This window comes from Delphinus delphis, chromosome 5 (genome assembly GCF_949987515.2).
Source record: "Delphinus delphis chromosome 5, mDelDel1.2, whole genome shotgun sequence".
Taxonomy (NCBI): domain Eukaryota; kingdom Metazoa; phylum Chordata; class Mammalia; order Artiodactyla; family Delphinidae; genus Delphinus; species Delphinus delphis.
Genome location: NC_082687.1, coordinates 74,118,569 through 74,695,284, shown reverse-complemented (window position 1 = coordinate 74,695,284; position 576,716 = coordinate 74,118,569). Strand labels below are relative to the sequence as shown.

At 41.6% G+C, this 576,716-nt stretch overlaps 3 protein-coding genes across 14 annotated transcripts in view; 2 read left to right on the top strand and 1 right to left on the bottom strand.

The window, feature by feature from the left end:
• Nucleotides 1-84,643: 84,643 nt before the first annotated feature.
• On the top strand, nt 84,644-145,628 carry NSUN7 (NOP2/Sun RNA methyltransferase family member 7). Its single transcript, XM_060012666.1, has 11 exons — nt 84,644-85,009; nt 85,172-85,586; nt 99,265-99,323; nt 100,024-100,154; nt 108,912-109,064; nt 109,405-109,588; nt 110,738-110,948; nt 119,021-119,164; nt 124,881-124,982; nt 126,747-126,864; nt 145,472-145,628. The coding sequence occupies exons 2-11, from the start codon at nt 85,259-85,261 to the stop codon at nt 145,497-145,499; spliced, it is 1,458 nt and encodes a 485-aa protein (XP_059868649.1). The 5' UTR covers nt 84,644-85,009; nt 85,172-85,258; the 3' UTR covers nt 145,500-145,628.
• A 3,730-nt stretch (nt 145,629-149,358) lies between these two features.
• On the bottom strand, nt 149,359-524,793 carry APBB2 (amyloid beta precursor protein binding family B member 2). 12 transcript variants are annotated; one of them, XM_060012656.1, is made up of 20 exons: nt 524,604-524,793; nt 496,540-496,698; nt 491,416-491,452; nt 451,022-451,178; nt 413,752-413,857; nt 383,993-384,109; nt 349,166-349,234; nt 337,384-338,199; nt 265,997-266,205; nt 257,517-257,579; nt 257,049-257,134; nt 256,894-256,954; nt 219,491-219,637; nt 216,326-216,453; nt 162,184-162,298; nt 159,517-159,604; nt 158,778-158,861; nt 156,976-157,091; nt 155,213-155,392; nt 149,359-152,698 (listed from the first exon to the last, which is right to left on the bottom strand). In XM_060012656.1, the coding sequence occupies exons 7-20, from the start codon at nt 349,182-349,184 to the stop codon at nt 152,531-152,533; spliced, it is 2,280 nt and encodes a 759-aa protein (XP_059868639.1). In that variant the 5' UTR covers nt 349,185-349,234; nt 383,993-384,109; nt 413,752-413,857; nt 451,022-451,178; nt 491,416-491,452; nt 496,540-496,698; nt 524,604-524,793; the 3' UTR covers nt 149,359-152,530. The 12 variants fall into 12 exon arrangements, with proteins under 12 accessions (XP_059868639.1, XP_059868638.1, XP_059868640.1 ...); XM_060012655.1 differs by lacking the exon at nt 491,416-491,452 and adding an exon at nt 412,761-412,865; XM_060012657.1 differs by lacking the exon at nt 491,416-491,452 and adding an exon at nt 370,443-370,571.
• Nucleotides 524,794-566,727: 41,934 nt separating this feature from the next.
• UCHL1 (ubiquitin C-terminal hydrolase L1) overlaps nt 566,728-576,716 on the top strand; it is a 12,174-nt gene continuing 2,185 nt past the window's right edge. Inside the window, exons 1-8 of the mRNA XM_060011760.1 lie at nt 566,728-566,835; nt 566,955-566,966; nt 567,401-567,529; nt 570,275-570,425; nt 572,659-572,744; nt 572,823-572,870; nt 573,715-573,781; nt 574,670-574,728. Coding sequence (XP_059867743.1) covers nt 566,803-566,835; nt 566,955-566,966; nt 567,401-567,529; nt 570,275-570,425; nt 572,659-572,744; nt 572,823-572,870; nt 573,715-573,781; nt 574,670-574,728 — 585 coding nt within the window. The 5' untranslated portion in view covers nt 566,728-566,802. The remainder of the gene's footprint in view (nt 566,836-566,954; nt 566,967-567,400; nt 567,530-570,274; nt 570,426-572,658; nt 572,745-572,822; nt 572,871-573,714; nt 573,782-574,669; nt 574,729-576,716) is intronic.

Below are 576,716 nucleotides of genomic sequence, written 5' to 3'. Positions count from 1 at the left end.
TTTCCTAATTATTTCATTACATTTTGCCATTATCTCTGTTTTTAAGGTTAGTTACATCAACTGCATTTGAATGGTGGAAAGAGTATATAATGGCCATACTGCTGTGCATCCCATCTCTTCCCAACTCCTTGTTGGGTGATGTCGGATTAGTAGCCTGAAACCAGTCAAGGTAGGAGTATTTACACTGTAGAAATTGGCAAACACAACAAATCAGCCTTCAACCTCTCCCAAAGCTGGTTGTCAAACCAATGCACCACTGCCTCAAACCAGCATGTGCAATCTGAGTCTCTTGGAAGGACCCACTATTGCTCTCAGACAGAAGAGTGCATAATTATCATCCCACTGCACATAAATCAGGGGCCTATGAAGAAACAGGCTGTTAGACATGGCCCTCTTCTCCTCTGTTTCCTTAAGCAAAATAAAATAAATAATTCTGAGTGTTTGGCCCACAGCCAAGGAGCTCTCGTGTTTGATTCTTCATCCCCTGCTTGCAAGAGCTAATTACAGTGAGGGGTGTGCAAAGCAACAGTTCTTTGTGTTCCAAGTGAAATAATGGCTTAGTCACCCCTGAGAGTATGAAGGCTCTGTACTTCTCCTCAGTGCAGTGAACACAACCCCAATCTGATGGCATGTGACTTTTTTCTTTTTCTAAATGAATCAGACTTTGTGAATAGAAATTTAGCCTTCCTCCGCCCACTCTGGCCCAACCATGCCAGTGAGCATATTTTCTGTTTTTCTAGTTGAATTGACTAACCAATAGTTTTAGGAGCCTGTTGGTTCACATGTTCAGTTCAGATACTATCACAGGGAAATGGAATCCTTACTTTGCAAACTCACTGATTATATAGCATAAATTTGATTCTATTTTTGTGTAGAGAAAATAAAACCCACTCCTAAGATAGAGAACTGAGACCTGCGTTTGGGAAAGGAATCTTTTCTCTCCAGGTTTCTGGGGCAAAGCTAGATCAGTGAGCCAACCTGGCAGAGGTTTCAACGCCTTTTCTGTAAACCCTGCAGGGAAACTGCAGGGTGGGTTTGAGCTGTGTACCAGGACATGACTGGACATAGTTTAGGGCCTGAAAAGTACAGGCCTCAGGCTTCCCTGGTGGCGCAGTGGTTGAGAGTCCACCTGCCGATGCAGGGGACACGGGTTCGTGCCCCAGTCCGGGAAGATCCCACATGCCGCGGAGCGGCTGGGCCCGTGAGCCATGGCCACTGAGCCTGCGCGTCCGGAGCCTGTGCTCCGCAACGGGTGAGGCCACAACAGTGAGAGGCCTACGTACCACAAAAAAAAAAAAAAAAAAAGTACAGGCCTCAAGACCCTAAATGTTGACAAACATTGGTGCTCCCCAAACCATAGGTAACTCAAAATAAAATTATGTGGAGAGCAGTGTAGAAATTTGGATAAGCACATGCCAATGACTAGAGACAGACTGCTTGGGTCTGAATTTTGGCTTTCCCATTTATCATTTTTGTGACCTTGGGCAAGCCACTTAAAATCTGTGCCTCAGTTTCATCATCTATAAAAAGGGATAATTAATGCTATCTACCCTCAAAAGGTTGGAGTGAGGATTAAATACGTTAAAATTTGTAACATGCTTAGAGAAAGGCCTAGTACATAGCAAGTGCCATATAAATACTAGCTATTATTTGAACGCTGACATGCTTTCTAATTGTTTTCGGATTGAAAGTTTGTTAATAGGTTAATTGAAGGCAAACTGTTACTTATTCTTTTTCCTATTTATTTATTTCCAGTTACCTTAAACACATGACTTAGCTCTGAGATACCAGGCAGGTGTCTTGCAATGCAGTTCCACAAGCCAACCATCAACCAATCCTTATGAGGCTTGGACCTAGAATTCAAAGTGCATTCTGGTGGTTAAGAGTCAGGGCTTTAAAGTCAGACACAGAGAGTTCTTTTGTTTGTTTACTTTCTATTTTTAAATAATTATAGACTTACAGAAAAGTTGAAAAAATAGTATAGAGTTCACAGCTACCCTTTATCTACCTTACCCTGATGTTAATATCTTTCATAACTGTAGTACAATTATTAAAGCCAGAAAGTTAACATAGAAACAAGTCTGTTAACTAAACTATAAATCTTACTCAAATTTCAGCAGCTTTCCACTGAAGTACAAGATCCAACACAAGTTCTTGTGTTAGATTTAGTTGTTGTGTCTTCTTAGTATCCTCCAATCCACAGGGGTTGCTCAGTCTTTGCATTTTTTTCCTGACCTTGACATTATCAATGAGTATCAGCTAATTATTTTATAGAATGTCTTGCAGTTTGGGTTTATCTGATGTTTACTCGTGATTAGATTGAAGTTTGCCTCTTTGGCGGGAGGACCACAGAAATGATGTGTCCTTGGTGCATGATTTTAGGGGGAACAGGAGGTTGATATCTCTTTATCAGTGGTGGTATTAACTTGGTTACTTGGTTAAGGTTTCTCCACTGCAAAGTTATACACCTATTTTCTAGAATAGAAGACATTGTTAGCAACCTTAGAATAAAGGAAGATTTTTTTGGCATGCCAGAGCCGTCTGTAACAATGCTTTTACATTTGCATACTGCCCTATGAAAGATTTTATACATATGACCCAACATCCCAATGTACTTTATTATTTGAAGTAAAAGAGAGGGAGCTACTTTAAAATATAATTTGAGTAGCAGCTCAGATAAAAAACGTTTACTTCTATGCAAAGCTCATCTGAATGGGGTCTAAAAGCTTTATCATGGGGACTTCCCTGGTGGTGCAGTGGTTAAGACTCCGTGCTCCTAATGCAGGGGCATGGGTTCGATCCCTGGCCAGGGAACCAGATCCCACATGCAGGCCACAACTAAGAGTTTGCATGCCATAACTTAGGAGGCTGCATGCTGCAACTAAGGAGCCAGTGAGCCACAACTAAGGAGCCCATGAACCGCAACTGAGGGGTCTGCCTGCTGCCACTAAGACCCAGCACAACCAAAATAAATAAATAAATATATTTTTTTAAAAGGCTTTTATCATGGAGTAATAGACCAATGGAACACTATTGTAAACGTAAAATAACATGTATAAAGGAAAATTTAGACTGTAATGAACATGTGAGACAAGAAAATATAAAAAACAGTGAGGCCTATGTATTAGGTATGTGCCATGTATAGTCATTAAATGGTAATTCTTTGGGTAGAAAAAAAATTAATGCAATGAAAGAGCCTGGAAATCCATATGGAGGAAGGGTAATACTATAAATGCAAAATAACAGAGCTCGATAGTTTGGGCATATGAGGCAATATAACAGCTCTCCCCTTTAATACATAATCAAGCCCATATCACCTTCTTACACAGAATTCAAGAACCGGTCCTCCCAGGAGACAGCAGGATACTAACCTGGCATCACTGCATTAAGATTACGCTTAAGAAGGATTGTGTTTTCTTCGTTTTGTTTTGCTTTGTTCACTACCAACATATAACGAGGTAGCTCAAATTAAACACATATTTTATATTAGGAGTAAATAATGAAAAAATCTAACTATGGCATTTTAAACTATTCTTCTCTCGTGAAGACTCAGGGAAGAAAGAAAGAATAAATGTGGGGTGATAGTATCTAACACTTGGGCACTTGCCATATGCTAGGCACTGTTCTCAGTACTTTACATGTGTTCATCTAGTTTTCATAACAATCCTACAGTATATTTATCATTATTTTCACCTCCATTTTACAGATGAGGAAACAGATACAGAGAGACTAAATGACTTGACCAACATCACACAGCTAATTAAGTGGGATTCAAACCTGCAATATGGCTCTAGGATATTGAAGTTCTCAACCACTACAATGCCTTGCACCTCAAAAGGCTAATAACGCTTGCAATTCATACAATTTTTTTCCTCCAATACTATGAATCTAATACATATTTTAAATATACTATATATAAAATTTTTAATGCACCACAAATCTAATAATATATATTTTCTGCCTCTTAAGTATGCTACAAATCAGTATTTCTGGCATTTACTTTTTTCCCTTTTTACTCCTTTCAACACCACTACATCTCTATACAGTTTAAGCTGAACAAATGAGTACTAGGTCATGTATCTAGCCCTGGATTGTTTTCTAACTGGCTTATGGGATGAGAAGTTCTATGGAGATAAGGATCAAGTTTTAGACATATAGCCTATTCCCCACGGAGAACTAGAACAGAATTAATCTTAAGAGCTAATGTTTATGTTATGTTTTTTTATGGATCACCTAATTTGTGTCTGGCAGTATTCTAAGTATTTCATACTCACACTCTCACTCATTCCGCAGAGCAGCCTCTGAGGCACATGTCATTATTACCCTCATTTCACATATGGGGAAACTGAAGTTAAGTGACTGTCCCTAGTCAGCCAGCTAGTAAAGGGCAAAGCCAGGATTTTAACCAAAGTCTGTCCGACTCCAAAGTTGCTGGCTCAACCACTAGGATATATTTTATGCCTGCTGGTGCTAAATATATAGCAGATAGTAAATGTTTGTTGACTGATTCATTGATTGATGCTTCATTCGCTTGTTTATTCTCAATGAAGGAGGAAAGGTAGAAAATCAGAAGGAAGGGGAAAGAGACAATTAATAAAATGGAAGTGGCCAGAAAAATAAATGAGCTGAGGGCTGGTAACCAAGTAGAGACTAATGCTTGGGAGTATAGGGGAGAAGCAGAAAAGACAGTGACAGACTTGGCTGACATCATGGTTAGAAGTCGCATTGGCATCATGCAGAGATTATGCTACTACACCTGTCTGATGTGACTTGAGACCAGAGACTGCAGTTTCCATCTCCTCTCCCTAAACTCCAACAAACTTATATTTTGTTTAGTCTTAGAGTTTCAGTTTCAGTCATTCATCTATGATGTGATAGACTATGTTCTGGGCCTTGGGCAGATAGAAGTGAACAAAATAGATAAAAATTTCTACCCTCGTGAAGTTTACATTTTAATTGGGGGGATACAGATCATAAACATAATAAATAAGTAAATTATATAATAGCATTAAGGTGGCAAGTGCTGTGGTTTGAAAAAGTAGAGCCGCGTAAGGGAGACCAGGGGTGGTAGGGACTGGAGGGTGTATGGTCAGAATAGGTTTCACATATAGGGTGGCATTTGAGCAAATATTTAAAGGAGATGAGGTTAAAAGAAAGATAATAATAAGAATGGTAAGACCTATATCACTAGAATAGAGAAATTAAGAATGAATATTTCATAATAAAATTACTACTGAGAAGTTGAGTACTCTTACAGGAGAAAAGTTACTTGTAGCTTTCCCATTCTTCCCTGGGAGGTCTGGGAGATGACAAAGTATCTATAACTCAATGTTCATCTCAATTGTTTAAAAATACAATTTTCATCCCTAAGTGGTGGTAGCATACTTTTGAACCTTCAGTCGGTTTTGTTTGTTCATGAGCATACTGTTTGTGAGTCAGTGCATTGAGTGGTTTGTTCTCATGACCACATAACTGTGATCCACAAAATGACAATGAGAATTACCACAGAACAGCAAAGGCTGTCTTTCCGTACATGAATCAAATGAAGCACAAAATTGGTATACCTTTTCAGGAATAACCTAAAGATTTATCTTTAATATAATATACAGAGAAATACTGCTAAAATGTTTCTTAGACAAGGAATACATAAAATTGAGTATGTTTCTCAATTTCTATTCTGATAACTATTATTGAGTTCCTATCATGGCAGATATCATGCAAAGAATTTTATTATATGTAAAATTTTGTTTCATTTATTCACTCATTCAACAACTATTTAGCACTCTCTTGTGCCAGGCATCATTCTAGACACGGCAGAGAACAAAACAGACAAAATCCCTGATCGGATGGAAATGGAAATATAATAGGTCAGGTGGTAATAAGCGCTATAAAGAGAAATCAAACCAGGCTAATGTGGGTAGAGAATGCCTTTGGGTGGGGGGATGCTAATTTATTATAGGTGATCAGAGAAGCTCTCTGTAATAGGATGAAAGTTGGCTTTCTGCGAAAAATTGTTTCTAGGCAGAAAATACAGCAGAAATAAGAACATGTTTAGTAGCTGACTCTATAAGTATTATTTTATAGGAAACTGAGGCTCAAGGATATTATTACATATGCGCCCATATCACATCAGTAAGGGGCAAAGCCAAAACATGGCTCCAGGTCTATTAACCTCAAAATCCATGCCGTTCTTTTCCAAAATACCATTTGAGTTACTCACCCTACCCAAAAGAGTTACTCTTTTAAAAGACTGGCAGAGCATAGGACTACCAGGTATTAATTGGTGCTGCTGTTACTTCTTTAATTTGCTCTAGCCCTAGGCGAATTACTGACACTTGCTCTTCTCCAGAGCCTGTAAAATGGGGTTCCGGTAATTAACAACTCAGAATGACTGTTATGAGAACTAATTAGTTACTGCTTACAAAATACTTTGAACATCAACAATAGGAGTGTCTTCACTCCAAATATCACATTTTCCTCCCAATGGAGCTCTAGATACCTCCATCCCTGTCCTCCACCAAATTCCACATCTAGTCCTTCTCAGATTTCCCTCTGAAAAAAAATCATTACCTAGTTATTAAAATCAGAAGCCCAGGAGTTATCTTTAACTCCTTTCACTTCACCAACACTAACATACTTTCCCAAGTCCTATTCATTCTACCTCCAAAATGTGTCTTCCATCCATCCACATCTCTCCATCTTCAATGCCACCAGTCTATTTCAATCCACCATCCTCTCTTGCATGGAGGATTGCAATAATTGGCTAGTTGGCCTCCTCCTTTTCCATCTTTAGCTCCTTTCCAATCCTTTTGCCACACAAAAGCCAAGAATGACCTTTGAAAAGAGAAGGCAAGACATATCATTTCCTTACTTAAAACCCTTCAGTGGCTGCCTGTTGCAGACAGGTTAGAGTACAACCCTCTACCATGGGTGACCAGTTCATCCCGTGTCTTGCCCAGGACTTTGCTATCTAAGCACTAAAAGTCCCGCATCCCAGGAAACTCCTCAGTTCTGGGCAATAGGGGTGACTGGTCACATTAAGCATGGCCTGTAAGGCCTTACAGGAAGTGACTCCTGCCTGCCTCATGGCCTCGTTTCATGCCACTGTCCCCTCAATCATTACACCCTTTGCACACTGGCCTTTGTCAGGTCCTAGAATGTCCCTTTCCCTTCTCAAGGCCTTGCTGGTTAGGCCTGCCTTTCCCTTGGCCTAGAATGCTCTTCCTGTAGCTGGATTTTTCTTATCCTTTAAAGCTCAGTTTAAATGCTCCAGAAAGGACTTTCCTGATCCAAGTTAACCCAATAGTTCCTATCTGCTATTCTCTATTATAACATTCTGCTTCCTTCCTAGAACTTATCATTTTGTCTTGATTCATTTATAATTTACCTATTTATCATCTGTTTCCTACCATTAGAATGTAAGAGGAAAGGAACCTTGTCTGCAGTGTTCACTGTGGTATCCTCCAGCACATAGCATATGGCAAGTGCTCAGATAATATTTACTGAACCAACATTTCAGTCTTGAGCCTCACCCCAACCAAACAACAGGTGGACCCATGCCCTGTAGAGACAGAGATCAAGGTCTTGCAAACACCAGGACATCTGGTTGACCCAGCTCCGCACCACCTCCACCCCTGCTGGTGACTAAGATCTGACCTCAAAAAAATGTTTGTTTCTCTGGAGGCCTAGAGAGGTTAAAGGACGTGTCCTAAGTTACATACTCAGTGTACATTTAACATTGGGAAAGCTAAAATCGATATTTCCTGTTTCTCTACCAAGTGAATTCAAATTTCAAAAGATCTTAGTGTAGGAAGAAACCTCTAGATCCCATTTGCTTTGGTCCTTCAAAGTAGACTCTATAATTTGCGTGCTACAATTCAGGGAATATAGCCGGTATTCTGTAGTAACTATAAATGGAATATAAACCTTAAAAGTTGAGAATCACTATGTTGTACACCTGTAATGTATATAATATTGTACATCAACTATACTTCAATTTAAAAAAAAAAAGACTCTATCCCTATTTAAAAGATAAGACGTCTGGAGCCAAGAGCAATAGTTGACTTTTCCAAGGTCACATAACTATTGAAAGGCAAGGAAGAACTTCATTCTTAGTCTGTTTCTGGTTTTCAATCTTTTTTTATTCTGGATTTTGTATAACCATGCAATCAAGTATCTGTTCCATATCGAACATGTTAGCAAATGCTTTAAAAGAGAGAGAAAACAAAGTGGATGCAGAGATACCTCAGGAGTGACAAATTATTTAATTTTTTTAAAATTTATTTTTATTTATTTTTTATTTTTGGCTGCATTGGGTCTTCATTGCTGTGCGTGGGCTTTCTCTAGTTGCAGAGAGCGGGGGGCTACTCTTTGTTGTGGCGCACGGGCTCCTCACTGCGGTGGCTTCCCTCGTTGCAGAGCATGGGCTCTAGGCACAAGGGCTTCAGTAGTTGCAGCACACGGGCTCAGTAGTTGTGGCGCACGGGCTTAGATGCTCTGTGGCATCCTCCTGGACCAGGGTTCGAACCCGTGTCCCCTGCATCGGCAGTCGGATTCTTAACCACTGTGCCACCAGTGAAGTCCCAGACAAATTATTTAAACAGATGCAATGCTGTTGTTCCTCATTTATTAATTCATTCAACAAATATCTGTCCACTATATGCCATGAATTGTTCTGGACACTGGGGATGCAGCAAAGAATATAACAAAGAAATCCTCTCTGCCCTCCTAGAGCTTACATTCTAGTGTGGGAGACAGAAGATAACAAATAAATATATTTTTATGTGTAAGGAGTCTCAGGTGGTCAAAGTGCTATAAGAAAAATACAGCAGGGTAAGGAGAGAGTGACAGGCGGGGAGCACAGATGCTTTAAATAAGATGGTCAGGGAAAGACACTCAAGTCAGATACCACTTGAACAGTGGTCTGAGTGAATTCAGGGCAGGCACTAGAGGAAGAACGTTCCAGGCCAGGGACTACAGAAGGGCAATGGCCCTGAGGCAGCATAGCGCTTGGCAGGTTCTAGGGAATGCCCAGGGGCCCCTGTGATTGGAGTGGAGGAAGCCGGAAGGAGGAAGAAAGGTCACATAGGGAGCTGGGACCAGATCCTGCTGGCAACTGCTCTTCAAAACTACTCCCTTTTAAACTGACATATCTTTATAACGCAAATATTTACAAAGCTAGGCCTTGGAGAGGGGGGTTTTATTGAATCTGTTTCAATACGTTAGCAAGCACCGCAGGATTCGCTCTTCTTCCCCCATTTCTTGTTGTTAGAATGTTAATCTGTCTAAATCCATTCAGCTCCACTTCTTTGAAAATCAGTCACCTAGTGCTTGCAGCTAAAAAAGGAGACCAACTAATACATCTCAACAGAGCAGATAGTGGAGGCCACGCCCACGGATCAAGATCTCTGTAGAAAACCTAGCTATTGTTCAGCCAATACTTTCATGTTGGTTTCTAAAAATAAGAATCTGAGTCATCCTTTCCTCAGCCAGAGAGAACTTTATTCCTTTTACCCCCGTGGCTCCTGATTGGTTAACACATTACTCAGCAGCGGGTGGGCAGGGCCGTCAGCTTCCCCCACTGTATGTGGTATGGCCGTGAGCGAGAAAGGTGAACTGGCTGGGAAGTCAAGCCTAAGTCAAACCCTGTCCTCACCACAGTCCCACTTTTATTTTTTAATTTTTTGGCCACACGGCTTGCGGGATCTTAGTTCCCCCACCAGGGATCAAAGCCAAGCCCCCTGCATTGGAAGCCGGAGTCCTAACCACTGCGCTGCCAGGGAATTCCCCACAAGATAGTTTTAACCAGTTTACTTGACTTTTTTCAGCTTCAGTTTCCTCCTCTGTAAAAGGGGGATATTAATGTATATTAGTTTTCTACTGCTGCGTAACAAATTTGCACACATCTAGAGGACTGGAACAACGCCTGTTTATTGTCTCGCAGTTTTGTAGGTCAGAAGTCCCGGGTGGCATAACTGGTTTCTCTGGGCCGTCTCACAAGGCTGAAATCAAGGTATCCATCCGCTGTGTCTCACCTAGAACCCAGGGTCCTCTTCCAAGCGCTTTTCTGTTCTCGGCAGCATTCAGTTCCCTGCAGTTGTAGGTCTGAGAGCTGCAGGCCTCTTTCAGCTCTTTCAGGCGCGTATGTTCCTTCTCCGAGGCCTCTCCATCTTTCAGACCCGCACTGCACATCAAGTCCTTCTCACACTTGGAGTGTCTCTGACTTCTGCTCTCACCCATTTAAGGGCTAACTGCTTTTCAGGGCTCGTGTATTTAGATCAGGCCCACCCAGATAATCCCCCTTTCTTAAGGTCACCTCTGCCATATAACATAAAATAATCACCAGAGTGAAATCTCATCATATTCATAGGTTCTAGGGGTTAGGGCGAGACAGCTTTGGGGGCCATCTTAAAAAATTTTGCCTACAACAAATGCTTTGCTCAGAGAATTTCCCTGAAAATTAGAGATAATGTATGTGTGTAAAATAGTAGACAATCAATTTAGCCACTGTTAACGCATGAGGACCCCTTTGGTGCAGGGAGCAGATAAGTATCTGAGCTACTCAGTGAATCAAGCATAAGACGAGACTGAATTGTCCATGGTAAATACTTATTACGATCTTTCTCATATTTATGGATGTTAAAATAGTATTTTGCACATAATAAGTGATCTCTATTTTAATTGGAGCATTGATGTGATGATTTGGAAATTCTATTTGATCTAATTTAACAAGACAAAGATTGAGTTCCTCCCTTATCTTCTGAGTATATTATTAGATTGGCCAAAAAGTTCGTTCAGATTTTTCCGTAAGATATTGCCCGAACGAACTTTTTGGCCAACACAACACTTCTCCCTCCCTTATTAAATAATTTTGGCAAAGCTGCCTCTTCCTCTTCCTTCCTATGTACTTTGGTGGAGTTCATCAACACAGGACTTTGAGCTCAGGCTTTTATAGTACCCAACTGAATTTTGGGAATTGACTTAAGTTCTGTCACCTTAAAAATGAAGAAGGAATGGCCTCTGCACATTACTGAAGGCCCAGAAAAAATAAAAGGGGGGTGGGATGGGGTTCTGAATTAATTTCAGGATATTGGGGTTGACTGTGTTAAATATGATATGATCAAGGCATAGTTTTCACATCATGACATCATGATGCACAACACAGCATCCATAAGAGCATAAACTCTGGAGCCACGCTGCTAGGGTTCAAATCTTGTCTCTGCTGTATTCTTTCAATGTGGCCTTGGGCAAATTATTTAACCTCTCTGTGCTTAGTTTTCTCACCCGTAGAGCATCTACTTCATAGGGCTGTGGTGAGGACTGAATTAAATATTTACAAAATGCTCACAGTAGGGCCTGGCATTGAGTAGCAAAAGTGAGTCACTTAAGGCTTCTCTCTTCACCCCCAGCCTAACCTACTCTCTTATCAGACAGTGGCATGGATTTTTCAAATTATGGTTTATTTATTTATTTTGGAATTAGCAATACTTGATGTCCTACAAAACTTAAAAGGGTACGAAAAGATAAACAATAAAAACTAAGTTTTTCTCCCACCCAAGGCATCCAGACAGTGGGCTCCCAGAAGCAATACTGATACTATAGTCTCATACATCTTCCTAAGATAGTCTATACACAGACTACAGTATGAATATTTACACGATAATATATCAAGTAGACCATTTTCACAGATCTGTTTTTTGGTTTTGTTTTTTATAAATTTATTTGTTTATTATATTTTTGGCTGCGTTGGGTCTTCGTTGCTGCACGCAGGCTTTCTCTAGTTGCAGTGAGCGGGGGCTACTCTTGGTTGAGGTGCGCGGGCTTCTCATTGTGGTGGCTTCTCTTGTTGTGGAGCACAGGCTCCAGGCGTGCGGACTTCAGTAGTTGTGGCACACAGGCTCAGTAGTTGTGGCTCACGGGCTCTAGAGCGCAGGCTCAGTAGTTGTGGTGCACGGGTTTAGTTGCTCCACAGCGTGTGGGATCTTCCCGGACCAGGGCTCGAACCCGTGTCCCCTGCATTAGCAGGCAGATTCTTAACCACTGCGCCACCAGGGAAGCCCCACAGATTTGTTTTTAACACAGGTGAGGACATGGTATTCTGTTCTCTGCTGGTGATTATCTATCTGCGTTCAACAATATGGCACCCCTGGGACTGACTGTTCCTTGCTGAGAGGCAGCAGTGCCTGTGCCTGGGAGGTGCCAGTGTTTGCCAGGGCATTTAGTTGGTGAAAGAGGTTTTCCTCCTTGGACTAATACTTAAAACTACTCATTCCAGGTAATACTATACTTTGATACTATTCATGTGATAATTAATAGCAGGCAATACTATAAAAGTGACTTTATGTACCGGAATATGAACAACTCTGTTTATTTCGGCACATAATTAGAGGAGAAAGAAGCTGTAAGCCCAGATAAAAATCCATACTTTTTTAAAGTAATAAGGTTTGAATTATAGATATTACATATTGGGTTATATATAGCTGTAGTTTAGATCTTTTTGTACCTTCAACTTGTTTGGTAAGGGCTTTTCAGTTTTTGGAAAATGTGTCTTTGATCTGAGAGGTCATGTACAGTTGACCCTTGAACAACACAGGTGTGAACTGCTCCGTTCACTCGTAGCAGATTTTTTTCAATAGTAAATATTGATACTATAGTACTACACTATCTGAGGTTGGTTGAATCCGCAGATGCTGGACTGCACATATGGAAGAACTGTGTATAGGGAGGAACCAGGAACCGGGGATCTGGAGGACCAGCTATAAATTATACACAGATTTTCACCTGCACAGAAGTTTGGCACCCCTAATCTCCGAGTTATTCACAGGTCAACGGTATTTGTTTGGGATCATGGTCCAAGTTGGTTGGAAGTTTGGTAAAACTCTAAGTCTCGGGCTTCCCTGGTGGCGCAGTGGTTGAGGGTCCGCCTGCTGATGCAGGGACGCAGGTTCGTGCCCCGGTCCGGGAAGATCCCACATGCCGCGGAGCGGCTGGGCCCGTGAGCCATGGCCGCTGAACCTGCGCATCCGGAGCCTGTGCTCCGCAACGGGAGAGGCCACAACAGTGAGAGGCCCGCGTACCGCAAAAACAAACAAACAAAAACCTCTAAGTCTCAATGCTTTTTCTTTCTTTTCCGGATAAGATTTTACTCAAATTCTAGTTTTCACTGAATAACATGTAACTAACTCTTCCCTACCTCCCTCATTTTTTCCCATGACAGTGGCATCCAAACCTGTAAGGAATGATATTATGTCATTTGAAGAAAGAATTTGGTTGAAAGCAGCCAAACATGTAGTGTTTCCTTGCTTTTCCCTAATTTGGAAGTCAAAAAATGTACTATCTCCATTTGGTCTTGAGTCTATTCTATAAGGATGATTCCACAGATATTTTAAAAATTCCATACAGCAGCCTAGATATGCTAATCATGGAACCCCTTGCTCATTGGAACTTCAAAATGAGCAGCTAGTGAACTAGCAATACTGAAATCTGCCAGGAGGTGTTCCTGTAAAGTGTGACATTCCTGGGTCAGTGCTTATTTGGTGTTCACCTCTGAGTTATCAAAATTGTTTAATCCTACCTACTTAAGAAGGTGCCCAGGGAATTCCCTGGTGGTCCAGTAATTAAGACGTGGGCTTTCACTGCCGTGGACCTGGGTTCAATCCCTGGTTGGGGAACTAAGATCTCACAAGCCACAAGGCATGGCCAAAAAAGAAAAAAAAAGAAGGTGCCCAACCTGGTGGGATTCTTGTGCTTTTGGCCAATGGCAGTTTATAAGTCCTACTGAGAAAAAAACAGATATGGTGTCTATTATAGACTAAATTGTGTCCCTTCAAAATTCATATGTTGAAGCCCTACCCCCCAACCCCAATGTAAATGTATTTGGGGATAGGATCTTTAAAGAAGTAACTAAGGCTAAATGAGATTACAAGGGTGACCCTAATCCAATATGACTAGTGTTCTTATAAAAAGGGCAAGAGACACCAGGGATGTGCACAGAGAGAAAATACCATGTGAGGACATAATGAGAAGGTGAAAATCTGCAAGCCAAGGAGAGATGCCTCAGGAGAAACCAATCCTGCTGGCACCTTGACCTTGGATTTCCACCCTCCAGAATTATGAAAAAAAAAATTCTGTTAAGCAACACAGACTATGGAATTTTGTTATGGCAGCCCTAGCCAACTAATACTGTGTGATCTTCCGGAAAAAAAGCTATAGAATTTGAGTAAATTTTGGAAGATCTCTCCCTTTTGGGAGGATGTAACTCTTTGGGATGAGTTGACTCTTGTCATCAACTAGACAAATGAAGCCATGAACTGCCACTGACCGTGAGCCTTCCCACGGCTTGGTGTTTATCTTTTCCTTGGAACCTTTTAATCTAATCTGGCCAGAGTTTGTTTCTGTTATTTGCAACCAAAAGAGAAGTAAAACAGGTCTTCAAGTCTTGCCTGAAGACTGACTATATTTCATATATAACTATTATTTTTTAAAATACCTATAGATAATGTTGATTAATAAGTTAATTCTCAATTTTAGGTAGCTAGTAATTTTTTTTGCAGTTATGTAGTTTTCTCACTCAATAAAAGTCCAAATAAAGTTACAATGTGTTGATGCTAATAAAGAGATTTTAATAAAGAAGAAGGTTGGGGACAATTGATCTAGAACTTTCTGACAGTGTAAGGGCCTCTTTGGGTGGGAATGGCAATGAAACCCAAAAGGTTGATGGGCATACATTTAAGGCAGGAAGTCATGATACCCGCCCAAAGACTGGTGATCTAACCAGATCATCTGCATGGCTCAGTGGAAGTTTTTGGTGGAGATGCTTGGAAGCACACTTGTACAGTTTTGCAGTCTCAATCTGACCCTGCCATACAGAGTAAGCTTTGAGTGGAGCATTCAGATAAGTCACCAGGGAGCTATGCAATGTACTTGAAAGGGTCTGTGCTCCAGTTGAACATGTTTTATAAGGGATTATGTATTCTGGGAGCTTGCTCTGACTATACTCTTCCTTTTGGACAGTTACAGGGTGTAGTGGTAGAAGTAGCTGGTACTTTGAAAGCAGACAGACTTCACCCTCCTGTAGAAAAGGACCACTGGGATGTTGGCTATGTCCCTTTCACCCTTAACAATGGTGGATACTTTGAAGAAAGGACAGAAATCCTTATAGAGTAAAAATTGAGAGTCACTAGGGGTTAGATAGGAAGACTTTAATTTTATCATTTCTCTTGAGATTATAGTTTAAATGATTGTAAGTATTGTGAATCATGACCGATCTATTTGAAAGGGCTACCGTGAACTCTGCAAAAGGGAGTCTAAATGAGGGCCCTCAAGTACCATTTGGTACATTTTGACCTATGCATTTATTTAATCAATATAAAAATCTCATTTCCTGCTTTAAGATTATTTGAAATTTTAAGATAAATTATACATAATCATTAAAGTTTATAGAATCAATAATAACTTAGGAATGTGGTATTAACAACTACATACCATCATCCCTTCCCCCACCTTACCTGTACACCGCCCTCTGGTTGACCCACATGAGTCAGAGAAACAAATACTCTCTGAGTTCAGGAGCATTACTAAACCAACCATCCTGTATAGCTGTTAATCCTCAGTCTCACCAATTTGCTGACTTCTTACACCGGCATGCTCTTAAGGCTTTTCAAATATATTTTGAAGATGGACTTCCTTAATCTCTGGTCCTCCTTGCAAAAAATTTTCAACTTGGCCTAGTTCTCTATCACAGAAGACTCCTGAATCCCAATCTAATCCAGTGGTTTCAGCTTTTGGTGTTTCAGACATTCTTTGAAACAATTGGGGGATTCTTTGATATCTGTTAAAAATTGCTGTTTTCAGGTAATATCACTCAAAATGAAGATGGCCTTTTATCTCTTTCTAAAATTGGGAAAAGTTATTTCATTTTAACTTGAAAATACAAAGACACTTGGGTAGACGTGTGTCTTGACCAGCATAATATTTGACTTGCTTTTCAAGCTACCACAGAGACAACAGATACCCAACACAGGGAGCAGATACGTCCATCTCCTTGAAACCCTAACTTAATGCCAGCAAATAATTCCACACAGACCATTACTTCTATTTTTGTTCATTCATTTTCATCTGAAATAACAAAGAATGATCAGATCCCCGGGTCTATTATCTGAAGCAAGTTTAGGAAATGGAAGACCAAGAACTACAATATCAATCTGGATTGATGAATGTTGGGAACTCCTTGCTAATCACAAAATTTTATTATGTGATCTGATGTGGTCTTTCTCTAAAGCATGTTTCACTACAACTAATAAACAGTAATAATAAACAATCCATATGTTCAGAGTATTTCAGACCCAGTCCAAGAAAGAACTGACTTCAGTAACTACATTCCTTTTGTTGTTCCTTGTATCTATGCAGTTGGTTTCTTTATAAAAATAAAAATGGACTTTTCTCTTCAGTGACCATTAAATGTTTAATTTGCCAATTCCTTTGCACTGCGTGACTAGTCATATTCTGCTAAAGATGTTATGCACTTGAAAGAGGTGGCTACTTGGATACAAACTGCCACAAATGAGAAATAGCCTGTACTCCAGCCTCATTTTCAACCGAGAGCATGTTTTCTCATAGACACAACATGCTAAACGCTGGATGGGTCCCCTTCACAATTCCACAGACTATTTGAACCTAAAATGTCAGCTCAGGGCTTCCCTGGTGGCGCAGTCGTTGAGAATCCGTCTGCCAAGGCAGGGGACACGGGTTCGAGCCCTGGTCTGGGAATATCCCACATGCCGTGGAGCGACTAAGCCTGTGCGCCACAGCTATTGAGCCTGTGCTCCAGAGCCCGTGAGTCACAACTGCTGAGCCCACGTGCCACAACTACTGAAGCCCTTGCGCCTAGAGCCCGTGCTCTGCAACAAGAGAAGCCACCGCAATGAGAAGTCTGCGTACTGCAACGAAGAGTAGCCCCCGCTCGCCACAACTAGAGAAAGCCCACGCGCACCAACGAAGACCCAGTGCAGCCAAAAATAAATAAATAAATAAATTTAAAATGTCAGCTCAGTCAACGTGACATATGTTTTCCCACCATTGCTGACACGGTTGTGCTATTGCTCCAATTCTTTCTCTTTGTGGAATTTACATTTCCTGTTTGAAATCACCAACTACGGCTGATGCCTTTGGTTTTTTTTTTTTTTTTTGGCCGTGCCATGCAGCATGTGGGATCTTAATTCCCTGACCAGGGATCTAACTCACGCCCCCTGTGGTGGAAGCACAGAGTCTTAACCACTGGACCACCAGGGAAGTCCCTATGGTTGAAGTCATTTTTGTCTTTGGAGGGTCAAAACACCCTGGTGTATGAGAGGAGATAAGTATTTTTGGCGATGTCCTTTTCCTGTCCCAGAACTGTGTTTCTGCTCTTCTCTTTCCTCCCATCTGCTAAGTGCAGTTACACCAACTCCCAGGTCTAAAGACTAGCCCATGTGGGTGGTGCCACATTTTTTCTCAGAAGTGTTGCATTTCTGAGTCATACCTTTCCTTGACTGGGAGCTACACTTATCTCTTCATTAGCCATGTTTCCTTTTTTTCTGAAGACGTAACCTGCAGAGGCAGTTTCCTATGTGAAGACCTTCTCCAAGTCACTCTGGGTCCCTGTACTCTGCCACACACGGGTCGATTTATACCCACGTTTCAAGATTCCTTTTCATACTGATTATTTCATGCCCTCCTCACCTCAACCTCTGCTCCATCTGATCTTTATAAATCTTTGAGATATATTTCTTAGGTGTTTAGAGTTCTCTCTTTTTAAAATTAATTAATTAATTAATTAAATTTTGGCCGCGTTGGGTCTTCGTTGCTACGCGTGGGCTTTCTCTAGTTGTGACGAGCGAGGGCTACTCTTCATTGCGGTGTGCGTGGGCTTCTCATTGCGGTGGCTTCTCTTGTTGTGGAGCAGGAGATCTAGGTGCGTGGGCTCAGTAGTTGTGGCTCGCAGGCTCTAGAGCGCAGGCTCAGTGGTTGTGGCGCACAGGCTTAGTTGCTCCGTGGCATGTGGGATCTTCCCAGACCAGGGCTCGAACCCATGTCCCCTGCATTGGCAGGTGGATTTTTTAACCACTGCGCCACCAGGGAAGTCTGGTTTTTAGAGTTCTCTTATTTAGAAATTTTGCTATTGGACTACCTCAGCCTTGCAAAACTATGTTAGTTTGATAGTAATGGGCAATATAAGCGTTCTGCAATTTTTATGGCCCATAGAAATCAAGTCATGGACTCAGAAAGAGAAAGTTTTGTTGGAAAAACCTCAAACAATACCCTTTGTAATGGTTATGAATTTTATGGTGGAAGTGGAGGTAAAAAGTTCTGAAAACTCAACAGAAAAAAGCTACCATTCTTAGTAAGAGAGACAATAAAGAACTCTCAAGGAAGCTGCAGATTAAAGGAATAGTAAGTGTCTGCCATAGAAAGGGCAGTAATCCTACCAGAAAAGTGACTGCAGATGTTCAAGGCTAGTAAGGCTACAATTTGTAAAAGAAAGTGCACCCATAGAATACTAATTAGATGTATATTCCTGAGGTATTTTATCTATTGATGGTTTGTTTTTGCATTATATCAAAAATATTGTCATATAAAATATTTTCATTATATCAAAAATATTGTCATATATAAATGTCATATAAATTTGTCAAATTTATTGACAAAAATATTGTCAATAAAATATTGTCATATAAAAATATTGTCATAAAAATATTGTCATATAAAATATTGTCATGTATCTCAGGTATTCAAAATGTCAAAAAATAAGCATTTCATGTAACAGCTATCACCTCTACCTATTACATTACCCTACCACTTATGTGACAACCATGGAACTGAATTTGGAGATGAGTCCTGGAATTTTCAGAATAAAAAATATGGAATTCCAAATTACCTTAGTTGGCATTGCTTTTATTTTGAAAATCTTTCCTATTTTTAGGTCCTGTCATGTCTAAGAAGAAAAATTGGAAACTTTGCCCACCTTGGTGTGTCCTAATTAATGAATTGTATTAGAAACAGTATTTCAATGAATAGTCATTTATTCACTCTTTCAATAAACAGGTATTAAACACATAATTGGCTCATGGAAGGCACAGTGCTAAGCACTTGGGCTACAAAAAAGAAGTGGGCAAAATCTTTGCCATTCAGGGCTACAGTCTAATGAAAATAGACAAGGAAACAATTAGTGCATAACAGAGGACTATAGCTAACTCTTACTGAGTGTATCAGAGTAGATTCATAGAGGAGATGACCTTCGAGCTGTCTTGAAGAACGATAAGCAGTTTGCTTTGTGGACTGAGGGAAGGAAGGGCATTCCAGGCAGAAGGAACAGCATTTGCAATGACATGAATGTAAGAAGAGCAGAACAAGAACTGGTTGCCTGATGTGGCTGCATCCCAGGGGACCTTTGGGAGATTAGTGGGAGATGAGACTGGAGAGGCAGGCAGGGTCCAGGCCATGGAAGCTCTAGACCCCTGCTAGGGAATTTAGGCTTTATCAAAGTCAGGAGAAAACTGAAGGATTTCACATAGGAAAGTGAATGATCAGATTAGCATTTTAGGAAGATCTCTCTGGTGGCAATGGAGTAGATGGAGTAAATGGGGCAGGGTCAGACACCAGTGGTTATGAGGTTAGTATGAGAGTTCAAGCAAGAATGGTAATTACTAACATATATTGAGTGCTAACCTTGTGCTAAGCCCATGACATAAGTTATTTAATCCTCACAATGATTCTATAAGATAGTATATTAGTCAGGGCAGGTTAGGTTATGCTGTGACAGGAAACAACCCCAAAGTCTCAGTGGCATAAAACAACCAAAATAATTCTTTGCTTCTACCACATGTGCCATGCAGGTTGGCCAGGGAGCAATGCTCCTCGTAGCCACAAAGAAACCCAGGATAATGGAGACTTCATCTCAATATATACCTCACAGCAGTGAGGGGGGATCATCATCCCAGCTGTAGGCAGGGAGCGTGGTTCATTGTGTATAGGCTCTCGAAGCTTCTGCCCAAGTGTCACATGACCATAACCAACTCCAGGGGAGAAGGGAAGTGCAACCCTACCATGAGTCCAAAAGGAGAACCAGAAATATTCAGACACCAGCACTAATTACTACCACATCCTGTTCTGAGCATAGAATAAAACTGCACATTTCTGACCTGCTTTTTTCTTTTTCTTTCCTTTAATGGTTTACTTAATTTTATTTATTTATTTATTTTAACATCTTTATTGGAGTATAACTGCTTTACAATAGTGTGTTAGTTTCTGCTGTATAACAAAGTGAATCAGCTATACATATACATATATCCCCATTTCTCCTCCCTCTTGCTCTGACCTGCTTTTGAAGTTGGATATGGCCAGCCATGTGACCTAATTCGGCCAAAGAAATGGAAGAAGCTTTGAAAACTAGGAGTCTTTAAGAACTAAGAACTGGAACAAAATTTGTTAGGCTCTTGCTTTCTCTCTGCCATGGCATCTGGCAGTATTCCACGTAGTGGCTGCACCTTTCGTCCAAGTTCCAGAGTGAGAACAACAGATAGCAGAGCCCCCATTGACTTCCAGTTGTAGGTCACTGAGATTTGAAGGATGTTTGTAACTGTAGCATAACCCAGTTCACCTGGGACTGTTATGGAGGCGACACAAAAAATTTCTGTACAATCTTAAAATTCTCCACAGATAGGTTTATTATTATTATTACGTATTCCCATTTTACGGATCAGGAAACTGAGACTCAGAAAAGTCAAAGAATGTGTCCAAAGTTACACCTAGTAAGGCAAAATTCAAACCCAGGCAATCTGACTTCTGAAGATTAGCTAGCAGGAGCCCGACTTAAAGCAACAGAAACGGGGATGAACAGGTGGGACTAGTTTAGTGACATTTTAAAAGTAGAATCAAAAAGATCTGCTGGGCAATTATGTAAGGAGAGAGGACAAATAGGTATCTAGAATGATTCCCAATTTTCTGACTTGGAAAGTCAAATGGACGGTGACCAGTAATTCAAATGGAGATTAGAGAATGATGAGCACAGTGAGAAGTGGAAAGATAATGAATTTGGTGATGGACTCTTTAAGCACTTTGAAGCTGTCATTCCATTGTCTTCTCTCCAGTTTCTGAGAAGAAGCTGGTCACCTCCATATGGTTGTTGCCCCATATGTAATGCATTATTCTTCTCTGGCTGCTTTCAAATTTTTCTCTTTATTTTTATATTTTTTGGTAACCTGACAATGATGTATCTAGGTAGTTTTTCTTTGTATTTATATTGCCTGGGGTTCACTGAGCTTTGGAGGTTTGTTGACGGTTTCATCAAATTTGGGAATATTTTTCTTCTATTATATTTCTGTCCCATTTTCACTGTCTCCTTTTGGGACACCAATTACACATACATCTGATATTATCCCACAGGTCTCAGAGGATCTATTCATTTTCCTTCAATTTTTTTTCTGTTCTTCAAATTGGATAATTTCTATTGATTAATCTTGAGGTTTACTGACTCTTCTACCATCTTCCGTCTGCTGTTAAGCTACTAGTGAATTGTGTTATCTTGTTTTACTTTGAAAAGTTCTGGGGTTTACGCTGCTATTTTATAGTTCCCATCTTCAAGATTCCCTATCTATTCCCTACTTATTTACTCATTCAGATCATACTTTTGTTTATCTTAAACATATTTGCCTTTGATTTTTTGACTATCTTTATAATAGCTGACTTAATGTCTTTGTCTACTAAATCCAACATCTGAGTAATTTTAGGGTTGATTTCTATTTTCTACTTTTGTTTTCCTTTGTGTGTGTGTCTAGTAATGTTTGTTTTAAAGAAAAAGAGTTTATTATAAGATGACAAGAATATTGGCATCTGACTGTGACATTTAAATATGGGCTTGGAAACAATTTATTCATGTAGCTATTTAGGGAAAATGATTATGCATGGGGCCTAACCACCTTGGTTACATCAGATGCTATTACTGTTTACACTAATCCATTCTGTACAATGTTTGACCAGTTTTAACCCAGATTTTATCAGTAACCTTCCCTCATGACTCTTGATTGTTATGTTGTACTCTCTTAATTTTCAGCATTACTCCTCCCTATTTTTTAGCATAAATACCCTTTCATATTACTATTACACTAGGACTAAATATTCCATAATTCAGCTAGTAATTATACTGATTGTTTTGATGCCTGGCTTTCTCTCCCCTCACCCCAGTAATAGATCCTGTCTCTCCACTATGCTCTCACCTCCATTAATTCGGTAATACTTAGTACCCTGCACAAAGCCAAGGTTTTCCATATCCTCCGTTCTTGTGATTGCCAAACCAAGTCATCTCTCTCTAGAAACCTTACTAAGGATTTTCCCACAGTATTATAAACTTTCACTTGGCTGTAATTACAATCATGCATTTTAAATCCGGAGAGGCGACCAAAGGCTGAACATTCATTCAAAATTATTTAATTACAAGGCTGGATAACGGAAAAAGAATTTTCCATTAAAAATAGTTTCGGAGCTAGAAAGTAATATACTGGTTAACAGGTTATGACTCTAGGGCAGTGACATGATTAAATAGAAATGGCTTGACTCTTATGGATGCATTAATCTAGATCCGATGTTGGTTCAGAAATCTATTTACAAATCAATTTCAAAATTAAAAAATATAATCTGTCTTGATTTTTGTTCTCTTTCCATATCCATAAAATGAAGAGGTTTTCCTGTTCACCAGTTTTTCATACAACACAGTAAATTTCAAATCTGGCACTAGCCAGAAATGTTTACACCTTAGGAACTTCACAGCAAACTGGCCTCTTTCAATAGGCAGACAGCGACCCCTCATTCAAAATGAAGCTACTCATCAACCAGTGACATCCCTAGCTTCTTTAATATTCATCGACCTGCAGGATGCTGGTAAGATCGTCAGGTTTTAACCAAATCATTTTCCAGTCAATATTCTCCTGTATGTTTTGAAATTTTCCTTTGCATCTAAAAAAAGCTTAGGCTCTCCACATAAGAGCTCCATTACACTGAAAACCATTGTTCCTAGCGCCACAGAGCAGCTCCCAAGTCCCAATGTAAAAGCGTGTCTAGTAATTTTTTATTGTCATACTTAAGGCTACAGATGATGCATTGTAGAAATCATGGATTCTGTAGTATGTTATTTTCCTCTGAAAAGTTTTGATTTTTGTTTTAGTAGGCAGTTCACTTATTGTCTGGCCACTTTGAACTTGTGTAGGCATTTTTGTTTGTTTGTTTGCTTTCATTTTTTAGGGTAGATCTTTGGAAAGTCCAAGCTATCTTCCCAAGCCCTCTGACTTAGTGCACTCAGCCTTCACGCTGTTTCTCCTGTGATCTTGTCAAGCTTGGTGTTAGGCGTTGTTAGGGCAGTTCTATTGTAGGTCTTCTATTGTAGGGCAGTTGTTCTCGAATTTTAGCATGTATCAGAATCATCTGAAGAGCTTGTTAAAAACACATTTCTAGGCATCTTCCCTTGAGTCTCTGATGGAGTAGATCTGAGGTGGGACTCTAGAATTAGTATTTCCAACTGCATGTCTAACAAATTTCCAGGTGATGCTAATGTTACTGGCCCAGGAACAGCTATCTGAGAAATACTGCTTTAGAACATTATACTTACTTCTAAAATGTGTTCTTTCTGGTGTCCCAGCTGGATGCCTGAGGTGTTATTAACAAAGTATTAATGTGGCTTTCCACTTAGGCTGTGCCACCACTCCAATGACCCTCATCACTGCTTGAATTCTAATAACCCTGCTCAGCTTTCAACCCCACAGAAGTTGGTATCTGGTAATCCTTGCATAGTCTCACCTTACACATGTGCAAACCAGCTTTTAGCCAAGCACCCACAGAGGATCCTCACAGGATTTTTGGAGCCCTCCCTCTGCAAAGCTCCCTTCTCTCAGTGCCCTACCTTGCAGATTAGAGTTGCTCAGCTGCCCCAGACCCCAATCTCTGTCTGCTCAGCTTAGCTGGTACCTCAGCTCATTGCTTCTTGGTTGGGAAATAGCCCCCAGATAAAGAGGCATAGTGATTCTGGGCCTCACCGCTTGGATTTCTCTTAAGGATTACAAACTTGTGCTCTGCCTGAAACAGCTGACTCAAATATTTTGCTCACCTTAGTGATTTTTTTTTTTTTAAAGTGGTGGGATGGCTAGTCTGTTACCAGTTTCTACTCCATCATAGCCAGGGGTGGGTGTCCTGGTGTTAGACCTTTTGAATTTAAAGAGCCTTGGACTATCCAGATAGACATACTCTACAATGAAAAGGGAGCCTAGAGATAAAGGTTTTCAAAACATCAGTGTACAGATAGTAATTGAGACCAAGGGCATGAATCATACAGGAGGTTACACAAAATGAGAAGAGTAGAGGGTCAAAGATAGGACATTGGGGGAACTGCTAATTTTTCATGGATGAGTGAAAGAAAAGTGTCGGCCAAAGAGGCATAGAAGGAGTGGTCTAACAGGCAGAAGAAGAGCCACTATCCCAGAAGTCAGTGGAGAAGAGTTTTTTAAAAAATATTTTTAATCCTTACCATGGCTCCCCAACTGTGCTAAGAAAAAAAAATTCTTTTTTAATATTTCAAGAACCCTGGCACTTCCCTGGTGGTGCAGTGGTTAAGAATCCATCTGCCAATTCAGGGGACATGGGTTCAAGCCCTGGTCCGGGAAGATCCCACATGCCGCGGAGCAACTAAGCCTGTATGCCACAGCTACTGAGCCTGTGCTCTAGAGCCCGTGAGCCACAACTACTGAGCCTGTGTGCCACAACTTCTGAAGCCCACACGCCTGGAGCCCATGCTCCGCAATAAGAGAAGGCACTGCAATGAGAAGGCCGCGCACCACAACGAAGAATAGCGCCCCCCAGCTGCAACTAGAGAACGCCTGAGCGCAGCAACGAAGACCCAAAGCAGCCAAAATAAGTAAATAAATAAATACATAGAACGCAATAATTTAGAACTATTGTCAAACCCATTTTACAGATGAAGATGAGGATGAAGATGAAACTGACCAGCCAAGTAACTTGTACAAGGTCATGCAGCTGGTAAGTGGCAGAGCCAGAACTAGAATCCAGGCATTCTGGCTCCAATACTTGAAAAAAACCCACAATGTTCTGCCTCACTCCAAAACAGGAGAGGATGACAAATATGACAGTGCTGTCTAGGAAGCTGAGGGTTGAAAAGTGCCTATTGGATTAAGCACTAGGTCCACCGGTGAGCTCCGCTAGAACTCACTGAAATAAACAGGAGGTGCTAATTAACTGCTCAACATGATCGGTTCCTGGGTTTAGCTCTTCTTTTGAACCAGCAGAGTGCCATACACATGGCGCCTCTCAGGCCCTGCTTGCATTGTCCTCCTCAGAAACCCGCTCCAGGTTTCTGCTCAGAAAGAGGAGACTCACTCTCTAACCGCATACAGACAAGACCCACCACTCCAGCTCCTAAGGGGGTCAAGGGAAGTGTGAGGTGCCTATTACTACTTCACAGCTGTGCCCGGGCACAAGTTTATGCGCATTTGAACATATCGTCAACTCAATTACCTGTGTTCAGATTAGCTTCAGCAAATCTTTAAGCTCTCACAGCTGTCTTCAGGTGTTCAGGGGATTATTATGAGGAGATATTGATCAGCTGTTCTCCATGTCTCCTGTGGGCAGAACAAAAGGAAAGAGGCTTAAATGTCAGCAAGGGATTTAGATGTAAGTGAGAACAGTGAGGCAGGGAGGTCCTGTGTACTTAAGCAAGTTTCTAGCCTTTCTGCCTTAGTTAGCCCTAAATACTACCTTTTCCACCATATCACCCTATTTGTTTTATAACAAAATAGACAAAAACAACAGTAACAATAATAGCAAATGCTTACATAGTTCTTACTTCGTGCCAGGCACTGTTACTAAGTTTTCAGTTCAGATTCATCATTTAATACTTACAGCACAATGAGATAAATACTATTGCCATCCCCATTTCACAGATAAGAAAACTGAGACACAGATACAGTGAATAACTTGCCAAAGGTCACAGAACCAACAAACGGCAGGGCCAACATTTGAAGCCTCCTGCAAAAGTCCATCCTCTTACCTACCACACGCACTGCTAATATGTAGAAATTGCACTAGAACAGAATTTAAGATAAGCAGAGCAGGGAGAGATGCTACCAATGTGGCATGGAGGCTGCAGTAGATTGTTAGAAAATGGTTCTACATGTACCATGCCTCCCTGAATTCATGCCATGTGCAGTCGCCTTCCACACTGAATCTATGCCAGCATAATGGCTGACTTGGCCAAAAGCATAGGATGGAAGCAACTTCCTGGGACGTCAAGCCTTTAAGAGATCTGGAGCTTCTGCTTTCTCTCTCAGAACCCAACTGCCTTGTAAAGAAGTCCAGGCTGTCCAGCTGTAGAGAGAGGCCACAGGTATTGAGAAGCCTCAGAGGCTGAGAGCCATGTGGACAACAGAGGCATCTCAGCTAAGAGACAGCATCAAAGTGGTCAATGAAGCCATGTGAACTGTCCCAAGAGACACCACAATGGGCAAAGGTGACCCAAGCCTGCTGAGCACTGCCCCAAATCCTGACTCTAAAAGGGTTGTGGTTTTAAGTCATTGTGTTTCTTTTCTATTGTGAAACATACATAACAAAATTTACCATTTTAACCATTTTTAAGTGTACAGAGTTCTGTGGCATTAAGTACTTTCACAGTATTGGGCAACCACCAGCATGATCTATCTCCAGAATCTTTTCATCATCTCAAAGTGAAACTCTGTCCCCATTAAACACTAACTCCCCATTCCTCCTTCTTCCCAGCCCTGGTAACCACCGTTGTACTTTCTTTCTCTATGAATTTAAGTCAATAAGTTTTAAGACGGTTTGTTAGGTCACGACATATAACTTTATATAGATACTGATAGATTTAATAATCTGTTTTTAGAATATATTAATGTGTTTGTTAGTTTATTAAATACCAGAGAGTTGCAGAAGCATCAGGAAACCTCCCAGAGCTTCAGTTCACTATGTCTTTGTACATTTAATTCTAATGTGTCACGTCCTACAGTGTTATAGGTAAAATTATAATTATGCCTAACATTTACTTTAAAGTTGAGAAGGCAGTTTCTCATTTAATATATTTTTTGCCTTTCACAATAGCCTTGTGAAATGGAATTAATTTTTTTTAATTTTATAGATCAGGAGACTGAGGATCAAAGAGTTTAAGTGACTTGCTCAAGGTCACAGCATAGAGTAGAACAGGTTGGCCTGAAACCATTTATTGATCACTCCTATTTGGGAAGAGAGATGGGGAGGGGACCCAAAAGATGGTTCAGCAGCTTGAAAGAGGAGACACAAGCCCAGTTCTTAAAGAGCATCTGCTCTCCTAGGACACACCCATGGACATGCTGACAGGAAAGGCCTTTGATCATGCTGAGACCAACCAAGATGAAAGCTCCAGACTCATGTTCCGTTCATGAAAGGGTGAAAGGGACATGAAATCTATTCAGCGGGTCACAAACTAAATATATATATATATATATATATGTGTGTGTGTGTGTGTGTGTGTATGTGTGTGTGTGTATATATATATATATATATATATATATAATAGAGCTGAATTCATTGAAATAATAAAGGCGAGTGTTTTTCTGTGGAATTTATTTCAGTTACATTGTATACATATACTTGCATCTTCATAGTCATGTGATTTGGGATTTGTCACAATATGAAATGTATTTCTTACTGTGGTGAAAGCACTTGAAAACCATTGCCCTACCCCACCTCTCTCCTGGCCACAGACTTCCTCAAAGCGCAGAAATATTCTACAGCCTTAGGGAAAGTATGGCCTATCTACCTGTACTGGCCTTGTGCAAACAGTAGAAAAGACAGATTTTATTTTAGCACAAAGACTACACTCCAGAGGCCTGTAGGGAATGGCTGAAAATGTTGCATGTACAATTCTGCCCATGTGCCCACAGGTGACTTAATGACTCAGAAGCATGGTGAAACAATGCTGAAAGTACTGGATTAGACAGACATAGCGAGTCTGAGGTTCCAGTGTCAGTTCTCTGTCAAACACTTATAATTCCTTGAGACTTTCTGGGCTTCCCTTCCCTCATCTGTTGAATAGAGGGATCCAACTAAATTATCTTTAAGGAAAGTCTTCCACCAAGAGAAGAAATGTTGATAAGATTTATGTCACTGCCTCTTCTTTTTCCCAAGGAGAGTCACTGGGATAAGGAATGTAGAGGAAAAGTCAGTCTCTTTTGTTTAAAAATGTATCCAGCTTTTTGTTTGTTTATAATTTTTCTGAGGTCGATAGGGATAGACAAACAAAGACCATCTTTGAAAGACAGCTAATGTCCATTTCTGGTTTGAGGCAGGGGACTTACCCTGAGTACCCCACCCAGGTCCATATGTCTATAATCACAAAACTTACATCATTTTATTCTCATGAATTAAACAATAAACTATAATCGTCTATGTTCAAAATATGATGGTGAAGTCATGGCACCTCAATCACATATAAAATTCATTGCTATAATTAAGCCATGTATATAAGAAGGTAGTTAGACTTCATCAGGACTTAAAAGCACAGGATCATGGTGATTCTTTCTCCTGAGCCGAGGAAATGTGAACTCCTTGATGGCAGGATTTTAATCCTGGAGCCTACGCAGAGGAGGAAGGGAGCTGGGCTAGTTGACCACTGGCAGCTCCTAGACCTTAAGAAAGAGAAGGAGTGTGGCAGAAGAGAAGGAGCTTGGATATTACCAAAAGCCTTTTTTTTTTTTTAAGAGTTGTAGAGCTTCAGCAATTATGGCTCTGCTTCTGCCAATATCAGCAGGGAGACAGGTGCAGAGAGTTCTGAAGAGCTCTTTCAGCTACAGATGTGGCCCAAGAAGTGTCCCAGAAGCCTGTGCTTCTTGTCATGCTGGGCTGAATCTGGAGCATTTCCAGGAAAACTCAAATGGGTCCAGGAGTGACATGGGAACTTAGCAGCTTTGTTTGCAACTTAAGTGTAGAGATTGTTTTTCATCAAATAGAAAACATCCTTGTCCATTTGACTTTCAAACAAAGTGATGCTGTTTGGGACTGATATAAGCAAATTCATTCTCATTGGGGAACTCCACATCTTTATTCAATTTAGGGAGAGTATAAAGTAACTCGAATTGCTTCATTTATATTTTCTCATGGTGTAGAGAAATGTGTGCGATTTGATGACTAATGTTTTTCATGGTAATTTATTTTAGAACATATTCAAACAAGATGCCATTTAATAGACTTGACTATTGCCTGCCTCTTGGATATGATAAAAAGCGTAGAAGAGCAGAAATTGAAGGGGAAAGTAAGAAAAGATTTATTAAAGGGCAATGAATTATATTATTACACCAGTGATTCCTTCCCTCCCCCAAGCTAACCCCAAGCCCAGTTTATCTAAGTAAACCAAAGGAAATTTAACCTTAGCCTCTACTATATATTCAGTACATTCTGGCTGATATTTTAAACCCTGTTAGAAATCTGGTTGGCTTCCAGGCACATGCAATACTAGAATGGAGAAATAGTATAGATAACTATCTCATTTTTCTTTCTCTCTGAAACGCTGACAATGATTCTTTGTAAAATGTCTCAGGACGTTGAAGGAAGTTACTGACATACATTTTGTAGAAATCTGTCAAGAGCTTATTATTGCAATTTATATAATGTGGGTATTCCATTTCACAAGCTTCATGTGTTGCATGATTAAAACATGCATGGAAGACAATGGGATCCATAGGCTGCTGAACATATGAACAACCAGGAACCAAGGGGCAGGTTTGAAGAGTGAGGTTTTCAGCTCTGGAGAGGACAGAATGACCACAAGTGACACAGTCAGAACCACCAGATACACACCAATCTTCTCCCAACCAGAGCAAACATTAACTGGCAAAACGGGAGAAACCTATAGCTGCATCTCATTGCTTGGAAATCCTTGCAGAGGACGTCCCCGGTGGTCCAGTGGTTAAGACTCCACGCTTCCACTGCAGGGGACACAGGTTCGATTCCTGGTTGGGGAACTAAGATCCCTGCATGCTGTGCAGTGCAGCCAAAAAAGAAAAGAAAAGAAATCCTTGCAAACCTGCTAGTTTCAGCAAGGTGTGCCACGTTAGAGTTCCATGCTATGCAGATGGGACTATCACAGACACTTGAAATTCACACGTAAACTCAAACCCTTATTTCAGCAGTTTAGTTTTACTCTTCCTGTCACCAAGGCACAGCTCTGACCAAGGCCTACATTGCTGATAGGATTCCACCCTCTTTCCCATCCTCATCCTGCAGAGGAACTTCTTAGTCATGAAACACATGTATAAAGATGCCAAGGCCGTGGCTCAGTCCCAGACTGGATGATGACCCTTTGGAAACTGAACATTGAGACCTCATGTTAGGGTTACTCAGAACAGGAGGTTGCCTCATTCTCAGAATCAACCACCCAAGGCAATTTTAGATTTTTCTCTTTGATAAATCTCAAGTCTTTTCTAATGTGTGGGAAGAGACATACAGATCACTTAATTCTACTTGCTGTAGAATTTTCATTTGGGATTTCACCTGTGCCCACCTACCCTTTTTCCCAGAAACAGTAGACCAGTCTCGCCACTTCTCTAGATTTACAGTAACCTCACGCTTGCAAATGACGGATGAATACTGTGTTAGAGCCTCTTTCCTGCTCAGAAAAGATGATGACATTTTCTTTCATAACATTGTACTTTGCATGTCAATCTTAATTAAACTATTGTGCTTAGGTTAAAATGATGTGGAGTATATTTTAAAAGCATTTCTGCATTCACACTTATTTAAAATAAGCATATGTATACACATGCATATATATACATACATATATATACACACATATATATATACAGTCAAACCAACCATTTTTTAAAAAGTAAATTCCTTCTGAGAGCCATAATTTTAACTCGTCACCATGACTATGTGAATCCATCTTTTTTGGGTTAAGAGAATTTAAATTACTAGAGGTAGTCAATTTGTCTATGCCATAAAAACGCATCTGTAATATAATATCTCTCTAAAGACAACAGGTTGTGTGCTGATGGTTTCCATGGAAATGCAAAGTCCAAAAATGCATCAAGATCTGTTTCCTCACCTCTCTTGAACTTTCCTTTCATTACTGGATGAAGAGAGATCACTTTCATTTTGTCAGGCATTTGAGTGATGCCACCATTATGTTTCTGTTCATAAAAACCTCTGTGTATGAAAAATATTGTATACTTCACCTAATATGCACCCATTATGGTCTCATAATCCCCACAACATCCCTGAGAGGTTGGGCAGAGCAGGAATAGTTATTCCTATTGTCAGATGGGAAACTGTAGCCAGTAGAGGTTTCGTTACTCGCCCAAGGCTATAGCACAAACCAAGTCACAAGATGGGATTCAAATCCAGATGTTCTGAGTCCTAATACACCTTCTTTTTTCTACTTTGTGCTTCAATAAAATAAAATAAAAATTACTGGTGCTTTTAAGACAGACTAAAAATCCCATTTGTTTGGTTCCTCCTCTAAAATCTAAAGACAATAAATAGCTCACCAGGTAAATTCAACACATGTGGCCCATCTCTGTTACAACCAATGTAGAGGCACTCCTCCACATAGACCTCCTCGGTGGTCTATGCACTGTACTGCCAGGAAGGGTTCTATATGGTATATGGGAAACAAGTTTATGGTCTGGCAGCAGCTGCCCTGTGTGCATCCTTGGAGGAGTTCCAAAGCTCTGCAATTGGGCTGCAACCACCAAGTATTCCCCCCAGTCCAGCCCTCATGGCTCTCAGCCATCCTGATCGGCTCTCTCATCCACTGGTAAAGCAAAAGAGTCGAGGAGAAGGTAGCTGGCACTGGAAAGAGTTGGTGCTGGGTGAAGGGTTGGCATGGTTCCTTGTGGATACCTGAGCTGGGGAAAGAAGTAGAAGATGGGAGAGATTGGCCACAATTCTTGGAACTGTCCCCAAGCTGGGGGGTGGGAGTGTGCTTCTGCACAAAGTAGCAGAACATGACATGCTGGTCACGGTTCTCTAAACTATAGTCAGTGAGCTGGGGAAGAATTAGAGAGGTCATCAAGTCCATCCCTCATCATTCATTCATCTGTTCACTCAACAAATAATTATTGGGACTTCCCTGGTGGCGCAGTGGTTAAGACTCTGTGCTCCCAATGCAGGGGGCCCGGGTTCGCTCTCTGGTCAGGGAACTGAATCCCACGTGCATGCCACAACTAAGAGCTTGCATGCCACAACTAAGGAGACTGCCTGTTGCAACTAAGACCCAGCGCAACCCAATAAATATTAAAAAAAAATTTTTTTAATAAATATTTTTTAAAAAACCAAATAATTATTGAACACCTACAGTGATGAGGATATGGCAGGGAACAAATCAAAGTCCCTGTCTTCACAGAGCTTACGTTTTAGTGGGGAGAGAAACAGCAAGCAAATAAATAGTACATCAGCTGGAGATAAGTGCTGTGGAGAACAGGATAACAGGAAAAGGGACTCTTGGGAGGTACTATCTTACATATGTTGTTTAGGGATGATAAGGGGGCACCCACTGTCAATGACATTTAAACAGAGACTTGAAGAAATGAGGGAAGAAGCCATGGGGATATCTGATGGGAAGAGAATTCCAGGCAGAAGGGAAAACAAGTTCAAAAGCTGTGCTACAGAGAGACCTTGGCATGTTTAAGGAACAACTAGGAGACCAGTGGGATTGGAGTGACATGAGGGTGAAAATTATAGGACATGAGGTCAGAGAGATTGTGGGTCCCAGATCACATAGGGCCCTGTAGGCCAGTGTTAGGCTTGAGTGAGAAGGGGGCCCATTGAAGGGTTTTAAGCAGGGAAATGATAGGATCTGACCTTTTTATTTTTTAATTAATTAATTTATTGTTGGCTGTGTTGGGTCTTCGTTGCTGCACGAGGACTTTCTCTAGTTGCGGCAAGCGGGGGCTACTCTTCGCTGCCGTGAGTGGACTTCTCATTGTGGTGGCTTCTCTTGTTGTGGAGCACGGGCTCTAGGTGCGAGGGCTTCAGTAGTTGTGGCACATGGGTTCAGTAGTTGTGGCTTGCGGGCTCTAGAGATGGGCTTAGTAGTTGCGTGCGGCACACGGGCTTAGTTGCTCCGGAGCATGTGGGATCTTCCTGGACCAGGTACTGAACCCGTGTTCCCTGCATTGGCAGGTGGATTCTTAACCACTGTGCCACCAGGGAAGTCCCAGGATCTGGCTTTTTAAAGTATCCTTCTGGCTGCTGTGTTGGAAAACATTTTGGGGCTGTGTCATGAAATGCGATAAAATCTACTTTATTCTTGAAAGACCTTGTGTATTACTCAATTGCCCTCATATTTCCCACATTGGTTCCCATGCTTCTCTCTAGACAGTCTTCCATCCATTCGTTTTATTTCCAATCATCAGATTTTTAAAAATAGTCTGATCTTGTCATCATCCCTTTTCAACCCCCAACTTAAAAAATTTTCAAATGGCTTTCACTTGCTCTTAGGAGAAAGTTGAAACTTCACCCTCTGGCCTAAAGGTTCTGTAAGGTTTAGCCCTTGTCCACCTCTCTCTTTTTGTACTCCCCTCCATCTGTCTCTTTCTACTCCAGCCACATTGCTTTTCTTCAGTTCTTTCCAGTACAAGGCCTTCTCCCAGGTTATTTCTACTTCCTGACGTGTTCTTCCTTATGTCTCTTTGGTTCATCCTTACATACCCTGAGTCTAAGGGTTCCAGAGATTTGTTGAATTAGATAATTGATCAATCAAATGTGGTACATAAAATGAAGTCACCAGTGAATCCACTGTTTGGAGTTATTTCTGTTTTGGAAGAAAGCTCAGATCATCTCACCAATCCTGAAATTCCATTCAGTATTATTTAAAATTTTGTGAATATTAAAAATATTATTTTAATTTTGTGAATATATTTTGGAGTAAACATATATGATATTAATAAATTGCATGCTTACACTTTGGAATGCCTTTCCTAGATGTTATAATTCCTTCCCTCATCATTGCAGCATGATCAATTACATGAAAAACCTGTCAAATAAAGGCTGTTTATCACAAATTTTAATGTGACCATGTATCTATTATGGATTTTCCCATTTTGGTATCTTATTAGGAATTCATTCTCCCTGTGTTATCAGAGCTATGTTATTTTGTCTAATCCTTTGATTGATATCTTTAAAAATTGATATCTTTAAAAATTCTAGAGTCATGCCATTTAATGTGACTTTAAAGTTTAAGTTACTTGAAATTAAATTTAAAAAATCCATTCCTTGGTTCACATACGGGTAGTGGCTACCACATTGGATAGCCCAGATAAATAAAATGAACATTTTTATCATTATAGAAAGTTCTGTTGGACAGCATTGATCTAGAGCCTACCTTTCACATCTCCATAGTATTTTGATACAGCTTCTGTTTCTAAGGAGATACCTGTAACAAGGTGGCAATAATTATATCAATTGCCTTACTTTCAGTGCCTACTTTGTGCCAAAGAGTGTGGTAATAGAGTGCTATAGATAGATAGGTACCGATAGATAGATAGATATATGTATATAGATATAGATATATATGTAACATATATACAATCTTATTTATTCCTCATAGGATTAAACCATGAGCCAGCTCAAGGAGGCTATTTTATAATATCACTGCAATAAATCGGAAATTTGATGCCCATTAACTCAGGTTTCCAGGGGCTTCCCTGGTGGCGCAGTGGTTGAGAGTCCGCCTGCCGATGCAGGGGACATGGGTTCGAGCCCTGGTCTGGGAAGATCCCACATGCCACGGAGCAGCTAAGCCCGTGTGCCACAACTACTGAGCCTGCGCTCTAGAGCCCACGCACGGCAACTACTGAAGCCCGCACGCTCTAGGGCCCACCTGCTGCAACTACTGAGCCTGAGTGCTGCAACTACTGAGCCTGAGTGCTGCAACTACTGAAGCCCGCGTGCCTAGAGCCCATGCTACGCAAAAAGAGAAGCCACTGCAACGAGAAGCCCGTGCACCGCAACGAACAGTAGCCCCTGCTCGCTGCAACTAGAGAAAGCCGCGCACAGCAATGAAGTCCCAACGCAGCCAAAAATAAATAAATACTTTTTTTAAAAAAGAAACCCCTTTCCTTATTCTGAACATCAAAAAATGGCGCAATTTATCTTTGTCAATAGAAAATTTAGTTTCTCCTCATTCCCACTAACAATAAATAAATAACAGTAAATAAATAAAGAATATTGGTTTGAAGCAAAGGCACCAAATTAATACCTGTGGTGCCCTCATGTCTGGTCTGGCCTTAGAGGTAAATGTGGTTACTGCCACTTTACAGATGGGAAAACTGCGGTTGAAAGATATTAAATACTGTATTTCCTGGGTAATAAGTGGTGGAATCAAAACTGAAACCTGGGTCTCATCAACTCAAGAATTCCATTCTGAGTCCCTTTCAGGTGGAATTGACTCTGACTCATCTTTCTTTGATTTTTGTGGTTAAAATTCTGAATGAAACCAGAATATTAGAACATCAGTTTAAATAAAATGAAAGAGTACTTGGAGGAAGCAGCCAGGACATTCTTGATGCAAAACCAGTTTAGCTTTTCATTCAGAATACTCTTTTTTCTTACCAAATTCATTTAAAAGATGATCCCTCAATCCATGGGAAATATCTAAAATTGTTTTTAATTTATTTAAAAGTCTACATATATTTTCATTTCATATAGTTTAATAAAGTTCTTTGATTCTTTAAACAGCCTGAAGTGGGGTCAGCAAACCTTTTCTGTAAAGAGCCGTTTAGTAAATGTTGTAGATTTTGAGAGCTCTGTCACAGCTACTCAATTCTCCCATTGTTGGGCTTCCCTGGTGGTGCAGTGGTTGAGAGTCCGCCTGCCAATGCAGGGGACACGGATTCGTGCCCCGGTCTGGGAAGATCCCACATGCCTCGGAGCGGCTGGGCCCGTGAGCCACGGCTGCTGAGCCTGCGTGTCTGGAGCCTGTGCTCCGCAACGGGAGAGGCCACAACCGTGAGAGGCCCGCGTACCGGAAAAAAAAAAAAAAAGAATGTGAAAGTTTAACAATTCTGCCATTGTTGCTGTGCAAGCAGCTATAGAAAATACATAAACAAATTAGCCTCGCTATGTGCCAGTAACATGTAATGTATAGACTCTGAAATTTGAATTTTATATAATTTCAAATGCCATGAAGATTTAAAAATTTTTCCCCAACCGTTTGTAAATATAGAAGCTACTCTTAGCTCGTGGGCTGTATAAAAATAGGCGATAGGCTGGATTTGGCTTGTGATCCATAGTTTGCCAACCCCTACTCTAGAGCATAAAGTCAAAACCTGGAGAAATGAAGAAACTTGTGTAAGAATATGGAAGAACCAGGACTATGCTCTATTTTTTCCTGCTTACTCAGCTTAATGGGTTGTACCCTAACATAAAGAAATGAAAATAATGAAAGCCACAAGAAGATAATTTAATTACATGTAAGGAAGGGGCATTTTAAAGCCATGAGCCAGGGCTGCTATGAAACATCCTTAATTAAAGCAAAGTCAGAATGCCTCCCATTTTTACTCCACATGCCTTATCTATAATATAATGGCAAAGATACAATACACTCTTTCTATTAGTAATGTTTCCTTCCCTCTGCCACAAAATTGTATACTATTATTAACTGCAAGCTCTGCAAATATTAAGCTAAAGTAATAGGGGGAGGAAAGCAGTAGGTTACATTTTTTAATTACAATATATATTTTTAAATTAATTAATTATCATTTATTTCTTGTCGCATTGGGTCTTTGTTGCTGTGCATGGGCTTTCTCTAGTTGCAGCGAGCAGGGGCTACTCTTCGTTGTGGTGCACGGGCTTCTCATTGTGGTGGCTTCTCTTGTGGAGCATGGGCTCTAGGTTCACGGGCTTCAGTAGTTGTGGCACATGGGCTCAGTAGTTGTGGCTTGAGGACTCTAGAGCGCATGCTCAGTAGTTGTGGCGCATGGGCTTAGCTGCTCCATGGCATGCTCCGTGGCATGTGGGATCTTCCTGGTCCAGGGCTTGAACCCGTGTCCCCTGCGTTGGCAGGCGGGTTCTTAACCACTGCGCCACCAGGGAAGCCTAATTACAATATTTGTTGTCCCAGCCTGGAATTAGTGGACTTAAAAGAAAAATTTGCTCTAATCTTCTCCACTAATGAAAATTTACGTATAATCTCTATATAATTAATATAGCATTATTTTGAAGATGTGATGACTGGGCTCTTATATCATTCAACATTTATTGAAGGTTTACCATGTTCCAGACAATATTCTAGGCTCAGAGTGTATTGTAGTAAACAAATGCTTATATCCTCTTTCAGAGGAATATACAATATAAAGTTTTCCACACTGACAAACCTGAGCTACCATCTTGCTCTTTATATGACAATCAACAAAAAGAATAAAAACCACTAATAGCAGTTACCTGATTAGTTCATTATTTATTACAAAGTGCTTTGAAACATAAGGAACAATACTAACGTCAAACAAATTCAAATCAATAAACATTCACCTGCTATTTGCAAGGCAAACTATAGTAGAAAATTTAAAAATATTTTACAATAGTATGTCTGTTCAACTTTCCTGTAAATGCAAAGAACTTCACACTGATTTTCTCTCTCTCCCATCTCCTTCCTTTCCCCCACAATCTCTATGTCAATAGTTTGAGGAAACTCAAGCACAGCAAAATACAGGGACTTACACAAGAACATAATTGGTTTAAGCGGGGGAAGTATCAGGGTTAGAGCCCAGGGTTTCTATTTTTAAGAATCTTTCTTTACCCATGATCTCCTATACTAAAAATCTAAGTAAACAATCAGAAAGGCAGCTCCAGCTGTACAGCAAATTCTGTTTGTCATGCACAGTATTACTGTTTAAGGTGAGCGAAAACAAGGAAACTCTTCTTCCTTTTCACTCTCATTCTACAAACATAAAAAACTAGAAATACCCAATGGACCTGGAGGTAATTAATACATAGTCAGCTGACCTTTCTACCTGCAAGATCACTTTAAATGTGCAGTAAACAGCTATAATTGAAATGTGACGATTTAACTAAACCACTGTGTTAGATAGTTACCTTTTCCTTGAACAAATTATCATTTTGTCTTTCCAGTACTCCTGGTCCAACCACTGAAATGACATTCCTTGTAAAACTCATGCCTTCATTAGTATGTGTCTTCCACTTCTGCTTTATGGTTTGGGGTGGCTTCTATCTGATATTTTCCCCAATGTGTCTAGTGGCAAATTAAGGCATAAATGCAGTGGTGGCAGTGGTGGTGGGGAAAGTCCATTCAGCATGTGCTGGCTCATCTCACAATACCAGGGCTTAGTTTAAGGGTGAAAATCTGAAATCAAAGATGAGTCAGGACTGGATCAGGGCAGTCTGAACCTAGTTTTGGCAGATCCTGAGAAGATGCATTTTCATGTAAGTTTTCAAGCTGGCCACAGTCAGCACAAGGAATTCGCCTATCAATATCAGCTTGTGGAAAGGAGCTATCCAGGACCCAGGGTTCTGCTGGATACTGAAACTGGCATAGTTCCCTTCAAACACAGGGAGCGAACAGATGAAGCATGTTCAGCGACCACACTGATAGGCATCCCCCGCAGAACACATTGCAAGTCCCACTGTACGTAAGCCTACACTTGCTGAGTTCTTAATCATTTTTGCACCATGGATTTCTTTACTTGTTCTAAGAATAATGTTTTTAAATGAATACAATAAAATATACATTATTAAAAAATAAAATATATTGAAATACTGTTATCAATTTTTACATGATAATGTATGTGCTTCCTTATTAACACAGTAGAAAACAAGACCTGGGTTCTAATGCAAATCAAAACTACAATGAGGTATCACCTCACACAAGTCAGAATGGCCATCATTAAAAATTCTACAAATAATAAATGCTGGAGAGGGTGTGGAGAAAAGGGAACACTCTTGCACTGCTGGTGGGAATGTGAATTGGTACAGCCACCTTGGAGAACAGTATGGAGGTTCCTTAAAAAACTACAAATAGAACTACCATACCATCCAGCAATCCCACTACTGGGCATATACCCAGAGAAAACCGTAATTCAGAAAGAGTCATGTACCACAATGTTCATTGCAGCTCTATTTACAATAGCCAGGACATGGAAGCAACCTAAGTGTCCATCAACAGACGAATGGATAATGAAGGTGTGGTATATATACACAATGGAATACTATTACTCAGCCACAAAAAAGAATGAAATAATGCCACTTGCAGCAACATGGATGGCCCTAGAGATTATCATAGTAAGTGAAGTAAGGCAGAAAGAAAAAGACAAATATAATATGATATCACTTATAATCTAAAATATGATGCAAACGAACTTATTTACAAAACAGATACAGACTCACAGACATAGAAAACAAATTTATGGTTACCAAAGGGGATAGTAGCAGGGAGAGGAGTAGAGACAAATTAGGACTTTGGGATTAGTAAACTATTATATATATAATAGATAAACAACAAGGTCCTACTGTACAGCACAGGGAACTATATTCATATATAAACCATAACAGAAAAGAAAAAAAAGATCTGAGTTCTAATTACCATAAATTTGAAGTAGTTTATACAATATTTCCAAGATACCTGCAATAATTGTAATGTGATAATGAAAATGTCTGTGATTTCTTTTAGTGAAAAGCCACAGCTACTGCTAATACTACTGTCATATGTTGCCTATATTCATTATTTTTAAAAAATTAATTTATTTATTTACTTTTGGCTGCATTGGGTCTTTGTTGCTGCACGTGGGCTTTCTCCAGTTGCGGTGAGTGGGGCTTACTCTCTGTTGCAGTGCACAGGCTTCTTATTGCGGTGGTTTCTCTTGTTGCAGAGCATGGGCTCTAGGTGCGTGGGCTTCAGTAGTTGTGGCACGTGGGCTAAGTAGTTGTGGCTCACGGGCTTCATTACTCAGTGGCATGTGGGATCTTCCCGGACCAGGGCTCGAACCCATGTCCCTTGCGTTGGCAGGTGGATTCTTAACCACTGCGCCACCAGGGAAGCCCCTACATTGATTATTGAAGGAAATGGTAACCTTTATTTAGGGGTTAGGGAAAACAAAAATTTAAGTTTTTCGGGCTTCCTTGGTGGCGCAGTGGTTGAGAGTCCGCCTTCCGATGCAGGAGACACGGGTTCGTGCCCCGGTCCGGGAAGATCCCACATGCCGCGGAGCAGCTGGGCCCGTAAGCCATGGCCGCTGAGCCTGCGCGTCCGGAGCCTGTGCTCCACAACGGGAGAGGTCACAACAGTGAGAGGCCCGCGTACAGCAAAAAAAAAAAAAAAATTAAATTTTTCATCTAAGATCACCCTGAATTCTATCAGTGGACCTCAGGCTAACAATCCCCAATTGTTTGACAATGAACAAAAACCCAACTAAGAGAGTTAAAGACCCAGTCACTGCCTGATGAAAAAATTTCCAGGCTGGATATGTTCCTTCTCTTTACTTTTTTTATTTTTTATTTAAGTATAATTGATGTATAATATTATATGTTTTAGGTGTACAAGATAGTGGTTTGATATTTTTGCACTATAAAAATCACCACCATAAGTCTAGTTAACATTTGTCATCATATAAAGGTATTACAATTATTATTGACTATATTCCCAATGCTGTACATCACATACCCGTGACTTATTTTGTAACTAGAAGTTTGTACATCTTAAACCCCTTCACCTATTTCACTCATTCCCCTGACTCCCCTCCCCTCTGACAATCACCAATTTGTTTTGTTTTCTGTATCTATGAGTCTGTTTCTGTTTTGTTATGTTTGCTTGCTTTGTTTTTCACATTCCACGTGTAAGTAAAATCATGCGGTATTTGTCTTTCTCTGTGTGACTTGTTGAAAATGGCAAGATTTCATTCTATTTTTAAGGCTGAGTAATATTCCATTGTATATATATATATACACATATATACATATATATGTATATATACACATATATATATGTGTGTATATATATATATATATATATATATATATATATATATATATACCACATCTTCTTTATCCATTCATCCAATGATGGACACTTAGGCTTCTTGGGGATACTCTTTCTTTTCCAACCATTTTATTTGCAAATCTCAGTCCTAGTTACCCAGTGAAAGATTATTCCTACTACCACTCTGTCTCCCAGTTATCTATTGCTGTGGGTTCCAAGTATATACTAGCGTTTCTAAGCATTAGAAAGCACTCTCAGAATACATCCCTTTCCAAAAGAGACATGCCACACAAAGATGATTATTCAGATAATTTACTGCAAAATATCCTTGAAAATTTAGGAAATATAGGACACTTATCTTACTGATTTAATACCATAGATATTTTGCTTTCAGCTCCTTTAATTTGGAAAAAAGCCCTTTGTACCCCAGCCAAATACTTTTCTGATGAACCCACAATTAGAGGTCAACAGATGATGTTCTAGAAAAGCCTAGCTTTGAGTGATTAAGATTGGGCCAAAGTAAAAATCCTGAGGATTACAATCTTGGAGTCATCTTTAATATTAGTTTTTAGAAATCTATCTTAATTGCAGAAATGAAACAGAGTGACAACTGTTATTAAAGACAGTTATTATTGGTAACAGGTAACAGGTGGAGACAACTGTTATTTCTGCCAGATATAATAGCAGCATTAACAACATTAATTAAGTCACTATCCACAAACAATGAAAATATTAGCAAGAGGGACTTTCAACTCCTAAATGTAGGCAGTGATTATTTTGTCAAAATAAGTTCAAAACCCTCCTTTAATGAGTGAGGAAACAATTTCATTCATATTCCTGATTTTAAAAGAGACACTACAATATGCCAGTCAAAAGAAATAGTAATATGAAACTATAATATATAACTACGATCAGTACAGTTAGTGCTGCTAGCAGAGTGACATTTATATATGAGTGTGTTATAATGCTGCAAAGAATGTGTAAATTATGTTAATAGTTTTCAAGAAAACAATTGCTGAGGGAGACAAAGACTGTGCTTTATTCTAAAGCAAAGTGCAAATACAGAAAGTGTGCTCATATCAAAAAATGCTTTCACAATAATTATCTTCCATTGAAATAAATCTTTTTTTTAAGGTACTGATGTAAACTGGGGCCTTGTTCTTTGAAAATAATATCTTGATTAATTTTAAAAGTTAAAGAAACTGTAAAAAGTTGTGCGTGGTATAAACCTTGACATTTAGACTGCGGCAATCTGAATTCTATCTATAGCTGTCCAGAATCATAAGCAAACGAGTTACCAGATATCTACAAGGTTCCTGACAAACCAAACCATTGAGAAACTGTTTGTTAGATAAGTAAATTTGTTAAAGTGCAATACTGTTAATTTCATTTGAAATTGTGACAAAATAAATTTTATAAATTGCATTTTGCTTTTTAGTGTTATCTCTATATTCTCTTGCTTTCAACTAATTAATTGAAAAAACAATAAATTTCCCTGAAAAAAAGTAGAAGAAACAAAATTTGGTGTGAACACCACACTCATAAGTAAAATGTTGTATTAATTGGAAATTGATTCCTCTATGCCCTCTACTTCAATAATTCCAAATGGTAACATTTGGCAACAATTATAAACTCTTTTGGTTTATAATTTTCTGGTTCAAACATAAGTAAACAAAACATAATGTGATGAATAAGTACAGCAACTTTGCAGGGTTCAAGATCAATATATGAAAATCAATCGTATTTTTATATACTTGCAATATACAATCTACAATGAAATAGAGAAATTATTCCATTTATAACAACATCAAAAAGAATAAAACATCTAGGAACTTAACAAAAGAAGTACAAAACTTACACTCATAAAATTACAAAACATTGCTGAAAGAAATTAAATAAGATTAAAGAAGGAAAAAAATCCTATGTTCATAATTTGAAGGCTTAATATTGTTAAATGGCAATGTTCTCCAAACTGATTTACAGATTCAGCACAATCCTTATAAAAATCCTATGTTGCCTCTTTGTGGAAATTGATAAGATTATCCTAAAATTCATATGTAAACTCAGGAGACCTAGGATAGCTAAACTAATCTTGAAAAAAGATGAACATAATTGGAGGACTCACCTTTCTTGATTTCAAACTTATTACAAAGCAACAGTGTTTAAGATAATGTGGTACTAGGACAAGATATATTTGTAGATCAATGGAATAGGATTCAGAGTCCAGAAATAAACTCATATATCTATGGTCAGTTGGTTTTTGACAAAGGTATCAAGACCATTCAACAAGGGGCTTCCCTGGTGGTGCAGTGGTTAAGAATCCGCCTACCAATGCAGGGGACATGGGTTCGAGCCCTGGTCCAGGAAGATCCCACATGCCACAGAGCAACTAATCCTGTGCGCCACAACTACTGAGCCTGCGCTCTAGAGCTCGCGAGTCACAACTACTGAGCCCAAATGCTGCAACTACTGAAGCCTGCACGCCTAGAGCCCGCGCACCGCAACGAAGAGTAGCCCCGGCTCACTGCAACTAGAAAAAGCCTGGGCACAGCAATGAAGACCCAACACAGCCAAGAAAAAAAAAAAAAAAAAAAAAGTTAAACACATAGTTACCATTTGACCCATTAATTCGCTTACTTTTAGATATATGCCAAAGAGAAATGAAAACATATGTCCACACAAAAACTTAGACATGAATGTTCATAGCAGCATTATTCATAACAGCCAAGGTAGAAACAACCCAAATGTTCATTGACTGATGAATGGATCAACAAAATGTGATTTATCCATACAATGCAATATTATTTGTCCATAAAAAGTAACGAAGTACTGATATATGCTACAGCATGGGTGAATCTTGAAAACATTATGCTCAGTTACAAAAGAGCACCTATTATGTGATTCCACTTACTTAAAATGTCCAAAATAGGCAAATCTACAAAGACAGAAAGTAGATTAGTGGTTGCTTACAGCTGGAGGAGATGGGGAGACTGCGGGGTGATAGTTAAAAAGTGCAGAGTTTTTTGGAGGGAGGTGATGAAAATATTGTAAAATTGATTATGGTTAACATTGCACAACTCTGTGAATATACTAAAAGCCATGAACTGTATACTTTAAATGGGCAAATTGTATGGTAAGTGAATTATATGTCAATAAAACCATTACAAAAAATATATAACAGGACTCAAATGACCCATTGTCTTGATATCAGACAGATTATTAGGTTCCTATGAAAAAAATCCAAGGTGCATTCATTTGTTCATTCATTCATTCATGGGCATAGAATAGGAAATAGGAGGAGGACCAGGTTTGTGGGTAAAATAGTTTTGGACATGCTGAGTTTAAAAAGCCAGTGGAATATAACCAAGTAAGAGAAGCCCAGTATGCAATCAGAGATATAAATCATCACATCAGGGGAGAACTTTGTACTAGAGTTACAAATCTGAGGTCAATGGTATTTGCTTATAGCAGTTAAAATTATGTATGTAGAAAATGTGTAGGGCAGGGATTTTTGTGGTAGTTGTGGTAAAATACACATAACGTAAAATTTACCATCTTAACCATTAAAAAATATATAGGTTAGTAATGTCCAGTATATTCACATTGTTGTGCAACCAATCTCAAGAACTTTTTCATATTGCGACATTGCATCTTTATTCTCATTAAACAAATACTTCCCAGTTCCTGGAAACCACCGTTCTACTTTCTGTTTCTATGAATTTGACTACTGTAGATACCTCATATAAATATTTGTCTTTTTGTGACTGTCTTATTTAACTTAGCATAATGTCTTCAAGGATTATCCGTGGTGTAGTATGTGCCAGAATTTTCTTCCTTTTTAAGACTAATATTCTATTTTACATATACACCACATTTTGTTTAGCCATTCATTTGTTGAGGGATTCTTGCATTGCTGAATCCCTCACTTCCTGGCTACTCCAATGATCCTGCTATGAAAATGGATGTACTAATATCTCTTTGAGATCTTATTTTCAATTCTTTTGGTATATACCCAGAAATGGAATTGCTGGGTCATATGATAATGTTATTTTTAAATTTTTGAGAAAACGGCATACCGATTTCCACAGCGGCTATACCATTTCAGATTCCTACCAACAGTGCACAAGAGTTCCAGATTTTCCACATCTTTACCAAAACGTGTTATTTTCTGTTTTTGTTTTTATGTAAACATCCTAATGGGTGTGAGGTGATATTTCATGTGGTTTTAATTTGCATTTCCCTGATAGTTAGTGATGCTGATTTTTTTTTCATATGCTGTTGGTCATTTTCATATCTCCTTTTGAGAAATATCTATTCAAGTTTTTAGCCCATTTTTAATGCAGTTATTTGCTTTTGTTCTTATTATTGAGGAATTCTTAATTTAGGATACATGGACCAGCCCTAGTGTGAATGAGTGGGGTTTAAGCAGACCCTGATACTGTATGTGTTTGTGCTCTTTCCTCAGAGACTCTCTAGCTCTTATCAGATTTGTTTTCCACAGAGAAAATAGCCTTTTCTTTTTTTTCTGAATGTGTGAATAATGTATCTAGGGAAAAAATGCAAAGGATAAAAGTATGTTTCCAAGCCCCCTGTTTGTTTATTGCTTTGTTTATGTCTTCTGTCATACGAAGACAGCCATTTTTATATAGTCAAGTATATCTATCTTTTCTTTTACAGCTTTGGAATTTTTCAGCCATGGTCAGAAAGATATGTTCCCTCACCCTTTAGGTTGAACATATATAATAACCTACACTTCTTTGTGTGATATCGTTATTGAGTTATATTTTTACATTTAAGTTTTTAAACCTCTAAGAATGTATTTTATAATAGTGTATAGGGGAGGTCCTTTTTCATTTTCTCCTAGATAGATGGCAATTATTTTAATTTCTTTGCTTGTCAAAACCTATAAGGCAATGTAAATAATATTGGGGATGGCAGCTATCCTTTTTTTTTTTTTTTAAAGGTCTTTATTTATTTTTGGCTGCATTGGGTCTTCGTTGCTGCGCGCAGGCTTTCTCTACTTGTGGTGAGCCGGGGCTACCCTTTGTTGCGGTGCGCGGGCTTCTCATTGCGGTGGTTTCTCTTGTTGCAGAGCACGGGCTCTAGGCGCACGGGCTTCAGTAGTTGTGGCACTCGGGCTCAGTAGTTGTGGCTCCCGGGCTTTGTTGCTCCGTGGCATGTGGGATCTTCCTGGACCAGGGCTCAAACCCATGTCCCCTGCACCGGCAGGCAGATTCTTAACCACTGCGCCACCAGGGAAGTCCCAGCTATCCTATTTTTGATTGAAATGGGTTTTGTGGTTTGCCACTGCATATTTGCTCGCTGAGTTTTGTTAATCTTAAACATATTTAAGTGGTTTCCTTCTACTGTTATTTTTCTAAGAGATTTTATCAGGAATGGCTGCTGAATTCTATTGAATATGTTTTTAGCATTTATTGACATGCTTATTTTTTCTCCTTTACTTTATTGATGTAATAGATTATTTGGTAATGAACCATTTTTATATTCTGGAATAAATCCTATTTGGTCATAGTATATTATTCTTTTGCTACACAATTAGATTTGTTTGCTAATATTTTATCTTGAATTTTTGCATCTACATTCATAAGTGCGATAGGTCTGTACTTTATGTTATTATATTATATTTTTTAGGTTTGGGTATTAAAGTTTGACGTTTTATGCAGTGAATTAGAAGAGTTTCATCTGGAATGATAAATAACTTGGTAATTATATCTTCTTTTAAAGTCAAATAAACTTGGCAGGGAAGCCATATGGTTTTGGTGGTCTTTTTTTTTTTTTTTTTTTTTGCGGTACGCGGGCCTCTCACTGTTGTGGCCTCTCCCGTTGCGGAGCACAGGCTCCTGACGCGCAGGCTCAGCGGCCATGGCTCACGGGCCCAGCCGCTCCGTGGCATGTGGGGTCTTCCCGGACCGGGGCACGAACCCGTGTCCCCTGCATTGGCAGGCGGACTCTCAACCACTGCGCCACCAGGGAAGCCCTGGTGGCCTTTTTTGATAGCAGACTTTAAATCATCTTTTCAATTTCTTCTATAATAATTTGTCTGTTCATATTTTCTACTTCTTTTGGGGTTAATTTTACTGACTTGTTTTTCACCAGGAAATCATTAATTTTCTCTAAAATTTCAAACTGCTGCCATGGAATTTCATGAAGTAATCTCTGTAACTATTCCTTTAATCTCTCCTGTATCTGGGGATAGGACTTCTTTCTCATTCCTCATTTTGCCTCTTTCTGCTCCTTGCAGTGTGTGAGGAGGGAGAAGGGGAGGAGAAAGTGTCTATATCATTAATCTTTTCAAAGCACCAGATTTTAGATTTATTTGTCCTCTCTATCATTTTTGTTTTTTATTTCATTGGTTTTGGCTTTTAGCCTTAATAACTCTCCCTTATTTCTCTGGTTATTTTTCCTTTTTCTCATTGCTAATTTCTTAAAATAGATTCTTAGTTCCTTTAATGTTTATTTTTGCTTTCTAATGATGATTAAATCCATGATAAACTTTTTTTTTAAAGATAATTTTCCAGGACTTCCTTGGTGGTCCAGTGGCTACAGCTCCACGCTCCCAATGCAGGGGGCCTGGGTTCGATCCATGGTCAGGGAACTAGATCCCACATGCCGCAACTAAGAGTTCTCATGCTGAAACTAAAAGATCCCTTGTGCTGCAACTAAGACCTGGCACAGCCAAATGAATAAATAAACATTTTAAAAAATAAAGATAATTTCCCAAAGATTTTTATTTTCTATTTTTTTTCATTTTTCTTTATTTTTTTCCAGACAGAATTTTTTTTATTTTAATTTTTTAAAATTTTTGGCTGCACTTGGTCTTCGTTGCTGCGCACAGGCCTTCTCTAGTTGCGGCGTGCAGGCTTCTCACTGTGGTGGCTTCTGTTGTTGCGGAGCACCGGCTCCAGGCACGTGGGCTTCAGTAGTTGTGGCACGTGGGCTCAGTAGTTGCTCTGTAGCATGTGGGATCTTCCTGGACCAGGGCTCGAACCTGTGTCCCCTGCATTGGCAGGCGGATTCTCAACCACTGCACCACCAGGGAAGTCCCTACTTTTTTTTTTTGGCTGTACTGCATGGCACGTGGCATCTTAGTTCCCCGGCCAGGAATTGAACCTGTGACCCCTATAGTGGAAGTGCCGAGTCTTAACCACTGGACCACCAGGGAAGTCCCCGTGATAAACTTTTGTTATCTTTCTTTTTATAAATAAATTTTAAAGCTTGTTAATTTTTTTTAAAATTTATTTTCAGCTGCATTGGGTCTTTGTTGCTGTGCGCAGGCTTTCTCTAGTTGCTGCGTGCCGGGGCTACTCTTCGTTGCGATGTGCAGGCTTCTCATTGCGGTGGCTTCTCTTGTTGCAGAGCACAGGCTCTAGGCATGCGGGCTTCAGTAGTTGTGGCACGTGGGCTCAGTAGTTGCAATGCACGGACTCTAGGGTGCACAAGCTTCAGTAGTTGTGGCTCACGGGCTCTAGAGCGCAGGCTCAGTAATTGTGGTGCACAGGCTTAGTTGCTCTGTGGCATATGGGATCTTCCCCAACAGGGATTGAATTCATGTCGCCTGCATTGGCATGTGGATTCTTAACCACTGTGCCACCAGGGAAGTCCAAAGCTTGTAAATTTATTTACCTAATTTTATGTGCTTACATAAAGTTCTTCATCTTGCTTGATGCTTTCAATTTTAATTTCATCTGTCTAATATTAATGTTACCAGCCTGCTTTCTTTTTCCTTGCATTTGCTGTCTTTTTTTTATTGAAGTCTAGTTGATTTTAAATGTTGTGCTAATTACTGCTGTACATCAAAGTGTACAGGTATACATATATATACATTTTTTAAAAAAATTCTTTTCCATTATGGTTTATCATAGGATATTGAATATAGTTCTCTGTGCTATATAGTAAGATCTTGTTGTTTATCCGTTCTGTATATACAAGCTTACTTCGGTTAACCCAACCTCCCACTCCATCCCTTCCCCCAGACCCCTCCCCCTTGGCAACCACTAGTCTGTTCTCTATGTCCGTGATTCTGTTTCTGTTTCATAGATAGGTTCATCTGTGTCATATTTTAGATTCCACATATAAGTGATATCATATGGTATTTGTCTTTCTCTTTCTGACTTACTTCACTTAGTATGATATTGTCTAGTTGCATCCATGTTGCTGCAAATGGCATTATTTCATTCTTTTTTGTGGCTGAGTAGTATTCCATTGTGTATATATAATACATCTTCTTTATCCATTCATTTAGGTTGTTTCCATGTCTTGGCTATTGTGAATAGTGTTGCTATGAACATAGGGGTGCCTGTATCTTTTTGAATTATAGTTTTGTCTGCATGCATATGTTTTTTTGATACCCTGTTAAGCATGTTCCTTATAGCTACCACATGGCTGAATTTTGCTTTTTCACCAAATCTGGCAGTTTCTGCCTTTTTTTTTTTGTTTGTTTGTTTTTAGTTTCTGCTTTTTAATGGGTACATTGAGCTTATCACATCTAATATTCTTATCTTACACGATATTGATCAATTTAGATTTTTGTTTGCTCTTTTCCTTTTTCTCTATATTTGCTCATTTCAACAAGTTAATATACTTTCCATTATCTAATTTGGCATATCTCCTGTATTTTTTCCCATTCTATCCCTTTCCCTATCTTCTATATCAGAATATATGTCTCTAGTATTATTTGAAAATAAGTTAACCCTGAGTTGCAGTATAACTCCCACTATAATGTTCTAATCCAGCCCTGCTGACCACCACCCCATCCCCAACTCCCCTCCATCCCACAGCTAAGACCTTTAGGACAGTTCTACTCACTTTCCTTTTCCACTATTCTCCACGTCCCCATGGATCATCTTGGACTCCTCCTCCACAGACCGCGATAGCCAGAAGACCTATTGCTTCCTGGCCTCAGTTTTTTAAAATCTTCTATTTAAATCAATTAATAAGTCCATCCTTACCTATTTCATGGAGTGGTTGGAAGCTAAAATGAGAAACCTTCTGTGAAAGCACTTTGTGAACTGTGAAATAATGTCCAAATACTAGGGAGGGAGGATGTGTAGGGAAGACTTGGCTGGTCTTGATCACAGTGGACAGTTGTGGACAAGGTGAGATTATAGTCTCTGTGCTTCTGTGCCAGGTAGAAAAAGTGCTCCAGCTCTATTACTCAGTACAAAATCACCACTATTTGAGATTGATCTCTCTCAGCCAAGGTATTTTATTACAGGGTACGTGCATTTAATGGACACATTTTAAAAGATGATATCCTAAACGTCAGAATCTATTAACAACGTAGAAAGCTAAATATCTCACAGAAATGGGACTCTGAACAGTAAAGTTCTGATAGGATAGGACACTTTTGAAGTATGGAAAACTGCCTGGAAATAGCTCCATGAAATGTGTCTGAGTCCTCTCAGAGTTCCAGGCAGAAGACTGAGGGATCAGGCAGTACCTAAAAGAAGAGAAAGTTAAAAAAGAAGCCAGCACATTTTCACTTTTTCGTAGTGTTGCCTCCTGCCTGTGCTGGTTAAGAAGTTTGTGGTGTTACATGGACTCAAGCCAGGACATAACACTGTACCAGCACTGTCATGCAGAAATATAATGAGAGCCACATGTATAATATTAAAATGTTCTAGTAGCCACATTTTTAAAAAGTAAAAATATGAAATTAATTTTAATAATATATTTTATTTAACCTAATATATCTACAATATTGTTATTTCAATATGCCATTAACATGAAATTATTAATGAGATATTTTCCTTTCTTGTTTTCTTACTAGGTCTTTGAAATCTAGTGTGTATTTTATACTTGGAGTATATCTTAATTTGGACTAGCCACAGTTCAAGAGCTCAATAGCCACATGTGGCACGTGGCTGCCTGATTGGACAGCACTGCTCTGCCGTGAGGATGGTAAATACAGCACAGTCTTGGACTCTCCCACACCTCTCCCCAGGTGGAAGTCACCCATCAGCCACAGCATCCTTCCTTAATGAGGCCTGGTGTGGTTTCCTGATTCTTGTCACTAGAGAGAGCCTGACGGTCAGGCCCTCTATTAGAGCTGGCGCCTCAACAGAAGGCAAACTTCAGCAGAAGGTTATTTTCATGAGGGTGGGACTTTGGTCTGTTTTATTCACTGCTGTATCCTAACACCTAGAGCAGTGCCTGGAACGTAATGGGCATTCAATAGATACTTATTCAATAAGTTATATCTACTTGCCATCCTCGTTGTAGAGCTGGTGAACACAGCTCATTTCCAGTCATTATTACTATCTGAGAATAATTTTAAATTAAGCCTAAACTTTATAGAGAGAACATTTTCAAAACTTGTAAATTAAAAGAAAATTCTAATCAGTTTTAAAACTGAAAAGAGCCAATCCCTCTCTTGTGTCACTCACTGCGCTACTACTGAAAACAAATTTTAACCTTTACAGATTTACTAGAAGTAGACGTTACACTATGACATAAAAAAAAGGAAATCAGCCCATGGCTGTATTTATCACAATGCCTATAATCACATTGTTTGCTGAATATGTGACTGCAGTACTATACAACAAAATCTAACACTTTGCAAAGTTTTCTAAACTTTCAGTCTATTTCTTAACAAATTCTTTGAAGAAGCACAGGATCAAACAAACAGGTGCATTCAGAGCAATTGGTCACAACACTTGAGTCAAGTCACTGCCTTTTAGAGTTTTAAAAAACATCCTAATAGAACCTTAATTTTATGATCATTATCATGGTTATTATCATAACTATTCTTTGTTGAGTGCTTATTACATTCTAAGGATGATGCTAAGGGTTTCATGCACATTATCTCATTAAAGCCTTAAAATAATGCTAATAGTCACTTACTTAAAGTCATCTAGCTAATGCATGAAATAGCCAGGATGAAAATCCTGCTCTGCCTGACTCTCAAGTCTAGAATCTTGTCCACTCAGTTTGTCCACCCTCCCCATTTTTGTAGTGAGAATACTTAAGTCCCCCCAAATCATGTGATTTGTCCAAGACTATACAGCTATTAAGCGGCAGAGTCAGAACTAAAATCTACATCTCCGACTCTCAGGACCACATTCTTTTCTCCATACAATGCAGTTTGTTCATAAGCGAAGCATGCGATAATAATTTATTCAAAACATATATTTAAAATAATTTAAATTAGAATTTGACCTTCACCTAGAGAAAACTAGTGATTACTGATTTTTAGTCTATTTTGCCACTAACAGCAAAGTATTGTTTTGGGCAGCCAGGATGGGGATTTGGGGAAGCAGAATCAAGGCAGTCAGTAGGGTACATAATCATTGATCCTGGTCCCAAACTAAGCGAATGAAGTGAACCATTATCTGTGACAGTGGTCAGAGAGTACATGTTACTAGTAGAGGGACTCCACAGAAATCCTTGGTTGGAGCTAAGAAGCATGAAATGTGATTTAAAGGGGAGAGAGCTGTCCTGGGTTGCTCACAGAGTGGAAACTGTCTCTCCAGATCCCTCCTGAGGGCTCTTCCCACACCTTCTGCCCACGTCTTTGAATCTCCAGCATGGGCTGGGTGATTCCTGGATGGCTGTGGGCCAGAGGCCGGGGGAGTGTCCCAGCCCTGGGTGTTTTCAGGGCTGCCCTGAATGTTCAGCTCTGGAAAGCAGCAGGTGCCTTGTCAATCTCCATAAGCCCCAGGAGAACTTAGAACAATGGGCTTCTCAGTCCTGGCAGTCCCGCTGCTCTCCTCAAGGCCACCTCTTTTCCATTTAAGTCCCTTTTTATTGAAGCCAGTTGAATGCTGTCTTATCCTCATTAAGGGGGCTTGGGCTTCTCCCGGCTACAGTTAGATTTTTATGCCACCTGGGCATAGAAGCTCACTTCATTTCCAGTGTCCCACCATTCTGGTAAATTTTTCACTTTGAAGTTCACAATTAATTTTTGTTCAGCAAACTATTAGATGAAAGGAAAACTACAGTGGCACACAACAGTAAAAATACTAGCTGAGTTATTCAGAAAGTCCAGTGCAAGAGACATGGTGACTAATAATCAACTGTGGGAAGTAACTGTCTCAGCTCAAACACCTGAAATTGTTCCTATAACTCCCCTTGCTGGCCAATGTGAAGAGTGACACAAGAAAGAAAATTGTACACTTCCTGTTCTCCAGGATATTTCTTCCTTTTACCATGTATCCAAATACCTCAAGGTTAGAAAAGACAAAATGGTTAGAAAAAAAAAATGGTAAGAAAAAAATCTAGTATGAGGGAAACTAAAATGAACAGCTTTGTTTGCTATGTTTTTGAGGGGTCAGCTATTCAAGTGGGAAATGCAATAGTGTAATCACTTTGATGGAGAAGGAAGTGTCTTCCTGGGTATGAAAACTACATGCCATTCACCCTCACTTACCTCATAAGAAAGAACGTAAGTTACATGGGCAAGATTTATATCCATAGCACCAGGGATTCTAGCTATTTCAAAGCCATGACATCAGCTAATCTCAGGGTAGTGGGTGAAAATGAATTATATTTATTGAATCTGGCACTAATCATGAGGAATTGCAAACACAAGAGTACCATCAATTCAGTTATCTCAGTGAAATGACATTTTTAATTCAGAAAGAAAATCCCTGTAACATATACATATTGAGAAATTAAATACTGGCACTACACTCAATTTATTTAATCTTAGGGAAAGGCGAAATGGGGAATGTAGTCCACCAAGTACACAGATTTCTGACAGTTATACTCTTTAGAATGTTTTGGAAGATATAAGCAGGTATCAGCTATAAAAACTCATTGTCACTTAAAATTAAAGTACTAGTTCCTATGCCCCTGAGTCTTGTCTTATAATAGCAGATTTGTTCTTTCTTGAGGTTCTGCCAGTTAACAGTCCCATCTCTAAGGCAGCTTCTGGTCTTACCCCATAAACAAATTCTGTATAATCCAGAAAGGGTTTTCCTCCTGGTGGTTAAATTACTCTAAGAAAATAAGCTTATTTGAATGCCATTTAGAGATTTTACATTAACTTCCTGAAGTTCTCCCATGTTACTTAATACTTTTATGTTCTTCTAATAATTTGCAAAATGATATCCTCATGGCAATTATATTCACTATTGCTGATCAGGAGTGATTGTATATACTACAGGATATCAATGATTATTCATTGGTGATATGGATCAAAATGATCAAATATCAGATCATTCCCCCTAAAATGTTAAAACTCTGCCTATCCCTGCTTCAACTCATTTATCCTGTGTGGTTAATAATGCTGTTAAGCTCTTCCAATGACACCGGGCATTGCAATCTTTAAGATATGATGTCTAAAACAAGGACAACAATATAGTATTTAATGGTCAGATGAAGCTGGAGTACCATATAAGATTGAGGGACCTGGATCTGTCACATTCTAAAAGTGGCACTTTCAAATGGGAGGACCAGATTGCAAAGGTGAGACCAGGATACAGCAAGCGGACTCAAAGCATGTGATACCAGGAAAACATGACTCCTACACCTTCTCCTTACTTATCACCTTCTGTTTTCACCTCTCTCCCCTTACAGTTTGGGTTCCATGGCCCATTACTGCAGCTACTTTCTTATAAATAGCTTTGTCATCCTATCTCCATTTAGTTCTTCCATCGCAACTGCCAGGCAAAAGACTGGCTCTGGATCAAATCACCTCTTCCCTTCTCTGCTGAGCTCCCCAGGCTGCTCAGCTTGCAGGAGAAATCATACAACTGCATGGATTGATTCCACCGAGACTAATGGTCTTCAACCTCAGCCTGGTAGTCATTTCGTATTTTCCTAGGTCGCTCTCTCTGTCTGCCATGCTTCACAGGATTCAGCTTCTCTTCACTTTCCTCAAACCTCTGACATCAGCACGAAATCTGCCTTCTTACCCAACAGAGAAAATGGTGCTATTCAGAGAGGAGCTCTTTCATTTTCCTACCTCGAGGGGTGTGGTGGTAAATTACTGATAACTGACAGTCTTCAGGGTGGGATGTGGGGGAGTTCTGATCTGCTGTGTCTGCCAATTTCCATGGTGTAAATATTCCCATTGTGGCTGAATTCAAGCTATTAACATAAGTTAACCAGATCTCAAAATTCCTGAAAGTTTAACAATTGGCTCTGGTGAGCTAGTAGGAGCTGGCAGCAGCACACACTGCGTGAAACCCAGAAACAAATGCATCCAAAACATCCTCTCCTTCCCTCTCAGTTACAATGAAAGAGACATCTCTCCTGTTTTCCTTATCTATCCAAAGTGAATGCCTCCTGCCTTCTGCAATATTTTGTTCTATCAGTTAAAACCCTTCTCTTGCATCTTGAAATTCTTTTTTTTTTTTTTTTTTGGCTGCACCACGAGGCATGCAAGATCTTAGTTCCCTGCCAAGGGATTGAACCACCAGGACCACCAGGGAAGTCCCTCTTGCATCCTCAACTTTCCCCTCTTTATTGGCTAATTCCTTTTATCTTTTAAATTTAGCTAACTCCCTCCCACTCTTTTTGTTTAGTTTGTTTGAAGAAAACTTCATTTGATCTCACATTTCTCTTCAGCTATGTCACAGACCCATTTCTTCAAAGGATTGTTTCCACTGCCTTATCTTCAGATCACTCATTTACCTACTAAAATCTGGTTTTCCACTGAAATCCCAAAATTACCAACAACTTCCTTGTTACTAAATTCGATAGAGAATTCTTGGTCCTTGTCTTACTGACTTCTTTTTAGCATTTGACACATTTGACCACTTCTTCTTTTCTTTGGCTTCTGTGACACAATGAGCCTCTGATTCTCCTCCTTCCTCTTGGCTTCTGGCTCCTTAGTAGGCTCCTCCCTTTGGTTCGTTTCTTACTTGTTGGTGTTCCTCATGATTCTATCCTGAGATCCCTTCTCTTCTTATTATACTTTCCCTGGAACTCATCTCTTTCCATGGTTTCAATTACCATCTCTAGACTCACTGGTCCATGGCTCCAGGCCAGTCTTCTGAGCTTTAGACATGTACCACCCACTGCCCACTATGCATATTCATGGGGATATCTTTAGAGGCACCTCAAGCCTAATATTTCTAAAATTGAAATCTCCCCTTCTGTGCTCTCAGCTCAGTGAATGGTCCTGAGTTGCCTATGCCAGAAACAGAATAATCCTTGCCTCCTTCTCTCTAATATCGCATTCCAATGAATCACAAAGTCCTGCTGATTCAGTTCCAAAATCTCTCTTCCTTCTACCCATCATCCTCCCTGCCACCACCCTGGTTCAGTCACACTATCTCTCACCAAGATTTTCCTCCTAACTAGTCTCCCTGCTTCCAGGCTTGCTCACCCTAGTCCATTCTCCATTCTGCAGTAATCTCTCAAAAACTCAAATCAGGTCATGTCACTTGCCTCCTTAAAACCTTTTGATGGTTCTCCATTGTTTTGGGGATAGAGTTCAAACTCCCTGATGTGACCTGTGAGCCCCTGTGTGGTCTGACCCCCATCTGGGGTCTCTCTCTGCTTCCCACCCTGTTCCCATTGATCTAATTTTTTTTTTTTTTCAGATTCCTAACTATGCCATGTGCTGATTCATCTCTGATCCTTTGAATATACTGCTTATTTTGCCAGGAACACCATAATTTACTTCCTGCTGCCTCCCATCCCTCTTCCTCTAACTAACTCTTACTCATTCTTAGAACTTACTTCCTGCATAAATGCCACTAACCTGGCTTCCTTCACTTTTCCCACTATTGCATTTAACAAAATGTACTACAATGATTGTTTTACTTGTCTATCTCCCTCATAGATACTAATCTCCATGAAGGCAGGAACCGTGTCTCTTCCCTTCACCACCCCATTGATTTTAATTATGAAACCCCATATCCAGTAGCAGTCAGTCCCCATCCACTCCCCATGCCCAGTCCCTGGCAAACACTAATCTACTTTCTGTCTGTATGAAATTCATCTCCCTCAGCAAGTTCACAGTGAGAAATATTGAGCCTGGACCTAACTACAAACTTTTAGAATAAGAATATTGTTAGTGACTTACGGCAAATGATTAAACCCTCCTGTGTCTTATCTTCCTTAACTTTGAAAGGATGCCTACTCATTCAAGGATGCAGGCCATAAGAGGACCTGTAGGTTTTTTTTTTTTTTTTTTTTTTTCGATACGTGGGCCTCTTACTGTTGTGGCCTCTCCCGTTGCGGAGCAACAGGCTCCGGACGCGCAGGCTCAGTGGCCATGGCTCACGGGCGCAGCCGCTCTGCAGCATGTGGGATCTTCCCGGACCGGGGCACGAACCCGGGTTCCCTGCATCGACAGGAGGACTCTCAACCACTGCGCCACCAGGGAAGCCCTACGACCTGTGGTTTTTAATAAGGCATTCATCGCTCAATTTCTCGTCTATTTTCTTGGTCAGTTTACAGAATTTCCAATTCCACGAGTGTTGATTTCACAAGTGTTGCCCGAAGCAAAACCTCTCATTACGTTTCAAAAACCTCCTGTTTTGCTATGGCTGGCTCCTCAGGTCCCTGCCTTCTGCCTAGGATCCTCTCTGTTCTCTAGACATGAATTTCTTCCAATCTGATCTCAAGGAACTTAGATCCCTGCAAGTTTACCATTTAAAAACTTGTCTTACATTAAATATTTTATTGTTCCCATCCAAAGCCTATTTATAATTAAGACTTTTTTTAGACTTTCAGTTTTTGTTTTCAGAAATATGTAATGAAAAAAGCAGTGAAAATACAATAGACATTATTGTAAGGGTCAAATACATCCACCATTTCCAAGAACTCCATGGCTGCTTTGTGAATTGTAATTGGAGAAATAGGCAGATTAATTAAACTTTTCCTCCAATATCATAGGTAATGTTAATTGAAAACTATGAAGTACCAGGTACAATGTTAAAACCGTTATTTACATTAGTCTTGAACTCAGGACAACCTTGAACTTGCTGCAACTCAGGGCAGCAAGGTAGGCAATATTGTTACCTACCTTTTACAGATGAGGAAACTGAAGCTGAGAGATTAAATGACTTGCCCAAGTTTACACAGCTAGTAACTAAAGGTGGAACCTTGGTCAATTTCTGACGACAGAATCCAGAATCCATTATGTTCTTTCTGGAGAAAAAAAAATTAATGGTAAAAGTTAAATGGTAGCTTAATCGCAAGCCGTCTACCCTGAAAAATAGAATTAAATTCTGATTTAAATATTTATGGCATCCAATTTGAATATGTATTTGATAATAGAAAGATATAAATATTTATGTAGGTGAATACATGGGCACCTTGAGAAACACTCGTATTTCCTAACCACAAATTTCATTGCTTCTTCTGATTGTTAATATGCTATCACAGGATAGGACTGAACTGGGGAAGTTCAACAGTGAAAAATGTCTGCTATTAAGCTGATTGAAATCCCTCTCATTTCCTTCCCATAATGCTAGATGCACATAGCTAAACTGAGTCATTTTCATTTTCGTAATAATTTCAATTAGCGGCATTTAGATCTCTGGCACATAGCAGGCTCACTAAATATCTATTGAATAGATTAATGGGTTTGCCCCTTTTCACAACTCTATCACACTTAATTCCTAAAGTCGGGACCTGCAAAAAGAGAAGTTTGAGATAAAAGAGTACTAAGGATTGCAATTCTGGGAGTCTGTACATACCATTCAGTCCTAAATTATATACCACACTTGCTCCCTAAGTGCTTCATTTACTTTAGTCTTGTTTCCTGAACCAGATTTCAAACAAGGACTGTCATTTATATAAACCCCATGGAACCTAGTACAGTGCTGGTCTTATAGTAGATAATCTATCAAAATGCTCATCATGTTCTCTTACTGGTATCGGTTTAATAAATATTTGTTAATATGGTTATGAAAATTATTATCAAGTTGATAAATTTCATTGGAACCACCAACAGCCTGTTTCCTTCTAATTTTCATAAACTGAACTTTAATTTTCCCCCAAGTTAACACTAGTGTAGTAGATAATTTACAACTTAAAATTTTAAGCCAGGTAAATATATACGATGTAATAAATAGCATTATAAAGAATTACTCTGATGTCACCTTTATGTTTATGAGTCAGATAAAATTAATTTGTTTGCATGGTCTATGTGGTTGTTTTTTTTTTTCTATGCGGGTTTGATCTCAGCCATGCACTAGCATTTTTTTCTCATATAACTTTTTGATTAAGATATAATTCAAATGCTTAAAATTCAACCTTTCAAAGTATACAAGTTGTGCAACCATCACCACTAATTCCAGAACATTTTGATCACCCCAAAAAGAAACCCCATATCCAGTAGCAGTCACTCTTCATTCTTCCTTCCCCCCAACTCCTGGCGACCAGCAATCTATTTTTTGTTTCTATGGATTTTCCCATTCTGGACAATTAATATAAATGGAATCATACAATTGGTGGCCTTTTCTATCTGATTTGTCTCCCTTAGTATGATGTTTTCAAAGCTCAATCCATGTTGCATTATGTATCAGTCCTTGATTCTTCTCTATGGGTTGAATAATATTCCATTATCTAGATAAAGACATTTTGTTTATTTGTTCATCTGTTCAGATTGTTTCCACCTTTTGGCTATTGTGAATAGTGCTGCTATGAACATTCATATACAAGTTTTTGTTTGGACACCTTTTTTTTTTTTAAAGAAGATGTTGGGGGTAGGAGTTTATTAATTAATTAATTTATTTTTGCTGTGTTGCGTCTTCGTTTCTGTGTGAGGGCTTTCTCTAGTTGTGGCAAGTGGGGGCCACTCTTCATTGCGGTGCGCGGGCCTCTCACTATGGCGGCCTCTCTTGTTGTGGAGCACAGGCTCCAGACGCGCAGGCTCAGTAGTTGTGGCTCACGGACCTAGTTGCTCCGCGGCATGTGAGATCCTCCCAGACCAGGGCTCGAACCCGTGTCCCCCGCATTAGCAGGCAGATTCTCAACCACTGTGCCACCAGGGAAGCCCTGGACACCTTTTTCTCATTTCTCTTGCACATATATCTAAGAATGGCATTGCCGAGTAAAATGATGATTTTACGTTTTCGTTTTTGAGAGAACTACCAATCTGTTTTCCAAAGTAATCGCACCATTTTCATTCCCACCAGCAATGTATAAAAAGCGTTCCAATTTCTCTGTCCTCACCAACACTTGTTATTTTCCTCTATTATTATTTTTATAATCATCCTAGTCGGTGTGACGTGGTATCTCATTGTGGTTTTGATTTGCATTTCCGTAATGACTAATGATGTTGAGTATCTTTTCATGTGCTTATTGGCTATTTGTGTATTTTCTTTGGAAACATGGCTATTCAGATCCTTCGCCTGTTTTTTGATAGGGATATTTGTCTTTTTTATTGTCAGTTACAAGAGTTCTTTATAATTTCTGGATACAAGTCTCTTATCAAATATATTTGAAAATATTTTCTCCCATTCTGTGGGTGTTTTCATTTCCTTGATAGTGTCCTTTACATCGTTAAAGTTTTTCCTCTTGATAACATATATTTAAACATTTGATGAAGTCCAATTTATCCATCTTTTTGTATATTGTACATGTACTAAATTAAAACTTTTTCATGTGTAATCATATACATTATCCACCATCATTTATACAGAAGCAATACAAAAGATTATAGATTTAAGTAGTGGAAAGTAACAATTTCCAAGTAATCAAGCATATTAAATAAGAACTCACAGTAAATACAGTTAATCTTAACAAAAATTAATCAGAAATTTTCCTGTCTTGAGGATAGTAAGTAAAAATATAATAACATACATTTCCTTTGTATGTTGCATTAAACTCAGTGACTTTTTCATAGCATTTGCTTAATCTTTATCTGTAGATAGTCCTTCTGTAATATTTTTAGCAGGTAAGATGAATTTTGATAAACCCATTATATATCTTTCTTTTATTTTCAGAAATATAGTCAATTTTAAGTTGTCCTGTTCAAATAAAGTAGAAAGAAGTAATAGGCAAGATTAGAGCTATTTCCTTATTCAGTAGCTGATGTTGGAAATTTTATTCAAGGCAACATAATGTCAAGGTAGTTACTTATCAGACCTACTTAGTACCTTCCTTGAGCAGATATTTCAATTTGAAAGCATTTTAACAACTATATAAACTGTGTACCCAGAGAAATAGGACAGCAGCAGAATTCAAGAAGAGAACAAAGAAACAAAGATCAAGCAGGTTTGCCAAATAGTAGGTCCCTGTGTTTGAAACAACCGGAGAACTTTGTAGCAATTCCATTTTAGAAGTTTTCTGTAAACTAGAGTTTAACATCCAAAGCACAAAGCTCAATTTGGAGATGAAGACACTGTTAAATTATTGGGTTAAATGGATCGCAGTTACAGAATCCTCCATAACTAGCATTGCTTACTTTCCAGTATCATAATTTATTCTAATCCTCTATTAAATTCAAGTTTCTGAGAAAAAAATTGAAAGTGATAAAAAAGTATTCTCCTAAAGAAGTCTTTGCTTTAAAAAAACAATTAACAGAAATTAGAATGAAGAGGTTTTACATGGATATTGAAGCAGAAGCTATTTTTAGTTTTCAATAAAATTAGGAAGATTGGCTGTGGGGCATTGGTGGTTCCTGAAATATAATTTACTTCATGTTGTCAAATGCCCTTTCAGATTGTACCTTTCATCCACAAAAGAAAATCTCTTTCAGCAACTAGAGGTGAGAACATTTTGACATGGCACATATACAAAATCATGTGGCATCGTGGTTGTTCTTTGGGGACAGTGGTGCCCAATCCTTTCTCACTCTCATTTCAGTTGAATATTAAAAAATGTTTTGTCATCAGGAGGTTTGTCCACTTAAGATTCTTAACAGCCGGTTGACATGGCTATGAAAGGAAGCCTGCCTTGCCAGGGAATGATCACTCTGGGTTTTCCTACATTTTGAAAGTTGGTGAGTGTGTCTTTCCTTGGATTCTCTGAAATCCTTTTTGGTGACACTCACTTGTTTGTGACCTGGGAACATACAATGGCTGCTTTTCAAATTGGGGTACCAATGTAAGCTTTGTGATGGCAGAGACTGTCTTATAACTTCTAGAGCCCCAATGTCTAAAATAGTCTGGTGAGGTGTTTATAAATAATTATGGAATAAAAGAGAAGAGGAAGAAGGAAGAGAAGGAAGAGAAAGAGAAAGGGGGAGAGAGATGGGGGGAAGAAAGAGAAAGGGAGAAGAGAAAGTGGGAAGGTAAAGGGGAAAGAAAAAAAGGAGCAGAGTAGAAGAAGTAGTAGGGGGAAGGTGTATACATTGATACTGCATCACTAGGATTATATGGTGGTGGGGAGGAGATATGCAAAATTAAAGGACAAGTATAGGACTATTTGGGGAGGATCAACTTTACCCAGAAAACGGAAGTGGGAAGCAGAATATTATATTAAAATAAACATAAATATGTGATAGAGGAAGATGCAAAACTTGTTATTAGATAAGAAACTTATTCCCTGCCTCCACAGACTCATAGAATCTCAAATTGGGAAGAAATCAGAGAAGTTGCTTTGTCACAGCAGCCATATCAGAAGCTTTAAAACGGGTTGGCAAACTTTTTCTGCAAAGGGCCAGATAGTAAATATTTTAGGCTGTAAAGGGCAGAGCCTCTATCACAACTGCTCCATTATGCCACTGTAGCATAAAAGCACCACACACAATATGTAAAAAAATGTGTATGGCTGTGTGTCAATAAACCTTTACTGACAGAAACAGGTGGTGGGACATATTTGGCCTGCGGGCTGTGGTTTGCAGACCCTACTTTCATATTTCCCACAATATCCAGACAATGCTTATAACCACTGTTAACATCTGCAGTAACAGGGAACACACTACTTTTCAAGGAAAACTATTCCATTTTTATATAGCTGTCATTATAGAAAGGCATTTTTATATTGAGTCAAAATACACTTTGGTGTTGTTATGGACTGAAAGTTTGTGTCCTCCCAAAATTTTGTATGTTGAAATCTAATCCCCAAAGTAATAGTATTTGTAGAAGGGACCTTTAAGGAGATACCTAGGTCATCAGAGTGGAGCCCTCGTGAACGTAATTAAGTGCCTGTATAAGAAGAGGCCAAAGAACTAGGTCACCTGGGTGTTTTCCTCTACCATGTGAGGGTATAACAAGAAGTCAGCAGTCTGCAACCTAGATGAGGGCTGTCACTAGAACCTGACCATGCTGGCACCCTGATCTCAGACTTGCAGCCTGCAGACTGTGAGAAAGAAATTTCTGTTTATAAGCCATCCAGGCTATGGTACTTTGTTATAGCACCTGAACTAAGACAGGTACTATCTTAATGTTTATTTGTTTATTTTTGTTGTTGCTGTTTAAGGTGTTGTAATTCAATGATTTAGACCAGGATGTTTTGTTTTTTTAGACAGCTTCTGCTTCTACTCAAGATGGAGTAACAATGACTTGATTTACTCTCCCACCTGAAACAATCAAAACTGAACAAAATATAGGAAATAACAGAATTCAAGATATTGACACTAGGCAAACAAGGACAATGATCCCTGAGAGATGGGAAACAAATGAGGTAAGGCCACAATTGCCTGCAGCTTACTGCCTAGAGAAAATTTCCAGGCCTCAGAGAGTTGGGAACCCAAGTGGAACCCAGCAGTATTTCCCCAACTCTCCCTTGGAGTTGCTGGTCCAAGGGAGCCAAGGTCAACAGAATTCACAGAGCGGATTCCACGATCAGAGAGAGCAGCACAGAGAGACACCTCTGGAGATGTGCAGAGGGTCCCCTTTAGTTTTTGGCTGAGTGCCGATCTGTGAATGTGTGTGAGGAAATTACCCAGGGTCAGGAAAAGAACCACCTGAAAGGATTAGAGGGAAGAGTGACCAGTTCTTGGAGCTCACGAAAGGCCAGAAATAGTCCCTGTTCCTAACAGACAGACTGGAAAATCTCATAATTTGCAAAGACTGGTTATAATTCTAAGAAGAGTCTTGTCTCAGGGGTGGGGGAAAATTATTCCTAGACTAAATGCTGCTCTGGTCCTGGATAAATAAACTTAAGAATTAGATCTGAAAGGATCTGTTTCCAATAAGCTTAACTGAGTTCTAGAACAAAGCTCTGGAACTCAGTTAAGATCTTTATACTACTTATAAAATTATGAAAATATTCAGGTCTTCACAAGGTAAATTTTACAATGTATTGTATCCAGTCAAAAATTGCTGAGCATGCAAAGAAGCAGAAAAATACAATCCATAATGAGGAGAAAAATCAATTAAAACTAACCTAGGGATGAAACAGGTGATAGAATTAGTAGACAAGGATATTAGAACATATGTTCAAGAAACTAGAGAAAAGACTGAACATTTAAGTAGGGAATGGAAGGTGTGTATATATATATATTTGTATTTTATTTATTTTTTTAATACAGCAGGTTCTTTTCTTTTTTTTACTATTTTATTTTGAAATAATTTTTTTTATACAGCAGGCTCTTATTAGTTAGCCATTTTATACATATTAGTATACATATGTCAATCCCAATCTCCCAATTCATCACACAGACACACACACACCCCCCACCCGCCGCTGCTTTCCCCCTTTGGTGTCCATACATTTGTTCTCTACATCTGTGTCTCAATTTCTGCCCTGCAAACCAGTTCATCTGTACCATTTTTCTAGGTTCCACATATATGCGTTAATATTCGATATTTGTTTTTCTCTTTCTGACTTACTTCACTCTGTATGACAGTCTCTAGATGCATCCACGTCTCTACAAATGACTCAATTTCATTCCTTTTTATGGCTGAGTAATATTCCATTGTATATATATACCACATCTTCTTTATCCATTCGTCTGTCGATGGGCATTTAGGTTGCTTCCATGACCTGGTTATTGTAAATAGTGCTGCAATGAACATTGGGGTGCAAGTGTCTTTTTGAATTATGGTTTTCTCTGGGTATATGCTCAGTAGTGGGATTGCTGGGTCATATGGTAATTCTATTTTTAGTTTTTTTTTTTTTTGGTACGCGGGCCTCTCACTGCTGTGGCCTCTCCCGTTGTGGAGCACAGGCTCCGGACGCGCAGGCTCAGTGGCTATGGATCACGGGCCCAGCCACTCCCCAGCATGTGGGATCCTCCCGGACTGGGGCACGAACCCACGTCCCCCGCATTGGTAGGTGGACTCTCAACCACTGCACCACCAGGGAAGCCCTATTTTTATTTTTTTAAGGAACCTCCATACTGTTCTCCATAGTGGCTCTCTCAATTTACATTCCCTCCAACAGTGCAAGAGGGTTCCCTTTTCTCCACACCCTCTCCAGCATTTGTTGTGTGTAGATTTTCTGATAATGGTCATTCTGACCGGTGTGAGGTGATACCTCATTGTAGTTCTGATTTGCATTTCTCTAATAATTAGTGATGTTGAGCAGCTTTTCATGTGTCTCTTGGCCATCTGTATGTCTTCTTTGGAGAAATGTCTATTTAGGTCTTCTGCCCATTTTTTTGTTTGTTTGTTTGTTTTTTGCAGTATGCGGGCCTCTCACTGTCGTGGCCTCTCCTGTTGCAGAGCACAGGCTCCGGACGCACAGGCTCAGCGGCCACGGTTCACGGGCCTAGCTGCTCTGCGGCATGTGGGATCTTCCCGGACCGGGGCACAAACCCGTGTCCCCTGCATTGGCAGGCGGACTCTCAACCACTGTGCCACCAGGGAAGCCCTGTTGGGAGATTTTTAATCACAGTTTCAATTTCATTACTTGTGATTGGTCTGTTTATATTTTCTATTTCTTCCTGGTTCAGTCTTGGAAGGCTATACCTTTCTAAGAATTTGTCCATTTCTTCCAGGTTGTCCATTTTATTGGCATAGAGTTGCTTGTAGTAGTCTCTTAGGATGCTTTGTATTTTTGTGGTGTCCATTGTAACTTCTCCTTTTTCATTTCGAATTTTATTGATTTGAGTCTTCTCCCTCTTTTTCTTGATGAGTCTGGCTAAAGTTTTATCAATTTCGTTTATCTTCTCAAAGAACCAGCTTTTAGTTTTATTGATCTTTATTATCATTTTCTTTGTTTCTATTTCATTTATTTCTGCTCTGATCTTTATGATTTCTTTCCTTCTACTAACTTTGGATTTGTTTGTTCTTCTTTCTCTAGTTCCTTTAGGTGTAAGGTTAGTTTGTTTATTTGAGATTTTTCTTGTTTCTTGAGGTAGGCTTGTATAGCTATAAACTTCCCTCTTAGAACTGCTTTTGCTGCATCTCATAGGTTTTGAATCATCGTGTTTTCATTGTCATTTTTCTCTAGGTATTTTTTGATTTCCCCTTTGATTTCTTCAGTAATCTCTTGGTTATTTAGTAACGTATTGTTTAGCCTCCATGTGTTTGTGTTTTTTACGTTTTTTTCCCCCTGTAATTTATTTCTCATCTCATAGTGTTGTGGTCAGAAAAGATGCTTGATATGATTTCAATTTTCTTAAATTTACTGAGGCTTGATTTGTGACCCAAGATGTGATCAATCCTGGAGAATGTTCCGTGTGCACTTGAGAAGAAAGTGTAATCTGCTGTTTTTGGATGGAATGTCCTATAAATATCAATTAAAGCTATCTGGTCTATCGTGTCATTTAAAGCTTGTGTTTCCTTACTAATTTTCTGTCTGGATGATCTGTCCATTGGTGTAAGTGAGGTGTTAAAGTCCCCCACTATTATTGTGTTATTGTCGATTTCCTCTTTTATAGCTGTTAGTATTTGCCTAATGTATCGAGGTGCTCCTATGTTGGGTGCATATATATTTGTAATTGTTATATCTTCTTCTTGGATTGATCCCTTGATCATGATGTAGTGTCCTTCCTTGTCTCTTGTAACATTCTGTATTTTAAAGTGTATTTTAACTGATATGAGTATTGCTACTCCAGCTTTCTTTTGATGCCCATTTGCATGGAATATCTTTTGCCATCCCCTCACTTTCAGTCTGTATGTGTCCCCAGGTCTGAAGTGGGTCTCTTGTAGACAGCATATATACGGGTCTTGTTTTTGTATCCATTCAGCGAGCCTGCGTCTTTTGGTTGGAGCATTTAGTCCATTCACATTTAAGGTAATTATCAATATGTATGCTCCTATTACCATTTTCTTAATTGTTTTGCATTTGTTTTTGTAGGTCCTTTTCTTCTCTTGTGTTTCCTACTTAGAGAAGTTCCTTTAACATTTGTTGTAGAGCTGGTTTGGTGGTGCTGAATTCTCTTAGCTTTTGCTTGTCTATGAAGCTTTTGATTTCTCCATCGAATATGAATGAGATCCTTGCCGGGTAGAGTCATCTTGGGTGTAGGTTCTTCTCTTTCATCACTTTAAATATATTGTGCCACTCCCTTCTGGCTTGTAGAGTTTCTGCTGAGAAATCTGCTGTTAACCTTATGGGAGTTCCCTTGTATGTTATTTGTCATTTTCCCCTTGTTTTAATAATTTTTCTTTACCTTTAATTTTTGTCAGTTTGATTACTATGTGTCTTGGTGTGTTTCTCCTTGGATTTATCCTGAGCGGTACTCTCTGTGCTTCCTGGACTTAGGTGGCTATTTCCTTTCCCATATTAGGGAAATTTTCAACTATAATCTCTTCAAATATTTTCTCAGGTCCTTTCTCTCTCTCTTCTCCTTCTGGGACCCCTATAATGAGAATGTTGGTGTGTTTAATGCTGTCCCAGAGGTCTCTTAGGCTGTCTTCATTTCTTTTCATTCTTTTATCTTTATTCTGTTCCATGGCAGTGAATTCTACCATTCTGTCTTCCAGGTCACTTATCTGTTCTTCTGCTTCAGTTATTCTGCTATTGATTCCTTCTAGTGTATTTTTCATTTCAGTTATTGTATTTTTCATCTCTATTTGTTTGTTCTTTAATTCTTCTGGGTGTTTGTTCTCTAATTCTTCTAGGTCTTTGTTAAATATTTCTTGCATCTTCTCAATCTTTGTCTCCATTCTTTTTCTGAGGTCCTGGATCTTCTTCACTATCATTATTCTGAATTCTTTTTCTGGAAGGTTGCCTATCTCCACTTCATTTAGTTGTTTTTCTGGGGTTTTATCTTGTTCCTTCATCTGGTACAAAGTCCTCTGCCTTTTCGTTTTGTCTGTCTTTCTGTGAATGTGGTTTTCCTTCCACAGGCTGCAGAATTATAGTTCCTCTTGCTTCTGCTCTCTGCCTTCTGGTGGATGAGGCTATCTAAGAGGCTTGTGCAAGCTTCCTGATGGGAGGGACTGGCGTTGGGTAGAGCTGGGTGTTGCTCTGGTGGGCAGAGCTCAGTAAAACTTTAACCACTTGTCTGCTGATGGGTGGGGCTGGGTTTCCTCCCTGTTGGTTGTTTGGCCTGAGGTGACCCAGCACTGGAGGCTACAGGTTCTTTGGTGGGGCTAATGGCAGACTCCCGGAGGGCTCATGCCAAGGAGTACTTCCAAGAACTTCTGCTATCAGTGTCCTTGTCCCCATGGTGAGCCACAACTACCCCCTGCCTCTGCAAGAGACCCTCCAACACTAGCAGGTAGGTCTGGTTCAGTATCCTATGGGGTCACTGCTCCTTCCCCCTGGGTCCTGATGCACACACTACTTTGTGTGTGCCCTCCAAGAGTGGAGTCTCTGTTTCCCCCAGTCCTGTTGAAGTCCTGCAATCAAATCCCGCTAGCCTTCAAAGTCTGATTCTCTGGGAATTCCCCCTTGCTGGACCCCCAGCTTGGGAAGCCTGATGTGGGGCTCAGAACCTTCACTCCAGTGGGTAGACTTCTGTGGTGTAATTGTTCTCCAGTTTGTGAGTCACTTACCCAGTGGTTATGGGATTTGATTTTATTGTGATTGCAACCCGCCTACCATCTCATTGTGGCTTCTTTGTCTTTGGATGTGGGCTATCTTTTTTGTTGAGTTCCAGTGTCTTCCTGTCGATGATTGTTCAGCAGTTAGTTTTGATTCCAGTGCTCTCACAAGATGGAAGGTATATTTTTATACCTACGTTGAACTTCTAGAGATGAAATTAAAATGCCTGATATTAAAAAAAATTACACTTGGAATTAATGGCAAATTAGACATTATGAGGAAATGTAAAAGCATAGTAATAGAAAAAAATTCAAAATTAAAGAGAGAGAGAAAAAGACTAGGGGGAAAAAAGAGCAACAGTGAATTGTGGAACAACTTCAAGTGGCTAAAAATATGTATAATTGGAGTCACTGAAAAAGAGGAGAGATCAGAGAGTGGAAAAAATACTGAAGAAATAATGGCTGAAATTTTTCCAAATTTCCCAAACTTGGTGAAAACTATAAACCCACAGATATAAGAGGTTCAATGAACCCAAGCACAAGAAACATGAAGAAAACTACACCAGGGATAAATAATCCAGGATAAAGAGAAATTGTTGAAAGCTATCAGAGAAAAAATAATTATGTACAGAAGAACAAAGATAAGTTTATTAGTAATTTATTGTACCACAATAATTACCCCTAATCCTAATGGTTTAAAATAACAAGCATTTATTATCTCACCATTTCTTTGGAGCAGGAATGTCAGAGCAGCTTAGTTCACTGGTTTTGACTCAGGGTCTCTCTTGAGGTCATAAGCTATCACAAAGGGCTACAATCACTGAAACCTTCTCTGGGGTTGAAGGGTCCCTTTCAAACATCATTCAAGTTCTATGGTACAAGGCTTCAGTTTTTTGCTGGCTATTGGCCAGAGGCCTCAGTTCCTCACCACATGGGTTTCTGCACTGGTAAGTGCTCTTACCACATGGCAGCTGGTTTTCCCCAAAGAGAGTGAAAAAGGGAAAAGAGTGAGGCAGAAGCCACAGTGTCTTTCATAACCTAGCTTTAAAATGAAATACCATCACTTCTGCCATATTCTGTGGGTCACACAGAACAATCTTGATACAGTGAGAGTGAGAGAGAACTATACAGAGACATAAAAACTAAGAGGCAAGGATCTCTAGAGGCCATCTTGAAGAAGGGGTACCACAGTCTGCCTTCTGGGCCCAAATGATTCACCTCCTTCCCAAAGGCAAAATATATTTACTTTCTTTCAAGGCCTCCAAAAGTCTCATTCCAAAGTAAGCAGAAGAAAGGAAATAATTAAGATCAGAGTGGAAATCAATGAAATAGAAAACAGAAGAAAATAAACAATAGAAATAAATCCATGAAACCAGAAGATAGTTCTTTAAGAAGATAAATAAAATTGATAGACATCTAGCCAGACTAAACAGGAAAAAAAGAGAGGATACAAATTACCAGCATTGGAAATGAGAGAGGTGACATCACTACAAGTATTATAGCCGTTAAAGAATAATAATATTATTAATAACTTTGTTCCAATAAATTTAATAATGTAGATGAAATGGATAACTTTCTTAAAAGACACAAACCAGCAAAGTTCACTCAGGAAGATGCTGATAACCTGAGTAGCCCTATATCTATTAAAAGATTGAATCTGCCATGAAAAAACTTTTTCACAAAGAGCTCCATGTCCAGATGTTTTCACTGTTGAATACCGTTAAACATTTAAATAAGAAATTATAGCAATACTACACAAAGTCTTCTAGAAAATTGAAGAGGATTGAACACTTCTTAACCAATTCTATAAGAACAGTATTACCATGATACCAAAAGCCAGAGAAAAACATTGTGAAAAAGAAAATTACAAACCAATATCCCTCATGAACATAGACACAAAAATTGTTGACAAAATTTTGGCACATTGAATCCGGAAAAAAAAGCATTTATTTGAGGAACATAAGATTGGTCTAAAATCCGAATATCAGTCAATGTAATTTACCATATTAACAGTCTAAAAGAAAGCAAAAAAAAAAAAAAAAAGATATAAATCTAGGGCCAGGACTAAGGTGAATTAAGTGATGCAAGTGAGGCACTTACCTCAGGCACAAAATTTAAGGGGGCACCGAAAAACTCAGTAATCAAGATAAATGATATTTTAGTGTAATATTTTAAAAAATTAAAATTAATGCAAAACATTCTTGAACAAAATATCAAAATTTTAACTAAAGGAAGGGTTGGCATGACTGAGTTTTCCTTTTGCCTCAGCTCTAGTATAGCTCAGTCATTGTTAGATTTCATTCATACAAAATTCTAGAAAATGCAAACTAATGTATAAGGACAGAAAGCAGATCAGTAGTTGCCTGGGGCTCAGAGAGGCAAGGAGAGGGAAAAGGGAGGGATTACTAAGGGTCACAAGAAAACTTCTGGGGGTATGTTTATTATACTGATTATGCTACATGATTTCTCAGAGATATACATATGTCAAAGTTTATCAAATGATATGCTTTAAATATGTGTGGTTTATTTGATATCAGGTCTACATCAACAAAGCTGTTTAAAAAAATAAAAACAATGGCTTTGTGACCCTGGGAAAGTACGTTTTTAAACATCACTTTCTTTATGTCTAAAATAGGAGTAATTGGGGTACCTATCTCATAAGGTTGGTGTGGGGATTAAAAGGGTACAGTGAACAGTCAGTGTAACAACATAGCCCAGTGTGAACTCCAGAATTAGATTCCTTGGGCTTGAATCCCCACTCTATAACTTACTATCAGTATGACCTCAGACTAGTTACCAAACTTTATGTCTAGGAATAACAGTACCTAACTCATAGGTTTATTATCAGGATTGATGACAAATATTTCTATAAAGCTGTCTTGTACATAGTAAGTGGTCAATAAATCCTAGTTGTCATCATTATTTATTTTTATTTGCCAAACGGAATGATCCAGAACAAGTCAGATGTTTTTCTTGAAGAATTTGAAAATGACTGCTCTAGGAGATTAATAATACTCAGATCTTTTGGCCATTTCTCAGCTGTCAGTTTTCAGACTTCTCACCCTTGTTGGCAATTACCCTTTGGAAGTGTTCCAGTTTATTGATATTATTATCCTTTTAACTGTGATGTCTGTGTCTGTCTGGCTACTAATGGAGGGGAGATTTTACCCCCTCTGTCTATAGCTACTTTGCTCTGAACACTGCTTCCATTAAAACACCTTTTTCATAGCTACACTTCACTGTTAATAACATTTCAGGCAAGGTTTAGCCCTAAAGCTTTTTTATATGTGCTGCCATTCAATTCTGCTTACTTTATTTTTTTATGTCAAAAGAACAAGGTCTTACTTTTTTATTTATTTTTTTACAATTTTAATGGTTAAGGTTTTTCATTGTTGTTATAGTACATTGTTTCTTTGTGTCTTTAATTTCTTTGGTGTGCTGCCCACTGTACTTGAAATATTATTTGTAGGAATAATTTGAGGTCTAGGTGAAGGGTTCCTTCCTCAAAAGAAGATTTGCATTTATTTTTGCCAGGTCCCTGGGGGGCACAACCAACATGAGACCAATAGGTCCAAGTTGTGAGATTCCCAACTCATACAGAAAGTCTGTCTGAAGTCTCATTTACTTCTGGTTCAGCCTGATCCTAAGGGTGTATCCCTTTGGGCTTCCAGCATACTGTGGGGAAGGTCTCTTATTAGACTTTGCATCTTCTGGCAGACCTGTGCTTTCATTTCTGACCTCCTCACCGGTCAAGGCCACCTCAACGAAGGCTCAGATTTACTGAGATCAACAAATACCCTCAGAGCAAAAGCAGATTCTGTATCCTGAGCACCTTTCTGGGTTCCTGGGTTAGCTTTAGTTTTAGCCTTTTAATTCCTTACTATTTTGAAGCATCCAGTTATTTTTTTCCAGAATTAATTTTTCTATGGGAACACTGACCTGAAAAGCCTTGTCCACCACGACAGGAAATGAAAATTCACCCATACCTACACCAACTCTTTGAGAAGAAAACAGAACCAGAGAAAACCAACCAGAGCCTATGAAAAGCAGCAGGTCCTTCAGAGTATGTTGTGTGGCACTGTGCAGAGCAGAGAGGAGAAAAGTGAGGGGACCACAAGGGTGTATATGAAGTTGTGGTGAAGGAAGATGAGAGGCTCCTAGAAGCCTCTGGGTGCAAGAGAATTTTAAATAGTGAAGATTATTTATTTATTTATCTATATATTTTTAAAAATAGTGACAATTTAATATAAGAGCTATTATGTACTTGTACTTGGACCCCCTTAAATGTTTGGGAGAACAAAGAGAAAAGTTTCTATTTTGGCTAACTTCTTTAAAATGATATCATTCTAAGGTTGTGCTATAGAAATCTCTGCTTTATCAACCTTATATGTACTTGTTTACTACAGCTGATTAAGAAAGTAAAAAGGGAGGGAAGACACAGAAAGGAGGGAGAGAGGAGCAGAGGCAACAAGAGCAAGGCTGCAAAGACATTTATTGTGTCAGTAGTGTTAGCACCTGTTTCATGTGAGAGACAGAAGAATGTTGAATGAAACATGAACTCTGGCCTGTAGAAGCTCATTGTCCAGCGACAGGGGAGAACACTATATCATCAAATAATTCTAATACAATCCAGATCTAACGAATTTTATTAAGCATCAGCTAAGTGCCAGATGCTTTCTAAGAAAGAAAAAAGCAACACTTGACATCTACTGATTGACCTTAAACTTATAGCTATGCTTGCATGTGCTCAGAAGCTGGCCTAGAGCTCACTGCTAGGTCAAGTTATTCTCCTTTGGACATAAACAATCTCACAAAACACCAAAATCAGTCAAGGTCACTCTGGGACCACGAGAAAGTGAGATAAAACAAGACCACTTCATAATATTGTCCAAGCATGGACAAAAACAAAGTCACCATACAACCCACAAAATACCAAATAGCTCCATTTCCCAGCTAATAGGACTCAGTACTGCTTCCTTACCTTTAGAATTTAACCTCACTCTACTCTTCCTATAAATAAATATTGAATTATCCCATCATTAACTGTCCCTGCATTCTGACAGCACTCAATCCGGAGTGAACCTGCTTTTTTGACCCTCCCACAAATCACCCAATCACAGCCCAAATCCTGTAATAGGCCCTTTCTAACACCCTCCTACTGAGAGGCCTCCCTCTTCCCATGGTGTGCATACTCCCTCATTGCAATGAGTGATAAACCCAACTTATTAAACTGCAGGTGTGTTCTTAGCTTTGGCTGGAGGGCATTGCCATTTGAAATGTATTATTTAATGTAATTTTCATAACAAATGCATAAGCCTGAATTTACAGATGATCTTAAGGCTGCTAGAGGTTAATTTAATTCAGAATTACAGGCAGAAAGTGACAAATCTGGGATTTGAATATAGGCCCTTAGAATACTTCTCACTATCTCAAATGACAGAAGACAGGGAGCAAGATAGAAAAAAGAAAGTCCAAAAATAGACAAAAGATTTTTTTCCTCACTCTCTTTAACTGTCACTTTCATGGAGCAATATCTCCATCTTGTGATATTTTATAATGCAGGTTTTTAATAATTTGGATCTTGCAACTATAGGCAATCATTCGTATGCCACCAAGATTTAAGAGAATATTTTCTTGTTATTTGCCCCATAGGCAAAGTAAAATTGAGCCATTCAATTAAAAACTATAGTTTATGAGGAGAGAAATATCTTTTATTGTCATCTACAGTACTTTTTTTCCCCTTGAAAGATAACCCTATTGCCTCCTTTCACTTTAAAATAATGCCCTTCCTTAAGATGACTAAAATCACATAGAGCATATTGGTTGTCTCTGTGTCAAAGATAGGAGTGAGAGACTTTTCACTGAATAATCTCTTATATTTTATTTTATTTATTTACTTTTTTGCAGTACGCGAGCCTCTCACTGTTTTGGCCTCCCCCGTTGCGGGGCACAGGCTCCGGACATGCAGGCTCAGCGGCCATGGCTCAAGGGCCCAGCCGCTCCGCAGCATGTGGGATCTTCCCGGACCAGGGCACAAACCCGTGTCCCCTGCATCGGCAGGCGGACTGTCAACCACTGCGCCACCAGGGAAGCCCATCTCTTATATTAAAAAAAAAATTTTAAACCATGTGAATAAATTACCAATTCAAAACACAAAGTAAAAATTTTTAAGGTCAAAAATAAAATATACATCTATACCCCTTTTACTTTTTTAAAGATAAATGCTTGCACTGCTGGTGGGAATGTGAATTGGTTCAGCCACTATGGAGAACAGTATGGAGGCTCCTTAAAAAACTAAAAATAGAACTACCATATGACCCAGCAATCCCACTACTGGGCATATATACCCTGAGAAAACCATTAATTCAAAAAGAGTCATGTACCAAAATGTTCATTGCAGCTCTATTTACAATAGCCAGGACATGGAAGCAACCTAAGTGTCCATCATTGGATGAATGGATAAAGAAGATGTGGCACATATATACAATGGAATATTACTCAGCCATAAAAAGAAACGAAATTGAGATATTTGTAGTGAGGTGGATGGACCTAGAGTCTGTCATACATAGTGAAGTAAGTCAGAAAGAGAAAAACAAATACCGTATGCTAACACATATATATGGAATCTAAGAAAAAAAAATGTCATGAAGAACCTAGGGGTAAGACGGGAATAAAGACGCAGACCTGCTAGAGAATGGACTTGAGGATATGGGGAGGGGAAGGGTAAGCTGTGACAAAGTGAGAGAGTGGCATGGACATATATTCACTACCAAATGTAAAATAGATAGCTAGTGGGAAGCAGTGGCATAGCACAGGGAGATCAGCTCGGTGCTTTGTGACCACCTAGAGGGGTGGGATAGGGAGGGTGGGAGGGAGGGAGACGCAAGAGGGAAGAGATATGGGAACATATGTATATGTATAACTGATTCACTTTGTTATAAAGCAGAAACTAACACACCATTGTAAAGCAATTATACTCCAATAAAGATGTTAAAAAAAAAATAACAAGGAGCCAGATATAAATACAATAGAGGAAGACAAACACTTCATGCTGGAGCATGTGAATATAGCAATGAATATATTCCCAAATAATCATACTATCTGGACTTCAAGAAAATCTTTTCTGAGTCACTTGAAAGAGTATAATTATAAATCTAAAACAAAGTAGCATTGGCATATGGAGCAAGTACTGTACTGACATACTTATGCTAAAAAAAATATTTGTTGTTTATCTGAAATTCAAGTTTAACTGAGCATTCTGTAAATTATCTGGCAACCCTAGCTAAACATCCATTTAAAAAAATCATAGACAACTCATCATTTTACCAGCAGATGGCTCCCCAAATCTAGTTTAGAATAAGATAGTACACGCAGACCTAGTGAGGAGTCATTATTGTTTCAGGGTTTTTGTTGTTTTGAGTGTTTATTTGTTTGATTGGTTTGTTGTGGGTGGGTTAGTTTTTGTGGGGGATGGAAATTTTAATTTAGTTATACAAAAACATAAAACATTCCTTCCAGCCATTTCATATGATTCTTCATAATCCTTAACTTTAGAATTAAAATGAAAAAGAAATAAGTTAATTTTTAATTTTTTTTTATATTTGCTCAAGCATTTAAATGCTAAGGCAACATGTATAATTTCAGTGTAAAGTGGCTCTGACATTTCACAAAGGAATTTCATACCAATTAAATTATGTATCCTGAGCTTTAGGGCAAAGCTCTCCATAAAAACCATACCTTTACCTCTTTCAGGCAGTCTGATTTGCTAGGATATTCTAGCATTGAGGCATGAGCTCTGTTTTTATTTATTTATACCTTTTTAAAAAAATTGAAGTATAGTTGACATATAATATTATATAAGCTACAGGTGTACAATATAGTGATTCACAATTTTGAAAGGTTATATTCTATTTATAATTATTATAAAATGTTGGCTATATTCCCCATGTTGTACAATATATTCTTGTAGCTTATTTTATACATAATAGTTTGTACCTCTTAAACAAGCTGCGTTTTGACCCAAAACACACACCCAGTGCTCCCAATGAAATCAGTGATTCAACAGAATTTTTTGACATGCCACAACTTTACTAACCTTTTGCCAATGCCAGAATGTCTTGATATATTCAAGTGTATTTTCTAAGAAAAAAGTATTATAGAAACAACTGTTGTCTTAAAGTCTATTTTGTTTGATAGTAGTATAGCCAGTCAAGCTCTCTTTTGGTCTGTTTTGCAAGGCTATAGTTTTCCATACTTTCACTTTCAGTCCATCTGTGTCTTTGAATCTAAACATGTCTCTTGCAGCCAACTTATAGTTGGATTTTTAAATCCATTCTACTAACCTCTGCTTTTTAATTGGTGTATTTAACCCATTTACATTTAATGTAATTACAAATTAGGATTTCTATCAACCATTTTTCTATTTGTTTCCTATATGTCATATGTCTTTGTTCTTTTATTCCTCCATTTCTGCCTTCTTTTGCTAAAGTAAACTTTTAAATGGATATTTTAAATTGATATTGTTAAGCAAATATTAAAATAGATATTTAAAAATATTTCTCCTATAAACTGCCAATCTTTCTCAGTCTCATCAAATCCTTCCCCACGTGCTTTTTTCTTAGTAAATAAATCACAGAGTTGAACATATCAAGAAACAAATAGAAAGAGTGAAGAGAGCTGCCTGGGGTTATGCAACAAATTCATGGCAACATTAGGATTAAAAACAAGGTCTTGGGCTTCCCTGGTGGCTCAGTGGTTGAGAGTCCGCCTGCCGATGCAGGGGACACGGGTTCGTGCCCCAGTCCAGAAAGATCCCACATGCCGCGGAGCAGCTGGGCCTGTGAGCCATGGCTGCTGAGCCTGCGCGTCCGGAGCCTGTGCTCCACAACGGGAGAGGCCACAACAGTGGGAGGCCTGCGTACCAAAAAAAACCAAACCAAAACAAAAAGCAAACAAAAAAAACCCAGGTCTTCTGGACTTCCCTGGTGGCGCAGTGGCTAAGAATCCGCCTGCCAATGCAGGGGACATGGGTTTGAGCCCTGGTCTGGGAAGATCCCACATGCTGCGTAGCAACTAAGCCTGTGCGCCACAACTACTGAGCCTGCGCTCTAGAGCCCGAAAGCCACAACAACTGAGCCCACGTTCCACAACTACTGAAGCCCACATGCCTAGAGCCCACGCTCCACAACAAGAGAAGCCACTGCAATGAGAAGCCCATGCACCGCAATGAAGAGTAGCCTCCGCTCGCCGCAACTAGAGAAAACCTGCCTGCAGTGACGAAGACCCAACATAGCCAAAAATAAATAAAATAAATGAATTAAAAAAAAAACACACAAAAAATCCCCAGGTCTTCTGACTCTAGTTTCAAAGTTCCCATTACTACTGTGCCATATAAGTGGATGGAATTAATCTGTGACATGAGATCCTTCTAATTTTTTTTTTTTTTTTTGGTCAGTTCTGAATTTCTTATATTTTCTTCCTCTTGTTTCAGAGGAAGCATTGTTTCTCTAACTAATTCTTGAACTCAGAACTCTTAACACTGTGCTTCCCCAAGTGTGAGGCCAGCACCATTAAAGGTATGAGAAATGATTTGAAGTGGTTTGCCAAACCAGTGTTGAATAACAACACACAATAAGAAAGCTGCTTTATCCAATCCTCTTTTATTCCCTCTGTCAAGGAGAAAAGTGTCATTTTTGTACTGGTGTTTAATGCCTCTCTAACATTGCCTATCTCCCTTTTTAAGCAAGAACAATCAACCTCAAGCCTGGATCATTGGTATAACCATTCTAGCTAGAATTCAATAGTGTTATTTTGCTTTTATTGTTGTTATTTCATTTATGGCAAATGATAATGATTTTCCATTTACAAGTTTTCTATTTAAGTAAAACCATGATTCTGAGTTAAAATAAAATACTGATGGGTGGGAGGGAGACGCAAGAGGGAAGAGATATGGGAACATATGTATATGTATAACTGATTCACTTTGTTATAAAGCAGAAACTAACACACCATTGTAAAGCAATTATACCCCAATAAAGATGTTAAAAAAAAATACTGAGTAAGTAATATAAATGGCAGTATATGGATATGGAAAAATAACTCATGAACGTGGTGTTTGTATGACTAACTCTGGGAAACTACTCTGTTGCTGCAATCTATTACAATCGTTGTCCGTTGTAACCCTTGTTTCTCTTGGGCCACAAAGAACAGTCAAGGGCTGGGATGATAAGTCTCCAGAATCTTCTTTTCCCCTTTCATTTAACTCAAACTCTTCCTTAGCTTCTTTGTCATTTTTGGCTTCTAAATCTCAGAATTATTCCTAATGGTGCTTTCTCTGAACTGCCATGCTCTGGACTTTTGTTCCTTTTCACTTGCCCACCCTTCAAGACTCTTTGCTCTATCTCAGTCTTCTGCTGCTTCCAAATTAAGGAAGATTTTTTTTACCCCTCTGCAAGTGGTTATGTCTCTTTTGGTTAATCTTTGATGATCTTGTGTTAAAGAACCCACAATCATATTTTGATTTTCTTAAAGGGATCTTTGCATTTCTTTTTCAAGTTGTTTGGGATGAATTTCTGCAAGGACTAGGCAAGAAAACTCTTGAGTAATGCTACCCTCTGCAATATGCAAAGTATTCCTTCACACCAACTCTCACCCAGCATCAGAGGATGATGTTCCTTTACCTCAGGGTGAGTTTCCTGCCTTCTTGGGTATTTCCTCCTCCCTCCTCTGGAGTGGGCTATTTCAGTATCTGTCAGTCCCCAAATGTACCTTACCCATAAGACCCTGAGGATCCTCAGACAAAAAGGGTCCCTGATGCCTGCCCAAGCTTAGGTCCACAATGCAACACTAGATAGCTTTGCCAAATAAAAAAGAATAAGGAAAAGAATTATTGTAAAGAAAATTGATGGTACCATTTCTAAGTAACCATAATGATAAATTGTGTCATGATGTTTAAGAACACAAGTTAAAGTTCTCTGTTTCACATGCTTTTTACATTTCTATAACAAGCTTCAGTGGAACTGAGCACAGTTTTTTATGCCCAGGTCAAACTGAAGCAAGTGAGCAAATGTTTTTTGAATAACTACTTGGCTAACATACAGGAGCTACTCTGAGTCAAATGCAAGGAATGTTAATTTACAAATATTTCCAATACTCTAACCCCTGGGGAAAGAAAATCACTTCTTTAAGTTCCTTTTGCAGAAAACTCCAGGTAACTAACTTTTAATTTTCTACAACCATCTCTGATTTAATGTTCCGATCACATTACAGAGTGCGACTTAAACAAAGACTATATTTTTTTCCTATCTGCCTTCACAACAGTTGAATCCACGTACCCATCTCTATGGTTACTTCTGTATGGTGCTCACTGAAATCTGATATGCTTCCTTTTAGCCCTCCCCAACAATACTTTAAGTCCACAATGAGTCCATAAACCAGCAGTAAAAGGTAAGGAGGCAGGATTATACACATGCTTAGAGTAAATAGTAACCATGAATTCATCGACCCACAAATGCTGGCCTAAGCTTTACTTTGGGGATAGAGACTCTCATTAAATCTTGTTTTCAATACAGTGAGCTGTCACTTACATTGATCTATCATTAAAAACAAAACAAAACAAAACGAAAAAAACAAAAGCTCCTCAAATTATAGTTTGAAAGACAGTAGTATTTTAAAGTTTATAGCTAGCTTTTACCTCACATTTTCCACAGATTGTACAGTGTACTGCATGGTGCATAATAAAATATATCATGATCCCTAAAACGGCTTCACATTTATAACCTTCTGTGCAGGTATGTGTGTTTGAAAGAGTGATATTTTGCTCTTTCTGAAAATAAAAAGCATCTGGGAATAAAAAGATATACTATATAATAAAATTTAAAAGATATGATAAAACTATTTTAGAGTGTGTGTATTGTTCAAGTTGTGAGAGTAGAAGGATGGCAGAAGGGGGGGTACAGAGCTGTACATAAATATATATAATAAAAATTGAAGGGTGTCCAAATACAAGTATATCCATCAATTTCTTGAGGGTAAGGTCCCGGATCATTCTATACACTCATTTAGTTTACCTCCAGGGCTGAGCAAAGTGTGAGGTATATGGTAAGAATTTAATATATACCTGTTAAATGAATGAATGAATGTGCATATGCATGCACAAAATGTTATGGGAACAGAGAGTAGGGAACGCTTGACATTGAGAATAATGGAAATGAGTGAACTGGTGGGTGATGGGGTCAGGGGGTAGAGGTTTGTAGCAGATTGCTACTAATAGTTCCCCAATATCCATTCTCCCCTTCTTCTCTAGCAATAGTACCCTTCATTTCTAGCTGGACACATTTGCCAACCCTCTTTGCTGCGAGGGATGTCATGTGACTGGCCAACGGAAGGTAAGCAAAAGTTATGTGTGCACCTTTCAGGTCATGTCTTTGAAAGTAATAGGCATGTCCTTCCTTTCCTCTTTATTCCTCTAACCACTGGCTGGAAATGGACATCGTGGTAAGCCATCTTGGGCTAAGCTGACAACGGCAAGCCCTTCAGATGCATTCTGAAATAGGAGTCTGGGCCCTGACAACTTTGTGGAGGAGAGCCACTATGCCAACAAGAATTTATGCGAGAAATAAACTCCTATTTTACTGAAACCAGTGGTTATTTTGAGCCTCTGTTGCGGAGGCTAAATTTACATCCTAATACAAGTGTCAGGAAGGCTTTTACAAAAGGTGATGCTTGCACTGAGTTTCAAAGATTGAATAGGAGTTCACCAGCTGGACAAAAAGGGACGAGCATTCAAGACTGAGGGAACAGCATGTGTAAAGATATGGAAGTTTAAAGAGTGACTTTAGGATGCCAAGCAATGATGTTTTAAAGGCAGTTTGGGACTTCCCTGGTGATCCAGTGGTTAAGACTCTGCGCTCCCAATGCACGGGGCCCAGGTTCAATGCCTGGTCAGGAAAGTAGATCCCACCTGCTGCAACGAAGATCCTGCCCACGGCAACAAAGATCTCACGTGCCACAACTAAGACCCAGCGTAGCCAAATAAATAAACACATAAATATTAAAAAAAAATGGCAAACAAAGGCCAGATAACAGAAGACCCTGTCTGCCTTGCTGAAAAGCTGGGTTTTGTCCTGGTAGACAAGAAGATACTGTATGGGAGGTGTGCTGGAGAGTGAAAAGATTAAAGTCTCACAACTCACATGCAAAATAAGGTGGGATAATTAATCTGTTGTGTAGGACAGGGAACAAAATCTAAAGGATTTTTTCAAGTCAGGGATAGAGGTGGAATTAGAACCAGTAGTCTTTTAATTATACCAGAGTTTTTCCAACTGTGTGGTCTTTGGGCTGACTACATCAAAATCAGCTGGGTTACCTGCTAAAATTGCTAACTCCTGGGTTCCACTCCAGATCTACTCAGAATCTCTGGGGATAATTCCAGGAATTTGCACTTTTAACAAGGGTTTTAGGTGCGTGAAAGTTGAAAAACAATGACTATACCAGTCTACCTCAAACATATCTCTGTTTTACTATTCCAGTAAAAGTCTTTCAGATGCTAGTTCAGCAGACTAGCTTTCTCTGTAATCTCATACCTTCTAGGATCTAAAGATTAAAAAAGGTGCTTCATAAATAATCCTTATAGAGGGGGAAAGGAGGGACTAACTACTGAGCTACTATTGATATTTTCCAGACAGTCTTCTTGACACACATCATTCCACTAAATCCTCACAAACATCCTCGAAGGTAGGCATTACTAACTCCACCTTACAGATGCAGAAACTGAGGCCAAGGGATGTTAAGGACTCGCCTAAGGTTACACAGATATCAGTTCATCAAATGCCAAAGTCTATCCCTTCCTGTTTAACCCACAGAGGAAGGACTAGTGAACAAAATTTGGAATTCCTGAGTGACCATAACTGATCTTAGTTATGTAAATTATGTTTCTTTTCCAGATTGGACCACTTTTACAAAGTAGATGAACAAAATCTGAGATTCCTAACCAGTAGCCAATAGAGTTATTTAACGCAAGTATATTTAGCATGCTTTTTGCTGAGTTTGGGGCTTGGACTTGCAAGATTTTCATGTGACTTTGTTTGATCTTAGTACAAAATGAAGAACTTCACTCAACTTGCAGGCTTTGGTTTTTGCTTTATGGAGAAAATGGAGACCAAGTATCTAGCAGGTTTCTTTTTTCTTTTAAGTAGATATTAGCAACTCTTTTATTGATTTTTAAAATGATTTCGACTTTTTTTCACTTAAAACTTGAAACATAATTTGTGAAGTTCCACAATCCAACGCCCATTTCTATTTTACTGAAGACTTTCCTAAACCAAGCAAGAAATGTGAAGTACATATATGTTATATTTCATTGCATGACGTTTATATATTCACATTTGCATTAGTTCATTGAATTTTACTGTAAGAAAAACTTGAGTGCATACAAAAAAGCTCTAGATATTCTGACTGGCAGTAAAATCAGTAGACTACCAGACCTATTGAAATCTGCTGGAGAAGTTTCAAAGTAGCCATACAAATGGTGTACATTAGAGGAAAAAAAGCCATCTTTTCCTTTCCAGTTTTAGAACACGCACTTTGGAGATAACAGGCTAAAAGGCTATCAATGAAGTATTTAAAATGCACATAAACTCAATAGAAGATTTAAATCTCATTCATTTTGTTTTTATTCTAGAAATTAAGAGAGTATTTTTCCACTACCTTTAAAAATGAGCACAGGGCTTCCCTGGTGGCGCAGTGGTTGAGAGTCCGCCGATACAGGGGACACGGGTTCGTGCCCTGGGACGGGAAGATCCCACATGCCGCGGAGCGGCTGGGCCCGTGAGCCATGGCCGCTGAGCCTGCGCATCCGGAGCCTGTGCTCCGCAACGGGAGAGGCTACAACAGTGAGAGGCCCGCGTACCGGAAAAAAAAAAAAAAAGAGCACAGCTCACTTTCTTTCATGCATTACGATGCAGACTTCGCTCCAGGGCTCTCAAAAATTAAAGTAGCCATATTAAAACCCTTTGGGGTGGTTTATATATAATCCCAGTTCCATTCTATAATTTGAAGGGTGGGGTGAACTTGATTTTTTGTAGGCCCATTTCAGCAGCATCTTTCTTTGCAGGCAACTCCTGGAAAGGAAGGATGCGGTCTTAAATTGGCAAAGGTCTTTACACAACTTGCTCTGGAAGGGTCCGTCTAATGTGATCTCTACTGTCCTAAAAAGCGTGGAAATAAAGTCGACTAGTCCCTTTTTTTCCGTAGTTCTACACTCATCTTTTTTTTTTTTTTTTTTTCGGTACGCGGGCCTCTCACTGCTGTGGCCTCTCCCGTTGCGGAGCACAGGCTCCGGACGCGCAGGCTCAGCGGCCATGACTCACGGGCCTAGCCGCTCATGGCATGTGGGATCTTCCCGGACCGGGGCACGAACCCGCGTCCCCTGCATCGGCAGGCGTACTCTCAACCACTGCGCCACCAGGGAAGCCCCACTCATCTGTTTTAACATTTCCTGCGCCCCCGCTAAACTGGGTGTTGTCAGAGATACAAAATTCTTGCTTTCAAGGAGACCGCAGGGGACGTGTTGGGGAAAAGGGGCCACCTGTGAATCTGGGGAAGTCTAGGACGCTCAGGATGCCGCGGTCCAACTGTGCATGGGCCTTCAACGCCACGAAGGGCTGACACAAGCGTCCCGGGACGAGGGAGGAAGAGCAACTCGCTGAGGAAAAGTAGGCTCTGGCCAAATCCCGCGGGAACTGCCCTTCCCTCCGGCGGCGTTCCCTCCCCCACCTTGGTTGCCAAGGAGAGCCGAGTCCTGGGCCGGCGGACTGCTACAGGCGGGGGAGGCCTACCTTTCCGTGGCCTGAGTCGACTGGTTCACCAGCCTCGCCCTCCGCCGTGCTCCGCAGCCGCGTCCGTCAAGCGCGACAGCGCACGGGCGGGCGAAGCCCTGAGGTGCGTCCTCCCTCCGGGAACCGGAGCGAAGCGAGAGCTGGGGTCGCGACCCCCCTGCCCAGACCCAGGCGGGTGGGAGAGGCTCATTTGAACCAAACTGCCGGCGCGGGTCGCCGCCGCAGCCCCGCAGTCCCGGGGCTCCCGAGGGCGTTGTTTCAGGCACCAGCCACAGGTGCCCGAAGTGCTGGCGGCTGCGGCGTCTCTGTCCCCAAAGCCCCAGGGAACATCCGCCCTCTGGGGTGAGGGAGGACTCGCGGGAGCCAGTGAAAAGGAGCGCCCGAGGGGCCGCAGACGCTCCCAAACGGGCCTTGGTAAAAGTCTCGTCGCTTCGGAGGCGATTGGGAGCCGTCTCCACCCCTCTCCCTTTGTGAGTGTGTGGAGGTTTCGTTCGGACTTGCCCGGCTCGAAGTATGGGATGCTCGGGTCGGCCAGTAAATGCCACCTCTTGGTCTTTAGGGCCACACTGGGTGGGCCACCAAGTGTGGTCGTGCAGAAATAGTGATTTACCGAGATAATCTTTTCTTTTCAGAGACGATGCTTAAGGTACAAGGAAAGCCATTTCCTGGGACATCTGAATTGTAATTCAAGCTTGAGTTACTACAGTGAAGGGGCAAACATGCTTGACCCCGCCAGTAAAGTGGAGTTTTCGGAAGAAGAAACTACCGAGGAGATCTCCCAACTCTCTTATCTCCAACTCTCTTCCCTGGCACTGTCAGGGGACACAGCATACAGCGAAAAAACCTCAACTGGTTTGCCCGAAAAAACTGGCTATCCGGACTCCGTTTACATTATGGCAGCGAACATTTTTCAGGGCATTCGATTCGAAAACTCACCAGAGAAGGTCTTAATAAAGTATGGGAATGAGCCCCTGCCGTCCTCCACCGAGTCTGAGGATGAATCCTTTCAGCGTTTGGCCTATGAGCTGGCTTTCAGTGCCCTGAAGTGTGAGTAGTACCCGTTTTGACAGTCAGCACTAACGGAAAATAATGAGAGAATTTGTGGAGTGCAGTCCCCCTTCTTGCCCCCTCATGCACACACCAGATTTTGTTTTTAGGCTTATGAATATCTTTGGTCAGTTGCAAATGTCCAGGCATTAGGAGAGTTTCCCTGTACAGCAAGCTCTTTCAGGCCAGAAACGTTTTTTTCTCTGCAGATTTCCCCGTGCCTAGAACCTTGCCTTGTCCTTAGATGGGTCAAAATGAAAGCAAGTTAAGATGATCCGAATCACTGCCATTCGCTTTAATTTTGGAAGCTTGTAAATTTATTTTTTCGAATTTTTGTAAAAGTCCCCTTTCTAACTTGCTGCCAGGATTTGAGGTGTAATATTGCAGATTTCCTCAATGGTGGGTAATGATCAACTTGAGTATGGAGTTGACTCCAGTACAGAATCAAATATTTTTACTGTGAGAGCAGTCAAAGGGCCTGGAGACATGTTTCTGTACTAGCTATAAACTATAATACAATATGAACTATAAAGTTTATATTGGTTTGTGTACTGAGTATTCCAAAAGAATTTCCAGAAATGTTTGGAGTATTAGGAGCCTGGCTGAAATGATGAGCTTCTTAGAGACACCCAGAAAGGGCATCACTCATTTGCATATATTTCCTTAGTGTTAGTACTTACTGGGCCTTGCACATCCTTGCACAGAGGCAGTTAACAATTGTTCAGTGAATTAAAATGTCCCATTAATTACTCAGATACGAATGTATATTTTTGGTTGTCTGCAGACATGAGGTAGCTCAACTCTGAAGCCAGGAATTTGCCATCACAGAGAAAAATTTATATGATGTTAAGAGGCAACTACTCTTTGGGTTTCATTTCTTTATTTTCTGCTTGTGATCTTTTTTTTTTCTTTTAAAATCTATCTTAGCCATTTTTCCCTCCTCCAGTTTAATCTTTCAGATTCTATTTCATCCCTTCCCTCCTCTTCCTTTTTAAAATGCAGATTTAAAGACCAACCAGAGTGTTGTACTTTAAATCATGAGTCAGGTGAACATTTGAACATTTTCTCCTTGCAGCAGTGAAATGCAGACTAGGCATTTATGTTGATTAGTTGATATTTTAATGGTAATGCCAAAATTCTATTATAGACAATTTTTTTTCCCCGATAAGAATATTGAAACTTACCTTTAGAAATCAATTATAAAAGCCTGAAATTATTCTTTGTAAAATTAATGCATTGACTAGATGGTCATGCTATAGTGATGTGTATGGTAGATTATCTTTTTCTTTCTCTTGATCTATATTTGTGTTTTATGAAAGGGTCTTGTGACTGACATTTTTTAATAACCTAGAAATTCCCATTTACATAAATTATTGTCATAGACATTTATAAACCTACTTTTCCTTGAAATGTTCATTTTTATAAGTTCAAATTCTAAGATGAGATGGCTTTGGTTGTTTACTTGGTACAACTATTACTTTCTTCTTAATGATAATAATATCTTGCTTTAAATTATCATCTGAATAATTTCTAATGTTCAAATGGAATAAAACTAGAATTCCTAAGTTCAGTGGGTTTCCAAGATAATTAAGAACCTGATATTTTGCTTTAAAATATTGGAGACTCTTATGCATTTCATTTTTGTCTTTTGTATTATCAGTGTTCTATCAATACTTTCACATGTAATATTTTGTAGACTCACATCTCGCTTATACAGTATAGGTTCAGGGAATCACGGTTCAGGAAAGAAAACTGAGGATTTCTTCTCTAAGGTTTTATAGGAGCAGTAAAGCTGAAAAGGTTAATGTACAAATTAAGAGAGCTTGGGTAATGGTCTCTTTTGTTTGTGAATTTGTGAACAGATAATTGAATCATATTACCATATCTTTTTAAGGAAGTACGAAGAAAAAAATCTATACAAATGTTAAGTGTATTTTTTTGGTTGTGTTTTATGTTTTCCAGTTTTATTATTTGCCCTTTTGTTGATGTCCTTTGTGTATAAGTTATTTCAAAGCAGAGAGTGTATTTTTCTGATTAATCTTTTAAAGGTTTAAAGGGCTCAGAATCATGTTTGTTGAAATGACCACCTCTAGTCTCACTCTGCTAAATAACTGCAAGGTCAATTGTCTGTTAAAGAAGGTAATGAAGAGTAAGCTATTCCTATTAAGTTTGACTTATGTCAAAGAAGTAGAGTACTAGCAGCTAATTTATTTTTTAAAAGTATCTCTGGATGTTTCAAGGACTATTAAATATTAAAACAGAAGAAAAACTGGCGAAACGATTTCTTTAAAAAAAAATTAATGAACAACCCATTAAGAAAAAAAATTGAGGAAAGAGATGTTTCTGAAATTGTTGATCTTATTCCTGGTTTAATTCTTTCTCCAACCTCTCTAGTTGTAAATAGTATTTGATGACCTCTCAGTCCGAGGAACTGGCTGTGGCATTAACTTGGTCATTTCAAAATCATGTAACCTGTCAGTGAAAAACCTAGCAAATACTTAATATATGGTCTGGTTATGGCTTTGGGAATAAGTATGTGTAGTCAGGGATCCCCAAGACCACCCTCAAGTTCAATGATTCACTAGAAGGACTCACAGAACTCAGTAAAGCTGTTATACTCATGGTTACAGTTTACTACAATGAAAGGATAAAGATTAAGATCAGCACCAGAAAAATATACACAGGACAAAGTCCAGAAGAGACCAGGTACAGCTTTCTATTGTCCTTTCTCAAAGGAGTCTTACGGACAGTGCTTAATTCTCCCAGCAACAATGTATGACAACATCTATGAAGGTTGTCAAGTTTCCCTCCTTCCACAGATACAAAAACCCCATGTACCTATATTTATAATTATAAGAGGGCCTTGGCATTCTTTTTTTTTTAACTGAAGTATAGTTGAATTACAATATTCTGTTAGTTTCAGGTTATAGCTAAGTGATTCAGTTATTTTTTTTCAGATTATATACCATTACAGCTTATTACAAGATATTGTATATAGTTTCCTGTGCTATACAGTAAATCTTTGTTGCTTATCTATTTTATGTATAGTAGTTTGTACCTGTTAATCCCATACTCCTAATTTGTCGCTCCTTTTCCCTTTAGTAATCATGTTTGTTTTCTACGTCTGTGAGTCTGTTTCTGTTTTATGTATAGATTCATTTTTATTGTTTTTAGATTCTACGTATAAGTGATATCAGATAGTATTTGTCTTTCTCTGTCTGACTTACTTCACTAAGTATAATGTTCTATAGGTCCATCCATGTTGCTGCAAATGGCAATATTTCATTCTTTTTTTATGGCTGAATAACATCCCATTGTATATATATACACCGCATCTTAAGCCAATCATCTGTTGATGGGCACTTGGGTTGTTTCCATGTCTTGGCTATTATAAATAGTGCTGCTATGAACATTGGAGTGCGTGTATCTTTTTGAATTAGAGTTTTCATCTTTTCTGGATATATACCCAGGAGTGGGATTGCTGGATTATATGGATCTATTTTTTGTTTTATTAAGGAACCTGCATATGGTTTTCCATAGCGGCTACAACAATATACATTCCCACCAATAGTGTACAAGGGTTCCCTTTTCTCCACACCCTCTCCAGCATTTATTATGTGTAGACTTTTTGATGATAGTCATTCTGACTGGTGTGAGGTGATAGCTTGTTGTGGTTTTGCTTTGCATTTCTGTAATAATCAGTGATGTTGAGTGTCTTTTCATGTGCCTGTTGGCCATCTGTATGTCTTCTTTGGAGAAATGTCTATTTAGGTCTTCTGCCCACTTTGTGATTGGATTGTTTGTTTTTTTGGTACTGAGTTGTATGAGCTGTTTGTATATTTTGAATATGAAGCCCTTGTTGGTAGCATTGTTTACAGATAATTTTCTCCCATTCCATTGGTTGTCTTTTTGTTTTGCGGATGGTTTCCTTTGCTGTTTCAAAGCTTTTAAGTTTGATTAGGTCCCATTTATTTATTTTTGCTTTCTTTTTCTGTTGCCTTGGGAGACTGACCTAAGAAAATATTGCTACGATTTATGTCCAAGAATATTTTGCCTATGTTCTCTTGTAGGAGTTTTATGGTGTCATGTCTTATATTTAGTAATATAAGCCATTTCAAACTTATTTTTATGGATGGTGTGAGGGAATGTTGTAATTTCATTGATACAGGTGGCTGTCCAGTTTTCCCAACACCACTTGCTGAAGAGGCTGTCTTTTCTCCATTGTATATTCTTGCCTCCTTTGTCATAGATTAGTTGGCCATAGGTATGTGGATTTATTTCTGGGCTCTCTATACTGTTCCATTGATCTATATGTCTGTTTTTGTGCCAATACCACACTGTTTTGATTACCGTAGCTTTGTAGTATAGTCTAAAGTCTGGAAGCTTATACCGCCAGCTTTGTTCTTTTGCCTTAGGATTGCTTTGGCAGTTCTGGGCCTTTTGTGGTTCCATATCCATTTTAGGATTATTTGTTCTAGTTCTTGAAAAATGTCATGGGTATTTTGATAGTGATTGCATTAAATCTATAGAGTGCTTCACTTTAGCAATATTAATTCTTCCAATCCAAGAGCATGAACTACCTTTTCATTTTTTTGAATCATCTTCAATTTCCTTTATCAGTGTTTTATAATTTTCAGTGTATAGGTCTTTCACCTCCTTGGTTAAGTTTATTCCTAGGGTTTTGTTTCTATTTTATGATGCAATAAACGATATAACTTTTAAAATTTTCTCTATCATTGTTAGTGTAAAGAAATCCAACAGATTTCTGTATATTAATCTTGTATCCTACTACCTTGCTGAATTCATTATTAGTTCTAATAGTTTTTGTGTGAAGACTTTAGGATTCTCTGTATAGAGTATTATGTCTTCTCCAAATAGTGTAAATTTTACCTCTTCCCTTCCAATTTGGATACCTTTTATTTCTTTTTCTTATCTGATTGTTGGGGCTAGGACTTCCAGTACTATGTTGAGTAGAAGTGGTGAGGGTGGGCATCCTTGTCTTGTTCCAGAATTTAGTGGGAAGGCATTCAGCTTTTCACTGTTGAGTGTTATATTGGCTGTGGGTTTGTCATAAATGGCTTTTATTATGTTGAGATATGTTCGCTCTATACCCACTTTGGTGAGAGTTTTTATTAGGAATAATGTCAAATTTTATGAGATGCTTTCCTGCGTCTTTTGAGATGATCTGTGGTTTTGTCTTTCCTTTTGTTAATGTGGTGTGTCACACTGATTGATTTGCATATGTTGAACCATCTTTAAGACCCTGGGATGAATCCCACTTGGTCATGATGTATGATCCTTTTTATGTATTGTTGGATTCAATTTGCTAATTTTTTTTGAAGATTTCTACATCTATATTCATTAAAGATATTAGCCTATAATTTCCTTTTTTTTGTAGTTTCTTTGTCTGGTTTTGGTATCAGAGTGATGGTGGCTTCATAGAATGAATTTCACAGTGTTCCGTTCTCTTCAATTTTTTGGAATATTTTGAGAAGGCTCAGTATAATTTCTTCATTGTATGTTTGGTAGAATTCCCCAGTGAAGCCGTCTGCTCCTGGACTTTTGTTTGCAGGGAGTTTTTTTTTAAATTACAGATTCTATTTCACGTCTGGTGATTGTTCTGTTCAAATTATCTGTTTCTTCTGGACTCAGTTCTTGTAAATCTTATGTTTTTAGAAACTGTCCATTTCTTCTAGGTTGTCCAATTTGTTGGCATATAACTGTTCATAGTATTATGATTTTTTTGTATTTCTGTATCAGCTGTTACTTCTCCTCTTTCATTTCTTATTTTGTTTATTTGGGTTTTCTCTCTTTTCTTCATGTTGAACCTGGCTAGAGGTTTGTTGAATTTATCTTTCTGCAAAAAACAGCTCTTGGTTTTATTGACCTTTTCTGTTGTTTTCTATTTTACTTTATTTTATTTTTTTATTTTATTATTTTTTAAAATTTATTTTTGGCTGTGTTGGGTCTTTGTTGTTGCACATGGGCTTTCTCTAGTTGCAGCGAGCAGGGGCTGCTCTTTGTTGTGGTGCATGGGCTTCTCATTGCAGTGGCTTCTCTTGTTGCGGAGCAAGGGCTCTAGGAGCATGGGCTTCAGTAGTTGCACACGCGGGCTCAGTACTTGCGGCATGCGGGCCCTAGAGCACATGGGTTTCAGTAGTTGCAGCGTATGGGCTCAGTAGTTGTGGCATGCAGGCTCTGGAGCACACAGGCTTCAGTAGTTGTGGTATACGGGCTTAGTTGCTCTGCGGCATGTGGGATCTTCCTGGACCAGGGATCAAACCCATGTCCCCTGCACTGGCAGGCAGATTCTTAACCACTGTGCCACCAGGGAAGTCCCTCTGTTGTTTTCTACTTTCTTTTTTAAATTTATTATTATTTTCTTTTGCAGTACGCGGTCCTCTCACTGTTGTGGCCTCTCCCATTGCAGAGCACAGGTTCCAGACACGCAGGCTTAGCAGCCATGGCTCACAGGCCTAGCCGCTCTGCGGAATGTGGGATCTTCCCAGACTGGGGCACGAACCCATGTCCCCTGCATCGGCAGGCAGACTCTCAACCTTCCCTGCGTCACCAGGGAAGCCCCCTCTGTTGTTTTCTTGATCTGTATTTATTTCTTTTCTGATCTTTATTATTTCCTTCCTTCTGATGACTTTAGGTTTTGTTTGTTCTTCTTTTTCTAATTCTTTTAGGTGGTTGGTTAGGTTATTTATTTGAGATTTTTCTTGTATCTTGAGGAAGGCCTGATTCATTGTGAATGTCCATCTTAGATCTGCTTTGGCAGCATCCCACAGATTTTGTAAGGTTGTGTTTTCATTTTCACTTGTCTTGAGGCATTTCCTCATTTCTTCTTTTATTTCATTGTTGACCCATTGGTTTCTTAGTAGCATGTTGTTTAGTCTCCATGTGTTCATTCTTTTCCTGTTTTTCTTTCTGTGGTTGATTTCTGGTTTCATACTGTCGTGGTCAGATAAGATGTTTCAAATAATTTCTGTCCTTTTAAATTTGTTGAGGCTTGTTTTATGACCTAGTATGTGGTCTATCCTAGAGAACATTTCATGTGCCCTTGAAAAGAATCTGTATTCTGGTTTTTTTGGATGTAGTATTCTGTAGATATCAATTAAGTTCAACTGATTGTGTCATTTAGAACCTCTGTTGCCTTACCGATTTTTTGTCTGGATGATCTGTCCATTGATGTCAAAGGGGTGTTAAGGTTGGCTACTATTGTATTGTCAGTTTCTCCCTTTATGTCTGTTTTTGTTTCTTTTATATGTTTAGGTGCTGCTGTATTGGAGGATTATATGTTAACGAGCATATTATCTTCTTGTATTGATCTCTTTATCATTATACAATTCCCTTCTTGTCTTTCTTTATGGACTTTGTTTTAAAGTCTATTTTGTCTGATGTGAATATTGCTACCCCCACTTTCTTTGTGTTTCCATTTGCATGAACTATCTATTTTCATCCCCTCACTTTCAGTTTGTGTGTCTTTCACCCTGAAGGAAGTCTCTTGTAGGCAGCACACTAAGGGTTCTTGTTTTTGTTTCTTCATCCAATCTGCCACGCTGTTTCTTTTGATTGGAGCATTTAGTCCATTGACATTTAAGGTAATTATTGATAGGTATGTACTTATTGCCATTTAACCCTTGTTTTTCAGTTGTTTTTATAGTTCTTTATTTCTTCTTTTTGTTTTTCCTTTTGTGGTTTGATAATTTTCTTTTGTAGTACGCTTGAGTTACTTTCTTTTTGGTTCTTGTGAAACTACAGTATATTTTAAATTTGTGGTTACCATGGAGTAACCACAAATTTAAAATATACTGTAGTTTCAAGTATGTTCAAGTATGTTAACTCACAGCTGTGTCTACTGGCTTTAAACTGATAGTCATTCAACTTCAAACACATTCTAAATGATCTATATTTTTATACTCCCCTCACCCACATTTTGTGATTTTGCTGTCCTATTTTCTTCATGCATATCTTTTTACTGTTAGTTGTAGTTATAATTGCTTTTACAATTTTTTGATTGTTTTTTAATCTGTGTACTGACTGAAGTGATCTTCTGTCCTTTTATATATTTACCTTTCCTATTGTGATTTTCCCTTTCCTATAGTTTCTTGCTTCTTTTCTATTTAGAGAATATCCTTCAATATTTCTTTTAGGGTAGGTTTAATATTGCTGAGTTCTTTTAGTTTTTGCTTGTCTAAGAAATTTTCTCTTCTTCTGTTCTAAATGATAATCTTGCTGGGTAGAGTATCCTAGGCTGCATGTTTTCCTTTTCAGGACTTTGAATATGTAATGCCATTCCTTTCTGGACTGCGAAGTTTTCTGCAGAGAAATCTGCTGATAGCCATATGGGGGTTCCCTTGTAACTGACTCTTTGTTTTTCTCTTGCTGCCTTTAGAATCCTTTCTTTATTTTTAAATGTCATTTTAGGGAATTCCCTGGTGGTCCAGTGGTTAGGACTTGGCACTTTCACTGCTGTGGCCCGGGTTTGATCCCTGGTCAGGGAACTGAGATCCTGCAAGTGGTGTGGTGTGGCCAAATAAAATAAAATAAAATAAAATTGTCATTTTAATTATGATATGTCTTGGTGTGGGTCTCTTTGGGTTCATCTTTTTTGGGACCTTCTGTGCTTCCTGTACCTGAGATCTGTTTCCTTGTTTAGGTTTGGGAAGTTTTCAGCCATAATTTCTTCAATTACACTTTCAATTCTCTTTCTCTTTCCCTTCTGGAACACCTATTGGGCACCCGTTGGCACGTTTTGTATTATCTCATAAATCTCGTATGTTGATATCATTTTTTTTTTCATTGTCTTTCTGTCTGCTCTTCTGATTTAGTGATTTCCATTTTGCTATCTTCCAGGTCACTTATTCATTCTTCTGTGGCATTTAGTCTGCTCTTCATTGCTTCTAGATTGGTTTTTAATCTCAGCAATTGAATTGTCTATTTTTGATTGGTTCATCTTTATAGCTTCTAGTTCCACATTACAGTGATGTGCATTTCTATCGATACTCTTTCTTAAATCAGTTAGAATTTTTATTATCTCCTTTTTGAACTCAGGGTCTAGTAAACTAGTGAGCTCTTTTTTTTTTTTAGAAGATGTTGGGGGTAGGAGTTTATTAATTAATTTATTTTTGCTGTGTTGGGTCTTCGTTTCTGTGCGAGGGCTTTCTCTAGTTGTGGCAAGCGGGGTCCGCTCTTCATCGCGATGCGCGGGCCTCTCACTATTGCGGCCTCTCTTGTTGCGGAGCACAGGCTCCAGACGCTCAGGCTCAGTAGTTGTGGCTCACGGGCCTAGTTGCTCCGTGGCATGTGAGATCCTCCCAGACCAGGGCTCGAACCCGTGTCCCCTGCATTAGCAGGCAGATTCTCAACCACTGCCACCAGGGAAGCCCGTGAGCTCTGTTTTATTATCTGTTCTTTCAGGGGATTTCTCTTGTTCTTTTAATTGGGAGTAGTTCCTCTGCCTTTTTATTTTACTTAACTTTCTCTGTCTCTATGAATTTAGGAGGAACAGTTATCTACGGTGGTCTTGAAGGGTGTTTTTATGTGGGAGTGTCCCTGCATAGATTGTGTGTGTCCAGTGTTTTTGGCACAGTGGCTGGTTTTGGTATGGACTTCAGTCGCATCTTTCCTCAGGGTGTGCTGGACATTATCCCCTTGATGGGAGTGTGGCTGGTATTCTGGTGTCCAGAGCCTGTACTGGATGTGAGGCAGGGCTTTCTCTCTGCTCCGTGGCTGTCACTGCCCTGTCAGGGGCAGGGTCTGCTCCCCAGCTGTTGGGGTGGAAGGCTTGAGGGTTGGGTTCAGTCGGACTCCATTGGCCTTGAGTACATGCTGTGCCCCAAAGGAGGTGATTTCTGAAGCAAGTGACGCCCACATGGTCACAGAGCACCTGTGTGCTGCCTGTGTAGGCATCCATAGTTCCACTCAGAAGCAGCCCAGGGTTGTGTCCCTTTCTCTGTTTTGTCTCAGATCTAGTTAAAGGCTATGGTGTGGAGTAGGCTGGGGCTGAGGGTCGGGGTGTTGTGGCTGCGGGAATTGAGGTGGCTGCGCTGCTGCCTGAGGTCTGGGCTGCCTCTGTGGCAGACTCCCAGGACCTGTCTGCCCCATATCTAGTGCTAAGCTGCGGTGTGGTGTGGGCACACTGGGGTATTCTTGCTAGGAGACTAACCACTGCTACTCCTGAGCTTGCTGACAGTGGTTGTCACCATTCCATCCACACCACGCCCCAGGACCTCCCAGCTATCTCTGCGGTAGCTAGATTGAGTTCTCTCCTAGGGTCTATGTGCCCAAGATTCAGCACTTAGCCACTGCAGGCTCCTGTGGCGCTACCTCACATGCATGCTGACAGTGGCCGCTGTGGCTCCACCCGGATCACAGCCCAGGTGCCCGGTCTGTCTCTATGCAGTTACACTGAGTCTCTGCCCAGATTTCATGCCCGGCTGTGGTGTGGAGTGAATGGGGCCAGGGTGTTCGCCCCTTTGGATTGGGAAGTGGGGCAAGGCGGCAGTTGCCAGTGCAAGGCTCTCTTTGCCCTGGTTCTCAGCAAGCCAGCGTGTGGTCACTCCTCACGTGTAGAGCCTAGGCTTCTCCAGCCCTCTGTCTGTCCCAGTGGATTTCTCAGCAGACAAGGGGGCCTGTCTCCTCTACGCTGGACTCCAGGACTGGGATGCCCAGATTGTGGTTCGACCTGCTTACTCCCCAGGGCGAGGGTCCACCTGTGTGGATCTTCTCTTCCTTACAGAGGTCACTCCTGGGGGCTCAGTTCCCAACCTGATGCTTTTTTTTTTTTTTTTTCCTGTCTCTGCCTGGTTACGTGGAGCTGTTTCTTGCTGCCTTTGTTCTTCTGCCAGTTTCCAGTTAGTTTTCCCTGAAAATTGTTCCACATGTAGAAGTAATTTTGAACTCTTTTGGGGGAGAGGTGAGCTCCACATCTTCCTACTCCACCTTCTTGATCCCCCTCAGCCTTGGCATCCTTGAAATGAAAGTTCTAGAAGTGAATTATATAAAGTGGATCATTTAAAGGAAACTCTATGGACACAGTAAAAATAGAGAAGGAGAACCTAGGGGAGAGTCAAAAGAAGAAATATCTTCCATCTTTCTTCCAGAATGGGAGGGATGATCAGACAGACTGTGTGAGTTTTAGAGATCCAATAAATAGCACTCTTCCTTTTACACTTGAGTTTGGAACCCACGGAGAGGAAAAAAAAAAGATGTCCGGGGACATGGCTTTAGATCTTCAGTCAAGCAGGCTTGCAAATACTTTATTCCTGAATTAGAACTTCCCGTCTAATCCAGACACAGCTGAAGAATTGCAGATCCTTCCACCCAACTCATGCAAGGCGTGTGGCAAAGAGCAGTCTGGAATGCATGCCCACCTCCTGCAGAAACACTGGCCGACAAAGACTGGAAGGGGGAGGGAGTGATATATGCCCCTGTTCATTCTTCCAAATTCACTAATTAAATAAATTCAATTTTCTTTTCACATGGAGTGATAAGTAAGGGGTAGGGAGAGAGTCCAAGGGTGTTTCTCTAGGGAAGGCCTTCTGCATTGGAAACATGAGGAATGAGGATTAAGAGTTCCCTTCAGCAGACTAAAGAGAAGAGGCTTTAATTAGTGGGGCACTAGGGATAATTGGAGCTATTGTGCTGAACTAGGATAGGTGAGGTTTGCTATCTTCAAATAAGTCCTGATAACCCACATCAGTCATTAGCAGTATGTTTTATTTAGCCAGTATGGTTTGTTGTAAGAGTGAGTAGAGGATAGGCAGCATAATGTGGTGAGGAGCGTGCACTTGGGTGCCAGACTGCCTGGGTTTGAGTCCCTGATCTGACTCTTGCTGTGTGACTATGAAAATATTACTTAACCAGTCAGTGCCTCATTTCCTACTTTATAAAATGGGATAATAATGGTACCTAATTCATAGGGTTGTGAGGGTTAAATGAATTAATATATGGAAGGCATTTAGAACAGTGTCTAGCACATAGAAAGCACTATCTAGAGCATACATAATTAATGTTGATATTGCTATGTGAGAATGTTCTGTAAACTATAGTTATATAAAGGCAATGCATTCTGCACAATATTAGAGACAGCCCAGAGATTGTCAGTTTTGACAGGAGCCCTAGGAAAAAAATGCAGTGTTGGCAAAATCATGTTCTGTCTTCTTTTCCTTCATTCTACTGCTCCTATTTTTAGGAGTCCAGCAACTCCATTGCTCAAAGTTCTATAGCCTATGCAGGTGTGCTATCTTAGAAGTCCTTCATTCTTTTTTTTTTTTGCGGTATGCGGGCCTCTCACTGTTGTGGCCTCTCCCATTGCGGAGCACAGGCTCCGGACGCACAGGCCCAGCGGCCATGGCTCACGGGCCCAGCCGCTCTGCGGCATGTGGGATCCTCCCGGACGGGGGCACGAACCTGTGTCCCCTGCATTGGCAGGCGGACTCTCAACCACTGCGCCACCAGGGAAGCCCAGAAGTCCTTCATTCTTATGACAAGTATATTTTCTGTGACAAAAATTGGGACTCATGCTGAGAAACTGTGAAGTAGATAGGAATTGGTTTGTGAGTACTAAGGGTGTGAAACTGTAAACTTCATTTTCCTTGTAAGTGAAATGGGGATATTGCCTTGTACAATACAGCCACAATTGGTGGCTAAAATATGGGTAATGATACCTGAAAGATTTCCTATGAAAACTGGAGTCTGTGCTCCCAAGTTTGTCAGTTCTTTTTAGTTTTCCCATCCCCCAGATAAAAACTGAAATTCAGTGTGTATTGTGTATATAGGAGATGTTCCATAAATGTTGAATGAATTGAAGCTGTCTTAGCTCCCTGTTAACTGATTAAAGCATTTGTTATATGATATATATACTTAAGTAGTTATAACAGAAGAACACTCGCGTGCCCTGTGGAGGTTTTAAAATGTGTTCATGTGTTTTCATTTAGTACCTCTGCAATTATCCCTCTGCCTGGAATGCTCTCTTCTTCCGGATCTTTACATGGCTAACTCCTTGTCATTTGGGACTTAGATTAAATGTCATCTTATCAGTGTCGTCACTAGTGAGTTCTACCAAATATTTAAGTAAGAAATAACACCAATTTAACACAAACTCTTCCAGAGTTTAAATCCTGATACCAACATTGACAAAGATATTATGAAAAAAAATTATAGACAAATATCCTTCATGAACATAAACATAGAACAAAAATCTATGTTTATTAAAGCATTTGTAATATGAGATATATATATATATATATATATATAGTTAAGTAGTTATAACGAAAGGAGACTCATGTGCCCTGTATAATAAAATATTAGCAAATTGAATCCAACAATATACAACATAAAGAGGATAAGACATCATAAATTAGATCCTCTTTAATGTTTTTCAAGGGATATAAATTAAAGGTTGGAATTCCTTTATTACTACTTCAGCTATTCAGATAACGCTCCTTTGACTGTGATTCCGTGTGGAGCCTGAGTCACAGGGGTCCAGGATTCATAAAGATTACAAATATTTCATCATGTCATTGTAATTTGAATCTTTATCAAGAATTAGGTATGTTTTAGATATGAAAGTAAAAGTATTTTATAGCATTGTCCAAAGTGTATTTTGATTCCAAAATTTTCATTTTCAGCTTTGGAGTTTTCAGTAACAGACATTTTCCTTGTCTTGTAGTTCAAGATATTTTGGAAACTATGTTAATAGACAGCTATATCTTCCCAAGCACCATAATAGTAAGTGTATAACTTTTACATAATTACTTGTTTCGTGGTTGTTAATTAGAAACTACTAAAAAGCCTTCAGATTTAAATAACTAGTTTGTTTAATGCTGAGACTTCTTCAGAACACGTCCTTAACTCTCATACTTCTAAGGCTTCTAATATAGATCCTACTCCTTTCATTTTGATGAATCTGCCAAAAATTGTCCTTTTTGAAAGGTTTATTTTTTATTGGATTTTTTTTCTAGTTTGCAGTCCTTTTCTTTTTTTCTTTTATGTATGTATGTATGTATTTATTTATTTTTGGCTGCGTTGGGTCTTTGTTGCTGTGCACGGGCACTGTAGTTGCAGCAAGCGGGGGCTACTCTTTGTTGTGGTGCGTGGGCTTCTCATTGCGGTGGCTTCTCTTGTTGTGGAGCACGGGCTCTAGGAGTGCGTGCTTTAGTAGTTGTGCACGGGCTTAGTTGCTCCACGGCATGTGGGATCTTCCCAGACCAAGGTTCAACCTGTGTCCCCTGCATTGGCAGGTGGATTCTTAACCACTGTGCTACCAGGGAAGTCCCTTTGCAGTCCTCTTCTATCTCCCAATTCAACCAGACTATGTAAAAATAGTCATATTTTTATGACTGCTCTCTTATGAAAAACAATGGAATGGAAAATATTGCTATTAGATATTGTTTGTATGCTTTTCTGTATGTGTGTTTCCCCTTGGTAGCCAGATCATTTGAACAGTCTTATCATTGTGATGCTGTATGATTTCCAAGATAGAAAATTTCAAGCTCGTCTCATTTCTGATAATGAAGAGTCTGTAGCGGAAGTTCTAGAAGTTGAGAACCTTCTTAACAGGTAATTGTAAAGGTGAAAACAGTGTTTTATATGAAATCATTATTGGTATTTTCACTGGTGAAATTGTATACAATATAATGTGTAGATAACTGTTAAAATTTTATAGAGAAAAAATATAAAAGTTCATAAGTTTCTTGAGTTCCTTTACAAACAAATCTTGAACAGGGTAAATATTCTGCTTAAATTCAAGTTGTTTTTCAAAGCTTGAATTGTAAGATACAACTTGTAAGTATTTGGAAAATGATGAAAAATTCCTGACAATTTTTAGCACGTACTTAAGTTACACTTCATTTGAAACTGCTATTATTTGTTTACCTGGCTTTGTTTATAGCTCTTTAAAAAAAATCTAACATGTATCAAACAAGAAAATTCCAACAGTAGATAAGAACCTATCACTCTTCCAAGTTGAAAAAAAAAATCTACAACTTCATGTTAGTAGTTAAGAACAAAACTAACATGTTTTAAATTTGTTTTCCTTTTATCCTAAATATCAACAGAAACCTAGTATGGGGATAATAATAGCATCTACCTAAAAAGGTGGTTGGAAGAAGTAAATAAACTATATAAAATGCTGAGCTTAGAGTCAGGCACTTAGTAGATAGTCAATCAGTGTTAAATGCTACTGTTGTTAGGGCTTTTGTTATTACATCGTTGAACCTTAATAGAAAGCACAATATAGCAACAACAGCAATCTTGTAGGAAGATTTTTACCAGGTGAATAATCTGCAACAGTTGTCATATGTCATGTTATTATTATGGGAAACTCAAGCAGTTTCACTTACAGTATTGAAGGTTGAGACCAGAGGACTCACATAATGGAGTTATAGTAATAACTTACCTTTATTGAACACTTAATATGTATAAATCATTGTTATAAGAAGCTCTTTACATAACAACTCTTTGAGGTAGATATTGTTACCAACCTGTATTTTTACACATGGGAAAACTGAGGCACAGACATGTTAAAGGACCCTGCCTAATGCCATAGAGCTAGAAAGGGGAGTAGCCAGAATACACATTCAGGAATGCTGACTCTAGAGCCCAGGATTTAAGCATTTATATGCTACTACTCCTTCCACTTAAGATAGTGAGTGGTGGCTAAAGTACTCTAGAAGATGAAAGATATGACATAGTCATATCTCATGTCATTTGTAGCCATGAGAAATTTGGAGATGGAGAAAAGCAAAAGCAATCAGATGTATGTACCCTCTCTGTTAGGTAAGTAAGGATCTTGCCCCTGATTACTGCACAGGTTTCTGGACAACTACTTCACCCATACCAGTACCGGGCAACCTGCCTCTGAGGATGGGCACCCACGATGGGCGCAGATACATCAGAGAAAAGTTGGTGGGGCAGTATGCTCTGGGACAGGCTCTGAGTTTCAGCTTTCCTGAGCTGCTGTCAGTTTCTGTTTGAGTTGGTCAGGACTCAGGAGATGTTCATGGAAGTCTCAACTTAGTCTCAGTGAGCATAATGAGAGCTGAGGTTAGGAAAGCCACAGGGCTCCAACCAAGTAAGAAAGACCAGACTGTGGTTTCATGAGCAGCAGATTTTTAGCTGAGAATGTTAGCAAGCCAGGCAGGAAATAGGACAAGCAAAGGTCATGGCTCAGGAGGCCAGAGGAACCAGAAGATATTACTGTCTTAGGTTCCTGATTCTCCAGAGTTTTCTCTTTCCCCATAATGCATACCATGCTACCTCCTGCCTTGACACACATCTGGTTGCATTCTTGTCAGGGCGAGAAGCTGTCAGTGCAGTTTTTCCCCCTACCCAAACCAATAGAGCTTCATATAATGCAGATCTTATTCCCACATTAATAAGTTATTTCATACCCAATTCATGCTATACTCAATACATAATATGCTATAGGAGAAATGCGTGTATTTAGTGATTGAATTGCAGAGAACAGTAGTGCAGTATACTTATATAAAGATAACACTGAAAAAAATCCATGTATAATGATAAAAATCATGCTGAGAAAATACATGTATAAAGATAACACTAAAGGGTTTTAATCAAGAGTCTCAGCTTTCAAGTAATAGAAGCCATCTTCAGTTAGGCTGAGCAAAATGGAAAATGTTCTTATAAAGGTATTGGAATGTCTCGTGCAACTCAGAGAATCAGGAAGAGGATGAAAGCAGGAGCTGGAAAGATGTTAGGACCTTTATCTCTGCTGCTTTGTCTCTTTATCTTTTTAACTCTGCTTCTCTCAATATCTGCTTCATTCTTTTCCTCTGCAGATCTGCCTTCTCTGCTTCTCTAGTCTACATGGAGAAAACCCTACTATTGCACTCCACGTCTTGAGCTTACTTGTTACAGTTGTATGTTAGTTTCTTCACTTAGACTAACTTACTGTCTCTAACCCCAATTCTAAATTATAATCCCTCCCCTGGGAATTTGATTGGCTCCATGAAGGTCAGGTGCATTCCCCTGGGCCAATCCCCCGTAGCCAATGGAGCAGAATTCTGAACTGAGACAGAATGGTAGAGGCCAACATCTGTAGATCATCTGTGGCTTGGGGCTGGGCACTGTTGTCCCCAGGGAAATAGAATCATTGTAAGCTTGAAGTATACTTTAGTTATGCTTCTACCAAGAAGATTAAGACTAAGAGGTGAAAGAAGTAATTATTTAGCAAGAAATTGAATGAGAATTATTTCCTCCTTATGAAAATTGTTTGATCTTTGTTGTTATTGTCTCTTCCAGAGATCCTTGTATTTTATCACTCTACCAACTTGTATATTTTTTTAAAATTTTTCTTTTATTTTTTTATACAGTAGGTTCTTACTAGTCCAACTTGTATCTTTTTCTTCATTTGTTCATAGCCTTAGAGATATAATCCAAGATGACACCTATTATCATTTTTGACATATGCAAGTTCTTTAAGAACTCATTCCTTGTACAAAATTCAACTATATTTTAAATACTATGTGACTGGGTTAAATAAAAGGAGACCACAGCTTCTTCCTTTCTTACTCCCCCCCGCCTTACACTAGCCCAAGAATCTGATTCTGCCAAATAATTTGTTGGGCTTTGGTGAGGCAGAATTGGGGAATGGGCAGTGAAAGAGTAGAGAGGCAGGAGAAGAAAGACTTAGTGGTCCATCCTCCCAAACCACCCAAAACTGTCCTGAAACCTTCCCCATTACAATTAAGGCACCACCAGCTTCTTAGATATCATCCTTGATTCCTCTTTCCTCCCCTCCCCGGTGCTCATACCACACCTAATACATCAAGTTCTGTAACTCCAATTGGAAAACATGCTGAATGTGTCTACTTGTTTCTATTTCCACTCCTGCTGTTCAAATCCAAGCCACTATAATGGGTCACTTGGACTACTGCAATAGTAGTCCTCCTTCCCTGCCTGTAACTCTTACTTTTTCACAATCTGTTCCATATGGCAGGTAAAGTGATATTTTAAAAAAGTGATTATATAGTCATGACAGAGTATCTAGGATCAAGCTATATTCCTCCTGTAAACAACTAGATGGACAAAATATATGAGGCAAATATTTTGGACATTAGACAAAAAGCAGCACAGAATTTTGATCCTTGAGAGAATGAAGACAAATGAGGTGAGCCCTAGAATAGTCCTGGCTATATACCTACAGGTACTTTCCAACTGCAGTGCAGGAAGGAGGATCTCAAGAGGAAAACTGTAGTCTTACTAAAGTAAGAAAACAGAGATCAGAGTTTTGGGATGAACATCTGAAATGATCATTTTTTTCTCCTTTTTCTTGGGGGGGTGGTACGCGGGCCTCTCACCGCTGTGGCCTCTCCTGTTGCGGAGCACAGGCTCTGGACGCGCAGGCCCAGTGGCCATGGCCCATGGGCCCAGCTGCTCTGTGGCACGCGGGATCCTCCTGTACTGGGGCACGAACCCACGTCCCCTGCATCGGCAGGTGGACTCTAAACCACTGCGGCACCAGGGAAGCCCTTTTTCTCCTTTATTCTATTAATGTGGTAAGGTAATTCACATTGAATGATTTATGAATGTTAAAACCATCCATGGATTTTTGGGATAAATCACTTTTGCTTGGATATATCCCTTTTCTTCTATTCCTCAGTTTTCTCATTCACATAATACTCCAGGGTTTCTCATTTGCTGAAATGCTTCCTAAACACTTGTTCATGGGTTTTTGTCTCTCATATTCTCTCCACCCCTTCTTTGGAAACTCTTAGCCCATTTCACTTACTTAGTGAATATTCTGAAACAGTTGTCAGTATGATGTCTGATTTTATATTTGTATGGGAAATTCAAACAGTTCACTGAAGATTATCCTTTGGCATTAAGAAAATATTCAATTTATATTTAAAGAGAACCATATTTCTTTTGTGTTAGGCATTACTAATGGCACTCCAAAACTTGAGATATTTTGGGAATTCCTTGGCAGTCCAGTGGTTAGGACTTGGCACTTTCACTGCGGAGGGCCTGGGTTTAGTCCCTGGTCAGGGAACTAAGATTCCACAAGCCATGTGGTGTGGCCAAAACAAAACAAAACAAAAACAAAAAGCAAAACAAACTAACAACAACAAAAAAAACTTGAAATATTTTGTTTATTGTTAGATAAAATTTCTGAAAATTTGAAGCCAAAACGGAGTAAAACCTTTTTTGTATTAGGTAGGATTCTTTTTTGACAACACACAGGACTCCAACTCAAACTAGATTAGACAAAAGAGAAATTTTACTATAAGGTATCACACGGAAGAATTGAACAATGAGACTTGCAGGAAAGACATTGATGTGGCTACGCTTCTACTAACTAAATCCTGTGGCTCAAGTATCATCAGGGCTCTCTTCGACTCTAGTCTCTGCCTCTTTGTGTGCTTTACCTTCATTCTTGGATCTTTTCTTCTGTTCATAGAATGGGAAACTTGGCTGCTGACTACTCAGGAGCTTTACATCGTACACAGCACGAAAACTAGAAAGACTGGCTTGACTCTCGGTTGCTACACACAAAAATTCACTTGACTCTGGTTTGGGTCAAGTGCTCACCCTCTCCCAATCAACTGTGGTCAAGGAGACAGAGTCAGTTAGGAACACCTCCCAAGAAAATTATATGAACGGAGGGAGGAGAGGAACATTTTTCGTAAGAGGGGAAGTTTCTATTCCCAGAAGGGAAGTGGTGCTTAGAATAGAAACCTGTAGGTTTCTGCTCTAAATGGAAACATTGCTCTGTAAATATGCTTTGCTGTTTAACATCTCCATTTTTTACAGTACTCTGCCCTCTGTCTGTATGTCTTTTCTCTTCTTGTGGTCTGGAAAATTCTTGCTCCTCCTTTAATAGTTCAGGTTTCTCCTCTTGGAAGTCCCTTTAGGCTGATTTTGTTCTTCTTCCAATACATTTACTCTCTTCTTTATCTATGTATCTTATAACATTAACCATGTTGAGCTATAATTATTTGTTTATATGTCTGTTTTACCACCTAATTGTAAATTACTTAAGGGTAGAAACTATCTTTTAATCTTTATAGCTCAGGTCTGATAACAGTACTTGATTAATACTAGTAATAAAAGAATGAGCATATTGGACTTTCCTGGTGGTCCAGTGGTAAAGAATCCGCCTTCCACTGCAGGGGACACGGGTTCGATCCCTGGTCGGGGAATTAAGATCCCACATGCCGCGGGGCAACTAAGCCCGTGTGCCACAACTAAAGAGCGCACACGCTCTGGAGCTCACACGCCACAACTAGAGAAGAGAAAACCCGCACGCCACAACTAGAGAGAAGCTGTGCCTCAACGAAAGATCCCACATACCTTAATGCAGATCCCGTGTGCCTCAACTAAGACATGACACAGCCGAAAAAAAAAAAAAAAAGAATAAGCATATTAATCATTATCATTTCTTGAATAACTTAACTTTAAATACATGCAAAATTATCTTTGCAACCATTCTATAAGTTAGATACTACTTCTTAATTCCTAGAGCTTAGAGAAGCTAAGTAACTTGTCTAAAGTCACATAGCTAGTAATTAGTGGAACCAGAATCTGAACCCAGGTAATCTGATTGCAGAGTCCAAACCATACTGGCTGGAGAGAGAGAGGAACAGCAAAGTAGAGAAAGAGGGGAATGGATGTGGCATGTAAGCAAGAGTGGTAAATAGCTCAGTGTGTGACTAGAGGTAGGTTTATGGATGTGAGTGGTGAGAATTGAGAAAGGAAGAGTTGGTTCAGGTTAAATTATTAATATCCTTGTGTGTCATGATAAAGAGTTTGGATTCTGGCCTGTAGCTAATGGGTTCATTTAAGATTTAAGCTTAGGAATTATATAACTACAATTTAACATACAGAAACAAAGCTCTGGCTACATGTATAACAGGGATGCTGATAAAAAGATAATTAAGCAACTCTCTGCCATAACACAAATTGTAGCAGGAGATGGAGTTCTGGATCAAGAATGTTGGGAAAGGCTGTTTTTGCTTCCGTTTTCATCACTGCAGTCTACCTTAAAGCTATGGAAGTATTTTTAGCAATCACAGGATATTTTATTTATGGAAGTGATATATCTGGTTATCCTAATAGCATTTGGATTTGGTCTTTGTCCTCAATCTGATACTGTATGTTTATATAAGAATCTTTATAACTGTACATATACTTCAAGTTACTTTTTATATGATTAAATTATATTAAAATTCACAGTCCAAAATGTTTGCTATCTGGGTTTTGGAAAATCTTTTCTCCCTATACTCCCTGTATATACACAACACATACATTTTTCTAGGCTTCACATCTCTGATCTTTATATTTAATGATTGAATAATTGTCAGTAGCATTTATTACGGTAAATTCGAACTATGTAGGTATTTGGAAGGACTGTTTAGTCAAAAATAGTCTGTTCTCAGAAACATCTCAGTGTATAATATAGAACAGTAACTCATCCCCTTTATATTAATTTATTCTTTGATGTGCATTAATATATAATTATTTTTAATGTCCCTTGCTGTAGTTCTATGACATTAGGACATAGCACTACACAAATCTAATTCTTTTTTAAAATTTAATTTAATTCATTTATTTGGTTGCACTGGGTCTTAGTTGCAGCGCACAGACTCCTTAGTTGTGGCATGCGAACTCTTAGTTGTGGCATGCGTGTAGGATCTAGTTCCCTGACCAGACATCGAACCTGGGCCCCCTGCATGGGCAGCATGGAGTCTTATCCACTGTGCCACCAGGGAAGTTCCCACAAATCTAATTCTATGATAGTCCCAGAAGGCTTAATGTTTGATAACCCTCCCCTCTACCCCCACCCAAAGTGCCCCTGTGTTCTCATCCTCCCTCCCTCTCTCTCCCTCCCCCCCCCCCCGCTCTTGCTCTCTGTCTCTATCGTATTAAGCTTTCTGCAGCCACATACACCATTCTCAAGGAACTTGACTTTTTGTGGCATCCCTTCCTCATTTCTCATTCAAGGTTATCCTTGAGGTTTATTATTCAATTAGATTCCTGTTGTGAAAATGCTATGAATATAGGTCAAGAGTAAGTCCTGTATTCTCATTTATTAAAAATTTGGGCTATGACATTAAAAAAAAATCATTGGGTCTTCATGGTTATGCTAAACAGTTCTTGTTTTTCTTTTCTGTTATTTGGAATTTTGAGGTATGGGATAGTCAGAACTGGGAAGGACTTGATACATATTCATGAAAGTTCTTATCTTATCAAGAGTACACTGTTGCCATCTCTGATAATAATAACTGACCTATAATGAGGGCCTGCCACGTGCTAGGCACTGTGCTAAGTATTTTACACACATGACATTAATCACCACATTAATTGCAAGGTGAGCTGATCACATTTTACAGATGAGAAAACTGAGGCTGATGAGAGATTCAGTATCACACCTGAGGTCACACAGCTAGTAAGTGACAAAGCCTGAATTTTTTTTTTTTTTTTTTACAGTACGCGGGCCTCTCACTGTTGTGGCCTCTCCCGTTGAGGAGCACAGGCTCCGGACGCGCAGGCTCAGCGGCCATGGCTAACGGGCCCAGCCGCTCCGCGGCATGTGGGATCTTCCCAGACCGGGGCACGAACCCGTGTCCCCTGCATCGGCAGGCGGACTCTCAACCACTGCGCCACCAGGGAAGCCCCAGAGCCTGAATTGAACTTCGTTTGTCTGACTCTAAATCCTACACCTTTTTCACTACATAAAATTTGTCTCTCAGCCAGCAATTGTTTTAAATATTTGAGGAGGACTTCCCTGGTGGCGCAGTGGTTAAGAATCTGCCTGCCAATGCAGGGGACACGGGTTCGAGCCCTGATCTGGGAAGATTCCACATGCCGCGGAGCAACTAAGCCCGTGTGCCACGACTACTGAGCCTGTGCTCTAGAGCCCACGAGCTACAACTACTGAGCCCGTGTGCCACAACTACTGAAGCCCGCGTGCCTAGAGCCCGTGCTCCGCAACAAGAGAAGCCATGACAATGAGAAGCCCGCACACCACAATGAAGAGTAGCCCCCGCTCACCACAACTAAAGACAGCCCGCGTGCAGCAACGAAGACCCAGTGCAGCCATAAATAAATAAATTTTTAAAAAGAAAATATTTGAGGAGATACACAGCTATACAGAGACATCAAAAACTGAAGAAAAGAAGCAGGATTATTGGATTTCCATTTTTAAATATGGCAAATTTTAATTTTAGACTTCAAAAATTTGAAATAGAATTATAGAAGTATTTGTTAAAATTCTAATTGTTAATGTTTCTAGTGGAAAATTGATAGTCTTGTCTTCAATGCAGTACTTACCAAGAATGGATTTTCTGTTTCTAGTTTTAAGACAAAATTGGCTGCGGCATTGGCAAGATGTCGAATCAAACATGATGCCCTTTCAATTTACCACATTCTTCCAGAAAGAGTTAGGAACCAGGAACTAAGGGCCTCAACTTTGCCACTTTATGCTTGGATAAATACGTGTAAAATCAGGTAAGATTTCTAATCAAATTCTTTATTTAAGTCACTTGCCTTTCAAAATAATGTGATAAGAAGTATTACCTTTTTAATGGATGGGGGGCTCATCTGGGGGAGTGATTGGGGAATCATAGTTTAGTTCAGGATTTTATCACCAGATTACCAAAAGTAATTACATAAATGTGTTAACTTTTTTGTCTCTGTTTTTCAACTTATTGTTGGCTAAAATTATAAGTTCCATTAGATGCAATATTTGCAGTGATATTTTTATTTATTGTAGGAAAAAGATTCTAGTGTTAAATACACTTTTGATGTGTTATATTTGTAATTAAAACGTAATGTTATATCTTTACAGCCCTGAAGAAGTTTATCATAGTTTGAAGAAAAAAGGCTATAATAAAGTCAAATCTGTGTTGCATGTTCATAATAAAGTCTTTGCTGTGGATCAACATTGCTATGATGTCTTAATTTTTCCATCTCATCTTAAAAGTGATCTTCTAAATATAGATCTTTTCAAAGATTATAAACTTGTATTTCAGGTAAACTAACACTTACTTTCATTGTGATTCTCAGTAATCCTGTTCACCCAGAGAATTCCTCCACTTAAAAATAAAACCTAACAAATTGGTTATATTTTGTATAGGTTATCAAGGAAGTTTATAAGGCCTAATTTTCACCTTGAATAAAATTAATTCCCCTACAGCCAGTTTTCATTTTATACTTTGACATCTTTGCCCCATGTGAAGTGGGCATATTATAAAGAACATATTCTTCCTACACACCATAGATGGGGGAACTCTTATTGCCTACAGCTAAAAGGCTATATTTTTCTCTCCCAAGGGAGGATTCAAGAGAAGGCACAATGATTCCTTTTCTTCTTTCCATTTCTGGGGAAGATGCTAGTGCCATCCTGCATTTGAAAACGCAATGTGTAATACTTTCCCATTATCTCTTTACTATATTCCTACAGCTTTGATTTGTAAGATGTGTATATATAAACGGCTATCAATGCAGGAAGAGAATGTGAGGTATAATGTGGTTTCAATAGAATGAGAAATTAAAAGGAATCAGGTTAAATTAATTTTTATGTGCTTAGATTTCAATTCTTGCCTCAGATTCACCTTAGTTTTGTAAGGTTTATCCCTTCATAGTACGTGCATTCTTGGGCAGAGTCTCTTGGCCTTATTTTGTTGTGACACCTTATTGAGCACTGAGATCAGTTGCAGAAACTCATCTGTCCAGCCCCCTTTTATAAGCTTGTCAACCATCTTACTTTTAATCTCTGTGAACTAGCAGCCATTTAGATGACAGTGTAATGGGGAAGAAAGAATGGCAGTAGCAAATGGGTGCATTTTCATGAAGGCTTAAGAATGGGAGCTAAGGCAGGACATCAGTAGTCTATTAATCACATTTTGGGGATTTTGGCATTGCCTTATCACTGTATAAAAGTTAAATGATCACAGTCATAATTTAGGCTAAACAAAGTTAGGGTATTGTTTTAAATCAGTTTATATCAGTTATCTTTGTTAAGTTTATATTTTAACATATGTTAAGATGTTTTAAACTCGAATGCGTTAGGTATCTCTTCAGAATTTCTGCCAATACTTTGTTTTACCTGAGGCAAAAAGAAGTCAGTACATGCTTCTGGTCAAACCCTTCGAAATTCTAATTGTACCATTATCTTGTAGGACAAATCTCGAAGTCTCGCTGTCCATTCTGTGAAGGCTTTATTAAATATGGATGATGATATCTTAATGGTCAATACAGGTTCGTGGTACACAGTTGCCCATATGTCAGTCTTAACAAATAATAATGCCTCAAAAATATTTGTGTGTGGAGTACAATCACAGACTAAGGATCCTGACCTGAAGAACCTTTTCACAAAAATGGGATGTAAAAGTATGTACAAATATTTATTTGTTTGGTGGTAATGTTCTGTAAGATTTAGAAATGTTAAAAATATTTGAATTTGTTATCTCTCGTAATATAAAACTCTATATATGAACTATACTCCTAAAATCCCCACTAATCTGTATTATATCAGGCTGTTCTTGTTACTTAATATTGGTTAAACAACTGCAGTTTAAATTAATATATTGGCACTTTGGTATATTGCTTGACATTTACTGCATAATTTGAGTTTCAAACAATAATTAAAGTAACTGGTAGAAATTGTCATCTTCTAATAAATAAGAACACAATCACAGGAGTTCTTAAGGGACAAAGATAATATCTAGGACCAGATGCTAAGTCCTTAGGCTTCTTATTTTTAAAGAATTTTTCCACTGGATCATGCTGTGACAAAAGATAACATTTCATTATAGGTTCAGTGAAGCTGAAAAACTAAACGAATCTTTTGACAGATTCACAGCGTGAGCGAAAAGATAAGTAGAATCCAGGGCTTGACATGGAGAGGTAGACTGGTAAATACCCAGGATTTCATTGGAGCACAGAAGTATACCCTGGGTAGTGATCAGTCCTCTGATGAATTGAAGCCCAAATTCCAGTCATCTCAATTCCCAGTTGGATTAAGGTGATCTGGGATTGCCAGAGGCAAAAGTAAATTCTCTCTGGAAGAAAGTAACATCATCCTGGATCTCATATTATCTCCTAATTTTTTTCAAATTCTGTGTCTGGCACTCAAGAAAAAGAAAAATCAGACAAAATAGAAGAAAGATGTGAGTGAAATAAAGAGAAAAATACTGCAATAGAAGCAAACCCACAAAAGGGCCAGGTACTGGAGGTATCAGATGTGGACTTTAACTATGATTAATATGCTGAAGAGACTAAATGACAAACTGCAGAATTTCAGCAGAGAACTGGAAACTATAATTTTTAAAAAACTCAGAAGAAAATTCTAGAATTGAAAAATACAATATGTGAAATTAAGAAATAAACAGATTTAACAGTAGGTTAAAACTAAAAGAAGGAACAAGTGAACTGATCAGTCAGAAGAAACTATCCAGACTGAAGCATCAGGAGACAAAAGGATGACTAATATGGAAGAGACCACAAAATACACATGAGATTCAGTGATCCAGTGATGTCAGGTATGTTGTGATTGGGAACCCAGAAAGAGAAGAGAAAAGGAACTGGGAAAAAACAATATGTGAAATTGGGACTGGGAGTTTTTAAAAATTGATTAAAGTCACAGATTCAAGAAGTGCTATGAACTCCAATAAAAATAAATGTGTATAAATCACAGCAAGATCCTTTCTGACCCACCTCCTAGAGAGGTGGAAATAAAAACAAACACAAACAAATGGGACCTAATGAAACTTCAAAGCTTTTGCACAGCAAAGGAAACCATAAACAAGACCAAAAGACAACCCTCAGAATGGGAGAAAATATTTGCAAATGAAGCAACTGACAAAGGATTAATTTCCAAAATTTACAAGCAGCTCATGCAGCTCAATAACAAAAAAACAAACAACCCAATCCAAAAATGGGCAGAAGACCTAAATAGACATTTCTCCAAAGAAGATATACAGACTGCCAACAAACACATGAAAGGATGCTCAACATCACTAATCATTAGAGAAATGCAAATCAAAACTACAATGAGATATCATCTCACACCAGTCAGAATGGCCATCATCAAAAAATCTAGAAACAATAAATGCTGGAGAGGGTGTGGAGAAAAGGGAACACTCTTGCACTGCTGGTGGGAATGTGAATTGGTTCAGCCACTATGGAGAACAGTATGGAGGTTCCTTAAAAAACTAAAAATAGAACTACCATATGACCCAGCAATCCCACTACTGGGCATATACCTTGAGAAAACCAAAATTCAAAAAGAGTCATGTACCAAAATGTTCATTGCAGCTCTGTTTACAATAGCCCGGAGATGGAAACAAGTGCCCATCATCGGATGAATGGATAAAGAAGATGTGGCACATATATACAATGGAATATTACTCAGCCATAAAAAGAAACGAAATTGAGCTATTTGTAATGAGGTGGATAGACCTAGAGTCTGTCATACAGAGTGAAGTAAGTCAGAAAGAGAAAGACAAATACCGTATGCTAACACATATATATGGAATTTAAGAAAAAAAATGTCATGAAGAACCTAGGACTAAGACAGGAATAAAGACACAGACCTACTGGAGAACAGACTTGAGGATATGGGGAGGGGGAAGGGTGAGCTGTGACAAAGCGAGAGAGAGGCATGGACATATATACACTAACAAATGTAAGGTAGATAGCTAGTGGGAAGCAGCTGCATAGCACAGGGAGATCAGCTCGGTGCTTTGTGACCACCTAGAGGGGTGGGATAGGGAGGGTGGGAGGGAGGGAGACGCAAGAGGGAAGAGATATGGGAACATATGTATATGTATAACTGATTCACTTTGTTATAAAGCAGAAACTAACACACCACTGTAAAGCAATTATACCCCAATAAAGATGTTAAAAAATAAAAAAATAAAAAATAAATGTGTAAAAAACATAGTAGGCACATCATAGCATAATTGCTGAAAACGAAAGACAAAGAACAATGTTCAAAGCAACCAGGGAAATAATACATATTACCTTCGATGAGATAGCAATAAAACTAAAAATTAACTTTTCAACAGAAACAACTGAGGCCAGAGACAAACAATATCTTCATAGTGCAGAAAGAAAATGTCAGGCTAGATTTCTATACACAGCAAAAATTTCCTTTGAAATAAAGATACTCTCAGAAAAAGAGAGTGAATTTGTTACCAGCAGATACAATAAAGGGTTTACTAAAGATTATTGTTTGAGTAGAAGGAATATTGTCTCATACAGAAGGTTGTAGATGCTGGAAGAAATGAAGAGCAATGGAAAAGGTTAGTACATAGGTAAATCTAAATAATTGTAGTCTAGTGTCTTGTGGGACTGTAAACTAATGTCTTGTGGAGCTAACAATATTTGTGTTATATGTAATTAAAATACATTACAACAATTGCACATAGTTTAGAGAAGGGAATGGAATTAATGTGTTCTGTCATCCTTGCTTTGTCTAAGAAATGATAAAAGTAGTAAATTATTAAGTCAGTGGTATGTGTTATAATATCAGAGGCAAACAATAAACAAATAATAAAAGAATGTAAAACTAATAGCTAAGGGGGAGGGGTGGAATATGGAATTGGAATCACCATAGGAATGTATAAAAGGCAAGACAAATAGAAAGGAAGTAGGTAGATTAAACTTTACAAAAAATATGTATTTATAAATCAATAAGTAAACATTAAATATGCATGAGTAATACTTGAATTACAAGACAAAGAACATCAATACTGGATTTTTAAAGATCAACTTTAAAATGCAATTTATAAGAGATACCCCTTACATAAAAGGATATTCAAAAAAAAAAACTTAGAAGGACAGAAAAAGATATTCAGTGAACATACTAACAAAAGGAGCTACAGACAAAGTAGTGTTATGTCAAGAAAACTTACTAGAAATATAGCATGTTTAAGTCATCAGGAAAATATACCAGTACTAAGAAGTATGTACATAATAACGTAGTCTCAAAATATATAAAGCCACATTATCTAGAATCAGCAGGTAAAATGCTCTGTGTATAGAAAATTCTAAAGAATCCATGAAAAAATACAGATTTAATGCAATCCCTATAAAAACCCTAGCTGGCTTTTTTGCAGAAATTGACATTCTGTCCTAAAATTCACATGGAAATCCGAGGGACCTGAAGTAGCCAAAGCAGTCTTGAAAAAGAACGAAGTTATAGGACTCACACTTCCTGATTTCAAAATTCACTACACAGCTTTAGTTATCAAGACAATGCGGGACTGGCATAAAGATAAACATGTAGATCAGTGGATAGAATTGAGAATCCAGAAGTAAAATCTTACATTTACGGTCAATTGATTTTTGACAAGTGCGCCAAGACCATTCAACAAGGGAAGAATAGTCTTTTCAACAAATGGTGCTGGGATAACTGGATATCCACGTGCAAAAGAATGAAGTTGGACCCTTACTTCAAATCATACACAAAAATTAACTCAAACTGGATCAAAGACCTAATTATAAGAGGTAAAACTATAAAACTTCTAGAAGAAAACACAGGAGTAAAACTTTGTGACTTTGAATTTGGCAGTGTGTTGTTAAACACAACAAAAGAAAAGATAAATTGAACTTCATCTAAATGAAAAACTTTTGTTCTTCAAAGGTCACTATCAAGAAAGTGAAAAGACAACCCACAGAATGGGAGAAAATATTTGCAAATCATGTATGTAATAAGGGACTTGTATCTAGAATATGTAAACAATAATAAGACATATATCACAATTTAAAAATGGGTAAAGTATATTAATTTAATTCAGCTCTTCAAGAAAAAAGTTTATAAAACAATTCAGTTATCAGTAATGGGCAAGGAGATATTACTACAGATCCTAGAGACATTTAAAACATAATAAAAAGATACTATGAGCAAACTTGAACATTTAAATGACATTGGCATATTCCTGGAACAACACAACTTACCAAAACTGACAGAAGAAGAAATAGAAAATCTGAATACTCTTGTATCTATTAAGATCTTAAAACTAGTGGATATAAATGTCTATTAAATTCATAATTGAAAATCTCCCCACTCACAAAGCAAAAAATTTAAAAACCTTTAGTCCTTTAAGGAAGAAATAATACTCTTTCAGAGAATAGAAAAAGAAGGATTACTTCCCAGTTAATTTATAACCTTGATATCAAAAACTTGAAATGGATATTAAAGGAAGGAAAATTATAGGCTAGTGCCACTCATTAGCATATTTGTAAAAATAAGTGTTAGCTAGCTGAAATAAGTATTAGCAAACTGTATTTAGAAATATATAAGAATAGTACATTATAAATAAGCTGGATTCTAGGAATACAAAGTTGGTTTAACTCTTAAAAATCAATGTATGTAATCATGTTAATAGGAGAACAATTTTATGGTCATCTCAATAGATGCAGAAAAGAAATTTGATAAAATTTAACATTCATTTATTATATATATACACAGCAAATATCATACTTGATGGTATGTTTAAAGCTTTCTGGTATCAGGGATTAGATAAGCATGCCTGCCATCACCACTTCTAATCAACATTGTACTGGGAATCATAGGCAGTACAGTAAGGAAAGAAAAGAAGAAATAGAAGATATAATGTTTGGAAAGGAAGAAATAAAATTGTGTTTAATTTATGGGTGACATGATTATATATGTGGAAAAAACAAAGTAATCTATAAACTATAGATTTCACGTATGCCTTTTTAAAATTAATTTTTATTGGGGTATGGTTGATTTACAATGTTGTGTTAATTTCCGCTGTACAGCAAAGTGAATCAGTTACACGTATGACTTTTGCAGTGTTGCTAGATACAAGGTCAGCATACAAATTCAGTTTCTGTACACCAATAACAAAAATTTGAAAATGAAGCAGATACCTTTTACAATGAACAAAAATCCGTAAAACTTTTAGGAATACATCTAGTAAAAGATGTGTAAGACCTCCTCATAAAACTTATGGAACATTATTGAAAGAAAGAAAGAAGACCTAAATAAATGGAAACAACAGACCGTGTTCATGAATTGGAATACTAAATGTCATAAAGATGAGTTTCTTCTCCAAGTTGATCTGTATTGATTCAATTCAATCCTCTTGATGCTACAGGATATTAAGGAAGAGAAGGTCTTTTTAGTAAATGGTGCTGGGAAAAAATGACCCCTGCTTCACACCATCTACACAAATCTAGAATGTATTATAGGAGAAAACTTCTTGACTGGGGCTGGTAAAGGTTTCTTAAACAGGGCACATAAAGCACTCATCATAAAAGAAAAGATTGATAAATTGGACTACAGTAAAATTTTTTAAAATTCAAGGACTTCTATGCATTAAGAGTACAAAGGCAAACTGTAGAGCGGGAATATATAAACTGATGAAGAGGTTTTTTTTGCCACAGTATACAAAGAATTCTTACAAATTAACAATAAAAAAGACAGCCCAGTTGGAAAATGTACAAGAGACATGACCAGGCATTTCACAAAAGAGGATATACAAATACCAAAAAAACTTATGTAAAAGTACCTTAACCCCATTAGTAATCGAGGAAATGCAGTTCAAATCACAACTTACCACCACATATCCACAGAATGATTAAAATTAAAAAGATGGCAGTACCATGTGCTGGCAAAGTAAGGAGCATTAGGAATGCTCAGACACTGTTGGTTGGACTGTAAATTTGTACAGTGACTTTGGAAAACTAGCATTAATCACTAAAATTGAAAAAATACATGCCCTTATGATCCAGCACTTCCAGGTTTATTACCCCTTTGAATTTTTACCTAGTTAACCAGAGAGAATAGGAACCACTGGGTAACTAAGCAGTAGAGGAAGGGAAGTTTCTTCTTTTAGAAGCATTCCAGGTGATAAATGAAAAAGGGAAGACGGGAGTAGAATACGACTATTTTGCAACCCCTTTGCTGGTACCATAAAGGCAATTTAATGGATGAATGTGACCCCACTTGTGAAGTAGTTTTGTGCTCCCCACCCACCAAGAAAAAAAAAGAACTTGAATCTAATTAAGCTCTAAAGATCCAGCTACTAATAAACTACACTTTAGGAAAGTAATTAGCAAAATCCAGACTGTGGGAAATTCTAGTAGTACAAAAAAAACATGTTTCATTAAGAAATAAATGATAAGAAAAAATGGAGAGGGTACCTATAAACAAAAAGAAATTTAAAAGACATCAACTAATTGCAATGTATGTACCTTATGTAAATCCTGATTTAAACAAACTATAAAAAAAAATTTGACAAGTGTGAGACTATTGGAAAATTTGAGCCACGATTGTATGCCATTATTATTTGATGATAACAAATTACTTTTTAAAATGTATGGGGCTGTATTTTTAAAGGGGTTCTTATCTTTTAGTGATATATGGTGAAATATTTTATAGATTCAAAATAATATGGGGGAGTGGAAGTGGGTGTGGATATAGATGAAACAAGATTGGGAATGAATGGTTTATTGTTGAAGCACCATAATGGGTACTTGAGAATTTATTACATATTATGTCTATTTTTGACATAATATGTTTAAACTTTTACAATAAAAAGTTAAAAATAGGGGAAAAAAGAAAAAGGCCCACTTGATTAAAATTTTTTTTTCAAAAGAGACAATAGAAAGAGAGAAGAATTGATCAGACAAGAGAAGGGTTGGGTAGGGCAATTTCAAGAGCGACTCCTCAGCAGATGAGGGGAATGGGAGCCATTGCAGAAGTGAAGGGGTGGCCCTAAGATAGGATCACAGATAGTTATAACCTGAGGGAAGGCAGATACTCTTAAACTAAATTATAAGGTCCCTGAGGACCTTTAGACTGTGCCTAAATAAAAATTATAAAATGCTAAGTGAAAATATAAATGCTAATAAAAATTTTTTTTCTGGGAAAAATAGAATATAAAAGGGGTTAAAAAATCGGAAGGGAAGTAACCAATACTGAGCATTTACTGTATACTAGGCACCATGCTAAGCCTAACTGCTTTATCTCAATCTTCACTACAATTAGATGAGGTGTAGGCTTTATTATCCCATTTTACAAATAAGGAAATTGAGGCTTAGAGAGATTGTCACACAGATAGTAAATAGTGAAGTTGGGAGTCAAACTTGGGTATTTCTGCCTCTAAAAGCCATTTCCCTCCACTATACCATACTGCTTTAAATGCAATCTGAAGTTCAGAATGGAAAATTTAAATTATATTTTATGTAGAAGATATTTAAACTTCAAAATCATTCTCTCAAGTAAAGGAGAAAGAACTCTATTAAGAGAATTCACGCATTAACTTTAGGATGTTATCAGAAAATAATCCTCTTTTCTGACTGCATTAAAATGACTTTTTGTGGGGTTGAGGATTTAAAAATGAACAATGATAAATAGATATAATTACATACTGATTAAGATTTTTAATTAATATTTTTACATACATTTTCTGTGTTTTTTCTCCCAGATATTGAAATACTTCACGAGACATTTATTAACCTTGAATCAAAGGATCATAGGTTACAGAAAGTTAAAGTGATTCTGCTGCTACCTCGTTGTTCAGGACTGGGTGTTAGCAATCCAGTAGAATTTATTTTAAATGAGCATGAAGGTACTTGCTTTAACTTTTAATTTCTAAATTATTGAAATTTTAATATTTTTAAAATGAAATTATTTAAAATCATTAAGATGACATATCAGATACATCTGATTAATGAATAACTACCATATATAGAGCACTTAATATGGATAAAGTATTTTACATCCATTACCTCATTTAATCTTTATTATACCAGTTCTGTGAGATACGGGCAAGGGGAATATTCAAAATGTTCAATAGTTAGAGTGATGTAGGCAATCAGAACAGATGCTAGTATGCTGTTCTGGCATATACCAGAGCTCAGAATATAGGCATTAACATTTATCAGCATTTTATAGATAAAAAAACTGAAACTCAAAAAGATTCATTCATTTATATAGTCACATAACTACTTGGTAAGAGAGCTAGGATTCAGATTTAGATCTGCCTGACTCTAGAGTCTGTGCTCCAAGATGATCCCAATTAAATCATGATCAGACTATTTCAAACTCAAGACTTCTTTAACCCCCAGTATGTATGTTTTATGATACGAATATCTCAGATTAAATATTCTGAGAATATTTTATTTGCTTCTTTAATAAATTAAGAAATATTATTTAACATTAACATTTATTGAGCACTTACGTATAAGGCACTGAACTAAATCCTTTGCTTGGATTACTTCATCAAATCCTCACAAGAACTCAATGAATTGGTTACTCATTATTTCTCTTTTATAAATACGGAATCTGAGGCTCAAGAGATGTTGAAGCCACTCAGAGTCTTTTGACTGGTAAGTGTCAGAGCCTGGATTCAAACACTACTGCTCTGACTCTGGCCCTTTGAATCATGCTGTTAATCACAGTATGTTAACTGAAATTGCTTCTTACTCTAATCCCTTGTTTATAGTGAAAGGCATAGGTACGGTTAACTAGAATATTAGACAAAGAGGACATTCCACCAACATTCAGAATATGTTGAGTAACTGTTTTCTATTTCTAGCAAGGACAGAATCTAAAATGAAGAAAAAGTAATTGAGGGAAAGAAACTAATATTTATGGAGCGCAACTATGCCCCAGTCAATATCTAGGAAGTGTTCATGCATTATAACTTAATATTCACAATAACTTTGTGAGGATAGTGTTATTTAATTATCTCTGTTTTATAAAGGGGAAAAAACCCCCCAAGATTGAGACAAATTTAGCAAGTTGCCTGAGGTCATGTAGCTAGATTCAAAGCTGGGATTCAAATTCAGATTAGTTAGCACATTCCACTATGCTACACTATAGAAAGAATTCCACTATACCAGTGGTCCCCAACCTTTTTGGCACCAGGGACTGGTTTCGTGGAAGACGGTTTTTCCACAGACCGGTGGTTGGGGTGGGGGTGGGGGTATGGTTTTGGGATGATTCAAGCACACTACATTTTTTGTGCGCTTTTTTTTTTTTTAATTTAAAAAATTTATTTATTTATTTTTGACTGTGTTGGGTCTTCGTTGCTGCTCACGGGCTGTCTCTAGTTGTGGCGAGCGGAGGCTACTCTTCGTTGTGGTGTGCGGGCTTCTCATTGCGGTGGCTTCTCTTGTTGTGTAGCATGGGTTCAAGGCATGCAGGCTTCAGTAGTTGTGGCACACAGACTCAGTAGTTTTGACTCGTGGGCTCTAGAGTGCAGGTTCAGTAGTTGTGACGCACGGGCTTAGTTGCTCCGCTTAGTTGCTTAGTTGCTCTTAGTTGCTTAGATCTTCCTGGACCAGGGCTCGAACCCGTGTCCCCTGCATTGCCAGGCTGATTCTTAACCACTCCGCCACCAGGGAAGTCCAGCAGGCGATTCTTAACCACTGCGCCACTAGGGAAGTCCTTATTGTACACTTTATTTCTATTATTGTTACGTTGTAATATATAATGAATAATTATACAACTCACCATAATGCAGAATCAGTGGGAGCCCTGAGATTGTTTTCCTGCAACTAGATGTTCCCATCTGGGAGTGATGGGAGACAGTGACACCCGAAGTGTGTTGCTTATGTCCAGTCTACTCCGTAAGATGCAGCTTAATTGTCACTTGCCACTCACTGATAGGGATTTTTTTTTTTAACATCTTTATTGGAGTATAATTGCTTTACAATGCTGTGTTAGTTTCTGCTTTATAGCAAAGTGAATCAGTTATACATATGTTCCCATATCTCTTCCCTCTTGCGTCTCCCTCCCTCCCACCCTCCCTATCCCACCCCTCTAAGCGGTCACAAAGCACCGAGCTGATCTCCCTGTGCTATGCGGCTGCTTCCCACTAGCTATTTTACGTTTGGTAGTGTATATATGTCCATGCCACTCTCTCACTTTGTCACAGCTTACGCTTCCCTCTCCCCATATCCTCAAGTCCATTCTCTAGTAGGTCTGCGTCTTTATTCCTGTCTTACCTCTAGGTTCTTCGTGACCTTTTTTTTTTTCTTAGATTCCATATATATGTGTTAGCATATGGTATTTGTTTTTCTCTTACTTTACTCTGTATGACAAACTCTAAGTCCATCCACCTCACTACAAATAACTCAATTTCGTTTCTTTTTATGGCTGAGTAATATTCCATTGTATGTATGTGCCACATCTTCTTTATCCATTCATCTGTTGATGGACACTTAGGTTGCTTCCATGTCCTGGCTGTTGTAAATAGAGCTGCAATGAACATTGTGGTACATGACTCTTTTTGAATTATGGTTTTCTCAGGGTATATGCCCAGTAGAGGGATTGCTGGGTCGTATGGTAGTTCTATTTTTAGTTTTTTAAGGAACCTCCATACTGTTCTCCATAGTGGCTGTATCAATTTACATTCCCACCAACAGTGCAAGAGGGTTCCCTTTTCTCCACACCCTCTCCAGCATTTATTGTTTGTAGATTTTTTGATGATGGCCATTCTGACCTGTGTGAGATGATATCGCATTCGTAGTTTTGATTTGCATTTCTCTAATGATTAATGATGTTGAGCATTCTTTCATGTGTTTGTTGACAATCTGTATAACTGATAGGGATTTGATATGAGTCTGCAAGCAATTGATTTATTATGGTCTCTGTGCAGTCAAACCTCTCTGCTAATGATAATCTGTATTTGTAGCCGCTCCCCAGCGCTAGCATCACTGCCTCAGCTCCACCTCAGATCATCAGGCATTAGATTCTCTTAAGGACCACGCAACCTAGATCCCTCGCATGTGCAGTTCACAGTAGGGTTCACATTCCTATGAGAATCTAATGCTGCCCCTGATCTGACGGGAGGTGGAGCTCAGGTGGTAATGTGAGTGACGGGGAGAGGCTGTAAATACAGATGAAGCTTCACTCTCTCGCCCACTGCTCACCTCCTGCTGTGTGGCCCAGTTCCTAACAGGCCACGGACCACTAGTGGTCCGTGGCTGGGGGTTGGGGACCCCTGCACTATGCCACAAAATTTTTAACTGGGCTTATACTGAACTATGTGGAATTCTGTCTTGCTACAGAAAATTTCTTTCCAAGACTAACCAACTCAGATGGGAGTATGGTGGACTGAGAAAATTCCCATACTAACTTTGGGAAATGATCAAAGAAGAATTAGATTTTGTAAGAAGAGGGGACGAAATAGCTGCAGCTACAATAAGCATTCCAGTTAAGAGAACTAGAACTTAGAACTACTGTGAGACTCTGGCCTTATCCTGGGTCATCTTGAAGTGGGAATGCAGAACAAAATAAACCATAGGTAAAAATCATTTAGAGGCTGGGGTGTGGGTGAAGCACAAAGGTAACTACAAATGACAAAAAGAGGGAAAGTAAAAAGTTTCCTAGATATTGATAATATTTTGAAATCCTTGAAGAGGTGACCGGATAAGCCAAGAAGTGGTCTTTGGCAAACCTGGAAAAAAGGAGGGTTTTGAAGGAAACTGTACTTTGATGAGGTAATAGCCAGAGCAAATAAGGAACTGCTGACCTAGTGATTATGGTAGAAATATTAGTCATAAATTTAGTGGGGATGAATCCAAAAGACTTAGATTCGTGAGAAATCATGAATTAGTTTGAAAAACAATTTAACATTGGAAAACATTACAACCAATTTTAGAATGTTTATCATAAACATTATCATATTTGAGGAATGTATGAAGTCGATCTCTGCTAACAACTTAGAATTATTTTAAAATGGGGTGAAAAGGTAAGCTGATATGGTTTAGAGTATAATAATGGGTAAATAGTCCTTTAAAAAGTGATGAAAGAGAAAAATGTAAAGTGTAAAACTAAATTGGGAAGAAATGGAGTTTAATTAACCTTTAGTGATATTACTGGAGTGGGGAATAGCCAAATATATGGTATAAATAGTTGGCTTTCATACTGCAGGGAGTTACTGAGAGGCAGAATAAAACAGGGGTTAGCAGGTTGGTCAGATTGCCAAGCTAGAACCTGGCTCTCAACTAGTAGCCATGTGACCTTAGACAAGTTGTTTAATGTATGCTTGAACAGTTTTTTCAATGTTAAAATGAATAATAATGCTTCAAGGGTTGTTGAATAAAATAATCTATTTAGAGTAGTATTCAATATATCTTAGTTAATATTATCAAGAAATATGTTAAAAATAGTTTCAGGGGCTTCCCTGGTGGTGCAGTGGTTGAGAGTCCACCTGCTGATGCAGGGGACACGAATTCGTGCCCTGGTCCGGGAAAATCCCACATGCCGCGGAGCGGCTAGGCCTGTGAGCCATGGCCGCTGAGCCTGCGCGTCCAGAGCCTGTGCTCCGCAACGGGAGAGGCCACAACAGTGAGAGGCCTGCGTACCGCAAAAAAAAAAAAAAAAAAAAAAAAAAAAAATATATATATATATATATATAATTTCAGAAATTTAAAGAATTACTATAAGAGTTTCTTTCTTTCTTTCTTTTTATTAATTTTATTTATTTATTTTTGGCTGCATTGGGTCTTCGTTGCTGCACATGGGCCCTCTAGTTTTTTCTTCCAAAATTTCTTTCAGTAAGTTAATGTTTTTAACTGTATCCTTTTGTGTTCTTTCTTACTCAGATCTGACTATAGCCCATCAGTTTCTACCTTGGAAAATAAATCTTTTTTTCCTCTATTAGTACCCAGACTGACTGTATTTTGTTTTTTATACCTAAATGACTTATTTTGCTGGTTGGGTGACTATATCATAAGAACTTGGAGAAAAAAGGAAAAATAATATTAAAACTAAGCAAAATTACCTTTATCAATTCAGTTTTTAAGTCAGTATTTTATAATACTGCCTATTTATTTATTTTAAAAAATTTATTTATTTTTATTCATTTATTTTTGGTTGGGTCTTCGTTGCTGTGTGCGGGCTTTCTCCAGTTGCAACGAGTGGGGGCTGTTCTTCATTGTGATGCATGGGCTTCTCATTGCAGTGGCTTCTCTTGTTGCGGAGCATGGGCTCTAGGCACGTAGGCTTCAGTAGTTGTGGCATGCAGGCTTCAGTAGTTGTGGCTCACGGGTTCCAGGGCACAGGCTCAGTAGTTGTGGTGCATGGGCTTAGTTGCTCCGTGGCATGTGGGATCTTCCCAGACCAGGGCTTGAACCCGTGTCCCCCGCATTGGCAGGTGGATTCTTAACCACTGCACCACCAGGCAAGTCCCCTGCCTATTTATTTTTGATAAATATTTTCCATGAAAACTGTCATTAATAGGGAAAATGATTAAAATATTAAATAATGTGATAATAGCAATATATGAAAAACATCTAATAGTGATATATTTAAAAGCATTTATTTCCTTTTAGATACAGGTTTACTTAAAGATTTCTCTCAAGGAGGCCCATCAGAAGATAAACTTCATGTTCTTGCTCAACAGCAATATGAACAGCTAACACATGCAATGAAATGTAAGTTTGTTATCAGTGTAATATGAAAATATGTTGTAAATCTTAGAAACATTAATACTTCATTTATCTGTTATATTCAGGCAATCATGTGTGAACCATAAGTGAATTTTTCAGAACACTCAGTTCCTTCAAATAACAAAATATTTATTTTTACCAATTTAATTCTCAAAAATATATGCTTTACTATCATTTTAAACATAGGTTAGCAAGAATAATTTACAGTTTTCTTTAATGCTGAAGTAAAATAATTACATACATCCATTGTTGTACAGTTTCATCTTCTTTATTTCTTTTCTTTGGCTCCTTACTCGATGTAATTTTTCCGTTGTCATTGTGCCTGCCCCTAACTCTTCTATAATCCCAATTTTAATCAAACTCTTACTCCTCTTAGTACTAAAAAGAGAACAGAGAGATGCAATTACAGATAAAGGCTAGATCTCTTTAAGTCTGAGTAACAAGGCTCTTTAAGTATTTATATTATTGCTTCAATCACTGCATTTAGATTTTGAGTACCATTTAGATGTTGAGTACCAATGCCCTTCCACACATAGATATGGAAATCTAGAAGTCTCTGAGAAATTATATAAACTTTAATTAATTCAGTGCATGTTTATCAAATGCCTACTCTGGGTCAGATATTAAGCTGGTTGTTAGGGATATGAGTGTGGATAAATCCTGACCTCCAAAGGCTCAAAGGTAAGTATAGGGTATAGATGATTTAATATATGAAGATATAACATATGTGAAGTAGAAATAAGGCAAAATAGAAAACACAGAGGCGTTCTGCCCCTTTAATTGATGTTATTAAAAATATTTATTTGAATATGATAGTATGTATATGATCTATGAAATGAGTTGATTGGAAGATGAGGAAGTTGATAAATAATGCATTTTTAAACTTCTTTCTCTGATTACTCTATTTAAAATTGCAGGATAATCTTTTGAAACTAACTGTCCTCTGTATCTGCTTTGATTTGCTCTATAGCATTTGTCACTTCCTAATGCTATATGTGTGTGTGTGTGTGTGTGTGTGTGTGTGTGTATTTTTACTTGGGCTGTGCCACTGCTTGGCTTGCAGGATCTTAGTTCCCCAACCAGGGATCGAACCTGGGCCTCTGGCAATGAGAGCGCTGAGTCCTAACCACTGGACCACCAGGGAGTTCCCTAATTTTCTTATTTATTTGTCTTATGTCAATGAAACATAGAAAATAAGCTCCCTGGGGGCAGGGATTTTTGTGTGTGTATATTGAATGGTGAGAACACTGCCTAGCACATAGTACGTGCTCAGTAAGTGTGAATAAGTGAGTGAGTTGCAGGTAATAAGATTACCTCATTTTACAGTTGATGAATTGGAGAGTTAAGTAATTTTCCCAGGTTCATACAGCAGTAAGTTACAGAATTGGGATTCACATCTAAGTCTGTCTGTTTCTAGAGTCCTTTTAACTAGTTACGTGGTATGGCTTGTGGAAGAATAGCTGGGAGTGTCAAGCTTATGGTAATCTGCAGTATTTATTTGTTTGTGTTTGTAATTAGGTTGGTCACATTTGATTAGATTTCCATACAATCCAGTTAGATTTATTTTATTTATTGGCCACAGCCTACATTCCTAATACATGCTTTAAAGGGGAGCCATGCAAGCATCTATAGAAATAATTCCTATCAAAACCATGTGGTATTAGTACAGACAGACGTTTGAAAACATAACAGATTTGTTTAGGATTGTTACTGGGGTCATTATATTAATTCCATCTTCTTTAAATGTAGTTACTAGAGCTCAAGCAGTTGTTTACTGCACATATTCAGTTTATCCAGAAGAAAATGAAGCTGTTGTTAAGAAAGCACTGGAATTTCAAGACCACGGGACTAAAGTACAATCTTATAGGTAAGAAAGGAAGGATTCTTCTAAACACCTCAACCAAATATTTTTGAAAGTGAAAAATTTTGATTTTCTGAGTTAGAAGTAGAAGACGTTTCAGTTCCTTTTTATTAGACTTTAATATGACCAAATAGCCTAACTTCTTACAACTTGAAAGTAGATTCTGTAAAGCCTTTACAATGGCTTGGCATGTGCATTCTCTTGTACACTAAAAGATTCTTGTTTTTGTTGTTATTGTTAAATAAGGCTAAAGGCATTTGGGCTTAGACTTGATTAATTTCTGGATAAATTGAGTATAAACTTTATACCCTGAGTTTTAGATACATCTGTGCTTCAGTAGAAGAAAAGTAAGAGTATAAAATAACTTTAGAAAATAGAGAGAAAATTGGATGTTTATTATCTGAAAACATGTTTCTTAGACCCATTTAGCCTTTGGTACCCACAAGGACTAAGATAAGAATAGCTTGAATAGCCATAGTAGCTTCTGGGTAAAATGCTATAATAAACTAGGGGCAGAGAAGAAAAACAGTAATACTCCATCCAAACTCTGGACGTCAAGATAAGGAGTATATTTAAGATTACTATATGATACCAATTAGTTCTTCAAGACTGTGACAGTTAATAAGGTATTTTAAAATGTCTCCTATTTTTTACTTATTTCTCCTGTTCTGAACTTTTACTGTAATTCTTATAGTAGCATCTTAATATGTATATGGTTTGCTCTCTCCTTTTAATTAGATATTTTTCCTTTGCCAGTTCACAGGTGGACATGTTTGTAACCACATCCGTATTTCCCTTCTTACTTTGCTTCCTTATTTAGTAATTCTTGTTGGTAGCTAACAGCCAACCTTTTTTCTGCCAGCTTCTCAACACAGCATTAACTAAATCTCCATCTAGTGGCAAAGAGAATTATTTCAGGTATATGACCAAAATCGTTAGTGTGGATGACTCTTGATTTGTCTGTCACGGATAAGGTTCTAAGAATGTAATATGGCAAAAATAGAGGAACATCTCCACACCCTCTCTAGCATTTATTATGTGTAGACTTTTTAATGACAGCCATTCTGACCAGTGTGAGGTGATGCTTCATTGTGGTTTTGATTTGCATTTCTGTAATAATTAGCAACATTGATCGTCTTTTCATGTGCCTACTGGCCATCTGTATGTCTTCTTTGGAGAAATGTCTGTTAAGGTCTTCTGCCAGTTTTTCGATTGGGTTGTTTGTTTTTTTGTTGTTAAATTGTATGAGCTGTTTGTATATTTTGGAAATTAAGTCCTTGTTGGTTGCATTGTTTGCAAATATTTTCTCCCATTCCTTAGGTTGTCTTTTCATTTTTTTAATGGTTTCCCTTGCTGTGCAAAAGCTTGTAAGTTTGATTAGGTCCCATTTGTTTATTTTTGTTTTTATTTCTATTGCGTTGGGAGGCTGATCTAAGAAAATACTGCTACAGTTTATGTCAGAGAATGTTTTGCCTATGCTCTCTTCTCGGAGTTTTATGGTGTCAAATCTTATATTTAGGTCTTTAAACCATTTTGAGTTTATTTTTGTGTGTGGTGTGAGAGAGTGTTGTAATTTCATTGATTTACAGGTAGCTGTCCAGCTTTCCCAATACCACATCAACAAGTCTTCAAGAGAGACTGTCTTTTCTCCATTGTATATTCTTGCCTGTTTTGTCAAAGATTAATTGATCATAGGTGTGTGGGTTTATTTCTGGGCTGTCTGTTCTGTTCCACTGAACTGTATGTCTGTTTTTGTGCCAACAGCACACTGTTTTGATTACTGTAACTTTGTAGTATAGTCTGAAGTCTGGAGGGTTATGCCTCCTGCTTTGTTCTTTTCCCTCAGGATTGCTTTGATAATTCTGGGCCTTTTGTTGTTCCATATACATTTTAGGATTATTTGTTTTAGTTCTGTGAAAAATGTCATGGGTATTTTGATAAGGATTGCATTAAATCTGTAGATTGCTTTGAGTAGTATGGCCATTTTAAAAATATTAATTCTTCCAATCCAAGTGCATGGGATATCTTTTCATTTCTTTGAATCATCTTCAGTTTCTTTATCAAAGTTTTATAGTCTTCAGCATATAGGTGTTTACTGCCTTGATTGAGTTTATTCCTAGGTATTTTTTTTGACGCAGTTTTAAACAGGATTTTTTTTTTACTTTCTGAAATTTCATTGTTAGTGTAAAGAAATGCAACAAATTTCTGTATATTAATATTGTATCCTACTACCTTGCTGAATTCATTTATTCTCATAGTTTTTGTGTGGAGACTTTAGGGTTCTCTATATAGAGTATCATGTCATCTCCAAATAGTGACAATTTTACCTCTTCCCTTCCAATTTGGATACCTTTCATTTCTTTTTCTTATCTGATTGTTGGGGCTAGGACTTCCAATACTATGTTGAGTAGAAGTGGTGAAACTGGGCATCCTTGTCTTGTTCCTAAATTTAGTGGGAAGGTGTTCAGCTTTTCACTGTTCAGTATTATGTTGGCTGTGGGTTTGTCATAAATGGCTTTTATTATATTGAAATATGTTCCCCCTATACCCACTTCTGTGACAGTTTTTATCAAGAATGGGTGTTGAATTTTGTCAAATGCTTTTTCTGTCTATTGAGATGATCATGTGGTTTTTGTCTTTCCTTTTGTTAACGTGGTGTATCATCACATTGACTGATTGCGTATATTGAGCTCTCCTTGCTACCCTGGAATGATTACAGCTTGATCATGGTGTATTATCCTTTTTACATATTGTTGGATTTTGTTTGCTAATATCTTGTTTTGAAGCTTTTGCATCTATATTCATCAAAGATATTGGCCTGTGGTTTTCATTTTTTGTAGTGTTTTTGTCTGGTTTTGGTATCAGGGTGATGGTGGCTTCAGAATGAATTTGGGAGTGTTCCCTCTTCAATTTTTTGGAATAGTTTGAGACGGGTAGGTATAAGTTCTTTGAAAATACTAACAGATACAAAGGGAGAAACTGACAATAATACAATAATAGTAGACCTTAACACCCCATTGACATCAATGGACAGATCATCCAGACAAAAAATCAGTAAGGCAACAGAGGTTCTAAATGACACAGTAGATCAGTAGGACTTAATTGATATCTACAGAACACTACTTCCAAAAAAGCCAGAATACAGATTCTTTTCAAGGGCACATGGAATGTTCTCTAGGATAGACCACATACTAGGTCATAAAAAAAAAACCTCAACAAATTTAAAAGGATAGAAATTATTTGAAACATCTTATCTGACCACAACAGTATGAAACCAGAAATCAACCACAGAAAGAAAAACAGAAAAAGAATGAACGCATGGAGACTAAACAACATGCTACTAAGAAACCAATGGATCAACAATGAAATCAAAGAAGAAATGAGGAAATGCCTCAAGACAAATGAAAATGAAAACACAACCTTACAAAATCTATGGGATACCCACCCACTGGTGGTTGAAGCTGGGTCCTAGGGTTAGTGCTGGACTACTGACATCAAGAGCCAGGTCCTGGAGTCTGGTTGCAGGGCCCAGACATCCCAGAGCTGATATAACATGGCTGGGGGTGAGGTAGGGAAGGGGAGCAGATCTTGACACAGTCGGGTACAGAGTCTGGGGTGTCCTGAAGCTTGTGTTGGCCTGTTAATGGGCAGGGCCAAGGCCCAGCTGGTCCCAGGGCAGGGTCTGGCCTGGTCTGGACAGAATAGGTTTGCAGGCTGTGGGATTGTGGTTTTCTTGCATCTGGTGTCTGCCCACGTTGGGTCAGCCTGGTCCAGAGGCTAGAGGAGCCAAGGCCCAGAGGATTCTGGGGCTGGTGCTTGCTCACTGGTGGGTGGAAATGGGCCCTGGGCCCTCTATTGGGCACGGCTGTGTCCAGAGGCAGATGTGGAGGTCTTTAGGCAGTCTGTCTGCTGATGGGTGGTGCTGTATCCCACCCAATTAGTTGCTTGGCCTGATTTGTCCCAGCACTGGCACCTAAAGGCTGTTGGGTTGTGTGGGGCCAGGTCTTGGTGCTAATGAGCTAGAGGGAGGATTCCACAATGGTGTTTGCCAGTATCAGCATCCATGTGGTAGAAGGAACTCCCAAGAATGGCTGCCACCAGTGTCTGTGCACCCAGGGTGAGTGCAGCCGCCCCTCACCTCTCTGAGAGACTCTGCAAGACCAGCAGATAGGCCTGGCCCAGGCTCCTATCAAATTACTGCTTTTTCCCTGGGTTCCAGAACATGTGAGATTTTGTGTGTGCCATTTAAGAGTGAAGTCTCTATTTCTCCCAGTCCTGTGGGATTCCCGAAATTAAGTCCCACTGGCCTTCAAGGCCAAATGCCCTGGGGCCTTGTCTTCCTGGTGCCAGACCCCCAGGCTGGGGAGCCTGACGTGGCGCTCATAACTGTCACTCTTGTGGGAGAACCTCTGCGATATAATTATTCTCCAATTTGTGGGTCACCCACCTGGGGTTATGGAACTTAGCTATATTTCAAGTCTTCCCCTCCTACCTGTCTTGTGGCTCTTTCTTTATGTCTTTAGTTGTAGAAGATCTTTTCTGGTAGGTACCAGACTTTTTCATCAATGGTGGTTCTGCAGATAGTTGTGATTTTGGTGTGCTTGTGAGAAGAAGTGAGCTCAGAGTCTTCCTACTCTGCCATCTTGGCCAATCTTGGTCACTGTGGTTTTGATTTGAATTTTCCTGGGAACTAATGATGTTGAGCTTCTTTTCATGTGCTTATTAACTATTTATATATCTTCTTTGGACAATGTCTTCAGGTTCTTTGCCCATTTAAAGACTGTATTATGGGACTTCCCTCGTGGCGCACTGGTTAAGAATCCGCCTGCCAAGGCAGGGGACACGAGTTCGAGCCCTGGTCCAGGAAGATCCCACATGCCGTGGAGCAACTAAGCCCATGTGCCACAACTACTGAGCCTGTGTTCTAGAGCCCGCGAGCCACAACTACTGAGCCCACATGCCACAGCTGCTGAAGCCCTCGTGCCTAGAGCCCATGCTCCACAACAAGAGAAGCCACCGCAACAAGAAGCCTGCACACTGCAACGAAGAGTAGCCCCAGCTTGCTGCAACTAGAGAAAGCCCATGAGCAGCAACGAAGACCCAACGCAGCCAAAAATAAATAAATACAATAAGTAAATTTATTAAAAAAAATTGTGTTACAATTGGCCTTCCATGTCTGAGGGGTCCACATCTGAGGATTCAACCAACTACAGATTGAAAATATTTGGAAAAAAATTCCAGCAATTTACAAAAAGCAAAACTTGAATTTGCTGCAACTATTTACATAGCATTTACATTGTATTAGGTATTATGAGTAGTCTAGAGATAATTTAAAGTATACAGGAGCATGTGCTTAGGTTATATGCAAATACTACACCATTTTATATAAGGTATTTGAGCATCTGTGGATCTTGGTATCCAAGGGGTGTCCTGGAACCAATCCCCTTCATACCAAGGGATGACTGTATTTGTCTTTTTTATTGTTGAATTGTAAGACTCCCTTATATGTTTTGTATATCATACCCTTATCACATATATAACTTGCAATTATTATCTCCCATTTGTGGGCTGTCTTTTTACTTTCTTGATAATGTCCTTTGATGCATAAAAGTTTATAATGTTGAAGAAGTCCGATTTATTTGTTTTTTATTTTATTGCTTGTGCTTTAGGTATCATATCTAAGAAACTGTTATTTAATGCAAGGTCATGAAGAATTATGCCTATGTTTTCTTCCAACCATTTTGTAATCTTAGCTCTTACGTTTATGTCTGTTATCCATTTTGATTAATTTTTGTATATGTTATGAGGTAGGGGTCCAACTTCATTCCTTTGCATGTGGATATCCAGTTGTCCCAGCACCGTTTGTTGAAGAGACTATTCTTTCTACAGTGAATGGTCTTGGCACCCCTGTTGAAAATCAGTTGATCATAGATGAATGGGCTTATTTCTGGCCTCTCAATTCTGTTTCATTGATCTGTATGTCTATGCTTATGCCAGGATCGTAATAAGAGATTTTTAAAATCACTAATGGATGCCTAGTTTTATCAAAAGCCTTTGCAGCATTTAATGATATGATCAAATGTTTTTTCTCATCTGACATTTTAACATGGTGGTGAATTAATGCTAAATATTTTCTAATAGTGAACAGTCTGTGAGCTTGAAGGTTAGGTCCTGATAGGTTGTATTCTGTGTTTTGATTTTCTGTTACTAGTAAAGGTGGAGTATAGGGAAGATAAACAGTGCATGAGTGGGATTGGATTGCTCTTCTAGCCTTGGTGCTCATTAAGGTAATCAGTAATCACATACACCTGGCTTCTGATGGGTACTTTGCCCACTTCGCCTCTGTTGTTTCAGGATCTTTATTCTCATTGCTCTCAGTGAGCCCAGTTCTATAATGGCCTCTCCTACTGTCAGCCCTGGCCTAGGGAGGGAAGCCACCAGTGAACTCATGAGTGCTGCTAGTGCCCTCCCAGCAGCACACTCCTTGTTGCTCTGATAAAATGTGTATCTTCTGGGCCCTCCTCTCAACATAGTCCTCTGGAGAGTTCTTGAGCCCTAATAGTACATCCACTGAAGCAAGCTCACTCCTCTGAGGCTTTTAATCCTGTCTTCCACTGTCTGCCATGACAGTCTGGCATTTCTCCTCACTAAATGTGAGCCATTGTGTATTAGCTTTCTATTTATGCTTAAGAAATTACCACAAATGTAGCAGTTGAAGACAGTACCTGTTAATTAACTCAGAGTTCTGTAGGTCAGTTGTCTGGATGGCATGGATGGATTCTCTGCTCAGGATGTCAGCCTGATGAATTCTTTGCTGGAGACTCTGGGGGAAAATTTGCTTCCATCCTCACTCTTGTGGTAGTGGGACTGAGGTCCTTGTTTCTTTGCTGGCTGTCAATCCAAGATTGCTCTCTGCTTCTAGAGACCACATTCATTCCTTGCCACTTGCTATTCCTCCATCTTCAAGCCAACAATAGTGCATTATACTCTGCTCGTGCTTTGAATCTCTGATTTCTTCTGTCTCTAACCTGTAGACCTGGATGGCTCCTGTGATTAGGTCAGGTCCACTGAGATAATACCCATAGCTTAAGGTTAACTAATTTGAGCCTTAATTACATCTGCAAAATTCCTTTTTCCATGTGTATTATTTGCCTGAGCTGCCACAATAAATTATCCTAAACTTGTTGACTTGTAACAACAGAAATTGATTCTCTCGCAGTTCTGGAGACCAGAAGTCCAAAATCAAGTAGTTGGCAGGGGTGATTCCCTCTAGGGCCTCTGAGAGGGAATCTATTCTGTGACTCTCTTCCAGCTTCTGGTGTTTGTTAACAATCCTTGGTGCTCCTTGGCTTGTAGCTTCATCACTCCAATCTCTGCCTCCATCGTATGGTCTTCTTCCCTGTGTGTCTCTGTATATCCTCTCTTCTTGTAGGGACACCAATATTGGACCTAGGGTTTATCCTACTCCAGTATTAGCTCCTTTGCTAAGACCCTATTTCCAAATAAGGTCACATTCTGGAGTTTTGGGTGGACATGAATTTGGTGGGGGGGACACTATTGAACCCACAATAGTCCACTCTCTGGCCCCCTAAAATTGATGTCTGTTTCATACACAAAATACATTTATCTCACTCCAACATTCTCAAGTCTTCACCCATTCCAAGATCAATTCTAAAACCAAAATCTCATTTAAGTATCACCAACTCAAAAATTCCCAAATGTCGTCATCTAAGTCAGGTATGAGTTGGACTCTGGGTATTAAGTTATTTTATTATTCAAAGAAATAGACTGTAATTTGGGGTTTGAAGATCATTTTGTTATGCAGGGCCAATTTCTGTATGGTAACTTTACCAGTATTGATTATGGATTATTATTACTATTAGAAAAGATAACATGTATGTAGCTAAAATATATCATGGTCTATTAAATATTTGTTGAATACCTACTATATACCAGGCACTTTTCTAGGTGCTAGATACATCTAAGTGACAAAAATCCAAACCTTACATTGGTAAGAAATAATTATTTTCAGTGAGTATTCTTTATTTAATATATAAGTGAATTATTTTTTTTGATGCTTTCTGTTTGTGTAGAACATAGACGAATAGGCTTCAGAAATTCAGTTTGTTGGTTACAGGGTTGGTAAGAGGAGTGACTAGCTGTGTAGAACCTACACAGCTATTATATTTCGGCTTAGTTCAGCACAAACATTTTATTAAGCACCACTATTGGCCAGACTCCTTGGCATGTCATTTGAGGTCATGTATGTCTGCCCACATCCTAAGTGACCTCTACATACATCCTCTTACTCACTCTCTACCTCAGCCACATGGAAATACTTGCTGTTCCCTGAACATACATCTTCATGACACTTGTGCTTTTGTTCATGTTCTTCTTTCTGTCTAGAATCCCGTCTTTGCCTTATTGGAAACCTACTTATTCTTCAAGACATAGCACCAATGCTCCTTCCTCTGTGAAGTTTTCATATTTGCTATCTCCCATGGCCACAATTAATTGTACCTTATTCTGTATTTCTACATAATTTTGTCTCTACTTGGCTCAGCATTCGTATGTGGTCTTCTTTATATTATTGTATACCAATTAGTTTCTCCAACTAAATTGTAAACTATTTAGGAGAGCTAATATTTTATTTATGTGTTTTTCACATAGTAGGCAAATGAGTGAATAAATATAAATTTGAAATGGTTTTAAACTTCAGAATATAACATACAAAATTATTAATAAGAGTTCCTGATATTTTAACTTTTGTGGAAAATTATTTATTCCTTTGATTACATGTTTTATTTATAAAAGCATGGGACTATAACAATTATTGTTTATGAATGAACCATTTACTATTGAATGAAAAATTAAATATTAAATATAAAAACTAAAATTTTAGTTTAAACATATTAGTGATTAGAGATTTTTGTATTTCTGACACAAAGTCTTTTCTTTGGTATGTACTTTCTTGAACACCACATAAGTCATCTGTTAATCTCAAAAGTGATTGAGAAGAATAATGTAGTGATAGGCCATATTTTTATATTGTAATTGTGCAAAAAGTAACCAAAAGAAGGAAGTCGTACTTTTTGTATTCTGACATGTGGAGGTAAAGGATTTTTTTGGATTATACGTTTGTGATTACTATACATATTTACCTGTTTTGATAATGGAAGCCTTTTAATTAACATATTGGTGACTTGGGGAAGAGTTTTTAATATGTTGAAAGGTTCTTGGCATAGTTGTTTAAAGATGGGAAACTTGGGAAGTATAATAAACTATGAGCTAACGTGAAATACTAGAGCTTTTATTTTATAATAGTATTGTACTGCTTTGACATTCTGTTTTTTATTGACGTATGGTTGACTTTACAATGTTGTGTTAATTTCTGCTGTACAGCAAACTGATTCAGTTATACATATATATACATTCTTTTTAAAAAATATTCTTTTCTATTATGGTTTATCACAGGATATTGAATATAGTTCCCTGTGCTATACAGTAGGACCTTGTTGTTTATCCATTCTATATATAATAGCTTACATCTGCTAACCCCAGCTTCCCACTCCATCCCTCCCCCACCCCCCTTCCCTCTTGGCAACCACAAGTCTGTTCTCTATGTCTATGAGTTTGTTTCTGTTTCATAAATAGGTTCAATTGTGTCATATTTTAGATTCCACATATAAGTGATATCATATGGTATTTGTCTTTCTCTTTCTGACTTCATTTAGCATGATAATCTCTAGCTGCAAATGGCATTATTTTGTTCTTTTTTTTTGGCTGCGTTGGGTCTTCGTTGCTGCGTGCAGGCTTTCTCTAGTTGTGGTGAGTGGGGGCTACTCTTCGTTGCGGTGCGCGGGCTTCTCATTGCAGTGGCTTCTCTTGTTGTGGAGCACGGGCTCTAGGCGCGCAGGCTTCAGTAGTTGTGGCACACGGGCTCAGTAGTTGTGGCTTGAGGGCTCTAGAGCACAGGCTCAGTAGTTGTGGCACACAGGCTTAGTTGCTCCGTGGCATGTGGAATCTTCCCGGATCAGGGCTCGGAACTGTACCCCCTGCATTGGCAGGCAGATTCTTAACCACTGCACCACCAGGAAAGTCCTATTTCATTCTTTTTTATGGCTGAGTAGTATTCCATTGCATATATATGTACCACATCTTCTTTATCCATTCATCTGTCAGTGGACATTTATGTTATTTCCATATCTTGGCTGTTGTGAATAGTGCTGCTCTGAACATAGGGTGTGTGTATCTTTTTGAATTATAGTTTTGTCTGGATATATGCCCAGGATTGGGATTGCTGGATCATATGGTAATTCTGTTTTTAGGTTTTTTTTTTTTTTTTTGACTGCGCCACACGGCTTGTGGGATCTTAGTTCCCTGACAAGGGATCGAACCCGGGCCCTCAGCAGTGAAAGTGTGGAGTCGTAACCACTGGACCGCCAGGGAATTCCCTTCTATTTTTCCTTTTTTAAGGAACCTCCATACTGTTTTCCACAGTGGCTGCACCAACTTACATTCCCACTAACAGTGTAGGAGGGTTCTCTTTTCTTCACACTCTCTCCAGCATTTGTTATTTGTAGATTTTTTTAATGATGGCCGTTCTGACCAGTGTGAGGTGGTACTCAAGTAGTTTTGATTTGCATTTCTCTAATAATTAGAAATGTTGAGCATCTTTTCCTGTGCCTACTGGCCATCTGTATGTCTTCTTTGGAGAAATGTCTATTAAGAGCTGCCAATTTTTCGATTGGGTTGTTTGTTGTTGAGTTGTATGAGCTGTTTGTATATTTTGGAAATTAAGTCCTTGTTGGCTGCATTGTTTGCAAATATTTTCTCCCATTCAGTAGGTTGTCTTTTCATTTTCTTACCAGCTTCCCTTGCTGTGCAAAAGCTTGTAAGTTCGATTAGGTCCCATTTGTTTATTTATTTTTTTATTTCTATTGCCTTGGGAGTCTGACCTAAGAAAACATTGGTATGATTTATGTCAGAGAATGCTTTCCCTATGTTCTCTTCTAGGAGTTTTATGGTGTCATGTCTTATGTTTAAGTCTTTAGGCCATTTTGAGTTACTTTTTGTGTATGGTGCGAGGGTGTGTTCTAACTTTATTGATTTACGTGTGGCTGTCCAACTTTCCCAGCACCACTTGCTGAAGAGACTGTCCTTTTCCCATTGTATATTCTTGCCTCCTTTGTCAAAGATTATTTACCTATAGGTGTGTGGGTTTATTTCTGGGCTCTGTATTCTGTTCCATTGACCATATATCTGTTTTTGTGCCAGTACCACACTGTTTTGATTACTGTAGCTTAGTAGTATTGTCTGAAGTCTGGGACAGTTATGCCTCCTGCTTTGTTCTTCTTTTAAAATTTTATTTATGTATTTATTTATCTATCTATCTATCTATCTATCTATGGCTGTGTTGGGTCTTTGTTGCTGTGCGCAGGCTTTCTCTAGTTGTGGCGAGTGGGAGCTACTCTTCATTGTGGTGCACGGGCTTCTCACTGCGGTGGCTTCTCTTGTTGTAGAGCACAGGCTCTAGGCACGCGGGCTTCAGTAGTTGTGGCACGTGGACTCAGTAGTTGTGGCTTGTGGGCTCTAGAGCGCAGGCTCAGTAGTTGTGGCACATGGGCTTAGTTGCTCCACGGCATGTGGGAGCTTCCCAGACCAGGGATCGAACTCATGTCCCCTGCATTGGCAGGCAGATTCTTAACCACTGTACCACCAGGGAAGTCCCCTCCTGCTTTGTTCTTTTTCCTCAGGATTGCTTTGGCAATTCTGGGTCTTTTATGGTTCCATATAAATTTTGGAATTATTTGTTTTAGTTCTGTGTAAAATGTCATGGGTAATTTGATAGGGATCGCATTAATTCTGTAGACTGCTTTGGGTAGTATGGCCATTTTAACCATATTAATTCTTCCAATCCAAGAGCATGGGATATCTTTCTGTTTCTTTGAATCATCTTTAATTTTCTTTATTAATGTTTTATAATTCTCAGCATATAAGTCTTTCACCTCCTTGGTCAAGTTTATTCCTATTTTATTTTTTTTGGTGTGATTTTAAAAGGTATTGTTTTTTTACATTCCCTTTCTGATATTTCATTGTTAGTGTAAAGAAATGCAACCGATTTCTGTATATTAATCTTGTATCCTGCTACCTTGATGAATTCATTTATCAGTTCTAGTAGTTTTTGTGTGGAGTCTTTAGGGTTTTCTATATATAGTATCATGTTATCTGCATATAATAACAATTTTACTTCTTCCCTTCCAATTTGGATACTTTTCATTTCTTTTTCTTGTCTGATTGCTGGGCCTAGGACTTCCAATACTATGTTGTGTAGAAGTGGTGAGAGTGGCATCCTTGTCTTGTTCCAGATTTTAGCAGGAAGCCTTTCAGTTTTTCACCATTGAGTATTCTGTTGGCTGTGGGTTTGTAATAATTTTGCTATTATGTTGAGATACGTTCCCTCTATACCCACTTTGGTAAGAGTTTTTATCATGAATTGATGTTAATTTTGTCAAATGCTTTTTCTGCATCTATTGAGATGATCATGTGGTTTCTGTCTTTTATTTTGTTGGTGTGGTGTATCTTATTGATTGAATTGCATTTGTTGAACCATCCTTATGAACTTGGGATGAATCCCACTTGGTCGTGGTGTATGATCTTTTTTATGTATATTGGACTCGGGTTGCTAGTATTTTGTTGAGAATTTTTGCATCTATATTCATCAAAGATTTTGGCCTCTAATTTTCTTTTTTGGTGCTATCTTTGTCTGGTTTTGGTATCAGGGTGATGGTGGCTTCATAGAATGTCTTTGAGAGTGTTCCCTCCTCTTGAATCATTTGGAAGAGTTTGAGAAGTATTGGTAAAAGTTCTTCTTTGTATGTTTGGTAGAATTTGCCTGTGAAGCCATCTGGTCCTGGACTTTTGTTTGTAGAGGGTTTTAAAATTACAGGTTCTATTTCACTTCTAGAGGTCAGTCTGTTCAAATTATCTGTTTCTTCTTGATTCAGTTTTAGTGGGCTCTATGTTTCTAAAAACTTGTCCATTTCATCTAGGTTGTTGAATTTGTTGGCATATAATTTTCACAGTATTCTCTGGTTTTTTTTCTTGTTTTTTTTTTTTTTTTGTATTTCTGTGGTATCAGTTGAGATTTCTCCTTTTTCATTTCTTTTTTTAAAAATAAATTTATTTATTTTTATTTTGTTATTTATTTTTGGCTGTGTTGGGTCTTCGTTGCTGCGTGCGGGCCTTCTCTAATTGCAGCAAGCGGGGGCCACTCTTTGTTGCGGTGCATGGGTTTCTCATTGTGGTGGCTTCTCTTGTTGAGGAGCATGGGCTCTAGGCACACGGACTTCAGCAGTTGTGGCTTGCAGGCTGTAGAGCGCAGGCTCAGTAGTTGTGGCGCACGGGCTTAGTTGCTCCGTGGCAAGTGGGATCTTCCCAGACCAGGGATCGAACTCATGCCCCCTGCATTGGCAGGTGGATTCTTAACCACTACACCACCAGGAAAGTCCCTCCTTTTTCATTTCTTATTTTGTTTATTTGGGTTCTCTCTCTTTTCTTCTTGGTGAGCCTGTTCAGAGGTTTGTCAATTTTGTTTACCCTTTCAGCAAACCAGCTCTTGGTTTTATTTTTTTTTCCTGTAGTTTTGTAATCTCTATTTTATTTATTCCCTCTCTGATCTTTATTATTTCCTTCTTTCTGCTGACTTTATGTTTTGTTTGTTCTTTTTGTAATTCTTTTAGGTGGTAGGTTAGGTTATTTATTTGGGTTTTTGTTGTTTCTTGAGGAAGGCCTGTATCACTATGAACTTCTCTCTAAGAACTGTTTTTGCTGCATCCTATAGATTTTTTTGGTTGTGTTTTCTTTGTCATTTGTCTCAAGGTATTTTTTAATTTCCTCTTTGATTTTGTCATTGACCCACTGTTTTTTTAATAGCATGTTGTTTAGTCTCCATGTAGTCGTTTTTTTCTCATTTCTTTTTCTGTGGTTGATTTCTAGTTTCATGCCATTGTTGTCAGAAAAGATGTTTGAGATAATTTCTATACTCTTCAATTCGTTGAGGCTTGTTTTGTGCCCTAGTATATGGTCAGCCCTAGAGAATGTTCCATGTGCACTTGAAAAGAATGTGTATTCTGGTTTTTTTTAGTTGTCATGTCCTGAAAATATCAGTTAAGTCTAACTGTTCAATTTTATCATTTAGGATCTGTGTTGCCGTATTGATTTTCTGTCTAGAAGATATTTCCATTGATACGAGTGGGATGTTAAAGTCTTCTACTATTATTGTATTCCTGTCAATTTCTCCCTTTATGTCTGTTAGTATTTGTTTTATATATTTGGGTGCTTCTGTATTAGGTGCATATATGTTAATGAGTGTAAAATTCTCTTTTTGTATTGATCCTTTTATCATTATATAGGCCTTTATCTTTCTTTATGGCCTTTGTTTTGAAGTCTGTTTTGTCTGATATGAGTATTGTGACCCCTACTTGTCATTTTTATTTGCATGAAATATCTTTTTCCATCCCCTCACTTTCAATCTATGTGTGTCTCCTGCCTTAAAGTGGGTCTCTTGTAGGCAGCATATTGTAGGCTTTTGTTTTTTAATCCAGTCCACCACTCTGTGTCTTTTGATTGGAGCATTTAGTCCATTGACATTTAAGGTAATTATTGATAGATACGTATTTATTGCCATTTTAAACCTTGTTTACCAGTTGATTCTGTGTTTCTTTGTTCCTTTCTTTTTCCTTTTGTTTTGCTTTTTGTGGTTTGATGATTTCCTTTTATTTTATGCTTGTGTTCTTTTTGGTTTTTGTGAATCTATTGTGTTTTTGATTTGTGGTTATTCTGTTTTTCAAGTATGTTAACCCCTTCCTATATCTACTTGCTTTAGACTGATAGTCATATAGGCTCAAACACATCTGAAAAAAAAAGAATCTACATTTTCTTACTTTCCTGCCCCACATTTTATGATTTTGATGTCCTCTTTTACATCTTCATGTTTATCCTTTTGCTGTTCATTGTCATCGTTTTCACAAAAATGTTTTGATTTTTAAAAAATCTGTGTACTGACTTAAGTGATTTAAATAAGCCACCGATGCCATAAATGGCACCGATGCCATTTAGCAGGAAGCACTGAAAGCATTCCTACTAAAATCTGGAACAAGACAAGGATGCCCACTCTCACCACTTCTACTCAACATAGTATTGGAAGTCCTAGTCCTTTCCAATTGTGATTTTCTCTTTTCTATACATTCTTGCTTCTCTTCTATTTAGAGAAGACCTTTCAATACTTCTTTTAGGATAGGTTTAGTATTGCTGTATTTTTAGTTTTTGCTTATCTGAGAATTGCTTTGTCTCTCTTTCTATTCTAAATGATAATCTTGCTGGGTATAGTATTCTAGGTTGCACATTTTTCCCTTTTAGGAATTTGAATATATCTTGCCACTCCCTTCTGTACTGTAACATTTCTGTAGAGAAATCAGCTGATAGCCTTATGGGGGTTCCCTTGTAACTAAGACTTTGTTTTTCTCTTGCTGCCTTCAGAATCCTCTCTTTAACTTTCGCCATTTTAATTACAATATGTCTTGGTGTAGGTCTGTTTGGGTTCATCTTGTTTGGGACTCTCCTTCCTGTATCTGGATTTATGTTTCCTTCTTTAGGTTTGAGAATTTTTCAGACATAATTTCTTCAAATTCATTTTCGATCCCTTTTTCTCTGTCTTCTCCTCTGGAATCCCTATTATGGGTAGATTGGCAAGCTTTATATTATCCCATACATGTCTTATATTGCTTTCATTTTTTTTTTAAATTTGCCTTTCTCTTTTTTTCTTTTTCTTTTTTTTTTTTGCAGTACATGGGCCTCTCACTGTTGCGGCCTCTCCCGTTGCGGAGCACAGGCTCCGGACGCGCAGGCTCAGCGGCCGTGGCTCGCGGGCCCAGCCGCTCCGCGGCATGTGGGATCCTCCTGGGCCGGGGCACGAACCCCGTGTCCGCTGCATCGGCAGGTGGACTCTCAACCACTGCACCACCAGGGAAGCCCTTAATTTGCCTTTTTATCTGCTGTTCTGATTGGGTGATTTTCATTATTCTATCTTCCAGATGACTTATTTGTTCTTCTGCATTATTCATTCTGCTGTTCATTGCCTTTAGCTCAGCTTTCATCTCAGCAAATGAGTTTTTAATTTTTCTTGGCTCCTCTTTATAGTTTCTAGCTCTTTTTTTACAGTATTCTGCATTTCTGTCGATAAACTTTCTTAATTCCTTCAGTATTTTCATTATCTCCTTTTTGAACTCAGCGTCTGTTAGACTGAAGAGGTCTATTTCATTGTTTGTTCTTTCAGGGAAATTCTCTTGGTCTTTTAACTGGGAGTGGTCCCTCTGCTTCTTTGTTTTACTTATATTTCCCTTACTCTGTGAGTTTAGGAGAAACACTTATCTACTGTGGTCTTGGAGGGCTGTTTATATGTAGGAGCAGCCCTGTGTAGCTTGTGTGGTTTTAATATTTTTGGTGTAAGCGTTGTTTTTAGTATGGATGCCTGCTGTCTCTTTCCTCAGTGTGTGCTGGCTGTTATCCCACTGATAGGGGGTGTGCAGAGGCAGTGGCTGGCGTTCTCTCCCAGAGCCCGCAAAGGTGGCAGCTGGCACCCGCTCCCAGAGCTCTCGGTGTGGTGGTGGCTCACTCGTGCCCCTGGAGGCTGCGATGGCATTGGTGGCTCATGCCCACCCCTGAGCCCACAGCAGTGGTTGGTGCCTGCTCCTGGAGCTCGTGCAGGCAGTGTCCTGTCACCTTAGAGTGCATGTGCAGGGAAGGGGGCTGCTGTGGCAGGTCCCGCCCCTCCCCTCGCGTGCCCTCAACAGTGGCACCTTACCTCTATGGTGGGCCTGGGCTTCCTCTGTGTACACCCTTGGTTTCAGTCATACCAAAATCCAGCCCCTTCAGGCTGTTTCCCCACAGCCAACCCCAGTCTTCACCCCAGGTCTGACCTCCATAGCCCAAGCTTCAGCTCCCAGCCCCCGCCCACACTCGTGGATGCACGTCTCAGGCTGGGGAGTGCAACGCTGTGATACTGACTGTCTGTGCAGGTCTCTTTCCATTCTGCCTGCTGCACACCAGTTCTGTGCTCTCTTCTGAGGCTCCAAAGCTCCCCCTCCGTCCCAGCTGATCTCCCCATTGGTGAGGGGACTTCACAGGGTGCCGGAACCTTTCCTCTTTCACAGTTACCTCCCAGGGGCGCAGGGTCCTGTCCTGATTCCTTTCTCCCTTTTTTTCTTTTTTCTTTTGTCCTACCTGATTATGTGGAGATTTTATTGCCCTCTCAGAAGTCTGAGGTCTTCTGCCAGGGTTCAGTAGGTGTTCTGAGAATCGTTCCACATGTAGATGTATTTTTTTTTTAAAATAAATTTATTTATTTATTTATGGCTGTGTTGGGTCTTCGTTTCTGTGCAAGGGCTTTCTCTAGTTGTGGCGAGTGGGGGCCACTCTTCATCACGGTGCACAGGCCTCTCACTGTCGCAGCCTCTCTTGTCGGAGCACAGGCTCCAGATGCACAGGCTCAGTAGTTGTGGCTCACGGGCCCAGTTGCTCTGCGGCATGTGGGATCCTCCCAGACCAGGGCTTGAATCCGTGTCCCCTGCATTGGCAGGCAGATTCTCAACCACTGCGCCACCAGGGAAGCCCTGTAGATGTATCTTTGATGTATTTGTGGGAGGAGGTTAGCTCCACATCCTACTACTCCACCATCTTGATCCCTCCCCTTGACATTTTATTCTTATTTGGAATTTTTGTTTAAATAATGGGTAAAACATAATAAAAGAAAATTGGTTGCAATTTACTGTCTCCCTCCATTGGCAAATAAGACATTCTAACTGTTAATTGTTTGCTGTTACCTATTGCAGGCTTAGTCCCCCTGTCCTTCCACTCTGCTCCTTAAAGGAAATACATTTGTCCACTGACAAATTTTTCAGAATGGAACCATCTGAAATTACCAATGGTTGTTTTCTTTCGGTTCTAACAAGGGAGGTAAGGATAAAAAAAAATCCCAATCCATTTCATACTTAGGAATTAAGAAACAACAAAGTCTCATAATAGGAATATAGGAACTTTATGAGCATTTCATAATAGTATGCTTATTTCATAAATAGCTAAAGGGCAGGAAAAACAATTATTATTGTATGGCGGAAATCCCTATTTTTATCTTTACTGTCCTCCTGAGTGTTTTTCTGTTGCCTGTTCTCCACCCCCACTTCTCCAAGCACTTTGTCAATATCCAGTTCATTTTAGCTCACAGATATGAGATAAGCTCTGGACATATATACACTAATATGTATAAAATAGATAACTAATAAGAACCTGCTGTATAAAAAAATTAATTTAATTTAAAAATTCAAAAAAGAATAAGCTCTGTAATTCTTTTTCTTTTTTTTTTTCTATCAGGTTCACAAATGGGGAGATTTAAGTACAAAGAAAGTAGTTTCCTGAGGCTTATAGGATATATTAGAGACTAAGGTCTAAAAACTATTTCTTTTAGTATAACAAAGATATTCTTTTATCTTTACTGAAACACTGATAAGTATTTGTAATATGCAAAGTAACAATTAACTCCCACATTTAATTATAGCGGGACCCATCTGAGACAGTGTCTGTGAAAGATGTTTTGGCCCGTGCTGCAGCAAAGGGTCTACTGGATGGGATCGAGTTGGGTAAACCTTCAAAACTTGAGAAGAAGAAGAAAAAGTCAAAAATGTCATTGCCAAAATCTTCCACTTCTGATAGTAGGGGCATCCAGATGAAAATTGCTGAGTTCCTGAGTCAAGAAACTAACGCAAGTGCTCATCTGTCAGGGACGTTAACAACAAAAACATCTCTTCCACAGAAGAATACAAATCAAGTGGGTTCTTCCTCACAGGTCAGAAAATCCAACAAGCCCACCACCAATCCTTTAGTGCCTACATTTATGAAGAACACACCTCCCTCCAGACCATATGAACGGACGACAAACTTTGTAAGACCTCGCCCAGAAGACAGAATGATTGCACTGAAACCCATAGAGATTGTTTTGCCTCCAGTAATGTTGCCATTTTCTAGTCCCCAAGGGATCGGATCTCAGATACCAACTCAACATTTTTACTGTCGTTGCACTGGGCCCAAGACTGTCATGCCTGGCTATCTTCCCACACCATCAATACCAAGTAGAGGGAAAAAACAAGAAAACTTACCTTCCTCTCTACCCAGGCATCCTCGACCATGGCTTTGACTGTCTTGTGTTTTTTACAGGGGTCAAGAGTAGTAGGGTTTTTCCCCAAAGTCTGATATTTCTCTGAAGGTTAGACATCCCTACACAAAATACTCATCCTTTTGGTCACTTAGTATCTTCTAAATGTGATTATTACCTTCAAGTGAATTAAGACAAGTGAGAATAATGTAGGTGAGTTAAGCAAAGCAGAATTCAGAGAGTTCAGTAGCTGGGTGCTGATCTGTTTTAGAACGTTCAGTTGTAGACTCAGTATCGGCTGTTAGAACTTGTCTCACTCTTGTTAACTTTCTGTCTGGACTTAGGACACTGGTTTTAAAGCTGCAACAATTTTTCCTGAAGGGAAACACTGTGTGCCTTAGAACAGACTTCTTTTCAAAGTTAAATTGTGAGGCAGTTTATTTAGAAAGCATAGGTTTGGAAAAGATGCTCTTGCACAGACTATAGATTGCTTTTCAGTATCGAGTCAGCTGTAGTTTAAAATTTTCAATCACTATAGAGGTTGATTTTTTTTTCCTTAAACATTAAAATAGGAGATGTTAGGAACTTTTGTAATGTGATTGAAGTTGAGTATGAATAGGAAGAACAGGAAGGTCCAAAGTTCTAGGTGTGAGTAGTTCAGCTGTCCATTCACAGAGTGAAAACTGTTTCTCACTGGAAGAACCTCTAGGATCCTGAGCAGACTGAACATAAGCTTTCCCTTTTAACTATTTATGCCAAATACTGTTGTAAAAAAAGTGACTGTAAGCAAATTTCCATCTAAATAGTAATTCTGAGGAAGAGGCCAAACTGCTGAATACAAGTGACACCCCAATTGTTGAAGAAATCTATACAAGTTTATGATTCAAAGATCAGGTGAGATGGTCATTTCAAGTGGCACACAGTAATCAAACTTTGGTAAGTCATTTCTGATGCTCAATTAAAATATATCGTAGCACTATTTTAATTATATTGAAAGTCAGTTCATCTTGACTGTATTATCAATTGCCTTCCAAGAACTGGTTATGATTATCATTTCTGGGTCTACTGATTTTTTTTCATCATGGCAACAGAAAGTGACATTAAATCAAATATGTTACAACTGTAAATCCTACTGTTTAAAAACATGTTCATAGACACAAAGAGTTTGAATTTAAAGTTGTGTTTTCAGAATCCAGTTGTGTTGAATAGTGTTAAATAAATTCCTAAATTTCAATTCAGGTGGCATGATTTTAGTAGACTATTATCCTCTTCAAGATGAATATTTAGGTCTATTTCAGCTCTAATATTGTATAATTTTCTCACTTGAAGTGAGGGTAGAAAAGGGTGAATTTCATTGTAGCAGTAATAAATTTTTTTAACTGAAGATTTACACTTACTAGTAAAATGTCAGTGAAGAAATGAAACATGACTTTTTATACTTGAACCAGACTTATTTTTAAATCCCAAAAGAATTCTGTTAATTATGACTCTTAAAAAATACAGAAATGTTTTAAATGCTCAGCTTATTTTACTACTTTCAAAAATCAAAAACTATATAACATTTGCTCTGAAAGTTATAGTATGGTTTCCTCCTATTCCCACTCTCTGGCTTAGAGCCTTCCGTGCCTCTGGGAGGCCAGTGCAGGTGAACTGAACTTGTTCAGTAAAGAGCTGATATTTTACCCCAGGGATCTTTTATCCCTTTCCTTACATCTTTCCTCTGCCCCAGGCTGAAGAGTATTCCATTGTCCAAAAGTAGCAGGTCTGAGATTTTTATTTTCTGCTAATAGTTATTATAAGACGAAAACTCACAGTTATGAAATAGTTCAGGATATTTTTCTGATCTCTGTAGCAGCATGTGGTTCATGTCACATCACAACTTTAGCCCTTTATCTTCAGTATCTCATAACACGAATCCTGTCATAAATTATTTTTCTAAGTATATGGAGATTCTGAATTAAACCATTCATTCATTAAGCCTGCAGTTTTCTTCTTTGGAATCTTCTAAGAAGGATGTGATCAATTATTTACATATTTTGGTAGACTAAAAAGGGAAATACTTTGGATTAAAACCAATATGGGAGAATTCTAGTAAAGGAGAATATTGATTACATTGACATTTTTCTTTTTTCAGCTTCTTAGAGAAAAGTGCTGCAAAAATCTAAAGTAATGAAATTACTGGTTTTTAGATACTCCAATAGCAAATTCAGATTTTTAATGTGTAATTATTTACCACTATGTAATACCTGAAACCAAATGAAATTTTGCTCTTTGAGAGTAACTGCCTTTGATTGAGGAAAAAGGTAAACTACTGGGGGAAATGCAAGATGAACAAAAAATGGGTACACACTTTAAATTCTATTTATCTTCTTCCATATGTCTAACAGTTAAACTAAGCCAGGTTCAACTGCTGTTTTTCTAGTCACCTTTCATTTTGGATTTAGTGCCTGTACAACTCTATCTTTCATTCTTTGATATCAGGCTCTTCAAGGAAAGATGGACTTTTTTAACACTAGAAAGAGTGCTTACACAAGCATCAAGTTGGTGACTGAATAGGCCTCTATGTCCAAAATGCCTGCTGTCCTTCCTGAGTACCAAGGTAAGGACCATGCAATGAATTATTCAAAATTTAAAGTTACTTCCTAGTTCTTACCAGGTGGAAATATACAATAATCAAAGCAGAATCTTACATTACTAAAATGACTTTTAATTTGAGATAAGAATAATTTGAAAATAGAATGACTGGCGTGGAGACACTAAACTTTTATTTCTATTCCTGGATATGTATGACTGATGTCAGATAAATGAGCCAAACATTTTACGCAGCTAAGTTTATTCTCATAACATTACATTTAAATGTGTAAAAGTGGTCAACAGCAAAAGGGGCAGAAAGCAAAACCAAATGTTCTTTTGGGATAAACAAGCTGCTTTGGATGGCAGGGAGTGCTCTCACTGATAAAGTGTGAGCAGTATCTTTTCCCTGAAGCTGAAATAAACTTCATTTTACTGGCTGTATAACACACGTTAGCTGTGTATTGGGTTAAGTGAGCCTGGCAAACTAGAGAGCTAATGCTTTTACTAGTTAAGCTGTGCTAATATCAGTTAGGGAAATGTTTCTCACATTGTTTACGAAATCTTGAGTTTCTGTTGCAATGCTTATGAAATGAGTGTGTGTCATATAAGAAGAGGAGGAAAGATTTAGGGCTTCTAGTAAATGACCTTATGTAGAATTGTACAAATGTTCGTCATAAAATCATAAAGTGGAATTTTTTAAAAAGTAGCAGTGCCAACAATTTATCACCAAGAGCTTATTTTAATAGAAATGGGTCTAATGTCGCTTCATGCAGTAAGACAGACACAAACAAAAACAATGGTCCTAATTAGCTATGGGTGATCATATATCCAGGTGTAAACAAAGGGCAGGAGGACATGTGTCTGTCTCTTAGATGAGCTCACATGTGTTGTGAAGGATATAAAAACGAAGCACCAAGCAGTGCTTTAAGTTTGCAAAGTAAAGTTTTTAGCCATAGGCATGTTGGCTATTCCCCTTGATGCGGCCAAGGAGCACGTATGTGAGTTGGCAAGTATGCGTCTATCTAGCTGCTTTTAAAAAATAAAAGGAACTTTTAAGTATTTTGCCTTTTCTTATACATATTCCAATAAAAATGTGACTACAAATCATTACAAAACCACCTTTTAGGCAATGTATAGTTCACTGAGATTACTTAGACCTGGATACATTGAGAGATAATATCCAGTAAAGATAATACATTAACACAATAATGCAGTATATTTCAGTAAAAATAGAATAAATAAAATAAAAATATTTTAAGCTGTATTTAACAGGTTAATTAAAAAAATGATAAGACATACAAGGCATAGTGAACATGGCTGCCTGTTTACCAAATCACAGATACAAAGAATGCATAGATAACTGAAGTGTCACTACAATATCAGGTAAAACGCTAGCATCCTTTCACAGAAAATACACACATACTTTCATACATACTTTTTGGCCATGGCAGAAAGTGTCTGAACATACGGCTTAACATAATTAATTTTATAAAATTAATTGCATTTAGTATGCAAAGCTATTTTTAAAACAAAGTATCTGCAGTAAAGTTTTCAGTATGTAAAGGCTATCATTCATCTTAATGCATCCATAATTGCATATATAAATCAGTTTGCTACTTAAAGCTAGCTCAGTATTCTTGATCCTGAAAACATATGTATGCCTTAAAAAAAAATGAATGGGTTCTGGTAGAGATGTCCAATATAAAAGTGGATCACTTTTTTAAGAATTTTGAAGTTTATCACACTAAAATGTTTGTTTCACTGTGGAGGTCACGATGAAAGATCATCAAGATTGAATTTTGAACAGCTTTTCGAAGGGCACAGTAAGGATTTTCTTAATGCAGTAATTTCTTAGGATGTCACTGGTAACTTTAGTAGAATAGTGTACAGGCTGGTGAGAGTATAATCCACTTCTAGAATGGCATCTCTAGGGTGCTAGCAAACAATTCCAGAATTCTGAGAGGAAACAGAGGCAGGAGGCCACCTACTCATTCCATCATGTTCTCTGGTGGCTAAGTATCATGAGTTAGGAATATTTCTACCACATGTAACATTATCTCTGGACTGCATGTAGAATCCTGTCCTCTACAACACATTTGAGGCACACTGCAGGAAAACTGAGAGCAGGTAATGGTTTTAAATCACGGCATGAGTAATTTGGACATACTTCCCTACTTATACAGGGAATCCTAAGATTGCCTGATAATAACTGGATATGCCCAGCGTAATTTTGGAAAGACTCCTCCTGACTTGTGTGGAAGCAGCATAACTTAATAACTGGGAGTTGAGAAGCATGGGTCCTAGTTCTGGCTTTCTCACTAACTTTCGTGAGATCTTAGGCTAGGTGACTGAGCCTCTTTAATTCATATTTTTTATTTCTCAAATGTGTTTAGTACCTTCTCTATAAGGCTCAAATGTGACGATAAGAATGTGGAAACCATCTTGACAAGTACATAGCAGTAGATAAACATAAAGCATTACTTTTACAACGATGTTGTAAAATGGTAATTTTATCACTGAAAAGTAAACAAAACTAATGTCTAGATTGAGCTTCTTAGCAACTTCTTTAAAACATTATCAACAAGTGTCTCCATCTGTTTACAGCTAAGTCTCTCATCTATAGATAGAGAAGCAGGAAAGTGCTGTTTTTTGGGAAGCCTGTTAAATAGTCCTTTGTTCCTATGTATATTTTGCTCTGATATGAAATTTTTAAATCTTGAACATAAATGGAAAAAATATAAATTTAAAAATATATCTAGAGTCCAACAAATTTTAATATTAAATACATAAATTCAGAAAGGTTCAATTTTATGAAGTTTGTTGCCATGGACAATACATGATGGACAGACAGCTTTCTGGGCAAAAAGCATTAAGGTAAGATTGAGCTAGATGCAGAATCCTAGCAGAACATTTACCTAGGAGGTGGAAAACAACGTGGTGGTGGAGATCTAAAATATAAATGACATTTCCTCAACTCCAAGTTGCATATTGGCTAATTATCAAACTAAGGATGAAAGGCTTATGAGGAATATTTCATTTTAATGTTTATGTAGAGAATGGCCATAGTGAACTATAATTCTCTAGCTGCATTGTACAGTATAAGGCAGAAGTTTGAAATATTTCCCACCCAAAATGCATTATAATTTTGTTAATCTCTTTCTTAATAATCAGTTTGAAAACCATCTGAACAGAAAGGCTATTTTTGTTCTGTTTTAATTTCTGAAATTTAGTTTTTCAATTTTGAAGCTTCACTTTTTTCCCAACATCCCCCAAACAGCTGTAGACATGAAATGGTGTCCATGTGTCAAAGAGCTCGTCAAGGAAAGTTGCCAGTTGGTTTCTATACTGATGCCAACAGCCAATTTTGTCAACCAAAGGTTCGATTTTATGAAGAACTAAAACGAAAACTAGTCATCCTGTTTTTACAGCAATTCAGTGGTATCCGGTATGCAGTGTCTACTCCAATGTTGAAAACAGGGCAAAGTGCTGTAGGACTTAAAAGTTGCTTGTGACAGATCCAGTCAAGAAGACAGTGAAACTAACCCAGGTGTCATTCACTCCAAGGACTCAGCTGCTTCACTGGGAGGGGTGTGGCCACATTCTTCCCTGTGTGTGTGAAGTTACATAATGTTCACGATATTTACAGTAAGAAAGGGAGCTTCCACTGCTCATGATGTAACTTACTGACAGCAAAAAAAATTAGTCATGCTTTTCATATCACACGACGGTGGCAAGACGAGAGAACATGCTTGTCTAACACTGTTTGGTTAAGTTATTAATCTCTGAAGACAAAGCATCAGCAACTGAATGGAAGGCCAGAGATCAGCTCCTCTTCTTTAGTGTAGCTATTCAATCTTCAGTAAATGTTACAGGATCCTTTCACATATGCAGCTACGGCGTTTCTGTGACAGGGCGTTTCTGTTTCAAAGTGTCAATGAGGGATAAGACCCCTCGTTTTACATTGGTTGTGACTCTCCTGGTCACAGAGTCTGCTGGCGGAGGAGGTGGTCGAACTTTCTGTGAAGGCGGCCTGGCTACCAGGCACTTCTGGTATCGTAACTGAAATTAGAAAGTTGTATGGTCGTTAATAATGTATCATCCCTTCTTGTTTAACGTGATCTTAATTCATAAATATATTTAACTCCCAAAGGTTAACGACCTAGCTCCTAAACACGAATCCAAGAGTTTATTATTTTTTTTCCTTAATGTGGAGTGTTTTAAATTCTTTTGAAGTTCTTTATATTGTTAGGCTGCGATGAATATACCTCATAGTCAAAGAGCTAATGAAGGTCTTATGCTGGATTGGCTGAGTCACTTAGGGCTGGTGGCCCTAATACAATTAAAATAGTAAACAAATGAGTAGAAATTGTTTCTAGAGGAGAGAAAATGAGCCTGGGAATCAGAACAAACTGTAACCAGTGATAAAGCTAATTATTTAATTGCCATCAGCATTTAAAATGTATAATTAAGGCTGAAAGCCATTCATTTTATGACTAAAACCATCTGTTAACGATCCTTTACAATTTCACAAAATACCTCAACAGTCACCATGGATTTTTGCTTGGCTGGACTCTCCCATTTTCTGTTTTCTTCACACAGTCCCTTCATCCCATCTCAAATCCCTACGCCTGGTCAGGAGGTTCATCTTGACTGCTTCACCGCGCTGCTCCCCTCCACCCAGCCCCGGTCCTTTATATGCAGGTGGACTTGAGTTAGAATCCTGGCCCCGCAGCACCTGAGGGGAACCTGCACTCTAACACAGGACTGTGGCGAGAACGAAGCCAGATAATAAGTGCACAACACAGGTCTTCCCTTCCCCTCCCCCCTCCTCCTCCCCTCTCTGTTTCAAAGGTGTCTTTTAAAATAAAAGCAAATTGGCTCTCTTCTCGTCCCCGACCTTTGCCTCTGCCATCCGTCCACCTCGTTCTTTCCCCTCTTTGTTAACTAGCAGTGTACTGTCTGTAAAGAAACAGAGGACGCCCTCCACCGCCCTCAGCTCCACCTGTTCCTGGACTCCGGGCATCTTCTGGCCGGTCTCAAAGTTACTCTAACCCAAGCAGCACTCTAACCCAACCCCAGGCCCTTCATCTACCACCAAGACCTTGGTCCAACTACAAATATGACCCCTATTTCAATCTGGCTTTACTGGCTCATCTCCCTCAGCCTCAAAACTGTGAGGATCTCCCCAACCCCCCAACAAACGAGCAAGTATCTCAATGGCATGCTTCCGGCTACTCCTTCACCACAGACCTGGTGAGCGGCCCGCTTTCAGGGCCACCTTCTTCCTCCCGGTCACTCTTCCATCCAGTGCAGTCTTACACTTTCACTTAGAGCACTTTCTACACCATAACAGAATTCTGGTTTGCCCGTCTCCCCCATAGGCCTAAACTCCGTAATGCAAGGATCGTGTCTTATTCCTACTTGAACTTCCCAGAGTCCAGCCTACAAATGGTGGATTGAGTTAAATGAAGTGCAGGTGCTTCGAATTCAGCATTCCTCATTGCCAGCCAGGTGTTTCTCCATCACCTGCTCCTGTCTTTTCCCCACTGCCACTCCTGGTTTAGATGCAACTCTCCCAAGGACCAGTAAACTGGCCTCCTGGTCATCTCCCCACCTCTGCCCCATCCTTTCAACCCACCTCCACTTTGTTTTCTCTCTTTTTTGGAGTATGCTTTAAAGCCTAACGTGGTCTACACACTCTCCTGCTTAACAATCTCTGCTGAAGGTCACACCTTGGCATGAGATCACAGGCCCTTCGTGGACATGGACCTCGCCTCCTTCCACTTGGCTCCAGCAACCCTACCTCCTGTTGCTGGAATACACCATGCAGCCCAGGCTTGGATGTCTCCTTCTTACTAGAACTTTCCCAGTGCTGGGAATGACAGGAGCTCAAAGGATATTTGCAGAATGAATGACAAGGTGTTTCTGTTTGTTTGAAGTCACATGTGGTACAAAGAGCACTGGCTTTATTACCCGGAGGCTCGGGGGGTGAACGCAGGCTCTGTCATTTACCAGCTCTGCCCTGGGGCCTGTCCTTTCCTCTGAGCCTCTATTTTGTTATAAATAAAAGAGAACTACTTAACAGGGCCGGGCCGTGGTAAGAATAGAGTTCATAGATATAAACAAAGTATGTAAGAACAATGCACTTAGACCAACTATCTAGAATAAAAACCATTCAATACACTGAATTTTTAAAGAATTATTGAGTTGGTTCCAAACAGCACCAACTCACACATGACCAGCATCTCCTGATCACATACTGAAATTACTTAGGGATCAAGAACTAAGAGGCCTCAAATCCGTGGTTTTGAAGATCATTGCTTTCAGTGTTCCTGGAGTCTCTACAGAAGAACCTGGTTCCATCCAGTCCTCCTTCTTTCAGGTGTCCTGGCCTCTTAAGACGGCAAAGTGCTTGTCACGATTCTGTCCGCAGGAGTGAAGGTGTCACACAGCAAGGCATTACTTTAGAGATCAGACTTGGCTTCTTTTAAGTCAGTAACTCTGCTCTAATTTACGGCATATTAAACAAAAGCAGGGGCCCGAGGGTTGAACCCCTGCAGCGGGCTCACTCACCATGCAGGCAGCCTGCACTGCCTCGGACACGTTACCGGCATTAGGCTCGCACCAGAAAACATGGCACTCAAAGTGCTGGTTCCCAGTGTCCATGATGAAGGCAAACGTATGCACATCCTTCCCGACGCCCATGAAGGACAGGAATCGCACCCGACACTCCACCAGGATCTCCTCTTCATTCTGCAAGAGACGCCGTTCAGCAGCTCTGGCCAAAGTCACAGACACGTTCGGACCTTAAGTCATAGAATCCGCCTGGAGTGGCTGCACTGCACAGAGGAAATGGTGTCTAAAAATATACAGCCAGACTGAATTTAGACAGGACTGTATTTTTCTAGAAAGGCAAGTTTCTAAATGTGTCTGGAGAGGCCTCACTGCTGTGGGTGCCTCGTTCCGCCATTTAATCTGCTCTGAACCACACTGCGACTGGGTATGTGTGTTCCGGACTCTGTCTGCTCGACTCCAAGCCCGTGGCTTCACTGTGGGCAGGAACAATGTCATGTATACTTTTTCCGTATTGCCCATACAGTGGCTCAGAACCCATTTGCCCAGGCAAACCCACCGGAAACCCCAGAGCACCAAGAGGAAAGGAGCCATGGGCTCTCTTTCCATACAGGTCTTCTTCCCCAACTAAACAGCACATTGAATCAGATTTCTATCTAAAACTGTGTAAAACAAAAAGTTGCCAAATACTTTTTTATTTCTTTTTCACAAACTGGTACGCATATGGTGCCGAGTTAAGAAGTGTTTGGAATTCTTATGAACACCACATCCTCTGCAGCAGCCATGTGCAATTTTTGAAAATTAGTAAATACATCCAGAAAAATGCTGACTTCTGGCTCACTAACATCTTGACTTATTGAATATTCACTCAGGTGCTGTGGGACCGATTAACAGGCAAACTAAGCTGGTCTTAGAGGCTGGGAAGTTTTGTTGGGAGAAATGACGTTTACATTGAGGTCTACGTAGGGGCTGGGAAGGCAAAGGGGTAGAGCACAGAAGGAGCAGCGCACTTGCAAAGGTGCTGAGGTAGGAAGAGGCACCACATGTTTGCAGACTTGAAGAAAATCCAGCGGCACAGGCTGGAGTGGCAGGCAGGGTCAGTGAGCATCTTACTCCTCTTTAGAAACTGAATTGGACTTGAAGGTGAGCTGCTAGTGGACAGAAGCAAGAGCAGACCAAGGACTTACGGTCTTTCCATGACAGATGCCTCACAGAGGCAGAATGGAAAACTGATCCTGCTACTTCTCGCTGTGTGCCTGGGGGGCAGTTACTTAACCTCTCTGTGCCTCAGTTTCCTCAACCACAAAGTTGAGAAAATTTGTGTTGAGGCTAATGCTGGCCTCTCTCCAGATGACCAGTGGTCCCTGCTACCACAGGACCTTCCACCACAGAAGCATCTCCTATGTCCCAAGCCCAGATAACAGCCCAGTCAATACCAGAGCCTGGAGAGTGGCCAGAAAACCAAGCCCTATTAGTGAGTTACTGCTAGTATCACACAGTCACCTCTAGCAAATGATTCCAACCTCCCAGGCTTCGTAGGAAGGAAGAATGAGGAACGCCAGAATAGAAGCCTCTGAGGTGTGCAGAGATCTAGGCACAAAGGGCAAAATGTCTCTCTTTTTTTAATGTAGGCTCTTTTAATCACAAGCAAGCACAACTCCCCAGAGACCAAGCCTTGGCACGCGCCTAAGTTTCACGGAAGCTTATTGTATCCGAAACCTCACTGTGTTCGACAGGCCAACTCCATCTGCCACCCTTCTCACCTTCTCACTGATGACAGTCACAGTAGCATCGGCCACATTCATGTTCACTGAAGGCCAGTCCTCCTTGCTGGACGAGGTCATAAGACTTTCTATGGCATTGTTCAGGGTATCCATTCCTGTGGATGGAAGGGATAACTGAAAAAGGTCCTAAAGCTATTTCTGAATCACAAACGTGGGCCCAAATCACCCAGTAACACCTATGCCCAGACTGGTCTTTTTTTTTTTTTGTAGCCCCAGACAAGACATTTCATTTGAGCCTTTCATTGCTCAAAAGAAAAGAAATGCCAGCTTTTTCAACAGAGAGAAGGGTCATGAGAACCTCCAGAGAAGGAGTGTGTGATGTCCTGTCTAACCAGGACATCACTCTCCCTCCCTCCCTCTCTACAAAGATTCCCCAGCTCCGAGTGTATAAACAGTATTCAAATGCTACCTTTTCCTAAGCAAGGAACCTTGAAAAAGGGGACCCAACAGAAGCCAGCATCTGCCAGATTACCCTGATCACCTTTCATTGTCCTTTGTCACTAAACAAGGCCAAGTTTGGGCGGCCCCTGGACACGAATAGCATGTGCTAGTAGATGGGGCTCTTTGGCTGGGTGTTCCCACAGCTGCTTTTGGTGGTGGGTGGGTGGGAGAACAACGTTACTGAGCTATAATTCACATACCATACAATTTACTCACAGTGCAAAACTCAAACGGTTTTTAGTATATTCAGAGGTGTGCGACCATCACCACCATCAGGTTTAGAACATTTTCATCACCCCCAAAAGAAACCCCGTACCTTTCGGAAGTCACCCTCCATTTCCACCCAGCCCTATCTCTAGAGATCTGCCTACGCTACTCATATAAATGGAATCGTACAGGATACGGTCCTTTGTGACTGGCTTCTTTCATTCAGCATCATGTTTTCAAGGTTCAGCCATGTTGCAGCATGTCTAATACTTCATTCCTTTTTATTGCCAAATGAAGTACCACTGTATGGAAGTGTATTTTATTTATCCATTTGTCAGCTGATGGACATTTGGGTTGTTTCTACTTTTTGACTATTATGAATGATGCTGCTGTGAACATTCGTGTACGAGGTTTTGTGTGCACACATGTTTTCGTTTCACTTGGATACAAAGCCCAGGAGCAGAACTGCTGGATCAAATGGTAACTCTATTTAACTTTTGAGGAACTGCCAGACTGTTTTCCAGGGCAGCTGCACCATTTTACATTCGCCCCAGCAGTATGTGAGGGTTCTGATTTTCCCACAGCCGTTTTTTAACCCAGGAAAAGGCTACCTCTCTCAGCCTCCTTCCAGCCTGGTATGGCTAAGCAACTAAAGTCTGCCCCTGAGATGTGAGCTGACTGCTGACTGCTGTGTGCACTTTTGGGTCACACCTTAACAGGAAAGCAGGAGGGTTCCTTCAGCCCCCTTTCCCCGTCCAGCACGTGACAAGGACTGAAGCAGGCACCCTGGCCCCAGAGATGGAAGCCTCAGTTCAGGACCGAGGCTTCCATCTCTGGGGGCAGGGCCCTTCCACAGCCCTGGCTCACGCAGCTCTGGACTGAGTGAATGAGAAATCAGGTCCGCTTTGTTCAAGTCCCTGTATTCTGGGACCATGCATCCGAGGAGCTTAGCCTGTCCTGTACTGATCTTTTGATCAGGACTGTCTGTGCGCTCTGGCTGGTGACAGTGTGAGGGTCCGATTCGAGACAAGGCAAGGAGTGCAACAGCAGACCCCACCCCCATGGGAGGGTGAACATCTCTCATGAGCTCCCAAACGCTTGCAAAGTGGAAGGACGATGCACGTTTCACATACCGACTGGTTTGTCCACAGGTAGCATGCCCAAGTACTGCACGTGGAACTCCTGGACCAGCTCAGTCTTTGGTGTTGGAAAATCTACTACAGGGAGTAAAGCAACACATTTTTCTCAATGTTCTAACAGACACATAACATCCTGTGTTTCTAGAGGTCAGTGTGCCAATCATGCTATAAGAACAGCCATTTCTTCCACCAGACACTGGGGCTGTCAATCAAAATCCCATTCACCTTTCATTCCTAGGTAGGAAAGCATTTGAAAGCAGGAACTGGAATCTGTGTGTTAAGCTGTGACTCTCTCTTGGATGTGTGCTAAGTAGCAGCTTTGGGTGCTCTATTTATTAGGGGAGGTTGATGCCCTGAGGAAATTTAATCACAGAGGGCGAAATCAGAGACGGGAAAAATGACTAAACTGAGCTCCCCAAAATAGCAACCCACATATTTTTAAACTAGCTGACCCTTACCCCAGGCTGTACATGAATTACAAAAGCACTAAAGATACTTTTCTTTAATCTTGTCCAACAACAATAAAACTCATCCTGGCCCTTGATGCCTAACCCTGTTGACACAAAATCAGCTCTAAGCCGCGCCCAAGGTCCCGAGTGCGGGCTCGGCCCGGGTCTGCTGAGTCGAGCTCGGTTCTGAGGGAGACTAGATACACCAGGGAGCCGTCCAGAGACCCTGCGCTTTGTGACCTGGGCAGAGAGCACCAGGCAGAGGAGCAGGCGCGCCGACCTACCTTGCAGGGGCACGTCGAGGTTCACATGGGCCCTTTCCTGCAGGGAGCTGCAGGCCAGGGCTTTGGCGTTCTTCCGTTCGGCCATGATCTGAAGGAGAGAAAACACAGCTTTGGCTCACGGTTACAGACCCCGTGTCCTCAGCTGTTCCAGCCAGTGGAGTGTCTGCGCTGACTTCACTTCCAAGTTAAACTGGCTTCAGTCTGCTGCCTGACTCCTCACCCCCATCTCGGAGCCGCACGTCTTGAGAACTGTGCCCATTTTCTCTGGGGAGAATAGTGAACGACTGTTCCTCAGAGTAACTAACAGTCTCCTGATTGTTCGGAATTCATTCTTCCATTTACCAGGCTCCCACCTCTACCGCACGATCCCCCCGGTCACACGTACACCTCCCGGCCCACAGCGGTCAGTGGAACACAGGGCAACGGACTCCCCCTGCTGCCTCCACGTGGCCACTTTCAGGGACTCTTTTCAGGGCTCTGGGGACAGAGTACCTGGGTTCAAATCCCACGCCTGCCACTTACTAGCGGTAAGTGGCCTTGAGCCAGTAACCTGCCCTCTTGTCTCGTTTCCTCCACTGCACATGTGGATGATAATATTTATGTCCCTAATAATAAAATAATTTCAGTCCTGACAGTAAATACAAGCACTCAGAAATATTAGCTGCTATTGCTGTTGGTGTTATGGTCACACTGTTTAAATCTGTCGGCCGTCTTTCTAAATGCCTCTCCTCTGTTGGGGGCACTAACATCTTCACTTGACAGTCATCACTTCGCACCCCTGTTCACAGTGCTGTGGGTTTAGGGACTCCAAGAAGCCACCTTCAATGACCGCAAGAGCAACTCACACCTTCATCCCCCGCCTGAGCTTTCCATCCCAAGTGGAACAAGTCATTTCCCCCGGAGCTCCACTCTGCCCGTCTCCAGATCTGCGCCTGGGTCAGCGGGCAGGAGGGCTGCTGACGGTAAAATCCAAGATTCACTGAGCACTGACTCTGGGCCAGGTTGTGTTCTGAGGGCTTTACGCTAGCATATAAGCTCCACCAGGGCAAGGATTTTTTTTCTCTTTTGGTCTCTGCTGTCTCCTCAGGACAGTGCCTGGCACATAAGCAGCATTCGGTTACACTTGCTGCGTGAACGAATGAGGAAACGAAACCCGGGCAGCGCAGCATGCTTCAGGGCTGCACAGGAAGCAGCTGCCCCAGTGCCACCCGTGCAGGAACGTGCACACGGGCTGGGGTGGACGCGGGGTCTCCGGACCAGCACCCACCCTGCAGGTCCCAGTCATTCGGTCAGAGCGGCAGACTGCTGCGCTATTCCGGTGCTGGGGCAGCTCCCATCCCTACCCTTCCCTTGGGAACTGTGGCTTACAGCCGCTCCGCTCCTGCTGCGGAGGCCAGGCTGGGCTGTGGAGGTGGTCGTGACCTGGGCCTGGCGAGCTCGGGAGGACCTGTGGGAGTGAGGCTGGGTAACGATGCCAGCCCGGAACTGGAAAGGTGACATTAACACAGGGGGCGGCAAAGTCCTATGTTTAGATTCAAGCAGTAAGTCTGGGGCGTGGAAAGGCCTGGCTGAAGGAAGTTGGGGACAGCGTCCTGGAGACCTGGCTCCCACTACTGGAACACAGGCCAGCAGGTAATGGGATTGCTGAGAACATTAACTATGTATCCCTGGAGGTCAAAGGACACTGTGGCCACTGTCTGTTCCCTGTCGACTCCCTTGTGGAACACTGGTTCCTTCGGGGGAACCAAGCAGAGCGTGGCCAGGAGAAAATGGTTAGGAGCCTGGTCGCCGCGAGACCCGGAAGTGGCTGAAGCGATGGGGTGGGGCACTCTGGACAAAGGAGGAAGCCAGGAGCAGGAAGGCTGGACGACAGACACGTGTGTCCAGCCCTCTAGGCACAGCGCGCAGCTCCAACCGCCTCCAAATCGCAAAAGCTGCCCAGCAAAGAGACAAACCAGGAACCTCTCTCCTCTGCTACAGGCCACACATCTCAAGTAAACACACGGAGGTCCACACAAGGAAGGGCTCTGCAGCGGCCAGAGCCGCTGCATCACACAGCCGTGTCCTGACAAGTACAAGGGCCGGGCAGAGGGCGGGACGAGCGTGTAGGCATGGGCTCTGCGGGGGGGGGGGGGGGGGGGGGGGGGGGAGGCGGCGACTCTGAGGCTGTGACCACGGCCCTGCCTCGCCGCTGTGTGCCTTATGACGTCAGCACGTGTTCACGGCAACCCCCGGCCGCCTGCACTTCCACAGACACACCTGCTGGTTTCGTACCCCGCTCCCTTCTTCCCGGGTCCAGGCTCAGATCAGGTGGCCCCCGCCCTGGGAAAGCTGCCCTGACTCCCTGCCCCCGCTTTCCAGCTGGGCTCGGGATACACAGCTCCTCCGCCACACCGCTGTCCACCTATTAGACCTCCTGGACTGTGGGAGGCACCAAGGCCGTACTCCTTTTGTAGGTTTGTAGGTGGAGTACCATTTAGCACGACGCCTGACACGCAGAAAGAGCGTTAACCACGCTGGCTGGGCTGGCGGTCGGCCTGCTGCCCCTGCAGCTCGACCTGCAGGTCAATGTGCCGACTCCCCCGTCCTTCCACACGCCCTTCCCTGCTGAGTGGTGGGCGGGGGAAAAAGGAGCAGGGCGGACCCCTGTGCCCTGACCCACCTTACCTTGGAACAGATTTCGTGGAGACTTGTGGCAATGGCTTTTGCTGGTGTGTCACATCGAAATACATGACATTTCAAAATTCTTGTGTCTTTGTCTCTTGCTACATAAGCAAAATCTCTGTGCAAACAAAGTTTATCGGTACATTAGAATGAGGAACCTTCACAACACACATTCTAGTGATGAATGTTAACTGAGTGAGCAGCCAGCACGTCAGAGGTAAACACAGTACGCGGTGGTTAAAAAAATAAACAAACGTCAACAGCCACCTCAAACAGAGGAACAGTTGCATGGATCCTAGGAATTCATTTCTGAGTAAAATAACTACAGTGTTCCCCGGACCCTGCCTGTGGAGCTCCTGGAACCTTCATGAACAACGCTTAATGAAAACCGAACTTTACCGGAACCTTCTGCCTAGAGTAACAGCAAATATCATGGTTATAAACATTATGATCACAAAACAGAAGACAGGCTTGAGAGGAGCATGAATTTGCATGAGTGAGGCTACAGTCGTGTGTAGCAGAAGCAAAACAACAGGCTCTGATGTGTAAATGTGTGCCCAGAGACCGGATCTGATCCGCAGCTGCGGAGTAAGTTGATGGACAGTCACGGGGACACAAAGAGACGCCACAGACTGAAGTCCGGTCACAGGCACTTGATTCTGCTAAACACACCTCTTACTCCAGGGCTTGGGGCGACGGCGGCAGCGTCACCCTGTATACTGTCAGCTCAGACGCCGAGGTGAGCGTGCCGCTAGGGCTGGATTTCAGCATCTGCTTTACTGATGAGAAGGATACTGTGCCCGTGACACGACCTGGCTTCAAAAGAATAACACCACACAACTAAATTTCTCAGTTGTTATTGAGGACAGTGGCTTAAAAGATCAGAGTATTTATGAAAAACAGATGCTCAGATTGACCCATCTGGTAAGGGGTCACAGTGATTTCTCTGCACGTGTTGCTAAGCCAGGATCCCTGTCTGTAGATATAACCATGGATGAATTTATTAATTACTTCTCTTACGGTAAGAGCTGGTGGTGTTCTCACAGACTGGGATAGATTTTTTCCCCAACACAGACTTGGCTTCTTTGGGAAGGAACAGCAGTCTATCCAATGGAGGCAACTGTTCACTGTGAAGGCCCGGCCAGAAAGCCTGCCCTGTGGCCTTGCTGTGCCCCAGGCCATCCCGCAGCGGCTCCAGGCCAGGGGCATCTTTACCCACAGGCACTCGAACCTCCGCCTGTGCACACCTGCCCTCGGGTCTGCTCTGCTCCACCTTCCCCTGCGCCCTCACGTTCCATGGCAGTTGGTGTCCTCCATGCTAGCGCCGGGGGGACTTCCTGATGCTCCCACCGCCGGCCCCGGCACTCCACACCCAACCCCCGTGTTCAGCCGATTTTACCTCCTGACCGTGTCTTGAAGCCAACCCCTTCCTCGCCAGCCCTGCCACCACTCAGGCACCCTAGGTGGGTCTCGTCTCCCTGCCTTTGCTCACACCGTCTCCATGCCCCGGCCTCGGGTGAAGACGCAGCTGAAGCTGGGTGAGTACCCTGCCGGGTGCTGCTGTGTTCCCCGTACGCACAGCACTCACCACTGGGTACCATGGGCATCTATCTGCTCATGAGTTCTGTCTTCCCCACAACACCTCGAAGCTCCGTGAAGACGATTTGAGCCTTATCCATTCCCAACACCCAGTCTGGGCTCGGCCATAATTGGTACGGAGTGCCCCCTCTCTCAAGCATAGGGATCTGCAGCACGTCCCCCGTTTCCCGGCGGGAAAGCTGGCTAGTGGTCAGAGGTGTGAACAGGTGCCGTGACAGTGGGCTGAGGGCGGGGTTCTGGGTGAGGAGCTGGGCCCAGACTTTGGGGGCGAGCAGAGCCCTTTTCCACACTGTGCTCCTGAGGCCTTTCCATCCTAGTCTCAACCCCCATCGAGACAGCTTATTGCTTCAAAAAGGAAACGACGAGGGCTTCCCTGGTGGCGCAGTGGTTGAGAGTCCGCCTGCCGATGCAGGGGACGCGGGTTCGTGCCCCGGTCCGGGAGGATCCCGTGTGCCGCGGAGCGGCTGGGCCCGTGAGCCATGGCCGCTGAGCCTGCGTGTCAGGAGCCTGTGCTCCGCAACGAGAGAGGCCACAACAGTGAGAGGCCCGCGTACCGCAAAAAAAAAAAAAAAAAAATGAAATGACGAGAAGGCATCACTTTTGGAGACATGCTCAAGGGCAGGCAGTCTTGTTTTTGGCCCCCCTCCTTCTGGCTACTTCTCTTTCCTGGATGGTTCCTACAGTAATATATGCAGTGTCTCAACATGCACAACTCTTCCTCTTCAAAATTCCATGTTCAGTCCTCATTTCCTGAGGCCACATCTCTTTGAAGTTCTGGGGTCACTGGGGTCCAAAGACCTTTGTCTGGATTTCTGGAGTCCCAAAATTTGTCCCACCAACTCCTCCAGCATCCTTACTCCAATTAAGGAGCTCTCCTCTCTGCTCCAGAAAGCTGGGGCTCCACCTCCACTCACGGTACCTCCCCTTGCCTGGCATGGTGACCCCTGGCCTCCCTGTACCGTCTGGAGCTCACTACTCTACCTACTCTGTACGGCCCAGCTCAAAAGCCTGCCTGGCCCTCCGGCCCCCAGCACCTTGCTTGTGTCTGAATGCCGACAGGATCTGTATTCTGCACCACAAAGGATTACAGCTCGTTACGCCCTACCTTTAGTAGTTACCGTAGAGATCTTACCTCCATCTGTCCTCTCTGAGACTCAGAGAGAGTCAGGGACAGCTAGAGGGCAACGGATCAGGATCCAGGCGACCCAATTGCTAGTCCCATTCCGGACTCCACTGAGCTGTACAACACTGGGCATGGAGTCAAACCTCATCTCTAAGTGATGGAATATGATTTCCGAGGTCCCTTTCTGGCTCTGATATCCTATGATGTAAGCTTCCAAGATCCATCCTGCTCTCCGTGACAGCTCGTCGGCCTTACAAGTGTAGCAAGTGCAAGGTCACCATCACGGAGGACCAAACAGGCCCTGATCAATAATCAGCTCCCATCAAACTTCAGCTCTGTGCCCTCTGCTCTTTCAGATGCAACCCCTTAGCAGTAATTTTTAAAAATTATTAATCTTCATGTTCTTCTGGCTCAGGAGAAAGTGATTAATGCCTAAGGCAACCATCTGGAATCCACATCTCAAGAGGGCAGCTCAGCAGCCGCAGGCTCTGTTTGGGGGATTCTGACACTTTTTTTTTTCAACAGCTTTGTCTTTTCCTGTTCCCTCCCAGGTACCAGGCTAACAGATCAGGGAAGCAGAAATCTGCCCGGAACTAACCTCCCAGGAGAAAACAAGTGCCTTCCTCTCCTCACTGCGGGGGTCAGGAGATCTGCATGTCTCTCCTGTTTTACTCCATGAAACATATCCCAAGTCACCCTAAAAGAGCAGAAGGCCTCAAACACGGGGATTTGCGAGACCTCCCTCTGACCCGGAGCGCAGACAGTTCGACAACTTCCTTTGTGTGCAATGAAACATATGGCTGAGCTCATCTCATCCTTGTTCAGAACGGAAATCCAAACACCTCTTAACTGGTTGTTTTAAAACCTTGGCTTTTCAGCCCCTGATTTCTGAAAAAGGCTGCAGCAGGAGACAGAATAATGACCCTCCCAAGATACTCCTGTCCTCACTCCCAGAATCTGTGAATAGGTTACCTTACATGGCAAAAGGGACTCTGCAGATGGGATTAAGGGAAGGATCCTGAGAAGGGGCTGTTATCCTGGATTATCTGGGGTGGGCCCAACACAGTTACCAGGGAGAGCAGGAGGCGCTTTCCTTATAAGTAAAAGAACCAGCGCAAGGGCTACGAGCCAAGGAAGGCACCAGCCTCGAACAGCTGGAAAAGGCAAGGCTGAGTTAGCCTCCCCGAGAGCAGCCTGGAGAAGACAGACGGGTAAGAGGTACCGGAAGGGTGGCTGCAGGACTGAGGGATGTGGGAGATGAGAAGGAAAATCCAGAATAACTCCGAGGTCCCTCCTGGGACAGCGAAGTACCCTCACACTGGGGACGGGAGGGGGAAGGATCTGGTGAAGGAAGCTGATGTGCTCCAGGTTGGACAATAGTGTGAGGTGCTTGGCGGTGGGGGGCGCCCACCAAGCAGGTGGACACTCGGTCCCTGAGCTCAGGCCTGTGGTCTGGGCCTAGGGGGCAGCTGAGGTCAGGGGAGCAGATGGGAGACTGGAGAATGAGAAAGACAAAACAAGGTCTGGACCCCAAGGAGGAAAGGCGTTTGAAGGGCTAATTGAGGCCAAAGGCCCAACGAAAGGCTGAAAAAAGAGTGCTGGGAGTAGGAAAGCCCAGGACAGACTGGCTCCAAAGAGCCAGGAGAAGTTTCGGGAGAAGTCCGCTGGGCAGCAGGAGACAAGCCACTCGGTCTCAGCGACGTGGAGGTCTGCGGTGACCTCGGCCTGCCGGGCCCTTCCCCTGGAGAATGGAGTTTGGGTCCCAGCTTCAGGGTGCGGGAGTCAAAAGAACACAGTACCTCTTCTTTTTCTCCTCCTTTCTTAAACTTCTCATTCTGGAACTTCTCAAACACACAGTAGAGAGGACAGTCAATGAACACCCATGGCCCATCGTTCACTTTCACAATGACCAAGATGTGGCCTAACTCAGCCTTTCAGACTCTTTTCCAATCGGTATTATAATCCTAAAGGTCCTCATGCCCATATGTAAGAGCAATTTAACATATTCTAGAGCTTTTCCTATATTGAGGGGGACAAGAAATTGCTTTAATTACCAGCCTCCACGGCTAGAGTATCCCTGACAGATCAGCCCAGTGCCACGCGTGGGAATTTGGGAGGACAGAGCAGCGGGCGTCGGTGGGTGTCACCCAGCCAGCTGGGCAGCGCCCGCAGGGGCTCTGACACTGTGCGGTGCACTCGGGCTGCAGCTACCCGGTGCCCACAGCACGGAGAGTGTCACAGCTCAGAGCCAAGATGCGCTCAAATGGGTTTCCATGCCGCCCCCGTGGTCACGCCTCCTTCCAGGGCCTCGGTGTGGCCCAAATGGCCCCCGAGGTCCAGTCAGAGCAGGCGCCCGTCTTTTCTAACAAATTCTGCTAGATGCCCGTCCGTCTGAGTCACTGTGTCTGACACTGAGCAACAAGGGCCACTTTTGTCCTTTGCTCCAGCTCGCTCCTGGAGACGCCATTTGCTAAAAGAGGTGCCGGTCCCCTCTGGAGTTTTGCCCCATTTATTTCCTGCAGTCAGGGGGATCACTGCACTTCCTTTGTAAACCAGGAAGCGGAAGGTTTATAGCTAAGTCTCTTCCTTACACTGTAACAGAAGTGAATCAACTACCTTTCACCATTTGCTGGCTAAGCCCGTGTGTCTCCAACTCTTTTTGTTCCTCTCCTTTTGCTCTGTTCCCCAGTAATTATTCCCCCAGAGGACCCGCAGCGAGTTCTGACAGGGAAAAATGTCAGTGCTAAGACATCTTACATGACAGCCTCAAATTTCTTAATGGCAAAGAAAACGGGCAAAAGATTGCTTTTATTATTCTCAGCTGAACAGCATGTAGGGGCTTAATCCATCTTTACGGAATGAATGAATAAACGACTCTTTATTCAAATGTGTTCTATTAGAAAGTAGCCAAAACAGAACTGCTCAACCTTTCCCTAAATCTCTCCCACCACGACCCTTACATAAATGAAATCTGCTTATGTGTTTATCCCTCCTCAAAAGGTATTTATAGGCACCTACAGACCTCGTAGCAGTTACCCAGGCTAACATTTCAAAGTCCCTCCTTCTACAGCAACCCAGACAGGTGGTGCCTAGAATATATCAGTGGTATAAAACCTCATTTACTTAATGGATCAGGAGCTCCACTGCTGAATGCTCGCTGCGAACCAAAATATATTTTTTCTTAACGATGAATGGAAACTTGCCTCCCTGCAACTTTTGCCTGTGGGATTGGGTTCTGCTTTCTGGAGCTGCCCTCCTCAGGCACGTGACAGCCCAGATGTGTCTGGCAGTAGCTCTCTCCTCTCTTTTCTGTTAGATTCCCTGCCATTCACTCTCTCGCTCAATCTTTTCTGTTAGCGCTCCTGACCAAGTCTCCACGATTTGGTAACGTCTTTCACACAACCCGTATTTTGCTCTGGTCAAATCTGCGAAGGCTAGCACGTGAAGGCAACTGAATAATGTTAGTTGTTATTATATGTGAGGAAAACGAAGTCAAAGAAAAAGCCCACTTTGAAATACTGTCTCCGTATCCACGAGGGATGTTTTAATAAATCTTTGTACTGATACGAATATAATAACACTTGTTGAAATGTACCTAAAGACCCTTCTCCTCCCAGCTTATCTTTCAGTAGAAGCAATAAGCGAACAGAGTTGTTACCACTGCAGAGGGCGGGCCCCACCTGCAAAGAAGGACAGAAGGGCAGCAACCAGATTGGATCTAAACACTCTATTCCCAGCCCTTTATGATAAAGGGCTTTCTCTCCATCTCACCTGCATAGGGCCTGGAGGGAGGAATCCTGTTTTCAGGACTGCCTGCTCTTCTTTGCCTAACTGCTCGTTTTCTGATTGCATTTTGAAAATCTTGTTTTGGGGGGGGTTGGAGGAGGAAAGAGGGGGGAAAGGGGATGAGAAATGTCATCTTCCTAAACAGCTAATCCAGAAGGTCACACACACACACACACACGACTTTGTTTTTCAAACTGTACCCACTGGCACATGCACCATATGTGGGCATCATTAATTTCACAAAGCTCAGGCTCTGGTTTGATAAACTCAAACTCTCCTTCTTGGCAAGCTTAAGTAGATGCTAAGTTTGTAAACTCTGAAAGGGGCATTCTAGCAGCTCCTCACCTGGGTAAACACAAATTCTCTGCAGGGAAACCCTCACCAGGTGCTTTCAGGAGACACACAGACTGTATACACAGCAGATCTGAAATTCTACCACCTGCCAATAATCCAGGTGGCTTGGGCGAACCAGAATTTGTAGCCCTCTCTAGAACAGTCTTGCTGTTAATATTCAGAGCACCTGGTTCCCAGCGAGGACACGCAGGGTAGGAACTAGCAAAGATCTGAAAACATCCTTACCATGCACTCTGACAAGAGGTGTGGTGACTTGAGACGAGGGAGCTCGTATCCAAACCCAGAGCCCTCATCCTCCAGAAACCTGCATCACCTCCAGGGGCCCAGAGCCTCCTCAAAAGTAGTGAGAAAGTCAATCAAGCTCCCAAATTCTCCTAAGCACACCCTCTGGAAGACCGACTGTGGAAGTGCTACCCACCCAGCCTACGCCGTCTCCCTTCCCTCCAGCCATTGAGCTATGACAGCAGCTTATCCTAAGGGAGGACAGTGGCCGCTAGCTGGAGCTCAGCCCCAGCCAGGAGGGAGGCCCCTGGGACGGACTCCAGCATAAAAAGCAAAGAGGCCAGCGTTGGTGCCCCTTCACTTTGCCAAGCAGTACTCACAATCATTTTTTCAAGGAGAAGAATTCCCAAACTTTCTCCTTCCATCAAAAATGGAGCTTTTATTAAATGATTGAGCTGAGGAATCATGGGGCTTAAAAGCCCCCAGTCAGCCAGATGGTCAGGCTGATGGTCAGAGCGCGGGAGACACACACATCTGAGGTACAAATGCCTTTCCTTTTGGAGTTCCAGTCTTTTCATCATTATGTTCGTCTACAGGTGGGAAGGGAGAAGAATTCCATAGATGTCTGCTAATAATCCAGACTGAAATTGAGTCAGTCCTTCCAGCTACTGGCCTAGAACCAAATCTCACCAACGAAACGCTATAGAGAAGTCATAACAAGCAGGTCCTAGTATTAGTTCTTCACGAAGCACAAAAACCCTCCTACACAACATGGTACCTAGCCTGACTATCTCTATCACGCCTTCTCCCTAGCATGCTGGTTAGATTCTGCTCAGCCAGTAGTGAGAGGGACCAAGTTACTGTTCTGACCAACACCTTCCCCAAACAGGGTCAAGCAACAGAGGATCAGGGACCCAGAGGCAATTCCACACCATTTTAAATGCAGGACACATAACAATGATGATGAGAAAAGGTTAAACAAAACAAAGTTCTGCCTTTCAAAGACAGCATGGCTATGATGGTGGTGACAGGGCAGGAAGGCAGCAAGTGAGCTTTGCCAGACACTGAAGACAGCACGAAGGGGGAGAAGTGAAAATTGGTTGGTTACCTCTCTCTGAATCCGGGAAGGCATGAGGGGACAGAGCAGAAACAACACGTTAGCATTCACATGGCAACCGGTGCATAACACAGTCCCGTTAACAGCGACTCTGAGCTCTGACATCCCATCTTATTTCCCAACTTGGCTGCAATTAATAGCCTTTCGGAGCTTATTTTAGCTGAACTCTCTCACACAGAAGTGTGTATTTTGAGCCACATTACGATGAAGCCAAGAGATGCCAGCTGAGTTTACAGAGGCAACATATCAACCTGGGGAGGTAATCAAGCCTAAAATATCACAGTGAAATACAGGAAACCATTTGCAGTGAACAGCGGCAGAGTACTTATCCTCCTTTTCCAGCTCCACCTGCTGCCAATAAAAAAACATATGGAGGGCTTCCCTGGTGGCACAGTGGTTGAGAGTCCGCCTGCCGATGCAGGGGACACGGGTTCGTGCCCCGATCCGGGAAGATCCCATATGCCGCGGAGCGCCTGGGCCCGTGAGCCATGGCCGCTGAGCCTGCGCGTCCGGAGCCCGTGCTCCGCAACGGGAGGGGCCACAACAGTGAGAGGCCCGCGTACCGCAAACAAAACAAAACAAAACAAATAAAACCCATATGGAAAAATTGACATGGCAACAGCCTTACCTGCTTTACCAACACTTCTGACATCCTATTAATAGAACTACAACATTACACTTCAGATACTTTCACGGAACTGCGTCCACAGAGGGCAACAGAGCAGGAGCGGGCGGAAGCAGAGCAGAGGGCCAAGGGCGGAGGTGGGACGAGGCCGGGCCAGTAAATGAGCTTAAAGGTGAGAAAACAGATTTGTGCCGGGGAAGAGAGGGGTGGAAGGTGGAGAGGAGCCGACAGCAATTTGGAGTCTGGGGCTGAACGCTTTGAGTTCCATCCCCAGAGCTGCTCTGAGCTCCCAGAGCAACGCTAATGACGCCACTTAACCTCCGACCCGGAGTGCTCACCACCCCGTCCTGGTCTCAGCACAGCCAATTTGAAGGGGCCCCGAGGACAGAGCCCCAAGTCAGTCACAGGCATGCATCCCACTTGAACAGACTGAAGAGGCGGATAAGGAGGAAAGGCAGAAAGCCGCCCTTGCAGGGGCGCGGTGGCCAGGGTCACGGAGCGGCCAACAGGGCCCTGCGGAGATGAGGGCTGAATTCACGGCGTGGAAGAGCAAGCACGCCCCGTCGCTGGGCGGAAAGGTGAAGCTGTCCACCCTGATACTGAACAGCGACCATGACATCTTATCAAATGGGGGGGAAGGCAAGCAAGCAAAAACAACCCAAGTCGCAGATATAAGGTCTTACAGGAAAAAAACAACAAATGTTTGAGTGTGTATTTTAACGTACGCGTGGCAAAAAATCTGCAACAACTTAACATCCAACTGTCAGCTCTTACCTGGAGGGGAGATTACAGAGGACTGTATTTAATATATTCGTTTCTACCTCAACACTTGAGGAAAACCACCGTGACACGCGTGCCCCGAGGCGCAGGTAACCACCCTGCGGTAGATGTGATGGCCACAATCACACTCCCAGCGGCTCCCAGACTACCGTTCACTGAGCTCCGGCTCTGTGATGCCGTAACAGCAACCTGACAAGGCAGATACTACTGTTCTCACTGACAGAAAAGGAAACAAGCTCAGAGGACTCGAGCGACTTGACCAAGGTACACGGGAAGTCAGCGTTCGACCGTAGGCCTGCAGGACTCTCATTCTGGTCTTCTGGGAATGTGCCTAGGACGGGAACCACACGCTTCTTCACAGTCCTGCAGAGTCACCTCACGGTTTGTCTCCCAAATGAGCCAGCACGCTGCTATGCACAGGTGTTCAAGATGGGGCAAAGGGTTTGCAACTGGGGTTTTAGGTAAACGGGGGGACCCCCCCTCCCTCTCTGAGGCCTGTGAACTTTTGCACGGGAAGAGGGCAGCTGAAAATTCCCAAGAGAGGCCCTTTAGCTGAGTAAGCAGTCAGAGCTGTGTTCATACCCTGCTGGCTACTTACCCTCTCTTTTTCCTGGGGTCCCTCTCTGTGGCCCTTGGAACCTGTTTCCTCGTCAGTGAAAAAGGGACAAGGACCTCTGGCTCAGGGTAATCATGCGAACTCAATTAAACGAGATGGTGTGTGCAAAGAACGCGTGTTCTGTTACAAGTGCGACAGACTGCATCACTATAGCTATCATCCCCAGGTCACCTGACGGTGTCATGTCTCAGTTGGGTCGTGCTGGGCAGCGTTTGAGACGAAATGTCTCCCGCCGAAGGGAGGTCACTTGGGGGAGTATCTGTGGCCTCAGATTTACTGGGCACCACTTAGCATAGCATTGAGGGTACCTCCCTCCACCTCGAGCCTGGCCCTCTGCACTGCCCCACTATCAAAACCAGTCTTTGGAGGCAATTTAGATCATCAGCAAAGGATCCAAAGACCTGGACTCTGGTCCCAGTGTGAGTAAACACTCTGCAAGTCACTTAACCTCCATCTTGGGTTTCTTGTCTAAGATCACATGCTCTTGGAATCTCCTAATGCTCAGATTTTTATCAGAAAAGAATTCAAGTGCTTCGACTCTTCCAAAAATGAATGGGCAGCATTTCTTTGACTAACTTTTGATTTATGCCAGGTGCTTTTAATTTTTTATTCTTAATAAAAAGCCTGTGGCTAGCATACGTAGTATATTTAAGTAACCTTAAGTCTAGACCCCCAAGGACGCGATCTGTTTCTTTCGTGGACAATTATTATGGGCGCCTTGGATATTTGAAATCAGACCCATTACTCGTGATTCACTTAAGGAAATGACATCGATATGTAGCTAGCCTGCTTTTTCCCTGAGGGCAGTACTCAGAAAAATGACACTGAACCTTTAACAAGGTTAATTCGTTTGGGGTTAATAGACACTGCTCAGATTTAAGTGTTGAAGAGAAAAACAGCCATAAATAGGGACTTCAGAGAGATCTTTGAAATGTCATTGGAAAAATGCAGCAGGGTCCTAGTGGCCGCGGCTTCACCAATTCGACACCTTGTAATGTGCTGGGGCAGAAACAGCGGCCCAAAGTTGGGCTTCTGCGTGAAGTGTCATTCTGAGAGCAGGGAAGGCTCCATTTAGAGCCAGGTGCAAGCTTACTCCCGTCTCACCCCACAAGATGCCAGTGGGAAGAATTCAGCCCCATGATGAATTCCACACCAGCCTCACACCCGAAGCCTGCCCGATCTCCATGTTCTCGGCGGCGGTTTCTTGGGAAAATGAACGGAGGAGTAATTGGCAACGTTTTCATTAAAATAAGCCTGAAATAACAGAACTACTTGGCATGTGTAACCGGGCATCCAAATGAATAGGAAATTCCACACACACACACACACACACACACACAAAATAGCATACCAGAATAACAATGTCTACTCCAGCTCTTTGGAAGAGGATGCATCTCCCCAGCACAGCCACCTACTTCTTATGCAATGCACACCGTCTACTTTTCACAAACTGAGCATGTAAAGCAAAGACTTGCCAGGGTACTTCTCGCTCCATGTTTGCAGAACTCTCTGCTTCGTACTACTTTTTGGTGCTCGTCTGCCATCACTGAGAGTCTTTTGAGCCTTCTGAGCGCCGGCACAGACCAGCATTACCCACGTGGCAATGAAGTAAAGACATAAAACTTCATGTCATGAAGGCTCTCAAACAAACTCATGAACCTGACAGTTTCCTTTTCCCCAGCTTCAAGTTTTTTGTCCCTGACATTTATTCACTGTCTGCATTTGGTCAAGGCCCTTAGCCTCTTTGTTCTTCAGTCTCCTCGTCTGTGAAACGGGAGCAATAAGTGGTACTACTCATTTCCTAAGAGTGCTGTGAGGATCGCACCCATTAATCCGTGTCAGACTCTCACAGCAGGACGGTGTGCAGTGTGGACCGGATGGGTACGCTGAATAGTGCCGTTACCAACCGAGAGGGAGGAGGTCTGCCAAGAGGAAGGTTTCTAACCTCTTTTGGATCATGGAACCTTTTGGACTCTGATGAAAACACTCCAGATAGAAATACATACAGACCCACACTTCCACACACCATCGCAAGGTGGTGGTGGGGAGAAAGTTCAATAATCCCTGAAACTCATTCACAGACCCCTTTAGAATCCACACCCTGCAGGTGAAAGACCTCCGAACTGAACTCTGAGTTTATGCAAATTTACCATCTGGTGTCTAGTGAGTTTCAGAAGATGCAGCTCAGGGAAAGGTTCTGTCCTTCCCAGAACCAAACGGCAGCAGGAACACCTCTCTCTGACAAGTGTACCTTCCTTTGCAAAACGAGTATCCTTCCCACCTCCCTGCTCCTGTCTCCCCCTATCCCCTACCCCAGCACCACGGAGCCTGTTAATTGGTGACTAGCAGACACAGGCCTTAGCGTTCCAACTAGAATAAGTGTGAAGTTGCGGATCTAAAGTGGTTTAAGGTTATTGAAATTCAAGGCACATTCTTCTAAACAAAGGACTTTCTCATGCCACCAGAGAAGACACAATAGTTACCAGTCAGCTTACTACTGAGGCAAAAAAGGATATTTGGGAGTAACCAGGAAATGAGAATTTTTTTTAAGTCCGTCTTTGAAGACAGCAAGAATTAAGGAGCGTCTGCTTTCATCTGTGCTGTATTACAGTTAAAAAAAAAAACCAAAAAACCTTGCTTCTCTGAATATCTGAGCAAAAAGAGAATACACACACACAACTTATATTGAGTTCTCAAGTGAGAGATAGTTCATGCCACATTATGGTTTCACGGTATAAAGTTCAGGGCACAATCAAAGGATAAAATTAATGTAAAATATACCTGAAGTGTGAAACCATGGGCTGGCTTCCTTCCTGAAAGCAGAGATGGCAAAACAAAAAACAAAATACTTTGATACCCGGAAGGCCCCTATCTGACGAGGTCTGAGAACAAGGGAACATTTAAAGACTCTGGTACAGAGCGGGGAAGATGACAGTTCCCCGTACGGGGAAAGTGGTTTCCACGCAAGAAGTTCCACGACGGCACCAACCACTGGCAGGGTACAGACCAGGCTCTGAGTTAAAACCACGGCAAGCCTGTGGGGGAATTTCCTTCAACTCCATGCACCCAGTCTCACGGAGGGCCTCTTGTGGGGAAGACACATTCTTAAATCTGTTTCTGAATTTTCAAGAGGCTTTAGGGCTATACCTATATAGCCAATCCCCATTCCTTTGTGCAGACAGAAGGAATACGAGTACAGATAACACAAAAGGCCAAAAGACATTTGGTCTCCACTTAACATTACGGAAACTTACATGTAGATACAAGTATCCCTAATACTCTGTAGACTCAATAATACCTACACAAAAATAGACATCAACACTAGAATGACTGATTGCTAAAAACAAAATAACACTGGCGGTTCCCATTTTATTCCATCTGCCACCCAGCCAGCCAGGCTCTGTTCTGGGTGCACATTAACGCCAAGCCACACGATACCCTTGAAGGGGAGCCTCGCGACTCTCATTTTATGAGAGAATCTAAGGTTCAAAACCCCCAAGCTAGAAAGTGGTGGATCCACAAATGGGAGACGGGTTGGCCTGGCTGGTCTCACCTTTGCTCTGTGTTTTGGGGGCACCTGAGCCTGCCTCCTTCCCAATGAACGGGCTCTCCTCAGGACCTCACCCCTTGATGAAGAAAGGTGGCCTCAGCTCTCTGCTCCTGTCTCCATCCCTACTGGATTTTTGGTTGCGCCACAGCTGGACCTGGTGACAAAAAATTGTGTTGTGGGACTTCCCTGCTGGAGCAGTGGTTAAGAATCCACCTGCCAATACAGGGGACACGGGTTCGAGCCCTGGTCCGGGAAGATCCCACATGCTGCGGAGCAACTAAGCCTGGGCGCCACAACTACTGAGCCTGCGCTCTAGAGCCCGCGAGCCACGACTACTGAGCCTGCGTGCCTACAGCCCGTGCTCTGCAACAAGAGCAGCCACCGCAGTGAGAAGCCCGCGCACCGCAATGAAGAGTAGCCCCCGCTCGCCGCAACTAGAGAAAGCCCGCGCGCAGCAACGAAGACCCAATGCAAGAAGGGAGGGAGGGAGGGAGGAAGGAAGATCTCCTGGTATTAAGAAATTGTTTAAAAAAACATAAGTGCTGTGTTTGGTCTAAATAACTTTGCAGGGCAAAGGCTGAGGACTTCATTCTTTACACAGCAGACACTTACCCTGTTGCTCCCCTGCTTATGACTCTTCCCCCACCCAACCCCACACTCCCCATCTATCTTTCTGACCTCACTTCCTGCCTCACCCACACTTGCTGGGCTCCAGCCATACTGTGTTCACAAACACGCCCACCGCTTCTGCCTTGGAGCCTATGTGCTCACTGTTCTGCTGCCTGGACACTGAGTCCCCCAGATCTCCCATGAAGGACTCCTTGTCATCATTACCTCCAGAAGACCCCTCCGGACCACCCAGTCACCACCAACTCTCAAGGCTTCTAAAACTACCCTGCTTATTTGTTTACTGTCTGTCCTTCCTTCTGCCCGACAAAAAAGTAAAATTCGCGCGAACAGCAACGTTTCTGCCTTGTTCACTCACCACCATGGGGAAGTGTTCACTCCTCACTGCCTGGCACATAATAGGTCATCAATAAATATTTTTTACTAAATAACTAAGTAGCATAAACAAAGGTCTTCCTCCCTTATTCCTGATCATGTTGGTAAGAGAATAATGCCGTGAATAATAGGGACTTGGCTGGATTTCTTTTTCTACTGCTATCGTTTATTACAGCCAGCACTTTAATAATGGCTTTAGTTCACATTCCGTTCTCATGTCAATGAGAAAGAATGTTAATAAAACATATATTTTATCTGAATGGGCCGGAAGCGAGTTCTTAGAAGATTATTAATCTCTTGTGACTCAATTTGAAAGCAAAGCAAATCTATACTCTGATCATCTCCAGCAGAAACGTTTCCAGAGCCCCTAACTAGGTTCCTTCTTTAGAACATTTGTCTAAATGAAAAACGGTTCCTCTGCTCCTAAAGAAATCAATATATAAATTTCCCTTGTACATTGATTTCTATCAAGAGTTACTGACTCCCCAGATACTCTTCTTTATCTTTGTACTCTAAGAGAAATAAACTTTTGTTTATCATTTAGAGAAAAGACCCCAGACAACACATTTCCATACATGCGGAGGCAGAGGAAGTATGGAGAGCTGGACTATATATAAGGCCGCACAGAGCATTCCCCCAACGCCCCCCGCATCCCCAGCCGGGAGGTGCGACACTGTCTGAGCAGGGGTTAACTTCTGGATACAGTTTGAAAGAAGACACACCGTTCCTGTTGAATGAGGTTACTTCTTATACACAGTTAGCCTCCTTACTCCAGAATCTTTTTTCTTTTCCCTCAAATATAATAAATCTTTAAAAAAATAAAACCACAATCCCATCACGGTAGCATCCTGTTTTTACTGTCCGAGTTCACCTTCCTTTTATTGTCCATATGTCTTCACACTTGACAAACAGAATTAACATGCCATCTCGAAGAAGCTCAAGCGTGGGTTCAGGGACGTTCAAATGACGGTCTGTCGCAGAAGTACCCCCACCAGCCTGACCTTCTTCAGGAGTGCTCTCTGGAGACTGGTTTTCAGAGCACCACAAAGCTGCCCAAAGGTAACCGAGCCTCCTTGCTTCCAAAGGACAAGATCTCTATTTCAGTTGTCACTGTGGTTTCCACTCAGGTCCTCCTTTACATCAGGGGTCGCAAACGACGGCCCCAGGACCACAGTCCAACCACCCCCTGTCTGCTTGTATAAACAGAGTGTCACTGAACACAGCCGTACTCCTTCATCTCCTACTGCCTAAGGCTGCTTCTGTGCCAGCGTGACAGCGCTGAGGAGCTGCAACAGAGACCACAGAGCCCCAAAGATTTAATATCTGGACTTTCACAGAACAAGTGTGGAGCCCTGCTCTAGATGTCGGCCTGATTCAGAGGTGCAACACACAACATGGACCGACAGCGAGACCAGGACCAGCTCAATGACTTGCGGAGCCCAGTGCAAAATGAAAACGCAAGGCCCTGCGTGAAAAAATTATTACGAATTTCAAGATGGTAACAGCAGAGCAGTGAACCAAGCGTGTATTAAACCCGTTGCGACTGGCTGAGATGGTGGAATAATCCTTCTCACAGGTGGCAAACTCCAGGGCCAGCTGGAAACTATTCCACCCAGAAGCAAGAGTAAGAACTCTTCCAGTTTGCAGTTTTAGAATCAAAATATCTTTTGCTCAACTAAAATGCTACATGGGTGCCCGAAATGAGAACCAGAATCAATATGGGTCTCTGCTCCAGCCATGTGATTTTGGAAGAGTCACTAGCAGGCTATGACTCTTCTTAGAATGTTTTTCTTTTTTCTTTTTGGGGGGGGCGCGGGGGGCTGGATAGAGAACAAAACACACTGGACTCCTTGAAAACAGCATTTTCCTGTAACCTGGCAAACAGATGCATGCTTTGACATGACAGAATCAGGTCAAATCAGCCCCGATTGTCAACTGTGTTCTCTGCAGCTGCTTTTCCTCTATCATAATTATTTCAGCTGTCATAATTTATTCATCCACAGACTCACATGTTCTAGGGTAACAAGTCCGGGCTTCCAGATCAGAAGGGATGGCAGCCCAAGTCACTTCTGCCCCTTCTCATCTGCCTAAAATTCTGACTGTGGAAGAAATATTTTCTGCATCAATATTTTTCTGAAAACCCAAACTAAAGATGGTTTCAAAACCAAAGTTAACTGACAAAAGACATTGTAAGCTTTCATGTTCACAAATCGGAAGCTAGAAGGAGGGGCCCCCCAAAAAAAATCCCATCAGAGACCAAGTATTTCATTTCTCTAGTTTTTAGACACAAGGAAATGGCTTCTCTAGCTCGCAAAATGCACAGTGAATTTCCCGCAAAGTTACTAAGGAATATTACTCTTTCTGATTTTAAATAGATATAGAACAAGTCTTATTTACAACAGAATAGCTGTTGTTGGAACAATGGAGGATACTGTATATGAAAGAAACAACTTCAGATGCAATTATCAATGGTATCTTATAAATCTGGAAGGAAAGGTAGAGTAATTCCGTATGGATTAAAGCTTAAACCTGTCTTCTTTCTTACTTTGATCCTTCATTTTTATGACAGAACAGAGAAAATGCTCAAAGGTCTGATAACCAGTTGAGAAGGATAGTCAGGGCACTGAAGGGTGAACATGTCCTAGAAACGTTGGCCAAATGCACGGCACTCCACTGGGTAGGGCCGCTCATCTGCACTGGAGAATAAGACAGAATTAAGTCAAGGTCTTGGTATAATATAAATTGAAAGTGAGTCGCTCATTGCTTAATTGTCTTTATACAGTCATTATTTCTATTAATACATATATCCAACAGAAATAAACAATGAATCTAAAAATCCAGGTACGGTCCTAGGTGACTCCTTGTCCTGCATCTTCCATAGTCAACCCTGCCAGTTCAACCTCCACAACCCGCTTCTCTTCATCCCCTCTGCCACCACTTTGATCTTTCCCGGACCAGGACTCAATAACTGAACCCTCAGCTTCCAGCTCAGCTGCCGACATCCATACCCCTTAATAGCATTCACTGAGATCTTTCTTCATGAAACAAATTAGATCATGGCACTCCCCTGGTTACCACCTTTCAGAGGTTTCTCATGGCATTGAAAAGAAAATTCAAACCTTCAACCGTAACCGAAAAGCCCTGTATGATCTTGTCCCCCAGGCCCCAAGCACCTCTTCCACCGCAGCACGTATCACTGGACTTCCCGCTCCGGGCTCCAGCCACCCTGGCCTTCTCTCACATCCCTGAACGTGCTGAGCACCCCTCGCCCGTCCTCCTTCCTCCTGCTCCCGTCACACACCCGGCTTCTTCCCAGCTTTCAAGGTCAGCTCAAATGCCACCTCCTAGGATGGGCTGCCCCTTGGTGGCCCCTTTCCCCACCGAGGTACTCTCTCTCTGTTGCACTGTGCTGTTGACCTCACAGCACCCATCATAATCCGTATCATCTTGCTTCCTGAATTGTTTTTCCAGCTTATCTCCCGCCTCTTTGAACCCTATCTCTCCCACTTCCTCATGTACCTCACGAGATGCCTGACACACGGATGTTCCACATCTGCTGAAGGGCAAATTAATCTACAGATTATAAATATCAAGTACGTGTGATAACCATAGTTAAACCCTAAAAGCAGAAAATGAAATATTTCACCTACATTCATTCAACAATTCAATTATTTATGGAGCGCGTCCTATGCTAGGTACTATGTTAAGAACAAAGGAATTCAAAGAGCTGAGACCTTCTCAAAAATGTCATAGTCTTTATTTAAAACAGGCAGTTGAAAAGGACAAGTTACACTACTATTTAGTATGTTTTCACATGACCCTAGGGATCTGTGGAAAAGTCTGAAAGCCCAGACAAGTAAGAAATTAAGTATCATCAGTACATTCCCCCAAATCCATGAAAAGTGGAGAGTGCACGATAGGGGTTTCCCAACCACGTTCCAGGTCTCTAAACCTAGGAGTCACCTCAACCCCTGGGAAACTGGGGACAGATATAAAGCTTAGCTCAGTCAGTGGTCCAGAATGAAGTTCATTTCCCTGAGGGGCTGTTCAAGATGAAAGCTACCGAGGTGAGACTAGGAGACTGCATGAAGGATAGTTTTTGAAACAGACCAGAATTACCACATCTGAAAAAACAATGCCACTGTTCAAACTCTTTGAGAACTCAGCTTCTCCTGGCCCTTCTTGCACTCCCAGGCTCCTCTGAGAGGTATCCACCATCAAGGCAAGCATGTTCAAGAAGACAGAGTCCAGCGCACAACGACCCACTGGTCTGATCAATACCTCCATCCTTGGCGTGGAGGTGACTTTGGCCCCATCTGTTTGTACCTACAGCCTGGGCTCAGCTGACCTCCCGGGCAGCAGCTAGCAGCAGCATCCTCCTGGCTCACCTCGGGGTCATCCATACTGCTCCCCAGGGATGCTCCAGTTCAGAGGACCCAAAATGGATCCTGTGCTAGAACAGTGTGAGCGCCAAGAAAGCAAGAAGGTACTTGTTGCATTTACTATTTGATCATTAGTGCCAATGCCAAGCACATAGCAAGTGTTCAATAAATGCTTGTTTATCCCCAAAATAAATTATCCCCATTGCTCAAAAGCCAGGACTTGTTAGAACGACAGAAAAACTCATAAACGAACTAGCAGCGGTCAGAAAGGTGGGGTTCCTGACCAAACCAGCACACACAGCCCATGTCTTCACTCTGAGTCAAGTCCGATAGCACTTTCTACAACGACAGTGGCTGATGCCTTGTAGAAAGTCTTTCCCCTACTAAGCTTGTTCTACACATCTCACTTTGGACAACAAAACCGCTGGTAACTTATAAAATTACAGACAAAATTTACAAATACAGATTTAGGGCTGTTCTCCTCACAAAACATTACGTATCTAACTTCTTGGGAAAGGCCTCAGGACACCTCTGTTCTGAAAGACTTCACAAAGCAAATAAACAACTCAAGGGCAGTGGCAAAGATCTGAACTTTGGGGAGAAAGCTTAAAAACTGCTTTCGTGTCAGAGGAAGGCTGGAGGAGAAACTGACTGCTCCACGGTCTAAGGAAACCAGAAAGAGAACAACACGAGGAAAGCAGGCGGAATCCACCATTCATGATACTAGTCAAAGCTAGGCTGCAGCTGCAGTTATAAAGAGAAAGAAAAGACTAATGAGATTGCTCCTCCCCCGTCTCTTCCCACCCAAGGCAGTAATGAACAGTCACAGCTAACACATTAACTGGGGAATCGATAGACATGCCTGGATACAATACTGGTACAGGGAAACAGATAATACACAGATTCCCCGAGAATCCAATCAAGTGTTGTGTTCAATATTTAGATCACGTTTTTCTTAAAAAAACAAAACAAAAAAACCCAAACCAAAAATCTACTTTTTTTTTCAGTGCCAAGAACAAGCACGTGGTAAGTTGGCAGCTTTTCTACCTTTTGGGAATTTGAGACATCTGCGTGGAAGTCCACCAATACTGTAAGTCATCCAACTGAAATTATTTGAAACCGCACAGTCTTTCTACACCAAAGGATATTGCTTTTAATTCAAAAATCGGATTACCAAGATCCTGCAATATTTTTCACTCCTAATGTAGACAAGAGGACATAAACGTGGATTCATCAGAGGGCATGTGAGATGAATGCACTCATTTGCTCAATCATAACACTGGACACAACAGAAATGCCCAGGGTGGACCATCTGAACAGCCCACCCCTGAACAGCTTCCTGCCACCCCGGTAAATTGCATCAAAAGACTCCTCCACCTTCCCTCCATTTCATACAATACTCATCTTTCCCTCCAGCAAGGCAGAAAGACCCCTCCTCAGCCCTCCCGGCCGCCCCGAACCTCGCAAAGCACTGACTCCGGGGAAGGGAGGATGCAGCCTTTGTCCCGCGGGTCGGGTCTCCCGGGCGCAAGCTCGGGCGCCCACCCCGCCAGTTACCTCTGCGCTCACCTGCAGACAAAGGCGCGCCGCTCCCTCCCCACGCCCCTCACCCTGGCCTCCCGGGCGGCCCCGGGGCTGGGCGAGGATGCCGCCCCCGTGCCGGGGACGAGACCAGGTTGCGGGCACCAGCCACCCCGGAGCGGTCGCTCACACCAGCTGCTGTGCGTTCCTTCCGTCTCAAGTTGAAGCAAGTGCAATCCGCGCCTCCCCACGCGCGGCCCGCCCGCCGCCGCAGCCCATTGGCTGCTGGAGAGGCACGTGGCCCGCCCCCGCTCCCCGCCCGTCCCCGCCCACCGCTCACTCCCCTGCCAGGTGCCCCCGGCCAGGTGCTCTCAGCCGCTGGGGCCAGGGCCAAGGCGAGCAAAAGAGAGGGGCGGAGTACCCCCATACTGCGCCGAATGTTTCCCTTTTGGGACTCCCAGGACTTTGAAACTTCATCCTAATCCCACCTCTTTAAAAAGCTGACATGCCGGGCCTGGGTTTCCGGTTTCTCTTACGACCTGCCTGATCGATGCCTGGGAGACGGGCTGTCCTGCAACCCATAGCCAAAAAGCCTCTGCAATATTACAACTAAGCAGAAGCAAACTGTAGTTTAATCAATCAGGCAGCAAGTTTTGAACTGAGCTGAAAGCAGTTTTTACAGATTCCTTGACAATTTACACGAAGCCCATAACAGTGGTTCACCCCTCCACACCTTCCCACTCCCGGCCTCTCCTAAGGCACCTTTCCCAACACTGTCATCTAGCTGGGACCTTCCTCCCTCCCGCACATACTTGGAAGGAGAAAAGTGTCCCCTTGGCTAAACAACAGCATTTAAGTAAGAGTGCTGACCAGCCACTGGCCAAAACAATTCTGAAAGGAAAACCCAAGGTCTCTTACTGACCATATTTTTTGTGTAATGAAAGTACTTCCTTTTCCTAATTATTTCTGGGCAAGAATAAGTTATTTGAGTGATTACAAAATGAGACAGGCAGGGGACATCAGCCATGTTTTCTGCCAAATTCAAAGTTCCATCCCTCCTTTTATAAGGAAAGGAACAGAAAATACAAAGTATACATGGAAAATCAAGGGAGTATGTAACTAAAAGGCCTTGTCTGGGTTTAGTAAAACATACCACAGATATACTGGAAGCTCTTTTTTAATGTTCCTGTTTTAAAAGAGGATTAAACATCTCACTCATTCAACATTTATTAAGCTCTTCCTAAGTGCCAGGTTCTGTGCTGACAATTTTGTATTAGGCTTTTCTGGTTAGCGACTGTTTTTCAAGGGGGGCATGATTTAATTCACGGTGTATTGAATATATGACCAGTAATACCTGAGTGATTTAGAAGCACTGTTTACAATGAACTGCTCTGGCAACCGCAGCTGTTTGGAACACAGCCAATACTAGAAGTGGGCATGGGGGTGGGCTTGAGTCTTGGGGTTCAGCAGGGGTTCAACAGGTGTCACCTAGTCTGGAGACATGAACTGACTTCACTGGACTGCACCTGTCACCTTGTCAGAGGGCACCTTTCCTTCCTTACACATAATTCTAGTCAGTTTGGTTATCTGCTTCTCTGCCTACAGCCAAGGGGAAGCCACAAATCAGATGGGGCTGCCAGGTGCCCACTGGTGACAGCACAGTATGACAGCCAAGGGTCTGCTGGCAGGGATGACAAGACCTGCCAACTCTACTTCCTCCTGCTGTCTCACACTCACCCCCTCTCTCCGACTCCAGCGTCACCACCTAGTGCCAAGCCCCCGTCTCCTCCCATCGGGATGGTCGTAATAGTCTTCTCGGAGTCTCCCTGTTTTCACTCTTGTCCCTGACCGGCTATTCTCACTGCAGCCACACACATGACCCTTTAGAAAAAGAAATCACACATCCGAGCACCCACGCTCCTGCTTGCAAACTCTACAATGGCTTCCTGTTAGTTGGAAATAAAGTCCATAATCATTTTCGGGGTCTCTGAGGCCTCCTGGGACCTGGTCCCTATTTTCACTCTAGTCATCGAGGCAACCACATTCCCTCCTCTTTCTGTCTGCTCCAGCCTCCTCTCCTTCCAGTTTCCGGAACACGCCCAGCTACTTCCCACCCCAGAGCCTTTGCACCAACTGTCCCCTACCCCTGAGATGCTCTTCACTGCACTACTCACCTGGCTAATCCGTCTCATCCTTCAGATCTTAGTTTACTTACCTCCTTGCGTAAAATCTTCCTAACAGTACCACCCATCCCACAACCCCAAGCATCCGGACTCTTCCTGCACAGTCCCCGTCTTCTTCATTTTCTGGTGAGTTTTATAAACTTATAGTGGGGTTTGGTTTTGTTCCTGAACAGTAAAGAATTCAGCCTTGGCCAAAAAGAGGTCTGGCTCTTGCCATCGGCTTCTGGGAGGTAATCTTTAAGACACGGAATGTCATACCTGATATGAGTGTTTTTGTTTACCTGGGGGTCTCGGGTCACGCCAGGTAGTCTAACAATGTGACTTAGGGTAGGGGCTTTGGGTCATTTGGCCTTAGTTCCACCTCTTGTGGGGCTAGAGACGTAGCTCAGCCACATGGACGGTCCACCATGTCCACGTGATGGAGCCCCCCCATAAGAAGTCTGGACAACAAGGCTCAGATGAACTGCCCTTGTTGGCAAATACTCTGTGCACACTGTCACACATCAGTGCTGGGAAGGCTATGCTGTCCGTGAGCCCACGGGGAGAGGACAACGGAAGTTCCTTATGTGGCTCTCTCCTGGTCCTGCCCTACGTACCTCTTCTCTTGGCCGAGTTTAATCCGTACCCTTTAGCTGTGAGTGAGTTCTGTGAATCCTTCTAGCAGATTATCGAATCTAAGAGTGGTTTTGTGGGCTGTTCCTCATATTTTCAGCAGCGAGCACATATCCTGACACACAGTAAGTGCTTAATACATTTAACAATCAAATTTAATAAATTACAATTTTTTATGGGTACTTTTGAAATGAGCACATAATCAGCATGTAATGCCTTAACAATTTAAGGAATAGATGTCCATCTTGCCAACTCCTACTTCTGAGTCAAGGTCCAGATCAAACGTCGTCTTTTCCCTGAAGCCTTTCCCCACTCCCTAGGGCTTGCCATCCTTGCCTGTGTTTTCTGGCCCATTGCTCTGCTTTCAGAACCGTCAGTGGTATTGAAATGTCTCTTCTTGAGAAAGAGCTATGTTAGATCAACTCTGAGTCCCTAGCACTGGGCACGGTGCTTACACAGAGCAGGTATACAAAAGGTGTTTGCAGAATAAAGGCAATTTTTAAAAAAAGGATTTGGTTTATTGAAAGATAGGTTCAGTTATCTGTGAAATCCTGGTACATACTACAGCTCATTCCCTGAAAAATAAGGTAGCCGCTACTGTAGTAACTGAGTATTATAATGGTGCTCTACTCTACTATTTTCTTTTATTCTTTCTAAAAATAAAAATGTTCCTCAAAATTATTAACCACATTAAAAACCTGACATGCGTTAAATAAAAATATGAAAGCAGATCACCAAACTTTTAAGCACCTGACTCCCTAATTAGAATGAAATATTAGTTTATTTACATTAAGAAAAAAAAAATCCAAGCCCTAATCTTATTCTCCTCTGTACAAACCTAACTGAAAATTCAAACAGCACACCAATAACCTATGGTGTCCGCAAGTCGCACAGAAAAATCAATTTTATTTCCTTCAGACCTGTATTTAAACTGGATAATAATGCTATGATGTGCAACAGACATAATCCAATTTCAATTTATTTGATTAGATGAGTATAAACATTAAATAAGAAACGAATAGGATCGTCACAACAATGTTCACGCTGTTAACTCATTATAGGCAAAGCATTTTAATTTGCTCCTAGAAAAATGTGCTGCTAGAAAATATACAAATATGGATTTGAACAATCCTTAAATCCCATACACAAAGATCCTTACACTGCCTCACCCAAAGACAAAAGCAGCTTTGAACTTGGAGGCCACTTGAAACTCCCCCTGAATTTAGGATAAGGAAAGCTCCAAACGACTCCTTGAACGTTTGAGTTTTTTGGGTTTTTTTATAAACATTCCTTTGTATCACAATGCAGAATCACAGAGGATATCAAAGCAGCACCCACATTGGTGGTTCTTAAATTATAATGTGCATAATAATTGTTAAAATGAAGATGCCCGGGCTCACTCCAAGACAGTGATCCAGAAGGTCTGGCTGGAGTGACCCCTTGCTCTTTTCACAAAAGCACCCATTGGACTGGGAGGCAGGTGGCCTGTGAACTGTACACTGAGAAACTGTTTCCAGAGAAGGGGACGGGAATTCTGTGTGGGTGAAGGAAGTCAAATGACACAGATAAAGACAATGGACAATGTGATGCGGTAGCACTTTCTGTGTTCCCCACTGGACTCTGAGCTCCTGGGAGCTCAACCATACCTTTTTTGGTTTTGCGTCTTTGGGCCCAGGTCAGCACCAAGCACTTACTAAATTAAGTTCATTTGTAGCAAAGTGGCATGCACCCATGCTCTCACCTACAGGGACATCAAGTGAATTAACCAGGGTGCATTTCTGAGGGTCACACATAATCCTAACAAGGTTATCAACAGAGCAGGTGGGTGTCTGGGCAGGGTCTAGATCAGTGCCTTTCAAACGTCAATGTGCAAATGCATCCTCTGAGGACTTGTTAGAATGCCAATTCCAATTCAGTAGGTTTGGGGCGGGGCCCGCATTTCTAAAAAGCTCCCAGGTGATGCCGATGCTCTAGTCCAAAGACTCCACTTTCAGAGGCAAGAATCCAGAGGTAACTTAGCCAAACATGGCCACCATGACAAAGAAACAGCAAAAAAGAATGCAACCCTCAGATCTACAATGAACCTGGCAATGAAAGCCAAGGAGTGGTGGACCAAGAGTAATATTTCCCAACTTATTTTAAAGGACTGTGTACTTGATGGTTGCTCCTGGAAGAATCCATAACGTGCATTTGTAAAGGAAAAGCCCCACTGCCCCACAAAACATCAGATGCAGCAGAAGACTTGCTTGCGCTCACACAAGGGTGTGACCTCTATTCTAAAAGACCTCCAGGTTTTACTACAGTATCTCTCCTAACTCAGCTCTAGAGAAAATTTTTTTTTTTTGCGGTACGCGCGCCTCTCACCACCGTGGCCTCTCCCGTTGCGGAGCACAGGCTCCGGACGCGCAGGGTCAGCGGCCATGGCTCACGGGCCCAGCCGCTCCGCAGCATGCGGGATCTTCCCGGACTGGGGCACGAACCCGCATCCCCTGCATCGGCAGGCAGACTCTCAACCACTGCGCCACCAGGGAAGCCCTAGCCCATTTCTTTATGCAATATTCAGCAGACGGAACCTCCTACTAGACCAAAGACAGTGGGCAACTCCCTGGCACTCAGTGTACTTTAAAGATACTTGACTTATCCCTCCTCCCCCACCCCTGGGCCCCCCTCCCCGCCTGACAGTTCTCATGTTGCCAACTGCTCTGTGGTGGGCAGTGAGCATAAACCGTTACCCTCGAGGATTCAGGATCCTAACAGAACCGACACAACACTCAATTCTTAAAATGCATCTGCTCAACCATCTTCCTTCTCAGCCCCAGGGCTTGCTCTCTCTGGGACACAGAACTGCAAGGTGGTGCAGAGGCAATGAAAGCAGGAGGATGAAGACACCTCCAGACTGTCCTCATGCTCACTCAGCAGGGACACTGGAGGGCCAAGGGAAATGCACGTTCGCCGGCAATTTCCATGATTAAAATGAGAGAAAAATCATGTTTGTGTTTTGCATTAGAAACTCTACCTTAAATTGATACTAAATCCATGGCCGGGAAGGTGGGGCAGGGGTAACAGGGTAGGAGCTGGTAGAGTGAAGTCAAGAGAAGTTCTTGAAATAAATTATGTTTTCCTTCATCTCGAGCCCACCACTGCTCTGGTTTATGTCCCTATAGTTTTGTCTTTTCCTAAGTATCACATACATGGAATCATATCATATAGAGCTTCTGAATCTTGCTTTTATCACTTAGCATAATTTGGGGGCAGGAAAGGATAAATTTTATTATAAGGCCCAACGTCTTTTTTCTAACTTTCTTTTTTTAACTTCCAGTTTTATTGAGATATAGCTGACATACAGCACTGTGTAAGTTTAAGGTGTATAGCATAATGATTTGACTTATATACATCATGAAATGAGTACCACAGCAAGCCTCATACAGATACAAAATTAAAGAGATAGAAAAAAATTTTTCCTGTGATGAGAACTCTCAGGATCTACTCTCTTAACAGCTTTCATATATGACATAGAGCAGTGTTAATTTTATTTATCATGTTGTACATTACACCTCTAGCACTTATTTATTTATCTTATAACTGGAAGTTTGTATGTTTTGACTGCCTTCATCCAATTCCCCCCTCCCTACTCCTCCACCTCTGATCTCTTTTTTCCTATGAGTTTATTCGTTGGTTTTTGAAGTATAATTGACCTACCACACTATGTTAGTTCCTGTTATACAACATAGTGATTAGATATTTCTATATATTTCAAAATGTTCACCAGGATAAGTCTAGGTATAATATGTCACCACACAAAGATATTACATAGTTATTGACTATACTCCCCACACTGTACATTTCATACCCCCGACTCATTTATTTTGCAACTGGAAGTTTGTACCTCTTAATCTCCCACACCTACTTCTTCCCTACCCTCCACACTCCCCTCCCCTGAGGCAACCACCTGTTTGTTCTCTGTATCTATAACTCTGTTTCTGTTTGGTTACGTTTGTTCATTTGTTTTGTTTTTTAGATTCCACATATAAATAAAATCATTCGGTATTTGTCTCTCTCTACTTATTTCATTTAGCATAATACCCTCTAGGTACATCCATGTTGTCACAAATGGCAAGATTTCATTCTTTTTCATGACTCATACTCCTTTGTATGCATATATATGCACCATATCTTCTTTTCAAATTTTATTTATTTATTTTTGGCTGCGTTGGGTCTTCATTGCTGCACGCGGGCTTTCTCTAGTTGTGGCGAGCGGGGGCTACTCTTCATTGCGGTGCACGGGCTTCTCATTGCGGTGGCTTCTCTTGTTGCGGAGCATGGGCTCTAGGTGCGCGGGCTTCAGTAGTTGTGGCTCACAGGCTCTAGAGCGCAGGCTCAGTAGTTGTGGTGCACGGGCTTAGTTGCTCCGCAGCATGTGGAATCTTCCTGGACCAGGGCTCAAACCCGTGTCCCCTGCATTGGCAGGCGGATTCTTAACCACTGCACCACCAGGGAAGTCCACACCATATCTTCTTAATCCATTCATCAACTGATAGACACGGAGGTTGCTTTCATATCTTGACTATTGTAAATAATGCTGTAACAAACACAGGAGTGCATATATCTTTTCTGATTAGTGTTTTTGTTTTCTTCAGATAAATACCCAGGAGTGGAACTGCTAGATCATAGGTTAGTTCTATTTTTAATTTCTTTAGGAATTTCCATACTGTTTTCCATAGCTGCTGCACCAATTTACATTCCCACCAACAGTGCACAATGGTTCCCTTTTCTCGAAATCCTTGCCAACACTTGTTATTTGTTGTCTTTTTGATAATAGCCATTCTGACAGCTATGAGGTGATATCTCACTGTGGTTTTGATTTGCATTTCCCTGATGATTAGTGATGTTGAGCACCTTTCCATGCACTTGTTGGGCATTTGTATGTCTTCTTTGGAGAAAAGTCTATTTAAGTCCTCTGCCCATTTTTAAATTGGACTTTTTTTTGCTATTGAGTTATAGAAATTATTTGTATATTTTGGATATTAACCTGTTATCAGATATATTGTTTGCAAATATTCCCATTCAGTAGGTGGCCTTTATTTTGTTGACAGTTTCCTTTACTGCGCAAAAACTTTTTAGTTTGATTTAGTCCCACTTGTTTATTTTTGCCTTTGTTCTCCTGGCCTGAGGAGACATATCCAAAAAACAAAAATGACTAAGACCAATGTCAGTGAGCTTACTGCCTATGTTTTCTTCTAGAAGTTTTATGGTTTCATGTCTTACATTTAAGCTTTAATATAGTTTGAATTTATTTTTGTACATGGTGTGAGAGAGTAGTCTATTTTGATTTTTTTGCATGTAGCTGTCCAGTTTTCCCAACACCATTTATTGAAGAGGCTGTCTTTGCCCCACTGTATATTCTTGCCTCCTTTGTCATTGATTAACTGCCCATATAAGTATGGGTTCATTTCTGGGCACTCTATGCTGTTCCATTGATCTATGTTTCTGTTTTTTGTGCCAGTACTGTTTTGATTACTGTAGCTTTGTAGTATAGTTTGAAACTAGGGAGCATGATATTTCCAGCTTTGTTCTTCTTTCTCAAGATTGTTTTGGCTATTAAGCGTCTTTTGTGTTTCCATATAAATTTTAGAATTATTTGTTCTAGTTCTGTGAAAAATGCCATTGGTATTTTCATAGGTATTGCACTGAATCTGTATTTGCCTTGGGTAGAATAGTCATTTTAACAATATTAAGTCTTCCAATCCATGAACACAGTATACCTTTCCATTTGTTTGTGTTGTCCTCAATTTCTTTCATCAGTGTCTTACAGTTTTCCAAATACAGGTCTTCTTCCTCCTTAGTCAGATTTACTCCTAGATATTTTATATTTTTTGATGCAACTGTAAGAGGAGTTGTTTTCTTTATTCCTCTTTCTGATAGTTTGTTGTTAGTGTATAGAAATGCAACAGATTTCTGTATATTAATTTTGTATCCTGCAACTTTACTGAATTCATTGATAAGCTCTAGCCGGTATCTGGTGGCATCTTTAGGATTTTCTATGTATAGTATCATGTCATCTGCAAACAGTGAGTTTTACTTCTTCCTTTCTAATTTGGATTCCTTTTATTTCTTTTTCTTGTCCAATTGTTACAGCTAGGACTTCCAATACTATGTTGAATAAAAGTGGCATGGAGTGAGCATCCTCCTCTTGTTCCTGACCTTAGAGGACATGCTTTCAGCTTTTCACTGTTGAATATGATGTTAGCTGTAGGCTTGCCATCTATAGCCTTTGTTATGTTGAGGTATGTTCCCTCTATGCCCACTTTATGCAGAGTTTTTATCATAAACTGATGTTGAATTTTGTCAAAAGCTTTTTCTGTACCTATTGAGATGATCATATGATTTTTATTCCTCAGTTTGTTAATGTGGTATATCACATTGATTGATTTGCAGATACTGAACCATCCTTGCATCCCTTGGACAAATCCCACTTGATCATGGTGTATGATCCTTTTAATGTATTGTTGAATTTGGTTTGCTAATAATTTGTTGAAGATTTTGCATCTATGTTTATCAGTGATGTTGGCCCGCATTTTCTTCTTTTATGATATCTTTGTTTGATTTTGATATTAGGGTGAGGCTGGACTTAGCATAACCATTGAGTGTGTCAGTGGTTCATTCCTTTTCATTGCTGAGAATTTCATGTATGGGTATACCATTGTTTGTTTATTGGTCTACCAGTTGATGGGTATTTGTGTTGTTTCCAGTTTGGGGCAATTATGAATAAGACTGATAATAAGAAAACAAACAACCCAATTTTTTTAAATGGGCAAAAAATTTAGACATACACTTCATCAGAGAAGACAAAACCAGAGAAAACCAGAAGGTTTTCATAAGCACAAAAAGATAATCCATATAATTATTTGTTAGAAAAATGCAGATTAAAACTATGAGTTACCACTTCACACATTTTAGAATGCTAAAATAACAAAAGCCCACAAGCAAACAAAAACTTGGCAATACCAAGTGCTGGTGGGGATGCTGAGCAACTAGAACTCCCTGACACTGCTGGTGGGGATACAAAGTGGTACAGTTACTTCAAAATGCAGTTTGGCAGTTCCTTATAAAATTCAGTATGCCATTGCCATGCAACCCAGCAATCTCACTCCTCGGTATTTACCCAAAAGAAGTGAAAACTTACGTTCTCACAAAAACTTGTATGCGAATGCTTATAGCAACTTTATTTATGGTTCATGATTAACTTCCCTTTTAAGATGTATAGGCAATTGTCTTTTGATGGGTTTCCTAAAACTCCTTTGGTTTATTTTAGTTTTCCAAAGTTCACAGACCTGGGCATCTCAGTGATCTTTTAAAAATAATTAAAAGATTACAAAATAGAACCACCTACTACCTTGGTGATCACGAACCTCTATTCTTAGGAGCTCGCTGTTGAGTCTTCACCCTAGAGGAGAGTTTAAACAGGAGCTCACCTTGTTATTGCCACTTCCAGAGCCAGGAAGCGTAAAAAGAAACAAGGTGGCATTCTGACCCCTAACTGTTCTTAACCTTGACTCCCTCCTTCACCCCACTTTGCTCATCCCCCAGAGAGATACCAGCTACATCAGGGGCCTATGGAAAGTAAAGCAGATAAAATGTGCCAGCATTTTGATCCTTCAATGTTCAGTTTAAATAAAAACATCATTTATAATTGCTAATATTTGTCTTATCTTCATGCTCAACTGGAAGCTCCTAATTGGGAAGGACTGTGGCTTTTTGAGTCAATTTTGGTACATCATTGAGCATAGGTATACTTGTTTTTAATAAACAAAGCTTTATTGGAACACAGCCACACCCATTCATTTATATCTTGTCTACGGTCACTTCTGCGTAACAGTGGCAAAGCTGACTAGCTGAGACAGAGACAGAACGACCCATACAACCTAATGTATTTATCGTCTGGCCTTTTTTTTTTTTTTTTTTTTTGGGCCTCTCACTGTTGTGGCCTCTCCCGTTGCGGAGCACAGGCTCCGGACGCGCAGGCTCAGCGGCCATGGCTCACGGGCCCAGCCGCCCCGCGGCATGTGGGATCTTCCCGGACCGGGGCACGAACCCGTGTCCCCTGCATCGGCAGGCGGACTCTCAACCACTGCACCACCAGGGGAGCCCCTCGTCTGGCCTTTTACAGAAGAAGTTTGCTGACTCTTGATCCAAGAAATGGCCCATTTAATCATTCAATTAATATGAATTATTAGTATACTATTTGTATAGCATTGTATAGCTACAAATTACTAACATTTTTGTAGCATTTTATATCTTCAGGTATGAACAAATGTCTGCTCATATCAATCATTTCATTACAGAATCCCATTAGCCCTATTAAGTCGGCTATTATTATTATCACCATCTCCCTTTACAGACAAAATAGGCTCGAAAAGAATGAACGAACTTACTTATAAGCGGTGAAGCCAGAACTGGAAACTATCTCGTTTCTCCAAATCTTCTGCTCTCATCACAAATAAATAAAATGTAATAAATAAAAATACAGCACACATAGCAAGCTGATCAGTCAGTAGACAAGCTAAGATCACCTTGGACTTTCATCTGCTTAATGCTCCACTGAACTCTTTCAATTAAAGTAACTTCCACACAAAGTTCACATGTCCTCTGAGGTGATGTCCCCACTTACCCTTATTACTGACACTTTTAGAGATTGCTTAACCTACAAAAAACTGCTCTTTGTTACAAACTCTATTCCTTGTATACATATCAGTTAATTATATTCATTAATTATCAGAGTTGACTCAGGTTTTATGGGAACGAAAGCTTAGAAAATTTCTGGGGACTTCTTTAAGAAAATGAATACAAAAATAGCTTCCTTTTGCAAATTTTACAAAAACCACGTGCACTTCCCAATAGGCCCCCTCCCCAGGGCCTTGAAAGGGGCCCTACATTTTAAGCTTCATTATCATAATAGTAAATCCTCCTCTGTGTATTATCTTTCCCCCTAAAGAAAGGAAACTCATATAATCCAGGTTGAGTTCCTAGCAAAGAGCGGAGCCTTCTGACTGAGCAGACTAATCATTTAACCCTGCCATCCCCATCACTTTCTCTTAAAGCCACAAAACTGAAAGCACTATGCCTATTCTCAGCAAATTCTCTCTTCAACCTAGAGCAGTGGTTTTCTAAGTGTGGTCCGTGGAGGAAATTAGCCTCACTTGGGAACTTGTTGCTACTGAATCAGAAATTTTGAGGATGGGACTCAGCCGTCCTTGTGTTTACAGAGACCTGCAGCTCATTCTGATGAGTACTCAAGTTTGAGCATCACTGGCTATTAGGCCATACATTCCACTTTCTCCACTCATGTAGAGAATTTTTTGATGGAAAGAGGGGAGACTATATCATTTAAGCAAGTTCATAATTTCTCTTTAAGAACAAAACAATTGGGCTTCCCTGGTGGCGCAGTGGTTGAGAGTCCGCCTGCCGATGCAGGGGACACAGGTTTGTGCCCCGGTCCGGGAAGATCCCACGTGCCGCGGAGCGGCTGGGCCCGTGAGCCATGGCCGCTGAGCCTGCGCGTCCGGAGCCTGTGCTCCGCAACGGGAGAGGCCACAACAGTGAGAGGCCCGCGTACCGCAAAAAAAAAAAAAAAAAAAAAAAAAAAAAGAACAAAACAATCTAGTCAGCAATTTTAACAGTAAGTGTTCCTAGTTTTAGAATTTTGGAAAACTATGACATGTGAGATGTGTCAGGATTAACCAGGAGGAGAGAAGCAAATGCTCACAGCTCAAAGTCTACTTTGATGACTTCTGAGTGCACTGATGATCAATTTAAATGAATTCATGACTTATTAACTGAGTGGTGGAAAATGTATATTTAAACACTCCTGATATAGTCAGAAGACTGAATCAGTAATTCCAAACTCTGAATCATCTTAGAAGTTGAAGGAACTTCCCACAAAAGACCTAAATTACTTACCTCAAGCAAAATTCCTTATTTTCAAAGAGTAGGAGTTGGACCAAATTGGTCCTTTTAACCACCAGTGAGCCGTTTTATTATTTTAACCACCCAGGACCTCTTATTCTAATATATATTTCTTACACAAATAACAAGCTAGTTTGATTTGTCCCCATGCCACTTTTCTCTGTTAATCAAAGGTCTACTTAGCCACTACTCATAACTTCTGATCATCATGAGATAACCAATGTTGCCGCTCTGAGCTGATGTATTTTCATTCCCGCCAGAAGCAAAGACCCTTTTTGCACAAACGTGTAGTTTTCCCTTTGCCCTCTCCTCACCTACAAAATGCAAATAATAAAACCTGCCTCCTAACACTGTTATTAAGAATCAGAATTTAAAAAACAAAACCAACAAAACCAGCTATAATGTGATTAGCACTGCCTCTGGTGGATGGTGGGCACCCAGATATGGCAGTTGTGCTTCCCATGATTATGAATCAGGCTGTTAGAAATCTTGAAATGGGCTCTCTAGTGCACACCTGTGATCCCCTTTTCTGTAAAGCACCACACCACCCCAACCTATGTGGCAGCAGCAGGCCCCCGGGTGACATCTTGTATGAAGTGACCTGGCCAGTCAGTCTGACCAGGATGGGCACCTGGTCTATGCTGGGTATGAGTCTCTTCCCTTAGGAATTTAAGAGACTACACTCCAAGACTGGCTGGAAGAGAAATGTACGGGGTCATTTTCTACCATAAGAACTAAGAAGCAGAGACGAGAACAAAGCCAAGAATAGAGGTGAAAGACAGAAGTGATCCTGATACTACTTCAGACCCTGTTCTGTCCTCTTGGCCATCCCCCTGCCTCAGGGTTCCAGAAGACACCCTAATCGTCTTTTGCTTAAGATCACTCAAATCATTTTCTGTTGCCTGTGATCAATGATCTTTCACCCCACCCCACACTGTGGTGGAACCCCATGAGGACTGAGGTCAGTTCCAACTTGGTGATGTATGACCCCAAGAGCAGTCACTGGCTGTGAGGATGGCTGTTCCTCTGCATGCATCATGCAGCCACATCTTCTAGTATATGGGAGTCAAAAAGGAAGGGGGCCCTTAGGCAAGACATACATTGTAAATTCAGACTAATTAGAGTTGAAGATACCAGCCCATTCAAAGCCTCCGTAGGTAGAAGGAGAGATTGAGTGAAAAGGGTTTCATGCTGGAGTCTGTCACCCACTAGCTGTGGCATCCTGGTTAACTCACTTCACCTCCTGAGCCTCAGTTTCCTCCAGAGTTTCCTCTGAGGTGTATGAAACAATGATGACAATAGCAACAGCAACAATAATAATGACAGTAAATGTTTACATAGTCTATCGGTCGGGGCACAATGATGAACACAACAACTGCTCTAAATATTTGAAGCAGACGGAATTTAATGGAATTGGTGACATGGGTGATGGAAGAGTTGAAAAGCAAACAGGAGACAGGGAGGCACTCAGAGATCAGCAACAGCAGGAAACTGAAGGGCCCAAGGAGGTGGAGGCTACCCAGCAGTGTCACAGCCACGGTGGCCTGTGCAGAGGAGGCTGGAGCCCTGAGGAGACACAGCCTGGAGGTAAAGAGAGGGGAGAGGAACCATGGCTTCCCTTCCTCCTGCTTTCACCGCTTCCAGGAGCCAAACCCAGGCAGAGGCTGGAAACACAGCCTGCAGAGGCAGAGGCCAGCAGGGGAGGTCGGGAATGGAACTGAGGGCAAAAGGACCAGGGCTCTCACTATGTATGTGCCAGACACTGTTCTCAGCTCCTACCAAGAGTAACCCAGTTACTCCTAGGTGGTAGGCAATGTAATTCTCTGATGAGGAAACAGAGGTACTGAGGGGGCTACATAACTTGCCCAAGGACACATAAATACTTGGTGAAAGGGCTGGGATTCAAATCTTAAAAATCCGTTTTAGGGCTTCCCCGGTGGTGCAGTGGTTGAGAGTCCGCCTGCTGATGTGGGGGACACGGGTTTGTGCCCCGGTCTGGGAGGATCCCGCATTCCGCGGAGCGGCTGGGCCCGTGAGCCATGGCCGCTGAGCCTGCGCGTCCGGAGCCTGTGCCCCGCAACGGGAGAGGCCACAACAGTGAGAGGCCAGTGTACCGCAAAAAAAGAAAAAAAAAATCCATTTTATTCCTTCCGGTGGTGTGGCAAACAAAAACAAAAGGCCACATTGTTGCCAGCACTATGTGTCTGTTGTTAGACAATGCAAATGTTTTAAAAATTTAATATTCAAACACTGTATTTATGCTGTTTTACCCACAAATGAATGTACGGGGCGTTCTTGGTCCTTTTGAGCACTGTAAACTGCTCCATGCCGGGAGCTGCTACAAACTCAGAGCCCTCCTGATTCACAATCAGGTACTGAAAACAAGTTTTCCCATTGCATGCATGGTCACAGCACTCTAGAACAATTCTCTCCTTCCTTTCTTCCTTCAATAGATATTTATCAAGAAATCACCAAATTTCAGACATGTTGGGTAAGTACTGAGAGTATTCGATATTTGACCCCCCTTTTTTTTTTTTTTTTTCAGTTTTTACCTTTCCTGTATCAAAGTTATTGTTAACCAATGACTCTGGGGAAAGCCAACTGTGTAAGGGCCTAGATGAAGTAATAATCCCAATAAGTACTTGTTCAATACTCATGCTGTGTCATGCCTATGTCCTACTCCATGGCCATGGCAGACATGACTAACAGATCACAGAACCCCTCACCCAAGCCTGGATCTGGTTTCCTGGCTCTTCTCCACCCAGCATTTCAGGCCCTTCATGTCATGAGAGCCAAGATGGTGAGTAACCCCTACTTACTAACCTAGCATTAGCATAAACATTTCCTAAAAATAAGGCAAATGTCTAAAGGGACTGCTTTATAAACAAACTAGGCTAGAATTTTAGATTCTGAAGGCAGACAATGAAGTATGTAAAACCACAAAAGCGTTTGAGAAAACAATTGGCTTTGGTATTTCTTTCTTTAAACTTTTGCATTAGTTTCCTTGCCAATTACATAACTGTTTACTCTTCTTCACAGCCTTAATGTTGTGAAGGCTTATTACCTATGGTACTTATCACTAAATACTAATATTTAGTAAATACTAAAATTTATCGGAATTCATGTACACTAACATATCAGGTTCTATATACTACTTTAGAAATGGAAAAATATGAGGTCACCCACTATGCACATCTGTATTTCTTGAAAGGAACAAAATGCAAATGAATACGCACTACATTACCTTCAAGCTTAACTGGCAGAGAGAAAAAACATTCAAGTGTCTAAAAATGTAGGTACCACATCATGTTATACATCATTTTGGAGGAAGACATAGTACTCTGGCAATAAACTGCTCATTCGTGAAATGAAATAACCCTTCTAGGAAAGGATGATTAATTATTTAATAAACATTGTGTATTTTTAGATTCATTAAGAAAAATAAATGGGAGGAGCCAAAGAATGCCAGCAGCAACCAAAAGCTGGAAGAAGAGGCAAGGAATAGATTCTTCCCCAGGCTTCTGGAGGGAGTGGGACCCTGCCCACATCTTGACTTTGGCTTAATGAAACTGACTGATGTTGAACTACTGGCCTCCAGACTGTGAGAGAACAAATTTCTGTAGTTTTTTTTTTTTTTTTTTTGCGGTACGCGGGCCTCTCACTGTTGTGGCCTCTCCCGTTGCGGAGCACAGGCTCCGGACGCGCAGGCTCAGCGGCCATGGCTCACGGGCCCAGCCCCTCCGCAGCATGTGGGATCCTCCCGGACCAGGGCACGAACCTGCGTCCCCTGCATCGGCAGGCGGACTCCCAACCACTGCGCCACCAGGGAAGCCCTTCTGTAGTTTTTTAAGCCAGCAAATTTGTGATAATTTGTTACAGCAGCCTTAGATAAACTAAGACACTGACCTGCTGAATTCTAGCTGGGATTTTTGCTGTGTGGCCCCTTCAGCTTTGCTATGACCCAAACGCCAGGAGATATACCCCTATCCTGGTTAGGAGCTTTCAACTCTTTTTCTGAAGCTTCCTTCTCCCCTCCCCTGTGTGATCCTCAGCACAAGTAAAAAAAAATTGGGGTGATCATATTAACAACTACAAGGAGTAGGAAAAACCACTGGCCCAGGATTTAGAATTCATGGTTTCAGATATAGCTCAATCACTTTTTTTCTGGTGCAACACTAAGCAAGTCATGTGCAAGTTCTGGGTCTCATGTTCCTGATCTGTTAAAGGCATAATACTATGTCCTTTGGTCCCTGAAAAGATTAAAGGAGATAGGGTACACAGAGCCTTAAACTATAAAGCATTATATTAAAACATGGAGGGCTTCCCTGGTGGCGCAGTGGTTAAGAATCCGCCTGCAAGGGACATGTGTTCTAGCCTTGGCCCTGGGAAGATCCCACATGAGGCGGAGCAGCTAAGCTCGTGCACCACAACTACTGAGCCTGCGCTCTAGAGCTTGCCTGCCACAACTACTGAGCCCGCATGCCACAACTACTGAAGCCCGCGCGCCTAGAGCCGGTGCTCCGCAACAAGAGAAGCCGCTGCAATGAGAAGCCCGTGCACCACAACGAAGAGAGAGAAAGCCCATGCACGTCAACAAAGACCCAAGGCAGCCAAAAAAAAAAAAAATTTAATTAAAAAAAAAAAACATGGAAAGAGTTCTGATTATTCTCCCTTCTCTCCTCACAATTAAAAGCATTTTTAAGCACCTAATATAAGGACAGCATCATGCTGAGTTACATACAAGGAAGTATAAAAACATGGTGCTGGCTATCAGGGAATTTACAATCTGAGGAGACGCACATATTCACAACATTAAGTAACAACACAAGGTTGAAAGATTAACTGCCACTAAAATCTACATGACTACGGAGATAAAAGAGATCATAGGGCACTGAAGTGATGTGAATATCCAGTCCCCTTCCTAGGGAAGTATATCTCCCCATCCCCTGAAGTCAGGCTTGGTAACGTAACTTTGCTTTGGCCAGTGAAATGTGAACAAAAGGGTTAAGTGTTGTTCCCAGGCAGAAATTTTAAGAGTCAATGCATCTTTTCCTCCTGATACCATGGCTGGCAATACTCTAGTCTAAATAGTGACTGTATCGTCTGCCTTGGACACAGAATGAGGACAATACTACAAGGAGCAGTACCTCCAGCCAACATGCCATGGACATTTAGTAGAATGAGGACTGTTACTGAGTCTTTTGGTTGTTACTGAAGCATAACCTAGCCAGTGCTGAGTGATGCAAATAGTGACAAAAAGGCTAACAGAAAAGGTGGGACCCTAAGTTATAAGGACAACAATGTCATCTAAAACTTGTATAGGAAACAAACAAAAAACAAACAAACAAAAACTTGTATAGGGCTTGGTAGTTATATTACAAAGTGACAGAAAAGGTGGGACCCTAAGTCATAAGGACAACAATGTCATCTAAAACTTGTATAGGGCTTGGTAGTTATATTACAAAGTACTTCATGGGACTTAAGAACTCATTTAATTACTTCCTATTACTATTTCACTTAGTACTGCCCATGAAGGCAGGAACCATGAAGTGCTTGTTCAGAGCTATATCCTTGGTGCCAAGCATAGTGGCTGACACATATTGGGGACTTAATACATGGGTGTCTACTAAGTTCCCAGAGAGGCAGATGGGACCATACAAGAGAGGAAGAAGGAGGGAGAAAAGAAATTCCACAGCTTGACACTTTAAGGGAGGAATAAGGACGATATGGCCTTGGACATGATGAAAGCCACCTTGACAGATCATTTAAAAATACACAGGTACAATTATGGTTAAATTGTAAACCTTAAAAAAAGAAAAATGGTGCCCCTTCCGGATGACGACAGGCATTTCTGTTCTCCTCCTGCCCTGATTAACATACCTCTTTGCTATAATCTGTTCTAACAGCATGATTTCAAGGCATAAGACAATGATTAACAACATTATGATTAAAAGTGACCCAAGATTTAAAGACTTAAGATATACACCATCTTCTCTTTTTTTTTTTAAAGAAGCACTCTAATTCGTACAGTATAGACATATTAAAACCATATCTTTTATTTAAAAAAAAATTATCTCCCTTTTATTTCAACCCTTGACTTAGTGAATTTAACGAATAGGATTAGGCTTTATCTTTCTTTCTTTTTTTTTTTGCTGTACGCGGGCCTCTCACCGCTGTGGCCTCTCCTGTTGCGGAGCACAGGCTCCGGACGCGCAGGCCCAGCGGCCATGGCTCACGGGCCCAGCCGCTCCGCGGCATGTGGGATCTTCCCAGACCGGGGCACGACCCCGTGTCCCCTGCATCGGCAGGCGGACTCTCAACCACCGCGCCACCAGGGAAGCCCCCCCATCTTTCTTAATAAATATCTTCTACAGTTTCTCCTGAGTCGAACAACAAAACCCAAAGCAACTCAAGCTAGAAGCTATATAGAGATAAATCAAAATATTTCCTCTAGGCAATAAAGGGGCACAGACAATTACTCTAGGCCACCAAATTTGCGGGGGGAAATATATTAAGAAATTCCACACCATCCATTAGACGTAATGCTTTTAGTAATTGCTGTTTATCTTTGTAATGAGATCCCTGGTGGTGGAGAAAACTAGTCTGGTAAAGCAGGTACCTTAAGGGCTGAGGTGATTTCTGCGACACTATTATTCTCTAAATCATGGAGAAAGCCACAAATGTCATTTGGATTGGTCAATAAATATTAATTGTCTGCAAAGATATATTTTAAAATTTGCTGTTCTTAAAGCCACCCAGGGATTGTACAGGGGGAAAAAAAACACTCAAAATACTCCTCATTGCAAAATGCATAGCATTTACCAATTATTGAATAATAGGGAAATCAGAAAAAAAATCTGTATTTTAAACACTCTATTGGTTAATGGGGCATTACAGCTGGACTCTGTTTACTTAGTAAAATTTATATCCCATTTGCTTCCCAAAAGAATTAAATAGTTTACAATGAAAGGCACACATTCTATCAGGCTCTTAAATTAGAAGAGTAAAATTTGAAACCAGATGGAGGGAAGAAGTGAGTCTATAAATCAGTTAGGCTAAATATTAATTTGAACCACATTCAACCATTTCTGATCCACAAAAAAGGCAGTCATATAGTTCAGTCTATTATTATTACGGCAATTGAGGGTTTGATTTAACACGAAACTTCCTGGCCAAAAGGGAAAGGTGACAAAGTACGCAATTTTCACCGTAGGCCAAATTCTCTGAGAATTCACTGACTGCACTGAAAGCTATGCTTGTGAAAATACCACACTTTTCAGTGCAGGCACGGGGGTGGAGTGCCTGGCAAAGGAACATCTAAAAATAGAGATCTGTGATAACAGATTGTGATATGGAGTCATCATTCAGGATCCCTAGATCAGTGTAGTTCAGTGTTTTCTAATCTGGCGGGCTCCAGAAACACCACTGATTCCCTGAAGTTCATTGGTAGGAAGCAATTAATTTGTTTTATGCTCACCAAGTTTTAAGTGCAGGACAGCTTAGAGCCTTCAACAGCTAAGCTGTGTATTCGGGGCTGAGAGCAGGACGTTTCCTAACATTAATGGTCTGTGGAATCTTTTAAAATTTAAACACCAGGTATTAAGCTGGTAGAGTGTTCAGTTCAAAGACTTTTTGGAAAAGTTAACCAAAGATCAGTGTTATTCAAACTATAATCAATTAGGGGTCACAAACAGCGTTTTGAAAGTTAAATAGAACAGAGTGTAGCAAAGAAACAAATCAAGGAACAGAACACACTGCGAATGTAAGTAGTGTAAAAGTTTTGTGTGAGTCAAGGAAAGAGAGAGAGGCGGGAGGGAGAAAATCTAGGTCATGCCATAAACTGTATTTCTTACAGGTTAGGACAAAATAGCTTGAAAGCCAATGACACAGAAAAATAGATGACTACAAAGAATGTGGGCATTCATGCACAAATTTTTAAAAATCTAATAACTGTCCGTGCAAAATTTATTTTCACGTGGGTAGATACACACATATAATAATCAAGTTAAATAAAGCTTCTTCCTTCAGAGGTGCTGGGGTGTAAGTTCCCATAGGCTCTGGCTGTGCCCCAGAGGAGGGAACAGTCAGTTCAATCCAAGGAAACATAAAGGTCTCACCAGGAGGGTTTAGAAAATGAGCAGGCAGGAAAGGGCAGTGCGGGGCAAGGGCACAAGCCGGTGCAGCTGGGCATGTGCACTTGGCCACCACACTGGACGAGAAGTGGAAGAGCCTGGGGAGGGGCAGCTGACTTAAGTATTAAGAGGCCAAAGCATTAGGGTCTGACCACTCCCTACATGTGGTGGGGGTAAGAGGACCCCCAAGTTGTTGACTGTGTAGCTGACTAGATGGCAGAACCATGAACCACACTGGACTAAAGGCAAAGGTGACTTGGCCATAGGTTAACCAAGCAGGCGCCACGCACACACGACTATCTACGGCCTTGTGGTTCGCCGTAAGGAGAGAAGCTTCTTTCATGAGGCAGCTGAACTCGTTGGAGTTCAGACAGACGCTTACAGATTTAGGAGCGATTTGTGCCCTCTTATCCTATCCCACTCCCCATTCCAGTGATGTCCAAAGGCAGATGGGGTGGGAGGGCTGCTGAGGGGTCAGGGCCAGGGAGAATCAGACACTTTCGATCTGAACTAAATATCTATTTCACAGATTTGGTAATTAAAGAAATGATACTGGTGCCTCTACTGGTGCTGTACGTAAAATTCCTGCAAACCTATCCCATCGGCTGCCGTTCTCTAGTTTGTCTCCTGGGACCGACCCGGTTTTGGTGCCCTCCTAGAAACATTTGGTTCTACTGGGCTACAGATCGAGACTTAGATTTTTCGGGCTTTGTTTCCAATACATTGATACTTGGGAGTTCTCCTTTAGCGGGTGGCAAGAAAGGATTTAGAGATGAAGAGGCAGGAGCCACAAACAATTTTCCAGTTACAAAGGGACCCTCCTTTCTATCATGACCTGCCCCATTCTGGGCTGGGCGACTCAGGGTACGGGGCCCGGGCGCGTGAGCCCTACCTGAACGCGGCTCTCCAATGGGCCAGGGTGCTCTGTGCAGGTAAAAAGGAGCCTTTGAAAACAGAGCTGGAGCCACTCACCCAAAGAGGCAGACTTGGCAAGACAGGGGAGATGACTAGGCCTAGAGAAGCAATTAGAAGCACAAGGCACTGCCTGCGTAGAGAAAGGCAGTCCTCACCTGGTTGGCCCTTTCTACTCATGGCCCGCCCCCTGCCGCATGACTTGACAGCTCTGTTTGCCACGTCAGCAAGCCCTGTACTCAGCCTCCCCCGACCCTGGGCTCCTTCAGAGCCTGTAACTGGGCACCCCTCACCCCAGCCCATCCCACCCCAGTACCTTCAAACACTCCTTGCCCTCGGGCATGCTTCCGGTGTAAAATAACAGGTAGAATGACAAAAGTTTCTACGTTTTATTTCTTACTCCCCCTACCATCCAACTCCTCCGGATATGCGAATGGCACCAGATCCAGTCTGTCACACCCACTCTGTGCTCCTTTATTTATAATCTAAATGATTCTTCCTGGGTTTAGAGAGATTTACCCTTTGCACTGAAAATGAACTCCCTGGCTCACATATTTGTCATTTGGCCTCAAGCCTGACTTGGTATTTCCAATCTCTGGCCACTGCGACAAAGCCTGCCTCATTCTGCTCCCAGGACTTTTCTACCCTCAGAAATTGAGTCCTTGCCTGAGGACTCTGACTTTAATTTCTTAATTCTTGTTTTTGATTTCCTTTCTCTTCTTTACTTTTCTAAAGAGCAGTTTCCCAAGGCACTCTTTGGGAGCTGCCTAGAAAAGAAGAATTCCCAGTTGAAGTTATAATAAAGAAACAGGGCAGCCGGTGCTGGAGCCCAAAGGTTGTGTGCCGCTAAGAGGGAAAACAGGGAACATAACTCGGTTGTCCTCCTGCTGAAGGAGAGAGGCCAGCGAGCTGGAGGAGAAGAGAAACGTGGGCTTCAGTGGGAGCTGGTGCAGCTCGTGCTGACACAGACAGGTATGACAGCAGCAGGAAGTCTTGGATCCCAAGTGACTGGACTGAAAACTCATTACAGGATAGTTTTCATAAATTCTCACTTTTCTCTATTAAAAAAATAACTCCTGCATACACAATTCATGGCCAGGCTTTAATTCACAGCTGTGATACACAAGCACCAAGTCTGGTTTAATAAGAGGGTTAGAAACACACTAAGCCACTTGGTTGGGGCAGGAAGAGGGGAGGTTCTAAACATCAGTGTTGGCCTTTGAAGAGGCATCACATCATCAGTCAAGACTCACAGGGAACCAACAACGGAAGAGTTTTAGATACTTAAAGTCAAAGACAAAATAATGCGAACCTCCCATGTTTTAAATTTTCTCCTGATTTTTGTTTGTTTGTTTGTTTTTTGCGGTACGCGGGCCTCTCACTGTTGTGGCCTCTCCCGCGGCAGAGCACAGGCTCCGGACGCGCAGGCTCAGTGGCCATGGCTCACGGGTGCAGCCGCTCCGCGGCATGTGGGATCCTCCCAGACCGAGGCAAGAACCCACGTCCCCTGCATCGGCAGGCGGACTCCCAACCACTGCGCCACCAGGGAAGCCCTCTCCTGATTTTTATGATCTGTTACAGTTGACCCAGGGTAATATTTCAAGGAAATATTAATTCTTAATAAAAGTATTGCCCCTGGGGACAATGCCTGACAGTTCTATGAAAGCATCTTCACATCTCTGCCATCCCAGCAAAAATCCCCACTGCAGATGGAGAGGCTGGGACACTAAGTCCCCAACACCAGTGCCAGGGAAGAACCATGATTAAATTGCACATGGTGGGATTCGTATACCAGTATTCCTTCTCTTGACCAACCTGGCTCTCAAAAACTTGACATAATTATACGTGGTGAGACTCCCTGAGTTCCACCCGATGTTCTCAAATTCGTCTTCTCCAGTAACCAACTGTGCACCATGATACTGTAATATAATAAGAAATATATATTTGGTTTTCGTCCATGATTCCTGACACAAAGCTTCCAAGACCCTTGTAATTTCCTGAGTGGCAGGAGCATCTTCTGTTATAATATTTGGTCTTAGACCCTGGTTCCTGACACAAGAGCTTTTAAAACCCTTGGACTCTCCAGAACGACAAGGGTACCTTTCTGCACACTAATGAGATGTCTGGGGGCCCTTACATAGCTTCAGCGTGAGGGCTGCTCCCAGAAAGACCAGGTTGTGATTAAAGGGTTGGAACTTACAGTCTCACCCTAACCTCCAGGGAAGGGAGAAGGGCTGGAGATTGAGCTAGTCACCAACAGCGAATGATTTAATCAGTCAGCCTATGTAATGAAACCTTTGTAAAAACCCTGAACCATGGGGTCAAGAGAGCTTTGGGGGTCGGGGGTGGGTGAACACATCCAGGTGCGAGGAGGGTGACATACCCCAAACTCCACGGGGACAGAAGCTGATAACCCTTCTGGACCTCACCCTTTGTGCTTCCTCATCTGGCTGTCCATTTGTATCCTTTATAAGCAACTGGTAATAGTAAGTAAAGTGTTTTCCTGAGTTCTGTGAACCGTTATAGCAAATCATTGAACCTAAGGAGAAACCTCCATGGGAACCTCTGATTTATAGCTGCTCTCGGGCAGATGCAGGGGTGGCCTGGACTTGTGGCTGGCATCTGAAAGGGGGGCAGTCTTGTAGGGACTGAACCCTTAACCTGGGGGCGGGGGAGGGGTCTGGGCTAACTCCTGTGTCAGAATGGAATTAAATTGTGGGACACCCAGTTGCTGTCGGCAGAGACCTGGAGAGTTGCCTGGTGTGGAAAACCGACACCTTTGGTGTCAGAAGTGTTCTGTGAGTGAAACGGATCGGAGCTGCATTATGCTCTCCATCACTGGATTCACCAGGAAGCCCCAAATCTCAGACGACTGCATTTAAGTAAAAGAGTTCACGGTGATAATCTGTGTACGAAAAACAGTGACTATCCATTCATCTGCGATAACGTAAGGCTTTTAGCGATTTATCAGACACGTAATCATTTGTTGACAGGCCAAGTGACCCAGTGATGCTCTGGGTTACAATAGTTACACCTTTTTCTGCTAAGACACGAATCCGTGTCTGCGTGGGTCACTAGGCTTCTCCTCCGCTGACACTACTCTTACTTCTGGTTTCGGAAGGCTCTAAGTGTTCCAAGAAGATCGCAGTACTTTCAAGACTGACAGAGAATCCCTGGAGCCTAGTATGATGGCTCACCCTCATGCTACATCCAGAATGGGCCATCCCTCACCTGGCTTGGGACTCAGGGGAAGCGTGAGATGGAAATTGCTCAGGGATCATCATCAGAATTTTCTGCTGTTGACACGACAATCTCAAGCTCCCACGCTACACCGCCTGGTGCTGCAACACGCTTATGAGAAACAATGGATTATGCACTGAGCCAGCTATCGAAACACAGGATGCGTTCTTCAGAAGAAACTGTTGTCTTCATATATCCACTAAGGAAGGGTCGGCTTGAAGACACACTCAAGGCATTCCTCTGAGGGAAACTTTTCTTAGACAATCACTTACAATGTCTTTCCTTACAGGTTTTTCTACATTGAAAGTATGAGCAAGCATCCCAGCATGATTAATAGAAGGCAAGAAGGCCACTTCTATAGAGATAAAATATAACTACGGTGTAAGTCAGCAGAATGGTCAAGTAAATCCTGATGCCTCTGCTTATCATGTGTCTATATTAAAAAGAAATTAGCTCTAGAGGTCAAGATAATACTGGAACATAGGGAGAGAATTACTGCTCTCTCCCTGAAGACCTTTCTCCCTGAGGCAAGGAAGGCAGCATATACCTTAGATTAAACTGTTATCAGATCTTGGGATTCCATCAATCTTTCATTACTGGCTAGCTCAGAGAACCCTCTGACTGCATGTCATTAGGAAGCTCTCCATCCTCCCTGTGAAGACCCGCCTCCCTCCATCACTCCTAGGAAAAGAAACAGTGGCAAAGGGAAAATAGAGATAGCTTTCAATTAGATCAAAAACCAAGAGGCCCGGGACTTCCCTGGTGGTGCAGTGGTTAAGAATCTGCCTGCCAATGCAGGGGACACGGGTTTGAGCCCTGGTCCGGGAAGATCCCACATGCCGTGGAGCAACTAAACCCGTGCGCCACAACTACTGAGCCTGTGCTCTAGAGCTCGCGAGCCACAACTACTGAGCCCACGAGCCACAACTACTGAAGCCCACGTGCCTAGAGCCCGTGCTCCGCAACAAGAGAAGCCACCGCAATGAGAAGCCCGTGCACTGCAATGAAGAGTAGCCCTGCCTGCCGCAACTAGAGAAAGCCCGGGTGCAGCAATGAAGACCCAACGCAGCCAAAAATAAATAAATAAATTTATTTAAAAAAATGTGGATATTGAAAACATTAAAAAAAAACCCAAGAGGCCCACTATTTCTAAAACCCTGTCACCTAAAACAGAACTGCCCTTTATCACTGGCAACTTCCACCAATTTAGAAAGGACGTCTCCTTGGCACACATGCTGTTGTGTCACCACAGTGTGCAAAGCTGCACATAAAGAACAGCTCCACTCACTTGCTCTCCCGAATGCCCTCCTCAGGGCAGGCACGCCCTCATGCTGCCTCCTTTAGTCAGTGCTAATTCCATTTAAGGGTCAACTCGGGGGCGTGCAGGCAGGAGACAGGAACCACACCAGTTACTGGGACAGAAAGATCATATAAAGGCCTGTAACTACAAAACTAAAAAGGGAATAGGAAGAAGTTATCATGGAGGCAGCAACTGCAAGAGGGGGCTGTGACCTGGAGGGTGGAGAGAACAAAGGGCAGAGGTTGGAATTATCAAAACCTAGAAGCATGGAGAAGCCCCATGGTGCAAAACCTCTGACACTGAGGAGGTGGTGCTGCTGGGCTGGTGTCTCTAGACTTGAAGCAGGTCGGGGACTCAGACCTTTAAAGAGGGCACCCCAGCCAGTGGCACTGGTGGCTCTGAAGAAGGGGAATGATGAACGGTTCTGCATGTCTGTGAGTGCTGGGAAAACTGCGTGAGAACTGACACAACGGGATGAAGAAGTTGTTCCAGGATGATGCTCACAGACACAGGAAGCAAGTTCCTTCTTCTTCCTCCAGCCTTGCAGCCCCCTCTAGTCAGAGTCTAACGAGCAGCAAACTAGAGAAGCAGAAACGTTTTTGCAGAGTCCCAGCTCCGGTCTCACAAAGCGAGCAGAGAAGGGTGGGTTTGGATCTGAGGGACAGCAGCTTAATAACTGGCACAGGAAACAATAGGTCACAGGCTGGGAACACTGAGGTGATTCCTTTTCAGACTGTGTCAGAGGCTAGTTGTTTCACCTCATCTTTTTTAATAGCGGTATTAACTTGGCAATTGTTGGCCCAGCTAGAGACTCCATTTCCCAGAATCCCTTGCAGCTGCATGTGGCCAAAGGGATATGAACAGAATGTGGGCATAATGTTACATGTGCAAGTTCCAGGTCCCCTTCAACTTACAGACAAGTCTCCTGGCTGGTCAGACTAGGAAGACACTGGAAGGATGGCAGAACAGGACTTGCCTTTTCCACAGACTTCCTACAGAAGCCACAACGACTGCCTTATTCTATTCTGAATGCATGTTACTGTAAATGCTCTTTCTGGAAAGAACCAGGCCATACTGGGTCCCCCACATTTGGGTCCCCTATTCTTTTTTTCCTTCCTTTAAAAAATTTTTTTAATACATTTTTTTATTTTTATTTATTTTTGGCTGTGTTGGGTCTTCGTTGCTGCACCCGGGCTTTCTCTAGTTGCGGCAAGCAGGGGCTACTCTTTGTTGTGGTGCGCGGGCTTCTCATTGCGGTGGCTTCTCTTACTGCGGAGCACAAGCTCTAGGCACGCGGGATTCAGTAGCTGTGGCTCATGGGCTTCGTTGCTCCGCAGCACGTGGGATCTTCTCAGATCAGGGCTCGAACCTGTGTCGCCTGCATTGGCAGGCGGATTCTTAGCCACTGTGCCACTAGGGAAGCCCATTTTTTCCTTTTTAAAACAACCCATTAAAGATGGAAAAACCATTTTCAGCTCGGGGCCATATTTTGTCAACCTCTGCTTTTAATTCACACCTGTGGTTTCATCTCCCCAAGGAAAGAGACCGGGCCTCGAGTGCAGAGTTCTCCGTCTCCCTGCTGACCCCAGGTTATTTGAGACCATCCATTATCTCTTGTCAGATTAACAGAGGAGCTCCTATTTGGACAGAGGACAAATTCCAGGAGTCTGTCTTTGCCCTGTCACAACTCGATGGGTCACCTAAGGCAAATCATCCCCTTCTGTCCTCAGTTAATCTCTAAAATAAAGAGGTTGAAAGACAGTGGTTATGAAACCACATTTTACATTTGAAAGCCTACAAGTTACAGTTTTGCATATTCTGACTAACCTCAGTATTACAGCCAGGATGCCCATGCACCCCCCAACCCCATCCCAAAATTAAGCAGTTTTTTCAAAAGAATCAACACAGAACAACACTGGCAGGAAAACAAAAGCATGAACTATGTGTGGCAGTAGACTTCTAAAGCAGCTTAAAACCAGGGGCTTGGGCTTCCCTGGTGGTGCAGTGGTTGAGAGTCCGCCTGCCGATGCAGGGGACACGAGTTCGTGCCCCGGTCCGGGAAGATCCCACATGCCGCAGAGCGGCTGGGCCTGTGAGCCATGGCCGCTGAGCCTGCGCTCCGCAACAGGAGAGACCACAACAGTGAGAGGCCCGCGTATCTCAAAAAAAACAAAAAAAACCACAAAAAAACCCAGGGGCTTGGTGGATAAAACCAGTTGGGAATATCCCAAGAGAAAACAAAAAAAATATTCAGTGCACTTGAGACTTACTATGTTATTTAGATAAAAGTTCCTGAGATCTTAACCAGATAAAACAGTTAAGTCAAAGATAAACAATGGGAAATTTATGAATAATCTATCACATAGTAAGATTTTATTAAAAATTGTTCATCAAAAGCAGAAAAGAGACACATAAAACACCTTCTCAGAAGAGAAGTTCTGTTACACAAACTATAAGCACAAACAGTATCACAGGGTCAACATTTAACCTGCATAAGAAAGTGCTTTTTAAAAGGCGCTTGTGCACAATGGCTGTGATGGCTGCTTTTAATCATAAAGGAATTTTACCTTCATTAGAGCAGGCCCAGTGGGGTCTCCACTTATAATGGTTATTTATTACAAGGAATTCCAATTTTTCCTAAAGACAAAACCAGCAATCTAGTGTTGCCACTAATTTAAATTAATGAGTTTATTGACCAGAGCAGTGTTTCCCAAAGTGTGTTCCGTGAGACTGCATTTCCATGAAGAAAAGGGTTCCAGTCCACATCAGGACAGGAGAACCTCCGAGAGGGTCCAAAGCAAAGGGGCCTGATGCACTTGGTTTAACCCACTTTCCCAACTGACCCTAGATCCTTTTTTTTTTTCTTTTCCTTTCAAGGAAAGTCTATGAACATTTGACCTGATTAGTGCTCCATGGTACACCGACCTGGGAAATCCCACTTATGGGGTCTGAAACCCTGGACTATACCATCCACCCACTTTCCTTTCTCATGGGAAACAGACAGGATTAGCAGATTCTATTGCCTATTGGCAACGTACAGAAGGATCTGTGTGCCCCTTCCCTTACCTGTCACAAGAGGCAAGGAAAGTCCCAGTTTAAAGTCTCCTATGTTCAGAAGTTATGTCTGCTTGCTCTTGATATCTCTTTAAAAGAATAAGGAGAGTGCTGCTTTCCAGGGCCGAATGAATAAATAGGAGAGCTGTGGCCGGATTAGCACAGCCCCTGAAATTGTTGTGAAATCCCTCCCACCCCATCCTTGGAAGGGCAGTCTGCAGGTCCGTAGAGACAAGATGAGAGATGGCACTGTGGTCACCCGCCCCAGTCACTGGCGGCAAAATGCCAGTTCTACAACCCAGGGCCTCCTTCCCACAGGGGTGGAAGCAGAGCAGGTCAATCTGGGTGCTCCCTGGTGCTGCCTTTGATTGGAAATACAAGGCTCATGAAACCCCTTTCACCAGTCCCATCTCTGGGAGCCTGGACATTTATCTCACTGTGATCAAAAGGAACCCAAGTAGGAGGAGGGAGCCCACCCTTTGTCTGGCAGTAATGCACATGGGCTCCAAGAAATGCCATAATAAAGGCAGGCGTGACTCTCAAGAACAAGACAAAAACTTCAGCCCAGTCCTGCAACCACCAGCACCCCACAGAGAACCAACGTCTGATGCGATGGCGACTTCTCAGCCATTCACAATAAGAGGCTTCTCCAAATCAACCTGGGGGATTGGTGGGGTGTGTCACAGCTGGATCATCCCCTCACCCAAAGTAAACTTACTACATAAGGAATTTCTTCAGAGCAAATCAAATCCACTTGAAAGCCTTAAGAAAATGCTAAACCCAAAACAACTTTATAAATCCTGAAATTACATGGCTCAGTGAAGCACTCTGAATTTCAAGACAGACTGTGCCCTTCAAGCCTCTGGTATACATACTTTTCATATTCATTTTAACCACATCAAGAAATTCCCTAAGAGATTCCATTTTCTTGGTAAGGGAGGTTACAAAAGAGAATGTGAAATGGACTCATTTTCTCAAGCAAAATGAAACACTTTTATGTTTTATTCATGCAAAGTGTAAACTCCTTTCCTTTGCGGCATTACAAATTGAATTTGCGCTTGTAAATTGCTGTAAGAAAAAAAAAAAGGAATCAAGAGCAAAAGAAAGTATTAAAAGAAAAAAAAGCAGGAATACAAAGGCCTTCTTTTAGAGAATGAAAACTCAGGGGTCCAGTGGGAGAAATACAACCTTTCACTGACAAACATACTTTTTTATTTACTGTTTCTAAAAGGAATCTAGCTCAAGGGCCCCCAACCACTACATGAGCTTTCTGAGGTCCTGACAGCTGATGCAGAACCCTCAGTGTATTTCTAAATTACACTTATCTGCTAACATTGAGTAAGAATAAGAAATGGTTTAAAAAACATGAGTCGGCTTCCCTGGTGGCACAGTGGTCGAGAGTCCGCCTGCCGATGCAGGGGACACGGGTTCGTGCCCCGGTCCGGGAAGATCCCACATGCCGCGGAGCGGCTAGGCCCGTGAGCCATGGCCACTGATCCTGTGTGTCCGGAGCCTGTGCTCCGCAACGGGTGAGGCCACAACAGTGAGAGGCCCGTACCGCAAAAAACAACAAACAAACAAAACAAAACATGAGTAACTCAGCCCACATTTCAAAAACATAATGAAGGCAAGGTAACCTAATTTACACTGATCTCACTGGGTGGCAAGGGGAGTGGCTCTTCCTGCTTTGTAGGACAACTGAACTCTGTCTGAAACAGCCTCTCGCCCTCTGTTATCAATGATAAACTGTCCTCGAAACCTCCCTGAGGTCTGACCCCTCCCTCACCCTCCCTGTCTTTGAAAGGAAGCCATGTAATTAGTTGTCTCTGCTAGTGGATGTTGCTTTAACGGATCAAGAGCTAACATTCATTAAGCATTTTCCACATCCCCCATCAGTGGGCCAGTTACTATACACACAGAGGCACATACATACACGTGCTCTGTTATCCTTATTATCACCCTCGTTTCACAGATGAGAGAAAACTAAGCTCAGGGCTTGAATAATTTTCTCAATTGGAATTTTTTTTTTTTTTTTTTTTTTTGCGGTACGCGGGCCTCTCACTGTTGTGGCCTCTCCCGTTGCGGAGCACAGGCTCCGGATGCGCAGGCTCAGCGGCCATGGCTCACGGGCCCAGCCACTCCGCGGCATGTGGGATCTTCCCGGACCAGGGTACGAACCCGTGTCCCCTGCATCGGCAGGCGGACTCTCAACCACTGCGCCACCAGGGAAGCCGTCAACTGGAATTTAAATCATATTTTCTCCCTGAACAAAGAGCATTTGGCCTTACTTTAAAGAGTTGGGGTGAACTGAAAACCTCATCGATGAAATCCACTCACAAGCTAACCTTACAAAAACACAACCCCATCCAGCTGTACACGTATATCATGATCTTCACCTTGACTCCTGTCTTGAAAACAAACTTGGAGGACAGGAAGTAGGGAAGGATCAAGTATCTTACACTCTTCCATCAAGGCTAAATGTTTTTAATGATACACGAACATCCTCAGATATTTTCCTCTGTAAAATTAATCAGTTCACGCCAATGCATCAACTCCAGTGCTCCAGCTCTGCTAAGCAATTGAATGACAGGTGTGGATGCATAATCTATCCACTCATTTCCCCCCAAAGCACCTGGTCCAGCTGTCACCGTTCATCACTGTTACAAAAGCTCAAAGACACAGCTGCGCGCCCACGAAGGTTTATCCAATCAGCTGTCAGAGGACATTGCAGCTCTCTCTTTTGCAGACCATTTTTCACCTGTGATTCCAGCAAAAATGCTTGTTCTTTGATGAACGCTTAACCACTTTCCTTTCAGGCTTAGGACTTGGAACTGAATCAAAAAACTATCAAATCCACTACTGCCCATCTCTGGGAGACCAAGGATGGCGAAGCCAAGGCAGAGCCACCTAGAGGATCCCATGACCCAGTAAGCCAGGATGCCCAGGAACGGAGCCACCCCAGGGCAGCAGTCTCTCTGTCGTCTGGGATTTTCAGCAGCTTCTGCAATGCTCTTGCCCCTTTTCAACAGAGCAATACATAATCATCCTACAGCTTGTCCTAAATGCTAGGAGAGCCTCGGGTATACCTCGAGAGTTGACAAAGATGAATTTAATTCAAGAGTTAGATGTATTTCATGTAGCCCAATTACTTAATAAAGTATGATGCCTGTGATTACTGTCACTTTATTAGTTAGAATATGTACTTGAAAATCAGAACTTCCTTGTTTCCAGTCACTGGAGAGCAAAACATTCACAACACACCTATTAAGAAGTACTTGCTGGCAATGACAAATATTCAGTAGAATTTCAGAAAAATACACATTGACTGGAACTTTGGTATGACCAGACATTTCAAACGTTAAAAGAGTTCAGCCATCTTCAAATTCCAGAAGCTCCTTATCAGCATGAGTTAATGATCTAAAGCTTGCGATCTGGATAAACAACAAGGTCCTGCTGTATAACACGGGGAACTATATTCAGTATCCTATGATACACCATAATGGAGAAGAATATGTATATCTATGCATAACTGAATCCCTGTACAGTGTGAATTTTGCTGTACAGCAGAAATGAACACATTATCAATCAACTATACATCAATAAAACAAACTTAAAAAAATAATAAAGCATGTGATTAAAGGCTGTACAACCTCTCCCTTCCAACAAGCCCTCTACAAAGAAAATACCAATAGCAGAGCATCTGAGATAGCTGAGACTCAACAGACTGCAGAGAAGACAAAAAAAAAAAAAAAAAAAGGTGGGAGTTCAGAAAGCCTGGATGAGTAGGGAACTTAGATGAATGAGGATGAGCGGCGGTTGGGGGAGAAATACATGGAATCCGAAGCAGGATCCAGAGTTGACAAAAGGTTTGAGGTGCAGAACGGAAGGGGCTCGGAGGGTTGACGAGGCAGGGATAGAGATGTGCTTTAAGTTTTTACATTTCTATAGAGAGCCTACTGTCAAGTTTCATATTCAGCAACATGCAGTAACAGTGAGGCCGCGCTTCAGGGTTAAGCTAAAACTGGGGCACTGGGTGAGGTGACAAAGGACAGCGCCGGCCCGGGGCACTCACCGGCCGTTGTCGCGGCCCACGCCCCACACGCGGATGCTGGCGATGGGCTGCGTGTGGAGCGCGCTGTGGTCCATGGGGTCCACCAGGCTCAGCGTGTCGTTCTCCAGGACCAGGTACATGTCCTTCCCCTGGGAGTCAACGAGAAGACAGGTTACCTTCCTCACGAAACCACACGTCCTCGGGATGTCTGTGGCTACCTGGGGGTGTCGGTTCAACGATCAAAAACTCACCCTTGTCATTTGTTCTCCTAAGGGAGAAACATCCCCTCCTGATTAAAAGATTCATACATCTTTCACCTTCCCCTCACATGCCCAATTTCTCTCTCCTTCTCCAAATCCTCTGAAATGTGTCCCTAGCCTGCTTTCTAGCTGGTTCTTATCTTTAATTATTTACACTTTGAATCTTTAAGAGAAAAGTCTAATGGCGGGTTCCCTGGAGAATCTGGCCTCTTACTGACTCCAAGTCTGTCATCCTCTCACAACCCCTCTGTCCCCATTCCCTCCCCTCTGGCCAGACCCTACCAGGCATCCCCTTGACGCCCTTCCCAGGTCCACAACATGTCTGTCTCTTCTCAGCTTTTACACCACTTCTTATCTGTGTGATCGGTGCCACAATAGCTAACGCTGAAGTGGCTTTATCACATCTCAGATGTTATGCGACAAGCTTCAGGTTCCTTGGCTCGTGAGTGCTCTAACTTGCCTCACAGCTTGGTTTTATTATCTGTGATTAGCGGATGGGAAAACTGAGGCTTATAGGTTAATTTAAGTAACCTGCTCACGGCCTAACACAGAAGCCGCGAGGCCTTGAGCTGCGCATGTGCTGTTGTGATACCAACACGGGGGAGGCTGAGGTTTCTTGCATCACTCTTCAGGTTTTGGTCCCCTGTCTCCCCACATATTGGCTCTTTGAGGGTAGGAATGCTAGGTCATCCAACTTCACTCCCTTTGCAAATCCTCAGGCATCATTTTAAGAAATTATTAAACTGTCCACTGAAGGTCACGGTCAGCCCAGATGCTGTGGCGTGGACGCTAGGGCGGTCTAGCAGGCAGCACAGTGAGGCTTCCTGGCAGATCTTCAAATCCAAAGCAGGACAGATGCTCCTTGGTCTGGTTTTTGAGAACGATATTTTAGGTCCCCATCAAAGGTTCTCAGAGTAAACACAAGCTCTGCTGTCGAAGTGGCAGACATGGGTGTTTCGGTGCCTCTGCTAGTCAATGTCTAAGCTAAGCGTCTACAGATGAGATCCAGGATGAGCTGAAATCATCCCCCTACCCTGCACTGAGCTGGGTGGTGTAGTTCTTTTGGATTGATTCAGCTTAGAAACCACAACTGATCCACACAAAGGCAACACAGGCCATCTTCGTCAATGACCTCTGTCGACAGTCATCGTATTACTGGACAGGACCGGTGACAGCTGCCAGCTGGTCATCTGAAGTGAGAATGGTTGGCTGAGTGCGCACTATCCCTGAATGAAAACGCATCGTGGCTTCTATTGAGTTCATTAGGCACACTCGTGTCTTCCCATACGTGCCCTTTCCCTTTTCTCATGAACACTCAGCAACTCCCGGTTGACCACTGTAAAGTCTTGCTAATTGGTTTTTGTAACCCAAACGACCAGTGCTTATGCAGGTGTCATCTAAAGATGGGACACTCATCTGAAAGTCATGACTTTATTTTCAGTCAGCCAATCAACAAACCTTTAAGGAGTTGTGCTGTGCGTGGCAAGGCATGGCAAAAAGTCGCAGCTCATAACCCTAAACACTGAGCTGTACTTTATATACTATGAACTAGAAACACTGCTTGAAGAATTTATCGTTTCAGAAGAAGAGGAAAGGACTGAGAAAAATAGGAATGGCCTAGCGGGGGCTAACTAGGTGGGAAGGCATAGCAGATTTTCAGGCATTGCTGGCCCATCCAAAGCTTTCTTTCCTGCTGGAATCGTGCCAATTGGCGATTCCTTTAGAATCTTACTTAGCTCTTCTAAATAACTGGTGGTGTTCATTAGTCTCTCAAACAGCAGTATAGATTACGCCAGCCGTCCTTCTAAATCCTAGCTGAGATCTATGCCTTTGGTAGAACAGCATTTTGAATGAAGGAGAGAGAAGACAGATGGATAATTGGGTGGGAGAAATAGGCCTGGGTATTGGAAAGGTAATGCAGTGAAAGGATAATAGAGGCAAATACCAAAAAAGTGTCCTTTTTTTGGCAGGAGAACATTCTTCCTCCTCCCCCCCGACCATGCCTGGGATCTAAAAATCTGGTTGGTGATGCAGCTCAGCCCCATTCTAGAGCAGACGGACTCTACCATGCGGAGCCTCGGGAACCTACCTCCTGCTATGACAGTGCTGCTAGGATAAAAGGTGACAGGGGCTCCTAAGAGCCCAATCACAAAGCAAACTTTCGCTGCCAATGCTCTTAACTGGGGACTGATCGAGTGGATTCACGCGGACCACTGTCTCGTGATGCTCCCCATGTGCTTGTTGTACAGGTCTCAGAGCTTGGTAGGAATATGGCTTTTCCAATTTCATGTGATTTTTATACAAATTGGGTATTTTTACTCATGACTTTCTTTTCTGAAATGATCTCAACTAACATTTCAAACTGGAGTTGCTTTGTTCATCACAGTAAGAAAGAATACACAGGTATCAATTCCAAGACTCATGTACGAGGTGGATTTTCAGATCACAAGAAAACTGTATTATAAAAGGATGGTGTGTCAACTTTTAGAGAAGAGGCAACAACATTTTGGGGTGTATAGGTGGGGGTCACGTTCCCCTTTGAGAATGTACTTTGAGAGAGGTATGGCTCTTCTTCCCAGAAAACTGCTCTTGTAGACCAGCTATGCATGGAGGTTAGGGGGTTTCTGGGCCCTTAAGTCCATCCATGGATCCTTGGGGACTCAGGAGACCAAAGTAGATCCTGTCATTTAGACACCGAGAAATGCCCTCTCCCAGGGCCCCAGTCCTCAACGGGCTCTGGCAGGGCTAATAGGTAAATCACAGGTGCATCATGTCTACACCAGCTGCCTTCACGGGAAAGGGACCCCGATAAATACCTTCATCAGCCCTCAGTACCAAATCTCTCGGCTCTCAGAGCTCTGGGGTTTCGTGAGGAGCAGTGGAATGCAAGCAAGTCTGCCATTAATGATTTTCACCTGTTACTTACCTCTCCCCAAATGCCGACTGTATCACGGATGTCATTTTTGCAGTAAGAAAGCTGCCTGATGCAGTTGTTGACGGCAACACTACTCTTGCCAGGGGCGAGGTCCTCCTCTGCCATTTCCACCCACCCCAGAGAGCGCACAGCAAAACACTAGGAGGAAAGTCAGAGAACAGGAGATTACTCACTGGCCACAGGTCAACGTACCTTAAAATCCTCTACAAGGTGTACTCAGTGCGTCTTTAATTACTACAAAATGTTCAATCATCTAATTTAGCAACGTATCCTAGATTGTTAGACAATTAAATTGTGGCTCTTTTTTGCTATTAAAAAAATGTAGTAGGACTTCCCTCGTGGCGCAGTGGTTAAGAATCCACCTGCCAATGCAGGGGACAGGGGTTCGAGCCCTGGTCCGGGAAGATCCCACACGCTGCGGAGTAACTAAGCCTGTGTGCCACAACTACTGAAGCCCACGTGCCCAGAGCCCATGCTCCGCAACAAGAGAAGCCATTGCAATGAGAAGCCCGTGCACCGCAACGAAGAGGAGCCCCCCCTCGCCACAACTAGAGAAAGCCCGCGTGCAGCAATGAAGACCCAATGCAGCCATAAATAAATAAATTTAATTTTAAAAAAATGTAGTAATAACTATCTTCTTGCCTAACTTTCTCTGTGTGTGTGTGCGTGTGTGTGTGTGCTTGTGAGTGTGTTCAGGTTTTTTTTCTTAGAACAGATTACTAGAAGTAGAATTACAGGGCTAATGGGTATAAACATTTCTAAGCACCTGTATCTAGTATAAGGCAGGGTTTTTTTTTTTTATAGTAAGAAATGTAACCCCTGTGAAATTTGTTACTTGTTAAGCACCTGGGAGAAAGAATTAGCTACATGTTTGTCACTTGTTTCTAATAACAATGAGGCAAAATGTATTCTCTAATAACCAGAAATGAAAAAAAAAAAAAGAGGAGAGAAGATGTGCTTTCATGATAATAGGTGTCAGTGTTTGTTACTAGCACCAAATCCTGAAAGCCTGCAGAATGGATGGACTTGTGAGATACCTTAGAGCACAAATTCCCTTTATTCTTTTATCATTTAGAGATATTTGATTTGAGATCACACTCCCTGTCTTCCTTGTAAAAGTTCAGGTGTTCAATTTTAAGAAATATAGAAAGTATCTTATCCATATTGTAACAAGCAAAACATCCAAGAATTTATAAAGAAAGAAGTTCCTGGGACATACGAGGGTGATCTGGCTAGAGCATCTGCCTAGCTGTTAATCATCAGGTTTACCAGGTGGCTGGAACTGCGGTTTCTCACCGCAACCTGTGACCTGGGTCTCCTTCTGAGCTGCACATCAACTGAAGAGACCACCTTTTAAGGACAGGAGGGCAGATAAGGTGCCACACTTCTGTGGAGCCAACAGGCTGTTTCTCAAAGAGTGTCTTCTGAAGTTCCCCAAAGTGAACTTCATAATACAATGAAGAAATGCAGCCAACTGTCCCAAAGTGACCACATTCATTCTAGTTCAACCTTCTCTGTTTCAGACCCCACACCCAGACTTGGTGCCTCCTTTCTGAATTGCTAATCACACTTTCTCAGGGGAAAACAAAACATGGAAAGACCAAAGACAACCCGGTTACGCTAACAGAAGGTGGATCCTCACATCCTAAAGGGAAGGACCGAGGTACCTGCGTCACCGCCCGGAGTGGAACGTTTCCTGCCCTACAACAACCGCGAAAGCTACTCAGGACCCTGTGTCCTGGGGAAAGGTTCTGGGAGATGTCCTCACATTTCACGTGCTCATGTGTTTCTGTTGGAGAGAAACTGCCCAAGGGGAAGAGGATGTCACAGGTGCAAGGGCAGCCCCTTACCCAGAACTTCATGGGGCTATGCCCAGGAACTTCCCTCCCTTGTTGGTTCCCAACATAGTCCCTCGTGAGTAAACACGCAATGCCACAACCCAGCCCTCCCCCGTCATTTTCATCTTGTCACGTACCACCTTGTAATGGAAAAACCCAGCTTTTCCGCCTTTACCAAATGTGTGGAGGTTTTCCTCCACACCAACAAGCGATTCTCAGACACCAGTAGGGTGTCCGAGAATTCAACTCAATTCTGACACCATCTACCTGGAGAGAGCGTCAGATCCCGCAGGTTAAGGGCTCAGTTCTACAAGACTGTCCCCCCAACAACTGCCCGCCCCACCTCCTGCCTCCGCCAACTTCACATGCCAACCCCAAGTCCAGGGTGTCGCCTGTACTTCTGGCCGACCAGCTACAGATCGAGGTTCGGATGACCCCCTTCTTGAGTTCAATTAATTTGCTAGAGTGGCTCACAGAACTCAGAGAAACACTTTGTATACCAGATCACTAGTTTATTATAAAAGGACATAACTCAGGAGTAAATAGCCAGAGGGAAGAGATGCACAGGGCAAGGTATGGGGAGAGGGCCTGGAGCTCCCATGCCCTCCCCAGGCGCCACTCTCCCCGGGTTCCACGTGTTCGCTGGCCTGGAAACTCTCTGAACCCTGCCCTCTGGGTTTTGTGGAGGCTTCATCATATACGTGCGACTGATTAAGTCACTGGCCACTGGTGGCTGAACTCAACCTCCGGGCCCTCTCCCTTCCCTGGAGGTGGGCGTGGAACTGGAAGTCCCAACCCTCTAATAAAATGGTGGGCTCCACTGGCAACTAGCCCCCATCGTTAGGTGAGTTCTAGAAGTCACCTCATAGGTACTTAGTCATTTAATCCTCTCCTCAACCCTGTGAGGTCGATAAGAAGTTACTGTACCCATTTCATAGAAAGGAAAGTGAGTGAAGCACAAGGCTGATAAGCGGTGGACCCAGGATGCAAGTTAGGCAGTGCGACTTCTGCACCCTCACTCTTAACCACGCTGCCATATGCCTGAGAGCTTGCTGGAGGGACAGCATCCGATGGGGCTGGGTCCACAACAGAGGCACAGTGGTGTCAATACAGTTTGAGTGTACCTGGCCCAAGAGCAGGGACAGCCTAAATTATAATCTTAGCTCTGACTTACAGGTACTGTGATCTTGGCCGTATAACTTACAGAGTCCCAATTTTTTTCTTATTTGCAAAAATGGGAATAATAATGATAGCTAACTCAGAGGGTTCTTACAAGGAGAAAACAACATAATACAGGCAGAAAACCTAGCACACAGAAAACACTCCATGAGCATTGCTGAGTGAAAGAGCAAATGAATATAGTGTCACATACATCTTAAAAGGAGTCATCAAAGGGGGAAAATGAAAGGAGATTTGAAATCAGCGTGACCCTATGCTCCAATTATCCTCAGGAGGGTTCTGATTTATCTTTGTTGCTCTGGAAAAATTATTAAGAGCAGCTCCTTTTACTCTTAAAAGTGTCCTAATTTGTATAATAAATTATTGTAACTACTCTAGCCAAAATTCCAGTGATGAATCTGGTAAAGTTGCAGGATACAAAATTAATGCACAGAAATCTCTTGCATTCCTATACACTAATGATGACAAATCTGAGAGAGAAATTAAGGAAACACTCCCATTTACCACAGCAACAAAAAGAATAAAATACCTAGGAATAAACCTACCTAGGGAGACAAAAGACCTGTATGCAGAAAACTGTAAGACACTGATGAAAGAAATTAAAGACGATACAAACAGATGGAAAGATACACCATGCTCTTGGATTGGAAGAATCAATACTGTGAAAATGACTATACCACCCAAAGCAATGTACAGATTCAATGCAATCCCTATCAAATTACCAATGGCATTTTTTACAGAACTAGAACAAAAAATCTTAAAATTTGTATGGAGACACAAAAGACCCCGAATAGCCAAAGCAGTCTTGAGGGAAAAAAACGGAGCTGGAGGAATCAGGCTCCCTGACTTCAGACTCTACCTACAAAGCTACAGTAATCAAGACAATATGGTACTGGCACAAAAACAGAAATATAGATCAATGGAACAAGATAGAAAGCCCAGAGATAAACCCACGCACTTATGGTCAAAGGAGGCAAGGATATACAATGGAGAAAAGACAGTCTCTTCAATAAGTGGTGTGGGAAAACTGGACAGCTACATGTAAAAGAATGAAATTAGAACACTCCCTAACACCATACACAAAAATAAACTCAAAATGGATTAGAGACCTAAATGTAAGACTGGACATTATAAAACTCTTAGAGGAAAACATAGGCAGAACACTCTTTGACATAAATCACAGCAAGATCTTTTTTGATCCACCTCCTAGAGTAATGGAAATAAAAACAAAAACAGGGCTTCCCTGGTGGCGCAGTGGTTGAGAGTCCGCCTGCTGATGCAGGGGACACGGGTTCGTGTCCTGGTCTGGGAAGATCCCACATGCCGTGGAGCGGCTGGGCCCGTGAGCCATGGCCGCTGGGCCTACGCGTCCGGAGCCTGTGTTCCGCAACGGGAGAGGCCACAGCAGGGAGAGGTCCGTGTACCGCAAAAACAAACAAAAAAAACAAAAACAAATGGGACCTAAAGAAACTTAAAAACTTTTGCAAAGCAAAGGAAACTACAAACAAGACAAAAAGACAACCCTCAGAATGGGAGAAAAAAATTGCAAACGAATCAACGGACAAAGAATTAATCTCCAAAATATATAAACAGCTCAAGCAGCTCAATATCAAAAAACAAACAACCCAATCCAAAAATGGGTAGAAGACCTAAATAGACATTTCTCCAAAGAAGCCTTACAGATGGCCAAGAAGCACATGAAATCTGCTCAACTTCACTAATTATTAGAGAAATGCAAATCAAAACTACAATGAGGTATCATCTCACACCAGTTAGAATGTCCATCATCAGAAAATCTACAAACAACAAATGCTGGAGAGGGTGTGGAGAAAAGGGAACCCCCTTGCACTGTTGGAGGGAATGTAAATTGATACAGCCACTATGGAAAACAGTATGGAGGTTCCTTAGAAAACTAAAAATGGAATTATCATATGACCCAGCAATACCACTACTGGGCATATACCCAGAGAAAACCGTAATTCAAAAAGACACATGCACGCCAATGTTCATTGCAGAACTATTTACAATAGCCAGGTCATGGAAGCAACCTAAATGCCCATTGACAGACAAATGGATAAAGAAGATGTGGTACATATATACAATGGAATATTACTCAGCCATAAAACGGAACGAAATTGGGTCATTTGTAGAGACGTGGATGGATCTAGAGACTGTCATACAGAGTGAAGTAAGTCAGAAAGAGATAAACAAATATCGTATATTAACACATATATGTAGAACCTAGAAAAATGCTACAGATGAACTGGTCTGCAGGACAGAAATTGAGACACAGATGTAGAGAACAAACGTATGGACACCAAGCGGGGAAAGCGGGGTGTGTGTGTGTGTGTGTGTGTGTGTGTGTATGATGAATTGGGAGATTGGGATTGACAAGTATACACTGATGTGTACAAAATGGATAACTAATAAGAACCTGCTTTATAAAAATAAATAAATAAAATTCAAAAAAAATTCCAGTGAATTCAGCCTCTGGCATAGAAACCAAGGCTTGGATGGGACACTGAGATATGCCCTGGTGGAAATGGGGTTCAAGATCAACAGCAGCTGCTGTCAGTACAGCATCCCGGTGATCCTGGTGGGGGTGAACCCTAAAACACCAGCATTACTGTGGGATGGTCCTCTGCCCTAAAACTAGAAGCCAGGAGCACATTTCCCCACTTTCTCTAATAGCCTACTCGAGAGTCCTACAGCCTGTGAAGACTCAAAGAATGTATTAACAATAAGGAAGGTGAAAAAGAATATTGGCTGCATAAAAAGAAACGAAATTGAGTTATTTGTAATGAGGTGGATGGACCTCGAGTCTGTCATACAGAGTGAAGTAAGTCAGAAAGAGAAAGACAAATGCCGTATGCTAACACATATATATGGACTCTTAAAAAAAAAAAAGTTATGAAGAACCTAGGGGCAGGACAGGAATAAAGACGCAGACGTAGAGAATGGACTTGAGGACACAGGGAGAGGGAAGGGTAAGCTGGGACGAAGTGAGAGAGTGGCATGGACTTATATACACTACCAAATGTAAAACAGATAGCTAGTGGGCAGCAGCCGCATAGCACAGGGAGATCAGCTCGGTGCTTTGTGACCACCTAGAGGGGTGGGATAGGGAGGGTGGGAGGGAGATGCTAGAGGGAGGGGATATGGGGATATATGTGTACATATAGCTGATTCATTTTGTTATAGAGCAGAAACTAACACACCATTGTAAAGCAATTATACTCCAATAAAGATGTTTTAAAAAAATTAAAAAATAGAATGTGAAAAAAAAAAGAATACTGGCTGCTTTTTTGTCCTTGAGTCCAAGAATACATGGATTTCAAAAAACAAGAGCCCTCACAGTATGATTACTTTTCCGTATATAATTTAGTATCTGATCTGAGAAGCTTCACCGCTGGTCCCTACGGACAAAGGAAGGGGAAACGGGTTTATGGAAGGGAAACTCCACTAAGCAGCGAGCTCCGTTTCCTTACAAAGAACCAAGCGGCAAAGAGCAACCTGCGCTATTTGGTGCTGCCCTCGTGTGGCTAGGAAGGTTTATAACCAACACCACTTTTCCTTAAACTCGGGAATTAGAATCAGCTCTGTGAATAAACACTCATTTCAGAGAAGAGGAGGAGCTCAAAATATTCAATCAAAATATGTAATCAAATGTTTAATCAATCTGACTTTTCAAATACCTTTTTCTTTTTTTTTTAAGTTACCTGTTGGTCATTTTATTTATTTTTTAACATCTTTATTGGAGTATCATTGCTTTACAATGTTGTGTTAGTTTCTGCTGTATAACAAAGTGAATCAGCTATAGGTATACATATATCCCCATATCTCCTCCCTCTTGCGTCTCCCTCCCACCCTCCCTATCCCACTTTTTTCAAAATTTGCAAAAAATATCAACATTTGTACTTATATCAATGCTCATTCTTCAACAGCTCTTTACCAAAAGGGCAAAAATGAGTAATGGATGGTTCAGGGTATGGACTGTGTCATCAGATGGATCTAGATTCAAGTCATGACTTTGCTACCTACGAGCTGGTGACTTTGGGGAAGTCACTTAGGTCTCTAAGGCTTCGTTTTTTCATCTGTAAAATGGGAATAATAATAGTACCTATACTTTATAGTATTGTTGTTGGACTAAGTGAGATAATGCAGGTAAAATATTTAGCATAGTGCCTGGCATGTAATAAGAACTCAACAAACCTTTATTATGCTATTGATAAATTTTAACTTTTTCTCTACGTGTGGATTTTAAAGATTTCTCTAGTTTAACAGCTCTCGGCCAAAGCTAAAACATCCAGAGGGCTTTGTTAAAACACAGAAGACTGGACACCATCCTCATCGTTTCTGATTCAGCGGTCCCCAAACCTGCATTTCTAACAGCCTCCCAGGTGACACTGAAGTTGCAGGTCTGAGGACCACACTTTGAGAACCACTGCTGTCCACAGACGGCCCCTTCCTTACTCAAAGTCATGCTGTTCCTACGACTGGAAAGGCGAATCTGGCAAGTTAGTTAACCTCTCTGTGCCTCAATTTCCTCGTCTGTAAAAGGTGGGTACTAAAAATCCCTGTCTCACAACAACCTATCTACGCTGTGAGGATGAACAGGGCAGGGTTTGCTGCTGTGCCTGTTGCTGCTGTTAGTTATTACGAGCATTTAGGGAACCAGGGTCATGGCTGAACTGGGAGGGACCCAGCTCTTGGCTTGGGGCTTCCTTCTCTCCCACCGGGTTTCTCTCCCCCGCCCTGGAACCAACTGTCATATCCTGGTTGGAAGCACACATCCTGTTTCAACTTCTGTTTCTTTGAGTCCTCTATTAATAGAGACTGACGCCTGGGGAGAACCTCTTCCTAAGACATGTGTCGAGGGGTAGAACTCAGTGCCAAGCCTTGGTTTCCAGGGCCAGACAGTCCCGGGTCCGCATTCCCATCAGTGGGAGCTCAGCCTCCACGAACCTAAGTTTACTCAGTTGCAAAATGACAATAACCGTAAGCTCAGAGCACTTCCGGGAGAGCCAAAAAGCAAACGAGGAAGGTCAGGGCTGGGGCACTGCAGGCCCTCAGCAAATGTTCCCTCTCTTCTCTCTCTGGCTGCAGGAGACCCTCTCATGGCCGCCTGTGTTCTCCCACAGGCCTTCCACTTCTCCTTGTCTGAGCTTCGACGAGGACAAGCAAGATGAGAGCCTGCTGGCAGAAAACTGGGGGTCTCGTTCCTAGACCACGAGGTGGGGCAGGGGATGGAGGAGGGGAGAGACGAGGGAACTGGAGCTCCTGGAGCTACAGTCGGACACAAACCTTGCCTTCTCCCAGGCGAGCCAGCCTCCGTGCACGGCACCAAAGAAGATGCTGCTCAGATGAGCGCAGTCTGTGAAGTAGCGCATTTGAGGCCCAGAACACAGTCAGTGCTCTACGTAACTACGGAGGGATGATGACGAAAAAGTAAACGATACCGGAATTGACAGCGACACTAAATTATAGGCATGAAAAAACTGAGAAAATTTAAGAGAAGAGCTACAATTTGGTCTAGCGCTACAAATGTAATCCTAATGAACTCTCACTTATAGGAACTGCTTACCATTTAAGCCTAATTACCCTGCAGCACAATAACCACTGTGCCTTCAAGTCAACAAACGTTTACCAAGTGCCTATTAGTTCCTGGAGACATAGAGAAATGAGTGCGACGCGGGGTAGACAGAGTGGGAATCCACGACACGGCAACGAGAAATAAGGGGACGCAGAGGCCCACGCGTGCGTGGGTTGCTCATGGAGGGAGGAGCCTTTTTTTTTTTTTTTTTTTTTTGCGGTACGTGGGCCTCTCACTGTTGTGGCCTCTCCCGTTGTGGAGCACAGGCTCCGGACGCGCAGGCTCAGTGGCCATGGCTCACGGGCCCAGCTGCTCCATGGCATGTGGGATCTTCCCGGACGGGGGCACGAACCCGTGTCCCCTGCATCAGCAGGTGGACTCTGAACCACTGCGCCACCAGGGAAGCCTGGGAGGAGCCTTTTAACTCACAGAGAGGGAGTTATGGACAGCTTCTGGAAGGAGATGGTGTTGAGCTGAGCCTTGTAGGATGGATGGGTTCATTCACAGAGATTTACTGACACCTGCTATATGCCAGGTACTGGAGGCACATCAATGAACCAAAGAGGCCAAACACTCTGCTCTGAGTAGTACTGCAAAAAACTGGAAGGGTGTATTTGTTTGGCTGTGACACCAGAGGTCACACAGCTCTGTGGACATGAACCACAAAGAGTAAGGTACAGTGGTATGGGGGGAGGGGCTGTGAGCACCGTGGTTTAGGGCCCAGGTTTTCACGTCACTGCCTTGGGATCCAATCCCAGGCTGGCCACTATGAGCAGTGTGATCTGAGCCAAGTTACTTAATCTTGGTGAGCCTCAGTTTCCTCATCTGTTGCAGTGAGGATAGCGGTATGGACCTCCTGGGGGTACTGGCATGATTAACGGGAAGGCTTATGCTAAGAACAGGGCCTGGTCCATCGGGAATGCTCACGGAAAGGTGGCTAGTGTTTTCACAAGGTCTCTGATCCCTGTCAAAAGTGTCAGGATTGAGGAACACCACCAACAGTCAGGCAGTCAATCCTGTTTCGTTTTTCCAACTAATGATCTAACCTCACTACGGCTATACCTTGGGTGCCTGGGGGTGGGGAGAGGCCCAGGGCCTGGGGAGGAGCAGGGGGTGGAACCCTCAGGTCCACCTAAGAGTCCCCGGACCTCGGAGAGCCACGCATGGGGCTTCAGCAAGTTCTAAACCTCCTGCAAATACTTCCAAAAGTATGTGTGTGTTTGCATACTGCACAGCCTCTGGGGGAGCACAACCTCGAAAATGGCAGGCACTGCCATTAAAAAGAAAGGTGAGGGAAGTCCAACAGCCAGTTTTGAAAACCAGTGACTGTTTTTGATGCAATGTAAGCCCCCTCGATATTACCCATGATGCTCCAGCAAAAGTCTGCTACAGAGATGGCTGACGTCAGGAATTAAGAGAAGGGTGTACTCCTCCCCTGGGGAGATGCTTGGTGGAGGAAAAGTAGTGGTGGAGGCCTCAGAGTGGAGAACAGGGAGTCAACACAAGAGAAACATAAGCCCAGGGAACGGGCAGAACTGTGCTGGGGAACCCATGGACATCGCAGGACACGAGACTGGGATTCAAGCCCATTTCACCTGGATTCTAAGAGCATATCGATCCTGCTGCTGCCTGAGCTACGCAGAGCTGCTCTGCGGAGACTCTTTATATCTGTGCTCTTGGGGTCAGGTGGAAAAAAAATAAAGATGTTCTCACTGTATGTGACTATGAGGAAGGACCTTTTGAATAATCATACATCCCACGTAGAAACTGTGAGAGAATCCTTGTTTATTTCATCCTGGTGGCCACAATAACATACCCATTTAGGGTACATTCATCATATTTGATAGCCTACGTCCTGGGATCTCTCCCTAAGGATTCAGAACAGCCCTCTGCCCTTTCCCTTCCCAGTTACTGCATCAGAGACAGCACGAACCTGACTTCTGCCCACAGGCCGATTGCTGGACCATCCAGATTTTTTTTTTTTTGTGGTACGCGGGCCTCTCACTGTTGTGGCCTCTCCCGTTGCGGAGCACAGGCTCCGGACACGCAGGCTCAGAGGCCATGGCTCACGGGCCCAGCCGCTCCGTGCCATGCGGGATCTTCCCGGACCGGGGCACGAACCTGCGTCCCCTGCATCGGCAGGCGGACTCTCAACCACTGCACCACCAGGGAAGCCCGACCGTCCAGATTTTGCCAAGAAATAAGGCAGCCAGTAAACGAAGGGCTGTGACCTCAAATGACTTTTAGAGTCTGTTCTAAAAATCCATAGGCTTTTCAAGGTTCAAAATATCTTCCCTGGACATGGCTTCCGTAATAGGGAGGTCTTTAGCAGATCAGAGTTTGTGGTCATGATACATAGAAATGTAGATCATTGTCATTACGGACACAGTTTGAAATAAAATTAGGCTTCATCTGCTACTGCTTTTCTTTGAAGCACAGAAATGCTTTCTAAATCCAGCATCTCAATGGGCTCGGCCAGAGAGGTGCCTGGGGACTCTGGAGTGGAGCATGACCCAGTTCTCCATCTGGCTGAAGCAAAGAATCAGCCTGATTAATTATTCAGCACGGCAATGACCTCGGCAGCCAGGGAAGACCCAGAGAGCATTTCTACACTGACCCCAATGAGCACTTCAGCTGTTCCTTCTGCTTCTCCCCGGGCTGTCTGCAACATGGTGAGCATTCGGGCAGAAAACAAGACACCTGGCCCTTTGGGGCTCTGGGCCCGCAAGTGCCATTTACTTAACTCTCCCTCTTGCCTATTTTTCAGAATAAGATCACCCTACTGGAAAGATACATCCTATGCTAACATTCTATGCTGACAGCTTCTGCTACAAAGAGGACAGTCATCATAATAACTACCACGCATGTGGTACTTACAGCGTGCCAAGCACTAAGGACTGATCCATAATTGAAATATCGTCTACAATGCCCACCTCCCTGCCTGCCTGCTCCCCTGGTTCCTGATGGTCAGTTCATGGAGGGGGGTTCCCAGCGGGGGTCAGCGCTGTCTCTAGTAAATAACGGGCTCCGTTCCTAGTAAACACTCTGGAAACGTATAAGGTCAGAGGGCAGGAATGCCAACCAGATTCCCTATATTCAGGAAATGCTCAGAGCATGCGCAATGACAGGGACTCAAAGCTAAATTATCTAATAGAAGGAGGGGAAGGTGCACCACCGTTTAGAAGCAGTGCCCGCAGTCATCTCTCATGCACAACGTGGAGCCATACAGGTTTCTGAGATTTAAGGCTTCGGTGACTTTAAATCCTTAAAAGAAAATGTAAGGATTCTTTCAAAGCCCTGTGCCTTGATTTCTCCCTCTTTGTGCCATTCCCCAAGTCAGCTCCTGCCTGCGATGACTATTCCGCAACTGCTCCTTCTGCTTTATAAAAACGCTTGCTGACTCACCACTCTACCACATCAAGAAAAGCAATCATTCCGAGATTTACCGGAAACGAGGTTTGAACCACTGATGTGCTGAAGGGCACGCGCAAGGGCAGTCACACTGGGAGGACCGAGATCTGATTCTGCATGACTTTAAATATTTAACAGTCTCTGGGGTGTCTCTGCTTCCTCACGCCTCCTCACTGCACAGTCTCTTTGGTGGATGAGCTAGTCCAACTGGGCAGAGCTGTAGCCCGGGTTCCTCCTCTCCCCTCAGGTTGGGGGGGTGGGATTCCCGCTGGGGAGTAGGACGGTGCCAGTGCACTGGGTTTTGACTTTTAACTTCAAACACACGTTTGAGCAGCACTGAAATCATGACACCAACAGGTCTTGTTTTTAATTTAAGACATAAGACATGCATTTTTGCACAGCAGTGAAATCATGATATCCATATGCCTTAAGCATATTTCTAAGTGTTTATTATTGTCTTAAACACAATATTCTCACTGCAGCACTATTTACAATAGCCAGGACACAGAAACAACCTAAGTGTCCATCAACAGATGAATGGATAAAGAAGATGTGGCACATTTATACAATGGAATATTACTCAGCCATAAAAGGAAACGAAATTGAGTTATCTGTTGTGAGGTGGATGGACCTGGAGTCTGTCATACAGAGTGAAGTCAGTCAGAAAGAGAAAAACAAATACCGTAGGCTAACACATATATATGGAATCTAAAAAAAAAAAAAGGTTCTCATGAACTTAGGGGCAGGACAGGAATAAAGATGCAGACGTAGAGAACGGACTTGAGGACAGGGCGGGGAGGGGGAAGGGTAAGCTGGGACGAAGTGACATATATATACACTACCAAATGTAAAATAGATAGCCAGTGGGAAGCAGCCACAAAGCACAGGGAGATCAGCTCGGTGCTTTGTGACCACCTAGAAGGGTGGGATAGGGAGGGTGGGAGGGAGGGAGACACAAGAGGGAAGAGATATGGGGATATATGTATATGTATAGCTGATTCACTTTGTTATAAAGCAGAAACTAACACACCATTGTAAAGCAATTATACTCCAATAAAGATGTTAAAAAAAAATTTCTCAGTAGTGCTTAGGTGAGGGGATTTCAGAACGAGAAGGAGGAGGGAGGGAATTTGCATTAATTTTGTTCCTATGATAGAGGCTCTTCATTGATTACCTAATTCAATTTAGTTTAATTCTCACAATGAAGTGAATGAGGTATTCTACCCATTTTTGAGAAGAGGAAACTGACTCCTAAAGGAATCCTGGCAAGTTTAAGGCTTCCTAAAACATTTTGGAAAATCTGACTTTGCGGCACTGTGGTCGTCACACTTGATGCTAACTAACACTTGTGAATGTGGTGGTGAGGAGGGGGTTGAAGTGGGCGAGAAAGAGGTGGCGGACAACAGTGTCACACGCAGCATTTATTACGAGTGTCTGTGCACACATTACACAACGAGTGGGAAAAATCCACTTCTCCTTTACTACTCACCCAGAACGCTTCACTTCTGACCCTTCTCGTCACCAAATGTGAGGGGGGTTTTCCCCACTCCAAGCAAGTCTCTGCAACACCAGCTGGGTGTGCTACAATTTAACTCAATCCTGACACCATCTGCGTGGATAGAGAGTCAGATCCCATAGGTTAAGGGCTCAGACCCACAAGGCTGCTTGCCCCACACACCCGCTCAGACACCAACTGCAAGTCCAGGTTGTCACCTGTGCTTCTGACCGACCAATCGGCTACAAATTGGAGGCTCCCGTGACCCCCTCCTCGGGTTTGATTAATTTGCTGGAGTGGCTCACAGAACTCAGGGGAAGTTTACTTAGTAGCCCACCAGTTTATTATAAAAGGGTACAACTCAGGAACATCCAGATGGAAGAGGACAAGGTGTGTGAGAAGGGCGTGCAGCCTCCAGGCTTTCTCCAATCATGCCACTCTCCCAGCACCTTCACGTGTTCCCCAACTCAGAAGCTCTCTGAGGCCTGTACTTTAGGGGGTCCTCATAGAGGCTTCACATGATGAAGGTATGATTGATCATTAACTCCATTTCCATCCCCTCTCTGGAGAATGGGGGTAGGACTGAAAATTCCAAGCTTCTAATCATGGCTTGGTCTTTCTGGTGACCAGCCCCAATCCAGGAGCCTACCTAGAGTCACCTCATTAGAACAAGACACTGCTATCGTCCAGGAAATTCCAAAGGATTTAGGAGCTCTGGGTCAGGAACCAGGGGCAGATACGTGTGTGTGTGTGTGTGTGTGTGTGTGTGTGTGTGTGTGTGTGTGTGTGTGTGTGTGTGTGTGTGTGTGTGTGTGTGTGTGTGTCTGTGTGTGCCACTTTCTTTTACCTATTTAATCAACTCATGGCAACATATGAGATAGATGTTATTACTATTCCTATTTTACAGGTGAGGAAACTGAGGCACAGAGTGGTTGTTATGGACTGAATTGTGTCCTCTCAGAATTCATATATTGAAGCTCTAACCCCCAATGTGGCTATATTTGGACATATGGCCGTTAAAAAGGTAATTAAGATTAAATGAGGTCATAAAATGGGCTTAATCCAGGACTAGTAGGACTAGTGTCCTTATAAAAAGAAGAGGAGACGCCAGGAATGTGAGCACACATAGTAAAGATTACATGAGGACACAGTGAGAAGGTGACCGTCTGCAAGCCAAGGAGAGAGGCTTTGGGAGAAACCAAACCTGCCAGCACCTTGATGTTGGACTTCTAGCCTCCCGAACTGTGAGGAAATCAATTTCTGTTGCTGTAAGCTACCCAACCTGCGTGTTGGGTAGCCCGAGTTACGGGAGCCCGAGTAGATTAATACAGTGGTGTATACAAACCTAAGGTAACCAGCTAGCATATGGTAGAGCTGGCATTCAAACCCAAGTTCATGTACTGACAAATCCCTGTCAACATGCCACGCTGCCTCCTAGGAGCCGTAACATGGCTGGTTTTCCTAAAGGGGGGGTGGAGGGCAGGCATACCTCACTCTACACCCAGGGACCTCAGAGAGGACCTATAACCCCTCCCTCAACCTGACACACCGTGCACATGTGCACATGCCCTCCCCCAGAATCTTAAGCTCTCAACAGCTAGACCAGGCTGAGACCAGAGGTCAGGAGTCCTGGTCCCACTCTAAAGAGGCCCCAGAGAGGGGCTTCCCTGGTGGTGCAGTGGTTGAGAGTCCGCCTGCCGATGCAGGGGACACGGGTTCCTGCCCCGGTCCGGGAAGATCCCACATGCCGCGGAGCGGCTGGGCCCGTGAGCCATGGCCGCTGAGCCTGCGCGTCCGGAGCCTGTGCTCCGCAACGGGAGAGGCCACAACAGTGAGAGGCCCACATACCAGAAGAGGCTGAGGAGAAGGAAATCCCCCCCTGAGCAGGGAATGAGTACTTCAACCCTTGTACCCGTCCCAGGTCTAGCTTTATTGCTCCAGGCTGGCCCTGAGACTTCTCAGAGGTCTAAGAGAGCCCCTACCACAAGGCACTAACTAGCCCTGAAGTGGTGGTCTGGGTGCTCTTGTGCACACTGTCCATCCGGAGGCACCATCACCCTTCTCCCTCCCAACCCCTTACTCCCGGTAACAGAGCCCTGGAGGTAAGGAGTCTGCACGGGGGGCAAAGGAAATCAAATGTAATCCACTGCCTGATGCCTGTGCTCTCATCCCTCTAGGCCAGGGCACAGCGGCTCCCACTGTGTTCTGGGAAGGCCTAGGGTGGTTAGACTCTGGGACAACCTGTGGGAGGGGCTAAGGGGCAGCCAGTGCAGCGCTGAGGCCTCTGGGGCGCCTCAGCCCAGGTCCTGCCCTTTCTCTCCCATGAAAGGCTTTCTTCAATTAAAGAAAGGCCAGCGTCCCGTGGCAATGTCCACAGTGACGGTCGCTCATCTGTTACGGAGCAGGGTGAACTGTCACCACATTATGAGGAATTTATATACATTTAAAAACAAACACCAGAATGTCAATTTATTAATTTACAGAGGGAAATGTAAGTCTGACTGGATGCTCAGACTGGCCAACAGGAGGATTCATCCTCTGGAGGAAATCCACTCCAGTTTTAACCACCAGCCCGCCGCAGGCTGATGAGCAGAGAGGCAAGCAGAGGGAGCCTGCTTCCACGTCTTAATGGCCAGGACGCTCGGAGACTCATCGCTAGTGCAAGACACAGGCCTCCGGGTTGTGATTTAATACATAAACAGTTGATTGTATTAGTCATTTCCTGCCCAGGAACCAGGCCGGCATTATGAGGCCTATTTTTATCAATGGAAAAGTTGAGTGGAGGTGGGTTCAACCAAGAGGCTTAGCCCGGTATTTCCATAATGTCACAGAACAAATGAGACCTATGTGCATATTTAAACATAAACCTGCAGACATATCGCATCCGACATCTTCACGTACAATCGTCATCGTCTTTCTAGCCGTGCCATTTAGCCAGTGCTTACTCTGCGCTGAGTATTTTGTACACAAAATTAAGAGTTTGGACTTGGAGGGGAAAGCAAGGTGGCACTGACATTTATAGATCATTTGCTCAACGCTTCATGCCTTACAGCACGTAGCACAACATGTTCTCACAACCCTACAAAGCAGGAGCTCCTTATTATACATGTGAGAAACTGAGTCTGGAGAGCTGAGCTGAACTGCCCAAGGTCGCAGCAGCTGGAATTTGATCTGAGGTTTAGTACTCAAGGTGGATTACTGTCTTGATTTTACAGAAGAGGAAACCAGCTCAGTGAAGTGCAGCGAAGTGACTCAGCTGTGGACTGGCTTGATCCAAGGCCTTGTCTTGCTCTCACCATTCTTCGCTCTACGTTAGCTGTTCTATAAACAGGAGCACTGAATCCAAAGGAGGCTCCTTGAGAACAGGCCTGTTCTGTGGACCTCTGAATGCCTGCCACCCAAAAGAGGGTCTGGCACACGCTACATGCTCAATAAATATTTGTCGGACTTCCCTGGTGGCGCAGTGGTTAAGAATCCGCCTGCCAATGCAGAGGACACGGGTTCGAGCCCCGGTCTGGGAAGATGCCACGTGCCACGGAGCAACTAAGCCCGTGAGCCACAACTACTGAGCCTGCGCTCTAGAGCCTGTGAGCCACAACTACTGAAGCCCACGCGCCTAGAGCCCGTGCTCCGCAACAAGAGAAGCCACCGCGATGAGAAGCCTGTGCACCGCAACGAAGGGTAGCCCCCGCTCGCCGCAACTAGAGAAAGCCCGCGTGCAGCAACAAAGACCCAATGCCGCCAAAAATAAATAAATAAATAATACAGTTAGTTAAAAAAAAATATTTGTCAAATGAAGACACGTGAGCTGGAGGCAGACCGAAGTACGGTGGCAAGAGTGGACCGGATCTGACTGGGAGTCCTCAACCTGGCTGGGCCCTAGGCTAGTCAATTGACCTAAGTTTCTGCATCCTTGGAGGGATAACGCCACAGACGCTGGTGAGAACTCAAGGGGGTGTACCAAGCACTGGTAGAGAGCCTGGCATCGCCACTTTTACCATAGCAGATGCATACAGCCTGGATTATGAAGCCAGAGCACCCAGGTTTGCATACCAGATGCCCACTTAATTCCTGAGTGATGCAGCTTTCTAATCTGTAAGATGAGACAATGATAGTGCTTATGTCCTAAGGACCATTGGGAGAAATAAATAGTATGGTGCATCTAATGTGCCTAGAATGGTACATGGTAAGTGTTCAGTGTGTAAGCTATTATTATGATTAGCTCTAAATTATCAACAAATCTGATCTAGGGTATGCCTAGTGTTATAAAAGTCATATAAAAATATCCATGTAGCCAGTAATGCGAGCTAGAGTCAGGTATCACGGGCCTCCAAGTGCCTCCACTGTGAAACCGGAGGGCCAGTCCTTCTGGAGGCTAATCCCTGCCTGGGGCCCAAGCCAGCCTTATCGGCTTATCAGGAGCCCCACCTTCACTAGCTGGTGGGGCCTTGACACAGCCCTGCAGACAGAAGCCCACATTTAAGGGTCCTGGGACACAGGCACTGAGGAACAACCTGAGCCCTTGCTGTGTTTGCAGCCCTTCTCTCTGGACTTCCAGTTGGTCCCTGATCCACACTCTGGGCACCCGGCTGGACCAAGAGTCCTGTCCTGGAGTTGAGTCCCCTGGCAGTGCTTTGTGCTAATGTCCCCTTTAGGTGCCAGTGGGATCTAGACACCTCACTGTCATGCTGTCCCTCCGTCCCAACCCTGACTCTGAGCTAAAGACCACTGAGATGCTACAAGGACCGGCTCATCAGACGGGTCCCTCTGGACATGGAGCAAGACGGCCAAGCCTCTGGGGAGTACAATGTGGACCATTCCTACACTCACCCAAGCAACACGGACAAGTGTAGAGCTCAGTACTTTGTTCAACTGTTCAAAAATTCAAAAGCTTCCACGGAAGATGATTTCTTACATGATAGGAAATGGTGGCTCTCTTACGAAGGGAGGGAGGGTAGGCGCACTTCTTAAACCTGATGCCTGACATGTCCAACTAAGGCACCTATCAAATCCCACCGGCCAAACGCCCCATCACAGCCCCTCCCGGACAGCCCGACCCGCCGCAGCAGCCCAAGGCCCGGGAGAACTGAGTCACTGCACAGCATCGCTGAGAATCAGAATCTGACAGTAACCACAGAAACTTCTCCTGGTGGAAGAGCGAACGTGTTACACAAAAGGGAACTTCTTGAGCTGGAGACACCCGAATGCCAATAAAAGCCGAGTCTGTGGCAGTAACATCAGCTCACGGCCCACTCTCTCACAGCTTTAGTAAGAGCCCATGCCCGTCCAGGCCCAGCAGCGAGGCTGGCTGGAGCCAGAAGCAGCAGACGTCTTCACTCCTGGGAAACCATTGTTCCGCCCTGGAAGTGTGAGTGGTCTTTTAGTTTTCCCATACAGGAGTCTTGGAAAAGATTGAGAGGCAAGTCGTATGGTCCACATGGCTGATTTACACTACAGATTTCTATTATTTCTGTTGAGAAATGTTATTTGCAGAGAAAGCACAGAGTAAAACCATAATGAAGACTCAAGTTCTGCACATAAAGTTGGCCATTTTATCTCGCTGGGGCGAGCAAGATGGCCATGTGAGCTCTAGAGGGGATGCTGATCCAAAGGAAGGAGCAGAGAGAGCCTGAGGTCAGGAGACAGACTGTACCCTCTGCGTTGGGGGCTGGGGACCTGGAGACCTGGGCATAGTCAGGGCCGGGACACTGGGGAGACTGGGAGGTTACAGATCCAATGTCAGCTGGTACCAAATCTATTTGCAACATGGAAAAATGCAAAACTCAAATAAACAGAGTACCATTCTTCATAACACTTAGCCAAACGCTGCTGTTTCTGAGGCGATTCAGAACTAATTTGATCCTCTTCTAAAATGCGCCCAATAGATGACCCCACTAAGAATGATGCCACGTGGGTCTTGAATAAATCCTTCCTCTAAATAGCTCAACTGCAAATACAGTTGATCCTCATTATTTGCGGATTCCATATTTGCACATTCACCTACTCTCCGAAATTTATCTGCAACCTCCACATCAATATTTGTGGCACGTTTGTGGTCACTCGTGGACATGCAAAGACTGGCAAAAAATCTGGGTTGCATGTTCCCAGCTGAGGTTGAACAAGTCTTCTTGTTTCAGCCCTCATATTGCAAACGAGTGCCCTTTCCGTGGTCTATTTAGCACCTTTTTGTATATGTGCGTGTGCTTTTTCTTGGTGATTTCGCTGTTTAAAACGGCCTCCAAGTGTAGCACTGAAATGCTGGCTAGTGTTCTGGCGGGAGAAGGCTGTAATGTGCTTTCTGGAGGAAATCCATGTGTTCGATGACCTTCACTCAGGCGTGAGTCAGTGCTGCTGACCGTAGGCTCAAGGCTTATGAATCAACAATATGTATTAAATCAGGTGTCTTTCAACAGAAACACACATAAAATTAGGTTATGTATTGACAGGCTGACAAAAATGTGACCAGAGGCTCACGGGAACCTAACTCTGCACCCTCCCGAGGAATGCTGTTTTTCAGCGTTTGCTAATTCAGTGTTGGCAGTGCCTTTACAGAGTTTCATAGACCCACTACAATAGTGAGAACCAACCATACCTGCCCCTCCTCCTAGAGCAAGGCCGGGGGGCGCAGGGTGGTGGAGGGGGACTGGATCACTCTAGCTTTCTGGATTTGGGTATAGCCGGTGTAGGTGGGACTAGGAACCACGGAGCCCTGGGCTCTCGTCGCTGGCCTCCAGGCGGATCCCTCCTCCCCGCAGGCTCCCCCTTACCTCCCTGGTTCCCTCCCTCACATCTTTCTCATGTCACCTTCTCAGGAGGCCTTCCCGGACTCTTTAAAACTGCACCCCCTCCCAGCACTGTCTAGCTCTTTTCCCTACTTTATTTTTCTCCCTATTTTCACCTAATGTATTTTCACCTCATGTATGTATGTTCCACTTTCTGTGTTTTGCTGTTTCCCTCTCTCCCCACACTGGGACACAAATTACATGAAGGCAGGGGCTTGGTCCGCAGTCTCCTCTGCCCCTAAGCACAGAATCTGATCGCTGTGAGGGTTAAATGAGTTCATACACATCAAGTAGGCTTTGAGCAGTATTTGGTGCCTGGTAAAAGCCATACTCATCATCATTATTGGGACTGATGGTAGTTTTTACTGCTGGCTTTTAAGAAAGTTTTTTTTTAAAACTGCATTGCTCACGAAGAAAGGAAAAATCTGCAACTTTTTACAGTGTCTGAGATGAATGCAGTAAACTCATAAAGCGGGAAGACCTACAAAGGCCTGAATTAAAAGCACAGCTGTTGATTGAGCACCCCTTAGGGGAGCATTCACCAGGTCCTCGCTCTTGAAGCTGACTCCTAGAAGTCTACACGGTACACGCACGGCCAGAGCCTTTGCCCACTGCACAGAGACCCGGAGCACGAGGGATCTGGGGATCCCGGAACCCGACCATCTCATTTCACAAATGAGCAGACCTGAGTCCCCGAGAGCACTGCACAGAGTTGCCGCTAACAAGAATGAGTGTCCGTCTTGTGCGGGGTGCAGTGGGCAGGGAAGTCTGTCCCTAAAGGGTTCCCTTAGTCACCGCCACTTACTGAGATGGTACCTGACCAACTGGAATCACTGTGTAATGCAAAGATGAAGTAAGTAGGAACACTCGCTATTCCACGACATTTATGGCAATTCAAGAAGAAAGAAGTATTTTAAGTAGTTGTTTTAAAGACTTTGCTTCAAATTAGCTATATTGAGTTTGTAGGGTAGGAACGCATGTTCAGAGAGCTGAGATATTAAAAAGGAGGACATTTCCAGCAATAGACTAAAGGCTAAAAACCTACTCCCAGAGGTGACAAGGTATCTGAAGAACAGACTATCCAGGACTCCATCTGAAGACAGATTGACCAGAGGCTCCTTGTGGCCCCTCCTCACAAGCAGGAAACACACCTGTGTCTCAAGTACACTCAGGTTTTATCCTGTGTGTGTGTGTGTGGACACAAGGAAAGAAGGAGCCTTAAGGAACCCTGTAGCTCCAGAAAGCAGAAACTTCTAAGACTTCCCTGGTGGTCACACGAAATAACCATGGAGAAGGGAGGGCCCAGAGAATGCTGCAAGGCAATGGATTCCCCAAATTCCAAGGGAAGTGACTGCAGATTGGATGCTGTCACAAAGCCTCGAGATGGAAGCAAGCAGTTAGTGGAGGCGAGCCTTGCTGGAGACTTACAGACGGGGGCAGAGAGGAGTTCCTGGCAGGAAGGGGCAGAGGGCAGAGGGAGGGAGAGAGAACTTCGCATTATTCAGGGTACATAGCCTCGGGGCCAGGGCACCTCGGGTCACGGCAGCTCCTGCTGTTGCCTGAGGCTCATGACTGCTGCCTGTGGGACCACTGCAGCCCTGCCCCCTGAATGGACCTGGGGTGGAGGTCCAGTGATTTGGGCCAGATTCAAGGAGAAGCCTCATTCCCAAATTCATCTCCCCTTTTCCTGGACTCTTACTGTAGATACTCAGTAGCTCACCTCTTAATGCTCTACTATTCTTTGAATTAATGCCACCTCCCCCATTAGCCTCTGAGCCTTGTTTTCAGAGCTGAACTCAAAGTTCTGCTTGTCCCCTTTGCTTGACTGATGAGGCCCATCAGGGGAAGTGACTCATCCAGGGTCTCCTGGCCTGTGAGCGGCCAGTACAGGTGAGCAGTGGGGTGTCCTGATTCTCAACACCGTACCCCTCTCCCAGGAGCCACATGAGGTCAGGGAGCCCTTGTGTGTGTTTTTCTTCTCCCACAATGCCCAGGTAAGTGCCACACACACCAGCAGCACTTAACATCTGTTGATTCATTTTTTTCTTCCAAGGAGAAGATGCAGGGTATCCTGAGAAAAATCACCAAAACTAATCAAAGTGCGATGAGTCCTGTGAATCGTAAAGAAAGGTGGAGGGAGCCTGGATTAATTTTCTCAGAGAAGAATGAGAAGCGTTATCGTGAGGCAGTTGAAAAAGTGTGGGGAAAATGCAACCCAAAGTCATCCTTCTACCTAGGGCGTCGAGCAAGGTGTAGGGGCTCTGCAAAGACAAGAAGAATCTGGAAAGCAGTAATGATGAACTTCATAAGGAAAAGAGATACTAATACAAGAAACCCTCTACCAAGGGGGCTGTGGACTCTTCACTCCTGGGGCAAAGCTTTGAAAGTAGGATGTTAAATGTCCCCACTGATGTTCCTGTTTCAACAGAGATGACCAGACCAGAGACACGAGATTTATTCTGTACACAGGTTACGATTCTGCATGTAAAATACAACCCCTGTGAAACTTACTTCATGTCAATACATGAGAACCTCAACCATCCCATTTTTCGAACTGCTTTGGGAAGAGTCTTTACGTCTTGAAGGAGAAGATGGTAGTTCCACTTAAGCACATAAAAGAGGACACAAAATAAAATGTATTTTTCTGTCTTGAGAATATCTTCACTTATTAACAACGTGGAGTGCTCTAGGGCTAGCGAAACCGCATTACCTTAACTCCACACAGCTTGCTCTGTGGGAACGGGGACCAGCCTCACCTAGCACACACATCACAACCCCGCCAGTACACAGTTAGCTCTGGCGCGCGCTCGCCTCTGCGGCCTTGAATCTTTCATAGAGAGAGGTCCGCAAAGAACGTCAGAGGAATGGGGAGGTTCCGTACGTAACGTGATGCCAAAATACGCTATGGGCCACTGGTAACTTTCTCAGCTTCCTTCCTGGGTCAATTTTTCCCCCCCATGTTAACTTTTAATAAGTTGAAAAAAAGATTTTTGGGAAAATGTTTTACAAATGCTACATTATTTATCATCTCATCTCGTGGACAATACGAGTACTTGAATGCTGTTAACGGCAGCAGGCCAGATTCTGCTGCAGTCCCCCACTTTTCGGCAGTCTTTGTAATCTCTGAAGTCGCTGTAAATGCTGGGGAGAAGTAGCAACTAAGGAAGGAACAATCTGGAGTCTCCTGTAAAAGGGGGGCAACTTCGATGTCAATAATATGTACATAGAACTTTGGAGTAACTCTTCTTTTCTTAAAAGCTAGTATAAAGCTCCTGGTGGCTGAAGCCCAAAGCTTTTCAACCAGAACTCTAGAGGCTGAGACCAGCCTGGGCTTCTACCCGGGCACTAGCGCACTAGGAAGGGAAGGCTTGCGTTACTGAACTCAAGGGCTTCACTGCTATTCCAGGTGAACCACCCAGCAATTCTGAATTGATGAAGGCTTTACATAAATTCGCCCTAACATACAGAAAAAGGGGAGAGCAATATGCTCTACGTAAAGTGAGAAATCACACGCACGCACGCACGCACAAACGGCAACGAGTCAAAAACCTGGTTCAAGGTTTGTTTTGTCTATAAGGTGAGGCACCAAACACTCAATCCCACTGACACAAAGGAAATTCCTTATTCCTAACATCACTGCCTCCGTTCCAAAAATTAGATTAAAGCTCCTCGTATAACTTACATAAGCTGGTACTATCTGCATTTTCGTTAATAACCAGTGTGTTACGAGACATTTCCTATTTTATTTCTAAGGTCTAGAAAAAAGAAAGCAATGCTGCTTCACTTAAGCTATGACACATTGTAATACTGTGATCGCCAAAATGATTCCCAAACTAAATGGATTAGAGAGAGAGGGAGGGTGGCCTTAAAGATGGCATACTTGGGACTGGGCTCAGTCCCACACAGCCTCCAGCTGATGGGACCTACAGAGCAGCAAAAACACGTAAATCACCATGACTGACGGGGCTGCTGGGAACCATTACATCCGAATTTTTAAAGAAACTTTTGGAAGACCAAAACCATACATCATGTTTAGCTAGTGCTGTACAGCAAAACATTGCTATTGTATAACATCTTGCTTGGTCTTCACAGTAATACTATGAGTCTCCCGGACTATGCATTAGTACCATCCCATTTTACAGATGAGAAAAGTGATGTTAACAAAATCACACAGCTCATCCCCGACAGCACTGGGCCCAGAACCCAGGGATTCCAGCTCCTACTTCACACCCTTCCCCCTTGGAACATGGCCCTGCATTAGAGACAAAGACTCTAGCTGTTTTTTCCTCTTCTGTCATTCACCGGGAGTCAAGTACTTGGGTAATCCACTAAAAGACACACACATACACACAAAACCAAAACACACACATAAAAACATATTTTATTTTTCCTCTCAATCTTTCATACAGTGGCACATCTTCAGGTGAACTTGAGCTCATGGTATAGAACTCCCACACAACGATCACACAGGGACTCAGAGAACCAAACCAAAGGCATGCTTGCAAGACCACGGGAAGGCCCACCTACACAAGAGGAAGGACAGCCCAGAGGTTAAAAGCTTGGTCTCTGAAGCCAGACTGCCTGGGTTCACATCTCAGCTCGGCCATCTATCAGCTCCGAAACTGTGGGCAGGTCATGTAGGATTCTGTGCCTCAGCTTCAACTAAAAATAGGAGAAATAAAAGAACACAGCTCCTGGGGTTTGTGGGAAAGCAGGACAGTGGAAGTCCCATGGGAGTGTTTGCTACTGCCTTTTACAGAGGTGCTAGATAAGCGTGAAAGACAGAAACTGAGCTTACCGATAATGGCCCCAAACCACCTTGGTACATATGTGCCCCGTAACATACTAAACGCTCAATAACATCAGCAATCATCACCGTATTTTATTATCAGAACACGGGCTTTAGAGTCTGCTTCACTCAGGCTCAAATTGCAGTTCGTCCATACAACTGATGTGTGATTTTAAGAAAGTGACGTGGGTTCTCTGAATCTCAATTTCCTCATCTGTAAAGTGGGAATAACAACATCACCCGCCCCCTTGCAGGGCTGTTCCGAGAATCAGAGGGCCCGCTGCAAGTAAAGCACCCAGTAGGGTGCCCAGCACATGGCTGGAATCAGAGCAACGTTAGTTTCCTTCTCCACCCAACCCTCTACCGTTGCCAAATGATGAAGGTCTACGCTGGATATCCATTCATTTCATTGTTTCTAGATCTCAACCAAAACAGGGCAGACATGTATTAGAATATCTGAAGAAGGAGAGATGAGCTTCTTATAGTATTTGAGTTGCTAAGTGACACTGGCCTATAGCATTAGGTGAAGAGGGAAAACTAACATTTTCTGTAAAATAGGTTGCTATAGATCTCATCTGAACTCACAGCTCTGAAAAAAATCACGGCTCTCAGGAGAAGGGCTTTTTTTTTTTTTTTTTTTTGCGGTACGCAGGCCTCTCACTGTTGTGGCCTCTCCCGTTGCGGAGCACAGGCTCCGGATGCGCAGGCTCAGCGGCCATGGCTCATGGGCCCAGCCGCTCCGCGGCATGTGGGATCTTCCCGGACCGGGGCACGAACCCGTGTCCCCTGCATTGGCAGGCGGACTCTCAACCACTGCGCCACCAGGGAAGCCCAGGAGAAGGGCTTTTTGAGAAATCATATATTCTTGCTTCTAGGGTCCATGTGTTATTTACATGGGCCAACGTTCCAGCTTCAGTAGAGACAGGGGTCACTTGCTGGTCAAACCTACCACTGGGAATGTGGCTGGAGCAGAAAAGTGGGCCCTGGGTGTGGACCTGTGTCCCCTTCCTGAGCAGCAGGTATGCTGAGAGAATGAGAGACTGTAAGGGAATCCAAAGAGACACATTTTTGCTCTGTGCCCACAGGAGGTGAATTGCAGTGTTGTCTGGCTGGAGACGTGGGGTAAGAATGTGCTGGTTCGGGCTTCCCTGGCGGTGCAGTGGTTAAGAATCCACCTGCCGAGGCAGGGGACACGGGGTCGAGCCCTGGTCCAGGAAGATCCCACATGCTGTGGAGCAACTAAGCCCGTGCACCACAACTACTGAGCCTACACTCTAGAGCCCGTGAGCCACAACTACTGAGCTCTTGTGCCAGAGTTACTGAAGCCTGCATGCCTAGAGCCCATGCTCTGCAACAGGAGAAGCCACCGCAGTGGAGTAGCCCCTGCTCATTGCAACTAGAGAAAGCCTGTGCGCAGCAACGAAGACTCAACACAGCCAAAAACAAATAAATAAAATAAATTAAAAAAAAAAAAAAAGAATGTGTTGGTTCATCAGCTAAGCACAGTCTTAATGAAGTGATTTTTAGTCTGAGGATCTTTTAAGGTCAATTGAGTTATTTCTAAATTAATTTTTAAAAACTGAGATATAATTGATATATAACATTTGTGTAAGTTTAAGGTGTACAATGTGCTGGTTTGATACATTTATATATTTCAGTAAGACCACCACCATGGCATTCGTTAACACCTCTATCATGTCTCATTTTTATCATTTCTTTTCTGTGGTGGGAACAATCAAGATCTAGTCTCTTAGCAACTTTGAAGTTTTCAATACAGTATCGTTGACTATAATCACTACACTGTGCATTGAATCCCCGGGACTTACTTATCTACTAGTCGTAGGTGTGTCCCCTTAAACGACATCTCCCCAGTTCCCCTGTTCCCGGCCCCTGGTAACCTTCTACTCTGCTTCTAAGAGTTCGGCTTCTTTAGATTCCACTTATAAGAGACATCATACAGTATTTGTCTTTCTCTGTCTGACTTATCTCACTTAGTATAACACCCTCAAGGTCTATTCGTGTCCAAAGCTTGTCACAAACAGCAAGCTTTCTTTCTTGTGGCTGAATAATATTCCACTGCATATACATACTACATCTCCTTTATCCATCCGTCTGTTAATAAACACTTAGGCTGCCAATTTCAATTATTTATGGACTATGCTCAGTGACCTGATCTCAAATGTCTCCTTCAACAGGAAGCAACTGAAATTCCACATACAGACTCAAATCGTCTCTTTCTCAAGTCCAGTAACATTGTAACTGTCACTCTTAAATGGGATTACCATTTTTCTCTGCTGTATTACTTTCTTCTGCTCCTCTCCTCGGTCTGATTGATATCTCACCTTGCATGCAACTGTTGTTGAATAAATATATGTAGAATGAGTGGATGGATGGCTTGGTTACAGACAACTGTTGAGAGCTGTCGCACTTCCTGTCAATTTAGAGACTGAAAATATGCAAACCTGACTATTAAAACCATTTCCTTAGAAGCACCAGAGCCCGGAGCAGACGAAGAGCTCAGGCTCTGATCACTGTGGCTTCACACTTCAGTAAGATTTTAAACAGGAGGCATAGGCATGAGGGGACAGTGTGGCTTAGCTAAAATGGCTCAGTGTCTGAATTATTCTCATAGTCCTGTAGGAGGAACCATCACTTCTCTATCAATTTCATTAACTGCAAATAAATAAGAAATGTTCACGGTACTGCCTCAGTACTGGCACCGGCATTAAGTTCTCAGGCAACAGCCCCGAGAAGAGGAGACCTGGTACGTGTTGTCAAGTTTCTGGGCAGCCTCGGAATGCCAGCTTCGGGACACCCTCAGGGCTCGACCAACTGGCTCTTCCTAGAGGACCCAGCCCTGCTCGATGAAGGTACCACTGCTGCTGCTTCTACCTGAGGCTGTCCAGCTCTGAGAATACCCACGGCCCAGAATTCTCTGGCAGGATCTCACGGGGCCAGGTTGACACATCTGCTGCCCCTGCACTCTCAGGATGCCCACCTCCACCCCTGCTGCTGGGGGCCGCCCATCACCTCACCTGTTTCCTGCTTCCTTCCTTCAAGGGAAGAAGGAAGTCTGCCTCTCCTTAATTAGCCATCTAGGCATCTGCCCACCAGAGGGCGCAGCTGTCGACAGGTGGATAACAATGCAGCTCGTTTCAACGGTGCCTTTCAAAACCCGGGGGCTCGCGTGGCTGCCAACTCCTCAACTGCTCATTCAGGCAAGCGTAGTGACCAGAAGTTAATAAGGGAAAGGGAGCCGTGGCTCTGCCAGAAACACGGCATTATGCATGGTCATGTTGGCAAATAAACGGAGGAAAACAGTTTTAGAAACACAAAAGCTGGCCTCTGGGCCCGGAGACAAAAATGAGTACCGAAGGCCAATGGCTCAGTGTCCAAGAGACAGTGAGTGTCGCCGTGCTCAGTGGAAAAACCACGCTGGACCAGGGTCAGGAGCCTGGCTCGAGTCGTGCTCTTTCCAGACGAGCTATACACTCTTGGGCAGATAACCCTGCCTCTCTGTGCTCCTTCCACCTCTCCTAAGGCTTGACTGAGATGGTCCTTATTTTCTCTTTGTGAATGTCAACCTCAAAGCCGTTCATGAGAGGATGAAATCTCATTCTGCCAGGACTTGGTATGTTCGTCATTGGCTCCATGCCTTGGTTTCCTGATTCAACTGTGTTGACAGTTATGCCCCTCACTAAGGGCGTTTTCGCTGAATAACTAAAATGTGAGAATAACATCTGTCACAGACTGTATGTCCCAAAGATGGCAGGAATAAAGCACCCTCTCCCCTGCATCCTACATGCTCTCTGCAGCATGACCCTGACACTCTCCCTCAAGAGGTAGAGTCTGTGTCTCCACCTTGGGTCTGGGCTGTGACTGCTCTGATCAACAGGACAGGGTGGAAGGGATGGGATGCCATCTCCTGAAACAGCCTTGTCTCACCTGGTGGCTTCAGGAAGCTTCCTGCTTTTTGGAAGCCAGACACCATGTGAGAAGTACACCTGCCTACCCAGAGACCACCACTGTGAGAACTCCAAGCCACACGGAGAGGCCCTGGAGGATGAGATGCCACATGAAGAGAGACAGTGGCCAAGGAACACTGAGCCACCGAGCACGTGAGTGAAGAAGCCATCTTGGAAGTGGATTCTCCAGCCCCACCTGCCCCCAGATGCCCCCATGTGGATCAAAAAGGAACTGCGCCACGGAGCCCTTCCCAAATTCCTGAACCCACAAAATTTATTTCAGGAGCAAAATCAATGATTGCTTTAAGCTACCAAGTTTGGGCATAGCTTGTAACATGCGTACACGTTAACAGATGACAGAAACAATGTTATCTGCAGTACTGGACAAATATGGGTGGGCCTCATCTTAATAGATCTGTTCCTAAAAGCATTTGCTGAAAATGAACACAAAATTACATATAAAATTATTTTTTAATCTTGAGCACTTACATTTACATTTTGGGAGAGAATCACTAAATCCCGCTGCAGTGCAAGTACACTCATTAGTTTAGGCATCATCTCCTTCTGGAAAACCATATGCCACCCCTTCCTCCCAGCCAGGACAGATGTCCCCAGCTCAGCATCCGTGACACGATAGCTCAGCACTTAGCACAATGCACTGAATTTCCCTGTTTGTTGTCTGCCCCGTGAAGGCAGGGGACATAGCCGTTCCTCCTTGTAAGAGAAGAGTCATAACGTCTAATGCATAAAGCATGATAGAGGTGGTTCTAAGCACTTGACATAGATCTTATGTTTATATCAATTCACTTAATGTTTACTATAGCCTTGTGGGATAGGTACTATTATTATGCCCACTCTCTAGATGAGGAAACTGAGATACAGAGAGGCTAAGTAACTTGCCCAAGGTCACCCAGCTAAATAAGTAGCAGAGGCTGGCTTTGAATCAAGGCAGTCGGGGCCCAGAGTCCATGCTCTTAGCCACTGTAACACACAGCTTTCCTTTAACATTAAGCATTCAATAAATGTTTTTGACTCAATTAATGAATCAACAACAGAAATCAAACCCAAACTTCTCATACAGATCAGGATTTCTGAAAGAAAATAACCCGTGCCACATGAACAAAAGTCAATTCTAAGAACTACATGCAAACATAAAAATCCCATACAAATGCTAAGTACTGATAACGAATTTGCTACACAGACCAGAAATAAATCTGAATGAGAAAAGATACTCCCTACCCCTTCCTGTTTTATCTATTAGTGCTAATCTAGTCAGTAGCCACTAATATAATTATTTCAGGAAAATCTATGCGAATAGGAACCAAGGGAGGGCACAGATAAATAAAGCTTACAGATGAATATTAGAATCTCATGTTCATTCACCGTTCACTTCAGGACGTTCCTCTGTCAAACCTACTGACCAACTGATGTGTATCACCTCTTTCTCTTTTCTCTCCATCTGGGGCAGGTTATAACAAAAGAGGACAGAGACAGGCAAAGCTTTCACGAAAACCAGTGCCTGGGAAAGACATCCCCGAGCAGCTGGGAACTGGCTGCAAATGGCCATGACAGAACTGGGAGGTACTGTGTAGGAAGACTGTAGAGGATACACAGAAATGACACCTTATTTATCTGGTTTCAAACTTTTTACTGTTGCTGCTTGACGTGTTGTGTATAGGCTGGCAGCATAAGCAGCGCCCGAGAGCTTAGCAGAACTGCAGTACCTTGTCCGGCCCCAGAACAACTGAATCTGGATCTGTCAATATGGGCATTGGAAAGTCTGAAGGCACTGCCAAGGACTGGACTATCTGGGAGCACCGGAAAGGAAGGGGGAGTCTGTCCTCAAGCAATGACTCTCCAGTCCCCCCCACCCTGCCTACCTCTGACATCCCTGCTACCTCCACCTCAGACACGCAGGCAGCCAGCGACCATAAAGCTTAGGGAAACGATCCCTGGGAGTGGGTGGGCACGGCGCTCCCTTAGACCTTGGAGTCAAATACAACTAGGTTTGAGTCCCAGTTCCAACCAGTTACTGGCTGTGTGATAAAATGAATTATTTACCCTGTTCAAAGCACCAGTTTCTTATCTGTAATACGGGGGAAACAACCACGGTACCTGGCGTTTGTAGGAAAATTGCATGTAGGTGCCTAGCACAGTGCAGGGCGCGGGCAGAGTGTGTGTTCAGAAAAGGGAGCCTGCTCCCTCTCTCCAGCCCTGGGCTCAAACTCCTCTTTCTTTCCTTCTCCAGATCTGGAGATAGACCAGACTGAACTATTTAATCTCCAGACGCCATAGATCAGGACTGCTCACTTCATTTCAGATCTGAAAATTTCTCAGAACCAGAAGTGACTTCTGAGACGATAACACATTCATCTTACAGCCGAGGAAGCTGAAACCCAGAGAATTTAATGCTTGGGAAAAAATAATCCTCCTTACCCAGTTCCCTTGTTGTGGATACCGAAGAACAGTGTTCTGAAAGCAGTTCTAATTACTTCTCCTCACAAATATCCTGAAAATGATTTGTCACACACTCTTGACTCCTGGTCAGAGGCCCAGGAGACCCACCTTTGAGTGCCATCTCCACCACTAATTGTGGGACCCTAGGAAATTTATGCACACAAATTTTCTGGGATTCACTTTTTCACCTGTAAAGGAGGACCATTCGATCACCTTTAATGTCACTTCTGGCTTTAAGCAATTCAATGATTTCAAATGAAATGCTGATTTCTTTAGGGACGTAATTTTAATACTGTCCACAAGATGGCAGAACACTTCCTTTACAGAAGTCTGAGCATAGCGAACACAAAGGAGAGGAAAGCACTCTAAGGTATTCGTACATATTTTTCAAAGCATTCAGTTTTCTACAATTTAATTAAAACTGGCTTTTATTTTAGGGTTAATCATTCTAGTCAAGCATTTGGCCAGCAATAAGCCACATGCCGTGAGAAAAGGAACGTTTTAAAGGGCTAAATTAGGGTTCTAAGGTAGTAGGATGAGCCCAGGGGGCAGAGCGCAGAATCGTGGGGATTCAGGAGTGCAAGCTACCTGGCCGCTCAGACATGACTAGAAATTGCCTTCTTGATAAATGAGGCACAAGAGGCAACTATCTACAAAAAGCTTGTACATGCAGACATTTAAAAACATTTCACATGGAGAAGTGACGCAAAATAGAGAAAAAAATAATTAGAAAAACATCTTTAAGATTACAATAACAAAGTTTTGAATTTAAAAATGCAGAGGGACTAAACACCACGTACTGTCCTGAGTTAGATCCTGGAACCGAAAAAGGACCTAGAAGAACGACTGGTAAAATCAGAATAAAGTGTTTAGTTAATAGTTTCGTATCCCTATTCATTTTTAGGTTTGACAAGTGTACTACGGTTACGTAAGATAGGACCTTGGGGGAAGCTGGGCGATGGGTATACAGGAACTCTCTGTACTATCTTTGTCACTTTTCTGTAAATCCAAAATTATTCCAAAATAAAATTTTTGTTTAAAAAATGCATAGAAAAATAAGGGCAAAAGACAGCCAAGAAAGGACAGAAACACAGAGTTTCATAATAAACATAGGGTTTTGTACCTACCAAAACAAGTGTCCTATGTTGATGATAATTTAAGAGGGGGAGTTTTAAAGTAGGAGGTAGTAGCTCACATGCAATAAAATAAGGTAAATAAGTAAAAATGACAAAGCCTAAAGAATAATGGGCAGTGGATAAAGGTGTCTTCTAGGGTATTACAGATGGAATTATATGCCGCCGTAGCCTTTTCTGAAAAGCAGTTTTGCAATAAATGACAGAAGCCATAAGTTCATAGCCTTTGACACGGTAATACCGTTTTAGCAACCTGTACCAAAGCAATGATTTAAAAGAAAAAAAGCCACCTATTTTTATGAAGTTGTAACTCTGCCCTGTAGTACTGGAAATTGTTCCTATGGCCACTGGGTGCCTAGACAGATTATGGTGCTATTAATTAAATGGAATATTATAATGGAATTAAGAATGATAAATCTGAGAATTGTGGAAAGGAATACATGAAGTAGTTTTTTAAGAGCTCAGTACATGCAATGTAGTATCCTAGATTAGGTCCTGAAAAGGATATTAGTGGAAAAAATGGGAAAATGGGAATGAATAAAGCCTATTTTAGTTAATAATATGGTATCAATATTAATTTTTTAGTTTGGATAATTGTCCGTGATTATGAAGATGTTACTATTAGGGAAATGTATATGGGAACTCAATATCTTTGGGACTTTTCTGTAAATCTATAATTATTTTAAAATAAAAGTTAAAGAGCTCAGAATTATATACAAACTCATGCACATACTGCAATCAACTAAAAAAAATTTACTGTATATAAAGTTAGGTAGGCTCATAAAACACTGTCAGAGTTATAAAAATACTTTGCCTTCGCAGGAGTGGGGTGGCATGGGGTGGCATGGGAGGAAGGGTTCATTTATGTCGCTACTTAGATGTTTCACTGAACAACTGATTATCAAGATGCTCTGACTCAGAGCGGCTGGGGAGAATTCTGAAGGATTCATATCCTGATAGTCTAAAAATGACTTTTATTTTTCCAGCATCTAAGTTTCATTGAGGGAGTAAGGAAGACATTTTCTATAATAATCTTTTGAGTAATCATTCCTCGGGGACTATATTTAGAATTCCATCGTACATGAAATTAAATATTTTTGTTTCCTAAAGAAAGGATACCTTCTGCTTCTTTGCGGGGCACTCAGTTCCTGAGTCCTTGGCAAATTGAAAGAATGGAAAGGGTTAACTAAAGATACCCTTTAGATATCTTTAGATCTATCGAAAGCTTGAACATCTGGGAACCTAGATCTTGTCACTTCTGCCTGCTTAGGTGCCCCAGGCAGCATTAAACAGGCGAGGAGTGACTAAGGGGGCAGATGGGGGAGGCCAGAGGGTGGTGGCGATGGGGAATACCTCCAAAGTGGCCTCATCAAAGTCAGCTCTAAACCAATGGACTTGTTCCAAATTTGTAAAAAACAATTTCGTTTAGTGCTGTTGGAAACAGCATTGAAGGATCACCTTAGCCTTCCCTGCAGGCTTTCCCTTGGTCCACTTCCATCAGGAGGTGGAGAGATTTGCCTCCAGAGAAGGACAGCAAGACTCAGTTTCCCCAAAGGGACGCCATCTGTGTGGGGTACCTCAAGTGGGCAGCTCGGCCAATCGCCAGACACACAGATGAGCTCCACTCCAGCCCCCGCTTCCTCCTGTTCTGGCCCAACTTTTATCATAAGCCTGGTTGAACTTACACCACTGAGGGATGGTCTGAAAAAACCTGCATTCCACTTCTAGAGTCTAGGGTTCATCTCTGCCTCAAGTCAGACGGGGAAGCTGGTCCACGCTGTACTTGAAATGGGTTTGTCCTTTGCTTCCAATGAGCAAAATCCAAACTTCTATGTGTCTTTACATAAATTTGGAGTATTGTTAAGCACACTGATCACATTGATCGATGGTGGCCCCTGAGTGAAGCCTCAAGGGAGACTTTTCTTTGGACAGTCCAGTGAGCATGGGCTCTGGAGCCAAATGGCCTGGCTTCAAATCCTGACTCTACTAGTTAAGTAGCTGTTCAACCTTCTATGCCTCATTTTCCTCATCTGCAATAATGACAGTCAGCCCCTTGAATTTCTGTGAGGATGAGAGTCAACAGCAACGAAGTCTTTAGGACTAAGCCTGGCAAAAAGTTAGCACTCAATAAATATTCATTATTACAAATATTTTATGACAGAGCACTAGAAAAACCATTATATTCCACAAGGAACTGAGATGCTTTTCCCTCATGCACAGTGTGATTCATACAAAGCAGGGTTCTGAGACCCTTTTCCCCTCCCAACAGACTTAGGGTCCTCAAGAGTGACAGTGACTTTCTATAGCACGGGGCACCTTCAGAATCTCGGGTGGGATGGGGGCAGTTAGAAGCACGTGTAGTTTGCAGAGGTTTTTTCAAGATTCTGAGATGCCCTTACAGGAATTCATGCCATTTACCATAAAAGTCCTCAGTAGAAATAATCACCTGGAGGTACAAAAACGGACCCAAAGGTCACTTTTCTTAACTATGCCAAGTCCTATGCTCTGAAAAAAAGTCCTATGCTTTTTCCTTCTCCCCAGTCTGATCTGTTCTAACTCCATGTACTGTCCCAGTACAGACAGATGCACTGATTCTTCCCTTATGTTTTCTGTGGCTTGTAAGTGCTTTCATAAGTCTCCTCAGATCTTTTATAGAACAAAGAAGGATAAAAAATAAATAACACAATACACATGCTCTTTTGTTTACAACTAAGTGCAACTTTAGTTACTTCTAAGAAAGCTGAGCCTCCTTATTAACATAAACAAATTCCTAATAGGTGCTAGAATAGACACGTTGGGAACACAACAGTGGTAGATCAAGAGTTCAGTAAGCAATACAACTGAGGGGGAAAAAGAGAAAGCACCCTCTTAGGTAACAGCTCAATTACCTCCAATTCCCGCTACCCATTCAATCTCCATTCCATGCATCACCCTTCCGGCCCACTCTTGTCAATTTCACACTCAGCTTTACAGACATCACTGGCCCAGCCCTTCCGGGTGGAGAAAAATACTGCTGCTGCTCGCCCTTCCTCCTCCAGTCTTTGCTGATAGCCCTTATAAAACACTTGGTAGCAAAGCAAATTATTCACAGCCTGCCTTCCTGTTTTACTAGGTCCCTTCCCTTCCTTGCCATAAGATTTATCTTTAAAGGCCAGGGTTGTCAGAGGCCAACCAAGAACTTGTTCAGAACACTGCTGGCTCTGGAGCAGCCTTAACCTGATCAGGCTGTGCTTAGAAGGAAGCTGAGCAAACTAGGAGCAACAGAGAAGCCCTGGGATTCTTACAGAACCAATGGCAATGTGGCAGCTTCCGGCCAGGGAGCCAAGGTTTTGAACCTGCACGGTGTTCCCCACTTGACTACTGCTACAGGAACCTATCTGCTGTTTTATTTGTAGACACAGATCTACTTTGGGATTCAGAAAAATATCTAGGTTCAGCTACATAATTTGCAACTGAAAATGAAATATGCAAAATGAAAACACATGGCCCCCTGTTCAAAAAGCAGGGGGGGGGGAGAAGCTGTAAAAAGTATTAAGACATGAAGCTTTATCCTTTCTTCTGAATTCTCTCTCTCAACTCCTAACGGTGTTTTTTGCTTGTCATTTAATGTCACCCTCTCTCAGGCACGGGGATACTTACAGGGTGAGTGCAGACCATCACAGGCTGCCCACCGCTACAGACCATCAGCTGCTAGGCCGACGCACCACGTCCTGGCCAGGGGTGGGGAAACTGAGCCAAGAATCCCCCTTTCCCGTGGACTCACCACCCCAGCCCACAGCAAACGGATGACCCTCTGTTTGCAACGCCTGTGCCGGGACACGCTAGGCACCTGGATCGGGAGTGGGCGGGGCCTCACTGAGTCACCCGCGAACTCACTGCGGTGCTGTCCACCTGAGCTGGGCAGGCCACTACTTTGTCCCCTCCTGGGACACCATGGAGTTTGTGTACCCGGCATCAACTCTCCCCAGGCTCACACCTAGCTCCCTACAGGGGTGGAAGGCAACAGTAACTGCTGGGTGGGGGGCAGGGCCCGAGGTGCCAAGCAGCAGGGGAACGGGCAGCTGAGAAACACTGCGCAGGTAGGGAGGTGGCGGGACTGTGCGTAAGCCAAGGCTCCAACCCCCCGGGGCACACTCCGTTGCCCCACTGCACTTCATCTACAGAGCACAGAGTCAAAGATAAAAGTATGCAGAACGTCAAGAGAGCAACTGCACAGAAAAACACGGGGCCCTGATTCTCCGCGCAGGGCCCTGTGCAACTGTACAGGTCGCATACCCGTCAGCTGGTCCTGCTGGTTCCCCACCATGAAACAGGCCTGTGTTTAGGTCAGGAATGAGGAGGAACTTTCGCTTTGCACAGGTGCGAGGCTGCCCTGGAGGAGGTGGGTGTGAGGGGTCTGTGGCACCTGTTCACCGCCCCTCCCATGGCACTGCAAGGCAGAGCCTGGCTCATCTTCAAAGGCTTCTGAAGCCCACCTGTTTGAACGATAATTTTAACTTATTGCGATGCACAAAGAACTGATGTAGTGAGATACAAGCAGAGTCGTGATGATTACAGAAATCCTCCCAAACCTAACTTGGCCGAGGGGTTTACTTTAATTGTTGGGGAGATTAGGAAAGAGAGAGGACTGAGGACTAATTCCTTATTAAGTGGCTCTGGGTTGATGGTTTGTAAAAAACTGGGCCGTTATCCAAAGTCATTATTTTGATGCAAGAATATTAATCTGGTCGCTGAAAGCACTTTCTTACAAACCTTAGCTTCTGGGTCACTGTTGATACTACAAGAATCATCATCATCAGCATGTGGGGCATTTCTAGAAAGAAAAACAGAAAATTGGACTTAGAATTCTATTGCAATCTCTAGCTGCACAAAGCCACTCATTACGGCAGGTGCTCTGAACGCCCTACCTGAGTTTCAAGGATGCATAGCGCAGTGTTGCTCCTTCAAACTCTTTTAAACTGGGGTCCGGGTTGACTGTGGCTGCATGCAAATCCTAGAGGAAAAGAGATCCCTGTTAATGTAGAAAGGGGAATGACCCAGTACATGGCCTCAAATATCAAAGGGGAGAGAAGTCCTCCCAGCACGAGGCAGAGAGTGTATGTGAGCTTAGGCAGAAAAAGGCATGCATGGGCTGCTGATGCCGGTTTGGTGCAAGTGCCGCTTCTTACAAGACAACAGGAACCTGGGGCAATCAGCCTGAAGTCATTCACAATGGGAGACATCAAAAAAGGAGACACGTGTGAGTCCCACAGCCCTAGCCAGAAGCCCCATCACTCCGTCCCTGCAGAATGCATGATATTCACAAAGAAGATGCAGCCACAGCCATGCAAAAAGGACAAAATATTAAATGAGCTAAAATCTGACAATATACTTGCCTTCCAAATGTCACTATTAATCTTTCCCCCATTCAGAACAGCAAAATCACTCCATGGCTGTTTCTAGACATATAATTATTCACAAGGAAAAAGCACATTGATTTAAAAAAAAGAAAGAAAGAAAGAAAATAATAAAGGATAGAAAAGGAAAGGAAAAAAAAAGAAAACACACACACACACACACACACACACAAGACACTGTTGTTAGCATTGATATTCACAGGATGGGTTAGGGAACAAATTCACTCTAACGGCAGCATGTGAGCTCGCTCTCCCTTGATCTAGATCAACACCTGAGGCCTAGGGCAGGAGGAAAGAGAGGGCGCTTTAATTACTTACCAAAACAAATGGCTGAACGTCATTACCAGACATTGAAGTTATCGATACTTTCTAAATGTGGTCTTAAAAGCACACACTATGCATCAAAGTATTAAATGCCCAGCGTACCTAATTTCACAGGCACCTTTTTGTCTCCTATTAACCAAACAGAACTGTTTTCTTGAGGTGGAGGTGGAATTAGGGATGTTGCTTGTCAATGTGCTGGATGGAAACGGGAATGTCCATGGCTAAGGGCATAAAAAAGCTGGGGGCCAAATTATTTTCACTTAGAAGAAAAAAATGGCAATGATGGAGGGCAAAGAACCCAGCCTGACCTCATCTTGCTGAGATTTAATCTAATAAAAAAATAGCTCTAGACAATCTAATGTAAATTTCTCTTGTTCATAAAAAACTCTACTTCCTTGCCACCCAAGCCTCTTCACAAATGAATATTCGATCACGAAATGCTTTTCTAAACATAGTTATAGAACAAAGTGCAAAACCTTGCCTTGCTGGGCAACCTCTGACGATAGACCTTCGAATCTAAACAACTCCTTCCTTTATTCACCTCGGACAACCACGGAAACATCTGTTTTCTTTCTACTATATTGACTGAATATTCAAATATTTTTCACGTGACATTTGGGGAAATAAATGATACTAATAAGACACCCATAAAGTTCATCCTTATGAACTAGTTCCACTTGTCAGGAAAATCTCTTTTCTTGAATAATAAATCAGTAAGAGAAACTTTTCCACTAAGTAACTTTACAACTAAAGTTCTTTGAAAATGAGACAGTAGTACTGACCCATAACTTCTGCACACAATACAATTTTTAAAGCCACGCAAAGCAAGAAGCAGTGAAGATCCAATGTCCCAGGTGTTGAAAAAATGCATTTATTTGGCTCTGAAGGGCTCTCTGAGGGCATGGTCATTGCAAACCTGGATCCATTATCACTTCTACACAGTTGGTGTCATTGTTGCTTTCTTTGCTGGACTAGGCACCCAACCTGCAGTTTTTCAAACTAAAACAGAACTTGGACCACTGCTCTTTATGTATTTTTTAAAAATAATCTCTTTTACTGAGCACAGAGCAGGAATGCTGCCCAGCCCCTCACCTCTTTCCTCACTCCATCCCCAAAAGCAGCGTTCAGCTTTTACTGAGGAGAAAATATTACAGGAAAATCTTAACCTGTCAGCTGTGGTGACCTATGAACCCCCTGAAATGGATGTGGGATTTTGTGCAAGTGCATTTTATCCCCAACTTTTCTGTTCTCAGAAGGGCCAGTGACCAAAAAATGTTTAGAGTTACCATCATAGGGGAATTAATAAACACGCATGATAAGGACTGGAAATATCAAGTACAAAATAAAATTTTAAGCTAAAATTTCTTTTTAAAAAAGAAAACACGCCTCTTTGGTCCCAAATTGTCATCATCATTTACACGTGAGCATTATTTGGTTTTCATTTAGGTTGAACTTTGAAAATGTAATCAGATGGTGAATTGGGAAGATTCAAGATAATTGTGCTCTTGTGAAGACATTTTTAAAAAGGTATGTGTGTCTGACAAAGGGAATCTGATATCAGAAACTATACCCAAAAGACACTGTGTTAGGACTACAAAGAGTGAAAGAAGAGCATTTTTTAAAACAAGTATTCAGAAAAGGCTTTGGCATTTTATCAAACACTTCTCTATACGTGTGTGTTTAAATTTTTTTATGTATTTACTCTCTGGATGTAGGAGTCCCTGTAAAGTAAAAGTTGATTATGGTTCTGAGACTGCATGGATCTAGCTCTCATGCTACGGAGACAGGAGTCAGCTGGCAAACTTCCAACAATCAACTTTTACAGATTTAAATAAACAAAGGCCCTATACAGTGATTTTGCAAAACCTTAAAATAACATAAGTATTCCTGAAGAAACCCTTTAGCACAAAACTCAAGCAAATAAAAATGGAAACTAACATTACATGCTATGAACAGGCCAAAGACCTTTTTTCCTTCCCATGTTTAAAATTTTCATTGACATCAAAGATGAGAAACTTTCTCCTCCATTTAAGTGACTATTATTTTTTAAGTCAAGGGCAATGAAGGACAAAACAGTTTGTCCTAAATGTTAAGAACGATATATTCTATTCATCTATTATTATTTTTTTTAATTAAGAAGAGAGAATACAACATTTTAGCTAATCATTTAAAGAAAAAAGACACCAACACAGATGCTTGGGTTGTACAGAGAGTCTGCAGTCTGGGTGATGGGAGTGAGAGATGAAAGAAGAGACAAAGAGAAAGACAATAAAAGAGGAAAAGGCAGGCGAGCAACATGCCCCAGGGAAGACAGACACAAAGAGAGGTAAAGGAGAGTAGAGGACGAACAGGGACCATCTTCCATGGGTAACAACCTCCAATCGGTCATCTCTCAGGCAATGCAGCTAAAGCCTTGCACAGCTGAGAGATGGTGGCGTCAGACTTATGGCTGGGGACACACCCTCCTGGTGCTCGTCTTGACCTTGGCCAGGCTGCAGCACCCCTTATCCTGATTACGGTGATGACACTCAGGTTCTCGAGAGCCCTGGAGCCCTAGCTCCTCAGAGACAGTGGGGACAGACCCAGCGCCTGGAGCACGGCACCTCCCATGACCCTTCATGACCTTTCAGCATGGCACCCTCGTGACCTACTAGGGGAATCAATCTGACGGTATAACCTTGACTATTGAGAGTTTTCTTCTTCCATATTTTTCTTCTGGGATCTTAGAAGACTTCCCACCAGCGTGTGGACACAGTGAGGTCAAGAACATGAGCCCTTAGCCCAGGGGCTGGCTGCCTGAAAGTGCCCAGGAATAGCAGTGTCCTTATCTCTGCTAAGGCATTTGTAAGAATAAAAAGTTTGAGAGCCTAGGGACTACCAAGGGTTATGAGTTATGCTTCGTAATCCTCTTTTGTCAAGACTTGAGGCTTGGTATGTGTAGCCTTGATGATAAATGGCAGAGTACCTGGAATTCTGGAATTCCAAGGAATAGGCCAGCCAATGTTAATAAGCACTATATCCACATATGTGTGTATATTTTTTCCTTCTTTTAAAACTGCTTTCCGTGTTTTGCTGGATGCAACACTATCAAAAGAATAGTTATGGTTTATGATGCAAATAAAATCCAGAGAAGTTAAAAAAAAGAATCTAACTGGAAGACAAACTGACAAATGCTTGTGCAATTAAATTAGTCTCTGTCAGCAGTAGCACTATTTACAAACTAGAGGAGAATCAGGAGACCTGGGTCTCTAGTGCTGGCTCTGCCGCTACAGCAAGTCAACTAAGAGCTCCCTCCGCTACGAAGCTGGTTTATTCCTTCATTCAGCAAACATTTAATGAACATTGACACGTACCAGGCACTGTGCCAAGTGCCGAGGACACAAGATGAGGCGGGCAGGTCCCGACACCCCCCAAAAGGGAGGCGGACGTGCCTCAAGTAAGAATACTATAAAGAGACACAATGGAATAAAGGTTAAAGGGCTTTCAAAGCAGACGGGTGAGAACAATCCTTCCCAGGAGATGCTAGCGGGAAGCCAAAGAATTGAAGGGGAAGTGACATATAAATAAAAACAGGGAGACTGAATTTGCTAGAAGACCAGCTCTTGTACTCACTCAGAATTTCCTGCAACGCTTATGATAGAGGCAGATTCTCAGGCCCTACCCTTAGAGAGTCTAGCTCAGTGGCCTGGGGTAAAAATAAGGAAACTTAGCATGTTCTACAAGCCCCAGAGGACATCCTAGCCACCATCCTTGGCTCCCAGGCTGAGAAATACTGCCGTAGCATTCACTAAGCCCTTCTCAAAGGTTCTTGCCAGCTCTAAAATGTCATGATTACTTGATCAGGTCAAGAATTTCAGTAAAATGATGACAGGCTGGCCCCTTTATGTTGTCACCTTATTTCGAGATGTATGTGAAATTCCATAGGTTCTAATGCAATACGTGGGTTTTGCCCCTCCTGGGGAGTTAGCTGCTCAGGCCCCTCCCAGACTCCAGAGGCAATGCAGCAAGAACAGAGTGAATTGTGATCAACAAGAAATCACGGTCCTGAGAAACCATTCGACCTTCCCTTGCTTCAGACCCACTTGGTCCTCCATACTCTTATCCTTAAGGAACTTGGAAACACCTTCTGCTGGAAGGATTCTACGTAAGGCTTGCTTACGGGCCAATAGTTATTCATTACAATATTTTGTGTAGCTCCCTCTTCTCTCTAAAATTCAACATCTAAGTAACTTGGAACAAACTGATGGGCTGGGGGAAGATCATCTTTGGGCCAAATTTCAGCAGCAAATGCTTCCCGGCCAGTTTATAAACTTTCAAAAAATACTGCTGGCGTATGCAGAGGGAACATTATGTGCTGCGCCTAACACTTCCCTGGTGAACTTTGGAATGTGAAATGTAAAATTTTCAAACTGTAAGGAAGCCCTTCCGTCCTAAACTTTTGTGAAGCTGAGTCAACAGATTTGGCACTTTTTTTTTTTTTTTTTTAAGCCAGCTCAGGAAAAATCTGTGTAAGATGTGCGTTTCTGACGCGACATATTACAAGTTTCTTCTTGCCCTTAACATTTTGCTTTCTCTCATGTTTCCAAATTAGTCAAAATAGATTCTATTTAGGGACCAAAGAAATGGCATCAAAGATATAATCATTTCTCTTCAACTGGTATTAGCACCTGAGACAATGTTATCAAGAGAAGTCATCTTCTAGAAAGTGCTGCATATGTCACCTGGAGTGAGATGAAGCCATTCAAGGCTCTCCAAGCCTCCATACACACATAGTGAAACCTGGAGTAGGGGCAGGGGCCAGCAGACCTCCATTCAGGCTTGACTCCACTAGGTATTAGGTGTGTGATCCTGGGCGAGCTCCCTCACCTCTCTGTGTGCGTTGTCAAATGTTAAGAAGGTAATGACAACTGTCGCACAGATGCGTAGGGTTTTATGAGGAGTAAGGAGACAAGGCATGAAGCTGGTGCTCTAAACACTCGATTACCCTTAGTGCTTCTGCTTTAACATCCGTGTCAGCACCTGCCGGACCTGGGAACGTAGCAGTCTGTGTCTTCCCCCACTTCTCCCCTTCCTCTCCTCTCTACCTATCTGCTGATCCCTTTGCCCCTAGGATTTTAATGTATTGCCTTTTAAATCTGCTTGGTTCTTTGACTTAGTGGATGGCCTGATGTCCAGGGGAAAAAATGTACGTGAAGCAAACAACCGAAAGGTTGATCCAAAGAACATCTATCCCATTGGTCTATTTAAAGTGCTGGGGGACGTCCTTGGTGGCTCAGCGGTTAAGAATCCGCCTGCCAGTGCAGGGGACACGGGTTCGATGCCTGGTCCAGAAAGATCTCACATGCCACAGAGCAACTAAGCCTGTGCACCACAACTACCGGGCCTGCGCTCAAGAGCCCACGAGTCACAACTACTGAAGCCCATGTGCCTAGAGCCCGTGCTCCGTAACAAGAGAAGCCACCGCAATGGGATGCCCGGGCAATGCCACGAAGAGTAGACCCTGTTCGCCGCAACTAGAGAAAGCCCCCACACAGCAATGAAGACCCAACACAGCCAAAAATAAATACATAGAATTAATAAAGAAAACTAAAGAGCTGGAAATGGGTCTCTCTCTGAAGCTTCAAAAAACTACACCTTTGTTACCATGTTTCTTGGAGGGATGAGGCTTTGTCCAACACGATGGCAACAGAAGAGAGGAACAGAACCATCCTGCCACCCTGACGCCACCTGCCTGGTTACTCAACTTGCTGAGCCTCGGTCACCTCTTCCCTTAAATGGTAAACATAATAGCTGTCATCTCTGCTGCGTGAAGAGTCTTGAAGGGGACAAATGAAGTGACGTTTATGAAAATACCCTGAAAGCCACAAAAAGTCATGAAGAGCAGCTGGGAGGCGGACCAGTGGGGATGTGATGGAAACACTGAACTCCAGGAGAGCAAGTGAGGCAGGCGGCCACAGGACACAGTCGGAGCCTGGGAAGGGGGGCTAGGCAGTGAGCGGGAGGGGGGTGGAAGCAGGCATGGACGGGGCAGGGCAGGCAACAGTGGGCATCAGAAGGTGGCTCGGGGATGAGAAGAGGACTCTGCTTCCCAATCATTATCCCCAGGGCCAGCAGCCCACCTGTGCTGCGTTCTTCCTAAGACTTTCCACAGAAAACATGAAAGTGAAAGTCTACCATGTTAATCAAAGAAGTAAAAACCCAAGCCACGTAAACCTCGGGATGCCCTCCTTGGGCTTCACCCCACCCACGCCTCGGCCTCAGGAGGCGGGCTCCGAGACAAACTTCATTTCTTCCACATACAGAGGACAAGAGATTCATTGAACAGAAATGGTATCTCAAAGTTAGTCTGATCTCCTCACCTCTGGACCAAGAGAAAGCAGGTCGGCTGAGATCTCAGAGCCAGGGAAGCCAAGGGAGAAGGACTCTGACCTGTAATTCAAGGAGGATTCGGGAACCCTGCGTTCTAGAGCCAGCGTGGCTGCTGGTCACTGGCCTCTCTGTGCCTCAGTTTCCCTGTCTGTAATGGACAGATACTGGTGCCAATGCCCCCTTCCCAACCGGGCATTCTCTGGTTGCAGGGCCCTCCCTGGGGGTGAAGGCGGTAAAGGCGGTTTACAATAAGGGGGATGGAGCCGTGGAATGGAGAAAGATTGTAACAGAGATGCCGAGAGCCAAGCAGTACAGGTGAAGAAGAAAGAGGGGCTCTGTGCCTCAGTGAGAGCCCAGGGGCGTCCTGGCCCGCTCAGCCCCTGGGAGGCCACTCTGCGGTCCGGGGAGAAATGCCAAGAGGTAACTGGGCCAGAATGGAAGAGGGCTCCACTTCATGCTGAGCTCCACGAGGAGCAGCCTGTGTTGGTTCATCTTTATCCCCCAGCACACCTCACATAAGGCGAATAAATCGACTGAATGGGATGTGCCCTTAGAGGAGGAATATTATGCTAATAAAAAGTTATCAAAATCACCCAGTGATAAGCAACAAAATCCTAAGTGATTCAGTGGAACTGAAGCACATATCTGATCATCAGGGCCAAGTACCAACAAACCAAGGCCCTGGTCTATCAACGGGGCCTATAGCTCGCCTCAACCCATCACTTGAAAGATGGAGAATCTGAGGCCCAGGTGGGGTGAGATGCCTAAGCCCAGTAAAAGCAGGAATGTGGCTGGAATGTAGGTCTTCCTGCCTCCCAGAGAAGAGCAAGTAAATAATGGAAGATGCTGTTTACTTTCAAAGACAGGAAGGGTGATAATAGCGGCAAATATGTAGAGAAACTTCGGGGTAAGAGACGCAGTTCAAATTCCTTCCATGTCCTCAAAGTAAAAGAAAATGAGTTGTTTAAAGAGCAGAAGACTGTGATCAAAAAAAGGCAGAAGTGCCCGTGTGTTAGGAATGAAACTTCTTTTCTCCAGCAAAGCCATTACTTAACTCTAACCTTTTCCCACTGTAATTCTCTTGAATATTTAGTTATCAGGATTCACAAAGGTTCACTGCAGGGATTTTTGTATTAGTAAATACCACGATGGAATTTTTTAATGCCTCAGTTCTTTGTTTAAATATCAGATTTCATCCTCAGGGACAGAACAAATTTATACTGCTAATTACTTCTAAAACAATGTCACTTCTGCTAAATAAACAGATCCTCTTTTTTTTTTTTTTTATTAGAAATTAAGCATTTAAGGGCTCTCAAGGGTTATTCCTGCAGACATTCTCTCCATGCAGTCAAATGAGCCCACAGATATTAATAAGATATGCAGTAATTATAACACATCTGGCCAAGAGACATTCTTCTGTGTGTAAATATTTTATGGAACCAGCACCACGCAACAGCACCTACAGAGTAAATTACTGCCTCCGCGAGCCCCAGGGAATCTTAACCACTTCTCATTAATCAGCCTCTCTTACTTTCTGTACCTGAAATGGTGTTTCGAGAGACCAAAAGCCATTAAAAAAATGAAGACATCCCTGAAAGATGGTATTAACACTCTTCACTAAGAGGAAGCATTTCGGTTTCAAATGCAACATGCATGAAAATCAAAAGCTTACCTGGATGACCTGTTGGGGCAGAAGCAATGAGTCTAAGGAGAAATCACAAATTACATCCACTCTACTAAGCCATCACAAAGACACTCCATTTTACCTCGTTCTCTGGGGTGGGAGATGGCGTTACAGAACTAAGGGACCCTTTCCTAGAACCCTGGAGATCTGCTGGGATGGAGACAGGGCGTTCCCACTGAGTCGTCCCGGTTGGTATGTGCCAATAATAGGTCCCAGCGATGTCACTGATTCTTTTCCAGCCAGGTGGCAAATCTGGATCAGTCTGAAAGGAGTGATCACTCCATATATCTGCTGGAAAATGGAAAAAAAGTGAGGGTTTTATTCAAAGAGGAAACAATTACAGTCTTCCAATTTTACTACCAACAGTCAGGAGAATTCCACAGACAGATGTGTCCAGAGCCCAAATGAGAACTGAAGCCATCCTATGGACACGAAGTATGGAAAGAGGGGGAATACGGAAAGAAACATGGAAAGAACTGGAAGGTTGACACTTGAGAACATGGATATAAAGGACCCATTATCAAGTCATCTTACAGCTCCAAGGACCCTATGAACTAACAGGCTAAGGCTCCATTAGTCAGAATCAACTACCCAAGCAAAATTTGCAAGGTTACACACAAAACCTACTGTATCCCTTTGTACATTTGTAAGATTTACTGTTTGGGATCATATATCATTCCCAGCGATGAGTACAACTCTAATGTTCTTTAACTGCTTTCTGGATGAGTTACTGGATTTATGAGTACTGGATTTATACCTTTCATTTGCTTTAACAACTCCTCCCATTTGATTGTAAACATCTACAACGTAGCCATGTCTTTCGTAATACTCTAGCATTCTAAACTGCACACAGAAGATTCCCAAGGAGGGCAGACTGAAAAAGCCTTGGAATTCGAAAAGGAACCAGACTGACTCTAAAAACCGGCCAGTAATATAAATGCATGAAGGAGGATAGGTGTGGGATACAACAGAGAATGGTGAGGATGGTGGCAAACTGGTAAGCACGTGCAAAGTCCAAAGGCATTTAAATTCAAAAAATAATTTTTTAAGAACTGTATGTGTGGGGGGGAAATAAAATACACCTACTGGGCAATTTCAGTCATCCCTGGCTTATATCAATATTTTATTAATTTACTGGATAACTATTTGTTTTTTAAAAATCTCATTTTTGGCCTTCTTTGAGTTGAGTATGAGATGGATTAAAGTGCTAGAGAAGAGAGGAGAGACATAAGGAAGCAGAGTAAGAAATCCATAGAGAGGGAGGCATAATGGAGGAATTGCAGGTGGCTATTATCAACATACATAGGTAGAAAAACTTAATAAACTTGTGCTCTAAATCTAGGGATCACTTCATTCTAAGGATGAGGCCCTTTTCTGTGTGGTCATTCACAAGAGGCTGGAGCCTTTTCTTTTTCTTTGTTTTTTTGCGGTACGCGGGACTCTCACTGTTGTGGCCTCTCCCGTTGCGGACAGAGCACAGGCTCCGGACGCGCAGGCTCAGCGGCCATGGCTCAAGGGCCCAGCCGCCCCGCAGCATGTGGGATCTTCCCGGACCGGGGCACGAACCCGTGTCCCCTGCATCGGCAGGCGGACTCTCAACCACTGCGCCACCAGGGAAGCCCGAGGCTGGAGCCTTTACAGCAATTTAAATGAGAAAGTGTGTGGGCCTTGCTCTCAGCAAATGTCACTGCATCCTGTGGGCTGGCGTCACTGAGGCTGCTACAGCCGCAAGAAGAAAAAAAGAAACCAAACAAAGAAGTTGATTAAGGCTATGGGCACAGATGTGCATTCATGCAGTTGGTTAGCATCCCAGCATTCACTTTTCTCATTTAAATCTGCCAGAGGCAAAACTGCCACTTGTCTCAAATTATGATGGAAATTTCCCCTCCCCCTACAGGAAATTAAGCACGATTAAATAATTTCAAATTACCCAAATCTTTCAGAAGCAACTCGAAACAAACATGTGCATACACTCCTCTGTCCTGTCTCCGTTTTAGGGGGTGAGACGGTTGTTTCTGCTGTTATTTTGTTTTAAATATTTCAACTGGGATGGGAAAGGTAAAATACACAGGTCTTGGTATTAAGTTGGAGAAAACCCTACCAAGGGTGTTCCCTTGTCCAATTCTAGCAGCTCAGACAACAAGCTCGAGATGGAAACTAAAAGGACCTAAAGAGGACGCTAGTTACCGTTTCTGTTGTTTTTAAGGTCTGAGGGCCTGAATTTACACATGTATCCCCGTTGTCTCTACAGCTGGGACATTAGCATATACGAAGAATAGCTACATAACACTATGAGAATATAAAATCACATCAGCACAAGGGCAGAGACCAAGGTCAGCAGTCTTCAGGTGTGGCTTTCCAAAGTGGTTGAGAGGGGCCTTGGGCTGCATGGCAGAAAGTGGTCTGTTCTGTTTCAACCAGACCCATTCACTTATATTTGGTTTATATTTTGAATTTCTGGTGAGATTTTGTTGGAATAAAAATTACAAGGTGGGTTATTCTGTTGCTAAAGATTGGTGATGATCAGATGATGATGATGAAGGAAGTGAGGTGGGCACATCTACAATATTATCAGCAGTTCAGAATCATTTATAGAATCCCTTCCGCATCACCCTACCCGGGTTGTAAGGAATGTAAGCCCCGTGAGGGCAAGCAGACATTATCTCTGTCATGTTCACCATCATATTTCCAACACCTAGCATGGCAGGTGTTCAATTACAATGAGCTGGATGAATGGAGGATAGATGGTGGATGGATGGATAGACAGAAGGGTAGACAGAAGAAAGGAAGATAAGAAGGAAGAATGCACAAAGAAGCAGGGAGAAATAAGTGAATGAAGTCCTGAATGATGGGAATTGAACTTGGCGCTTAGCAAAGGAGAATTCTGAAGAAATCAGTTCTGCGTAATTTCATAAAACAGAGCAACTTCACAAAGCTCGGGAATACTAGCTTCTAGTTAAGAGCATGTCTACTTCCCTTGAAGGCATATGTGAATGTTGTTATGGACAAAAAGAAATACAATATGATAAACTGGAAAGAGTCCTGGGCTGGAGTTGAGATTTTGTTTCATTTTTTTATTGATAGGTTCCACAGGAACAGCAAGAAATATGCCTTCTGAGGTACCTCAGTGCCATTACACTTCATTTTGTTTAATCTTCAGAGCCCCAATGTGCTTTGTTTTCCTACATAGAACTATGTACACATTTAAATAAGTACCCTGGACCTTATTCAACAGGTCAGTGGTTTTCAAATGTTATCAAATGGGGGAGGAGGACAGTGGTGCAGGTAGGTGGAACTCCAGGCCTGTCCAGAGTCTTTTGACTGTTGCAGCAACATTTTTACCTGTTTTAAATATTGGTCTTGTATGCATGATTTTCCTTGAAAACAGGGATTAGTTGAATGCTCACATCAATCCCACCAGAAGGTAAGAGTGGGAATAATAGCCAGCCAAGACAAGAAGCCGGGCCTTTCAAGGCTTAAACCCAAGTTCTCTTAATGCTGCCACGAGGTTCTCAGCAGCTGGTAACAACTGTGCTGTTATTAACAGTAAAAGTAACAGGGATGCTGATGTGGGCTGTGGGCTGAAATACCCAGCTGCTTTATTGCTTCTCTACTGCAGGAGCTTGTGGAGTGTCCACTGCTGCCCCATGAAGGACACACTATGGTTATCCCATTTCTAAGGCTCGGAGAGGACGGCAGTTTGGTTTAAAGCCAAGGGGGTAAACTATGTCCCTATGTAGAAATGGATGTTACTTTTTCAGAGATCTGAGAAAAATCAGTTGTGGTCAGCTTGGGGGAATTTAGAAGGTGTATAAACGGGGCGGGGGCAGGGGAGGGACACATAAGAAAGGACACAATGGCTTCAAGTCTGAAGCTATGAGACCGGCCAGCTGACCTGACCAAGGTTACAGAGTTGGTGAGCGAGGGCACCAAGATTTGCCCTGGAGACTAGGTACATCCATGCAAGGACACTTCCAATATAGGCGTTGCATAGGGTCCTCCCTTCCGTGTCTCCCTCTCTAATTCTGCATCCAGTAAACCCAGGCAGCCACTTCAGCGGGTCCATGGATCTGCAGCCTCTCCCACTGGAAACCCGAGGATCCTATTCCACACTCGGGCACACAGCAGAGATTGAGATCCCACCTAGTTCTCCCTCCTCCCTTCCCTACAGGATCTCACAGCTAAGAAGCTTTATGGTCTCCTGTTATGTCATCACTGCATCACTGCATCTTGCTGAAGGTGCCTTCAAGGAGAAGAGGGAAGTGGGACACGGTTCAGTGGTAAGAGCAGAAAGCTATAGATATCCTTTCTAAGTGGCTCTGTGGCCCACGTTGTCATTTGCAGTTTTGTTCCAGAAGCAGGGCCTGGAAGTCGGAGTGTAAAAATAGCAAGGCTGAGAGCCCCAGAAAGTCTCTCTTGTGCTGGGAGCCTCTTGGGCCAAGAGCAATACTTGGCATAGAAACAAGGAGCCCGTCTATGAGCAGCAAGGACCTGCCCCTTCCAGCCGCCTTGGGCGCCAGTGCCGCTGCTGGCCTGGCTCCACCTCTACCACTTCTCTCCTGCTCTCCTCCCTGGTCTGTGTGTGAAGCAAGCCTGCCTCTCATCACCCTCTCCCCTGGGTTCACTTGCAGGAACTGAAGGGTCAAATGAAAACGAATTAGCATCTAGCAGCAGCTGGAAATCTCCCCTCTTGCTCCGGAGGCCACAGGAAGAAGGGATGGGTGAGCTGGCATTCTAAATTTGGCAACGTCTGCAGTGCAGAGCACAAGAGGCCTCCCTCTGGCCCTCTTAATGGCACTCACTCCCTTCCTTGACAGTTGTATACCCAGTGCCTTCAGTGTGTACGGCAGGGGGTGAGCACCTTTCGAAGAAAGAGGAGACAGATTAACTCATTCAACAAATATTTCCTGTCTACTCTGTGCCAGGCATTGTTCTAGGGCTGGGGGGCACAGAGTTCATCAGACAGACCCGGGTCTAGCATCCGTGAACTGGGGCAGTGGTTCTCAAGGTTCACAGTCACCTGGAGAATCTGCTAGAACACAGACTGCTGGGTACTACCCACCCCCACCCTCCCGCCAAGGTTCTGACTCAGTTGCTCTGGGGCAGGGCCTGAGAATCTGCATTTCTAACAGTTCCCAGGTGGTGCTGATTTCTTGCTGCTGGTTTTGGGACCACACTTTTAAGAACCACTGGCCTAGGAAAACAGAAAAGGTAATTAATCTTTTCCACCAAACTCCATCTAACTGCTGGCTCTAGAGAATAAAAAATGTGAATTATATTCAATCATTCTTTCATTTATTCACCCATTTATTCATTCATTCTCTTGCACTGAGGGCCTCCAATACATTCCAAGCACTATGCTAGAAGCTGAGAATACAGTAATGAATAAAAGAGGCAATTCAGGTATAATGGGATCAATTGTGTCTGGGGATAGGGTGGGCTATTTGGATAGGATGGTCTGAGGAAGGAACAATGTCACCCCAAACTAGAAGGGGCACCAGCCTTGGGAAGAGACAAGAGAACAGCACTCCTGGAAGACAGAACAGCAAGTGCAAAGGCCACGTGGCAGGGAAGAGCCTGTTGTGTCATTACAGCAGAAAGTCACCTGAATGAGATGTGAGTGGTCTAGGATAAGATTTAAGGCCATAAGGGCTAAGGATTCACCCTCTATGCAAAGGCAAGCTCCCGAAGCTCTTGTGTGGTCTGTGTTTTCAAAATCAGAAGAGTAATCTGCATAATGCTCCCATTCTTAGAGAAGAAAAACCTCTCTCTTCGGAAGTCTTAGCTGCAGCTACTGCTGGCTTGTCTTTTGAGCACTGTTATTCCAGAGGGAGCCAGATGCCTTAATCCAAACTATCTGAATTTAGCTTTAAAACACTTTCTCCGGGACTTCCCTGGTGGCGCAGTGGTTGAGAGTCCGCCTGCCGATGCAGGGGACACGGGTTCGTGCCCTGGTCCGGGAAAATCCCACATGCCGCGGAGCGGCTGGGCCCGTGAGCCATGGCCGCTGAGCCTGCGCATCCGGAGCCTGTGCTCCGCAACGGGAGAGGCCACAACAGTGAGAGGCCCGCGTACCGAAAAAAAAAGCATAAAAAAGGCCAAATTTCAAAAACAAAACAAAACAAAACAAGAAACACTTTCTCCGGTCACCGGTGGTCTGCTTCCTTTGCCTCTCTTCTTTCCTAACTCACTACTTAGTCCCTTAATTTTTTCTGGACCTAGAACCTCCTTGTCAGAAAACAGCGAGAAGGCTCTTCATTCCCTCCAGCTTCACCACCGACTTCTGAAGACAAGAGCGTGGAGCCAGGACTCCAGGTCTGGATCATTTATTATAGGTGTGCTGAGGGTTCCAGGCAGCATACAGAGGCTGTTTAGAACCCAGGGTGAAACTGTCCTCAGTCAAAGGAATTGGCAAAAACAATGACTGTGGAAAACAAGGGAATGTGCCCCAAATGTACAAAATCTGTGAGCACTCTGACCCGCTAGCCTGCCAGACAGAGGGGAGAAAAGCTGACCTAAATCAGCTTCAGGGCCCCTGCTATTTCTTGATATTTATTTGCAGGGCCTATTTGGGACCCTAAAGTGTCTATCACAGCCTCAGAAAAATTCATGTTGTACTCAATTGAGCTTTCCTGTGGTTGCATTCTTTTTACAGGTGTAATAAACCTCTTAACAGTTTTGGGAATGTTGATTTTCTAACTCTTTTTCCCTATTTTCCTTTAAAAACATTAACATTAAGATATTTAGTGTACCTGAAATATGTAGTTATTTGTAACTGAGGATTTTTCTGTTAAAGATTTTTTTAAATTTAATTTTATTTACTTTTTAATACAGCAGGTTCTTATTAGTTACCTATTTTATACATATTAGTGTATATATGTCAATCCCAATCTCCCAATTCATCACACCACCACCCCCCCTCCCCGCCACTTTCCCCCCTTGGTATCCATACGTTTGTTCTCTTCATCTGTGTCTGTATTTCTGCCCTGCAAACTGGTTCATCTGTACCATTTTTCTAGGTTCCACATATATGTGTTAATATACAATATTTGTTTTTCTCTTTCTGACTCACTTCACTCTGTATGACAGTCTCTAGATCCATCCACATCTCTACAAATGACCCAATTTCATTTCTTTTTATGGCTGAGTAATATTCCACTGTATATATGTACCACATCTTTATCCATTTGTCTGTATATGGGCATTTCGGTTGTTTCCATGACCTGGCTATTGTAAATAGTGCTGCAGTGAACACTGGGGTGCATGTGTTTTTCTGAATTACGCTTTTCTCTGGGTATATGCCCAGTAGTGGGATTGCTGCATCAGGTGGTAATTCTATTTTTAGTTTTTAAAAGAACCTCCATACTGTTCTCCATAGTGGCTGTATCAATTTACATTCCCACCAATAGCGCAAGAGGGTTCCCTTTTCTCCACACCCTCTCCAGCATTTGTTGTTTGTAGATTTTCTGATGATGGACATTCTAACTGGTGTGAGGTGATACCTCATGGTAGTTTTGATTTGCATTTCTCTAATAATTAGTGATGTTGAGCAGCTTTCATGTGCTTCGTGGCCATCTGTATGTCTTCTTCAGAGAAATGTCTATTTAGGTCTTCTGCCCATTTTTGGATTGGGTTGTTTTTTTAATATTGAGCTGCGTGAGCTGTTTATATATTTTGGAGATTAATCCTTTGTCCGTTGATTCATTTGCAAATATTTTCTCCCATTCTGAGGGTTGTCTTTTTGTCTTGTTTGTAGTTGCCTTTGCTTTGCAAAAGCCTTTAAGTTCCATTAGGTCCCACTTGTTTATTTTTGTTTTTATTTCCATTACTCTAGGAGGTGGATCAAAAAAGATCTTGCTGTGATTTATGTCAGAGTGTTCCTCCTATGTTGTCCTCTAAGAGTTTTATAGTGTCTGGTCTTACATTTAGGTCTCTAACCCATTTTGAGTTTATTTTTGTGTACGGTGTTAGGGAGTGTCCTAATTTCATTCTTTTACATGTAGCTGTCCAGTTTTCCAAGCACCACTTATTGAAGAGACTGTCTTTTCTCCATTGTATATCCTTGCCTCCTTTGTCATAGATTAGTTGACCATAGGTGCATGGGTTTATCTCTGAGCTTTCTATCCTATTCCATTGAACTATATTTCTGTTTTTGTGCCAGTACCATATTGTCTTGATTACTGTAGTCTGTAGTATAGTCTGAAGTCAGGGAGTCTGATTCCTCCAGCTCCATTTTTTTCCCTCAAGAATGCTTTGGCTTTTCGGATCTTTTCTGTCTCCATACAAATTTTATGACTTTTTGTTCTAGTTCTGTAAAAAATGCCATTGGTAATTTGATAGGAATTGCATTGAATCTGTACATTGCTTTGGGTAGTACATTTTCACAATACTGATTCTTCTAATCCAAGAACATGGTATATCTCTCCATGTGTTTGTGTCATCTTTGATTTCCTGCATCAGTGTCTTATAGTTTTCTGAGTACAGGTCTTTTACCTCCTTACATATGCTTATTCCTAGGTATTTTATTCTTTTTGTTGCAATGGTGAATGGGATTGTTGCCTTAATTTCTCTTTCTGATCCTTTGTTCTTAGTGTATAGGAATGTAAGAGATTTCTGTGCATTAATTTTGTATCCTGCAACTTTACTAAATTCATTGATTAGTCCTAGTAGTTTTCTGGTGGCACCTTTAGGATTCTCTATGTATAGTATCATGTCATCTGTAAAGTGACAGTTTTACTTCTTCTTTTCCAATTTGGATTCCTTTTATTTCTTTCTCTTCTCTGAATGCCATGGCTAGGACTTCCAAAACTATGTTGAATAATAGTGGCGAGAGTGGACATCCTTGTCTTGTTACTGATCTTAGTGGAAATGCTTTCAGTTTTTCACCATTGAGAATGATGTTTGCTATGGGCTTGTCATATATGGCCTTTATTATGTTGAGGTAGGTCGCCTCTATGCCCACTTCCTGGAGAGTTTTTTTTTTTTATCATAAATGGGTGTTGAATTTTGTCAAAAGCTTTTTCTGCATCTATTGAGATGATCATATGGTTTTTATTCTTCAATTTGTTAATATGGTATATCACATTGATTGATTTGCATATATTGAAGAATCCTTGCATCCCTGGGATAAATCCCACTTGATCATGGTGTATGATTCTTTTTTTTTTTTTTTTTTTTTTTTTTGCGGTACGCGGGCCTCTCACTGTTGTGGCCTCTCCCGTTGCGGAGCACAGGCGCCGGACACGCAGGCTCAGCAGCCATGGCTCACGAGCTTAACTGCTCCACGGCATGTGGGATCTTCCTGAACTGGGGCACGAACCCGTGTCCCCTGCATCGGCAGGCGGACTCTCAACCACTGCGCCACCAGGGAAGCCCTATGATTCTTTTAATGTGTTGTTGAATTCTGTTTGCTAGTAGTTTGCTGAGGATTTTTGCATCTATATTCATCAGTGATATTGGTCTGTAATTTTCTTTTTCTGCAGTATCTTTGTCTGGTTTTGGAATCAGGGTGATGGTGGCCTCATAGAATGAGATTGGGAGTGTTCCTTCGTCTGCAATTTTTTGGAAGAGTTTGAGAAGGATGGGTGTTAGCTCTTCTCTAAATGTTTGATAGAATTCACCTGTGAAGCCACCTGGTCCCAGACTTTTGTTCGTTGGAAGATTTTTAATCCCAGTTTCAATTTCATTACTTGTGATTGGTCTGTTCATATTTCTATTTCTTCCTGGTTCAGTCTTGGAAGGTTATATCTTTCTAAGAATTTGTCCATTTCTTCCAGGTTGTCCACTTTATTTGCACAGAGTTGCTTATAGTAGTCTCTTAGGATGCTTTGTATTTTTGTGGTGTCCATTGTAACTTCTCCTTTTTCATTTCGAATTTTATTGATTTGAGTCCTCTCCCTCTTTTTCTTGATGAGTCTGGCTAAAGTTTTATCAATTTTGTTTATCTTCTCAAAGAACCAGCTTTTAGTTTTACTGATCTTTGCTATTGTTTTCTTTGTTTCTATTTCATTTATTTCTGCTCTGTTTATGATTTCTTTCCTTCTACTAACTTTGGGTTTTGTTTGTTCTTCTTTCTCTAGTTCCTTTACGTGTAAGGTTAGATAGTTTGAGATTTTTCTGCTTTCTTGAGGTAGGCTTATATTGCTATAAACCTCCCTCTTAGAACTGCTTTTGCTGCATCCTACAGGTTTTGGATTGTCGTGTTTTTGTTCTAATTTGTCTCCAGGTATTTTTTGATTTCCTCTTTGATTTCTTCAGTGACCTCTTGGTTATTTAGTAATGTATTGTTTAGCCTCCATGTGTTTGTGGTTTTTATGGTTTTTTTCCCTGTAATTGATTTCTAATCTCATAGCATTGTGGTTGGAAAAGATCCTTGATATGATTTCAATTTTCTTAAATTTACCGAGGCTTGATTTGTGACTCAAGATTTGATCAATCCTGGAGAATGTTCTGTGTGCACTTGAGAAGAAAGTGTAATCTGCTGTTTTTGGATGGAATGTCCTATAAATATCAATTAAATCTACCTGGTCTGTTGTGTCATTTAAAGCTTCTGTTTCCTTATTAATTTTCTGTCTGGATGATCAGTCCATTGGTGGAAGTGAGGTGTTAATAGTCCCCCACTATTATTGTGTTATTGTCAATTTCCTCTTTTATAGCTGTTAGCAGTTGCCTTATGTATTGAGGTGCTCCTACGTTGGGTGCATATATATTTATAATTGCTATATCTTCTTCTTGGATTGACCCCTTGATCATTACGTAGTGTCCTTCCTTGTCTCTTGTAACAGTCTTTATTTTAAAGTCTATTTTATCTGATATTAGTATAGCTACTCCAGCTTTCTTTTGATTTCCATTTGCATGGAATATCTTTTTCCATCCCCTCACTTTCAGTCTGTATGTGTCCCTAGGTCTGAAGTGGGTCTCTTGTAGACTGCACATATATGGGTCTTGTTTTTGTATCCATTCAGCGAGCCTGTGTCTTTTGGTTGGAGCATTTAATCCATTCACATTTAAGGTAATTATCGATATGTATGTTCCTATTACCATTTTCTTAATTGTTATTGGTTTGTTTTTGTAGGTCCTTTTCTTCTCTTGTGTTTCCCACTTAGAGAAGTTCCTTTATCATTTGTTGCAGAGCTGGTTTGGTGGTGCTGAATTCTCTTAGCTTTTGCTTGCCTGTAAAGCTTTTGATTTCTCCATCCAATCTGAATGAGATCCTTGCTGGGTACAGTAATCTTGGTTGTAGGTTCTTCCCTTTCAGCACTTTACATATATTGTGCCACTCCCTTCTGGCTTGTAGAGTTTCTGCTGAGAAATCTGCTGTTAACCTTATGGGAGTTCCCTTGTATGTTATTTGTTGTTTTTCCCTTGTTGCTTTCAATAATTCTTCTTTGTCTTTAATTGTTGTCAATTTGATTACTATGTGTCTCGGTGTGTTTCTCCTTGGGTTTACCCTGCCTGGGACTTTGCACTTCCTGGACTTGGGTGGCTATTTCCTTTCCCATGTTAAGGAAGTTTTCGACTATAATCTCTTCAAATATTTTCTCGGGTCCTTTCTCTCTTTCTTTTCCTTCTGGGACCTCTATAATGCGAATATTGTTGTGTTTAATGTTGTCCCAGAGGTCTCTTAGGCTGTCTTCATTTCTTTTCATTCTTTTTTCTTTATTCTTTTCCACAGCCGTGAACACCATTCTGTCTTCCAGGTCACTTATCTTTTCTTCTGCCTCAGTTTTTCTGCTACTGATTCCTTCTAGTGTATTTTTCATTTCAGTTATTGTATTGTTCATCTCTGTTTGTTTCTTCTTTAATTCTTCTGGTGTTTGTTCTTTAATTCTTCTAGGTCTTTGTTAAACATTTCTTGCATCTTCTCGATCTTTGCCTCCATTCTTTTTCCGAGGTCCTGGATCATCTTCACTATCATTATTCTGAATTCTTTTTCTGGAAGGTTGCCTATCTCCACTTCATTTAGTTGTTTTTCTGTTTTTTTTTTTTTTTTTTTTTTTTGCAGTATGCGGGCCTTTCACTGTTGTGGCCTCTCCCGTTGTGGAGCACAGGCTCCGGACGTGCAGGCTCAGTGGCCATGGCTCACGGGCCCAGCCGCTCCGCGGCATGTGGGATCCTCCCAGACCGGGGCACGAACCTGTGTCCCCTGCATCAGCAGGAAGACTCTCAACCACTGCACCACCAGGGAAGCCCTGGGGTTTTATCTTGTTCTTTCATCTGGTACTAAGTCCTCTGCCTTTTCATTTTGTCTGTCTTTCTGTGAATGTGGTTTTCCTTCCACAGGCTGCAGAACTGTAGTTCTTCTTGCTTCTGCTGTCTGCCCTGTGGTGGTTGTGGCTATCTAAGAGGCTTGTGCAAGCTTCCTGATGGGAGGGACTGGTGGTGGGTAGAGCTGGGTGTTGCTCTGGTGGGTAGAGCTCAGTAAAACTTTTATCACTTGTCTGCTGATGGGTGGGGCTGGGTTCCCTCGTGTTGGTTGTTTGGCCTGAGGCGACCCAGCACTGGAGTCTATCCAGCTCTTTGGTGGGGCTAATGGCAGACTCTGGGAGGGCTCATGCCAAGGATTACTTCCCAGAACTTCTGCTGCCAGTGTCCTTGTCCCCAAGGTGAGCCACAGCCACCCCTTCCTCTGCAGGAGACCCTCCAACACTAGCAGGTAGGTCTGGTTCAGTCTCCTATGGGGTCACTGCTCCTTCCCCTGGGTCCCGATACACACACTACTTTGTGTGTGCCCTCCAAGAGTGGAGTCTCTGTTTCTCCCAGTCCTGCAATCAAATCCCACTAGGCTTCTAAGTCTGATTCTGTACGAATTCCTCCTCCTGCTGCCATACCCCCAGGTTGGGAAGCCTGACGTGGGGCTCAGAACCTTCACTCCAGTGGGTGGACTTCCATGGTATAAGTGTTCTCCAGTTTGTGTGTCACCCACCCAGCAGTGATGGGATTTGATTTTACTGATTGCACCCCTACTACTGTCTCAGTGCGGCTTCTCCTTTGTCTTTGGATGTGAGGTATCATTTTGGTGAGTTCCAGTGTCTTCCTGTCGATGATTGTTCAGCAGTTAGTTGTGATTCCAGTGCTCTCGCAAGAGGAAGTGAGCGCACATCCTTCTACTCCACCATCTTGAACCAAGCTCTGTTAAAGATTCTTGAGTAAATGTTCCAAGAACTCACTATTTAAATGGTTCTTAAATTTGGGCCTGGCAATACTGTATACTTTGTGTATTTTTATCAAATGTTTTGGCATAAGATCAACACAATATTTCTTAATTTAAACTCACTGGGGACATAGTTTTTGCTGGGCTTACTCTATTAAATTTGTTTCAGGGCCACATTACTATCACAGGCAGGAGCTCTGGAGAGAGCGGACAGCCTTGAATCTCAGCTCCAATGCTGGCTAGCTGTGTGACCTCGGACAAACAGCTTAATTTCTTTCTTTTTTTTTTTAACAGCTTAATTTCTAATGGCCTGTCTGCTTACTAAGACAGAACTGATGACAGCTTCTGTGCCATACAGTTGATGTGGAACAGAGTGCCTAGCACAAAGCCAGGCATGTAACAATCACTCAGTAAATGAGTGATTCATTCCTTCATTCAAATGTGGCTTTGGGGGAAAATACTATGTAATAGAAACATTTTTGAAATGGCATCAACCATAGTGCATTTCATTGAAAAACTAAGACTTCTGAGAGTTTGCAACCACCGAATGTATTTTTACTGAAAAGGTAGTTTTTATTTAGATCAAGAAAACTAGATGAGAACAGTGGTCACTTACATATCAATTCAGAAACAACATATCACATGAGGACCCACAGGTCTGAGTTTGTGGCACCTCTTTAATAAGCATGTGGGGGCTTCCCTGGTGGCGCACTGGTTAAGAATCCATCTGCCAATGCAGGGGACACGGGTTCGAGCCCTGCTCTGGAGAGATCCCACATGCCACGGAGCAACTAAGCCCGCGCACCACAACTACTGAGCCCGCACTCCACAGCCCATGAGCCACACCTACTGAGCCCTCGAGCCACAAGTACTGAGCCCACGTGCCTAGTGCCTATGCTCCGCAACACGAGAAGCCACCGTAATGAGAAGCCCGCGCACTGCAACGAAGAGTAGCCCCTGCTCGCCACAACTAGAGAAAGCCCACACACAGGAACGAAGACCCAATGCAGCCCCCCCCCAAAAAAAATCAGCATGTGGTTGCTTTATGTCATGCAGTTGAGCCATTAAAGAAGCAGAAATGAAATCAGAACAAAATAGTTTATGAAGTCTGCTTTATTATTTAAGACATCCTTCTTCTGAGACTGTTTCTGCTCTACCTTATGTCCTCAAGAAAGTATGTAGGGACTTCCCTGGTGATCCAGTGGGTAAGACTCCACACTCCCAATGCAGGGGGTCCAGGTTCAATCCCTGGTCAGAGAACTAGTTGCCGCATGCATGCCACAACTAAGAAACCCACATGGCACAATTAAAGATCCAGCATGCCTCAACTAAGACCTGGTGCAGCCAAAATAAATAAATAAATATCAAAAAAAAAAGAAGAAAGTATGTAAATAGGAACTGATCCGATGATGGTGGAAAATAAAAGGGAAATTATGCCTCTCTGTTCACAGACTGTTAACCAAAATAAAAACAGAGTCAGGGGGACTCTGCAAAGACAAATTTAAAAACTAAAGGGCATGAAATGTAAGCCACTAAAAATTATCCAGGGGGAAATATTGGTATTTGTAAATATCCAATCATACATCCATACCTATACATAGATATAACTGAAGTTAATCATATGACCTGGCTGCAGAATATTTTAAATATCATAATAAGGTCTCATCCAAAACACACAATAAAACATGCATTTTCTTACGAGTTATAAAAGGAGATACTAAAATTTTAAGATATGAAATATAACCTAAAACACTATTTCCTTTTAGAGCGTGCACAAAGTAGCATAATTTACAATCACTATTGAGAAGCCGCAGGCTAAAAGTCTTCCCTCCCCTCCAAAAAACGTAAAAATAAAATCTTAGAACTTGAATGCAGAATAGTACTTTAAGAAAGCTACAGACCATTTCAAGAACCTCAATTTTGTTTTCCTAAGACGTGCTGGGAAACACCTGTGTTGAAGCCAACCAATCTCCAAAATTCAAAAGTCTATTCACACAAAAAAAACGGAGAATGGGTGCAGGTGGGCATGCTCTTGAATCAGCAACTTGCTGGTGATTTTAAAAAGTAAAGGTTGCAACATATTTATATAAAATTGCTAGGCAGGTTTATTACTTTTTCCTCCAGTTGTCTGACTATACCACTCAACTAACTGAATGGCAGCAATGCATCCTGTTCAATACCAGACGGGATTATTCAGGTTTGGCAGGAAGATCAACAAGTCAGCCCTAATATTCTTTGCTTTCAAGTTTAGGTATTTAGTGCCTAAACACCGTGTAACAGGAAGACCTATAAGCATATGGAGATTAAGCAACTGTACAACATCGTTCAGAGAACGTGTCCAGCTGCCATGTCTGCAGTCAACCAACCACACATCTTCCTCATTTGATTATTCCTTCACAGTGAGCAGTTGGAGAAAAGACAAAATGCCACCTCGGGCAGCAATCTTTCTTTGGCTTCCATGCAATTACACAGATACAATTACTACTGGCACCATACTCTTTCAAGGTAGACAGGTCTGAAAGTATATTAAATAAAGGCTGTTTTCTTTTCCACTATTTTGGCAGGGTCTTCAATACACTTTTCTCTTAAGAGCTGTGGTCCTCCTCAGGCTGGTACACAAGAGCACTGATAACAAGGTGGAAGCTATTCTAGGGGCTGCCTAGACCAACTTCAAGGTCATTATTATTCTATACAGTGGCATGAGAGGCCTGGCCTTCTCATCTCCATTAAGTATTAGGACAAAAGATGATTATGGAGAATCTAGGAAATCAACATAGTATTCAACAACCAACTATAATTTGGCCTTTTATCAGCGTGTTAAAAGCGCAAGTGGAAGTGGATGCCATCTTTTCTAAAGTCATAATCGGTGTGTGGGAGCATATAGAACTATACTCCCATAGATTAAAATGTGTGTATTTTGTTTCTGATACAAGAACAAGAGCATGCACTTCTAGAGCACTATGGAATTTTCAAAGTCCTGTAACTAATTCAATCTCATTTGATCCCACAAAATCTTACAAGACAGGTACAAGAGATACTATTCCCATTTTACAGGTAAAGATACAGATTTCAGCAACGTTATATAACTTGATCAAGGTTGGGAAACTGGTTGTCATTGACTGTGGAGAAATCTCAGTGTATTTTTGTTTGGGAACCATTCTATTTGCTAAATGTATTTTTAAAGGTTAAGTGCCCTTTAAAAAATCAGCATAACTGAAGTAATTTGTCCAGTATGCCTAAGTGGTTAGTGGACAAGCTTTAACATTTGACGTAAAATGTAAAATAGGGTTTTTAGGCTGTGGATGGGGTGGAGGAGTTCAGAGAGAAATGTTTTTCTGAGATTAACTTTTAAAAACACATTTAAGGGCTTCCCTGGTGGCGCGGTGGTTGAGAGTCCGCCTGCCGATGCAGGGGACATGGGTTCGTGCCCCGGTCCGGGAGGATCCCGCATGCCGCGGAGCGGCTGGGCCTGTGAGCCATGGCCGCTGAGCCTGCGCGTCCGGAGCCTGTGCTCCGCAACGGGAGGGGCCACAACAGTGAGAGGCCCGCGTACCACAAAAAAAAAAAAAAAAAAAAAAAAAAAAAAAAAAAAAAAAACACATTTAAAAGGATCAGGGTAGGGCTTCCCTGGTGGCGCAGTGGTTGAGAGTCCCCCTGCCGATGCAGGGGACGCGGGATCGTGCCCCGGTCCAGGAAGATCCCACATGCTGCGGAGCGGCTGGGCCCGTGAGCCATGGCCGCTGAGCCTGCGCGTCCAGAGCCTGTGCTCCGCAATAGGAGAGGCCACAACAGTGAGAGGCCTGCATACCGCAAAAAAACAAAAACAAACAAACAAAAAGGATCAGGGTAAAAGCTGTTTTTTATTACTCTTCTGAAATATTCTCTACCTAAATTAAAAGAGAATTTTTTCTCTTTTAAGCAGCTTATATAAAATATATAAATGTATTTGAAACCAATAAAATAACATGAGAAAATAGAGCCATGGAGTTGAGAAGAAATTTAATTTCTAGCCCCTAAAATTTACAAAGTTTTAGTTATCTAATAAAAGAAGTTTACCGAAACAGAAACTTTTTCCTAAGCACCAAATCTAAGAGGAACTTAGCATGTGGTAAACAGCACTGGAAGTAGAAAGGCAGTAACTGATGATCGTTTCACATTGCATCTAGGTGGTTTTATTTTGTAATCTTGTTCTAAATTATAATCATGTTGTACGCTAGGTAATTACGTGTAAACTTTTTTTTTTTAACAATAAAGTTAACTGGGCAAACCATTCTGTGCTTTTCCTTTTGTCTATGAGAAGCCTGGTGTTTGGGTCTCATAAATAAAGCAGCCGACACTACAAGGTGTTCATCAATGTCTTCTTCCTTTTTATTGGACACATGGCCATCTAGAATACATTTCTCAGCTTCCCTTGCATGCAGGTAACATTCTAACTATTGGGATGTAAGTACAAGGACTGGATGGCAGCTTCTAAGAGCCTTCCTTATAAAATAGCTGGCAGGCACATTTTTTTCTGGCTGCCTGGAACAGACAAGCTGCCTTGGACTGTGAGTACTCTGGCTATACCCTAGGTATGCTGGAGTAGTAAGGTCAAGGAATTTGGGTTCCTGAGGTCTTTGTGGAACAGAGCCACTATATCGGTGGACTGCCAGGCTTCTTCTACGTGAAAGGGAAATACATTTCTATTGTAATAAGTCACTGTTATTTTAGAGTCTTGTATTACTAGCAGTTGAAGTTGATCCTAACTCATTCATCTAATGGCAGGAAACTGAATTCCAGACCTAGTACCTAGGAAAGAAACAGCTTCTAATGGATTGTCTTTGCAACCCCATATTCAATACCAAACTTACAGGCATCTAAATTATAGAGTTGAGTTAAGAAACCCAGGTTCCTGGCTCCCAACTCCTCCGACACTGTCCAAAACAGCATATTGTTGGAATATAACCTCTTTGGTTATCATTCATTCATTTTCACCCCCACCAATCCAAGCATTTTCACCTCATCTCCAACTCTTGTAAAAAAATACCAAATGCAGACACTGTGTTGGGCCTAATTTTTCACAAACCTCAAAAAAAGTATCTATCAGGATTCAACCAACCACAAGCAACATTCAGCCATTCATTTGACTCAAGGCTTTTGATTCTTTGATTTATACCATCCTCCTCCCCTACTCTTTCCAATTCCAGGTCAGGAGACAAAAACAAAGGTTCTCCAGGGGAAAACAAAATGGCAAAACCTATTAGCTGATGTATACCTGTGCAATAGCTTGGTTATTCTTTTCCAGCAATGAAAGAGTGGTATGCAGAGCTCTGAGTTTTCCAAAGATGCTGAGGCTACTGGCAGAAAAGAGGCAGGGGTATTTGTGGATCCCATCTGCCAAGGATGCACGTGTAGAAAGTCTCATTTTTTTTACGCTTCTCATAATAGAACCGAGCATAAGACAGTATTAGGTAATTGGGCCAAAATTCCAGGAAAGGACAAGTAAACAGAATAATTATTCTCGAAAATCTCAAACAATAAATTAGTGCTCAAAGTTTAGAAGGATTTCTTTAGTGATCAAGATGTGGAACTATCTGGTGTTTAAGTTGTGGGTCCTCAGAAGCAAAAAGATCAGAAAAAGTGGCATAGAGACGCTACTAATCACAAATTAAACAGATCGAAATTCCTTAAAGCCAAGATCAAGCTTGTTCCTCTTTTTATTTTAATCAACCGATTAAATGTACCATATTTACATGTACCGCATTTGCGATGTACCGCAAACATGTCTCGCGCACAGTAGGTGTGCAATGTAAGTTTTCTGAAGGTAAGTGGATATAGCTGGGAGTGGCTCCCTTTTCTCATATCTCATCCTCTGAAACTGCAGAGGCTACCGAGATAACACCAATATGAATGAGAGCTATAGGAAAGCGGAGGACAAAGAAGGAAAGGAGGAAGAAAGAAAGGGAGCTAGGGAGGAAGGGAGGGAGGGAGGGAAAATGAGGCTGTGGCCTGTACCACTAAGCTGCCTGCCTCCTGAGTCCCAGCTGAGTTCTACCTTGCACTGACATCCAAAAAGAAAGTAGAACCACAGTTTGCTAGTTTTTATTTACCCACAAATGTACTGGTTACCCACTAGGCCATAAATCCCAGGCAATATGCTAAAATTATTTTCCTACTAGAAAAATGCTCCTGAAGCATTAGGGGTTTTTTATCTGCAGGGTGTCTGGGAAGGATTCCAAATTTATTATGCTACAGAAATAGGTTTCTTTTTCCTCGTCTCAAAATCTAAGCCTCTTACTTGTGAAAACTCTGATTCATACAAAGTTTTTGTTCTGGGTTAGTTCCATTTCCTTCTTTCTAGATCTACTGGTAGTTAGGGTCCATCTGTAAATGACGGTCAATCTGTTCATGAATTCTGATACTAAGCATCTTCCTCCTCAACTCTCCCTATTACTTCCTCTCTGAAAGAAATTACTATAACCTAAAGGCCTTTTGAGAGAAGACTCTGCTCAGCACACACAAATGATCCTTAGATCTCAGAAGTGGGTACAGAGGAATACTCTTTGGAAGCAAATGAATCAGACGCTGTGTCAAAGTCTTCCTTGTTGCAGGCAAAGAGGCAGAGATCAGTGGGGACAAGTGTATGACTACGTGGAAACTTCACCCAACATAGTTGTTTGTGTTTCCTTCCTTGTAGAAACAAACTTTGTGTGTCTTCCTGTGTCACAGGTGCACTTTGATAAATGAACTGAGAGCAATTATCCCTCCCTTAGAAACTATTACAGTGGAAAGTACCTAACCATGGAGCCGGGACCGGAGAGGAGTTGAGTAAAATAAAACACTGTATTTTTGTTTTGTTTTGTTTTGTTTTATTCTCCTTGGAGAAACAAACAGCATAAATTACTTTTAAAAGGAAGAGTGCATTTTCAGTGTATATTTTCCATGGGATTTTTTTCTTTAAGGGTAATAACTATGTTTTTTCTTCCACTTTCTGCTTTGATGACTGATTCATTAAAAACACATATATTCTACTCTGCTGACAGAGCAAAAATTGCAAATTTTCTTATTGTGAATAAAGGCTACTTGCACTTGGCCCAAATTCCAACTGGCCACCCTGGGAAAGCTGACCTGTTTCATGGCCACTGGGTCTGTTTGAGAAACACATTTATAAGAACTGAATTGGTTAGCGAGTCCTAAAAAAAAAAGCCACAATTTGATTCACCTTACCGATCAAAAGGATCTGATTCAACAAACACTTGCAATGCTGTATTTTTCACTGAACAAAATTATATAAAAGTATATCCAGGGCTTCCCTGGTGGCATAGTGGTTAAGAATCCGCCTGCCAATGCAGGAGACACGGGTTCAAGCCCTGGTCCGGGAAGATCCCACATGCCGCAGAGCAACTAAGCACGTGCACCACAACTACTGAGCCTGCGCTCTAGAGCCCGCGAGCCACAACTACTGAGCCCATGTGCCACAACTACTGAAGCCCACGCGCCTAGAGCCAGTGCTCTGCAACAAGAGAAGCCACCGCAATGAGAAGCCCACGCACCGCAACGAAGAGTAGTCCCTGCTCACCACAACTAGAGAAAGCCTGCACATGGCAACAAAGACCCAATGTAGCCAAAAATAAATAAATAAAATAAATACATTTTTTAAAAAGTATATCCATCAATAAAAATAAGATATCATTTTTTTTCAAAACAAGTAAATAATATACACCCTTTAACCCAGCAATACTAAGTGTAGAGCTCACACCTCCTCACATCGTTCCATTAGAGGATCCAAGCCAGGGTGTCCCCTGTGAGATTATGTACGGTGCTGGGGAAAGGGGCACACCCTGGGAGCCCACCATTCTACAAGGGGAAAGGGAAACACCAGAGTGCCATGCGGCAGTTAGAAACAATGCATTAAATGTCCACCCAGCCTTATGGATAGATCTCTAAAACAAAGCACATGGGGGAAAAACACCCTTTAAATAAATTAAGAAAACACACACAAAAAACAACAATGTACATCGCAGGTACACTTCTGAACAGAAAGTTACATATTAAACACATTAGGATCGTTGCCCATGGGTGGAGAGAATAGGAGCGAGGTAAGGGAATAAAACAGGAGGTAATTAAGTAAGAACATAAAACAAGATGTTTTATATGGACCAGTGATGAAAATACATCATGAATTGTGGCCTATGATTAACTCAACTGTCTGCAACTGAGGTCCAAATCAAACTCACTTTTTCACATTTACATATTTTCCTTAACAATAAAAACACTAATTTTGAAAAATCATCAAACATAACAGCCACTGTTTAGGTAGCTACTGAAGTGGCCCAGGGCTCTGAAAAGGCCAAAGTTCCAGGGCTGTGATGTCCAATATGGTAGCCACTAGCCACATGGGGCTACTGAACACAGGAAATGTGGTTAGTCCAAGTGACGATGTGCTGCCAGTGTAACACACACTGAACCTGGAACTATTTTTTCAGCACAATAAAAAGAATATAAATATCTTATTAATAATTTTTATATGTCAAAATGATAATATTTTATTTTTTTAAGATGAGATTGTTTATTTATTTACTTTGTTTATTTGGTTGCGCTGGGTCTTAGTTGTGGCAGGAAGGCTCCTTAGTTGTGGCTCACCAGCTCCTTAGTTGTGGCATGTGAACTCTTAGCTATGGCATGCATGTGGGATCTAGTTCCCTGACCAGGGATTGAACCCAGGCCCCTTGCATTGGGAGCGCAGAGTCTTAACCACTGTGCCACCAGGGAAGTCCCAATATTTCAGATATACTGGGTTAAATAGTAAGATACACGATTAAAATTAATTTCACCTGTTTCTTTTACCTTATTTTAATGTGGTTATTAGAATATTTACTATTATATATGTGGTTCACATTGTATTTCTAGTGGATGGCACTGCTCAGAGGCCTCCAGTAAGCCAGGGGTACAAGAGGGATCCTTTCTATAAAAATTTCTTTGGAGCCTCAAACTGGAAGGTCCTGAAAAACATAATATGGGCCCCTGACTGGAAGGATATAAAAGCAGTTCAGGATTAAATATTAAAATTCTAGGTCAGGAATTGCCAACAATTTTGAACCACTCACAACCTTCCACTGCTTTCATTTTAAAACGTCTCTAGGATTAATGCTGCTCTTCAGAAATTTAAGCCCAGTCCTCTAAACTAAAGGAAAAGAAATTCCAAAGCTATGGTTTAAAATAATAAGATATAGTTGGAAAAGCCCGATATAATTTATCAATATAGTTGCACAAATATATGATTTAATCATCCACTCCTGGGAGGTGCTTTTTCAAAATCAAAATGACCTTGGCAGTAACAATTTAGAGATTATGTATTCAGTAATCCCCCCTCTCTCCCTTGCTCGTTTTCTCTCTCTGACACGTGTGGTCCTTTGTCACATGTGGACTATTTTTTCCTGCACTCTTTTGTGTGGACCAATGGCCACCTATTAAAGGCCTCTAGGCTCCTTTATGACAAGACCATAGCGTTTTTACCCTTGTATCCCTGGCACTGAGTACAATGCCCAGCACATAATGGATGGTCAATAACTACCCATCAAATTAACCAGAAGTGAGTGTTTCTAGAGGGGCAGGCTGAGATGTTTGGGGAGGAATAGAGTCAGATAACTTATTTTCTTGAGATTGCTTAAAAAAAATTATGAAAAAGTACCAAATACTCAACAATGTTTCCATTTCATCAACACCAGCATCCACACTGTTTACTTGAAGTGCTCGCCACGTGTCAGGCACTGTTCTAAGCACCTTACGTTTATCCATTCACTTACTCCTTATGAGAACCTCTTTAAGGTTGGTGTTATCTTATCGCCATTTTATAGATGATGCGTAGAGAGGGTAAGTCACTGACTCTTGGTTCCCACAGCTAGTAACAGCAGAATTGGGATTCAAGGCAGGCAGCTGCACACCAGAACCCTTGATCCCGAGTACCTGTTAATCAATACACAAAACTATCTATTTCAGGAAATGAATCCGGAGCGGTACAGCGCTCTCATACTCACGGCCTCCAACCCCAACAGACTGCATGAGTCCAAGCTCTCAAGAGCCTCACCTGGATTCGAAAGTGGCTCATAATCAATTACGGTGACTACACGGCTCCTGCTAGTCATACTGCAGCTGGTAATCTCCCAGAGAACACCCATTTCAACCACTCCCTGTTCTTGTTCCTGCACAAAAGAAATCGACCTCCTTTAGCATGGCAGTGCATCCAATCAATGGCCCCTTCAATGCCTTCCGCGCCCTCTGCCCTCTCACTCCCTTATGCCCCTTCCAGGCCAGGCCAGGTGCGTACTCAGTGTCTCGCAACAAGCCATACATTTCTGCATCCCTGTGCCTTTGCTTGTGCTGTTTCCCTGCACTAGAATCCCCTTCTCCATTGCCTCCACACTAAAACCTGGTCATCCTTCAAGGGTGGGTTCCTCCAAGAGACTTTTCCTAATCACCCATTTTTTTAATTAACCATTTCTTCCCTGTACGACCACCTCCCTTTAGAGATCATTTAGGACAATTTTCTACTTAGGGTAAAACAAAGAATGTTGCCCACCATCCAGTTCTACAAGGATTAAGTCATTAGCCACTGCAGCTGCTGCCTGAAACAGTACACTCTGAAAGGAATTCAAGATGAAAACAGGATAACGCACTCTGTGCTTTGGAAAAAACAGGCCGCTTAGATGGTTAGAGATATCTCAGGAGAAAAAAACAATTTTTTTTTCGGGGGGGGTGGGTGTGTGCTGTGTCTCGCGGCTTTCGGGATTCAGTTCCCTGACCGGGGACTGAACCCAGGGCCACAGCGGTGAAAGTGCCGAGTCCTAACCACTGGACCACCAGGGAAGTCCCCCAAAACAATTTTTTTAATGAACCCCGATTCTTGCATCTTCCCATACATAAGCACTAAAAGCATTAACTGAAATACCTGATCCTCGTGACTAGCAGTAACCTTTTACTGAGATGCATGCTTGACTGCGCGTATTCCCCTGCCAAAACCATACGTATACTCAAGAGCTAGCTGAGAGGCTGTCTCCCGGCCTATTATTCACTAAGACCTGGAGTAAAATTCAACTGACAGCTCTTACGCTGTGGATTTTCTTTCAGTCAACGTTAGTATTATAGTTTCCAGTGTGAGACACGCATCTCCCTCAGCTCCTGAAGGCCAGAGTCAAGGTTCATATGTGTGTGGGATCCACAAAGGATGCCGTTGAGAGAGAAAGTGGAATGTGAGGTGGAAGCTACTTTTCATAGGGCCCCTACACAACCACATTTTTAAGCTCAGAATTTATTATACAGGCAACAAAACGCTATCGAAAGTTTTGAGCAGGAGACTCCATATGTTTTGAGAATATTATTACTGACAAGACAGAAAATAGACGAGATAGAATTGTATGTATTAATGCAAAATTTATGTATTATAACACATGTTCAAAAATTACATATCAGTAATAGATGTGAAAATAGAGCCCAAATAACACATAATTACCAATTCTCCATCCCTATTTAGTTTTGCTATCAATATAAATCAGTGATTAAAAACGCAATCACTGGCCATTTGAAAGAGTCTTTCTTCCCAGCGTGTAACTGTTGTCATGACAACATGACTTCCGGCTGTATCTCTGTGAACAAGCTTATGTTTAAAAGGAGAGGATGAGGATCAATCAGTTTAAATAAAGAATACATTGACCAATTTTGAAATGTAAGGCAATGTGTCTCAACCAACATTACCCAGTATAATCTCTTTAAATCCCCGTAAGTAATAGAACCAGGCTGGGTGTTTTTAATCAATAAAATCATGCTTCAGCATCTATATTCTTTACATATAATAATAACGTGCACCTAAGTTCTACACACTAGTCCTGTAATTAGTGAGGAATTTTTCAAAACATATCTTGCTCTTACACTTACTGGTAGTATCCTAAATCTTCCTTTCAGAGGTCACCCGTCTTTCTTCTGTCTCATCCCTTCTGAAGGATGTACTCTCATTAGGAACTGATTCTTTGATTCCAAGGAGATGGGATGGGGGGTGCAGGGTGCTTCCAAATTATCTAAATGTTGGACATCTTGCACGACTATGCAAATTAATTTGAAATTCTGTGAGAACTAGTAATTATTTGTGAATAAGAACCACAAACAATAAAAAGCTGACTAAAAGTTTATAAATAAAATCAATTTTCTTATTTTTTTAACAGGCACTGGATTTTCGATGAACATTGTCTATTAGAAAGTCTGTTGAGATCAATAAATCTAATCTTAAAATTTTTAAAAAAATAAACCATTTTCACCTCTCCTTACCTCTCTTTTTGTGCCAAAGGCATTTAAACTAACTGCATTTGGATTTTTGTTTGTTTGAAGACTGAAGGTGGCCTCCTGCATCCACCTTACTTCAGTAATGGTCTTGCCCAGAGGACCAGAGTGACACATAATGTTATCCCTAGAGATTCCCTAGCCTCGGGCTAGACTCAGAGTGGTCCCTACCTCTAGGGGACACTTGAAAATGTATGGGAGTGTTTGGGGTTCTCACAATGGGTGGAGGCGCCACTGGTGGGTGGGAGCCAGAGATGCTAAATGTCCTACAATGAGCAGGGCAGTCTAGCAAGGGTAAACAACTGTCCTGGTTTTCCTGGAACACTTCTCATTTTATTTTATTTTTATATTTTTAAACTTTTAATTTTATATTGGGGTAGAGCTGATTGACAATGTTGTGATGGTTTCAGGTGCACAGCAAAGTGACTCAGCCACACATATACATGTATCCATTTTCCCCAAAACTCCCCTCCCATCCAGGCTGCCACATAACATTAAGCAGAGTTCCCTGGGCTATACAGTAGGTCCTTGTTGGTTATCCATCTTAAATACAGCAGTGTGTACATGTCGATCCCAAACTTCCTAACTATCCCTTCCTCCCACCCTTCCCCCCTCGTAACCATAAGTTCGTTCTCTGAGTCTGTTTTGTGAATGTGGAACTCTCTTGATTTTAGCACTGAAAGTCCTGAATCCTAGGAAACCTCCCAGTCCCAAGCAAACCATCACCTTAAGTCCAGCATAAATAAAGGTCTGTCACTGTCAAACATTGGAGAGCTTCCTCTCTCAAGGGTAGTAAGTATACATTTGCCCCTCTGTCCTCCAAGAATTCTCTATGGTTCCATAGCTCACGAGTTCCTCACAAGGGTGAACTTTCAAACCAGCATTTCTGTGAATGATTCCTACATCAAGGCTATGAAGTGTCTTCTCATGGCTCGGCATTTCTATTGACTGAGAAACTCTAGTGAAACCTAACAAAGGGGAACACAATTCTTCCTTAGGAGACTCAAACTCAGGAGGAAAGAAACATTTTAATCCTAAATTTCAAACAACATATTGAGAAACAGACCAGTGGCTTTCCGAACCTGCCTTCTCTTATCTTTGGTTTCCTTCATTAATTTTTTTAAAAAAATTTATTTTATTTTATTTTTGGCTGCGTTGGGTCTTTGTTGCTGCATACGGGCTTTCTCTAGTTGTGGCGAGCGGGGGCTACTCTTCGTTGTGGTGTGCGGGCTTCTTGTTGCGGTGGCTTCTCTTGCTGTAGAGCATGGGCTCCAGGCACGTGGGCTCAGTAGTTGTGGCACGTGGGCTCAGTAGCTGTGGCTCGCGGGCTCTAGAGAACAGGCTCAGTAGTTGTGGTGCATGGGCTTAGCTGCTCCACGGCATGTGGGATCTTCCCGGACCAGGGCTCGAACCCGTGTCCCCTGCATTGGCAGGCGGACTCTTAAACAGTACGCCACCAAGGAAGCCCCATTAATTTTTTTTACAAGTAATTTCCTCCGTTACTCTTAAGCTGAAAAGGCATTTTATACTACTGAGAACTATAAGAACTAGATTCTGTACTTACTCATTCAAATAAAGGACACAATAATGGGGGTGAGAATCCCTAGGGATAACATTATACATCTTTATGCAGAAATACCAGACATTCTCTGTGGGAAAATGGTTAGGTCGGCCACTTTTTATTCTCTTTAAATTTCCTCATCCTGAGGCTATTAGATAACATAGCTGCTCAAGGATTCTACACTATTTTTCCTAGAAATGTTCTCCTTATATGGTCATCAAAGGAGTGCTGGTTTCTGTTTAGTAATGGTGCTTTGGAGGCCCAAAGGAGTTAATACGCCTAATTTAATACCAGAAAATGTTTCAATAGCAGGGGAAGAAAGTCTACCACATAACTGCTCCCTCTGACACCTTTCGGTTCTTTAATCTGACACCAGGTGGCAAATATTTTGCATTAAAATTAGTAAATGTATTTGTGTAAGCAGATAGGGTAGGGGGTCCCCAGAGAAAGAGATCAGGCATGGCTTTCTTGACATAAGAGAAGCCATTTTTGGCCCAAGCCATTTTGTGATCTAAGCCTGGCCACAGTGCTTGCCCTTGGACAGGTTTCAGTAATTAATGATCTTAAGGGACGTGAGGGAATGCAGGAACAAAGGAAAAGCAGTCGAGAAACAATAGTTCAGCATAAACCACAGTCCCAGTTCCTCCTCAAGAGAAATAAGTAACATCTGATACATACCTCTGAGCTCTGCAGGAAGTAAGGGCTCCACCTAGGTGGAGGATGGAATGATGGTATTGACCTTTTCTGACCCTCGTGAATTCAATCAAGTAAAGCCTGGACTCTGTCAACCTTTGCCCCAAGTCTATGCTGAATTCTCCTCTGCTCAAGCCCCTTCATGAATGTGCATGTACCCTTAGCTAAACATGTCCCCAGTTTTGCTGTTCCAGGAGACACTGCTTTGGGAAAGGTCCCTGGTGTTCCCCTTACTTTGCTGCAAGTCATAAATCCTTCCTTCTCCTGACTTTTGGCTTGGTTGTGTCTTTTGGCTCAACACCCATCCAGAGGCAAACCCAGTTTTGTGGGTAACATTCCCCCAAATTCTTGGTCTAGATTTCACCATTGATGCAGACGTGAAAAGGCTATATACTGCATAACAAATCTTTTCATATTCACATTCAAGTTTTCATTTAACTTCAGTTAATACTTTTATGGATAGATCAGTTTATGAGAACATTGACCAAAGAAAACAAAAAGATAGTATTTGGTCTCAATATCTAAAAATGAACAAAAGCTCTCTCAACAAAAAGTAAAACTTCCAAAAACTAGATCGAGAGCTATAAAATAAATTGTAGGCTGTTTTGTTTTAGCACGCTTGCTTTGTAAAGGATCCATTCAAATATTCCCTAATGCAGTTATTTTGTCCAATTTTGTATATTTTAAGCCACCCAGTAATTTTCAAAAACTCCTCAACAGTGAAGAGGAAGGGTCTAGAATAAGCCACAGTGGCACAGAAATAATTTTGAGCTGAAGGTATTTGAGCTCTTGAAATCCCTTATCTGCCTAAAAGCAGAGCCTCCCAAGAGAACTCAGCCGTCGTAAGTTCCTTCCCTGGGAGCAACTCTAATCCCTCTGGGAGATGGGAAGTCTACATCCAGACAGACTGTCATCAAACTATTATATCTCCTATCTATTCCCCTAAGAGCCCAATCTTTCAAAAATCATTTGTTTTTCCAGAGTTCCCTTTCTCCCCTCTTCTAAAGTCATTTGTTCTCCCAGAAGTACCCTCTGTCCCTCCCCATCCTCTATTAAGACTGTATATTAAGCCCCAAAGTCTCACAGCCTCTTTGAGTCACATTTCTTTGTGAACTCTCGTAAGTAAGTATGTAATTAAATCTTTTTTTTTCTCCTGCTAATCTGTCTTATGTCTGTTTAATTTGCAGGCCCCAAACACTGAATCTAAGAAGACAGAGAAAAAGTTTTTCCTCTCTGGCAAATACAGGAACTCTGTCATTCACTCACTCATTCATTCATTCATCAATTCATTCAGCAAACACCTGCCAGGAGCGAGGCTGTGGGCTAGGTATTGGGACCTAGCGGTAAACATCCACCATTGGCCTCACGAAGCTTGCAGTCCACAGGGAAAGAGTGGCATCTAGTTTTTAATTTCAAATTACACTGAGTATTATGAGAAAAGTAGAGGGTTATGGGAGTTTTAACCCTTGTTAATATAGTTGGTGCCTACTAGACTAAGTTCTTTAAGGGTAAGGACAGAGTCTAACTCACTCAGCGCTTATCCCCAGGGCTATCTAGTATCCAGCACTACAGTAGGCACTTAATAAGAATTTGTTGAATGAATTCCACTGCCTTAAATCTTGTACTCTAAAATAAACATTTTTGGGTAGCCTATATCGGCAATCACAGTATTTGCTGAGAAGCAGTGGTATGCATAGTACTATCTTAGACATTAGATTCTTTCCTTCTCATAGAGAACAGGTACCTTTGAATGACATATACCTCTTACCCCAAATGTGTGAGATATTCTCCAGTTCCCCGCTAGAACTACTAACCACTCTTTCCACCCCGCCCTGGATGCTAAGAGCTAAATCCTTGGCAGATTCGGCCAATGAGAGGCTCAGCGGCGATAGGAGTGCTGGAGGAGAAAGAGGTCTGAGTACAAATTCCCCAGCTCCCTCTCTGCAAGAGCACAGTCATGCTGAAAAAGGAGGGAAGGGGGCAGGGCACAACCTTTAAAAGAATGACATAGCTGTTGAGGATATGACAAAAACTGGTTAGAAGCAACTAGGTCCAAGATGGCGGAAGATTCGACTTCAGTAGACCTTGAGCCTCAGTATACACTCACTGTAATCCATCAGCAAGCTAAATGGCGCACCCACAGGCACCATGACAGTTCCGAGGCCGACCATAAAGGTCAAAAAGTTGGTGGTGGCCCAATTCCTGGAAATCTCCACCCCTTCCCCAAGATCGCTGGAATAATCCTCCCACTCGTTAGCCAGTGAAATTACCCAGTCCATGGGATTTCCCTGGTGGCCCAGTGGTTAAGACTCCACACTCCCAATGCATGGGTTTGATCCCTGGTCCGGGAACTAAGATCTCACATGCTGCATGGCACGACCAAGAAACAGGGAAAAAAAAAAAAAAAAATTACCCAGCCCATAAAAACTAAGGCCCCCACATTGCAGGGCCTCTTGCCTTCTGAGATGGCCCACACTCTGTCTGTGAAGTGTTTTTCTCCCATGGCCACTCTCACTTTCCAAGAGGACCCCATGCCCTGGGGTCACTCTCGCCTTCTGAGACAGACCACATTCTGTCTATGGAATGTTGTACCTCTTTAAATAAATCCACTTCTTACCTATCACACTGTCTCTCACTAAATTCTTTCTGCACTAAATTCTTTCTGCAACATAACGAACCTGAGCTTCATTAAGTCCTGAGAATAGGTGTGTAATCTCAATTAAAAGACAGTGCGTTCAAGTCCCAATCTGGGTTTTGGTTGGGTTCGAGTCCTGGCCTGTGGGTTCAAGTCCCATCTGAGTTGTGCAGTTTCAAGGCCTCCGCTCTCCTACACTCGCAGCAGCAAATCTGGTTCTGCCTGGATTCCAAGAACTTTCCCTCCACTTGGCCTTTTAGACCTGGACATGCTGATGAGAACCTGGCTGCCAACCCCAGAAGGCTTCCCCACCCCTTGGAAATTCTTCTTAATCTTGCCCAAACATCTGTAAACAGTGCCTCCTTTAAACTCTCCTTGGCTACCTCACTGGAGTAATCACCTGTTTCCCTCTAGAACCCTGATTCATACAGAAATGTATAATGGTTGTATTCCTTTCCTAGGGCTGCCGTAACAGAGTACCACAAACCAGGTGGCTTATGGCAACAGAAATTTCACAGTCCTGGAGGCGTGAAATTCAAAAGCAATGTGTTGAGGGAGCCATGTTCCCAGGCCTCTACGGGAGAATCTTCCTCTGCCTCATCCAGCTTCTACCAGCCCCAGACGTCCCTTGGTTTGTGGCAGCGTCAGTCCGATCTCTGCCTCCATCTTCACATGGCTGCCTTCTTTCTGTGTCTGTGTGTCTCTGTCTCTGCATGGTATTCTCCCTGTGTCTGTTTCCAAATTTCCCTCTTCCTATAAGGGCAGATTTGATGACATCTGCGATGACCCTATTCCCAAATAAAATCACACTCAAATGTACAGTGTTAGGACTTCAGCATATCTCTTTGGAGGACACAATTCAACCCATAACAATAGCTAATATATTAGTGATACCCTCTACACCCAGAATTGTTTGAGGGCATTAAGAAATCCTCACCAATCTGGCTCACAGGATCTAGCCCAGGGCCATGCCCACAGAAGGTGCAATACATGTGTGCTTTAATAGACGCAACAAAACAGTAAATTGATAAATGAATGGCAAATACAGCTATTTAAAAAAAAAAAAAAGAGCTTACATCTGCCTGTACATCTAGTTTTAGGCATATCTAATCCTAACATCTCCATGAAGTTCTGTCTAGAGAAGTAACCCTCTTTAACACATTCAGGGAACATCTACTGAACAACTCACTGCTTTGGGCTGGACTCTGAGATAAATTCTGAAGAGACAGATGTGAGTGAGCTATGGTCACTGCCTTCAAGGAACTCACATTCCAGTGAAGGCAAAACAACCCCAAATACAAACGCTGAGGGCGTCGTGCTCATTGCACATTTCTCTGCTTTCTTCAAGTGCTCAAGCGTACATGTGACTCAATTACGCCAATTGTCACCTGCTACAATGAGAGACACTAAACTCTTTACCTCTACCCCTGCTATCCAACATGCTCTCTGAGCACTTAAGATTTGTTCTGGGTTCCTGCCCCCTCCAACCCTGCCCCCATGCTGAGCTATCACCTTGCTAATATTGGAAGGCTTGGCTCTATCAGCTTCTTTTTTCTCCTGATCCTTCCTTCCACCACCCAGCTCCCTTCTAACCCATTAAATCTAATCCCCTGTCTTCTATAAAGCCATATTAGAAACATGTCTAAATCAGAGTAAATAGGTTTGGAGCAAGGGCCTGGAGGCTCTTTTATTAAAATTTATTTGTTTATTTATTTTATTTATTTGTGGCTGTGTTGGGTCTTTGTTGCTGTGTGCGGGCTTTCTCTAGTTGTGGCGAGCGGGGGCTACTCTTTGTTGCGGTGCGCGGGCCTCTCATTGCGGTGGCTTCTCTTGTTGAGGAGCACGGGCTCTAGGCGCGTGGGCTTCAGTAGTTGTGGCACATGGGCTCAGTAGTTGTGGCTCGTGGGCTCTAGAATACAGGCTCAGTAGTTGTGGTGCACGGGCTTAGGTGCTCCGCGGCATGTGGGATCTTCCCGGACCAGGGCTCGAACCCGTGTCCCCTGCTTTGGCAGGCGGATTCTTAACCACTGCGCCACCAGGGAGGCCCGGGCCTGGAGGCTCTTAATAAGTGAAATGAAAGTGGTTCAGCATAGGGACAATGGGGCCTCTATTCTTGGCTTCTTAATAGGTTTTTGCCCTTGTTGCAGCTTCTCATCATTGATCTAGTTCTGCCCCTACCCCTCTCCACCAGGGTGGTTTTCTACGATGAGCAGTAATCACAACTAATTTTGTCTAATTACATGGTTTAATTATTGTCTGACTCCTGCAATAGAATTTCAGCTCCTTGCGGCTATAAACAGAGAAGGATATAACGGTGGTTCTTTAGCATCTTGTACAATATTTGGTATATGCTACACGTTGGTAATAAATGTATTCAGCCTGTAACGTTTATGACTCCTGACTACTCCAGGCACCATACACTTTATGTCATATAATCTTATGGTTAGCCTAGAAGGGAGGACATTATACCGTAAGGTCGCTTATACAGTGCCTAGAAACAACTTTCAGGTAAATAAGGGATTTGAATGCAGTAAGAAAAGAAAGAAACCCTACTTTCCGCTATATAAACCTCATTCTTTACAAAACAGACACATTCTTTACTTATTCTAGGGAATTTAATAAACACCTGCTTTCTCATCTAATCCAAACCAGTAAATTTAAGTTACTCAAAGGTTTTTGTTTTTTAATGGATTTTTATGCCTTCTTCTGAACAAAACTATTAGGAAAACTATCAGCAATAATAAGGTTTATGCAAACTCATGAAATATTAATAATGTTTAAGGCTATTTTTGCTTCATATAAAAGTTACTATTTCTCTCTATAAAATTCAGTGCTACAGAGTTAACAGTATATAGAAAATTTACTAAAGTTAGATTTTAATTCCAAATTATTTTTTAGATCTGGAAAAATCCAACAAATCCAAAAATTCCAGCTTCATAGTAGCAAGTTAAAAGCAATTTCAGAATGGTGCTTGTTTTAATTTTATGTGAACTGTATAATTTACTGTAACTAAATTAACATTAATGGGACTCACTAGGTATGAGAATTAACCAAGATGCTAATTCTTCATCTGACACCAGGTGGCAGACATTTTAACATTAAAATTAGCTAAGGTATTCCTCTAAATCCTTTGATTCAGAGACTGCAGACCTTTGGGGATCACATTACTTACTATAGGAATTCCCAACTTCTAAAAAGCAGGAAAGCGTCTACATATTAAAGAGTGGTCCTAAAACCACTTACCAGTTGTGATCACAAAGCCTTTGACCACTAACATACGTATTGAAGCTACCATGTGAGGGTCATTCTGTTAGGCAGTGGAGTCATGGATAGACTCAGCCTGGGGATCATGAGCTTCCAGTCTAGGGGTGGAGGTGACCCAGACTATTAATCAGATATTCTTCATTCAAAGAACTAAAGAACTGAAAAATTTATTAGTGCTACAAATGAGAAGCCTTAGCCTTGCCAGTTTTCTTTACACACCTCACAGAAGAAACATGCCGGAAGACTTGCAATAGGGAAATATCCCAAATATCTCAAAATGCAAAGCACCTTGCTGGATGCTGAAAGGGCAGTGGCTCTCAACATGCAAGCATGAGGGCGTCTTTTATTATATTCTTAGTAAGTACTGATTAGGTAAAGACCTAAATTACAATGAAGTCAGTGTACTTTTAAAGAAACTTACGCTTTATTCATCTCAAGAGCATCTAAATACATTTGAAAAAGAGTCACACACATATAAATATACACTGGGTACAAACAGAAACGCAGACCCTGAAATATCTCCTTGTTCCCAGAGGTCTGAGGCCCACAGACTAGGAATTACCACAGTCTGTGACAGATAGAAAGATGACTGCCAGAAGACACTGGAGACGTTGTCCCTGACCTCAGGAACCTTCTTTCCAATGGAGATTTAACAAATCTCAAAACCAATGTACAAATGAGTTTCATATCAGAGTGTAAAACACAAACCCCGTGCTCCAGGGCGCAGGAGGGTGTGTTACAGTGATGTGGCCGATGATGAGAGGCTTCATGGCAGAAGCAGTGACAAAACGGTTCAGCCATTCTCACGTGAAGGTAAGAGATGTCCCTGTTTGTGCCCATAGCCAAGCGCTGATATATATGAAGACGCAAGGGATGGGACTCAGAAATAGCCTATGGTTGCACTGTTTTCTCGATTTGGGGTAATTTGCCCACCAGTATGCCTTGACAACTGCCAAAGATGTGTGCTCAGACCGAAACTGGCAATTAGTCCATTGCTTCACCCCCAAATCAGGCAGCTCTGAGGCTGGGCGAAGACATACAGATGAGTGAAGGACATTCTGCTCCTACGTGACACATCCACAGTCTCCATGCTGGGACAAAAACTAGCTTCTTACTTGGTAACAGTCACTCTTCAAGCTAAGGACGAGTCTACCCACCTGCGAGGTCATTTAGCAGTGGGCAGCCTGGAGAGGAAGCCTGAATACAAACCACTATAGAGAAGCACTGCCTTGTCAGTGGTAAGATTCTACTACGGAAGAAGACATGGAGAAAATATTCAATCAGCTTTATACTTAAATAAGTGTTTTTTTTAGAACTAGCAAGTATCACCAAATATGGGGGGAGAAAAGCATGGAAAATTACTTAATGAATATCAATCCAGCTGTCCATCACAATAAAAGGGTTTTTTTGGTGAGGCAGTTGAATCACAAAAGCTTCCTCTGGTTCCTCTCCCCACCCTCAGCTCTCTAACTCCTTGACTGTATGAGTCATCATGACAATTATGAAAATTACACAAATACAAACAAACAGCCAAATGCTCATTTTATCCAAGATTCTATTTCACTTAGTAACTAATTCATAAACACATTAGAAGAAAAATGTTCCAATTCAACACAATAATGGCAAACAAGGAAAACTGTTCATTAAAGTCAATGAGCTCCTGATTAATAAGCTTATCTTTGAGAAAAATTTAGAGACACATAGGAAAAGAAATGATAGAAAGGGCCAGCAGACCCCCACCTTCCTCTACTCCATGACCTTGGGAAGTTGCTTCCACTGAGACCGTTTTCTAACCTGTATAAGGAGTGCAGGTAACTGGATGAGTGAGCTCTGGGGTTTTCTAACACTTTGGCTTTAAATTCTAAAAGGAAAGGGTAGATATTTTATCCTGCTTAACAACGTTTCTCCAAAAAGTTGCAGATTAGAATCTATACACCTAATTCTAGACTCGTAGAAATTAATACTTTTATAGAGTTTCTAGCCAATTAACAGTCAAGATTTGGTGCCCAACATATAATTAACAATCTTTGTATATGTGGTAGGCAGATTTCTAAGACGGTTCCAAAATTCCTGCCTCCTGATAACATTCTCTGAACAGTTCCCTCCCCTGAGAATGGGCAAGACCCAGGAATACGATGGGTTATCACTCCTGTGATTATGTTACACTGTAAGGTGAAGGATTCTGCAGATTTAATTAAGATCCCTAATCAGGGACCTCCCTGGTGGTTCAGTGGTTAGGAGTGCAGGTTTGATCCCTGGTGGGGGAACTAAGATCCTACATACTGCACAGTGCCGACCACAAAAAAAAAAGGATCCCTAATCAGTTAACTTTGAGCTAAATGAAAGGGAGATTATCCTGGATCGGCCTTACCTAATCAGGTGAGCCCTCAAAGGTGACAAGCAGCAGCAGACTGGCCTTGAAGAAAGCAAGCTGCCATGTGTAAAAGGAAGGAACCACAGGGTAAGGACCCAAGGACAGCCTCTAGAGCTGAGGGTGGTGTTGGCTGAGAGCTAGCAGGAAAACAAGGACGTCAGTCATACAGCTACAAGGAAATGAACTCTGCCAACAACGAGTGAGCTTGGAAGAGGACCCCGAACCACAGGTGAGGCTGCAGGACTGGATGACAACTTGACTTCAGTCTGCGAGGCTCTCATCAGAAGACCCAGATAACCCACACTCATAATCCAGACCCACAGGAAACACAGATGTTTGTGAGCATTTGTGACTCAGCAAGAGAAAACTAATCTAGGACACCTAGACTTTTGGGAACAAAATCAAGGGTTGATTCTCCATTTTACCACCAGCTGGACCTTTCTCAGTCTTCTCCAGTCCATAATCTCCTGGAGAGCACTCTCTGCTTTCCTCATGATTTTTTTCTTTCGCATCCAGTTTGGATCCATTAACACTTCTCTAATCCTGGCCTGAGAGATCAGTAGCCATTCCACTGTGGGCATGAGACAAAAGAAAGGACGTCCACATATGGTCCACGAAGGGATACAGCAGAGCCAGTAAGTGTCCAATAAAAGTATGACCATTCAGCTCGAAGATATATAACACCGTAGAGGGGAAGGTTTGGTACAATATCAAAAACACTAGAAATTATAGTCCTAAAGTGAGATCCCTTCTCCATTTTGTGCAATCTAGTAGACAGTGCTTACGGTCTCATAGCTTGATAAATGCGTATGGGTACAAAACAAAATTTAAATCGTGTAGCTTTAGGGATAAGGACCAAAAAAGGCAGTAAGAAGTATCCCAAACCTACTATTTCTCCAATTCGGGTTTTTTTCTCAAGTCTATTTCAGCTTCCAGTCTCTTTTCAGGAGAAATCTCAGGTTACTGAAGTGGGATGGGAGGACCACCAGTGTCAGATTCACTTAGGGATACCTGCCAACAATGGAGATTCCTGGACCCCATCTAAGACCCGACTGAATTGGAATCTCTATGGGGAGGGGCCCAGAGAACTCGCACTTTAACACGTTGAGGCTTTTGCACACTAAATTTGCAAACCAGTGATCTAACTTGGCTAATCCCATCCATTTATAGGTAAGGAACACGAGGCTAAGCAACTTGTTTATAGAGATATGGTTAGCAAGGAAAAGAGCTATAATTAGAATCGAGAATGTAACATTTACAAACACAGACCAGGAAGCTGGGAGTAAATCAGTGTCTCTGCATTTTCCACACTAATATTCTCCCCCATTAGTAGAAACAATTAAGCATTTAAGATAAAATGACTTTGTAGTGACAGAAATATGTAAACACATTAGGGGGAAAAATTCCATTTCACCAAGATCTGTGAGTAGTTAGCATTTTATGACTGGTGCAGAATTTGACAGTACACTGAGATATCGCTGGTATGACTTGCGAGGAAGGTTCTTCATTGAATATCACCTCCCAAGCACCCATCAGCTCCAAACAACGAGTGTCCATTCTGGTTGCAGGCGTGGTCCCCGCTCCCTGTAGACAACTAGGCTACCGTGATGACGTGTGCAGGCTGTTCCTACTCTCTCCAGGTGCAGCCCCTGTAATTCTTCCACTGCAGCAGTCACATTCGTGTTTGGGACTATGCTTCCTTACGTGCTGAGCATGCAGAAAAGTAGAATCTGCCTTAAAAGAACCCCCAAGCTCACTCAGTCACCAACAAATCACATCCTATTGTTGTGGACTAGTATGTATCCCTTCATTAGGGTATCATTTCAACATTAGGTTGAAAGCCTAACCCCCAATTCCTTAGAATGTGACTGTCCATAGAGATGGGGCCTTTAAAGAGGTAACTAAGGTTACATGAGGGTGTTAAAGAGTGGGCCCTAATCCAGCAGGACTGGTGTCCTTATAAGAAGAGGAAGGACACCAGAGACGTGGGTACAGGGGAAAGACTGTGTGAGAAGGAAGCAAGACAGCAGCTATTTGCAGCCAAGGAGAAAGGCCTCAGAGGAGACCAACCGTACCCCCATCTTGATCTTGGACTCCCAAGCCCCCAGAACTGTGAGAAAATTAATTTCTGCTGTTTAAGCCTTCCAGTCTGTGCTACTTTGTCATGGCAACCCTAGCAAACTGATCCACCGCTCTATAGTAACAATTCTCACTAAATAAAAAATCCCTTACATGATAACCAGAGATAATAAATAACATATTTGAAACTGCATTCTAGGCACCCTTCTCTGCAGATGAGGCTGATTGGTTCTCTGATTACAGTAAACCCTTCCCCCCGCCAAGATCAGAAAACATGCATTTATTCAATGAATTAAAAACACCCCATATTTTCCCCTGTAAGTGTTCAAATGTATTTCTTTGGTAATGAAAAGTCACAAAAATAATGCATATTGGTGAGTTCTTGTTCATCGCTTAAAAATCAATCTTAGTTTTTAACAATTAAACCTAAATATACACAGGAGATAAATTCAATGGAGAAAAAAGCCAAAACCACTCTCCCCCTCCCCCAGGATGAACTTTAATAACCAATGTAAACAAACACAAAGATGGAGCAAAAGCACATGGGCAGGGTTCCTTCCCACCTGGACTCCTACCAGGACGCAGACCATCAGGCATGTCCGCCTCCTCTTCTTCCTCAGGGACGCAATATCCAAGTTCCAAAAGTCCTTCCACTTGTTCAAATGCAGCAAGTATAGAAGGGGCAAACTGTCCCCTCTTTGGAACCAACAGGTGACAGACCCCTGACATGTACCTGGCTTTACACACCTTGTGCTCTGAAGGGAGCTGGAACTGCCCTGTGTCACGCCTTCCCAGCCTGACCCACTCAACGGCTGGGGGAGGATAAGAATGGAAGCAGACAAGGGAGACACGTTAGCTATATTCAAGGAGGCAAAAATAACAAGAGTAGCTGACATTTATTGAGTACTTACCATGAACCAGACACTGTTCTAAGCACTTTCTGTACATTTAATTCTCAAAGCTTCCCATTTCACAGACCAGGAAAATGAGGACCAGTGAGAGTAAGTAGCTTGCCTAAGGTCATACAGCTACTGAATGGTGGTGCTGGGATTCAAATCCACTAAGAACTGATACTAAAGCAAAGATGATTTAAAAGGCATTCGTTTGGTAATCTACCAACCCATCTATGCTATGAAGAGGACTGTTTCTGGAAAATAAGAATGAAACACACATTTCTATAATTTAAGTGTAAAATATTAGGAACTAGCAAACATTTCAGAGATATTCTCCTCCCTACCATTCTAGGAGGCATGTAAATATTATCTGTCTCAGTGATAAACAAAACAGCTAGAGCCGACTTAGTATTCAGTTGGCCAAAAGGTTCCTTCGTTTTTTTCCCTAAGAGGGCACTAGTAGCTCTTAGCTGTCCTTAACTTCATTGGAAACAATTTTGTTAGACTGTATTGTGACAGCTGTCATATCAGTGTGCATTAAAAAAAAAAAAAACTTATCAAAATTGGTGAATTTTTGTGTAGCCATTTTAATATTGAAGATGGAAGAAAAAAAGCAACATTTTTGGCATATTATGCTTCCTTATTTCAAGAAAGGTAAAAACTCAACTGAAACGCACAAAAAGATCTGTGAAGTGTATGGAGAAGGTGCTGTGACTGATCGAAGGTGTCAAAAGTGGCTTGCAAAGTCTCGTGCTGGAGATTTCTCGCTGGACGATGCTCCATGGTCAGGTAGACCAGTTGAAGTTGATAGGGATCAAATCGAGACATTCATTGAGAACAATAAATGTTATACCACGCGGGAGACAGCCGACATACTCAAAATATCCAAATCGAGTGTTGAAAAACATTTGCACCAGCTTGGTTATGTTCATCACTTTGGTGTTTGGGTTCCACATAGGTTAAGTGAAAAAAACCTTCTTGACCATATTTTTGCATGTGATTCTCTACTTAACGTTATGAAAACGTTTCATTTTTAAAAGAAATTGTGATGGGCGATGAAAAGTGGATACTGTACAATGATGTGGAACGGAAGAGATCGTGGGGCAAGTGACATGAGCCACCACCAACCACACCAAAGGCCGGTCTTCATCCAAAGAAAGTGATGTTGTATATATGGTGGGATTGGAAGGGAGTCCTCTATCATGAGCTCCTTCCGGAAAATCAAACGATTCATTCCAACAAGACCAAAGGAAAGCAGCACTCGACGAAGTGTCAGGAATTAGTCAACAGAAAATGCATAATCTTCCATGAGGATAACACAAGACTGCAATGTTTCTTTGATGACCAGGCAAAAACTGTTACAGTTCGGCTGGGAAGTTCTGATTCATCTGCCGTATTCACCAGACATTGCACCTTTGGATTTCCATTTATTTCGGTCTTTACAAAATTCTCTTAATGGAAAAAATTTCAATTCCCTGGAAGACTGTAAAAGGTACCTGGAACAGTTCTTTGCTCAAAAAGATAAAAAGTTTTGGGAAGACGGAATTATGAAGTTGCCTGAAAAATGGCAGAAGGTAGTGGAAGAAAAGGGTGAATACGTTGTTCAATGAAGTTCCTGGTGAAAATGAAAAATGTGTCTCTTATTTTTACTTAAAAACTGAAGGTACTTTTTAGCCAACCCAATACAATGTCACTGCAAGTCTAAATCCCTAAATCCAGAGTCCTGTGTACTATGATATTTTGATCCCTGAATCATGAAGTCTCTCATGAGAGAAGAAAAAAAAGGCATTCTTATCTGCGACACTGCCGGTGAATTCACTGTTCAATGAAATGATCTAAAGAAGACCCTGGCTCAGCAAACATCTGGTTAAAATGTTAGGGGTGGACTATTCCACAGATTCATAACTTGATCTTGACCTTTAGAGGCAAAAGAAGGCAGCAGTGCACAACGACCAGTGCAAGGGATCGCTGGGTGAAGCTGAAAAATTGACGGTGTGTCAGACTACGGAAATCACAGACATGGGACGCCTTTCCCAGTTGTACTAGGACAGCGGTCACACATGAAACCCTCAGGGGGCCGACCTGGGAAGCTGGCCCATCCCAAGATCGTCAGCATTTGCACTGTCTTTTATAAAAGAATCCCCTGGCAGTCCAGTGGTGAGGACTTGGTGCTTTCACTGCCGTGGGCCTGGGTTCGATCCTGGGTTCCCCTGGTCAGGGAACTAAGATCCTGCATGCTGTGCAGTGCAGCCAAAAAAAGTAAGAAAAATAAAAGTTTGGTCACGGAGCCTAGAATCAGGTATCTTTGAATGAGTTCAGAGCTGTCTTTCTTCCTTTCAGGGATCTTAAAGGACCTAATTTCTGAGAGAATGGAGGGCAAAGGTAGATTAGGTAAAATTAAGCATGGAATTTAGGGTTTCGAAAGAGGATGCGTGGTCACTGGCCAAAGGCACTGTTCCACCAAGGAAGCCAAGGGCTGAGCAACAGTTGGGGGTCAAGGAGGCAGCATTCCGTGACATCCCCACTCAAAGGCATCTTGCTCTGTGAAAACAGTGCTGGCCTGACGGTCATGTGGTTCACCATAGTGATGTGTTCTGTACCATCCAGTCTCCTGGAGCCTGAAGAGGTGAAATGACAGCACTAATAGCAAAGAGGCAGAGAAAATCTGCCCAGAGGAAGCTGGGAATTTAGTATGTTGCCTCTTTTTTTGGGGGGCTGGGGTGGGGTGGGGGGGTGGGTAGAAAGAATAGTTTCCAGTAAAGATGCTGACATATTGCAGTATTTCATATTATGAAACTAATAATAAAATACATTTTAATAGATTTTTTTTAAAGACTCTACCCTCTTGATGAATACTATATTTAATATTGTTGCTGAGGCCCACGTACAAGGAAACAGAGGTTCAGGAACCCACTGTCTGTCACAGCTTTGTTTATAACAGTAAACTTTCTTGGCAGTGGTATCTGTCAGAAGTTCTTTATCCAAATAACTCCTCTAGAAAAATATCTGGACATATTCATGAGATGCATAAGATTCATAGAAGACTAGTTTGTTATGAGGAAAACAAGAATAAACCTAAAGGCCCGGCAATAAGGAACAATAAAAATAAATGTAATATACCTAAATTCGAGATTATTATTATTATTATTATTATTTTTTAAGTGGTACGCGGGCCTCTCACTGTTGTGGCCTCTCCTGTTGCGGAGCACAGGCTCCGGACGCGCAGGCTCAGCGGTCATGGCTCACGGGCCCAGCCGCTCCGTGGCATGTGGGATCTTCCCGGACCGGGGCACGAACCCACGCCCCCTGCACCGGCAGGCGGACTCTCAACCACTGTGCCACCAGGGAAGCCCTTGAGATTATTATGTAGCAGAATGAGGAGGTCTTTGTATTGAACGTGGAATCTTGAACTAGACTTCCCGTATTCTAATCCCAGCTCCACCACACACTTGACAGATACCTCTTACAAGGTTTATTACTATGAACAAGGCTGTAACAAACAGTGGTCCATGGATCGCTGTTTCCCTGTTTAAGGGTCTGGCTACGTGATCTTAGGAAAATTCTGTAACCTCTCTGGGACTCAATTTCCTGATATTGTAAAATACAAATAATAATAATGGTCTTCTTATAGGGCTCATGGGAGGTTTATAAGCAAAGTGCTTAGAACACTGCCTGACAGAGAGTAAGGGCCATAAAAGCGTTAACTATTAGTAGCAGCATCTCCAATACGTGTCATGTGTTGGAGGGGGACGCAGGGGAGAAAGATACTTATAGATTATCCCATTTATATAAAATAAAACCAGTAAGTCACAACTATAGCTCTCCTCTTCTCCCCTACCCTCCTTCTTTCACTAAATACACACACATACATACACACACACAGAGAGCTTCCCTCTGGGGAAGAGAGAAGGTGGGATGGGGAGTGGGTACGCGAGGGAGTTCTGACTTATAAGCCTGGACTTCAGAACTGTCTGAATCTTTTGGAACCGGAATCATCTACACTGGTTTCCTCCAAGTTCCTACCTCCTGCTCACTCCTAACGCTACATCAAACTGCATTCCACTCATATCACATCTTCAAAATTACTCTCCTCGGGCTTCCCTGGTGGTGCAGTGGTTGAGAGTCCGCCTGCCAATGCAGGGGACACGGGTTCGTGCCCCGGTCCGGGAGGGTCCCACATGCCGCGGAGCGGCTGGGCCCGTGAGCCATGGCCGCTGAGGCTGCGCGTCTGGAGCCAGTGCTCTGCAACAGGAGAGGCCACAGCAGTGAGAGGCCCGCGTACCGCAAAAAAAAAAAAAAAAAAATTACTCTCCTCTAGTCATTAATAACCTCTTGCTGGTAAAAATCAAAATGTATTTTTCAATTCTCATTTTATTCCACTTCTTTACGTCTTTCAACCCTCTTTTTAAAATGGCTTCCAGGAAACTGCCCCCTCCTGTCTGTCACTGCTGGCCGTTCTGCTCCGCTCCCACACCCCTCAGTCTCCCCGACTCCCTCATGCCGTCCACGCGGGCCTTCAGTGCTGAAGGCTGATGCCTGGGCCCTTTCTCTGTACACCTGATTCAACTTCTAGGCAACCTCCTCCGTGCCCAGGGCTCCGGTTAGGATCTCTAGGAACATTCCTCTCACACTTACAGCCCGGCTCCAGATCCTTCCTGAGGTCCCGGCAACACCGACTGCCCACTTGGCATCGCCACTGGGATACTTTCAACTTACCATGTCGAGGCCTGGTCCTCCGGCTTCCATCAGTCCCTATCTCATCCTTCCAGTTACGGAAGCCACTTAGTCAGGGCTCTTCCTGACAAATCCCTCTTCCTCACGCCCCTAAATCTAATCCTAGAATAGCTGGTTACTGTATCCCTCTTCCATCCATCTCCTTCCCTCCCTCCATCTCGACTGCTACCTTCTTCAGGCTAAAACAATCTCTCACCTGGGACACTGCGATTACCTCCTAACTGGTTTCCAGCCTTTACCCTTGTGTTCCTCTCAGAGGTTCTTAACCAGGGTCCGTGGACTCCGGAAATATTACATCTCTTTTTCATTAATCTCAGAATGAAATTCAGCATTTCAATCAATCATGAACGTTAACAACAAACCATACTAGTATTAGTACTGGGAGAAGGCTGACATTACTGGGAGAATACCAATACTCCAAATGCTGTCGTGATTTTGCCACCAACAGAAATCAGGTACTTTCATATAACATGACAGTTGTTAGATATATTCTTTACTGTCATCACTACTTTGAAATTACAGTAGCTATCAGACTTCCCACTCAATCTTACTATTTAATGTGTTAAGAAGCACATATACCACTACATCACATATGTGTTTAATATTTTGACAACTATATTTCAATACAATTGGTCTCCTTTGTAATCCTATGTGTTTTGTGTTATAGATTTTAAAACATGATTCTTAGAAGGTGTCTCTGAGCTTCATCAGACAGTCAAAGCCATCAACAGCATAATAAAGGGCAAGAACTCCTGCCAGCTAATGTTTCACACCACGATCTCACAGTTATTTTCTCAAAACACAAATCTGATGTCACCTTCACATGGTGCTGATGTCACTGTCACCTGGCTTCCCACTGTCTTGCTAATAAAAACCAAAGTACTCAATATCTTGCCCTGGCTTGCCTCTCTGGCCTCAGCTGGCATCAGTGATCTCTTGTTGCCTAGGTTGTAGCCACACCAGCTACAACTCAAGCTTGCAGCAACTCAAGCTTGCCATCCTCCACCCACCCCCAGGGACTTTTGCTCATCCTCTTCTCTTCCTACTCATCCCTACCTCCATATGTTGACACAGCTAACCCTCTTCCAATTTTCAGACCTTCCTGTAAACATCACTTCCTCAGGAAGACCCTTCTGAGGGACCCCAAGGCCATCCTTTCCCTTGTCTCTACACTCTCAGGGCTACCAGAACTTTCTCCCCATAGCACGTCTCATGATCAGTATAACCAACTTTCCTCTGCAAAGCTATCAGTTCCATGAGACAGGAACCATGAGCGCTTTGGATCTATTCTACTGCTGACCTGGGCTAGAAAATCAATGAACATTTGTCAAATGAATGAGTGGTAGAAAAAGGCCAACCTAAATATCCAATGATGAAAGTAATTAAATAAATGATGGCATTACACACTCAAGTTACTGGGCAGCCATTAAAAATCATGTAGTAGGGATTTCGCTGGTGGCCCAGTGGTGAAGACGCCACGCTTCCAACGCAGGCTGCACAGGTTTGATGCCTAGTCGGGAACGAAGATCCCACATGCCATGTGGCACGGCCAAAAATTTTTTTTAAATAAATAAATAAAATGGTCAGTACTTAAAAAAAATCATGTAGTAAAAGTATGTTTGCTGACATGAAAATGTATCAACATATCTAATATTTAATGTAATAATAGGTGAAAAGGGCAAGTTACCAAGCAAATGTTCAGCAATTTCATCTTTATTAAGAAGGGAAAAAACAGACATCTAAACATATGAAAAGACAGAGTGCCACAGAACTAAGTCTGAAAGGATAGTGATAAAATACATAACAGTCCTTACCTCTGGGTAGCAGAGTTAGAGAAGATTTTAAATTGTTAATTTACGTCTATCTATGTTATCTAACCTTGTCTTCAATGAACGTGCGTTGATCTATGCAGGTAATAAATTACTAAAATTTCAAACTCTCTGCTTAAGTTAACTATTTTTAAAAATAATTAAACAACCCATAGTGGTAAGCTATGTTTAGCTGAGTTAATTAAAGTCCATTTCAGCAAGGTTTATCTTAGGAGACAAGCAGAACTTTTCAGGAGGCTACATAAAGGACTGCAGAACCTAAGGATACACCTGACAGTCAGCACAGTGTCCGTGGTGAGATCACTATGACCAGAAGAGGTCTTTTCAAGTTAGTATTGATTTCATTATCTTGTAAAATCCACTTTAGTTATATTAAATTTCACGTTCAATATAATGACTAATCTACAAACCGCAATAAAGGAGAAGATAAAAATCATGGTAATTTCTACTATTAAAGGCAAATTTCTTACCAGATATACTGAAATTAAAGTAATATTTTTTCATCCTGCTACAATTTAACCACGTTAAATCTCTAAGTATTAAAATAATAAAAAGATAAGATTCATTAATTTGCGACAGAGTGAAGCTGAGTAAAAAGATGAACATTAATAACTTCTGGAAAGTTGAGCGAAGTAGCATTTATAGACATATGTCAAACTGAGAGAAGCATCATGGGTAATAATTACACATCTTCAGATCTGGTTTATATGCCATTACAGTAAAAGGTTACTTTGCCCTGCACTGAAGCGTTTGGCTTGGAATGAACTTGCTGATTCATATTGTCTTGAGTACAGACTTTTTCTACTTGGATAACTTAATAGGTTGTCACAGAGAAGAAATTAGTGACACATGAAGGAGAAAAAACAAGTTTTGTAACGGATTCTAGTTGTTTGAAAATCTTCAAGCTCCACGGATCACAATCTCCAAACCTCACCACTCAGGCCACAGGAAAGCTAAGAACTTAATTTTGAGACCACTCTTTTCAAGCTACTCCATCAATTCAAAATTGCTCATTTCCTCTTTTTAGGATCCCCCCGCCAGCCCAACAAAATGATAAGGTAAAAAATAAAGTTCCAAAGCAATCCGGAAGCAAGCTTTAACCAATGACATACCATGGGTAGTAAGAGGTTACTTACAACCTCTCACTGGGACAGCACAATCCACTCTCCGCTGATCTGCTACCAGCATCCTTTAGGTTTTTGAATGACATTTCTCAGCAGTTTCCTATCCTCCTTCACATACCTCCAAGTCAGCTCCTCATTCCAAGCAAGGCAAACAGTTTTGTGTGTAAATAAGAATTTAGTCAATTAGCCCAAGCAGAATCGACTTTTAGGGAAGAACGAAATCACCTCTCCCATTCACCTTTGCCTGGACATCACACTGCTGAAGCTCCACATGCAAATGGCATCAATGCCTCCTTGTCTGGATGGGCTAGGAACCCAGCAACTAAGAAAAGTGCATTCACCACTGAGCTGCTTCCAGTTTGAAAGGCACTGATGAGTAATCTGACTTATTCCCTTCAAGAGATGAGATCAAGAAACAGGGCATCTGGACCATGAATCTACTACATTGATCCATCACCCATGATTGATACTAGGTAGTCACCTAACGGCAAAAACTCCTCATATACACATTCCTCTTACGAGCACAAAAGAAACCACTCAAAAAGAAGATCTTCACTGCAAATTGTTTGGATAAACATGGAGGGGAGAAAGGAGGAAATAATGGAAAATAATAAAGACAGATTTAGGAGACACAATTCTTCCCAAGGTTCTCATTAAACTTCACAGGAGCAAAACAGGAATGGTAGAAATTGATTTTTGGGAAAGGCTATTAAAGAGAGTGCTGTTCTCATCAGAAAGTCCCCCCCCACCTTTTTAACCATAATCAATAATTTAAAGCAAAGCCAAAAATCACATCAGCCAAAATGACCAAGAAAACTTTTTTGTGTGCAATATAGGAGTAAAATTAAATTAGTGTCTGTTAGGAAATTACTACTCTTAAGAGAATTATTAGGTAAAAATTTTAACTCTTTTCCACAGCTTGCCAGTATGCTGACTTGAAGAGAAAAGCTCAATGTTAAATAATAAGATGCCGAGTATATATATCAAAAGAGTAATAAATTTATCCTTTTTATTACGCGGACATTTGATTTGCTGTCAAAGTTTAAAAGGTCAATTTTGAATTTGTCAGGCACAAAACATACTTCAGAACTTGGCAATGTAATTGTAAAAACTTGTTTTCTTCCTCAGTTCAGCGAATTTCTTAATCTAAAGTTATAAAATAATCAGCAGGAAGCTTTGATGGTTTGATTACAAATTACACTGAACCAGTTCTTTATTTTACTGTTCCTGTTCACTTTAGGTAATGATTTGTACCCTAAGGGATATATTTCACAGGACTTTTTTTTTAGATCTTACATTCAAATCCAATGACTAATTCTTTGAAATATATTTAAAATTATATAGTCATCATTTCTCAAAATGAAGGACTGAACATAGTGTTGGTGTGTACAATTTGTAACTAGGGCATGAGAATTCTCATGGTGTTTCTGGCTGGTGAGCACAAAATGGAAAAAGTTGAAGAAATTTGGCAAGTAGATATGTATCACCATGTTAATGAAGGCCCCTGGTTCTAGAACTCTTTATGGAGAATGATTCTGAGAGTCTCCCAAGGCAAAAGAGATGAAAGCAAAAATAAACAAATGGGACCTAATCAAACTCATAAGTTTTTACACAACAAAGGAAACCATAAACAAAACGAAAAGATAACCTAATTATTAGAGAAATGCAAATCAAAATTACAATGAGGTATCATCTCACACCAGTCAGAATGGCCATCAATCCAAAAGTCTACAAATAATAAATGCTGGAGAGGGTGTGGAGAAAAGGGAACCCTTCTACACTGTTGGTGGGAAGGTAAATTTGTGCAGCCACTATGAAAAACCGTATGGAGGATCCTTTAAAAACTAAAAATAGTTACCCTATGATCCAGCATTCCTACTCTTGGGTATATATCCAGAAAAGACAAAAACTCTAATTTGAAAAGATAACATGCCCCCCAAAGTTCACAGCAGTACTATTCACAATAGCCAACACATGGAAGCAACCTAAATGTCCATTGACAGTGGAATGGATAAAGAAGATGCGGGTGTGTGTGTGTGTGTGTGTGTGTGTGTGTGTGTCATTTGCAGCAACATGGATGGACTTAGAGATTATCATATTAAGTAAAGCAAGTCAGACAGAGAAAGACAAATATACGATATCACATACATGTGGAATCTAAAAAAATGATAACAATGACTTTATTTACAAAACCAACAGACTCACAGACATAGAAAACAAACTTATGGTTATCATAGGCGAAGGGGGGGATAAATTAGCAATTTGGAATTAACAGATACACATTACATTATATAAAACAGATAAACAACAAGGACCTACTGTATAGCACAGAGAACTATATTCAGTATCTTATAATAACCTATAATGGAAAAGAATCTGAAAAAGGAGATATCTATACACACACACATACATATATATATATATCTGAATCACTTTGCTGTACACCAGAAACTAACACAACATTGTAAATCAACTATACTTCAAAAAAAAAAGGAAAGAAAGAAAGAAAAAAGAATGATTCTGTGAGCTATAGAGCATCTCTCCAAGAACCTAGTGGATGGCTTCCCTGGTGGAGCAGTGGTTAAGTATCTGCCTGCCAATGCAGGAGACACGGGTTTGAGCCCTGGTCCGGGAAGATCCCACATGCTGCGGAGAAACTAAGCCCGTGCACCACAACTACTGAGCCTGTGCTCTAGAGCCCAAGAGCCACAACTACTGAAGCCCACGCGCCTAGAGCCCGTGCTCCACAAGAGAAGCCACCGCAATGAGAAGGTTGCGCAGCGCAATGAAGAGTAGCCCCGGCTCGCTGCAACTAGAGAAAGCCCGCGCGCAGCAACGAAGACCCAACGCAGCCAAAAATAAATAAATAAATTTATTTTAAAAACCCCAAAAAAACCTAGTGGATTCGTCCTAAGCATGTGCTTAATGACCATCTCTTTAGGATGGAACAGAAGGGAATTAGAAGGAAGGCAATTACAGTGGATAAAATCTAAAGTCCCTTCAGATTCCAAGAGTATGTGGTCTTTCACTACATTAAAATGAGATTTTACACTCCAACAGCATTCATCAAACAAAAGTCAATCTCTCCAAACCTCAGTTTCCATGTCTGAAAAAATGGAAATAATTATATCCAGGAATATTTTATGAATTGAATGAGATAATGGATGTGAACAGACTGTTCATACAGTGGGCGAGAAACAAATGGTCACCATGACTAAGTGACTGTGCCCCAAGGATGATTCAAAGCCAATTCTGACAAGAATTTCAGAGCCATATTATACCTACACACACAATCCCAACAGCTGCAGAACCAGATCTGATCCAAGTGTGTCATTCCCATTGTACTTGTGCTGAAAGCCCTTATTTCAATACCCACTATACTCGAATGCAAATGACTAAAGCTTAATTCCCACCCCCCCCCCAAATCCACCCTTTTGTTTATAAATGCCAGGGGCTAGGACATGGGACACATACAATTAATATTACTGTAATGAATGCTAAATAAATGAAGTGTTCTTCTGATGTCCAAAGTCTTCTGGATTTTTCAATGTTTATATAATGGGTGAGAAACAAATGAATTTTTCAGTGATACAGAGAAGAAAGAGGAGGTTGGTAACGTAGCCTCCTTTTCTACCTCATTTACTGCTGCATGGGATTAACAGTCAGGTTACCATTATTACCTGCTTGGACTCTCAAAGAAGGCAGGTATCCACTATGCCTTGCCTCTTGCTGCACTTTTCAGGGGGCTAAGGCAGAAGGAAAGCCAAGCTCAGCTCACACAAGATGCTTTCTCCCCTCGCCTATTCACTGAGGCACACCAGGATGTACCTGAAATACGCCTTCCAGAGGTGGACGTTTCTCTACAGAAAGGGCTCATTTCCAGGAAGCAAAACCAAAATCTCTGCATCTAAAATCTATGCTTCCAAAAATTATGGCTTTTCTTTCATCACTTAGCTTTTATAAAAACAACGTGCACATAAGCTTAGTGGAAATCGATAAAACGCAAGAGTTTTTAATTTCCCGAGTCGACTAGAAAGTACTTTTTTTCCCAAAGCCATCCCAAACGTGTCAGATGTTCAAACTAGCTACATATTTACTTTGTCTGATAATATGCTTGTTTGTTTTATTTATCCTGTAATTACTCCAATAAACAATTTAGAGCGACTTACGGAAGTGCGTGCATCACAGAGATTATCAAACCTCCCAGTGAATCCTGGTCTCTGTTATGCTGAGCTCTAGAGTGATCACTGTATCACGAGGGCTTCATCTGAAGGGGAATGTGTTTGCTCTAGGGGATGCTATTACAGATGCCACGTTCATAGATTAAATAGCATGCAACCAGACTTTCTAATCCAACAGCAACAAAGATCATAATCACTGGGTATTCAGGAAGAGCAAATCCTGGCCTCAAAGAGATCTTCAGTGGACTGTCTGTCCAAGTGGGCAAAAGAAAGAAAACGAAAGAACACATACAAAATGCTAAAACTATGTCAATCGTCAAAGAAGAGGTCCCAAAGATGGACTTGAGACCCTTACTGTGTTCCAGAAACAGACTCCTTTCCCCTTAGTGTTCCCTGTTCAAACATCTGACTTTCAATCACATTTTCAGGAAAAGGAAAGAAAAGAAAGGGAACATGCAATCTGAAGAGACAGACCTTGGTGTGAATCCTGATCGAATGGTTGCTTAGCTATGTAATTTAAGTCATGATTCTTACAGCTTTCTGAGCCTCCGTAGAAGGAAGGAAGGAAAGGAGGGAGGGAGAGGAGGGAGGGAGGGAGGGAGAGGAGGGAGGGAGGGAGGGAGAGGAGGGAGGGAGGGAGGGAGGGTGGGAGAGGAGGGAGGGAGGGAGGGAGAGGAGGGAGGGAGGGAGGGAGGGAGAGGAGGGAGGGAGGGATGGAGGGATCTTCCCGGTAGGATTGTGGTGAAGATTAAATTCCCTCAGGCTTGGATAGAGACGAACACACTGTAGGCATTCAAGAAATGGTGGCGATTATCACTGCCATAAAGTGAGTACTGTCAAGGCGTTTTACAAGAGTGAAACTTTCTGCAAGGTTAATCAACGATTCTCAACCTTGCCTGCACAGTGGAATCATCTGGAGAGCTTTAAAAAACACTGATACCAGAGCTTTAAATAAATACTGTTACGATCACAGACCAGTGAAATCAGAGTCCATGGTGGGAAGAGCCCAGCACAGATCATTTCTTAAAGTTAAGAGATTATAATGTAGGCCAGAGTGAGAACTACAGGATTGAATCCTTAGCCAAGGACAACCCCGCATCTTTTCTTATTCCCCATCCTACGCTTACCTACCGTAGGTCTTTAACCCACCTGCTACACCAATAGTCTCAAAAGTGGGAGTGGTACAATGTGGAAGTAACCCAAGTGTCCATCAACAGATGAATGGATAAACAATATAGGGCATACACATACGATGGAATATTACCCAGCCTTAAAAAGGAAGGACATTCTGACACTTGCTAGACATGATTCAACCTTGAGGACATTATGCTAAATGAAATAAGCTAGTCACTTATTCTAGTTATTATTGTTTCCAGTTATATGAGGCACCCAGAGTAGTCAAAATCATAGAGACAGAAAGTAGAACGCTGGTTGTCAGGGGCTGAGGGGAGGGGAGATGAGGGGGTTATTATTTAATGGATATAGAGTTTCAGTTTTACAAGAGTTCTAAGGATGGGTGGCAGTGACAGTCACATAAAAATATGACCGTACTTCATGTAACTGAACTGTACACTTAAAAATGGTTAAGATGGCAAATTTTGTGTTACGTGTGCTTTATCACAATTTTTTAAAAAATGGAAGACGTGCAAGATAGTCCACCGGGATTATGAGGAAAGTAGATCTTCTGTTTATACTTAATTGTTATTATATCCACTTATTTCTATTTTTGTATGTTGAATCTATGCACAGAGTATATTAGTATGTTGCAAATGTGTGGGGTTTATAAACACATATACATATGATCACGATGTATATTCAAATATCAGAAAGGACAATGAAAAAAATTTGCAAGTTGTTTCTAGATTTCCTAGAAAGAAATGCGGATCCTAATGCCATCTTAGAAGGCAGGCCTGAAACATGTCGTCATTAAACAGAGCCAGGTTTACAGACTGGGGCAGGGGAGGGCAGGCAGGGAAGGAGGAGCTTACAGCACACAGGCAGCCTGAGCAACATAAGACAGTCATTCGGCAGAGCAAGCAGTAGGGTTCAGACCCATAAAATCTATTCTAGTGCAAGTTCCATTCTGCTGGCTCTACAATAATAGCTTAGACCAATGTTAACACCAGATCAAAGGAATCACCAATGAGCATTACTAATATTTTAGGAAACTAGATATTGATTGATTCCTGCAATGTGCCAGGAATATACTTTACATATACACACAACTTGTATATATTTTAGCACATACACTTTCCACATGTTGTTAGCTCATTCGATCACCACAGGAACTTTATGAGGAGGGTGATAGCAGCCCACTTTACAAATGAAGAAACTGAGGCTTAGAGACACCTCATAACTTGCCCAAGGACACAGAACAATGAAGCGGATCTGGGATTTGAAACCTAGCTATATCTGACTCTAAATACCACTCTTTTTCCACTATGCCCCCAGAATGCATTTCCCCTTCATAATCCAGTAAATACACATGTTATTTACCCAACTCTAAAAACTGTTTTATAAAATAATACTTAACCTAAAGCTGACAGACTTTGCCTAGTTTGTTGCCCAGCATCACGCGAACATTCCAGCTGTATCAGGTGTCTAACCTGAGACAAGTGTTCATTTTACAAAAGTGCCAAAAACAAGTGGTGAAATTCATCCAAAGTTAATCATTTCTCATGAAAGCACTTGTGCCATAACCACATTTTATACCAAAAAAAAAGAAGAAGAAACAGAAAAGAAAAAGGAACTCAGCAAATAGCTCAGCATTTCATTAGCCTACCATTCCAAACCTTCCAGACTCCCAGAAGGCTCTTGACAGAACTATGGCAAGCTCTTGGGGGAAATGCTTCGCCTTGATGGAATCCAGTTCAAATATGCCATCATGCAGGAAATGCGTGGTGGGTCCAAGTGCATCCATGTGGGCAAAGTAATGCAGATTAAATAGTGATTTATTTCATCCCAAACTACATTCATCATTTTAAAACTATGTTTCACCATGTTACTCCGAACTGTATATGGCATCTTCCCTTCCACTTGTGCCAAGGAAAGCAAAGACTCTGAGATTCAGCTCATAAAGATTTAAAAAGGGTTTATATGCTCTACAGAGGCAAGTGGGGGAAAAAGAGAAAGAAGTAGGGAGAATTCTGAATAGTGAGAGGAGGGTGGAGGATTTAGTCTGCTGATTGCACAGAATTATTGTCATTTTAAATTAGGTTCTGATTTTTAGATTTCTTATTTTGCTTTCTGGTATTGATAAAAAGTCCCCTGGAGAACGTCATGCATTTTGAAACATTCATACCCTTGTTGATATTAACCTGTTCTTTCCTTAAGTGTAAGAATATAACCTTCAAAACACTTTAGATGAAATTATGGTGGTCCAGAGTAACTTATACTAAATGATTCTGTTTATTTATTTTTTTTACAAAAAAAAAGTATATTTGGAAACATGAAGTATGGCATGTGTTTGAGTTGATAATATAGAAGGGATAATATAGTATGTTTTTTTTAAAACATACGCAAAGAACACAGAAAAAAATATACACAGAGTTCGAACTCCAGCAATTTTCTCCTGCTTGTTGATACTGAGTTTGAAGTGAGATGATTTTGTTTGTTCGTTTTTGGCAAATGAGCAGAGAGAGAAGCAAAATGTAGAGATACGCTCTAGACTTTTTAACCCCTCTTCGCAAAACAGACGGGCTTTTAAATTTACAGTTTTGAAAATTCTCCTTCCCTAATTTAGCTTTTCCCTCAGTTTTCTAGGTTTCTTTTAGAATCTGCAGAACAACAGAAGGTATTTTTTAGCTGAGGATTCTACTCATCTTACCCTTTCACAAGGGGGGGCTGAGGCTTCTCTTAAGAATGTTCAGGATGTTCAGACCATCTAGTTTATAGCTAGAAAGTTATAAACGCTACCAGCGACAGCACTCTACAACCAAGAGAACGTTTGTTTTATCCTGTCTCTGTCTGCCTCTGTCTCTCTCCCACACATGCACATACCACAAACTCATACTGAGAGTAACAGAGTGAAACCTGTCAAAGTAAAAAGATGAACAATAAAGCATCTTTGCTAACACTTCTGCAGCTAATACTCAGAACACCTTTTTGTGAATGAAAAGTATGATACTTCGTCTGACTGGTTTATCAACATAGCTTTTTAGTTCATTTTAGCAGCTACAGATTCCTCTTCTGAAATAATTAAACAACATGTTCGATATCTCCTGGACAGTATTCTGGGATGCCTCATGAATAAGCAGTGAGGAAAAGAGTAAACCAAACTTGGAAAAATTGTTCAATGAGGAGCACGGGATGGCTGGGGAAAAACACCAGGACTCTGTGCCCGTAACCCTGGCTTGTGGCTGGGAGTGTCAAGGGCAGAACCCAGACCTCCTGATGCCCAGGACCCAGGGGACTGCATCACTCTCAGGACCCACCCCTCCGCCCTACCCTTTCAATTGAGGCTGATTCTCATGGGCAGTGACTCACAAACCAATCTCTGTAGGGCCTGACAGAAAGCAGGCCAGCCTTCCGCTTGCAAGGCCTTTATTAAGAACGGTATCCTTGTCTGCCTATTTTCGTCTCTTCCGGCGCTTATCTGAGAGCATTCTGTGTTTGTTCGCGTACAGGATCCTAGTCCCTCTTTGACCGCATATCCAGCACTGCCAAGTGCTCCACATGCCTTACTTCACTTAATCCTTGCAACCACCCATGAGCCAGGTACTACTATGAACCCCATTTTACGGAGGGGGAAACGCATGATGTTAAGTGACTCAACCACAATCACCCATTAAGTAATGACAGAGCGGGGATTTTAAATATTCAATCTTTATGTGGCATCAAAGCTGATGTCACAGATCCCATTTCAGGGTCAAGAGCCAGAGAAAAGGCTTCCAGTGGTTTAATTTCTGGAGCCTACAGCAATTAAGAACACCTCCTGCTTCTACCAAACACAAAACAAAGCATGGATTTTTTTTAAAAGGAAAAGTATTTTTACACGTTTTTCATTAGAATTATAATTCTTGTTAAATTTTGCCCAGAGCAGTACTGACTCTAAAAGGAACATGGTACTTTAAACACAAGTGCAAGCCCGGACTAAAGCAGACCCTATGTCAGAAATCTAGGTAGCTTAGAAAAAGCAGACCATAGACTCAAATTCCAAACAAGGGAGCATCTTAGCGAATTCAAGGATTCTGGGTCCATGGTAGCATCATCCCACAGGGAGGGAACACAGGACACATGAGGCCATTCCAGTTTGATACCATTTAAACATGAGCTTCATCTGACTCTCCTTTGGCTAAGACCATGTTCCCCAAGCAAACTTCTGCTTATGTCTGGGTTTCCTGTTGTCTAGAGGGAAAGAATGCCTAGTCACATAGTTTAGGGCAAATCAGGTCGTGTGATCATTATTTCTAATTAGGAAATAATACACTGGCACTGAGAGTATGCATTGATTGTATAATGTCAAGAAATCCAGTGCCTGGAAGAATGATCATTCTCATCAGAAATTAAACTGATATTTTTGCTGTAGTATTTCAGTCTCATGAATTTGATTAATGAGTCCATCCCTAAGAGACAGACCTGCTTTTTAGAGCCTGTCAGCTAGAAAGGTCACGAATACCACTTCAGGTAAGGACTGCTGGGTGCCTCACCTGGCAGAGACCCTCAATGTCAACTTGTGAGTGGAAAAGTATGCTTGTGGCCCCTTAACTTTACTGCAGAGAAGTAGAAATAAGAGAAATGGAATGGGTCACCCCTGTGTTTAACAGCTCAATCACCAGTGAATGAGAGAGCTAGCCATTATTCTAGAAGTATGGCTAAATCATGTTTAATATTTAAAATGGGAAAAAAGAGCAGACTGGTTTAAACCATCATCAACTATTTCAGTGGTTTCTTTCTTTTCTTTCTTTCTTGCTTGCTTGCTTTCTCTTTCTCTCTCTCTCTCTCTTTTTTTTTTTTTTTGTGGCAACCCTCTAATACCACCCAACCTGGTTAGGACACCCATGTTCCCACTCCATCCTTAACCTATCACTCTTCTAAATCTAAGTATGGTTAAAACATACTTAGACACACCAAAAGAACATATAAAAGTCCTAGACATAGTGGAAGAATTATGTCCAAGTAGAGCCACAACTCTAACTTCAGGACATTACCCCCTGGCTATTCCCACACTGTCACAAACTCATACATCTAAAATCAGAAACAGCATCCTCCTCCAGAAACGAATTCCTCCTCCCAACCTCACTATTTCTGAAAACCGGCATTTTCTTGGTCCTCAAACTGAACATCTGACATCTTTGATTCTCTTGTCTCTCTCATCACCCCTATCTAATCTATCACTCAATCCTAGAGAGTCCTTTCTTCCACCTCTGCTCTGTTTTTAAAGCTACTAGTCTCCAGTCCTCATGGTCTCAAATGGATGGCTGTGAAACTCTCATAACCGCTTGCCTCATTTGACCCTCTGACATATTCTAAAGCATCAGACAGGCGCTTTGTCAGATACGCCGTCTTCAAACTCCACCCTGCAAATGGCACTCCTTTTCTCATAACCATCAGCCATGTTTCGCCGACAAAAGCAAGTTCACAATTAAGCGTTAGCATTCTCCAATCTGGCCTCCACCTACCTACCTGACCTCTCTCACAGTTATCCTTCACAGACTCTCCTCTCCAACAAAACTGCTGGAAGCACTAACCCTCTCATGGAGAGCAAAAGTTCCCCAAGGAGATTTCAGGGGATCTCTGAGGTCACAATTATTTTCATGACACTAAGATGTTGTTTATAGTCTTTTTCACTGAGTTGACATTTAACTGATAGGATGCAAAACATACAGATAAAATTGCTGGCATCTCAGCACAAAGCAAGAAAATGGCACAAATTATACTAGTAATTACTGCATTCCCTAACACTACATACTCCTACTAAAACCAACGCCAGTTTCACCTAAGAATGTCCTTGTTGAAGGAGTAAAAATTATTAATTTTATTAAATCTCAACCCTCGCATACACTTCTTTAAGGTAATTATGCATAGAGCACTTCTGCAGCATAGAAAAGTATGATTGTTGTTTCAAGGAAAAGCACGTGGAACCAGCACTCTTTTTACTTGACAGAACCACTGACAGACAAACTACGGTTATTCGAACTTGGGTACCAGGCAGGCATTTTCTCAAAACAAATGAGGTGAGCCTGTCACTTCAAGGAAAACAACTGACAGTATTTGTTGCCAATGACAAAATGTGAGCCTTCAAGCAAACACTAGAATTTTGGAAAAACCCGTATCCACCACTGAGAGCTTGACAGCTTCCCAATAATTAACGACTTTTCTGATGAGATGAGTGGTAGGATTAACAAATGTAATGTTTTTACATTGTATAATGAAATGTGTCAACATTTGGAAGATCTTCATAACTCACTGAACCAACATTTTCCAAATTGCCAATGCATGATGTTACAAAATTATGTATGACAGACCAATGGATTTTAATATAACACAGGACGAAAAAGTTTACTATTGTGGTTTCAGATTCTACATTGTAACTAACCTTTAAGAAACTACCAATCACCAAGTTTTGGTGTAACATCAAAAAAAGAATATCCATAATTGCCTGAAAAGGCTATTTCTGCCTATATATCTGTAAGAGGTAGGAAGGATTTTCTCCATCTACTTTAATCAAAACAATTTACTAAGACACACTAAAGGTAGAAGCAGATAAGAGAATCCAGATGCCTTCAACTAAGCCATACATTAAAGAGATTTTCAAATAAATAAAACAATTATCACTTCTCTCATAAATTGTTGTTGGCTTTGGGGAAAAGATGGTTGTGCTTCACAAAACATCCTATTTTGTTAACATTAATGGGTTTCTTATTCTTTTTTAAATAAGTAACTTTTTAAAATACCTGTTTTAATTTCTAAATAAATAAACACTTATAGATATAATCCACATAAGCAAAGACCTTTGGGGTCTCAATAATTTTTAATTATTAATTAAAATTTTAATTTAATTTTTAATTAATAATTCTCAATAATTTTTGAAAGTGTAAAGAGGTCCCCCAAGACCAAAAAGTTTGAGAACAGCACCTTAGAGCAAACTCTACTTTTGATTTCTTCCAGTTTCTTTGTTCCGTGTGCCCACTACTTCTTTATTTCTCCAAACCCCATCTGTCTTTCAATTTTGTCCTCTTCTTGTATCACAAGAGCCCTCCAGGTCAAGGAATACCTTATCCAGAACTTTATGACCCTGATCTGTTCTGCATACTTGGCAAAAATCTAGCCGGTACCAACTACTTATGTTTTGAGGTATGCTTATGTTATTCTTTTAACACAAGTATAAACCAGGCACTGTTTACCCTGTGTGCTCCGGATAAAGCAGCGAATAAAACAGACTGGACCCTTCCTCCTGTGGTTTACAGCCCGGTGTTACCACTCAGCGTGCAGTCAAGCACCAGAGTTATGACAGAGCTTGCTAAAAATGCAGAATCTCAGGCCCTAGCCCAAACCTACTGAATCACAATCTACATTTCAACACGATCCCCGGGAGACTTTCCTGAATGTTAACTTTGAGAAGCGGAGGATCTATGCATCCTCTTAATTATTGGGAACGTCTTGAAGGTAAACTATTACCTTTCATTTGTTGCACTCCTAGTATAAATAACACAGTTTACCTATTATGCTAAGCAGTCACTCAAACATGAGTACCCATCAAATGGAGTCATTTCTGGGGATTAAAGACAACAACAACAAAGGCAAAACAGCTTACACCCGGAAGAAGGTTTCAATCTCGTAGCAAAGATAAGACAATAAATATAATGACAGTTAACATTTCAAAAAATGCTTTCTGTGAGCCAGTTATTGCACCAAGGGCTTTAAGTAACAATTTTATAAGGTCGGTACTATTATTATCCCCACTTTAGAGATAAGAAACTTGGGACTCAGAGGTTAAGAAAGTGATGGAACTGGGATGAGTCAGAATGTTTGACTCTAAAGCCCAGAAAGTGGTAAGACAGAGATTTAAAATAATCTTGAGGAAGGAGCCTCTGAGTTCCTTGAATGAAAGCTTATGCCTCAATCTTGGAATCACCCAGGGAACTAGCTCAGTTCCTTGCACATACTAGGAACTCAGCAGACATTCATCAGTTGAAAGTATGTGAGTAGATTAAGGTTAACTTATCACCCTTACTAAAAAGTATCCTAAAAATAAACAGTCTAGACTTTACCAACCCAACAATGCTTAACTACATTGAAGATACAACAGACCTGAGGTGAAAATGCTTCTCTCTGATACATTATACAGAGAGTCCATTCACTGACTCAGGGCTCTTATTCCATAGCATGTGGAGGAAAAATAAGCAAGAGACAGAGGGACAAGACATCGACTAAAAGGTGAAAGCCACTAGGGAACACTGAAAAGAAGCTGATGCTTTTTCCAGGGAAAGAAAGGAAGGGCAGGAGGTCATAGAATGTCTTCCTTGTCCATAGTAAGCAAAGGATGAAAGGAAATGTTGGTCAAAGGTCCCCCAAAGGACACATCCCTGGAGCAGAAACAGAAAAGTAGGAACTGAGGAGTAAGCCCATTACAAAGAAGTGTCCCTGGAGGCTTCCAATTACCAGGTATCTAACTCACCACCCTCAGCCCTTGAACTTCCTTTGCTACACCTCCCGAAACCATTTGCCAATGGTTTGGAGTTGGGGGCCATCTCCATTCTTCCACTTTCTGACAAAATCACATAGAACTATGATCACCTTTTCTTCTAGAACATGCTGAGGAAAGGTCCTACAGTTCTACTGATACTATTTCACATGTCTAAGTAGGCTTTTATGGGCCAGCCGTCTTGTATACCTAACCATCACGTACACTACCATGTGTATGAGAAAAAAAGTGTCCTGGTAACAAAAAAATAGCAGACCAAAATCAGCTTCCTAAACAAGCCACTTACAGGATGGAGATCTACCTTTATAATATCCTAGGTGTACCAATTCAGTACAGTTCTATAGGAAGACTTCTGCAAATTATGCTGAGGAAGAAGAATGATCACCTAACGATGTCCTTAATGATATTAAAGAAGAATCCTTGCAAAGATTAAACTCAATCATATTCAAGAGTAAATCTATAGAAGGCAAAACAAAGAGGGAAAAAAGGGAAAGCTCACGTAGTAATAAATACCACCTCCTCTCTTAGATACTGACAACAATGTTTTAGAGCTGGAGTTATCCCGTCCTCTCACGTTCTGACCCCTACACATGGAATGCTGACCACATATGATTTTCTAATAGTTAAATGATTCAATTTTCTCGTCAAATCTGTTCGAATAGGAAGATTTTATTTCACTCCTTTGAACCCAAGGGATCTGAAAGGGAAACACAATATAAAAATTATAAGGGTAATTGGTAACTACCCTCACATTTATGAAAGCAAACTGGGTGTATTAACCGAGCCAGACCTGAAGCACAAAATTTATGAACCACCTACAACCTAGCTTTTGAAAAGCTAATGTCTTCCCTCCTCTAACCAGATTAACAGATGGAGAACTCTGAGAAGTCATCTGAAGATGTCTTTGGAATTTTCAAGCATGTTTTGCTTAACAGTTCATGTCACACTTTATAATTCTACCAGAAGGCATGGGACTGAGACTAGGATGACTATGATTAAAAGAAGTCTGCAGGGGGCTTCCCAGGTGGCGCAGTGGTTGAGAGTCTGCCTGCCAATGCAGGGGACACGGGTTCGTGCCCCGGTCCGGGAAGATCCCACATGCCGCGGAGTGGCTGGGCCCGTGAGCCATGGCTGCTGAGCCTGCGCATCCAGAGCCTGTGCTCCGCAACGGGAGAGGCCACAACAGTGAGAGGCCACAACAGTGAGAGGCCAGCGTACCGCAAAACAAAAACAAAAACAAAACAAAACAAAAAGAAGTCTGCAGGTGCAAGCATGCTGCTACTATATAGCATTACAGTTGCACGCAGCTGTAACAGGCAAGACCAACCAAGCCTAGTTCTTTCTACTATAATATTTTCATGTGTGTGTGATGGCTGACACTTGGAGCAGGAATCCACAGGCCTAATGCCTTGAGCCCCAGAAAGCAGGACCATCTAAAGGGCTGCCGCTGACTGGGGCCTCCATGGCCTTTGAGCCCAGTGTTATGAGATTTCTGGATTTAGAAAAGAAAGGGGAAACCCATGTTTCTATGTAAAAGCTCCCAATTTCTAAGCATTGGCATCTAATTCAAAACATCATGTGCGAGACGAAACCTGTCTGCAGGCTCCCTGCGCACTCCCCAGCGCTGTGCACTTGTGATCTCTGAAACTTTCATGGCATCATATTGCCTTTGCATGGCCCTAAAGTTAGGGTCATAGTTTTTCTTTTATATTCTGCACAGCTCCTAAGAACATACTCTATGTTTGGTAAGCAATGTCTCTTAAACAGAGGTAAGAAAAGCATGGCTGTTGCTAATAGCCCTGTCTGCCTGTTTTTAAGCTTTGATCCAAAGGAATAACACCATCCCCACATTGCCAAGTTCCCTGAACTCTCCTGTTCAGAACCGAGCCAGACTGCTAAATGTGAAGCTTTACAGTGTCTTTATCACATTTTCCTGCCCTTCCCATACTCACTCCCAATCTCAGTTGGGTTTATGGTTTCAGATTCACCAGTAACAGGTCCACACTAAGTTCCTTCATAGAAGAATTTGGGTGAAGGCAACCAAAACAACCTTGAGGTCCTCTGCAGCATACTCTATTCATTTGTCAATTCTGACAATATCTGCAAGTATTAACTTTCCTTCCTGAAAAATTTAAGCATAAATTTTCTGCAAATATCCTTTCACATCTCCTCTGTCTTGCAGATATTAAGGAATTATCTACGAAGATATTTGTACTGGGTTGAACAGTATTCCTCTAAAATTCATATCCTCAGAACCTCAGGATGTGATCTTATTTGGAAACATGGTCTTTGCAGATATAATTAGTTAAGGTGAGGTCGCAGTGGATTAGGGTGGGCCCTAAATCCAACGACTGTTGTCCTTATAAGAAGGCCATGGGAAGACACAGGCAGAGACTGCAGGGATGCAGCTATAAGCCAAGGAATGCCAAGCATTGCCAGGACCCACCAGAAGCCTAGAAGAGGCAAGGAAAGAGCCTTTAGAGGGTGAATAAGCCCGCTGATAACTTGATTTCAAACTTCTAGCCTCCAGAACTGTGAGAATAAATTTCTTTGTTTTAAGCCTGTATGGTATGTTTGTTTTTTTTTAAATAAATTTATTTTATTTATTTATTTTTGGCTGCACTGGGTCTTCGCTGCAGCTCGTGGGCTTTCCCTAGTTACAGCGAGCGGGGGCTACTCTTCACTGCCCACTGTGGTGGGCAGGCCTCTCATTGCGGTGGCTTCTCTTGTTGTGGAGCACAGGCTCTAGGCACGCTGGCTTCAGTGACTGTAGCATGCGGGCTCAGTAGCTGTGGCACACGGGCTTAGCTGCTCTGCGGCATGTGGGATCTTCCCAAACCAGAGCTCGAACCCACTTGCCCTGCATTGGCAGGCGGGCTCTCAACCACTGTGCCACCAGGGAAGGCTTAAAACAAAGTGTATGGTAATTTGTTGCAGCAGTCCTGAGAAACTAATATAACATCTAAACACCTTCTTCTCTTCTTTGCTAGTAAACTTACACTACCCAGGATCTGGGGATGGGCTTTATCTTTCCGTACTTCCTGAGGCATGCCGTGTGAAATGGGACAAAGAACCCAGGGACGCATTTCAGATGGTGGGGACATCTTCCATGGAGACAGGAAACTGTAGGTGAGCTATCTGAGGTCACAGACTGGTTCTAATTTAATTCTATGTCTGGGGCACCTAGCACAGTCCCCAGAGTAGACAGTAAAAAAATAATTGGCATGAGTACATATATATGAATTAACAAATGAAAAAATGAATGGATGAATTAAAACAAAGCAATGGTGAACAAACCATTAAGTTTATTAACTTAGGGTCTTTTGTGAGGACAATGGGTCAGGGCAGAATGTTCATGAGGAAATTGGACTAGAAAACTTCTGAAAGTGGCTGGTAGTACTTTTGTCTCTGTGATCCCACTGAGTCACAATCTTAGAGGCGACATGCCCTCCTCCAAGGAGGCATCACTGGCACTTCCGGGAGCACTTCACGCAGGACTACTGGAGGACTGCAACCAGTCATTTCCTAAGCAGCCACTCTCTGTCTCTGTCCACTCCCTCTCCCCAGAAGCCGAGCAACCTGCCAAACTAGGTTCTAAAATTTTTAATTTCAAGATGTCAGTAAAGCAGACATAAGAGTGGGGGAAAAAATCATGAATTACACTTCTTCAGTGATTAATTTAAAAAAAGAAAAGGACTCCTTACTTTTTTTTTTTTTCTTTTCTTTTTGCGGTACGCGGGCCTCTCACTGTTGTGGCCTCTCCCGTTGCGGAGCACAGGCTCCAGACGCGCAGGCTCAGTGGCCATGGCTCACGGGCCCAGCTGCTCCGTGGCATGTGGGATCTTCCCGGACCGGGGCACGAACCCGTATCCCCTGCATTGGCAGGCGGACTCTCTACCACTGTGCCACCAGGGAAGTCCAGGACTCCTTACTTTTTTAACAGCTCTGAAGGGCAATGATCTCCCCACATCTTCATCTGTTGAAAACCTATTTAATCTCCAGCACAGATAACTTCGATGCCTGAGCTTCCATATCCCAAAGTTTCTTCCTCCTCTAAGCTCTCCTTACCCCACAACATGCCACCATCTCATGGCTCCTTCCTGGTTCCATCTTGAATATATCAACGGTCTTGTGTTCACTACTAGACTGGTAGACTTCTTTTGCCACTCATAGCACTGTATTCATTTTTTTGTGTACCCTGAAGTATCTAGTATAATACTTTATAATGGAAGGCAACCAAAACCTATCCTATCATTCAACTGAATATAAACTGTTTCTAGAACTTTCCAAAAATAATTAATTGAGCAAAATCATTTTCTTCCTTAAGTTCATGAGGTGAGATAAAAAATATTTTTATACATCTTACTCCTGAGATACTAAAATCTAATTTGGAAATCACACCATCCATCCCAGAACTATGTGTCCAAGCTATTTTGGAAACATCTCACATCTGTCTTCTTGAATTCCTCCTGTCACATCAGGGAACGCTCAACTGAGAAGACAAGACAAGAAGGCTAGTGACTCACTAAAGGGTGTTTGAAAGATTAAAAGTAATTCAGCAGGACAAACCAGCTGAACACTGGGTCTTTTCTATATCCTGGAACTTTTTTTTAAAGGGATGGGAGCTTTCAAAAAGCAATTTAAAAGTAATTTATGGTTGAAATTACCAAAATCCATTCCACATAAAATGAACATCTAGAAGACGTTTTGGAAAGTTAATAATATAAACTTATCCAAAGCTCTAACACTCTTAAGCTAGCTAAGGCCAGAAATAATTAGTGCTGCCAATTGTGTTGACATAATTAGGTCTGTGCCTTGGCTTTTGCCCTCACCAGCTATCCAACTTGCAAGAGTTCCACTTTGCTTGCCTCAAGACTGGAAACCAATCAACTTAAGACAGCAAAGGATTCAAACTCTCGAGCAACATGGTTCAACTTACAATGCAAGGCGAAGTGTGAAGGTAAGTGAAAACAAAATGGTCCTTTTCCTTAACCCTGGCTATTCTGACTTGTAGACTTAAAAACTCAAACACAAAGAACGTTTGTGACACACTGAACTACTGGCCCCAACTCTTCGTCCCTCCCTGGAGCCTAGAATACAAATAAGAATCACCGTATCCAGGTGTTCTGAACAATTATTTTATACAAGTTGTGCTTACCTTTTCTATTTCTAAAGCTGTACTGATATAGCAAACCTCAAAGTATGCATGTTTGTGGTCCAGCTCTATCTACCCAACCAGCAAACCGATAACATTTATGGAGCCTGTCACTATGTGTTACGTACTGTGTGAAGAGGTTCACATCCACACGTAATGAAGACTTAGCTCCTACTTTCATGGAGCTCCAAGTCTAAACAAAAACTTTCCAGTAAGGTTACAAACTGCTGAGAGGAATGTGATAACAGAGAATTGGAAATATTTCCTTGAGGTACAGAAAAAGGACTTTCAACAGTTCAGAGGGTCTAGAAAGGTTTCACAGAGAAGATGAAAATTGAGCTAAAACTCAATTGTTTACAGGAATGGAAAGGTTCTCTAAAATATAATTTTCTATCTTTCAGATTATCAGGATAATCTAGTTGAAGTGGATAAAGTCTGATGTATTCAGCCACTGGTGCCACTAGCCTAGGTCTCAGAACTATGATACAGTGGAAAAGTGCTGGATGCTAGGTCCAAAGATCTTGGTTCAAGTCCCAGCATGGCCACCTGAGTGTGAGAGAGTATCACAAACAAGACCTGGCAACCAAAATTTCACTGTGCCTTCCCCAGAAATTTGTTAATCAGTATCCCCCCTCCACTGTGAGGCAATATCATCAATTAAGTTAAAAATATGTACCCAATATCAAAATCAGGCATTGATTAAAATATAATACTAAATGATTTACTCAATACATCAGGGCCATTTGGAGATATATGTAGATAGCTTTCATTTTTATTCAATTAGTCATTATTTATTTACTAAGTTTACCTGCTATATTTCAGGCATTGACAGCATAAAGATGAAGACAAACCAATCCCTGCCCTTAGAAGATGCAGAAAGTCCTAACTAAAATCAGAGCCCAACGTATGCAGACCAGGGGTGGAAAGGGGGGTGGGGTGGGACGAATTTGGAGACTGGGATTGACATATATACACCACTATGTATAAAATAGATAACTAATGAGAATCTGCTGTATAGCACAGGGAACTCTACTCAATGCTCTGTGGTGACCTAAATGGGAAGGAAATCCAAAAAAGGGGATATATGTATTCACAAAGCTGATTCACTTCACTGTACAGCAGAAACTAACACAACACTGTAAAGCAACTACACTCCAATTAAAAAAATTTTTTTTAATATGTAATAAAATCAGAGCCCAAAATATAGGTAATCCGTAATTAAGAGAGAAGTAAACTTTTATCTCACTGCTGCACGGATAATGATTATCACTAATAATGATAAGCACTAATATTTATTAAGCTCTTGCTATATGCCAGACACTGTTCTAAGAGCTCTTCAGAGATGCTCTCACTTAATCTTCACAACAGATCTATGCTAAAACCCTACTAGCACCCCCATTTAACAGTTGAGAGGCTATGCAAATTGCCTACATGGAACCCAGCTGAGGTTTGAACTCAGGAAGTTGACTCTAGCGCCCATCCTCTCAATGATAAATTAATGCAGCACTGGGCCCACTGTTGCACCACCTAGATTTGATTTTCTCGGTGTATATTCTGCCTTCGTACACTTTAGTAATGAACCTAATTTTGAAATGGCTATTCCACAAGATCCACCCAGTTTCATACTTTGTATCTTCAATTTTATTAAGCCCCAAATTAAACCTAAGTTACCTGTTGGTATAAACTAGGTACCCTGGTAGTATCAGAATGTTGTGTCTTTCCGAAGTTTTCATGAAGCAAACATAAAACACCAGGTGATTAATGGAAAGACTACACACAATCTGACCAACCTATATTTATCTGAGCCATCATGCTTACCTGGGGCCACTGAGGGGACTGCATCTCTGGCAAAACCTGAACAGACTTAAGGTTCTCACTTTCAAGTACCAAAATGATGCAACACTTTCTTTTAGAATCCAGGTCAGAGCATTCTTTTGAACTTTTCTAAATTCCTATGAAACTCAGTAACTCCGCTGATGCTTCCCCACCGCCCCCGGCTTCTAATAACCTCTTGCTTCTCAAAGGACAGACGACATAGGAGGAAAAGAGGAGAAACATATATACATGATTGACTGTGCAAAGAAAGTTACTAACGTGCCAACCTGGGCAATTCAGAAAGAAAGGGAAATAGCAAGTGGTCAGTCTCTGGGCTGGGCAGTGCATTTTATTTTATAAATAGCATTTTATAAAAATATTTTATAACTTGGAAAGCGTGCCCCTAAGGTAGAAATGAGTCTATTTATTTTTCCAGGCTCCCCAAAGCACAGTCTACAATCCAAAGATAACTGGGTCAAGATTTAGTCATACAACATACACCACTGTGATGAATACTTGCTTAGCACACAGTGAATAAGCAAGTATGTACACTTTGTATATATGTATATATGTAAAATGGTGCTGCATACTAGTATCTTACAAAATACTTGCACTTATTTCTTTTCTTTCAACAATTAGTATTTTGTGTTTATTTTACATATATATATAAAAACTCATATATACTATATAAAACATATATAATAATAACTTCACCATTAGAAGTGTTTAATTTAAATTGACTGTGGGACTTCCCTGGCAGTCCAGTGGTTAAGACTCCGCACTCCCAATGCAGGGGGCATGGGTTCGATCCCTGATCGGGGAACTAAGATCCCACGTGCCACACAGTGTGGCAAAAAAAAAAAAAAAAGACTGTGATCACTGTGAACACTAACAGTATGTTTCACTGGAAAGATTACCTCAAAAAAAATACCAAGGCTGAATAATCAATTATTTTATTTTACTCGCTAATTTATGTGATCTGTGTGATCATGAAGTAAAGAGGTGCCTTTTCAGTTGGAGTTCACAACTGGCTCTAAGGAAATTCCAAAAGAACTCCCAAATATTATTAATATTCTGAGGCATTGCATTACGCTGAAATAAAGATCCCAAAGTGATGATTTTGAAGGGATGGCTTCTAGCATTTGTAAAAAACTCAGTCTCACAGCTTCAGAGAGTTGGGTCCCAGCTAACACACTTTTTCAAGCACATCTGATTCAAAATGTCTATCCTTAGCTAGCCATTACGGGCCATCACCATACTGCCATCCTTACTCTAAAACTCAAGGTCTTCAAAAGCGACTTTAAGAATGAAAAATGAATGTATCCTCTCAACACGTCAGAAAACTCTAATCCAGTTCACATCACATGCCAAGCCCTGTAATGGGTTCTGTAGAGAAACCCCAGCAGCAAGTAACACCAGGACACCGAGCAAATGAGTGGTGAGCTGAGGGGACCCTGGAAAGGCCCCCTGGAGAGAGTGGCAGTGGACCAAGCCAGTGTACAGGTACAGGTTAAACTTGGTGCTCTTGGGACTTCCCTGGTGGTCCAGTGGTTAAGAATCTGCCTTCCAATGCAGGGAACGCGGGTTCGATCCCTAGTCTGGGAACTAAGATCCCACATGCCGTGGGGCAACTAAGCCCGCACGCCCTGAAGCCCTCACGCCACATCTAGAGAGAAGCCTGCGCACCATAACAAAAGGTCCCGCATGCTGCAACTAAGACCTAATGCAGCCAAATAAATAAATAAAATAAAAAATAAACTTGGTGCTCACCACCAGCCCTTTTTTTTTTTTTTTTTGCATTACGTGGGCCTCTCACTGTTGTGGCCTCCCCCGTTGCGGAGCACAGGCTCCAGACGCACAGGCTCAGCGGCCATGGCTCACGGGCCCAGCCGCTCCACGGCATGCGGGATCCTCCCGGACCGGGGCACGAACCCGTGTTCCCTGCATCGGCAGGCGGACTCTCAACCACTGCGCCACCAGGGAAGCCCACCACCAGCCCTTTTTGACACCAGCACTTAGTAAGCGAAGGGGCCAGGGATAGAAATACCCTAAACACTCAGCAGCGAGGGAATCATTAAATAAATCATGGAGCTTAAAGAGGGTGGAACAGCATGCTTAATACTTAAATTCAGCCTGAGGTAGAAAAATGCTATATCCTGATATGAACTGATCTGCAAAATATATACTTTGGTGGAAAAAGCAAAGCATTTATAAAATATGTAATGTGTCATTTTTTTTCTTGTTTTAATTTTTACTGTGGAAATTTTTAAACATACAAAATGAGAGAGAACAGAATAATAAACCCTTATGTACCCACCTTTAACAAGGATCAGCTTATGGGCAAAATCCCATATACTATATTATAGTATAATATATTATACTATAATATTTTAGTATGTATCTCTAAATGGTAAGGACTCTTCAAAAATATCATTATAAAATTTGGGTAAATTTGAATATTTATTATAAATGTGGGTACATGCCTAAAATGGTTTCTGAAAAAAAAAAAAACAACTAAAAAAAAAGTAGTGGTTGTCACTGGAAAAAAGGGGGCCAGAGTGAGGAACCGAGGAGACAGACTTTACTGTTACTTAATACCTTTCAGTAAAATTTAAAATATAGCTACAAAAGGGAGCACAGGGCCTGGAAGAGCAGCAGGAAGGCTGCCACGACGTGAGGAAGACAGTGTGGCCTCAGTGGAGGGCGCTGGACACATGAGGTTGAGTTTGAATGTGAGACACTCAAGGAGCCATTTATATAGATTCAAACACTAGCAGGTGACAGTGTCCATCGGCTACAGGATATGAAGTCTCTAAATGTGAAAAGTAATAGAGAGTTGTGAACTCAGTGACATTACTATACATAATTACGATTCCAATAATGTGCAGATCCAGGCATTTCTGAGATGAAATGGGCTCATCTCAACCTCTCTACTGCCACATCCAGCTACAGGAGGCTGATGAAATCTATCATTTAAAGCACTCTGGTTTTAAAGGGCACTTCAAAACCACTTTTTTTTTGTTTTTTTAAACAAGTTAATATCTTACTTTCTCCTCTTTTCCCATCTGTAGTCCTTGTAATTTCTCTGCCTTATAGGTGGGTAAAATGTCAGTTCCTTCCCTGGTGGTTCTATCTGTTACATCTGTATCACATTAACGGAGCCCTGGGATCCACCAGAGGCAGGGTTAGGTTAAAGAAATAAGCCTCTGTGAATGCCTGTTTACAGTGAATTCAGACACAATACCGTTCTCCAGTCTTTTAACCTCATGATCAGTAAAACAGGGGCTATGAGAAGATAAGATTAAAAGTAGCTGATTTTTAGGACCCTGTTTATTTCTGTGACAATTTTCACTCCTCTGAAAAATCCAAAGATGTTACAAAATATAGACAAAAGTTAGGAAAGACTGGTCTCAACTAGACTAGCTAAAATCCAAAACTTCTAAATATATGTTAAAAGAAACAGTACTTTCTCACTTTCAAATATCACTTGAACAAGGCTAATAAAATGTAAAGGTCAAAAAGGAAATGCCTTTAATGAATAGACTTTCAACTTTTTAAACCTTAAACTTTTCATTAGCTTGAGCATAAATAAAGTTTTTTCAGAGAATTTTAAAATACTTGGTTCTCTTTTTCAGTTTATATCTTGCCCCCGGCAAGTGTCTCCCTTTTATTATTTTCCTTAACAAAACCCAGCATTTCTACATAGTATATAGAAATAGTTCACCTAACCACTGGCAGTATAGTTGCTAAACAGGTGATGTTTTACTGTACTTAACACCGGGGAGCTATTTCTTTTACAAAAATGCTTCCCGGGACAAACAACTTATGTATGAATCAAAATGAAACCGCTGAGGAATCTAATGATATTTTCACACAAACTGCCCAACTTTACCCCAAGAGGCTCATGTTCTTCTCTACCTGCAGATAAAAATTTGGGGGAGGGGGTCAGTGTAGAGATTAATTCCATCAATAAGGGAAAACACCAAAAGAAAGTGCCACCGTAGGCTACACCTTTCCCAGGTACCTGTCTCATCTGCAGAGCTGGGGGAGGCACTGTCTTGGGACAGGGTCGTCCAGCTGGACTCCTCGTCACTCGGTGCCAGGTTCTGGATCCGGTGGAGTGCACAGTCAGTTTTGGCCCCCGTTTTAGGGTGATCCTTCTTGGTCTCCGGGCTGGATGATACGGTGGCTATCTGGCCATCTTCAGGGCTGAACTGGGGTCTGTTTGGTTTCTGCAGCAGTAAGTCGCCATTCCCAGCGACGGTGGAGGCCTGGCTCTGGCTTGGCTGGGCCTTCTCTTCCACAGCCCCGTGCTGGTTTCCCAAGTTCTGCTCGAGTTCTCTGGTTGAGGTTTCCAGGTCTGCATAGTAATTCAGGAAGCTCTTGGTTCTTCGGGGCTGGGAGGGTAAAATCTCGCAGCCCGAGGAATCCCGTGGGTGGGGCTCTTTACCCTCTAACTTCTCAGAAGTTATGTTGATGACTGCAGTGGGGCTGACGTTTCTGTTGGGGTCCTGCTGCCCTTGTTCTGCAGCCTTCCGGAGCTGGTTCTCTCCATTTTTCACCAGCTTGATGTTGGCAGAGCCATTTCCCAGCAGGGGCTGTGCAGCCGGATCCGAGAGGCCCATCGCCGCCTGGATGTTAGTCAGTGCATATTTTTTCCTGCATTTGGGGGGTGTGCTGTTCTTGGTTTCTGTGTGTTTTATTTCAGCGTTCAACAATTCATTGTGGGAGGAACGGAGATTAAGGGTGTTTGGTGGTGTGGCTGGGCTATTCCGATTCGTGACGTCTGTCGTTCCGCTGCTGGCCATAAACACTGCCAAAGTGTCTACACCTGAGTCAGCTGGAAAGAAAAAAAGAAAACTGGTCATTAGACGCCTGGCATGATTAAACTACTTAGCATAGAGAGTGAGCAAACATTTCTATACAGAAAATTGAAAGAACCAATGCTTCCGTTGCAGTTTTGTAGAACAGACCCATTTTCCTCTCTCTTTTCAACGTTTGCTCATACATTAAACAGGAGCAAATAAAAGGCTTAATGTGTACACACAAAAGCCAATTTATAGAAAAGCTAGGAGGTCTGAGGGTCCAAATTTTACTTAAAGTAAAAAAGTATCTCTCTTTTGAAATCATATAAAAGCATTTTCTTCCAGCAGCTGGTCTTCGCTTTTTCACAACCTTGCAAATCATCCCCTTTCTAAACATTTACATCACATTTCTATTCTGTCATTCCCTCAGGCAACAAAAAAGTTGCTCAAAAATCCTCTGGGGCTCCAGCTTTCTTAATTAACCTGAAAGGTCACTGTTCAATGAAGCACCATACATCCAAGGTAATTTTTCTTCACCATGTTTAGAAATTGTGTTCTGAACACCAGGAAAAATCAAACCTCCATTAGAGTTTGATAATGTCTTGTGAACATTTCTGACCTGAGCTTACTGTTTGTACTAAACAGAAATTTTGGAGAAATGGCTTAATTGCTCAAGAACATACATACTCACATAAAACTATTACTAATAATGTAGCATCGAGCCCTTGGCTAAAGACGTGTTAGACTCCCCAAAGGAGTCTGAATATATTCCACTGAATTAAAACACAGACTCAGCGGTTTGCAGTCACCACAAGCCCTTGCAGAACTCCTAGGAAATTATCTGACAGTTGCATTTATCTCAAATATTGTTCACACCATCAGTGATTTGTTCCATGCGTCTCTTGCTAGGAAGACAGAAAGGTTTCTCAGACTAGAAGGGAATAAAATTCATCAGCAAGAATTTCTAAGGTTTCAGATTTCTCAGTCTATAAGGAATGACTTCTTTCTTATCTGATCCCTTGCCCTCCAGAGACCTCCGTGGGCTCTACACCAGCAGTAGATGAACCAAAGCACAGCTCCCAACATTCCTGAAATTGTACTATGACAACTCCCTCTTCCTCCACCAGGCAAAACAGAGACCTCCGCAGGGAAGGAAGGTAAGAATGTTCTACTGTTTGGAAGCTTAGAGGTATCCCTTTCCATCATCCGATACTCAGGATGAGCTATTTTAGAAAAGAGTCACCCACTGATTCTAGAGTCTGTGTGCTTCTTGGAAGCTAGGGAAATCTGTACACTCCAGGCAGTGTCCATATTTACGAAAGAATGACCATATGGCCCACAGAGATAGCTAAGGCTGTAACCCAAAGTGGTTAGACTTTGGGCCCCATTCTTTAGAATTATTATTTATAAGGATTCCTGCTTACCCAGCACCTACTGCACTTGGGCTTCATTGAGAATCTGGTTTGTTTTTCCCTTTTAAACACTATTCTGATGACTAAATTTTAAACAAAAATGTATACTGTTTTGGCTACTACTACCATTTTACAGAAAACATATTTCAATTTATAATTCAACCTCACTCCAGAGCAGCATTTGATATGAAAAGGGTCCATATTGAACCCACATGAAGTTTTCCCTGAGACACACAACCATAACATAGGCACACAAGAGAAAATTACACTTAGACTTCTGGGTATTTAGAGTGACATTATTATAAAAAATCTGGCAATCTGCTGGCTTTTTAGAAGGTATGGCAAAAAAATTGCTATGAGGCTATTTTACGGTGTTAGATACTATATCCTAGCAATGTTATTAGGGAGAATTTTTTTTTTTACTCTGCTTATAATTATAAACATTTTAAGAAAGAATACCATCAAAATTTCTTGGTGAGTTAATATTTAAGTGGCTTTTATACCCTGGATGTGACAGATAAAAACTCTGAGCCAACAGAGCTGGAGGAATCAGGCTCCCTGACTTCAGAATATACTACAAAGCTACAGTAATCAAAACAGTATGGTACTGGCACAGAAACAGAAATATAGATCAATGGAACAGGATAGAAAGTCCAGAGATAAACACATGCACCTATGGTCATCTAATCTATGAAAAAGAAGGCAAGAGTATACAGTGGAGAAAAGACAGTCTCTTTAATAAGTGGTGCTGGGAAAAACTGGACAGCTACATGTAAAAGAATAAAATTAGAACACTTTCTAACACCATACACAAAAATAAACTCAAAATGGATGAAATACTTAAGTGTTAAGACTGGATACTATAAAACTCTTAGAGGAAAACATAGGCAGAACACTCTCTCACATAAATCGCAGCAAGATCTTTTTTGATCCACCTCCTAGAGTAATGAAAATAAAAACAAAAATAAACAAATGGGACCTAATGAAACGTCAAAGCTTTTGCACAGCAAAGGAAACCATAAACAAGATGAAAAGACAACCCTCAGAATGGGAGAAAATATTTGCAAACGAAGCAATGGACAAAGGATTAATCTCCAAAATATACAAATAGCTCATGTAGCTCAATATCAAAAAAACAAACAACCCAAACAAAAAATGGGCAGAAGACCTAAATAGACATTTCTCCAAAGAAGACACAGAGATGGCCAAAAAGCACGTGAAAAGATGCTCAACATCACTAATTATTAGAGAAATGCAAATCAAAACTACAGTGAGGTATATCACCTCACACTGGTCAGAATCAAAAAATTCTACAACAATAAATGCTGGAGAGGGTGTGGAGAAAAGGGAACCTTCCTACACACTGGAGAGGGTGTGGAGAAAAGGGAATGTAAATTGGTATAGCCACTATAGAGAACAGTATGAAGATTCCTTAAAAAACTAAAAATAGAGCTACCATATGATCCAGGAATCCCACTCCTGGGGATATATTTCTGGAGAAAACTGTAATTCGAAAATATAGGTACCCCAATGTTCATTGCAGCACTATTTATAATAGCCAGGACATGGAAGCAACCTAAATGTCCATCAACGGAGGAATGGATAAAGAAGAGGTGGTACAAATATACAATGGAATATTACTCAGCCATAAAAAAGTAAAAAAATAATGCCATTTGCAGTGACATGGATGGACCTAGAGATTGTCATACTGAGTGAAGTAAGTCAGACAGAAAATGAAAAGGCAACCTTTGGAATGGGATTTTTAAAAAGGAAAGAAATAGGCACAGAGGGGGACATGATTAAGGTGTCAGATGTGAACAGTGAGGAATGCACTCCAGGATCTGGCCTGAGGAGGGCAGGAGACGGAGCCGGGAAGAGGGTGAAGAGCTAGGGGAAAAGGAAAAGGCCAAGGGGTCAGAGGTCTCTGAAAGGTAAGGGAACAGGTGTGACAGGAACAAGGGATTGCTCCAACCCTAGCTGCATGCACACCTTGGGGAGCTTTTAAAAAGCCCAGAAGCCCAGGCCCCACCCCCTAAGACACTCCCAATTCTGATTCAATTAGTTTGGGATTGGGCCCGTCAGGGTATTAAAATGAAATGTTCTTTGGGTGATTCTAGTGTGTGGCCAAGGCTGAGACCCACTGCAGTAAGTGAGAGACTTGGAAGAAAAAGATGATACATAAGCATATTAATGATTTCAGAAGCTCTTGGAACACTCTGGTCACACATGTCACGTTCCTTGTACATGCACACATTCTCAGCATCCCTCCCTCCTTCCTGGCAAATTTCTGCTCCACCTTTAAGATTCAGGGTAGATGTCACCTCTTTGGGAAGCCTTCTCTTGCCCCTCTAGACAGATTCCAGGGCTGCTGCTTCTACGCCTTTCATAAATCTATCTCCATTTCTCCATAGCATAACAGCATTTCTCACACTGTTTTATTTTTAACCTATTTGAGTTTATCACTAAGCTGTGACTTCCAGCAACAAGCACAGTGGTCTATCATGCAGTAGGCACTCAGTAAATGTTCGCAGAATAAACTGTTGAATAAAATGAAAAAGACAAGTGTTTCATTAACATCTCAAGAAATGTTTACTTAAAAAGCCTAGGTTAAATTTTTGAGTTTCTTATTAAAGATTGAAAGGAAACCACCATTACTGCCTAAATAGTCAACGGTAAATTCATTTTTCCTTTCCTTGAAAAAGACTAATGCTCTCAGAAAGGGAAAAGGTGATCAGTGGTCAGTTATCTCAGCTTTCCCCCCGTGCACGCAGCATCTGGGCAAGATTTAAAATAAAATCCTTCAATACTGTCTAGACCAATTTATTTTGTTCCTCAGCCTCAGCTCAAGAAAATTCCTGTTCAATTCTGTCATAACTCCCCAAAGAAGAAAAGACTATTTAGAGTCAAATAGCCTTTTTTTTTTTGACCCAGAGCAGACTGGTGTACTTCTTTGCCAAACATGATTTCTCACCAGCTGTGATCCCAACAGCTTAAAGTTCTCCGTGCTTTGGTGTGAAGAAAACTGGAGGCCCAGCAGAGGCTCTGGTGCACACAGCACACGTGCTCCTGTCACCCCGTGATCCCCATCACCCAATTCCGGGCCTTCCTCTGTTCCTTATCTCCTCCTGTTTACCATCTGTATCATTAATAACACTGAACAGAAGAGAATTAAGTAGAATGGGAAATAGCAACATAACAGTAATATAACAAATTATGTTGAAAAACAGATGCGCTATGGACGTGGAAATGAAAGGATATAGAATGAAAGATGCTATATTGAGACTCTAATCAAAAGTTGGTGTATTTAAGCTGGTTCCATTTTTCTCTGCCTCACATGATTTTACTATAGTTATAGATCAAAGAAAACTTGGTGTACTACTCCCTATAAACTGGGGAAAGAGGGGAAGTTAAGTCCACTAATACACGGGCTGGATGCTAACTGAGAATTCATGGCATTGCCATTCTCCCAAATTCCCTGCCTGGAAACCTGGGAATAGCCCTTCATGAGTTTCTTATCCTACCAAATTCTGTCAATTTTACTAGAAAACGTTTCTCCAATAAATTGAGTTCCCCCTTCTCACCATCTTTATGGCTGCTTTCAGGTTCTCACCACTTGAAGTTTCCTCCTATATCTCCCAAGCACAACAGTCTCTCAAACTCCAGTCTACACTGACACAGTTCGTCCTCTGCAATTCTAAAAACAAACGGACGGTGCAATTCTCAGTTTAAAAATTTCTACTGGGGCTTCCCTGGTGGCGCAGTGGTTGAGAGTCTGCCTGCCGATGCAGGGGACACAGGTTCGTGCCCCAGTCCGGGAAGATCCCACATGCCATGGAGCGGCTGGGCCCGGGAGAAAAAAAAAAAAAAATTCTACTGGCTCCCTGTTGTCCAAATTCAGCTCAGTATACAAGGCACTTCAAATTCTCCTCTGCTAGCCTAAATCTACCCTTCCCACCACATCTCCTGTCACTGCACCTCCCCCTCCCATCGTGGTCCCTACATGACAGCAACAGTGAACTTTTCTGAGGATGCTAAGCCTCTTTGCAACTCTTTGCCTCTGCACATAGAATTTGTTTCCTCTGCCCGGGAAGGTCCTTTGCCCTCATCTGCTTTACCCCTGCCCTATTTCCTGCCTGAAAACTCCTATAAATCCTTCAAAACCCAGCTCACATGTCCTCCTTTAGGTCTTCTCTGACTCCTGAACATAATCCTCTGTGCTAGGTGTGTGACATGCAGTTCACATCAGCACTTCTATACTATACTATAATATCAATTGAGAGATCTCTCTCCCCTTCAACACTGCAAGCGCCTTGAGAGCAGTGACTGTTTTGTTCACTTTTTATGACAGTTTTATTGAGATATAATTCACATACCATAAAGTTCACCTTTTTAAAGTATAATTCAGGGGTCTTTGGCATATGCACAGAGTTGTGCATTCATCACCACAACCTAATTGCAGAACGTTTTTATCACCCCAAAAGGAAATCCTGTACTCATTAGCAGTCACTCTCTATTCCTCCCTCCCCTAAGCCCCTGAAAACCACTAACCTACTTTCCGTCTTCATGGGTTTGCCTGTTCTGGACATTTCATATAATCAGACTCACACAATATGTGGTCTCTGTGATTAGCTTCCTTCACTTATGTGTATCCTTAAGGACCATCCATGTTTTAGTATGTGTCACTACTTCATTCCTTTTTATGATCAAATCATATTCTACTGTATGCATCTACCACATTTTGTTCATCTGTTCATCAGTTAACACAGGTATTTGGATTGTTTACACTTTTTAGCTATTATGAATAACGCTGCTATGAACATTTGTGTACAAGTTTTTGTGTGGACATATGTTTTCAATTCTCTTGGATATATACCCAAGAGCGGAACTGCTGATTATAATTCTCCCGTGATGTGCACACGTATATACAGACATACATACCATATGTATACGTGTGTGTGTGTGTGTGTGTGTATAAAACCTTGTGAGGAACTGCTAGACTGTTCTGCAAAGCAGTTGTACCAGTTTACATTCCCACTAGCAATGCATGAAGGTTTTGATTTCTCTACATTCTTGTCAACACTTGCTATTGTCTCTTTTTGATTATAGCTACCCAAACAAGTGTGATTTAATTTTGATTTGCATTCCCCTTTCATGTTTATATTCCAGAGTTTCCAGTTCCTTTTACAAAGCCTGGCACATAAGAGCACTCAATAAATGTTTGGTTCATTAATCGTTCACTCATTTATTAACTAAATATTTTTCACTCATTCATTAACTAAATACTCTCTGAGCATCTATTACATGCCAAGGTCAGGAACACAACCGTGTACAAAATAAGCAAAATGAATGAGGAATGAGCAAGCACATGTCCATGACCCTGAGGGCCTGTCTTCAGTACAAAGGTGGCTCTGCCCCTGGATATCTCGAAGGTGAATGGGACCCATGACTTTGCCATCACCTCCGCATCTATTCATCATGCTGTCTCGAGCATAACTCACAAAGATGCGACATCCATTCAAGAGGCTCCAGAGCTCAGTATACGTTCAGAGCTAAGAGTGTGACGAGAGCTCATATTATTCCTGCTGTCACTCTCCTGCATGCACGATGCACAAACATCTGTTATGACCTGGCACGTATTTCCTTCTTTTCTGGTAAAAGCTTCACAGTTTTTCTTGAGAATCAGCCTCCGTCCACGCTCATTCATTCATTCAACAAATATTTTTTCGTGCCTTACTATGCGACAGATACAGTTCTAACTGCTGAGGAGACAGCAGTGAACAAAACTGACAAAATTAAAATATCTGCTCTCACAGAGGAATTCAGCTCCTGTGTTTCAGGCAGAGATGACGCTACCCCTTATTCACGAGGTCCATGGCCTAGGCCCAGCCAATCAGAGGAGCACATCTCCATGGCTGTGGTGACTGGATCAAGGAAAAGCATATGACCAATCCTAAGCCTTCTGCCAGAATGATCAGAAGAGAAGTGCTCTCTTTTCTCTTTTTCTTGAACTAGACGATTTATAAGCCTAGAGCTTTAAGAGGTCACCATGAAGAGACACCTGTGTACATAAGACCTAACAAACGGGCAGAGAGAGCCAGGAAACAGAGAGAAAGTGAACATGCCCTAATGACACTGCTGGAATCCCTGAAACGAGTCATGCCTGAAACATGAGGCGCCAGGACTTCCAGGGTATTGAAGCCAATAGATTTTCAGCAACTAAAAGAGCTGTAGTTAATATAATGCACAGAGTATTTTTTATGAAGCCTAACTAAAATTAGGTAAGCCAGGGTCACTTTAATTTCATGGCTAACTAACAAAGCTTTCCTCAAACCCTGAGTCGCAAAGACCCCAGCCCTGAGATGTAACCCCGTAACTCAGGTGACATCCTAATACAAACCCATGCTGGAGCCCGGAGTTAAACCTGCCCTCCCCGCTTCTCTTTTCTGAGACCTCTAGCCTCCTGTCAAAGAAAGTTTGTCAGTAATGACAGGAAACTCCTCTCTTCAATAACCTCCTGCTCTCCCTCTGCTCCCTTGGCATGTTTAACAAAATTGGAAATTGACAAACGGGCCGGGGAAGCTCAACGCCTGACCAATTCTTAAATGAGACTTCACATTTTCTTCATTTTTTAAAATTTTTCTGCTATACAACTTTATTTCCACTGAGGAGTTAACAGCAAAACTTCTGCCCTGAGGAATGTTGCCTTTTGAACTAGACCTCAAAGTATTAAGGAAATGAAGTAAACTCAGATTTTTTTTTTCTTTTAGGAAGGAGAGGCAAGATAAAGCTGGTTTCCTGAAATTACTCATGAAAGTAAACTCTCAATGTGACAAAAATGATAAGAACTTCTCTATGAACAAAGGAGGCGAAGGTTATTAGGAGGCAGCTTGGGTCCCTGGGTCAGAGAGATCACAGGATTAGAACCTTAGAAGTTTTTAAACCAGGAGGACAACCTCCCCAGGCTCTAAGATAAAGAGGTGATTTCACCCACTAGGTCTGACCCACCTAAGGGGTTTCCCATGCCCCGTTCAGCTAAACTGCCTGAGGGCTCACTCTGCCCAACATCCCAAGTGGATCTGAGGAAAGTCAAAAAAAAAATGCACCAAACACTTTTCTTCAAGAAACTCAGGGCAGAGACAAAAGGATACATTATTAACAAAACTCCCAATGTCTAAAGTAAGCACAGGGTCTTACGAGAAGGTATTAAGGATGAGGACAGAGGTTTAAGGAAGACTCCCACAAAAGGAACAGCTGAGCTGGGTCTTGAAGGATAGGGTTAGGGTTAGGGTCCACCGGTGGACAAGGAAGAGAAAGGCACTCCAGGTGGGAAATTAACCTGGTATTCCAACATCACACCCAGCAGATGTAGTCACCTTGGGATATTATATGCTTATCCCAAGGATATTTTCTTTGCTCAATTTCTAAGCTGTTTTCATCATTTCATCTTCTTCTAAATGATGTCTTCTGAAGACAACTGTATTTCTTAAATATAGCTCTAGAGTTTTATGGCCACGTTTGATTAACATAGTCAGTGATCAAGCTGGTTTAGGTGAGGAAAAGTAGGTAAGCTAAAGTAACAACACAGATTTTCTTGAAAAACTGATAAGCTGGCCTCAAGTCAATTCCAAAAGAGAAAAAACAAAAAAACATTAGACAATGGCAGTGTCCTTGAAATAGGGTAATTACTCTACTATGTCACAGGCTGAGACCTACTCGGAAGGGACTCCCATGTTGAATCTCGAAGGTTCAACAAGAATTTTCCAAGACATATAAGGGTATACATTCTGGCATGTTTGTTTTTTTAAAGGCTCTTTGTAGTCACAGCTCCTAAGAGTTGAAAATGGGCTTGAAAGCAAACCTTATCCCAATTATTGGTCCATACTCTACTTCACTAGCTGCCATTGGATTTTCACGTAAAAAATGGCTGGAATGATACTCTATTGAAATAAAAATACCGTTTTCCTTGTAAAATGTGTTACATCCTATACCAATGCATGATAGTAATAGGTGTTATTAAAAACCACGCTGGGCTTCCCTGGTGGCGCAGTGGTTGAGAGTCCGCCTGCCGATGCAGGGGACACGGGTTTGTGCCCCGCTCCGGGAAGATCCCACATGCCGCGGATGGCCGCTGAGCCTGCACATCCGGAGCCTGTGCTCCGCAACGGGAGAGGCCACAACAGTGAGAGGCCCGCGTACCGCAAAAGAAGAAAAAAAAAAAAAAGAAAAAAAACCCACGCTGGATAATGGTTTCATTATCTCTTATATAACTACCAATGAATAAAGCAATTTGAGTAACAACAGTTAAAGTGAATAATTGGTATAACAAAATATAGTGACAATGAGACATTTCTATAGGTTATTTGATTAGTTCGCCTCTATTTAGAGGAAAACACATCGTTTACATGTTTGCCAGCTTTATTCTTATGTTTCCATGCTGAGTCTATTTTGCAGTGTAATAAAAGACTTTAAATGCTAAAGAATTCCTAGAAGGAATTCTTCTCAACACTTAAAATGTATTCGTCAAAGGACACATGTATTTGCTTTGATTTTGCAAAATTAATATACTTATTCAAATATGGATTTACAAAGAAAATCTACTCCCTGCCCCTAAACCGGCTTCTAAGAATTGCCTCTAAGTTCCTAATTTTCCTGTGTGAACTTAGGTTGGTCACATTGTTTTCAGCTGTCTTTAATAAAAGGATATTTCTGGTCACTCAACTGCCTCTACTTAGCTTAGTGTTTATTTTATTATGTTTTAATTTTAGTTCTCTGTTGAGATGTAACATGCAGTGTTACATAAAGGAGAAAAAGACTTGGACATACTTATTGAGCTTAATTTTAGAATTTAGGGACATTAACATCTATTTGTCCATGGTTTAAATTTACTTACTTAGAAAATCAGAATTTGCAGAGGGGTATGTGCCCTAACAAATATAGAATCTACCTAGATCTATTTGCCACTTACAGTCTTATATTATGTTTAATTCAAAATGTCATTGCAATTGCTTTTTTCTTATTATATTACTATGAGGCTAAGAATTAAATCCCACACCACACTGTATGCAGACTAGCATACATCACAACACAGAGAAAGGGGCATACAATGAAATTAAGTTGGTTTTCTTATTAAGGCCTCAAATTAATCAGCATTAGATCCAGGGAGAATTCTGAATTGGGAGTTCTATTCTAGACAAACCCCGCAATGCCTAAGATGCTGTTTATGCAGACTCACCACCAATGCCTCCTTTGTTCAAATTTAACAGTTCACAGGCTATAACATGCAATGCTACATGGCAAAATGTGACAGAATTTTAGTTTTCTGTTATAGTCAACTAAAATGTTTTCACATTATGATATTAGTAGAGTCATGCAATTAATACATGCATGCAGTTAAGTTCAATTACTTCTTCTATCTTATTTTAAAGATCCACCTTTCTAGTACATTAGTGAAAAACAATAAAAAAGCCAAAACATGTTATTATAGTAAATCATAAGTTTAACATCAAAACAATTATCTAGTATATATATCTGTTAAAGTTTTAATAGTCAACTAGTATGCTGCACTGAAACATGTGAAAGTATATCTGACCTGGAAGTACTTCTGACATGGGTCACTGGACGTCAGCAATGGTGCAGGAAATAGGTTATAATCTGAAATCTGAAAAGAGGAATCATTTGAGAAATTAAAACCCCAAATAACAAAGCATGAAAGGAAAAAAGCATAGCATTGAAAATTCTTCTAAAAGCTGTTAAAAATGTTAAGCAAATCTTGGCAGACAGTGTCCAAATTTGGTTTACTTATAGTTGGCCAAACCACTTTTGACTGAAATTTGAATTCCTGCTTAACCACATTTCCCACAAACATTTCTTGAGATTTTTTTCCATACCAAGTTTAAGTTATCTATCTATCGATCTCAAGTTTCCAATGCCTTTTCTCATTAAGAACACACAATTCAGAAGCCAGTAAAGAAAAAAACTGGTAAATTTAACCACATAAAAATTTAAACCTTCTGTTAAGAAAAAAAAAGAGGCTATAAACACAACAAAGAAAAAAACAAACTGAAAGAAAAATTCATTACAAATGAACTCATTTACAAAACAGAATCAGACTCACCGACATGGAAAACAAACTTATGGCTACCAAAGGAGGAAGGTAGGAGGAAGGATAAATCAGGAGTTTGGGATTAACAGATTCACACTACTATATATAAAACAGGTAACCAACAGGGACCTACTGTATAGCAGAGGGAACTATATTCAATATCTTGAAATAACCTATAATGGAATAGAATCTGAAAGAGAATATATATATATATATATATATACATAAAAAACTGAATCAATTTTCTGTACACCTGAAACTCAACGTTGTAAATCAACTATACTTCAATTAAAAAAAGAAAAGTTCACACCATAGATGACATAAAAAGGTAAATTCCCTTTATATAGAATGAGTTCTTTGAAATTAAGAAAAATATAAACAAGCCTGTAGGAAAATGAGCAAAGGACAGAAACAAGTCCTAACAACTAACCTCACTCAAAACTGAAGAAAATGCAAATTTAAATAACAATGACTTACTAGTTTTCCTGTAGCTAACTGCAAAGATTAATAAGCTTGATAACACATAATCTAAGGCAAGGACACTGGAAATAGGAATTTCCAAATCTTGCTGGTGGGAGTAAAAACTGGTAACACTCTTTGGAGAGCCATTTAGAAATATATGAGCAAATTTAAAATGCATGGACCCTACTGCTCAGCAATTCCTTTCCTAAGAATTTATTTTACAAATAAAATTACATAGACTCTACTGTTCTAAAAGCAAAAGATCAGTAACAACCTAGCTGTGCATCAGTGGATAAGTGCTTCATTAAACTATGATGCAGCCATACAATAGAGTACTGTGCTGCCATTACAAAAAAATGAATCGAATCTACATGACCTGATACAAAAGGGGCCTTAAGACACATCACAAAGGTAAATAATATGCATGATCGAATTTGAGTAAAATTTTTAAAAGCATATACATATATATATATGTGTGTATGCATATACACACACACACACACACACACTTGCATTTACATAGAAAATGTCTTAAAGGAATAATAAAGAACTACATACACTGGTCAACTGCCAGTTTACCACGTTAGATACATAACAAGGAAAACTGAAAACAGACTTTGTTTTCAATGAGTTGCTATCAGGAATGTCACTTAGAATAACAAACTGCTGTATTAATTCAAATGTGGACACTGCATGATTCCATTTATATAAAGTACAAAAACAGGAAAAACCTATCTATTATGTCAAGAGAGTTTGCCCTGGAGGGCAGGAAAGGGGAAGAAGCAAGAAAGTAGCCTCTGGGATGTTGTGATGGTAATATACTTCTTGATCTGGATGTGAAAATTCATCAAGATGTAGCCTTTTGTGTACATTTCTGTATGCTTACTATACTTCCATGAAATGTTAAAAAAAAAAGTTAAATGTTAGTGGTTTTCTAAAGCATTATTCAAGTTGAGAAACTTTATATTTGCAAAGACTAAATTCTAATTTAACCTTTCCAAACTAGTAACCTTTAATGGGCATTACTTCCAACTTATGATTTAGATAATGACCTGACAACCTTGTCTACTGGTCCACCATACATTTTTTAATTATATTTTCACATATTGTGGGTAAGGCTCATTACTTTGGTATAATTAAAAGGGTGGGCTTAATTTAAACCGTCCTGAAACAGCAAGAGATGTTTCCTCTATGTACCTTTGCTTCTGCCCTATATCTTTCTCAACTCCTTAAAAGTATTTCACAATTCACTTTTCCTTTCTTTCAGTTTTTGTCTTCAGTATACCTTCAGTTATAAGCATAGCAGATATGAGGTGATAGCTATCAAGAAAATGAATACCAATAAAGTAGAAAGAAAGCTAAGAAAAGGCTTTACAGGAGTATTTTGAAAAGGCTTGAACAAAAATTAAAAATTTGCATATCTTAGTTTGTATTATACTTAAAATAAAATATTCATTTTTTCCCCAACACAGAACAAACTCTGATTTCTGTAAAGTTAAGAATTGGACATTCTGCTAATCACTTCATTTTTAAAAAGGCCCTGTGCTGGTATTATCATCTGACCAATATTTAATCCATACGTGCCATGAATTATGCTAGAAGCACGAAGCACTTCAGTGAACAAAAACACATTCTTCCCTCTTTTGGAATTTATAGACTAGTTGGGGAGACGGATATTAATCAGATAATTAATCAAATCAGTGTGTAAGTATATATGTTCTAGAGGAAAAGAATTCAGTTCTATGAGAAAATGTAATGAAGGAACAGGTGATATAGAGAGCCTGGAGAGTCAGGAAACATTCCCCTGAGAAAGTTAAATTTATGTTGCAATTTGCAGACTAAACAGGATTTAGCAGGATAAGGTTATTAAACACCTAAACGCTACGCAAGGCACTCCCTAGCCCTGGAGATGAAGCACAAAATGCAGAACTATTTTTCCCTAGGTGCTTATATCCTTGATGAATAAATGTAATGTAGTAAAACAGTTTCCGAGGACTTTGCAGCATGCATTAATTCTACATAAATAATAACCTGAGAAAGTATAAAAGCACTCAAGTATGGTTTTAAGAATATTCGATAGCAGGTAGCCACTAAGTGCAACATGGAGCTACTAACACTTGGAAGGTGAGATTTTAATTTTATTTAAGTATGCAGTTGACCCTTAAACAATGCAGGTTTGAATTGAGCTGATCCACTTACACCTATTTATTCTTCAGTAATGAATACTGTTGTAGTCCTACATGATCTGTGGTTGGTTGAATCCTGGGATGTGGAGGGAATGCTTAATCCCTGAGCAATCCCAGTATTGCTCAAGGGCCCACTGTCATTAATTTAAATATAAATTTATAAACTGATGCTTGACTCTTTGGGGGAAACATTTTAAATAAGTTTGGAACTTCTTGGGTAAGTAAATCTACTTCCAACTCTAAACCTTATGATCAAGTATTTCCAGTGAAAATTCTACATCTGAGTTGAGTGTTAAAACATGCTGATCTTGGAGCCTTTGCATGAAAATAAATGTAAAATATCTCAATAATTTTAAAACATTGATTACATGTTGAAATGATAACATTTTGAATATAATGAGTTAAATAAGATGCATTGTTAAAATTAATTTCACCCATTTTTTAAAACGTGGGTACTAGAAAATTTCAACTTACATATGTGGCTTGAATTATATTTCTATTGGAGAAGTACTGACCTAGGGAATGTAGGTGGATTCTGAAACTTTACCCTACTCAAAATACTATCTTCTTTTCCCAGAAAAAGCAAAGCAAATGCTCCCTCAGCTGTAAGCTAGAGGAGGTATACCAGCTTTCAGAGGAAGTGCCTTTGTTTCCATAAAAATCACATACTGAGTTGCCAAGACACCCAAGACCCAGGGTAGGCCACCACAAGCTCCACGTTAAGAATATAACTGTGGGAATTCCCTGGTGGTCCAGTGGCTAGGACTCTGCGCTTTCACTCCCGGGGCCTGGGTTCAATCCCTGGTCGGGAAACTAAGATCCCACAAGCCTAGGGGCGTGGCCAAAAAAAAAAAAAGAGATATAATCATGATTTCAAAACAATGAAATTAAATGAATCAATCTAGCAACAGGTTTCCCTTCCAGCAGTGTTTTTATGTGTCGCATTTAGGAAAATCCATAATGCTTATGCGCCTTGTGACAATGCCATTGGAGCTCAATAAATGTCCGACATGACCATAGAGGAGCAGCCTAAGCAGAAAGCACTAGTAAACAAATAAAGAAGTGAACAAGTAAACTGAATGCCCACTTGTATTTTGGTTCAGTATAAGATGCTATGTACTTTTCCTCCCCATTGGACATAAATATAAAAATTCAAAATTATATACATATATATTAGTTCAATGTTTTATATGATAACACTCCAATCCTCAATGCCTTTATTTTTGTCAATATGATACGCCCAGACCAAGAATGCTAGAGTATACAATCTCACTATAATCAGGCCTTCATGTGCTCCATTTGCCTCAGTAACTGACTGGTCTTTTTATTTGTGATATTGTGTTTGTAATTTAGAATAAAAAGAAATTTTCACTTATTTTTATTGTGTATTTTACCTTTTTTCAATATGTAATTATACACTGTACCCAACAGGCTTCAAACAGGAAGTAGATGACACATTCAAATTGCATATTTTGAGGAGGGTCTAATTAAAGGACTATTTTTTTAAAACAAAGTGGGCAGAATAGGAAAACGACAAGAGATAATGCAGATCCCAGGACCAGTAAAAGCAAGTTACCACTCCTGGTCTGCAGGAAGAGAGAGCAGTGTGCAGGGTGAGCACTGCCCACCACCACCATGGAGGTTCACAGCCAGCTTTCAGCAACCTTGTGCAAAACTGGTGTCTTCTCCTTCTCTCACTGCCTGATCCTTTGGCTATAAGGATGAGAAATTACTCCTTAGTAAGCTAAAGTTGTGTGTAATTCCTTTTTTCCAAAAATAAATGAAAACTCACAAGTGTTCATCCATTCAGATCCAGCTCAAGTACTGCATCCTTGATAAAATGTTCTCTGAATACCTACTTGTTTAATCACTATTATCCCACCACTAAACTTTCTACATACTTCTATTATTATGCTTAACATTAAATTTTTATTTTTAATTTTTTTTTCCCAACAGAGGGTAAATACCTTGAAAGGAGGACTGCCTTACTTATTTTTATTTTTTTAAATTGAGGTATAATTGACATAAAATTATATTTTCAGGTGTAGAACATAATGATTTGATATTTTTATATACTGCAAAATGATCACTACACTAAGTCCAGTTAACATCCATCACCATACACAGTTACAAAACTTTTTTTTATCTTGTGATGATAACTTCCTATGTACTTTTAAAGGATGCCAGACAAACAAAAGATATAAAATAAAAATAAGACAAAGAATTTCACTTTACCTCTCTTCCCCAAATACAGTTAAAAAAAATATCTGACAAATTCCTCTCAATTTACTTCGCTCTCTGTCCTGTGCACCACCTCTTTAGACCCGTAGTACTTCACCTGGTTCCATAATTCCTATCATGGCCTCAGTTTAATCCCTCCTGACACCTCCCCCCAGATCCATCCCAGCTCCACAACGCCAGACAAACACTGCTCTGTTCACAATCACTCCCAATCCAAATGCCTCCAGAATAAAGTTCTCTCAGCCACTGAGAACCTAACACCCACTTGATTCTAGAACTTATTTTTAGAGAGCCCTCTTTTCTCACTGGTTTTTAACCTGGGAAAACTATCTGGGGAAATGAGCCACGTTAAGTGTGTCCTAACATATTTCTGAGTTTATGGACCCTCCCCAGCTCATCTACCTTAGCCTGGTGTTGGGCCCACAGTAGGTCTAAATAGTTATTTTTAGACACTTTGTGATCTTCACAATTCTGAGGCTGCTTGTCCTCTTCCCAGCTTAAGAATATTGGGTGGGGCTTCCCTGGTGGCACAGTGGCTAAGAATCTGCCTGCCGATGCAGGGGACATGAGTTTGAGCCCTGGTCCGGGAAGATCCCACATGCCGCGGAGCAACTAAGCCCGTGCGCCACAACTACTGAGCCTGCACTCTAGAGCCTGCGAGCCACAACTACTGAGCCTGTGCTCTAGAGCCCGCGAGCCACAGCTACTGAAGCCTGTGCTCTAGAGCCTGTGCTCTGCAACAAGAGAAGCCACCGCAATGAGAAGCCCGTGCACCGCAACAAAGAGTAGCCGCCCCCGTTCACCGCAACAAGAGAAAGACTGCACACAGCAACGAAGACCCAGCACAACCAAAAACTAAATAAATACATAAGCCTGTGTTCAGACCATCATTTAAAAAAAAAAAAAAAAGAACAAGTATGTAAAATTGTATCTCACTCTGCAGGTGGGTTCTAAAGTCAGAAAATGAGGCAAAACTTGACAACAGTCAAACTTACTTTGAAAAATCCTTTAAATTGCCTTAGCACAACACACAGTTTCCATTAAACAAAGTGTGTGCAATTTTATGATGCATACACAATAAAGAGTATTTCATATGTATATGCAGATTTTTATCTCAGCATTTTGTTTTTCCATGGAGAAGAGAGGTGTGACATATAATATTGTACACTATGGGAATAAACTTGATTTTTTTTTAAATTTGACATTTAATTACTAGTACAATTTCTTGCCATCTGCATATCTGGGTGCTGCATATCTGCTGTTAAGAATCACTGTTCTGGAAGAGTCTAAATTTACCACTTCTAGAACTTAAAATAGAGGGAAAAAATTGCAGCAATGAAGGTACAGGGACTAATCCTATCGCTAATGTCTATATCTGAAGCAAAAACACTTAAAGAGGTTGATTTGTGATTTTAGCTTTTTATCTTACTTGAGTCAATGTTCTCAAAGCCAGATTTCAAAACCAACTCCAAGAACAAAGAAAAATAAACACAGGAAAAACCATGTTTCCGGAACTATATCCCAGGGGAAAACATCAACAACTAGAAAAGAAATGTTTTCAAGACAAAACAATAAATGTAGGATTTTCCATTTACAAATTACCTTTATAACTCTTTTTTTTTTTTTTTTTTGCGGTACACGGGCCTCTCACTGTTGTGGCCTCTCCCGTTGTGGTGCACAGGCTCCGGATGCGCAGGCTCAGCGGCCATGGCTCACGGGCCCAGCCGCTCCGCGCGGCATGTGGGATCCTCCCGGACCGGGGCACGAACCCGTGTCCCCTGCATCAGCAGGTGGACTCTCAACCACTGCGCCACCAGGGAAGCCCCCCTTTATAACCCTTAACAAGAAAATTTTTATGCTCCCCCCACAAACATACTTGATCCCCATTTTTCATATTTCAAAGGTATAACATCTGCAGTTTAGAAATAACAGCAATGTTTAATGCTTCTAAGAAGTGCCAACTTAGGACTTCCCTGGTGGCGCAGTGGTTAAGAATCCTCCTGCCAATGAAGGGGACACGGGTTCGAGCCCTCCTCTGGGAAGATCCCACATGCCGCGGAGCAACTAAGTCCATGCGCCACAACTACTGAGCCTACGTTCTAGAGCCCACGAGCCACAACTACTAAGCCCATGTGCCTACAGCCTGTGCTCCGCAACAAGAGAAGCCCCCGCAATGAGAAGCCTGTGCACCACAATGAAGAGTAGCCCCCGCTCGCCACAACTAGAGAAAGCCTGCGTGCAGCAACGAAGACCCACCATAGCCCAAAATAAATAAATAAATTAATTAATTAAAAAAAGAAGTGCCAACTTAAAATCTGCCGCTGGATGGCTGTGGAGGATGAACTGCGTTAATGGCCTCAATCAACAACTTCTCTGTATCCTCGCTGTCTGCGCTGTCGCTTTGCAGTCCCTTCTCACTGACTGGCCTTGCTATGTCACTTGCTTTGGTCAGCTGAAGGTTAGCAAGTGGGATGGCACAGAAGCTGGCAAAGCATAGCCCATTTCCAGCTCCCTGAGAAAGATATGATCTGTACCACCACCACGAGAACACACCCAGGCTGGCCTGTTGAAAGGATGTTGGAGACTTGGGTAGCATAGCTGAGTCCTCTTGTCCAAGGCCACTGAGATCAGCCTAAGCCAGCCGACCATCAGACATGTGGGAGAGCCCTGCAGAGATCTGCAACTATACCGGCAGCTGACTGAAAGCACATGAGTGAACCTAGCAAAGGCTGTAAAAATGACTCATCCATTCTGTAGAAACTAATGGCTACCGGTTAAGCCACTAAATTTTGGGGTGGTTCATTGCGTAGCACTACTGTGGCAACAGACAAATGATAACACTATACCCACAACAACCAAAATGAGACAATAGAAGAGCCATTGGGATCAAACCTGAATTGATCCAGGGGAGGTATGATGCTATGCGAGGACCCTGCTTCAGGGAATCAAGTTTTTTCTTGGAGATTTATGCCCTCCCTCAGTTACATGGCACTGTCTTAATCAATATAGGCTGCATCTTTGGTTTCTACAGTTGTTCATTCACAATACACAACCATTTACATGCTGCACATCAGAATACTCCATGACAGCAAATTTTAGGAATTTGTCATAAGGACATATAAGCACCATTATTTCTACCAGGAACAAGTTAAATGTCCATCAATAGAAGACTGATTTAATTTATACGATGGAATACTATGCATCATTTATTTAAAAGTGAGGATATTTCTATATTTAGTTATATAGAAAGATCTCTACTAAATATTGAATGAAAAACTAACAATAAAACAGTATGATGAGTATACTGGCATTTCATACCCAGTGCTGGCAACTTTTCTGTATGTTTGAAAATTAAAATAAAAAGTTGGAAAAAAGGCAGCATGTATAGTGTCATTCTTTCATAATTTTTCTTTTTTTTTTTTTTTTGCGGTACGCGGACCTCTTACTGTTGTGGTCTCTCCCGTTGCGGAGCGCAGGCTCAGCGGCCGTGGCTCACGGGCCCAGCCGCTCCGCGGCACGTGGGATCCTCCTGGACCGGGGCACGAACCCGTGTCCCCTGCATCAGCAGGCGGACTCTCAACCACTGCGCCACCAGGGAAGCCCCATAAATTTTTAAAACTATTTTTATGGTAAAATAAAACACAGATTGAGAAAATCACACAAAACAAATAGTTTATTAATTATTATAAACAAACCACTCTTATAACTACCACCCAGATCAAGAAACAGACTTTTCTAGCCAACTCAAAATGCCCTTCATGAATTTCTTCCTTTCCTCTAAAAGTAAACAAACTATCTTGAACTTATCATATTCACTTCCTTGTGTTTCTTTATGATATCATTACCCAAGGTTACAACTCTCGTCAACACAGTGAATTCTTATCCATTTTTTTAAAAATGTGACATGTATTTTAAGTTATGTTTACTCTACCTCCCCCATTATCCTTCTCTTTATCTTACAATTTATTCCTTAGAGAATCTGGACCACTTGAACTATGGAGTTTCCACAGTATGAATTCTGCTGACTACATATTCATGGTGCAGGTTAACATGTTCCTCCACCCTCCGAATTTCCTGCAAATTGGCATCTGGGTTAGGAGGCTTGAAAAATACTGAGATTCAATCCATTTGGTTGTATGATCTTTCATCAAGAGGCACACGATATCTGGTTTTCGTGGGTTTCTAATGTCAGATGCCATTGTCGCTCAATGCCCGGATCTATTAAATCAACGGGGGTTGCAAAATAATGATAGTCTAATTCTCTCATTTCATTTTCATTTATTGGGTGGAAAAAAATTTAGGAAGGGCCTCCCCTCATCTACTACATGGTTATCCAGTGATCTGTTCATATAAGAAAGGCAGGGTAAACACGTGTTTCTTTCTTGACCACTTTTAAGACAATGAATTGGTGATCCATTAACCTCAGGTAACCAATAATTTGTTTTTCTTATCATCAACCCTCACAGATTTAAACATCCTTGGAATTCTTATTTTTGAAGCTCTAATTGCCCCATGCCAGTAGAGGCCCCTTCAAGTTGGCTCCTGAGTCCTTTTGACACGGTCCTAATAATCTTTGGTAACAACCTTGCTAGCTATTATCTTGAGATGTCCGGGCTCATCTTGTATCTCTCCAGTTATTTTCATTGTTTAAAGCTCACTCTTTAGGAGATACCTTAAGAAGAGTTCATGGGAACAATATTTCCTCCTCTCACTTCTTGCATGCTAATGCAATGTTGGTGTTCTTCACATTTGCAAGTCAATATTGCTAGACATAAAAAGTACAGGCTCATATTTTCTTCTCTTCGAGGACCTTAAATATATTATCCCATTTTCTTCTGATATAAAAGGTTTCTTCAAAGAGTCTGAGAACCATCTAATTCTTTTGCTGCTGTTTTTCTCTTTTTTTCTAGATGCCCAAAGGACTTTGCTTTTTCTTCTTTTTAATCCAGTAATTTTACTAAAACATCTTGGCATTGATTGTTCTAGGCTGATACCCTAAAATACATGATTTGCCCTTTAAAAATGTCATTTAAAATCTTTTTCTCAGGAAAATTTTCTTGAAATATAGTATTTGTACTGTTCCCTTGCTTTGGTTTGCTTTTCCTATTATGGTATGTTCGATCTTCTTTTCCTATTTTTAATATCTGTCACCTTTTCCCAAATTTTATTTCTTTCTTCATTTCCTTTCAATTTTTAACTTTTTCCTCCTTTTCACCCTCAATTTCTCTTAGGGCAGTATTTGTGGTATTTATCTGATTTTGTGTTCCATCTAAGAATTTATTTCTAAAGTGATTTTTTTCTAATTTCTAATTCTTTGAGCTCTGTCATCTTGTCTGAGATTTTTCTAATTCAGATTATGCTGTTCTTTCATGTCTTGGATAATTTTTAATTATCTCTTTTTCTTTTGAAATAATATATTAGTTTTTTTTTAATCATATCTTTTGGGCATGTTTTCATTGTCTATAAGGATATAACTGTGTTCCCTTTTTTCTTCTTAATACTAAGTCTGTATGGGGTTTAATCTTATTAGTTTTCTGTACTTTTATAAAGTTTCATGTAGGTGCAGAACACTGGCAAAGTTAATAAATAGTTCATAAAGGTATGAATAGGCAAGTTCATCAAAATGTTAACAGCAGTAATCTCTGTGCAGTAGGATTTAGAAAAGTGTCTTCTAATGTTTCACGTTGATTTGTGTAAATTTTTTAATAATGAGTATGAAGTGTTTTCATATTCAGAGCAAAAGAGTTATTTTCAAATTGAAGGAAATAAAGTGTGTACATGAAGATATATATACACACATGCTATATATCTTTTAAAATAAATAGGTAAAGAAGTAGCAAGCAACCCATCCCATTCCCCTACCTGCACTGCGTATGTCTCCTATTCATAAATGAAGGCTCTGGGGTAAACGGTGATAAGGCTAAGTTTTACTAAAGAAGACTAGTTTAGAGTTTGTGAAAAGGAAAACAGCTACCACCCAACTGCCTTCCCTGCTGTATTTGACAGATTTTACTCTGCAGCTCAGAAAACATGTTAATAGGACTTCTCATGGTGAGAGGAAGAGATTAAAAAAGCAAAGAACCCTGTTGTGACAGTTTGGCACTACATGGAAATGGCTCACAGTGCCTGTAATGCATGGAACAAAGATAACCTCTTTTCATAAATCTATACTCCAAGACATTCCAAATATACACGTGAGAATGCCGACGGCAGTGATAGCAAAGCACCGAACAGAACAATCGCAAACAAGAATGAGATGAAGCCTTAATTTGCTTAACTGGGCTTTAATATACCTCTCAGAGAAAACATAAGAGATGAACTGCCTCATAAAGCAATGGTCTTCTCCAGTTCTTTTTTTTTTTTAACAAGATAATTAAAGGAAACGAAAGAGCAAGGATCTTGTTAAATTGACCAAGGAAAATGATTTCATCTGAAGTAGAATGCGTGAGTTTTTGAAGAAAGGATTTCAAGTTTCCCCACAGAGCTGACACAGGTCATTTGGTAATGCCTACATCAGAAAGCGAAGCCATTCCACGGACAGAGAGCATGGAACACCCGGCAGGCCCTATTAACAGAGGCAAGACGGAAGGCTGGGGGAACCATGGTCTTGTGGAAAGAGCACCGGAATGGGGAGTCAGGACACATGGGATTTGACTTCTTGACTTGTGACTCTGAAGAATCTAGTTCACTTTGTCACCTGTTAATATTTCTTAGAGAAACCCATTATTCATTCCCCTATCCTATCTCGTTAGTGAGAACAAAGGAGGTAATGAGAAAAATCTCTGCATGACCAAGACTACAAGTGCAAAATGATTAGTTTATAATGAAATTGTGTTTCAATTGCTAAATATAAAAGTCCCACTGTGCAGTAATGTTGTGAATTAAAAATCAGAGGAAGGGAAATGAGGGTCCAGGTATTCTGAACCCAGCAGAAGAAGAAACTATGTCCACTTCTCCTCTAAGCTCTAAGACACTTTTCTGAGGGAAAGGAGAGGAAGATAAACGTATACCTCAAAAGCGACTCAAGATTCCATGCCGGATCCTTGACGGAGACAGTGATAAGAGCCAAGGGTCTTTTATGGTTTTGGCTGGGATTCACCCCGAACAGGCTATGCCCCCAAATGTCACCACATACGGCTTGCCCACGGAGCCCGAATTTCTAACCAAAGCTCCGGGGATAATATTAAGCCCTGGGTAACTAACAATTGCTGAAGGCTTCCTCTGAGCTAAACATACACAGAGTGCAGAATCTTTCTCAGATCTTACAAGCCCTAGGAGGTGGGCACCATTATTCTCCTCCTTTCACAAGCAGGACACGGAGCTATATGGAGATTAAGAAACTTGCAAAACATCAGGCAGCTAATAAGCGGCAGGGCTCAGGCTCCAAACCTGGTCTCCTGATTGCAGGATCCTTAGTTTAATATTCTACTCTACTGCCTCTTCCAGGAAGTGGAAAGAAAGAGGGAGCTGGCGAAGCAGGGACTCCAAAGATCCCATTTACAGAGTTTATTGATCCCTCACCTACCGGTTCCAGGAGAAGGTGAGTGTCATAACCAAGCAATCAGGAAATGGCTTCTCTCCTGGCACATAACAAAAGCAACACAGAGCTTTCCTTCTGACCTGCTTCCTAATTATCTCTGGAGCTCTCTTTTTCTGCCAGAGAAATCCTTTCCCCTCTCTCCTTTGGACTTTTCCTGATGCTTCTAACATCACTTCCCCAATCCCTCTCCATGAAAACCAAATCCACTCTACATTTCAGAAACTACAGTTTCATCTCATTTCAACACATTATGCATATGAATCAATCCTGATTTCACCATACAGCAGCTTAGAAGAGATTTGGAAATTGTCTGAAGAACAATAATTTCTAATACTTTTATCACACTGACTATTTAACAGGTACTGTTTCAAGACTTATGTATATTAACCATTTCAATCCTTATATTCACCCTATGAGGAGGGAACTATTATTATCCCCATTTTATAGATGAGGTAACAGGCAACAAAACACTGAATAATTGCTCCAGGTCATATCTGCAGCAGGTGATGATGCTATTTTGTTTTCAACATCTCTGAACTTCAGTTCTCTCATCCTGAGAATAACAATAACATGGTCACTAGGCAGAAATGAAATAAACACGCATAAAGCAATTTAACACAATACTTAGATTCCCCCATCTCCCTCTAGTATTTCTGGGATCATCCTAAGGTACTACCCAGAAAATTTTAATTGAATGAGAACAGGGAGATAAGAGAAGTGCTCAGTATTCAGACATGCTGTCCCATCTGTGCATCACAACACCCCTTTGACGCAAACATTACCTCCCCCATTTTACGGATGAGAGACAAGAGAAAGCATGGACTTTTTGCAAGTGACTGGACCAGGCCTTGAACCCACATATGCATCCTGTCTTTCCAAGGTTTTTAAGGGTCTTGAGGACAGGGATAGCCCAGTCTTCTAGTCCCTTCATCTTCCCCTTGTAGCCAGACCCAGAATAGCGCATGCTGCATAAATTTCACACGCAACCAATGCTTATGTGACTTGCCAGGGTTACCTTTCCCTGGGAAATCAAGATGTAAAACCAAAATCAAATACAACAATAGGTGCATCACATTTACTGACCCTGCCCAATTAGCAACTCCTCCGATTAGAGGGGAAAAAAAGAAGGATGGAAGGAGAAGGAATGATGGAGGCAGAAGAGGAAGAAAAGGAGGAGAAGAAAATGCCCAAGACTGCAGATATTGTGATGAAACATAAACCCAAACGGTAACTGCCACGTTCTCTCATCCACTTCAGGATTTTTTTTTTCCCAGAAGGATATTAGCTACCGATCTTGCTACTGCTGTCCCTTCTGGGTCCTTCAGCTGGGACCGGAAGTTAGAGTCCTCAGAGAAGACCTGCCAGGCCAGGATCACCCTTCTCAGAAAGGCGACAGGAGGGAAGAACACTGCTCTCAGCCCTGACCTGCGGGCAGAGGCCGCCACCGGAACAGGGCGTTCCTCCCAGCACCGGATGCCCACTCACAAAGGAACACCACCATCTCCTCTATCTCCCTCCCATCAACACCTAAGACCTAAAGGAGGACAGGAAAGTGGAAGTCAAGGGTCACTGCTGGGGAAGCTGAAACAAACAGTGCCCTCCAGACGCAGAACCACACCCATCACCTCTCCTGCTCTCACACCCCATATTCTACTTTTTTAAAATATATTTATTTATTTATTTTATTTATTTATTTTTGGCTGCATTGGGTCTTCGTTGCTGTGCGCGGGCTTTCTCTAGTTGTGGCGAGCGGGGACTACTCTTCGTTGTGGTGCGTGGGCTTCTCGTTGCAGTGGCTTCTCTTGTTGCAGAGCACGGGCCCTAGAGCGCAGGCTCAGTAGTTGTGGTGCACGGGCTTAGTTGCTCCGTGGCATGTGGGATCTTCCCGGACCAGGGCTCGAACCCGTGTCCCCTGCATTGGCAGGCAGATTCTTAGCCACTGCGCCACCAGGGAAGCCCCACCCAATATTCTTAAGCTGGGAAGAGGACAAGCAGCCTCAGAATTGTGAAGATCACGAAGTGTCTAAAAAATAACTATTTAGACCTACTGTGGGCCCAACACCAGGCTAAGACAGATGAGCTGGGGAGAGTCCATAAACTCAGAAATTTGTTAGGACACACTTACGTGGCTTTCTTCCCCAGATAGTTTTCCCAGGTTAAAAACCTGTGAGAAAAGAGGGCTCTAAGAATAAATCACCACCTTCCCAACAAATCTCCTTCTCAACTTCCCTAATCCAGTGAGGCGGACGTCCAAGCGATGTCTCAATTATCTCTGACTCTGTCCCTCCCCGGCCTCCATATGCAGTTGGGGACCTGGCACCACTGATCCATCTCAGAAGCTCCTGCCAGCTGTATGCTCCTCCCTTCATTTCCACGCCAAGCTTTTATTACTCTCCTGGAGGCCTTCCATCACCTCCTGATCACCCTTCTGCCCTCACTTCGATCCTCTTGCACTCTCCTATAGATCCATCTTCCTAAGAGAATCCACCACCTTTATCACCACCAGACCATGTTCTAGACCATTAAAATGTGGGACTCCAGGGCCAGTCCTGGGTTTGAATTCTTTCTCCATCATGTCCTATGAGTATCTCTTTGGGTTAAGTCATCTAACCTCACGGTGCCTCAGTTTCCTCAACTGTAAAATGGAGATGAGAGTACCTACATCAAAGGCTTGTGGGAATTAAACAGGCAAGAGCACGTGAAGCATTCAGAACAGTGGTGGCATACAGTCTGGGCTATGTAAGTGTTAGCCGTCATCATCATCGTTATTATTTTAAGAGCACCTCACTGGCTACCAAATAAAATCCCCACTCCATTGATGGGCTCTCAAGGTGCTCCATGCACTGGCCCGAACTGGTCCCTAATCTCTATGGACACAGGCCTTTCCTCTACCGCCTGACCCCAAAGGGGCACCAGACTGGGCTTTGCACCCTTTCCTGAACTGCCTGAAATTGTCCCACTCACATGCTCCTACCGGTGGCTCTGCCTGGGAAGCCCTGCCTCTCACCAGTGCCTGTCAAACCCTCAGCAGCACTCAAGGATGAGCTCAAACGCTGATCTACCCAAGGTCATCCATCTGCCATCTGAATTCCAGCACACGGCCCTGAAGATGTTAATAAATCTAGAAGGTTTCATGGTCCTGCCCCTACCTGCCCAAGAGCTACTTTCTGGTCCACCTTAAAGAAATAACCTTCGTCCTCTACGGGCTTCAGTTTCCTATCTGTAAAATGAGGCAGTCAGAACAGACAGCTTATAAAGCTTTCTTCTGAAGGCCCTTGGGTTATACAAACAATGTCTCCTTGTTCCTTTAGGAAAATCTTTCATTAGGGAAGAGGGTGCAGAGGGTAACCACATGTATTTTTATTTTTTAAATGAATGACTGTTTTAAGTCTCAAGTTCTAAGGTTATGAAAAAAGTGAGATTTTATTAGATGATGTCTACAATTCCTTTCTCTTTATAATTTGATGGCCCTATGACTTATAGTCCCTTTTTTCCCTAACAGCTTAGAATACAATTTCATTTTATACTTTATATTAGCTCCATGATGCATACCACAGGGCTATTTCTACTTTCTCCATGGAAAACAATTCACTGAGTGCTATACCCAAAGACCAAGACAGTAAAAACAAAAACAAATCCAAATTATTTCCCCTACCCCTCAATTCAGCAAGTGAGAATTCCAGGATAAGTTTTTTTCCATAAAAATACAGATCTAGACCCCAAATTTCTTGAAACCACCAGGGTGGAACTTAGCCATAAGAAAGTTTGAAAAGAAGCAGAAAATTTAATAATACCATTACCCTGAAATCCAATAAAGCCTGTTGGAGCTTCACATTTTTAAGAATCAGACTATTTATGCTATTACCCCTAGTACTATTATAGTTTCCTATAAAGCCATAAATACACACGATGTAGTTCACCAGAACACTGACTAAGACACACAAAAGGCCATAAGGAAGATAGTGGGCATGAAGTATGGCTCCATGGTACTTGCTACAGCAGGTTCACACAGACGAATTCATCTATTTCAAAAATTATATTTCTAAGGCCACAACTCATCATCTTCAACTGTGAACTTTTTTTTTTTTTTTTGCGGTACGTGGGCCTCTCCCCGCTGTGGCCTCTTCCGCTGCGGAGCACAGGCTCCGGACGCGCAGGCTCAGCGGCTATGGCTCACGGGCCCAGCCGCTCTGCGGCATGTGGGATCTTCCCGGACCGGGGCACGAACCCGTGTCCCCTGCATCGGCAGGCGGACTCTCAACCACTGCGCCACTAGGGAAGCCCTGAACAACTTTTAATACAAGTTAGAACTTCCTTTTCAGAAACTGTTTTCACACAGGCTAAAGGTCATACTGAATATCAAGGGACATTTATGAGGTAATCACAACACACAGGATGAAACTTATAACACCGCATCTTCATATTTGCTTCAGTTAGCACTGTGCTCACCTTTAAGTGTCAGAAACCTAACGAAGAGTGTATGCAACAAACTGGAAGTAGTGGACAGGCTCAGGGCTGCTAGTGTTGGTTCAACAGGAACAATGTCAGGGCAGGTATCTCTGTGATACCTTTGGCTTTTCCTTTCTGCTTGTTACCTCGTGGTGACATAAGGGCTGCTGTGCACTCACACATCTCATCAGCATTCGAGGCAGAAAGCAGAGGCAAGCAGCAAAGGGTACTGACAGGCTCATTTGTCAGGTTTTATCAGGACAATAGCTCTGTCCCAGAAATCCCACCCCCATCCCAGTGGACTTATTCTCAGGTCCCACTGACCAGGACGAGCTCACATGGCCATGCTGGTTACAAGGAATGCTCGCAAGTCAGGGGTCAGGACTGGCATGTTGGCTCAGACCAGCACAACCTACTGTCTGAGGCTGATCACCACACCACCCTGAATTAAAGCCAGGTTCTAACAGCAAAAATGGAGCAGGATATAGGTACTGAGTGAGTGAGCAACTGTGCCTCCATTTTGAGTCTCCACCTTAGAAATAAGAAAGTCATCCATTACAGAACGTAATTAATTATAGTATTTCCAAAGTGTCTTCAGCTCCCCACGCCAAAAGCATCTACTACATATAAAGTCATATTTTATAAATTCAAGGCCTATAAAAGCAAAAATAGTTTTTCATCTTTAGGTTCATATGCTCATATGGTTTGTTCATATGGTTGTTCTCTCTATATATAAATAGGTATAAATTGGTAGTCAAATGGCTAAAAGGTACGTATCAAGCCTTGTTGCTGTGAATCCTGTTCACAACCCGAATACTAAGAAGCTTTATCTGACATGAGGTTCATCTTTCCCCAGGCAGAAAGGCCACATTAGCTGTGATTCAAACTTTTAAGGTACCAGATGGGGGAGAAACATCCTAACTCTTCTTTCCCCACCTTGTTTCCCCGCTTCTCTCAGGCTCCTCCCTGCCCCGGCCTGCTCCAACAGGCATCTAGTTAACACCCTGGCTCTCCCATGGGACCATGCCACCCATCTACCTAACACGCAGTGGCTTCCCACTGCTCTTAGGAAACAATCTAAACTCCTTACCAAGGCCCTCAAGTCTAACTGAGCCCCGCCTCCTTGCCCAACCTCATCTCCCACCAAGCCTCAACACACGCCCGTTCTGCCGGGGCCACCCAGGCCTCCTTTCCATCCCTTGGACTGTCCCTATCCCCACAGCCTGGAATGAGCTTTCCTCATCCTTCACGTGGCTGGGCTTGTCTCATCCTTCAGATCACAGATCAAATGTCACTTCTCCAGGGACATCTTCCCTCTGCTGCCCTATGCCACGTGGGCCCCGCTCAGGAATTCTCATCACACCACTGACTCCTCCACAGCACGGACCACAACCCATAACCATCTTCCCCGTCGAGTAGCTTTCCATCGTCTGTCTTCATCACCAGAATGAATGGAAGTTCCAAGGGAGTGGCGACCTTACCTACCTTATTCAATGCTCTATCCCCAGAGCCCAGCACACCGAAAGGGCTCCAGACCATCGGTTTTGCCCCTGTGCTTCCTGGATGGGCTCGATGCCGCTGACCTCTAACTCCCATCTACATCACTAACGCCTCAGCGTGACCACCAAACAGACACTGCATCCCCGGCACCCAGGCCCTGCAATCTTGACCTTGACCCAACAATTTCCCTTGCTTGTAACTCCTTCCAACTCGTCTCACACTGACTGAAGCAGTCAGCACAGTGGTTAAGAGCACACACCCGGAAGCCTGAGAGCCTGGATTCAAATCTCAACTACACCACTTACTATATAGCCTTAAATAAGTTACTTATCTCCTCTGTGCCTCGACGTCCTCAACTGTAATTGAGTGATAATAGTAGTATCTGTGTCACAGAGAGTTGTTGGGAGGATTATAAGGATACACCTGAAGTGCTGAGAACAGCGTCTGGCTATGTACGTGTTAGTCATTAATAATAATATAAATAGGGACTTCCCTGGTGGTCCGGTGGTTAAGAATCCGTCTTCCAACGCAGGGGATGCGGGTTCAATCCCTGGTCAGGGAACTAAGACCCCACATGCCATGGGGCAACTAAGCCCATGCGCCACAACTACTGAGCCTGCGCACCACAATGAGGAGCCTCCGCGCCACAGCGGAGGATCCTGCACGCCGCAACAAAGATCCCACGTGCCGCAACTAAGACCCAACGCAGCCAAAAATTAAATGAATATTTTAAATAATAGTAATAATATAAATAGGCATTATTATGAACATGCTTTGTTCTCACCAGGCTATCCAGTCCCTTGAACCCTTCCCGTGTGACCCTACTTCATGAAGTCCCTCCATGATATCCCATCTCACATGCTCTTCAAATACCACCCATGGCACCTGCAATCCCATAGCTGCTCTGCCACTCCAGGATCAGAATCATAGCTAATACCAGACCTTTATGTCCTATTGGAGGAAGACATTCTCTAAATCTGTTTTTTAGCTCTTGAACTTCACTGATTACACATACCTTTACTGGCCTTCCTCTCCTCTAAAGTGCTACATCACATAATTTGAGTCTAACTGACGCAGTTACTACCTTTGGTCATGTCTACATATGAAAACATGAGCTCTTTGAGGACAATATGTAACTCTTCTCAATACTCCAGAGAAGCCAGCACAGCATTCGAGTACAGCAGATGCAGCATCAATCCTTCTATTGTTTGGCTGTGATCACCCCCCTCCAGCCTTAACGCTACTCTCTCTCTCAACCAGAAAAAAAAGGAAGCTTCTTTTAAGCTTTGTTTAAATTGGACCCTTCAGTGTGAGGAATAGTGGTTTCAAAAACAAAAAGCTTCTATCTCCTGATGTTCAGGAAATCCTCCTTCACCCTAACCAAGCCCCCGTCACAAGGATAAGATGGTAGCAGGTATGCGTGATTTAGCCAAGTCATGGTGGATTTACTGGTATCAAGTTCCAAATAAGCAGTATGTAACTTAAGCTCTTTGTACCCTAGGAGATGCGGATCAACTTTTCCCATAATTGGACACTCCCAAGAAAGAATTCAAAGGAGAAATCAAGTGTAATCCCATGGATTTAAGTAATTTCCACAAAACTAAAAGATGAAGAACGACTAAAAAGTCTAGATGTAGCTTTAATAAAACATTCTCAACAGAATATTCAGTAGTACGTTTGCTATTTTCTATTTCTACACTATCTACCTACCTATCTATGCATCCATCCATACACACATAGACATAAATACACACACACACACACACACACTCATAAAAGGAAGGTCTAGAAGGTACAGATGCTAACAACAAACTGACCTATCTTGTGACGCTGCAACATATCAAATCATTCCTTTCAGAATTCAATAGGTTTCATTTTGTAATGGTTTTTGTGGCTGTCGTTCAGGTCATCCAAGTTCACTTCCCCCAAGAACAATTTCAAGTTTGCATAAATGAGCAAGTGTCCAGGAAACCTGGAAAAATAATTCTATTTGCTTTGGTTTCAAAACTGTCCCATAAAGTTGCCTATTTCTCTTCTTTCTTTTCCCATCTTCTGCTCCCAGAAGATGGGTCTTAAGCTCCCACAGTCTGGCTGGGGCATTTTCTCCCAGTTACTCCATTAGCAGAAAGTGCTGTGGCCACCTCCCTGAGGACAATACATCCTTCTCATCTCTCTGAGTCAAAGCCTGTCTGCGTATCCAGAAGGCTAACCCATCCCCAACATCCCAATCGTCTTCACATGGAGTGTGGGAAAAAGGCTGCTCAGAACCCCCTACAGTTATCCCAGAAATGCTGGGCATGCAGTCTGCAGGGACTCACCACACTCTACTAACAGGTTCTCTTGAAGCAAGAAGGCTAGTCTTTAGAAAGATAAAAGGGAGGCACACTTAGCTCTCTCCACGGATTATTTTGCCACGTTTTCCAGAGTCTCATTCCACAACCAACACAGGCAGGCTTCCTTCCAGGAAGGAAAGACTTGACATACGGCTTCTTAGTTCTGTTCTCTCTTTCTGATCCTACAGGGGAAAGCACTAGGTCCAGAGCAGCCTTGTGAAGAGGAGACTTTTTTTTTATCACAACAAAACAGGATTTCAAATCTCTAGCTTAGAAGAAGCAGATTATAGAGAAGGTTTTTTTTTAAAGCAAAAATTTACAAAGAAGAGATTTTAATTTGGATGATCGAACTTTGATTTCTGTCTCCAGAGAAAGATAAATATATAGAAGTAACCTTTCTTTATTACTCTTAATATCAAGATAGAACCTTATTTACTAAGACATGAAATAAGATCCATATTTGTAAATACCTAAAAATACAGTCCTCAGGTAACCATTTTCACAGCTTGGGTTCACATGCCATGTTAAAACCTAGAACCTAACCTACTGATTCCGAGACGTGCACAGAAAGTGGTATTCCACAAGGAATGAAGTGGCTACTGATGAGACTGCACTTCACTACACGACACAACTGTGGTTACTCAGGTACAAGGCAACTCAGTAAAAGGATCTGCAGAACACCCATCCACTGGATTAATATTTACTTGCCACTTCTTTATGTTTAAAGTTATGAGGAAATCAGGGATTGCAATCTGGTGATTCAAAAGTCTTACAAAGGGCTTCCCTGGTGGCGCAGTGGTTGAGAGTCCGCCTGCTGATGCAGGGGACACGGGTTCGTGCCCCGGTCCGGGAAGATACCACATGCCACGGAGCAGCTGGGCCTGTGAGCCATGGCCGCTGGGCCTGTGCATCCGGAGCCTGTGCTCCGCAACGGGAGAGGTCACAGCAGTGAGAGGCCCGCGTACCGCAAAAAAAAAAAAGTCTTACAAATCCTTTAATCAGACTGCAGTGATAAAGTTTCTAATCAATATGGTGAGCAAAGATGACAGAGAATGACTGCCTGTTTCAAACACACAGAAAAACTGAATAAGATATAACTAACGACATTTTAAATACAAAGAAAAAAAGTCAAAATCATGAAAATAAATCCCTGGGCCAGAACTGAAGGTGGAACTCAGAGTCAGTGGAGAAAGTTGAAGCTTTGAAGACTTAAAGGCTATGAGAACATGATATAGCCTTAATGTCGAGGGCCTAAGACTCTGATGATCTATAGGAAGGAAAGGGGCATACAGACCATAGGGCCCATGAAACTGGCTGGCTAGAGCTGAGCTATTAGCTTAACGGGGCAGTCATACAGGGTTGCCCCTCAGTAGAAAACATTCATGCCCCCCACTCCCTAAGCTTTGCAAGGAAGCTTTTATTTGGGGATCGGGTAAAAATAAATAAATAAAAATCAACTTTTCAAAACCTCACCAATATGAAATCAGCATTCCAAGACTGTTCCCACATGGAGGTATGGTATCCACATACATAACCTCCATGTAGTAGCAGGGCCCCAGGCCAAGAAAATAATACAAAAAAATGGCCCAGAAGCAATGATACCCACGGGCACTGACTGAGACAAATAAGGAAACTCTTCTGGGTTCCCACAGTCCCAGTCCCATGAAACTCCCATGTTAACCCTCACGGAAGAGGCACTCACAGTCACAGGTTAAGACCAAAGAAGAAAAAAACCCACTCTAAGAAACAGCCAATGCAAATGGAAAAATAGGTGCCCCAAGAGCTAAAAATAGCAGAACAGTGTGAAAGAGACTTTAAAAATATATTTAAATAACTGAAAAAAAAGTAAAAATGGGATAATATGGAAGGATAGTAGGTGAAACTGAAAAAATCTACTACAAACTCCAAAAGTGAAGGAAGGGAAAATTAAAAAAAACAAGATCCGACTTCCCTGGTGGCGCAGTGGTTAAGAATCCGCCTGCCAATGCAGGGGACACGGGTTCGATCCCTGATCTGGGAAGATCCCACATGCCACGGAGCAGCTAAGCCCGTGTGCCACAACTATGGAGCCCATGAGCCATGACTACTGAACCCGTGTGCCACAACTACTGAAGCCCGGGCACCTAGAAGCCGTGCTCCGCAACACGAGAAGCCATGGCAATGAGAAGCCTGCGCACCACAACAAAGAGTAGCCCACTCTCGCCACAACTAGAGAATGGCTGCGTGCTGCAACGAAGACCCAACACAGCCAAAAATAAATAAATAAATAAATAAATTTATTTTAAAAACCCCAAAAAAACAAGATCCCTCCCTCTCTCTCTCTCTAGACTGATCTATAGAAAGAGAGATACACATACACACAAATCAATTCTACTTCCATGCACTAGCAACAATCCGAAAATGAAATTTATAAAAAAGTCCATTTATAATAGCATCAAAAAGAATAAAATAGGAATAAATTTAACAAAGAAGTGCAAGACTTGTACACTAAAAACTATAAAACATTATTAAAAGAAATTAAAGGAGACTTAAATAAATGGAAAGCTATCCATAGACAAAGATTTGGAAGAATTAAATTATTAACATGGCACTACTTCCCAAAACAATCTCAAGATTAAACACAATCCCTATCGAAACCCATCTGGTTTCTCTGTAGAATATAAAAAGCTTATCCTGAAAAGGGAAAGAATAGTCTTTCAACAAACAGTACCGGTACAACTGGATATGAACATGCAAGAGAAGGAAGTTGGACCATATACAAATATTAACTCAAATGAATCAAACACCTAAAGGTAAGCCCTAAAACTATAAAATTATTAGGAAAAAAAGGGAGTAAATCTTCAACACCTTGGATTAGGCAATGGTTTCTTAGATATGACATCAATAGTACAAGTGACCAAAAAAAAAATAAACCAGATAAATTGGACTTCATCAAAGTATAAAACTTTTGCGCTTTAAAGGACACTATCAAGAAAGTAAAAATACAACCCACAGAACGGGAGAAAAATTGTATAAATCTGATAAGGGTCTAGTATTCAGAATATATAAAGAACTCTTACAATTTAAAAAAAGGGTACATAACTCAATTTAAAATGAACAAAGGATCTGAAAAGATGTACAACATTAGTAGTCATCAGGTAAATGCAAATCAAACCCAGAGTGAGATACCACTTCACACCCACCAGGACAGCTATAATCAGAGACTGACAATAAGAAGTCTGGCAAGGATGTCAAGACACTGGAACCCTCCTATATTACTGGTGGGATTGTGAAAGGCTTCAGCTACTTTGTAAAACACTAGCAGTTACTCAAAAAGTTAAAGACAGGGTTACCTTATGACCTAGCAATTCCACTCCCATATAGCTACCTAATGAAAACATTTGTCCACTCAAAAATCTGTACACGATTGTTCACAGCAACATTACTCATAACAGCAAAAAGTGGAGACAACTCAAACGTCCATAAACTGATGAATATATAAACCAAATGTGGCATATCTATACAATGGAGTATTATTCAGCAATAAAAAAGAATAAAATGCTGGTAAGTACTATCAATACAACATGGGGGAACTTTGAAAACATTACGTTAACTGACGAAAGGCCATACAGTCATCCCTTGGTTTCCGTGGGGGACTGGTTCCAGGATCCCTAGGAAACATCAAAATCTGCGGGTGCTCAAGTCCCTTATATAAATCAGTGTAGAATGTGCATATAACCTACACACATCCTCCTGTTTAACTTAAATCATCTCTAGATTACTTATAATAACCTAATACAATGTAAATGCTATGGAAGTAGTTGCCAGCACATAACAAAGTCAACTTTTGCTTTTTGGAACTTTCCGGAATTTTTTTCCAAGTATTTTCTATCAGCGGTTGGTCGAATCATGGATGAGGAACCTGCAGATTCAGAGGGCCAACTACATATTATGTGATTCCAGTCATTCGAAATGTCCACAATCGGCAAATCCATAGAGACAGAAGTAGGTTCTTTGCTTCCTGGAGAGAAGGAGAGCAATGTGGAGGGACAGTCAATGATGGATACAGGGTTTCATTTCAGGGTGATAAAAGCATCCTGGAATTAGATAGTGGTGATGGTTGTACAACTTTATGAATATACTAAATGCAACTGGAGTTTACACTTTAAAGGGGTGAATTTATAGTATGTTAATTATATCTCATTTTGGGAGGGGGATGGATGCAAAAACCCTCAATGCGCAAGTTCAGGAATAGATAAGAAACAGCCAAAGAGGGAACTCATGAATTTGAAGGTGGCTCAGCTAATAAGGAGGGTTTGTTTTAATAGGGGTTGCAGATTTGCCAACAAAACAGTATCTTAAATTCGGGGCTTCTTTATATTCTCCTCTGTACTATACCTTGCCTCCTAGTCCTGTCAGCTAAGGAGCAATCTTACCCTTTTTGGTTAGAGTACCTGGCACAGCAATTCAGACATGGAATGAATGTTTGTTTGGGGAGGAAACTAATATTTCTCTAGGTAAATGCAATAGCTCTGTGTGTGTGTGTGTGTGTGTGTGTGTGTGTTCCTATAACAGCAAATAGTTGGCAGTAAGTAGAAAAGGAAAAAGTTCAGGGTGGGAAAGGAAAAAAGGTAGGCTGAATAATGTCATCCCCTCCCCTCAAAAGATATGTCCATCCTAATCCCTAGAAACTTATATGGGCAATGAAACAGCAACTATGATTAGGTTAAAGTCTTGAGATGGGGAGAGAAGCTGATGTTCTGGGTGGACCCTAAATGTAATCACAATTTGTCTTTGTAAGAGGAAGCAGAGAGAGATTTGACTGCAGAAGAGGAGAGGGTAATGTGAGCAGAGATGAGAGTGATTCACTTTGAAGACGGAGAAAGGGGCCACAAACCAAGGAATACAGGCAGTCACTAAAAGCTGAAAAAGTCAGGAATGCAGATTCTCCCCTAGAGCTTTCAAGAGGAATCAGCCCTGCCAACTTGATAGCCCAGTAAGACTTCTTGCAGACATCTGGCTTCCCAAATAGTTAAGAGAGTAAATTTGTATTAAGTCACCAAGTTTGCAGTAATTCATTACAGCAGCAACAGAAAACCAATACAAAAGGTAAGCAGAAGAAGAGGAATAATTCCGCCTTGAGAGAAACAAAGGAAACTGATACCAAAACATACAAGGGCATTAGAGTTACTTCCCAGTTTGGCGTGAGAACTGCCTCCCAGTTTGCAGAGGAGAACACTAAGGAGATTTGGATGAGAGGGTTGATGCAGTCAGGTGGGTGCAAACAAAACGGGTTATCATGTTCAGAAAGAGGCTACCCTGAACACAACTAAAGCAGTAGAACCATGTGTGTTAGAAAGTAGGATTTGGAAAAACTTGTAATGTGCAAGGAATCCCCTTTGTTCATTCATTATATATAAAATATATGTATGCATTGAGCATTTACTATAAGTCAGGTCCTGTACTTAATGACATTCATAATGGTTCTCAGGACTTTTCCTATCAGAAGCATTTACACAATGACACCAGGAAACAGGTACTAACACACCTGTCTAAACTGGCGAGCTATCTAAACACTATCATGTAAAAGCACTTGTGTTTTTGTCACTGCAGTTGTGTAGTAAAGTGGATTACCTTTACTTACTCGGCTCTGACCTCTCATTTCAATGCTCTTTGTCTTGGCCTGTTTGCAGGTATTTTAAGCAGTTAAAATCCAAGGTCAAACACTACTTCACTATCCCTTCATGTTTTGTGTTCTACGTCTTGAATATAATTGCTCTGCCTTTGGCTTGGTTCTCCCTAGAGCCAAGGTTCAGTTGCAGTTCTTTCTCTGGAAAGCAAATATACTAAAGAATTTTTGAACTAGAGGTTAAACATCATCCAGTCCAGCTCCTCAATTGACAGATGTCAGAAGTGAGATTCAGTTGGTTCTAATGACTCTTCTATGCCCTCAGCCCAGGAACGGCAGGGCCAGGGCTAGAACTCAGGCCTCCCATCTCCCAGTCCGAGGACTCTCTCACAGGCTGTCAAGTCCAGAGTTCTAAGTCTGAGGGCTTGGTTTCATATTTTAATTAAATCCCCAAGTTATTATCATATGAAAAATCTAGCAACCTTATCTCTTTAAAGAATCAGACTTTCAGCTTATAACCAATACAAACTACGTGTAATGAAGACAAGTCATATTACCAACACAAGTCAAATTGACTTTTTTTACATTTGCATCACACATATTTAAAGTGGCTGATTTTGGGCTACTGAACAGATAAACTTTTTTTTTAAGTTTAAATAAACTGAATTTAAAAATTTTAAATCTAAGCCTCAATATTAATAAAAAGGAAATGCAAACTACAACAATGAAGATAGCATATTTCACCTATCATATAGAAAAGTGTTTTTTTTCTCTCTCTGTCTGTTTCCAGAGTAGGAAGAAATGGACAATCTTCACACAAGAATGATGAAAGTAAATAAAACTTCTCTAGAGAGCAGTTTGGATGTGTGTAGCAATGTCTTTAAAATATGCAAGCAACCCTTCAACTTAGCAATTTCACTTCAAATATTTCTTAAGCACACACACAAAAAAAGACTTAGTAATCTAGAAGGACAGCAACAGACTGGAAATAACTTAAATGTTCAACAATGGGTGACTGTTAATTATGATACATCCATGCATTGTAATAAAGTATAAGATCAGTAAAAACCACCTACTAGAAGAATATTTAATATCAGAAATTTCCATGATGAATTAAGCAACAAAAAGTAGGTCATAAAATAAGATGATGATGACAATAATGCTAACATGAAAGAACAGGTGCTTATATAGACACACACACAAAGATTATAAAGACATGCAAAATGTTAAGGATGGTTTTCTCCCCCTTGGGCTTTTTAGTATTTACACATTTTCTAAAATATATAGATTTTTTTTTCTTGCACAGAAGAAAAATCTAATCAGTGTACTTTAAAAATTGTGTTCCCTTTAACCTTTCCCAACTCCTACATACATCCACTTTTCATTCATGGACTCACTACAACCCTGAGACTCCCCAGGGGCTTCCCTGCTGTGATCCCCTGCAGGTGATCTGGACAATCCTGCAGGCCTTCCTCCCACACCAGGAAAACCAATGAAAACCAGAACAGAAAGCCCCTCTCCTGGGATGCCACGTCACGTCCTGGCTGTTCCAGGCAGTGAGACCCACACTTGGCTGTGAATGATCTTGGGCACTGCCCTCAGGCTCCTGGTCTTAACTCAAATTCCCAATGTTGGGACTTCCCTGGCGGTCCAGTGGTTAAGACTCAGCGCTTCCACTGCAGGGGGCGCTGGTTCCATCCCTGGTCGGGGAACTAGGATCCTGCATGCAGCGCGGTGTGGCCAAAACAAACAGAGGAACAAAAAATTCCCCATGTTTCCTCAAACCCCAACTGAGTTCAGAACCCTCCCCGCCTCCCTGAAAACTCCAAGTCTGCCCAAGCTTGCCCTCCAGTACTCTGTAATCTCTAGGGCAGTGCTTTTCAAACTGAGAATTGAGATGTGTTAATGGACGGAGAAAACCAATTCAGTGGGTCCTGGCCAACGTCTTCTTAACCATGATAAAAGTCCCTCCTCCTGTGGAGGGGAATCAGGCTCCCTGCACTCACTTGCTTTTACTGCCTTCCTCTGGGACATCACGTAAGTCAGTCCACTACAGGCTACAGATACTTCTGAGTTGCTACTGGTCTAGAAAGGTATTTACGACACTTTGTTGAGTAAACACAGTGTCTGACATTATCTTATTACTGTAAATAAACAGAATAAATAAATATATTAAGAGAGAATACTAGAAGTACAGGAAAGCATTCAACAAAATGTTTAACACAGTTATCTCTTGGTATATAGGGTTGTAAGAACTTATTTTCTCTTTTCGTCATTTTTAAAATTTTCCAATGCTCAACATCACTAAGAATTAGAGAAATGCAAATCAAAACTAAAATGAGGGACTTCCCTGGTGGCGCAGTGGTTAAGAATCCGCCTGTCAATGCAGGGGACACGGGTTCGAGCCCTAGTCCAGGAAGATCCCACATGGCGCCGACCAACTAAGCCCGTGCACCACAACTAATGAGCCTGCGCTCTAGAGCCCGTGAGCCACAACTACTGAGCCCACGTGCCACAACTACTGAAGCCCAAGTGACTAGAGCCTGTGCTCCATAACAAGAGAAGCTGCTGCAATGAGAAGCCCACTCGTCGCAACTAGAGAAAGCCTGTGCGCAGCAACGAAGACCCAACACAGCCATAAGTAAATAAATAAATTTATTTAAAAAAAACCTCACACTGGGCTTCCCTTGTGGCGCAGTGGTTGACAGTCCGCCTGCCGATGCAGGGGACACAGGTTCGTGCCCCAGTCCGGGAAGATCCCACATGCCGCGGAGCGGCTGGGCCCGTGGGCCATGGCCACTGAGCCTGCGCGCCCGGAACCTGTGCTCCACAACGGGAGAGGCCACAACAGTGAGAGGCCCGTGTACCGCAAAAAAAAAAAAGAAAAAAGAAAACCAACCTCACACCAGTCAGAATGGCCATCATCAAAAAGTCTACAAACAATAAATGCTGGAGAGGGTATGGAGAAAAGGGAACCCTCCTACCCTGTTGGTGGGAATGTAAATCAGCACAGCCATTATGGAGAACAGTATAAGAGGTTCCTTAAAAAATTACAAATAGAGTTACCATACGATCCAGCAATCCTACTCCTGGGCCCAGAGAAAATCATAATTCTGAAAGATTCATGCATCCCATTGTTCACTTCAGCACTGTTTACAATAGCCAAGACATGGAAGCAACCTAAATGTCCATCTACAGAGGAATGGATAAAGAAGATGTGGTACATAGATACAATGGAATACTACTCAGCCATAAAAAAGAATGAAATGCCATTTGCAGCAACATGGATGGACCTAGAGATTATCACACTAAGTGAAGTAAGTCAGACAAATATCATATATCACTTATATGTGGAATCTAAAAAAAAAAAATGGTACAAATGAACTTATTTACCAAACAGAAACAGACTCAGACCTAGAAAACAAATTTATGGTTACCGAAAGGGAAAGATGGAGGGGCGGGATAAATTAGAAGTTTGGGATTAACATATACACACTACTATGTATAAAATAGATAATCAACAAGGACCTACTATATAGCACACGGAACTCTATGGGAAAAGATTCTGAAAAAGAATGGATATATGTATATGTATAACTGATTCACTTTGCTGTACACCTGAATCTAACACAACATTATAGATCAACTATACTTCAATATAAAATAAAAATTTAAAAATTTCTATATTAAACATATGTTACTTGCATGATTTTTAAAGCATTGTTACTACTTCTGTATTATTATTACTCTTTCTATATGAAGTGCTCTCCTAGGGCCTTCACATTACCTGTAATTACTGGGTTCAAATAATGAATAAAAGAGGAGATATGAGACAGATGTCAGCATCGTTTGATGCAGAATCTTTTAGGCTTCTAAGACCATGCTACTAAAAGCCATGGTGTGGAGAACAGGAGAGTGGACAACATCTAAATAAGTGATCACCCAAGTGATGACCAGGTCACTAGAAAGCCTGGTGGGAGGAAAGAACACAGACAGAAAAGGCAGATAAACCTAGGCTCAAACTGCAACTCCGCGGTGACAAGTTACTTTGTTGTTCCAAGCCTCAGTATTCTCATCTGTGAAATGGGGATGATATGATGACCCTTTCGAAGTATATCCCATTTGAAGTGGAGAATTTCTAGTAAATTCAGTACACAGTGAGTGGCATGGAGTAGGACTACAAACAAAACCAATGTCTTTCATCACTGAGAACAGGGGAAGTCAAGGAGGGAAGGCCAAAAGAAATAATCATATTTGCCTGCTCCTGTTTAAACTTTTTAAACGGCAATTTCTTAAGAAAGGGAGGAAGTGCCCACCCTGTGAGTGAGAGGGAAGGAAAGGCAGGAGAGCCAGGGGTGGGCAAGCAGCACAGGGCCCAGCCCATGCACAGCCCTGGAGGCCTTAATTACACCCTCTTGGCCTTGGCCTTGGCCTTGGTCTGCACAGGTTCCACCAAGTTCTCTGGAAAATGCTTTATAGGGGCTTCCTGAGGACAGTTATCACCCAGTGTCACCCCTAAGCCCAAAGTGATTCCACAAATATTTGAGCTTCTACCACTGATGGAGCACTGTCCTCATACACAGAGGAGAGGAGGGAGATGAAACAGAGTTTAGTTTCAAAGGTCTGACGAAGTATACACGCACGCCAAGATAGAATGAGTAATTTGGGACACAAGCTTCACAAGGGAGATGTAAGAGCTACAGGAACGCGTGCCTCCTGCTGGGAAACGAGGGAAGCTTCCTGGGAAAGAGGGCAACTCTGCTGCACCCGAAAGTCAGAATGGGGTTTTAGCAGGTTCTCCACAGAGGGACCCTCATTCCAGAGAGGGCACAGCACGAACAATGAGTGACCCAAAGGCAAAGGGTGTGTCTCGGCAGGAGCAGCCCACTCGGGCCAACACAGGACAGTATTATAAGGAACAGTGAAAGAAAACGTGGAGGACTCCAATGTCAGGGTGACCTTCTGGACTAGCGGGGATGCGCTGAGCACAGGGAAGTGATGTGATTAGAGCTGTGCTTCTGTGAGATTAATGTGGCCACCATGCAGGAGTCAAATTTGCAGGGAGAGAGACTTCCGGCCAGAGGTCCAGACTCTGATGGTCAGGGTTAGAGCGGATACTGCAGTCACACAAGGAAACTACAAGATGCAAACAAAAATAAATAAGGATGCAATCTGACTAGTAATTTCCAGGATAATTCAACTCTAGTCTTAACACAAGCACAAATATCTATATGAAAAGTGGGGGAAGGTCAGCTCTAGCTACTGACTTCTTACTTTGGTGCTCAATGGATGCCACTCCACATTCCACCAAAGAACAGCATCCCGTCCTGAAAAAAGCCTTGAAAGGCACAACAGTGGTCCCAAAACACGAAGAAGGAAAATCCGGAACTCCCATTTGCCATGCAAGCCTCGGAATCAATTCAGAGCAGTATGTACTTCCAACCCTTGACGGAAGGCTGTGACCACACTTAACGACAAAATTATAAACTCCGGAGAATTTCTTTCCCCTGAAATAGTTTCCCATCTCCAGGGAACTATTCATGTCTAAAGTTCCTGATCAGACCTAGGTCGGGCCCGGAGGCCCCAAGTCATCTTAGATTTCTTGCCTTAGGTGACAGGAGACACAGCAGCTGAGGTGAACGTTTCCTACCACCAAGGGTAGCCACTAAAGAATGTCAGCTGGAGATTTCAACAAGCAAATCTCACTTAACAATCAGGAAAGGGGAAGTACAAAGGGGAGGGGGAAAGAATGGAAAACAAACCGCACAAAATAAATGATGGTTTTAATGCTTTGGACTAGGGGATCAGTAACACTGGAAGGGGAGGTGGAAAGCACAGAAGGGTGGGAACCACGTTCTAGGTCCAGGGAAGGATGGTTCAAGGAACGCATTACGCAGACACGCAGCAGGCCAAGGGACCATCATGCATGCCCCCTGGACAAGGCAGACACGCACCCTCCTTCCCGCCAGAAAAAGGCCCAGGTGACATGTCCAGCAGAGGCCTCGGCGTATTCATAGCAGCCACCTCTATCCTGGGAGTGGCTAGCTCATTCCTAGCACCCAGGAAGGGTGAGATAAGAAGACAGTTTTCTCCTAGAGAGTATTAGTAAGAATTAAGCCAAGTGAAAAAGCAGCGCTTCCTCTCAACTACTTGACGGCCCTTTAGAAAGCTCTGGAGAGGAGAGGTACGATGGTGGTGAAAAATGAGCAGGACCACACTTGTGAATTTTCCAAGGAAATTTACTTCTTCTACTCCAACCAAACTTTAACATCTTAGGCATTTTAAAGGAAGAATTTCCTCAAAATATATTAGATTGAACCATAAGCAATCAGCATTTTTGTAGGTCAAAAACAGTTGAATGTTAACAATTTCATGTGATTGAATTGTACTACATGCCTTCCAACTTTTTCTACAGCAGAGACAGGCAAATTTTTTCTTAACAGACCAGACTGTAGGTATTTTAGGCTCTGAGGGCCAAGAGGCAAAACAGATTACGTAGGTAACCATTCAAAAACATGAAAACCATTGTTAGGCCCTACAAAAACAGGCATGGGCTAGATCTAGCCCATGGGCCACCCTTTGCCAATCTCTGTCTTACAGTATGACAAGGGTAAACTTTTTCTGATAATGTTCACTATAAAAATGGCTGACTTTAGAGTAATACAGTGATGCCCTTGGAGGATACGAAAGTCTATCAGTAAAAGCCACTGCTCCCATCCCAGTCAGCTCTAACGCTGGTGGTTGGTCTGAGCTCCCAGTCTGCTGTCAGCGCTCCCTTCCGCTGCTGCTTCCACCGATCTGGCTTATTTTAGAAGCAGTTGTCTGCGGGAGGGTTTGAGGATGGTTCTAACTTTTCTACGAAGAAAAAAGAAAAAGAAATGTACAAAGGAAATGGGGCTTAACGGTAACTGTGAATAACCATTAACTCCAGAAAGGATAGGGGAGCAAAGGCACTCTGAGGAATTACCCCAAACACACCCCTGATTTGAATTCAAAATTCCAGAGGTCCCAAGGGCAGCAACAAAAACAGGTAAATACCTAAACAGCTGGCCCAAGGCTGAAAGACTAAAGAGAGTAAAAAATAAGTTTGAGACAGACTATGCTTTATAGAAATAAGAGAGATCATTAAATGGGCAATAATCATTCTTCTCCTAAGTTATCAGGGTAGAGCCAAATAGGAAAAGGCTGCATTTGTAGCCACTCCCAAAAGACTACTGTTGGGAAAACTTAACTGTTGTGAGACACAGAAAGTCATCACTGAGGGAATCAACAGCTTCCTCCTATGGAGAATGTTAAGAAATTAGAGTCGGGGGCTTCCCTGGTGGCGCAGTGGTTGAGAGTCCGCCTGCCGATGCAGGGGACACGGGTTCGTGCCCCGGTCCGGGAGGATCCCACGTGCCGCGGAGCGGCTGGGCCCGTGAGCCACGGCCGCTGAGCCTGCGCGTCCGGAGCCTGTGCTCCGCAACGGGAGAGGCCACAACAGTGAGAGGCCCACGTACCACAAAAAAAAAAAAAAAAAAAAAAAATTAGAGTCAGGGACTCTCTCGCCAACATGTATTCAACAACGACATACCCTGAGGACCTCTTCCGGGTCCATGAATTTTTTTTATTGCAAAAGAAGTTTTTAAATCACTGGGAAATGTTTCTAATTTATGGCATTGCTATTGTTTCAAATGTTGTGTATTGTGATGAAAAAGGAAAACTTAAACAAACAAACAAAAAAACCTGTATGTGAGTGGATGCGCTGAAACAGAAAAGGCAGATGGCTGATATACCCTTCTGGTCTGTCTTATAGGGCCACTGAATTATAAAAATCCTAATTTAGATAACATTTCTCATCATTCAATATTAAAAACTTCCCCTAGAGTGGATCCATTCTCCTGCATTTCTAAACACTGTCATGTATATCTTATAAACCTCCACCAGTTCAGTAGCCTGCAATATTCTACACTGAAAATTAAAGGAAAAAAAGAGAGAGACAAATCCCATACATACATGAGCTGCCTGGATAACAGTGAGCCTCTGGGTACCGTCTGCCCATAGCGACCAGTCAGCACATTATCAGGGGCCCCGGCAGTTTCCAAGTACTCAGGAAAGACTGAGATGTTTAAGCTGTGGTACAGGGAGGGGGAGACAAAAAGAAAGTAGAAATAAAAAAACAGATTTAGAATAATGATTGCATATTTTCATTCAAATGCTACTGATGACCACAAATTTCCAGATAACCAGGTTTGTGAATTATTCATAGTCACAGCAGAGATGAAGTCTCCCTGTCACTGTTGGCAGGCCCAGAGCACATTGATGATTATTAGCATATGGCCCCTATGCTAAGTGTGACAGAAGTGCACGTCGCTGCAAGTCTATCCATCAGGGCTGGCCCTCACTGGCCCTCTTTATTTATTTATTTATTTGGCCACGCCACGTGGCATGTGGGATCTTAGTTCCCTGACCAGGGATCAAACTGCACTCCCTGCATTAGAAGGGCAGAGGCTTAACCACTGGACCGCCACTGGCCCTCTTTAGAGGACCAGACAACCCCACCCACGCTGACGCTTTTTCATCTCACTCTTCCTTAACGTCAAGGAATACCACTAGCCTGGTTCTTTGTTGTGACATCTAAACTGATATTCTGTAAAAAAAAAAAAAAAAAAAAAAAAAACTCTAAAAGCTTGAAAGGAAAAACTAAATTTTCTACACTGGGTACCAAAGACATCAAATTAATTTTTTTTAACTTTTCATGGAAGCAGAACATAAATGTAGAAAAGGACGCATACCACACACAGCTCAATGAATTTTCCTCCACTGAACACACCAGATCAAAACCCAGAGCATTATCAGTACCCCAGAAACCCGCTTCATGCCCCCTCCTAAAGGTACTACTATGCATAGATTACTTTTGCCCTTTTTTGTAGACATCAAATTGATTTATTGTCCTTATCCAGTCTTCACTTAAAAAACATACATTGAACGCCTCCTATATGTGAAGACATAAGGCACTGTCTCTGTCTTTAACGAAAGCAAAGTCTAGTGGGACCAAGAAACACACACAGCTGACCCCAAAGGGCAGTGGGATGAGCACAATGACTGAGATTCATGGCAAGCAGCCCAGAAATGGAGAAGTCGGGGAAGGCTTCCAAGTACCAGGGGTGCCTGGCATGTCCTCAGGCTGGGCAGGACTTAGCCAAGCGGGGACTGGGAAACAAGACAACGGAAAATACAGGAGTAAGAAAACTGCCTGGTGTATTGTGTTGCTGGGCTCTCTAGAGCGAGGCCAGGAAAGAAGCTGGAGCCCGACTGTAACCTTGTACACATATTCGAGAACTTTAGTTGCAGACAGCCACTGATGGATCAGAGCTGGGTTTCAGATGCATGACTCTCTCTCGGGATGGATTCAGAGAGGGCAGAGTAGCGGCAGGGAGACCAGTTAGGCTGGAGAGGAAGGGTGAAGATTAGGGCAGTGGAGGTAGGTGGGGAAGGGAAAAGGAGAGAAGAATTAGTACTTGGGAAACATCCAGACACTAAAAGCAGAGCAACATGGTACCTGACTACATGTGGGTGGACGGCAGTGACAAATGGGGTAGAGAATACTAGTGAATTAACAAGTTTAATAAGGAAGACAACGGGTTTAGTTTGGTGCATTAGAAATTGAGATGTAGAAGATTCGAGTGAGGACAACCAGATATTCTTGAGAGTGAGGCTTGGGGAAGAAACCTGAGCAAAACGTAAAGGCACAGAAGTGGTCACTACATAGAAAGTAGCAGAAATTAGATTAGCGGGTGATATCACTGAAGGATCATGGGTAGAGGGAGAAGACTGGAGGATTAGGGCCAAAAGCAGAACCGTAGAGACAATGACAGAACTGGCAGAGGAAAAAGATCTTCTGAAAAGGATCAAGGAAGAAAGGCAGGGAGGTACCATGGAATACAATGAGATGAAGAAAGATAAGAAACGAAAACTATAGCTTTGCCTTTGACACTTAAGCAGTCACTGGCCACCTTGACTGAAGGTGGTTTCACTGAAGTGGTAGAGGCAGTGACAACAGAGCAAGTGAAAGAAGAGAAAGGAGAACGAACAGTTGTTGAAGGGCACTGGTGCTAATTAATGGAAGTCCGTATTGACAGCAGTAGAGACAGAAAGGTTGAGAGTTCAAGAGGGAGGAGGTAAGGATGGAATAAAATCCCAAAGGAGGTGGGGGAAAGGGGTCAGGAGTACAAACGAAGGGCCTGACCTTGAAGAGGAAGGGGGGATTCACAACGCTCTTATATTAGAAGTATATTAGAGGAGTGAAAACAAATCTGGTTATAGTAAGTTTGTAGGTAACAGCACTAGGATATTAGAGGTAACAGACTAAATGACATCAGTGTTGTAGATAAATAGCTGCCGTGGTTCTTTGCTAGGAATAAGTTGACACATAAATGGTTTGATGACACAGATCTTGAAAATCTTGGTTTCTGGCATGCTACCCTGTTATAAGTAGTCTGACCCTGTTTTAAGGTAGATAAACATATACGCCAGTACGTATCAAGGTGGGAAGGGGCATTTGCGAGATAGGCACTCCCACAGTAGAACTTATTAGCAGTACCAAAAAAATAGCATAAAAGCAAAAGATTCAGAAGAACACTCTTCTTATAATGATCTTTGTTCCCCGGTGCCAACCTTTCCAAAGGTTTACATATAGTTTCATTTAAATGAAACCACTACCCACTATCGTACAAGGCCTCTTAAGATGCTTCAATTCAAAGATTCTTTCTAGCATGACTAACCTAATGAGAATGAAGAGTCAGACATCTTAAAGAAAAGGCAAAAAGAAGAGGAGGGTGGAGCTGGCAGCGGCACCTGCCCGCGATTTCCTAGCGAAACGTCCCCTAAGACAGCAGCGCAGTCATCATCCTCCATCTCCTGCCCAACTCTTTCGCCTCAGGTTTTGGTGAATCCGGGAAGTGGGTGGAGTGACCTAGCTCTTGGAAAGCACTCCAACGATGCCAAAAGTAGCAAGGCTCATTAGAAAATCTAACGCAATGGAAAACACCTTGAAAAGCAGATTTTCTGTTCTCTAGGCAGCCTTTGTGATCTCACAAACTCTGAGGCTGCTCCAGGGTTGTTTGTCTATTCTGGTCACATGAACATGTCTCCAGGCCATCTTTGGAAGATGACAGAATTTTAGAATTCTAGATAAACCCATCATTATCATCCTTGAAGTCAGCCAGGATTGAGATGGTTCCAGAGCCATCAGATGACTACTGACTGGACCATTCGTCTTTGTGTCACTGGGGCACGGGAGACAGAGCAAGCAGTCCATAAATATGGAATCAATCGATAAACCAATACATAAGCGAAGAGTTCTCACAACGAGGAGGTAAAGAGGCCAATTAAAGGGTGAGAACAGAATTAGTCTTTCTATTCCTTCCTTTCCCACCCTAACTGACTCAGAGCCAAGCCGCAAATCGCATTCAACTGCATTTACTTTCCTCTTCACAGAATAACGTCTCTGTGAACTCATAAATAAATATTGTGTGTTAAGAGAAATCAGAAATCATGAAATTATGAAAAACAGGATGCCTCTTAAGTGGGAAAATAAGTAGGTGCGAACATTTTGAGCTTACAAAGAAACAGAAATTGCCCACTTTACATCTATCTGCCTCCTTTGTTATCCTTTGGTGTGAAGGACAGACCCATTATTACTTTAACAGCAGGGTGCCTCTCCTCCCAGCCGTGCATTCACACAGCAACCCGCTCAGCTTCAACCCACTGGGCAACAGATCCTAATGAGATAATCAAGTCTCGCTTCCTTAAAAATTCTGATCCTAAAATATATTTATATTATGCATCATCTCATTTCTTTTGTAACGCATAAGCTCTAAGGTATCACTGATCACACTGAACACATTTTACACATGATAAGAAGCGCACTGTAGCATTGTTTGGAAACAACTTTAAGGATAAAGTTCCCAAAAGTGAGGAATAGTGGGGTTGTTGTTTTGTTTATTAGTATGTACTATGTGACATTTTTCTTAACTGTTAAAAAATAACTCGGTCCTGAAACATCCAATCTGTTTCTGCCCATCTGAACAGCAATATATGGAGAAGGAAACAGATCTTTGAGACTGCCATCCTTTTTCCTATTCTTGATTAAGAATCTAGGAGACCAAGATGAACAATACACCATTCACTTGAATGCAAGCCACCAAGGGGAGGAAAGGAATATTTATGCCAGTGCACAAAGTGTTTAGTGTGCAACTTTTTAATTACTATATTTATGGTATTACCATAATATATTCACTAACACAAATGCTCTACAGGGACATTAATCCTCAACAAATACATCAATGCTTCCCTCCTCTCCTCCAAATTCTTATTATGCTGACATGGGGCAAAAATGCCAAGAATTCTCTCCGAAATAAACATTTCATGTCAACAATCACTTGTTCTACTATCTCCCTTTCTAACTGTTTTATAACATAACAACTCTACTTAGGTATTTGCTATTAACCTAAAAGACAAATTTGTAAGCAAAATATTTTTTAAAGGGCTTTGTTTAATGTAACATCTTTTTTGATACGAAAGCTGGTTCAAGCTACTAAAAAAGTTGATTATGTTCTAAATAACATATTCTGTAACTCATCAAATTATAAGTCTCTGTATCACTCTGCACTTATAGTACTATATAATTTCTGCTTTTTAGAAACCTCAAGGGGTAAGGCATTGAGGATGATGAAGAGTTTCACAATGGCTGAAGGATGACCCATCTAAGTAATAAAATGGGTTTAATTTCAACCATACTGGATTATTATTTTTTTTCCTAAAAGGTAATGTCTTCTCAGAGAATCCAGAATGTGATTAGGCTTTGGTGACACAGGATCATCAATATGACTATCAATTATCATGCTCTGTTAGAACAAGAGAACACTATCCCTGAGGAAAAGAAGCTGGCCCAGTGGATACTAGGCAGAGGCTGAGTTTCTACCACCATGATGAGAGCTAGATGGGGAGTTCCCACCAAAGCAACAGGACACTCTGAGAATCAAAGGGAAGAGATTGATGAAATTCAAACACCAAGGAAAAGGAGAGCCAAAGGTGAAATCTAGGTCACAGATCCAGGTCTAGAGCCAAGTGGAGTCAGGATGTGAGTGGAAGATGAATGGATGGGATAGAGGGACAGGGCGTAGGACTGGCTTTATGTGTGTGCTGCTGGTAACGGGACTGACCTTGCCTAGAGTGGCCAGTGGCAAGACAACCTTTCCAGGCTCAGAGGGATGTCTGTTCCTCTACTCAAAGGTTGCTGACTGCTATATTTTGGGAGATATTTTTGCCTACCTTTCATAGTTTGGTTATGTCCTCTCCCTTGCTGTCAAGAGTTGAGTCTCATTGCTTTTAGAGTATCAACCTTTCCCTTCTTCAAGTCAGCTATGATTTTGGAAACCAAATAAAACTAAAAAGCATAAGAGAATTAAAACTTAAAATACCAAACTCCAGATAAGTTCTGAAGGACACAGTACACAGACTCTGAACCCATACTGGGGCAGCTGAGATGTCTTTTTTGTTTATTCCTTGGTTCTTACAGAATTCAAATCGTATTCCTTAAGTAAGACTAGCACGAAGTCATTTAGTACAGACACAGCCAAACCTAAAACATGCCCTGGGGTGTTATTTTTATTTATTTTTAATTTTTTTGCAGTACGCAGGCCTCTCACTGTTGTGGCCTCTCCCGTTGCGGAGCACAGGCTCCGGACGCGCAGGCTCAGCGGCCATGGCTCACGGGCCCAGCTGCTCCGCGGCATGTGGGATCTTCCTGGACCGGGGCACGAACCCGTGTCCCCTGCATTGGCAGGTGAACTCTCAACCACTGCGCCACCAGGGAAGCCCCTGGGGTGTTACTTTTAAGTGACTGCGGTTATATTTCAAGGACTTCTTTTAGAGAAACCCAATAAGTTGAATATCCAGGAACACAACCGAACCAACTGCTCTGATGTGAAGTACCTGGGGAAATGTGGGAATAAACTCAAAAGCTGAGGAAGGGAGGGCTTTGTCACAGGATAAGTAAGCGGCTGTGGGCAAGTCACTTAGCCTTCTACTCCCATCTGTAATATGGGTTAATGATACCTACCTTGCAAAGGTATGAAGAACAAATGAAAGGCTCAGACGATACCAAAAAATGTAAATTAGACCTTAATTAAGTGGAAACGCACTACATAACTCCCTATGACACACAGATCTTTATTTAGAGCTGAGAAAGTCATCTGCCTAGTGGTTCCTATCCAGCTCTCACCACCTCATATGATAAGATCCTCTTCCCAAATTATTTTTGACAACTTTCCTTTTGGTTAATAAATAAAATGTTTTCAACTTAACTGTTTAAATAGCAAGTACAAGTATTACTGCATTTTCAGGTAAAAAAAACTAGAATGTAAAGCTTCCCCCCATTATGATATTCCCACTTTGTTTCTTCCTCAACTTTTCTTATTCAAATGATTTCTTTTCCCTTTTTCCCATTTTTCTTTTTTCAATCCTTGCTTTCTCACTGTAAGTTACGCCCCTGCAATAATAGTAACTACCAGCTTTATGTTATTTAGCAGTTTACAAGGCACTCTCATATACAATACCTTACTTCCCTTAAAGTACTTTTACTTTCTTCCCTTTATTTTTACCTTGCTCCACTTTCCAAAACACAAATAGGACTTCCTAAAATCAGCAAAGAAGCCATTTTTCTCCTTCCGACTGCCAACACATTACACAATACTTGGCAGAGTTGTCTAAAGCAAGTTAGACTATATAGAGTATACCTAAATCCTGACGCATCCAACTCTTCTTGCAGATTATTTTTTTCTCCCCTGGTGATGATCTTTTGAAGTTAAAATACAGTGAACATTATGTAAATGTACCACCATGTTAAAATAAGACAGGAAAATCTCTTTAAGAATCATCAAAAATAGTAAATGAAAAATAAAAGGGAAAGATGAGGTAAAAAGATTTACAAAGAGAAAAAGAAAAAGCGAAGTTGATGTTGTTTTGGCTTCCAGGAAAATCTGCATAATCTATCTCACAGACCTATTTTTCTCCAAGCTCTGCATTAAATAATCTGATTATTAAACCTGTGAAAAACCACAAGGGATGAGCCCATCTCATTAAAAAAGATGATCTTTTAAGTTACGATCATGAGAAGGAGCATCTATTTCTGGTTTTAAGGACAGAAGTACTTCCTGTTTCTTGCTCAGAGGCAGCGACACTTCTAGTAAGCTTTAGCACAGCACAGATGCCTAGCACCCTTTACCTATCATGATGAAAACAGGGACCTTCAAATAGAAATGTTTCCTCTCAGAAGCTCTACATACTCTCAACCCTGACCAACAAAGAACATGAGGTGTCTGAAACAGGAAAATATTAATTCTACCATATGAAGGTAAACATTATTTAAGAAAAAAAAAAAGGATTCTGTAAACTCTAGGGTGGGAGTCAGATCAGATTCCCCTACATTCATTCAAACCCTACAGGACACAAAAAGCTTTAAAGTTTGAATTGGCTTTCCCTTTGCTTTACAATGGTTGAATAAGGCCCATAGTAATTTTACAGTAATTCTTGACATACCTTAATATATTAAACATTATTTAAAAAATCAGTTGTTAAAACTGGAGAACTAATAAAATTTAAGGAAAAAGTTGAAAGAGAGGTCATATTTGGTCCTGATTCTGCTGTGGTGTTCACATGTTCAATAATGTAAGCCTTTGGCACATTATGAAATCTTCTTCATTTTACAAGAGATATTCTGAGATTTTATCCTAGGAATGAGAAAGATATCATGGTCTGACATTCTTCTATAGAATCTACAGAGATGCTTCATGGAAACTCAGTGTCCTACAGAATACAGCTGGGACTACCACATAAAACGGTACTTAGAAAAGAATGTTTTTCCAGCTTGGACACAACTCAAGTCAAACTAGTAGGGAATCTAAGAAAGACTGACCCAACTGGGATTATGGCCATGGAAAACCTGAAGGGATGGAAGTCATTTCTTTGAAATGTTGTAAATTGTGTGTGTTATTCTTGTGACTGGGTTTGAGGTCAGACTTGGAATTTATACCTAAGAAATAACTGACCTTTTTTCCTATTATGTACTCAAATCAAGAAAGGATGACACCTAGTTCAATTTTGACAGTGAGAGTAACAATCTCTGAATGAAACTGAAAAGTATAGTAGATGGAATCCATCCTAGAGTAACCAAATTAACTCTTCTTTAATGGACCAGACAACCATGTATCCAAATGGAAAGACCAAATCTCAAAAGTTCACGATTAAGGATTTTCAGCATCACGTGGTGGATTATAATCATGTGCTTAACTGCATTCCCTCCACTAAATGACACCAAATAAGAGGAAGAGATAAACTCACAAGGAGAAAGAGAATGGAAAAAGAGAAAAAGAATGGAAAAACTTTTTGGAAAGTGGAAAGCAGATGGGAAAATGACGAGTGAATTTTCAAAGCAGGGACAGACAAAACTGAAATGGCTACTAGCAGAACTGACAGGAAGAAGCCAGACAATATGGGGCACAGACCCTTCAGAAAGTACAAAGTCCAGTTCCATCCAAAGTGGGGGACGAATGGAGAAGGAAGCGCAGAGATGGCATTGAAAACCGGAGAACTGCTTGCAAGACATTTTAAGGAGTAAACCTCCAGATCTGTCCTTAGCCATGAAGCTTGTCAACTCTCTCCTTCCGCCTGAGAAAGTCTGGACTCAGGGACACTAGGAAGAGTGACTGGGTGGAGGTACCATTCTGAAACAGAGGACTGAGTCAAAGTGTACACTGAGTGGAGAGACCCACAGCCCCTCCCCTGCTGGGTTTCTAACCAGCCCAAGAGAAGAGATCTGCAGTTACCAAAACTAGGGAGAAAGGGGGCTTCTGAAAACAGAAAATCATCCTATGGCAAGTAAGGTCACCAGGTGACATGAGAGAGCCCTGTCAGCTTGTTTATGCACAAAGAGCCTCCACATAAATAAAAATGGACAGCCAATGATCACCAGACATGTGATGAAGAGCCTAACGTGACAGACAGGAACTTTAGGAGAAAGGACAGTCAGTCAACGCTGGGAGCGGGGAGAAAACTTCATACACATTATTAAAAAGACACTTGTATCCATAAAGCAAAACAAGAAGAGGATGCTATAAAATAGAAATATTATTAGAACAAGAGCTACTAGAAATTAATATTATGATCACAGAAATTAAAAATCCATAGAAGGGTTAGAAGATAATAGAGATTTAAATGTTCCCCAAGAGTAGAACAAAAAAATAGCAGGATAGAGATCAGGGACTTTTTTTTTTTTTTTTAAACAATAAGTAAGTTGGAGGAAAAATACAAAAGTTCCAGCATCTGACAAATAAGAGTTTCAGAAAAGAGAAAACAGTGGGAAGAAAATTATCCTCCACCACCTGCCGCAAAAATCATCACAATGGATGGAAAAAGTTACACACCAAGGCACATTATGCTGAAACCTCAGAACATTAGGGGATTAAAAATAAAAGACTCTAAAAGCTCCCCCGCTACACCCCTCCCAAAAGAAGTCACATATAAAGTAACCAGAATCAGAAACGCATCCAACAATAGCAAAATTGGAAGCGGAAGAAAATGAAGCAGGGACTCCAAAACTCTCAGGGAAACTAATTTCCCACTTTAAATTCTGTATCAATCATATGTGAGGAGAGACTAAGTGATATTTGCACACATGCCAGATCTCCAGAAAATTACATCATACACACTCTTCTTTCTCAAGAAGCAACTGGGCAATGTGCCTCCCCCAAAAGAAAGAGGAAACCAGGAGAGATGCTATTCAGTAAACAGGTCAGTCAAGAACTCCTAACATGGTAGTAAAAGAAAATTCCGGGTCAACAGCTGTGCATAAGGCCTCAAGAGCAAACAGTCCAGAAGGGAGCAGGCAAGCAGAAGGCTCCCGGAAAAACGTCACACACACCACAGACACACACAAAAGAACTGAGAGCCAAGCCGTTGTGTTTGACCTTATTTGAGAATTTGGGGCTGAATAAGTAGCACATAAATAGAATAGGAAGCCAAAAAAAAAAAAAAAAAGATTTTTTTAATATGCTGAACAAGAAAGAAAATAAAATCACAGTACACTGCATAACTCAGCTGTGAAAAATATTTATGGTGAAAATAAATCAAGGTATAAACTATCTCAGAGAATGAGAGGCAGGTATTTAAGGGAGGGAGTGTAAAAGAGAGATAACCCCTTATATTCCTTAATAGAAATTCAATGTTTAATGTCTAGAAAAGAAAAAAAAAATTTCAAGAAACATCATTATAAAGATAATTAGCTACATGGAAGTAAATATCAGAAGAAGAACTCACTGAATTGAAAGTAGTTGCCTCTGAGAAATGGGAAATGACGATGCAAATAAGCAGGCAGCAACTTGTAAGCTACATATATGTATTACTGCAAATAAAAAAACATTTTTAAGAGGGTAGAAATTTATGAATAAAATATATAAACCATCTATAAATCATCTAAGACAAACTGATAATGTGAAGTTTCATTTTATACTATAAAAAAAAACAGATAAACCTTAATCTGCTCCTCCTAGTTAATCAAATTGTTAAAATTCCATTTAATGCATTTTATCTTAAAGTAGTAAGAAGCACACCGTGAGAGGTCAATTATACCTAAATTGTCAAGTGACACCTCTAGCCTTAGTTAACACGTGATGAAAGGGTCCCTGGATACCAGTGCACAAGAGGGAATCTGCCATCTCTGTTATCATAGAGTGGTCAACTACAGCTTCAAACAGATAAACATGTTGGCCGCTCCCAATCTACCACAGCCCAGATGGTGGTTTCTTACAGTGAAGATTTGTCCTTATAGAGGGAAGAAAGATGGAGACTATTCAGCATCTGAACCCCCTTCCTATATTTGGGAAATTTCTCATCATATGAGTATTGATGAGAGACACACCTTTCAACATAGAGACAAAAATGACTGGACACTCACCTTGCCAGACTCCCTTGCAGCTAAGGCATGGGACCTAGTCTTGGCCCGACCTGCATCTAAAGCTGGAAACAGGGGCAGGAGGAACTTATTGTGGGTGAGGGCAATGGCAACAACATCTAGTGCCCAGAGGCAGCCGAGGCTGAGGTGACAGAGTTGGTAGCAAGTGTCTGGTCCCATTGGTGTGGTCAGTGTGAACCAGCATGATCCTGTGTTCAGTGACAGGGTCCACCCTGCATAGAACTAATCATAGCATATGACCTTGGCTATGAATCTGGCTGTGTAGTCTCTAATTGCTCCTGACCTTTTCCTAACTTTTAGCAGTTCTAGAAACCACCCAACAGCATCTTCTCCATAAATTACTTCTCTGCGTAAAGCATTCAGCCAGTCTCCACTGCTTCTGTCTCAGAATCCTGCCTGATACATTGCCCCAGGATACACAGGGGGAGATAGGTGGCCATCTCTTGAAGTTAAGAATGAAACGTTTATGTTCCTTATGATACCAAGGCAGAATCAAGGACATTTTTCCACAGGGAAACATGGGGGAAGGTTAGGTTTTAAAGTACAAATAAAACTATACCACTGGAATGTTATGGGTTAAAAGTTTTAGCGGGCTCATCTATTCTTTGAATTCTTTTCTCCCATTAGAAAACACATTTCAAGTTCAAAACCACTAACTGACTTGACAACAAGCCATGAGAATGTAATCAGTTTGTGAATTGGGAGTTGTCACTACTCACATTTGGCAAAAGACTTGTGCTCACGATTCTCACTGTTGTGAGTGGGCAGAAGAGCAGTGGGTGAGGAAGAACAATTTTCTTTGTCTTTCTACTTAACACAGAGCTTTCTGAGAGCTGAAGCTATTTGAAAACCAGTGGTCAAGAACTGCACATGAATATGAAAATGCAAACCAAGGCATCCAAAGATTTATATTCAGCCATAGAAACATCAATATTGCTGAAAAGCTACATCCATCAGCTCAGCCTACTGCAGCATATTTAGTTCCAAGACTGAGAAAGCTGAACCCTAGGCAATTTATCTGCATGTGTGTTGGGCTAACCACACAAATTTTGCAGACGAAGCTGGAAGTTAAGATAGATAGATTAGAACAAACTGTTGATGTGACCAAAAGGGCTTCATAAAAGAGTAAAGTGCAATCAGGACATTAATAGAAATGTGGATGGAAAGAAAGAAAGCCTCTCTCTGTGGTGCCCATTGTTTCTGGAAACTGAGGACGTCTTTCATGACAAAGTACAGCTACAGTTTTTGTTAGTCATACTGAACAAGATTATATGCACTCTGTAAAGAAGGCTAACAAAGTAAATGCAAAGCCTGATGTACGCACATAATTTCCCCTCCTGTGGTGTTATTTCATAAAGACTTGCCAAGAGATCAATCCCTCAGTCACAGAAGTCAGGCTATATAAATCACTTTGGAAAAAAAATTAATTGTATTTCAGTTGGTGATGTAAATGCTACTTCAAATTCTATCAACTGCCAAAGCATCTTTACCATATATTCTTCTCCTGTGCCGTCAGTTCCCATAAAATATCTAATGGCCACTAAAACAAGAGCTTTATTCCACAGTTGTCCAGGTGAGTTATATTGTGCTCACACAGTGTTTTGAAAAGCTGAGATAAATTCATCTCAGTTAATCCCAGATCACCACCCCGCCCCCAGCTCCCTGTTTCATTTGGAGATTACAATGGACAGTGATTCCACACAGCAACATGCGTGTGTGTCAAAGTAAATATGCAATCTAATCACCACAGCTCTGTACAGAACAAAGCACAGGTTTTGATTTTGCTACTTAGGTTTCAGAAATGAAAAGGTGGGGGGATCCCAAGAAATCAGTCTCAAAAGCTTTTTCCAAGACTACTTTTGTGAGAAATTTTAAAATGAGGCTCAGTTTCTGATACACAAGTATAAAGGAGGCAAATTCACAGCTAGTTACTGAATTTCAAAATGGTGAAACCCTAAAAGCTATTTCCAAAACAGATTCACTATATCCAAAGCCTGAATTAATATTTAGGTATACAGAAATATTTCTTTGTTTTTCTCCCCTCTCCAATGGCTTAAGAGATCATTCAGAAATTCACACTGAGGGGTTTTGTTTCATTCTGCACAGGTTCTGCTTCCAACCGTCATAAGTAGCAGATTTTTTTTTAACTTTTACTATAAGAATCTCTATATCAGTATATAATCTCTCAAACACCTTCTTCATCTAAATTTTTTAAACAAATGACAAGATGTAACTAAAATGGCATTGGTTTCACCAATATCACACAATGTAAACTGACAGTCAATGAAGTTCTAAGGAAACTATAAAATGGTGAAACATTATCGCTCACTTGAAAAAGTAGTAACTGAAAGCAAGTCAAATGAACACCAATCCTTCAACATTTACTACAAGCACAGCAGTTTGTAGTAGGTGTGGAACAGGAATGCGGCATGTGACACACCTACCGGCAACAGGGAACTTAGCACATTGCAGAAACATGACACATGGAACACTGATGAACACTGGATCACAAGCCCCCCAGAAAGATTTAAATGTGAAGGACAAGAGGTTGGATAGGTCAACTGAGACCAATTTCTGTCATATTATTAAGCCTATTATACAAACTTAAAAGATTTTATGTGACATGAATACGTCCACACCTCTTATATCATAAAGGATACCAATCAACAATACTGTCAAAGTCAACTTCATGCAACTAAGAAACTTTACCATATCTTTCCAACATCACTCATATTGCTGTATTTATTTTTGACCAGTCTGAGTCTCCCACTGGACTATGAGATATTACAGGTCAGAGGTGTGCCCTACTGAACTTTTAATACTTAGCTCTTGGCACCACTGAACACAGAATAGTCCAATATACTGATATGAATGAATGAAGGGCACTAAAATAGTAGCTATTTATTTGGTGATTTATCTGAATACAAAGATTGATTCTTGACAATAAAACAAAGTTCAGGAGGCTTCTACAAAGTTATATTTTACTAAGAAAATGGTCAAAATTAAGAATCAAAAAATACACAAAAGAGGTGTTCACTGAAGCATTATTCATCGTAGGAAAAATGGCAATATTCTGAATTTTCAACAATTGGGCAATGTGCTGTTTTACTACAGTCAAAGACTGGATAGATTATGGAACCATTAAAAATGACAAACATGGGGCTTCCCTGGTGGCGCAGTGGCTGGGAGTCCGCCTGCCGATGCAGGGGACGCGGGTTCGTGCCCCGGTCCGGGAAGATCCCACATGCCGCAGAGCGGCTGGGCCCGTGAGCCATGGCCGCTGGGCCTGCGCGTCCAGAGCCTGTGCTCCGCGGCGGGAGAGGCCGCAGCAGTGAGAGGCCCACATACCGCAAGAAAAAAAACAAAAACAAAAATGACAAACATGAAGGCCTGCAACAGAGGAAATTAACATGTAACAATAATAAAAAAAGAAGGGGTCAACATAAGATGTATACTACAACTACAACCAAATAAAAATATATACATATGTTAAAAAAGACTGGAATGAAATACACACAAAAATACTTGTTTAAGTAAATAGATTTGGAGCTTATAGGTGATTTTTCCACTCTAAACTTTTTGTAATACTTGATATTTATATCGTCATTTATAGCTCCTATGGTAAAACTGTTATATTGCCATTACAGATTCTTGCAAAAGTAGCATTTTAACATTACGTGTCTAACAGTAATTGTTACAATGATTATTAATAGAAACTTATTTCATCAAATCTAAGTGCTACTGGAAGCTACACCACTATTTTATGTGCTAAGAATAAAAACAAAAGTGCTGCCAAGAATAGTTACAAGATGTCAGCAATGGCAACATACATCAAATTTCACGAATGTTAAAATGTGAAAGATGTATGTCTTAGAATCAATGAGACAGAAAAAAGAATAAACAGAATAAAGCAACTGTACAAGAAACTATTTTATCGGTAAAATAAAAGTGATTTCTAGATAACAAGAAACTAACAAATCTACGGGGAAAGTGATAGAACTCTCTTATCAAAATAAATTATTTGACTCACAAATAAGTCTATGTAAAGACTGGGATAATGAGAGAAACAAGGACATCACACAAAAGAAATCAAGTCTTCATCATACCCCTGAGATCAAATATACTTGGTCCAAATGGATTGAATAAATGGACTACCAAGAAGTAATTAAGGGTTTCCCTGGTGCCACAGTGGTTGGGAATCCACCTGCCAATGCAGGGGACACGGGTTCGAGCCCTGGTCTGGGAAGATCCCACATGCCGCAGAGCAACTAAGCCCATACGGCACAACTACTGAGCCTGCGCTCTAGAGCCTGCAAGCCACAACTACCGAAGCCCGCAAGCCACAACTACTGAAGCCCGCACACTTAGAGCTTGTGCTCCGCAACAAGAGAAGCCACCGCAACAAGAAGCCTGCGCACCGCAATGAAGAGTAGCCCCTGCTCGCCATAACTAGAGAAAGCCAGCGTGCAGCAACAAAGACCCAATGCAGCCAAAAATAAATAATTAATTAATTTAAAAAAAAAAAAAAAAAAAAGAAGACGTAATTAAGGTAAGCCAACAGGCCTGGACAAGATTTTTTAGCTCGGGGTAGGGTGGGGGCTATGAAATGAATTGCTTTGAGTGGCATTCCCTTGAAAGTGATGCTGAAGCTTCCTGTTGGTTTATAATCACAGAGAGGGCCACTGACTGAATTTTGGTAACCTCAGAATTTTTGCATGGAGGAGTAAGATGGGAAGAGGCAGTAAGTCCACATCAGTGAATGAAGCATCATGGTTCACAAAAACAGAATTAAAATTTGTAATTTTCTACCCAGTCCTCTAAGCTTTCCTCCCTAAGTTCACGCATTTCTATAAATAATCGGCTTTTTACTTAAAATAATAATGGAAATGAATTAATCTCACCTGAACTTTTAGCAGTTTAACATGAAGAAAATGTAAGGAACTTTCCAGTTGGAAACCAAATCACGGGACACCACCTTAACTATCCCTGAGAGAGTAACCACAACAATGCCACCAACTGTAAGAACAAACTACAATGAGCAGTGAGACAAAAATATCACCCAAAGAGAAAAAATGTCAAGTGCATTATTTTAAAAGCACTGATTATTTAAACCCTTCATACATCTACATATGTAAAGGCAAAGGGGTCTTACTCATTGCCAAATAACAAAAACAAAATACAGAAGTCTAATACTAAACTAATATAAACATCAGTCTGCTTACTGTAAGAATGAATAAAAGTCATAAAAGCCAACCTCTGGGAAAAATCAACAAAGCCAAGAGTTTGGTTCTTTAAAAAGTCCAACAAAATTGACAAACCTTTAATTAGACTAAAAAAAAGGGAAGAAGACTCAAATAACTAACATCAGAAATAAAAAAGAGAACATTACTACCAATTGTAAAGATATAAAAGGGATTATAAAAGAGTACTATGAACAACTGTATGGTAACAAATTTGACAACCTAGATGAAATGGGTACGATTCTAAAAACACCTACCAAGATGGAACTAGGAAGAAAGAAAATCAGACCTATAACTAATAACAAAACTGATCAGTAATCTCAGAAAGAAAAGCCTAGGACCGGATGGCTTTACCAGTAAGTTCTATCAAACATTTAAAAAAGAAGAATCCTTCTCAAGTCCTCCTAAAAAAATGAAAGAGGGGAAACACTTCCAAATTCATTCTATGAAGCTAGCATTACACTAATACCAACGCAAGTTTTCTACACAAAACAAACAGACAAACCCCTACAGACCATTATCCCTTATGAATACTGACAGAAAAATCCTCAGCAAAATACTAGCAAACAGAATGCAACAGCATATTAAAAGTGGCATTTATTGCCGAAATGCAAAGATGGTTCAACATATGAAAATCAAGCAATGTAATACACCACATTAAAAGAATGAAGGAAAAAAATATCACCTGATCATCTCAATTGATGCAGAAAATAAACCTGAAAAATTCAATACTCTTTCATGATAAAAAACACTCAACAAATTAGGAATAGAAGGAAACTACTTCAACAAAATAAAGGCCTTATATGAAAAACCCACAGCTAACAATATACTCAATAATGGAAAAGGCTGAAAGCTATTCCATTAAGATCAAGAACTAGGCAAGAATGCTCACTCTTGCCACTTCTGTTCAATATAGTACGGGAAGCCCTACCCAGAGCAATTAGGTAAGAAAAAGAAATAAAAAGCATCCAAATTGGAAAGGAAGAAGTAAAATTATTTCTGTTCACGGATGACATGAAAACCCATCACAGATGTAGAAAACACTAAAGATTCCAGAAAAAGAAAAAAAAGGTAGAATAAACAAATTCAGCAAAGTTACAGGATATAAAATTAACACACAAAAATCAGTTGCATTTCTATACATTAACCATGAACAATCCAAAATGAAGACTAAAGACAATTCTATTTATAACAGAATCAAAAAAGAATAAAATACTTAGGAATAAGCTTAACCAAGGAGGCAAAAGGCTTATACACTGAAAACTGCAAAATGTGGCTGAAAGAAATTCAAGAAAAGTCAAATAAATGGAAAGATATCCTGCATTCATAGATTGGAAGACTTAATATTGTTAGGATGTCAATACTACCCAAAGAGATACACATATTCAATGGAATCCTTATCAAAACCCCAAAGACATTTCTGCAATTGTGAAGTCCGCACATATTCTCTCTTCCAATAAATTTTAAGGGTGAATTGCTCCAAGTTACGAACAGATATTAATAATAATTAATCAACCTATAAAGTAATATATTGAACATTGCGATTGGAAGCTACCATTCAGACATACAGAGGATTCAACGTTTAAAATAGGGTGGCATCATCACTAACATTCAGGCTGACAATGGACCAAATCCACAACTTTTTGCACGAGACAATCACAGGGGAGACTTGGTGAGTCTGTTCTGCCATTGCACTTGAAAAGCGTACCAACGGAAGAGTATAATATCAGATAATGGGTAGAAAGGCCTTTTCCAGCAACAGATACCTGGGTCTCCACAAAACAGCTACAGTCACAAACCAGGGCAGTGTCAAGGAAGGTAATCACCATCATCAGATACAGAGAGGTTCAATTTGTTCAAAAATTGTACTGTGCATTTTTTTTTTTTTTTTTTTTTTGCAGTACGCGGGCCTCTTACTGTTGTGGCCTCTCCCGTTGCGGAGCACAGGCTCTGGACACGCAGGCTCAGCGGCCGTGGCTCACGGGCCCAGCCGCTCCACGGCATGTGGGATCTTCCCGGACCGGGACACGAACCCATGTCCCCTGCATCGACAGGCGGACTCTCAACCACTGCGCCACCAGGGAAGCCCTGTACGGTGCATTTTTAGGAGTTATTATAGATGCATACAATTTCTGATTGACAAAGACCTTTAAAATCATATTACATGTGAAAATCATTTCATGGATAAGAAAATGAGGACCCCAAGAAGGGGTACCTATGTAACTCAAGGTCACACAACTAGCAGTTAGCAAAACCGGGACTAGAACCTAGGTTCCCAGTGTTTCTCCATCTTCCCTAATAAAACTCCTGAGCTTCAGGTCGGGAGTACCACCTTAGTCTGTTGGCAGAAAAAATCTCCCCACAAAATGATTTCTTTTTCTTTCCAGTTTTATTGAGCTATAACTGACATATAACATTGTATTAGTTTAAGGTGTACAATACAATGACTTGACATGTGTATTTATGACTAAATGGTCACCACAGTAAGTTAGTTAACATTCATCACCATGTATAGTTAAAAATTTTTTTCTCTTGTGATGAGAACTCTTAGGATCTACTCTCTTAGCAACTTTCAAATGTACGGTACAGTATTGTTAACTACAGTCACCATGCTGCACATTACATCCCCATGACTTATTTATCTTATAACTGGAAGTTTGTTCCTTTTGACTACCTCTCCCACCCACAAGCCCCTCACCTCAGACAACCACCGATCTGTTCTTTGTTTCTGTAAATTCAGGATTTTTTTAGACTGTACACATAGGTGAGATCATACAGTATTTGTCTTTCTCTGTGTGACTTATTTCACTTAACATAATGCCTTCAAGGTCCATCCCTGTTGTTGCAAATGGCAGCATTTTCTTCTTTTTGATGTCTGAATAACAGTCCACTGGATATATATGCCACAGTTTCTTTATCCATTCAGCTGGTGACGGATATTTGCATGTCTTGGCTATTGTAAACAATGCTGTAATGAACATGGGGGAACAAATATATCTCTTCTAGATAGTGATTTCATTTCCTTCAGACATATACCCACAAGTGGAATTGCTGGATCTTATGGTAGTTCTATTTTAATTTTTAGAAGAACCTCCATACTGTTTTCCATAGTGGCTGCACGATTTTATGATCCCACCAACAGTGCATAAGAGCTCCTTTTCTCCACATCCTCACCAACACTTATTTCTTGTAGTTTTTTTTTTTGTTTTTTTTTGCGGTACACGGGCCTCTCACTGCTGTGGACTCTCCCGCTGCGGAGCACAGGCTCCGGACGCGCAGGCTCAGCGGCCATGGCTCATGGGCCCAGCCGCTCCGCAACATGTGGGATCTTCCCGGACCGGGGCACGAACCCGTGTCCCCTGCATCGGCAGGCGGACTCTCAACCACTGTGCCACCAGGGAAGCCCCTGATTCTGAATTTTTTGATAGCTGTGGTTATTGTCCCATCCCTGGGGTAAGCGGTTAGGATCTGCCTTGTGAGAGGTGGACTTCCCAGTGCCAATTACTCTGGGAAGAGGCAGAGCCTGAGATAAGAAATGAAAACTAGGAAGGAAAGACCTGGCAGAAATCTTCCCTCTTCCAGGGCCTTAATCTATTTGATGCCTGGCCTCTACAACTAAATATGCTGATAGTCCCTTCTGGGAGAGGGGGCTGGTGGTCTAGGCCAGAGAGGTAGCCTTGTAAGGGCCCAGTGAGGATGGGTCTCAGTATGCCATATCTAGTAGCAATTTTACGGGACTCTCAGGGTTTTGTTGAAGGTCATAAACTCAACTTTTATCTACTATAGGGAATTAAGGACATGTTTCCAAGCTAAGGATGGAGTGGGAAATAGGAAAGCAGAGTGGGACAGCAGAGCTATCACAGTGCTGGCAGCAATGATTAGCAAGGTCCCCAAAGAAAAGGGAACCTTGGGACAGGAATCCAGGCATGAGAGCTAGGTTCACCTCATCATATGAAGATGGTGTCCTTTCCCGATCACCTCAGAAGAGGAAGCATTAATTTATAACTAGGAGACACATGGGTTTCTTGCAAATCATCACAGGTTAAACAGATTTCCTGATACCGGTAACACAGGATGATATTCAGTAGGTGAGCACCGTGATGACTGTCCAATGTTTATAGTCAGCATCCATTCTGATTGGCCAGAATCTGGTTGTCAACTATTTTGAGTCTCATCCTTCCAACAATAATACATGTCTCTCCATCTCAGTTTCTGCTATTGATTCCTAAGCCTTGGAGAACATTAACCTTTTTGTTAGTGCTTATCACAGATGCAGGAATGAATAAACACTATATTAATAAACTCTAAGCAATAGATACCATTATTCCCACTTTATAGGCTAGAAAACTGAGGCTCAGAGAAAGAACTCACCCACAGATAGCCTGAGGCAGAGCCAGAATTTTATTCCAAAACAATTTTAAGATTGTATAGAAACAGTCCCTCTACTCTGGAAATCCACCCTCCTATGAAAGATAATATTGCAGGGAACAAGAAACTATGGGACTTGAAGGTAAATGCATCTCATAAAATATCAATATTAATATGGAAAAGACTGATCTAATAAGCATGATTTTAATCCTACCCAACTCTCATGCTGCAATTATTGTCAAGCATTACCTGAATACCTAAAAAGCTTTTACATGTATCTGTATGACAAAATACTAGTTCATGTCTTCAAATCCATGCGAACTATAAAACCAACTTAACCCTGTTTATTAAGAGAAAAGCCCCAGCATACATTCTATTAATGTGCACTGAATCCCTATGTGAATCTCACTTGATTAAAATATTATTACTATTAAAATATTATTACTATTAAAATATTATTACTATTATTACAAAAGACACAATTTAACAGATTTAAGGAAAAAGTTTGAATTCAACAACTTCCCCTCCGGTCATTTATTTAAACCTCTGACAAAACCTCTGTTCTAAGAAATTATTTCCTCTACTTAGAGAACTAATGAAAGTACATCTGAATTAAATTACCACTGCTGTGGAAACACTGAAACTCTAAATAAAAACGAGCAATCAAGACAAGATTATCTCAAAAGATGCTAGATTCCCTCAACACTGCCCATCATCAGGACAGTCTTTAAATGCCCTTTCTCATAGGCTATGCCAGTCATTAGTTGTAATTAAAGTTCTTGTTGAAATAGGCTTATATCTCTCTACATCTGGATCTTTTCAGGTACCGCTCATTTTCTCTTCTTCCTACTTATTATAAGAGATCAGACACTAGTCTGCTTCGAAATTTTACAGGTACTACATCCACATTAAGGTAATTCATCAAAGTAGTCTGAATGCTGTAAAGATTATTTTTTTTAATGATACAGAATGTCACCAAATTCCCTTATTAGTAGGGTGGCCTTTGAATTTATCATCCAAACCAGAACACTTGGTTCTGCAAGGGGGCATTATCAAAAATAGCGACAGGCACAGTCAGGACTGTCCCAGCAAACTGACACATATTGCCACCCTACTTATTAAAGAACCAAACACCGTGCTTAAAAGCCGAAAGTCTCAAAAAAGTGAAATAAGGTTCATGGTGGGAAAGGGGGCAGAGTGGGTTCATGTGTGAATAGAAAGTCAGAAGAGTCCAATCAGAAGGTCAAGAGAAAGTTGCATTCTCTCTCAGGCACCCAAACACAATGGCATTTCCAGATTACATAAACACAGCTCCTCCCCACCTTGGATATTAAAAGGGTTTGTACATATGAATCAAGTCTGTCATATGTCGTGTGCTCTCCTTATGTATTTATCGGTTTATTTTACGGCTACCCACACACTCCTCCTCGATGTTACCTAATCTCCCACCCACACCCCACAACCCACAAGCTTCCTTTCCCCTCTCTTCCTTATTTTATGTCTCATCACTGAACCAATAAACCAGAATTCCTAGGAACTTGCTACATACCAGGCACTGTGCTAAGTCCTCCTACATAAAATGGGGATCCCAAAACTGAATTAGATTCAGTCCTTGCCAGCTCATTGTTCAAATTTTTATTCACCACACTTTGTTTAAAACTCAGTACAGGGGACTTCCCTGGTGGTGCAGTGGTTATGACTCCACGCCCTCAATGCGGGGGTCTCGTGTTCAATGCCTGGTCAGGGAACTAGATCCCACATGCCTGCCGCAACTGAGAGTTCACATGCCACAACTAAGGAGCCAGTGAGCTGCAACTAAGGAGCCCGTGAGGCGCAACTAAGACCCGGCGCAACCAAATAAATTAAAAAAAAAACAAAAAAAACTCAATACCATTTCACTCCAGCCTCCATTTCTGCATGTCCTAAGCAGCCCAACCAAGGAGTACAGTTGCCAAGTTTCCTAGTGAAGCCACCTCTCTATTTATTTGTAGTTAATTTAGTACAGTATGTACATTGATATAAAAGAAGAATAAACTAAACAACTTTCATTAAGGCGTCAAAATTCCCACATCTTAAAAAAACTTTATAAAAGCTCTTCTGCTCTCCTAACCAAGACACGGCAGCTTTTGGAGGGGAACACTCTTTCTTGCATACCTTTTTCCTCCTTGAAGCTGGTAAAGGATTATGTCTTGCCCACCACTGAATTTTCAGCACCGTGCAGAGTGTCTAGCACAAAACAGACACTCAATAAATATCTGTTGAATAAATGAATGAATGACGGGCTCATAGTTAATGACTTTTTTTTTATGTCAACACCTCAAGATCTTTGCTCCATTGATCAACTCCTCTCTCAAAAGGCAGTCTCCCCACTCCCTCCCCCGCCTCCCCACCACAGTAACAGCTTTGGAGTCAGCCAAAAACCCCAGATCAAATCCCAGCCACCTAATAGCAATGTAACCCTGGGCAAGTTTTCTAATCATTCTCTACGCCTTATTTTTCTTACCTATAAAATAGAGATAGCACTATCAAGTTTGCTAGGTTTTTGCGGTATTTGTGAGATTTGAAAACAGTTTATGTCAAGGGCCAGGCAGGAACCCGCTAAATGTATGTCAGATGAAAGAATAAAATGCCATTCTGTTCTGTGGCTCCAGGTCAAAATGTAACCATCAAACTGTAATTTGCCAAAGCTGATCTTCATTTAACAACAGATAAGCATCAGAAGTGGTAACACACAATTGGAGTCTGTCTGCTGTGGAACATCAAAGGGAGAGTTTAACATCTGCTTTTAAATGCAGGAGAATAACAATTAGTGCACAAGTAAAAGGGAAAGGTATACAATCCGATTTGATTTTCCCCACCAGGGTATCCATGTATTAAGGGATTACCAGCTTACGGCAGACTAAAGCTTTTTTGCAAGGGTCACTTAGTAGGGGGAGGTAACCCTGGAAATGGTTTTTAAATTCAGCATTTATTGATAGCTCCTGCTTTTCACCATCAAGAAGGTACAGGCCAAGTCTGCCCTTCCTTCAAAGTGCAAAACTAAGCAATCAAAAACTACAAGAATAAGACAGACGCTGAAGAGTATTTTTACCCAACTTGTTAGCAATCGAAGATATTAAACCTCAAAAGGGAATAACGTCATGAATCTTTGTGCAACTTGAAATTTATGAAATGTATGCCTGTGATGGACGGGACACTTTGTTTCCACTGTAGAGCCACGTTCTGAGACCCATTCTCCTGCTGTCAGGCCGAGCAGCAGCCGTGGGAATAAGCAGCTCCCTGTGCTTTATTTCTAGCACACCTGAACCTGCCATCAACTGCGACCGTGACAGCTATTTACGGGCCCTTACTTTCCCCTTTTCCAGTAACAGCGGCAGAGACAAGCTATGAAACTTCCCCAGGGTTTGCTTTCCTTCCTCACAGCTCTCTTGGAAGATGAAAGAAACCCCAGAGTTTTTCAAAGCCCAGAGGCAATGTTGATCTTGAGTAACATTTTCTATTTTCTTAAAAGACGTCGTTTCCTACTCTCCTCCAGCATACGGAACATGAAGCAAAGCCTAAACTACCTCCTTAGAGTTCAGGAAAATAAATGCAGTAGTTACAAGAGAACGTGAACTCTGGTTTAAAAACAGCAAAGGGTTAGGGATAAACACGGGCTGTAATACTGAATCATCAAGTTCTGTCCTACGAGCTCACAGTTTTGGCCTCCTTTTAAAGAGTGTCTGAGCAAAAGTGGCTCCCGTCTGAATACGGATATTTCTTCCCTAAATTCCCAGTGAACCAAGTACACGAACCTATTATAACAACCTGTTTTCTTATCCATCTTCCTTTCACAGATGCTTTCTTGTCATGAGTCACAGAGCTCATAAACCAAGAAACTAGGGTGCAAACCTAGGCAGACTGACCTGAACGGTCTCCCATAATATGCCCTGAACCAGAAAAGTACTTCTGTTTGTTGTCTAAATCTGAAACCAGCCAGGACCAACAGGAGTAACCGTCAACACAAGGGCTCCACGTATTTTCACAAACTGAGGTCCTTACCTGCATGAATGATGGTGTAGTATTTTTTATGGACTCAAAAATATCATTTAAGACAGTTTTATACCTGCCATAGCAATGAAGCAGCAAGCACAGCTTTACAGCCTCCAAAAGGGCTTACGAGAAGTGCATTTTAGTCTCAGCTTCAGTTTTGGACAGCAAGTCACAAGATAAAGTGGCAATTAGGAATTTCCTGAAACTTTAGAGATCAATCTAGATATCAAACAACTAAATAGATAAATAAATAAACAAATATCAAACTAAAATCCAATTACCCCCATTTAAGTAACACTTGATATAACTTCAACAGAAGCTTTACATATATAATTTTAAAACACTGAATTTCAAGGGACAAAATATCTTAGAGATTATTCATCTTATCAATGCAAATTTTATTGAGCAAAGAGTTATGAAAGACAAAAAAAAAAAAAGTGAATGAGACTGGATCCCAGGCCTCAAGACCTTACAGTCTATTAAACATTATGTAGATAACTATAACCCAATTCAAGTTAAAAACAATAAAAGATAAAAGCAGAATATACTATCAGAGAGACTGAAGTAGGGTATTAAGGGAGTTTGACACACAGAAAGGATTACTTCTGATCATAGCACAGTGGTTAAGAGTATAAACATGAGAGTCATACAGACCTGAGTTCAAATGTTGACCACTCCACTCCCTAGCTATGTGACATTAGACAAGTTATTTAACCTCACTGAGCCTCAGTTTCAAAATCTTTATAATGGGGCGATAACACCTACCTCTCAGAACTGATATATAGGATTAAATAAGACGAAATATGTAAAACTCTTACTACAATGCCCAGCACACTCCCAGGGTTAATTGCTAGCAGTGGCTTCCAGTCCCAGACCTATTATTTCTCCAACTCACATGCCTAGCTACTTCTCTTACCAATGCTCCTTAATTGCTCTGGTCCAATGCCCTGCTAGATCCTACTACCAACTCTTCTTTAAAGATGAAGAGATGGACTTTGAGAAAATGGGGAACATGCCCAATGCCACACAGACTCCTGATTCCTCGGGAAAAGACCGCCCCTTCCTCAGCAGGCCCACAGCACTTGTGAATCCATCTTCCCTACAAGCTCACCAGAGTCAGATGGATACCTCATGGGCTTTAAAGTTAGATGGATCACAGTTAGAATCCTAACTCAAACCTTTTCTAGCTGTGTGAATGCTGGAGAGTTACTTTCCCCCGAGTTTCAATAATCCCTACCCTAAGAATTACTGTGACAATCTAGTAACTCACTGCTATGACTTCCACACTTGTTCAGACAGCGGAGCCAGTCTAAGGGCAGAATATCAGAAATCTTGGTATATTTAACTGTACCACATGAACCAAGAATTATTCTACTAGGAGAAATTACAACTGCATTATATACATACTGCTTCCCAAATATTGTGTGTGTGTGTGTGTGTGTGTGTACACGTGTGTACAAATATATACACACATGTTTTTTAAATCATTTTTCTAAGTTTATTGATTAAATGCTTGTTATTCATTAACTTTTTTTTTCCTATTTGCTAATTTAACTTAACAAGCAGTAGCAGGTACCAAAAGTTCAGGAAAATATAATGAAAAAAAAACCCTTAAGGATTAGAAAATTCTATTCATGATTTATTTTGGAAGGGGTGGGCCAATGAATATCATTACTGAATGTTAGTGTCAAACGCCTCATTTGAATATATCCAGAATATCACATGATACACACTGAATACATGTTATTTGAATCTGAATTTGAAACTCAAATTAAGTTCCCTGAAAGCAAGAGCATATCTCATTCATCTCTGTATAAGGAGCTCCTAACACAGTGCCTGGCACGTGGTAGTTGTGCAAAAAATGCTGGCTTAATAAATGAACCTAAAATTGAGAAGGCATGCAAAGGTCTATAATACATTTTGCATCTCCAATTAATTTGGATTTCAATTTGCTCCAATAAATTATATTCCAAAGTCTATGAAACGTTCCTTCTGTACCCATCACCTCATCTGAGATATTAAGAGCTTCTTGGGAGGAAGAAATACATGGGTAGAATCCTTCCTTAGGCACAGAAATATTGATGAAGACAGCCAAGTGGGAGGAAGATGTCACCTGCACTCTTGTAATATAACAAAGGGACCAAAGAAGACACAAGCTTTATACACAGTACCTGTCAAACAGTGACATTTACCATTTTGAACACATATTTAGTCCCACAAGCCTCCTGTTCAGAACATGTCTGGTTACAGTAAACACAGTAGAAATTGTAGAAGGTGAATCCTAGTCTATTCTCTGCTCACAGATGAAAAACCCACACCATATATGTCACATATTTATACTCCCTTCTAACTGAAAGCCAGGATCACCTAAAATTAAACAAAAAGCTAAGATTCAACTGTTTCTCTTTCACTAAAAATGATATTGTAGACAAATATTTATTAGCATGGGAATCCATTATTTATTAAGTGGAAAAGAAAGGATACCAAATAATTTGTAGCATATACTACTCTGATAGTATTAACATAAAAATAAACATAAATATGTATTAAACAGGATAATAAAATACAAGCTATTTTCTACTTCTTTTAAAATAATCCATGGCTAATTTTTCAAAAGTGCATCCACATTTTGTCAATATTATAGACTCAAGTTTCCACAAACCTACTTCAAACAATTAAATAAAACACTTGAAACAAGGAAGTCTTTGAAAACATATTTGTGATTAAGAAAAAAATAAAAGTAGAGGAAACTGGGAGTTAAAAGGAAGTGTGGGGTCTTCCCTGGTGGCGCAGTGGTTGAGAGTCCGCCTGCCAATGCAGGGGTCACGGGTTCGTGCCCCGGTCCGGGAAGACTCCACATGCCATGGAGCGGCTGGGCCCCTGAGCCATGGCCACTGAGCCTGCGCGTCCGAAGCCTGTGCTCCGCAACGGGAGAGGCCACAACAGTGAGAGGCCCACGTACAGCAAAAAAAAAAAAAAAAAAAAAAAAGGAAGTGTGGTGGTTGTTCAGGGTTCTGAATTTTCCCTAAAATTGCACTAACCTCCCCCAAAATAAGTCACCAATTCATTTAAGTACCCTTTACAGTTTTCAAAGTACTGTCAGAAACATTCACCTGTGACTTTTGTAAATTTCAGAAGGGACTTCCCTCCATCTCCCCCCACTCTGCCCTCTCCCTTAATGTTTACTTCCATATAACTAGTTCTTCAGCACTAGATTTATACAGAGCATACTTATGCATTATAACCACCTTCTTTTTAACTTAAAAGTCAACTGTGAACATCCTTCTGTGCATATAAATTTTCACCTATGACATCAGTTTCAGTAAGCAGGGATCCTTCTGCCATAGTCCCTTTGGTAACACAGGGACTGTCTTTAGCTTACTGTGCTGATCAAAAGTCCTACTGATGCCTTGCTTCTACAAAATGGAAAACTAACTTTTACAGCAATATCACAAAGGGAATATTCTGGTGTAATGGAAGAAAAGTATTTCACCAGGGACTATATTAAATTTTAAAGAAATGCTAAATTATTTGAAAGGCAGTTTAAGTAGCTCACTTTCTGGGGCTAAGTTGTATTTCCAATCTAAACACCACTGCAAATATTGAGATCCTAATGGCCAGAGAATTAATCTTTTGCTCTTTTCGTTCTACTTCTGTGGACAGACTGGTGACTTCCAACATAATCCTCTTTCAAATATCCTTCCAGGATGGAATAAATATCCTTTATTTTAAGGTTAATATGTGAATACAAGGCTAAAAAATTCAACTAAATATATTGCTATCATTTTTTTTAATTCCACTGACAGTAGTATTTCACTACTGCAAATGTTTCACTGTAACAAAAAAAAAATGTTTTTGGAGAAAATTTTCGAAGTCCTTGCTTTCATTGGATTTATATTTTAGCAGAGACTTGATGGCTCTCAGAAACTGTTTTCGTGGTGTGTGTATACTCCGTGTGTGTATGTAATATGTTTTCAGTACATCTTATTTAACTTCAAAACAGCTTCATAATTAAAGACCCTTACCTTATTAAAATTATTTCAAATAACACACAATTTAGTTATAAATAAATTTACACTACAAACAATATAACAATAAAATCTGATCTTACTGTTTAATGCTTCTATGGAACTTCTAGAGTATAGTTCTTTTCTGTCTTGTTTTGTTTTAGGAATGTTTCAACTATCTCATTTGTACTGTCAGAAATGTAGAGGAGCTGCAATACACAAAGAATACAAAGTTTAGAAAACTATCTAGTGATTTAATGAGCAAACAGTTCCTACTGTCAATGATATTGCTTCTGGAATACACCAGAAAGGAGGTGTGTGTGAATGTGTGTGTATGTGTATGTGTGTTGTTTCGCTTACATTCTTATGGGCCACTCACATTTCCAAGTACTATCTACAAAAAAGTAGACTGTATTATTTCTAGGGCCCATTTTACCTTTCTCTTCAAAAAGATCAGGGAAATAAACTGAACTTCATGGCGCCAAACAATTTTTTCTACAAGATAGTCAAGCCATTCACACAGGTTTCTCAATTAAACTATCTTAGAGTTTCTCGAAAAAGTTATAAAACAATAAAATTGACAGATGCATCAATTCTTCCAAAACCAAGCTACATGAGGGACTTATTGAACAAGTGATTCCACATTTTATTTTCCTTTCCAGACAAGAAAAGAACCAAATGGATTACATTCTTATTCTAAAAACTTCAGAACCAAAGAGCTTATCTAAAAGTCTAAAACTCCTGAAGCTCAGAAAACTGGACTCACTTTTCTGTCACACCATATTACACTGTCTTACCTTTAGAGTTTAATTCATCTACTGAACACCTAATAAAGGTTTTATCACAACCTTGAGGACTCAGTTTATGAAATCACAAAGAAATGGCACATTGCAGAAAGTCATCCTAATCTCCTGAAACGTTGTTTTATTTTTTTTTAAAGGTCTCCTGAGTCCCTTTCCATGTTTCAAGTCTGTAAGAGCATATAAAACTTACAAAGCCAGGAAAGAAAGGAAGTAGAAAAGCCACAGACAAACTGTTAACTTTCTGAGAGAAATGTAACAAAATTTTTAAAAAGCAAATTAGAAAATTACTTACTTTTCCCAGGTCTTTGGTACAAAGCTCAGAAGGCAATTTCCCTTTTCCCACAAAGTCTTGTTAAATAATAGCAATCACTCAATGAGGTCAGGCAGCCCGAATGTATCTAGAAATTGTGTAGAGACAAAAAGTTAACATTCAAAGTCAGATTAGAAATTAAAAATCAAAACACCCCATTGCTATTCACAGTCTCTGCATAATTAAAATACAGATTTCATTGGAATATCTAAATGATGAGCTATATTAGCTTCTTTTCTTTCAGAACAATACTAACAAGACTTGCTAAATCTAGATGGTGTTTTGATCTGTCATCTAATTAAAGTTACTAAAGCCGGAATCAGCAAGGCTTGTTGGCAACCGTTCACGATAAAAACGTCCTTCTCAGGGAGTTCTAAAAAGCAACTTAGGGAGGATGTGGACTTCTAATTATACTGCGACTTGGGAGGGAAGGTCTTCCGAAATCACACTTGCTTGCCTCACCTTCCAAAGATGAGCTCATCTCACAAACACAGAAGCAGTTGTAAATAGAAGTGAACAATAACAACTTAAAGATATTCATCAACAACTTGTAAATGCCCTTCAGATGTATCCATTGAAGCACACTTCACTTTTGCAGGTGGGAATGAGAAGAGAGAGGCGTGTTAACTTTTTTTAAAAAATAAATTTATTTATTTTGGCTGCACCGGGTCTCTGTTGCTCTGCGCGGGCTTTCTCTAGAGTTGCAGTGAGCGGGGGCTACTCTTCGTTGCGGTGCGCGGGCTTCTCACTGTGGTGGCTTCTCTTGTCGTGGAGCACAGGCTCTAGGTGCACGGGCTTCAGTAACTGTGGCACGCAGGCTCAGTAGTTGTGGCCGAAGGGCTCTAGAGTACAGGCTCAGTAGTTGTGGCGCACGGGCTTAGTTGCTCCGAGGCATGTGGAATCTTCCCGGACCAGGGCTTGAACCCACGTTCCCTACATTGGCAGGCAGATTCTTAACCACTGCGCCAACAGGGAAGTCCCAATTTTTTTCTAATAAAACAGAAAATCCGAAAATTCTGCATGATGATAATCTCACTTAAAACATAAGTTACTTCCCCCAACAATGCTGTGAACGAATACATAGGTAATACATCATTCATAAGATAAACGAGTTTAAGTAGGTGTAACAGATGCCACAGGTACACCATAACCTAAAGTCTGTGCACCTGTCAGCCTCTCCCACACTGGGCCGCACATTAGATGTAATTCTAAGAAGCGTGATAAATTCATTTAAAAGCCATAAGAGATTGAGAAATAGGTCCTTTAGGAGGAGGCAGGAAGCACTGCCACGGTAGGCAGTCAGAATCCCACAGGCATCAATAGTCATCATTTATTAGTACTGTCATTGTTACTGTTACAGTTTAGAGTTACTATTACTGTTACAATGTTATTGTTACACTTACACAGTATCCACTCGCAAGCCAGATTCTTCTCTAAGTGTTTTTACATGTATTAACTCCATTTAGGATAGAGACAAGCAGAAATATCCCCTAGACATCACCCTGGTGCCACACAGTACACTCAGTTCTCCTATAACACTCGTGTTTGCTCCAAGGTTGATACAGGGAGCAACTTGAGCGTAACTTGATTTTCACATTTGTTTAGGTATGATTTCACTGCAAGAAACATTAGGTAATAGCAGAAGATTGCACGGGGCGGAACCCAGCTGTCTAAGGATACACAAAAGGCACAAAACCCACGCCTCAAATATCTGTTGGCGATCTCAGTCCCTCCGACATGTGCCGAGCCACAGCCCTCCAAGCTGGGTGCCCCAACTTTCCTTCTGATTTCAGGTAACCCTCTTTCCACCACTTCACAGTGACGCATAAACTGCAACCCTTCCAGGGCCTCAGTCCACAGGAAATGTCATGACTTTCTCAAGGTAAAATGCCATATTTAGTGCACTTTTTATCTATTTACTTCTTGACCAACTAATATGTGTAAAACTGTGCTCTGATTTTTATTCAGTTCCCATCTTACTTTTTTTTAATGTGTCACTGATAAAGGTGTTTTTTTTGTAATTTATTTTTGGCTGTGTTGGGTCTTCGTTGCTGTGCGTGGCTTTCTCTAGTTGTGGCGAAAGGGGGCTACTCTTTGTTGAGGTGTGCGGGCTTCTCATTGCGGTGGCTTCTCTTGTTGCAGAGCACGGGCTCTAGGTGCGCAGGCTTCAGTAGTTGTGGCACGTGGGCTAGGCAGTTGTGGCTTGTGGGCTCTAGAGCGCAGGCTCAGTAGTTGTGGCGCATGGGCTTAGTTGCTCTGCGGCATGTGGGATCATCCCGGACCAGGGCTTGAACCCGTGTCCCCTGTGATTCAGTCAGCTGTGGCCAGGTCGGCAGGGCCATGTGATAGGCTTTCCTCACAAATGGCTCTACGAGTGGTGCAGGTAACCTGCTAGTGTTGGAGGGTCTCCTGCAGAGGAGGGCAGTGACTGTGTCTCACCATGGGGACAAGGACACTGGCAGCAGAAGTTCTGGGAAGTACTCCTTGGCGTGAGCCCTCCCAGAGTCTGCCATCAGCCCCACCAAAGAGCCCAGGTAGGCTCCAGTGCTGGGCTGCCTCACTGATAAAGGTTTTTGAGTGTTATGTCCCTGATCCTACTTTTCCCTTAAGCACTGGGGGATTTACTGCATAGCATGGTGGTTTTTAGAAACACATATATTGCATTTTAGCAGAACTGACTGTATAATAACTAGTGTTTACAAGGATGCTTGTGTGTTGTGTGTTTTGTTTTGTTTTTCGGGGTTTTTTTGGCCATGCCACATGGCTTATGGGATCTTAGTTCCCTGACCAGGGATCGAACCCAGCCCCATGCAGTGAAAGCGCTGAGTCTTAACCACTGGACCACCAAAGGAAGTCCCAGGACGCTTGTGATTTAGACCAGAGGGGTTAAATTATGATTTTCAAATACTTTCATTATGTTAAAGAGGATAGCAACATATGTAATTTAATTTTAGAAAGAATCACACTCACATACTTTACAATAACCTAGTATGGACACTTTTAAGGGTGTTTCAGTTACGTGAAAAATTTATTTATGAGAAGTTCCGTAATGGTGTTGTTAGATAAATGAAGCGTTACTGCACCATTCCGGACAGACCAACATGATGGTGTTATAAAGATACAATTCTTGCAGACAAGAGGACTTAGCCAGAATTGCTAGAGAGGAGAAACTGAATTACTTGTCATTCCTTGAAACCAATAAATTTTTAAAAGATTAAAGTTATCTGTAAAAAAAAGTCCAAGATATACATAAAGATATGTACAAAGAAGTTTTCCATTAAAGTAATAACATTTTAAGCAATTTTAAAATATAAATATTCAGCAATGGATAAAGCTTTTTAAAATCTGTAAGATATTTAATAAAATGAGAAAATGTTTTTAAGCAGTGTTCATTGGGAATGCAGACTATAAGATGATTTGTTCCATATGATCTCAATTTTGTTTAAAAGTATCTATACCTAGAAAAAAAGACTAGAATGAAAAAAGTCAACATTTGTGTATAGTTGCTAATTAGAGATAACAGAATAAGGATAGAATAATTTTTATTTTCTTTGCATTTTCCTGTGGTTCCCAAATCTTCCACAATAATCATATCTACTTTTATAGTTAGAAATAATCATATGCTATATAAAAATAGGACTAAGGCATTTGGTGGGGAAAAAACCCTCTTTTTATCCCCACTTTAATTCTGAATGTGACTCCAGCCAGTAGAATGAACACCAGCCCAAGAACAAGGGTACCAGATGCTTCCTCCACAGGTATTAACAGACCCAGTCACAGAAAGTATTTTCTATCTCATAATTCAAGGGCAAATACATCCCAAAAGATGTTCAAAGTATATAAATCCATTTTAGAGGCCATAATATAATTTGCTTTTACTGGCTAAAACAGTTATAGATTTAGTAAAATCCAGATGAAAGAAGACTTTTAATTATATAATTGCATATTAGCTGTCTTAATGTCTGAAAGAAATTTAGTTATGAATGAAGAAATTGTGCTCTGGATAAAGCTCCTTTCAAACAAGATCAAGATTAAAGAAATACAAGAAGCAATGGATTCGGTTGTGGGGATGAGTGCCTTACTCAGGGAGTTTTCGATAGAAAGTAAGAAAGAGATATTGATCTTTACGACCTCCAAAAGAACTCAGCTGTATTAAAAATTTTCCCAATAACCATAAAACTGGACTTTGAAAATAATCCATTTGCCAAAAACGGTGACTCCTTATTAGTCATCAGTCTGCTTAGTTTAATCCCATGCACTGAAATTGCGTAAGAACTAAATGGTGAAACTACAATACTCTGAAGTCAAGGGCCAGTGTGGAACAATTTGGCCACCACACAACCTGAGTTCACTTACCTATACTAGCCAGCAGCACATTTAAAGGATGTGCCCCTTTCCATCTTCAGCATAGCATTACTCACATCAAATACTCAGTAACTATTTGGTGTAGAGCAATTGCTTTAGTACCACTCTCCATTCTCAAGAATGCACTGAGGATTAAAAATCAGTGATTGTGTGTGTGTGCGTGTGTGTGTGCGTGTGCGTGGTTTTGTTTTATAAAATTATAAAGCATCTGTAACATGCAGTGTATACATCTGAATAATAACCATATTCCTGCTGTACAAAGTATAGATGTACTAGTCTCTGTTTTGTTTTGTTTTTTACTTCCAAAAATGCTGACTTCAATGGAAAACAAACAAAAAACCCTTCTGTTTCAAATTTGCTTTTGTATTTTTAAGCATTTTCATAACTTCCCTATCAAATGGAAACAAAGCTACTGATTTCACGTTTTTGTTCTGTTTTGTTTCACAGAATAGAAGAGGCAAATGAATATTTTAATTACGCTATCATATACAAGAAGAGATCACAGAGGTGATTCTGAGTTCCAGAAAAATCAGTTCAAGTTCAAGATCAGAGACTATCATTTTATCAAACGTATGTTGATTACTTTGGAAGATAACTGAAATTCTTGGCTTCTGTGTCTCACAAGTTGCTGCCTAAAATGCTGCACATATGCACCTTTAATAATTTGCAACCAAGTATTATAATCAGCAAATAAATTCAGATACTATTTTCAGTTGGGAGTGTTCAAAATAAAAACTATGAATTTTAATTTTTAAAAGAAAACATGCAGAAATATACATCTACCTATATACACCTCACACTGACTCTGAAAATACAGAACACTTAGGAACTCTCAGTATGGAAACCATATTTCTTAAATTGCTCTAAGAATTAGCATATGTATAGCTCAGGGGAATACACTCTCTTAGCATTACTGGATATAAAAAAGGGCAACCAATTTTCAGAGTCTACCTGGAAAATAAGCAGAAATTATTTTCTCAGGCTCTCTAGTCACTCTGTGGGCAGAATTCCCACATAATCTAAATTGGTCTTGGCACTATCTCACTCCCCCTTTTTGCATCACTACACCACCTCTGGTCCACAGCCCAATGACCTTCTCTTTCAACGGCCTCCTCCTCTCATTGGTCCTTTCCTTCCAACTTCTAAACTTCCAATGACTCCATGGCAATATTTTAGCAGAAGCTGGGGAATGGGGGAGCTTCAACAAATGATTAAGGAATTTTAACTTTCTCTGGATTATATGCATTTTTAAAGAAAAGTTTGAGTACCCAGATCTTGTTTTTCTAAGCACCATAGCTCACTGGAGAAATAGTTGGGTCCAGGTCCGGAGGTAAGGAAAGTACAATATAAGCCTAGAACATCATACTATGCCAGAAAGCAAGAAGTGCTCAAATATTAATGCAGACATGACAGAAGGACACAGGAGCTGCCTTGAAGGGGCTCCCACTGGCCAAATGTGGTACAATTTGAACAACAAAAAGAATGATACGGATAAATTATAACACACTCAATTTTAAAAAAAGGAACCATAAATCCACAGATATTCATGGAAAGGGGGATAGTGGAAAGCTCTTTTTTACAAAGAAAGCCAGCTAATAAACACCAAAGGAATAGCAGAAATAGAAAGTCCCACTTTGCAACCACCAAGGCAATGATTGATTCAGTCAAGGGTCATTAATGGACGCTAAAACCATTAGGGAAAGGGTTGCTATGGAACAGGATACTCACACAGCCTCAGAATATCACCCCACAGATTACTTATCACTTACCGAGGGGAAGAAGTATCTTTATAATGGAGAGCTCTGGCAGACCACCTTACCCAAGTGTTGGTTGGCACAATCAATTATAGGATAACCGAACGTCATGTCTCCACAGGGACTATGTAGTATGTTTGTCAAAAGGCTTAATCTGTATCTCATCGTAAAGTAACAATCAAACAAATCCAGTACTTGTGGTACTTTCTGCAAGACAATTATCTTGGCATTTTCCAAGATACCAGTGCCATGAATGACAAAAATAAACAAAAACAGGGTGACTGTTCTGGATTAAAGGAAAAGAAACAAAATGCAGTGAATGACTGTTGATGAATCTTGGATGAGGAGAGGGGTTATAAAAAGACATTACTGGAATAACTGGGGAAATTTGAATCCGTATTACGGACTATGTGGGAGAATATTCTTGTGTTTGGGAGATACATATTAAAGTATTAATATTTCAGGTAAAGGGTCATGACCTCTATAACTAACTCAACCGGTTCAGCAAAAATGTTTTAAAGTGTATGTATACAGAGACAGAGAGACAAAAACAGAGAGAGACAGAGATAAAACAAATTTGGCAAAATGTTAGCATTTTATTTGGCAGGCTGGTTGTAACCTCTAAAAGCCAGTAACTACGGTTACTTGTAGGCTGTGTCTATTCCATATGAAGAGAGATCATAAAGGAGCCTACGGTTGAAACCAACACAAATAGAAATAGAGATCACTGGTGTTAGAGCATTTAGTCCATTTTTCAGAAAACTTTTTCCAATGCATTTTTCTTCTGTAGCAATTAATGGTCATTAGTTGGGAGGAAGAAGATTTACAGAGAAAAAGAAACCCAAGGAAGAGGATAACAATGGATAAAAATTAGGCACAGATAATTTCAGTTCTCTTCCATACCTCTTCTTTGGAAGAAGAGGTAAGTCTCGAGGTTTAAAAAAATTGTGCATTGTTTTCCATCCTGGTGAGAAACGCTGGACAGATGTGTACCTTTCCAAAGAGCAAGAAAGAGTCCCTCTGCAAGAGGTATTCTGACCAAACACCAGGACCAGTGAAGCTGAGCACTTCATTTCATGCCCAGTCCTGGCTAAGCCTAGAACAGAGGGGCATGTGTCTGAATAACGAACATTCCATGTGGGCAAACTTGCATCCCGGAAGCGCAGCTTTCAGCAGCTGCCTCAAACTGAATGTGTTGGAAACAGAATTCTCCTCCACCAAACTTGATCCCTTGTTTCTATTACCTCTCTTCTCAGTCTATCCAGTCTCAAAAGTGCAGCTTCATCTTTCACTTTGCTTCCCATTGGCCCACTCTTCCTCATTCACATCCTCAGGGCCATATTGGCCACAAGGTCTCTCGCAGTCCAGGTAGAAACAGCCTCTCTTTTCTCTGTTTCTCCTCAATACTTCTATCTATGGCACTCACTTGACACTTTTTAAATATCTTTGCCACACGGTACTGATTCTGTACTCACTGTAGGCAAGAACTTAACTACGTTACCTAATTTAAAAATCACTGAGGGCCTTCCCTGGTGGCGCAGTGGTTAAGAATCCGCCTGCCGATGCAGGGGACACGGTTTCGAGCCGTGGTCTGAGGAGATCCCACATGCCGCGGAGCAACTAAGCCCATGAGCCCCAACTACTGAGCCTGCGCTCTAGAGCCTGCGAGCCACAACTACTGAGCCCAAGAGCCACAACTACTGAAGCCCGTGCGCCTAGAGCCCATGCTCCGCAACAAGAGAAGCCACCGCAATGAGAAGCCCGTGCACCGCAATGAAGAGTAGCCCCTGCTCGCTGCCCCGCTCGCCGCAACTAGAGAAAGCCCGCACGCAGCAACAAAGACCCAACGCAGCCAATTAAAAAAAAAAAAAAAAAAATCACTGAAATTCTGTGAAGTAGTTTACATTATTTTGCTTCTATCTACGGAAGAAATGGATACTCAGACAGGTGAAATAACTCGTCCGAGGTCACAGAGCTGTAAAGTTGATATTCAGACCCTGATCTTCTGGTTCTACCCTAACACCAAGGTGCTTCCGATTTTATTTATCATTTTAAACACTGTCCCCTGTCCTTAAATCAAGCACAGACTCCTTGAAGGAAGGGATCTATTTTATCCAGCCTTGTGCTCTCTCCAGAGCCTAGCAATACTCATAACTCATGTTCACTGAATTATATTTCAAGACTCAGTCCAGAAACCATTTTTCTTTCTGACTTCCAAGCTCAATCCCTGTAGCACCACCCACCCCCTCCCCTTGCCCTCTATATGTTTCTACTGCAGTACACGCAAGCCTTAACGGCAGGCTTCGTGACTGCCGCGTGTGTGCCCTGGAACACAGCAGGCACCTAATGTATGTTTGTTAAATGAAATGTTTATGCATGAGACAGCTGGGTTCCTTATCAAGGCTACTATGTCTTGCTAGAAAATTGACCTCATTTTTGTCTTTATCACATACTGAGGAAATTATTTTAGGAAAGAGTGACACAGGGAAAATGGAGAAAAACAGTCTTGGCCTTTGGGTCCTACCCACTTCACCTGCTGTCCTGGGTATACTGTGTTCTGGAGAAGTGCTTCCAAATTTTAATGGATACGTAGTATCATTCAATACAAATTACGATTCAGTATGTTTGTGGTAGAGCCCAAGATTCTGCATTTCTTTTTCTGGGGTGTGGGGGGATGCAAACAAGAGGCTAACCCAGATTCTGCATTTCTAACAAGCTCCCAAGACACGTTGATGCTGCTGATCTATGGACCACACTTCCCAGGAGCAAGAAGTCCTAGACTGTAATAGTGAAACTGCCCATTTAAGGAGAAATAACATGTAGACTAAATGACCAGACATAAATTCAGAGTGTTAATGCTAGTTATCTCTGGGTTTCTTCTTTCTGCTTTCCTGTAATTTCCAAGTATTCTATAATGACTCTTGCTGATGGAAATAAAAATTTTAAATGCTATATATACACATGCATAAAAAACTGTACATTTGGACATTTCTACTTTGCATGGTTACATCTTTATTTAAGCAACAAATATACTTAAGAGGACCAGACTTGGGAAATAACAAGATGGTGAATTTAGCAATTCCCTGTCTGCTCATTTTATCATGTAGATTAACATAAAACAGTAATTACCCTTAGCAAGCAGTCACCACCACAAGCATTGCTTTTCTCAGGTTCCTTTCCCTTAGAAGAAAGAGAAAGAATCCATTCAGTTGGAAGACAATAAAAGGCAAACCAAATTAAGGACAGAAGAAAAAACAAGCAGGTGCTACAATGAACCTCTTCCAAGTGGGTCAACAGAACCTCATGAAGTTGAAAAGGAGGTGGAAATGCGTTTCTCCCAGCAGAGGTGGGGTGGGCTGGGTTCCCCGACAAGGCAAAGTGCAATAAATTAAAGCAGCACTCACCGTGCACCTGCAAGCGAGGTGCAAAGAAATGGTCCTCAGAGGAGCCTCCCTTCCAAACGTAACAAGGAAAGACCGTCAGGAAAAGGCAATTAGAGGGTGTGCATTTGCAGGAAAGCACTCCCCAAATACCTCCTTCTCTTCCGTGTTGTTCCAAAGGATGCCAGGTTTATCCTATGAGTTGCAGAAGTTGCAGCCCAGGCAGGTGGGCACCTCATGCCCACTCCCATACCCGCAGCTATTCCAGACTCTTGCCCAGCCATAGGTACCTGTGACTCAGGAAGGGCCAAAAACAAAGGAGGCACTTTGTAACCAGAGTGTTCCCGGTTAAAGTAGGACCAACAAGGTTCTGCATCCTCTGTTTTCCAACCCACAGGCCTAAATGACTTTTTGCCTTAAAGGAATATTGTGAAACGCACTGTGAAATTACCCAAAAGGATTGGAACTTAGTGTCTGGAAGGCTTATATGTACAATGGGACTAAAAATCACTTCTGTGTGTCTATTAAGGATGTGGTTTCCTATCTGTGAAGTTTAGACACGCTAGACATTCAGCTCAACTGAAAACAGTGAGTCACTTTATTGCTACTGAGTTCTGTGAGTCTAGAGCTGGACCATTCAAGGCAAATAAGCATATGCTGAGGTATTTAAAAATGTGATCACTTGAGATTTCGATAGCATCAAAGTCATCATCTTGATGGGAGAAAAAATCTGAATCTACTTGGACTTGCTTACATTTCTTTTATTGAAATTCAATATTGTTTTTATTTTGAATTAGATGGATGGTAGATGGGGTGGGGGAGGGGAAAGCACCATAATCTTCTCGGTGCTCCAAAGCCTCAGAGTCTTAATATCTTAGTAGGAATTTTAGATTTGAGGAGACGTAAGAGGCACGACAATCAAATAAAATGCAGTACACGGTCTTTAGCTTGGATTCTGGTTTAACTTTTTTTTCAATGCTAAAGACTTAGGGGATTAAGTCTTTGGAAATTTGACTATGGACTGATAATAAACGATATTTGAGGACTACAATTAATTTTGTTGGCCATCATAATAGTACTGCATTTACATAAGGCAGCTTCTTTATTTCTTGGAGATGAATGCTAAAGTACTTAGGGGTAAAATGCCATGATATCTAAAATTTATTTTGAAATGGCTCAGCAAAAAATAATATATGTAGGGCTTCCCTGGTGGTGCAGTGGTTGAGGGTCTGCCTGCTAATGCAGGGGACACGCGGAGCCAGCTGGGTCCGTGAGCCACAACTGCTGAGCCTGCGCGTCTGGAGCCTGTACTCCGCAACAGGAGAGGCCGCAATGGTGGGAGGTCCGCGCACCGCGATGAAGAGTGGCCCCCGCTTGCCACAACTGGAAAAAGCCCTCACACAGAAACGAAGACCCAACACAGCAAAAATAAATTTAAAAAATAATAATAATAATATATGTAAATTTACACAGATGAAGTAAATAAGAAAAATGCTAATAGTTACTGAAATCAGATAGGGGTTCTACGGGTTTTCATTGTAGTATATTCCTTCTACTTTTTTCTATATTTGAAAAATTTTAGAATTAAAAGTTTAAATTTATATCAAAAACATTTATGACCCCATAGTTTTATCTCCCTTGTCCTACTCTCTTGCCATATTAGACCACAGTCCATCTATAGTAGATTATTTTCTTTTCTCTAGAACACATTCTCTCACACCTTCCACCTCTGTAACTTTGTGTGTTATATTGTCTCAACCTGGCATTTTTCTCCCTCCAGTAACTGGGCCTCTGGTGAAAGCTGATTTATTCTTTCAGGTCAATCTCAAAGGCTACCCCCTCTCGGAAAACTTTCCCAACCTCCACCCCACTTTATGCATCTCCCCTTTTCAGACTCCCCATTACACCTTGTACCTCTCAGCACACCTATCACATTCTACCCTGCAAGGTAAACACTGAAGCTGACATTTACTGAGAGCTTCCCACGTGTGAGGCCCTGTTCACATGCTGTCGCATGCATTCTTTACTTCACTCATTTCTTTCCTACCCCACTGAGGTAGGAGCTGTCATTACCTCTTTTCACAGGTGAGGAAACAGGCTTTGAGGGGCTGGGTGACCTACCCAGTTACAGGGTCAGTAAGCGGCAGTGCCAGGCTTCATTCAAATACAGCCCATCTGCTTCTAAACTCTTTAAGCACTAGTGTGTATGTCATTTGCATGGCGGCCTGATCCTTTCCTACTACATTGTTACATTGTTACTAATTGTTACATTGTAACAATTTAAGGGCAGGTATTGCATCTTCTTTCTTTATTCACTCAACCAATAATTGTTGAAAAGCCACTATTATCAGGAAACCACTGCCCTATGTGATGAGGTAAAGATATGAGTGAAAAGGACAGTTTTTGACCTAGGCAAAAACTAAGGAAATCTGAACAAACTATGGACTTTAGTTAATAAAAATGTATGTACTGGTTCATTAATTGTAACTAATGTACCATATGAATGTAAGATGTCCATAATAGGGCAAACAGGGTGAGAGGGTTAATGAGAACTCTGTACTATCTTCTCAATCTTCCTGTAAATCTAAAACGGTTCAAAAAAAATAAAGTCTATTTTAAAAAAGGAAAAAATAACGTGACAATGAGGGCAGTTTTCTTGATTGGCTCATAAACTCCCTATAAAATCAATCCTAAAGAAGAGTGGTTCAGTCATTCTAGCAAAAGGGGTGACAATGAAACGCCTGACTAGGGCCTATCTGGGGAATGAATTCAAATGAGGATCTCCAGCTGAATGTGTGGCACGTGTTTTTTAAACCTAGTTTCATACATGTATGTCCTTCCCCTCATACAACACTAACATGCTTCAGGCTCCAGTTTCTCCAGCTTAATTCACGATGTTTTAATGAACATACACAGGAAGGGATGTACCACATCTCCTACTTCCCTAAATCAACTCAAGTTCTTAAGTTCTCAGAAAGACTCTTAGGATGTTCAATTCCTTTTTTAAGCATGGCTTATTTTTTGGTTTTGATTTTTTTGTTTTTGTTTTTTTCCTTAAAGAATCACAGAGTTTCAAGTCCCACACTCCACAGCCATCTCACACCCAGAACTTTAGGTACCTACACATTAATATACTGAACCATCCTATGCCTGATTCTTCCCTAAAAAAAGGGAACTCGGCCTTTCAGATACTGTTCAAGGATTCCTCTCCACTTTAATACATGGCTCTCTCCACCACATTTGTGAGATCAGCTACATTTCCACATATAAAAACCTTCCTATGTGAAGCTAGCCTAATAAACCACCATGAGTAACAGTAACTCTTTTTTTAGATCTAACTCCTGGAAAACTACAGCTCCTCACAGCTGTGTAACTATTTAACAGACACCATGTGACAATATTAACCATAGTAATAAGTAACAGCATTGAGAGTATTTCACTGGTTGTGGTGCATTTTGGAAGTTAGTCTCATAAAAGTACTGTGATATGGGTGGTGAAGATATCATCACCATTTTATAGATGAGGAAAACTGAGGCTTACAATTGAAGTCAGAACTCACTCAAATACACCACTGCGTGACTTTGTTCCGCGGGGGAGCCTCCAAGTCCTGGTTCAAAGCCAACAGTGCCTTTGCTCTCTCCAGTCAGAAAGCCAGCCCCCCTCCCGGAAACTGTCCACAGTACTCGCCTCATCCCTGGAGGCGCTCTTTCTCTACAGGCCGTGTATCCGCTCATGCATCCAACCTCCTGAGAAGAATCATATAAACTAACTCAGGACTAGGACCCCACTTCACTCATGCTTCAGCCGCCACATGTTAACACACGGCCTCACACAGTGGGTGCTCCCCAAGCCCAATGGTCCACAACTGCAAGAACGATCCTGAGCTGCAAAGCTTACCCACGGGCAAAAGCCATGAAAACAAAAACATACCCTGTTCTGGTGCTTGACAACTAATGCAAAGTTCAAGATGACTTTTTTTCATTGACCTTAAAGCAAAACAAATTATATTTAAGTTTTACAACAGGGCTGATAACCATAAATAGAAAAGAGAGAGTTTTGTTTTCCCCATGAGTCCTCAGTGAGACCTCCAACTCGGGGGCCAAGAACATTCAGGGAATGTGCCACAGATCTTGGTTTTCATCCAGAGCCCAGAAAAAGGGCAGAGGCAAATGAGTTTTACCAGCGATACAGTTTGAGTTCGTCCTACAGGGACCACCCTCTACAAAGTAACGCCTAAAATCGGCTTGTGCATATTCCTCTTTCTATAGACCTCTTTCTAATGGCCAAGTTGACCGTTCTGTTATTAGAACCTTGGATTCTTTAAGTCAAATGAAAAGTCAAATATTTTTAAAGTATCAAATCATCAAAAAAAAATTCTTCTGTGCCCTCTGGTACCAAATATAAAGGTCCTGACTTCGCACAGAGAGTGAGTGATTCAGAGTTAACTGCTCCTGCCTTGAAAGGAAACCGAAGGCTTCCAGTGCCCCAGGACATCACAGAAGTTGCTGAAAGAAGCAGTTTACTGAATCGTACTTCTGTGTCTTCAAAGTTTTAACATGCCCAACAGTGGAAAACTAAAACCATTTGGATCAAAGAGGCTAAAAATCAATGCTTGCTTTGTTTGTTTTTAACCAGAATAATAACCAAAACTGAATATAGTTCACCAAGGTATTAAATTCTGTCTCAGTGTATTTTTCCTTCTGTATCCAACTATACAAGAGACTTTTAAAAAGAATAATAAAATGCTCTATTCTACCATCAATAACACACATGTGCTTTGAATTTTTCAGGAATGAAAGATGGGATTGTGGGGCTCCCCAAACCCTTCCTTGTGTGTCCAATGGCATATATTATAAGACTGCTCCCCTGCACTCATGAGAAAAGTGATCACAGGATACCAGGGGGAACTTACAGAGTGTGTGTGTGTGTGTGTGTGTGTGTGTGTGTGTGTGTGCGTGCGCGCGCACACACGCGCACACACACACACTCAGCTGTGGTGTATCTATGGGTGGGGTTAGGGTGGGGGAGGGCAAGCAACAGAGTGTTGGAACTCCTAAAAAGTGTCATAGGTGTTGCCTAAGATCTAAAATTCCACTCGCCCCTCCACTTTTCCTCTCTGTTCTTTGCTCCAGGAAGCTGACCCACTTGACAACACACTCCCTCAAAGCAATCCTGAGGAAAAAGAACAAAGCTGGAGGCATAACCTCCCAGACTTCAGACAATACTACAAAGCTACAGTAACCAAAACAGCATGGTACTGGCACAAAAACAGATGTATAGATCAATGAAACAGAATAGAGAGCCCAGAAATAAACCCATAAACTTACAGTCAGTTAATCTTCAACAAAGGAAGCCAGAATATACAATGGAGAAAAGACGGTGTCTTCAGCAAGTAATCCTGGGAAATCTGGACAGCCTCAAGTAAATCAATGAAAATAGAACACTCCTTCACACCATATACAAAAATAAACTCAAAATGGTTTAAGGACCTAAATATAAGACATGACACCACAAAACTCCTAGAAGGGAACATAGGCAAAACATTCTCAGACATAAATCACAGCAATATTTTCTTAGGTGAGTCTCCCAAGGCAAAAGAAATAAAAGCAAAAATAAATAAATGGGACCTAATCAAACACATAAACTTTTGCACAGCAAAGGAAACCATCAACAAAACAAAAACACAACCAACAGAATGGGAGACAATATGTGCAAATGATGCAACCAACAAGGGGTTAATTTCCAAAATATTCAAACAGTGCATACAATTCAATATCAAAAAAAAAAAAAAAAAAACAGACAACCCAATCAAAAAATGAGCAGAAGACCTAAACAGACATATCTCCAAAAAAGACAGACAGATGGCTAACAGGCACATGAAAAGATGCTCAACATCTCTAATTATTAGAGAAATGAAAATCCAAACTACAATGAGGTATCACCTCACACTGGTCAGAATGGCCACCATCAAAAAGTCTAGAAACAATAAATGCTGGAAAGGGTGTGGAGAAAAGGGAACCCTCTTGCACTGTTGGTGGGAATGTAAATTGGTGCAGCCACTATGGAAAACAGTATGGAGGTTCCTTAAAAAACTCAAAAGAGTTACCGTATGATTCAGTAATCCCATTCCTGGGCATATTTCCGGAAAAGATGAAAAATCTAATTTGAAAAGATACATGCACCATGGATGGACCTAGAGAGTATCATACTAAGTGAAGTAATCAGACAGAGAAAAATAAAATAATACAGACTCACATAGCAAAGGAAACCATAAACAAGACCAAAAGACAACCCTCCGAATGGGAGAAAATATTTGCAAATGAAGCAACTGACAAAGGATTAATCTCCAAAATTTACAAGCAGCTCATGCAGCTCAATAACAAAAAAACAAACAACCCAATCCAAAAATGGGCAGAAGACCTAAATAGACATTTCTCCAAAGAAGATATACAGACTGCCAACAAACACATGAAAGAATGCTCAACATGATTAATCATTAGAGAAATGCAAATCAAAACTACAATGAGATATCATCTCATACCAGTCAGAATGGCCATCATCAAAAAATCTACAAACAATAAATGCTGGAGAGGGTGTGGAGAAAAGGGAACACTCTTGCACTGCTGGTGGGAATGTGAATTGGTACAGCCACTATGGAGAACAGTATGGAGGTTCCTTAAAAAACTACAAATAGAACTACCATATGACCCAGCAATCCCACTCCTGGGCATATACCCTGAGAAAACCATAATTCAAAAAGAGTCATGTACCAAAATGTTCATTGCAGCTCTATTTACAATAGCCAGGAGATGAAAACAACCTAAGCGTCCATCACCGGATGAATGGATAAAGAAGATGTGGCACATATATACAACGGAATATTACTCAGCCATAAAAAGAGACGAAATTGAGCTATTTGTAATGAGGTGGATGGATCTAGAGTCTGTCATACAGAGTGAAGTAAGTCAGAAAGAGAAAGACAATACTGTATGCTAACACATATATATGGAATTTAAGAAGAAAAATGTCATGAAGAACCTAGGGGTAAGACAGGAATAAAGACACAGACCTACTAGAGAATGGACTTGAGGATATGGGGAGGGGGAAGGGTAAGCTGTGACAAAGTGAGAGAGTGACATTGACATATATACACTACCAAATGTAAAATAGATAGTGGGAAGCAGCGGCATAGCACAGGGAGATCAGCTCGGTGCTCTGTGACCACCTAGAGGGGTGGGATAGGGAGGGTGGAAGGGAGACGCAAGAGGGAAGACATATGGGAACATATGTATATGTATAACTGATTCACTTTGTTATAAAGCAGGAACTAACACACCATTGTAAAGCAATTATACTCCAATAAAGATGTAGAAAAAAAGCAAAAATAATACAGACTCACAGACATAGAAAAGAAACTTATGGTTACCAAAGGGGAACACGGGCAGGAGTGGGGTGGGGAATGAGGAATATGGGATTAACAGACACATACAACTACATATGAGATAGATAAGCAACAAGAATTTTCTGTATAACACAGGGAACAATATTCAATATCTTGTAATAACCTATAATGGAAAATAATCTGAAAAAAAAATATATATATATCTGAATCCCTTTGCTGTATACCTGAAACTAACACAATATTGTAAATCAACTATACTTCCATAAAAATAAAAACAAACAAACAAAAATCATGCTCCCTTACCCTCTGGCTCCTGGTTGGGTTTGACCAATGTGGAGGTTCCACAGGAGGACAACCACAGGAGAGCAGAAGGAAGGAGGAAAACAGCTCCCTCCCTGCAGGCTCTCAGATCACAAGTCCTGTCCAGTGGCCCACTACACACAGCTCTCTGTCTCCCCCCTCACCCCTCAGGGCCCCAAGTGGGAGGAGCTTGGCTGCCACAAGCCCCAGGGCGATGCAGATCTCAGGTAGTTCCTCAACACCCTGTCCAAGTTCTCAGTATGAATGTGCCACCTGTTTCCTGATGAGACCTGGGCTGATCATATACCTAAAACCTTTGAATACTCACCTAACAAGATACTTGCCCTAATCACTACTGTTTTGATCCCACCTTTATGGCAGCCTTACATCAGTTATGTCAAAGAAAAGTCACTCGACAATATTTCAGGACCTTTTCTTATTTATTTATTTATTTGGCTGTGCCACACGGCATGTGGGATCTTAGTTCCCCAACCAGGGATTGAACCCATGCCCCCTGCAGTGGGATTGAACCCATGCCCCCTGCAGTGGACGCACGGAGTCCTAACCACTGGACCGCCAGGGAATTCCCCTTCGGCACCTTTTAAAGCTAGCTGTTTTTCACTTTGTTATAAAGCAGAAACTGACACACCATTGTAAAGCAATTATACTCTAATAAAGATGTTAAAAAAAAAAAGCTAACTGTTTTGACTAGTGTACTGACATGGTTTTTGTTTTTTTGTCGTTGTTGTTTAATCCACAAAATGCCATCATCTGCAATAAACTACACAGTAGAGGAAATACACTTATAGCTTAAATGATATTTTTTCAGCCTTACTGAGGGATAATTGACATACTAAATGGTAAGATATCTAAAGTATACATTGTGGTGATTTGATAGACATTGTGAAAGGTTTCCTCTCACCTAGCTAATTAACACATCCATCACCTCATGTTTTTTTCTTTTTTTTGGTGAGAACATTTAAGTTCCATTCTCTTACAATTACACAATATAGTGTTATCAACTACAGTCACCATGCTTTACATTAAATCCTTAGACCTTATTCACCTTATAGCTGAAAGTTTATACCCTTTTACAAGCCTCTCCTCTCTTCTACTGTTTCTATGAGTCCAATGCTTTCTTTTTGATTCCACACTTATGTGATACCATAGAGTATTTGTCTTTCTTTGTCTGACTTATTTTACTTAGCATAATGCCCTCAAGGTCCATCCATGTTGTCACAAATGGCAGGATTTCCTTCTTTCTCGAGGCTGAATAATATTCCATTGCGTGTATGTATATGTGTGTATGTATACATGTATATATATAACACCTTCTCATCTTCTTTATCCATTCATCTGTTGACAGACATTTAAGTTGCTTCCATATCTTGGCTACTGTGAATAATACTGCAATGAACATGGGAAGGTAAATATCTCTTCAAGATCCTGTTTCCATCTCCTTGGGATTTTTACCTAGAAGTGGGATTGCTGGATCCTATGGCAGTTCTATTTTCAATTTTTTGAAGAACCTCCATACTGTTTTCCACAGTGGTTGCACCAATTTACATTCCAACCAACAATGCACGAGGGTTTCCTTTTCTCCACATCCTCACTAACACCTGTTGTGCTTGTCTTTTTGATAAAAGCCATTCTTACAGATGTGAGGTGATTATCTCATTGTGATTTTGATTTGCATTCCCCTGATGATTAGTAACAGGGAGCACCTTTTCAGTACCTGCTGGCCATTTGTACGTCTTCTTTGGAAAAGTGTCTATTCAGTTTCTCTGCTCATGTTTTAATTGGATTACTTGGTTTTCCTGCTGTAGAATTGTATGAGTTCTTTATACATTTTTTGGATATGAACCCCTTATCCAATATATGATTTGTGAATATTTTCTCCCGTTGAGTAGGTTGCCTTTTCATTTTGTTGATGGTTTCCTTTGCTGTGCAGAAGCTTTTTAGTTTAATGTAGTCCCACTTGTTTCAGTGATCCTTTTTAAAATGTTAAGTCAGATCAAGTCAGCTGTGCTCAAAACCCTGTCATCTCTGAGAAATGAATATTTCAGGTCCTTATTCTGTCCTGTACCCTTTGCAACCTGTCCCTTACTCCACCCCCATATTTTTTGGCTTTACTCAGCAATACTCTTCCCTTTGTTCCCTCTGCCCTAACCTCAAGGGCATCTTGGCTGTTTCTCAAACATGCCAAGTTCACTCCCACCTGAGGGCCTTTGCCCTTGCAGTTTCCTGCACCTAGAATGCCACCTCCTGGGTCTCCATATCACTAAGTCCTGCTCAACTGCAACTACTCTAGGAGGCCTTTGCCCATCACCACCTCTTAAGCAGCCCTCTCTTGCTCTACCTCTCTCTCACCCCTTGATTTTTCTTCATCGTGCTTATTACCCCAATACATTATATATTTATTTGTCTATGGCCCACCTCCTCCCACGAGAACGCATGGTCCCAGAGAGCAGGGACCTTGTCTGTTAGGATCATCACTCACCCCCACTGCCCAGAACAATGGGTGGTGTACAGTCAGCACTCACTAAATCTTTGTCGAATAAATGATTTGGTTAGGGAAAAATAAAAAGGACTGCTGGTCTGCTTTCCTAATGACCGCAGCTAAATTTCCAGTGACCAAGAAGATATTCAGTAGCCATCTTTAGAGATGCTATAGAAGGGATTCTGTAAACTAAAAGATGAGTTTATGGAATAACCTGCCATCCTACATGAGGATTTTCCACACTGCACATCAAAACCAGCAGAGTACACAGGAAATAATAATAATAAAAAATATGAACAAATTTAAACAATTATTCACACCAGAGTGGCAAAGATTTTCTGTAAAGCGCCAGAGAGTAACTAACTTACACTTTGCAGGCCACAGAACCTCAGTCACAACTACTGGGCTCTGCTGCTGCATGATAACAGCCAGACACAATACATCAGTGAATAAGCACAGCTGTATTCCAATATAACTTGACTGATGAACACTGAAATATGTATAACTTTCACGTGTCACAAAATATTATTCTTCTTTTAATTTCTTTCAGTCATTTAAAAATGTGAAAACCATTCTAGGCTCGTGAGCCATATAGAAACAGGCCGTAGGCCAGATCTGGCCTCTTAGCTGTAAGTCTCTGACCCCTGATTTAAATCCTTTCTAAGGGTGTTTTTTTTTTCCTTTTCCTATAGATAAAATACATTCTGGTCCATACAATCTATTGGATACATAGTCTACAATTAATTAAGCATGGAACAATTGCTTTTGTTAAAGAATAATAAGCTGGATAAACAATTTATTTAGGTGAATAAAAATTACTAACTCACTCTTCCAGGACTGGTCTTTCCACCCAGATTTTGGTCATCTTCAAATACAAGCTCTGTTAGCACCTTTTTCCTCATCTAAGTATTTTCATTTTCCAACCTAGTGAAGAAATTTCCATTTACTCTTTCTTCCTTTATAGAGAGGGAAACTGTAACAAAATCTTAGGATAGAGGGGAGAGTGGCTTCCCAGGTTGGAGGCAAGGCAGATTCCAGTACAGTGTTTTATGATGAAGCGTACAGTGTGTTGCTTATACTTTGCTTCCAAGTGCTTTCAAACACACCCTGTTGTGTGGGCCCTGGAATGAGAACTATTCTGATTGCAGGTGCTGCTAGCACTCAGCGTCATCTGTCCCCATGAGCCCCAAAAATTTGCTGAAAAGGCCAGGCTGGGAGATGGCACAGCCAAAACAAGTTATTTCATAACTTAAAGCAGAAGAGTTTAAATTGCTCTCAATTATAATGATAGCTCATCTCTCTTACGTAATAGCAATATATGAAAATAAGGACTTTGAAGAAGCACTCTTCATGATATCACTCAGAAAAGTCGACCGAAACAGGTATATTAACATCAAACTTGGACTTCCCTGCTGGTCCAGTAGTTAAGACTTCATGCTTCCGATGCAGGGGGCACGGGTTCGATCCCTGGTCAGGGAACTAAGATCCCACATACCTCAAGGCGCAGCCAAAAAAACCCCAAAAAAACATCAAACATGTCTATTTGACACTGGACACACAGTAGAGAACGGGAACACTTCACTATAGGCTTCGGATACTCTCAATATCCTGATGTTGAGTGTCCCAGGAACCCAATCAAGAAAGAATTCAAGAGAAAAGTTCTCATGTTCTCTAAGCATAGGAGACATGGAACAAAACCAACATTTATTTTAACCTAATTAATTATAGACTCCACTTGCCCAACCCACTGTGAAAGTAGATCTACTGGAATGTGGAGTGAAAATTTTTTAAGTTTTTGAAACACCTCTGGTGCTCTGTTTCTTGATTTGCCCAGTAAATCAAATTCAAATAAACAGGCTAAAGGAAGTCAATGGTTTTCCAACTCCTACTGTAAGTAACACAGATTTACTGTGAGATTTAAGCCTACAGATTTACTGTGAAAACCAGGGATTAAATTAAGCTTCACTTAAATTTCAAGATGCCAGAGATGGTCTCCTGAGAAAGCAGACTTGGCTTGAAATCCTGGTGTCTCACACACATGGCCCAATTCCCAGCAAAGACAGCCGTCCACAAAGCCGCCCTGTCTCCGCAGGCATCTCCTCCGTTCTGCAGAGCGTGGACTATACACATCAATGAAAGTTGAGACATCAAGTCATGGAAAAGCTGTAAGATAAGCGCCTCTGCTTCATCTCACACTCTTAATTGAGTTTCTGAGGGAAATGGAAATGCTGACGAGGCAGGCAGCTTCAAACAAAAACGGTCGGAAGTGAATGAATATCCCAAAGAATTGCCACCATAGTTGCCTGGTAATCTGCATGTGTCAGCATTCAGATCGACACATTCTTTTGGGGAATACCCAGGGCACCAGGGAATCACCCTCTTCCAGACACCCAGGGGGACTGTGATGCTGAAACCAGGTGATGGAGAAAGTCACAAGGAGGAAGCTTCCCTGAACAACCCTGGCTTCAGCTTGTATTAGTTTGCTAGGACTGCCCTAACAAACTACCACAGACTGTATGGCTTACACAACGGAGGTCTCTAAGTCCAGGATGAAGGTGTCAACATCAAGGTGTTGGCAAAGCTGTTTTGTTCTGAGGCCTCTCTCCTCTGCTGGTAGATGTCCTGGCGTGGTCTTCCCATTATACGTGTCTGTGTCCAAATTTCTTTGTCTTATAAGAACACCAGTCATAATGGTTTAAAGCCCACCTCTATGACCTCATTTTAACTTAATCACCTCTTTAAAGACCCTCTCTCCAGGGGCTTCCCTGGTGGCGCAGGGGTTGAGAGTCCGCCTGCTGATGCAGGGGACACGGGTTCGTGCCCCAGTCCGGGAAGATCCCACGTGCCGCGGAGCGGCTGGGCCCGTGAGCCATGGCCGCTGAGACTGTGCGTCCGGAGCCTGTGCTCCGCAGCAGGAGAGGCCACAGCAGTGAGAGGCCCGCGTACCGCAAAAAAAAAAAAAGACCCTATCTCCAAATATACAGTCACATTCCAAAGTACTGAGGGTCGGGACTTCAACATAGGAATCTTGAGGGGACATAATTCAGCCCTTTGCCCTGCTGGAACCACTGCCATGGCAAGACTCTGTTTTTGTTTAGTCCTACCGGTGCCAAAGGCTAGACTGATAACCCAATTCTCACTATTTTGAACATTAACTACCTTTCTTTTATAATGAAAGGATATTACATTCAACAATGTCCCAACCCTAATCTCATTTTGATAACAACCAAAAAAACCAACATATAATTGTCACTGCCTTTATAAAATACTCTGTTACATACCGAATCCAATCATAAAGAAAAGCCTTTGGGTGTGGGCGCACACTCTAAGCACCAGCTGCTGCCAGGCCACATTTTTTTTATAAGCAATTTGCACTGCAACCAAGATCCAACACAAGGAAAAATCAGGACACTCAGTTGACGTTCATCGTCATGGGAGGCAAGTGTAAAAAAACACATTCTCACTTATTTCGTGTGTACCTTTTCATGCAGACACTCACGTCTTTGCATGCAGGATTACGTACTGCTGTGTTCATCTGTACTGCCCGCTCCTGATAGTGAAATGGGTTTAAAAAATAACACTAGTGTTGTACACCTGAAACTAATGTAATACTGTAAGACAACTATACTTCCATAAAACACACACACCCACACTGAAATCAAGACTTCTACTCAAACCAGGTGTGTGACCAGGCAAAATGTAACGTTTTAAAGCCCTACATCTAAATGATTACCAAAGCTCTTTTTAAAAGAAATACCAAAACCAGTATCATTTAAATGTGTTTAATCTCAACTTAAGCCTTAACAAGTTCTGATCTTATAACCATTTACGTCCTCCAAATTCGACTATGTTATTCATCAATTCAATAAACATTTACTGAGATTGTACTAGGTGGCAGGCAGCATTCTAGGTGCTAGAGATACATCACTAAACGAACAAAATCCCTGCCCTCCTGGAACTGACAGTCTGGTAAGATACACACATCATTTCCCCTACTGTCCTACAAACTCATTTACCTTCCCAAATGCCCTGACTGGGGCATGGGTATTTCCAGCCTCCTAATTTCCCAAAGACAAAACTTAGCAGCTATGGTATATTTTTCATTCTCTATCACATCCCTCCTGGGTCTCTAGTGGCTATTTCCCACCCTGCCTCCTCCACCTGCCTTTCCTAATACAGAAAACATTACCACCTACAAGCCTCAGCCATCAGCCCATCAGCCCTGTACTCCTTGTCATTCACCACATCCTGTTAATCCCACCACTGGGGTCCCTCCCCAGTCTCTTCCGACCTCTCCACTCCCATCACCACAATCCTGGTCGTTTTTCATCTCAATTTACACATCCTCTCTAGAAGATGAAACCTAGAAAGCAGAAACAGTGATCTACTCACCCTTGTATCTGCACCATTACTTGTGTTTGCATAGAACTCTGGACGCACTATATTAAGTCAATATACTCTGTATTCCTGGCCACCTCCCCACTAGACCATGTGCTCTGAGGGCAGGGCTTATATCTTTTTTTTTTTTTTAATTCTCAGTGACAGACATGCAGTAGATATTACGTGCCTCTTGAAAGCCACTTATTCGTTCATGCAACAAGTATTTATCAAGCACCCACTCGCCACCAGGTATTATGCTAGATGATGGGGATATACCAGTGAACACAAGCCCCCCCAAACCCCTGCCTTTTAGAATTTCTATTTACACAAATTCCTATTGTACAAATTTATTTTAGAGTGAGGGTAGAAAGATAATAACTTAAAACGTAAGTATGCAATGTGTTATAAAGGGATAAGTTCTATAGGAAAAAAAAAATAAAGAAGGAGAAGAGGGATTTGGGGAAAGGGGCAGGAAGGTTCGCAATTTTCAATACCATCAGAGTGGGTAAGTGGGTTTCACTGGGAAGGTAACACCTGAGCAAAGATGTAAATAAGAGAGGAAGTTCACCAGGTGGATATCTGGGGAAGAGGATACAGGAAGAAGAAACAGCAAACGTAAAGGCCCTGAGGCAGAAATGTGCCCAGTGTGTTCAAAGGCCAGTGTGGCTGGAGTGGACTTAGCCAGGGGGAGAATATGAGGCAATGAGGTCAGAGAGGAAAGGAGGGGGCTTAGTATGGTGCCTGTCAGGTAACTGGAAGGACCTCATCTTTTACCATGAAGACAGAGAAGTCATTTCAAGTTCTGCGCAGGGGGATGTCGTAGAATGACGAGTACTGAGAACAGACTAAAGAGAGGCAAGGATAGAATCAAGGAAAGCAGCTAGCAGGTCCTTGTAATAATTCAGGCAAGACAGAATGGTGGCCTGGGTCAAGGTGGCAACATGGGTGTGTTCTTAAGGCCGAGTCAATAAAGTTTTCTGATGGACTGGACCCTCCGAAACTGATCTACATTTCTTCCTTTTCACTGATAATAACGAAGCCCCAGCCAAGACCCTGCTCCTTATTCCTACATGGCTGTGAAAGTCTAGGATTTGTTCTTACCATCTTCAATTCTCCCCTCTCTTCATCCTACAAGCTGCAGCGGGATTGGTGCTCGGAATGCTGCCCCCCCATCACAGCATCACCTGCTCACAGTGGAGCTCCCTTCGGGGCACAGACCTGCTCTGAAGCCCTCCACCTTCTCCTCACGTGCCCAGCCCTGTCCCAACACCTCAAACACCTTCCCATCACCCCACCTCTGCCCTCCATCACCCTCCCTGCTCCTCTCCAGTGCCCTGGATCTTAAGGCCCTTGCTGCCCTTTAAAGTTCACTGCAGGTTCCACCTCCTCTAGGACATCTTCCCAGGATTGTCTGGCTCATTCCTGTTTCTACCTCCTCAGGGTTCCTGTGGCCTTTACTGCCCATACTAAACATCCCACATCACACTGGCCCATCTAGACTGTGTGCCGCTAGAAAGCAAGAGCCATGCCGTTCATTTTTCAGGCCCCATGCCACCTACTCTACGGGCAGCAATCATAACACTCGCTGACAAAGAACATCATAGGGAAAAATACAAGAGTACAATGTTTGAATTATTTTTTTTTATTTATTTATTTATGGCTGTGTTGGGTCTTCGTTGCTGTGCGCGGGCTTTCTCTAGTTTGAGGTGAGCGGGGACTACTCTTCGTTGCGGTGCTCGGGCTTCTCATTGTGGTGGCTTCTCTTGTTGCAGAGCACGGGCTCTAGGCGCACAGGCTTCAGTAGTTGTGGCACACAGCCTCAGTAGTTGTGGCTCGCGGGCTCTAGAGCGCAGGCTCAGTAGTTGTGGTGCACGGGCTAGGCTGCTCCGCGGCATGTGGGATCTTCCCGGACCAGGGCTGGAACCCGTGTCCCCTGCGTTGGCAGACAGATTCTTAACCACTGCGCCACCGGGGAAGCCCTGAATGACTTTAAATGTATTGCCAACACTTGAAGACTGGGAGCAGTCACATAAAAATCCAAATTTATGTCTTCTCTTGAAATACTAGAAGATCAGGCAACACTGGCCCTCATTCCTCAACAGCTGAGTGGTCATCATGCCCCCCCCCCACCTTTTTTTTCTTTTCGGCCGCACCGCGCAGCATACAGGATCTTAGTTCCCTGACCAGGGATTGAACCTGTGCCCCCTGCAATGGAAGTGTGGAGTCTTAACCACTGGACCACCAGGGAAGTCCCTAATTGTGCCCTTTTCCCCTTTTTCTGTCAGGTCCTGGTAGGCATGTGAGTTTGTGATCCCCATACTAGACACTGGTTACCTTGAATATTTTAATTATCAAGTTATTTGGGGAACTGAGTATTTATTGAAGGTAATATCAGTTTTTCTCACTCATGATATATTGTGACAGACTTGTTTCAGACATTTCTACATTATAAACATAAATAATTACATACATACACAAATATACACACATATATGTATTCTGTATTAACATTCCTAATAGATTACAATTCTTACACTATGGTTCAAACACCTTGAAATATGGGGGCTATAATTCTTGCCATGACTAAGTATAAGAGGGTCAGATATCAGTACAGAAGCTATGCAGAAAGAAAGGAAGATAAAGCAAAAATAAATGTTACTGGTGAGCTATATATCAAACCATTTTAGGGGAAAAAAAGTCACTAAAATTCTTTTGAAACTAGAAAAATTCCATGGCCTTGTTGATTTAAAAACAAAACCTCACGGATTAGAGATCAAACTATGTATACATAAGGGATGTTACAATGGGTTTATTCTCCAGACAACTGCCTACATTCTAAAGTAAAACTGTCTTCTTCCTATGATTAAATTTCAGCATCCAAACTGAGACCAAAGGAGGTAAATCACACCATAAAGAAACAGATACAATGGTTTCCAGAGAAGCCTACCAAGAGTGGAAGAGTTAAGCAGTTACTGTTTCGGGAATAGTTTAGGGGAGTCATCTCCTTTGACCTATGACTCATGCCTGGGGTTTTAATTAAGAGAAAAGCAAGAAGTCAGAAGATATTTAAAAGGCACCCTGACTTTATCTGTGTATCAGTCCTAACTTCTACTCCAAACAGGCAGGCCTTTCTCAGCAAACAGCTTTCCTGATGAGCAATCAGATTTTGAAGACTTCCACTGCCACCTCCAGCCCTGTGGTCTGAAAAGCAAATACAATTCAGTCTAAAGCTCATATTTAAAGCAAAGAAGGGTGCACTTTCAGACATACTTCAGCACGAAGGGATTCTGTGTCCTTCAAGTCACATTTGGTAAATATCTTTCTCCTTTCTCTTTCCCAACTCAGTGTTTTAACTAATAAGCTTTCAAGGGAACGTTCGCTGGCTTAGCGCATACTTTACCACTCTTCCCATAAAAATTACCTTCTTCCTCTGCATGCAGAGAGGCAAGAAAGACTGAAGAACATGAGAAAAAAATTTACAGTGTTTTTACAAACATTTAGTAAGGTTTTATAAACTGCATTAAAACACAATGGATGGGACTTCCCTGGTGGTGCAGTGGATAAGAATCCACCTGCCAATGCAGGGGACACGGGTTCGAGCCCTAGTCTGGGAATATTCCACATGTCGCGGAGCAACTAAGTCCATGCGCCACAACTACTGAGCCTGCGTTCTAGAGCCCGCAAGCCACAAATACTGAGCCCACGTGCCGCAACTACTGAAGCCTGTGCACCTAGAGCCTGTGCTCCGCAACAAGAAAAGCCATCACAATGAGAAGACCGCATACCGCAACGAAGAGTAGCCCCCGCTCGTCGCAACTAGAGAAAGCCCGAGCGCAGCAATGAAGACCCAACACAGCCATAAATAAACAAATAAATTTATTTTAAAAAAACAACAACGAATGGTTATGGTCATGATCATACACTGCCCAGCTAGCTCTTGATTCTTGTTTAAAAGGAAAGAAAATGAATAAATGAACATGGCTAGAAAACTCAAATAATATGGAAAAGAAAAAGGTTTTCAGTGTAATATCTCCCTAGGGGGAAAAAATGTATGTACCAGCATATATACAATATCTTCTTTAAAACATTTATACAAAAGGGAATGGTAGTCACATGATTCTGCAAAACATTTTTTCATTTTATATAGACACATGCACATACATACATATATAAGTTGTATATGTATATGTATATATAAAAATAATGTAATTCCAAATCAGCACACTTACAGAGTTTTCATTCTTTACAAATATGCTGTAATATAATATACCTTGTATAAATATCTTGGCATAGTTGTAAGTGAACCTATTTATGAAATTGCTGGTGATTTTAAATTTTAAACTATATTGAGAAATTGCTCTCCAGGGGCATCTACTTTATAATTCAATCTCAAACAGCCGTCCCTTTTCTGCATGTAATATAAGTATCAAAACAGACCTGCTTTGTCTCAAACTGCATCACAAAACTGCCAGACAACCAACCCATCACAGAACAAGTCAAGCTCTTCTAGACAACACAGACTCTACGAACCAAACCAGAAGCATCACATATCAAAGCTGGAGGCTGGCAATCACAGCTTCATAAAGGGTTCTGCGTAGCTGACCTTTTACGTTTTTCTACATTCTTTGTCTAAGACAAAACTGCAGGAACAGGGTGGGGGAAAGGGGAGATTATCATCTGCTAGGTATTTATCCTAGTCCATTCGGGATGCTATGACAGAATATCAGAGACCGGGTGGTTTATAAACAACAGAAATTTATTTCTCACAGTTCTGGAAGCTGGACATCCAAGATCGCAGCGCTAGCACAGTCACCTTCTGGTGGGGGCCCTTTCCTGATTCATAGCTGGCGTTCTCGCTGTTTCCTCACATGGCAGAAGGAGCTAGGATCTCTCTGGAGCCTCTTTTATAAGGCAGTAATCCCATTCACGAGGGCTCCACCGTCAGGACTTAAGCACCTCCCAAAGTCACCACCTCCTCATACCATCATCTTTGGGGGGTTAGGATTTCACCATGTGAATTTGAGGAGGGGACACATTCATTTACACCACAGCAGTGCTCAACTACGAATACTACCGGGGAAAACACTGAAACCGTCATAGAGTTGAACCCCTTGGTCCCTCCCCACTGTCAAATACCATGGGGGCCCCCAAGGCAGGCAGTGCAAAGAAGCTCGAAGCCCCCCAAACAACAAGTGTAGAATCAGGGTCGGGGACAGTCAGGGAAGTCCAAGGCTGACCTTCTTCCTTCCTTCTCTAAGTAGCTGCTTGGGAGGGTCTGATTCCCTCAGCAACCAGATCTCACAGCAAGCTGACAGAGTGCATGGCTGGGCCACATACCTTGGCTGTAAGATCGTGGACAGACTCCCAAACATGCCATGCATTTTTATTTCCACCTCTGAGGTTCTGATTAGGTATTTTCCTCAGGTAAAAAGCCTTGGAAACCCCCATCCACTTACAACCTCCTACCTCCTATTCATTTATCAAAAATAGCAAAATGCCACTTCTCCAGATTAATCTACATCCAAATTAACCTCTTTCTACTTGGAAATTCCAAAGCATCCTATTCATACAGTACTTTGGGCCTTTATTATCTCATTAGTTGTAATAATGATGAAAGGTATATAAAGAGATACAGAGTGTTCTACAGGCCAACCACGTGAGAGGCTGTGCTTTTATTTACACAGGTATAGCATGAGGTTTGAGAAAAAAAAAGTTTAGATTCAAATTTAAATTAGATTCAAATTTAGATTCAAATTTAAATCTAAAAAAAGTTCAGATTTAAATTAAATTTATCCAGGGCTTCCCTGGTGGCGCGGTGGTTGAGAGTCCGCCTGCCGATACAGGGGATGCGGGTTCGTGCCCCGGTCCGGGAAGATCCCACATGCGGTGGAGCGGCTGGGCCCGTCAGCCATGGCCACTGAGCCTGCGCGTCCGGAGCCTGTGCTCCGCGACAGGAGAGGCCACAACAGTGAGAGGCCCGCGTACCGCAAAAAAAAAAAAAAAAATTTTATCCAAGATGTGAAACTTGGATAAAACCATTTGATCTCTCAGCTCCTGAGATTCTTTATCTACGAAACAGGTAATACTGTCTCTCTCATAGGACTGTTGTGAGGATTCTCCCCACCCCTGTCCCAACCCATCAGAAGCCGAGAAAGTGTTAAGTCCTTAGCACACTGGACAAGCTCAATAAAATGTTACCTCTCCCAGAAGGGCTTGTATTCTGGCTATCTCTCCTCCAGGATACTTCATTTTGTTCCCTCCAGCAACTACCAAAGGAGACTTTGTTAATACCGCTAACAAGTTCATTTGGAATTTAACTGAATTGCACTGAACCAAGTAAAATTAACTCAGCATCTCTGAACACTCATAAATGAATGCCTCCTCAAGGTCAGTGGTCATTTTTAATCCAATTTTAGAATCATCGAGGACCTAAAGTCTTGGTTGGAACTCCAGACTTTCTATTTCTGAGATAAGTCTTTGGTAAAGCCACTAGTTACCCTCCTACTTTCCCAGGCATGGCCACTGTCAAGCTTTAACCAGACACCAGAGAGGAGCCACAGCCCTCACAAACTATTTACAACCTCAAGTCGTCAAGAAAACCACCCTTATGAAACCAAGCACAGAGGAGTTACTAACATTCTAAATTCTGTCTTCAAAGGGCCTCAGCAGCATGAAGAATGCAGGAAAAACTAATTTTTTCATTCTTAAAAAGGGCACACTAGCAAATTGCACAGAGCAATTTCCTAATGTAAGCTAGACTGATGTTGATATTCATTTTCTAAATAAATGACTGGCTTGGATACTGTCTACGTAAAAACATCCAATAGACTTATTTTTGTTTATAAATGAAGATGAATTCTTCTCTCAGCAGATAGTAATCAATTTGGAAACTTCAGAAGTTCTGAACAGTTATCGTGTCATGAATACTATAGGTCTTATTCGGACAGTATAATCAAACTAAATGTTTTATTCATTACAGGTCACTATGGGACTGAGAAACTACTGCTTGTTCTTACATCAGAAATTACACTAAAATAGACTGACTACATGTCACTGGAGTATGTTATCTTTGAAGGCTTTTAAAGGAAATCCAATACCTCACAGATTATGTAACATAAAAAATATAAAGACAAATAAAAAGTCAAAAGATGTAGTATTCCAAATTCTAGTAATACAGTACATATATTTATCATAAACATCCTCATTAGAGGTTTACACAAGAATGTGGTTTCTCCTAACGAAAGCAAGTTCCGGACATGCTCTTTATTCTTGCATCAGGCTCACCGAATGTGACCAAGTTGATCTGATTCTGCGACCAAATGATTATAAATAGGCAGGAGCCTTCACAAAATGTAATTGTACCACAACTCAAATTGCAACGGCTCAGCCATTCCGAACCCCTAACTTCAGTCAACACAAGGCTCTATTCAGAATAAAGGGCAGTTAAGAAGTTACCCTCACCCAGCCCTAGTATGTTTCAGCTCCCTAAGAAAAACAAGACCAATAGGACCGTATCCTCCTAGAACATTATACTACACTCCTCATAAGGTCATTCATCATTCTGCAAACAGGTCACAAAGATTTTTAAAAGGGCACCAAAGAGAAAGAAAGGACAGAAAGGAGTGACTGGGTTAAAAAAATCATGATACCCACATCCTAGAGAAATAAATGAAAGCTTACCTACTGCTTTTTCTTTTCAATGAAAATAAAAAGAGTAATTCCACGTTGCCCATGGGTGCATTTTTATGAAGTGACATTATCAGCCAGAGGACTGCAAGGAAAGCAAAGGGGCCAGGTAACAAAACACGTCAGCTCTACCCAGGTGGAAATGAGAAGATTACAAGAAAGAGCAGGAAGCAGATAAGCCATCCTGGAGAACTGAGCCCTCCGGGAACAGGGAGGCATGGCTTGACCCACTAATGCAACGGCAGAAAACATGTTCTAAATCTAATCATGTGATTTTAATATCTGATTAAAGTCCAATAGCAGAAGTCAGCTTTTAGCTATATGCCAGAGAAGAGAAATGTCTCTGAATTTCACCAAGACTAAATTTATATTTTGTTCACATTAAAAATAAAAGTCATTCCCCAAACAAAATTGTAACTTTACTAGAAAACAAAAAAAAGGCCAACTGGAATCCAAACATCACAATAAAGCACTGACTTTTCCTTTTTAACCTCTATGCATTCACAATTTTCACAGTTATAACTAAAGAAGAGATATAAATTTGCAGTCTTCGTGTTTCTAACATAATTATTTTAATGTCTCCACAGCAGTCTATTGAGAACCATACCAACACAAAGGCAAAAACAGCACAGGTAGATATAAAAATGTAGCTAGCATTTTAATTATATTATAAAAAATGTCCAATTTTCAGAAAACATAAAACCATACTATAATCCCAAAACCCAAGACATTTCAATTCATAGAGTTTCCATCTGGCAAAATAACTGTTTTGTGAAATTTACCTTTTTCTGTATAAAAGACCCAATTCATATAACCATTAATGAAAGTACTTGAAATTCTTGAAATAATATACCAAATGTATAAATCTTTCAGCCAGTAATTATTGGTAATGATTAAGACAGAGGTAATGAAAAAATTTTAATTTACTCTGTTTTATACAAATGGATAATGGGCATAAAAAAGCTTACCACTTTTATGAAAAACAAAGTAGTTTTTGGAAATAAAATAATCTAGAAAATGCATCTAGACTGATCTGCATTCTCTCCTACGACTTCAGATTTCCACTGTTATCCCAAAGAGAAATAACCAGAGACTAGTACTTTTAACAGAGTGACTCAAACAGGAACGGAGATGAAAAGTAGCAAAGGTACAACAGTTTTGTTTTTTTTTTTTAAAGGGAGCTATACTGCAGCTTAGGTCCATTTCTTGAACAAACCTTTTTCATAGAAAAATTGCATTGCAAAAACTTAAGTGAGGTGTGATACTGACATAAGGAAGAGAGAAAAAAAAAAACCTCTTACATTTATGGTCAATTAAATTTCCACAGGGATTTCCCTGGTGGCGCAGTAGTTAAGAATCTGGCTGCCAATGCAGGGAACACAGGTTCGAGGCCTGGTCCGGGAAGACCCCACATGCCGTGGAGCAACTAAGTCCATGCGCCACAGCTACTGAGCCTGCGCTATAGAGCCCGCGAGCCACAACTGCTGAGCCCACGTGCCACAACTACTGAAGCCTGCGCACCTAGAGCCCACGCTCTGCAACAAGAGAAAGCACCGCAATCAGAAGCCTGCGCATCGCCATGAAGAGTAGACCCAGGCTTCCCTGGTGGCGCAGTGGTTGAGAGTCCACCTGCCAATGCAGGGGACACGGGTTCGTGCCCCGGTCTGGGAGAGCCTGTGCTGCACAACGGGAGAGGCCACAACAGTGAGAGGCCTGCGTACCGCAAAAAAAAAAAAAAAAAAAAAAAAAAAAGAGTAGACCCCACTCAACGCAACTAGAGAAAGCCAGTGCGCAGCAAAACACAAATTTTAATTATTTTTTTTTAAATAAATAAATTTCTACAAAGGTGCCAAAATAAATCAATAGGTAAAGGATAATCTTTTCAGCAAATGGTGCTGGAACAACTGGATATCCCTATGGAAAAAAGAGAGAGAGAGAGAAAAAAGAGGAGAAGAGAAGAGAAAAGAGGAGAAGAGAAAAAAGAAATTGAACATATACCTGAACCTTACACCATACACAAAACTTAACTGAAAATGGATCATAGACCTAAATGTAAGGGCTAAAACAACAAAAGTTTTGAAAGAAACACATGAGAAAATCTTAGCAACTTTTGGTTAGGCAAAGAGTATTTAGAAACATCAAAATCATAAGCTTCGGAAGAAGAAAATGATAAATTGAACTTCATCACAATCTTAAATGTTTGAGCTTCAAAAGATACCATTAAGAAAGCAAAAAGACAAGCCAGAGACTGGGAGAAAATATGTGCAAATCATATGTCCAAAAAGGGACTTATAGACAAATAACCTAATATAAAAATATGCAAAGGATTCAAATAGATATTTCCCCAAAGAAGATACAGGAATGGCTAAGAAGCTCACTGACTGAGTTACCAGCTCAATTACGAGGGGATAAATTTCATAAATACCATCCTTTGTCCTTTTCATAAAGCTACAAAATAGGATGATTTCATTAGAATTTCCATAACATGTTACTTTGTTCTCATGTCACAGTAAAGTTTTCAAATCACTGTAAAATGATACTAACATCCATACTGGACAAGAAATAAAACTATCTCTATTCACAGATTGCATAATCTGGTATATAGACAATCCTAAAGAAGTCATATACACAATTAAAAAACTATTAGTACTGATAAACAAGTTCAACAAGGTAGAAGAAAACAAGAGCAATATACAAAAAACAACTGTATTTCTATACACTAACAATGTATATACACTCTGAAAGTGAAATTTTAAAAATGATTCCATTTATACAGCCATCAAAAAGCAAAAAAAAATACACTGTAATAAATTTAACAAGGAGGTGTAAGTTGTGTTCCCTGAGAACTGGGACAAAGTGAGAGAGCGGCATGGACATATATACACTACCAAAGGTAAAGTAGATAGCTAGTGGGAAGCAGCCGCATAGCACAGGGAGATCAGCTCGGTGCTTTGTGACCACCTAGAGGGGTGGGATAGGGAGGGTGGGAGTGAGGGAGATGTAAGAGGGAAGAGATATGGGGACATATGTATATGTATAACTTATTCACTTTGTTATAAAGCAGAAACTATTGTTATAAAGCAGAAACTGACATACCATTGTTAAAGCAATTGTACTCCAATAAAGATGTTTAAAAAAGAAAACGAAAACACAGTTGAAAGAAATTTTAAAAGACCTAAATCAATGGAAACACAGCCCATGTTCACGGATCAGAATTCTTAACATTGGTAAGACAGCAATATTTCTCAAATTGATCTGGAGATTCAACACGATCCCTATCGAAAGGCTGGTTCAAAAGACAGGTTGTCAAAGCCCACAGTGTACAACACAGTCAACTCTACCGTAGACTACGGACTTTAGTTAATAATAATAAATCAATATTGGCTAATCAACTAACAGATACATCACACTAATGCAAGACGTTAATAATATTATGAGAAAACTCGGGGCTATGGGTATGGAAACTACTTTCTGCTCAATTTTTCTGTAACCTAAAACTGCTTCCCCAAAATAAAGACTATTAATTTTTTAAAAGTCAAACGAGGTCAATTATAAAAAATAAAATAATAATCATAAAGCCTAACATGGAGAAGAAGAAACAAATCTTTAAAGTTCATGAAGCACTCGGAATTCTGCTGACACCGGAAAGCCAACTGACGTTTTGTTGAGAAGAGCAGCTGTTCCCCTGTGGTGTTCAAATAAACTCTGGACAACTTTCTGATAACCTCTCATTTGGCTGCTCCCGAAACAATTGTGTGTACAGCAAATACCGAGACTCTACTGCTGGCGAAGCTCTGAAATTATCTCTCTTATCTGCAATTAACTATACGCTCTGGAAAGCCTCCCTTTCTTTCAGACTCAAAAGGCAAGTAATTGAATTACATACAGTTCTAAAAATGTTCCTGTTTCTCCTTTGTTAAATAACAGCTCTCTGTGCTGGTCTCTCCCCAAGCCAGCAGAATTCCTAATTCCCCATCTCTTCTACTCCCACAGAAATTAGTTCTTACCTCTAGGGATACATTTTTCACACTGTGGGTCAGCTAACCTAATACTGATCTGGCTTAGCACTGCAAAGCCCGAGGACAGGGACTATGCCACAGTCATTTCATGCTAAGACCTCCTACCTGGAAGGATGTTTTCAGATGTAAGCGACGGACACCTAATTCAAACTAAATAGCTAACCTGCCTGGAGAGTGAAACTGGAGTTGCTGGCTTTAGGGGCTGCTGAATCCAGGGCCATAAGTTGTGGGTGTAGGGTGGGTGTATGTGTGCATGTGTCCCCCTCATCCCCATTCCTTTTCCTCCATCTCCCTGCTCTGATTTCCTCTGTGTTGACTTCATTCTCAGAAAGGTTTTCCCTACGTGGTAGAAAAGAGGGTCACTAGTAGCTCCGGCTTAACAAACCCACAGAAAGGAAAAACCTTTTTGCAACGGTTCATAACTCCATAACGGACCCTTGTGACCCTGACTAGTCAAGCTGATGTCACATGCCCATGAAAGAGGCAGTGGAGTCACCTCCTCTAACTATAGGGGCTGAGAACAAAGCAAGGGTGACTGACAGCCCAGGGGAAATCCGGGTGATTTATTGAAAGGAGGAGGAAAGGGATGCTGGGTGGGCAAAGCCAAGAGACTTCACTACTTCACAGGCTCTCAGGACCGCCGACTCCCTCCCTTTTGCTGAGTATTTATCCACTGCTTATTACGTGTAATGCTGAGTTAACCACCGAATATTCAACAGAAAGTGTTTGCAGTGCCTGTCCCTGTATGATATTCTTTCTGAGAATGAATTCTTTCCCACCTTACTGCCACAGGTGAGGTTGTCTATGCAGTTTCCTGCTCCTGGTCCACAGTGAGGCTATGGGGCATTTAGTCACATTCCAATTATTTTCAGGACATTTCTTCTCCTCCGTCCTATGTATCTTAATGGCAGGTGCACACACTGCTGAAAATGAATGTGTTGCTAGCTTTCGTTTGGGGGGAGATAAAAGTAAGTAAAAACTTGCCAAGCAAACCGAAGGAGCACACACACAGAAGAACCCCTCCCCCTCAAAAATTTGGCAAGTCTTCACAGTCGACCCTTCTTAGCGTGGAAACACAAATGAGGGCAAGTCTCTGAAAGTACAAGCCCAGGCTTTCTCGAGGACACGGCTTTCTCTCCAAAATAAAGCCAAGATCATGGAGTGATCATGGGTGACCTCTGGCTGTGGCTTCCTACACGTTTGCTTAAGCTTAAGATCCTCCTCTCTTTTCTGAGAGAGAGGATAGGACAGAGGAGAGGAACAAGGAAGGGAAAGGAAGGAAGACCACACAATACACTGTACACAGGAGTCTGTCAGGCTATACCTGCCATCTGTACAATGCTAGGCATCTCTCAAATAACTGGGAATGTTTATTTGGGACTGTCTCAAAAACACTCCGTGGAATGAACACCACCTTCCCCATCTGACCCAGTCCATTTACCCAGCCTCTCTTATCTGATACCAACCTGATTTTGCTTAAGTTATCGTCTGTCTCAGGCTTTCACAGGAGCTTTCTTTTATGGATTTTCCATCCAGCAAATGTTTCTGTTCCACGGCTGGGCAGAGCCGACCACAGCATGCTTGGCTACGGACAGCAGCTGCTCACCCCACGGCAGCTCCGACCTGGAGGGGCGAAGGCCGGAAGCCATTAGAGGGATTCACAGGCACAAACTCTCTCTCTCTCAGGAGTGTATGTTTGGCAAGCTAATCCCCAGCATCTTCCAAACGTTTAAAATCATTAATGAACAGAGACGACAGTTTATAAGGTGTTCTAAAGACAAGTTTGCGCTATTCTGAGGGGAGGACTGAAGTATTTAATCATTACTGAAAAGGTCTGGCCAAACACTTATGCTCTGTTTGCGGAAAATTTAAAAGCCAGATGTTTTAATTAACCACAGAAAACACGAGCTACAACTAAAATTTCATGAACACACTCATCTGCCCTGTGGAAAACCACAGGAATGTTCTGGCAAGGCTCAGTCTGGATTCTTGGGACACAGAGGGCTGGAATCTTTCCCCTTAGGAACCCGAACAGAAAATTAATTTGCTCAATATGTTTAAAAAAGTAAAATGAAACCCTGATTTAATCTCAGTCAAATACAAAAACATTTTAGGACTTCAAAGGGCACTACCAAAAGACACATAAGGGAAAGGTCATAAAAAATTCCAACGTGGTTCAGGATTTAGAATGTATTTTCAAGGCAAAGTGAATAGTGTAACAGAAAATTTTATAGGCTAAATAATCCAAAGGGGAAACTAATCATCTTTCATTTCCTAATAGAGGAAAATGATATATGAAAACCAATATTCAAGTGAATCATAAATATTATCAAATGTATAATATATTCAGGCAAAAGGAATCACTTAACTATACTACTTCATGCCAAACCTGGGGCCTGGCCCACACGAGCTACTATGCTTCAGCCTGAAGAATCAAGGCATTCAGAAAAACTGTTAAAATAACTTAAGTTCACTGACATGGCAGCTAGCGACTTAGAAACAGAAAACTCAAATGAGGGAGCCCTATAAAAGCAATTAGTGAACAATTAAGAATAGCTTAAGAAGTCTTCGTTAATTATAGCAATAGTTATGACATCAATATATGCCACATATTGAAAGCCTGTTCAAGAGGGAATGAGACATATGTTATTTTCAGATACTAGGTCCACAATTCTATTTCTGTTAAGTCAAAGCAGACCCCGTCACAAGTGTGCCAAGCATAATATTACATTAATCTCCACCTTCATTTGAACCTCTGTCACAAAAATCATTTTGAAAGGAACACGGCAGGAAAAAAGCAAGCTATCAAGTTATGTACCTGTGGTATAATCCCAGTTTTGTTCTACAAACTGAGTGTATACAGTCTAAAGACTCCAAATTATGAACAATAATAGCTATTTCTTGGTCATGGAATTAGAAATATTTGTGTTTACATCTCAGTATTTTCCAAGTTTTCTACAATTAATACATATTGTTTGTAGAATTAGGATATTTTTAAATAAGGTTTTTCTTACTTTTTTTTATTTTTTGCGGTTCGCGGGCCTTTCCCTGTTGTGGCCTCTCCCGTTGCGGAGCACAGGCTCCGGACGCACAGGCTCAGCGGCCATGGCTCACGGGCCCAGCCGCTCCGCGGCACGTGGGATCTTCCCAGACCAGGGCACGAACCCGTGTCCCCTGCATTGGCAGGCGGACTCTCAACCACTGCGCCACCAGGGAAGCCCCAAGGTTTTTCTTATTAAACAGTATGGGAATGCAAATCAGAAATGGGATATCGATATACTATATTAGCCTGATCTGTGAGTTTCCTCTTATCTGAACAGTAATAGCTAAAATTTGAAAGTCTTCATTTATCCGAACTCTGTAATTCTTCATTTAGAAGTTCAAAACCCGAGTGTCCAATAACACTCCCAGGGCTGAACGACTACTTTTCCAGAAACAAGAAATCTTGTTATTTTGCAAACTTGTCACAAAGAAACAGGAAGACCCAGAGTTATTCCTCTCCCTTAACTAATGCATCCAAACTTCTCTATCACTAGCCATGCCATACAACTGTCACTTAATTAAAAAGAGTGCCTCCCAGGGCTTCCCTGGTGGCACAGTGGTTGAGAGTCCGCCTGCCGATGCAGGGGACACGGGTTCGTGCCCCGGTCCGGCTAGGCCCGTGAGCCATGGCCGCTGAGCCTGTGCGTCCGGAGCCTGTGCTCCACGACGGGAGAGGCCACAACAGTGAGAGGCCCGCATACCACAAAAAAAAAAAAAAAAAAAAAAAAGAGTACCTCCTGGTGTTACTTATGATTTCACAGGGGCAGAGCCCTTAGTGAACACTGCCACACTCCATTTCTGATACTCCTAGCATCTCAGAAAACACAAAACACAATGGTAGAATCTTAACACTAGGGTACTTGGCAGTCCATCATTCTAAGAAGCCAACCTCCTCAGTTTACAAATGAGGACACTGTCACCCAGAGAGGTCAAATGTCTCTCCCAAGGCCACACAGTTGGTGGGGCAGGGATGAGAGTCCAGATCGCCTGGCTCCACTGTGACCAAGTGCTCTTTCCGCCACTACAACATCTCAGCATGCACTCCTCGAAATACAGGTTCATATGAACCACCAGCACATGTTAAATTCATAATCAGCAAAACCAGTAGAACGAGACAGAAATTTATTCCATCAAAAATGAAATGCATGCAGGAAAAAAACCAGAGACTCAAAGGCTGCCTAAAATAGACGAGGCTCTGCCCAGAACCCGTTCCGTTGGAGAAACAATGGTTGCAGTGTGCTTGGGCAGCAGGTGTCTTGAACAGAAACCGCCTGTCACGCTGAAAGCTTTTTGGTCCTAGTACTTGCCCTGCTGATGACAGCACAGTCCCACTGCTCAAAGCAGGATGAGAGGTTTTCAACAAGAGAAAATGACACTGGCACCTGTGAGCCACCTGTAAGAGAGAGGAGGGATGCATGCTTGCCCCAGTGCTGGAAGTAAATGATCTACTAAATGGCCAGGCATCAAGTCTGAGCCTCTTCCTTCCTAAACAACTCAAGTTTTAGGGGAGAGATATTACTGATTCCAAAAAGTAAGAAACAGAGTGGGGATCATTTTGTAAAGTACAGAAACAGTGAATCACTACGTTGTGTACCTGGAACTAACAGTTTTATAGGTCAGTTATACTTCAATAAAACATTGTTAAAAGGAAAAAAAGAAAGGGAGGGAGGGAGGGAGGAGAAATAAAAAAGGAAAGAAAGGAAAAGAAGAGAGTCACTAAAAACTAAAATAAAATAATCCTAATGCTTCTTATCTTACGCCTGCTACAAGCTTGGGGATGAGCAGGACTTTTCTCTCTTCCTCTAAGTGATGTACAGGAACACTGCTCACCTCCACTTCTTTCTCAGCGTTTACCTACAGCGTCCATGCCACACCAGTCAGAAACCTACGAGTCCCACAACATGCAAACAGCCTGACGAGCAAGGGAGATGAGAGGACAGATGGCAGTGACAAACTCAGAAACACTCCCTGAAAAGCCTTCACTGAGTTCCCTCTGTCACCCCTTGCCTACTGTGCAGCAGGGCCACAAAGGCAGGAACTGTGAAGCCACTAATAAAAAAGCCACATCCAGGGATGACGTGAGCTCCCTTTGTGAGTGCCAGGACCAATACAATGGCTCCGTCCCGCCTCATCTCAGGAGTCAGGCACCCTCGAAAAAGAAAACACGAATTTTTTCCACCCCAAACTGCTCCTAAAGTCCCCACCATCTCTTTCCACGGCTGGATCCTGAAGGAAAGACGATATCGACAGTGTATTCATTCTTTTCTGTGCCTCAGATCGGACGCTAAAGGTTAATGTCCACAGATGGCAAAAGGAATCAGATTCTTGTTGCTATTTCACAGTGAAATCAAAGCTTGGTGGTGAGTATTGTGCAAGGAACTCTTTAAAGTCATTTGTAAGGTAATGGCAGGAAGTTTAAATTTAGCAGTCTGGTAGAATAAACTCTGACCTGCCAATCAATTTGGCCGTAATCTTGCTGAAGTCAACACATTATCTTTCTCAATAGAGACTAAACAAATTAGAATTCGATCGGATGCACTGATTTTGAAATCCTTTCTTACTTGGAACCTTAGCTGTGTGTCGTCTGGTTCTTTAGCTTCAGTGAACGCCTTTGGCAAAACATACCCCCAGACACTGCCACCGTCGGAGAATCTTAAACGGATGGCCAGCATTTTTTTTTTCCTATTTTAACGTCAAAGGGAAAGTTTCTCCTTCTTGAGCCTGATTCTAGAAATATCAGCCAAGCCAATTCAATACTTCTGAAATTTCTCTCTCAAAATGATCAGGCAGGAATATGTCAGAGAACATTCCTCTCATGGCACTGGAAATTGGATTTTAAAATCTTAGATTGAAAGTACTGATAATTTCACGTCTTAAAATGTTTGGGACAGGGCTGGGTTTGTTTTAAATTACCCATCACCAGAAACTGAAAAGAATCTATTATAAGTAAGCAAAACTGCCACCCAACGAAGTTTGTGGAGACGTGACGACAATCTGGAAAAGGTTTCACCTAGTAATGTCCCGTGTCATGCTCTCAAGTAAAGGGGGTTTCAACAGTTGGGGGAGGTGGGGAAGGAATTTATGCTTTCTAATGTTTTAAAGGCTGTTCCGGAAAGAACAAGGGACAAAGAAATCAGCAGACATAGAGGTTGTGGTCCCAGCTCTGCTACTTATGACCCAAGGCTTTCTGGAATAACTCATTTACACTCTTTAACCTTAGTTCCATCATTTGTAAAACAGCCAGCTTCATGGGATTGTCAACCAATGAAACCAAATATAAAGGCATTACAGCAATTTTTTAAGCTTTATGTACTCATTCAACAAATATTTACTTAAGAAACTACAAAGCTGCCAGATACAGCACTGTGGATACAACCATGAACATGAGACCCAGTCCCCTCCTGCAAGGACCTAAGTGAGGGGACTCAGTGTGATTTGCGAGAGGCACAGGGGGCCATGGGAACGTGCAGGCAGCCTCTAATCCGAATACCAGACAAATTTCAGGTATTGTTACCTTCACAAGCCCTTGAAGAAATTTTTCGGTGAGAAGTGGTAGATGTGGTTTTTAGTTTGGGTTGGTTAATTATTACCTCATTCACTTCGTACAGTTTTATTAAACACTCACTATGTGCCAAGCGCTATTCTAGGCGCTGGGGGTTTAGCACTGAACAAAATTTCTGCCCTGATGAAGCTGACATTTCCTCATCCAAATGAAATGCAAAATACATGAACTAAACAGATTTAACTAGCAAGGCTACTTCTGCTGCAATACAATGCTTTTTTTTTTTTTCACCAAAATATCCCCACACAAAAGTTAAAAGGAATATTCTAATTGATCTAAATACAGTAAATACTTTATTTCTTAAATCTCCCAGGCTACATTTTACAGTATACCAAATGACTGCCATCATATGAAAGGCACTCTTAGGTCTGAGGGATTAAATTTGCATATTTTGGCATGGAGAACACGCCCACATCTTGCCCCCCTCCCAAGGAAAAAGAACAAATGCTGGAATCTATCCAAACACAACCTCAGTTTTAACAGGGGGAATATAAGTTATTTTAGAAGCATTTCCTGTAGTCATTTTTTTCCAAGGATAAAAAAAGTTGAATTATTTAGCGTAACCTGAAGTTCAATTTTAACATGCCAAATGTCTGCCTTCACAAAGTTTCTTTTAAAAATCTATTTAGGGCTTCCCTGGTGGCGCAGTGGTTGAGAGTCCGCCTGCCGATGCAGGGGACGCGGGTTCGTGCCCCGGTCCGGGAAGATCCCACATGCCGCGGAGCGGCTGGGCCCGTGAGCCATGGCCGCTGAGCCTGCGCGTCCGGAGCCTGTGCTCCGCAGCGGGAGAGGCCACAACAGTGAGAGGCCCGTGTACCGCAAAAAAAAAAAATAAAATAAAATCTATTTAAAAGAGATTGTGGGGGAGGTGCTGAGAACTAGGCTGTCCAGGAAATAAGTCAACCCAACTGTCTAAAAATTCAATATGGGATGATGGGGAGGTAGATGAGGAAAGGAAGAGAAAGAGAAAGGAAGGTACAGGAGTGAAGAGTCACACAATGATCTCTTGGATTAAACACCTGAAAGCTCACATACTCAACCCATACCAAGAGCCAATGTTCAAAATACTGTAGAGCAAAGAAGAATGTAAATACGCAGGTAAAAAAATGACCAAAATGCTACTCAGCCCAAGAGCAAGGGTTCCTAAACCTGGAGTTCCTATCAAAAAATACAAAGTCCAGAGCCCAGGTGCTCTGATGTACTAGGTCTGGGGTAGTGTTCACGAATCTTTATTTTTCTAACTGGCCCCAAATGATGCGGATGCACATCATTCCCACAGCTGGGAACCACTGATACAGTGTATTTCCTTATTGAAAAAAGTACTGGAATGTTTTTATTATCATAATGAATAACTGTTTTGCTAAGTTCTTTCTATTACTCTTCACATCCATCCTGAAGTAGGAACTATTATTATGCCTATTTTTAAATGGGGAAACTTGAAGCATGAAGCGGTCAAATAACTTGACTGATGTTACACAGCTTTTAAATCAAGAATCTGGGATTTCTGCCCAAGTCTTATCTGCTGCATATTTTCTTAGCACTCTGACCTGGTGAACTGTAGCAAGCTAAATCTGTTTCCCACTCTGTAGTCTAAGGATGGCGTATGATTAATCATCTTAATAATATACCATAGGCATTAATACAGAACTTAAATCCCAAAATTCAGTAATAAACTGTATAACCTGAGATAATGTTGGAAAAATCATAGATAAAGTGTGGTCTACTCAGAGCATTAGGGAGGTGTCTGGTCAGGTATGCAGTTATTTTAACTGCCTTCCATTCCAACTTAAGATCAGTAGAAGCATGCTTCTGATCTTAGGGAACACATGCTCCTTCACCAACATTAGCCCTTTACCTAGAAAAAAGCTGGACCCAGCGAAGTCGGCCTCATTAGGAGTTACTGCCAAGGGCTTCACACCTCCTCACAATTTCACGCTGTTGTTAGTATTACTCCACCTGCCTAGACCGTCTCAGCCTAATACTTTGATGTGCCAATTACTCGTCCTTTGAGGCCCAGCCCAAACATCACCTCCTTCATGAAGCCTTCTCAGATGCTCTGGCGAAAATAATCACTGATGCCTTTGTGATTCTCAGTGCTTCTCCTATCACATAGGGCAGGCTGATGCTTATTCAGGAATACATATGCCTTATCTTAACAGAGTCCTTGCAGCATCTCACCTCCTTACCCTTTGTTCTCAGGTGGCCTGAGTTCTCTCTGGTTCTGTCCCACCTCTCTGAAAGTTCTTTCTCGGGCTCCTTCTTAGGCTCCTTTCTATATGACCACTAGAATATCAATGGTGTTCACCAAGGCTTCATCCTGACTCTCCTCACACTTCATACAAACTTTCTGGGTGACTTCGACCACGATGCCAAGTCCAGCTACCAGGATAGTCTGAAGACGCCCATCCGATACATCATCCATTCATTCATCAAACATTTATTGAGACACGCTCTATGCCAAGTACACACCATGCTTTCTCTCTCTTGACTATTCTATGTCCAACCTACTTGGATCTCAATTCCTGGTTCATTCATGCTCTAACTCCATATTGCATCCATTCTAAGAGGCACATTTCTTCCATTTTCACACAGGTAATATGGAGATGTGCCTTACAAAAACGGCATCTTAAACATCTTTGGCAATGTTTTTCTTAAAATCTTACACACATAGTATAATGGTGGCTCTTATCAACACTGGCAACTTAAATCAATGAACCGCAGAGATTATCTTAGTGTATTTCCCTTCCATTATTCCACAACAGAGCTATCCAACAGAACTTTCTTCGACGATGGCAATGTGCCGTATTTGTGTTGTTCAATGTAGTAGTCACTATCCACGTGTGCCTTGAAATTTGGCTAATATGACTGAGGAACTAAATTTAATTTTAATGAGGTTTATCTACAAGTTTACCAATTTCTTTATCATTCCTTTTCGCATTTCAGACTTTCCTTCTGGAATCACTTTCTTCTCCATGAAGCACATCCTTTACGAAGTTTCTTAGTAAAGGTCGGCTGTGGTAAGGTTTAATTTTTTTGGAAAGCATATTTTGCCTTTTTCTTGAATGACAGTTTTGCTGATATACAACCAATAGTATTTTCTTTTAGCATTTTGAAAATATTTTTCCAGCTTCCATTATTGCTGAGAAGTCAGCTGTCAGTCTATTATTCCCTTGATTAACAATCTATCTTTCTTTTCTGGGTATGCTTAAAATCATCTTTCTTATTTTGGTGTATTTAAGTTTTCCTATGTCTAGATGTGGATTTCTCTTTGTTTATCCTATTGGTATATGCTGTGCTTCCCCTCTTATCTTGTCCATAAATTACTAAGATTTAAGGAACACCGGTCATTTATGTTCTTTATGAACTCTCTCTGGAAATTATTTGTACACTAGATTCTCAAATATTACTTCCCTCTATTTCCTCTATCATCTTTCTGGGACTCTGAACAGATCTCATCATAGGCTTTATAGTCTTCAAACACACCTTCATGTTTTTCTTTTTATTTCTATGTTACATTCTGGTTATTTTCTTCAAATCTTTTTTCCTAGTTCATGAATTGCTTCTTTAGCTGTTGCCAATCTAATTTATTGAGTTTTTATGTCAACAGTTATAATTTTTTCCCTTAGGTTTTGTTCTTGCTTTTTTCCCCTAATCTGCCTGGGTAATTTTTTTCCAGTAACAACCAAACACCTAGATTTATGTTGCCCTTGTACACACACACCCTTTATTGAGAGATAATTGACATACAACATTGTATTAAAGTGTACAACATAATTTGATCTATGTATAAATTGCAAAATGATTACCACAGTAAGTTTAATTAACATCAATTACCTCACATAGTTACAGTTCTTTCCTTATGATGAGAACTTTGACAATCTACTCTCTTAGCAACTTTCAAATATACGATACAGTTTTATTAATTATAGTCACCATGTTGTACATTATCTACCCAGCACTTATTTTTCTTGTAACTGGAAGTTTGTACCTTGACTACCTTCATCCATTTCCTCCATCTCCCACCTCTGGCAACAATTAATCTGCTCTGTTTCTATGAGTCTGGGATTTTTTGTAGATTCCACGTATCAGTGAGATCATACAGTGTTTGTCTTTGATTTACTTCACTTAGCACAATGCCTTCAAGGTCCATCCATGTTGTCACAAATGGCAGAATTTCCTTCTTTTTTATGGCTGAATAATATGCCTGGTCATTTTTTTTAAAAATATTTATTTATTTATTTGGCTGCACTGGGTCTTAGTTGCGGCACATAGGATCTTCACTGCAGCATGCGGGAACTTTAGTTGCGGCATGTGGGATCTAGTTCCCTGACCAGGGATGGAACCTAGGCTCCCTGCATTGGGAATGCGGAGTCTTAGCCACTGGACCACCAGGGAAGTCTCCATTTTTTTTTGATTGAAGTATAGTTGATTTACAATGTTGTGTTAATTTCAGGTATACAGCAAAGTGATTCAGTTATACCTATATATGTATATATCTATATTCTTTTTTTCACTTCTTTTCCATTATTGTTTACTACGAGACACTGAATATATTTCCCTGTGCTATCCAGTAAATCCTTGTTGTTTATCCATTTTATAAATGGTAACGTGCATCCCATACTCCCAATTTATCCTTCCCCCACCGCCTTTCCCCAAGCCTGGTCCATTTTTATCTCATGCTCTCTGCACTTATGTGTGATTATATATTTTATTTCTTAAAGCATTCCAAAATGGTTATTTTATATTCTGTATCACATAATTTTAATATCTAAAGTCCTCAGGGTTAAGCCTATTGTTCTTTGTTTGTTTCTGATGACCCTCACTCCTGGTGGCTCGTTTTCTAGTAGGGTTAGAAATCTTTGATCCTCAACTCTTATTTGGTTGATCTTAGGAGAATCCTAAGGTCTAAAGTAGGCATGCCTTCCTCCAGAAAGGATTTGCACTAGCTTCTGCCAAAAGCCAATGGGCGCTATCTGGGCTACTTTAGCTTCTTTTACAGGTCCTAATGGAATGCAGGCTCTTCTAACATTGCCACTCACCCAAGGCTTAGTCTCCAACCACACTGGTGAAGGCAACCCGTCTTCTGTGTTTGTTTACACAGAAAGCTCCCAGCTTGGGTTTTACCTTACTAATTCATGGTTGACGCTTTGGAGATGTCTTAGTTCCTGTGATCCCAAAAGTGCATTAAAAAATGTTTTATCCAGATTACAGTGCTTTAGTGAGGAAGTGCGTTTGAGTATCCAGTCCACCACACTGCTAGAAACCTGCATCTCAAACTAATCATCTTCTCTCAAAACCTACTTTTTCTCCTTTGTTTCCACATTTTACTGAATGACACCATTCACTCTCACCCAAATCTGAAACCCAGTAAAGCAGGTACCAATGACCCTACTCTTTCCTCCATTACCCACCCCAATGCAACGAGGCACCAAGTCCCAACTTCTGGCTCGATCAAAAGTGGGTTTGCTTTTCTGTTTCTAATCATCATGGCACCTAATAGTATGAATTTAATCATCAAGGACAAGGAAGAAAAATAAATGAAGCTAAATTAAAACCAAAATCATACGTTCCGGCCAAATGAAGGTGCTTTATATGAAGGAAGGTTTGAATATAGGGAAATAGAAGGAGAAATGAACTGGGACTTTGGCTGTCAGAACCACGATCACATTTCCAAGGAGAGGTTTAATTTTAGCCCAGAAGATTATCTGTCGTGATAAATTGATGTTAATTTGAATGTTATTGGTTTTGCTTGAATTTACTCTATAAATTTGTCATTGTTTTATAGTTATATAAGAGCTGGAAGCATAAGGAGTTTATACCTAGTTTTATGTTCAGGCATATTTAAGCTACTTCATAATAAAAATATTTATGTTAGTACTGGGAATTTGTGAGAAATTTTTCCTTTAAATAAAGAGGTCCATAAATTACTGAGATTTAAGGAACACTGGTCTTTATATACTTCGCCACCCCTTTGATACATTCATCATTCTCTCCATAAATGAACAGAGAGAAATGGAATACAACAGCACCAGCAAGAAATCATTTTCGAAGCTCCAATTTCTCCCCTAAGTCTCCAAATGTTTGAATCAGCTCAATACTGATGAATCTTTTAAGGCAGCACACTTTCTTTCCTCCAACAGTGGCAGTTTCTAATAGATAAGAAATATGCTTCTAATATATAGACGCACTGCTCAGCCCAGCTCCAACCACCACCCATTCCTACTAGAATGTATAAAATGGCACAAACCTACCTAGCAACCGTAGAGCAAATGCAATGTGTCAAACAAAGGCTAGTCCTTGCCTAAGGAAGTCCCTTTCCTGGTTGGGTTTCAATAACTGGGAATTGGGATGAGTACAGCATTGTTGTTCTGAATGAGTACAAGAAACTCCCAATCATTTCTTTTTAACTTCTGTATTCTTATTCTTTATGGATTGATGGACTGTAGTTCTTTCAACCTCTAGATAGTTCATTTTAAACGTTCCCCTACAGGGCTTCCCTGGTGGCACAGTGGTTAAGAATCCACCTGCCGGTGCAGGGGACATGAGTTCAAACCCTGGTCCAGGAAGATCCCACATGCCGCGGAGCAACTAAGCCCGTGTGCCACAACTACTGAGGCTGTACTCTAGAGCCCATGAGCCACAAATACTGAGCCCACATGCCACAACTACTGAAGGCCGCGTGCCTAGAGACCGTGCTCCACAACAAGAGAAGCCACCGCAATGAGAAGCCCACGCACCACAACAAAGGAGTAGCTCCCGCTCGCTGCAACTAGAGAAAGCCCACGCACAGCAACGAGGACCCAGCGCAGCAATAATTAAATAAATTTACTTTTTTAAAAAAATAATAATTAAAAAAATAAAGTCCCCCTACCAAGAAAAAAACTCTCTCTCCAACACACTGGCCCATGTGTCAACATCTTGTATTTCTCGTCCCAGAGTCTGACCCAGTAGGAACCAGCAGGGAGGTCACAGCATACCCATCCAATCCCTTACTCAACAGAGGAGCACACCAGAGCCCAGAATGTTGAAAGGCTTACCCAGGGTCACACAGCTGATGGGCAGAGACCAGAACCCGGCTCTACCCAGTTGTGCCACCCAATCCAAGTCTGTGAGTCATCTGATTCATTTTAAATCATAAGTAGTTTGAACTAGGACTTCAAATTGATGCCTCTGGTCATCATTAAATTTTTTTTAAAGTCAAGTAATTTGATATTTTGCTAATAATAATTTAAGGATCTCCACAGTGTATGAAACAGCTCATGTTTCAATAAAAATCTAATGAAAGTTTCTAAATTCTAAACCCTAAGTCCAGGATTCGTATTTGAAATTCGTAATTCCTATTACCCTTCAAGCATGTGGGAAAGGGGCTTTCACGGAACAGCACTCCTAAACACTGGCCTAATAAATTATGTTGAGAGCGGCTGCTAAGAATTTAAAAAACCAACTCAAAGCATAAATGGTGCTGCTACCCAAAGAACAGGTGAAATCACAAACTAGTCCACGGTGCGGCAGATTTCAGGCCCTCAAGAAATATTTGTTTAATTAAGAAGCAACTCCAGCTCTAGCTGGAAATCTATTTAACCACAGAAGTGAAATCATAATTAATATGATCACATCTAATTTTCCCCATGTTTGTTTCCTCAGGGCATCTGTAATGGCTGACGTGGAAATGGAACCATAAGTATTATTATAATAATAACATTTGTTGGAAAGCTCATCCTATATTTTCACAGCTCATACATTGATAGATATGGCTTTATTAATCCTTCTCAGGCTTTTTCAAAGAAATCTCAACTATTAAAATTACATACTTTATCCACCTGAAACCAAGTAATACTGGCAAGCAAAACCTACTAGAAAGGACAAGTGGGAGAAAAGAAAAGGGGAGGAATAGGAATATAGTTAATTGAGGGGGAAAATTCAAGAGTAAACAATGCAGGAATTAAATGTAGCTAAAAATACAAACTGCTCCTTCATGGTCCAGATCCTGTATCATTTTAACAAAAGAGGGATAGAAATCCCCAAAAGACATTGTTCTGAAGGAAATTACCAGAGCTAGAAATCCCCAAAAGACATTGTTCTGAAGGAAATCACCAGAGCTCCTGAGCACACTGAATCTCCCTGTGCTCTCTAAATCCATCACCAATCCAGCTTCATTCGTCCATCCATTCATTCATTCATTCACTCATTCATTCCTTTTTCCTTTTTTCATTTCAGGATAACATTGAGCAGTGCTTATTTTATTCGCTGTATCCAAAAGTAAATCCTGATGTTATATTAGGAAGAGAGAAGAGAAAACTTTTATCTGCAAACTAATGTCTGCTGTGAAGCTGAGTACACAGTTTTAGGAAAGTATTAGGAAAGTTCACAGGCTTTGGAGTCTTGAGAGAAGTGGGTTCAAATCCTGATTGCATCACTTATTATCTGTGTGACCTTGAGACTGGCTCATCATTTAACTTGCTGAGTCCATTTCCTCCTCTATAAAAAGGGGGCCATAACATCTACCTTCCAGATGGCATGAGGATGAGGGCTAGTGTCCTAAAGGACCTTAGCACTGTGGCCGGCACACAGCAAGTGGCTGTTTTTATTGTTCTTTCACACCTGCTGCATTTGTCTGAGGGCTCCACAACTTTCTCGGGCAGGTCGGTCTAAAGCACGTATGCCCCAGACTATCAAACACTCTGGCCCAGGCTGCAACGGCTCCCGCGTGAAAGCTGTCCTCCAAGACCGTCTAACGCCAGGCTTGTTAAAGCCGTGAGCCGGCAGGCCCTCGGGAACTGTGCTCCGCTCTCTTCCGAGTACAGACGAAATGAAATCCACTCTCCTCAGGCTGTCTCAAAGGACCAGCCACCCTTGAAGGGCGTTCAGTCTAGCATTTTGCCTATAGTGAAAAAAGCCGAAGAAATTACCCCCAAATTCTCACCCCTGGAGCAAGCTAACGCCTACTGAAAAGTACGCGGGAGAGCGGAAGTTGCAAACATGCGAGGCGGGCTTGTCAATTTGCTCTACTGCCTTCATCCCCACCTACCAGGACACACACCTGCTCCAACGTATGAATCTTACTGAAATCTGAACCAGGCCAGGATACTCCAAGAAATAACGCAGGGTCAGTAAGAAAAAGAAGCTGCTGGTTCTTACCAAATTTCCCCCAGCCCTTAAGTAAGAACTACATTCTCCAAAGCCCATTTCCAAGGCAATTCTATCTCTGATTAAGAGAGGAGGAAAACACGAGGGACGAGGGCATGGACTCCGAGGCCAGGTCGCCGGGGCTCAAAACCTGGCTCCACCCCATCCTAGCTGTGTGACCTCGGACGTGTCATGCAGAAGGGGCATAATGACAGCACGGAACTCGTAGGGCTGGTGTGAGAACCGAATGGATTAACAGTCACTCTGATTTGTCTAAAGCAGTGGCTCTAAGCCAGGCCGGCATCAGGAGCACCTAGGAACCTTTTCCAAAAGGTACATGTCTGGGCAGTAGGTCAGGTTTAGAGCCCAGAAGGTGTATTTTGACAAAGCAATGTCATTCCCATGCCCACTCGAAGGTCAGACACTGGCTGAAAGCAAGTCCCGACTCTACCAGACCAGCCTTTCTTGGCAGGGTGGGGTGTTTCGAAGCTACCACTGCCCACCAAATGCCTCTGCAACCTGTGTGCTGCGGCCCGAAATCCCTTTAGCAGGAGCCCTCCACTGCACGACTCAGAAACACATTTTAAACCCGAAAAGGAGCCAACATTGGGTGTCATGCCCTTCATTCCTATGTCCCGCTCCTCTAGGTCATCCCATGGCACAGCTCCTGTACAAAGGAGGAAACCGAAGAGCAGAGAGGTTCAGCAGCAGAGCTGAGAAGGTTCTATAGTACAGTGGGCATATCTGCCCACTGCGCCACACTGCCTCCTGGCCTATCACCTGCACTCAGGAGCCCTGGACATGGTTCTAAATCAAGGACAGGGCTTCCCTGGTGGCGCAGTGGTTGAGAGTCCGCCTGCCGATGCAGGGGACACGGGTTCGTGCCCCGGTCCGGGAAGATCCCACATGCCGCAGAGCGGCTGGGCCCGTGATCCATGGCCGCTGAGCCTGCGCGTCCACAGCCTGTGCTCTGCAACGGGAGAGGTCGCAACAGTGAGAGGCCCGTGTACCGCAAATAAATAAATAAATAAATAAAAAATAAATAAATCAAGGACAATGAAAGTGGACTGAAGGAGAAGCTCCAGACACACCCCCCACCCCACCCCCAGGTCCTCTCCGGTGGTACTGAACCAAGAATAAGCTGGAGTATAAAGATACAGAAAGGAGTCCTCCACTCACCCTTCGCCTCTTCCTCCAGGAGAGGATTTTAGGGCAAATCTCAAACTCACCAAGCCTTGATGCTACAGCTATAAATAGAATTTATTAGCCTTAAATCTCTCCCCTCCTTCTCTCTCTTTTTCCTAGGCAAAAGGAAAGGAATAGATGAATCAACGGAAATAGATAAAAATGGAGAAGATGACCTGATCTACCTCAAAAAAACAAACAAACCACTATACTGTGAAGCTCAATAAGATCACAATATCCACAGTAATATTAGCTAATGTTTATTAAATTTAATCAATACCAAGAACACATCATCTCCCGCCAACCCCTAGAGATTTCCATTTTTCAGATGAGAAAACTGAGGTAGGAAAAGGTAAAAATAACTTGTCCAAAGACCGACAGTTTGTCAATGGAAATTCAAACCAGGTTAAAATCTAGCCATCTCAACTCTTTTTTTTTTATTTTTTTATTTTTTTAACATCTTTATTGGGGTATAATTGCTTTACAATGGTGTGTTAGTTTCTGCTTTATAACAAAGTGAATCAGTTATACATATACATATGTTCCCATATGTCTTCCCTCTTGCATCTCCCTTCCACCCTCCCTATCCCACCCTTCTAGGTGGTCACAGAGCACCGAGCTGATCTCCCTGTGCTATGCGGCTGCTTCCCACTAGTTACCTATTTTACATTTGGTAGTGTATATATGTCCATGCCACTCTCTCACTTCGTCCCAGCTTACCCTTCCCCCTCCCCATGTCCTCAAGTCCATTTTCTTTGTCTGCGTCTTTATTCCTGTCCTGGCCCTAGGTTCTTCAGAACCTTTTTTTTTTTTTTTTTTTAGATTCCATACATATGTGTTAGCATACGGTATTTCTTTTTCTCGTTCTGACTTACTTCACTCTGTATGACAGACTCTAGGTCCATCCCCCTTGCTACAAATAACTCAATTTCATTTCTTTTTATTAGCCTTCTCAACTCTTAAGTCTAGTATGTTATTTTCTCTATGAAATCTTTATGTAATCTGTCAAATCTTATAGAGATATTATTTTCCTTGTTATTAGGAAATTTCCATGAGCTGTAAAGTGCCTCAAAGGTGAAGAAAAAGCAAAGGGATGTGGATAATCTATAAACTGGAATCTCATCCCTGGAATAAATAAGAGAAGCTTGTAAACCTATTTTCAGCTTAATGAACAGAAAATAAATTGACGCATCCAAAGAAAATGAAGGCAATGAAGAAATAACATTAAGGAGGAAAGCAATAGGCTTAAGGGCAAAAAAAAAACCCCAAAAATCACAGGATGCTACTTTGTGGGTGCCGGAGAAACAATGTAATTTATTGGGAAACATAAAGGATGAAAACAAGGATGGAGAAGTAATTCAGGCAACTGTGAGGCACTGATCCAGGGCCTGGAGCAAGCGGGCTGTAAGGAACGGGCAGGGGCCTCCCAGGTGCTGCCGGCCTGGATGGGGAGGACAAGGGTCTGAGATCACGAGGCCTTAGAAAGGAAGTGACAGAATCCCTGCTGCTCAAGCGATTAGTCAGAGTGCCCAAGAACACCACGCTTCCTCCCATCTCCCTGCCCTACAAATGCTAGGGTATTCCAGACTTTCCTTCTCAACACAGGGGATGATTTTTTTTAAATACTAGATAGATCAGAAAGACTGCACCCTAGTCATCAGTGAGGATGCCAAACGAGACTTCAGGAAGCTGAACACAGCCACAGATATAACCAGCAGCCAGGGGACCGGATTCCAGAGGTGGCTCCACTAACTATGCCCTCTCAGCCAAATCCTTCAGCGACTCAGCCCATCAACAGCCAAGTGACAGGCAGCGCAGACAGGATAACCTCTAAGAGGCAATTCTGGTCACGAGCTCCCTTCCCAGGTTACCCTGTTCTCGCTCTCACGTCCCATAGACTATGGTGAGCTCTCCAACGTGCTTCTAACCCCGAGAGAGAGAAGGAAGCAACTGAGGATAACAAACGTACTTAAGCCTCAACGAGCCTATAAGAATTAGAAGTCCAAAATACAAGCAGCACTACTGGAGCCAATGAGAATACCTGCCATTTATTGAGCCATTATTATGTGCCAGGCACTGTTCAAAGCACTCCGCATGTACTGGCTTATTTAATCCTCACAACAACCCTCTAAGGAAGGTAGGTTAAGTCACCTGTCCGGGGGGACACAGCCTGTAGTTAAGCGGGGACTGGAACCTGGCCTCCAGAGCCTGAGCTCTTCTTAATCACTACAAACACAGCATCAACTTTGTGGATAAGACTTCCCAGCTCACGACAGGATGCTGCTTTGCTCTTTGCCTGAAATTCTATCAACTCAAACTCACAGACAACGTGTGTTACAGAATGCTGCCAGTTTCCCTGGGGAAGAGGAGGCAACGAGTTTGGAAGTAGGATTTGGCAAATACACCTTGAATAAAATCATGCCCTTCACAGACACGGCTCCTTGAATCCAGACTCTTTCTCCTGCAGTACAGGCCCAAAGTCTCTCTCAGAAGAGCAGCACTGCAATCGACCAGTAGCAATGAGGACCACCCAGTGAGCTCATTTACTCAGGAGAGTCTGTGAGGCCCAGAAGCGTTGAATGGGTGACTCCAAGTCACACAGGTACTTGGAGAGTGAGCGAGGGCTAGAACCTGAGCCTCCCAAATGCCAATTTCATGTCCTTTCAATTCTTTAAAAACAAGATTCATGTCTTACCCCTTATTTTATATCTCATACCTTTTATTATGGAAACTTTCACACATATAAAAAAGTATAAAGAATGAAGGAATCCCCGTAACACCCATGATCCAGCTTCAACAATTATCAACTCACACCCAGTCTAGTTTGCTCTCCAAAACCACATATTCCCTACCCCTCCACCACTTCCACCAACTTCAGGCTGGCTGAAGGGAAATCCCAGGCATCACATCCTTTCGTCTACAAGTATTTCAGTGTGTATCTCTGACATATAAGGATACTCTAAAGCACAAACACACTAACATTATCATGCCTATGAAAATTAATCATAATTTCTTAACACCAGTTATCTGATCAGTGCTCAAATTTCCCCAATTGTCTTATGTTTTCTTACAGTTTGTTTGAATCAGAATGCAAACAGTGTATACACTGCAACTGGTTGATATATTTCATAAGTCTCTTTTAACCTCTAGGTCCCCTATTCATCTCTGTCTGTCTCTCTCTTTTTTTTTTTAATTGGAGTAAAATGCTTTACAATGTTGTGTTAGTTTCTGCTGTAGAATGAAGTGAGTCAGCTATATGTATACACATATATACACATATACATATACACATATACATCCCCTCCCTCTTGGACCTCCCTCCCACCTTCCCCCGCCCATCTAGGTTGTCACAGAGCACTGAGCTGAGCTCCCTGTGCTATACAGCAGGTTCCCACTAGCTACCTATTTTACACATGGTAGTGTGTTTATGTCAAACCTAATCTCCCAATTTGTCCCACCCTCCCCTTCCCCCTGTGTCCACATGTCCATTCTCTACGTCTCCGTCTCTATTCCTGCCCTACAAATAGGTTCATCTGTACCATTTTCCTAGATTCCACATATATGTGTTAATATACGATACTTGTTTTTCTCTTTCTGGCTGACTTCACTCTGTATGACAAACTCTAGGTCCATCCACATCTCTGCAAATGACACCATTTTGTTCCTTTTTATGGCTGAGTAATAGTCCTTTGTATATAAGTACCACATCTTCTTTATCCATTCATCTATCGTTGGACATTTAGGTTGTTTCCATGTCCTGGCTATTGTAAATAGCGCTGCATTGAGGAAACCAGGTCAATTGTCCTGTAGTGTCTCCCAGAGTCTGGATTTTGCTGAGCTTTCTTTTTATCTCTCTCGGTGCTCTGCACTGTACCTTATACAAAGGAAGTATGCCTGGGCTCACCCACAGGCATTCACATTCATTTTCATATTTTCACTCTCTCCCTCCCTTCTTCCCTTCTCCTCTCTGTTTTAAAAGAGTAAATTCCATCTAACTGTGGATTCAGTTCAACAACTATCTACTGAGTGCCAACACGGCAAGGCTGATGGAATACCAAGGTGAATAAGAGAAGATATTATCTCTGAGAAGACACAATCTCATGAGGGTGATAAAGGCCATAATGTTAATTCAAAGGGGACAGATGAGAACTATCTGAGAAGGCTCTAGAAGAACTTCAAGGATGTGGTGGGACCTAAGCTAGACTTTGAAAAAAGATGGTTTGGGCCCATTTGGAGCAAAAGACAATATAACATAGAGGATGAACTGGGCAATGTTAGTAAGGTGGGAATGTTTCTGGCATGTTTTAAACTGATAGCAGCGCTAGTGGATAAAAGATTTTATGGGGAAAGAGTTGGTAAGGAAAGCTCCTGAATATCTGCTGGGTATTTGAGAATCATCGAGCATGTTTGATGAGGCGAGTAGCACTAGATCTGTATTAGACAGAGTTAGCAGCAGCACTGACAATGTCCTAGAGGCCAGGAATCCAGTTAACAGGGCTCTGAAAGAGGCCACTGGGAATGACCAAAAAGAAAAGGAAGTGACATGATCTGTCAACTGAATACGTGGGAGCAGAAGGCAGGAAAAGTAGAGGATGAAAAGCTGATGTGAGAAAACAGAAACAATGTTCTTAAGGAAAAAAAAATTATTTCCATAATACTTCAAGTAACACACTTTTTTTTTTTTTTTTTTTTTTTTTGAAGTACGCGGGCCTCTCACTGTTGTGGTCTCTCCCGTTGCGGAGCACAAGCTCCGGACGCGCAGGCTCAGCAGCCATGGCTCATGGGCCCAGCCGCTCCGCGGCATGTGGGATCCTCCCAGACCGGGGCACGAACCCGTGTCCCCTGCATCGGCAGGCGGACTCTCAACCACTGCGCCACCAGGGAAGCCCAAGTAACACGCTTTTATAGCTTCGAATTAAAACCCACATCAATATAAACATTCTCTAACATTTCAAAGACAGGCATCATAGAAGGAAGAAAATTAACTGTAAAGATAAATCCTAATGGGCTCTATATTTATTTTATCTAGGAATACAATGTAAGCAAGAGTTTAAATCACAACCTCAATCTCTGAATTCTCAACTGATTTTGAAGGTACACACAAATTACAATCAGTAGTTTAGGGCTACAAATTTCCAAGACACCGACACAGGGCACAGGAGAAGGCTCCTTTGATTTAGAGATGATCTCAAGACACACAATTTCCCTTTATCTAATTAGAGAACACAATAAATTCTCCTAGTACCAGACAGCACAAACACAATTAAGTGCTTAAAAGATACTTTCTGTGATGATAAATCCCTTTTAAAAAGCAAACCAGGCAGACCAGGAGAAGATGGCGGAAGAGTAAGACGCGGAGGTCACCTTCCTCCCCACAGATACATCAGAAATACATCTACACGTGGAACTGCTCCTATAGAACACCTACTGAACACTGGCAGAAGACCTCAGACCTCCCAAAACGCAAGGAACTCTCCACGTACCTGGGTAGGGCAAAAGAAAAAAGAAAAAACAGAGACAAAAGAATAGGGACGGGACCTGCACCAGTGGGAGGGAGCTGTGAAGGAGGAAAGGTTTCCACACACTAGGAAGCCCCTTCGCGGGCGGAGATTGTGGGTAGCGGAGGGGGGGAAGCTTCAGAGCCGCGGAGGAGAGCACAGCAACCGGGATGCAGAGTGCAAAGCGTAGAGATTCCCGCACAGAGGATCAGGGCCGACCAGCACTCACCAGCCCGAGAGGCTTGTCTGCTCACCCGCCGGGGCTGGCGGGGCTGGGAGCTGAGGCTCGGGCTTCGGTCGGATTGCAGGTAGAGGACTGGCGGCGTGAACACAAGCTGAAGGGGTTAGTGCACCACAGCCAGGTGGGAAGAAGTCCGGGAAAAAGTATGGAGCTGCAGAAGAGGCAAGAGACTTTTTCTTGCCTCTTTGTTTCCTGGTGCGCGAGGGGAGGGGATTAAGAGCGCTGCTTAAAGGAGCTCCAGAAACGGGTGCGAGCCGCGGCTATTAGCGCGGACCCCACAGACGGGCATGAGACGCTAAGGCTGCGGCTGCCACCACCAAGAAGCCTGTGTGCGAGGACAGGTCACTCTCCACACCTCCCTTCCGGAAAGCCGTGCAGCCCGCCACTGCCAGGATCCCGCGATCCAGGGATAAGTTCCCCGGGAGAACGCACGGCACGCCTCAGGCTGGTGCAACGTCACGGTGGCCTCTGCCGCCGCAGGCTCGCCCCGCATCCGTACCCCTCCCTCCCACCGGCCTGAGTGAGCCAGAGCCCTGAATCAGCTGCTTCTTTAACCCCGTCCTGTCTGAGCGAAGAACAGACGCCCTCAGGCGACCTACACGCAGAGGCGGGGCCCAATCCAAAGCTGAACCCCGGAAGCTGTGCGAACAAAGAAGAGAAAGGAAAATCTCTCCCAGCAGCCTCAGAAGCAGCGGATTAAAGCTCCACAAGCAACTTGATGTACCCTGCATCTGTGGAATACCTGAATAGACAACGAATCATCCCAAATTGAGGAGGTGGACTTTGGGAGCAAGATTTATTATTTTTTCCCCTTTTCCTCTTGTTGTGTGTATGTGTATGCTTCTGTGTGAGATTTTGTCTGTACAGCTTTGCTTTCACCATTTGTCCTAGGATTCTGTCCGTCAGTTCTTTTTTTTTTTACTTTAAAAAATTTTTTTCATAATTATTTTTTATTTATCTTAATAACTTTATTTTATTTTATTTTACTTTATCCTCTTTCTATTTTTTCGTTCTATTTCTTCTCCCTTTTATTCTGAGCCGTGTGGATGAAAGGCTCTTGGTGCTCCAGCCAGGCATCAGGGCTGTGCCTCTGAGGTGGGAGAGACCACTTCAGGACACTGGTCCACAAGAGACCTCCCAGCTCCATGTAATATCAAACGGTGAAAATCTCCCAAAGATCTCCATCTCAACACCAAGACCCAGCTTCACTCCACAACCAGCAAGCTACAGTGCTGGACACCCTATGCCAAACAACTAGCAAGACAGGAACACAGCCCCATCCATTAGCAGAGAGGCTGCCTAAAATCATAATAAGACCACAGACACCCAAAACACACCACCAGACGTGGACCTGCCCACCAGAAAGACAAGATCCAGGCTCATCCACCAGAACACAGGCGCTAGTCCCCTCCACCAGGAAGCCTACACAACCCACTGAACCAACCTTAGCCACTGGGGACAGACACCAAAAACAATGGGAACTATGAACCTGCAGCCTGCAAAAAGGAGATCCCAAGCACAGTTAAGATAAGCAAAATGAGAAGACAGAAAAACACACAGCAGATGAAGGAGCAAGGTAAAAACCCACCAGACCTAACAAATGAAGAGGAAATAGGCAGTCTACCTGAAAAAGAATTCAGAATAATAATAGTAAAGATGATCATCCAAATATTGGAAATAGAATAGAGAAAATACAAGAAACATTTAACAAGGACCTAGAAGAACTAAACAGGAAGCAAGCAATGATGAACAACACAATAAATGAAATTAAAAATACTCTAGAAGGGGGGGCTTCCCTGGTGGCGCAGTGGTTGAGAGTCCGCCTGCCGATGCAGGGGACGCAGGTTCGTGCCCCGGTCCGGGAAGATCCCACATGCCGCGGAGCGGCTGGGCCCGTGACCCATGGCCGCTGAGCCTGGGCGTCCGGAGCCTGTGCTCCGCAACGGGAGAGGCCGCAACAGTGAGAGGCCCGCGTACCACAAAAAAAAAAAAAAAAAATACTCTAGAAGGGATCAATAGGAGAATAACTGAGGCAGAAGAATGGATAAGTGACCTAGAAGATAAAACAGTGGAAATAACTACTGCAGAGAAGAATAAAGAAAAAGAATTGAAAAGAACTGAGGACAGTCTCAGAGACCTCTGGCACAACAATCAAATTATAGGGGTCCCAAGAGAAAAAGAAAGGGACTGAGAAAATATTTGAAGAGATTATAGTTGAAAAACTTCCCTAATATGGGAAAGGAAATAGTTAATCAAGTCCAGGAAGCACAGAGAGTCCCATACAGGATAAATCCAAGGAGAAACACACCAAGACACATATTAATCAAACTATCAAAAAATTAAATACAAAGAAAACATATTAAAAGCAGCAAGGGAAAAACAACAAATAACACACAAGGGAATCCCCATAAGGTTAACAGCTGATCTTTCAGCAGAAACTCTGCAAGCCAGAAGGGAGTGGCAGGACATATTTAAAATGATGAAGGGGAAAAACCTACAACCAAGATTACTCTACCCAGCAATGATCTCATTCAGATTTGATGGAGAAACTAAAATCTTTACAGACAAGCAAAAGTTGAGAGTTCAGCACCACCAAACCAGCTTTACAACAAATGCTAAAGGAACTTCTCTAGGCAAGAAACACAAGAGAAGGAAAAGACCTACAATAGCAAACACAAAACAATTGAGAAAATGGGAATAGGAATATACATACTGATAATTACCTTAAATGTAAATGGATTAAATACTCCCACCAAAAGACACAGACTGGCTGAATGGATACAAAAACAAGACCCGTATATGTGCTGTCTACAAGAGACCCACTTCAGACCTAGGGACACATACAGACTGAAAGTGAGGGGATGGAAAAAGATATTCCATGCAAATGGAAATCAAAAGAAAGCTGGAGTAGCAATTCTCATATCTGGAGTAGCAATTCTCATATCAGACAAAATAGACTTTAAAATAAAGACTATTACAAGAGACAAAGAAGGACACTACATAATGATCAAGGGATCAATCCAAGAAGAATATATAACAATTGTAAATATTTATGCACCCAACATAGGAGCACCTCAATACATAAGGCAAATACTAACAGTAATAAAAGGGGAAATCGACACTAATACAATCATAGTAGGGGACTTCAACACCCCACTTTCACCAATGGACAGATCATCCAAAATGAAAATAAATAAGGAAACACAAGCTTTAAATGATTCATTAAACAAGATGGACTTAATTGATATTTATAGGACATTCCATCTGAAAACCACAGAATACACATTTTTCTCAAGTGCTCATGGAACATTCTCCCAGATAGATCATATCTTGGGTCACATATCAAGCCCTGGTAAATTTCAGAAAATTGAAATTGTATCAAGTATCTTTTCCGACCACAACGCTATGAGACTAGATATCAATTACAGGAAAAGATCTGTAAAAAACACAAACACATGGAGGCTAAACAATACACTACTTAATAACCAAGAGATCACTGAAGAAATCAAAGAGGAAATCAAAAAATACCTAGAAACAAATTACAATGAAAACATGACAACCCCAAACCAATAGGATGCAGCAAAAGCAGTTCTAAGAGGGAAGTTTATAGCAATACAATCCTACCTTAAGAAACAGGAAACATCTCAAATAAACAACCTAACCTTGCACCTAAAGCAATTAGAGAAAGAAGAACAAAAAAACCCCAAAGTTAGCAGAAGGAAAGAAATCATAAAGATCAGATCAGAAATAAATGAAAAAGAAATGAAGGAAACGATAACTAAGATCAAGAAAACTAAAAGCTGGTACTTTGAGAAGATAAACAAAATTAGTAAACCATTAGCCAGACTCATCAAGAAAAAAAGGGAGAAGACTCAAATCAATAGAATTAGAAATGAAAAAGGAGAAGTAACAACTGACACTGCAGAAATACAAAGAATCATGACAGATTACTACAAGCAACTCTATGCAAATAAAATGGACAACCTGGAAGAAATGGACAAATTCTTAGAAATGCACAACCTGCCGAGACTGAACCAGGAAGAAATAGAAAATATGAACAGACCAATCACAAGCACTGAAGTTGAAACTGTGATTAAAAATCTTCCAACAAACGAAAGCCCAGGACCTGATGGCTTCACAGGCGAATTCTATCAAACATTTAGAGAAGAGCTAACACCTATCATTCTCAAACTCTCCCAAAATATAGCAGAGGGAGGAACATTCCCAAACTCATTCTACGAGGCCACCATCACCCTGATACCAAAACCAGACAAAGCTGTCACAAAGAAAGAAAACTACAGGCCAATATCACTGATGAACATAGATGCAAAAATCCTCAACAAAATGCTAGCAAACAGAATCCAACAGCACATTAAAAGGATCATACACCATGATCAAGTGGGGTTTATTCCAGGAATGCAAGGATTCTTCAATATACGCAAATCAATCAATGTTATAAACCGTATTAACAAGTTGAAGGAGAAAAACCATATGATCATCTCAGTAGATGCAGAGAAAGCTTTCGAAAAAATTCAACACCCATTTATGATAAAAACCCTGCAGAAAGTAGGCATAGAGGGAACTTTCCTCAACATAATAAAGGCCATATATGACAAACCCACAGCCAACATCGTCCTCAATGGTGAAAAACTGAAACCATTTCCACTAAGATCAGGAACAAGACAAGGTTGCCCACTCTCACCACTATTATTCAACATAGTTTTGGAAGTTTTAGCCACAGCAATCAGAGAAGAAAAAGAAATAAAAGGAATCCAAATTGGAAAAGAAGAAGTAAAGCTGTCATTGTTTGCAGATGACATGATACTATACATAGAGAATCCTAAAGATGCTACCAGAAAACTACTAGAGCTAATCAATGAATTTGGTAAAGTAGCAGAATACAAAATTAATGCACAGAAGTCTCTGGCATTCCTATACACTAATGATGAAAAATCTGAAAGTGAAATCAAGAAAACACTCCCATTTACCACTGCAACAAAAAGAATAAAATATCTAGGAATAAACCTACCTAAGGAGACAAAAGACCTGTATGCAGAAAATTATAAGACACTGATGAAACAAATTAAAGATGATACAAATAGATGGAGAGATATACCATGTTCTTGGATTGTAAGAATCAACATTGTGAAAATGACTATACTACCCAAAGCAATCTACAGATTCAATGAAATCCCTATCAAACTACCACTGGCATTTTTCACAGAACTAGAACAAAAAATTTCACAATTTGTATGGAAACACAAAAGACCACGAATGGCCAAGGCAATCTTGAGAATGAAAAATGGAGCTAGAGAAATCAGGCTCCCTGACTTCAGACTATACTAAAAAGCTACAGTAATCAAGACAGTATGGTACTGGCACAAAAACAGAAATAAAGTCCAATGGAACAGGATAGAAAGCCCAGAGATAAACCCATGCACATATGGTCACCTTATCTTTAATAAAGGAGGCAAGAATATACAGTGGAGAAAAGACAGCCTCTTCAATAAGTGGTGCTTGGAAAACTGGACAGGTACATGTAAAAGTATGAAATTAGAACACTCCCTAACACCATACACAAAAATAAACTCAAAATGGATTAAAGACCTAAATGTAACGCCAGACACTATCAATCTCTTAGGGGAAAACATAGGCAGAACACTCTATGACATAAATCACAGCAAGATCCTTTTTGACCCACCTCCTAGAGAAATGGAAATAAAAACAAAAATAAACAAATGGGACCTAATGAAACTTAAAAGCTTTTGCACAGCAAAGGAAACCATAAACAAGACCAAAAGACAACCCTCAGAATGGGAGAAAATATTTGCAAATGAAGCAACTGACAAAGGATTAATCTCCAAAATTTACAAGCAGCTCATGCAGCTCAATAACAAAAAAACAAACAACCCAATCCAAAAATGGGCAGAAGACCTAAACAGACATTTCTCCAAGGAAGATATACAGATTGACAACAAACACATGAAAGAATGCTCAACATCATTAATCATTAGAGAAATGCAAATCAAAACTACAATGAGGGCTTCCCTGGTGGTGCAGTGGTTGAGAGTTCCCCTGCATCAGCGGAGCGGCTGGGCCCGTGAGCCATGGCGGCTGAACCTGCGCATCCAGAGCCTGTGCTCCGCAACAGGAGAGGCCACGGCAGTGAGAGGCCCGCGTACCACAAAAAAAAAAATTACAATGAGATATCATCTCACACCGGTCAGAATGGCCATCATCAAAATATCTAGAAACAATAAATGCTGGAGAGGGTGTGGAGAAAAGGGAACACTCTTGCATTGTTGGTGGGAATGTACATTGATACAGCCACTATGGAGAACAGTATGGAGGTTCCTTAAAAAACTACAAATAGAACTACCATATGACCCAGCAATCCCACTACTGGGCATATACCCTGAGAAAACCATAATTCAAGAAGAGTCATGTACCACAATGTTCATTGCAGCTCTATTTACAATAGCCAGCACATGGAAGCAACCTAAGTGTCTACTGACAGATGAATGGATAAAGAAGATGTGGCACATATATACAATGGAATATTACTCAGCCATAAAAGGAAATGAAATCAAGTTATTTGTAGTGAGGTGGATGGACCTAGAGTCTGTCATACAGAGTGAAGTAAGTCAGAAAGGGAAAAACAAATACCGTATGCTAACATATATATATGGAATCTAAGGGGAAAAAAAGGTCATGAAGAACCTAGGGGTAAGATGGGAATAAAGACACAGACCTATGGGCTTCCCTGGTGGCGCAGTGGTTGAGAATCTGCCTGCCAATGCATGGCACACGGGTTCGAGCCCTGGTCTAGGAGGATCCCACATGCCGCGAAGCAACTGGGCCCGTGAGCCAAAATTACTGAGCCTGCGCGTCTGGAGCCTGTGCTCCGCAACAAGAGAGGCCGCGATAGTGAGAGGCCCGCTCACCGCGATGAAGGGTGTCCCCCGCTTGCCACAACTAGAGAAAGCCCTGGCACGGAAACGAAGACCCAACACAGCCATAAATAAATAAATAAAGCAAACTGTCAACAAGTAAAAATAAATAAACACTATTAAAAAAAAGAAAAAGACACAGACCTACTAGAGAATGGACTTGAGGATATGGGGAGGGGGAAGGGTAAGCTGGGACAAAGTGAGAGAGTGGCATGGACATATATACACTACCAAATGTAAAATAGATACCCAGTTGGAAGCAGCCACATAGCACAGGGAGATCAGCTCGGTGCCTTGTGACCACCTAGAGGGGTGGGAAAGGGAGGGTGGGAGGGAGCGAGACGCAATAGGGAAGAGATATGGGAACATATGTATAACTGATTCACTTGGTTATAAAGCAGAAACTAACACACCATTGTAAAGCAATTATACTCCAATAAAGATGTTAAAAAAAAAAAGCAAACCAAAAAACCTCATTTTTTATACAGACTGCCTAAAAAGTGAAATAATAATATCACTTCTCATGGTAACTTTTAAATAACTAAAATAGCTATTTTATCCCCTGAATTTCAAATCCTGTATCACACTAGCTTTAATGTAAACACAGAGAGTAAACTCCAAATATTTTTAGAACCAACAGAAAGTTATAACTTAGAGGTTGATTCCTTTCACTTAGGAATGTTCCTAAATGATTCCTTAAAGCATACCTATTTTTTAGAGGACTATATTAAATCCAGGTGTTTAAGTATATATCAAGGTTAACATAATGTCCACCTTCTGGGCGTAATTCTGGATTCTCATTTTTCTTTTTAAGTTTTATTTTACAAAGGATTTTAAGTGGGTATATTTTCCCTTCGGCCCCATTTTCAGAAAGTTTCACCATCGGAGTAATAAACCACTTCCCTAAACCATTACATCTTGAATACTTCCCCCACAAAAAAAATCAAGTATTTTGTATTTCAATTGACCATTTGAGATGTCTGCAACACATGCACATAAAGGAAGGCAGTTTGAGATTTGGAATCCAAAGAACCTCAGGTGTGCGAGTTTTAGCTGTGTATCACTCGTAAATCGCTTGTCTATTTCCTCACTGTACGCTGGGGTCACATTAGCACCTGTCTCTCGGGAAGGCTGCAGAACTATCTCTGATTCTCTGATCCTCCAATGCCAACTGGGCGTCCTACAATTCAATTTCGACACCAACTACCCAGAGGGAGCATCAGACCCCCAAGTTTAAGGGCTCACTCCTGCAAGCCTGTCCTCATTTCAGATGCCAGTGACGAGTACCCAGTTCCCAGGTCACCTGCATTTCTATCTGACTTCGCCCACAACACCTACCCCCTCAGGTTCACGAGAACAGCTCGCAGAACTCAGGATAACACTTTACTTACATTTAGTAGTTCATCACATAGGACACAACTCAGGAACAGCCAAATGGAAGAGCCGCACAGGGCAAGGTCTGAGGGGAGGGGGTACACAGAGCTTCCATGCCCTCTCTGGGTGCGCCACCCTCCAGGCACCACAATGTGTTCACCAACCCAGTCATTTGGGGGTTTTACGTAGGTTTCATTGCCTAAACATGACTGATTAAATCACTGGCACTTGGTGACTGAACTTAATCTCTGGTCCCTCTCTTCTCCCCCAACCCCCCCGAGTTCAGGGAGGGGCTGAAGCTCAGCCATCTAATCAATGAGGCTTGGTGTTTCTGGTGCCCAGCCCTCACCCTGAAGCTACCTAGCAGTGTCCTTCCATCCCTTAGCCAGAATTCATCCCATTAGCATACAAAAGACATTCTGACCACTCAGGGATTCCAATGGTTCTGGGAGCTCTGTGCCAGCAACCTGGGACAAAGACGAAATATTAACTTTTTGTTACACCACGTGCTGAACATAAATACAAATGGTGGCTATTGGTGTCTTTATTAATACCAAATAGCCGTCAGTCTTGCAGGTGCCTCCCCAGCATTGAATGGCAAACATATGGTTTAAGTGAGACTGCCCACCCCCATCCCTATGCTCCTATCTTCCTTCTAACAGTCAGTGGTTCGAGAATGGACAAATAACAGGAACAAGGAGCCAATGGCATTCCCCTGATCACAGGGAAGGGCTCTGAATTGATCTAATCGGTATGAACCTCAACACTTTTGAACAACAGTTAGGAAAACTCTTTCCCTAGATGTGAACAAGGATACACATCATTGTGGAAGCTACTAGCAGCCATTTTACCACCCCGAAAAAAACACACTGCAAAAGCTGGCAGGAAAGGCCAGTCCCAAAGCAGGGCTTCTCAATAGCCTGTAACAGTCTATTACAAGGTCAGGACAGAAATAAGCATGTTTAGAAACATTTATAGCAACTTGGCAGAAAAGTTTTACATCTGTTGAATTTAACTTTAAAAATATGGGATAGGGCTTCCCTGGTGGCGCAGTGGTTCAGAATCTGCCTGCCAATGCAGGGGACACAGGTTCGAGTCCTGGTCTGGGAAGATCCCACATGCTGCGGGGCAACCAGCCCCGTGAGGCACAACTACTGAGCCTGCGCGTCTGGAGCCTGTGCTCCGCAACAAGAGAGGCCGCGATAGTGAGAGGCCGGTGCACCGCGACGAAGAGTGGCCCCCGCTTGCCGCAACGAGAGAAAGGCCTCGCACAGAAACGAAGAGCCAACACAGACATAAATTAATTAATTAATTAATTAATTAATTAAAAAAATATATATGGGATATATTTGTCTTTTTAAATTTCATTTTTCTAGTAATTCACATGTGTTTGTATTGTATTTTATAAAAGTACTGACCTGCACTGGTTTAGAATTTTTTCTTAAACTATTCCTTTCCAAAAAAAAAAAAAATTCCTTTCCTCAGATAGCTTGAGAAGCACTGGCCTAAAGATCTGAGCAATGAAGCCACAGCCTTGTTCAAACCATACGTAAACCCGATATGTCATCTCTACTGTTTAGTTCACTGAGCCAACAGATACTCTACTGCTTAAGCCTATTTGAGTTGAATTTTCTGCCATTTACAATAGCATCTATCCTACCTGATACTGGAAACTGATTACCAACCCAAAGTAAGGTGGAAGAATGGACAAAGATGGAGGTAAGATACAGCACAGGCAAAGGTACCAAGAATTCCAATCATTACATAAAACTCTACATGAAACTGAAGAAGAAAATATCCAAGCAAAGATATATATTCAGATAAAGGCTTTCAGAGCCCTGCAATTAAATGGCCACCTTGATGGATTTCCTTCCTTTAAAAAATGAACTCGTGCAAACATTTCATTGTTTCACTCAATTCAGCAACTGTCAATTTTGAGCCAAATGAATTATCTTCAAGCAAATGTCACACACAGTGGGGAGTGATTTCATTTTCCTAAATTGTTGTCAAACCTTTGAATACTGAAGCTTCCAAAAAAGGAGAATTGGAAAAATGACAGTTTAGAGGTGGGAGAGAAACATGAGTTATTTCAAAGCAGCAGCCTGTGATACAGTGAAATCTTTCTTCTAAAGTGTCTCCATCTAACATTTTTCAAGCTGCAATCATTGCAACTGCTGGCTTTCACTATATTTATGCTAAAATGTAGCTGATTTATTTTAATAGTATTTTACCAGGGTGAAAAGTCAAAAATGAATAGAGGAAAAAAAGGAAAAGAAAATATTACTGTAGGTTTTCAAGATAAAACTAGAAATGGAAGGAATTAGGAAAGAATGAACTTTGTTAAGAAAAATGTTGACTAGTTTTATTTCTTTTATGAATCTAAAACAACCCTAAAACAGAATGAGGTTACTCTTAAGTTAGAAGCCCATGTATAATAGGTGAGGTGAGTAGGTTATGGGGGGAGGGGGGAGGTACCCACCCTGAATAATCAGTTCAAGCCCAGGGAACTCCTAAAACCCTTAACAAGATCTGGTAAATGAGGCAGTTAGCAAGGAGTCATAGCCTCCTCCAAAGCTTCCCTCTCGGGGGGGTCCAGGGACATTTTCCCCAGGAGTCTGAGATCTAGAAACTTTCTATTTGTTTTTTCTTTTTTTTTTTTGATGTTTTTAAAAATTAATACATAATAATATAAGCATACTTTAGGCCATTCACATGCCAACCTTCTTACAGTCAAGTAATCTCAATTCCTACAACTGCATTTATAAGCATGCTGGTACCAAGATCACTCAAAATGACAGCATTTAACTCTTGTTAGTGTTTGTCAAGCCACAATGCGTGCCCCCAGACATAGTCTCAGAGGTCCACATTATCTGAAGTTTGAGAAGCTTGAGCCTACTTAATACTATCATATCCATTTGGAAGGAAGAACAAATAAATTACTTTATAGTTAAAAACCGAGGAATGATATGAGGCCCTGAGAAGCACACAAGATCACTTCCACAATATTCCTTACAAAAATGCATAACCTTCACTCAATCATGAAGAAACAGCCAACAAACCCAAAATGAGGGGGGGCATTCTACAAAATAACTGGGCACTACTCTCCAGAGGGTCAAGGTTATGAAAGACAAAGAAAGGTGAGGCATTGCTCCATATTAAGACGACTAAGGCACTATGACAACTGAATGTAACATGAATCCTGGATTGGATCCTAGACCAAAAAGAACAATAATGGGACATTAACTGGCAAAATTTATATAAGGTCCCTGGATAATAATATTAAATCAATGTTTAGTCCCTGATTTTTGATCACTGTACAGTGATTATATAAGACCCTTACATTAAGAAAATCTTAATGAAGAATGTAAAGGAATTCTTTGTATTTTGCTATTTTTTGGAAAGCCTAAAATTATTTCAGAATAAAAAGTTTAAAACACTAAAAAATTTTAAATAGACAAGGAAGTGTATGAACCAACGAAAAAGAAACCAAAAGCAGCAAAAACCTGTACAATGTCCATTAATGTCCAATGGACTAAGGGGTCTCGTCTCCTCTGCAGAGATGGCCCTTATGGAGATCTAACCGATGCATGATGTCACTCTCATTTGGCTTCCCGGGTAGGTTTCCCTCCAGAACTCATGTCCAGACCTCTTTCTGGCTCTAGTCTGTAACATTAACCACCTGATATTTTAGCTTACATGAATCTCTTATGATTTGAGTTAACAAAAGCCCAGTCCCCAGAGTCCAATCACCTTACAGGTGTGCTGAGAAAAGAACTGATTCTCCAGGTTATTAAAGCTGAGAGCCAGACCCCAAACTACGGCGATAAAGAGCTACTTGCCGTGGGCCCTGCTCAACAACCATTCTGCAAGCCTGTAACACCCAAAGATCATTACTGTCCACACTTTCTTGCAAAGATTAACAGGCAGCTCCCAACAAAAAGAATGTACTCAAGGTACAGGCATCTTGTAAAGCAGGAGATGTCAGCAGCCAGCTTTGAATCTTGCTGAATAAAGGATTATGGAGGACAAAATAGCCAAGGGCCAAGAGCCAAACTCATACACAACTCAGCAAAGGTTTAGCAGCCTGTTGGTTTCAACTGAATAACCTTCTTATATGGCTCCCTTAGGACCTATATCCACAGTGGCCTAGAACGATCCTTATGAAAGGTAATCCTATCCATGTCCTTCCTCAACCTAAAACTCTTAGATAGTTTTCCGTTGCATTAGAAATAGAAACCAAAATCTGGGTAGTAGTCTGGTGTCCTGGGCCCTTCCCACTACCCCACACTTCATCAGGGTCCCTCCCCCTTGCACCCTCCAGTCCCTGAGTCAGCCTTGATCTTCACTCCAAAGACTCAGCGCAAACTGTGCTCTTTGTCTAGAATGTCTTCCCACCCCTCTACCCCGACATACACACATACACACACACACACACACACACACACACACACACACACACACACTTTAGCCTAGCTAACTTCCACTCATCAATATCATTCAGGTTTCAGCTTAAATATCACTTAATCAGCAAAGCTTTCACTGACCAACCTTGAGAATTAATGAGCGCCCTCTGTTTGGTGGTGTTCTCATAGCACCCTACAATTTCTCTTCATAGAACCTACCACTACTTCTAATTACATAAAGGCTCTTGGTCTCCCGATTAGATTAGGAGCAACCAGAGGGCAGGGACTAAGTCTGATTTGCAAACCACCACATCCCAATGTCTAGCACAGCATTTTGCACTTCAGACACAGGGGTGGATGATCCTGCCCAAGTCCTTGGCTTCTTTCAAGGTTTAAATGAAGCATAGTATGTCAAGCACATGGATACGGTAAGCACTCACTATGTGATAGCTATTAGAATTACGGGGACTTCCCTGGTGGTGCAGTGGTTAAGAATCCGCCTGCCAATGCAGGGGACATGGGTTCGAGTCCTGGTCCAGGAAGATCCCACATGCCACGGAGCAACTAAGCCCGTGAGCCACAACTACTGAGCCTGTGCTCTAGAGCCCATGAGCCACAACTACTGACCCCGTGTGCTGCAACGACTGAAGCCCACGTGCCTAGAGCCCACACTCGGCAACAAGAGAAGCCATGGCAATGAGAAGCCCGTGCACCGCAACGAAGAGTAGCCCCCGCTCGCCACAACTAGAGAAAGCCCGTGTGCAGCAACAAAGACCCAGCACAGCCAAAAATAAGTAAATAAATTTATTAAAAAAAAAAAAAAGAATTACGTCATGATGCCTTTGCTCTAAATATGCTTGAAATTTACAACTGCTTTTTCTTTCACCTGCTGGAGGAGAAAAAAGCCTAGTAAAAGATGCCAAGTTGTCATTTTTTCAATGATATTTTTTGACTGTCACGTCAGCTTATTTTTAGGATATTGAAAAACTTCAAACTGCAAGGTATAACATCAAGAAAGAAAATGCTTCTAAAATTAACACACTACACTTTTTTTACTCTGAGATAAATCTATACTCATCATCAGTACGTTTTCACTTCCCTCTGTAGCCTTTATTGTTGCCTTCTCTTTCAAACACCTGGTTATTACAATAAGGGCATTTGCTCCTTTATCAAACAACAAAGACCCCTCTAATAACTTTCATGAAAATGAGTTTTAACTATGGCCAAAACTTCATTTGCTTGAAAAACCTGCTCCTACCTCAACTATGAACTCATGAAAGTAGGATAAATCACAGCTATCCTGAGCAGTCCTTGTTCATAGGAGGATTTAAAATAATTCACAATTGTTAAGTTAGTGAAAAGATAAAAGTGGGGGATTGAAACACCCAAACTGATCATTTTTTCAAGATATGTTTCACTGTAACAGCAGCTAAATTCTCCTGGGCCCAGGCAATATACTCAGGCAAAGGAAACCAGAGGAGAAATGAGAATTCAAGTGTGCTGTTTCCTTAGAAGAAAACTACACTTTAAAGAACTTGGCTCTAGAAAATGTCTCCACTGAACTTCCAGATATATATATATGTGTGTGTATATATATATATACAGATATATATATATATGTATGTATATATATATATATAAAACATGCAGCAATATCTAGCAGCTGCATGCAAAGCCCAGTGGGTAATTCAACGATGGACAAAGATGGGGGTGGGGGGAGACTTTCCTTCTACCCTCCTAGGTTCGATAGCTATGTCTACAAAATAAACTGAGAACAGGCAGATTAACAGGAGAAAAGGTCTACAAATTTATTCATTTTTAATATTACACACATGTGGACATCACAGGAAAAATAAAGTGAGTACCCAAAAAAAAGCAGTGAGATTTGAGAGTTTATATACCATCGTGATACGGGAAAGAAAGGGAGGGATGTTTGTTGGCCTCTCAGGGGAGAGTAAATGATTTTTAGGTAAGATGAATGGGCCCTTAGAAGAATAGATGGGAGACATGAGAGTTTGTTATAAAGTCTGTCTGGGTGTGGTGTATGTGAAGAGGTAATCTTCCCCGGTTGATGAAACTCCTGGGGAGAGGATCTGTGACAACTGAGTTCCTTTTGGAGGGTCTGTCTTTAGGTAGATAAGGGGAGTTCAGAGAAAGCCGCGCACTGCATTTGCTGTTTTTCAAGTGCCTTTAGTTTAAAACAATCAATATACTAAAGTGGCACATTTTGGGAGGCATGTCGTGAACTCCTTCAGATGACAGCATGATCCCTATCCTCACAGCCATCGGATAAACAGACACGTAATACGTACAAATACGCACACACATACATCTGCTACTGTGACTCTCATGAAAGCTAAGAACCTTAGTGGGGGGCAGGGGCGTTTACGCAAAAGCAAAAGCAGCTCTCTTAACTGTTCTCCCCTTTAACCGACTTGCCAGATTAATTAGCACATCCCACTGCCTCTGTAGAGCATAACAACTGATGTTTCAGCACACCAGCGGCTCACAGCCAGTAAGAGGTGCTACCTGAGCCCAGGGCTTCTCAAAGTGTGGTCCAGAGATGGATGCCAGTCTGCAAACTATTTGTCACCAGCTGCCCAGGAAATGGAGAGTGAGCATGTACAAACGTGGGTAGTCATTACACACAGTTGCCACATCCAAGTGCATGAATAGTGAACTCATCTCAGTGACCAGTTCTGGCGGTGCTGACCTTGTGAGGTGAGCTGCGTGAGGCACCAGCTGCCTACTAGTCAAGTGCTGTAGAACCATGTGACCACGAGGAACGGTTTAAGGTTACTTTGTTAATACATTTTAATATAAATGTATTAAAATCCACATCCATTTTTTTCATCAAAAGATCATTTAAATTTGACCATAAGTTTAAAGGACAAGTTGGAACTGGCTACTGAGGAAGAACTGAAGGTGAATTTCGACGCTAGAACATCGCTTGCTTCATTTTGAAGAAAAGTAAAAAATGAAGATCTTCAGCTTGCTGAAACTGCTTTGCCTTTTTTCATCTTCATCAACATCCCTCTACCAGGCCAGTTCCGCTACCATGAGTGTTATTAAAACAAACCCACAACCAATTTAGATATATGTTATTCATTAACCCCAAGATAAACTATCACTAACCCAGCCTAGAGTAGATAAACAAGAAAGAAGTTCATTTCTGACACTAAAAATCTTAAGCACTGATATACACAGAGTTTGTTAGAAGTATACATAGGGTATTTAATGTGGAGCATCATCATTTTACTCACAAATTTTGTTTAGTTATAACTGGATTAACAAATTAACAAGAGTAATAGTGATTATGTGAATTGCCTACACAGATGCTTCTGAAGAACATGTACAGATTTTGTAATTTTTTCCCACAATATTTGTTGTGCTTGTACTTACTGAGATGTAATTTTATTTATGTTGTTTCTAAAATGTTAAAAAGAATTAAGGCTTGCATATCATATGTCTTTTTTATTTCTTTCCTTTTTTGTTAATAATAGTATAGGTCCATGACAGATAGAAAATAAAAAGACTAGACCTTTACCATATATAGGTTAAGAAGCAGTGATGTGCTCCCACCAGCAAAGCTGTATCCTCCTCTAGGGTCAGATGTGTTTACTTCTATTTATGCCAGTTGTTCTTATAATTTAATTTAATTGTACCCAAACACATAATAAATTGTATATAAATACATAAAATATGAGTTCAGAAAAAATGTTTCTATGAAAACGAAGTTGAACATCTGAATACTGTGGAATAACACAATAAAAGAGTAACACTAAAATAACTACTGTTATATTAGGCATGAAGAAGTGGCAAAGGATGGGGAGGCAAATCAGAAAAATCTGGAAAGATTCTACATTCATAGTTCACAAATATCCTGAAGTTCCAATAACACTTTAAAGCAAGCCAAACCGAAAACCAGGTGGACCAGACGTCACAGGTTATGGTTGAAGTGCAAAAAACAACATGGAAACCACTTACCAGGTCCTACCTCAGAAATCAGCAAACAGATGTACATTTATATGTTTGAATTTAAAATAAAATGCTCAAGATATAAATGTAGCTTTTTTTTTTTTTTTTTTTACACTTCTCCACTTCAACTGAGCAGCTGCTGGTCATGATAATCCCAGATAAGAGAACTTATCCTGTAAACACAAAATTCTGCACAGAATATTCAAGAGATTCTGGCTTCCTGGCTCTATTACTGAGACATAACTGGTAGATGATAAAACGGGGACAAAATACAATGTACAGGAAAGATACACCAATCACAAAAAGTATAAGGACTCCAAAAAGAGGTTGTAACCACATGAAGAAAATGTAACAATTTGTGAAACTGCACAGCATATGTCTCTTTTTAGTAACATTATACCCACACCCAATTCCTACAGAGACTATGCTTTTTAGCAGTTAACAGCATTAACCAAATAAACGCAGAGCCCTCAGGGGACTTTCTCTCAAAGGTCAAGAAACTAGCGCAGAATCAAAAAGTAATATATAAAAAGTCCTTCATGAGATACTGCAAAACATTTTCTCTTACTATCAATATAGAAAGCTGTTTTGAACCATAAACCAAACTAAGCCAATGCCATAGGTTTAGTTTAATTCTGAACTCAGCCTTTTTTATAGCTTATCCACGTTGGCCCACAGCTCAGGATTAAAGTTTTAATTTAGCGTTAGGAAAAACAAGCAAAACAAATGAAAAGTACAATAGTGATGAGGGAAATTAACATAGGAAGTTTCATTTAGCATTATTGGGTTGAAAAAACTAAAATTATAGGGAAAAAAATTTAAGATTGTATTAATACTCAAATTGAAATGATTTGAACAAAAACTCATTTTGAACTAATAGTCCTACCCCCACTTCAAAGCACTGGGACTTGGCTGAATTAATACAAAATTTCACTGTCAATTATACTACTCAAATGAAATAGAACGGAAACAATATGCAAAAAAAAAAGGGGGGGACATAAAACCCTGTAGGGGAGGAAAAATAATTTTCCCTCCACACTCCTGAGTTCTTAGCTGAAACCCTTGTAATAAAAGACAGATTAACAAGAGAAAAACAAACAGAAACTTATTAACATGTATACTTTGTATACATGGAAGATACCCAGAGGAAAATGAATAACTCAAGGAGGTGCCTTAGAATTCAGACTTAAACACCATCCTAGTAGGGAAAGGGGAGGGGGAAGCTGGCCTCTTAGCGGAAAGTAAATGATTTTCTGGAAAGATGAACGGGCCCTTAGAAGATTAGGCAGGACGTATGATAGTTTGTGACAAAGTCTGTCTGGGGGTGGTGTCGACACCTAGGCTCCTCTCCTGCGATAAGAGTCAGTCCTCCCTGGTTGATGAAGCTCCTGGAGTGAGGATCTATGACAACTAAGTTCCTTTTGGAGGATCTGTTTTCAGGCAGATAAGGGGAGTTGGGTCAAAGCCTCTCCCTTTCATCTATTGTTTTTTTCAAGCGCCTACAGTTCAGAATAATCAATACATCAAAGTGGCATATTCGGAGGTGGCACGTCCTAAACTCCTACAGTCATTTTTTGGGGTGGCATATGCCGCTACCCTCCACGTGCAAAGCCTAAACCATGCTGTTGGAGGGACACTGGGCCGATGTCCCGGGTCCAGCAAAACTGTGGCTCTTCCGATAATTAGCACCATGACCGTGTTTGCTTTAATTCTCGGGTCCCCATCTGTGATCTCTGGGAGTCAGCTGATGTACACACACCACAGGCGCTACCCACTCTAAGATTCTATTGCCCTGGAACTAAACATACAACTGAAATGGACTGAAGCTCTTATGGGCAATGAAAGGCAAGAAGCAAACATAAAATCTACTACAGTGACAGATCTGGACACTCACCCACTTGGCTGATAGTTATTCTGGTTATGAAACAAAGGAAAAAATGGGGAGACATGCAGCCTACAAAGCAATGTCAAGGACTACCAAATTTTTATAATTCCTCCTGGCAAAATGATAAAACCACAATATAACTTAAAAAATTTTTTTTGCATTAAAATAGGTTTTCTGGGCTTCCCTGGTGGCGCAGTGGTTGAGAGTCCGCCTGCCGATGCAGGAGACACGGGTTCGTGCCCCGGTCCGGAAAGATCCCACATGCTGCGGAGCGGCTGGGCCTGTGAGCCATGGCCGCTGAGCCTGCGCGTCTGGAGCCTGTGCTCCGCAACGGGAGAGGCCACAACAGTGAGAGGCCCGTGTACCAGGGGGAAAAAAAAAAAAAAAGGTTTTCTTCCTTATTTTGTAATTGGGAAAAATTTATTTTTAAAAAACACAAAGGAAATATATTGAGACAAGGGATTCACAGTGTTTATGTAAAGATTGCTTTACTGGCATCTTTATCTTCTCTTACAGAACGTTAAATTAATTCTTTCTTTTTAAGTGAAAAGGTGATAACGAAGTAATTAAGAATGTATAATGGGAACTAGATGGCCTGGGTCCAAGTCCCACTTACCAGCTGTATATCCTTGAGCAACGTTCAGTTTCCTCATCTGCAAAATGAGGATAACATGGTCTCAGCACCTCACATGGCTGTTGAGGGTTAATAGGAGTCAATATATATAAAGCACTAAGCACAGTGTCTCTGGCACACACAAGAGCCTATACGTGTTCACTAATATTTTATGGTAACTTCATGTTTAACTAAACACAGATGTTCCCTAATATACCAAATGAAAACCAAACAACATCAAGACCCTAGAAAACTGCACATGAAAATATCAACACTAAACATTTAAAACATTAAAATAATTCCAAAATATGACACATATATGTCCTATGACAGGTGTATGATATCTATAACAGTAGCTTCATTTAAGTGTTTTCCCAGGTTCCAATTCTTCGTCAATCCATCCTATCCACTAGAGGAAACTTCCTAAAGCAATGCTGGGTTTAAGTCACTCCCTGCAAGAACCTCCATACAGTACAGGGTAACCCTCAGACCCCAGAACCAGACTAAATGAGCCACTAGCACACTGTACTTCACAGTATTTACCACAGTTTGTAATTACATACGTGAGTGATTGTTTGGTTAATACCTTTCTCACCACTAGAACGAAAACCCAGGAAGTACGGCCTGCATTTTACCCACCACTGTCTATCATAAGGCGTGGCTTGCTGCAGGCTGCGGTAAGTATTTGATGGATGAATGAATGACCCTCAGCATTCATCAAGGCTCACAGCAACACCTCGTAGGTAGGACCCTTCGTGGCTTGCAAAACACTCATATAAATTTTCTCATCTGAGCCTCACAGTAAGCCTTTAGGGAAGGCAGAGGCCCCAAATTCAGAGCCACCCAAGGTCACATTCAGTAGCAAAGAACCAAAGTGCCAACCCCTAGTCTGGAGTTCCTTCCAGAATATTCTCCTGCCCGAGTTAAATCCAATAAAACATACTAAGGCCTCGGCCTGGCCTCACACTTTCCAGCCTCTGTGGTTTTTTCACTCTTTCCTTCTACTCACCTAGAACTGCCTCCGGCCCCTTTTCCTGCTTTTCATTCATTCAGCCAGGATTTATTAAGGACTGTGATTGATGGGCAAACCTTCCTCCTTCCTTCAGGGCCCACTACTGTGTCATATATGTGCCATTTCTAGTGCATGGACATCTGTGTATTTACTCAACAAAATGTCTTTCATTGTACAGACATTTATTTGTTCTTTCAATAGAATAGTGAGCACCTACTAACTGTCCTACTGCGTGAGGTTCCAATGAGAACTGCACAGTTGGAATACTGGTGTCCTAGTGGTTTGAAAAACTACTGCAGTTTCTAGAAGAGAATAACAATGTAAATCAGTCTGCTTTAAAAAGCAATACAATTGCTGCTGTTCACAGTCTGAGACATCCCAGGTACCTTAATTAAGAAGTAAAGCAGCCACCAATATCCACCAAAATAATACAGATTTTATCAATTTTCATATCATTTTAAAAAGGAATACAGATTAAATTTATGTACCATCATTTAAAAAAAAAAAAAGACTCACACAACGACATCCACAAGCAAAGTATCTTCAGGTCTACTCCACCAAAATGGTTTTTGTACATCAGGTCTTTTAAACAGTTATCAGCCCTTCTCAAACTTGTCAGCTCAAAAGCACACACAATTAAAATGGAAACAACATATTAAGGAATCCGATTCCTCTGAATTACTAGCACAGAACCACAACTCTAAGTACTACAGCAATAAACCTGCAATAATCCTCGTGAAATACAGTATCAATTAAATGTTGGTGCAAGAAATGTAATGCAGAATTACTGCCGTATTAACACTCCCTGAAGATAAGTCACCAAAGACTTTAAACAAGTTAAAATCAATTCTATGAATATTTAACACAGCTGGCTTTATTTAAAATTTCCCATAACACACACACTGGCATAAAACAGAGCCGCAAAGGGTTAATAATGCGAGATTATATATGAATTCAGAAGAAAGGAAGACAGCAGCCTAGGAATCTTCCTTTATCTTGGAAATGACAATATTTTACAGCATCGGGGGGGAAAGAAGACAAAACAGTATTCCATAATGTTAACTCATTACAAGATTTAATAGAAACACTACCCAACTAATTTTAATCCTCCTCTTTCTTTCCCACCTCAATTTCATTGCTGAATTTAAGAGGCCAATCTCAGATAAGACAAAAAGGAAAGTTTCAACAACACAATAACGAGAGGAATGGACAAAAACCTGAGAAATCATTTGTCTCGAGGGCGAAGGCTTGGGTCTGTGAATCCGTATAAAGCTGTATGTCTGTCTCTACCTCACGATCTCCTACACGGACACAACTGCTTTCAAACACCGTGGTCCCACAGGTCTTGAACAAGCCTAAGTAAACCTGCAGAATGGTGGGATTGTGCTGGTTTGCTTGCTTGAGGGTCTTTAAAAGTAGAGTGAAACTTGCCCAAGTGTTTTCTTACATCTTCCAATGGACCAAGGGGCCTCCCCACCCCCATTTAAGTCTCCCGATCACTCTGCCTTTCCACACCTTGACCATCTACGAGGCAGTGATTTATACATCCCAGAGAAGCCATGACCAGCCTCAAGGAGCCTCATTAGGAAAAGCTTCCCTTTTATTAAATCTAAAGCTCTTCTCGTTGTGCAGTTTAATTCCACTCCCCCCCCCTTTTTTTCTTCTGTGAACTCAGTAGAAGGGAATAAATCTCTGAAAGAAAAAAATCCCTTTCATCTCACAAAATAATCACATTTGCGAATTCTGTGAGTTAACAGAATAGGTGTGCCCTTCAAAGAAGGGAGGACATTAGTGATCAAATTTAATTCTATCATTTATATTTAAAAGATTCAGACCTAATATGGCCTTGTAGAAACAAAGCATTTAATATCTCCTTTGATTCTGAAATTGTACGGGTCTCCCTGAAAGTTTAAGTTCACACCTTCACCTACATTCAGTTCCCAGCAGGTGCACAGAGCTTTTCCTAATGGCTTCACTGAGTCACTGAGTAGGTGCAGATACAACACAAGGCCCTTCTGTTTAACTACTGCAGTTGCCCTTTGGGGTCTTCTGCTTCCTTACCTTGTTGGACTGGGAAGATGATAGGAGATGATATTCCAGTCTGTCAATTACACCTTACTCCTAATTCTTGATTTTAACATACGCGAAGGATGAAATTGAGAAGCTACTAAAATTGTTTTTGAATGTAAATTATCCTGAGGGCTAATTATGTACAATTTCTTCATTTTCCTTATTCAAGCAAGTGAATCCCAGATAAATTTCCTTTCAGGTCAAATTTTTCTTCCCTTATAAATTCATGACTAATCCTATATAACCCTAAGACTACCTTACTCACCCCTCAAGAACTCAGTATTACTATATTATCCTGCTGGAGGAAAGGAGTTAAAACTTGTCTGAGAGGGACTAACATAACATACTTCGGCATGAAGTTGTTATTACCAAGCAGAGTTAAGGTTAAATAACCCTGTAAAAGAAACAGGGAGGGAGCCTGAGAAGTACCTGACCTCCATTCTAAGACAGTTACACAAAGGTTTCCCAAAGGTTTTCCCCTTTCTAGCATCCTAGTTACTCTGTACCTCTGGGGTGAACATGGGCCCCCAGCCTCAGCAAGCTAGTCGTAAAAGTAAGAGCTGCCTATATTTACAGCCTCTACTTTCTCTCTTCCCGTTGAGTTCACCCCAATCAGGCTTTCATCCCTGTCGTTCTATCAAAGCTGCTCTTGTCAAAGTCACCAATGGCCTCCATGTTGCTGAAGCCAGTGGTCAATCTGAATCCTTATTCTAAGGGATGATTACTCTGTCTTGAAACATATTCATTACATGCCTTCTGAAACCCTGCCCCCCTCTTTCTTTGGGTTCACTTTCTACCTCACTGACTCCTCTTTCTAGGGTCTTCTTTGCTGGTCCCTTCTCATCTTTGAACTCTGGATTCCAGAATCTCTCATGTATCCAATTGCCTGCTCAGCCTCTCTACATGAGTGTCTAGCAGGCATCACAAACTTAAGTCCTAAATCAAATTCCTACTATTACCACCTAACTGGCTCCTCCCAAAACCTTGCCCATCTCAGTACATGGCAACTCCATTCTTCCAGTTGTTCAGGAGCCATCCTTGCCTCTGCGTTTGTTTCCTCTCTTTCTCTCCCCTCTTCTCTCCACTTCTAATCTAATCTAACGGGATAACAGCTCTACCTTATGTCGAGAACCTGACCACTCACTACCACCTCTAGCACCTGGCACAGCGAACATCATCTCCTGCCTCAGTTATAGCAATGCCTCTGCTTCCTCCCTTCATTCTGATCTCCACAAAGCATTTTTTACAAAAAAAACATAAATCCGATTATTATATTATTAACCTGTTCAAAACCCTCTAATGGCTTCCTACCTGTTGTGGGTTGAAGTGTTTCCCCCACAAATTCATATGTTGAAGTCTTAACCCCCAACACCTTGGAATGTGACCTTATTTGGAAAGAGGGTCATCACAGATTAATCAGTCGAGGTCCTTAGGGTGGGCCCTAGTCCAATATGACTGGTGTCCTCATAAGAAGGGGAAATTTGGACACAAAGACACACACATAGGGAGAACGCCATGTGAAGATGAAGGCCGAGACCTGCAAGCCAATGAACACCAACTACTGCCAGCAAATGATCAAAAGCTAGGAGAGAGATGGAACAGAGACTCTCTCACAGCTATCAGAAGGAACCAACCCTACAATACCTTGATCGTGGACTCAGAACGTCCAGAACTGTGAAACAATACATTTCTGGTGTTTTGCCATGCAGTCTGTGGTACTCTATTACAGCAGCCCTAGCAAATTAATACACCACCTCACACAGAATAAAGGTGAACTCCGTGCCACGGCCCGAAGGCCCCACATGACTGTACCCCGACTCACACACTGGGCCCCTTGACGTTCCCCCAACAGGCCAGACACACTCCTCCTCAGGGCCCAGCTCTTCCCATAGCCCGGCCTGCTCTGCCCCAGCGCCCTCAGTTCCTTTAGGTCTCTGTTTAAATGCCTCCATAAGGCCTTCTCCCTCCAACACTCTCCACTCCCCTCCCAAGCTTTATCTTCCTCCATCACTGTGCTGTCACCTCCAGATACTTTAAACACTTACTGTGATAGACTGGAAGATCCACTGCTAAGACCCGCAGAGCAGCTGCAGGTAGACAGGCTCCAGGGCCCAGCTCCTCGGGGTCAGCTGGTCAGCCTTAGTGCAGAGAGCTTCCGGCCGGAGGCCACACCCCTCCCGGGGCAGCTGCACCTGGTAACACACCTGAAAGGAGTGAGGTCATCGCTCAGTGTCCGAACCTCTGCCAGGGAATCCACGTCACTCCAGAGGTCTCCACAGGCTGGTGGGGGCTCTGTCACGTCAAATCTGCGTCACAGTTCAACTTCTTCCTCGGCCCAATGCTGCTTCCACCCTCTTCTGTTCACCGTGTTGATCCCAAATAAACATCTTGTTCCCCCAACTCCATCTCAGCGTCTGCTTCAGGAAAACCCAACCCTGAGACACTTGTCTACCTTCCACAACCTGAACGTAATCTTATTGAGGGAAGGGACTTTGGTTCAATGTGTCCCCAAAGCCTAAAATACTACCTGGTACAAAACAGGAAATGACTAAATGGGAATACTGGAAGGAAGGAAAGGGGCGGGGCGGGGCGGGGCGGGGAGGGAAGGCATTGACCATTTGGATAGGAGACTAGCCCCTGGATAAAACAAAAGCCTCTTAATATAGTCACAAAGCAAAAGGAATACACACTATCACAATGAAACTAGGCATGAGGTTTCTAAAGTACACATGGCTATTTGATTTCAGAGAAACTTCGAAAAAAGTTGTGCACAAAGTTCCTGAGATTCGCTTATTATCTTGAGACTCCTGACTCTTCCCTTCCTCCTAGGATTTTAAATTTTGCAACCTCAAGTTCTACCATCGAGAGGGTTTTCAGGACCCTAACCTTTAGGAAAGATACTGTATAATCACTGTTCGATAGCTTTGTGACATCTTATATGTTAATTCTTAACTCCCACTAATGAGAAACTCTGCTCAGCATTGATCATAATAAATAGCTTATTACAGCCTTTCTCTTTATTGACTGCGTCTTACTTCAAGCCTCACTCAAGACATTCTTTTTTCTTTCTCAGAGAACTGCCTTTCACTTTATTGCAAGACTAACTGCATTCAGCTCTGGCAAATGATTTAAAATATATTTTCCATGCTCCACAGCTGGCTACTCATTCAGACCCAAATAGAGCTGGTTTCTACCGGGTTCCGTATCTCATGGCAATTCAGTCAAGAATATGTGAGGTCTGACTATAAAGTAATAAAGCTGGGAGGGTTGTGTGTGCTTGGTTTATAGAATTACTTTCACTTCTTTACATATCATTGCACGATGAGATTCTAAGGGGAAAATGTAAAGACATGTTTAACACCAAAACCAACAAAATCACCCCTAAACTAGAGTTACTACTGTTCCACTGGTCTGAACTACTCTAAGACAAATGGTTTCAGAACACTGTGTTCCTAGAGCCCAGGAATGTCATACATAGATGTACCTGAAATATTTTATAACCATAAATATGAGTAACAGAGTCTTCCCAGTGAGACCCATCTAATTTCATCAGCCTTCTGAAATTACATCTTTCACCAAAGCAGCCTCGGAGCACAAAGGCAATAAGATAACATTAATTAAAATACATAAAACCATCCAGGAGTAGCAAGGAGTATGCGACCTTTTTTTTAAGGGTAGAAATTGAACTAAAAATAGTAATCAATGTTTTGCCAGCTTAAAAAGCTAGGTCTTAAAAAAAAAAAAAAAGCTAGGTCTTACACAGTGCCTGAAGCTATAACTCTACCAGACCTTCTCCAAGGCAGGATAATAATTAGCATGTTATTATTCATTTGTCTGGTATGCAGCTAACTTTGCAGGGTGCCTGTGCATGCTCACTTTGCAACCGCGAGCTTCAGTTCTCTGCTACCTGGTTGCCATTAAGGAGAATCCAGGAAGTTCCAAAAGACAATGTGTCATCCCTTACCGCTATGCCAACAATCGAACCATGCAAAAATGAATCCTAATGAGACCCTCATTATTATCACTGCTGAAGTTCAGCTCTCCACTCCATTTGGAAGACATCTGGGGACTAAAAAGAGAAAACAGATTCCTGGGACATTTCAGAAGACTGGCCATTCCTGTCGATGACCTACCTGGACAAGGCAAAAGAAAAGGATCTTAAACAGGCAGGAAGGTTTCCAGCTTTGGTGCCTGTGGGGATGGTGGTGCTGTTAACGACGGTGGGGAACACAGCAAGTCCTAAAAGGGTTAAAAGGTGGTGGCATCACACATAGCTGGCAGGGATGTAAACCTGTACAACCACTTTGACTCCATTAAGGCTGGACGACCAACAATCCCATGCCTAAGAATACACCCAGAAGAAATGCATGGTACCTGTCCACCAAAAGGCATATACAAGAATATTCATAGCACCATTATTCTCAATAGCCAAAAAACGGGAAACCAACTATCTGTCAACAGTAATGTGAATAAGTGGAAGTATATTCACACAATGAATAAGTGGAAGTATATTCACACAGAGCGGAAAAGAATGAACTACTGCAACTCACAACAACATGGGAGGTTGAGCGTTAGAGCGCCAACATGAAAGAGCACATACTGTATGACTCCAAATATGTGAAGTTCAAAACAGGGAAAACTCAGCTACAGTGACAGACGTGTAATGGGAGGGATATCCTATGGAAGGGGATAAGAGGAAAGCTGCGGGAAGGATGGAAATGTTCTCTGTCTTACTCTGGCTAATGGCTACACAGGTGCATACTTACGGGAAAACTCATCCAACTGTACACCTAAGATTTGTGTACTTCCCTCTACAGAAGCTATGCCTTAATTTTTAAATTTCACGAGTAATTAAATTCTCCTAGCCCTGCAGCTTTACAGGGATAACAAATGCCCTCCTCAAAACAACTCACTCACCACAGCTACCTGATAACAAAACAGGCCCACTTCAAAAATCAAGCGACAAAAGCGTCTTCACAGACCGAAGTCCTCAGTACAAGTAAATGCACATTTATGAACATCTGTATGTAATTTATGTACCATTGAGCTTCCCCAAGGAAGTCATTACCTAAATGTTCTGGACGTGAAGAATCTGGCTACAGATTCTTCAGGTGTAGAACTGTGGCCCTGACATAGTATGTCATCTCCTCTCTCCTACTTTCTCTAAAACCCCCCAGATGTAATTTATTGATCCTTCTTCTGTGTTAAAGGAACAGGTCTCCATACGCTAACACTGTTTATCTGTGAGCCCCAGGGAGACAGGCTGGGGTCAGTGCACTCACTTTTGTCCCCTAAGCACCTTATACACTGCCCTAGCACAGTGCAATAAATGTGTACTGGATTTTGAACAATTCAACACACCTTCAGTAAAATTCTTTTAAACCTTCATGGCTAGGGACTTCCCTGGTGGCGCAGTAGTTAAGAATCCGCCTGCCAATGCAGGGGACATGGGTTTGAGCCCTGCTCCAGGAAGATCCCACATGCCACGGAGCAACTAAGCCCGTGAGCCACAACTACTGAGCCTGTGCTCTAGAGCCCACGAGCCACAAATACTGAGCCCGCATGCCACAACTACTGAAGCCTGCGCGCCTAGAGCCCGTGCTCCACAACAAGAGAAGCCACCGCAATAAGAAGCCCGCGCACCACAAGGAATAGTAGCCTCTGCTCGCCGCAACTAAAGAAAGCCCGCGCACAGTAACGAAGACCCAACACAGCCAAAAATAAATAAAATAAAAGCTTACTGGCTAAGAAATTGGATTTAAAAAACAAAAACAAAAAACTGGCAGAATTCTAGTCTCAGCTCAACTACTTCATGTACTAAAATTCTTTAATCTCAAGATTCCTTTCTAGATAACCAGAATATATTTACTTAAATAATATACATTTCATCCACTGATTACCTCAACAGTAAAATAGGAAAAAGATGAGAAAGACCTGGGGGAAAGAATGAATGTAATTGGAACCTACTATGTGATAGGCCCTCTCTTAGGCACTTTACGTACACACATTATCACCTACAAACCTCACAACCTTTTAAGGTGGGAATTGATCTCTCCAGTCCATAGATGAAGAACACTGGGGTGCGACTGGTCCATCATCACAGTTACGTGCCAGAGCTAGGATCTGAGGTACAGACTGAAGAACACCAAAGCCTCAGACTTTCTCCTAGATGATGATTCTCCCACTGGCATTCCTGGGCTCTCCAAATGGAAACCTGGGGCTCCCCAAGGCTACTTTCATCAGCAAGCTTCACGTTTCCTTGTGGAGGCTGCTGTTTTCTGCATCATTAATTCTGCAGCTCTCCCAAGACCCAGCTGGGAGCAGGACCACCGTTTCTGCTGTTACTGCAGCTGTCTGAAAAATACAGCACAGCCTTGGGCAGGTTGGAAGAGCCTGAGGAGGTGTGGGAGAGGGAGAGAGAGAGAGAGAGAGAGAGAGAGAGAGAGAACACACACGTGTGCACACAAGCAAGAAGGTGTACGTATGCGTATGAACTCTAATAATAAGGAAGTAAAGATAAATTTTAAGTCATCCAGAGAAGTGGTCACATTTCTTTAATATGGTCACATCAGGATCTAATACATTAGTCTTTACTTATTGGGATATTTGTATATTTGAAATATCTTAAGACAAAAGTTTACAAATAGATATAGATACACCGATATCAATATGATATATAAATACACACATCTGGAAGGTTACCCACACTATTAACTATTAACTATGCTACATACAGGGAGCAGGAAGAAAGAATGGGGCATTTATACTTCATTCTGTATATCCTGAGAAGTAAATAAGATAAAACCTAAAGAACAAACATAAGTTTTCAATAATTACTACAGTTTTATACAGAGATGTGATTTACTTTTAGATTTGACCCAGCTGATCACACCTCTCCCTTGAAATACATCTTCACTTGGCTTCTAAGACATCACACTCCTCCATCACTGCCCAGTCCCTCTCAGTCTCCTTTGCTTCTTCTTCCTCTCATCTCCCCAACCCTAACTTGCCAGTGCAAGTCTTCTCTAACTTCACTCCCTCTCTGGATGATCTTTATACTCCCAAACCTGTAACTCCAGCTCAGACCTCTCCCCTAAGCTCCAGACTCCTAGATCCAACTGCTGGGTCCACATCTCCAATCAACGTCTGTTAAACACATCAAACTGCCATATTCAAAGCTGAACTCCTGATCCACCTTGTCTTTATCCATTCAGGCTGCTATAACAAAATACCATAGAGTGATGGCTTTAAAGCAACAGAAATTTATTTCTCACAGTTCTGGAGGCTGGATGTCCAAGATCAAGGCACCAGCAGATCCGGTGTCTAATGAAAACCCTCTTCCAGGAAGGATACAGACTGCCAACTTCTCATATCTTCACGTGGCGGACAGCACAGAGGGTTAGCAAGCTCTCTCATAACTCTTATAAAGGCACTAATCCCATTCATGAGGGGTACACCCTCATGACCTTATCTAAAGGCCACATCTCCTAGGATCATCACATTAGTGGGTAAGGTTTCCAACATAAGAATTTGGTGTGGGGACACATTCAGACCTTGACACTCCCTCACCAAAGCCTGCTCCACTCAATCATAGTCTTCTCCATCTCAGTTCAGAGCAGCCTCATACTTCCAGCTGCTCAGACTAAAATCCGTGGAATCATCCTTGACTCCTCCCTTTCTCTCACACCCCACATTCAAGCCATCAGTAAATCCCACTGGCTCCAATTTGAAAATATACTAAGAATCCAGTCACTCCCACCGCTACTGGCCTTGTCCAACTCTCCATCATCTCTCAAACCAGATTACCACAACCATCTTTGGACTGATTTCCCTGAGTCCATTCAGCACTCCTAAAATCTATTCGCATACAGCCACCAGATGACCCTTGTGAAATATAACAGTTACCCCTGGCTGGGAACCCTCCAGTGGCTTCACATCTTAATTGGCATTAAAGTCAAGGCTGTTCCAATGGCCCAACCAGCCCTAGAGGGATGTTTCAGCCCTTCACCCCACCTTTTCATCTCTCTGATCCCATCCACTCCTTCTCCCCTCGTTGCAGCCATGCTGATACCCTCCCGCTCCTCGAACACCACTGCCTGGAACACTCGTTCCCCAAGTATGCACAGCACAGGCCACCCTCCCTCACCTCCTTCAAGTGTTGATTCAAATACCTTCTCTGTAAAGCCTTCCCTGACTGCCCCCCATTTAAAATCACACAGAATATAAAAAAAGAATGTGTGTAAATATATACATATATGTGTATAACTGAGTCACTTTGCTGTGCAGCAGAAATTGGCACAGCATTGTAAATCAACTCTACTTCAATTTAAAAAATAAAATAAAATAAAATCACATCCCCTCCTTCTCACCCTCCCCTTACCACCCCATCCCTCTGGTCTGGTTCATTTTTCTCCACAGTACTTCCTCCTTATGATATCAATTACTTATTTGATTTAGTTACTGTCTATAATCCTGACAATGGATGCAACTTCCACAAAGGCTCAGATTTTTATCTGCTGTGCTGTGTTCACTGCTGTATCCCTAGCATCTCACTGGCACTCAATAAATACGCTTAATGATGGGCTTCCCTGGTGGCGCAGTGGTTAAGAATCCGCTGCCAATGCAGGAGACACGGGTTCGAGCCCTGGTCTGGGGAGATCCCACATGCCGCGGAGCAACCAAGCCTGTGCGCCACAACTACTGAGCCCACGAGCCACAACTACTGAAGCCCATGTGCCTAGAGCCCATGCCCTGCAACAAGAGAAGTCACAGCAATAAGCCTGCGCACCACAACGAAGAGTAGCCCCCACTCGCCGCAACTAGAGAAAAGCCCACGTGCAGCAACGAAGACCCAATGCAGCCCAAAATAAATAAAACTAAATAAATTTATTTTAAAAAATGCTTAGTGAGTAAATATAACCTTTTTTCAGCCACTTATTTCACCAACATTTTTAACTAGTTTAGTGTAAAACAATTCCATGATCATCATTATGTTGTTCCTGTCCTGAATTTTCTAATTAAACATCTCCCCAAAAATCTCACTCACCAGCCTGCCCTGTGTCCAATGCTGGCCTTACTGCCCCTGCAGTCGAGAAAGGCCTAATTTTTTGCAAGTGGCAAGAGGCTTAGCAGGCTCTACCCCAAGTGTTAACAATTATTATCTCCAAATGTTGACATTTCTGGTGATGGTTTACTTTTTATTTTCTTTCTGCCTAAGTCTTGTCATAATGAGTACATTTGACTCTCATGATCAAAGAAAACCACAACTGGAAATGACACCCCCCTTTAGAAACTAAAAATAAAAGTAGATTGGACCACAGCTGAAATCATTCATGCATTTGTCATCACAGCTCTGAGAAGTGTAGCCAAAGAAATCCCGAGGCCACACGCCTCCTTTCACCTCTAAACACCTGCCAATTTAGCAGCACCACCAATGGGCTGCGTTCCAGTGATGGTTTTTCTAAACTTACCCTGGTTCAGAACACAGACTGATGTCACCGGGTAATTTGGAGACAATTAACAATAAACCAAACCATCTTTAAATTGATCACTTAAAGATACAGGTGGTTCACCAGATCTAAAAACAAAACCATGTTGGCTCAACATGCTGGTTTATTTTTTTAATTTTGCCTCATCAGCAATCTGCACAAAGTTTTGTGCCAATGTCTGGCCTACTTTAATCACTTTTTCCTCTACTTAAAGAATGTATTTTTTTCACCTCCTAACCCAAATGTTCAAATGGTGAAAGCTGTTTCAAGAGAGTATACAGACCCAAGGGTACAGCATTTATCCAAGCCCACAGGAATCGCTGAACTCGATTAAGAATCTTAAGGGAACCCTCTTAGCCCTTGTCTTCTTTTAGCAAATTGAAGAGTAATAACATTAATTAGAGCCAATACTTTTTTTAAAACACTTACTTTGGACAAGCACTGATCTAAGCACTTCAAATTAATATGCCCATTTAATCCTCCCAAAGTCTGTTATCCCTATTTAAAAGATGAAAATACAGAGGCACAGAGAGGTCAAGAAATTAGCTTAAGGAGACACAGCAGTAAGTGGCAGAATTTGAATCCTGGCTCTAGGACCTATACTCTTGTACCACTATGAGTAACCACTGGGTGTATCTCCTGTGCATGCCATGGTGGTAATACTCCATGCCTTTGGATATACTACTCCCATTTCCCCTAATGTTCTTTCTTTCCTTTGCTGCCTAGAAAACTCCTATTCAACCTCCAACACCCATATGTGGGAAACCTTCTCTGATACTCTGAAACCCTGAGAATTATTCAACCTCCAAAACCCATATGTGGGAAACCTTCCCTGATACTCTGAAACCCTGAGAATTAACCATGCTCTTTCTACTTTCTACCACCATTTTCTTTGTTCATATACTATTTCATCAAAGTGTAAGTGAATTAATCTTCCCTGACTTAACTATTCATTCTATGTGAAAAGGAGCTGTATCTGATTCATATCTGAATTCTCCACACTTAATAAATTTCAAACAAATGAATTAATTTACAAGTTTGAAAGCTTTCTGGGTTTATTTAATAATATAACAACAACATTTATTAAGTGCTTACTATTCTAGGCACTTCATGTATTTTAATTCACTTAATCCTTACCATAACCCTATTGACAAAAGTACAATTATTTTCACCATTTTGCAGATGTGGAGGCAGAGAACGTTAACAATTCTGTTATCGCCCAAGGTCAAAGCTAGCAAGAACCAGAATATGACCCCAGGCAGTCTGGCTCCATGCTCACTGACTGCGCAGTTCATAGGTCCTGTACTGGACTTCCCAAGGTCCAAGGAAAGGTCAAAGCCAGTTCTTGCCCATAAAGATGCCACCTGGAATCTTCTTTCTAAAGGATCTATGAGGGTTCACCCTGAACACTCACTGTCTAGCATGAGGGTTGTCATTAAAAAAGAAGCTCAACAGATATTTGTTGAAGGATCAAAAATCATTTCTATATAGTTTTTAAACGACTGAATTTTTCACATGTAACAGCACCAGGCACTGCCAAGGTATTAAACATAGATTACTTTATCTTCAAAACGACCTCATGAGGAAGGGATTCTTTTTAGTCCTACTTTACAGATGAGGAAACTGAGGCACCACGAGTTTCAATAACTTGCCTTATGGGCTTCCCTGGTGGCGCAGTGGTTGAGAGTCCACCTGCCGATGCAGGCGACACGGGTTAGTGCCCCGGTCCGGGAAGATCCCACATGCCGCGGAGCGGCTGGGCCCGTGAGCCATGCAGCGGAGCGGCTGGGCCCGTGAGCCATGCAGCGGAGCGGCTGGGCCCGTGAGCCATGGCCGCTGGGCCTGCGCGTCCGGAGCCTGTGCTCCGCAACGGGAGAGGCCACAACAGTGAGAGGCCCGCGTACCGCAAAAAATAAATAAATAAATAAATAGCTTGCCTTATAACTTGAGGTTCAAGATCACAACATTAGAATGTGAAGCCAGGATTCAAACTTAAGCAGTCTGACTCTATAAAGTCTTGTCGCTTCCTGCGCCTGCTGGAACAAACACAAACTGTGTGCCTTAACCAACAGAAACATATTCTCTTAAGAGTTCTAGAGGCTTGAATTCTGACATCAAGGTGTTGGCAGGGCCATGCGCGCTCCAAAGCATCTAGGAGAGGATCCTTCCTAGCCTCTTCCAGCTTCTGATAGCCCTGGCGTAATCTTCATCGTCACACAGTCATCTTTCTTCTGTGTCTGTGTATTTCTGTCTTCACGTGGCATTCTCCCAGTCTGTGTCTATGCCCAAATTTTGCTTCTGATAAGGACACCAGTTACAATGGATTAAGGGTCCACCCTACTCCAGTTTCACCTCATCTTAACTTGACATCTTCAAAGACCATTTTGTAAATAAGGTCACATTCACAAGTACCAGAGGTTAAGACTTCAAGGTATTTGTTGGGGGTGGGGGGTGCACAAGGGAAGAGACACAGTTCTGAAGGTAACAAATACCCTATACAGAACTGACTCCACAGATGCAGGTAAATGACTCCGTTTTTCTAGCCAGTTAATTCTCTTGATCGGTGCAAAATTTGTTAGCTCTCAAATCACTCTTTTGAATACAGAGGGGAGTGGTTCAATGTTTGAGATTCAAGGGTTAAATGTTTGAGATTCAAGCGTTTCTTTACATACAAGGTAAACAGAACACAATCAAAATGTAAACATATTTTAAGTAAATTAGAAACTTTACCATAAAAAAGCAAGTATTTCCCTAGAATGGAAGCCAGTTAATATACCAGAAAAATTCAAAGTAAAATACTTATAATCTGCTTACCTTCCCACTCTCTTCATTTCTCTCTCCATTTCTTCCATCAAGGCAATACTTCTGAATTTTGACCAATGAACAATCATCAAACAATATTCTATAATAGTGACCTATAATCATTTGATACTCTCTTTTAAAACTCTTAAGAGAGGTATCCATTTCTTTTGATTCTTTGGGGCCTACAGCTAACAGTTAAAGATTACATGCGGCCTTCAAATTTTTATTAACAAAAATTAGCCCTCAAGGAAACATGTAAATGAAGTACACAACTATGCAGGTAAACAGGTGTGTTTCAAATTTCTCCCATTGATAGCTTCCCTATACCTCCAGAGTCTAATGTCAAACTTGCACATGCACCCTACATCAACTGTGCTTTCTTTATCTGTTAATCATGTGAAATACCTTTACCACACACTGGAAGCCTGATTTTCTCTGTATGCTAAGGAAACAACCAGAAATTTCCAAAACAGGCTAATTCAGAATTTGGCCCTTTAGGGACTTCCCTGGTGGTGCAGCGGTTAAGACTCCATGCTCCCAATGCAGGGGGCCCAGGTTCGATCCCTGGTCAGGGAACTAGATCCTACATGCCGCAACTAAGAGCCCACATGCCACAACTAAAAGAGCCCGCATGCCACAATTAAAGATCCTGCATGAAAAAAAAAAAAAAAAGATCCTGCATGCCGCAACTAAAGATCCTGTGTGCCGCAACTAAGACCCAGCACAGCCAAATAAATAAATTATTTATTTGTTTATTAAAACAGACTTGGGGAAATTCTCTGGCATAAATAATTGTTAACCAACTCACTACTCAGAAATTATTAAGATGGTTTTCTTAGATGACATTATTGATAACTAATTCAATGAATACATTTTATTATACTAGCATCACCCAGATGGCAAAAAGGACCACAAAGTTGCCTTAACTCATTTTAAAGATCAAAATATAGCATTTAAGTCAGGATGCACAGTACACCAAAGCTAGTCAAAGCAAACATCATAGGGAAAATGATATTTCCTAAAATCAAATTCTTGACCTGAAATTCTATCTGCTTTCTTGTATTCCATCACTATCCTGACTCAAATAGAAGTGGAAGTACTAATAGGTTATTCCAAAAGATCATTCAATTATTTTGGAAGAAACAAATGACCTATATATTTTTTTAAATAAAGTAACAGGCTTCCTGTAGAAAAAGGTCACTATTAACATGGAATAAATTAGCAAGTAAAATTCAATTTTGCTAGTACACTGCATTAAAATGCAATTTTCAGACTAATACGTTTACAGAACATTTCAAGACCGCCAGTTGCTCACCCCTGGCGGCTGGAGCTTATCCTCTCTAATTATACTGAGCGCATTCTCAGGACAGAATGCTCAATGATTAAAGAAATAACTGATTTTTTTCCTCAAGAAAAACATCACAACCCCAGTTACAATCCTTTGAAAGTATATATCACCCTACAGAGAGTATAGACATTTTCTTTGTTTAAAACAGCAATTAGAAAGAAATGCAAAGCAGCTACAATTACAACCAAACACAGTTTGTGTTTCTGACACGAGCTTTCTCATGCTGGTTGGTCCTTAGACTCTCTCTACTTTCCCAGGATATTTCCTGATTTTGCAACGCTCTTGTGTCTCAGGGAAATATCAATTAAAGGGTATGTGTGTGTACTCAAGCACCTGCATTCACATTTACCGAGTGCCTTCCCCATGCCGAGTTCTGTCCTCATAATCTACACTCAGCCCAATCCTATCACCTGCTCTAGCTGTGTGCCCTGGGACAAACTGGGTGAGCCTCAGCTTCCCCACCTGTATCTGCAGATAACTACAGCAGCTACTTCACAGGCGCATGGGACCAAATGATCTCCACGTTAACACGTACATCACAGACAGTGGCTGCTGTCTCACAGGAGGTGCTCAATAAACATTAACCCTTATAATCTCTACAGGATCCTCTTCAGGTGAGAAAAAGTAGGTAACTTTTGCTGATAGAGACCAATCCAGCATCAAATCCCAGCCCGTAGGTCTTCCACACCTATTAAACTATAATATGAGGCATCAAAGACACTGAGGAACTGTCATCCACATTCTCTGAAGATACTTAAAGGGGAGGGGGGAGGTAACAGTCAACACCAAGACGATGTAGTTGAATATAAAGCATTAAAAACCTACTACCGGGGGGCTTCCCTGGTGGCGCAGTGGTTGGGAGTCCGCCTGCCGATGCAGGGGACACGGGCCCGTGCCCCGGTCCGGGAGGATCCCGCATGCCGCGGAGCGGCTGGGCCCGTGAGCCGTGGCCGCTGGGCCTGCGTGTCCGGAGCCTGTGCTCCGCAACGGGAGAGGCCACAGCAGTGAGAGGCCCGCGTACCACAAAAAAAAAAAAAAACCTACTACCGGGCTTCCCTGGTGGCGCAGTGGTTGAGGGTCCGCCTGCCGATGCGGGGGACGCGGGTTCGTGCCCCGGTCCGGGAGGATCCCACATGCCGCGGAGCGGCTGGGCCCGTGGGCCGTGGCCGCTGGGGCTGCGCGTCCGGAGCCTGTGCTCCGCAACGGGAGAGGCCACAGCAGTGAGAGGCCCGCGTACCACAAAAAAAAAAAAAAACCTACTACCAATTACAAATATCTCCCCATCATTCTTCTTTAAAAGAATTATCTGTTTAAATATTTTAATACTAAACATATGTAAGTTTTTGATCAAGGACCATCTTCCACAGCACAGTAACCGATGTGGAGTTAATCTAAAATCCTGGTCCACCTACCAACGACTTCAACAACAGGAAATCAAGGCAGTAAATATCTTGATCACTTTATAGCACACATTTTCACATTATCACAGGAAACCCTCCCACCCAGGTAGGTATCACTCTAGATATTTTATAGAGAGAAACTGGGGCTCAGGCAGGGCACCCACCTATATCCACCTATCCCAAGGCAGGGCCCAAAGTGAAACTCAGCTCTGTCTAGATCTGAAGTCCATGCTCTCTTTAGAACCACAAATGGACAAGGTAAAAGAAGGGTGAGGCCAGCTGGTCGCTTGGCTATGAAGGCACACTCAACAGAATACATGGGAAAGGTGCCACAGTTTTTGAGGACATCCTAATGAAGATTAATTTTTACCAAATCGCTTCATCTTCAAAGCAGAAGTCAGTAACATACATGACCAAAAACATGACCCACACAGAGCATACCCAATTTCAAACTTCAAACCCACATAGAGCATACCCAATTTCAAACTTCACGATTTCAAACTTGTCTGGATCAGTGTTAGTCCTACACTAAAGAAAGCTTTTGAAAACACAGGAGTTGAGGATCAGGTTCAGCTGAGTGGCACCTGTACCCTCCCCAGCTCCTGGGGTCCTGGGAACCCGCACAATCTCAGAGCCTCAGCCCCGGGGGCAGATTGCACAGACATCAGAAGAGCTGCCCCAGCAGCTTCAGTCCAGTGCAAATTAACTCCTCCTTCAGGTTCCACATTGACAATAAGTCAGAAGTCCTTGGGTCACGGTACCTCTGCTGGTGAGGACACAGGACCAGTTCTCTTTTTTTTGGGGGGGGGGAGGGGTTAAACCTTTTTTTTAATTGTGGTAAAGTGTACATAACCAAATTTATCATTTTAGCCATTTTTAGGTGTACAGTTCTGTGGAATTAAGCACATTCACAGTGCTGTGCAACCATCACCACCATCCATCTCCAGAACTTTTTCATCTTCCCCACCTGATACTCTGAACCCATTAAACAATAACTCCCAATTATGACCTCTTCCTTCCAGGCCCTGGCGACCACCTTCCACTTTGTCTCTGTAAACCTGACTTCTCCAGGCACCACATATAAGGACATTCATACGATATTGGTCCTTTCGTAACCGGTTTATTTCACTAAACATGATACCAGTTCTCTTTCGTTCCCAGTTAGTCTCCTTGAAGAAACACCCCTGAAATGCACATCCTTTAGATGAATTAAGAATGAATACATGAGAATTATGTTTTTCCCTTTTACTCATTGCTAAAAGGATACAGAAACACTGAGGGTGGCTGGGGAAGAAGAGAGGGAAAGCCAGCAGAGTCATCCCCAACATCTCTACTTGTTTCTACTCATTCTCCCACGAACTTTTGCTTTATGCAAATGAAATGTTTAAAATCACATCACACGCAGATGTAGAGAATGGACTTGAGGACATGGGGGGGGGAAGGGTAAGCTGGGACGAAGTGAGAGAGTGGCAGGGACATATATACACTACCAAACGTAAAATAGATAGCTAGTGGGAAGCAGCCGCATAGCACAGGGAGATCAGCTTGGTGCTTTGTGACCACCTAGAGGGGTGGGATAGGGAGGGTGGGATAGGGAGGGTGGGAGGGAGACACAAGAGGGAGGAGATATAGGGATGTATTATACGTATAGCTGATTCACTTTGTTATACAGCAGAAACTAACACACCATTGTAAAGCAACTATACCCCAATAAAGATGTTAAAAAAAAAAATCACATCACATTGGGTATCCTCCTTTGACCTAACCATCTATCAAAAGGATATATCTGCAAGCATTTCAAAAGTTAGCTTTCAAGGTCAACACTAAGGAAAAGCAAATGTGATTTCATAAAAACGTGTATCCACCGAGCTCTCCTATGGAAGGAAATTGTTTTGGGCAAGATAGCACCACACTGTTTAATAGCTGGTGCTGCAGAAAGAAAGAAACACCTTTACAAATGTTCATACAAAAATCATTTAAATGTTAAGCAAAAATGTATATAGACTCTGAATGGGGCCATCCATCCCACTATTATCTCTCAATGGAAAACAGCACAATAGCATCTAATGAAAATCCTGTTTTCTTTACAAGAAATAAAGATAATAATGCCACAAATCAACACTCTCCCCAGTCGTCTATCTTTATTGGTTTTTCTTGTAAGCCACATGTTCTCAGAACAAAAGGGGGAAAAAGACAAAATTCAATACAATGCCACATCTTATTTTTGCTTTTTATTTCTACTTGCAGCTTGTAAAATATACACATAACAGCACGATCTGGTACCAGTAAAGGAAAATGACTTAAGCTAAAATAAAACTCAAGTCAGCAGGAGATGGCTTTGATCGGGAGACCATTGTATGTTAAGTAGATGGAATGCAAGACTTCCTCTATTTATTTTAGTACAAATAACCTCAAGTCCTGGAAAAAAAGACATTTTTAGAAAACGACACTGATCCAATTGCTAAGTCTCATGAATAAGAGAGGTGAGTGTTACTTCTGTTGCACCACCGCTCATACATTTTCTGCTCAAATCATTGCAATACGATTAATTCAAACACGGGGGTCTTTTTCCCCCTGAAATTCGGGATAATAGATGGTTGAAGACACGGAGACACTGACCAAGTAATGGTATGCAACAAATCTACTGTTCACACTAAATGTACTGTCCCATTTAGGGAAAGCACCAATGCCAAGAAAAGAGTACCCTGACAAGGGGGACCCAAAAGCACCGATCACTGCAAATTCAAAGTCTAAATTCCCAGAACTAGAAGGAACCCCCAGGGACCCCCAGCCCTAATTCTCCTTGTGCTCCACACTGGCTCCTTCCCTGGGTGGAGGGTTTCGGGGGCTATTCCATCTATATCTGCAGCTTCTTTTAACCCTCTTCTCAGTTAAGTCCTACTGCATCTTTCTGGGAGTTGCCCCAAGCATTAAAAATCAGCAGCACAGGATAGGGGCCTCCTCCCATCCCTGAAAACTGAACCAACACTCTTTTACTCTGAATTATTCTACCTATGCAAATATTCTTTCAAAAAGACTCATCCAGGGCTCTCCCTCAAATGAAAATTTTCAGTGAGCTCGCCCGACCTAGTCCATTTCCTGCCCTCCATGCCAAACTACAACCATAAAGATGATCAGAGAATGAAATTCTTCACAAAGACAGACCTAGTCCGTCAGCTCTGACCTCACGTAGGACCAAAACTAAACACACCTCAACAGAAAAAAATCTAAAAGCCAATATTCTTTTAAGTCGGGAAGATTCCAAAATGTCAGCAAAAACCCAGGACAGGCTTAACCAAGTCTGACCCCAAGTTTATTTTTCTCATACCTAATGCTCAGCCTTAGCAACTCCAGCTGGTCACTCCTCTCTCCCTCTCTCCACTTAGAGTCAGCTGGCCTCCAAGACAATGTCTAGATATCCGAAAGATGCAATGAAGTCATAATTTGAACAATTCAAGTCAAAAACCACTCTCCGTTAGCCAGCTCCTCCCCTAAATGCACCACGCGAGCAATGATCTCTCCGGCTCGAGATGCCATTTATCTTTGGACCCAAGCCAGTGGGCACGATCCACTGATCAGGCATGAGGAAAACCAATAAAAGAAATGCTGTCCCCACTGAAGATCCTGCAGTCCTCCACAAGGATGAGAAAACACTGAAGGGTGAGCAGAGAAGTCTGCCTCACGTGCAATGTTCTTTCAGGGGCATGCAAAGCAGAACTTCTAGAGCTGGCTGTCCAAGGTGTGTGCCAAGAAACACCAGTTCACAAGAGACTGTGCAAGATGCACCCACAGGCAAATGCGGGGTTAAAGGAAGTTAACAAACTTCGTTTCAGCAGGACTTCTTAAATATGCTGATGGAGAGTAGGTATACACAATTTTCTGAATTTAATGGCAGAAACCTTTATTCACAATATATTTCCAATCACTCGGGTTTCGAATCACTTTGAGAAACACTGCTTTAGAGTACCTGGAAGCAAGCCTGGAGCCAAAGCCTGGATGACCGATGACCAGGCACAATAATAATGAGATATCAATCCAGTTTTCAGGACTGCAGGATCATTAGGGCTCCTTAAGGAGCTTTTTTCGTTTGGGGGGGGGGGCGTGTTCCTTGAGTATCTTTTTTTTTATTAAAGTATAGTTGATTCACAATGCTGTGCTAGTTTCAGGTATACAGCAAAGTGATTCAATTATACGTGTGTGTATGTGCGTATTCTTTTTCAGATTCTTCTCCATTATAGGTTATTACAAGATACTGAATATAGTTCCCTCTGCTATACAGTAGGTCCCTGTTGTTTATCTGTTTTTTGTTTGTTTGTTTGTTATTTGTTTTTTTTGCGGTACGTGGGCCTCTCACTGCTGTGGCCTCTCCCGTTGTGGAGTACAGGCTCCGGACGCGCAGGCTCAGTGGCCATGGCTCACGGGCCTAGCCGCTCCGCGGCACGTGGGATCTTCCCGGACCGGGGCACAAACCCACGTCCCCTGCATCGGCAGGCGGACTCTCAACCACTGCGCCACCAGGGAAGCCCTATCTGTTTTATATATAGTAGTATGTATCTGTTAACCCAAAACTCCTAACTTATCCTTCCTGCCACCAAGAGATGCTTTAAAGTGAGGCCCTCTGTACCATTCTCCTGGCCTAAAATTGTTCCTCTCCATGATCCTGACATGGCCATCACTTACTGCCACTAGGGACATAGCTTAATAGTCACATACTAGGACCACTTGATCTAAAGGAACCCACTAGGCACTTTACATCACATCACCCGTCTCTATTTCTTCACAGACCCTCCCACAGAGACAGCAGAGAGTGTTTTAATCATCGCCATGCCCCTCAAACCCACTGGCACATAGTAAGTGCTTAATAAACATTTGCAGAATGAATAAGGAAATGAAGTATTCTGGCTATCCCTCCTTCTGGCTTGGAGAAATGATTAAACATCTGGTTATACTTAATTTCAGTTCAATATGATTTATTATTTCAAATAAAGGGGCCATGCTTATGCTGTGGCTAAATTAAATGACATCTGCATTTCCTGTGAACACATATTTTCATCCTGAGCCACTATAAGAAAACAAGGTATTTTTGATTCATTCCAGAAACAATAATGGGTTTAAAGGTAGCCCCTCCCCTAGACTTCTCTAGAATCTGGACACAAAAACCACAGAGTTAATCGGCTCTTATGTTAACCCCATTAACATCATACTATAAGCCTATACCACCATATCTGGGGATCAACTCTCAGGAAAACTAGCTGCTGAAAATGTCCTGGGGCATATTTATCAAAACCTCCAACGATAACATTCTTGTTCATTCACATACTCATTCTTTGACAAATGTTAATCAAGCACCCAGGACTTCCAAAACACTGGGAACACAAAGATGAAGAAGCCACAGTGCTGTCCCTCCAGGGCTTATGGACTGGAAAAGGAGCCAGGGAAGTAAACGGTTACAGTTCTGCGTGCTAACAAAGGTGGGATGTAAGTGGGTGTGAGGGAGCTCACCGTGGGAGCGAGAAGAACCAGTCACCCTGTCCTGGGTGACCATGTTCCAAGTGCAGTCCCCAGATGAGCAGAATCAGCATCTCCTGGGAAATCATTAAACTGCAAGCTTTCATCAGGCTACAGACACCACAGGCCTATGGGATCAGAAGCCCTGGGGTGGGGCCGGCCGTGTGTGTTTTAAAGAGCCCTCAGGTCACCCTGCCGCACACTGAGGTGGGTGATGATTAAGCTACTTCCCCAAAGGAGGAACTAAAGTCAAGCAGGTAAAGAGCACACAGACGGCAGGGATGGTTGCAGGCAATGGGAATAGGACAAAAGGCCAGAGAAAACTGTCGTGTTGTAAATACCGTGAGGCCCGAGCTCAGAGCACGAGATGCAGAGTAAGCAGGCCATGAGGGGCTCACATGCGGTGCCAAGGAGCTGGGCTTCCTCCTGAGCGCGGCGAGGAGCCCCTGCGGGTGGGGTGGGCGTGCCCAGGCCTGCGGATCTCAAGAGATGACCTCGGAGACCCTGCTGAGAACAAGGAGAGGCCCTGGAGGAGGAGCTGCAGACTCCTAGGTGAGAGGCAAGAGCGGTGGGAAGGAAGTGGAGGCACGCTTCGGAGCTGGGAGTCAGGGGCGCCTGACACAGCGGCAGAGACGGAGGGGCCAGGTGTGCGGTGGGATAGATGGAGCATCCCTTCTCCTGGGAAGCTTGCCTGACACACACCCCACACCCAAACAGAGCAGCTGCTGATCTGGGAAGCACACGTGTCGCATTTTACCATAGCTAGTTCTTCAGCTGTCAGAGGCAGTGGCCGTCCCAGTCAGTTTCCATGTGCATCGTTTGGAACGGCGCCCAGCACTTGGAAAGCCAAACTGATTGAATGGAGCTGGACAAGCCGAGAGGCCACTGCTCTCATTCAGGGGAGAGAGGACAGTGTCATGGGGAAGGAAATTAGAAACCTATATCAACTGAACTTAAGTTTTCTCTAGTCTGTTGATACCATTCAAGACACTGAAGGAAAACCTTTACAAGTCAATCACGTGATAAAAATTCAACAGTAAATTTGATCTGTTGTGTGGAGTCCACAAGCTGACCTTCCAGCTGAAAGTCAGAAAGGACCATGGTTTGAGTGCATGTGCAAGTGAAAATATGACACAGCTCTAGGCCACAGAGAGACTGCCACCTAATCGAGATAACAAGTCCGCTTTCTTTTGTTTTCAGAACAACTCTGCAAAGCCCAGAGGTAGAGGACAGAGACATTTCAAATCCCTCTGAGACAGACCGAGTCTTTACTTTGATTTTTAGAAATGATCTCCAGCAGGCAGATAATGCTGTGACCCAATTACAGGATATTTTGGAAACAGCAGGCACCTAACTTGGGGGTGGAGCTGGTGGGCGCAGAGGGAAGGGTTACTAAGCAGACGGTACCACCTGCCTCTCGGTCCTGCATGGAATTTGATAAAGAAGGGAGCTGTGACAATCAGGAAGTAATGCAACATCTCTCTTGACCTTCTTCCCGTTTTCTCACCATTCCCAAAATAGACAGAGCTAAGGAAAATCATAAATATGTTTCTCAGCCCTCTAGGGGGAAGGTTCATTAAAGGCATAAATTTGGGTCCCTGGGGAAAAAAAAAATGGATGAAAGGCAAAGGAAAGCCCTAGAATCAAGAGGTGGTAACAGTGGAAAATAAAACCCATGGCCGAAAAGGAACAAGAGAAACAAAAACAATGGTCAGCTCTTACCCCAAAGCACACTGAGAGGCGGTACCATAAGCTCAGCTGTCCTGGATTCTCCAAACTCAAGCTCTTCGGAGACAAAAGTTAAAGTTGCTGCTTAAAACTAAAAATAATGATAGCTGTTAAGGGCTTACTTTATGCCAAGTATTGTTTCTTTGTTTGTTTGCTTGTTTGGGGTTTTTCTGTTGTTTTTTTTCGGCCTCGGCGCACGGCCTGCCCCGACCAGGGATTGAATCCGGGCCACAGCAGTGAAAGCACCGAAATCCTAACCGCTAGGCCACCAGGGAACTCCCCCAAGTACTGCCGTAAGCCCTTATCACACCTTACCTCACGAAATCCTCGTAACTGCCACACTATGAGGAAACTGAGGCACTGTGTAATTCTGTTGTCCAAGTGTAACTGTGGTGTCCGAGATCACATGGCTATGAAATTGCAGAGCAGTACTGGAATCCTAAAAGTCTGGCTGGTAACCACCAAATTTCACCTGCCTCCCCATAGGGCTGTCCTGTGTACACACTGCAAGATAGTTAGCAGCATCCTTGGCCTCCGCGCACTTGATGCCAGCAGTACTTCTTCCATAATCATGACAATCAAAAATGTTTCCAGGGAGTACTGCCAAATGTTCCCCAGAGAGCAAAACTGCTCCCTCTGAGAGCTACAGAGATTTGAAAGGCCAAATCTCTAGGTCCTTTATAGAAGCAGAGGCAAATCCTAGGTGTTGGATAGAAGAAGCAGGCTACAACACTTCCACTAAGCCAAAGAAAAATGGAAAAGGAGACAGCTGAAGGGTTTTCTGTAGCGGGTTCCGCCACAGTCCTTTGCCACGGCTCCTATAACTGTAAGGCCTCCCTCCTCTCCCCTCCCTCAGAGCCTCACACACATGCCTCTACTGAAGCACCTTATATTGACACGCTGGTACATTCCTTTCTGTCTTCCTGAACTTCCCACTGTACCTGGCACCAAGTATGTGTTCAACAAACATTTGCTGAACAAAGGCATGGACAAACGAAGCCGAAGTTTCTGAGTGTACCCAAATGAATGCATGTCTGTCTGCACTGGTGATCTGGAAAAGGTATAAAAAAATAAAACTTGGTTATCGGGGAGGATAAGAGGCTCTGCTCAGAATGCAACGTTGAATCAGTGTTTCCCGAAGTATCTATGCCCCTCTGAGATCACTGTGAGTCCAGACCATGCCTCAGTTCTACTCAAAAATTCAGCTGTATTTGTTCACTCAAGAATGAATCAACTCAAGAAACCTAACTCGTAAGGAAATTCTATTTATTCATAACTTCCACTGATACTGAGTACTGCCCAGCAAATCAAAGACACTCAATGTGGCAGGTCTGCTGGCTGACTCTACTGCCCAGGACAAAGGTCTACTTGGGAAACCAAATGAAGATCAGAAGGTAAGAACAAAGCCATCAAGCAGGAGTTTGATGCTCCCAGAAAGGGGTACCCACCATCCTCTCTCTAGCAGCCAGAAGTCTCAAGTGAGCCTCAGCGCTGCCGGAGAGGCCCTGAAATCCTCACATCAACTTTCTGAAGTCATCAAAGGCCTCTGTCACCCCAACACTGCCTCATGATTGGCATGTGACAACTAATCAGATTCTGGTGTATTGTATTCACAATAGAAATATCCTAGACCGGAATCTGCCCAGAGAGATTCAACACAGCAACCCTTAGCTTCAGACATATTTAGAAATTATATTTGGATTTTCCAACTATTCAATTTGTGTTCAGACGAAAGAAATGCACATGGGGGCCATGATCTGGAGGCAACAGCTCCACCACTAAGCATATGCAGATTTAGGTTAACGGGATTTTGAAAACGGACGAAAGGAGAAATTTTCACCTTCTCCCCAAGGCTGAATCTAGGAAGGTTTCATGTTGTGGTGGAAATAATAATACAGGCTTTGTTTAGGGCCTGGGTGAGTTCTCTAATGTTTCTGAACCAGAGTTTCCTCACCTATAAAAAGGGAAAAAAGAAGAGGGTACCCCAAAAGACAAAGTGAAATGTTTCCCGTATAGCACCAGGCAGAGGTGGCCCTTAATTAATAAATGTTATTTCTTCACCCTGGCAGTTCCTCAGCAACCCATAGACTCCTGTGTTGATTACAGTTCCAAGGCAAGCATCACTGTTCACTGTGTAGCCTTTAGTGAAAAGGACCTCAGTTTCCTTATCTCTAAAATAGGAATAGCACTACAGTATTTTGTAAGAATTAAATAGGGTAACAGCTGTAAAGCTCTTTGCACAAAGAGATCCACAATATTAATAATATATTATTATTACGACCAGTGAGATCCAGATATTACGAAGCACAGATTTTTTAAGTATTATCTGAAAATACATTACCTGTTTTCTTAAGCTACTATTTAAAACTCAAAAATAATTTGGGGTTTTTTTTTCCTCTCCTCCCACCCACTAAGAGCAACTCAAACTAAAGGTGAATAATACCAATTCCATGAGCAAATTATTCTTAAACTTCCTCCAGCGACTTATCAAGGCTCACCCTGGAGGGCATGGCACTGCAGAGATCCAAACCAAGCCGGCTATAACACAACTCCCGGTTCTATGGCTGTAACTCCATCAGCATTTCCTAGAATCACCAATCCTGAATTGCTAAAGCACGCTGTTTGGGCAAAAAGAGGCCTGTATGCAAAGAAACAAAAACCGAGATGTGTCATTTCGCGCCCAACCTGCTAAAATTCACATTTCAGTCCCTTGTCCTTTCTGCTCTCTCAGAACCTCATCTTTCATCTTGGCGTTTTCCTTGTCAGTCTTGGGCTATAATTCAAAAATACTCGCTGGTTCCCAGAGCACTTTCAAAATTAGCTTCTTCTCAGCTCCTAGGACCTTGGGTCTGTACCAATGACTCCACATTCCTGGAAGGCCTGGAGGCGCCATCAGCCCACCCAGAAGCTCCAGTTTGGCTTGGCCTCCACTATTCAACTTGATCCTGAGGGCAGAGCTCTCTACATCTCAGGCCCAGATTCCCAGACTTATCAATTTCATGGACCATTAAGCTGCCAAATAAAAATATTCCCATCAATTTGTACAAGAAATCTTACCCCATATCCGAATGATATCATCTCAGAGAAAAGGACACATCTAATTTGAACACACTTATGAAATATTCACTACGCTGCCGCCATCATCATCACTTGGGTAAGGAGAGTGGAAACCTCACCAACAGACAACAGCCCTGGCACTGTGACGTGCACATAGTAGACACTCAGTTACTTTCATATTGTGTAGAAACTAAGCTCTGATTCATAGGGGAGCGATTTGGGGAACGCTGCATTCCATACCACCGGTAATGCCAAGTCTTCCTTCTTCAACAACAGAGGTTCCCTTCACTCTCTGGAGCTTTGCAAGTTCTCCCCAACCTTGTCCTCCAAAGCACACACTTTTCCTAGCTCAGTTCCAAAAGTGCAGTCGTTTTAGTCAACTTGAAAGGTAAAAATCAAAACAAACCATTCTGCCTCCTATTCCAAGCATTCCTGAAGCATACTTTCCAGGAGAGTTACACTGCAAAAACCTCGGTTGTCGCCTAGCAGACAAAATTTTGCAAGATTTTCACAAGAGGCAAAGGATAGAATGGTTCGCTTTATTTACAATGACCAAATCATTCACAAACAATAAAGAAAAACCTTAATCCATAATTCCATACCATTTATTCTTCGCATGTTCTCTTTCCATAGCTGTCCATATGAACCTGCACATTTTATACACCAATAAGTGATACATTGTGACTTTTTTCCTGCTTGTAAAAGTAATGCCTGCCCTAGCATTTGTTCAATGCTTAGAAGACTAGGTAGGATCCAAATATTATGGAAATAAGGTTATGTACAGAGGGAATGTCTCCTGTAACTCTACACCCAATGGCCTCTGATACCTTTAAACCGACCAAGGCTTCTTACTTCTTGCCAAGTTGTGATGACTTGACGTTCTAGCCTCCATGTCCTTCCTCTCTTCCAGCTCTCACCTGGTGTTCGCAGTTACTGCCCCGCTCCTACCACAGGCCCAGCAACACTGGAGCCTAGTTATGATCAGAAACTCTAGACTTACTATTTATTATCACTTATTTAAACGTTGACTTCTGGCTTCTCTTCACCTGCCTCACTTAAACGTTAATGAGGCTGAGTTTTGTGACCATCTTAAAAGCAAAGTATACTACAAACACCAGGTTTCCTTTGCTCTCTGCCCCATCATCATGGCTTGCCAAAAGAAAAGTTCACGTAGCTGCATCCCGACAGCCATCACTCCTGCTACTACGGCAGCAGATCAATACAGCACCTGCTCAATACAGCGATGGTGCTAACATGAACTGATAATGATAATTTTATTCCAGAGACCAAGGGCGGCAATTCTGATCAACAGCTGAATCGACAGGACAGGGACATGGGAAAAGTTTGTCCAGATTTCACATGGGTAGGCCCCAGCAGCCAAGGTACAGGGCGGCCTCCTCTACAGCCCCAGAGGAGACTTATTCATTGGATTACCTGCATGCCCAAGAGCAGAGTGTCTCCTCAGAAGATGCCATAAAACAGTTTCAAATATCTACTACGGCGCTCTACCCAAATCTAATCATTACCTTATCTCCTACCTAAACCTGGCAGCACCACAAAGAGTTAATGTTATGACAACCATCCTTTGACAAATAAAAACCAGAACTGATGTAGGAATTGGCCAAAAAAAAGGAAGGGCATTCCACAAAGCAGGACAGGCCAGACTTAGTGAAACAAAATCGGCTTCATCTAAGGTTTTATCTATAGTCCCCCTTTCCAAATGGATGCATCACAGGCCCCTGGACTGGGACATGAAGGCCCAACAGACACCCAGAGGGTGCTTTCTACTGTTACGCTCTCATTTTACATATAGGAAAACTGAGATCCAAAGAAGTGAACTGACTTTCCCAAGGTCACACAGTAAATTTAAGTAGTGGACGACCCTGGCCCAGGGTCAAATCCCACCAGACCCTTTATTATGGAGAATCTGTCACTCTGCCTTTGACAAACTATTTCAACCGAAAGAAACGCCATCAACACATATCAACATGCAGAATATGCACTAATAACACATAAAATTAAAATGGGTAGTCGGGGCTTGCCTTCCTTACACTTATTTGTTGGTAGTACAACGTTGTTGAAAATAAATGAACATAAAACAGTTTTTAAACCTGGATGAAGGCTTCTTAAAAACATTCAAATCATCTTGAAGACATGCTGTTCCAATCAAGTCTAATTCTAAATAACAAATATGTTATACAAGAGAATGCTTACTGAATAATAATGAAAACAGTTGAAGATAGTCTCATATAAAATAAAACTTTGAAGTTCTATTGCTGTACAAGCAAAGGACTGTCCACCTCCTCAGAGGGACTTTCTTGGGAAACTGACATTTATGTCAAAGATGCTGACACATAAGATATGTAAGAAGTTCAATATCAGACTTGACACATAGTAAATAATGAACAAATGCTATTTTCCTTAACTTGGGATAGGAAAATAACCATCACCCACATAAGTAGTAATATCTTCTTACAATACTTTACTAAAAGTCTGTCCTATGCCCCTGGAAAAGTTCAGGGGTTATATCATCAGGGTACTGAATATTTTAAAACTGTAACTGAAGAAGGCACAGAGAGACAACATTCCATTTCTCTTAAAAGACAAATTTAGATATCCTGAAATTAGGGTAATCAACATAACCCTGTTCTAGTACAATGGCAAGCCTTTCAGTATTAATTCCTGCTGTAACAGAAAAGAGAGGAAAAAAAAAAAGAACTTGATGTTTGTTTTTGTTTCTCTGGTGGCAGAAAAAAAAAAGTCATCAAAAAGTTGAAACATGACATAAAAAGAGTTAAGTTTTAAAATATTTTATCTCTGTACATGTGGATTCTTGCACTATTTAGTAGACTTTTCCTAGATGATTCTGTAGTCAGTATTCTTATTACTCCAGTTAACTGTAAAAAGCCAGTCTTTCACACTTCAGCTCATCAAGTTTTTCCACTACCACTTTATAAAAGTTTCAGAAAAGGGGACCCTGTTGGCTCCCTGCAGATGGATTACTTAGTTAAAAGTATCCTTTTGAAGAGAGAATGAAAGAAGTAAACACCTTCCCTGGAAAAGGATCTCAACTTTAGAGTTCTTTCTCAAAGGCCCTGAGCAAATATCTAGACCAAGCCCAGCCTAGGAAGACCCTGAGTCATTTTTCGAGGTCATATAGTAAGCCGATGACCAAAGGACAGCTATAGAAACCTTGCCATCTGTTTTCCCCAGGTGTTCTGACTACTGGACCATTGTACTCTACTGCCACCTGTGTTCTCTCAGCATTTCCCCCAGCGTGGACGTTCCTCATCCTCCTGACAAACGTCATCCTTTCAAAACAGTGCCCTTTCTAGGACTGTGCAAGTTACGATGAACAACTGTTGAATAAATAACTGCTTTCAAGCTACAAACTGAAAACACAACAAAGCGGCTTCATAAAGAAATCCCCCTTCCTGAAAGGCCATCTACCCGAATTCAGATATTCTTAATTATCATGGCCATTTAAAGACAAGATTTGAAGTATAAATCCATGACAAGAAAAATAAACCAAAGACTTTAGAGAACCAAATCCAGAATAACGGATCAGGATGCCACTGTCTGCTTTTTAAATCAGTGAAATATTAAAACAAATGACAAACCAGTGCCAACCTCACAAAGTTTCTTCATTTCTTGGAATTCAAACAGCACTGCTGGCATCATTTTATGATAATCCTTTAAGTATTTCACCTAAGTCATCAGGCGCAATGTAAAGCCAGTGACTGACGGACTTCTAAAAAACCTGCGCCCAGTCTTGTGTGAGCTTCCGACACTGACCTTATTCTCCTCTCAGTGTTGGTCCTCCCCAACCACTCAATCCATCCAAACCGTCTGGGACAGTCATGGCTCTAAACAGCGCTGAACTTGACTACAAAACGACTACAACTCTAAATCTGATTTCTTCAATGTATGATTTTTTTAAATCCAGGTCCCACGCTCCTTCGGCCCTTGGCCCCTGACCCCTCAGTTCTAGAACTCACCGCCGACATCAAGATCACCTTTCATTGTTTCTATGGGACTCCGCACCCCTCCCTCCGTCCAGCAATCTTTTTCATCGCACAAATGTCATTTCTAGCGTTCAACCCTCCATTCCGCCCGGCGGGCAGCAGAGGGGATTTCAGGACCAGCTTCCCTGACTCGGTCCCCTTCGCACAGCCATTTTCTAGTTAAAACGCTCCCTGCCTCCGAGGGGGAAATGAACTTTTCCCCCTTTGAATCCCCTATAAGCCAGCTCGGTCTTCAACTCCCCGGCAGGAGCGCGCTGCCGCACGGGGAGAGCCCAGCCGCACAGCGGAGGCCGGTGCCAGGGCAAGGGGGTGTGCGCTCTTCCCCGCCGGCGCCCACCCTCACTTTTCCCCTCCGCAGCCCCCGCCCAGCACCCCCTCCAACCCTGTCTCCCCCGCCCCAGGCCCTGCGAAGCCCCGGCTGCCGATGGAAAGAGGGCGCCGAGAAGCCAGAGGGAAGGAGTCAAGGAGTGAGCCCGCGGGCGCCGTGCCACCCAGCCCTGCGGCGCGGGCGCAGGGCGCACGGGACTCCGCAGCAGACGCCCGCTGCAGATGCGGTGGCAGCTGCTGCAGCTGTGGCTGCGGCTGGGCGAGCGGCAGTGGCCGCGCAGCCCTCGGGGCCGGGAGGAGAGGAGCAGCCGCCCCGGCTACGCGCAGCCACTCGCCGCAAGCTGCTGCCGCTGCCCGGGTCTCTCACCAGTACTCCCGGGCCGCCCCGGGGTCGAGAGCAAAAGCAAGGAAGAAAGCGGGGCTCACCGGCGGTTCGCGCGGCGCTCGCCTCGGCTCCGGCGCCCGGCAGCTCTGCTCCAATCTCGCCCTGCCAGGAGCGCCAGGATCAGCTGCGGGTACAGCGCACGAGCTTCCTACTTGAGACCAGGACTGGCTTTGGCCACTGAGCATGCCCAGTGCCGCTCCACGAGTCCCGCTCAGAGAGCGGCGCCGGCGAGATTCCACTTCTCCGGGCTTTGGCGGCGGCTGCGCGGAGAGGCTGGAGGAGCCCAACCGGGCGGGGGCGGATCCCGAGAAAGGCGGGGCCGGGGGCGGGGGCCTAGAAGGAGGGGGCGGGCCGCGCTCCTAGAGCGACCCCTACAGGCAGAGGCTTTGGGGCCTCTTGAACTCGCGCTCCCCTTATCTGAGAAGATGGCAGGGAGGAATGCGGGCCAGAGTGTCGAGACCCAAGGCGATGCATCCCGGTATGATAACCCCTCCATAAGGCTCGGCGTCTGTCTGCACCAAAAGGTAACCTTATCCCTGGCTAGTCTTTTCTCCCACATGTCTGCATTCCCTTATAATGGGAAAATGTCCTCAGATGAGAGCTGCCCAGGCCCATCCAGCTGCAACTTGTAGGTGAGACCTTCTCCTTCCTTCTGTCTCCTTATCTAGAACCCCAGGCATATGCCACACACACACACCATTTCTTGATATGAAAATCACAGCAAGATCGCCTCAAGGAAGAAGTACACCTGCAGGAGGGGGAAAACATAATTTCCTTTTCACCTCCAGGAATATTAACTAAATTTTAACCAATTTAAACAGACAAGCAAGATCCTGATAAGAATGGATACTCAATAGGTAGTAATCAGTGCTCTGCCCCAGACACTGTGAATAACGTCCCCAAGGCATCATTGGGGTTGCTCTTCACCTATGCGGTGGTCAAAGTTGAGCCTGCGTCAGAATCGCCTGGAGGGTTTTTGGAAACTGATTGCTGGACAGAGTCTCTGAATGTGTAGGTCTGTGGTGCGGCCCAAGCATCTGCACATCTAACAACTTTCCGGGTGCTGCTGGTGCTGCTGGTCTGAGGACCGCACTTTGAGAACCACTGCTCTACACACAGCCTTACCTACTATCTCCTTCAGGAGGATTGTGCTAAAAGTAATTTAATAGTAACGACAAAGTGATGGCTCCTCCTCACTCATCCTCTTCCTCACACCTCCAGAATGCACTCCTTCCTCAAACAGCAAACTCACACCCCACCGGTCCTTGTTCTTCATGAGAGGACTCAATGCAATTGGGGCCGGCATTACGTTTTTCCTTCGACGTCATAAATTTATTGAGGACCCACAAGATCTTATGGTTAGCCTGGGAATAGCAGTGAATAAAAAAAAAGCCTAGACCCCTGCTTTCATAGAGCTTAGTCCAGCGAGGTAGTCAGAAATCCATTAAATAATCACTCAGAAATGTCATTTCAAACATGAAGAGTGGGGCTTCCGTGGTGGAGAGTCCGCCTGCCGATGCAGGGGTCACAGGTTCGTGCCCCGGTCCGGGAAGATCCCACATGCCGCGGAGCGGCTGGGCCCGTGAGCCATGGCCGCTGAGCCTGCGCGTCCGGAGCCTGTGCTCCGCAGCAGGAGAGGCCGCGACAGTGGGAGAGGCCGCGACAGTGAGAGACCCGCGTACCGCAAAAAAAAAAAAAATATGAAGAGTGTTAGGAGGGAAATCTATTAGGTGTGTATAAAAGAGTGTATAATGGAACCCTGACGCACACTCGAGTGGGGTTGGAAGGAATGAGTGGTAGGGGGAAGCTGCCTTGTGGAAGAGGGGTTTCTGGCATTTGCACCCCCAAACCTCTGCCACAAACAATTTCCCTCAGACCAATCTGGAGGCCAACAATCACGTCACTCCTTCTGCAACGCAAAGACAATATTGCCACTGAGAAATCCCTATAAATCCATGAAAGTGCTCATCCTTGGGGCTGAGTCTCTGCACCCCAAGATACGCCTATGCAGTTCGTGCACCAAGGATAGTTGGGGGCCGCAGTTTAACCTACTTTGAGAAAATTCAGACTCTTAACTCTAACGCCTTTTAGTTCTAGCCTATGTCCTTCAGGCCTAGAGAGGCGAGGAAATTAGCCCAAGACCACCCCTTCCGTCAGCAGCAGAGACGGGACCCGCCACCGGCCTTCCAGGCAGGTCATCTTTCCGCAGGTACTCTATTCCCTCGAACTCCACAGCTCTCCAGGAGTCCGGCCCTACCATCCCCACTCTCGGGGGTCCGGGGCGGTGAACGGCGCTCGCCCCTGCAGGCTTGATCTCTTCGGGACCGGGAGGAAAACCCGCGGTGGAGTCCTTGGCGGCGGGGCGGGGCGGGGAGACGCGCGCAGGCGCAGTGGCCGCCAGGTTGGGCAGAGGAGGCGCCGGGCTCCACACCTGATGCAATCAGCCTTCCGGAAACGGGCCCCGCGGCCGCGCTCACGCAGGAAATGCTCCTGCGCCCTCTCCCGGCCGCTGCGCCACTCGCCTGCCTACGGAGCCTCCTCGCCGCTTGACTTCGTCCTGGGCGGAGGGCGACATTCGGCGATCCACAGGGGACCCGCAGGAGGAGTTGGGAAGTCACCGCCAGAAAAAGCAAAATCCCTGGCTGCCCCTAATAGTGACGTGGAAGCGGCCACAGAACGTTCCGTGGCTGCAGGAGGAAATTCCCTTAATGATGTATTTCCAGAGAGGATGGGGTTGGGAGGAGCTTTTAACCTTCCTTGCTTGCTTGCTTGCTTCCTTCTTTCGCTTCCCGACACACATTTTCTTTCTCCGTCACGGAAAGGAACGTTTATAGTCATAGCCGTTTTCAGGGAGTATGAAGAGGACTCCTGGCCACCCCCCCGCCGCGTTGCTTCATAAGTAACAGCACGTTAGCTCTGCTGCCTAGAGCCTTCCACCACGCATTTTACAAATAAGTCATTGGTTTCTTTGTACCTCATCATTTCGGTTTACAAAGAAAATCATTTTTCGTTTCACCGCCTCATGCAATTTTGATATCTATTATGTTTTTTTCCCCCGTCATGCTGACTCACCCATGAATTATTTTCCAAGGAAATGAAATATTCCAAGAGCATGTTTATAAAAGCACGGAAGTAAAAATTACCTGTTTACGTCCTTTGAGACCAAAGGGGAAAAGAAAAGTCAGATTCAAGGAATTTTATTTGGAAGGATACTTAGGAGATCATTCTAGAATCAAGTCTGGGTCAACTCTTAGATGCTGCAGAGGACCTGTGGCCCAAAGATGGCTTTTCCTAAACAGACAACTCAGCAGAAGTGGCACTTGAACACAGATTTCTTGACATCCCAATCTAATGAAAAAATACATTTGTTATTTGCATAAACACTAAACAAAGTGCAAGACTACATCACAATGCTTTCAGTCCAAAGGTTACCAAGTACAAAATCGATGGCAACAAAAGAGATCCTATTACTTGTTCCTATTTCTGAAGTCATTAGTCTTTAAAGAGTACTTGATTTATCCAACCACTATACAACCTATCTAGCTACTTCTAAGATAATCAGAGACTAGGCATTAAATATCTTAATTACAGTAGTACGACATTCTTCAGAACTTCCAGACATCGAGAAATCTTTTGAGTCAACATTTAGAGCTTTTAGTATTTTTGCTTGATCATGTGGTGTATGAACTAAGGTTAAACCAAGGGAATTTTAATGATCACAACAAAATATCAGGGTTAAGATTTTCCACTGTACTGATTTAAAGTACTTTATCAAAACAGAAATCAAAGTGAAATACAAAAATGACTACAAATAAGAATTTTCAGAACCCTACCCACTTTTTTATCTTGATGAATGTGTATTTCTTTTCTGGAATATTCTGACATTTAGAGAACTGGGAGAATACCTTCACTTATGCAAAAACAGAGTCAAGTAATGTCAAAACACAGAGGTGCAAAGTGCAAACATCACAATAAGGTACTATTTACAGAATAGGCAGCCTTTAGTGGGTGCTAAGCCAGTACCAGATACTGGCTAAGCATTTTACATAGGTTATTTAACTTAATCTTCACCATTACCCTATGAGTTAGTACTATTGTTATCCCTATGTTACAGGTAGTAAAAGTGAAGTTTGAGAATGTGAAGTAATTTAACTCAAGGCACAACAAACCGGTTCAGTGGCAGAACTTGGATTTGAACCCAGGTGTTTGCCTGGAGCTTGAGCTCTTAAGTAACACTCTATACAGAAAAATGTAAATACTGAGAAAATGACTGTGATTTTTGTCTCATATAAGAAAGGTAGCGGGGGGAATTCCCTGACAGTCCAGTGGTTAGGACTCCACGCTTTAATTGCCAAGAGTGTGGGTTCAATCCCTGGTTGGGGAACTAAGATCCCACAAGCCGCATGGTGCAGCAAAAAGAAGGGAAGGGAAGGAAAAAGAAAAGAAAGGAGTGGAGTATTGTACTTACTCTCCTTCCAAAAATAAGACTTGGTAAAATTAATTTGCTGTCTGCAGTAGGAAAGAACCTCTTCCTAATTAATGAATTACAGTCCCCAAACTTAGGACGAATCTTACCCACAGATACAAGGCAGATGATCAAATACCTAGTGATTTTTGGAGTTACCAACAAGGCCTCTCCTCTAATGGACTGTCTCCATGTCTGGCTGGTTTCTCTAGTTCTAAACTGTCCAATGTGATAGTCACTAGCCACATATGGTTTTTTAATTTATATTCATTATAATTAGAATTAAAATTTCAGTTCCTCAGTCATATTAGCCCCATTTCAAGTGTTCAATAGTCGTGTGGGCTAATGGCTACAATATTGGACAGTGCAACTATAAAATACTTCCATCACTGCAGAAAATTTTATTGGACAGTGCTGCTCTAGTCCTTTATCCCAATAGTGTAAGACTTTAATCTCCCCTCATTCTTAATCATTTCCTCCTCTGAAAGGAACCATGTTTTTAGCTCTATCTAGCTTTCCTCTGAGCTTTAGTCCTATTTTTCCAAACTAAAATTGTTGTCAGAGTATAGAATACCATCATGGAAAGATACCAGCTTTGGAGTAAAACTCTATTTCACATCCCAGCTCTTTTATTTATCATCTGTGTGATCTTGGCAAGTTACTCAACCTCACTGGACCTTGATTTTCTTATCTACAAGATGGGCATCTTAATCTTTTCATCATCGTTTTGTTTAGGGTTAAATGAAATAACACATATAAATCTTCTGGTAGGCCTCACAGAGATTTCCTTCCTTCCATTCCTATTTCAGTTAATGATATCACCAATTACTCAGGTTTCCAAACTAGAAATCTCAGTCATCTTCAATTCTTCCTTCCTCCTCCTTAACCACCTGCATCAAATTAGTCACCAAGCCCTGTTGCTTCCACCTCAGGGATGTTTCTCAAATCTGGGCCCTCCTCTCTGTCCCACTTCCACTGTCCTCACTGGCTTTTCATGCACTGTTTCAGTATCCTGCTGACTGACCTTAGGGACACTCATCACTCCCAGTCCAAGCACTTCCTCCGTGCTGCTGCCAGAGTAATCCTTCTAAAAAACGTTGCTGATGATGTCACTCCCTTTCCTTAAGACTACTGATGACTTCCAGTTGCTTAAGGATAAAAACTACTAAACCTAAGGACTCACATGACCGCCCCACCCCCACTCCATTTCAAACCTATATTCGGACTCCTCTACTACCAGCTTCCCTTTCGACCAGCTGTTCCCCACCTCCACGCCCCCAGTACACCCCCTGCACTGACAAATTCCTGGAATAGGTAATGGCCTTTCTTGTCTCTGCCCTTGCACACACCCTTCTCAAGCTGAACTGACCATTTTATGTATTCTGTACCTGGCAAAATCCTACTCATTCTTTCTTATTATCTCTAGTACAGAATCTTAGTCAACTCTCCTAGGAAAAAGTGATGAGCAGCTCATCCGTGACAGACGCCGTGTTCGGGCTACCCAGGTTTAAATCCTAGCTACACCACCATGCCACTGGTGGTTCTGGAAAAGTGACCTACCCTCTGCAACCTCAGTTTCCTCATCTGAAAAGGTTGATAATCATGGTATGTACAACTCAGTGTTGTTGAAAGTATATACTGAGATGTTGCACATAAAGCTCATAATAGTGCACCTGGCTCAGAGGTAAGCATTCAATATATATTACCTTAAAATTATTACTATTACGATCAATATTTATCTATTTTATCCTCTTGCCATTAGGTGGCTCTTGTTACATTTTAATTCAATTCTTTACTTTCAAGGATTTTTATATTTTACATTTATATTGGATTTTACATTAAATTAAAAGTGTTTTATTACAGAAGTAATTGATATTCATTGAACAAAATTTTGGAAACACTGATAACAAACAAAAAAGATGAAATTCTCTATTGTTTGAGACACTTCTTGGTTGCAAACAAAAGGAACCCTCTGTAGTTCATGTATCCAGAAAAAATTACTGGAGGGTTGTCATGTAGCCCACTGTATCAACATATAGATGGAGAATTGGTTCAGAAAAGGGTCAGGATCTATGGAAGCTGGCAGCAAAACACAGACCAGACTATGGCATACTATGTCACCAATTGCCCCACTCCACTGGTCACTTGCTGTGGCCACTATTCCTGTACATTGGCAACTTAGCATCACTGTCTCCCTATTCAAGTTCACAGGTGGAAATAGATAAGGTCACACGTCCATGTCTCAGCAGTCAGAAGGCAGAGAGAGGGAACGTTTGCCTCCCTTCAGATTCCCTATTGGGAGGTAGGGCCTCCCACAACCCAAATTCATACGATAAGGGATTCACCAAAAATGGAAAGAGGGCCTTATCCCCTCCCCAACTCTCCCACCCCGTGATGTGTTACCCATGCTTGCTCACTCACTGGCAAACATCATGTACTTCCATGCTTCTGTGCCTTTGCTTATGCTATTAACTTTAGACTCCCTGCTTTATTCATTCACCTTCTGCACTTTTCAAAATCATACTCCTTCTTTAAAGACCAAGATTCCTCCTTGAATGTACTACACATGTTATGAAACCGAGCAGGACACTGCAGGGCCCTCCCAGGTACAAAAGCTCCTCTGAGTCACCTGTTTCTTGTTTATAGAAAAAAGCTTTAGTCTCCTAGGCCTTCCCTGAATTCCAAAGAATAGGCACAAGCAGTTACTAATTAGAGAACTGAGAGAATGCAGAAACAAAGTAAAAGTTGTTAAACAAAAAATATAATGACAATAATTCAGCAAGAAAACAGAGTCCTACTTCCTCCTTAAGGGATATACATAACACTCTGACACTCTCTAAGTTGTTCTACAGGAACTAAGGCCCCCCGCCCCCGACCCACCCAGGTGGAGGATGGTGACTATAAGCATGTAGACCCCAGACCGGTTGGAACCCAGAAGATTGATGATTAAGATTCCTGAAACTTCACCCTGTTATTTCACCAACCAGATAGAAAAAAACACACACCCTGCAGCCCTCACACCAGTTCTTGCCTTTAAGAACCCCTCACTGAAAGCCACTGGGGATTTCAGGGCCTTTGAGCATGAGCCACTCACACTCCTTGCTGGGCACCCTACAAATAAATGGTGTGCTTTCCTTTAACACAACCTGGTGTCAGTAAGTTGGCTTTGCTGTGCAGTGGGTGAGTGGACGCAAGTTCGGTTCAGTAACAGTTAATTGCTCATTTCTTGATTCCAGAGCCTGACATTCCAGAGCCCCCCTACATACAGTTAGATGTTGTATGATTCTTTGTTGCTATACTGTGAACTCCTATTTCTGGGCTTATCACATAGAAGACACTTGATAAATATCTGTTCAATGAATGAAGAAAAGAGAAAATGAAAATTAGCTTTTATTAAGGTACTGTACTAAGCACTTTACAATTTTAACTCTGTTCATTCTCAATTTATAACTCAATTCTTCCTCAGGCTGTATCACCATTTTATAAGGGGAAACAGACACAGAGGCGTTAAGTTACTTTTCCAAGGTCACACAGCTATTAAAAGACAGAGGCAAAAAAAAAAAAAAAAAAAGACAGAGGCAGAATTTGAGCAAGGCAGTCTTGTTCCAGAGCTTAGGCTCTTACCTAATGAGATGTTATGACTCTGTGAAAGGTAGTATATGGTCCTTTTTCTAGGGAATTCCACCACAAATTTTGTTTTTGTTTTTGCTTTAAAGCCCTGACAGCTTCCTGGTAAGAGGAGAAAGCTAATTAAATTTCTCTGTAAATTTTCACTATTAAAAATATATTCAGTAAATTTTATAAACACTTATTCCATGGTTCTTGAACAATGATAATGGATGGACTTTATACAGGAATTCATAGAAACTCAATTTATTAGCACATCAGCACACAATAAAATTCATCACATTCTTTGTGTCTGCCTTTCCCCCAGGTTACCAAGAGTTGTTACTGCAGACTGTGGCATTTATTGAACTGACCCTGGCTACAGAGAATTTATGTTCTTATGCTCAGGGCAAACTCCATCACTGGCCATATGATATTCTCTCACCCCTTCTAAAATCCTTGTTTTGCTTATCTTCAGACAGTAGAAATTTTAGTCCAGAGTACCAATGTACCTGATATCTCACTATTAATCATCTGCACAGATAAAGGCTAGAATTTAAATCTTGTAAATGGAGGAAACCCATCACCTTCATGTTCAAAGGGTAAAACAAATAATACCATCCAATCTGGAAAAATACTGAATTTTAAATTTATATAAGCATAATTAAATAGAAAGGGGGAAATCTGAAATAAAGTTGAAAGACAAAAGGGGTTATAAAAGAACCAGAAATCATTAACAAGAGAAAAATGCTTCAGTCGTAGCAGAGATAGACAAGAACCATATTGCTAATTAGCAAAGGAATTGATAGTCTTCTGGATCAAGCAAAAAATTTGTCTTCTCCTTTCTCTACATGTTCCTGCCAGTACCTTCCACTTTTAAGCACCCCATTGCCTTGTCTACAAAAAGAATGCAAGTGAAGGAAGAAAGGAAGGAAAGGAGGGAGGGAGGGAAGGAGGGAAGGAGGGAGGAGGGGAGAGTGTCAGAGAGAGACAGACAGGACAAAAAGGGAAAATGGAGAAAAAGACCTAACGATCTCTTTGATGTAAAAGATTTTTTTATTATAAGTAAACATATGTAATTAATTTAAATGAAGCCTAGCTTCTTACAAATATCTGAGAGTATAAAAACAGAATTTGGGAGAAGAGGAATTACTACAGGAAAAAAGTATAATTAAAAGCAATAGCACAGAATTAATAACTAACATGGAGTTTAGACAATAGAAAAAAAAACAAGATTCTTGGGAAGGTCAGTTATATAAAAGGAAAGACTTCAGAGGGATATAACAAGTGCTCCATCCCTTGAGACATTTAAAAATTAACCTAGACAAAGAAATAGAACATACTTTGTAGAAAGCAATTCTTTCTGACAAGCTGGTAGATTATCTCTAATTGATTTTTCCACTTCTAATTTCTTTGAATCTCTGAAATGCTGTTCTTAGAAGACAAATGAGTTTTCTTTGAGGATGAATTTTCTGTCTTTATTTTAATGAAATGAGTTATGATTTCTCGTGAAAATAGTTTTCAAGACAATGACTTTGCAAGTAATAATTGTTATTTAGATTATAGAAGTTAAAAATCGAAGTTACAGGGCTTCCCTGGTGGCGCAGTGGTTGAGAGTCCACCTGCCGATGCAGGGGACATGGGTTCGTGCCCCAGTCCGGGAAGATCCCACATGCCGCAGAGCGGCTGGGCCCGTGAGCCATGGCCGCTGAGCCTGCACGTCCGGAGCCTGTGCTCTGCTACGGGAGAGGCCACAATAGTGAGAGGCCCGCGTACTGCAAAAAAAAAAAAAAAAAAAAAAAAAAAAAATCAAAGTTACAGACACCTGAAACTAACATAATATTGTATGTCAGCTATACTTCAATTAAAAAGGAAAAAAAAGTCAGTCACAACATTAGTAAACATGATAAAATACAATATATTTTCTTCCACTGTGCACTAGCAATAATCTTGAAATAAAATGCCCAAGATGTGGGGGACGGATAAATTAGAAATTTGGGGTTAACAGATACACACTACTATATACTGTGCTGTACACCTGAAACATTGTAAATCAACTATAGTGCAACAACAACAAAAAAAGTTCCCAAGAAGTGGAGGAATAGGATAGAGTCCAAAAACTGGAAAGGTGGAGCAGGCAAATATTCTACCATTTTTTACTTTTTTGTTCTAGCTTCATATCCTGTCTAGAAGGTTATCACTGAGAGAAAAACATTTAGTTCCATTGAAATTACATCAAATTTTGTATTATTATTTATTTATTTTATTTATTTATTTTTGGCTGCATTGGGTCTTCATTGCTGCACGGCGGCGAGTGGGGGCTACTCTTCGTTGCAGTGCACGGGCTTCTCATTGCGGTGGCTTCTCTTGTTGCAGAGCATGGGCTCTAGGTGCGCGGGCTTCAGTAGTTGTGGTGCATGGGCTCAGTAGTTGTGACTCGTGGGCTTTAAAGTGCAGGCTCAGTAGTTGTGGCGCACGGGCTTAGTTGCTCCGTGGCATTTGGGATCTTCCTGGAACAGGGCTCGAACCCGTGCCCCCTGCGTTGGCAGGTGGATTCTCAACCACTGTGCCACCAGGGAAGTCCCCAAATTTTGTATTATTGAATCATATAATAGTTTTGAGGAGATGGGGACAATATCATCATGTACATGTTATTTATTGTAAGAAAAGAACTAAATTAGAAATGTACCTTTGTTATATATCTTGATATCTGCTAGGGTAAGCCTCTCTTCTTTCTTCTGCTTTATCAAATCTGCCATAACCCTTCATTCACAATATATCTTCCTTATAAAATTTATAGTAAATGTATCATTTTGATGAAATATGTTTAGAATTTTGATTAGTATTATATTTCATATAGATTAATCTGTGGAGAACTGACATTTTTGCTCTATTGAATAATCTCATACATAAATGTATAACATTTTTCCATTTATTTAAGACTTCCTTATTTTAACAGTCTGTACATCTACTAAACTCTAAGCCCAGGAAAACCCATGCAATTTTTCAAGTTTGAGAATGATATTAGTAAGATGACTTGATTTTTTATATTGTCTTAAATCTGATGCTACTTTGGCTGAGACAAAACTCCTGCACAGAAGTCTATTGTTCTCCCTTTATTTTTCCTGGATTTGATCTTGAAAAAAGTCAGTGAGATGCAGAAAATCAGTCAAGCACATTGCCTTTGTCAACGTGACTTGTGTTTATATAAATCCAGTGTGGTTAGGATTATTAACCTCAATTCCAATGAGGTTTAAGATGACAGTGCCTCATTTATATTAATCTCCTAAGATTTGCAAGGGAAGTCACAAAGAAAAAATAAACAGATTTCTTTCTTTTAACCAGTGTTTTACACTGCTTACATTTAATAGTCCCTAGAGTAACCACTAAAAGAAAAAGAGACATGGCTAAAAGTACAATACATAAAGTAAGAGAGAACACTGAAAGTATTTAAATAATCCAAAAGAATATAGGAAAGGAAGAAGAGAGAACAAAACATAGGAAACAAGCAAAAAACATAATAAAATTGTGGACCTGTCTAGCCATATTAATAATTATATTAAATATAAGTGGTCTAAACACTCTAATTAAAAGACAATGATTCTCAAATTGGCTATAGAAATAGATGACCCAATTATATGCTATCTACAAGAAAGCCAATTTAAATATAATTATATAGGTAAATTAAAATCTTGGGGGAAATATATGATGAAAACTCTAGTCAAATGTTATTATTTTTCTAAAGCTGCCTTAACAAAATACCACAGACTGGGTGGCTTAAACATCAGAAATTTATTTTCCTCACAGTTCTGAAGACTGGAAGTTCAAGATCAAGTTGCCAGCAGGGTTGGTTTCTCCTGAGGCCTCTCTCCTTGGCTTACAGATCACTTCTTTCTCTCTTTTGTCCTCACATGACCTTTCCTCTGTGCAAGTACCTGCTTAGTGTCTCTTCCTCTTCTTATAAGAACACCAGTCATGTTAGATTGGAGCCCAACTATATGACTCCATTTAACTTTAATTACCTCTTTAAAGACCCTATCTCCAAAATATAGTCACATTTTGAGGTACTTGGGGGTTAGTGCTTCAATATATAAATTTGGGGAGTAGGGGCACAATTCAGTCTATGACATCAGAAGAAGGACTAGTTACATTTATATAAAATAAAGTAACTTCGGAACATGAAAAATTACCAGGGTTAAAGACAGACAATATAAAATGAGATATGGATTCATTTGTCAGTAACACAACAATCTTGATGTGTGTGCACCTAAAAATCCAAGGCCAAAAATACACAAAGCAAAAACTGATAGAAGTGAAAAGAGAAAGAGACAAATATACAATTATACATGGAGTCTTCAACACTCCTCTCTCAGTAGTGAGTGAAACAAGTAGACAAAAAATCAGAAAGGATATAAAAGATCTGGAAATTACACAACATTGTAAATCAACTATACTTCTATTTAAAAAAAGACTTGAATACTCTAGTCACCAACTTGGCTTAACTGAAATTTATAGAATAATCTGGCTAACAACAGCAAGATACACAAATGTTTCAAGTACACAGGAAAAACTGAAATCATCCTAAGCTTTTTCTCTGATCGTAACAGAATTAAACTAGAAATCACTAACAGATTATCTGGAAAATCCCCAAATATTTGAAAATTAAACAATGCACTCTTAAGTAATCCATTAGTCAAAGGAGAAACCACAGGAAAAATTAGAAAATAGTTTGAATGCAAATACAAAATATCAAAATTTGTGGGATGCAGCTAAGTGTTTAGAAGAATATTTATAGCATTAAATACTTTTTTTAAAAGGAAAATACTCAAACCAATAATCTAAGCTTTCATGCTAAAACAAAACAAAACAAAACAAATGACAATAACAAAAAACAACAAATTAAGCCCAAGGTAACTAGGAGATAGGAAATAACAGTATTAATAAAATAGAAATTGAAAAAATAGTAGAAAATATAAATGAAAATAAATGCTGGCTCCTTGACATAAATCAATAAAATTGGTAAGCCTCTAGTTAGACTGATCAAAGAAAAATAAAATTTATAAATTGCCAATATCAAGTTAATAAAAGAATATTAACAACTTTATGCTAATAAAGAGAAAAAAGAAAACTTGAAAAGCCCTATATACATTAAAGAAATTGAAAACTTCAAGCCACTAGTGAATTTTATGAAACTTTAAAAGAAGAAATAGTAAAACTTCTAAATAAACTTTTTCATAAAATAGAAAAGGAGGAAAAACTTCCTAACTCATTTTATGAAGCCAGAATCATTCTGATACCAAACCAGATAAACACAGACAAGAAAAGAGAACTACAGAGAATATAGGTATAAAATCTCTTAACAAAATTTTAGCAAATTGCCTCCAGCTGCACATACACATGTTGTTGTACCTGTGTGTGTGTTTGTATGTGTTAAACATATTAAAGGAATTCAGATTAGAAAGAAGTAAAACTGTCTTTATTTGCAAATGACATGATGATTTATATAGCTAATCCAATCGAATCTATAATGAAGCTACTAGAACCAAAAAGGAAATGTAAAAGGGTCACAGGATCCAAGGCCAATGCTCACACACACAAAAACTGAATTTCTATTTACAAGCAATGAAAAACTGAAATTTTAAAAAAATTATGGTAGCATCAAAAAAATTGTATTTCTGAGCTTCCCTGGTGGCGCAGTGGTTGAGAGTCCGCCTGCCGATGCAGGGGATACGGGTTCGTGCGCCGGTCCGGGAAGATCCCACATGCCGCGGAGCGGCTGGTCCCGTGAGCCATGGTCGCTGAGCCTGCGCGTCCGGAGCCTGTGCTCCGCAACGGGAGAGGCCACAATAGTGAGAGGCCCGCATACCACAAAAAAAAAAAAAAAAAAGAAAAATTGTATTTCTATTTACCAGTGATGATTGAAAGTTTTAAAAACATTTATAATAGCATAAAAATATCAGGAATAAAAATGATGAGAGATGTGTAAAAGCTATATACCTAAAACTACAAAATATTGCAAAGAAAAGTTAAAGAAAACCTTATAATTAAATGAAGAGATATACCATATTTGTGGAATGGAGGAATCAATTTGGTAAGGTGGCAACGACCCCTATGTTGTTCTATAGATTCAATGCAATCCCAGCCAAAATCCTAGCATACTTATATAAAGAAATTGACAAGGGCCTTCCCTAGTGGTCTAGTGGGTAAGACTTTGCACTCCCAACGCAGGGGGCCCAGGATTGATCCCTGGTCGGGGAACTAGATCCCTCATGCATGCCGCAACTAAGAGTTCGCATGCTGCAACTAAAGGTCCCACATACCACAACTAAGACCCAGTTCAGCCTAAATAAATTTTTAAAAAAGAAGAAGAAATTGACAAGCAAATATGAAATTTATATAGAAAGGTAAAGGACTTAAAAGAATTTCTTTAAAAAGCCACTACCACATTTTAAGTTTTTATTATAGCAGCACCCCATTTCCAGGTACCAATGTCTGTTTTCCTTATGAATTGCCATGTAACAAATTACCCCTTGCAGCTGAAAATCACAACCACTTATTGTCTCACCATTTCTTTGGGGAAAGCATCTGGGTGCATCTTAGCTGGATTCTCTCATGAGATCACAGTCAAGCTGTTAGCTGGGACTGCAGTCATCTGAAAGCTGGACTGGGGAAAATCTGCTTCCACACTTGCTCACATGATTTTTGGCAGTCCTCAGTGTCTACCTGGATGTTGGCCAGAGACTTCAGTTCCTTCTCATGTGAGAAGCCTGAGTATCTTCATGACATGGGACGTGTCCGCTGGATTCCCCTAGAGCAACTGATCCAAGAGAAAGGGCAGGAGGGAGAGAGAGAGAGGCCAAGACAGACCAGGAGAGACCAAGACAGATGCCATTGTGTTTCTTACGGTTTATTTTTCATTAAATAATATTAGAAGAATTCATGCATTTTTATCAAATATCATATTTTTCAAGAAAGAAGAGGTTTTAACTTTTTTCCATGAGAAAACTATAGGGTTTCATTTTAGACAAACGATAATAATAAGATTCATAAAATAAAAATGAGCATTTACTATGTCCCACTCCACTGAACACAGAGGTTAAGACGATGGTCTTTGGCACAGACTGTCTGGTGTTGCCTTTCTGATCCACCACTTACTGGTTATGTGTCTCTGGGCAAGTTATTTAACTTTCTGTGCCTCAATTTCCTCATATATAAAATGAGGGTAATAATAATATTTACCTCATAGAGTTGTTATGAAAATTAAGTGGGTCACTAAGGTGCTGGCATTTTGTCAGATTTAGCTAATATCCATATTAGGTAGTATTTACAAATATCACCTCATTTAATACTCAAAATACCCTAGGAGGTAAGAACAATTATTATTTGACTTCATAGGTAAGGCAGTTGAGCCTTGGAGATGTAGGTTAAGTAACTTACCTAAATGTATACAAATGAGTGGCAGAACTGAGTTCTATGCAATTCTCCGGCCAGAGGTTACTTAAAGTAAATAAATAAGAAGTCCCAGATGTGGGTGAAAAGGATCAAAAGTGCAGGTAGAATCTAGATTAGAGAACTCATTGGCAACTGTAATTGTTCGGAAGTTATTGTAAAAGAATATTGAAATAGAAGAAATTTTAGAGTACCATCAAATCACCGTATAGTTCTTACAGGAAAAGTGAACATAGAATATCAGATAGTAGATAACCTGGCAAGAATATAAGGAAGCAGAGGAAAGACATTTGAGAACCTGCCACCCATCTCCAAAGTCTGACCAACTGACATTGGGGTCCCTTTTCTATGCTACTAAGTTGGAATGGTTCCAATAACCAGAATTGCTTTGCATTAAATACCCATCTGCCACTCAGGGTGTGGTAGACATTAGGCCTGTCCACAAATATTCCAGTTGTCCTCCTCCTGGGAATATGGTGGAACTACATTTCCCACCCTCCTTTTAAATCAAGTATCACCATATGACTTGCTTTGTCCAGTGAAACATGAGTGGAAATGATGTGTGTCAGTGCCAAGCGGAAACTTTAAGAACTAATATGCCTTGTGCTCATGTCCAGGTGATACCTCCTTCAGCCCGGATCCTTGAGGGGCTATAGTGAGCAGAGCCTCCCTCTGACCTTCTTTGGACATGTAGTGTGAGCAGGTGGTAAACCACTGCTGTTTTAAGCCACTGGGATTTGAGGGGTTGTTTGTTACCCCAGGATAACCCATCTACTCTGCCATGATTATGCACGGTTTCAAAACCTTCTTTGTAAGAATTGTAGTATCTACGAAACTTTAGTGCAGAAAACATTTTGTTGAACTCTATTGCTAGTTTATAAGGTACCAAAAGTACCTACAGCTAGTATTTAGCTGCTTATAAACTGTAGCATCCCTGGAACTGAAGCCATCCTTGGTCCTGAAGGAGAGAGCTCCTTAGCTTTTAAGGCTCTTCCGCACTGGGTCAGTTGTCCTGCAACATAAACCATCAAAAGTCAGCAGAGCTTACAGTAAAGAAAGCCAACACTAAACATTATATATGTTAGAGTGGTAAAGTTCCTGTTGGATTATAGTCATCAGAAAACAAACACACTGGCTCCTGTTTTCATCATTTAAAAAACAACAGTATAGCACAGGGAACTATACTCAATATCTTGTAATAACCTGTAATGGAAAAGAATCTAAAAAAGAATATATAGATAGATAGATATAGATATATCTATATATAGATAGATAGATCTGAATCACTTTGCTATATACTTGAAACTAATACTACACTGTAAATCAACTATATTTCAATAAAAAAAGAAAAACTTTGTTAAACACCCACTCACCCCCAGGGTACAAGAATGTCAAAGTTGGGTAAGACCTGTCAACTGTATATCCATGTTGTAATGTAATCCTGGGATGACACAGTTGGTTACCTGAAAGTATCCATTTTTGTACTAATTTATAACCCTAGTAAAACAAGGTGGCCTGAAAACATCAACAACAAAAAAATAGAAAACAACTAAACCTGACAGAGATTGGAGAGATGACATCAAGCCAGGAACACCAAGAGAGGAGCGTAGAACAGATTCCCCCTCAGAGCCCTCAGAACGAACCAGCCCTGCTGACACCTACCCTCCAGAACTGTGAAGGAATAAATTTTTGTTGTTTTGAGCCATCCAGTTTGTGGTATTTCATTATGGCAGACCTAAGAAACCAATACACCCATCCACTCCAAATAAAGACCTTTCAAAATAGATAAAGAGCATACAGAAAAACTTTTATTAACATAAACTAATGTCTCTAAACTTTAGAGATTGTCGAAGGTATCAAAGACAAAATAAAGTCTAAAACATTCTTGCAAAACATTATCGTCTTTTTCTGAGGAGACACATTGATGACACACACTAAAAAAAAACCTCCCTAGGTTCAGAGTTATTTTACCTCCATTTTATTTCAGTATTGATTTTGCAACAATATGTAGAACGAACAGCACATCTGATAAATGGATCCCCCAAATGTCATTTGCAGTAACAAGAGAGGCACAATAAATGTCTCACATTTTAGAGTACAATTTCCCTCAGGTGTTAGCCTCACACAGTCTTCTATGTGTATAATATAATTAAAGCTGCTGCCAGGGGTTTAGAGGAGGGGGAAATAAGGAGTTATATTTTCAGAGTTTCATTTTTGCAAGATGAAAATAGTTCTAGAGATGGACAGTGGTGACGGGTGCACAACAGTGTGAACGTACTTAATGCCACTGAACTATACACTTAAAAACGGTTAAGAAGAAAAATTTCATGTTATGCATATTGTACCACAATTTAAAAAAAATTTTTACAGAAGTACATTGAAAATAAAGAAATAATACTTTTTCACTGTATTCAAGAGTGTAGATATATACCTCATACAATAATCTATATTTACAAAATAATTCCCACTTTTTCATTGGTGTTGCGGAGTAGAAAGACTTTTATTGAAGAGGACCACCACCACATTAGTCACGGTACTTTGAGTTATAGGGCCAGAGCAGACTAGGGCAAAAGAGAGAATGCATTGGCACATATAACTAGAGAGTTTGGGTGTAGGCTGGTGATGACTGGGACCAGTGGATTCCCAGGATATCATCAGAACTGGGTCTTTCTCCAGCTCCATGTCCTGCCTCCCTGCTTCTGTCTGGGCTGAATCACCCTCTGGTAGAACCTCTCCCCATTATGGCATCCAGCTGCTCCAGACTGCACTCTCCTGGCCAGTAATCCCAGCAGCTTTGGCCAGTCCTGGAATTGAGAGCCTGGCTTAAGGCTCCTGCCCATCATGAAGCCAGAAACGTCAGGGAGTGAGGGAGTCCAGCCCCACCAAAGCAAACGGCTGGGAACTAGTGAGGGTGTCTTTCCCCTCCCCATAAAAAGGATGTGCTGTTAATAAAAGGGGAATGAATGCTAAGTAGGCAAAAACAACACATGTCCACTACATGAACCAATTGAATGTCCTCTAAAAATAATGTCAGATAATTACATTTGTTAAATATGTAGAAACAGCCTCTATACCCTCAAGCTACTATATGTCTCCCTAGCTGGTTATAATTATCCACAGGTATGTCCAATTCTCTTAGACTGGAGAAAACACAGATAGAAATTAGGAGAGATTAACCCAAAAAGTAAAAAAAAAGAAAAAAAATTAAAGTGGGTAAGTTCTTTTAACCAGGGTCTGTACATAAAGTAGCTAAAAAACTCTGTGATGAGCACAGTAGCTTCTATTCCCCAATCCTCACAACCGCTTCAATGAGAGAAAGATCCTTCCTAAAAGTCAGCCTGGGAAGGTATCTGTGTCAGGCTGGTCCTCCTTCCCATCTTCCCTTTCACGGTCACTCTTCATCTTCTTTACAAAAGAAAGGCACGTGTCTGTCCCAACCTGATTCTAACTCTGGTGTATTTCCTCAGGTGTAAAACTAAGCAAAGGTACAGTTCAACATGCTGCCAGCAGTGCTGAAGTCGTTAAAGACTATAAAAGCTGTGTTGGTGTACAAGTCCTGTGATTCTGATTCTTTGCAGTTAAAATTGAGGGAATGAATCATCAGCTAATAGATGACTGAACATAATCTTTATATGATTTTGGCATATAACTTAGATGAAGTGCAAAAATTGTAGTGGCATTGGTACAACAGAATTCCTTCCATTCCCATCTATTCTTTTCATGTGAATAAGGTTTCTCCAAGCTATATCTGTAACACCGAAAAACGAATGGAATTGATGTCAAGCCCTGTCTCAATAGTAGAAGAAAAAGTTTTACTATCATTACTATTAAACCTTCTAGCAATAGTAGTACCTTTATTCATCCAAAATACATAAATTAATTTTTTAAAATGCAGCCTCATTCATCTCATTGAGATGCACTTCCAAAAACATTTTTACTTTTTATGTTTAATAATTATTCATAAAATTTGTAACATATGGGCTTCCCTGGTGGCGCAGTGGTTGAGAGTCCGCCTGCCGATGCAGGGAACATGGGTTCATGCCCTGGTCTGGGAAGATCCCACATGATGTGGAGTGGCTGGGCCTGTGAGCCATGGCCGCTGAGCCTACGCATCCGGAGCCCGTGCTCCGCAACGGGAGAGGCCACAACAGTGAGAGGCCTGCATACTGCAAAAAAAACAAACAAAAAAAAAAATTTGTAACATATGTATGGTACTTTAATTAATAATCTGCTGGTAGTAATAGTAACTCAAACTAGGAGATACTTTAAAATATTTACAGACTTAGGTCACAGGAAATAAAAATAAAATTTAATTTCTGTATTGCAGAGAATTATGCTAGAATGATAAATAAAATACTGTTAGGGACAAAAATACATTACACTAGGATAAAATTTTCTGGGAGAAATGGAATGGAAATATGAAATAAAGAGCAAAAAGGGACAATATAAGATTTCCAACTATTAATGAACAGCTGGCTTAAGTATATTAAAAATACATGATAGTGAGTATCAAATTGCTGTGATATTTAATTCTTTTGAATACATTTAAAAGAATAATACTTTATAAATATATCTAATGCACCAGAAATTATATTCTTTGCATTGCTTTAAACTTGAGAAAAAAAATTTTAGATGTCAATTTAAAAATGTGTGAGGGGAGGGCTTCCCAGGTGACGCAGTGGTTGAGAGTCCGCCTGCCGATGCAGGGGACACGGGTTCGTGCCCTGGTCCGGGAAGATCCCACATGCTGCAGAGCGACTAGGACCGTGAGCCATGGTCGCTGAGCCTGCGTGTTCGGAGCCTTTGCTCCACAATGGGAGAGGCCACAACAGTGAGAGGCCTGCGTACCGAAAAAAAAAAAAAATGTGTGAGGGGGGTACATTGTTTATACATGTAATAAAAGTGTATAAATGTAGTCCATGCTAGCCAAAAATACTTGAAGAACACTGATCTAAAGGAAGAGACAAGATGTATACTCAGAAAGAAAGTAATACAATAAGGAAACATATGAATCCTAAGGGACCCCACGTAGAAGAAGATACATATGCTTAGGAAACCGTCATATATGTAGTGGTTTGAGAGAAGGTAAGGTTCCCCCGGGTAGAGGCAGGCTGGCTGCCAAACCTGGATCAGAGTTCCAGCTTTTAGTCACAGAGACTTAGTTTGGTCAGAATACCTTATAGTTAATACTTCATATTCACCACACCGGCAGATTACTTAATTTATAGTAAGAACTGCAACTATCACGCTCAGTACGATGTGATAGAAACCAAATTATATACAAGCAGAAGGTCATTTGCTAGGTCTGGTGGAATCAGAAGAAGGGATGAGAGTGGTGTATCAGATGGCAGCAGGTGGACCCCTGCCACGGGCACTGGAGGACTCCAATTCAGGGGTCAGGCTGTAGGCATGGGCAGGGCTGGGAGGGATTCTGCCACCTTCTGGCTTTTGGGGCTTCCTGGTTTATGCTAGGCCATGCTTTTTCAGACTGATTTTATTAGAACACTAGGAACATATTAATCATAATCAAATTCCAATCCTCCCTCCTGCATTTGACCTGCTGACCACCTAAACTGAAGTTTCTTGGCAAACCCATTCCTCATTTACACATTTACAGACAATATCTGGCCTTCTTCTAACATAAGATGGATTATATCCATTATGTGTGGATTTTTTCTTGTTTAAATATCAGGTAAGGACTTCCCTGGTGGCGCAGTGGTTGGGAATCCGCCTGCCAATGCAGGGGTCACGGGTTCAAGCCCTGGTCCGGGAAGATCCCACATGCCGTGGAGCAACCAAGCCCGTGCGCCACAACTACTGAGCCTGCAAGCCACAACTACTGAGCCCATGAGCCACAACTACTGAGCCCCCATGCCACAACTACTGAAGCCCGCGCGCCTAGAGCCTGTGCTCCACAACAAAAGAAGCCACCACAATGAGAAGCCCATGCACCGCAATGAAGAGTAGCCCCGGGCTTCCCTGGTGGCGCAGTGGTTGAGAATCTGCCTGCCAACGCAGGGCACATGGGTTCAAGCCCTGGTCTGGGAAGATCCCACATGCCGTGGAGAAAATGGGTCCGTGAGGCACAGCTACTGAGCCTGCGCGTCTGGAGCCTGTGCTCTGCAACAAGAGAGGCCGCAACGGTGAGAGGCCCACGCGCCGCGATGAAGAGTGGCCCCCGCTCGCCGCAACTAGAGAAAGCTCTCGCACAGAAATGAAGACCCAACACAGCCATAAATAAATAAATAAACTTATTTAAAAAAACAAAATATATTAAAAAAAAAAAAGAGTAGCCCCCACTCGCTGCAACTAGAGAAAGCCCGTGCACAGCAACGAAGACCCAACACAGCCAAATAATAAATAAATTAAAAATAAATAAATAAATAAGTATCAGGTAAAATTTTATTTAGAAATCTTTGTGGGAATCGAGATGATGGGGATCTCATTCCCAGATATCATCTATAAAACATGTAATAAGTGCAATTATAAAATTAACATATGAGAAGAAGAAAATTGAGCATATGAATTTTGCAAAATAGGGCTAATTAAGACCACTCACACTGCCCTGTACTAATCACAGCCACTTTGAAGACACTTGGCTAAGAAGGAAGCTTAATTAATTCAGCACACATTTATTGAGCTCCAACTCATGTGCTGAAGCATGCCAAGATGAGGGGATAGTGTTACCAAACGCAAGTTTGTGTGTTCCACACACAGTGAGGCCAAACAAACTGAAACGGAGCTTGGAGCAGACAAAGGATTATTACAGGGACGAGAAAGGAGGACGGGTGTTCAAAACCTCCGACACCCTGAAGGGTTACAGCAAAGCATTTTTAAAGGCAAGGTGAGGGAGGGGCATCCCAGGGTAGGTGATCACCTCCTGCACAATTCTCTGATTGGTTGATGGTGATCAATCCTGAGGTGCCAGAAGGTCTGGGGGCTATGAGCTCAAGATCATCAAGCAGTTAATTTCTTCCATTTGGTGGTGGTTTTAGCATCTGAAAAACTCAGGAAATATGCATTAGATATTATTATCTAGGTACTTCAGAAAGGAGCTAAAGCAGAGGATATGGGGTAGAGGTCTGTCCCGGGAAGGCCCTATAGGGTCCTGCTCAATTACAATAGGAAGAGAATTAAGGCAGACTCTGCTATCAAGCCCTCACATGTAAGCAGATAATTCTCATACCGCGTGATAAATGTACAATCAAGGAATAAAAGAGGGTTATAGGAGCACAGTGGAAGGGAGTGAGGGATGGGCTTCACAGAAGAGACATTTTGTCTTTGTCTTGAAGGAAGAGTGGAAACTTACTAGGAGGATACAACCAATATTGAGAGTATAATTGGTATCTGGAAACCTGCAAGGGCATTGCCTATTTTGAGAACGCTGAAAGTTCAGTGTTCCTGGAACTTAGGGTTTGGTGGGAGGTGCAGAAAGTAAAGGAAGTTTGGATTCTACCAATCTGCAGTGGGAGTATGAATATGATTTCACATGGATTGGACCTCTGGGCAAGCAGGGAAGTAGCACTTTTTAGGAGACCACAAGCCTAAGAGAGGGCACCCCAATAAGAAGTTACAATTCCTTGCCTGGTTTCAGGATCAGATTGTTTTCAGACCTAGACTCATTGACTGAGTCCCCAGGAATAAGAATCCTGCAGCACCATGGTGAGTATGCATGGTAATGATAACCTGGGTCCCTCTTAAAAGGGACCCATGGATATTTACTTACATAAATGTACACTGCGGAAAAGGTAATATACAGACCTTTCAAGGACTATTGGACACAGGCTCTGAATTGAATTGCTACCTTATCACAGCCCCTGTTAGAGTAATAAAAGGAGATCTGACCAAGGCCTGGCTTACAGTGGGTCCACTAGGTTTGCAAACTCACCCAGTGATCATTTCTCTGATTCTCAAACGTAAAATAGGAATTTACATATCTGGCTGCTGATGCAATCCCCTCATTGGGTCCTTGGCCTGTGGGCTAAGAGGTCTGAAACCATAATTCCTTGGCTAAGATAGTAAATCAAAAACAATATCATAGTCTGAGAGTGGGTGATGGTGGAGATTAACGCCACCCTTCAGGATCCAAAGAATGCAGAAGTGGTGGTCCCCATAATGTCTCCAATTCAGCGGTCCACCCCCTGCAAAAACCAAATGGATCCTGGAAGATGACTGTAGACCACAAGTAGTAGCTTTACCGTAACTGCCTGTCAGATGTGGTATCTCTGCTGGAACAAATTACTATGGCCCCAGTTACATGGTGTGCAGTCATTGATTTAACAAATGTGTATTTTTCTATTCCAATCCAAAAAGAAGGGCAGAAACAGTTTGCATTCACATAGAATTGGCAACAATATACACTTATGGTTTAGCCCCAGGGCTATGCTTCTTTTCTCATCTTCTATCATAACACAGTGTGAAGAGGTCTAGACTTTCTGGACATCCCACAGGACGTCATGCTGACCCATTACAGTGACAATATTATGTTGATAAGGCCAGATGACCACGAGGTGCTGGCACACTGAATGCTTTGGTGAGCCCTTGTCATGGTGCCATTCCCCAGGGAGACCAACCAGTCATGTGGTGGCAGCATGTTGACTACATTGACCTCCTTCCATCGTGAGAGTGACAGCAGTTCATTCTCATAGAAACAGGCATGTATGGTTGGTATGGCTTTGCCTTTCCTGCCGGCAAGGCTTCATCCCACACCGCTATCTGAGGACTTATGGCTTGTCTGATTCCTCCTGGCGTGGGAACACAGCAGGCCAAGACCCACTTTATAGCAAAGGAAATGTGGGAGTGAGGTCAAGACGGAGGCATCCACTGATTGTGTCCCCAACCATACAAGCTGGATGTTGCCGGCATGATGGAGCATTCACACAGCCCAGCAAGACAGCACAGCCAACAATTGAGAGGCACAAAGGCCGCTGCCTTGTCCCAGAGGAAGAACGGTTCTGCAGGGTGGTTCATGCTCCGCAGCGTTCCCCTGTGGATCAGGCCAAGTCAGACTTTACCTGAGACCACATCCCTGCCTGGCTCTTTCCCTTTATTTTGCTTCCTTCCCTCCTTTAAAGGCTTTTCCTGGAGAAATGCTTTTCCATCAACAAATCATCGTGCACTGAATTCCTCTTCTGGCTCTGCTTGTTTAGAACCCAACCTAAGACAACCGCCTCCCCCTGCAAAATGCCCCTGAGAGAGGCAGCATCAGGAAATGTGAAACCATGCTTGCTCAGGTCCCCAGAGTGGCCAAATTCCTGCTTTGGACAAAGGATCTGCCTTCATTAGTTCTTCCTAACTAAACAGATCCTGAGGGCTGGGAGTCGGTCTCTGGGTTTTTATACTCTTGGAACATGGAACCACATTCTAGGAGTTATTGGAAATCATAGGATAAACCCACATCCTCCTGGAGTGACAAATGTGTCAGAAAATTTGCGGTAAATATGTTACATTATGCACATGTATTATGAAGTAGGGTACAAGATGGGCAAAAATTTTAGACGAAATACACGATCTCAAAAGGCATGTCTCTCCTGAGGCAGGCAACTGAGGGTCCCCAGAGTTCAAGTTCCTTCTCTGTAAGAGGTGCTGAGGTGGGAAAGTTTGATGTGCGTTGGAGAGTTTGATGAGCAGAGCTGGTGATGGTTGCTTTGAACAAGACAAGGAAACAGCCTTCAACCATCGGACCAAGGCAAGAAAAGGAAAGAAACTGGAGTTCCACCAGACCAATTTATAATACGTTTCTATACCTTCCCTTTGTAATGTCTGACATATTTGAGGGCTTATTTGCTAAGCACTTTACATGCATGAACTAGCTTAATCCCAGCAACACTCTGTGAGGTGTGTACTGTGAGAAGCCTCATCTTAACATGTGGGAAAAGCGAAGTTCAGGCAGGTGAAATAACCACCAAAGGAACGGAAAATATGTGGGTATCCACACCTACCTCCACACTCTGTGTCTTCTCTACTCTTTGTGCTCAGATAATGTGGGACATATAAAAATAGAGAGACACAGGAACTTGCTATCTCCAGAATTAAATGTCACTGAAGTCAAAAAGAGCTGAAATCCTGCCTGAATTAGAACATTTCATTTCCCACCTTTTACCCTAATGTTCACTTGATACTTTTGTTCCCTTGATTTCATATTTTTCAGCTGGATATTTTAAATTAAAAACTTTGACTTGTCTCTTTTACCATGCTGTATTTAGTTCTCTCTTATCACTTACATAAATTTTGCCCTGGATATATCCTCCTAGGCCTGGTATGCTACATGAAAACAAATAACAGATAAGTATGAAAATATTAGAGATAAGAACAAGCAGGTTTTACAAGTCTAGAAGTTATAAAGAATCTCTTTGTAAAGGTAACATTTTATTTCTTTATTAAAAATTTGCCAGGTTCGATGTATACTGTTCATCTGCCTGTAAAAAAAAAGATTTAAATGCTGTTTCAGGGTCTCATAAATACAACCTCAAACCTATAGCCTCGAATTTTTCATGAGAAAGGATGGAAGTTGACTTATCCCTCACTCATCAATATCATCAATTAAAAAATGCTTTAGTACTTTCTTCCTACTCTGCTGAGTTGCTGGGCATAAATCCAAGAATATGAGGCATATATAGCCAGACTCTAAAGATGATTTCTATCCCTTTCCGGCTTGCAGTTTTATAAGTCAGTCTCATGTATCAATTAACATTCATATTGATATATTTCCCCAGAGTATTCTAGCTTGCATTTGTGATATGGGAGCTGCTGTCACAGTTTGTTGTATCTCCTTAAAAACTTTGCCCTGGTGGATATAAAACATTATTTTTCATAGGTAAGTTAGCCAAGAGCTTCAGAAATTTTGTCAAAACACATGGTTTCTAACATTTAAGTTTACATGCACAGAGTACAATAGTTACACACAATTAAAATCAGTTTTATTTTATTTATTCTTGGCTGCATTGGGTCTTCATTGCTGCTCATGGGCTTTTCTCTAGTTGTGGCGAATGGGGGCTACTCTTCGTTGCAGTGTGCGGGCTTCTCATTGTGGTGGCTTCTCTTGTTGCAGAGCATGGGCTCTAGGCATGAGGGCTTCAGTAGTTGTGGCATGTGGGCTCAGTAGTTGTGGCACACGGGCTTAGTTGCTCTGTGGCATGTGGGATCTTCCTGGACCAGGGATCGAACCCATGTCCCCTGCATTGGCAGGCAGATTTTTATCCACTGCACCACCAGGGAAGTCCTTAATATCAATTTTAAACAGATGATTTAAAACACTGTGAAGTACAGATGGCCAAAAGGCACATGAAAAGATGCTCAACACCGCTAATTATTAAAGAAATGCAAATCAAAACTACAACCAGATATCACCTCACACCAGTCAGAATGGCCATCATCAAAAAGTCTACAACAATAAATGCTGGAGCGGGTGTGGAGGAAAGGGAACACTCCTACACTGTTGGTAGGAATGTAAATTGGTGTAGCCACTATGCAGAACAGTATGGAGGTTCCTTAAAGAACTAAAAATAGAGCTACCATATGATCCTGCAATCCCACTCCTGGGTAAACATCCAGAGAAAACTGTAATTCGAAAAGATACACGCACCCCCATATTCATTGCAGCACTATTTACAATAGCCAAGACATGGAAACAACCTAAATGTCCATCGACAGATGAATGTATAAAGAAGATGTGGTAGGGAATTCCCTGGCAGTCCAGTGGTTAAGACTCCAATCTTCCAACGCAGAGGGCACGGTTCAACCCCTGGTCAGGGAACTAAGATCCCACGTGCCACGCTAAGACCCCACATGCCCTCACAGCCAAAAAAATGATGTGTGTGTGTGTGTACACACACACACACACACACACACACACACACACACACTGGAATATACTCAGCCTTAAAAAAGAATGAAATAATGCCATTTGCAGCAATATGAATTAACCTAGAAATTATGATACTAAGTGAAGTCAGACAGAGAAAGACAAATATCATATGATATCGCTTATATGTAGAATCTAAAAGAAAAAAAAGACACAAATGAACTTATTTCCAAAACAGAAAGATACTCACAGACACAGAAAACAAACTTATGGTTACCAAAGGGGAAAGACACAAATGAACTTATTTCCAAAACAGAAAGATACTCACAGACACAGAAAACAAACTTATGGTTGCCAAAGGGGAAAGATACTCACAGACACAGAAAACAAACTTATGGTTACCAAAGGGGAAAGATACTCACAGACACAGAAAACAAACTTATGGTTACCAAAGGGGAAAGGGGGTAGGGGTAGGGATAAACTGGGAGGCTGGGATTAACATATACACACTACTATGTATAAAACAGATAACCAACAAGGACCTACTGTACAGCACAGGGAACTATACTCAATATTATGTAATAACTATAAGGGAAAAGAATCTGAAAAATACATATATACGTACACGTATAACTGAATTGCTGTGCTATACACCTGAAACTTACACGATATTGTAAATCAATTATACTTCAATAAAAAATTTAAAAGAAACTCTATGAAGGCCTTTCTGACAAGCATTCAATAATTTTAATATCTTTTTCAGGGTATCATCTTACTGCTTATTATATAAACTGTTTTCCATCTTTTTAAGCTTGTTTTTTGATATGTAAACAACTCCTAACCCACTAATTAAACTTCACAGATACTAAAACTTATGTCATCTTGTAGATACAAAGACATCATATAAGCCTAATAAATATACGTAAATAATAATAAATATAAATATATTAATTGGAAATCAGGCTGTAACAATGTGGCAGTTTTAGAGAATCACAAACCGAGCATTTTGATTCCAATCCCATGCATTACTCTGGCAGTCTAGGCCACCTAGAGTATAAAGCAGTGGTAACAAAAGTAATGATGAAGATTCACTGCAAATGAATACTATGAAGAATAGAAATGGAGGGGAAAAAAAAGGAAAGGAAGGAGGAGAGGGAGGGAGGAGTAAGGAGCAGAGAAGGGAGGGAGGGGAGGGAGGGACGGGGAGGGACCCAAACTACAAGCGGTTCCCTTTACTCTCAGTTCAGGTATCTTCTGAAGAGGACAGCAATTCAAGGGAAATCAAAGGCAGTTTCTAGAGAAATAGATTTCTTTGTTCTGACAAATTGAAAGACACTGTGTTGAAGGAAGCTTTTGCCAAGCACACCACATTGGATCTTCTGTCCAAGGCCATCATCAAGGTCAGGTTAATGGCTGGGCTTCTGAAAAATGTGGCCTTAGTGAAATCTAGAAGGAGTCCTAATGCTCTTTCCAACAGCCACATAAATAACCAAGAGGCATGTGGCACAGTGGGTTTCTGTCTTACTCTGACCAGTCACTGGTATTATAACTTTTGGCAATTCCTTTAACCATTTGGAGCTTCACTTTTAACATGTAGAGGTGACAAGCAGACATGGAGTGAAATTCCAGGTTCATCTCTTATTACTGTATGATTTTAGGAAAGTTATATAACTCCTATGAATTTCTTTCTTCAGCTATAAGATGTGAATAAGACATAAAAAGATCATTCAGAAGTAGCCTGACTTAAAAAAAAAAGGACATAATGTATGATTCTATTTATATAAAGCTGTGGAAAATGCCAACCAATCTACAGTGACAGAGAGTAGATCAATGGTTGCTTGGGGAGCTGGGAAGCAGGGAGGGGTGGGGAACAAAGAGACCTCTCAGGTGGTGGATCTGCCCCCATCTTGATTTGGTGCTTGTTTCACGGGTGTATATGTATGCCAAAACATCAAATTATATATACATTAAACATTGTAAACATTTATTGTTTGTCAATTATGCCTCAATAAAGCTGTTTTTTAAAAGGGTGAGAGAATTAAATGAGATAGTATGTGCAAAACAATTAGCACAGCATGTGGTACAAGTTAAAGTCTCCAGAAATATGGGCTCCTTTCCCCACTGATGTTAAAGGGCTATTTAAAATAGTACTGTGCTCCATAAACATCCATCAGTACTATAAACACTGAAATCTTCCCAGAAGTTTTATAGCTTGATAAATATTTTCAAAGAAAAATATGGGACAATATGAAAATATCTCTGTGGCTTTTTAAGGATATAATTTGGAGGCTTTCTTTCAAATCTTCATTGAAGCATATTTTCATTGTTGGAATCACATTACACATAGAACTTGAATGCCACTTTCCACTCCATGTTTTTAAGTAAAATGTCTTGCATGTTGTTTTTAATGGCTGCCTTGTAATTTTTTCAGTGGTAAGAATTCTGGATATATTTTAAAGATAGAGCTGCCAGGATTTGCTGACAGATTGAATGTGGGGCATGAGAGAAAGAGGACTCAGCGATGATGCTGAGGTTTCTGGCCTGAGCAATTAGAAGTTCAGTAAAGTGGACAGTTTTTGAGATGAGGAAGAGTGTGAAAAGGGCAGATTAGAGGGGAGGATGAGGAATTTAGTTTGGACAAGTTAGGTATCAAACATCAACATGGAGATGTGGAGTAGGCAGTTGGACTTGAGATTAGAGAGGAGGTCTGGCTGGAGATAAAAATTTGGGAGTCTCCAATATGAAGATGGGATTTAAAACCATGAGCTGGATGAGTTTTTCAAGGGCGTGAGTATAAATAAACAGAAGAGGTTCAACCGCTGAGTCATCGGGGCCATCTAGTGTCAGCAATCCTGGAGCTGAAGAGGAATCGGCAAAGGTGACAGAAAAGGAGTGTCAGGAGGGTGGAAATCCCAGAAGAGGTGGCTGGTCATTTAAGTAAGAGTGGCTATATCGAGGGCAATTTTGGTGGAGTGCTGTGAGCCAAACTATTATTGGAATAGATTCAAAAGGTTATCATAAATAGAAATTTCTCCAAGGAAGATAATGGCCAATAAGCACATGAAAAGATGCTCAACATTAGTAGCTCTCAGGGAAAGACATATCAAAATGACAATGAGATACCACCTCACATCCGTAAGGATGGCTACAATCAAAAGAAAAATAAGTGTCGGTGGAATATGGAGCATTGCTTTTATAAAGGGGTAAATTTTTAGAGATTCTTGCACTGTCATTTTCCCTGATGTCTCAGTTAGCATTCCGGGTTTTATCTTCTCAGGAGTAGTTTATGTAAGAACGTTTACGATCTGTTCCTTGAATATTTGGTAAGACTCACCATGAAAGAATTTAAGTCTGGATATTTCTTCATGGAAAGATTTAAAATTACTGCTTTATTTGGTTTCACAACACAGGCTTTCTATTTTTTTTCTAGGTATTTGAAAATTTTCTCTAAGTTTTGAAATTCATTGGCATAAAATTATTCATAGTATTATACTCTTACCGTCTTTTAAATTTATAATGTATATGTGATTCTCATTTTACATCCTTAATATTATCTATTTGTGGGCTTCCTTGGTGGCGCAGTGGTTGAGAATCTGCCTGCCAATGCAGGGGACACGGGTTCGAGCCCTGGTCTGGGAAGATCTCACATACCGTGGAGCAACTAGCCCCGTGAGCCATAATTACTGAGCCTGCGCGTCTGGAGCCTGTGCTCCGCAACAAGAGAGGCCGAGATAGTGAGAGGCCCGCGCACCGCGATGAGGAGTGGCCCCCACTTGCTGCAACTGGAGAAAGCCTCGCACAGAAACGAAGAGCCAACAAAGCCATAAATAAATAAATAAATAAAATTAAAAAAAAAAATATTATCTATTTGTGCATTATCTCTTTGCCCCCCCCATAAATCCTGCCAGATGATTGTCTATTTTATTAATCTTTTTTTTCAAACTTTTGTTTGTTGGTCATCTCTATTGTAGTTTACTACATCATCTATTTCTGCTCCTTATTATCTACTTTCTTCTACTTGCCTTGAGGTTATTTTGTTATTCTTTTGCTAACCTTTTAGGTTGGATGCTTAGCTCACTAATTTTCCACATTTCTTCTTTTCTAAAAGAAGCATTTAATGTGACGAATTTCCCTCGAATATTACTTTCATTGCATCTCATACGTTTTGATATTTAAACTTTTATTATTGCTTAGTTCTAAATATTTTCAACTTTCAATTATGGCTTTGACCCATGATTTACTAAAGAGCATGCATTTAATTTCCAAAGTTAATTTTCAAAGTCTCACTTGTCATTTTATTATTGGTATTTGAATTAACTGCATTGCAATTAGAAAATGTCATCTGCATAGTACTGATTCTATAAGATGTGTTGAGTCATGCTTCATGACTAGGCACTTAATCAATGTTTATAAATGCTCCATGAATGCTTGAGAAGAATGCACATTTTAAAATTGTTGGGTACAGAGTTTTATATACGACCATTAGATTAAGACTGTTTTATTGTGGTATTCAGTTTTGTTTTTTAATCTTCTATATGTCAGAAGCTCAGCCAGCTGAGCTGGGGGAGAGAGAGAGAGAGAGAGAGAGAGAGAGAGAGAGAGAGAGAGAGAGAGAGAGAGAGAGGGAGGGAGGGAGGGGAGTGAGCTGCCAGGTGTCAGAGTAGCTGATGAAAACAAGCCAAAAATGAAAGGGCTTAACCACTTACTGCTTTGGAACAAGCAAGTAGCTAAACTGCAGAAAGTGCAGACTCCTTCTGTTCCGCTTTCCCCCAGGAAAGTACACACTGGTCCAGGTCAGCTGATCAGTGATGTGGGGATCAGCTCACTGTTGAGGGAGCCCTGGAACAAAAGACACCAATAGTTTTATGGCCCCTGGGGTCGGGGCTGAGGGCAGGGGGGAAGGATGAGGCGTGGAAAAGTACTGAGTAAGCCTGGGCAAAGGTGCCTTTGACGGTTCCCCTCTGCTCCCCATAAGGAGGCCTCAGCCCAGGCACCTGAGGAAGAGATCTGCCCAAGGCTTAGATAAAAGCTTAGAAATAAAGGTTCTGGGAGTAGGAATGCAAGTATGCCAAAGAGCATGATTGGCCAAAGGGGCCTGAGTCCTTGCCTGCAAGTCCTCTCAGAGGCTGCAATGCATTGGCTGTACCCCAAATCTGATGTAGGCCTCTTCCCCAAGAGGCCTGCCAGGTAAAACTTTTGTAACTGCCTGTGATCAGACCTGAAAAAAACCACACATAGGTTTTAACCAGGTACCATACTCTTCGCTATATTGTCAGTTTGACTTATAAATAATTAAGGAAGGTGGGTACATGGTAATGATGGATTTATCCATTCTCCCCTGCAGTCCTATCAAATTTTGTTTTACACATTTGAGGCTACTTTATTAGGAGCATGCAACTTTTGAATTGTTGTATCTTCCTGATGAATTAAATAATCATAATGATACCCTTATCTCTAATCATGCTTTTGCTTAACAATCCATTATGTGGATATTAATATAGTTACACCAGGTTTCCTTGGTTAATAATTTTGCTGGAAAACTTTTCCCCTTCCTTTTACTTTTGATCTTGCCATATCCTTATGCCGTAGGCATGTCTCTTAAAAATAGCACGTATCTAGATTTAAACAATCTAATTTGATAAAATGTAAGTTTAGTCCATTTACATTTAATATGATTTTTAAATTTGGACTTTTTTCTACTTTTCTCTCTCTTACCTTATTATTTCTATTTGTCCTGGATTTTCTATGCTTTTTTTCCTCTTATCCTGCCTTTTGGGGGGGGAGGGTTGATTGTGTTTCTTCCCTTCTCCTATTTAGCTCTAATTGTTTGGATTTATATGTTTTTTCCTTTTCTTTATCAATTGCCCTTGAGACAACTTAACAAAGCCTAAAGTTAAATAATTCCTTAACCTCTGCCAGAACAATAAAGAACCTGTGAATACATTCACTCTCCTTGCACTTCCTCACATCGTATATATTATTATGCAAAATCGTATTTTAGCATTATTCTATTCATTTGGATTTACATATATGCTTCCACTGAATATTATTATTATTATTATTATTATTTTTGCGTACGCGGGCCTCTCACTGTTGTGGCCTCTCCCGTTGCTGAGCACAGGTTCCGGATGCGCAGGCTCAGCGGCCATGGCTCACGGGCCCAGCCGCTCTGCGGCATGTGGGATCTTCCCAGACCGGGGCACGAACCCGTATCCCCTGCATCAGCAGGCGGACTCTCAACCACTGCGCCACCAGGGAAGCCCCACTGAATATTATTTTAATCCCTTTTCTTAGACCATCCACTGGATCATTTTTTCTTCTTTAATTACATCTTTTAGAAGTTACTTGTTTGTACAACTCTCTAAGTAGTAAACTCAGCTTATGTTTATATGTAAATTTTTTTCACCTTTGTTTTTGAAAGATAGTTTTGCTGAATACGAAATTCAAGGATGACTGTTATTTTCTCTCAACACATTGGAGATATTATTCCATTGTCTCCTGGCTTCCTTGGTTGCTTTTGAGGAGACCGATGTCATTTTCATTTATGCTTTCTTTGTGGCTGATTCTAAAATCTTTCTTTGTTCTTGGTGTTCTGCAGTTTCACTACTTATATCTAAGCATGTATTCCTTTTAGGGATACATTGTGTTTCTTTAATTTGCCCTTTCTGAGATACAGTGTACTGCCCACTCTGCTTAAATGACTGAGGTCCTCTTACTGAGATAGGCATAAGTCTCCGTTCTGGTCAGTTCTCACAAGGGCAGTTTTTAAGGAGTAGTGGGCTGCTGGTGAAAGTTTGGTAGCTGATAAAAAGAAACAAACAGGGTATAAACTCAAAATGGATTAAAGACCTAAATGTAAGACCAGATACTATAAAACTCTTAGATGAAAACACGGGTAGAACACTTTTTGACATAAATCGCAGCAATTATCTTTTTGGATCCACCTCCTAGAGTAATGGAAATAAAAACAAAAACAAACAAATGGGACCTAATGAAACTTAAAAGGTTTTGCACAGCAAAGGAAACCATCCACAAAACGAAAAGACAACCCATAGAATGGGAGAAAATATTTGCTAATGATCTGACTGACAAGGGATTAATCTCCAAAATATACAAACAGCTCATGCAGCTCAATATCAGAAAACAAAGAACCCAATCAAATAATGGGCAGAAGATCTAAACAGACATTTCTCCAAAAAAGACATACAAATGGCCAAAAAGCACGTGAAGAGCTGCTCAATATTACTAATTATTAGAGAAATGCAAATCAAAGCTACAATGAGGTATCACCTCACACCAGTCAGAATAGCCATCATCAAGAAGTCTACAAACAAGAAATGCTGGAGAGGGTGTAGAAAAAAGGGAACCCTCCTACACTGCTGGTGGGAACGTAAATTGGTGCAGCCACCAATGTAAATTGGTGCGTGCTGCAACTAGAGAGCCCGTGCACTACAACTACTGAGCCCATGTGCTCTGAAGCCCGTGTGCCACAACTGGAGAGCCCACGCGCTGCAACTAGAGAAGGCTGCATGCTGCAAGGAAGAGCCTGCGAGCTGCAATGAAAGATCCCATGTGCAGCAACTAAGACCCAACACAGCCAAATAAATAAATAAATAGAATATTAAAAAAAAAACTTATAAATAGAGCTACCATATGATCTAGCAATCCCATACCTGGGCATACGTCTGGAGAAAACCATACTTTGGAAAGATACATACACCCCAATGTTCGTAGCAGCACTATTTACAATAGCTAAGACGTGTAAGCAAACTACACATCCATTGACAGATGAATGGATAAAGAAGATGTGGTACATATATACATTGGAATATTACTCAGCCATAAAAAGAATGAAATAATGCCATTTGCAGCAACATGGATTGACCTAGAGATTATCATCTAAGTAAAGTCAGATAGAGAAAGACAAATATCATATGATACCATTTATATGTGGAGTCTAAAAAAATGATACAAATGAACTAATTTACAAAACAAAAACAGACTCACAGACTTAGAAAACAAACTTATGGTTACCAAAGGGGAAAGGTTGGAGGAGGTATAAATTAGGAGTTTGGTATTAACGTATACACACTACTATATATAAAATAGATAATCAACAAGGACCTACTCTATAGCACAGGGAACTCTACTCAATATTCTGTAATAACCTAAATGGGAAGAGAATCTGAAAAAGAATAGATATATGTGTATGTATAACTGAATCACTTTGCTGTATACTGGAAACTAACACAACATTGTATATCAACTATACTCCAATATAAAAGAAAAAAGAAAAAACCAGGGTATCTGCTTCTGGCATTATGGCTGACCCAGTGCTCTAAGGGGCTCTTCCATGGAAGGTCTACTAATACAGTGCATAGGACACACTGTTTGAAATGCTGTCTGTCTCACAAGAAGCAAAGGAGTTCTCCAGTGACAACCTCCCTTCCTCCTCCTCGCCCTCAACGATCCCCCAAAAGAAAATAGACTTGAGCTGGGATCTAAGAAAGCAGTATAGAGTTGGGACTGGAACAGTGGGCAGCCAAGTTAGAAGGAAGAGGATAATAAATGTCGATAGCAACAGTATACAGATGGCCAAGTACTAGAAGGAATATGCGGAGAAATGAAAAGGTAAATTTCTTAGGGTAGTGAATTTATGTATGGGTTGAGTTTATTTTTTCAATTGCTTCACGTTCTTAGGCCACTGAAGCTAAATGTCTAGGTAAGACCAAGACACTAGACATCTATAAATTGATCTATTTACTCAAAGGATTCTGGAAAAATCCAGTTCTAAGACCTAACCTTGGTTAGGTCTTAGAACTCAGCAGTGTTCTCAGGAAGACATTTCCTGGTATGTTTATAGATTTAAATTTTTTCTACTTATCATATTCCTCATATACTAATCTCCTGGTAAAAGGATATATGTAACAAACAGCTCAGAAGCACACTTCAGAAACCAATTTTAACTGATAAATCTTGTTTATTATATCCTAGTTACATCAAATAGGGCTAATGGCTAAAATCAAGGAATTAGAGATGAAAGTAGACGTAACCCAAATTTTTATATGATTTGGTCTATATATCTTTTATTTTCTGCTGCTTAAGGTCCTTGGGATGCTAGAATTGGGAGAAATTGTAGTGTTCCTGTAACACTCATTTCACTGTTGAGGAAACTGGGATGTAAAGAAGTTAATTAAACTGCCTGTGTTCACATTTTGGATGGCTGATCTGGGTCCACCAAAGCCCTCTGATTTCCAACTTCACAGCTCCACAAGAAATAGTAACTGAGGGACAGTAGGGCAGGATCTCTATTTCACCTGTCCTGAGAACACCTCTCATTATCTGCTACCAGTTGCCAGCTGTGTCATATTTCTCCTATGTCCTCAAGCCCTTTCTCTATACCTTAGAAACATAAGGCATTTATTTTTCACTGTGGACAGTACATGCTGCTAGCCGTCCTGAACACGAGTTGATTGTGAAGAACGTGATAAAAACCAGAACCGGTGTTTCCTTGTGTCTAAGATGTACTTGTTTTTCACGTTTAAACATTTTTGAAAAGAGAGATGCCTTACAACTGATAAATACATTTGATGCACAGGATCTGCCCCCTTCTCCCCACAAAAGGAGCTCTTAAATTGATCATTATCTTAAAATTGACGACGTTTAAAAGCCCAGGAAACATGGTCTATGCCTTATAGCTGTCATCTGCTAACCTCACCCCCAAACCAGGTAAGCGTAGTATAGTGTCTGACACATAGTAGGTGCTCAAAAATATGTGTTGAATAAATACATGACTATATGAAGTAAGGTATAAATCCATGAGGACATGCACTCTCCTCTCTCACATTTATCTTTCTTCCTTCCGACATATTTGTAGATACCCAGTTAATGAACCGCTTTTAGGAAACAGTAAGAAAATTGACTTTACCATGGGAACTAAGTGCGGTAATTTCTCTGCATTATATGTAATTTTTTATTGTGTTATTTTTAACTTTAAAATATCTGGATGTCAGAACCTTGCTTCTGGGGAAACTTTATTGACAGGGGAATTGCCAAGTAATTTTTTTAAATGTTGAGGAAGTACTCTGTCAATAATTTATGTGCTAATTATAAATTCAAACTAGACTCTCAGACCTCAAAGTGAGCCACGCTTATCAGAGTTGGGTGACCTGCTCTGGCCCTAGACACTGGGGAAGTCATTTAAGTTCCTTTTTCTCAGAGGTTGATCTTCATACTTACTATGACTTACTATGACTAAGGCGGTAAGGCTGGCCCTTAGATGGAAGTAGGCAGGACAGCTGAACATGCACAAGTTTTTGAATCAAATAAACTTGGGTTGAAACCCAGACTCAGACACTTAGTAGCTGTGTGACTTTAGCAATTTCAACAGTCTCTCTGAGGCCTCAGTTTACTTACCCGCAAAATCAAGGTAGAAGTATGAATATCAGAGGATTTGTCTGAGGATTCAATGGGGATGACAAATACAATGTCCTTTGTATAACAAAAAAGGCTAGTGCTCTTTCCGTCCTCATCTCCCTCCTTGGGTAACTTCTGATTTCAGGCAGAAATACCCACTTCTCAAAATATTTGGGGAGCACTGCTTCAGTGCTTGAGTCGCCTGTCTTCACAAAGACACTGTATACTCTACCCCTTCAACTAGTAACAGTCTTTTGTCATTAGAGGTTTCCTATCTTTGAGATTTATGAATGACTCCTATTTTTTTTTGCAATATCCTTATAGACCAATAATACTATTTGCTCAGTATATGTTAGACCTGCCCAAAGATTTAACAGCTGTGAAATCACAAACTTGTTTTAATTATACACACGTACAAGAACACACAGCTTTTATGATGTGCATTAAAACAAATAACTATTACATGTTTGTGATTCACCTAAAATCATCTCATGTACTTCTACTGGTATGCCTGCAGTATAGCAATGCAGGAGTCCACAACTACTTTAGGCATTTTAAGTAGAATGGAATTTAATACAGGGAATTAGGTGCTTACAAAACCACTGGGAGTGCTGGAGAAGAAACTTTGTGGGCTGAGCCTTCAGGATTGACTCCCATATACTGTAGGACTGTTCTACCAAGGACGTTTGAATATATCTGTCTTATTAGTTATCAGAATTTAAAAAAGGTTGGTTTCTAAAGGGTCAATCCCAACTCTTATTGCTAAAAAACAAAACAAAACAAAAAAACCACTTATGATAAAAATCCTATTCCTGGTGAATCAGAAATGGCATCTTTATTTATGAAGGACAACTTATCCACTCACTGATTTTGTTTTTCTGCCTCTAACAGGTCTACTCCATATTTACCCTGCATATTTGATTTTTTAAAAAATGGTTTTCCTTCTGATCTTTGTGTATTCACTGTTAATGTTTATAAACAAAATGTCGTGGACTTGTTTTTCACTTGATATTTTCCACATTATTACATACCTTTACAACCACAGAATCAAGAAAAAAGTGACTATAAAGACCAACTGTACTATGATAATTGATGTGCAGAGCTTCATACATATCCCTACTGAATTTTTAACACCTTTGCTAAGATAACATTCACCCATTTAAAGTTTTTTGGTATATTCATAGGGGCGTACAACTATCACCAAAATCTCTATTAAATTTCATCATTTAATTTTTAACTCATTTTTCTGAATCTCATGACTCTGCCATTTAGTTTGCTTATTCTCGCTTGCATGTGCTCTCTCCCTCTCTCTCTCTGCTCCAATAAAACTGCACAAGACAGGACTAGAACCATTGTTGGGTGGCTACAGGTTGAGATTACTTCATTCAGCAACACTTCTTTTTTAAAGGCAGAGTAATTTAATAAGCTATAAAACCACCTCAACTTTAATATCAATTGATGTCAACCCAGGCAGCATGAAGAAAGAAAACAATGAGAAGTGTTCTACCAGTCCATCTAGCTAGTAAGCCCAAAAGAAAAGGAGATAAGTGTTGGCAGACATAACGTCTTCAAAATGCAAGCATTCTATTTTTTCAAAGAATTCACTACTTATGAGTCCTAGAATTTGGCTAATGATTGATATCGAATCTCCTGGTCTACGGTTTCAGTGATACATTCTCCCCTGGCTCTCCCCTCCTTTTTAAAAAAATGATCAGGATACAGGTTGTTCATGTCTAGTCTCTGGTATCTTCTTGTAAGCAGGGAGCTGTTTTATTCATTGCTCTGATGCTTCCTGGCACATAGTAGGCCCTCAATACATATATATTAGTTGAGTGAATGAGTGACTACCTTTAACGAAGATTTCTGAAAGTGTTATCATTACTTCTTTTTTAATTAATTAATCTTTGGCCACGTTGGGTCTTTGTGGCTACTCACGGGCTTTCTCTAGTTGTGGCGAGCGGGGGCTACTCTTTGTTGCAGTACGCAGGCTTCTCATTGTGGTGGCTTCTCTTGTTGCGGAGCATGGGCTCTAGGCATGCAGGCTTCAGTAGTTGTGGCATGTGGGCTCAGTAGTTGTGTCTCATGGGCTCTAGAGTGCAGGCGCAGTAGTTGTGGCGCACGGGCTTAGTTGCTCTGTGGCATGTGGGATCTTCCCAGACCAGGGCTGGAACCTGTGTCCCCTACATTGGCAGGTGGATTCCTAACCACTGTGCCACCAGGGAAGTCCCTCATTACTTCTTTTTAAAAAATTTTACTGAAGTGTAGTTGATCTACAATGTTATGTTAGTTATCATTATTTCTTTTACTATTTATTTTGGCAATAACTGTAAACTGCTAACTTCTACAGGTCCATCAGGCCTTATATTAAATGTCACTTCCTTCAGGAAGTCCTTCCGATTCCCTACGCTAAGCGTTCCCGAACTCTACTCCCTCTCACACCACTCTTATTACTGATAAGAGCTCAATGACAGAAGTTACTTTGTTCACCTTTGTATCCCCATTACAAAGTAGGTGCTTAATCGGTACTTATTGAAAAAATGAAGTAAATTAGGATGTAATTTGTCTCAGTCTTAAAGGCAAGAACTCATTCAACATAGCCAGGTATTCTTGTACTACTATTCACTTGTCAAGACTTTCAAGTCTTCTATTTTTTTTTTTTTCAGAGAGCGATGCTTTGGATTTTTTTTTTAATTAGTTAATTTATTTTTTGGCTGTGTTGGGTCTTTGTTTCCGTGCAAGGGCTTTCTCTAGTTGCGGCACGCCGGGGCCACTCTTCATCGCGGTGCGCCGGCTTCTCCCTATCGCAGCCTCTTTTTGCGGAGCACAGGCTCCAAATGCGCAGGCTCAGTAGCTGTGGCTCACGGGCCTAGTTGCTCCGTGGCATGTGGGATCTTCCCAGACCAGGGCTCGAACCCGTGTCCCCTGCATTAGCAGGCAGATTCTCAACCACTGCGCCACCAGGGAAGCCCAAGTCTTCTATTTTTAAAGAAATAACTTTAGTGAGGCATAATTTACATACCACAAAATTCATCCATTAAGTTCTCCTTACTAATGTCTTTTCCTCTCTCATGTTCTGTGTGAAGGTCATTTTTCTGATGGTAAAAATGGGAAGAAAATAGAAGTGGAATGTAGTGGAATTTTGGATAGAGAATGGGCTCCTTGAGCCCAATTTACTAGGGTTTGCTTCTCAGTTTTACTTTTCAGTTGTGATCTTAAAGCAAATTAACCTCTCTAAGCCACAGATTCTGAGCTGTAAAACTGCACTACGAAGAGTTTCTTCATTGGCTTCTCTAAGGGTTGTGAGATGACATGCAAAAGATCTGATCCACAGTAGAGGTAATAACTCAAAAACAGCAGATCCCCTCCCTTCTCTATGTCATCTTTTAACCTTGGATCCCCTAAACAGTAAGTCTATTCTTTCACCATCATCATTATCTTGTTCTGAGCATAAGTGAAAAAATACCCAACCTTCTTCTTTTCTTAGGATTCAGCAAGCCCCACTTCATTCTGAGGTTTTGTTTTCCTGCACTATTCTTACAGATTTTGTTCCACTTTTTATTCATTCTTAGGCATATGCTATTCGTCTCCATCTTTTGAATATGCTGGTAGAAAAAAACCCAAACCCCACCTGAGATCATTAGAGAACAGTGGTTTTTAAAGTTGCGATTACCTTTCTTCTTCACTGGGAGTATTCTATTGTGAACTTAATGTTTTATTTTTCAAAGCCTCCCATTCCTTGAAAAAAGTGCGTTTCCTTTTACAGTCTCTCATCTTGAAATTATACCTGTCTTTTCCCCTGGATATGTTTCCTAAAGTCTCCGACAGCCTGCCTTCTCTGTGTGTCGTATTACAGCCACATCCCCCAGGTCTCTACCGCTTCCCCAAGACCAACCAATTCTTCCCTGGGAGTCACATTACATCAGCATCACTAATGCAATATGTGCTATATTACAGACTATGTTTTATTCTAGGCAGTCAATTAAAAACGAACCTCGGTGCTGGTTTGCTTTAACATGGAGGATGAATTATCTAAGGTCAAATGCAAACTGCTGCTAGATTTATATTCATATTAAATATATACCTGTTGAATTTGGGCTTTTTCTCAGTGCTTCAGAGACTCTAAGCTTTCAGGTAACTGGGATGGTCTTAAGTGTGGGTTTCCAGAAACTTCACAAAAAATCAGACTCCATCAAAAGGACTGCTCCACACGCTCAAGGAACACCCACCAACAAAACCCATCTCCACAACCACCAGATTATCTCACCAGCAAGTGAGACTGCAAGGTTTGGGGGCTTGGCCGTACCACTCCGCGCTGCGCAAGGGGGGGGTTTGTGCCCATTTGGCTGCGACTGACCGTTTCTCTTCGCTTGGTTTTGCCTCTGCTCCCCCTGCGCAGGCATCCAAAGTGCGTCAGGCCGGTGCTTTATAGCTGCAGCCTGGGCGTCTCCGCTCCCTGTTTTTCCTCTTCTCTGGGTTGTGCTTCTTACTGTTGTTCGCGAAGATGCAGCTGAAGCCGATGGAGATTAACCCGGAGGTGAGCATCAGGTGTACTTTTACTCGGGGAGCGCGGGGCCGAGGGTCAGCCCTCACCAGCTAGCGGTATCAATGACTGCTTTTATCTTTGCATTTTTTTTCTTTGCATTTGCCTTCCAGATGCTGAACAAAGTGAGTGACGTCTCGGGCTGCCTCTGTCTCCCTCCCCCGGGAGCACTGAGGCGGAGGCGCCCACCGGCTCCGGCTGTTTCTCAGGGACCGAGCGGCGCCCTGCGCGCTCCGGAGGCGGCGGGGCTGGGGCGCGGCCGGGGTGCCCTCACTCTGCCCCTGCCTCGGGGGCGGCGGTGACTGTGAAACCGGTCAGAGGTGGGATGGAGGAGGCTACGCCCAGATGCTAGCCCCGGGCGTCGCGGGAGCCACGTGTGGGCCGCGCTTTGTGCTGTGTCATTGCGCTCGGCCTGGGTGGGGGGCGGGGCGGGGCCGGGCTCCTCCCAGGCCCAGGGAGAGGTGCGAGGATGCAGAGGCCGCCCCGCCTCCCCCGCTTCCCGGTAGGTGCCCGCCACTTGCCTGTCTCCGCGCCTGGCCGCCATGTTTTTTCCCCACAGGTGCTGGCCCGGCTAGGGGTTGCGGGCCAGTGGCGCTTCGAGGACGTGCTGGGACTGGAAGAGGAGTCTCTGGGCTCGGTGCCGGCGCCTGCCTGCGCCCTGCTGCTGCTCTTTCCTCTCACGGCCCAGGTAGGGCGTGGGGCCCGGGGTGCGCAGGCGCTGCGCGCGCTGCCCCCTAAACCGGAGTGAGGCGTTGAGGACGGTGCAGGCTCTCCTCCCGTCCTGGCTTGGGCGCCCAGAGCTGGCACACTGCCCCTTCCTTGTGGCGGATGGAGGGAGGAACTCGCACTTTCATGGTACCTACTCACTGGGCTTCTGTTGTAACAGAGTTTATTGCCTGGTCGTTCATCCATCCAGTATTGCCTTGAATTTGGAGGAGAAGCAGTATCTCAGTTCCATCATCCCAATTATCCAGGAAGACAGTTCACCCTACTCATGAGTGCAGTTTGAACCTAGGCTTTTTGGCAGTTTGAGCCAAGGAATGGCTGGCTGGTTTTTCTCCTTTAACGGCTGTGACGTGTCGTTTTATTGTTTGGTTCTCAGACTCCCACCTTGCTGTAAAATGGAGGGGAATGGGCTTGCCTAAGCCACAAGAAAACAATAGGTTCTTTAATTTTCCACCTCTGCTGCCTGGGTCTTCAGTGGGTTCAGGGGTTTCTTCCCAACCCTCCACTCCCTACAACGTACACACTTGGTCTTTAGTTTCTCCAATGTGTTTTTCTAAAGCTTAATCATTTGTGTGTGGTTCCTGTGTGAGAACCTCCTTCTACCTCTCAATCTCTTTCCTCTCTGACCTTGTAGTTAAGTGAATAGGTGGGCATTAGACCAGTCTTGGGAATGCTTTTTCATTTCCCTTTAGTTGGTCTTCCGCCTGCAAGGGTGCAAGTATATATGTACCTCAAAGGCTGAGCATCAGATATAAAAAGGTAGCTGGGGTAATTGTTGTCTTGGATGTGTGGAATCCCACTCATTAGCATGGTTTTGTCTATCTCCTATTGCTGCCACTCGACCCCTGATTGAGGAGTGGTTGAATTTTGCTTTAGTGAAACTTGGGGCATTAGTATATGCGGCATCGTTTCAAACAGTGAGCTAAACTGAAGCACCATCCTAATGCCGGGGGTTCTAGAAGCATCCTCAGCATAAACTAAGCCCTATGGGAAGTTCCAGGCATTCCTCCTAGTAAATGGGCTAAGTATTGTGGGTTAAAAACACTTATTAAAGCTATTAGGATAGTCCCACTGACACGTTTGTTATTGCCAAAGCCTTTATTTAGGTGAAAATGGAGTTCCCAAATAATTGCAAGTCAAATTAGCTTCCCTATTGATCAAATCAAGTGCAATGTTCTCTCATTTGAGCCTCTCCCAGAGGTTTCTTATTAGAGGAACCATGATGACTCGGAGGTTTTTGAGCAGCAGCGCTCAAAGGCGAGGCCTTGGGGAGGCAGTGGTGCAGCGCGTTTATCTTGCAAAAGCCCACTGCTCTCATTTTGCTGCATCAAGCAGATCTTGGTTAGTAGAACATTCTGGGTAGGATGTTTTATGTTTGAAAGAGCTCGATACTTTGTCTTTTCGCTCCAGTTCTATCAGATTTACTGAATGCCTGTTACGTGGCACAAAACACCTATTGGGCTAAATACTGAAGCAAATTCAAAGAAAAGTCGAGGTTTATAGGTTGACTTCCAAACAAGCTAATGTTAATTTAGAAAGCATCTAATTTTGTCTAAGAATATTATGAAATCCTAAATGGACTACTTCTAACACATTTTAAGGGATCATGAAATATTTACAGAAATGTCTGCATGCAAGAGCTCAAACAATCCTAAAGGATGATGCTATCCCATTACAAAAAAATTAAACCTTTCTAGAAAAGTGAAAATCCTTACCAGTCAATGAGTAGCTCAATTCAAGGATCCAGTAGGTAGATACATGATGCTAAAACTTCCTACGAGTTGGAGTTTAAGTTGATCTTGTGGGACAAGAGAGCTTATTCCTCTGATGGTACCACAGACAAGGCTTACTTCAGCAAGGCTGCTAGAACTAGAAATATATGTACTTCTCGGGTTCCGTACGGTTTATACCAGTAGTAAGAAATTAGTGTTTCTATAGCATCAGCACCCTGCTTTTAACTGAGCAGTCATACCTTTAAGGTCTTTAGAACTTGTTAGTGAAAGGGCCAGACAAGCCCACTATATTACTGTACAAAGAGATAATGCTTTGAGGAAACTAGTCTCAAATTGTGTAGTTGTCAAGGACAAACAAGAGTTACATCTTCTTGTAGGATGAGAAAGTTTTGTGAAATCACAGTCCAACACCCCAGACCAGTTGTCTTTCCTTCCTAAAAAAGGATGAGGGAATAGTTAATTTCTTTAAATTGCTCCTTTCTTTAGTTAAGTTTTGTATTGTTTTGTTTTTGAAGAGACATGTATTTGGGCAGAATAGAAGTAGAACTTCAAAGAATAGTGAGGTATAAACTAGCTGGTGTTCTTGGGCATTCAGCTGCCCAGCGCTTGATTGGAATGCCTGTGTGAAAGTCGTTAGTGTTAAAGGAAGAAAATAACGAACTTGTCTGTTTTTCTGACTTCAGCACGCCATCCATTTCAAGCTAAAAGGTTGCAGTGGTGTCTAGACAAAGTCTTGGGCAATGTCCAAGGCCGCTACTGCACTGCAGCATCAGGGTGGAGTGTCAGAACCCCACGGGCTGGCGTGGGCGTGGGTGGCAGACGGGCCATTCTCTGGGCACCAGCCAGCACCTAGATCCAAGGTTCCTGGTCACATTTCCCACTCTGTTTCCATTTAGGTGGTAGAACCCGCTGTGCTGCTGTCTGTTCTTTGCATTTTCATTTTGAGATGTAAAAGTGTTGTTTTGCACTCACAGCATGAGAACTTCAGGAAAAAACAGATTGAAGAGCTGAAGGGACAAGAAGTAAGTCCTAAGGTGTACTTCATGAAGCAGACCATTGGCAACTCCTGTGGAACCATCGGACTCATTCATGCAGTGGCCAATAATCAGGACAAACTGGAGTTCGGTGAGTGGGTTTTGAGGCCAGTCATCCTCTGGTTGACCTTTAATTAACTGTAATGCTTCCTTCCAACACCTCCAAGCCTCTATTTGGCAAAGCCATTGCCTTAGATTTTTTTGAAAATCTACTTATGCAGATAGAATCAGTGAGTGAATTCTCATCCTTCCTCCCTTTTGAGGAAGGGATGCGCATCCAAGAAGTATAATGTGGTTTCCTCCCCCTGGAGAGGCGGGGCGGGTGACAGTGCAGTTTTGTACTTGCCTCTCCGCCTGGGCTCTTCATGTGCAGATCCTCCTGCTGGTCTTGACAATTCTAAAGAATTAGAGATGCTGTTAAGGCATAAAATGCCAACCTTCAGGACCTTTCTTTAATGGTGCTGTGTCTCATAAGCAACAGGAGAACCAAAACAACCTAAAGCAGCAGGACACAGCGCGAAGTCCTGCAGGGAGGCCTCGCCGCAGGCTGGCACCTTGAGAGATCCATCTGTGAACAAAGCTGGGTCAGGAGTTTTTTTTTTGTTTGTTTGTTTTTTTTGTTTGTTTTTTTTTGTTTTTTTTTTTTTTTTGCGGTACACGGGCCTCTCACTGCTGTGGCCTCTCCCGTTGCGGAGCACAGGCTCCGGACGCGCAGGCTCAGCGGCCATGGCTCACGGGCCTAGCCGCTCCGCGGCATGTGGGATCTTCCCGGACCGGGGCACGAACCCGCGTCCCTTGCATCGGCAGGCGGACTCTCAACCACTGTGCCACCAGGGAAGCCCAGGGTCAGGAGTTTTAGCTCGCCTCCAGTGGATGCCATGGAGGATAGAGAAGAGATGAGTCTCAGCCCTTAAGTTGTCAGAAGTGCAAGTAACAGCATTGAAATATGTTAAAATACACGGCATTGTGTATGATTTTGGCCAAGGGTCAGCAAACTTTCTTAAAAGGCCAGAGAGTAAATCTTGTAGGCTTTGAGGGCCACATAATCTCCGCCCTTGTAGTGCAAGAGCAGCCATAGACAAGATGTAGAGCAGTGGATGTGGCTGTGTTCCAATAAAACTTTATTAGGTGGCAGTAGTCGGCCAACTCTTGATTTAGACAATGGATGGGGGTGGCTGAGAATTGAATAAGTTCAACTAACAGTCCATGCTGTTGCTTGTAGCAGGTCAAATACTTTTTTTTTTTAATTTAAACAAGGGAATTGTGGCCAAGATTCTACTCCTGGTATACTTCTGAAATTTAAAAAAAAAAAAGGCTCGTCTGGCCAACAAAGGTCCAGATCTTCTAGAAGTTGCTTTTTTCAAATATTGAGTGAGTCGTTAAAAAGTCGTAGTTTGATCCTTTTTATTTCTTCTGCAGTAAGTGTCATTTCTTTTAGAATACTGTGTTCCTGAGGTCACAGATACTGTAACTCTTCCATAAACATGGTCACGGTCACGGCTTAATCTGAGTCACAGCCCTCCTCATAAATTTGAGAGGATTCCTATAATTTCCAGATTTTCAGTGGTCCCCATTTAACACATTTGTTTAAGTTTAGAGCTGAAAGTTCAGATTGAGGTCTTTTGAAATACAAGTTGCTCTTGCATCCTAGATTCATCCACACTGAGCAATGACAAAATGCTTATGCCAACCATCAGCTAGTTAGCTGTCTCTAGGCCAGACTGTTAGGGTCTTTGTATTTCTATTTAAGATCTGTAGGTTGAAGTCTTTCTGGGTAACCATATTACTAAGATTGCATTTTCTACCCTGAAATAAAAGTCTTGGTTTGAGAACTGTTGATATTGATAGATTAGAATGTTATTGTTACATCATGTATGCAATAAACATTAACTGTGCATTGCTAAGTGCTGTAGATAAGAGCAATAGACAAGACAGTTCCTGCCTTTATGGCACTGAAAGTCTCACAAATACATGTTACCAGTGGATCAGTGCTGTAACAGAGATGGTAGGAGATCTGAGAGGTGAGGGTGAGGTGGAAGGTGGGGAGGGGTCAGGGGACAGGGAGGATGTGAGGAAGAGCTTGGCATGCTGGAGGAACTGAGAGTTCTCTGGCTTGAATGCAGTGAGAGGGGAGTGGTTGGAAAAATAGGCTGGGGAAGAGGCACCTCGCTCATCCACATCCTCAGAGGCCATGGTAAAAAGTCAGGTTTCCAAACGTGACAGACTATTGCAGTGGCTTAAGTCAGCAATAAATTGCAACCATTTGCATTAGACCGGTACTAACATATGCTTTTTTTTCTTTTCTCTCTCTTTTTTTTTTAAAGAGGATGGGTCAGTTCTGAAACAGTTTCTTTCTGAAACAGAGAAGTTGTCCCCTGAAGACAGAGCAAAATGCTTTGAAAAGAATGAGGTAGGAAGAGAACTTCTAGAGCATCGATTTTCAATAACTCTGGAGGTTTTCGTGCTAACTATTCTCTGTTTTCTGCAGGCCATCCAGGCAGCCCATGATGCCGTGGCACAGGAAGGCCAGTGTCGGGTAAATACAAGTTAGAGCCAGGCTGTCCAGGTGTCACCCATGTTTCCCCAGAAATATGTGCAAGAACCTCTTACTGGAACACAGCACATGTTTCCACCCAAGGCTGATGAATGCCAGCAAATTCTACCAGAATAATGCCTTGACCAGACCTGTTCATAGAAATGGCTCTTCAAAATATCTGATTGGCAGTTGACACAGTCTTGAGTAAATTCAGGCTGGTAGTGTTTTATATAGATCCAAATGGGTCTAATTGAGTAGCACCCGTCTTAATAACTGAACATTTCACATACTCTTCTCACAGTCTATTGGAGAGCAAGCTGGACCAACAAGGACGAAAAGTTTCTAGATGACTTAAATGTACCATTAATCTGAACACAGCCTTCAAGTCAACTGTTGATTAGATTGAAGTCAGTGATAGTGTCTGTATAACTGCAGTTGACTCTGTCACATTCTAGTCTTGACCTTGGGTGAAGTACTTATCCTCTCTAAGCCTTAATTTCCTCCTCAGTAAAAAGCAAGTGTTAGAGTTCTGAGAGTTACAGTATATCTACTTTAATGGTCTTAGAATAGTACCTAGTATATAAGAAAGAAATATTCGCTATAATCATTTAATATGTAGGCAGGTTGGTTCAAGCATATTTACTTAGAGAATTTATTTTTAACAAACTAAGTTCTGCTTATAAAATAATCATATTGCAAAATATGTGTATCAAATCAACAGGTTGTAGACCTTAAACTTACACAATGTTATGTCATTTATATCTTTTCTTCCAGCTTTATTTTTAAACGCAGTTTATAATACAATAAAAACTCATTTTCGAAAAAATATCTTGACTCTCTGCAGGTAGATGACAAAGTGAACTTTCATTTTATTCTGTTCAACAACGTGGATGGCCACCTCTATGAACTTGGTACGTCTCACTCCAGTTTTGGAATCTAATATAGATGCATGCCTTCTCTCAGACATAATTCCTCTCACAGGACTGGTGTGTGACTTTATGGCGGCACTTAGTATATCCGTTTATGAAGCCAGAACACTGAGGTATTCTCAAGGGGGCACTTAACCCTTTATCATACCCAGAGCACCTCCCTCAGGAACCTGGCCTGCGGGATGAATGGCTTTAGTTACAAACCAGTAAAGAGAACTGATCAGCCAGTTCAAAGTATACACGTTCAGATTTTCCCTTTCCACCTTCCACTGTAATAGCATCACCAGTATAAGGTCTCCACCGCCATCCTTTCCAGGCAAGGAATACTTTTGGAAGGAGGTAAATGCCTAAACACAACCTGGTTTGTGTAAAAAGAATTCAGACATGTCCATCTCTGTATTAAGAAGAGCCATCTCCTTTTAATGGAGGAAGACTTGCAGCTGTGTCATCTCAAGCCAAGATACTACCTATGGCAAGCAAGGGCAAAGAAAACTTGGGGCCGCTCAGCAGTCATTGAGGGGCAAATGAAATCTCAAGGATCCTTTTTCTTCCCTCCACCTTCCGTGTACCTCATAGACTGCTGACTTGCTTTGTGGTCCTTCCCAAGAGATGGGCACAAGCCCTCCTAGTAGGGTAGCTAGTCTGGCCTGGTGTGGTCTTGTGGTCTTGGTGCTTTAGACTAGAATTGCCTGGGGTGGATATCTAGGAACACTTGAACCTCATTTCCAGCCTGTTGCTTCATAACCAGCCTAACCTTTGTGGGAGTGGCAGTGGTATTTGGAAGAATCTAAAACTTGCCTTTAAGCTGGACAAGCACAGTAGACAGAAAACGTGCAGAGAAAATTGACATGCCTGGCTTTTTCGTTACAGATGGACGGATGCCTTTTCCGGTGAACCATGGCGCCAGTTCAGAGGGCTCACTGCTGCAGGTAGTCTTTGGAATCCATTTCCGCTAGGGCCCATATTTCTTGAGCCAGTTTGTCTATTCTAAAGTGCAAACCGTTTTCGGTACAGGCAGCGTCAGTCATCTGGGATGAGAGCAGTCTTTAGGGCTTAAAGATCATCTCAGTCATTCTGTTTGCTTTGTTTTATAGCAAATAGTCTTAAACAGCATCCTTTAGAGCAGCCCTGCCTGATCTGTATTGCGTGCTGTCTTTAGCCCACAGTTAGATTTAGCCTGAAAGCCATTGTTTATTTCCTTGTGAGGTTAAGGTGACTGTTGTCCTCTTGTCAGATTACATCATAGCCAATGACTCAGACTCATGGAACAGCAACCCAAGCCTTTCCTAATCCCTCTCTGATGGCTGGATTTGGGTCAGTCTTGTAGGTAGCATACTATGGATTCTGGTTAGGCAGTTACCTCTGTGATTGTTTTCTTCCCACACGGTCGGTCCACTGTTCACAGGTCAAAGGAAGCAAATTCAAACGATGCCTGACCAGAACTTTAAGATCCAGGGTCACTGTGTAACCGTCCTGGTAAAAGTGACGGCAGAAATCTCTTAATTCTGAACACGAGTTGGTAGACTAGTCCTCTGCCCTCTAAAAAATGAATCTCTAGAGTTTAGTCAATTTGCTGTTAGAAAGGAAAATGGCTTAATTGTGATAAAATTTAAAATGATGTTGAGGTCTAATTACTTCATTTGCTGTAATAACAGCTAAACTTTTTTGCGTGCTTCTTGTGTGTAGACGGGGGGGGGGGGGGGGGGGTTGGCAAACTTTTTCTGTGAAGAGCCAGGAAATATTTTAGGCTTTGTATAGCATATGGGCTCTGTTGCAGGTATTCATTTCTGCTGTGACAGCCCCAAAGCAGCCCCATAGGCAGTGTCTAAATGAATGTGTATGGCTGTGTTCCATTAAAACTTTATTAACAAAAACAGGCAGCAGGTTGGATTTGGCCCACAGGCTGCAGTTTGCTGACTCCATGCTAGATGCTGTTCTAAGTTAGTTACCTCTTTTATGGACTCCTTTTAATGATGCTCTGAGGTAGTTAGTATTACATTTTACAGATGAGGAAACTGAGGTGCAGAGGTAAGTGATGCCCAAGGTCAATGGCAAACTACAGAATCATGGTTCAAATCTAGACAGTCTGTCTCTAGAGTCTGTGCTCTTAGCCACTGTACAATACTACCTTTATAGTAGACCTGTCTTTGGAACATTGTAGACCTGATGACCTCAAGGTACTAGTGGACCAAATTATGCAGTCCTAGGAGGGACGGTCACTTTCTCTAGCCTTCTGTCACATACACCTGAGATCAGTCAGAGCTAATTCTTGGATATACCAGGGGTAAATGAGAATAGTGATATGGAATGAGAACTAGACCTAGAGAAACAGAATGGGGATTTGCATGAGAGTCAGGATTCACTTATGGGAGAGAATAAGAACAGGGGCAGAATTTCTGGGTATGACCTATTTGGAGGAAAGATTCTGGTCCATGTAATAAAGCTTCCTAGGTACATACCAACTCCTATCGAACACTGTCCTAATACAGGCACACCTCACATTGTGGGCTCAGTTCCAGACCGCTGCAGTAAAGCAGATATCACAATAAAGAGAAGTTTTGAGTTTTTTTGCTTCCTACTGCATATAAAAGTTATGTTTACACTATACTGTAGTCTGTTAAGTGTGCAATAGCATGTATAAAAAACCAATGTACATATCTTAATTTAAAATATTGTTAAAACAATGCTAACCATCATCTGAGTGTTCAGTGAGTCAGTCTTTTTGCAATAGTAACATCAAAGATCACTGATCACAGATCACCATAACAAATATAATGAAAAATTTGGAATATTATGAGAATTACCAAAATGTGACACAGACATGAAGTGAGCCAATGCTGCTGGAAAAGTGATGCTGATAGACTTGCTCCATGCAGGATTGCCACAAACCTTCAATTTGCCAAAAAAAAAAAAAAAA

What these genes read in the sequence shown, in the direction of transcription:
- NSUN7 (XM_060012666.1), top strand. Translation starts at nt 85,259, where the DNA reads ATGCTTGACCCCGCCAGTAAAGTGGAGTTTTCGGAAGAAGAAACTACC. An exon ending in CACAAAAATGGGATGTAAAA is followed by an intron (nt 110,949 to 119,020) that starts GTATGTACAAAT and finishes TTTTTCTCCCAG; the next exon opens with ATATTGAAATACTTCACGAG. An exon ending in GCTAACACATGCAATGAAAT is followed by an intron (nt 124,983 to 126,746) that starts GTAAGTTTGTTA and finishes CTTTAAATGTAG; the next exon opens with TTACTAGAGCTCAAGCAGTT.
- APBB2 (XM_060012656.1), bottom strand. An exon ending in CAGTCGGCATTTGGGGAGAG is followed by an intron (nt 216,454 to 219,490) that starts GTAAGTAACAGG and finishes GTTGACTCCCAG; the next exon opens with GGGAAGGACATGTACCTGGT. An exon ending in TGACTGTCATCAGTGAGAAG is followed by an intron (nt 155,393 to 156,975) that starts GTGAGAAGGGTG and finishes CGTCTCTTGCAG; the next exon opens with AATGAAGAGGAGATCCTGGT.